The sequence below is a fragment of the Felis catus genome, chromosome B2 (genome assembly GCF_018350175.1).
Source record: "Felis catus isolate Fca126 chromosome B2, F.catus_Fca126_mat1.0, whole genome shotgun sequence".
Taxonomy (NCBI): Eukaryota; Metazoa; Chordata; class Mammalia; order Carnivora; family Felidae; genus Felis; species Felis catus.
In genome coordinates this window covers 90107726-90684441 of record NC_058372.1, presented here as the reverse complement: position 1 = coordinate 90684441, position 576716 = coordinate 90107726, and the positions used below count along the sequence as shown (strand labels likewise).

Here is a 576716-nt window from a genome sequence, read left to right as displayed (position 1 = left end):
AGAGTTAGCCACTGATACTAGTCTGAAGAAGACATTTTGTTTTGAAAACTTGTAAGGTGCCATTTTGAGTATCACTTGCATTTAGAAACAGAACAAATTGAAATGAAATCCAATGCCTGAATTTGAAAAACAAACAACTCACCTTCCATCTTTGATGAAAGAATTCTAAGTCATTTGCAAACCAATTACCGTGCTAGGCAATTTCAAAATGTATAGATTAATATATGTTTCATATCAAACTAACTATATACATATTCAAATATACTTTATATATCTAAAGTCTTGGCAGTTGTTAGCCAAAGTGTTGGGGGAGAGATGTCCACTTCAGTAATATTCTGTGATAATGTATGTAACAAAATGGGAAAAGATACAGCCCCACTTTCCTGCTGATTTACTACCACTCAAAAGGCTGACAGAATGTTGCACCCAAGGCATCAATATTAATCATCCCACAGCTGTTCTCAATTTACCTCTTGAGCTTCCCAAATGTTAATAGCATATACTAGTCCAGAATTGCAAAAAGTTTTAAGTGAAGATTTAAATATTTATTAGGAAAGAGATAAATGACATTATAAGTTACAAATCAAAACAAATAGATGGCCTTATATATGAAAAAGGAACTTGGAAGACATTCCTGTTTTGAAATTTGTCATAAACTACATATAGGACTATGGTGTTTAAATAGAATTCTTGTATGTTTCAGATGCTGCTTATATGAATTTGTATATGCATGTCCAAAAGACTCAGGGAATTCTTTGACAATTAGGTGTCACAAGAACAGTTTTTTAAAACAAGTAAAAGTTGGGGCGCCTGGGTGGCTCAGTCAGTTAAGCATCAGACTTTGGCTCAAGTCATGATATCATGGTTTGTGGGTTCGAGCTCCACGTTGGAATCTGTGCTGACAGCTCAGAGCCTAGAGACTGCTTCAGATTCTGTGTCTCCCTCTCTCTTTCTGCCCCTCCCCCCCCAGTACTCTGTCTCTCTTTCTCTCAAAAATAAATTTTAAAAAACATTAAAAAATTAAAAACTATTTAAAACAAGTGAAAGTTTATTATTGTACAAACTTAGAAAAAAGAGCTTGATTCTCATGCTTAAACTCTTCCTATGTACAAGCAGTCAAGTACAAAAATGCAAAATTACTTGTTTTGTTTTGTTTTAGAAAATGAGATAGTTTGCTACTATATTTATTTGCCCACCTAATTTTTCTTTAGGAATGGTGGGTAAGAGATTAAAAGAACCTTAATTCCTTTGAATAAAGACTGAAATAAAATTCAACACTGACCTCTCTCCCTCTCCCTCTCTCTCTCTCTCTCTCTCTCTCTCTCTCTCTCCTCTCTCTCTCTCTCTCTCTCTCTCTCTCTCTCTCACACACACACACACACACACACACACACACACACACACACACTGAGAATTTAAAGGTTCTAAATTAATTTTAGATACAAACATTGATTCTATTCCAAAGTGGGTTTAAAAAGCCTTAGGGGAAAATAAAACCTTGGATGGTAGATAAATTAGCTAATCTCTCTCTGAACTTTTTGTTTTCCACATTTATAAAATAAAAATAATATTGCTTTCCTCATAAGAATTGCTGTATGGTTAAATCTGATAATTTGCATTTTTATCTTTTTTTTTATTTTAGAGAGAGAGAATGTGACTGGGGGGAAAGGTCAGAGGGAGAAAGAGATGGAGAGACGATTACAAGCAGCTTCCACACTCAGCATGGAGTCTGACACAGGGCTCAATCCCATGACCCTGGGATCATAACTTGAGCCAAAATCAAGAGTCAGACACTCAACTGACTGAAAACCAGGTGCCCTGATAATTTACGTTTTTAAAACCTGTACAAATAATAGTCAATTTGTCTGAAATAAAAAGTATGGAATTGGAAATAAGAGTAATTCCTAGCAAGAATGTATATAATGATGGTCTACCTTCTTTGCTTGTTGGATGGCTGCCTGGATGAGAGGAAATAAATACTCCAAGCTTACTCTCCTCACCAGTAATGTCCTACTAAGCCCCTGTTGCCCAACCAGAGCCAGTGGACAAGTTTTCTGTGGATATAATCCATATTAGATCAGACTTATGTAGAAGAGAGCAGGGTAGAGAAGAATTAAGAATGAATTTGGAAGGGCAAATAGAAAATATTCGGCACATTACATTTTTCATTGATGTTTCTGGAATACCATGAAGATGAGATATAGCCCATTACAACTTTTATAAAAGCTCTTTATTTCTTCTACCATCAACTTCCCATATCACAATTCCTACCATACTACCCTCTTCCAAATTACCAAAACAAACAAGAAAATGCTCTGGAAATTGGCCCTAGCCTTTCCCTCTTCTTCATGACAGCCCCAAAATGGCAGAGATGATGGGTAGAGAAAGAAATATTTCTGGTATCTTCTTTCCCTGTTAAGGGGTAGAGGCAAGGCTCAGAATATTAAAAGATAATATTTCACAGTTCAACTGCAAAAGTCTTTTCACAGCTATTCTTACTCTTTGTCTGCTCACTGTGTTTCCCACTGCTATTAGAGTAATTACTCTAAACACAAATTTGATCTTTTTAAGCACTATAAAATATTTCAATAATTTTTGCTGTAAATTAAAAAAAAAAAGACCACAATTCTCCACCCAGGTGCCTTTGTAATGGTGATGTTGCTGGTCTTGTTATCTACAGGTATAGTCTAGTTCCTCTAGCTCTTAGGAACAATATTACTATCTGTGAACAAGCCTAAGTTGCCCTACTAGATAATGAGAGACACTTGACCCAACAATCTCTGTTACTTCACATAACAGCCAGCTAACCACCAGACATGGGAGTAAGGCCATCCCACTATTAGCAAGTCTAGCCAAGTTCAGTGGAGCCTAGTACAGATCAGTATTACCAGTAATAAAACCTTTGGCTCATATTAATAAATGGTTGTTATTTTAAGCCATGAAGTTTTGGGATTATTTGTTATACAACAAATAATAAATGTTAAATTCCCCATCATGCATAATATTAAAAATCTGAACTTCTTACATGACAGTAGGACCTTTCATAAAGCCTAATATAAATTTCCAGCTTTATACTCCAATCTCTAAACCTATCTATATTACATTTTAGCCCTTAGAGTCTAATCAACCTTTTGCAAGCAAGTGTATATACTGTCATATTTCTGTGCTTTTCACATAAGCTGGAGAACAGAAAAGAAAATTGGAACATGCACAGAATGTCTACAATGTCCCAAGATTTGTATGTGTCTCCTAATTATACCTTAACAATAACACTGTAAAGTTGTAGTTATCCCCATTTTATAGATTGGAACATTGTGGCACAAAAAGATTAGATTTTGTCAAGGTTATAAAACTAACAAGTGATAGATCTACATGATTTCAGAGTCCATGATCTTCCTATTGCAAAATCAGTTCTCAGCTTAGTAGCCATATATGGAATGAGCTGGGGTGGAATTCATTTCAGAATTATCTTGATAGTGCTTTCAAAAGCGATTCACCTGCTCTATTTATCTTGTCGGACAGATGAATTTTAGCAGGGCTGGAAATGGTCTCCTCTAATACAGTTCTCCCTTCACCACACTCTTCTCTTTGAAAACTACCATACTTACTTTATCTATATTCTTGTCTCTGCCTGGAAAAACCTTTCCTACTTTTCCATTCTGGATAAATCATACTCATCCTTCAAGGCCCATTTAAAATCTAATCTTCTTAATGAAGTTTAAATAAAAATATTGAAATGAATGAAATCCTCAGAACTTCAAAATTGTCCTGTCGATGTCTTTATCATAGTGCATTGTAGTTAGTTGTCTACCTTTCCCTTCTCCCTTATGAAATACATAACTGAGGACAAAAACTATGTTTTGTTCATTTGCATCCTGAAACTTCGCACTATACCTGGTGTATAGTAAATGCTCACTAAATATTTGTGGAATTATGGTGACTAACATTGCATGTCCTTAAGAAGAAATAGAGGAAATATGTTGCTTTTTCAAAATTTAGAGTAAGAGAGCTGGTTTTGGCTAGGAAAGAGATCTTCACTGAAACTTCAAATTCTCCTGCTATTCTTAAATAAGAAAATGCTGGCGTTTTTTTCAGATTTCTTTTATTAGATAATTTGCAGTATAATTAATGCCAATAATTAAAACCTTAAGCCCTCCAGAGAAGAAAAAAAAAAAAAACATCCGTGTCTGGGGTAATTGGGAAATGTAATTGTGAATTTGCACAACAGACAAATAGAACTATGGAAGAGATCCATCCTACTAAATGTAATTATTAGCAAAGCACATATTCATCTTCTTATGCCAGACAAAACTTCGTACTTAAACTTTCACCTACTTGATTTGTTAGCTGACAAAATGGTAATTACAGCAGCAAATTTTAAAAGAAATGTCAAGATGTTGAAGTAGCCTGGTCTAGCATTGTGAAAGTTATTGGTTTGTGTTAAGCCATTTTGTTGGATAATGTCCTTTTGAGAGAAAAAGAGTGACAATGAGAAGACTACATATGATAACTAAATGTTGGGGGATCTTCCCAAATTTCCCCCCAACCCAAATCTAACCTTCCAAAGGGAAGGGCCTCTAACTATTATCCTTTGAACTAGGCTTTCTAAGCAATTAGGGCTCCTTAATGACTTAGCCCCATTCTGACATTGCAATATACTTTTCAGAGTTCAATGAAATAAACATGTAACTTGGAAAGGAATTTGTCACTTAGACGAACCATGAAAATCTCCAAAATTTAACCTTCAATTGTCTAGGACAATGATGGGTACTTATAGCTATGGACCATTCTTTTTTTATGCTAAAATACAAACAACATCATCTTCAAACTTAGTTATTTTGTTAACACTAGTGAAAACTAAATCATGAGAAATTTCATCCTAAATCATGTATGTTTGTGTCTCTGAAGAACGATGATAGCTCATAGGGAAACATAATTGAAACATAATTGAAAACTTGGAACGGATTCTACATGTTTTCTCGTATTTTTCCCCACTAAAGATTTAGGTTTGAGTTCTATTTCCTTTGCTACTTTCACCTGCCTAAAGTCATAATCTTCCAATTGTAACATAAAAAACCTTTTTTGTAACAACCAGCTGTGATACCTCAAACAGAGGACTACACTTTGAGATTCGAAAAAGCAGCAGGAAATGGCTGTCTAAAGTTAAGGAAAAAAAAATCTCCCAGCAAAGAACTAAGCAAGAGAAGTTCAGAGAACATAATGTAGAAACAGAAATGACCTTCCAGAGAATGTCTAATTTTCCAAAAGAGATTTCATAGATTTTGTTAGACCCTTTCACAAACTACAATCAGCCAGGATTCATCTTGGAAATAATGACAAAGCTTCAGAATGCAGAGAATTTAAGGTCCAGGAATTGCTTAAAATTCACAGTTCTTAAAGAATCTCATATCCCAAATAGAAATCTCTTGGAACTAATTTCTTAAAAATGATCGAGTAAATATTAGTAAGTTAAATTGTGAGATAAATATTAAAGAAATAGACTACCAACAATAGAAATGTTATAACATTCCACTATGCTGCCTCTATCTATTAAAACTTTTTTTAACAATCATAGAATTGGCAGACTAAGTAACAAAAATTGACCTTTATTGAAATAGGAAATAATTTTGAAATGAAGAAGCATTCAAATTAGGTTCTTTATTTTTTTTTAATGAAATTTATTGACAAATTGGTTTCCATACAACACCCAGTGCTCATCCCAAAAGGTGCCCTCCTCAATACCCATCACCCACCCTCTCCTCCCTCCCACCCCCCATCAACCCTCAGTTTGTTCTCAGTTTTTAACAGTCTCTTATGCTTTGGCTCTCTCCCACTCTAACCTCTTTTTTTTTTCCTTCCCCTCCCCCATGGGTTCCTGTTAAGTTTCTCAGGGTCCACATAAGAGTGAAACCATATGGTATCTGTCTTTCTCTGTATGGCTTATTTCACTTAGCATCACACTCTCCAGTTCCATCCACGTTGCTACAAAAGGCCATATTTCATTTTTTCTCATTGCCACGTAGTACTCCATTGTGTATATAAACCACAATTTCTTTATCCATTCATCAGTTGATGGACATTTAGGCTCTTTCCATAATTTGGCTATTGTTGAGAGTGCTGCTATGAACATTGGGGTACAAGTGGCTCTATGCATCAGTACTCCTGTATCCCTTGGATAAATTCCTAGCAGTGCTATTGCTGGGTCATAGGGTAGGTCTATTTTTAATTTTCTGAGGAACCTCCACACTGCTTTCCAGAGCGGCTGCACCAATTTGCATTCCCACCAACAGTGCAAGAGGGTTCCCGTTTCTCCACATCCTCTCCAGCATCTATAGTCTCCTGATTTGTTCATTTTGGCCACTCTGACTGGCGTGAGGTGATACCTGAGTGTGGTTTTGATTTGTATTTCCCTGATGAGGAGCGACGCTGAACATCTTTTCATGTGCCTGTTGGCCATCCGGATGTCTTCTTTAGAGAAGTGTCTATTCATGTTTTCTGCCCATTTCTTCACTGGGTTATTTGTTTTTCGGGTGTGGAGTTTGGTGAGCTCTTTATAGATTTTGGATACTAGCCCTTTGTCCGATATGTCATTTGCGAATATCTTTTCCCATTCCGTTGGTTGCCTTTTAGTTTTGTTGGTTGTTTCCTTTGCTGTGCAGAAGCTTTTTATCTTCATAAGGTCCCAGTAATTCACTTTTGCTTTTAATTCCCTTGCCTTTGGGGATGTGTCGAGTAAGAGATTGCTACGGCTGAGGTCAGAGAGGTCTTTTCCTGCTTTCTCCTCTAAGGTTTTGATGGTTTCCTGTCTCACATTTAGGTCCTTTATCCATTTGGAGTTTATTTTTGTGAATGGTGTGAGAAAGTGGTCTAGTTTCAACCTTCTGCATGTTGCTGTCCAGTTCTCCCAGCACCATTTGTTAAAGAGGCTGTCTTTTTTCCATTGGATGTTCTTTCCTGCTTTGTCAAAGATGAGTTGGCCATACGTTTGTGGGTCTAGTTCTGGGGTTTCTATTCTATTCCATTGGTCTATGTGTCTGTTTTTGTGCCATCAAATTAGGTTCTTTAGAAGATATAAAAAGGAAATCCTAAATTAACAGCTGCAAGATATTTATTGCTCAAAAAGAATACTATCCAAGCTATTGAATGGCAAAAGATCATTAGAATACTAAAAACAAACAAACACACACCACACACACAAAAAACCCAAAACTATATTGTTATAGGAATTAAAAGAAATAACATACATGAAAGTACATTACAAATATGGTATATTCATCACATGAAATGAATTCTAATGATTTTTGGGGAGTTGACACAAATGATCACACATGCAGATTCTGGGATATTTCACACAATCATCAGATTTTGACTCTTTCAATCTAAATGTATTATCCTCTTTTTTTAATTTGCTCAGGAAACATTTTCTTTTTATCTTCAGTACTACATCTCTTGATAATATTTTTAGGACATTATACCAGAGGAGGTAAGATCTACTTGTTTCTGATCTTCTGATCTAGCTCAGCTAAAGGCTTATAACTCTTAGTTTGGATTTCCCTGAAAACAGAGTCTGACATGAGAATCTGTATATGGGTGAGTTTATTGTGAAGAGAAAGACTGAGAAGAACGACAAGTTAATAAAATAGTGAGTTGTTGGGATCACTGTTATAGGCATCAAATGCTTGCTTCTACCAGGACTTCTGTGAAATATATGGAATTGCCCACTTGAAGAGCCACTAGACTGAAACTTCTATTTACTGACCCTAGCGTCTCTGGGTTAGTGGTTCCCCCAGAGCATTAAGTCTCTCATACTTCCAATCTGTTATTACACAGAGACAAAAAAGCTTCTACTGCATTGGAAAAGATCCTGGGGTAGAAAAAGGATGGACACACCAGTATTCTCTTAGGATAGGATGCTGTCACTATGAAGCGAATCTGGGCTCACATGGAACAGTGTGCAGCAGTTAAGACTATGTTTTCTGTTACTGTATATTAAATAACCACAACCAGCAGCTTAAAACAACATCCATTTATTAGTCTGCAGTTTCTAAAAGTCAGAAGTCCAGGCATAACTAGATTTTCTGCTTACGGTCTCACTGTACTGAACTCAAATTTGGTTGGGACTGTGATTCTCATCTGGACTCAGGATCCTATTCCAAGTTCCCTGGTTATTATCAGAATCCACTTCCTTCTGGTTGTAGGACTAAAGTCTCTGTTTTCCTGCTAGCTGTCAGCTAGAGACAGAGTTGGCTCCTAGAACCCGCCCAAGATTTCCTTGTCATTTGAACCAACCACCCTAGGTAGTTCACAAGATGGATGTGTGCTTTCTTCCAGGCCAGTAGGAGTGCATCTCTCTGAATTCCTTTTCTGCCAGCAGGGGAGAAAACTCTACTTTTAAAAGATTCATGTGATGTAGTCAAATGAAATCCTTATTTTAAGGTCAACTGATTAGCACTTTAACTGCAATGCCAAAATCCCTTTACAGCAGTATCTAGATTAGAGTTTGATTGAATAATTGGGAAAAGGTGTGTGCACCAGGAACTTGGGGATCATGTTAGAATTCTGCCCACCCCAGACTGAAATCACAGATTGTTTGAGGAGATGTGACAAGGGACACCAAAAGCATCTGTGATAGCAATTTCAGAGAGTGAATTTGTTTTTCCCTAATCTAGGTAAGGGAGAAGCCAAAGCCTAGCAAGATGGGTCTGAATTAAGAAGTATCCATTAAGTTTAGTTTAGGGAATTAACTGGTCATATTTTTCTGGTACTTAAATAAAAAACCAAATAGAGTAGATCTCAACATCCATCATAACATAGGCCTTCTGTTATTTTCTATGATATCTTCTACATGGGGTGCATAAACAGGTACATCTGTTAAATAAGAACTATGCCATAAAACAAATTGCTCTGAAGAGCTGTACAACTACTAAAGGAGGTGAAGTGAGATATTTTTTAAGATTTACTTCCCATTTATCCTGTATTGTGAGCATTATTTGAATGAATTACAACAGACTCAATTAATTTTTTCATACATAATTGTTACGTTTTATCTAGCCTATTAAATCTAACATTTAAATTAAAAAACCTAGTTACTATAAATTAAATATCTGCCAATTTTATGGCTATAAGCACATGCTAATCTTCATGCTGGAAGATGAACCATGCAGATTGCAAGAATCCAAGTTATATTTAGAAGCACATTACTAGAGCTGGGTATTCAAATTTGAGCTCTGCTAGATCTTATATGAAGTTCTTCGCCATTTTGTAAAAAGTACATTCAATAGTGCTAACTATAATTTAACTACTGAAGAGCCTAGGTGACATTACCTATTTCTATGCAGACAATAGTGCTGTGTTTGTGGTTACTACACACAAAAGCAGCACTCTTATTTTTCTGAATTCATTTCCAGTTTTATATGGCATCCCTGGTAATCTGTGCTGTGGCTTCCTGAGCAACTCTCTGAGGTAGTGATGAGCAAAAGAGAAGCAAATAGAAATAGAAACCACAGAGGGCACCACTCTTACTCTCAGTGCATGCCGATCATTCTACTGCCTGCCAGGTTTGAAAGAGGGAGTATCACACAAACTTGCGAAGACTTACTATATACCAAGTGCTATGGTGAGAATTTTATTTACATGCTTTATCCTCATTCAATCTTCTTAGAAACTTTAGGAAATAGATACTTGTGATACCCTTATTTTACAGACGAGGTTACAGAAAAGCTTATGTGACTTGCATATGGGCTAATAACATTGCAGAGCTAATAATATGCTAAGAAGGATCCAAGTCCAGGCAGCCTAACTCCACAGCCAGTGTTCTGAACCGTTATGCAATAACATCACAAAGGTGGTGAGTAAATTTTCTGAAATTGCTACTCAACGTCTAAAAAAATTAGTGAATTTTTGACTCAGGTCCTTAAAACTAAGATGACTGGAGGATACAGATTCATGAGGTACTATAAAATGTCCCACATAAATATGCCACAAGTACAACTTGATATGAAGTATTTGAAGACCCCAAGGGTTTTTTTCCTCTTATATAATATGCCATTTATTGAGCCATAGACAGAACTTCTTTAATCAAGTGTTGATTTCCCAAATGAAACAATAACTATAGAATTATTTTCTATTTAAAAACTTAAAAAAATGATTACCAGAGTAACTGTATCAAGATCATAATTTATTTTCTATCCACCTTTTTCTTAAATATCAGTCATTTTTGAAAAATAGGACAAAAAGTATCTCACATTCCATATACTCCTACTTGATGAGTGTTCAGACTTCTGGGTCCTATTTCCCCAAACTCACCAGCCAGTTCTCACTACCCTAACTCATGCAATATTCATGATGGATTTTAAGGGTAATCATTTATTTTCAAAGGCAAAAGATAGAAAACTACTAAAATGCACTTACTAGTATTTATCAGAGAGATTATCCTCTTGAAGGTTGGTGCTTATTTGAAGGAAACAAAGTGTCTTCAAAAATGAAAAGACTACTACATGGTGATTCATAGCTCAAGTGACTTGATTCACATTCCCTAAAAGTAGAATGTTAGGCAAAATCTTTAAATTGCCCATGTGGATTTTATAGGCTAACTGAGGCTAAGAACTGAACCACTGAAATTCAGCATGGATAAATTTCACCAAACTGCTTCCAAATTTAGTGTTATACATTTCCAATTCACATCTTACACAATTTTGCATAATATTAGAGAACCAACATGTAAGCTTATGCAACTCCTCCTTAAAAGGATCCTGACATTCCTAAGAAAATAATGCTCCACAACTAGAGAAAATAACCCATATTCTATGTTGGTATTAATATACAATAATAATATAAGAATAAAACTGGGTTTTTTTCAATTTTCTCAGTAAAATATTGACATATTCAAAACAGGAATTATAGAATCAGTGAAAGGAATACAATATTTTAAGATACTTGCAATTAAATTCTTAGCATAAGTGATCCACACTATCAAAAACCCTTATTATGGTGCTCGCTTCAGCAGCATATATACTAAAATTGGAACGATACAGAGAAGATTAGCATGGCCCCTGCGCAAGGATGACACGCAAATTCGTGAAGCGTTCCATATTTTTAAAAAAACAAGAACCATCTATTTGCTGTCTACAAGAGACTCATTTTAGACCTGAAGACACCTTTAGATTGAGAGTGAAGGGATGGAGAACTATGTATCATGCGACTGGAAGCCAAAAGAAAGCTGGAGTAGCCATACTTATATCAGACAAACTAGACTTTAAATTAAAGGCTGTAACAAGAGATGAAGAAGGACATTATATAATAGTTACAGGGTCTATCCATCAGGAAGAGCTAACAATTATAAATGTCTATGCGCCGAATACCGGAGCCCCCAAATATATAAAACAATTACTCATAAACACAAGCAACCTTATTGATAAGAATGTGGTAATTGCAGGGGACTTTAACACCCCACTTACAGAAATGGACAGATCATCTAGACACACGGTCAATAAAGAAACAAGGGCCCTGAATGAGACATTGGATCAGATGGACTTGACAGATATATTTAGAACTCTGCATCCCAAAGCAACAGAATATACTTTCTTCTCGAGTGCACATGGAACATTCTCCAAGATAGATCATATACTGGGTCACAAAACAGCCCTTCATAAGTTTACAAGAATTGAAATTATACCATGCATACTTTCAGACCACAATGCTATGAAGCTTGAAATCAACCACAGAAAAAAGTCTGGAAAACCTCCAAAGGCATGGAGGTTAAAGAACACCCTACTAACGAATGAGTGGGTCAACCAGGCAATTAGAGAAGAAATTAAAAAATATATGGAAACAAACGAAAATGAAAATACAACAATCCAAACGCTTTGGGACGCAGCGAAGGCAGTCCTGAGAGGAAAATACATTGCAATCCAAGCCTATCTCAAGAAACAAGAAAAATCCCAAATACAAAATCTAACAGCACACCTAAAGGACATAGAAGCAGAACAGCAAAGGCAGCCTAAACCCAGCAGAAGAAGAGAAATAATAAAGATCAGAGCAGAAATAAACAATATAGAATCTAAAAAAACTGTAGAGCAGATCAACGAAACCAAGAGTTGGTTTTTTGAAAAAATAAACAAAATTGACAAGCCTCTAGCCAGGCTTCTCAAAAAGAAAAGGGAAATGACCCAAATAGATAAAATCATGAATGAAATGGAATTATTACAACCAATCCCTCAGAGATACAAACAATTATCAGGGAATACTATGAAAAATTATATGCCAACAAATTGGACAACCTGGAAGAAATGGACAAATTTCTGAACACCCACACTCTTCCAAAACTCAATCAGGAGGAAATAGAAAGCTTGAACAGACCCATAACCAGCGAAGAAATTGAATCGGTTATCAAAAATCTCCCAACAAATAAGAGTCCAGGACCAGATGGCTTCCCAGGGGAGTTCTACCAGACGTTTAAAGCAGAGATAATACCTATCCTTCTCAAGCTATTCCAAGAAATAGAAAGGGAAGGAAAACTTCCAGACTCATTCTATGAAGCCAGTATTACTTTGATTCCTAAACCAGACAGAGACCCAGTCAAAAAAGAGAACTACAGGCCAATATCCCTGATGAATATGGATGCAAAAATTCTCAATAAGATACTAGCAAATGGAATTCAACGGCATATAAAAAGAATTATTCACCATGATCAAGTGGGATTCATTCCTGGGATGCAGGGCTGGTTCAACATTCGCAAATCAATCAACGTGATACATCACATTAACAAAAAAAAAGAGAAGAACCATATGATCCTGTCAATCGATGCAGAAAAGGCCTTTGACAAAATCCAGCACCCTTTCTTAATAAAAACCCTTGAGAAAGTTGGGATAGAAGGAACATACTTAAAGATCGTAAAAGCCATTTATGAAAAGCCCACAGCTAACATCATCCTCAATGGGGAAAAACTGAGAGCTTTATCCCTGAGATCAGGAACACGACAAGGATGCCCACTCTCACCGCTGCTGTTTAACATAGTGCTGGAAGTTCTAGCATCAGCAATCAGACAACAAAAGGAAATCAAAGGCATCCAAATTGGCAAAGATGAAGTCAAGCTTTTGCTTTTTGCAGATGACATGATAGTATACATGGAAAATCCGATAGACTCCACCAAAAGTCTACTAGAACTGATACAGGAATTCAGCAAAGTTGCAGGATACAAAATCAACGTACAGAAATCAGTTGCATTCTTATACACTAACAATGAAGCAACAGAAAGACAAATAAAGAAACTGATCCCATTCACAATTGCACCAAGAAGCATAAAATACCTAGGAATAAATCTAACCAAAGATGTAAAGGATCTGTATGCTGAAAACTATAGAAAGCTTATGAAGGAAATTGAAGAAGATTTAAAGAAATGGAAAGACATTCCCTGCTCATGGATTGGAAAAATAAATATTGTCAAAATGTCAATACTACCCAAAGCTATCTACACATTCAATGCAATCCCAATCAAAATTGAACCAGCATTCTTCTCGAAACTAGAACAAGCAATCCTAAAATTCATATGGAACCACAAAAGGCCCCGAATAGCCAAAGGAATTTTGAAGAAGAAGACCAAAGCAGGAGGCATCACAATCCCAGACTTTAGCCTCTACTACAAAGCTGTCATCATCAAGACAGCATGGTACTGGCACAAAAACAGACACATAGACCAGTGGAATAGAATAGAAACCCCAGAACTAGACCCACAAACGTATGGCCAACTCATCTTTGACAAAGCAGGAAAGAACATCCAATGGAAAAAAGACAGCCTCTTTAACAAATGGTGCTGGGAGAACTGGACAGCAACATGCAGAAGGTTGAAACTAGACCACTTTCTCACACCATTCACAAAAATAAACTCCAAATGGATAAAGGACCTAAATGTGAGACAGGAAACCATCAAAACCTTAGAGGAGAAAGCAGGAAAAGACCTCTCTGACCTCAGCCGTAGCAATCTCTTACTCGACACATCCCCAAAGGCAAGGGAATTAAAAGCAAAAGTGAATTACTGGGACCTTATGAAGATAAAAAGCTTCTGCACAGCAAAGGAAACAACCAACAAAACTAAAAGGCAACCAACGGAATGGGAAAAGATATTCGCAAATGACATATCGGACAAAGGGCTAGTATCCAAAATCTATAAAGAGCTCACCAAACTCCACACCCGAAAAACAAATAACCCAGTGAAGAAATGGGCAGAAAACATGAATAGACACTTCTCTAAAGAAGACATCCGGATGGCCAACAGGCACATGAAAAGATGTTCAGCGTCGCTCCTTATCAGGGAAATACAAATCAAAACCACACTCAGGTATCACCTCACGCCAGTCAGAGTGGCCAAAATGAACAAATCAGGAGACTATAGATGCTGGAGAGGATGTGGAGAAACGGGAACCCTCTTGCACTGTTGGTGGGAATGCAAATTGGTGCAGCCGCTCTGGAAAGCAGTGTGGAGGTTCCTCAGAAAATTAAAAATAGACCTACCCTATGACCCAGCAATAGCACTGCTAGGAATTTATCCAAGGGATACAGGAGTACTGATGCATAGAGCCACTTGTACCCCAATGTTCATAGCAGCACTCTCAACAATAGCCAAATTATGGAAAGAGCCTAAATGTCTATCAACTGATGAATGGATAAAGAAATTGTGGTTTATATACACAATGGAATATTACGTGGCAATGAGAAAAAATGAAATATGGCCTTTTGTAGCAACGTGGATGGAACTGGAGAGTGTGATGCTAAGTGAAATAAGCCATACAGAGAAAGACAGATACCATATGGTTTCACTCTTATGTGGACCCTGAGAAACTTAACAGGAACCCATGGGGGAGGGGAAGGAAAAAAAAAAACAGGTTAGAGTGGGAGAGAGCCAAAGCATAAGAGACTGTTAAAAACTGAGAACAAACTGAGGTTTGATGGGGGGTGGGAGGGAGGAGAGGGTGGGTGATGGGTATTGAGGAGGGCACCTTTTGGGATGAGCACTGGGTGTTGTATGGAAACCAATTTGTCAATAAATTTCATTAAAAAAAAATAAAATAAAACATTATCTTCTAACAAAAAAAAAACCTTATTATGCATGTAATTTTTATAAGTCCTTATTATAGATTCTACAAAGAGATAGTGATCTTTTAAAGAGAGTATAATCTACTAAAAAATCATTAATATCATAGAGCCATGAATGTTATGTATAAGAAAATTATCTCTTTAAATGAAGCGTAAAAGTTGTTTTGTTTTAATTTTAACAGTATTTTTTTTCTTTAGAGCAGCAATTAGTTCAAAGTACAAACTCCAAAATATTATACTTAGCTATTATAGTGAATGACAAATAAACATATGTCAAATATTAAATTATAGAGGGATGCCTGATAACCCATAATTTATTGCATTTTGAGAGACAGCGAAAGTCTTCTGTAAAAGACAACTGATGGATGATTTTCCCATTTAGCTTAATATTTATACATTAGGTATAATTCTAGTACCTCTGTTATTTAATGCCATATTAATCCTTATTTAATCATTTTTCTGGAGATACCTAAATCAGGAAGGAGCCATACTTCTGATTCAAGCTCCCAACCAGAAACTAAGGAAACAATCCCACTAAGCAAGTCCAAGTCAGAATACAAAATCAAAAAATTTTTAAATATAATAAACTTGTGTGTGTGTGTGTGTGTGTGTGTGTGTGTGTGTGTGTGTGTAGAGAGAGAGAGAGAGAGCTAGAGAGAGAGAGAGAGAGAGCGCTCATGCACCTGAGTGGTTCAGTTGGTTAAGCATCCGACTTCAGCTCAGATCATGATCTCATATTTTGTGGGTTCAAACCCCACGTTGGGTTCTACTTTGACAGTGTGGAGGCTGCTTGGGATTCTCTCTCTCCCTCTCTCTCTACCCCTCCCCACTCTTGCTTTCTCTCTCTCACACACTTAAAAAAAGAGGTGGGGGGTGGTGCTGCCTGTGTGGCTCAGTCAGTTAAGCTTCGGAGTTCAGCTCAAGTCATGATCTCATGGTTCATGGGTTCAAGCCCCACATCGGGCTCTGTGCTGACAGCTCAGAGCCTGGAGTCTGCTTTGGATTCTGTGTCTGCCTCTCTGTCTGTCCCTCCCCTGCTTGCACTCTGTCCTTCTCTCTCTCAAAAATAAACACAAAAAAAATTTTTAAAGAGAGAGAAATGCACATATATTTAAAACTGAAAAAGCTAATGCAACAGATATTATATGTTCTTCAGTAGGCAGACAACCCAGGATGATGGCAAGTTTGGTGTTTGTGATCTTGGGCTTAGAGGCCAGGCCTGTGTTTAAAAAGAGATCTCTGCCTTCATCTTCATATGGTTTCCTTCCTGTGTGTGTCTGTGTCCAAATTTCTCCTTTTTGTAAGGACCCTAATTATATTGGATTAGAGGTACACTCTACTCCAGTATGACCTTAACTGATTACTCAACTGCAATGACCCCATTTCCAAAGAAGTCACATTCTGGGGTATGAGGCGGGGAAGGGGGAGTTAGAACTTCAACATACAAATTTTGGAGACAAACAATTCAAACCATAACAGTTCCCAAAGGGAAAACAAATCTCACGTAGGCAGGTGTGGTGTTTTGTAATATCGCCCTTCACTGAGATGATTTGACCACACAGTGGTTGGTGTGTTGGTGTGGTCATTTTGCTGCTCTACTGTCTGCTGGCGTGGGCTGCTCACTGTATTCTAATTGTATAGTTAACTGTAATACCCAAAGCTAGCTTTCTGATCTGATGTTTTCTCCAAACCAGCATCTTTTGACCATTCAAGTCTCCCTTCATCCCTTGTATGAGTACCTACATATCATCCCTTATGAGTACCTACATATCATTCCTTATGAGTACCTACATATTCCACTGGAAAACTAGGAAGATCTTCTCTGAGCAGTGGTTGCAGCTCTCTGGCAGCTCTAGCAGTTACTGACTTCTTTTTTTTTTAATGTTTATTTATTTTGAGAGAGAGAGAGAGAGAGAGAAAGCACAAGTGTGGGAGGGACAGAGAGAGGGAAAGAGAGATAATCCCAAGCAGGCTTTGCTCTGTCAGCACAGAGTCCAATACGGGAATCGATACAGGGCTCGAACTCATGAACCATGAGATCAAGAGTCAGATGCTGAACCAACTGAGCCACTCAGGTGCTCTGCAGTCTCTGACTTTTTATTGCAATTTCCACACCCTTTTTAAGGAGTTCAACAACTTCTTTAGAATTAGCTAGAAATAGAATTTTCGGTTTTTCTTTCTGTGTGGCAAATTCTCCTCACCTTAGGGTTTTTGTTTTTTTATCACTAAATATTGTTCACTCACATTTCTGCTCTCAGGGATTACTTGTCATTACCAAGGTGATATATTCCTGCTTCAGGATGTTTGTTTGTGTTTATGCTGCTTTTAACAGCATCATCACTGATTGATTGGCTCTTGAGCTAGTTAGTCTGTTAACCTCTACTTCACCAAGGCCATCCCAGAATTGATGAGGCATTTTTCTTGCAAATGGCCACACCCATCTTTCCAGGCACCACCAAGCTAAATTCAATTTGTTCTTAGCTTCTAAGATCCATTACAAGATAGCAACTATGAGCATGTGTTACTTATGTATTAAATTTCTCTTGATATTAAGGGGGCAAGATGTCTGGACCTGAAATAACATGCTTTTTTGTGTGTGTCTGTTTATGGGTATATCCTGTTTTTCAGATATAGGAAATTTAAACATCCAATATTACAGCATTTATAAATATATATATGTGTGTAAAATAATATAATAATAATAAAAATAATAATAATAATATATGATATAACATATATTAAACATCTGGAGTTCCATAGATTCCTTCAATGATTAGTTCCAGTTAATACAGATTCTTATGGAGAAGCAGAATAAAAGTTTAAGTGCTCAAGCTGTAGGGTTTAGCAAATCCAGGTTTAAGTCTTATTTCTGACACTGCCCTTGACCTTGAGGAAGTTAATCAACCTCAGTAACCTCATGTGTAAAATGAGATAAAAATAGCATTCACACATAAGCTTGTATTTGCGTAAAGCAGTGTTTCCAAAACTTTCTTAGTGATAAAAATCATCTGGAACACATTAAAAACACAAATTCCAAGACCCCTTCCTCCAGGGAATAGTATTTAGGAGACTTGGGTGCAGGGCTCCAAAATCAATATTTTCAGTAAGTACCCCAAAATGATCAGTAAACATTACTGTATTTCACAGTTCATATCCCATTCGGTCAATGTTAGTATTATTTCCGGTTATCAAAATTCATTCCTGAGAGACCCACAGGGTGGAAACTGGCTCCTCCGTCTTTAATGTGGGGGTCCATGTCTCACATTTCCCATCCAGATTCTACAGCCTATGTAAGCCCAAATCACTCCTTAGGTGTTCTGTGAACATAACTGTACATGCTCTGCTATCTCATAGGTAGTAGAGTCTGTTTGCTCCTCAGTAAACTAAATGGAAAATTCAACAGCCCCTTCACCTATTTCCACAAAAGCTACAACAGAGTGTTAATGACAATAGAACACCTTAGTAAAGAGCAGAGATCTTGAAAAGGAATCACATAGCACTTTCAATGGAATATTACTTGCCAATGAGAAAGAATGAAATTTGGCCATTTGTAGCAATGTGGATGGAACTGGAGGGTATTATGCTAAGTGAAATAAGTAAGGCAGAGAAAGACAGATACCATATGTTTTCACTCATATGTGGATCCTGAGAAACTTAACAGAAGACCATGGGGGAGGGGAAGAGGGGAAAAAAAAGTTACAGAGAAGGGAGGAAGGCAAACCATAAGAGACTCTTAAATACTAAGAACACTAAGAAAAAACTGAGGGTTGATGGGGGATGGGGGAGATGGGAAAGTGGGTGGTGGGCATTGAGGAGGGCACCTGTTGAAATGACCATTGGGTGTTGTATGGAAACCAATTTGACAATAAATTATATTTAATATAAAAAACAAACAAAGATCCTTACCTGACATTCCATATATATTTTCTCATTTCATAGAGAATAACTCAGTCTTTTTTTCTAAAATTTTCTTCAATTCTCAGGGTCTTCAGTTTCACCTTTCAACACTAGATCCTAATAAGATATTTTTTTCTAGAGTTCCCTCCCCCATAAGCCAGGATTCTTTTTGTTGGAAGTTACTAAAACCAACAAATTAACTTAAGCCACAAAGCGGGATCTACTGGCTCATATAACTGGCAAGTTGGAGGTGGATGTTAGAACTGTGCAATCAAGATTCTCAATGACTGACCTGCTTCTCTCTGGATGTTGGCTCTTCTCTCAGACTTGTCCATGTTGTAGGAGATATGGCATCTGGCAGCTAGGAGTCAAATCATTAGAACTCACAGTTCAGTGGAACAAGAGATCCACTTAATATCTGTTATTGTCATTCTTCAGAAGCAGGATGGATCCCTACCCAAAGTTTGGATCAGATGTCAAAGAGATTGCACTTATACACCATGAAAGTATGAAAAAGTCTAATTACTTACACAGAAGGCTTTCTGGGTAGACCAGGGTAGAGTTTCCAAGCCAGTCAAAAAAATGGCTTGAGAGAGCAAGGAAAGGATACTGGCTTGAGGCCTTTACTATGATTTGAAGGTGGAGCCAGAGTGAGAGTTCCTGTGCCGGGCAGAAGCTTATGTGGTTTGAATCTTCCACAAGCACTAAAGAAGAAGCACTGGGCTTTCTTAGCTTGCCCAGATGTGATGCAGGAGGGATAAGAGAGAGTGAGGCTTAAATATTTGTCAGCAGTCAAACACCAAAAGATGGAGTCAGACTCTATTATAATATCTCTATTTGAGTCACCTGTTCAAATGTCAGAATCATCATTGCATCAAGAAGAATACGATCTTGGGCGCCTGCGTGGCTCAGTCGGTTAAGCGGCCGACTTAAGCTCAGGTCATGGTCTCACGGTTTGTGGGTTCAAGCCCCACATTGGGGTCTGTGCTGACAGCTCAGAGACTGGAGCCTGCTTCGGATTCTGTGTCTTCCTCTCTCTCTGCCCCTCCCCAGCTCGCATTCTGTCTCTGTCTCTTTCAAAAATAAAATAAAAAATGTTAAAAGAAGAATACGATCTTGTGACAGATGTTGTGCTCGTATCTGTGCCATAGGGACAAGATGCTGAAATTAGAGCCCCACCAGATCAAATGTATTGGTGGGGAGAAAATGTGGAGATGCTCTTCTTCTAAGAAGCTGAGGGAGCACACTGAGCAGAAATGTAAATAAGTAAATAAATAAATAAATTCATACCATACACCAATAAAAAGATTATAGAGCAACCTGATAGGATAAAAAGAATGAGTCTCCATATTGTTATGTGTGGCTGGTAGCACAAGTAATCCGCAGAAGTGCATAATACAAAAAGCACTGAGATTTGGATTCGACATAAAGTAGGTAGGAATGTAAGCCCTTTCACTAGCTCTGAGAACTTGGCAAAAGTAAGAGAAGAAAAGAGAAAGAGAAGAAAATAAAGACTTATAGAGAGTATCTTACTAAGTGCTAAGTAGCATACTAACTGTTTTACAGGGATTATCTCATTTAACCTCCATAAGAATCTTATGGTTTTGGTTATAACCTCCACCTTATACATATAAAACTTAATATTAGACAAGTTAAATAAGTTCCCCAAATACCACCACTAGAAAGTTATGGATCCCAAATTCAACTCAAGTGCAAAGCCTACATGATTGACCACCATGGCTTAACTTCTATAAACCTTAGTTTATTCCACTATAAAATAAAGATAAAACCTACTGCACAGATTTTTTCTGAAGACTACGTTATACAGAGAGCATTCCATCAGCATCTAACACACAGTAAATACTTCACAGCCATTCATAAGTTTCATCTCCTCCATATATATATATATGATGGTAGTTGAGGTTGAGAGACATGGTATTTGCTAAGGTCAAAGAAACCTGAATACTTTGGTTAGATGTCAAATAATAAAATGTTCATACTTGGCCAAAAACAATTATCATCATTATAGTTTACATTTCTTCGATATAATAATATATGTAAAAGGTATTGTTATAAAATTTTAGATAATTATAAATTTATTATTAAAATTTTTGCAGCCAAAATTTAAAACTTTGACATTTATTATCAAAACAATTATTGATCAGGAGCACCTGGGTGGCTCAGTTAGTTAAGTGTCCGACTCTTGATTTCAGCTCAGGTCATGATCTCACAGTTCGTGGGTTGGAGCCCCACATCGGGATCTGCGCTAACAGCATGGGGCCTGCTTGGGATTCTCTTTCTCCCTTTCTCTCTGCCCCTCGCCTGCTTATTCTCTCTCTCTCTCCCTCTCTCCCCCTCCCTCTCAAAATAAATAAAACTTAAAAATAAAACCAAAAAAACAAAAACAATTATTGATCAATCCTATCAGCTTCCTGATGGCTCCAGACGTTGCTATGCTGTATATTTTTGATAACTTGAGAAAGAAGTTTATTTTACAAGATGTTCATTTTTCCTCTAAAGCTTTCCTCTTTCCTTCATGCTCTTCATACTTTACGTCTGATTTTAGAATGGTTAGTCAATACTGTGTAGGCTGTGCAGCACACAACAAATCAACTCTGTAATGTCTGCTCTTCAGCCAATCCTCCCCAAAACAATTCTAATTTTATTTTCATTATATGATATAAAGCAGATTCCATCTCCTGTTCGTCTTTACTTCCAGCTTTAATCTAGTTCTCAAAGAACTCATCTTTAGGCCCAAACATTTATCAAAACGTTTTCCAAATTAAGATAATTCTCTCTTTGAGATGAATTTTTGTGGTAACTGTTAAGGTAATATAATTTTTCTATCTCTTTAAAAATAAAAATAAAAATAGCAGAGAACAACAATAGTGCTATTATCTCACAAGTAGCAGTCAAAAAATCCACCAATGGGGTGCCTGGGTGGCTCAGTCAGTTGAGCATCTGATTCTTGATTTCAGCTCAGGTCATGATCTCAGGATCGTGGGATGGAGTCCTGTGTTGGGCTCAGCACTGAGCGTGGAGCATGCTTAAGATTCTTTCTCTCCCTCTGCCCCTCTCCCCGACTTGACTCTCTCTCTCTAAAACTAAAATTAAAAATAAATAAATATAAATAAATAAATAAATCCATTCAGACTTACATTTGAGACCAACATTTAATTCATAATGTATTAAGTCCAATACAGCCAGATCTTCCTCAGACACTGAAGAATACCACTCTTTTGATTGAAGAGTCAAGAATAAAAATTAGGTATTAAGATGATTATATATATGATACTAGTAACAGAAAACACGGAAACAATTACTTTTCATCATGTGGCATACTGTCTTTCTATTAAAGCAGCATAAGATATTTGCTCTTTCAATATCATATTCATCTTTTAGTCAACTAAATTTCCTTTTGTTTATATATAAACTTCCGCCAAGCTAATGTTCCCCAATCCTGTATTTCATACACAGTTTTTTAACCCACTCTTCCAATTTGGGGCAATTCTCAGTTCTGATCCTTTCATTTTAAAATGTGTGAACTGTAATTAAGTATGAAAAACATGATTAAATCTACGTATACATAAAAAATTGTACAGTCAGTTCTTTTTCCTCTTTTACTATCTATGAGATACATCTAGCTGTTATGTGGAAGAGGGAACAGAAATTTCTATGTGATTCCATGGGATAGAAATAACACTATATGGCTATGAGCTACAGGAAGATAAATTTTGGCTCTATATAAGGAAAGCCTTTCTAGTATTTCTGAAACTATACAGTAATGTAATGAGATAGTAAATGTTCTGATTCTAACATTACCAGAAGTGTTTGGCCAGATGATCCTCCTAATAGAAGCAATAATGATGATGGGGTGCCTGGATAGCTCTGTCAGTTGAGCATCTGACTCTTGATTTCAGCTCAGATCATAATCCCAGGGTCATGGGATGGAGCCCTGCATTAGACTTCATGCTGAGCATAGGGCTTACTTTAAGACTCACACCCATAGCCCCTCTCCTTCACTTGAGCTCTCTCTCTTTTCCTCGCTCTAAAAAATAAAAAAAAAAATTAAAAAGTATTTTAAAAAATGATGATGATAATGATAATTAACCATACCATACTGAAGTCAAAACATACGCTACTGTTAAGAGATGCAAAAAAGAGCAGTGCTTGGATGGCTCAGTCAGTTGAGCATCTGACTCTCAATTTCAGCTCAGGTCGTGATCTCACAGTGGTGAGTTCAAGCTCCCACTGTGAGGCTCTGAGCTGGGTGTGGAGCCTGCTTAAGATTCTCTCTCCCTTTCCCTCTGCCTGCCCCTCCTCCACTCATGTGTGCTCTCTCAAAAAAAAATAAATTCAAAAAATGAAGATTTTATTTACTATAATATGACTCTCTCTGTGAGCTTTGGAGCTCAAATTCCTGATGATGGCATTGGAGAACAGTTTCTTCTGGTTTAGTAAAAATATTTTTTGGTATAAATTCTGTTGGCTTTTAACTTCTTTCAAATGGATTTATCATCTTTTTTCCCTTTCTCAAGGTGATATCTGAGTATATAGTTGAGCATAAGAATACACAGAGCACCAAAGCTAAAGAGCTTCTCCTTTGTGCTGTGTTCCCAGTTCTCACTGGACTATGCTAAGATGTTCCCAATCCTGTCTGGTTACCAGGTGTCCACAGTAGCCATTTACTGATATGTGGGTGGCCCTTTCTGGCTTGGTGGCTACTATACTGAAGCCTGTGGATGAAAACTGTGATCTCTGTCATAGTTTCCTATCACTCTGCAGTTTCTCTGATCTTGCCTTAGACCTCTTCATATTCACCAGTTCTTTCAAAGTTTCTTGTCTACTCTGAAACATATGGAAATTTTAGATCCTCAGAAAGTCCCATTCAAGCTGAGGGCAACTCAAAGAGCAATCTTGAGATCATCTAATTAGTACCTCCTTCCACTGATGCTACTTAACTGATGCTTCTACCACATGAGATGCTACACTGTACCAGATATATAGCCTTTATTCATACATCTGAAGGCTAGCAGTTGGGGATTGGTGAACCTAGACAGGCTTGGTTGGTTAGGTCCGAGCTGAAGTGCAGATCCAAACGAGCTTCTCCTGTCTCTCATCCTCATGGGTCCAGTGGACTAGCTAGGCCACATTCTTCTCATGACCATGAGAAGTACAAGAGGTCAAGCGCACATGGCAAGCTTGTTTTTATGTCACATCTGTTAGCTTCCCAATAGCCAAGTACTTTCCACCTACTATAAGGCCAAACCAAGTAATATGGTCAAATCCAATATGCATGAGATAGTGATGTATACTCCGTCCATTGAAATGAGGAGGAGGCAGGTAAATATTATGCAAACAATAATCTAATAAACCACCCTCCTCTTTCCAATACCACAAAAGTTCTCTATTTCCTCTTTCTGCTTGACAAGAAGAGACAGGTGACATTGACACTCCCATTTACCTTTCCAAAGAAAAAAACATTGGGTACTATTTCAAATATATCGTACCCAAAGCAATTACTAATATAATTTAGTTCAGGCCTGTAGTAAGCCCTTTACTAGTTCAAATCATTTAATTCTTAACACAACCTAGTGTAACAATTTATTAGTCCCTATTTTACACCTAAAGTTCAGAAACTTGACCAAGGTCCTGCAGCCAAATGAAAGACACAAAACTCAAACCCAATTCTAAATGTCTCAATAATGTATCATCAGTAAGAATTCAAGTTCAGCAAGGAAAGCTAGCAAAATGCTTTGTAATCCCTGAAAATATACCATCATGAGAACACTAAGTTTATTAAACTTAATGGCTAAATTTTAACATTTCCTATAGACTTATTGTTTCAATGAGCATTCATCATATCTTCTTAGTGGTCATTGGCATGCCACTAATTTGTTTTGCTTAGTGACCTCATATTTGCTTCAAAATTCATGGTTCATGAGTCAGAAACTAGGACATTTCATTATTTAGCATCAGCTAGTCTCCAGATATAAGGCATTGCTATCTGTCATGGTAACTTTATGTCTTAATTTGAAAAAATCAATAAGAGCAATAGGGGCAGAAGTCCTAGCAGTAACAGATCAGGAATGAAATGTACTTGTGCAAAACAAATAACAAAAGGGCCTTCTGAAAGATCCGCATACAAGCCATAAAATACCAGGAGAAGTCCCCAAGTCTGCCACCATAAGTTATTACTATCATAAGGTGTGATATCAGTAATGACAACAGCAATGATTCAAGTTAATTGAATTCTGAGTTCCCTTATTGTTATCTTCACACCCAAATAGGTGCTCAGGTCTCTCTTTCTCGAACTGAAATCATCTATATAAATACCTTCCACTTTCTCCTTCCAATGTGAATAATATGTAAGAAATAAAACCAAATTTTTCTTTCTGTAAGCAGTTCACAAAATGGTTGAGTGAGTCTTGGGCCTTTTGCTCACTTTTTCTGTAAAACTGTTTTCAGTTCAAAATAGTACTTTCCATGTTATGTATCAGGCATTGATCTAGACTCTGGAATACAAAGGTGAACAACAGATAAAGGTCATCACTTTGTAGAATTCCTATTCTAGAAAAGAAATATAGATAATAAATAATAAACAAGTGGAAGATAGTTTTTTATATAGTGATACTTGCTATGAATTATTATGTGATGATGGTTGGGAAGGGGGTGGAAACTTTAGGTTGGGTATTAGGAAATATTTTCTATTACTGAATATCAATCAAGACAGCCAATGATGTTTTTCAGTAACAGACAACCTCCAAATCTCAGTCAGGTTCTCTGTTCCAGGTCAGAACAAACGTCCAAGGTAAATAATATTTGTATAATGATTCAACAACACAGGTTGGTAGGGGCTCCACTTTTCTGCTACTGCACCATCTAAGGTTGCCCACTTATTCACATGATATGGCAGGGAAAGAAAAAGTGAAAAGCAGTATAATCAATAGCTTTTCACTGTCACCCCCCTCACAGTCTGGTGGCCAGAACCAGTCACACAGCCATGCCCAACACCAACCATTCATTGGTACTCTGCCCTTGAGATATGTCCTTAAACTTGGTATATAAGGACCATCTTGCCCTGAGCACTCCCCTCTTTGTCTCCCCAACTTCTGTCCCTCTTAAAGCAGGGTAAAGTGCATCCATTTGACACACTTGCTTCCAATTCCTAGAAAGCTCTTCCTGACACAATTCACATCCCTCACTTTCTCAGGGAGAATTTGTATTTGTGTTTCATAACCCAGAATACTTGTCATCTCCTTCAGATAATCTTCTGTTACTCCTTAAACCTCAGTCAGTTTCCCCTTCTACACTCCTATTCTACCTACATTTAACTCTGTTATTTGTCACTGCATTACTTATTTCTCTGCAAGGGTCTCCATTATACAGCAAATTTATAGAAAGCATGACTATGTCCTCCTAATTAATGTAACTCAAAATAGGTTCTTAAAAACATAAGAGACAGTTGAATATTTGTTGAAAGGAAAAATGGGGAGAAAAAATTAAACTAGAAGAAAGATACTGGGTTTTTAAGTGTAGTTAATTAAGTAACTTTCACACACAAAAAAATGGAATCATGAGAACAAGCAGGTTTGATGCAAGAAGAAAACTAGAATTTTTTTGAGTGATATAATATGCCAAATACTAAGTATATTTATAAGTATATCATAGATTTTCAGTTAAGGTTTGGACATAATGAATTTGAGATACTATTAGAATAATCATGAGAAAAGATAGTTTAGACTGAAGTCCAGTTGTCATGGATGCAAACACACAGACTTGAGCATCATCTATACAGGTGATGAATGGTGCATAGTATGGATCTATGCATCTCAAACTCTGCATGGAAATACTTGATAGAAATGGATTCTGGTCAACAGCCAGAAAGTATTGGGTAATAGTGAAGAAAAAGCACATCTGACATCCTGAAGCAAGATATAGCTGGGAATTCTAAAGGGTATATTCTATGGCAAGCAGGAGGTAATGAAAAAGTATGGGGGGGAAAAAAAGAAAAAGTATGCGGCTCAGGTTAGTTCCATTATACTTTTTATTGGTGTTCAGCTTGATTTTGCTGTCCTGACTATGCCCCATATCATTTTTACTTTCCCCACAATTCCATTTTGCATTAAAGATATCACCATTTCTGGAAACAGTTCAATGATATCTTTATGATGAAGAGGGAATGAATCATGAGGATTAAGAGAGAAAAGGGAGGAGTGAAAGTGAAGAGGGAAGCAGGAGGCAGAAGAGGAGATTTAGCATAGAATCTTAAGAGGCAAAATATTTTGAAGTAGGAGAAAAATAGCCAAGGGCTAGGGAAGAAACAGTTATGCAGTATAATCAGGGAATGGAGTATAAATTATACATAAATCAGTTATGGAGTATAATCAGGGAATATTTCCACTGATTATTTCCAAATTCATTAAATGAAGGAGTTAGAGGAAGAGCAAGGGAAGAGGGAAAGCCAATAGGAATAAATGTAAATTAGTTATTACTTGCTTAATGATGAAACAAATAATTTTCAATTTACAATTAGCTACTGGGAATTCTCTGAAAAAAAAACTTTTATTTACCAATTGAAATGCTGCTTCCCTGGTTTGATTTTTCATAACACTCATTTTTGATGCAAGGACTAGTTGACTATTAGGAAAAATCTGGCAAATATATTTGCTGTATCTGCCTCACTGCAGAAGAATCACGTGTCACTGGAACAGTCAGTTCAGTATATAGTCTTTTAGTTTGTGATGACAGTCCCTTGAGATGAGTGCTTGAACCTCTCTATTTCATGCCATTAATAGAACCATATGGGTTGTATTTACCTGCAGGCAGGAAATCTTTTGTCCATGTCAGCTGAACTCCAGTCCTGTAAATACTGCTGTCATGTGGGGTTTCCCTTTCAGTCTCTTTGGTTTTGATTTCACTCACCCAGAATTTGCAATATATTGACTCATTCTGGGATAAAGTTTATTTTTTTCCTAAAATCTAAAAACTCTTGAGTTTGCATTTCTAGAAAGTATGTGACCAAATTGTCTTTTAAGTACATTCTGCAGAATAGTCAGGGTTTTTGTTTGTTTGTTTGGTTGTTTTTTGTTTCTTTGTCTTGTTTAACTCAGGAATAAAGAGAGTCAAACAGTTTTATTTACAGTGAAATTTCTAAGATTTTTTAGTATACTAATCCCCCACCTGACATTAAATGTTTCCATAAGTTATTTGAACTTGGCACTCTTTTCATAAAATACATTTTGGGAAATATTAATCTAGCTTAAGGCATCTCAGTGCAGATTTAATTAGGAAACAGACTTAATTTCTGTCTTTGTAAGGCAGACATTAAATTATAATTAATTTAGTAATTCTGAGTGGGCAAATTACTGTAAGAAAAATACAGGGAATCTAACCTAGTCTGAGAGGTGAGGGAAGGTATTTCTGTGAAAAGATTTTTAAGCTAAGACTTGTAATACAGGTTTGAGTTTTTTAGATAAAGAACATTCCAGGTAGAAGAAACCACAAATGCTGTGCCTCTGAGGCAGGAAAATCTATGGCCAATCTGAACAATTGATAACAATCCAGGAGAACTGAAGGGTAAATGACAGCCTTAATGAAATATACTTTCTAGCTGGTAAGGAAGACATGTTCTATACTTTGCCCTTTTAATTCTAAACCATGAGGAATCACTTTTTCCAGCAAATGATGAACTAATTGCAGGACTGACACACCACTAAGAATAACCTAAAGAGCAGGAATAAACATAAACATCATCTCTTTGAAAGCACTGGAGAGATATCAAAGCAAACCCTACAGGAACACAACTCCAATGGGGGAATAGGGGAAGGAAGTTCAGAGACGTGAGACAAATGTTGAGAACCTCTTAACCTGGAGGCATTAGCCAATTCGAAAGATTCAGCTGAAAGTTTGGAAGCTTAGCAGAGCACTCAGCAGTGTCACAAGGTTTGGGGAACAAAAACTATGTCCAAGCCCTCCAAAGAGAAGGGATACCATCAAAATACAGAAGGCCTTCATTTGGGAAAACTAAAGGTCTATACCCTATATCTAGAGTGAGTGTTAAGAAAGGCTAACTCTCAGCTACAAATCAGCTCAATCTTTGTTTAGAGTGACCTACCCTACCCTAACTTCCTACCAGAAGCAAAAGTAAATTTTCTCAGAAAGAATAGATCACTAAAATTACCTCCACAAATTGTAATTCACAATGGAAGTAGCTAAAGAAGAAAATACAGACTGAAGAAGAAAAAGGAAAAAAATATGGAAAATATAGAAACTGCCCAAGGAACATTTGGGGCTTGGAAAAAATGTCTAACATACCTTGAAGTTTCAGCATGAAAGGAGTGAGGAATGGAACAAAAGCAATAATTCAATAGCTAATGGCCAAAAATCCTTTTTAAAAATTTTTTAATGTTTATTTATTATATTTGAGAGATAGTGCAAGTGGGGGAGGGGCAGAGAGAGAGGGAGACACAGAATCTGAAGAAGGCTCCAGGCTCTGAGCTGTCAGCACAGAGCCCGACACAGGGCTTGAACTCATGAATGCAAGATCATGACCTGAGCCAAAGTTGGATGCTTAACCTACTGAGCCACACAGGTGCCCCTAACCAATAATCTTCTAAAACTAATGAAAAATATTAAGCTACAGATATAAGATGTACTGTAATTCCTGAGCAGTATAAATGCAAAGAAAACCACATCTAGACATACTGTAGCAAAATGTAGAAAACAAAAGATGAAGTCAATCTTAAAAACTAGAGAGAACAGAACACATTACTTCCAAAGATTCAACAATAAGATTGAGAGCTGACTTCTAAACAAACAAACAATAGAAACTAAAAAATATCTACAAAATGTTGGGGGGGGGGGACCCCCTGCCAACCTAGAATTCTATTTCCAGCTAAATAGTTGCTCAAAAATGAAGATGAAATAAAAACGTGATCAAATAAATAAAAGCTGAGGGAATTACACTCTACTAGACCTATACTAAAAGACACACCAAATAGGGTTTTCAGGCAGAAAAATAAGTGGATGGAAGCATGGAAATGAGAACTGATAGAAAGGATAAATGTGGAGGTAAATCTAAATAAAAACAGAATTAAACAAAACTTATGTCTTGAGATTATATATACAAACATGTATAAACATATATCACATATAAAGATAGGGCAAAAATAACACAAAAATCTAGGGGATGTTAAATAAAATGTTCCAAGTTTCTTGCATTGTCCAGGTAGTGATAAAACAATACTACTACAGTTTACAAATCAAGAATGCATGTTGTAAAATGTGTGTCAATTCTAAAGAAAAATAAAAGAGTACATAGTTAAGAATTGACAGGAAAATAAATGAATTAAAATTCTTAATTGAACTTTTGCTTCAGATACATACAGAACTTTCCCTGCTACTTTAAAGAGCTAGAAAACTGGACAAATGATACGAAATAACGATTTTAAGGCATTAGAATAAAAAGCGGCACTACACTGTGATCCCTGAGAAAAGGAAAATAAATGAGTAGGAACTACTATCCCTGGATTTCCATATGGAGTCATTTTCAAGATTACAACATGGAAGGATTTAACCAAACAGAATATGGATGTCTGACTGAATTGAGGAACTAGAAATCAGAGTTTGAGGCAACTGAGGTTGCTGGCAGTAGTGGGACAAAGTACCATAGAAAAGTAAGATATGCAGAAAAAGAGATCCAGAAATCTGCATAGGATCTCTTGAATGGGCTGCTAAACAACAAGCTGTATATAGATAGGGTAAGAGTGGACAAGAACAGGCAAAAACTATCAAGAACCAGCTGAGCCATTCCAAAGCTCATGCAGGGTTGGGAGACATTCGAGTTCCAACCAGTCACGGTTAAGGAGCTCTTCTGATTATCCAGAGCATTCAGTAAGATTCCAGAAGGGTCATGACTTAGCAACAGAACTAAACTGGCTCTAGAATAAAGACTAGTTTCAATCTACTTTCTTTTAAAAAGATGAAAAGAAATAAAGGGGAAGAAAAGAGATGAGAAATTTGAAAGAATGAAGATGATCCACAAGAAAAGACACAAATCTCATTAGAAAGCTGTGCCAACACCAACGCTCTCTGCTGAAGATGTACTCTGGGTCCTCTAGGACAAGGTAAGAGCAATATTATTGGTAAAAAAAAAAAAAAAAAAAAAAAAAAAAAGTAAACAGATTGCTTAGAGCACCACTATCCAATTAAAATTTAGTGCATACCACACATATAATTTTAAATTGCCTAGTGGCCACATTGAATAAAACAGATAAAATTAATTGTAATAGTCGATTTTATTTAACTTGATAACAAAATACTACTATTTCAGCATGTGACCAATAGAAAATAAATTATTATTGAGGTATTTTACATTTTTTCTTACAAACTCTATGAAATACAGTGCATATTTAGACTTTCAGCAATCTCAATTCAGACTAGCCTCATTTCAAATGCTTTACAGCCATGTGTAGCTAATGGCTACTATTTTGAACAGCACAGACCTAAAGTTGAAAAGTCTGGGGTTGTTAGCTATATACAGGAGTTGTTTAGGAAAGCCAGTTCCTGGGGACCTTGAGCTCATAGGAAATTGCAGCCCCTCCAACTGGGGATAGAAAGTCATAATTCCCTTGGGAAAGTAATCATAGGAACTGAGTTTGGATTCAGCCCTTTTTTATCTTCCAGGGTTATATCTGGGCAATCCTGTTTGTTATATCATAGAATAATAGTGTTAATATCTAAAATACTTAATTAATGTGTCTGTCCCCTTTCATTAAAATAATGTAGCTCTTCCAAAAACTTCATTAGACCATGAGATAAACAGGAACAACCCACTGCAAGAATGTCCAATCTTTCAGAGTCATTGACCACCAGAACTCATCAATGGGAATTATATGCACACTGATGAAGATCATTTCCATAATGGATTATATTTAATAAAGGCACACCATTTATTGGAAAAATTCACCTACTTTACTACGTCTATAGATAGTATACTTATACTATTTTCTACTATCTATGGTATACTATCTATAGACAGTAGTAAAATAGTAGTCTAAGAACTATAAATAGACAATGAAGGGGGGTAGCTCCCGGGTATAAAACTGCGTGTGGGGAAAATTTATAGATCTTAGTCACCAAAGGGAGATAGGTCTTTGGTCTCTAACAGTAATTGGCCACATTTCAGTTAAAAGCCACAAAGTCAGAATTACTCAGAAGGCTTGTTTGGGTAAGTGCGTACAGTATGGATATCGTCTGGCTAAGGATTATAGAGGTCCTAAAGACTATGGTTAAGTCTCTCTCATCAGTACATGTGCTTGCTGAGTCTCTGAAAGTTTCCTTTCAATTTGATGTTCAGGCATTCTTTAGCAATTTTCAGATTCCTTAGACTGCTTCCTTAACGTGTCTATTTTAGGAGTACACAGGAAAAATAACACAGCATTTCTTTAAAATGAGCATCTAAAACCTCTTCAGTTACTTTCACAGGATTCTTTCACAGAGCCGGGATGCTCAATTCAAGGCTGTGGAAAATGCTCCTTTCTAAATGGCTTTCGTTGGAAAGTTCATGCAGCTGAGAACCTAAGCACACCCCCAGGTACACCCCCAAATATGACTATGTAACTTTGAACTGGAGGACTGATATCTGCATACTTTTGACTTCAATGCAACAACAGGGGTCAGGAAAAACCTAATGAGGCAATTACTGCAAAATTATTAGCAACAAAGACATCAACAACAATTCTGGTATACAGTATCTATTGAATGCTTATTACATGCAGACATTGATCTAAACATGTCACATTTCCCTGATTCTACTTGTACACCAACCTTTGAAAGAGGTACTCTAAGTTTCCTCTGAGGGAATATTAGGAAGGAAAGTAACTTATCCAAACTCACCACACTAGTAATGGTAGAACTGGGGTTTGGACGTAGACAATCTGATTTCAGATCTCATGCCACTTCTTGCTACACATACTTACTAACTCTCACTTGTAAAGGAGCTAAATCCCACTTACACAGTTGACCTTTGAACAACGCCAGGGTTAAGGGCACCAGACCCTAAAATTCTGTGCATAACTTTTGACTTCCCAAAAACTTAGCTACTAATAGCCTATTGTTGATCAGAAGACTTACGAATAACATAAAGTCAATTAACATACATTTTGTATGTTATATGTATTATATACTGTGTTCTTACAATAACATAAGGTAAAGAAAAGAAAATGTTATTAAGAAAATTATAAGGAAGAGAAAATACAATTATAGTACTATACTAATAAAAACTCTGTGTATTGGCAGTGCTCTCAGTAGTTCCAGGAATCTGCCTCTTGCTTCAACAGTTTTCAAATGGAATAGACTTAGGGATATCCCTTCTTCCAGCCTCCTACCATCATTCAACACCTTTCCCATTTGCAACTTTTGGAACCATCTTCTGAGCCATCATCTGCCTCAGGACCAGCCAACACCATTTTTTGAACTTAGCTCCTTATTGCCGATCAACCATGAGCTCTCAGATGCCTCAGAATTATTCCACTGGGGTGAATTCAGGCCGCCATTAACCACTGATCAGCATGCATCTGCAGGCCTCCTACACCTACCTTTCTCTGCTTCTATTTCCACAGTGGCAATGTGACTCTGGAGGGCATTGGCCACTTCCAGAGTTGGCTGAGGAGAAGCAGGAAGGCACCAACGAAAATCAAAGTGGCAACTGCACCCTCTTCCAGGATGCACAGAAGCTGTCCCAAGATAAGTGGGTAAAACCCCAGAAGCCATGGAATTCACCATGGTCCAAGAGAAGGACCTCAACCAGGCCCTTTTGGAGCTGCATGCCCCGGGTTCTGCCTGTGACAACCTCATATCTGTGACTTTCTAGAGACCTACTTCCTAGATAAAGAGGTGACATTCATCAAGAGGATGGTGACTACTTGACTAATCTCCACCAGCTAGCTGGCCCCCAAGCTGGGCTGGGTGAGTATCTCTTTAAAATTCTCACCTGTAAGCAGTATTAGGCATCTCCAGAGCCCAGCAGTCCCATTTGGCATCCCCCTGGTGTCAAGGCTTTTGTCTAACCCTCTCCCAGCAGCCACTAAGCAGCTTTTTAACCACCTGGCACCTTCTCCCAAGCCCTGGGCCAAATGCAAACAAGAAAGCTTTCTGCAGGAAAAAAAAAATCCACACATAAGTGGATCTGCACAGTTCAAATCTGTGTTATTTAAGGGTCAACAGTACTTCAAAATCAATCCAGATTTCTCCAATAACCCCCTCTGCACCCCATTCTGGATCTAAAACTTAGCTAAGTATCCATCTTCTTTCCTCTCAAAGCGTTACTCATTCACCACACTTCTAGTATTATTTGAATTATCTATTTAATCAGTGTGTCCCACTAGATTTAAATTTCTTTAAGGCAATGATTTTAAAATGAGAGTGATTTTGCCTGCCAGGGAACACTTGGTAATATCTGGAGATACTTTGAGCTCTCACAGCTGGCAGAGTGGTGCTACTGGCATGTAGTAAGCATAGGTCTATGATGCTGCTAAACATTTTACAGTGCACAGGACAGCTTCCCACTAGAAAGAAATATCTGGCCCAAAATTTCAGCAGTGTTGAGGTTAAGAAACCCTTCTTTAAGGCAAGACCAGCCATAATTGTTGTATTCAGCACCCAATGCAATATCTGGTACGTAGCAAGTGCTCAATAGATGCTTGTGTAACAAAGTCAAAAGATATTGTAGGTTAGAAAAGTATGCCTAATTTTCTATTCACTTGAAAATTCCTTCCCTAATCCTCCCAGACTGAGTCCTCCGTCCTTCATGAACTATCATCACCTTGAGTCACCTACCTAGAAAACCTCTTTGCATTAACACGTTTGTTAGATGACCTCCTAATAGGTTTAGATGCCTTTGCATCTCAGTCTCTGGCTATACAAAACAGCTTTTAAATATATTTTTAAAGAGTACATAGAGAAATACCATAATTAGGTAACTTGTTGGGAATGCATAGTTCCTCTTAGTCCCAAATCCTATAGGGCATGCGGCCACAAAGGGAAGAGGGTAAGATCATCCGGGTAGAATGAAAGCGGGTCCTGATGTACATCATTATACTTTATTTTCTAGTTTTCTATTAGGTAAGCCTCTAATATTCCATTGTATAGAAACTATTACAGCTGTCCTACTCAATTTCCTCTCAAACTTACATTTCCTCCATTAAGATTGTGATGTTATTTTTATCTGTCTTTCACAGGTCTGAAAAAGCTTGTTGCTGAAACTGGTGTCAGGACACTCCACAGTAGGGAAGTTCTTGGTTTTCTTGCAGAGGTTTAAGCAAGCATTCTCCTGCAAACTTGCTTCAGGAAAAAGCTGTGATTTTTCTCATTGAAAACAGGAGAAATAGAATCAAGGACCATAAGTGGTTGTTCATGTTTAAGAACAAGAAAGTGAAAGTCTTTCTTGTAAGGCATTCAAAAATGTCTGTTAAATTTTATTGGGTTATTAACAACATAGTCAGCTTCTTCTCACTAATGGTTTGGTTTGAAAGTAGCCTAATATTCTAGTATTGGTAGAATATATGTAGAAAAATATGTCCATCATATTTTTGAGAATTATGACCTGTCGTACTCTTTTCTTAGCTTAGTATTTCAGTCTTTCTTAGGTTGCCCAATCCTTCTTTCTGGTTTAAGATTTAATCAAAATGTTACCCTGGTGTGTTTTAACCACTAGATTAAAGACCATTTGTCATTAGATCATTCTTTCCATAGAAGAAAATGCCATTACAACTTCTACCTTTAGCTATGACAAAACGGCTACTAGCAGATCAAAACACCAAAAGCAACTAGAAAAGACAGATAATTTTTAAAAATAATTTTCGAGGTATTGGAAAGCTTCAAAGCAGCCAGCACTGCTGCTCCTTCAAAGGAGTCCTGGCACCCAAAGAAACAAAGTACTTATTGGAATGAGCTTGACATCCTATGTTCCAGTTTTCCCCTTTGAGGCATTTCCTAAATCTTTAAGGATTTTGGCACAAGAAACAAGAGACTGGTGAGTAAAAGAAGCAGAAATTAGTGGATGAGTAGAGCATTCAGTGGTCTCAAGTTTCTGGGGAAATACAATTTGAGTTCAGATCTGACAAGGCAACCAGGACTTGAGAGACAAAATATCTGTATTGAGGAAAGGACAGTTTTTAATCAGTGGTGCTGGGGCTATGGCACACCTGCATGGGGAAAAAAAAAAAAAAAAGAATCCTGACCTTTACATTGCACCATCAAAACAAAAACAAAAACAAGTCCCTTCCAAGTATATTTTAGGTTTAAATGTAAAGTTCAAAAGTGAAAGCTTCTACAAGATATCATGGGAAATTATATTAAGGTTGACAAAAATTTTGTGAATAGGACCTCGAAATCACTAACCATAAAAGATTGAGCAATTGGGCTATATTAAAATTAAGATTTTTTTCCCCAAAGGACACCTTTAAGAGAATAAAAAAGTAAGCCACAGCGCGAGAAAAGAACAGTTTCACTTCATATATCCAACAAAGAACTTGTGCTAGAACATATAAAGAACTCCTACAAAGCGCTACAACCCGATTTTAAAAATGAACGAAAGACTTGCACAGGCACTTTATAAAATATGGTATCAAATGGACAATAAACATGAATATGTGCTCAAAATCATCACCCATCATGGAAATGCAAAGTAAAACTACAATAATATAGTCATGGCTAAAGTTAAAGAAGGGTAACACCAAGTGTTCATGAGGTTTTGGAAAACTCAAACTTTTATACAGTGTTGTGAAAACGGGAATTGGTGCAACCGCTGTTTAGTAATACTTCTAAAGTTAAATATATGCATAATTTATGATTGAGCACTTCTACTCCCATATATATATATACTACATAGATGCAAAAACATGCTCATCAAAAAAAAAAATGCTCTAGGCACCTGGGTGGTTCATTTGGTTAAGCATCCAACTCTTGATTTCAGCTCGGGTCATGATCTCACATTTGTGAGATGGAGCCTATCATCGGGCTCTGTGCTGACAGCCAAAGAGCCTGCTTGAGGTTCTCTCTCTCTTCTCTCTGCCCTTCCCCCCACTCATACACACACACTCTACTCTCTCTCAAAATAAATAAATAAACTTTAAAAAGTATGCTCATCAAAAGACATTTATAAGAATGTACATTGCAACACTGTTTGTAATGCCACCAAACTGGAAATGATACAAATGTCTTTCAACAGTAGACTGGACTAATAAATTATAATATATCTTCATACAAAGCAATATTAACTAGTAATAAGAATGAAATATTATTTCAAAACACAGTAACAATATTGACAATCTCAATGAAGGAAGAAAAGCAAACAAAAAAGGAATACAGACTATATAACTTATTTAAAGCTCAAAAACATGAAGAATTAATTGGTGGCAAAGAAGTCAAGATAGTAGGCAACATCTCCTGCCTTTGGGAAGGGATCTTAAGAGGAGGGAAAGGCATGAGGGAGGATTCTGAGCTGCTGGTATATTCCATTTCTTGATCTGAGTAGTGGCAGTGTAACCACTAGTGAGAAAATTTCTCTGGGATATACACTTAGGATTTGGCATAATGTTATATTTTATATATCTATGTTATTTTTTTAGCATAAAGTTTATGCTCTAAAAATTATATTATGAGTCACATGGCAAAACAGTGTTCATGTCTTAGGAAAAGCCCATAGAAGTTGTACTTTGGCAGTCAGGTTGCAAAAACAAATCCCTATCTCAACATTATTAGTTTTTCTCAAATTATTAGTTTTGATTAAGGTAACTTTTCTTCTTCCTATACATTTTCACCACTTGACATTACGTTATATACTAAGTTGTTTATTGCTTATCTTCCTTAACTAGTAGCTAAACTACCTGAAGTCAAAAGGTTTGTCAATTTTATTCAGTATTTGTCTATTTCTTTATACTCAGCATCTAAAAAAATACATAAAAATCCTTCATAAATATTTATTGGATGAAAGAATGAAGCTAATTATGGCATTAGAGGTCATTGATGCTTTCATTTAAATTTTGTTTGAATTGCACACACACTTAACCTTACAGAAAGTCCTCAATAATTCTAGATTTTAAGCAACTTATATGAGGTGGATAATAAGTAATTAAAATTTTTAAAGTTCTGGAAGATAACACCATTATTCTGCTTACTAGCTACAATGAAGACACATAGGGAGAACAGAAAGCATTATAATTTTTTTTTATTTGAGGCACTTTCTTGCCAGCCAGATTACTCTCTACAGAATTTTTAGTTTCTTAAAGGGAGAAAATAGTTCTTGTCTGTCATTCAGAGAAAAGGGAAGAAAATATAGCTCAATAGCTATAGCATAATGACTGGACTAGTGTTTAAAGTAATTTGATCACCTGCTGACTGCTATATACTCCTACCTAAACCACAGAGGAAAGGTGAAGTAATGGTGGATAGTCTAAATAAGAATACCCCCTTTACGAAACAGATGACATGAGCCCTATCCTTATGGGCCAGGTGGCCTGAGAGTATGTGACCTCTGAGCAGCACAGAGGGGAAACCAGAGAGCTCAGAGAATCTCTTTGCAGCCTGCCTGGCATAAGGTAAGACTATAAAAGTGGCCCTGAAAGAGTGAGCAGAGAGAAGCAGCAGCAGTGGCTATTGCAGGGCATTATAGGGAAACAGTGAGTCACTTAGTATAAACAATAAAGGAGAGAAAAATTGGATCAGAAAGAAAAGGCCAATAACTAGAGCATTTTCAGGAGAAAGGGAAAATGAACGTGTGCCCATCTGTACCCAGGGAAGCAAAGCCCAGTTACATAATTGAGCACTGAGTAAAAACTGAATCACTTTACATAGAAAGATGTGGAACAGGAAAGAGAAGATGAGTGACGAAGGCAGCAAGTCAAATGCTAAGGCAGCTTTCCTCACCTGGGGACAAAGTTAAATGCACGTTTGTTGTGCATTGTAACATCACTGATGTTTGTTTTTGTTTTTGTTTTTAATTTCTTTTAAGGTTTATTTATTTTTGAAGGACAGAGAGACAGAGTGTGAGCGGGGGAGGGGCAGAGAGAGAGGGAGACACAGAATCTGAAATGGGCTCTAGGCTCTGAGCTGTCAGCACAGAGCCCCACGCGAGGCTCAAACTCATGAACTGCAAGATCATGACCTGAGCTGAAGTCGGTCGCTTAACTTTTTAAACCAGCCACCCAGGTGCCCCATAATTGATGTTTAATTTAGCTATTTAGCAAATTCAGTTAATATTTCATTTGAAAGCTAATTTTTAAAAATTAGTAAGTCTTCCAAAAGAATTCTAAAAGGCCATTAGTTTATAAATATATTTTTAATTCCCAAATTCCAAAGGACTGGTGCCCAGTAAGGCTGTACAGAACAGAGGCATGTATCCTTCCTACCCAGCAGAGAGGAAATGGGAGTATCACATGGCAAATTCCCTAAGTAAGTGTGATTTAAGGGATGCCCATGATCAAGAACATATCTGAGGAAGCAGAGTAAAACCTGGTACACATATCTTCTGTTTTTTACCCTGAGTCTGTGCAGTTAGGGTAAAACACAGTACTGGCTGAAACACAGTATTGAAATTTTCATTGGGTCAATAGACACTGCTAAGAATTCAAAATTAAAACTAATATTAGAACCTGTTAGAAGCTTCTTTTTTAAAAATGCAAGCTCACGTAAAGCATACCCTAGGTAGGTTATTAAAGCTCTAAGCTGAAATATTTTTTTTTTCCCGAAGAAGTTAAAATGTTAATGAAATGTCATTACCAGGGGCAAGGGAAAGGAAAGGATTAAACAAACTACTGTTGTGTAACTCCGACTTAAGGGACAATATCCATGATGAACCTATTATCTCTGTTTCCAGGCAAGATATTTACTGAATCCACTTTTTAAACCAGCCAAAATCGCAAAATGCAATTCATTCTTTAAATAATTGGAAATCAGTATTGTGAATGGATTTTGATTGCTGGAAAAAATGTTAGCTTTTTCTTATTAGCAAAGCACAGTCGAAAATGAAGATGGAAGACAAATAAAATATGGACTTGTTAATGGACCCTGGAAAAATAAATGAGGTTTTCTTAATTTCTTAGTGACTGTGGAGAGAGTGTTTATGTCAAAATGAAGAAGACAGCTCTGTCACAGCTCTGAAAACTAAGTAGGAAGCATATAGAAATGGGTTGAATTAGGTCTTTTTTTTTCTCCTTAGCAACTTTTTAAAGACTTTCAAAAATAATTTTTAAAATCCCTAATTAAATCAGTTATTCAGAATTTATTTTTCTTATATTTGTTGAAGCCTTACATATCTAAGAAATATATTGGTTCCAGAGGTGAACAGACATCCAAGGTATGTAATTGGGTATAAAGAGTTGAGTCTTTTTTTTTTTAATATTTTTATTTATTTTTGAGAGACAGAGAGAGACAGAGCATGAGTGGGGAAGGGGCAAAGAGAGAGGGAGACACAGAATCCAAAGCAGGCTCCAGCTGTCAGCACAGAGCCTGATGTGGGGCTCAAACCCACGAACTGTGAGATCATGACCTGAGTCGAAGTTGGATGCTTAACCAACTGAGCCACCCAGGCACCCCAAGAGTTGAGTCTTAAATCTCGAAATAGATAGAAAGAAGGCTTTACTCCAAAGTGAACCTGAAACTGATTGGAGTTGGTCACTTAACATCTGAGCATTCATTTACTCGTGTGTAAAGTAGAGAAAATAATACCAATCCAATAGACCTCAATACTCATTGTGAAAAATCAAAGTAGGTAACAGAAGGGACAAGTTGTTGAAAGTGATTTTTCCTCAAACGTATGGCCAACTCATCTTTGACAAAGCAGGAAAGAACATCCAATGGAAAAAAGACAGCCTCTTTAACAAATGGTGCTGGGAGAACTGGACAGCAACATGCAGAAGGTTGAAACTAGACCACTTTCTCACACCATTCACAAAAATAAACTCCAAATGGATAAAGGACCTAAATGTGAGACAGGAAACCATCAAAACCTTAGAGGAGAAAGCAGGAAAAGACCTCTCTGACCTCAGCCGTAGCAATCTCTTACTCGACACATCCCCAAAGGCAAGGGAATTAAAAGCAAAAGTGAATTACTGGGACCTCATGAAGTTAAAAAGCTTCTGCACAGCAAAGGAAACAACCAACAAAACTAAAAGGCAACCAACGGAATGGGAAAAGATATTCGCAAATGACATATCGGACAAAGGGCTAGCATCCAAAATCTATAAAGAGCTCACCAAACTCCACACCCGAAAAACAAATAACCCAGTGAAGAAATGGGCAGAAAACATGAATAGACACTTCTCTAAAGAAGACATCCAGATAGCCAACAGGCACATGAAAAGATGTTCAGCGTCGCTCCTTATCAGGGAAATACAAATCAAAACCACACTCAGGTATCACCTCACGCCAGTCAGAGTGGCCAAAATGAACAAATCAGGAGACTATAGATGCTGGAGAGGATGTGGAGAAACGGGAACCCTCTTGCACTGTTGGTGGGAATGCAAATTGGTGCAGCCGCTCTGGAAAGCAGTGTGGAGGTTCCTCAGAAAATTAAAAATAGACCTACCCTATGACCCAGCAATAGCACTGCTAGGAATTTATCCAAGGGATACAGGAGTACTGATGCATAGGGCCACTTGTACCCCAATGTTCATAGCAGCACTCTCAACAGTAGCCAAATTATGGAAAGAGCCTAAATGTCCATCAACTGATGAATGGATAAAGAAATTGTGGTTTATATACACAATGGAATATTACGTGGCAATGAGAAAAAATGAAATATGGCCTTTTGTAGCAACGTGGATGGAACTGGAGAGTGTGATGCTAAGTGAAATAAGCCATACAGAGAAAGACAGATACCATATGGTTTCACTCTTATGTGGACCCTGAGAAACTTAACAGGAACCCATGGGGGAGGGGAAGGAAAAAAAAAAACAGGTTAGAGTGGGAGAGAGCCAAAGCATAAGAGACTGTTAAAAACTGAGAACAAACTGAGGGTTGATGGGGGGTGGGAGGGAGGAGAGGGTGGGTGATGGGTATTGAGGAGGGCACCTTTGGGATGAGCACTGGGTGTTGTATGGAAACCAATTTGTCAATAAATTTCATATATAAAAAAAAAGTGATTTTTCCTGTTTCTAGCATCTCAGTCTTAGGCTGGGCATTTGCTAAATTGCAGATGCTCATATGCCCACTACTGGGCTGCCATCAGAGTGAAGAATAATGAGGCTGTGTATTAGGCTTCCCTATAGAAACAGAACCAATAGGAGATCAATCTTTCCGTATGTGTATCTATACATAGACATACATATTTACATGTATGCATATATGTACAATATATCCATAATTATATGTATACATATATATATACACATATATGTATATATAGGTATATGATTAACTATGAGGAACTGGCTCACACCATTATGAAGGCTAAGTCCCACAATCGCTATCCGTAAGTTGAAAACCCAGGAAATCTGGTAGTGTAAATTCTAGTCTGAAGGCTGAAGAAGATGAGATGTCCCAGCTCGATTAGTGAAGCAGGTAAAAAATGATAAATACTTCCTTCCTCAGCCTTTTGGTCTAATCAGGCCATCAATCGATTGGATGCTATCCACTCACATTGGGGAGAGCAATTGACAAAGCCCACCAATTCAAGTGCTACTATCATGTGGAAACACTACCACAGACACATAGAGAAACAATGCTTAGTCTGGGAACCTGGGGCCCACTCAAGCTGACACATAAAATTAACCATCACAGGCTGATGTTGAAAGAACTTGGCAATAGCCCTCTCAGTGACTAGGACATTCTTAAACATAGAGACTGATGCTTACTTCCTGCCCGGAGAACTATGAATACAAAAATCTGGCTAGAGCACCATAACGTCAAGGAAAGAAGAGAAGCTGCAATGGAGAGCTTCCTGTAAACCAAGTGGACACCACAAAGTCACCAGACTTAAGCTCATATTTAAGTTATACCATTCCAAGGTGGTACCTAGCATTAAGATGCTGTGGAGTATTGTCAAGAGCAAGAGCTTGAGGGTCAAGGAAATGCTTACAAAAGGTCAACAAGGGAATTCACCTCAGCTTCAGGGAAAGATACTTAGTCCATTTGGGATTCTATAATAAAAATATTATAGACTGAGTTGCTTATAAACAACAAGCATTTACTTCTCATAGTTCTGGAGGCTAGAAGTCCAAAATCAAGGTGCCAGATGATTCATTGTCTGGTGTGAGCCCACGTTCTTCTTCATACATGAACATCTTCTCACTGTGTCCTCACATGGCAGAAGAAGCAAGGAAGCTCTCTGGATATTTTATATATACACAAAATATATAAAATATTATATATATATATATATATATATATATATATATATATCATTAATCTCATTCACGAGGGTTCCACTCTCATGACGTAATCACCTCCCAAAGGCCTCACCTCCTAATACCATCACATTGGGTATCAGGATTTTAACATGATTTTGGGGGGAGGGGGACACAAACAGATACAATGCAATGTGCCTTCAGGCCACACACAAATGACCAATATGAAAATACCACAGTTGAAGGCTTATCACATAAAGGACATCTACAATCTGATTACAACAGTCCCAGGGATGTAGAAAGTTGGTGATTTTCTACTAATTCTGCTCTTCACTGGCTGTAAGAGCAAGAGTAAGAAGAGGAGGAGGAAGAAGAAGAGCGAAAGAACAGACCATCCTCCCCACCCTGCACCATAGATCTTCTACCTAACAATTACGCGTCAGCTAGAAATAGGAGAGACATTTTGAAGGGTGAAAAATTGAAGTTTTATTTGGACTACAGGAGACCAGAAAACTTTGGTACCTGCTAACAATATCAGAAAAGGGAAATCTAGGATAATGATAGTGATTGGGGAAACAAAACTAGAACCATTTCCAATGTATATTCCATTGAATATACTGGTTCAACAAAGTGGTTACATAGATTATAACATATTTTTAAGTGTTCAAAGCCTTATAAAATATTGAGGACTACATTTATTGCATTTGTAGTTATTGTTACTACCAAATCATAAACACAACCATAACATGTTTATTTTTTCTTTAATTTTGAAAAGACACCTACTATCAACAAGTAATATTTATCATTTAATCTTGTCATTCCTCTTCAAAATTCTTTTTTTAAAGAAATTTTTTTTAATGTTTATTTATTTCGAGACATAGTGCACAAGCAGTGAAGGGGCAGAGAGAGAGAGGGAGACACAGAATCCAAAGCAGGCTCCAGCCTCCAAGCTGTCAGCACAGAGCCCAACGTGGGGCCTGAACCCATGAACCATGAGACCATGACCCAAGCTGAAGTCGGCTACTCAACCGACTGAGCCACCCAGGCACCCCCTTCTTCAAAATTCTTGAGTGCATTTTCATCTATATAAAATCTGAATGAGTCTCATGTTATATAAAGATGAAACACCAGACAACTTCTTATATCTTCTCACTTATTCATTCTTTTTTAAAATATTGATATCAATAAATACAATTGTACTTCATGTGCTTCAGACTTCTTTCAGAAATAGCTTTTTGAATATTTTTCTAAATTTCACATTTATTAAATAAAAAGTAAAAGCTCCTTTGTTTAGAATTAATGTTTTCTGGCCTTTCTTGGTTGATGGCATAAACCTCCCACTTTATAAAAATATCCTTTTTATCTTCATTCAATCATGAAAGCTTACTGACGCGTGGAATCATAACCCATACATATACACCCTTCTTTTCACCAGCCACGACTATCTTTAGGCACAGAGAAGAGAGGCCACTGATCTGAACTTTGCAAATGTCTCCTCCTCAGTTCCATTCTCCTAGGGGTAGATTGTCCTGCAGGTGTGCACACCATAGACTGGAAAGTGGCCAAGAGTGGCTGATTGTAGAAGGTATGCTAATAACTTACTGGGGCAAGTCAGTCACATGTGTGTGTGTAAGTCCTTCACAGAAACAGAGGTAGGAAAAGAAAGGGATGGACCATCTCATTGGAGCACAGAACTTCAGAGAGTCTGAAATTTATAACTTCAAATTTGGCCTCTCAGATAATTATGAAAGTCCATCTGTTAAAGGAAGAGGAAGGAACTCATTTCATATAATATTTTATTGGCTTCATTTTTAATCTTAAATATTTAGACATTTGATGCATGGGCCTCCATTTTTACTCTTGCTCTGGCCATACGATGCTAGGGGCAGGCAGGACTGCCATCATTCTCCAAGTTATGTGCCAAAAGTAAGGTTAAGGGTACACATGGACAGGTCCACTGAGAAGAAACACTGAAAGCCCATCTACTGAGAAGTAGGGTAAATTGTGGCATTGTCTTGAGTTTATTTCCTTTTCAGAGTGTTGGCTAAACACCATTCAGGTAATTGGTCATATCTAATTAAGGTACCTATGTGTTCTCAATTTGTTATGGCATTTTTTCAGTGTTTTTACTCACCCAGAGTTGGATAAAATATTTTTCAAGTGTATCACTTTGTGAAGCTCTCCAGAGTGAAAAACGAGATTAGTACAAGGTCATAATTGTGATGACAAAAGCATAGTCTTACATTTATGTTCAAAATTTCTGTAATGGTTGAAGAAAAAAAAACACTTTTGTCATTACAAAATGTGATCAGTGAAAATGTATGTCATCCAAACCTTAAACTAAATTGATTAGAATTTAGCTTTCTAAATTTGTTAATTGATATTCTTTGCTTTGCTTTCACATGGTTTCTGTTAAATTTTCAAGCCCATCTCTAAAAAGTATCTGTCAGGTACTTCCTAGTCAATTTCCCTCTTAGCATATGCTTGTTTTAAGAAATGTGCGCCCCACAGTCCCTACTGAGTGGGCAAGGGGCTGTCTGACACCCTTGGCCTAGTTGATTGGATGAGGGCAATTACCTGACCTGAGCTGGACCAGTTGTAATTCCTGTCAAGATAAGTGCAAGGACTCAAAAACTCTTGTCAATCTCTGTTGGGCATTTGACCCAATACATATGCAATACCAAGGTAGGGGTAACTATGTTAGGCTTATAAGCAAATGGAGCGGAGGAAGTCTATATGCAAAAAGAAATTATGAAGCAGACGCACACAGAGAGGTATCTTAGCAGAGAAACCTCACTGCCTATAAGACAGAAAGAGAAAAAGAAAAAAGAAAAGAAAGCCTTGATTTCTGCTGTTTTCTTGATTCTGCTTCCAGACCGAGTGACTGACAGCTAATTTATTCCTTTTGATTCTAAAAAGAGGCCCTTGCATGCTTATAATAAGTTAGACATTTTAATTATACTGACTTAAGTGGTATATAAGAACAATCATTTTTCAATAAAGAAGAAATAGATTTTACTGTCTCTAATTCTGTAATTCTATGACGACATTTTGTATACAATCCATATTTAGAAATGAAGTTAAACCAAACTCTCATAAGGATCCTATGATATAGGTACTATTATAACCAACATTTAATAAATGAGAAAATTGAGTAACAAGAAATAACTTGCCCACTGTCATTCAGCCAGGTCATTTAAGGTCATTCAGTTAGGAAGCAAACACAGACATTACAGGATTCACACTCTTAAGAACTATATAATTTACAGCATACCAATTGTTTTGCTATGATCTAAATATTTTAGAGAAGGCTTATGGTAACTCATAATTTATTTAGAAATTACATTAGGCAGAGTAAATAAAAATATATATAGCCATTAGAACAAGCCTGAGAAAACTATAAGTATTTGGAATTATGAGTTTCATATGCAGATTAAAGTCATAAAACCTTTAACCTTCCTTTATAGAATGCCTCATTGACCACTCTTTCTCAGAAGAGTTACAAAGAAGATTGATGTATGATAAAATCATTATGAAAATTAGGGGATTTATTTTAATTTTCCAATGAATAAGCAAACATGAACTACAGAGTAATAAGACCAAATATTTATTAAGCACTCAAGAGAGCTTGAGTACAGTTCTTGCATGGCTGAGAATCTCTTTCCAGGTTAAAATGATTTCTGTATATAGCCGTCCTTCCTCTATAACATATATTTACTTAACATGAGACAAAAGAAGCTAAGAAAAAAGTGTTGTGTGGCTGAATTGACATTTTAAAGGTTTGGGACTTTTGTTTTTTGTTTTTACTAAGATTAATACCATCTTAAGATAAAAGCAAATATAATCTCTAAAAGTAAGTTTTAAAAATGCTAATGACCAAGAATGTAATAATAATAAGCAATGCTGTGTTTTGGATCATTAAGAATTAGACAATAATAATCTGCAGTTTTTACTCAGACTAATTCTGCAAGGCTAGGAAAAATAAAGGGCAAAATCTGTGCCACTAAGAGCATACAATCTGGTTTGGAAGACGAAAGGGACCTACATGAAACAAGTGCACACTAACAAACAAGGGTTTGCTTTGTTACTTACTTCTGCCCCCTAACCCATTTGGAAAAAAAAGAAAAAAGATACAGGTAACTTTAAATAGAAGCATGTAATCCAGCCATACAATATGTGGTACAAAATAAAAGTCTAATAGAGGAAGGAAAGAGTGGTGATACAATAGTCAAGGAAGGCATCTTGTAGCATGAAGATAAGCACTTGCCTTATCCTTACAGGATGAGAATTATTTCAATAAGCAGAAAGATGTGAGGAGTCCACATTTAATTCCAGAGAAGGAGCATAAACTTAAGCTGGAAAAAGGAAGCATTATATTGTGATTATCCTCCCAACATCCATTCTTGTTACCACGTGAGTTAGAAGATAATGGCCCTAATTCCAGTAATAAATACAGGTAATCAGGGTAAATACATCCTTCTTTTCAGTCACTGGTCCAGATTATCCAGGGGTAAGGCAATCAGTAGATGTCCACTGCTTTCTGTGGTTCAAGGAAGGAGTCTTAATTTTGTTGTGGGAGGGGATGCTTTCTCTTACACTCGTCATAATGAAAGTTGGGTCTCTTGTTATCATGAGTATTCTTGGGTCTCTTGTTATCATGAGTATTCTTGAGTAATGAAACATGAAAGGTGTGATTCTTCAAAATGAGAAAAAGAGATGCTTTCTACTGAAGACACAGTGTCAGAATGTAATACCATTGATTTGTGATTCTATTCACATTCTTAAAATGTGACATCTATAAAGAAGAGTTTGTTTTGGTAACACATAACGATGAAGAAAATACATAGGGAGATTTAAAAATGTTTTCCACTGTGTACAATATTGTCCAATCTACTTGACTTCAATGATTATCACTTCATTAATAGTGAAACATATATTTTTTAAAAGTTTATTTATTTTGAGAGAAGGGGGGGGAGAGAGAGAGAGAGAGAGAGAGAGAGAGAGAGAGAGAGAGAGAGCATGAGCCAGAAACAGAGGGAGAGAGAGAATCCCAAGCAGGTTCCATTGCTATGAGCTCAGAACTCGATGAGAGGCTCAAACTCATGAACTGTGAGATCATAACCTGAGCCGAAACCAAGAGTCAAAAACTTAAATAACTGAGCCACCCAGGAACCCTGTGAAACATAATTTTTATCCCTCTATCTTACAGGGATATTTTGAGAGTCAGGGTTTATAAAAGGAGTATGTTGTGATGCACAATAAGTTTTAGGAATATAAGCATACTTAAACTAAAATGAAAACCAGTGCTAAGCCAGTTAATGGCCAAATTTATATTTCTTTTCAATAAACAAGTTTCACTAATGTGTTCTAGTTTCTAAAATGCCCAGAATACTAGTCATAAAGCTTCTTTAATCAATCAGTTTCTCTGAATCATTTTCTTTTCCAACATAATCGAAACATTTGAAATAGCATAACATAGACAAAGTAAAAATAAAAGAGTAACTTTATGTAACTCTTATTTCCAATAAGGAAAAAGTACAAAGCAACTAATCCACATTTCTTTGAAGTCAGTTATAATATTATTTCAAACAGCTGAATTTCTTATTTTTCCTCTTGATATCTAAAGTTCTTTCATTTCTGGTAGTCAGTGATTTTTAACTAGAATTTGGGTCACTTAATGGTCCTCTTTTGTCCCCATTCTAGTTTCCAAATCTCCAAGTTTCTTCATTTCACTTCTAGTCAGCACAGTATATTAAACACAAAATCAGTACTCAATTTGATAGATACAGGACTAATTTTAACAAATTTTACCTCAATCAAACCTTATTCCCAATGTAATCTGTATTTAAATGCCTATATTACTTAGGGTTCTAAAGTTCTTTGCATTTCACTCTCAGCACCTCTTCCTCTGCACATTGTCAATGATAGCTTGTCTATTTTTTCTTATTTTTTATTGGGAAATGTATGCCACTGAATAAGAGGTAGCAATTGATTTTTTTTCCTCAATTGCATCTTTCAAAATGTTTTTTTTTTTTTAATTTTAGAGAAAGAGAAAGTGTGCATGGGGGAGAGGAGCAGAGTTGAGGAGTAAGAAAATCTTAAATAGGCTCCACACTCAACGTGGAGTCCAATGCAGGGCTCAATCCCATGACCCTGGCACGCCCAAAATGTTTTTTTTAGTCTATGGAAATAACTTCATATCTACTAAAAAGAATACTAATTAACCCTTATAGACCAAAAATTCTGGTTTATTGGACTTCCATAACGTACTTAGTTTTTGAACAAATTTTAAAGAGAAAATTTTGCAAGTCAATAATGTTATTTTGCAGTCTCTAAAAAAAATGGTTTCCTAAACTCCTAAAGTAATCCCTTTAACAAAAAACATGAAATCTAAAACTTTTGAGAAGCAGAAATTCTCTTTTTTAAAAGGTATGTGTACAACTTCTTGCTGAGCTCTTCAAAATATCACACAATAGCCCATTAATAAAGCCAAACCAAGTTTATTTAGGACTCACTGCATTGAGGGAGAGAACCTCCTTGACAGAGTTTGAGCAGTGTCTCAGAAGAAGAATGTCAGAGTGAGATACGTATTAATAAGACTCTGAAGTTTGAGCTCAATTGATTAAAGATGGGTCTTTCTAGGCAGGGAACTGACTAGTATTCAATAAAAATGTGTGATATAATAATTTGGGATTGGTAGACATAGTAAAGCAAGGGTCATGAAGCAAGTCTTGGAAAGTAAATTCCTGTTCGATGAGTAAGCAGTCTACCCAGGTGAGTAGAGTTTTTATCTCCAATAAATTGATCTGTAGTAAAAGTCTGAAGTAATCGGTGAAGTTATTTATTGGCTTATGGAATTATTTCTCCCAGGCAAAATTCTCTTGGAACAAGCAACTAATACAGGTTAGCATAGTTGATCTAAAATCTTACTCAAGTCCTGTCGAAACAGATGATCTTATTAATCAGCCTTCCCTTTTGATCATTCTTCAGCCTGACCTATAGATGGTTATCATAAGGGGAAATGATGCAACAGATGTTTGTAGAGTCCTCATTATATATCAGAGTTCTTTTGGTGCTCATTTCAACCATTACATGTATCAAGTTTTCCTTTTTGTGTGTGTGCTGCTCTATCATTTGATAGAACAGTGCTTATGAAAAGCATTTAAAATGCTAGAGGTTACATGTTTGAACACTGTAACACAAATACTAAGAATACTATGATCAGATTACATATTCCACATCTAAGTCAAAAACCAAGGTTGGTCTAATTAACTCAGGACAACAGACTGCAGCCACAAAAATGCCTACAGACTAGGTATGCGCATATTATCTAAATTAACTAATCTTATAATTTCCTTTGTTTCCTCGACCTTCTTGGTAATAATAACGTTCTCAGAAATATCTATAGGATTGTAAATATAATATTTTTTTCCTAAAGTGGTACATGTAATAACTGTGAAGTGCAGGTATGTCTAAGGCTTCTTACTTTTTAAAAACAATTTTTTTAACATTTATTTATTTTTGAGACAGAGAGAGACAGCATGAATGGGGGAGGGTCAGAGAGAGAGGGAGACACAGAAACTGAAACAGGCTCCAGGCTCTGAACTGTCAGCACAGAGCCCAACGCGGGGCTCAAACTCACGGACTGCGAGATCATGACCTGAGCCGAAGTCGCACGCTTAACTGACTGAACCACCCAGGCGCCCCTAGGGCTTCTTACTTTATGAACAGAGAAGGAGTTCTATGGATTTCTGGCATTATCTAACTCCCTTTTCAATCTCTGAACCATGGCTTGTTAAAATTTCCCACCATCCATGCCTCTAGTAAAGAGTGATATACAGAGGCTAAGGGCAGAAGAAAGACATCCATAATTTCCCTTGAATAGTTAAGGTTTTAGACTCCAGAGACCTGTTTTTTTCTCCTTCTTGAAACAAGTTTCATACCTGTGGTAGGGGGCTGCCCAGTGACAAGTTCTTAGTCAAAATATCTCTATGTAGATGCCTAGGCTTACTGTATAGTTTTGCATTACTTGGGGATTTTTAAGCACTAGGTGGGAGAATATAGAGTAAAGATGCCATGAAGTAGATGAAATGTTATATCTTATAGGGAATACAAAGATATCCTATATAGTAAACCTTGTCTGTAAAGTCTGTAACATAACATAGGTATTAAATAAATTCCACAGGTTCACTTTCTGAGTCTTACCTCTGTGACAGTCCAGTTATAAAGATGTATTCTCATACAAGTGCTTTCTGGGTGTTACAGAAACTTCCCTTCCTACCCTCCCAGATATGACATAATAGGGTGTTTCATGTTTTGCTTATCTGCCTGATATGCTGTCTTCCACAAAAAAAAATAAATAAATAAACAGTGACTACAAAACCAAAAACTACATGTTAGTAACTGAGGCAGATGACTGATTAAACCATATGTTTTATTATAAAGGATTAGAACTAAAGGGACTTATTTGACACTGGGAAAAAATGGTTACAAGCCTAGTAGTTCATTTGATTTTATGTTTTACCTAGCTCCAAATCATGAACAAATTGCATTCAGGTGTTGGACTTATACTTAGGAGTGAATAAGAATACAGAAAGCAACATTGACCTTAAAGAACTCATAAGTAATATAGCTTAAAAATAATTGTGTTTGTTAAAAATTAAGAATTTTAACCTGAGAAGAGGAAATATATGGCTAGAAAAATAAATAACAAAAGCACACAGTTTAAAGAATGATAATTTGTTTCTAAGCTCAAGGCTTTGAAATTGTTGAACAGTCCCAACAAAATGAGTACTTTTATCACTGGAGAATTGGAAACATAAAATTAAGCAATGTGCTTGCTATATAGTCAGAAACATAGCTGCCAAGAAAGGAAATGCTTTGATCTATTCTAAGAATAAGCAAACAATGACCAGGAGGACATATTCAAACCCCATACAATGAAGGATCCTAACTAGACTTATTGTAGTGAACATTTAAAAATATTTACAAGTATTGAATTGTTATGTTGTACACCTGAAATTAATGTAATGTTGTAGGTCAATTATATCTCAGTTGAAAAGAAAATTAAAAACATAGAAGGAGACAATTACATGAACTTCTTTAAAAATGTTCATAGGGACTTTGAAGCTTAGGCTCTTGTCCATGTCCCTTATATAGTCATGTACCATAGATAACCTTAGTCACTTAGTAAAAACATCCCAACCAATATTGACTGACTGTAGTCGTCAATTTGTCCTTATTGTGTGTAGGCTTTCATGTGGAATTTTTGGCAAGATTCTAGTTAAGATCCTCTAGTGTCACCAAGTATGCACTCTGAAGTATCAGAGATAATTTTCATGCAATTTACAACTGGAATTTTTCCAATAACTCTTCATATGCTGGAGCCAATCACTGGCATTCTATAATAACCTCCTTCAAACTCTCAGAAGACTTGAGTTCTAGGACTATTAGGAGGGCCAGGACCTTCGTAAGGCCTACCTGCTATATTCATTATCTAGGCATTTCCTTTGGTTTCCATGCTACCTGTTTTTGCATGACTTCAACATTTGTGTTAGTCATTTAATAGTCATTTAATCTGTTAACCATTTTTATTGGGTTAATGTGTGGGATCAAAAACCTTCACTGTTACCAATCCATACTCATTAGGATGGCCATTATCAAAAATATGAAAAATAACAAATGTTAGTGAAGATGTGAAGAAATTAGAAACCTGGTGCTTTGTAGCAGGAATGTAAAATGATACAGCCACTGTAGAAAATAGTTTATGTAGTATTAATAGGTTTACATTAATATGTTATATGATGTTCAGTGAGATAAGCCAGACACTAAAAGAAAACCATTGTATGATTCCACTTATATAAGGTACCTAAAAATTTACAGAGACAGAAAAAAGAATAGAGGTTAGTAGAGCTGGGGGGAGATGACAATGAGAAGTTCTTGTTTCACAAGGATATAGTTTCCATATGGAATAATGAAAAAGTTCTGGAAATAGATCATGATGATGGTGCACAACAATGTGCATGCACAAATGCCACTAAATGGCACATTTAAAAATGGTTAAAAAAATAAATTTATTATATGTAGAATGTTTGTGTCTCTCCCAAAATTTAAATTTTTAAATCTTAACCTCTACTGTGATGGGATTATGAGGTTGGGCCTTTAGAAACATATTGGTGCTCTGATAGAAGAGATACCATAGAGCTCCTTGTTTCTTCTGCCTTGTGAAAACATAGTGAGAAGGCAGTAGTCTATCAACCAAGAAGCAGGTCCTCACTACACACTGAATCTTCTGGCACCTTAATCTGAGACTTCCCAGACTCTAGAACTGTGAGAAATAAATGCTCTTTAAGGCATCCAGCCTATGGCATTTTTTTATAGCAGCCCAAATGCACGAGTGTGTGTGTGTGTGTGTGTGTGTGTGTGTGTGTGTGTGTGTGTGTAACCATATGTATTTTTTAATCTTCTGTTTTTCTAATGCATTTCAAAATTGTGGATTACCCCAATGGCTTACCTGCTATGAGTGTATATATTAACCCTTATCTCTTGACAATTTGCAAGCTCTGGCAAGTTCATGAAATTCTACCATCTGGGCTGAATTTACTTCTGATAACAGGTTATATTCTAAGAGTTCATTGAAATCTGTCTGGAATGTCTTGCCTAAAAATTTCCAGTTTCAGAATTAAGAGATGGACAACCAATAAATGATACTCAATGAGGATTTTCTAGGGATGTTTATAATAAGTCTATTCAAGGCATAGTCAGTTCTTGAACAGAAGGTAGACAGTCATGGGATTCCTTTTCTTTGAGTAATGAAAGATTAGTAGGATTTAAAATAATCCAATGATGGATACAGTGTGTGAAGGGGGAGGTGATAAAATTTCATAGGAATTAAGCCTGCTTGCTGAAAAATTTCATGTATTTTCAGTAAGTAACAAAGATTGCACAGCATAAGATACCATCAAGTTAAAGATCATAAAACCAAGTCAGTAAAAGCCTCCACTTGTTTGGGTGCTGCTGCTTAGACGAGGAGATTATTGGTCTAGGGAAAGGTTGAAAGAAGCATTGGTCTGTGATAATTCCAACTAAGAACACTAAGGGATAATCCAGAGTGTTCATGTATAAATAGGCAGAAAGATTTATGATTAGGAAGACACAATTCATGGAGCTTTTGATGAGTTCATTTTTAGTCATAAAATAGCTGTTAATATTTACATTCTCAGGAAGGAGTTTCATTTGTCAAGGATTAAATAAGTCATATAGAAATGTGATGATATTTTAAAAGTTGGGAACCCACTGCTTGCAGTAACCAGTGAAAAACAGAACCTTCCTAGTTATCTCTTAATAATTTGTCTGGGAAAGTTTTGAGTGATTTGTAACCTATCACGGGTAAAAATTTTACTTCTTTTAAGATAAATTATTTTCTACATAATAGAGAGTTCAGAAATAAACCCACAATTATATGGTCAATTAATCTTTGACAATGGAGGCAAGAATATGCAATGGGAAAAGACAATCTCTTCAACAAATGGTGTTCGGAAAACTGGAAAGCTACATGCAAAAGAATGAAACCAGACCACTTTCTTACATCATATGCTAAAATAAGCTCAAAATGTGTTAAGGGCCTAAATGTGAGACCTGAACCCAAACAAATCTCAGAAAACAGCACAGGCAGTCAGCAATAGTAATATATTTCTAGATATGTCTCCTGAGGCAAGGGAAACCAAAGCAAAAATAAACCATTGATTTACATCAAAATAAAAAGCTTTTTCACAGCAAAGGAAACAATCAACAAAACTAAAAGACAACCTACTGAATGAGAGAGGATATTTGCAAATGACATATTCGATAATGGGTTAGTATCCAAAATATATAAAGAATTTATACAATCAACACCAAAGAAACAAAACAAAACAAAACACAAACAAACCAATTAAAAGTGGCATAAGACATGGACAGACATTTCTCCAAGGAAGTCATACAGATGACCAATAGACACATGAAAAGATACTCAATATCACTAATCATAAGGGAAATGCAAATCAAAAACACAATGAGATATCACCTCACACCTGTCAGAATGGCTAAAATCAAAAACACAAGAAACAACAAGTGTTGGTGAGAATGTGGAAAAAAAGGAATCCTTGTGCACTGCTGTTGAGAATACAAACTGGTGCAGCCACTGTGGAAAACAGTATGAAGGTACTTCAAAAAATTAAAAATAGAACCACCATTGATCCAATAATTCCACTATTGGGTATTTACCCAAAGAATATAAAAACACTAATCTGAAAAGATATATGCACCCCTATATTTATTGCAGCATTATTTACAATAGCTAAATAATGGAAGGTGCCCAAGTGTCCATTGATAGATGAATGGATAAAGAAGATGTGAATATGTAATGGAATACTACTCAGCCATATAAAAGAATGAAATCTTGCCATCTGCAACAACATGGATCCAGAGAGCATGATGCTAAATGAAATAAGTCAGCCAGAGAAAGGCAAATACCATAGGATTTCACTCATATGCAGAATTTAAGAAAAAAAAAGCAAAGAAAAAGAGAGACAAAAAAAAAGGACTCTTAACTAGGGAGAAACACCTGAGGATTACCAAAGGGGAGGTGGGTGGAGAATGGGTGAAATAGGCGAAGGGGATTAAAAGTACACTTACTACAATGAGCACCAAGTAATGTATAGAATTGTTGAACGACTGTATTGTACACCTTAAACTATTATAACACTGTATATTGACTATATTGGAATTATAAATACAATCGAATATTATTCAGCCATAAAAAAGAATGAAATCTTGCCATTTGCAATAACGTGAATGGAGCTGGAGAATATTATGTCAAGTGAAATTACTCAGTCAGAGAAAGACAAATAGGATATAATTTCACTCATGTGGAATTTAAGAAACAAAAGAAACCAGCAAAAGGGAAAAATAAGAGATACAGAAACCAAAAAATGGATTCGTAACTATAGAGAACAAACTGATGGTTACCAGAGGGGAGATGGTTTAAATAGGTGATGAAGATTAAGGAGGGCATTTGCTGTGATGAGCACCAGGTGTAAGGAAGTGTTGAATCACTATATTGTACATCTGAAACTAATATTATACTGTATGTTAACTAAGTGGAGTTTAAATAAAAACTTACAATAATAAAATTAAAAAAATTTTAAATAGAAATTATGTTCTAGATAATGCACTCTGTTCTGAGAAAATCGTATTTTATCATTGGAAATGATATAACCTTTTAAAACTAAAATAGTAAGTACAAATAGGAGTCAGTCTTCAAGCTCACCTCATCTTGAGAACACAGTAAAACGTCATCTATATATTGGATAAGAAAAATTCAGAGTTCTGAAAGTTCTAGTTAAAAATCTGTGGAAACCAAGAGGGTGCCTCAGTAAACCCCGAAGGCAGAAGTGCCCAAATTGTTGAACTTCCTGGGGTGGGGTGGGGGCCGGTCTTGATCTAAAGGAGCACTAAAGAAAGCAGAACACATGTTTATAATGTTAGTATTGAAGATAAAATAGTATTGGGATTCAGTAACTTGGGGAAGAAGAGTACAAATATGACTCATTTATTTGGGCTTATAGTCCTGAACAAATCTATATCCTCACTGTTTTTTGGGTTTTGTTTTTTTGTTTTTTGTTCTTTTGATTCAGAGAGATGGAGAGTCACAGGGACCAGTATAAAGCATGATTAATCTTGTCTATTTGGCTTTTGATTATTGTGTTGACTTGAGGTATTTCTTAGCTTCTGGTTTTAGATGATATTATGAAAGTTTAGGATCAGTCTGAACCTCAGTGAGTTCATCCCCCAGAATTCTGCCAATACCAGGGGCTCCTGGGTGGCTCAGTCAGTTAAGCATCTGACTTTGGCTCAGGTCATGACCTCATGTTTGCAGATTCAATCCCCACGTCAGGCTGACAGCCCTAAGCCTGGAGCCTACCTCAGATTTCTGTCCCCCTCTCTCTCTGCCCCTCCCCTTCTTGCCCTCTTTCTCTCTCTCTCAAAAATAAATAAAAACATTATAAAAATTTTAGAATTCTGCCAATATCAGAAGAAATTTTTGCCCACAAAGAACTTATTACCATGTGGTAATCTTCAGTCAGGGCTTGATTAGACAAAAAAAATATCAGAGAACCAAAGTTCAGTTTAGGTAGGAAGCTGTGATCTGATTTTCAATAAGGAAGAAAAATACCATCGGGAGAGCTTTTAATTTAGCAATCCACAACTTTTCTAAAACCTTCTGGTTTCTTATGTAATTCAGAGTCTTCTTAAGCAATCCTTATGGTTTTACCCATCTTCCTTTTTCATCCAGTTTTTGTAAATAGAATTCCTCTTAAGAGATGAGCCAACAGATATTGATCCTGAGTTTTATGTTCTCTGAACTATTTTAAATTTTTTAGACCAGTCTTGCTTGATATGACTTAGGGCTTAAAATCAACCATAAAAAGCTTACCTTTTTAAAAAGGGGATTTAGCTTTACAAGACAGGTGACCTTCCTGGGTTTCTGGATAACCAGAAGAAATGAAAGAGGAGTAGAGACAGAAAGTAATGAGAAGCAAAAGATAAGAGAAATAATAAAATAAAAGCCATTAGGGTTAAGTTGTGATTGGGAATATATTTTAAAAAGATAATTATAAGTTTTTCACATTTTTTTGTCTTAGCAAAGAAATCTTTCGGGGTGCCTGGGTGGCTCAATCAGTTGAACATCTGACTTCGACTCATGATCTCACTGTTCGTGAGTTCGAGCCCTGTGTCGGGCTCTGTGCTGACAGCTCAGAGACTGGAGCCTGCTTCGGATTCTGTGCCTCCCTTTCTCTCTGCTCCTCCCCTGCTTGCACTCAGTCTCTCTCTCTCTCAAAAATAAATAAACATTAAAAAAAATTTTAAGTTAAAAAAAAAAGAAATCTTTTTAAAAAGCAATTTAGAGTGAATTTCTTTTAGAAATTTCTCCTAACTATAAAATCAGTGCAGAAAGTTGGATATCTGGGATTTTGTTCCCTTTCCATTACAGCATGCTTCTCAAATGAACAATGTCATGTCAAAGTTCCTTGGGGTGGCACTATAATCTAAATTATCATTGGTGAAATTATGAAGGATATTCCCTTAAATTAAAGTGTAAAGACATGTTAGAGACAGAAGATATAACCCAGATGGTGCACATAGTTTCAGAGTGAGATAAGACCATGAAAGCCTAGCAACAATCCACTAAAGCATGTTGATGAACCTTGTGTCTCGGGGTCCTCAAATGATTGGCATGCACCTGCCACATCACACAACCTCTCCGTCAGAGTCAGTCAACTATACAGACCTGAAAATCTGTGAAAGCAGACAGAAGTTCTGGAGAGGAGATATCTTCCATAATCATGTTCTCATGGGAAAAATAAGATGAGACTTGCCTTGGTCTTAAAAGATTCTCACTGATAAGTAACATATAAGGTAACATTTGTCTAAATGAATCCAGCCTGAGTGAAAATCTCTACAGTTCTTAGCCCGTCTCAAGCTGGAAACAGCTTGAGAAATAGGTTTATTGGAATCTATGCTCTTTCTCTTTCCTCTTACAACTCTGTGTGTGTGTATGTGTCTCTTTCTTCCATATGTGTGTGTGTGTCTGTCTCTCTTTCACACACACACACACACACACACACACACACACAGACAAAGACAAATAGTAGAGTTGTTAACAACAAAACAGATTTTCAGCAAAGATAAAAGCTTTCAAATCTTATCAGATAATAAAGACATCCATTAAAAAGTCTATTTCCTGGAAAAGAATATAAACTTGGCATTTCTTATGACATGAAAAAAAAAAATTGGAACAAGATTTACCCTTTCCCCATAACAGTCAGAGACCACTGAGTTTAAAGGACATCAGCAGAGAGTGCTGTTTCTGGATTGAGGGTCTTAGCCACAGTGGTAAGGTCAGGTCTCAGTTGAATCTCAGTGAAACCTCCAAGATCTATCTTATCTAATATGGTAGACTCTAGCCACATAGGGACATTTAGATTTAAGTTTAAGGTAACTGATATTAAATAGAATTAAAAATTAGTTCCTTAGTCACACTAGCCATATTTCAAGTGCACATGTGGCTAGTGACTACCATATTGGATATTTATTTCTATTTTTATTTTAATTTATTTTTTATATTTATTTTAGAGGGAGAGAGCAAGAGAGCAGGAGGGAGGGCAGAGAGAGAGACAGAGAGAGAGAGAATCTAAAGCAGACTCTACACTCAGTGTGGAACCTGACATGGGGCTAGATCCCATGACCCTGAGATCATGACTTGAGCTGAAATCAAGAGTCGGTTGCTCAATTGACTGAATCACCAAGGCACCCCCCATATTGGATATTTCTATCATTGCATGAAGTTCTATAAGACATCACTTTTCCAGATTGTTGAACTTCCCAAAATATCACCAAATGACTTGATAATTAAGCAAAAATAAGTTCATTTGAATTCACTATAATAGAGTGAATACCCCCTTGACAGAATCTTAGCAGTGTGTCAGAAAAGAGAAGTTGAAAGTGACTGGGATCGAGTGGTTTAAAGCAAGGTTTTTGAGGGAGGAAACTGGTTAGGATTGAGGAAAGTTTGTGATATAACAGTTCCAACATGGTAAATAAAGCAAAATGAGGGTCTCCAAATGAATCTTGATAAGTAAATTCTTAATTAATAAGCAAACTATTTCCCTAGGCAAGTAGACCATTATCTCTGATAAAATTGATCTACAAGAATATTCTGAAACAAACACCAAAATTATTTCTAGTTTACAGTCTTATCTTTACCAGGCAAGGTAAACTGGAGCAAGGTCAACTGGGTCATATTCACACAGTTTTTATACTGTTTAAACACAAACAAACAAAAATAACACTTTCAACATTATATCAAAACAGGACTTTGGTTTCTATAAAATAAAATAAAAATTTAAAAATATTAAACTGTACCCAAAAACATTATTTGCATTTTAATGTATAAAGTTAATTTATAATATATATATAATATATTATATATATAACGTGTAATTTTAATTTATAAAAGCATCAGAAAAAATTGTAATAAACTTTAAAATAATTACAATAAAGTGGGGCGCCTGGGTGGCTCAGTCGGTCAAGCGTCTGACTATGGCTCAGGTCATGATCTCATGGTCCATGAGTTCAAGCCCCACATCAGGCTCTGTGCTGACAGCTCAGAGCCTGGAGCCTTCTTCAGACTCTGTGTCTCCCTCTCTCTCTGCCCCTCCTCTGCTCATACTCTGTCCCTCTCTCTCTCTCTGAGAAATGGATAAACCTTAAAATTTTTTTTAAATACATAAAATAAAATAAAATAAAATAAAATAAAATAAAATAATTACAATAAGGTTATTTAAGCCTTCTACAGGAGTAGGCAATCTGAACTTTCTTTAGACTAATTCGAATGGGTCACAATTAAGAGAGATTTACATAAATGGAAATTGTGTTTAAGGAAATTCCAACCAACTCAATTCTCCATAACTTAAGAAAATAAAGGAGATTTCTCCAAACTAGCAGTTCTTTAATAACGTTATTATCAGGTCTATCTCTAAATAGAATGCAGTTTGCAAGCAAAAGTCAGCTTTTTAAAGAATTTTCAAATAGAATCCCCTAAGATTAAGTCTCCACAGGCCAACAAATTAATCGCAATAAAATATGAGGAAATTATCTGTAAATAATAATGAAATGACCCTATTGAGAAGGTTTTCAATTAAAAATAAATAAATCAAAGCAAAAGAAGAAAGCGGAACAAGCAAGGAATCAATCTCACCCTTGGAATAGCTGTCTCAGAAGAACATGAAGATCAGCATCTGTTCTCAAGAACTTTTTTTTTTGTCATGTTATTTATTGTAGGGATGTAGAATGAAGACTCAAAAACGAAGAGGAAATTTTAAGTGTGGCACATGCAAGATAAGATTTGATGGAGTACTATACAATATAGGGAGGACACAGAACAGAAAGTAAGAGGAGTAATAACAGGTATCACATACTATTAAAAAGAAATAGTCTATTTTACAGTCACGTGATGTCCTTTAAATCAGTGTGTAATCAGCGTGAGGGGGAAAGGAGGAGAAGTTTCTTTGGCTGGGGATATATCTATATTTAGAAGAAGACTTGTTTAGAAAAAAGGGGGGGGTCTATTAAATGGAAATAAAAACCAGATATGCATTTGAGCCATGTCCCAGCTATGGAGGAAGTGGCCAATGCAGTAACCAAGTACTGGCAGCCAATACATACAGCTCAAGGTCTGTAAATAAATACCCTAACTTGGTTTGTGTCACGCTTTTCTTTGCAATACCCAGAAACCCAGACAGATAGTTTTAGAGTGGGTTTCAGTGATATTCACAACTACTAAATAAGAGTAGAAGAGGTTGAATTCTGCAGGAGGATGATTCAAATCACTGTTTAAATGATAGGAATCATTCAATCCTATTGAATGGGCAGAAGCAGCATATTATTGAAATGATGTTCTGGAATATCTGGTCAGTTAAAACAAGTGATAAACCTAAGGGATATACATAGAATAAATTAACAAAGAAAATGAGTACAAATGTGATTTATGAATGTGATAGTATAATCCAACCTTAGAATTATAAGAATCAAAGATAAAATCAAACAAGTTACCTAAAAATGTTTTTTATGTGCCTGAAACCTGATAGGTCTTATAATGCCTCCAAGTGAAAATAAAAAGCAAGCAGCCATTTTAAGATATAGTTTAATGAAAGGCTTAAGTATCCAGGAAGAATTTTCCATGCTTTCAAAAGCTTTTCCAAAAGAAAAACAATACTTTAACGGGAATAAAAATTAGGATAGTGTCAGATTGCTCAACCATAATAAACCAAATTATAAACCATGAGGCTGTATATTCAGAATTATCAAACCAGTGCTCTTATCCTGACCATTTCTGTGACTGTATTTGTATGTAAAATGCATCATGTATTGCATTTGTGCATTTTCTACCCAAAGGGCTCGTAGCTTTCATCAGATAAAATCACATACCATTACACTTTTCTTATACTTTTTGATGAATATCCATTATGTGCAGTCTTTGTGAAAATATCAAAGTGCCATCTTTCCCTGGCCTATAAATGAGCACGTAACTCAACCTAAACCAACCAGTTTTCCTCTCTTCCATCTGTTATCCCTTCTCCCCCATCTCTTTCCTCATCCCTTTCTGTATCTCCCTCTCTCCCCCTTTTAAAATTTAAGTAAAGTGATACAAAGGCATCAAATACTAGTATCCTAATAAGACTCTTCAAAAGATGCTGCTAAGAGAATGAAAAGAAAAGCTACATGCTGGGAAAACACTTGCAAATCACATATTTGATAAAGGATTTGCATTCAGAATATATAAAGAACTCTCAAAATTTAATAATAAAAAGCAACCTACTTTTCCAATGGGCAAACATATATATATATATATATATATATATATATATATATATATATATCCAAACAAGTACAGAATATAATTATAATAAAATAATATTTTCATCTATCAATATGACATGTTACTTGTTCCATAGCAAGAAAATGTGAAGACAAGTACTCATACTTTTATAGTAATGTAAACTGGTAAAACTTTTCTGGAAAGAAATTTTAATGATATTCATTCTAGAACTTTGGTGCTCATATTTTGGCCCGTATATTCCTTTTTGTATAGATAAACCAAGGAAATAATTATACATGTAGTCAAAGAAATATAGTTGAAAATACTCTTTACAGATTTTTTTTTAAGATAGAGAATTGAAATAAACTAAAGGTGCAATAGGGAAATAAACATATATAATATAGTACAGAAATACAATAAATTTGGCAGCCACAAATTTTCTCTAACATGAGAAAATATTTAAAGTTTTCATGTTAAGTAAAAAAATATATTTTTTTAATATGTATTTAAGGGTATTAATACACCCTACCTTGGCATTAGTAACCATCAGAAATGAAACATTGAAAATGTTACCTCTTGTTATTTATAAAACATACGATTCTGGACAATTTTTTTAGATTATGGATTTTTGTCTTCTTCATACTTTATAGTGCTTTCCACAATAAACATGTGTTTCATTTATGTGAAAAAATACATCTGTTTCATTTATTTTCAGTAGTAGGGCTATCATCCAAGTTGGTGGCTTTCAGGCACTGGTTCATCACAGGAGACAATGAGTTTGAAATACAGATCCTGTTTTATATTACTGTTTTCAAAACACAGATTAAGAATAGTAAACTCAGTCAACATATTCTTCAAGAAAATTAAGTAAAGTGCCTCAATTTCTAAAGTTTTATATGAATACATTTTTAAGGTTGAGTTTGGGAGTCAAGGGCAGGCAGGTAGAGTAAATCAATGATGTTTCCTTTGGCATTGGAGGATGAATGGAAAACATGTATAACTCAGTAATGGGTTGACAAATAGATTTTTACCAGAAAAAGATATTAGACTTTGTTTTGCTCAATCTTCTTTTATAGATGGAGCATCTGAGAACTTACTACTAGCTCCATGTTTAAAAATCTATTTATTCCAGGAGCGTCTGGGTGGCTCAGTCAGTTAAATGTCTGACTCTTGGTTTCGGCTCAGGTCATGATCTCACAGCTTGTCAGATCAAGCCCTGCATCAGCTCTGTGCTGACAGCAGAGCCTGCTTGGGACTCTCTCTCTCTCTTCCTCTCTCTCTCTCTCTCTCACTCTCTCTCTCTGCCCCTCCCCTGCTTGCTCTCTCAAAAATAAATAAATAAACTTAAAAATAAACCTATGAATTCCAGCTCATTACTATTCTCTATCCTTGGATTCAAAATACAAATCACTATTCTGAATTTCATTAAGACTTGGGACACCAGATAGCTTTCCTATTTGTTGTAGTCAAAACACAAATATGAATGCAATGGCAACCTGCAGAATAAATGAAGGTCACTAATGTGGCCCAAAATACATTGGAATGAGCCTCTTCTTGACTGTTGGAAACCAGCTCCCTTTCAAACTGTGCCTGAGTGATTTCTGACAACCATCCAGGTGCTACCTCCCATGTGATCTTGTGTCCTGTCAGCAGTTTCTTCGTCAGGCTGGCACTGCTACTTTGATCCTGATGACCCTCCTGAGATTGCTTTACCATTGATCATAACTGTCTCTATCCAGTGCCAACCTCCACCACCACCATCTGGCTTCACAGAAAAAACTCTACTCATTCATTGTCCACTTTATTATAAACATTGGTCAGGTACTTCTTGTTAATTCCCCATAGTACACTATGAACCCCAGTTACATGGGAAATTGAAATTTATAGCATGTCTTTACTGAAAGATAAGTGATAACATAAAGGAAATATAAGGGAACCTACAACTACAATATCCATCAATTGAGTAAATAGACAAAAGTGGGACAAGGGGGTTTTCACCACAAAAAAGCAGGGATGGAGGTAGGGAAAGGACCTGTTATCACACAACTCTATTTCCCCTGCATCACTATATACAGGTCTAGTGAGCAGATAAACCAGGCTTTTTCCAAATGTCCAGGTCTTATTCTCTCTTGGTTGCCCATTTCCTTCTCGATAATTAATCCAAGTCTTACAATTCCTTAATCTGAGATTGCATTGCTTTTCTCATAACAAAGTTTTACTACCTTGGCTCACTTTGAGATTCACCATTTCTGCATTTTTAGAATATGTACATTTGCAGCAATGGAGTATAGGTATTATATTACAAGTTCTTATCTTACATTTATTTCATTTATCTAAAGTCTGTAACCACAGCTAGATGGCTAAAATTCCAAAGACAGGAACTAGTATTTCTTTTTCATTTTCTATAATACTTTGCACAATAGCATACACAAAGTAGGCTTTTGATATTCAAAGGTTTGAGTGAATATGACTTATTTGACTAGGATAATTTGAGATTTGAGATATAAAGGCAATGGTCTTCTTCAAATGTTTATTCTCTTTCTTTGGTGAATTAATTTAAATGCCTTTGCCCTAAATACAAGAGTGAACATAAATCATTGTAAACACTATCAGGAAACAAGAAGGAATGGAAGCTAGGATTAGAGAAGAAGTAACTAAGTATCCATATGATTAGTTATTTGATTTTTACAACCCTGTGTTATTTCTTTCTTTATGTAGCTTGCTTAAGCTTTTAAAGACAAAATAGTCTTTGAAAAATTCATTCTACTTTAATATCAGTTCAAGAAAATGCATGGATCAGTAGTATCCTAAGCACATTCACCTACTGACTAGGGACTATCTTAAAAAACAAAAAATCTAACATTCAATCACTGGAACAAGGACAAATAGAATAGAAAAACTGTTCACCTCCAGACTCAGGCAATTAGTTTTAAGTATGTCTAGATGAGTGCTGTTACAAGAAATAAATGTACTGAACAGTACTATGAGAAAAGATAAATTGCAAAAGACGCCAAGGTTTAAGTAAATATCCTAACAGGAGGCACTTGAAAATAAATCCTCACTACTATTATTGGATGGTTCAAAATACAAAGATCTATTAAATTTTATTTTTGAACTTTCATAACTGTCCCCACGTTAACAGTCCAGGACAATTAGATGGATAATTTTTAAATTAAGACAAAAAGAACAAATGTCCATAAAGTCCTAAACCAATTGTGCAGATTAATTCTAGCACTTTTTTTTCTTTTCTTTCCTTTTTTTTTAAATAGCAATAAGTCTTCTGTCATGATCAGGAGATAGACTAATCTGAAGATAATCAGATATTTTGTTTAAGGATGTAAATACAGAAACACAAAAAAATATTCTGAAGATAATGTTTGTCTTTCTCCAGAATGGCAGACATTTCCTTATAAATAAAAAGCCCTTTTTTATTTTATTCTAAGCATAAGAGTAATAGATGCACACAGAAACAAAAACTAAAAACCAGTCTTTCTTCCTGCCTCACTCCCGGTTCTACTCCCCACAGACAATTATTTTATACCATTTCTGGCTTTACTTCTTCTAGAGGTGATTATCTGAATTCTTGGTTATCTTCTAGAGGTTATCTATTTAAACATATAACAATGTTCTTGTGCCTTTACACCTCTATTTCTTTTATCAACTGTTCTCTCTACCAGAAAAGATGAGCTCACTCCCTCTACACCTGACCCTCCCCATTCAATTTTTATTACATTGTTTTTTGGATAGGTTTATTTGAAATTTTTAAGTAATCTCCTGAGATATCTCATTCTTTATTGACATCTCCTAACTTCTGACTATAAAATGAAACAAAGTTAGTACTTCTTTTTGTACTTCATTCTATTTCGCCTTCCTCCTTCCACCTCCCAACATGGGACATAAGTAGCAACACAGAATAAGCTGCTTTTCAAGTCCTCCTTGGGGAACACATGATAACTATCAGTTTTTTGTTTTCCTAAATAACTAGCACTTTGTTCTCCTATCTTCTTCTGAATATTGTTTCCTTTTTCCTTCTATTCTGACTTCTGAGACCATCACCTGAAATTAAGCCAATCAGACTCCCTTTCTCAGTGTTATGGACTGAATTGTGACCCTCTCAGGTTGATATATTGAAGCACTAACTCCCAGTACCTCCAAATGTGATTATATTGGGAAATAGAGTCTTTAGAGAGCCAATTAAGTTAAAATGAGACCTGAAGCCTGGGATCCTAATCCAATGTGACTGGTGTCCTTATACAAGGGAGATACACCAGGGATGCACGTACATACACAGAAAAAAGGCACTGCGAGGACACAGCAAAAAGGTGGCCATCTGCAAGCCAAGGACAGAGGCCTCACAGGAAAAAAACCAAACCTGTCAACAACTTGATCTTGGAATTCTAGCCTCCAGAACATTGAGAATATATATTACTTATATTTAAGCTCCACAGCCTGTAGTATTTTGTTACAACAATCCTAGCAAACTAATATGCTCTGAAATCTTACTGTGAACAAAGCTACCAAACACCAAAGGTCGTTGGTGTGATAGAGCAGGTAACATTCTGGGTGTTTTGGGGGTTGGGGGACAGACAACATATAATACACATAAAATTCAGTGTCAAGAAGTAGTGAGTCCTATGAAAAAAACTACATGAGTAAGGGAATATAGTGATGGAGAACAAGGGGCTATTTTAAGGTAGTTGGAAAATAAATATTGAGAAATGTGTTTTGTGTTTTTCTACAAAGTCTCAAAAGAAAAAAAAATCTCTCTAGCATCAGCAAGATTTTATGTACTTTTATGAGTAGCTGGTTCATTTTCACCATGTTAAAACTATGACACATGTAACTATTCACACTACCCATGTAACATTTGTGATTTACACTTGTAAATCAGAGAGAAAAAACAGGTTACCAACAAAGTAAAGACAATTAGACAGACAGCTGACATGTTAACCACAACAATGGAAGATAGAAAGGAGTAAGAAAATATTTTTTTAATGATGACAGAAAAAATAGTTATAAGATTATTTAAAATAATATTTTAAACTTAATCCCTCTGTTCCTAAAAGCAAGTGTGTCCCTGTTATGGAGGTGGCTGTATTAGGTTACTGATGTTGAACATTTGAATCAGTATAATAGCAACAAAGATATCATTTGAGATACACCTACAATACACAAATAACCTCTCTAAATCTCAAAACCATCCTAATAGTAGGCATTATTATCTCTACTTTATAAAACAGAACCAAAGACTCAGAGAGGTAAATTATATAAAATCACACAACTAATCAAAAGCAGAGTTAAGACTCAGATCCACTATTACATTTCAAAGCCATTATTCTATATATCACTGGCCCCTCCTAATTAATTCTTCTTGATCTCAATTTGTGTTCATCATACAAACTTGGTATTACAATTACAAAGAATAATTACATTCTTATATAAATTTTCTCTTCAGGGAGCAAAATTGCATACTGATTTTTCATAAAGTTCATGTAAGAAATATATTTGGAATATTAGAGAGTTCATGCAAATTTTGTTTACACAAATCTTTAGAAACATGTCTATGATCAGAAAAACAAATGTATGTATATTTACAGAAGTATGAATCTAAAAAACCTATTTTGGCTAATTATATGACTAAAGTATTACCTTTAATATGTAAAGTACCAGCCTATCATCAGAAGAACATAAAAACTGGGATTTTTATTTCCAGTAGAGATGAAATGTTACTTACTATCATTCTACCTTGTTTTCTTACTTGATTTTCTTTATGACTCTTTCACACTCCCAGGGCTGTGTTTAACTCAGCCATGGAACATTCTGACCCACAAAGAAGTCAAATGCACGTCCTTGGCCTCATTAGGACAGCTTCACTAATCATCATTATCCAAATTTACATTTTAAAAATTCCAATAGCAATTATTGTCTGTAGAAACTTTTGGTGATTAATCATGTACTGCTTTGTGACAAACCTATTGTTCTTTTGAACTATTAACTATTTTGTTATTTATCTTTCTGCCAAAATCCTTCTTTCCTATTATCACAAAATTATCTCCCTAAAGCACATATACTATAATCATGCTATAGTCCTGCTCAAAAACTATGCAAGGCACATTCTCATGATCCCCTCTGGCTTTAAGCTCCCTGCTTCCATTGAATTGGTACATTTTAGAGATCATGACACTGTTCCACCTGCACATCCTTCTTTCCCACAGGGACCTTGTGGTAAACAGAGTAAAAGACCCCCAGAGATGTCCACATACTAATCTCCAGAACCTGTGAATGTTACCTTGCTCTGCAGTTGTCAATAAGGATGTCACGATGGAGAGATTAACCTGGATTTTGTAGGTGGACCCAATGTGATCATAAGGGTCCTTATAAGGGAAGGAGGGAAGCATGAAAGTCAGTCTGAGAAGGAGACTTGAAGACAGAAGCAGAGAGAGCAAAGAGAAAGATTTGAGGATGCAACATTGTTAAATTGGAAGTGAAGCATCTAGAACCTGGAAAAAACAGCCAACAGATTGCCCCTAAAGCCTCTAGTCCTAATACCTTCATATAACCCTGGAGGACCCATTTTTGAACTTCTGACCTCCAGAACTGTAATAAATGTATAATCTGTCACAGCAGCAATAAGAAAGCAATACAAACCCAGTTTTGGAAATAAGTCCCTTCTCTCCACTTGTAAAACAGGATTCTCAAATCTTTACTGAGGATTTGGAGAGGCAGAACTGGGAGTTTTGTTTCAGAATAATGAACATTAGAGACATCTCTGTTTTAAAAATGTTTACTTACACTTTTTTTTCTTTTTCTCTCTGTTGTGCTCTTTTCCCTTCCCTCAAACACTTGTTTTTAATAAATGGTAGTTAATTTTTTTTCTTTTGTTTGTTTGGCTACTGATAATCCATCTTTGTGGGATCTAATTTCCATGTCAGATGAGTCTATCAAACCATCTCCTCAATAAAATCAAAAGAACTCTGATACCAGCTGTTAACCGTTTTTTACAACTGACTGTATGAAGAATAATCTGAGTTTATTATTTAAGTTTTAGTCATAAACGTGGTAATATATAGATTCTCTCTTTTAGGTCGTCTTTCTGCTGAAGGTTCCTGGAGTTGCCTTTGAGCTACCTCTAAGGAAGAGGTTAATAGATCCAGACTCAGTAGGGCATTATTTTTATTTGCTCTCCTCTAGTGGTAATAGTTTACATGAAATTATATGCAACATCACCAAATACTGTGATTAATGGCATTTATTTTCAAAATGTTTGCCCATAATTGTTTTCTCTGCTTTCTTTGTTTTCCTCATAACCTAAAATGGAGGTCTCTGAAATAAAATTATGACCACGATATAAGTTTTCATAGGAAGAGCTATACCAGATCCAAGGGATTACATCAGATTGCTACATCAACCAACAGTTCTGGTAATACAGACTGTTAGAAAGCCAGACAGTCAAAAATCAAACACAAAATTTGACAAAGGAGTGCCAGGAATAGTATAGGATACTGTTAATAGCCAATTTCTTGTCATTATTTCCTAACCCATTAGAAAGTTAATAGCAACAGTCACTGAATACAATCAATATGAGTCAGGTCCAAGCTACCTGGAGTATTTCTTTTCTTTTGTATTTAGAAGAAACTTATGTAATCGGTTTGACAAGAAGAAACCAAAAATGTTAACCGTTCTATAAAGGAATTTATTTCATAAATGTCATTCCCTAAATCAAGGTAAGGAAACTATGGCACATTAGTCAAAGTCTGCATTTGATTTTATATTACTTGAGTGGAAACATCCTATATCTAGAAAACAAGGGTTTTCTGGTATTTGATGCTAACATATGCCATTCAAAATGGAGTTTTAATTTTGACTTTTAAAGACTGGAATGGTTGAACCATGATTAATAGTGGCTAATTAGGTAATCAAAATTTCAAAGGGCAGAGATGATATTTAACCATTTAAAATCCCATAGCTCAAATAAATAGACTGACTATATTTATTTATTTATTTATTTATTATTTATATTTATATTATATATAAATATATATAAGTATATAATATGCACATATATAAGTATATAATATGCACATATACATACATGTGTACATATATATATATATATATATACACATGTATATATATATTTCCAACTCACTTCTACAGAAGCCTTAAGGGCATTATTTTATTCTTTTGGAGTCTTTCCTGAAAAACTGACAAATCTCAACTCTCCACCAAATCCTCACATCTAAATTCAGTGGACACAATATATAACCATGAGATTATTATTAAAAGAAAAAGTAAGCCAATAAATAACACAGATAATATTCAATAGACATATCACAATAAACCAAAGGCTCCCAAATAAGCACACCTCAATGCCACATATCATTTTGTATGAAAGTATGTTACACAGCACGTCCCAGCCTCAGTTACGTGGCCCTCCACTGGCATTCTCCACTGAAGTAATCACTCTCTTGCAACTGCTAACAACCTTATGTTAGTATAAGCTGTTCTCGAAAGGTTTTGTTGTGTTTTGTTTTGTTTTGTTTGCTTTGTTTTGTTTTTAATTGTCTTCTACTCTAATGGCTCCTATGTTTTCCTCTGCTGGAAAAGCAGATATCACCAAGTTTAATTCTAAGTGTATTGCTGAGGAGCATTCTACTATAATACATTCCATATTTATTTATTCATTCACCTTTTGAGCATTTGAGCAGTTTCCAGGTTTTATTACCTTGTTATATAACAAGATTGTTATCAACACTTGCATACAGGTTTTTGTGTGGACACCTATTTTAATTTCTTTTGGTAAATACCTACACATGAAATGGCTGGATTGTATGAAAGGTTAGGTTTAACTTCATAAAAACTGTCAAGCTGTTGTCAAAAGTGGTTGTACCATTTTATATTCCCATCAACAGTGTATGAAGAGTTCCATTTCCCACTTTCTCCAAAATCAATCATTTTAATTTTATTTATTTTTTATTATTTTTCTTCTCTCTCTCTTTAATGTTTTTATTTATTTTTGAGAGAGACAGAGACAGAATGCAAGTGGGTTAGGGGCAGAGAGAGAGAGAGAAGGAGACACAGAATCCAAAGCAGGCTCCAAGCTTTCAGCACAGAGCCCAAAGCAGGGCTCAAACTCGCAAGCTGTGAGATCATGACCTGAGCTGGACTCAGACACCCAACCGACTGAGCCACCCAGGCGCCCCTCAATCATTTTAATTTTAGCCATTCTAGTAGGTATGTAGTGGTTTTAATGTGCATTTCCCTAATTCATAATGATGTTGAACATTTTTCATGTGCCTATTTGCCATTTGTAAATCTTCTTTAATGAAGTGTCTGTTCAAATGTTATTGCTCATTTTTGTGGATTGTTTTTGTACTATTAACTTTTGAAAGTTCTTTTATATTCTGTCTACACGTCATTTATCCAATATATGTGATTTGCAAATATTCTCAACCCAATTTATAGGTGGTTTTTCATTCTCTAAGCAATGTCTTTTGCAGGGCAAAATGGGTTAATTTTGATGAAGTCCAATTTGTCAATTTGTTAATAGATGGTGTTTTTGACGTCATATTTAAGAAAGTATCATGTAACCCAAAGTCTTTTCCTATGCTTTTCTGAATCTATTGAGAAAATAATATGATTTTCTTGTTTAGTTTTTTAATGTGGTGAATTACATTGATTTTCAAATGTTAAATCAATTTTTGATTTCTGGAATAAATTCCACTTGATCATGATGTATTATCCTTTTTACATATTTTCCTTATATTCACAAAAACTTTTGTTTAAAATTTTTCATCTACATTTAAGAGGAATAGTTATCTGTAGTTTTTTTGTTTTGGTAATGTCTTGGTATCAGAGAAATTTTTGCCTCATAAAATGAATTAGGAAGAGGTCCCCCCCTTTTTAGATTTCTGGAAGACTTTGCAGAGATTTGGTATTATCGCTTCCTTCAATGTTTGGAGAAATTTCAGTGAAACCATCTGAGACTGGAGTTTCCATTGCAGGATGGTTGTTAACTGCAAATTCAATTTTTTTTAGGATAAAAATCTAATTCTATTTATTTATTTCTTCTTACTGAGTTGGATGGTTTGTTTGCAGGAATTTGTTCATTTCACCTAAGTTTTCTGATTTATTGGCATAATGTTGTTCTTAATTGTTAAATCAAAAACTGTCAAAGGTCAGAGATCTTACCCTACTTGCAAGCTAACAAGTTAGCCTGCCATAGTGATGATACATATAGATGTAGAAATAGTTATAGATGTAGATACAGATATAGATGTCTAGATAAAAGAAACAAGATTTTTAGGATAAGAGAAACCATTTATTGCTTACAGCAAAATAGCCAGAGAATTTTAGCACCAGTTCCCCCAGCCCCTGCCTCTTTGTAGTAACATGAATGAAAACCAGGTATTACCTGCACACGTGGCAGGGATGCATCACAAGAGAGGAATCCCAAAATTATGAGACAGAATGCTTATAGAGATATTGCTGGCACATATGGCCCTTCTTCCCTCTGGAGAGAAAGAGGGAGTTTTTACCCTTAAATGTAAACAAATCCACTCCAAAGAAGAGAGGGATGCTCGTTATGTTTATTATCCTAGAATATATTCTTGTCTTATAAGAATGCTTATAAACAAATGTCTCCAGAGAAGTCAAGTCTCTAAATCTCTGGCTTTCAAGGTCTTTGTTATTCAAACATGCCCCCTTAGTTTGAAGATCTGAACCATGCAGACACATGAAAAATATTTACAGACAACTGTGTACACCAAATATTTCATATTAAAATCCTGTCTTCAGGGGGAGGCCATCCCCAAATCCATTCAGTTATTGTATCAAGAGGCAATATCATTAAACCACTGTTACCTAGAGGATGTCCAGACCTCCTCTTCTAATTTGATTAGAGGAATTTGATTCAGGAGACATAATAATTCCATCTTGTGGCTCTGGAATCCATAGGACATTGTCACCATCTTTATACTGTAGAGTGGAGCTCCATATCTAGTTTCCAGTCAGAAGAAGAAGAGAATATAGGAAAGGCCTAGCTTCTCTCTTAAAAGACTGCCATAGCCAGCCTCTGAAATGACTCCCAATGAGTTCCATCTCCTAGTTTCCATGCCCTGTTGTAGTGCTCTCCCACACTGAATAAAGCTGACCGACCAGTGTAACCAATATGACATTGTGGCAATGATGGCATAGGATTTTAATGCCAGGCCACAGAAGATAAAGCAGCTTCTGCATTGCTCTCGTGGGTCATTTGCTTTGCGGAAAGCCAGCTGCCATGTTATAGGGATACTCAGATGGTCTTTTGAAGAGTTCCATGTGGTGAGGAGCTGAGGTATCCTGCCAAGGCCATGTGAGTGAGTCATCTTGGAAATGGAACCTCCAGCCCAGCCAACCCTTGAGATGACTATCTCAACCCTTGATTGCTCCCACTGCAATCCTCAATGCAACCTCATGAAAGGCCCTGATGTAGAACCATACTGTGAAATAAATCCTGAATTCAAACCTCAGAAACTTTTTGGAATAAGAAATGTGTGATACTGTGATTTATAATGATAAATATATATATTTGGTCTTCACCCACTGTTCATGGCACAGAGCTACTAAAATCCTTCTAATTTCCTATGAAAGAGGCATAAAGGCATCTTTTGTTATAATATTTGGTCCTTTGTCCTCAGTTCCTGAAATAGATCCAAATATCAGTGAAATGGGTGCCGTCTGTTATTTATATAACAAGCCCCCTTCAATTGTACATGAGCTTATGTGAATGAGGTGATTTTTGGAAAGCCTGTAGATAATCTAAGGATGGAGACTGGTTGCCAACGTAACCAACCACATAGATAGAGGGTTGGATTTGAAAGTTCTTCAACTTTTGGGAGGAGAGAGGGGCTAGAGATTAAGTTCAACCACCAATGGCCAATAATCTAATCAATTATGCCTATGTAATGAAGCCTCCATAAAAACATGAAGGACAGGGCTTGGATTGCTCCCAAATTGGTGAATACTTGAAGGTACTAGGAGAGTGGCATGACCAGAGAGGGAATGGAAGCTCTGCATTGCTTCCCTTATACTTGCCCTATGCATTTCTTCCATTGCACTGTTTCTGAGTTATATCCTTTTATAATAAACCAGTAACCTAGTAGGTACATTATTATAATGAGTTCTGTGAACTGCCCTAGCAAATTAATCAAGCCAAAGGAGGGGTCGTGGGAACTTCCAATATATAGCAGGTTGGTTACAAACACAGGTAACAACATGGAATTGCAACTTGAATCTGAACTGGGGAGGGAAGAGCAATCTTGCAGAATGAAACCCTTAATCCATGTGATGTGACATTATCTCCAAGTAGATAGTGTCAGAATTGAGTTAAATTATAGGACACTCAGCTGTGTGTCAGAATGAAATAGTGTAGAAGACTGGGAGTAGAGGAAACACACTAGAGTGTGTGTTTCTCCCTTACAAAATGTTTATTTTTTAGGTTACCCAGCAAGAGTTAATTAATATAATGGAGTGCATTACTTCCACTCACTTTCATTGGTGAGAATTTAGTTCCTTTGACCACATAACCAAGACAGTCTATGAAATGTAGTCTATCCATATATCTGATAAGAAAGGGAGAACAGCTTTTGGTGGACAGCTGGCTTTCTCTGGAAAACATACTTGATATCTGGACACTATCTGACCTGTGTCTCCAGTTTCTCCAACTATATTGCAGAACTGGAAACCCAAACTTTAGTGACAATTAGCTATTTCTTCCATAACTGACTTATGTTAAATACCCACACTGGTACAAAATAATTGAAGCCAAGAGCGGGGATTAAATTCTACTAGTATGATAACAGCATAGCAAACAAATGGATATTGACAGAGCCGTTCATAGAACATATATGTGGGGGGGGTACTAGGTAGACAATTCCACAGAAAAACACTACATTTCTCAATAAATATTTATGGAATTAATGAATAATTAAGTTTCTGTACAAGAGAATATTTAATATAAAACTGTTGATAGTCATTAGATAGATGTACATGTCACGACATGGAAAGAGGTCTGTAATATACTATTTAGTGATAAAAGCAGATTATAGAATAGTCCATATAAAATAGCCTAGTTTGTAGAAGAAAGCAAATGAATATGAATAAATGTGCATGCATGAAAACGTTTTTTAAAAATGTACCTCAAATGATTAACAATAGTTGCCTCTGAGGACATTCACTTTCTCTTTACATATTCTGTTATTTGAAATTTATTTTTTAGAGAGAGAGAGAGAGAGAGAGAGAGAGAGAGAGAGAGAGAGAGAGAGATTCTTAAGCAAGCCCCATGCTCAGCACCCCCAACACAGGGCACGATCCCATCCATGACACTGGGATCATGATCTGAGCCAAAATCAAGAGTTGAACTGTCAACTGACCAAGCCACCCAAGCACCCCTGAAATTTTGTTTTTACTCTCTACTTTATATACACTGCATCATTTAAATTGTTCACAATAAATATCTATTACTTTTATAGAGATATGTAATACAAAGCAAAAAAAGCAATACAAATAAACATATTCTTTGGAAAAATAAAACTGTCTAAAATGCTTCACAAATTTGTCTCTTTCTCTTCATGGCATGCTACTACTTCCTTAGTATAGTCCTCTGTCATTTATTACCTAGACCAGGATTCAGCAAACTATTCTTGTTAAGGGTCATATAGTAAATACTTTTGTGATTGAAGGTTATATGGTCTTTTTCCCAACTACTCAATTCTGATGTTGTAGCCTGAAAGCAGCTATAGATAATACCTAAGCTAATGGGTGTGGTTGTGTTCCAATAAAACTTTATTTACTAGAACAGGTAGTGGGCCACCTGTGGGCCAGAGTTTGCTGACCATTCACTTAGACTACTGAAGCTGTCAAATTCTCTCTCTGACTCCAATCCCTTCCACCATTTTCTCCCATATCTTACACTGTTCTATATATGTCATGTAATTTCTTTACATCCTATGTTTTTAATTCTCATTTTCCTGGAAAATTCTTAGATTCCTAGTGATCTCAGATCATTTTTTAAGACCTAGAACAGTCATCATGACCTCAATAAATAACACTGACTGCTTTGCTTCAGTGCTTTCACAGCCTTTGTACATAGCTTGATTGGCACCCTGTATTGTGCCTCCCAGTCAGACAGCATACCAGGAGGTCTGAGGCTCTGCTTTTGAATTCCTGGAACTTAATGTAAGACAGAGCAGAGAGGGCAGGGTTCAGAAATGATTGCTGAGTGAATTAAGGTGGGGAGGGGGTATCTCTTTGGCCTCTGAGGCTTTCAAATTAGGTGCAAAAAATTGCTCCTCCCTGTAGGCTTTTTTTTTCCCTTTACAATCCAAACAGTCAATACCTGGAAGCTTGGATCTTTCTTTCATCTTTCCTTCTCATATTTCTGCACGATTTAAAGCCCAGAGCAAGTAAGACCATATAGCTAATATCAATTTTTTTATTCTAATTTGTCATCTGACCCAAAACAATGCTTTAAACATTTATAAGTAATATCATTTAGGGGATAGTTCATCTTTGCCTTTTTGTCCTACTTATAAGTATTTTTCCCCAACCCAGGTTCACTAGATGGTGAGCCACTTGATTATGGGGAGTATATTTTTGAAAGGCTAAAAAATATTTAGTGCATAAAGTAATGACTCCCTAGGGTGTAGCCTGCATGCTCAAAATGTGCCCAGGTATTCTTGGGACTTATTTACAGACCTTGTACATAGGAAAAATTTTACCTTAGATACAATAAACTACCAAAAAGCTCATTATATTATTCAATTTAATCCTCTCTCAGCCCTTTAGATGGTATTATCACCAATTTGCTGATGAGGAAACTGAGGCTCAGGGTTGTTAAGTATCTGACCCAATGTCATAGTGAATAAGGAAATTGAGATGCATCTTAAACTCAGTCATTCAAATTTTAATACTTGTGTTCTTTCTTCATACATGGCTTATCCTTCTCTTCCCTTGATTCTTAACATTTATACAAAAACCCTTTACATATAATTTTAAGTGAGTTATTGAACTCTCCAAGTCAGTGCTAGGGCTTTTGCAGCTGACTGTCCACTAAATAATATGGTTAATTATGCAAACCATTGTTAAAAGGGGCTCAAAATGTTTGCCTGTTGAATATTTTTTAAATTTTAAAACTAAGAAGACAGTTTTAAGCACCACTATATACCGAGTTTTTTTTGTTGTCCCTGGGTTTTGAGTGGCAGCGAGACGGACTAGTCTGAGATGACCTGCATCAGAAGACTGAGTAAACATCCATCCACAGGCAAGACAGTTGGGGGAGTGGACCTGAGCAGCCCAATCATGGTCAGAGAAGGTTAATGTCAGTTATGATCATGGGAAATTCGACAACAGATGGAATCTCCTGTACAGAACACAGTAGATGTACAGAACACAGTAACAAAAGAACTGGAGATCTACTCATCATCCAAAAGAACCTGAAGATGAAAAGACACCTACTCACAGGAGTAGGACTGAATCAGGAAAAAAATACGTGAGAAGCTCTGCTCCACAGGAGCTTGCGTACCTTTTTTAGAAACAAGGCTGAGACTCAGGTACAGGGGAATAAAAAAACATGCCATGGCCAAATAATCAGGTGCAAAATGAAACTGACAGAAACTGACCAGACTGTTTAGAAATCTCTAAGAGGTTTCTAAAAAATCTCTACACTACAGGGGCATGTGGGTGGCTCAGTCAGTTAAGCATCTGCTTTGGCTCAGGTCATGACCTCACGGTTTATGAGTTCAAGCCCTGCATCAGGCTCTGTACTGACAGCTTGGATCCTGGAGCCGCCTTCAGATTCTGTCTCCCTCTCTCTCTGCCTCTCTCCCACTTGCACTCTGTCTCCTTTTCAAAAAATAAATAAACATTTAAAAAATAATAAAAAATAAATGAATAATTTCTAGACTACAAAAGAATCTAAGTATACATGCCTCCTAAATTTTCACAAATGAAAATATGGTTAATTTTTGTGCCTTCACTTGATGACATATTTTTCACTAATTAAAATTATATTTAAAAATCACTTTAAATTAAAAAAAACTTAAAAAAATTAAAACTGGAACCCATGACTACAACAAGGTAAAATTTTTGTAATTTTACATGTTAGGAGACTATGGAAAAACAAGAACAACAAAACCATGGTTCACAGAGAGGCAGAGAGACAAATGGAGAATTTTATTTTATTTTTTGGTATTATGTTACTTGAGCATTTAATCATATTACTTAAAATGAAATGTATATCCTTCACCTATACTTCTTGAGATGAGCGCACAAGCTCACGTAATATAGCCTGTTTCACAGAGCCATTACCCTAAAAATGTTTAGCTGTTCCACTGTGATACTTTTAAAATAAAGCATTTCAAAGAATCTAGTGTCTTTGAGAAATGAAGCTATAACTTCATGTATCTAAAAGAAAACAAAAACAAAAAGGTAATCTTTCAAAGACAGACATGATAAAGGAAGGCCATCACTCAACACGGTTAGATTAGAATAGAGTGAGTTCCAGGGAAATCTCTGTCTACGACCTCCTAATCACCTCTGGTCCCCAACTCTATCCTTCCTCAACCTCCCGCAAGAACCAATTTCATGTGGGATTCAAAATTTGTCTCTAATTTTCAGTATTCCTGCCAAGAACACCAAAAGACTAACTTTTTGCCCTTCTGCTTTGTGATATGCCATTTTTGGCTTCTAATTTGAATGCACTTAAATCCTCCACAAAATTAAATTCTGATTATGCATTCACTTACCTCTTATTCCTTAAAAGTAGTTTTCTTTCCTATGACTTTATAGTAGCACACTGATAAAGGGCTGCTTACATGTGCAATTTTATTAAATTAATACACATTCAATGGAAACATTCAGATATGATTATTTTACTATTCATAATATATAATTTGTTTCCTTTGAGAAATCACTTATTCTTCCAACAAATAACTTCAATAAAACACAATAGGGTAAGATTGAATACATGGATAGACTTTTTTCATTATGAGGAAATATAAATGCTTATTAAAAATACAGACTTTTCCCATAAGAACTTCTTAAGCATCAGTTCTAAAAAGATGAAATAAAAGGCATCTTTATAATAGTATTAAAATTTGTGGCAGTTTAAGCCAAAATAAGATTGTGATATGAAAATGTTTACTTTTCATCGTTTATAATTTCAGATTCATTGCTACTATATTGTTTTGGCTTCTAGCTATGATCGAGTTTTCATTTGTTTTTATGCCTTATTTATTTATTTTTTAATCCTATGACAAAATACAAAATACTGCACATTTTAAATAACATCAAAGGTTTTTATATTGACAATACTAGAAAAAATCTTGGTATTAATGAATGTAAATTTGAAGTGCTGACTCTGAGGCAGAAGCATGCTTGGCAAATTCAAAGAGAAAGGATGATTGAGGAAGAGAGCGAGGGATGGGGTGAGTATAGAAGGTAAAGCCAAAAAGATAATCAAGGGGCAAGATATAGGACTATAGAGGTCTTTAGCTTTCATTATATATGCAATGGGAAGCCATTGTGGGGTTATGAGCCAGATGGTGACATCGGATTTATGTTTTCAAAGGCTCAAATTGGCTGCTGTGAGGCTACAGGATGTGCAAGACTAGAATCAGGGTAATGAGAGTGGTAGCTTGATGTAGGTTGTATTGTATTGGGTGGTAAAGTGTAGTATGCATCATATATCATGGCCCCTTACTTCTAAATTCTTCAGTGTATATTTCCTAAGCATAGGATCATCCCTTACATAATCACAGTGCTAGTATCAACTTCAGTAAATTTAACATTGATACAGTATCTAATTTTATCTAATTTACCATTTGTATTCCAATCTTGTCAGTTGAGCCAGTAATGTCCTTTATAGTATTGGTTCCCCTCAAGTACAGGATCCAGTATTGCGTTTAGTTGTAATGTCTGTTTAGGCTCCTTTAATATGAAACATTTCAACAAACTTCCTTTTTTTGTGGGTGCATTTTTAACATAGAGAAAACTGACAGGACTGAACATTTATACAGATAGATTTGACGTGGACTCTGAGGAAGGTGAGGATGACTCTAGGATATCTGGCTTCAGATACTGAATGGATCTCATTTATTGTGATAACTAATGCTGCAAAGATTGGGGGCAGGTGGTAGGAACAGAAACCTCTCAAGAGTGCCTCTTGTGAAAGAGACTTCTAGTACTCACCCACATTTCCTCTCCTGGACACACTGGAGAATTATACTTCCCCATCACCTGAAAGCTATGTGAAACAATGTGAGCAGTTCCTGCTAACAGGTCATAAACTGAAATAATAGTATCACATCCCAGGAGAAGCATTCTCATACTCCATCTCACTGATCAAGGAGGCGCTATATTTCAGATAGCGCAATTGCAGGATGGTGGAGGCTCCATCAGTCTGCACTGCTGAGTAGTCACACGAAGAACAGTCATCCTGAAGAACTGTTTATTCCTGCAACAGACTTTGCACAACCTAATAAACATGTGTTATGTTAATTCACTGAAATTTTGGGATTAATTACTACCTAGCCTATCTTGACTAAGTCACCACTAGACATTCAAGTGAAAACGATAAGTAAACATTTGGATATAAGATCCTGGAATTGGGGTCAGGTCAGGTCTGGGAATGTTTGGGAATCACCAACATATTATTGATAGAGGCATGAGATTCCCCTATGTAGTGAGTGCAGGTATAGATAATCGATTTATAGGTGATTGGTTGATATATACACACATAGGTACATATACCCACACATATATAATGACCTGCTCCTCAACCAGCTGCAATAGACAATTTATGCAGGAAAAGGCATCTAACCTAAGACAGCCACTCCAAGTCTTTCTGCAGAATTTTTCAACTGTAACTAAGAAAGTCAGTCTCTCTTAGGTGATGGGAGTCAAAGACTATAATCTGTGAGGGTCAAGAGACATCAGAAGTAATATTCCAAGCTCTGTGATGAAACAATAGGTGAGAACAAAGTGGAAGTAGAGAAAAAAAGAGATACGAGAGTTCAAACAATTTTCAATTCCCTGGTTCTCACTGTTCTTCAGGCCCTTTCATTTATGTCTTTTGAATGATTTGGTCATTTAACACCACCACTAATTACAACAGCCAATAATCCCCATATTGTCCTGATATAGTTTGAACTAGGTTTATAACTTGAAGCCCAAAGAATGCTAGATAGTAAATGGTTATTATCAAATTAATAAAATATAATAAACTTCTAAATTAAAAATTAAAAGAAAAGAACTACTCATTGTGGGGCACCTGGCTGCTTCAATTGGTAGAGCAGGTGACTCTTGACCTCAAGGTTGTGAGTTCAAGCCTCATGTTGGGCCTAGAGCTTACTTAAAGAACAACAACTAAAATGATTCATGGCTTCTCCTGTTTTTAAAAAGCCATCATTTACTTCCTATCCTTTCCCTCATTTAAAATCTTATTCTAATAATCTATTGGCACATACCAAACCACCCCAACACAGTGGCTTAAGACGGCAATCAGTTGTTTTGCTCATCAATCTGCAATTTGGGCAGGGTTCTGTGGGGAAGGCTTATCTCTGTTGTATGTGCTGTCAGCGGGGAGACCTGACCAAGAAGGCCCACCCACATGACTGACAAGTTGGTGCTGGCTGTCAGCTGGGAGCTCAACCAGGCCTGAGGTTTCTCTCCATATGGGCTTGTCAGTATGACCACAACTTCTTCACAGATGAGACTGGATCCTAAGGACAAGCACATCAAGAGAGACAGCCAAGCAGAAGCTATAACACCTTTTACAACCTAGCCTCAGAAGTCACATGGTGTCACTTTGGCCACACTGTACTACTCATACTAGGCACAACAATCACAAAGTCTTGCCCGGATTCAGTGGAGAAACACATGGATGCCACATTTTGATGTGGGAGTGGCTAGGTTCTAGAATAGTATGAGGTAAATTATTGCGGCTATCGCTGGAAAAATTAATCAATCATAGATGCTAAATGGTTTATAGAAACTAAGACTAGTATATGTAAATCACAGGAACATGTGCTTTAGTTCCATATGAAAAATATTCATTCATTCATTCACTCACTTATCCATTAATTCATTTATAAAATAAATACTTACTGAGAGACAAAGATTCTACATGCTTTGCTAGATGCTGGAGCAGGGCCAATAGTCAGCCAGTGTGTGCTTAGTATATTCTACTTTTATTTACACCCGTTATTCATTCTTATTGGGTCTGTGTACATTCAGATGTCTTGGTGTCCAGGTTATCAAATATTGAATATCATCCCTTTGCTTGGGGAATAGTCTCTAACCCTTTCTTCCAGAAAGACACAGACTAAGGAAGGAGATTATGGTCTGGTGTTCTGGTACAAACACTGCTAATCTTATGTTGGATTCCTAAGAAGTAGAACCTATGACAGAGATTCTTGTGAAAGTGATTTATTTAGGAAGTGCTCTCAGAAAGGGAGGGAGGGAATCAGGACAGAGCAGGAAATGGAAGCAAAGCATGTGGTATTGGCTAGAGACTCACATTAGCCTGGCCCCATAGGGAGCTCTGAAATATGACTTGTAGCATACAGTGGGTCCTACCTTGAGGCAAAGAGGTCATATTTTAGTACACAAGTGGCCACTGGCCATGTCTGGTGTGTGTATGTGAATGTATGTGTGGGGGCAGAGGGATAGGTCTAAGTTCCCAGGTGTGGCAACTCCACTTAAGTGGAAGCAATTCTCTAAAGATATAGTTGTCAGTGGTGCCTGAGTGGCTCAGTTGGTTGAGTGTCTGACCTTGGCTCAGGTCATGATCTCACATTCGTGGGTTTGAGCCCTGCATAGGGCTCTGTGCTGACAGCTCAGAGCCTTGGAGACTGCTTTGGATTCTGTGTCTCCCTCTCTCTCTGCCCCTCCCCTGCTTGTGCTCTGTCTCTCTCTCTCTCTGTTTCTCAAAACAAAACAAAACCTTAAAAAAATTTGTAAAGATGCAGTTGTCAGCTCTTAGCATCCAAAACTAATAGTAGCTGGGGGTGGATACACCTATCCAAAACAGAGATTTTTTTTTTCTTTTTTTTTTTTTTAAGTTTTAAGTTTTAATTTAAATTCCAGTTAGTTAACATACAGTGTAATATTAGTTTCAGGTATAGAATTTAGGGAGTCACACTGTATACAACACCCATTGCTCATCAGACAAATGCCCTCCTTAATACCCCATTACCCATTTAACCCATTCCCTCGCCCATCTGCCCTCCAACAACCCTCAGTTTGTTCTCTATAGTTAAGAATCTATTCTTTGGTTTGCTTCATTGTTTTCCCCCCACCATGTTCATCTGTTTCTTAAATTCCATATATGAGTGAAATTATATGGCATTTGTCTTTCTCTGACTTTTTTTGCTTAGCATAGTACTCTGTAGCTCCATCCACGTCATGACAATTGGCAAGATTTCATTCTTTTTAATGGCTGATTAATATTCCATTGTATATATCTGTTTTATCCATTCATCAGTATATGGAAAATTGGGCTGTTTCCATAATTTGGTTATTGTTGATTATGCTTCTATGAACATTGGGGTGCATGTATCCTTCGAATCAGTAATTTTGTATCCTTTGTGTAAATACCTAGGAGTGCAATTGTTAGATCAAAGGGTAGTTTTATTTTTAACTTTTGGAGGAATCTCCATGCTGTTTTTCAGAGTGGCATCACCAGTTTGCATTCCCATCAACAGTGTAAGAGGGTTCCTCTTTCTCCTCATCCTTGGCAACACCTGTTGTTTCTTGTGTTGTTCATTTTAGCCATTCTGACAGGTGTAAAGTGATATCTCATTGTAGTTTTGATTTGTATTTCCCTGACTATGAGTGTTGCTGAGCATCTTTTCATATGTCTGTTAGCCATTTGGATATCTTTGGAAAAATGTCTATTCATGTCTCCTGCCCATTTTTTAAGCAGATTATTTGATTTTGGGGTGTTGATTTTGATAAGTCCTTTATAGATTTTGGATGTTAACCCTTTATGAGATATGTCAGTTGCAAATATCTTGTCCTATTCCAAAGGTTGCCTTTGAATTTTGTTGATTGTTTCCTTCACTGTGCAGTTTTTATCTTGATGAAGTTCCAATAGTTTATTTTCCTTTTGTTTCCCTTCTCTCAGGAGATGCATATCTAGTAAGAGGTTGCTATGGCTGATGTCAAAGAGGTTACTGCCTGTGTTCTCCTCTAGGATTTTGATGGTTTCTTATCTCACATTTAGATCTTTCATCCATTTTTAATGTATTTTTGTATATGGTGTAAGGAAGTGGTCCAGTTTCATTCTTTTCCATGTTGCTGTCCAGTTTTCCCAACGCCATTTGTTGAAAAGACTGTCTTTTTCCCATTGGATATTCTTTCCTGCTTTGTTGAAGATTTGTTGACCATATAAGTGTGGGTCTATTTCTTGGTTTTCTATTCTGTGCCATTGATCTACATGTCTATTTTTTGTGCCGGTACATCTTTGTCTGGTTTTGGAGTCAAGGTAATGCTGGCATTTTAGAAAGAATCTGGAAATTTTCCTTCCATTCATATTTTTTGGAACAGTTTGAGAAGAACAGGTATTAACTCTTCTTTAAATGTGTGGTACAAATCCCCTGGGAAGCCATCTGGTCCTGGATTTTTGTTTATTGGGAAATTTTTGATTACTGATTCAATTTCTTTGCTGGTTATTGGTTTGTTCAAGTTTCCTATTTCTTTCAAGTTTTGGTAGTTTAGATGTTTCTAGGAATTTATCCATTTCTTCCAGATTACCCAATTTGTTAGCATATAATTTTTTATAATATTCTCTTATAACTGTATTTCTGTGCTGCTGGTTGTGATCTCTTCTCTCTTACTCAATTTCATTTATTTTGGTCCTTTGCTTTTTCTTTGTGATAAGTCTGGCTAGAGGTTTATCAATGTTATTAATTCTTTCAAAGAACCAGCTCCTGGTTTCATTGATCTGTTCTACAGGGATTTTTTGTTTCTATATCATTTATTTCTGCCTAATCTATATTATTTCCCTTCTGCTGGCTTTAGGCTTCATTTGTTGTTCTTTTTCTAGCTCCTTTAGGTGTAGGGATAAGTTGTGTATTTGAAATTTTTCTTGTTTCCTGAGGTAGGCTTGTATCGCTATATATTTCTCTCCTATGACCACATTTGCTGCAGTGTGATTCCAACGGTTTTGGACTAAATGTTTTCATTTTCATTTGCTTCTGTGTATTTTTAAAATTTCTTCTTTATTTCCTAAATGACCCATTCATTATTTACTAGGATGTACTTTAACTTCCATGTATTTGTGGTTTTTTCTTGTGGTTAGCCTCAAGCTTCATAGCTTCTGGTCAGAAAATATGCATGGTATGATCTCAATCTTTTTGTACTTGTTAAGGCCTGATTTGTGACCTAGTATGTGATCTATTCTGGATAATGTCCCATGTGCACTTGAAAAGAATGTGCATTCTGCTGCTTTAGAATGAAATGTTCTGAGGATACCTGTTAAGTCCACTTGGTCCAGTGCGTTCTTCAAAGGCATTGTTTCTTTGTTGACTTTCCGAACTGTCCATTGATGGAAGTGGGGTGTTAAAGTTCCTTACTATTATTGTATTATTATCATTGTGTTCCTTTACATTTGTTATTAATTGTTTTATATATTTGGGTGCTTTCATGTTGGGGGCATAAGTATTTACAATAGTTAGATCTTGGAGAGACCCCCTTTATTATGATATAGGGATATTCTTCATCACTTATTATAGTCTTTGGTTTAAAATCTAGTTTGTCTGGAATAAATATTGCTACTCTGGCTTTCTTTTGATATTCATTTGCATGATGTCCATCCCCCTCACTTTCAATCTGCAGGTGTCCTTATGTCTAAAATGAGTCTCTTGTAGGCAGCATATAGATGGATCTTGTTTTTTAATCCATTCTGACACCCTATGTTTCTTCATTGGAGCATTTAGTCCATTTACATTCAGAGAAATTATTGATAGATATGAATTTAGTGACATTTAATTATTTGGTTTGCCTTTTTTTTCTGGAAATTTTCTCTGTTCCTTTCTAGTTTTTGTCATTTTTAGTCTTTGTTTCCCACTCAAAGAGTCCCCTTTAATATTTCTTACAGGTCTGGTTTAGTGGTCACAAACTGCTTTAGTTTTTGCCTGGTAAATTCTTTATCTCTCTTTTTATTCTGAATGATAGCCTTGTTGGATAGAGTATTCTTGGCTGCATATTTTTCGTATTCAGCACGTTGAATATATCATGCCACTCCCTTCTGGCCTAAGTTTCTGTGGAGAGATTTGCTGCTAACCTTATTGGTTCTCCTTGTAAGTTAGGGACTTTTTTGTGTTGCTGCTTTTAGGATTTTTTTCTTTATATTTTGCAAATTTAACTACAATATCTTGATGTTGTCCTGCTTTTGTAGATTTTGATGGAAATTCTCTGTACCTCATGGATTTGGAAGTCTATTTCCTTCCCCAGATTAGGGAAATTTTCAGCTATAATTTCCTCAGATAAACCCTCTACCCCCTTTTATTTCTTTTCTCTGGGACTCCTATGATATGAATGTTATTACTCTTGATGAAATCACCGAGTTCCCTAAGTCTACTTCGTGATCTAAGGTTTTTATTTACCTGTTTTGTTCAGCTTCATTATTTCCATAATTCTTTTAGATCACTTATTCATTCCTCTGATTCTTCCATACTTGTGGTCATTACATCTAGTTGGTTTCAAATCTGTTATTGGATTTTTCATTTTGGCCTGATTGGTTTTAAGCTCTTTTATCTCTGTGGTAATAGTAACCCTGATGTTTTCTATGCTTTTCTCAAGCCTAGCTAGTATTCTTATGATTGCTGCTTTAAATTCTCAATTAGGCATATCACTTATATATGTTTTGATTAGATCCCTGGCAGTGACCTGTTCTTGTTCTTTCTTTTGGGATGAATTCCTCCATCTTGGCACTTTGTCTAGGTCTCTGTCTTCTGTGTGCTAGGAAAGCTTGTTATATTTCTTGCTCCTGAGAGTAATAGCTTTATGAAGAGGTCATATAATGTCCAGGGCCTGGCACTTCAGGAAGTGTCTCAGAGGTATGCTATGTGAACTCTGTTGCTGTGTTATGGCTGCTCTCTCAGGTTAGTCCTCTGCAGAGTTTTTCCTTGCCTGCAGTGTATGGACCTTTGCCAGAGTTAACTAGGTGTGCTCTGGCCTGCTTGTTAAAAGAGACCTGATGTGATTTTCACTACAGCTGAAGCTCTGCAGCACTCTATGGTCAGTAGATATGGTGCATGTGGGGGGTTGTGCTGATCTTCTGGGGGAGGGGCCCACAGTACTTGTCGTTAAGCATGCTTGCCCTAGAAAAGCAGTACCAGCAGAGTGCAGGGGGAGGGACTTGGTGAAGTAGGTTATTTAGCTGGTGTTGGCACTGTGCTGTTTACTGAAGTTAGTTTATAATGAAGGGTGGGCCAGAGAAATGGTGTCAGCCAGCTCCTTCGTCCCTGTAGAGGAGAGTTATTGCTTGCTGCTGTCAGGGAAGCCCTCCCAGAAGAGTGAATAATTTCCCCTTGTGCGTCTTAGGTGTTTTTCAGATTACTGTTTTCATAGTGTCTATGTCCAGGTTGTTTGCCTGCCTGGACCAGCACAGTGCACTTTGGGGTTCATCCCAGGCAGGCCAGTTGAGTTTTAAGAACTGCAAACTTTAGGGACCTGGTGTAATGGGGACCTGCACTGGTCTTGTGGGGGAGGGTCTTGCTGTGCTGGGATTAATGCAGGTTTGACACAGAAAGGCAGTTGCACCAGAGAGCAGGAATATAGGGTTTGGTGCAAAGCACACTAAGGAGACAGTGTCCTGGTTAGCTGCCCCCAGCAGATGTCTCTACGCCTATGCTGAGGTGCAAAGGAGGGAAATAGCGCCCACAGGCTCCTTTGTCCCTGGAGAGGCAATGCCACCTCTCTCAGAAGTGCTCCAGGAAGGGGGAACCTGTCTTTCCCATTGTCTTAGGAGATCCTCAGATGGCACCATCTGCCCCCAGGTAACCTGCCTTCCTTCTCCACAGGAGCACACTGTAGCACCCTTGGGGCTCTATACTACCACACTGTGGACCTCTAACACTCCAGTCTTTGAGCCCCACTGGTAAAAACTCATGAAAATCAGCCCCTCTTGTTTTCCCAGTTGATGGCTTTGAGGAAGGGTTTTCCTTGTGCAATCTCCTGTGTGTTCCTCTCTCTCTCTCTCTCTGTCTCTCCATGACCAGGGCTCCCTCCCCTCTGTAGCACCTGCAATCCATTTCTTCCACACACCATGTCTTCTCACCTCCTACCTTCTGCAATGTGGCCCCCCTCACCCTCTAGTTGTGCAGTTTGTTCTCTTGGTCCTCAGATCAATTTCTCAAGAAATAAGTTCTGATCAAGGAACCAATATATTCATTACATATCTTCTCTTGAATGTTTTATTAAAAGTTGTGTACTTTAACCCCATATCTAGGCATAAACTGAGAAGAGAATTTATCAGCAGCTAACTAGAGATAGAGTTATGGCAAGTCTTACATATTGCCTGTTGACTAGAACTCTCCCTGTTTGAAGATGAGGGTAAAAAAAATCAACATAATGTTTATGAAGGGGGATTTCAGGAAAGAGAAAGAACATTAAATTAAACAAATGGTATATCACTAAAAACTCATTATACACAAAAAAATCTGGGTGATTTTAATAGTTTTATTCAGATAAAACATATATCATAAAATTTATTGAGTGAAATTGAAATAAATATTTTGTATTTACTGAGTTGTACAACCATCACCACATCTAATTTTAAAACAGTTATGTCATTATTAAAAGAAATCACATGCCCATATACACTTATTTTCCATCCCCATCCCCCTACCCCCAGCATTAGGCAAGCATGTTGTATCATGTATTAGCACTTCTTTCCTTTTTATTGCTTCTTTTTTCTGAATAGTATTGCATTGTGTTTTATTTATCCAGTTGATGTGCATTTGCACTACTTCAATGTTTTTGGCTATTGTGAATAATGCTAATATAAACATTCATGTACAAAGCTTTATGTGAACATTTTCATTTTTTGTTTCTTTTAGGTAGATTCCAAAAGGTAGAACTGTAGGGTCCTATGTTAACTCAATGCTTAATGTCTTGAGGAATTGCCAAACTGTTTTACAAAGCAGCTGTACCATTTTACACCAGTGTATGAGGGTTCCAACTTCTTCACATCTTCCAACACTTATTATCTGACTTTTTAAAAATGTTTTTTATGTTTATTTATTTTTGAGAGACAGAGCACAAGTGGGCGAGAGGCAGAGAGAGAGGGAGACATAGAATCCAAAGCAGGCTCCAGGCTCTGAGCTGTCAGGACAGAGCTCAATGTGGGGCTCAAACTCATAAACCAAGAGATCATGACCTGAGCTAATGTCCAACACTTAACCGACTGAGCCACCCAGGCGCCCCTGTCTAACTTTTTTATTATATCCACTCTAGTGCATGAGAACCTCACTGTCATTTTGATTTACATTTTTCTGAGAGCTAACGTTGGGTTTGTTTTGTTGTTTTTTCATTTTTTTAAAGTGCCTATTGTCCATTTGTGCATTTTCTTTGCAGAAATGTCTATTCAGATCCTTTGGGTATTTTTAATTGGATTATCTACCTCTTTTATTATTGAGTTGGAAGAATTCTTTACCTATTTGAGATATAACCCTTATTAGAAATATGACTTGCAAATATGTTCTTGCATGCTCACATGCTGTGGTTTTTTTTTTCCATTTTCTTGAGGATATCTTTTGAAACACAAAAGTTTTTAGGTAACTTATCATTTTTTATTTTATCACTTATATTTTGCTATCATATCTTAGAAATCATGAAGATCTCCCTCTATATTTTCTTCAGAAAATTTTGTTGTATTAGCTGTTACATTTATGTTTCTGATTCATTTTAAGATATTATTTGGGTATGGTGTGGGGTATGAGTTCGATGTCATCTTTTTGCATGTGAATATTCAATTGTCCTAGCACCATTTGCTAAAAAGACTCTTTATCACTGAATTTTCTTGGCACTTCCATCAAGAAAACTGAGTAATTTTAGAAAAGCATTTGACATCCTCGGTTTGACAAGTCCCTGACCTATATCAAAGAAGAGCAGATTATTAGGAAAAAACAAGGTGACATTAAAACAAGAAACAGAGAATGAAACAAAATGTGTAAAATAAAGAATGAATGCAAGAAAATAAATAACATAAATATTAACATGTACAGTGCAATGCAGAAAAGAAACTATTGAATGTCTAACCTCTTCCAGTATATGTAGGTACATACAGACATATAAATATATAGAAAAAAAAACTGTATGGTAGACTTTGATAGATACAGAAGACAGGAATAAAAACACAATTTAAGAATTTTAGGTGTTTTTCAATAAGAAATCAGAATAATTATAAGAATGATTAAACACACAGCTAAGAAAGAATCCTTAAGTAAAGATATTAGTACGGAGATTAGAAATGCTAGGACCTTTCTAGGAAAAATCCAAAAGAAATGTGCAGATAGACTTATAGAATGAAATGTATTAAAGAAAAGATAGATTCAGGGAAAGCTCTTCATCTGCCCCACAAATGCCTAAAAGTTTAGATAGAGGACCTGCTCCAGGAAGAGAGCTATCACCATACATAGCTACCCTATGGTAAGAACCAGGAATGCAAGATAGGGAGGAACATAGCAAGGCCTGCTTGATCAAAGTCTTATCTTTGTCCCATTGTTTCTGACACCCAGCAAACATTTGTTTACCAAACATTACTCCTTTCCATTCTCCCTGAGGATTGCATTCCTTCTCTTTGAAGATCTGAATCCCTACCCTTTCTCCTTAGTTCAGAATGACCTACATACCTCATTTTTGCTGTCTTTGGAATTTCCATGTCTGTGTGGGTTCCCCCATACATATGATATTAAATTTGATTTTCTCCCGTTAATCTGCCTCATGTCAATTTGATTCCTAGCTCAGCTAGATGGACCTTGAAGAGGACAGGAATTCTTGCTCCCTGAAAGACTTCAGTTTCCTCTACTAAATAATAAATGTCAGTAGAGAGTGGACACATTTTAAGTTTTGAGTAAACAAACCTATTTATTTATTTATTTATTTATTTATTTATTTTTTACTAAAGACTTTAAAACCTGGGAAAGTTGTCTTTCATGTGAGGGCAACTGAAGAAAATATCTTGGAAATGCAAAAATTCAGAAAATACACCATCCATTCACCCTTTCAGAGAAAATTTACTTAAAGATTAAACTCCAGCAGTGAAATAATGAATCAAGATACGGACCTCAAAATGGTGTAACACTGTCTGGGAAGGTCTGATGGGTCTTCCCATACTCATTCTGCACGCCAGAGAAATATAATTCAATTCCGGCTTTCAGGCAAGTTTAGGCTCTGCTAGAGGAGGGTGGTGGGGGTGGGAAAGCTTAAGCCTGTGATGCTTCACTCAGCTATGTTTATTCAGGTTCTTTTCCAATGAAATGTGTTGTTTCTTGAATTATAACGTATATCCTGCAAGTTAGGAGGCCTCACACAGTTTATTGCTGATTTTTTTCCTATGGGGGTGGTAATTACTGAAGACTGCTGTTTCCTTATCCAGAACATGTGACCAGAGATTTTTTTCTGCAGACCTATCCCTTTGGGGGTAATTTGCTAATGGGAAAAGATATGAGAAAAGATACTGAGTACCCTTCTGATAAATCTTTTGGAGTCAGGGTCATTCAATAGTATAAGCAGCACCCAGATCTAAGCTCTGAGGTTGATTGAAGATTTGGTTAGATTTAATATGTGAGCACAATACACTGCTAGATTTCCATCCAAGTAGTCTAATGACCTGCAAGTTTTCTGTTCTGATTCCTTCTAAATCTTACAGCTAAAGCCACTTAATCTTCACTTGAAAGTTCACTTCCATCTCAGATTCTGAAAGTAGTCTTCACTGAAGAGTATTAAGAGGAGCCCTAAATCAATTTGGTTTAACCCAACACATTTATTTTTATACTTATTCTAAGTTAGGCACTGTGCAAGTCACTGATGACAAGATAAATAACCACAAAGATAAATAAACCACAGGCTTTATTCTTGAAGTAGTTGTAGTCTAGTGCAGAGGTCTCTTAAATGCTAATGTGCGTAAGAATTGCCAGGGAGGTTGTTAAAAATGTAGGACCTGGCCCCACTCCCAGAGGTTCTGATTCATTAATTCTTTTAGATGATCCCCAGTGAGTGAGCTCTCTTTGGAAACATTTGTCTAGGGGCCAAGCACAGATGGATATTTCAATATAAAGTCAAAGTGCTGCACTTGAATAATGGTAAATCATAGACTTTGGCACTAGAAGATATGGATTTGAATCTAGCACTACTTCTATTTGTGTGATATTGGATAAGTTATTTAATCATTCTATATCTCTACAAAATCTTACCTCCTATGGTTGTTATGATGTTTAAAATAAATGAGGTAATTTAAGTCTAAAGAAATAAACTAAAGCTTACTGCTTTACTAATTTTCTGTTACTGTAAAGATGCTGTAACAAAATGCCTCATTATAATATAGAGTCTTGGGAATCAGCGTAGGCAAAGGGAGAAATGGAGAGATCTAGAGCCTGTACAGATGAAGAAACAGATGAACCGAGATACCTGCTGAAGAAGCTTGCTTGAAGCTTATCCTGTTGTGTGCAAGATAGGTTCCCTCCCTCCACCCCCCCAAAAATTCATAACATTTACATTCCTAAACCAGTGTTTTCGGACTTCCATTTGCAGAGAATGCCAGAAGTGCTGAGTCTATTCTCAAAGTGTGCTGGGTGCAAGAAAAGAGGCTGCTCAGAGGGTATAGGCACACTTTTATTGCATGAGTAAATGGTTAATAGGTTGGTATATAATAACCCTCCAATAAATAGTAGCTATTATTAGGGCCCTCTTCTTCCTTGCTCCCTCTTACTCCTGCTGTCTCCTTCCCACTCTATCCTTAAGTAGTATTCCAATTAGTTTTCAAGAAACCCTCTTACATTCTTACTCTTTTCCTAGAACACTCTCCTTTTGCAACCCCTAATGTTAAACTAAACTTTAAGAGCACCATTTCTCTCATCAATCTCTCTTACAGGGATCCATTCATTCAACTGGTCATTCACTTAACAACTATTTACTGAGCAAATTATGCTGGGCACCATGTCAGGAAGAAAGCAAGGACAATGGAAAAAAGACATGGTCCCTGCCCTCATGGAATTTATAACCTAGGAGAAGAGCAGACACCAAACAAATACAGGAGGAAGTACCTAATTACAAAATGGTAAGTGATAAAATGGAGAAGTTCAGTGCTGTATGTGTATACAAGTACCTATGCCAGTGTGGACAATAAGAAAGTCCCTCTACTTAAAAAAAAGAAAACAAAAACCAAAACTTTATTATATTTGTTGAGCACCTACTATGTCACAGATAATAGTATACCTATTATATATGACATAAAATGTAAGTACACATGTTAAATTAGACATGAAAGAGAACTAACATACATAATAGAGTGTGATATCTGATATATAAAAGATAAGCACAGGGGCATTTGAATAAGTGCTAGGAATCAGGGAAAATGTCCTAAAAGAATAACAATAAATAAAATGAATGGTAGCTATTATTCCTATGATGCCATATGCTCTATAAAGAGGCATGTAGTGGTTTAAGTGGTGACCTTCTCTCCACAAAGAGATATGTCCACATCTTAACCTGCAGAACCTGTGAATATTGCCTCATATGGCAAGAGTGCATATCACCTTATATTTGAAAGATATGAGTAAGATTTTGAGAGGTAGAGTTTTTCCTGTATTATCTGGGTAGACCTTAATGAAAATATATCCATTCTTATAAATATAAGGCAGAGAGTTTTGAGACCTAAGAGGAGGAGGCAATGTGACCACAGAGATTAGAACCACAAGCCAAGGAACTCCTGGAGCCACCAGCAGTGGAAGAGGCAAACAACAGATTCTTCCTTAAAACCATGGGAGGGAGCACAGCTCTACTGACACCTTGATTTTGGGCACAGGCCTCCAGAACTGTGAGAGAATACATTTTTTTCCAGTCACCAAGTTTGTGGTGATTCGTTATAGCAGCCACAGGAAATGAATATAATAACTCTTAAACCAATTTGTGAATGTAGGGAATTGCTTTCTGGAAGTGAAGGAAATTTTGAGGGGAGGAGATCTCAGTTACTACTGCTATATGTAAAATATCAAAAAACAAAACAAAATAAAAAACCAAATAGGAAAAAAGGATAGTAGACATGAAACAAATTATTGTTTTCTGGGAACTCTAAACTGTAGCTGTAGGGAAAGGTAAGAGATGAAATCAGGGTACAGGTTAAGTTTAGTTATATCTTTGAATGGCACCTCTAAGGAGCCAAAACTTCTCTAGGCCTGTGGTACTCAAAGAGTCGTTCTTCCAGCTGCAGCTAGAGTTGTCACAATACCACAGAGGTTTTTAGAAGTGCAGATTTGGGGGCCACATTCCAAACCCAACTCAGATAGAATCTGAATTTTAACAAGACTCCCAGGTCAATTGTATGCACTCTAACATTTAAGGAGCTTGCCTCAAGGGCAATGCTTTTGGGAAATTTTGAAAGATTTAAAGCAAATAACTGACAAGGTAACATTTGCATTTTGGGTCAAGCAATCTGGTGGTATTATGAAGAACACACTTAGCTGGGATAAAAACCAGAGACAAGTGACTGGAGCAGTACTGGTAAGAGGTTATAAAGTTTTAATGAAGATGGTGGTAACAGAGATGGAAAAAATGACACAATTATAAGAAATATTCAGACCCTGGTCTGATATGTGCTAATGCTATTCACACCTAGGTTCTACGATATGTCCTACTTTTTTGTGCCTCTATTTCTAACAGGATCTTAGAGTAGGATTATTCCCATCGTAGTTTCTGTTGAAGCACAAACAGATGACAGGATGCTCAACTGAGGATGAATCATTTTCCCGTCCACACACAGGCTGACAAAAGAAATGCATTCAAGAAACTGTTATGTGATTCTTTTAGCCTTCAACCAGATCAAGGACATTAAAAAAGAAAAGTACCAGAGAAAGTAAAAGAGTAGCTTCTTTGAAGAGCTGCCACTCTGTTGTGAGCACTGTCAAAAAAAAGAAAAGAAAAAAAAAAAAAAATCCACATGCCCTAAACAGAGTGATACATGTTAAGGCACCACACCAAGACTTCATACTTAAATGCAGTTTCAGTCCCCGCTAGGAACGGGGACTGATTAACCTTTATCAGTCAATACGGAATTTCCCTGACAGCACTAGGAAATCTACTGATAGACCCCACTGTTCCTCTTAGGAGGGCAACTTTGCCTAAAACAATACATTCATTGCCAATAATTTTCTTTTGTCACTTCCTTTCTTCCTTTAAAAACCTTCCCTTTTCTACAGCTCCATGGAGCTCTTTTTTTTTTTTAGTTTATTTATTTATTTTGAGAAAGAGAGAGTGCAAGTGAATGGGGGAGGGGCAGAGAGAGAGAGAGAGAATCCCCAGCAGGTTTACTCTGTGAGTGCAGAGCCTGACACAGGGCTTGAACCCACGAACTGGGAGATCATGACCTGAGCTGAAATCAAGAGTTAGCTGCATAACCAACTGAACCACCCAGGTGCCCCTCCATGGAGCTCTTTTCTATTTGCTTGATGGGATGCTGATCCATGAATCACTCAATAGAACCAATTTGATCTTTTAAGTTACTCATTTGAATTTTTGTTGTTTAATAGTACCTACCCTCTGCAAGGAAAAGGCATATTAGGTGAGTATGACATTCTAACCTCAAGTCTAGTGAGGAGTACTGCCAGGGGACCATAGTAGAGCTTTGAAATGTGTTTTCTGGAGTTGTAAAATGCAAAGAACTAGTGTCATACTGATGCCCCCAAAATCTTAAGTGGACTTAGTCCAAGGTCTTTCTCTACTGCCTCCACCCCAGGAAATTTAGAGGCTACAAGGCTGACTCGTTGCTTGGTAGTGGAGCCAGGAGGGAGCTGTTGGTTTCCTTTATTCCCAAAACTTACTAGGGCTAGGGAAGTAAGCCAGGGAAAAGGAGCTAGAGTGGTTCGTTCTGGATTCTGTCCAATAAAGCCATCTGAAGGAGTAAGGATTTCCTCTCAAAAAGGAGGTGTAGATACACATCAGGCTTCCAGAACCTGAGCAAGAAAAGATGCATCAGCTAATGAATTGCGGGAGGTGGAAAGGTCTAGTTGGGACCTTCCAAGGGATCCTCAAAGGTGTCTCCAAAGAGAAAGAATCTGTTTTAATCATTTTCCAACACTTGCCCGAGGCCCCCGCCTTTAGACCCAGAGAAGGAAACCACTAAGATTTGCAGTGAAGTAAGAAATTTCCTGTATCTCCTGACCTCCTGACATTCCCTCACTTCCTAAGGGATGCATGTGGCTTTGGAAATGATAGTGATATCATGTCATGAAATGAAGAAAGAAGAGAGAAGATCCACCCCACTTCTTCAGTTCAGGCTTTCAGATCAAGTAGTCTTAAACTAGTACAAAGGAGATGAATGAATACTAAATCCAATTACAAATTTTCATTATTACATAGCAACAAATAGTCTAGTATTAAATACTCTAATTACTGAATTATAATAGTATTTGTGACCTACAATGACAATGGACGGTTATATTATTTAAAAGTCAATAACAACAACAATAAAGTTATAGATTCCACCAGAGTTTTCATCCAGGAACAGCTATTCCACCCCAGTAAAGTATAAAGGAATGGTGAGAGAAAAAAACATTCCATTTTGGTTATGTCAAAAGCTATGCTTGCTCAATATAGAGATTAAATTAAACTTTTAGTAAACATTGCTCCTCAAAATTCTATTCTTTGAGTTTGCAGACCCTGGCCTGTTGAGTTGGCTCATTTAAGTTGGAAGATAGCTAAACAGAAAAAGACAGAATTCTGGGACCAACGTCAACTGTGGGCAGTAGTAACTACTGTTCACGTCTGTGGGAGGTGGTCTCAACATACAAGCTTGCTATTGCTGGGCTATAGTCGTCTACTTCCACTGTCTCAAACTATGAGAAGATATTATACTATTTCTGCTTTTAAAAAAGGAAACACTATAAGTAGTGCTACACACATAATGCAAAAGTATTGCTTAATCTTGTTTTGCTTATATATGTATTTATAATTTCTTGCTGTGTCTTTGTGAAAGTTTAAAAGGAAAATCTCCCACAGAGCACATATGTCAGGATTTTTTTTTTTTTTAAATCATGTTAGTAGTTGTTAAGTAACTAGGTCTGTTCAGAGTTGTGTAAATCTGAGACTTTATGTTTGAGTTGGGACAATTTTTCTCTTTGTTTATTAATTAAAGCCATATATAAAATTTTTAATGTGGTATTAGTGAAATCAACATCACATTTTTAAAGAATTTATTGGTAAGTAACCTTGAATGTACATCTTAAGTGCTCATATGTTAAAAATTAATTATCTGCTGCCATTTTTATTTCTTCTGCATAATAGCAAAAAAAAAATACCAAAAAGAGTCCTATCTCCTAGTTTAGACAATAACCTTTTAACCATAGACAATAAACCTTTTAATAAAGAAGAGAATAAGATAACCCTTGACTAATCTGTCAGCAGTCCCCAGGTTGTCCTTCTTTATGAAATTCCACATATTGCCAAAAGATGGCGCTCTTGTATCCAGCATAGCAACTGAAAGTGCTAGAGAGGATAAATACACTTTTCAGATACTGAGAAACTGTCCATTACAACCCGCAAGAGCCTCTTGATAGCAAGAAAGTTCAGCCTTGGAGGGTGTGCCAAATGGCCTATAGACATTCTCTTCCAAACAGATTGTCAACCTCCTACAGTCTCAATTTCCTTACCTATGAAATCTACATAATAAAAGTGAGAATAACTAACACTTTTAGAGTTCCATTTAGAAGTGCTTAGCACAATGCCTGCAAAAAGCAAGTAAGTGAACAGTGAATGCTAGCTATCATTGGTTAAAAGCCAACAGTGTTTGTCTTGTTTGCTATTGTGTCTGGTGACTCATAGTAGGTGCTCAATAGGTATCAATTGAATGTGTTGACCTTTAAAGGAAAACAGCCAGTTATTTTACCAGCTAAATGTTTATCCAATAATAGCAGAGGAATTGCAATTTGGACATGCAAGCTATGGCAAATTATAGGCAAGTCCACAGATCAAAGGAGAGAAACATTACTTTGTAAAGAAAAGGAAGAAGGCAGAGGGTGGGGGGCTGCTGTGAATGATAGTCCATTGGAGGAAAGTGAGAGTCCATTGGCTGAGATGCAATATTTTCACACTGGTTAAGCTTGTTGTTGGGCATGGAGAAATTCTTTTTCCTCCTGCTAGAGTAGTAAGGTAGGCTTCTTCCTATTAGGAATGCAAGATACCTCTCTTCATTTTTGGGTCTGCAAATGACAGGGAGTGGTAGGGCATGAAAGCTCCCCATTCTGGCCTCCTGACTCCAGTTTAAATAAGGTTTCCTTTATTCAGTTTCACAAGTGAATGGATGAATGAACCCTCATATCAACCTACAGAATTAGCTAAATGTGGCTTTCGGTCTGAGCCTCTAGAACTTAATGAAATCTGAATCTTATGCCTGACTTGAACCTTGCCCTTCCTGACCAATGAGTATAATGACTGTCTGCCTGACCTGTGATTTGATTGATTTCAAGTGTCCTTCCTGCTTAAGCTGCTAAGGTAGAATTTCAATCTCTAGCCTACTTTGTCACCTAAATCCTATATCTCTACCATATTTTAAAAAGAACAAAAAAATTACAACTCATATCTAAACTAGAGAGCTAAACCCATCAAAATACAATTAAAAATTCATTTTTTTATTAAAAATTTTAATGTTTATTTTTTTTTTTAATTTTGTTTTCAACTTTTATTTATTTATTTTTGGGACAGAGAGAGACAGAGCATGAACGGGGAAGGGGCAGAGAGAGAGAGAGGGAGAGACAGAATCGGAAACAGGCTCCAGGCTCCGAGCCATCAGCCCAGAGCCTGACGCGGGGCTCGAACTCACGGACCGCGAGATCGTGACCTGGCTGAAGTCGGATGCTTAACCGACTGCACCATCCAGGCGCCCCAATGTTTATTTTTGAGAGAGAGAGTACACATGTGTATGATAGAGAGAGCGGGAAGGCAGAGAGAGATGTAGACACAGAGTTTGAAGCAGGCTTCAGGCTCTGAGCTGTCAGTCAGCACAGAACCCTACGTGGGGCTCAAACTCACAAGCTGTGAGGTCATGACCTGAGTCAAAGCCAGATGCCCAACCAACCACTGAGCCACCTAGGTGACCCCAATCGAAAATTATTTTAAAGAAAAGCTTGACGTTAATAAGTGGCACCTTAACGTTTAAATCTCATAATTTCATTTTATTTATTATTTTTTTAAGTTTATTTATTTTGAGAGAGAGCATGAGTGGAGTAGGGGCAGAGAGAGGTAGAGAGAATCTCAAGCAGGCTCTGCTGATAGTGCGGAGCCTGATGCGGGGCTTGATCTCACCAACAGCGAGATCATGACTTGAGCAGAGATCAAGAATCAGACACTTAACCAACTGAGACACATAGGCACCCCTTATAGTTTCATTTTAAATTATACTGGTATTACTTCCTCAGTGATGAATTCTGTAATTAGGTAAATTAGGTAAATTCTGCAATTAGGTAAAGAATGTTCAAAATATAGGGGCAATGTTTAACAACTTTGGTAGTTTACATTCTCTCTAGGGAGAGTCTCTAGTCTTGTACCCTTACCCAATCCCCAAGCCCCCAAAATCACTGAAATGTTACTAAACAACTTTGTTTTTCTGTCATTATCAGTTTTTGCATTATAGTCTACTGAAAAACATTTAATTTTATCTTCTAGCTGTCGTCCAACTTTAAAAAGAGTGCAATGGGGCGCCTGGGTGGCGCAGTCGGTTAAGCGTCCGACTTCAGCCAGGTCACGATCTCGCGGTCCGGGAGTTCGAGCCCCGCATCAGGCTCTGGGCTGATGGCTCGGAGCCTGGAGCCTGTTTCCGATTCTGTGTCTCCCTCTCTCTCTGCCCCTCCCCCGTTCATGCTCTGTCTCTCTGTCCCAAAAATAAATAAACGTTGAAGAAAAAAAAAATTTAAAAAAAATGGTGAAAAATTATAAAAATAAATAAATAAATAAAAAGAGTGCATTACAAGTCAGTAAGCCTGGTAGAATCTTCATTTTGATATATATTGGACAATTAGATGAAAAAGAAAAGGTTAGTAATCCTCCTCCAGTCTTAATTCTCTGTTGAGACGCTTCATAATTATTCAGAATGTTTTAAAATATGAACTTACAAAATCAGTAGTTGAGAAAAAATTTTTTTTGAAAAACAATTTAATTGCAGGGTTTGAAAATGACAAATTCTCCAATGAGAAAAGTGAAGATTTAGGAGGTGTGCAGTAAAGAATTAGAGCTTGCCCAAAGAGAAGGCCTGGCTTTTGCCTTCAGCCTTATAAGATGGAGTTTACCTGACGGACTTGGGTCATACTGAGAAGTCTAACAATGTGATTTAGGTTGGGGACTGGCAACACTCATACTGTCCTAGGTTGGGGACTGGCCAGTGAGAAAGACCAAAATATGATATAGGGTGGGGGCTTTAGGTCACATAGTATCAGTGAACCTGGAAACTGAGATTAACCAAGTGGGCAATCAATCAATCGATCATGCCTAGGGGATCCTGGGCACCAAGCTCAGAGGAGCCTCCCTGATTGGCGGTACTCCATGTATACTGTTACATATCAATGATGGAACAGTAACGTGCACTGACTTCATGGCTAGAAGACAACTGAATCTCTGTATTCAAAAGTCTCCTAGACTCTGTTTTACATGTGACTTCTTTTAATCTTAATCTGTATCTTTTCCTTTTAATAAGCCATGGCCATGAGTATAATAGCTTTCAGTGAGTTTTGTGACTCTATGTAAAAATCAACTGAAGACGGATTTGGGAGAACTCCCCCATTTCCCCCTTTTTCCTCCTGCACAATTGCAGTTGGTGTCAGAAGTGACAGTGGTTTTGTGTGTGGATGGTGCCTCTAACTTTGTAATTGGCCTAAACTTCTCACAGGGCATTTTCAGGTTTGTTAGAGTAAAAAAGTCACAGCAAGTTAACTTGCCCATCACTTTGGAAGTACCAAGCTGTACTACAATGGTGCAGGATGGAGGCTGTCTTGACCTTGCCTGCTTTTAAAGTGGACATAACCTCTCTTTGCAATTTAAAGATAAATGACACTTCTAATTATATTACTACATAATAAACACCTTTCATACTTTTATGGGATTTTCCCATAAGAAAAGACTTTTAAAATAGATGATGGAAAACATCTCTTTGAAGTATCAACAAGCCTCATAAATTAAGGCCAGTGTGGCAACAACATGAAAAAAATGTTAAGGGACATACCGTATGATTTCATTTATGTGGATTTCAAAACCAGGAACAGTAATCTATACTGATAGAAGTCAAAATAGCGGCTGGGCTGAGGTGGAGGGATTTAAATGCTGACTGGGTGGGTTATAAGGGAGGATTAAGGAGTATTGGAAATAATCTGTATCTTGATTTGAAGTCACATGGGGCAGCAAACAGCACTGTACATTAAGATATGTATACTTTAGCACACCTCAATTTTGAAAAAAAAGTTACACTTTCATTAAAAGTTTAAGTCCTTTGGGACGCCTGGGTGGCTCAGTCGGTTGAGCGGCCGACTTCAGCTCAGGTCAAGATCTCGCGGTCCGTGAGTTCGAGCCCCGCGTCAGGCTCTGTGCTGACAGCTCAGAGCCTGGAGCCTGTTTCAGATTCTGCGTCTCCCTCTCTCTGACCCTCCCCTGTTCATGCTCTGTCTCTCCCTGTCTCAAAAATAAATAAAAACGTTAAAAAAAATTAAAAAAAAAAAGTTTAAGTCCTTTGTCACATACTAAAGGAAACACTAAGTATTTTTTAGGATGTTTATTTATTTATTTTGAGAGAAAGACAGTGTCTGCATACTAGTGGGCGAGGGGCGGAGAGAGAGGGAGAGAGAGAATCCCAAATAGGCCATGCTGTGCAATATCAGTGCAGAGCCACACAAGGAACTTGATCTCACACCGTGAGATCATGACCTGAGCTGAAATCAAGAGCTGGATGCTTTACCCACTGAGCCATCCAGGTGCCCCAAGGAAACATTAAGTATTAAAAGAAAGTATATTTATTTGACAAATACTTGGTGTCTACTAAGTGTCAAGCTAGTATTTATAGATATGACATAGAGCAAAAAACAGAAATAAAACCTGTTTATAGACTACTAAGTCAGCCATTTTTAGGCTACTGCTAGTAACAGTTTGAAATCTTAAAATTCAACATGCCTTTATTCTCTATAACTAATCTTACAAATAAACCTTTCATGATACTGCATATGAAAGGTTTTATAAAATACATTCTATCTATTCTTTTATTTTATTTTATTTTTTTACATATATTCAATTTTGAGAGACGGAGAAAGACATAGCACAAGCAGGGGAGGGGCAGGGAGAGGGGAAGACACAGAATCTGAAGCAGGCTCCAGGCTCCGAGCTGTCAGCACAGAGCCTGACATGGGTCTCGAACTCACAAAATCGTGAGATCATGACCTGAGCCGAAGTCGGACGCTTAACCCACGGAGCCACCCAGGTGCCCCATGTTCTATCTATTCTTATATGCCCAGCTCAATTTTCATCTTTTACACAAAGTTTTTTTTTTTTTTTCATGTTTATTTATTTTGAGAGAGAGAGCAAGGGCAGGGGAGGGGCATAGAGGGAGAGAGAGAATCCTAAGCAGGCTCCATACTGTCAGTGTAGAGCCCGATGCAGGGCTTGAACCCACAAACTGTGAGATCATGACATGAGCTGACCAACTGAGACATGCAGGTGCCCCTCACAAAGGTTTTTAATCGTCTGCGGCCAACAGTGGCCTGTATTTATTTCGGACTCCTTTTGTACTCATAAAGTATCACACAACTCAGCACTTAATAGTTCTTGAATAGTCTTGTGAGTGTTAAATTTGTCTCTTTTTCAAACTATAAGTTCTTCAAAGTTCCCTGAGAATAGAGATTATATCACACTTTTCTTTGGAAAGTTCACGATGCTTAACAAAGTGTGGGTTATATGACATATGCTTAATTACTTATGAGTAGAATGAATGAAAACTTCATTTTGACCATATTAAAAATGCTTAAGAACAGTTTAAACTTCAGAAAAATTTAATTCTTCAAATAATTAAGATTGAGCATTATATATTGCTATTTTTTACTAGCTCAATTTTTATGTGCTTAAAAGAGATAAAAGTTAGTCTTGATATTCCGTTCTGTTCCCCATGGCTCAGTTCTGATAAGAAGTGAAGAGAGGCTATCCTTATCTGTTTAATACCAGTATGTTCCCTTTAATTGAGAAGGAAAAGGATTGTGGGTGAAACATTTGTCTCCAAATATGTCTTTATCTCCCATGGTAATAGAACTCCTGAATTTTAACTGAATATATAGTTATCTAAAATAAAACCTACATTTGCCAGCTGCCCTTGGAACTAAGTGTGGTCATGTGACTTTCAGCTCACAGTCCCCAAGAAGTGTCCCTCTGTTCCTCCTCTTGCTCAGACTGTTACTTGGAATATGGTTTCGGTTGCAAGTCATCTCAAATTATTAGATGACAATAATCCCCTAGAAATGGTAGAGTAACAAGAAAGTACCTGGGGCTCTGGATGACAAAATCATGAACATAACTGTACTGTTCCAGGATTACTGTTGGGAGAGGTGACTGAAAAGACAAGACTGCTGGTTGACCCACGAGCTGAACCCCAGGCAGTAAAAGGCACCTCTCCCTGTCCCCTGTCTTTGGAATGTGAGTTCTGCTTGGCTTCCTGCTCCCAGAAGCTGCCCTAAACACAGCTTTGAGATAACCGACGATTCAAAAAGGATACATGACTGAACCTAGTTAAAGCCTCTATATAAACTTCTAAGATTTGGCAGGGGATATAGGGATCCACATATTTTGTTGTACCCTAAAACAAGTCTTGTATGTAAGTTCCCTTTGGTTATTAAAACTGCCACTTACCAGCCTAGAGTGGACTTCCTCTTTCTTTGGTCTATCCTTGCCCTCCAAACATATGGACCAGTTTCAGATTATACCTGGGATGCTCCCAAGGAGCTTGCAAAACTACAAATACCCACCTATCCTGTTTTGTGAGATGAAAACTCTAATCCTACTGTTATTCTGGGTCTCATATACAGCCTAAACAACGCCCTAACTTATCCATTTGGAGAATCACAGAATGGCAACAGTTGGCAGGGTGTGATTCTTCCATTCCCACACAGTGCTTTAAGGAATAAATACGTTTCGGCCTCAAACTTTGGGTGGGTGATTTGCTTGCATAAGAAAGGCAAACCTAACTTCTGATATGAAAAGCCTAGCTACAACTGATTTGTTTTGAAGCTAACTACCCCTAATCTTCTTTCTTCAAAATCACATTTATGCACACAAAACTTACATTCAAATGCATACTCACACGTGTAATAAGTTGTCACCTGGCATTTGGGCAACTAATGAGATATCAAGTCAAATTAGTCAATGAGAACTCTCTGACTTGTAGTTTTCACTTCGTAGGTTATAATAAATGGGTGGTGTTGCTTTCTAAAACCTAACCTGGGGCGCCTGGGTGGCGCAGTCGGTTAAGCGTCCGACTTCAGCCAGGTCACGATCTCGAGGTCTGTGAGTTCAAGCCCCGCGTCAGGCTCTGGGCTGATGGCTGGAGCCTGTTTCCGATTCTGTGTCTCCCTCTCTCTCTGCCCCTCCCCCGTTCATGCTCTGTCTCTGTCCCAAAAATAAATAAAAAAACGTTGAAAAAAAAAAAAAACCTAACCTATGGTGGCATCCTTGAAATTGTTTTTTGTCTTTATTTTATAATAAGTTATGGAAATTTAGTGTATCTTATAGGAAATAGTTAAGAACATTCAGTCACTGAACAAGCCATAATTTCAAGGCTGCTAAAAGAAGAATACGTTTCATATTGTATAGTCAACTTTGAAATTTTTACAGCTATACTTTCCTTAATTCTTTAAAGTTTTCCTGTATTTTCAAGTATTGTCTACTCCTGCCCTGTCTCACAGGAAATATATCTCTCTATCAAGGTTAAGAACAACTTCACCTATGGTCTTGGGTGTATTGTTGTATGTCTTCACTTCACCTCATTGTATCTTTACTTAACTCATCTCATAGGTTCTTTCTTTCTATCAATACCTTGTATGTTTGTTTTATCTTAAAAACACACACAAACAAAACTCTTTCTCTGGATCCTAGTATTTCCTCCATTGTTCTGCTTTTTTCATGCATGTATTAGACAAAACTGATTCTCATTCTTGTTTTCATTTTCTCATTTCTCATTTACTGTCTTACATTTGCCATCTGGTTCCATCTCTAGCAGGCTACTAAAATTGCTTCCAATTCATCAATTACGTAAATCTCCAAAGACATTAACTCAGTCTCCATTCTCCTTGACTTTGAGCAGGAATTAACCTTGTTGATGACTTTAAAAAAAAAAAAGATGATTTTATGTATCTTTCCTTATTTCTTTCCTCTTTGGCCACCCTTTCTTTCTCCTTTCCTACCTCCCTTTCTTCTTTCAATCCTAGGTGTAGTACATCTGAATTGTTTTGACAGCTTAATATTTAATTTAAAACTTAAAATATATAAAATATATATTTAAAAGTATACAGAAACTGGTCATTGATGTGGTTTTTCCTTTGCTTTTAATAAGGAGGATGTCTTCTAGTTCTCTCTCCTGTTTAGGAGTTGTGAATAAGTGGCTGGGTTGGGTAGGACAGGACCAGGAATGCTAAATATCAGGTTTTACTTTAGGATGAGTAGGCAAGTGACTACCTCTCTAGATGCTGGCCCTGAATGACAGAACAAGAATGGTATTATTCTGTGCTGTCTACGTAAAAGCTTTCACTTCCTCTGTACTATTTACACAACTCATTTCAAGAAGACTTTTGGGGTCTTTTTTGGTTTCTGTGTTGGTCAGGTGTCTCTGCCTGCTCTCAGTTGTGTATGAATGAAAGAAAGAAATATGTGGGGTACCTGAGTCAAGTGTACCACATTTAGAACATTATCCCCATTTTTAGCTCTTGGTCTCGTTTCTGCTCTCTGCCATGCCTCAACCAACTCTTTTGTAGCTCCTTCACTGTATTTTTTGGCAATGGTTTTGGGTGTTATTCCTAGTCAAACCTCTACTATTACTTTTGTTTTCTGGGAAATTGTTGAAGTTTCATTACTTTTCTCCTCTTCTCCATCTATCATCCTTCTCTTCTCATAAGTACATGCATACAAACACACATAAATTTACTCTTTTATTTATTCCTCAGTTTTTCTCTTTCCTTCTACGTTTTTATTTTAGCAGTGTATAGGAAAGAACATCAGGCAAAAATGTTTGCGAAGTCCACCATCTTGAACGATAAGCCAAGAAGAGCTCTCTATATTTTATAAGCCTGTATTTTGCCACTTGGATAAAACTTACTTCAGAATCCCCTTAGCCAACTGTCCCTTGGTCACATGACCATCTCTACAAAATTCTTATTCAAAGGGAAATAGAATTACTTCCAGGGTAATGGAAAGAAGTTACATTTCTTTAGTTGTTTGGTAACTTAAAAAGTTCATTTTATTAAAGAAGAGGAGAATAATGGTGATGGGGTAGGCAACTAATAGTGTCTGCCATGGTAGTGATCTAATTTTTTTCCTTTACCATCATCATTTATTAAAAAGACTACAGAAGTTCATTTTAGAATTGAGTCTATCATTAAACAGCACCCCCCAGGGGCGCCTGAGTGGCTCAGTTGGTTAAGCATCTAATTTCGGCTCAGGTCATGATCTCACAGTTCATGAGTTCAAGCCCCGCATCAGGTTCTGGGCTGACAGCTCAGAGCCTGGAGCCTCCTTCAGATTCTATGTCTTCCTCTGTATGCCCTCCACTTCTTGCACTCTGTCTCTCGCATTGTTTCAAAAATAAATGGACATTACAAAAATTTTTTTTAAAAAATCAGCATCCCCCAGAGGTTAAGTGCCAAGTACAGGGAAGGAACTGCACTGGGGTACAGCAATGATAGAATTTTAAGACACAATGTTGTAAGTTGGGCTTGGCAAAAAGAAGGGGGGAACAGTGGACTGAGAATATGTGAAACACAAAAGGCCTAGAAACCAAGGCTGTGGGACACTGGTGAGCTGAGCAGACCTAGTGGACATGCATACTGAAGGAGATACTAAGAGATTAAAGGGCTAGAAATGAATGAGTCTGGAGCATATCAACCCATTCTGACAATCCCTGAAGAGATAAGGCTGAGAATGAGAGGCTAGCATGCTAAGGATGCTAGAACATATTGATGAAAAGAGACAACCCTTGGATGACTTTGTTGAGCCACTGAAAATATGCTGGGAACACTTCTACCTTGAGATTTTCTGTTTTTGAGATGATTTTGAGAAAATTAAGGCACTATTACTCAAATGATCTAGTTACATACACACATGTATATAATTTTACATATATGGGTTCATATTGTATATGTATTATTTTGCAAATTACTCAGTTGTACTCCTTGATATATTTCCATATCAAGCAATATAGATTCATGTTATACTTTTTTTAATGCCTACAGAGTATTCTACTTTAGAGATGTGCTATATAGTAATCCCCCCTTACCTATGGGGGATACTTCCAAGACTGCCCAAGTGGATGCCTGAAACTAATGATAATATCAAACCCCGTATGCACTGTTTTTTTTCAATACATTAATACTTATGATAAAGTTTAGTTTATAATTAGGCACAGTAAGAGATTAACAATGACTAATAATAAAATAGAATAATTACAATGTACTGTAACTGAAATTATGTGGATGCAGTCTCTCTCTCTCTCTCTATCTCTCTAAATATCTTATTATACTGTACTCACCCTTTTTCTTTTGTTGTGAGATGATAAAATGCCTAGGCGATGAGATGAAGTGACGTGAATGACACAGGCATTGTGACATAGCATTAGGATACTATTGACCGTCTGATGATATCTCAGAAGAAGGATCGTCTGCTTCCGAGCAGTGGTTGACCTCAGGTAACTAAAACAGCAGAGAGGGAAACCTTTGATAAGAGGCAGGGCTACTATACTTTCTTTAAATCAATCCCCTCTTGTTTTTGGAACATCTTTTAAAGTACGAGTTTTAGTTGGTTGTCCAGCCACCCACTAATTTCAACCCATCCTACTCAATATTGCCAAGAGAATCATAGATTCCCATTCTCTAACTGCCAAAATCCTGATTGCCTAAAGTACTCACTCAATTCCTTAAAAATTGAATCTTCTTACAGATTAGTTGTTATCTAATTTTAACTTTATTGTCACTACCTTCCAATAAGAACCTTCTATTATAGACAAACAGGTTACTTGTTATCATAGAGTAAATCTGCAGTCTTGTTTCCTTGTCTTTGCTCATGGCATACTTCCTGGACAATCTTCTTTCTCTTCATTGGGAATCCTGCAATCAGACTGCCTTTCCACTAACATTTCAAAAAAAATTTTTTCTAATGTTTACTTTTGAGAGAGAGAGAGAGAAAGAGGGGGGGAGGGAAACAGAGCATGAGTGGAGGAGGGGCAGACACAGTCTCTGAAGCAGGATCCAGGTTCTGAGCTGTAAGCACAGAGCCTGATGTGGGGCTTGAACTCATGAACCTCAATATCATGACCTAAGCCAAAGTCAGATGCTTACCAACTGAGTCACCCAGGTGCCCCTCCACCAACATTTTGGAAAACCCTCCAGGGATTACCCAGAGGATAAAGATGGTTCTTAGAGTTCAATGAAGTGTATTACCCTCTAGGCCAGGGCTGTCTAATAAAAATGATGCAAGCCACCTATGTAATTTAAAACTTTCTAGGGGTGCTTGGGTGGCTCAGTCATTTGAGCATCCAACTCTTGGTTTAGGCTCAGGTCATGATCTCATGGTTTGTGAATTTGAGCCCTGCATCGGGCTCTGTGCTGACAGTGCGGAACCTGCTGGGGTTCTCTCTTTCCTTCTCTCTCTGCCCCTTCTCTGCTCGCACTGTCTCCAAATTTCTCAAAATAAATAAATAAATAAACTAAAAAAAATCTCTTAAAAAACCTTCTTACTAGCCACATAAAAAAATAAAGTTAAAATTACTCTTAATATATTGACTCAATATATGCCAAATGCTAATATTTCAACATAGAAGATCCATGACATGGATCTTATATACTCAATATAAGAATTCAGATATTTTACCTTTTTCTGGTATTAAGTTTCAAAATCTGGTGTATGTTTTGCACTTACTGCATGCCACCACGTTTAAAGGGTAAAGGGCCGCATTTGGTTAGTTCTAGGGCAGGTCTAGGCAGGGTCCATTTTCAATTTCCTTCTTCTCCCTTAAGTCTCTGGAACTGTGATGAAAACAATCATGTGAATTCCTAGCACTTATTGTTAGTACCGCTCATTATTATGTGGTTCCCTGTCATTATTTATCTTTTAATACATTTATCTTGTCTCATAAACTAACCTGTAAATTCTTTGAAGTCTGGGACCAAGGGCTGATCTGATCTCAAGGTTGAAAATAACTCTAATAAAACCAGGAACTAATTCTGCTCTTGATGTATGGCTCCCCTGCACCTAGTGCCTCTGAAATAAGCCTTGGAATCTAAGTATGGTCAAATCTGGTGGTTGATGCATCCACACATCCTAAGGCAGACAACTTCTTTGACTAGTGCTAGAAGGGGATCTTCAAGATCTGAAATGTTTCTCTCAAGTCTTTTCTTGAGACATGAAATAAATTATGTCACATGATGAGTCTTTATCCAGTATTTTTCAACCAGTACTTTTTTATTTGTCATGTTTTGGGGTTCTCTTTTTCATCAGCTCTCCTCCGAAATGATTCCAACTTTTCTGAGGTTTTGCTTTTTCTTTCTTTTCTTTTCTTTTCTTTTCTTTTCTTTTCTTTTCTTTTCTTTTCTTTTCTTTTCTTTTCTTTTTTAACATGCTCAATCTAGACTGAACGTAGAACTCCGGTTATGGCTTGGCCAATGAGGAATTAACTGGATCACTGTTGACTGCCTCTCTATAAAACACAGTTCCACTAGGCATCAAGACGCATTCGTTATGAGAACGGCAAGTTGGGAAAGTTAAGGAGCCACAGCACATTAAGTCATGCCATCTTCACATCCCTGATGTTTGGTCTAGAACTGTATACACATACACCAGGCAGTTCTTGAGGTTAGTTAATTTTTCTTGATATCATCTTCCTGTCTTTGCAAATGAGCCAGGGAATCTTCAGACATTGTGTTTTTGATGTGGGCTGTCCCACCAAAGGACCCGCTAGCAGAGATAACTTTTAAGAGAACTAACGTGAGGACTAAGAAGGTTTAAGGAAAGCGAACCTGAGTCCAGGGAACCGTATATAAAGTGTCCAGTAGCCAGGAGCTCTGGCTGGTGAAGAAGATGGCAATTACCCGGTTCCTCATACTGCTCTTCCCTCCTGTATCTTAATAGGAATTATTACTTCTTTGTCTTCATCTTAGGGAGAAGAACCAGGGAAAAGACGCAGCGAACTCAAGTAATTGCGAAGAAAGGCTCTGAGGTGGTGAGCGAGAGGCTGCAGGCCCGGCCCTGTGAGGACACCCACCTGACCAAGGAGTCCTGGGAACGCGCGCGTCCGCGCCCGTGCCCGTTTGGGGGCGCGCCCTCGGCGCCGGCTGGGTCTTTCTCGCAGCTCTGCGGGCAGGAGGCGGGGCGGCGGCGCGCACGCGGACGGGGTGGGGCAGGAGGGAGCTGACGTGCCGACGTTGGCGCCGCTGCCGGGCGGGTGACGTGTAGGTCCGCGCCTGCTCCGCCCCCTTCCTCCTCGCCGGGTTTGTAGGTCTGTCTGGTGGTCCGGGCGCTGTACTCTTTTAGTGGGAGCGACCCCGGCGAGCCCAGGTTGAGGTGCAGAAGAAGGCACAACGGTGCAGCTGCCCACTGGAATCTTCAGCTCTCTTCGCTCCCCACCCGGCGTGGGAAGTAAAATGAAAACGAAAGGGAGGTAGGCGCGGAGGTAGGAGCTGACCGAGTGATGGGAAGCGCGTGAGCTGGGGCCGAAAGGTGAGGAGATGGAGCTGGAGGTGGGAAGGGGAGGGCAGGTGGCGGGAGGCAGGGACTTGGGGGCGGACGACGCTACGGGACAGCCCCCTCGGGTCTCCGAGGGAAGCCACGAGCTGTCATCCCCCCTCGGGGCCTGAAGTCGTATCCCTGGTTTCCGACAGTCTCGTCCACTTTGGAGTTTGTAGATGGGGGTGGTGATCAAAAAATCACCCTAGCCGTATATTGTACAGGTGTTAGACCACTAGGTGATGACCAGATGGGGAGGTTTTTCTTTCCTGTGCGTAATTTGTTTCCTTTAGTTCCCCCCCCCCCCCCCACCTCCGGTACAAAGCCGTGGTAACTTTTTCGTTTACTTCATACAGCTTTTTAAGAGAAAAATCTGCTTTGTATTTTTTACCCTCACACTGAAAAGTAAATAGTCTGGGTAGGGTGTTGACCATGGTGAATTGAGGGTGCAATCGACGAGTCTAGAATGTTCATTTTGAAATAAGTAAATGTGTGTGTGTGCGCGTGTAAGGGACGTGTTGTGAGTACGTGGGCAGTTGTAAGTTGTATTAAAAAGTCTTTTAAACTTAAGACCATGGGGGAGGGGAAGAAAAAAAAAAGAGAGAGGGAGGGAGCCAAACCATAAAAGTCTCTTAAAAACAGAGAACAATCTGAGGGTTGATAGGGCGTTGGGTGGGAGGGGATGATGGGTATTGAGGGCACCTGTTGGGATGAGCACTGGGTGTTGTATGGAAACCAATTTGACAATAAATTTCATATTAAAAAAATAAATAAAATAAATAAATAAGTCTTTTAATCATAAATTAACTTATTCATTGAATGCAGTGTGTTCGTGTAATCTGCTGTTATTTGGTTTTTTAAAAGAAGCATAATTTTAGCAGTAACTAAAAGTTTGATGTGATTGGTATCACGTGTTCACTCCAACTAGTGATCATGTTTTCTTTTTACAAGTAAGGTTAGATTGAATAGCCAGTATCTCCATCACTAGATTTCATGTTTCATGGGTTGAAATATTTTTTTTCTCATTTTTGGAGTGTTAGGAAAAGTTAAGAATTCAGCTATTGATTCTACTCTGCATTGAACTTCTGTTCATACATCTTTTATTTTTAATGACGGCTGTAATAATAGTCTCACATAAGAAGAGTGCTCTTAGAGATGCCAATTAAGCATAGGCTATATAATCTTATTTGAATGAATTTTTCATGACTTAGCCTTCTTGATCCCTGCTGAGCAGTTTTCTTTTATCATTTCATTCATTCATATGTGCCAGGCACTGTGCTAGGCCTAGGAAATCAAGAGAGATACAGTGTCTGTAATTCGGAACTTTCTATGGAAAGTTTAATAGAGGATCTTAACTAGGATTCCTTTTCATGTGGATCTCTAGTGGACCAAAATAAAGCTTTTCATGAGAATAAGTTATTGTCAATGTTTACATGTAACTGGCATCTAAGGAGGGGCAGATTATTGTCCTTGAATGGCATGACTTGATTTTCCTTTGATCAAAATGAGAGTATACATGCCAATGTTTTGCCAGTTAAGAGAGTAATTTTTTCTTTTTGCCAAGTTGGCTTAAATACAAAGTTCACAATTGGAAATCAGTTTCTACCTGAAAAGAAAGATTTTATTATTCCAGTTTTTACATTGACCATATTGGATCTCCTATGTGTTAATGACTTATAATTCATAAGAATTCTGCACACAAAGCATATTCATCAGAAATATCTATGGTACTTATTGACAAGTAAATTTTTTGTCCCATAGTACCTTCGTTGGGGAGGTAGTTAGCGTAAGCCCTTTCAGTGCAATGTATGTCTTCATATAAATACAGCACAGTTTTCAACTTTGAGAAGATATCTACCTGAAATTGAAATTTTAACAAAAACATTTATGGAAAGAAAAAATGCATAATTACCAAGGAGGAAAGGTATCTTACGTAGTTAGTAATTGTGAGAAGGTAGGTGTTATGTGTCTATCTCCTTCTATAAAGTTTTTTAAAGTAGGTACTAGATCTTATTTCTTGTATAATGCCCAGCTCATAGTAGACGTTCCTATATAAATGTTTATTTATTCAACATGTACCATCTCATTTAAGTCCTCACTTTGCATATAGATGAGCAAGGGAGCATGTTTGAGTGTGCCTGATGGGTGTTCAGTTTCATTTTTCTGCTGTTATGATAATCAGTTATACAGGCTGTCTTATTTATGAAACTCTATTCAGATTTAATGCAGTTCAATCCATCTTTGAATATTTCAATTTAATCAGGTCATTCACCCTGAAAGGGGCATAAAAAGTCATTTTGAAGCCCCTCTTTATTTCGTTAATCAGAAAGTTGATACCCAGAGAAGTGAGCTGATTTTTTATCATCAAACAAAAATTGACATCTGAACTCAGTTCTCATTATTTTTATTTTACTTTCTTCCTACTACGTCATTTTGCCTCTCCTCATTATAACTTGAACAGACTTAACTCTTGGAAACCTTTGTAAATTAAAATAGAGTCCTATTTTATCTTTCTGGTTTAGGAGTTTGGGGCTTGTCTACCTCCACTTCTGTGATTCACTCTTCAGAGAGAATTGTTGGGAAGTGCATTTGTTATTAAAAGTTTGAAGCTGATGTGGAAAATAAGGGTGGAATTTAGAACAGGTACATAAGAACGTAGTAAAGTAATTTTTGGTAACAGTAAACATTCTCAGAATATGTTTTAATAAGCTAATTGCTGAGAAATATTTATATTTGAAGGAGATAAAGTTCACACATAGTTATTTAATAACTAAACCAAAGATTCTCAACATTACTGAATCAAAATTTCTGGGGATGGTGTCTAGAAATGTCTTTTCAGGTAACTCCCCAGTGATTCCAATACAACCAGTTCATATTAGAAACTTGTGCATTAAACCATATGAATTCAAAAGCCTCTTAATTTTCTGTTCTGTCCAATTAAAGCAGAACTTCAAAAGAAGGGAGGGAATTAATGTCAGGACTATGGAGTAGAGAGGCAGTTTTAATGTTTCCCAGTATTGTTAAACAGTTGCTAGTTATTTTGAAATTAATTCAGTGACTACCAAGTTACTCAGTTCTGTGTAGCTAAGAAGCATTCTTTTAAGAGTGAAGGAAGCTTTGCAAAATGTTAGTGCTGTCTGTACCCTGGAGATGGGGACGCAAGGGATAACCTAAAGATTACTTCTAGAAAGAGTCACAAATTAATGCTCTGAGTATATATTCTCAGAGTTCCTTGGTATAGGCTAAGAACCATGCAAGATATTGGGGAAAAGCAAGACATACACTACTGCAGTCTTGGAAACGACTGTCAAGATGCTGGCTTTGTGAGACTGTTGAGTGAATTGACTTGAGGTGAGGAAAAATGCTAATACCAGTGAGTGCTGTCCTGGTCAACTTGAAGTAAAGCAGAGGCTTTGTCACTGATTTAGAAAGTGAAAAAGTTGCTATCCCTAGTCACTGATTTTGGTGTTAGTTTGGGGAAAAAATAGCTGTTGGGGAGTTTGCAAAATGACTGATTTAACTCCAGTTTTTCAGAGCTCTTCTCTTTGTATTTATTAGAAACAGAACAATGGAAGAACATTATTGAAATTCTAAATCCAGTGGACATTTTGCCATGTTTCTTGGTAGCATTTGATATGGTTGACCATACCTCTTTCTTAAAACTCTCTGCTTTGTTTCAGAAACACTATATTCTGGTGTTTCCTTGGCCTTTATTGGCCTTCTACTAGTCATAATTTCCTCTGTCAAGCTTTTCCACCCATTTATTCTTTAAAGGCTTCTGTTCTTCTACCGCTGCCATCTTCTTAGTCTTCACAGATCCTTAGGTGATTTTTAACTATTCCTATTGTATTCCTGATAATTTTCATTTTTATATCCTGAAAGCAGACCTCAGTCCTGAACTCTTCACCTGAGTATTCAATTCCTACTGACCATTTCTACTTGAATGTCATACAGATATCTCAAACTCAACTTGTTTGAGATTGAACTTGTGATATTACTATCATTACTATTAACTTTTCCCTAGTTCAATATTAATTGTATTGTGAACCTGATCTATAATTGTGGAAGTCAGTCTTGGACTTTGCATCCCCTCCCATCCACCCCTCTTCCCCCACCACAAACACAGATAATTAGAGTAAGCCAAATAGATTTGACTTAAACACTTGGATTTATCCACTTTTCTCTGAATCACTACTAGTATTTCAGTTTAGGAACCCTTCAAGCCTTCATCTTTTTTCTGCATTACTGCCACCAGTATCTTTCTGCTTCTGGTTTTGTCTTTTTGTGGTCTATTCCCTTCACTGCAGTTGTAGTAACTCTTATTAAACACAGCTCGAGTCAAAACTCGCTTGGAGATTTCTTTTACTGTCAGAATGATTTCTAAACAGCATGACTTAAATGGCCCTTCATGACCTGATTGCTCTTCCTCCAGCTCCATTTCTTGTCACATTATTCCTTGACCACTACACTAGGTCATCTTTTGGTTCCTTGAACGTGAAGGATTCTTACTCTCTATGTTGCCCTGTTTACCTGGCTGACTCTTCATCCTTGAAGTGTCAGTATAAAAAACCTGCTTCTCTTTCCCCACTTCCTTTCTTGCTAGGCTAGATGTACCTGCTCTGTGTTCTGGTAAACTCTTTACTGCCCCCTTTTAAAATAAAAGTCTTATTTTGTATTGAGATAGCTTGTTTAATCAGCCTGTCTTCACTAGACTGTGAGCTTCACAAGGATAGGTACCAGATTGATTTTGCTCACCATAGTCTATCCAGCCTGGATATAATAGAAATTCTAGTTAAGAAATATCAGGTGAGTGAAAGCTGTTTGTACATTCTTCTGAGGTTTTCCTTCTGAGCCTGTTCTTACCCTAGGTTTTCTAGCAACTGTCAACTTTTACCATTCCTTTTTGTTTTGTGCTTTGTTAGCTTGACATTTAGAAAATACCCAAATATTAATTTCAGGATTAAGTTTCTGCATGTATAAGTTCTTGAGTTCTTTGAGAAGGATGGCATCATGAGTTGAATAAATCGTGTTAGATTTTATTTCTTCTGTTTGTGAGAAAACTTACTAGGTTGTAAACTATCTTATCTCTTCTTAAGGACTAAAATTAATTAAATAATTTATATGAGAAATATTTTTGAGGTCTTGAAATAAAGATGTAAACATTAATACATATATGCATGTATGTGTGTATATGTGTGTGTGTGTATATACACACATAGATATATACCAGACCTGTAAATACTGCCCTTTTTTGTGGTCGCTTTGTACCTCCCTTTATCTTTTCTGTCAGTTCATCCATTCATCCATTAAACAAATAGTTATTGAGAACCTGCTGTACCCCAAACACTATTTTAGGTGGTGTGGATACTGCAGTGAACAAAACAATGTTCCCACCCTCATGGGGCTCATATTCACCTCATATTCACCTCATGGGTGAAGTTAACAAATAACACAGCCAACATTGTTACGTGTTAGGTACCATCAAGTGAGTGAGTTGGATGCAAGAGAAGGATCAAGGAAGAGGTGCTGTAAGGTGGTCAGAGGAGGCTTCTCTGGTAAAGAGACATTTGAGCAAAGACCTGAGGAAATGAAGGAGCTACCTATGTGGCCTGTGGGAGAGGAGTGCTTATGCAGGGGGATCTACTTGTTACAGTTTATATCACTGGAAGGAAGGCCGGTGTGGATGCCCCAGCATGAGCAAGGAGGAGGGTTATAGGAGATCAGATCAAAGCATAGGAGAAAGCCAAGTTCTTTAAGCATTTTGAAGTTTATGCAGAGATATGTGAAACCTTTGGAGGGTTTTGAACAGAGGGGAGCCACAAATGTTACCTGTTTTTGGGAAGAATGATTCTTGTTTATGTGTGGAAATTAAATTGTTAGAGAGTAAGGATGAAAACAGGGAGACTAGGCAATTGTAATAGTCTGTAGGGTAGACTATAGGTAGTCTTACAGGGTAATGGTGAGAAGTGGTCAGATTCTGAATATATTTTGAAGGTAGAGTTGGGAGAATTTGCTGATCAATTGAATGGAGTAAAGTATAACTACAAGTTTTTTTGGCCTGAGCAACGGGCAGAATGGAGTTGTGATTTATTCAAGTGACGTGACCACAGGAGGAGATTTGCAGCAGGAGATCAATTTTGACATTTTTAAGTTTGAGTTAACCTATTAGACATCCAGGTGGAGCTGTGGAAGAGGTAGTGGGTATGCAAATCTGGAGTACAGGTGAGATATAGAGAATGGAGATAAGAATTTGGAATTAGGATATAAATGATACTTAAAGTCTTGAGACTGGATGGGATCCCCTGAATGGGATCTCCAGCGTAGCTGGAGAATGGGGTCTGAGCTCTCTGATCTTGAGGCACAGCAATGTTTAAAGGAGGATGAGGAGGAACCAACAGGACAAAAAAGTGCCAGTATTGCTGGAGAAAAAACAAGAGATACTGGTGTCCTAAATGCCAAGTGAAGCCACTGTATCTGGAAGGGCTGCGTCAAAAACTGACAAGGATTAAATAAGGACTGAGAAGTAACATTGAATTTGACAGTGTTGAGGTTATTGTGACGTTAATAGCTCTTTTGGTGGAACAGTGGAAGTAACAGTGGAGGTTGGTTTGATTGGAGTGGCATTTTTATTGCAGATAAGCTAAAAAAAAAAAGTAGAGTATTAATGGGAGAGGGCTGTGGAGTCGGTTAGGTTTTAAATATGGAAGCCCCCATAGCATATTTTTAGGCTTCAGAAATGATCCAAAAGAGAAGAAAATATTAATGAGAGAGGGGACAATTTCACTTCAGCAATTTACCACTGTATATCCACTGAATAAATTTTTCTTGAACTAATGAATGGATAAAAGTATTTTCAACAGATGCTATATATTTTTATCAGTGTTGAATAAAAAGTGGGATAAAGAACACTTTAGTTAACACCTTTTTTGTTGTTGTTGTTCAGATGGTTGTGAAAATTGATTAGATTTCAGGCTTCCTTAATTAGATTACCACTTCTACTTTTTCACATGATGAGCCTGGTGTTTCCCAAGTTTTTGCAGCTGCCTTTACAAATGATCTACAATTAAGGTGTGCTGCTGCAGTGGGCTTGTATAATCTTTTACATTGTGTTCATCTTGTCCCCTTTAAACTTTTAAAAAGTTTACTTCAAATATTTGGAGACCTCTTATGAACTATTACCTTAAATGACATTGAAGCACATTGTGGGTGGGAATATTAAATAAGCATCCAGAGGCTCAGTGTTCATGTTTAATCTTTCATAAACCTGAGAATTTTTAGATAGTATTTTCAGAACCTACAATTTGGCTTTCAGTTTGATGCTTTTACAACTATTGTCTCTCTTAGTAGCCTTCTGTGTTTATTAAAACTTAATTAAAACTTTTAATTATGGAATATTTCAAGAATACTTGCAATTTCACAAAATAATGTACGAAACGCTAATATAGTTGCCATGCGGATTTCACAAGTTTTAATTTTTACCTTATTTGCTTCAGATCTTTCTCTTTGAAAAATTACTGCTATTGGGCACCTGGGTGGCTCAGTTGGTTAAGTGGCCGCCTCTAGCTCAGGTCGTGATCTCACAGTTTGTGGGTTTGAACCCCGTGTCGGGCTCTGTGCTGACAATGCTGATCCTGCTTCAGATTCTATGCCTCTCTCTCTCTGCCCTTCCCCTGCTTGCACTGTCTCTCTCTCAGAAATAAATAAAATAAACATTAAAAAAAATACTGCTATTTACAGGATATAAACCAGGGCATAATGAGGGAGTTGATGGAAAGAAATGGGACTGATTAACTTGGTGAAGAGAAGACAAAGTAGAATGGCTGGTATGGTCACCTATAGTGTGAAAAAGAAGGCTTAAATTTGATAACTTAAATATAGATAGTTTTTTTCTTTGTAAATTTTTTTTGTCTTTTTTTTTTTTTTTTTTTTGAGAGAGAGAGAGAGAGAGAGGGCGAGAGGGATGGGGGTGGGGAGGCTCAGACAGAGAGGGAGACACAGATCAGAAGCAGGCTCCAGGCTCTAAGCTGTCAGCACAGAGCCTGGCACAGGGCTCGAACCCACGAACTGAGAGATCATGATGTGAGCTGAAGTCGGACACTTAAGCAACTGAGCAGCTCAGGCAACCCTAGATAGTTTTTTTTTGTTTTGTTTTGTTTTTTTAAAGTACATTTACAATCAGAAAGCAACATCCAGTACTCAGTAATCAATTATTTTATGGTCTATACTTACGTGGAAATTTTTATAAAACATTGAAAAACATGTTCAACCGATACAGATGTCATTTTTATTAAAAAGTCAGCAGATATCATGATTTCCCTAGTGTCTTCACTGTAAAAATTGTTAACCAGCAATCTTTAGAGAAATGATTACATTACTATTTAAAAATTTAAGGTCACATGCTATAATTTTTAAAACATCAGAGTGAATTTCATGTTTCTATTGCTTTTTGAAGCATGGTGTTTCAGTAGATTTAAAAAAGGTAAAGGGTATCATTATGAAAACCTGTTTTTCCTCTCAATCGTAGTATGTATAATTTATTGTTAGGAAAGTGGTTTAGAAGTTAGAATATAAAGTATGAGAACTAATGGGCCTAACCCTTTCAAACACTTTTTCAGTTTATGAAGCTGTGAGTAGCAGAGGATGAAGTCTCATAGGGAAGTGATGGTTCAACTCAAGGGACAGAGGAAAACATTCTTGTAGACTATATTTGTTAGGGCACGTTTCTGACTGATATAACAGAAAGTGGAAGATGATGCCCTGTTTTGTTTTTGTTTTTTTCCATTAGTATTTAAGTTTTTATTCATAAATACTGAAACAAACAATTTAGACCGAATGTTAAATAAAGCATATATATTAGATGCAGTGTAGTAACACTATAGAATTTTTGCTCTCTATGTATTTGTTCTAACTCATAATGCCCAGTGTGTTAGTGATTTGCTTTTCTGTTTTTATATTTTTTGTTTGCCATATAAATTCATTTGAGTCCTCATTTTAGTATTTTTCTCTACTTGAGAAAGAGGGGTATTGAGTGTGTGCCAACTTCTTTCATATAATGTCAATGTTAGGGCTATTTAAGAATATCCTCTACTATGCACAGAACAATAATAAGTAAAGATTAAGGTCATTGTACCCTTTGATAAATATTTTTTGGATTTGGAGTGGGTAATCCTAGTTGTTTGGGTATAAAACTTGAGTCAGATTTCCAAAAGGAGCTCGTATTCAGTAATGCAATGGTGCTCCATATAATTGTGATACAGAGGAATAAGTATAAGGTCTGGAAAATCCATTCTCTCTACATAGCTAACGCTGGTTCTAGAGCATCACCAGAGCATCACTAAGAGTTGTGTTTTGGTGAATTCAGGTCTTATTAAGGGACAGACATAAATTATTTGGGTCTGTCTTCCAGAAGCCCATAGATTAGGGTGGAATGAAAATTCTGCCTTTCTCAGATAATCTGAACCAGGACCTTTTGACTGTTGGGTTTCTGTTCCATGTGTTCTCTAGAGTAATATGTGTACTTGTTTGGTATTTGTGGGATGTTCTTTCTGACTAAGAACTCTTTCTAAGAACTCTTGTTCTTTTTTTTTTTTTTCCCCAATGTTTATTTATTATTGAGAGAGAGTGAGAGACAGAACATGAGCATGGGAGGGGCAGAGAGAGGAGGAGACACAGAATCTGAAGCAGTCTCCAGGCTCTGAGCTGTCAGCACAGAGCCTGACGTTGGTCTCGAACCCACAAACCGGGGGACCATGACCTGAGCCGAAGTCGGATGCTTAACCAACTGAGCCAGCCAGGTGCCCCTGACTACTCTTGTTCTTAATCATTGCTGATATGTTAATCAAGACACTTGTTTTTTCAAGGGCCTTTAAAGGAAAGCTTTCCTTATCCTTAAAAAGTAAAATTAGTGTAATTATGGGGATCTCCTATAATAAATATAAAGGCTATTTAGTTTATAGTTAATGAGCCTAATTAGGCCCATTCCTTCTAGGGTGGGAAACCTGGGGTTAATACAAGTAGTTAGTTGGGGGAGGTAAATTAGAGTATGAACCTTACATAAATTTCATTTTTAACAAACCATTATGTATATTGATTTGTATTAAAAGTATACACACACACGTATTTATTTCCCCCTTGCTTTCTCTGTTCTCCATGCTCCACGTGTGATTTTTTTTTTTTTTTTAATGTTCATTTATTTTTGAGAGACAGAGAGAGACAGAGCATGAGCAGGGAAGGGGCAGAGTGAGAGGGAGACACAGAATCCAAAGCAGGCTCCAGACTCTGAGCCGTCAGCACAGAGCCCGACGCGGGGCTTGAACTCAGGAACTGCGAGGTCATGACCTGAGCCGAAGTCAGACACTCAACTGACTGAGCCACCCAGGCGCCCCCAACATGTGATTTCTGATTTGATTGGAAACTATTGAAGAACAGTTGCTTCTTGTTTAAGAATGAATTAGGATATAAAGTGAACTTCTTGGATAGAAATTAGGAACAGTTAAAATTGCTTTTGAAAATCCTTCAGTTGGACATAAGTCATCAAAACACACTGTCTTAGTGTGTTGTGTGCCACCATGTCTTTTCTCCAGACTTGGAACATACCAGTATCTTCAAATGAACTAGGTGAAAAAGTTGGTTTGTGCTTAATGGCAATGTTGTATATATATTTTTAAGAAGAAAACATGGTTTTCAAATATTGGAGTCATGCAATGCGGCAAGATGCTTACAGTTTGAGATGCATATGGTGATTGAAATGGATGGATGAAGGGAACTTCCTGTTTTTGTTGCTCATCCTCCATTTACTCTGGAGCAGCTAGCTATTCAGTGTGTGAAATAGTGGACAGAATCTCCAGTATTTTTGTTTTGGTGTGTCTATACCTTTTATTTGGCCTGTTTTATATGGTTGATTCAAATAAGTACATGTGCCCATGATGGGACTCTATTAACTAATTGATGGCAATAATGTACAATTAAAGAAAAGGCAGAAATCTTTTTTTAGAGGGTACTGTGAAAAATTACCCCCTTTTGAAATGGCATAATAGAGGATTATGTATATATGTAATATATCTATGAAGGCTGATGTCTGAATTCTGATCTTGACTGTGTTAATTTTTTAACAACTCACTTTTTAGAAGTAAAATGTAAATACTCCAGTTTAGTTTTCAAGATTTGGCCTGTGGGCATATAATTCTATTTTAGGTATTGAAATCTTAAATTCTAATTTTTATTCCATTCACAACCTACCCATCATTCCAGTGTTTTTATCCCTCACCTACATTATATCACTCTTTTTTTCCCTCTAATAATTCCCTAGTATCTATGATTGCCAGCAACTAATTGCTGACTTTACATTCATTAGGAAATATAGTTTGGCTATGGTGGAGATTTTGTTATTTGTTTATAATGAAAACTACAGTAACTATATTTTCCTAAAATTACTGTCAAGCAGTAATTTTAAACCCCATTTAGAGTTTAGAAACAGATTTAAAATAAAGGATCGTAAAACTTTCTTTGTGGTACTTCAGAATAATGTGTACTAGAATTCTAGCCCAGTGGTTATTGGTCAGTATCATTTCACAAAGGGAAATATATTACTGTCAGGTTCCTCCCCCCCCCCCCATTTGAATGTTTAAAAGGGCAGTTAACTTGACTTCAAGACCTTTTCTTTTTATCTGTACATATATCTAATCAACATTGTAAAGATTCAGATAATCACAGATGGGTACTTCTGGCCGTAAAAATCTTTTGGGTTTTAGTCTTTATATGCTAAGGTGTTAATATTTATAATTAAAGGAATTTTTCATGTATTCATTTGCCATTTAGTATGTCACACTAAATGTGGAATAAAAATTACTGAGGTAACAACTGCTACATAGGACAGTTTATCTTCATGTGCATTTGCTGTAGTCTTATAAATCAGAAATTTTAACCATAAACATTATGATATATCTTTAAGACCTCCAACTTGAATGTTTTTTCCTTTTGTTTGGACCTCAAATCCAGAACATAATTATTCTCATCATTTAGGCACCATTGTCCTCTTATTGCCCTTTTGTTATAAAACTTTAACTCTGGATTATACCAACCTTTTGTTCCTTTGCCAGATCATTGCCACTCTAAATTTGTGTTTTTTCAGTATAAACTGAATATTCAATGCTTCCTGAAAAATCTTTTTATGGTTAATCAATTTCCTATCTTATCATTGGTGTGAAGTCAGACTTTTGCCTGTCTTCAAAATTTTTTTCTCATCATCTTTTGAATAGTTTCAGCAGATCTCAAAGAAAATAAGTACTTTTGGTAGAACTTCCTTTCACCACCTTTTTCTCTCCCCATTCATTTCTGCTTCACCATGTTACAAATCTATCTGCACTTCCAGGTATCTCCCTCCTTCTAGCATGTCTTATCTCAAGACCCATACTTTTGTTCTCATTCTCTCCTATTTTCTCAGAGACTCTACTCCCTTAGTCATAGCCTTTCTTTTGATTATTCAGTCTTTCCCCCTCTCTACTGGCTCTCCCCTGATTATTTGATTTTACTCAGCTCTGTCCTGTATTTTCAAAATCTTGACCCATCTATTTCTTGCCCTTTCTTCTGGGCCAGGTTCCTTGAAAAAATAGCTTGTACCCATTTTATTTCCTCATTTTCTCCCTCTCATTTATCCTTCAACCCAGTGAAATTTGCATTTTCCCCAGTTTTTTGGAAACTATGTGTGCTAAAGTCATCTAAAACCTGAGAATGGCCAAGTACTGTGAACTCTGTAACAGCATTTGAAATACTCTGTTCTCTTGTGATAACACTTTCTTCATAGGACAGCTCTTTGTTGATCTCTTTCCTAGGACTCTGTTCTTAGCCCTCTACTGTCTAATCTCAGGTTTTTAGAGGTGCACGTGGATGGGTTTCATGGCATTCATGCAGCTTCTGAAATGAAGTACAAAATATTTATATTGTGTGTATGTCTCTTTTCTCAGGGAGAGGGTCCACAGATTTATTTATGTCGGACTTAAAGGAATGTGTTCACCTATGGTTTAAACTGCCTTGACGTGACAACACTAAATTCTCTATTTCCAGCCCACACCTCTAGTAGGGCATCCAAAACTGTTTATCCCACTTGATGGCCATGATCAAAACTTTCCAAAACAGAATTAATCAGTCATCTTTCCTCTTCCTGCATGCTATCTATACATCCATGTGCCACTATTCTTTCTCTCCTAAACCTGAAATTTGGGTGTTCTGCTCCTTTCCTCTTCCTCTTCACAGCCTATCCCACCCATCCTGTCTCTCAAATATAAGTATCTCTTAAGTCCATCTTTTTCTGCTTTTCCTTGCCTCAATTCCACCCTCTTTATCTTTCACCTGGTTTATTGTAAGAAATAACTTTCTAACTGGTTTGCTTGTCTCCAGTTGACCCTGCCTTTAAACTGTTGACCAGACTTAAATCTGAATAATTTTCTACAGTATATTAAATTTCTTTTCCATGACTCTGTCAAGATAAAAAGCGCTTAAATTGAAGTGCGCCTAGGTGGCTCAGTCAGTTAAGTGTCCAGTTTTTGATTTTGGCTCAGATCGTGATCTCATGGTTTGTGCGTTCAAGCCCTGTGTTGGGATTCTGTCTCTCTCTCTCCTCATGCCTCTCCCCCGCTTGTGCATTCTCTCTCTCTTTCTCAAAGTCATAAACTTTATTTAAAAAATGCTTAAATTGAGACATGGTGTTGGGTCTCGGCTTACATCTTTATTCTTCATGAGTGACCAATTGTACATTATATAGGTTTTTACATTTTTATTATTTAAAAAAATTTTTTTTTCAACGTTTATTTATTTTTGGGACAGAGAGAGACAGAGCATGAATGGGGGAGGGGCAGAGAGAGAGGGAGACACAGAATCGGAAACAGGCTCCAGGCTCCGAGCCATCAGCCCAGAGCCCGACGCGGGGCTCGAACTCACGGACCGCGAGATCGTGACCTGGCTGAAGTCGGACGCTTAACCGACTGCGCCACCCAGGCGCCCCTATTTTTTAAAGTGTATTTGTTTTGAGAGTGAGCAAGCCTGTGCACACCGGAGTGGGGGAGGGGCAGAGAGAGAGGGAGAGAGAATCCCAGTCTCCATGCTGTCAGTTCAGAGCCCCATGCAGGGGTCAAACTCATGAACTCTGAGATCATGACCTGAGCCAAAATCAAGAGTCGGATGCCTAAGCCACTGACCCAGGCACCCTATATAGATTTTTTTTTTTTAAGAGTAAGTCTAAGTCTATTATTTTAGTTTTCTCCTTTATACCTTTACCTTTTTTTCTCTACCAGGCCAGCTCATTAAAGTCCTGTAAATCTCAACTTCCATCTTTATCTACCTTCTTTCCCACTCTATTAGATGTTCCACCTCTGTCTTCCTATAGTTATACCTGCATAATTATTATAACCCTTCTTAACCATACTGTAAACGTGTTATCCAGGGCAAGTGCAGTCATAACCCAAAATGTTTTTTTTTTTTTAATCTTTAGAGACTCACAGTGTGTCTAATGTATAGTAAGTGATCTATAGATATTTGCTGATTAAATAATCAAAGATGTAAAATTTGTTTTCTCATTGTGACCTTTATACATTTCCAGCACCCTTAAGTGTTAGTAGTCGTTTTACTGGTACAGAGTCCAGTGAGTTTTAAAGAACAGAGTTCTGTAAATCTTATTTATACCCAGTGTCTAACATAGTTCCTGGTAAATAGGAGAAACTCAAATATTTGTGAATAAATGATTTACAGGTGATCATGAGCAGATGAGCTATTACATTTTTAAAGTGTTAGTATTCAACCTGACGAAGTAAAACCATAAAAACCAAATTAGAAAATCAAGTGCTTCATTTTCTTGACAAGTTTAATTAATATTTATCAATTTGATGAGAGCTCAGGGAGCTGTAAAGTTTCTTGTTAGTGTAGTGTGTAACAACAGTGTGACCTCATTACCAGGCTCTACTGTTAGATCTCTTCTTAGAGATTGGGTGTATTATTTTGTTTGTTAGAATTTGTTAAGTTTATGAATTAGACGTTATCCATTTTTATTCTTATGCCTTGCTGTTTTTAGAGAGGGGCAGGGAATTCAGGAGATTACCATTGGTTATGTCAAAATGATGGAAGTAGTAGTCCCAAATACCCCATTTATTCATAAAATATGCCAGAGGCAAAATATTACATGTATCACATGTCTTTTGTTATGGTGTTGCATTTTGAAAGCACTAACTTGAGTGATAAAAGGCAGGTTCTGAAGCAGAATATATTCAGTTTACTGTCAGCACCTTTCTTTAAAGACTTCAAGGTTAATGTCAATCATTATGAATAGAATGCCTGTCATTACAGTCTCTTAACCTAGATAGAGAAATTAAATCCCAGTACTCTAAGTCATGTTGTATGCCTTACTTCTCATGAATAGATAATAGTAACTATGTTCCATCCCTGGGAGAATTGAGAAAAAAGTCACCCAATTCACATTGGGTAAGACTTAATTCTCTCACAGATTACTGTTGAGAAAGGCTCCTTCCTTAAGAGGCATATTGTGCACCTAAATGCAGGTCACTGAATTCTTAGTAGGTGGAGACTCTTTGATCACTATTGATTTGAGACAAAATTGAATGGTGATTTAAGAATAAAAGATAAAGGGTGCTTGGGTGGCTCAGTGGGTCATGATCTCACTGTTCATGAGTTTGAGCCCTGTGTTTGGCTCTGTGCTGACAGCTCAGAGCCTAGAGCCTGCTTTGGATTCTGTGTCTCCCTCTCTCTGCCCCTCCTGTGCGCACATTCTGACTCTCTCTCACAAATAAACAGTAAAAAAAAAAAAAAAAAGAATGTAAGATAACATTCCTGTGACAGTTCTCAAAGTGTGGTCCTTGACCTAAACTTGTTGAAAAGTGTAAAATTCTTGTGCCACATCTCAGTGATATCTGATCTACTGAATCAGAAAATTGGAGGTAAGAAGTAGAGTGACAGGGCCCAGTTTTAGAAGTCACCTGCACTAGGTGACTTTGAAACATACTGAAGTTTGAGAATCTCTGTTCCATGCTGTCTATTGACTCTTGCTTTCATTTCTTCATCCAAACACTCCAGAAAATACTTACTCAAGTGTTAGAAAAATCCTGATGTGATTCCCTGAATCATCTCTCCTAACTAAATACATTCCCAATGAGTAGTTGAAATTTAAAGTCAGCTAGCTAGGGTATGTATTCTCAAATTGGGTCATTTTACTTTTGTGATTAAAATTATTCAATGTGATATAGGGCATCCAACCATTTTTTTCTCCCAGCCATTTTCATACCATTTCCTTATTGATTTGCAATGCAATCATTTGTGTTTTTTTACTTTATCTTTTTTGTTTCTGATTTCTAATCTAATTGTATTTTACTCAGAAAATATGACCTACATTAGTTGTCAGCAAACTCATTTGGTCACCCTGAGCCCAGTAATAGTTTCGCACTTTTTGAGTGTTTAAAACAAAAACAAACTCCAAAATATGTGACAAAGACTGCATGTGGACTCCAAATCTAAAATATTTACTCTCTCTTCAGGAAAAATTTGTTGACCCCTAATCTATATGATACTTACTTTTTGAAATTTGTTGAGATTTGCTTTATAGCCTAATATGCACAGACTGTTTTAAACTTTTATAAAGGAACTTGTGAAAAATACGTATTTTCTGATCATTAGGTACAGATTTCTGTATATGTTCATTAAATTAAACTTACTAATTTCACTGCTCACATCCCCTGTATAACTTTACTGAATTTTGGGGGGCATTGGTTTGACCTATCAATAATCAACTATTACACTTTCACTTTGATGTTGGACTTTTCACTTTCTTCTGGAGTTCTATTTGCTTTTTTGTTTTTTAATTTTTTTAACATTTATTTATTTTTGAGAGACAGAGAGAGGCAGAGCATGAGCAAGGGAGAGGGGGAGAGAGAGAAAGAGAGAGAGATACAGAATCTGCAGCAGGCTTCAGGCTCTGAGCTGTTTGTTAGCACAGAGCCTGACGCGGGGCTCGAATCCATGAACTGCGAGACCATGACCCGAGCTGAAGTTGGATGCTCAACCGACTGAGCCACCCAGGCACCCCTGGAGTTCTCTTTGCTTTAATTTATTTTGAGGCTCTTTCAGCAGGGCATACAAATTGAAAATTTTTATCTTCTTAGATATAATTTTTATTACTATGTGGAGAGGTTTTTTTTTTTTTCTTTTAATCGTTAATAATACCTTTTGTTTTAAAGTCTGTTTTGTCTGATTTGTTATTTTTGGTAAAGCCACCAGCTAGTTTTGCTTCTTATTTATAGGAGGATCTTACTCCATCTAACCTTCTCTGTTTTGTGTTTCAGGTGTAGCTCTAATGTTCACTTGACTGCTGTTTAGTAATTCTGTCAATTTTTTGAGTGTTAAGTTTAATTCACTTATACTTATTGTGAGTACTGATATGTTTGGACTTATTCTTCTTTGTCCTTCTTAATCTTTACTTTGCCTTTTTATGATAGCATACTGGGTTGTTTCTTCAGATCTTTATTTCAAGTCAGTACTTTTTTCTTTTGCTGTATCTAATCTATTTAACCCATCCATTGATTGTTTATTAACAAGTATATATTTTTATTTCTAAAAATTGTATTTTCAAATTTCCCTCATCATTTCTTATTTTATTATTCTTCATTTGTTTTATAAATTCTCTCTTATTTTGTTAAACATGTCAGTTATTTTATATATATTCTGAGAGAAGACTCAGATTTTTTCCAAGTATTAAACTTTGTGATAACTTCAAGGATATAAACAATCAAGAAGAAAAGCAGAATCAGGGTGTGGTCTGAAGTATTCTATATGGCCCCCTGGTTCTTTCCTTCCCATGTTGGACACATGTTCTTTGGCCCAAAATAATGAAATCTCTTAATTGAGGTTTGTGGGACATTTCAACACTGTGGAAAGTATCTGGATTATAAAACATCTGTATTTCAGATTCTGGAATGGAATTTCATAAGCTCTGTAGTTTTTACATTTTGGGCTAGATAATTCTTTGTTTTGGAAAGACTGTCCTGTGCATTATAGGATATTTAGCAGTATCACTGGCCTCTACCTACCAGAAGCCAGTAGTACCCCACTGTCTCCAGTTATGAGAACTCAAAATGTCACCAGATACTGCCAAATGTCCCATGGGAGGCAAAATCATCCCTATTTGAGAACTTACATAGCTTTTGTGACATTCTGTAAGGAGCCATGCCTTAGGAAACTATAGATTGTAGTTTTGTTATAATAAGCAGTCTTAAACCAGGATAACCCTCCAAGAGTATTTCATAGATAAAGATTCCCCTCATAGTAAATATTATTAGTCTGTTTGCCAGATGGTTAGTTGTTTAGTTGTCAGCATGTCAACAAGGAGACTAGATCAGGTCATCTGACTTCTTTCTTTTCCTGGGAGGTCTCCCCTTCCCCAGCTTGTTATTCAGTCTCCCTGTTAGCATTATCTTCTTTCCTCCATTTTTTATTCTTTTACTATTCACCAAATAATTATCGAATGCCAAAAATATTCCAGGACTGTTCTATTTGCTAGGACCAATCACTGAAATAAAGGTGGGTTTTTTTGTTTATTTATTTTGTTTGGTTTTTGTGTTTTTTTGTTTTTTGTCATGAAGCTTACTCTTTGTGGGGTGAGACACATAAATAAAAAAATATCAAATATTAATTAGTGCTATAAGGATAACTGAAATTTTGTGCTTTGAGAGACAGTAACTGGGTAGCTGTTCTGTCTTAGATTGAATGGTGAAGAAAGTCCCATCTCAGGAGGTATCTTTTAAACCAAGATGTCTGTGTCAAGGAGTCACCTATATGAACATCAGAAAAGCATTTCAAACAGAGGGAACCATTAATGCAAATGCAGTTAGAAGGAAACATGCTTGATACTCCAAGAAGAGGAAAAGCCAGTGAGACTCTGAAAGCAAGAGATAATGGGAGATGAAAGCAGTGAGCATAAAACACAATTGGAGAAAAGATGAGAAAGTGCTTTCATCTCTCTCAGTGTGAGTGGCAATAGTAATGCACTATTGGAGGCCTGTGCTTGGGAATCTGTAGAGCTCATTTTGAAGGGATGTTGTAGTATACCCACAAACAAATGTTTTTGTGTTTCTTTTTCCTTTCTTCAGCCATAGAGAATGTGTTATTAAAAAATTTTGTGAGTAGAAAAAATGTCAGGAGAATTTTTCAACATAGGTGGCAATTACTTTTTAACTAATTGATTTTTCTTTTCTCTTGTACAGGTCAATTTGCTGAGTTTGATTACCCCTCCAGCCTCCTCCCAAAAGATAAATATCATCTTATTTTGTTTCAGTTTCAGGTTTCTCCTTGTATGGATCACTGATTGAATAATAGATGGCTTTACCTCGTCTCACAGGAGCTTTGCGCTCCTTTTCAAATGTCACCAAGCAAGATAATTATAATGAAGAAGTGGCTGACTTAAAGGTAAACTTTTTAAATGGAAAACATAATAAATGTAGAATGTGAGCAGATATTTGACATGCTTTTTCTCAATTCGGTGTGCTTAAAATGGTGAGTTTTATCTTATTTGGTGTTATACCAAGAAGGGGAATGGGTATACTGCTGTTTCCTATAAGAATACTTAAACACCTATGACTGTTGTCAGAGAGAATAATCAGAACTATGATATTGAGTTCTTATGTTAATTTTTGTTGCTAAATTTCTGCCAGATTGGTTATTTTTGCTTTTGGTTTTAAATAATTTAATCCAGTAATTTACCTCTGGGTAATCTGAATGAGTTTATGGTGGATCTCTCTCTGGTAAAATTCTTATCAAGTGGACAAAAAATGTCTTTACCAGAACATGGGAAATAAGAATATTAATGTCTTAAAATCAGTACTTGGTCTCATAACTGGCTTCTGTCTGGTCCTTGAATTTGTTGTGGACTTTATAGTCCTGAAGGTATATAAACTGTATATATGAACAAGTAAGCTATGTAATATATACATGAAGGAACTGACCCTACGTTTGTTCTTTTTTGTTTTTTGTTTTTTTCTTTTTAAATCTTTATTTATTAGACAGAGTGTGAGCAGGGGAGGAGCAGAGAGGGAGGGAGACACAGAATCCGAAGCATGCTCCAGGCCCTGACCTGTCAGCACAGAGCCTGATGCGGGGCTCGAACTCACAAACCTTGAGATATGACCTGAGCCGAAGTCGGACGCTGAACCGACTGAACCACCCAGGCACCCCTGTTCTTTTTTGTTTTTTTAAACAAAAACAACAGTCACTTTGCTGTTTGACTGTATTGTAGAATATTAACATTGTTTTCTAATAGGTTGGAATTTTATTGCTTATGGTCCTTTGACAGTTTTACAATTAATACCTTCACTTAAAGATTGATACTAGGAAGAGAAGATTTGTTAACAGTCTAGGTAGATTTTTCCTCTAGCAGTGATACAGTTTTACTACAGAGAACAGTTGACCTTCTTTACAATGGGAGCTGTTTTGCATTTCTATGGCAATTAAAATAAGGCTATAGTCTATACAATTAGTTAATATTACTGTCTTAAACTTATTGTTTTCTCACCTCACCTAATCAAGGCTCTTTTTACAAGTTACTTTATATTAGAGATAACAACAAGATTTTAAAATCTGAAAATGTATGAGGACCACATGCAATTCCATGTCATTCATTTATTCTTGTAGTCTTTTAAACACTTTTTTTCCTGAGGGAAAAAAGTGACAGATCTAATGAAACTCATTTTAATATAACTTTTTATCTTGGGATATATCCAACAATACAAAAGAAAGGGAAAAATAAGATGAACTCTTGTATACCTATGACCCATTGAAACAACTTAATTCAATTTATGGCCAATCTTTTTTTTTTTTTTTTTTTTAAGTTTATTTATTTTCATAATCGCCACACCCAGGGTCAGGCTCACACTCATGACCCTAAGATCAGAATTGCATGCTCTTCTTGCTAAAACAGCCAGGCACCTTTGTGGCCAGTCTTATTTCTATGTTTCTCCATTTTATTCCCCCTAAACCCAGATTAATTAGCATAAATTAACATTTTAAATTGGAAAACTGAGGCAGGGAAGTAAAAACGAATTATGCAATATCATTAGTACAACCAAAATGAAAATTACAGTTTTCTGTCTGACCCACTACTTTTTCATTTGGTCAGAGGTCTTCATGAGGTTTAATCCTTGGGTCGAGGCCACTGGTATAAAGTGAAATTTGTATTGCTTTATATGGCAGTTCTTAAGAATGGAAAGATTTATAGTCTTAAGAATAAAAGTATGTATAGATAAGAATCTCCTCAGTGGGGTTCCTGGGTGAGTCAGTCGGTTGGGCGTCCAGCTCTTGGTTCTGGCTCAGGTCATGATCTTGTGGTTCATGGGTTTGGGCCCTATGTCCGGCCCCATGCTGACAGTGTGGAGCCTGCTTGTAATTCTTTCTCCCTTTCTCTCTGCCCCTCCCCCACTGACATGCACTCTCTCCAAATAAATAAATGAATAGACTTAAAAAAAATTTATTAAAAAAAAGAATCTTCTGGATGCACAACTGTTTTAGGATCATACTTAGGAAAACAGTACTAATTTGAATATAGTAAACCCATATTTGGAATCTAGTTATGTGCAGTATGGTCCAAGCTGTGGTAAAAACAAGCAGAAAAATGGAAAAGAGGCATGTGGGATATTACCAAATGTTATTATCTGAATATTGGACTTTTTCATCTTTTTTTTTTTTTTTTTTTTCCTCCAAAGTAGTCTCCAAGCCCAATGTGGGGCTTGAACTCATGACTCTCAGATCAGGAGTCGATGCGCTTTTGACTGAGGCAGCCAGGTTCCTCTGGATGTTGGGCTTTTTGCTTTGTTTACTTTGCTGTATAAAAATAATTACATAACGAATATTCATGTGATTAAAACTATAAAAAATAAATTTTTATTAAACATATCTTTTAAAATGTGATATTTAAAAAACATACCTTTTAAAATGTGATTTTTTTAAAGATCACATTTAAATAAAGCTCCTTCTCGGAGCTTAGTTAAAAAGCAATTTTGAATTCTTGGTAGTGCCAGGTTGTATAATATAATGCAAAATATATGCAATAAGTGATGGCTTTGAGGAAACCTTTGACCAGTGTCTCTGTATTATGCTGTTTCAGGTAAAGCGGTCTAAACTTCATGAACAAATTGTAGACTTGGATGTTACATGGAAGAAGATAGTAAAATTTTTGAATGAAAAACTGGAGAAGAGTGAAATGCAAAGTGTAAATGAAGACTTAAAAGATATATTGCAGGCTGCAAAACAAATAGGTATAGTTTTGTTTTGTTTTGTTTCGTTTCATTTTGTTTTATAGAACCGGTAAGGTTCAAAAATAGGTTCCTTTTAAACTGTATGCCATATGGCGAAAGGCTAAAGTTTACAGACAAGTATTTATAATTATGAAAGATACTCTTATATATCTCAGAGCTTGGGATAGAGTCGTAGAAGCAGAATTAAATTAATAATTAGTGTACAATCAAACATGACAGGTTCATAGGAATTTAGAGTTTGAAAACCACAATTATGTTTCAGGTAAGGAGAGGGTAAATGAAAATTTTAACGTAGCTTGAAAGAACCTTAAAAACCATGTAGCATCAATTATAGATGCCCATCAACACATAGTGAGGGGCAGCACTGAAGCTAAACTTTGCTTCTATTCCTCTTGTACACTAATATTCTCATCAATTGATTGTATTTGAAGGAAATTATAATTAGAGATTTTAATACTATATATTAATATAGGTTACTTTTCCAAGGTTAAAAAAAAATAAACAAATGATTCTTTGTTAAAACATCTGAGTTTGTTCATTGGAATTCATCCTCTCATTCTAGACTCTGATAATTAAAAAGCATAGTTAACTCTACTGTAGTTCTAAATTTAGGTTTGTACCCAGAAAGTTCATGCTGATACTCTGGCCCTGTGAGATCTGGCCTCCACCTTTCTCTCTGACCTTGAGTCATCCTTGTCCTCACTAATTATGCTTCATTAGACACTGGCCTTTTCTCACTTCTTCAGTCCAAGTTGGTGCCTGTTTTACTGTCTTTATACATGTTATTCCCTGTGTTGAGAATGTTCTTTTAGCCTACTCTTAGAGTGGTTAGATCTTTTCTTGTTATTTTGAACTCCACTAAAAACTTATGTCTTTAATGAGGCCCTAGCTGACCATCCAATCTCAAGTTGTTACTCAGTCACTCTTTATCATATAACCTCAGTAACATTTTCTCCATAACATTTATCATTATCTGATATGTTCCTTGTTTGTTTATTGCCTGTGTTTTGCTACTAGGATGTAAGTTTCATAAGAATAGGATCTTACTTTTCTTGTTCAACACTTCATCCTTGGTGCTTAGAATAATGCTTTGTGTGTTTTAGGGTCTTAAAATTCACTTGATAAATAAATGAAGAGGTTTTCATAGATGGTTTTTTGGTAGAGGAAAATTTAGATTCTTTATCATATGCTGGTTGGCAGTTTTCTGGCCTACACCAACTTTGGGGAGGGTGTTTCTGTTAGATCTCATATACTTGACTTATTTATGATCATCAAATTTTAAAATTTGTTCTTCATAGATAGCACATTTTGATGTATTATTTGTCATTGGTTTGTAATATAACATAAAATTTAACGTCATTGTTTTAAGTTGTGAATGTACAAAATGAATGTCATGTATATTTTTATAGTTAGATTATCTACTGAAGTTCAAGGGCTTTAATAAGTAAAGGATTTTTTTGTTGTTGTTGTTTAAGCCTAGGGGAAATAAAGCATACTTTGATGAGATTTGTGATAGCATTTGGCATAGAATCATACTTTATATTTTAAAAATAAAGAGGCAGTTAAAATTCATTGGAAAATTGAGGCAAAAATGCAGAGTCTTCAGTTTACCTAGATCAACTTGACCAGGGTCTTAACCCTTTGGGACTTCCTATTTTAGGATATTTTCATTTCTGAGATGTTAGGGCCATTGTGGAGAGGGGGTGGTCTGACTAAAGAACTTTTCAAAAGCTGTAGAAGAGTGTCTTTCCTCGTCTTTGGTTCAGTTGTAAAAAAGACTCAAAATACTGGGGTGTCTGGGTGCCACAGTCAGTTAAGCATCCAACTCTTGATCTTGGCTCAAGTCATGATCTCACAGTTTGTGACTTTGAGCCCTTCATTGGACTCTGTGTTGATGGCCATCAGCAGAGTCTGCTTGGGATTCTGTCTCTCCTCTCTGCCCCTCCTCCACTTGTGCATGCTCTCCCTCCCTCCCTCTCTCTCTAAATAAATAAAACTTACAAAAACATTTTTGAAAAAATAAAACACTCAGCAAAAACAGTTAAAATATTGAGTTTATCCAGTACCATGGCTAAATTATTTATTTAAATAATATGGAAAGTAAGATTTTTTTTTAAAAGATTTATTTAATTAATTTATTTTAGAGAGTGTGGGCAGGGGAGAGGGATGGGGGGGGAGAGAGAGAGAGAGAGAGAGAGAGGGAGAGAGAGAGAATGAATGAATGAATGAATCTTAAGCAGGTTCCATGCTCAGCACAGAGCCCAACATGGGGTTCTATCCCATGACCTTGACCTGAACCGAAATCAGCATACTGAGCCACCCTGGCACCCTGGAAATTAAGATCTTTTAAAAATAGGTTTCCATTTAGATTTCTTCCCTGAGTATCTCTGACAAGTCAAAAATCATTGTTTTACATATCAGTCATCAAATGTAATCCTAGGAGTTTTACCTGTTGGCAAAACTTTCTGATACATACTCAGGGACTAATCTATTGATTGATGTGTTTAAGGAATTGATTATTTTGAGATACAGTATCTCAAAAGAATATTTTCATGACAGAGAAAACCTTAGGGTTGGATTTAGGCAAATGCTCTGTTGTGTCTACTTTTAAATGCTATGTTTAAGTTGAATAAGTATTAGCTTTAGCGAAACTAATAGTTGACTAGTAATCAGCCACTCTTTCTGAATAAAAATACTGCTGATACTGGAAGCCTAATTAACATTAGCAACTTTGAAAAGATTAGTCTCATGGGAAAAATGTTTTTGTGATTTTTTTATATTGCTTTTTAACACAGGTAATTTGGTATAATTGTATTCAAGAGAGCAAAGAATAAAGAAAAAATAATCACTCCTATTTCAATTGAACATAATAGTATAAGGCACTTGTTTAAGACTATGATATCGACTAGTCATTGTAATGGGTATTTTAAGCTGGTAAGGAACATCAGAGAACATCTGGTCCAGTCTCTTTATTTTGTATGTAAAGTGCTAGACCTGTGAAGGTTAACTGAATCCCATGGTTGAGTCATGGTGAAGATAGACTAGACCCTGAAGTAGAAACATGATGGAAATACTAGATTCTTTCCTTTTCTTGTAGTCAGAGGTCATGTACTGTTAAGCCAACTTTTCAGCTATTCTTTTTTTTTTTTAATATGGTATTTTACATGTTTTTTTTAATTTTAATTTTTAAAGACTTTTAAAAATTTACATTCAAGTTAGCATATAGTGCAACAATGATTTCAGGGGTAGATTCCTTCAGCTATTCTTAAATGCACTCTTTCTACATTGTTTATCATTGCTTTAGTTTAGGCTTTTGTCATCTCTTCTAATTTACTGCAGAAGCCTATTGCCTCAGCTTTCCTTTCTTACTCAACTTCTTTACTCTTACTACACTTATCTTTGTAAAAAGCAATGCTCATTTTTTATTTTCATATTACTCTTTAGACCAAATTCATTTGAATGGACATAATAAAAGTTTCTTTATGAATTGAAACAATTTGCCTTTTCATTCATTTCCTTGCCTTTCTACCAAATGTAACCTCTACTACTAACATATGCAATGTTGACTTAAGTTCCTGAACAGTGCTTGCTGTTTTTTTCTGTCTTTTATATGTTAAAATAACTTTCCCCTTGTGTTCACCTGGTCAGATGTTCCTCATCTCCTACGAAATGGCTTAGGTTTCATTCATGTCCTCTGTTATCCTTTCTAATCTTAGTAGATAGTGTTCCATTAGACTATCATCTATTCCATACTTTTTTATAGTATGGGATACTAGCACCTACTATGGTGGAGTGGATATATACAGATGATGATCAATAAATAAGAGAAGTATTGAGAATTCAACTAATAGTACTTTGTGGTCTTTAGTACTTCTGCTCTTGACAATGGACAGTGTCTTACCAGTAGCAGCTTCTTTTTTTTTTTTTTTTTTTTGGTTATTTTGAAGTATTTTTTTCTCTCAGATTTACATTTAATATATTCCTATACCATTTTACAATTTTATTCTCCCTTCAATATTATTTTAATGATAAACTTAGCTTTAGAGAGAAAACATTATAAATTATGGCCCTTAACCTTAATTTAAGTACTCATTGTAGACATAGCAATCTCCTCCATGGATTTTGAAGGATAAGCATAGTCATATTAACCTATGTTCTGTTGGTGGTGAAACTTTTGTCAATATATTTTATGTGCTCTAAGTACAAACATTTTTTAAAATAAAGAGGTCAGGATTGAGAGTGTCAATCGATAAAATGCATCATGTATTAGGCATGTGTATCTGTTACTTAGAGTTTTAAATTCTCATTCCAGGAGGCTTATAAGCCTTCCACAGTGTAGTTAGAGAAACTAGAATTGGGGGTCAAGAATGTAGGGAAGGTAATTAGAAAGACCCATCACTTCCCTACTCAGCTATGTAACTTAATCTCTCCCAGAGCAAGAACAGAATGATCTAATGCTTTTACTCTGTTCTGAATACAGATTAGGACTCAGCCAGAACTGAACTAGTTTTTTTCAGTATTCACATTGTTTCACCATAGACAGACCTGTTTGTTTTGACTTCTCTGATTTATAATCCCTGCTTTATTTGGGTTTTGATGTTTTTATCGTTAATAACTTTGTCTTTAAGAAAAGTATGAATCAAAATGTATGTTGGACAGGAGCAACTTGCAAAGTGTGGTTTAGGGAAATTGGTAATACATTACATTTTTTGAGTTGTAAAAGAAATAAGATTTTACTATAAAGAAGTGAGGAATCAAAACTGAGGGTAGAAAGCAGTTTATAAGGCAGTGACTGGAAAGGGGGGGGTCTCAGCAGACATTAGGTGTTAGCAATGTCTAGATATTCTGTCTATATAACTAAGGCTTTGCATTTAGAATAATAAAGGGCTGTTGTGTATTGGATGTGGCAGGAGATTTTTCTGGAGTATTTATGAAAAGTAGCTATCTTGAAAATTGCAAATTTCAAAAAAGTTTGGAGCTCCATGTCCCATAAATTGGCTAATAGGATAATTGGGAACAGCTCTCTGCTGAAAATATTAGAAAAACTGTAAAATATAAAATTTGTTTAACTACATCAGAGTCTACCAAAGCAAGAAGAATGGGATCAAGATCTGGAAGCAGACATAAACTCAGAAAATGTGATCCTGGCATTTGGGCCACTTTTTCCTAGAGGTGACTGTCCATTCCAGAAGAGGAAGCTGGATGGAGAAGAGGAGAATGAGAAGATGAGAAGAACTTTTGACAGATTTAAAGGACTAAGATGACAAAGATGATTAAAATGGCCAAAAGAGAAAATAGAAAATCTGAATATTTGACTTAAAGAAATTGAATCTGTAATTAAAAACCTGCATATAAAGAAGTTTGTATGCCTTGATAGCTTGACTGGAGAGTGTCATATAATGTCATTTAAAGAGACATGAGGTTATTATTGTAGATTAAAGAAGGTTACAGGCATATAATAATTAAATGTAATGTACTGTCATTGATGAATCCTGAGTCAGAAAAAAGTAATAAAGACATTTTGGGGACCATTGTAGAAATTTGAATATGTAGTCTGGTATCATTAGGTGAGATTAGATCTGAGGTGAGTCAGGATATCCTAAATCTCAGGAGATGCATACTGCAATGTTTATAGTGAAATGTCAAGAAGACTGCTATGTACTGGCAAATGGATCAATAAAAAAAAAAAAATACATATGAAATGTGTGTTGAGAGAGAACACGAATGCACATGAGTGCACAAAATATTACTTAATGGATTAATAAATAGTGACATGTGGTGTGATTCATGTAATAAAGGCTTAAAAATCACATTATTTAGTAGATGAAGAAAAACTTTTTAATATCTAAAATGCAATTATAAGAATTCTTAGCAACTAGTAATAGAACTTTCTTAACTTGATAAATAATATACATTTAAAAAGCCTAGATCAAACATCTTATGCAATGATGCATTGTTAAAAAAGCTTCTCCCTTAAAACAGGAAATGAAATAACAATGCCAATCACCATTTGTTTTTCTCATTGTACTGAAGGTCCTTGCTAATAAGGCAAGAAAGAGTATAAAGATTGATAAAAATTGCCATTATTCACATAATTCTATCTTTAGAAAATGAATTTATTAGCAAGGTCAATATAAAAATCAATTTTATTTCTTCTTACTAGCAGCAAATTTTTTAAAATGCCATTTACAAAAACATTAAAAGTCATCAAATATCTAGAAGTAAATTTAACAAAAGATGTGCAAGATTTCCTCATGGGAAACTGAAATATTGAGAAAAATTAAAGAAGACCTAAATAAATGGAGTAATATACAAAGGATTGGAATACTCATTATTATAAAGATGCCATTTTTACTCAAATGACCTCCAGATTCAGTGCAATCCTAATCAAAATCTCTGCAGGTTTGTGTTTGAGGATGTGCATATGTATGTGGAAATTGACAAGATAATCTGAAAATTATATGGAAATTCAGAGGCAAAAAGCGGCCAAGTCAACCTTGAAAAATAGAATGGACTTATTATAAAGATTAGTAAACTAGACAGATGTTGGTCTAAGGATAGGCAAATAGACCAGTGGGATGGAATAGAGTCCAGAAACTGACCCACAGATATAGGGCTCTTTCTTTACCATGAACACCATTAAGTAGTGAAGCATGGTTGTTTTTTCAGTACATGGTGCTGGGTCAACTGTATATGCATATGAAAAAATTATACCTGTACAGATAATTCTAAGCAGCTTATAAAACATGAGGCTCAAAACAATAAATCTTCTAAAGATAAAGAAGAATATCTTCATGATCTTTATGGAAAATTATATTAAGTAGTAAACAGAAAGCCTTCCTAAAGGGAATGACTGGTAAATTGAATTACATTAAAACATATTTTTTTATTCTTTGAAAGTAAAAAGGCAAGTCACAGAGTAGGAGAATATAGCTTCAATATATATGACCCCAAAGAGAGTTTGTATCTACATTAATTATGAACTTATACAAATTAATAAGAAAAGGTAATCCTATATAAAAAGGAGCAAGAGCCTTGAACAAGCACTTTGCAGATGTAGAAGATAATTGAATGGCTAGTAAACATAAAAAGGTGTCCACCCTTATTGGTAATCAGAGAGATGCCACTAAAGTGTGCACTGATAAGAATGGTTAAAATTTAAAAGAACAACATACATACCAATTGTTGGTCAGGTTCAAGAATGTGAAATAAGAATTTGCATGTATTGCTGGGTAGAGTTTAAATTGGTATGGCTGCTTTGAATAACAATATCTGCTGTTGTTGGACAAGTGAAATTTTAAGTTTTGCTATATATATCATCCAGTAATATACATATATCCAGTATATCCAGTAACAGTTCCTGCACATATATACAAAAGACCAGTGCATTTATGGTAACATTATTTAGAATAGCTTTAAAGTGGAAACAACCCAGTTTACTGTTAAATAGTGGGACATAGATAAATTATGTAGACTACCTTGTACCAATAAGGAACTAGAATTATACATGTAACATTGTAAATGAATCTTACAGTGTTGAGTGGAAGCAGCCAAACACAAAAGGACAGGATGATAATTGTGTTTATATGAAGTTGAGAAAACTAGGCCCGATTAATCTCTGTTTGAGAAGTCAGGATAGTGGCTACTTTTGAGGAAGCAGGTAATGACTGGGGGTGGACTTCGAAGTTTCTGGGGAGCTGATTATCTCTTTCTGGAAGTAGTTTTCCAAATTACATAGGTACATTCATTTTGTGATAATTCTTTGAGCTGTATGTGTACTGTATATGTTCTTGTTTTATTCAATAAAAATATGGCTTTTATCTTACTTTCCTTGAAATATTTCAGACTGATAAAAATAAAAACATAACAAAATACCTGTGTATTCACGATTTAGCTTAACACTTGGCTGTCTTCAGTTTGTTTTAAGAAATAAAAAGGATGTGGTCAGAACTCGTGAATACTGCTCAGCCTTTGGTAACCAGTATCACAAATATAATAAATAAATTTGTATTTATTCTCATGCCTATTTTTATTACATATTTATACATTCATAAATATGTATTAGGAATATATTCAGCTCAGATATCAAAGCCTACTGTGGTAACAGACCAAGTGGGTGTATGTTTTATCTCACAAACTCCCTCTGTAGGATTCAGCAACTTGGTAATAGTAGAGCCCAAGACTGCTAATGGCTTATCTTTTCTTCATGTTTGTTGCCTTTTGTTCACCACGTGCTCCACATCTAGCCATCACATCTGTGCGCTAGACATCTTTAATTTTTTGAGAGTAGAGTAGTATGTTGTTAGATTTTCTGATAATTGATCACCCTTTGCATTTCTGAATACTACTTGCCTGTAGTTCTTTTTTTTTTTTTTTTTTTTTTAAGATATGTGGATAGATCCAGTCAGTTAAAATGTTGTTTAGAATATTTACAACTATTTTGATTCAGTATTTTTTGTTTTGTTTTCATAATATTATTTTCCTATAGTTTAGGATGGTTTGAAGTTATGAGTTAATAGATGTACAAATTCGGTTCTTTGTTGGTGAGTGGCTAATTAATACCACTAATCCTATTTCCTCGTCTGTAACAGTGATGGTAATTCTTATTTTTGTGTAGTTGTGATGTGAAGGAAGACTGCAAAGTGTCTAAAGTAAAGCTTGGTAAACATCTGTCAGTGAATAATTTTATTATAACCTACATGTACCAGTAGCTATTGGTAAACAAATAGTTGTTCTTTGTAGTTAAATGTTATGACAGATGTATGTGCCCAGTGATGTGGTGTTACAGAAAGTGCAGGAACAGTGCTTGGGTAAGTCAGGAAGGGATTCATGGAGAAGGGCAGTTGGGGCAGATTTAGATTTTGTTGTAAATGTTCAGGTCAGAGTTGTTATATTTATGTCTGTTTCGCCACAGAAATTACAAAATGGAAGAGCTGAATAACTTAATGACATCATAGATGACTTTGCAAATGTATCAACTGTATAAACAGGAAGCTCAGATTACTTGAGAATATGGCAGAACAACTATAAATTGAATGGACATTGTAGCAATGGCAAGAGTTGGAAATAGGATCAAATTTTTACAGTTTATGAAGTTTATCAGTATATTATTCTTTATTTACAAATTACTATTTGTAAGTAATTTACACTGCATTTAAGGTACAGTTGATTTTCTTTATAGTATTGTCAAATATATTACTAAGCATCTGATAAATGGATACAGAACTGAAGAAAAACTTTACAGCACCTGTTTTTTGTGTGTTTGTTTTGTTTTTTAATTTTTTCTCTTGGATGTTAAAGTTTAAAATGCCAGTTAGATCTCAGGGAGGTATGTGATTTGCTCAAAGGTACAGTTTATTTCCTTAGTGATGCTCAAAATAATGGTTTCACTATTATAAATGAAATTGACAATTTTATATGAACTTGAGATTTTGATGTTACCTGGTTGCTTGGGAAGTCAAGTTGTAATTTGATGCAGGATTTTATAGTACTAGAAATGATAATATAGTGGCTGGATGCTGACTTGAAGTCTACACTGTAAGATAAGTATTCACATTTTGTAATTAATAACACAAAATTAAATGGCTGACTTTAAAACATGGGGAAGTGCATTGACTATTTTTAGTCTCTTGTACTCTTCTTTTTCTCTACCAAGTATGTTTCTCTGTTTTCCTTTATTTGCTCACGCTGAAGGCAATGATTTCTATATAAGTGTAGACTTATCTTAACATTTAAGCAAGTCCTTCAAGTTATTGAACATTTCTTGAATATGTGCCTACTTAATGTGAGGTTTTATTGTAGGTGCTTTGATGTAGTTACACTCTTAAATGAAATCCATTATATTAAATTGTATTACTTAGGCAATTTTAAATTTGTCTCACGTAAATTGTTCCATTTATTCCCCCAAAAGCATATGGTAAATGGTTATCTGTATTTATTATAAATTTGTTTGATAATTTGGTAATTTGAAAGATGGTATAATGCAAAAACAAATGATCCTGCTCTTATAGTCTTAGTATGTTATTTAATCTCATGTATCTGAGTTTCTCTGTAAAATGAGGAAAACACTTGCAAGATTCATTTTAGACAATTTTAGATACTGTGCTTGTTAAAAAGCACACCAACAGAGACTGGAAGGGAATGTGTAAAGGGAGAGATGTGATTGGGGAATGTAATAGTATATGATTAAGTTGAATCCTTATTTTTGTACCTTTTTATATGTGATGCTATCCTAGGAAAGTTTATAGCACAAATATTTTACATATTTGTAAAAAATTATCATAATTACCAGTTAAAAAATCAGTTAGCTAATCTCCATGCAAATATAACATGTTTATAGTAGCTGGGCTATGTTGCTGATAATAACAAATGGAATGAACTTAAGGTAACACTGATGCTGGGTTATAATATTATGGTATTTACAATTGCAGATCAAGTGTTCAGTAAAATGAACACTTAAAGTTTTGTATAACATGAAAAAGTAAATTTGACTGTTTTGAACATTTCAATATTAAAATATAAACATATAAGATATTTATAAAATATTTTCTGCTAAACATTGAAGATTTAACTGATCAAGGAACTCACTTGTTAACTTGTAAATGGAAATGCAAGCAGTTGATGGATATTTTTATTCAATTTTCAATTTTAAAATTTCTTATTCTGTTTTAGGAATTCCCCAGCTACTGTGGTGTAGGTTATTTGTTAAGTTATAATTTACAACCCTGTAATTCTCAGTATTAAAAGCATTTAGTATTAGAAGTAAATTTTGTATTGAGAATGACTTATGATTATAGTCATCACTCAACTCTGATTTTAAAAATTTGTTTTGTTAATCAGTTACCAGTTATATCTTTACAGTTTATTGTACATTTCACATCTTATTTTCTCTCAATGTAACTGAAGTAGGAAGGGCAAGTATTTATTACTAATATAGAGTATTCTAATAACCCTCTAAGCATCATATCTCTTTAAATGTGTTGAAGTGCCAGGTGATAGAGCCAGTTTTCTGATTTACAGTCTATCTTGTTTAGTGTTTTATGATAGAACATTTTATACTCAAATGGTTGAGTATCTCGACTAGCTTTCTTAAAGGTCTGGAGATACTAAGTTTCATTCAAGCTTTTGAGAGTTGATTATTTAGTGTATATCTTATTCTTTACTGATATTTTATCTTGACACAACTAAACTTATTAACATCCGCCTAGAAAGATTAGGACAGGCAGTGGTGTAAAACAGAAAAGACTTGAAGATTTGGGAGCTAATGTTAACTGTTCAAGAGTTTTAGCCTACGAAATCATTTAAAAGTTTATCAGTTTTACATTACATAAAATATGATACTACACTGTACATAAAAATAAAGAGGTTATTTGTGAACAAATTTAATTTTCAGTACGGTGTAAGAAAAGGACTACTTTTTACAAGTTTACACTCCAGAAGCGCACCACACATGTTTTCTGAGGTCTCTCCATGTGGTGCAGTTATTTGTGCACTGGTTCAGCTAGTTGATGGAGAAGCGCTTAGGTTTCCTGTCCGTTTCCCTTCTAACGCCATTTCTATTGAGGGGTGGAGGGGCCTGCCAGACCAGTGACAGGCCAGACATCCAGCTGCATTCACTTTCTTCAGATGTTTTCTCCATGTTTTTCAAATACCTTTCATGTAGTTTAGTCACCAAAAGATCTGAGTGCTGGCTTCATGGGTGGGCAAGTGTTAGTAAACTATTGTGGCTCCTTTGTTGCTGCCAGCGTGAGGCCACAGTTCTCTCCTCCAATCCTGAGCTACCTTCTCATCCGGGTGGTCGGCCAACGGCCAGCGTCCTATGATGACTACGTCATCACGTGCGGACTGTATGCGCTGGAATTCGTGTCGCGTCCCTGGGCACGGAAAACACGCGTGCGCGGTTGCTGCAAGGTAGCAGGGTGAAAAGTTGGCCTTGTGTGTTTTAGTGCCCCAGAGAAGTCCATCGTTTTCAAAATGCAGTACTCTCTTCGTTGGAAAGCCAACAGTAGCCATAAATGGTGTTTGCTAATGTTTCTCCAAAACAAACTCCCAGACTCCTGAATATCGCGGTGCTGGTTCACTTTTTAGAAACCACTTGGTGGTGCGAACATGTGTCTTACTCAAAGATACACTGGAGTAGGTTGTACGGGAGAGTGAATAGTTAGGCAAGGGTATTAACGTTTATGAAGCAACATTATCTAACTTAGAGTGGGGCGCCTGGTTGGCTCAGTTGGGCGTCTGACTTCTGCTCAGGTTGTGATCTCCTGGTCCATGATCATGTTCGAGCCTGGTGTCAGGCTATGTGCTGACAGCTCAGAGCATGGAGCTTGCTTTGGATTCTGTGTCTCCCTCTCTCTCTGCACTTCCCCTGCTCGCACTCTCTCTCAAAAATAAACATTAAAAAGATATTTTAAAGACTGTGTGTTTTGGGGAAATAGATATTACCAATGCACATTTAAAAATTTGAAACCCTGAAAAACTGTTTTCGATCTTTATTTCTAAGAGCCTGTAGTTATTTTCTTTTTCTTCAAATGTGGACTCATAACTTATCTTTTCTCTGATACCATGAAGATTATTTTCTGGTAAGATGTATGTAAATTAATTCCATTTTTGGTAAGAAATAAAGACTATTCTCTCATTTATTTATTTCCTAAAGTGATTTATCATTTATTTAGTAAAGGAGACTTAGGGATAAATCTACTTTCTGGGACTTTATAGGGAGTCATTGTGGTGTAGTAGAACTACTTTGTTTAGGAGTTACAAGACTGCTCTGAATCTTGTTTAATAAGTAATACCTGTTTGCTCTCTCCCAAATTATTTATCTCTGGGTCTCCATTTTAGCATCTGTAAGATGAAGCTAATTTTGTTAGGAAAGATTGAGATAATTTAATGGAAAAGTTCTTAGTAAGTTTAAGAAAAATCCCAAGGTGCAAAATATTTTTACAAAAGAATGCATGTTTACAATGTTAGATATAAAGTGAGTTTGAAAATGAGAGTTCATTTTTATTCAGACCTCAGTAGTCCCAGCCCTGTTGAATTATTTGTAGAATTATCACAATTCCTAAATGATTCAAAACCCAAGTTCTCTAAGCATCATGTACAGGCTAAGTAAAATGTAGATAAATGTTATTCAATTAATTAATTTTAAGCATTATTTAATTTATAGAAGTTTTTAGTCATGTATTTTCCTAAATAATAAAAGATTAATTATATGTCCCATACTGTTTTGTAAATTCTTTATAATCATACAAGTAGACTTTATACTTGAAGAAATCAGAAATAATAGCCATGTAAAATTGCTATTAGAAATAATAGCCATTATAAAATTACTTTCACTCCTAAATTATTAGTCTTCCACACACCTGTGTAAGCATCAGATACATTACTGAGGCAGTGTGGTATAGTTTAAAAACACTAGCCTGATATCACTGAGGCCTGGGTTTAGGTTAATTCAACAAATTTGTATTGAGACACCTGTTTTGGGGTATGAGCAGTGACAGAGTACAACACTGTATCAATATTCATGCTCACCTTGAAAGAGGCAGTTAAGCTGGATTCTGAAACATGGGTAAAATTCCAACAATTAGAGGCCTTGGGGAAGGTTACATAAAGGTGTGGAGACAGGCATAGAATAGGACAGGTCCTGGTTTTTGGATGTTAAGAAATTCTGAAGTTGGAAATGAATAATGGCGAGTGAAGATGGGAAAAAAGGATGGAGTCAGCTCCTGGGGTGACTTGAAAACAAAGTGTAGAAGTTTGGATTGAATAGCAAGCTGTACTAGACTGCTTAAGATTTGTGATCAATAACGATTGTAGCAATGTTTTCAGGAAGATACTAGTATTACATTACTAACTTTATTCCTTAAACTCAGACACACTGACTTTGAGGTCTTCTGAAGATTAAAATTATTTTTTTCTGGGGCGCCTGGGTGGCGCAGTCGGTTAAGCGTCCGACTTCAGCCAGGTCACGATCTCGCGGTCCGTGAGTTCGAGCCCCGCGTCGGGCTCTGGGCTGATGGCTCAGAGCCTGGAGCCTGTTTCTGATTCTGTGTCTCCCTCTCTCTCTGCCCCTCCCCCGTTCATGCTCTGTCTCTCTCTGTCCCAAAAATAAATAAACGTTGAAAAAAAAAATTAAAAAAAAATTATTTTTTTCTGCTCTCAGGCTATTCTTTGAATTCTATGACACAAATATAGGTTCTTTCCTTCTTTTATTTGGGAAAATCAGGGATGAGAAATTTATGCTTTAAAGAAATAGTGGCAGCTCCTTTACTTACTCTTACTTTGGTAAGGAATTTACTTCTGGCCTTTAAACAATGGATTTTTTAAAAATGTTTTGTAATATTGGCTAAGTTTATTTGAAAAGATTCTATTATGTCCATCCTTGATATTATTAAATGTTTTTGAGTGAAAACTATATAAATCTATTTCTTGCCATCTGAGATTCACAGTACAAATTGGAAAGGAGTTATAGATCTCCTGACGTTTTGTTCTAGCTCCAAAAGTCTATAATTCAGATGTATTTTAAACCTTATTTGGGTTTATTTAACCCATGAAAACTGTTCAAAAAAATCACTTTTAAGTAAGTTTTTACGTAACACCTCAAGTTGTTTTCAGAAAGAGGTAAAGAGTTGTTACTAGCGGGTTTCTCCTTTTTAGATGGAGAATGATTACAGATAATGATTTATTGACCTAATATTTTTCTTTGGGAATTTGGGAATAGACTTACAGGGATTTTTCTGCTCCTAAATTGGGTATCTTTATCAGTATACTTTCACTGTTGGAAGTACCCAGAAGAATATTGGTAGTAGTTTTTTTGAAGACAGTAACTTGAACTGTGATTCATTTGAGCTAATACTGTTTCTTTCATTTTCCAATAGTTGGAATAGATAATGGTAAAGAAGCAATTGAAAGTGCGGCTGCATTTCTCTTCAAGACATTTCACTTGAAGGACTCTGTCGGTCACAAGGAGACAAAGGCTATCAAACAGATGTTTGGTCCTTTTCCATCATCATCTGCCACTGCAGCTTGTAATGCTACTAATCGAATTATTTCTCGTTTTCGTCAAGACAATCTTACTGCTCTTATCCAGATGACAGAAGAAGAATATGGTGATAGAGTTTTATTTGGTAAAAATTTAGCATTTTCATTTGACATGCATGATTTGGACCACTTTGACGAACTGCCAATAAATGGTGAACCCCAGAAAACTATAAGCCTTGATTATAAGAAGTTTCTGAATGAACATTTTCAGGAGCAGTCTACACCAGAGCTCAAGCCTGTGGAAAAAACAAACGACTCCTTTTTGTGGTGTGAAGTTGAGAAGTACTTAAATGCAACTTTAAATGAAATGGCTGAAGCCACAAGAATAGAAGATCTTTGCTGTACCTTATATGATATGCTTGCTTCTGTTAAAAGTGGTGATGAACTTCAGAATGAGGTATAGTTGAAGTTATTGAAGTTTTATATTAATGTGAATTACTTTAGTGGCCTTTTAAAACATGGATAGTTAGCAAAGATGGTTTAATATTGTGCTGCTATAAATACGTAGCCAAATGGCTTATATAGTAGGCATGCGTGTCTTTCCACTTAATAGTTATAGGAGCCCTGTGAGTGTGATGAATAGCAGAAGACTCTGAGGACAAGGTGTTAAGATGTCCTCTTGTCCTGGTTATTGGGACAGTCCTGGTTAAATCTGTTGTCCCATTATAATAACCAGTAGGGCCCCTTCTTCAAAAAGTGTATAGGTTTAAATAATAAGTCGTATGGCTACTCTACTAAAAAAGGTTAATGTTTGTATATTGTTTTAGATTTCTAAGAATTCTTTGATGAAAATTTAATTTCAAAATATTAGACATTTAATATATTGAATGACTTACTGATTTAGAAAAATATTTTTCACTAGTTTCTATGTTTGAAAGAATAAGCTTTGAAAAACAGACTGATCCAGAAATAATTGGTCTGTTTTGTATTACGGAGTAAAGAACTGTCTTAATAAGTTTTTTATATCACACAAAGGAAAATGTTATTTTAATTACTTTCTATGCCATGATTTAGTTATGTTACTCAAAATGATGAATTACAGCTACATAAAAGTTTATCTTAAGGTGTTGAGTTTTGCTGTCAATATTGGCATTATATTCCTTTCCTGTTATAAATTTAAAATGTCAATACAATTTTAATACTGGATAAATTGGGTGAGTAACATTTTTAATGAATTAAGAGAAGTGGCATATAGTTGTACAAAGGACACAGGCTTTGAAATCAGGTAGTCCTTCCTTTCCCCCGTAAAATTGGTAGTAAGACTTTAGGTAATTGAATTTTCAGAGGCTGTTTTATTGTTGGGCTGTCTCCCAGGGCTATGAATGCAAAGATAATAGAATTGTTATAAACCTTAAATGAAGTATCATATGTGAAATGGTGACTAGCATTTAGTAAATACTTATTACATGGTAGCTGTGATTATTGTTATTATTTAAAAAAAATGTTTTTTTAACATTTATTATTGAGAGAAAGAGAGAGACAGACCATTAGCAGGGGAGGGGCAGAGAATTGGAAGCAGGCTCCAGCCTCTGAGCTGTCAGCACAGAGCCCAACGCAGGGCTCGAGATCATGGCCTGAGCCAAACTTGGATGCTTAACGGACTGAGCCACCCAGGTGACCCTGTTATTATTATCTTAAATCACATGGAGTATCAGTCAGGAATACAGAAAAAAATACTAGTTATTTTTTCTTTTACAGAGAAAATTACTTAGCTAAACAGATATTGGAGGACTGAATCCATAGTAATGATATTATGACTTTAGGTTGGAAATAAGTTATTGTTATTGTATTGTTTTGTTATTGTATTGTTAGTTCTGTGATCAGTCTCATTTATCTTGACTTTTTTACAATTTAATTTATATTGGGTGGTCTACCTTCATAAATGGATTTTTTTTAACATTCTGAAAATAATAGTATTGTTTTAAAAATTGTGATTTATAAAGAAAATTCTATTGATACTTGCTTATCATAATTGAATACACAGAAGTTTTATTATGATTATAGTAAACCAAAGATTATAAATGTATAACTAATTTTATTTTTGAGTTAGCCAAAAAAAAAAAAAACTATTCTTTTCACTTCTGAATATCTACAGTGAAGTTTGTTATTTCTTATTTCCTTGCCACAGTTTTTAAGTAGTAATTGAATCTGATTGTTGGAGGGAGAATGTTTTTTAGTTCTTAAGATTTTTTTTTTCATAGTATACCTCATTACAAGGTCATACTGGATTCATGCATCTATCCATTCATATACTTGTATGCTTACCATATATGAAGTACAGTGCTAGTTATTGGACATAAAACGATGAATTAAGATAGCCACCTTTTCTCAGGAAATTAATTGTTCAGTAGGAGGAGACATATTATTAAGTAAGTGTACTCAAATACCACAGGTATTGTGATACTACAGCTGACCCTTGAGCAACACAAGGTATTAGGGGCACTGACCCGCTGCACAAAGGTCCACTGTAACTTTTGATTTCCCCTCCCCCCAGCAAACTTAACTACTAATAGCCTACTGTTGACTGGAAGCATTACTGTAACACAAAAAGTCAATTAATAACATATTCTATATATGTATTATATACTATATTCTTGTGATGAAGTAAGCTAGAGAAAAGAGAATGTTATTAAGAAAATCATAAGGAAGAGAAAATACATTTGCAGTAATGTATTAATTGAGAAAAAAGCCCACGTATAAGTGAACCCACACAATTCAAACCCGTATTGTTAACAGGTCAACTGTATATAGAGAGAAAATGGGGGGATAAAAGAACCAGTCATAGATTGTGTGGAGGGCTTAGTATGGTAGGCAAAGTATTCATAGAGGAGGTTAATCTTGAGCCAAGTCTTTTTTTTTTTCAATTATTTTTATTTTTTAATATAATTTATTGTCCATTTGGCTAACAGTGTGTAAAGTGTGCTCTTGGTTTTCAGGGTAGATTCCTGTGGTTTATCGCTTACATACAACACCCGTTGTTCATCTCAACAAGTGCCCTTCTCAATGCCCATCACCCATTTTCCCCTCTCCCCCACCCCCCCATCAACCCTCAATTTGTTCTCTGTATTTAAGAGTCTCTTATGGTTTGTCTCCCTCCCTCTCTGTTTGCAACTATTTTTCCCCCTTCCCTTCCCCATGGTTTTCTGTCAAGTTTCTCAAGATCCACATGAATGAAAACATTTGATATCTGCCTTTCTCTGACTGACTTACTTCACTCAGCATAATACCTTCCAGTTCCATCCATGTTGCTGCAAATGGCATGATTTCATTCTTTCTCATTGCCCAGTAGTATTCCATTGTATATATAAACCATATCTTATTTATCCATTCATCAGTTGATGGACACTTAGGCTCTTTCCATAATTTGGCTATTGTTGAAAGTGCTGCTATAAACATTGGGGTACATGTGCCCCTATGAATCAGCAATCCTGTATCCTTTGGATAAATTCCTAGTAGTGCTATTTCTGGGTCATAGGGTAGTTCTATTTTTAGTTTTTTGAGGAACTTCCACACTGTTTTCCAGAGTTGCTACACCAGTTTGCATTCCCGCCAACAGTACAAGAGGGTTTCTACACATCCTTACCAGCGTCTGTTGTTTCCTGAGTTGTTAATTTTAGCAACTCTGACCGGTGTGAGGTGATATCTCAGTGTTGTTTTGATTTGTATTTCCCTGATAATGAGTGACGCTGAGCATCTTTTTATGTGTCTGTTGGCCATCTGGATGTCTTCTTTAGAAAAGTATCTATTCATGTCTTCTGCCCGTTTCTTCACGGGATTATTTGTTTTTCAGATGTTGAGTTTGGTAAGTTCTTTATAGATTTTGGATACTAATCCTTTATCCAAATCTTGAGGCAAGTCTTAAAATATACTAGATTTAACTTCTTCAAGTGGACCAGAAAGGTAGGGAACATATTTGAAATGTGAACAAGAACATGGTGTGTTTAAAGAGCTGTAATCTATGTAGTGAGGGTGGAGATGTAAGAGGAATGTGGTTGAGAGACAAGTGGGGGTGGGAGGGGGGCGGCAGATGAGTAAGGGTCAGATAAAGTAAGGCCTTGTACACCTTGTTAAGGTGTACGGTTAGCCACTCTACAAACCAATAGATACACCTTGTATGGTCTGGTTTATTGATTTTTCAGTGTTTAATGGACAGTTTGACATGTACCAGTGGCTTGAGTAGTGGAGTTTTAAATGATTCATCTGGTGTTTTGGTTTTTTTAACTGTGAATGAAAATAAACAATTATTATGATAAGGTTTATTTTATAGGATAAGTTATTCATAGTTTATATATTAGATCCCTTTCTGGGCAATTGTACTTTGTTATAGCAAATTTTCCTTATAATTTTGAAGTGATGCTTCAATAGAAAAATACTGTTTCATTACAATCACTCTTGAACAGTGTTATTTTCACTTTAAGGCATGCTATACATTATGTGTTGTCTATTGACTTAAATTTCTCTCCTTTAAACCTGGAAAGAATGTAATTAAAAGAGTAATCAGTTTATGTGATAGCATGGTTAATTTCCATTTCTTTTTGAAGTTTTAGTTGATTCTGTGGAATAGTAATATTTAAATAACCATGCTCTGTGCTGTTGCTCTAGAAATTTAGCAGAACCATGGGAAAATATTTTTACATGTAATGTAAAAGGGGTATGTAAAAAACTATGTCTATGCTGAAGGCATTTTTCTTCCTTAACATAGGATTTCCCAGTTCTGAATTTAGTTTATTGACCTAACGACTGGTCAGTAAAGCAGTTTTTAAGAATTGGCTATTTAAAGTTTATTTTCCCAAGACCTTTATGTTATTGTTGAACTAGTGTTGGAAGCATGGAAATAAAAAGTGTGCGCATATGATGACATTTACTACAAAGATTCAAGAGAGAGGTTCTAGTCTGAAACATGTGGAGAGAAATAATGCTAATGACAATAGTATTAACAATAATGGCAACATTTGAGTGCCTACTGTTTGACATAAGGCATTAAGTTAAATGCTTTATGTGCATCACTTCATGTAATCCTTAACAGCAGTGCTGGATTAAAAACTGTTAGAAACATGTCTAAAGCACTGAAAAGGTTACACTTGGAGACACTTCACTTCCCTGCCCATAAGTGATTAAACAGAAAAAAAAATCATACTAAAGTGAATATAGAAAGTCTAATAAAATTTCTTTTGTACTAATTTATAGTTAAGGTGATGGCTTTTTCAAACATCAAATTCTTTAAAAAAGTTTTTTTTCATTGTTATCTCTGCTTTGCTGGTACTGTGTGTGTGTGTGTGTGTGTGTGTGTGTGTGTGTGTGTGTGTAAATTTCAGTTTGTTAACATACAGTCCAATATTGGTTTCAGGGTAGAATTCAGTGATTCATCACTTACATACAACAAGCAGTGGTCATCAACAAATGCCCTCCTTAATCCCCAATACCCATCTAGCCCATCTCCCACCCGTCTCCCTCCATCAACCCTCAGTTTGTTCTCTATCATTAAGAGTATCTTATGGTTCATTTCCCTCCCTCCTATTCCCCCTCCCCCACCCCATTCCCATATGTTCATCTCTTTTGTTTCTTAAGTTTCACATATGAGTAAAATTATATGGTATATGTCTTTCTCTGATTGACTTATCTCACTTAACATAATACAGTCCAGCTCCATCCATGTTGTTGCAAATGGCAAGATTTAATTCTTTTTTAATGGCTGAGTAATATTCCATTGTATATATATACCACAACTTCTTTATCCATTCATCATTTGATGGACATTTGGGCTCTTTCCATAGATGGCTATTGTTGATAATGCTTCTATAAACATTAGGGTGTTGGTACTTGAAGGAAATATTTTGTTGGCTTCATGTGTTATTGCTTATTAGGAGGATGTAGCTATTTTATGGAAATGTTAGGAAATTTCTCCAAGGTTACAAAATAGTGAATCCAGGATTAAATTCAGACATTCTATCTCCACTGTAGTGTACTTTCTTCACCAAGAAATAAATCTGTACATTTTTCTGTATTTGGTGCTTTGAAACATAAAACATTTTAAAGATATTGAGGAATCTTTGGCATTTACTCTAATTCACAATTTCTTTAGAAACAGTGTTTTTCCCTTTTAGAGAGTTCCAAATATGGAATTGGCTGAAGTAAGAGAAAAGGATGAAACCTTATTAAAGACGAGTTTTAGTATTTCTGCAGATAATTAGTTACGTTTGAAGTACTTATATGTATTTGTGACTGTTGTACTAATAAAATAGCTTACTTCTTAGATTTCCCAGTACCATCTTCTTTATATTCCGTACCCGGCACCTCTACGGGCTTTTCTTCTTTTAACCTCTCACTCCTAGTAATCTCTCTGTTAAGGCCACACTCGTTATAATTAAGCCTTAGAATTTGGGCTGGAGAGTCTTTAACCTTCTTTATGCTCTTGAGATATACTTATTTTATATATTTATTTATTTAGAAAATATTCACTTTTCAAATGTTTATGTATTTATTTTGAGAGACACAGAGAGAGAGCCCACACATGTGTACATGCCTGAACGGAGGAGGTGCAGAGGAAGAAGGAGAGAGAGACTCCCAAACAGGCTCTACTCCATCAATGCAGAGCCTGATAAAGGGCTTGATCTCAAAAACTGTGAGATCATGACCTGAGCTGAAGTCAGGAGCCAGATGCTTAACTGACTAAGCCACCCAGGTGTCCCTTTAAAATATTTATTTTAGCCATCAGCATTTTAGCATTTTAGCCATCAGAAGTAAATAAGACTTGAATGTTCCATGTTATTTTCTTCATGAGGACTCATCCTGATTGGTACAGATAACTTCCTGTTGTTGATGTTCCATAATCAGAATTGCAGCAATAGGTTTAGTCCTAGTGGGATCATATAATGAACTTTCAACAGAGACTTTACCTTTAAAAAGTAGTAACAGCAAGTCTACTATGTTTTCAGTGCCAATTATGTGTGGACCTGGACCAGGCTGTCTCTTTTGACATAACCAGTTTCTTCATAGTCCTGCATGGTAGCGGTAGAATCCTCTGTGTAAAGGTGGAAAACAAAACAAAGCAAAACTGAGGCCCATGTGTTTCCTAAAGTCATAAAGCAAGATATTGGTAGAAATTTGGGGACTTTTTCTGAGCCTAGGCCTGCTGTTCCATCTAGTATGCCATCAGATTCTTTGAAGAGAAGGCCACTGACTGATCAGACTCTTTGAACAAATTTCTTTTCTTACAAAGCCGGGTCAAATTCTGTCCCTGTTTGCTTACTTGTGGTTGACCATAGGCAGATTCCTAAGCCTTTATGAATGTCAGCTATTTATAAAATATTTTCTTAGAAATTTTGCTTTGGGGAATTGTGAGATAATATATATGAAGTACTTAGCGTAATGTTTCACAGATTATAGGCTCTCAAATGTTAGTTTCTTGTCTTTCATATTAATGAGCATCATAAATTTATGCATATCAAAGTTTTATTAGAGTGTATACACTATAGATCAGCATACAAAATTTTATCTATACCTTATAGAGATGTTTCAAGTAATAAAATAGCTTAAAGGCTAGGTCTTAATTCAGATAATTATTTTTACAACTTTTTTTTCTATTTTGCTTTTGTAAGTCTCACTAATCCTAAAGAAAATCTTTTTAATTAATTTTTTGAAGTGAGTTCTGATTATCAGTCTTGGATAAAATAGAAAAGATGTTAATAGAAAAACACTTGAGAATATTGGACACCTATTAAAGATGTATTGGAGTATACATATCTTTTGGTACTCTTTCAATATTAAATGCTATTTGCAGAGTTATCAATGCTGATGTAAATATTGATAGAGTTATTGTGTAATCAGTTCTTAGGAAAAGTGAATTTTGAGTTGTATTGATATGATCATAGTTTGCTTTTGTGCATATGGGGCTTAGTCTTTATAGCATTTGTGATTTGACATTTGCTGTTAGCATTATCTCTTGACTCTTTGCAGATGGTGTTACTTGACCCATGCAAGTTCATTTCTGAATTTAACCCTGTTCCAGACATGTGCCTGATCCCAAGGAATAGAAGTTATTTGGTTAGATTGTCTTCTGAGGGAAGACTATATATATATTTTAATATGTATTTGCAGTATAAATGATTCCAACATTCTTTGAAATTTTGGTGTAGAATAATTAGCATGGATTAATACAGTGGTTCTTGGGAACATTTTGTTCTCAAAACTCCTTTACACTCTTAAAAATTACTGAGGACCTCTTAGAACTTTTCTTTATGTTGTTTATCAATATGTTCTATTGATGTATTAGAATGTATTATTAATACATTAAATGACTTATGTGTTATAAATTAATACTAAATCTATTAATATAAGAAAAATCTCTTATATTAATAATACTTAATCTGTTGTATTAATATAAGTAACATGTTTATGAAAAAAACTTTTCTAAAATAAAAACATACATAGTTTGAAGAATGGCACTGTGTTACATTTTTCCAAATTATTTCAATGTCTAGCTTAATAGAGGACAACTAGATTTCCGTATGTGCTTCTATATTCAGTCTGTTCTGATGTACATTAAGTAGCCTCTGCAAAACTCAACTCACTTTATTATACTCATGGGAGGATGAGAATGAAGGAGGCAAAATAATATTTTAATAAACTATTATACTAATATTAAATTTATTACATTAAATAATAATGTTATTTATTTTTAATAATAATTTTGACTCCATGGACCTCTTAAAAGGATCTTAGAGATTTCAGACCACACTTTGAGAACCACTGATTTAATGTATATACTACAATTTAACAAGGAGGATATACTGATGGTTTTGGTACCTAGAATACAGGATTTAAAATTTTATTGTGCTGAATGATACCATTAATGCTTTATGAAAAGATTTTTCATTTATTTGATGTTGTACATTCTTCTTGGTACCTTTAGCACTGCTGAACAGTAAGAAGGACACTGATATCAACCAGGTTGGAAATAAAATAGTGTCTTTTTAGTTATGAGGACCAACTATGTGTTACTTTTTCTATAATCTTTCCACCAGTGAACAGAAGAGCCCTTCCTCCAACCAACTTTGAACAGAGAGCTGTCACTGGGTGAAATTATTATTTTAAGACATAGAGAATCTTTAGAGTCATAGAATTTTTCCACCCCATGTAGTATTTGTGGATCTAGTGTTCCATCAAAATGATGGTGCCAGTATGATGAGGTCTACTTATTCTAATGAAGATTTTATATTTTTCAAAAGGCATCCTGTCCTTTTCTTGAATAATTCTTTCGTAATCTACTTGTTTTGTTGAACTCATTCCATTTCTGTTGTGTCTGCCATTTCGTCCTGAATTTGTACAGTGAGGCAACAAAATTGTAGGTGTCTACTCTTTTATATGACTGTTTTAGACATATGACAGCAGTTACATTTTCTCTTCCTTACCTTTTTCTTCTTTTAAATATAAAACTCTTTCAGTTTTCCTCTATGTTGACATTAATCCATTATCAACTTTGCATACAGTTGTTCAGTGCTCCATAAATATACCAGTATTGACTTGTAGAATGCTTTCATCATCTTGTCTTAAAGGATATTACTTTCAGCTACTTTGCCAGTCTATAAACGGTTAACCTAATAATCTCATACGAAAATGAATTAAGACTATTTTGTCATGACTTTGTTTAGTGAATCCTGTTCTTTTTTGTTGTTACATTACCATGTGTGAATTTTAAGCTTACAGTTAAGTAGTTTTCACAATCCATCATTTTTATCTTTTTTGTTTTCTTTTTTAAAATAAGGGAATTTTGCCTTTCTCTGGCACTTCTGTTTTTCTTCATTATTTCTCAGAGATAGTAATGATTATACTTAAAATTCTTGCCTGTTTAATAGAAAATGGTATCTCAGTATTTAACTACATTTTGTATTACAACTGAGGTTACATTTTTTTTTCATATACTTGGAGGCCTCTTACTCTTGTGAGAATTGCCAAGTTTTAATTTGATGAAGCTATTTTTTTTATTTATAAGAAAATTTATAATGAGATTAAAAACATTTTTACAGATGTTTTAAGTGTTCAGGTAGGCAAATCTATTCATCTTTTTACATAGGAATCTTCCTTTGGTGTTAGACTGCTTAGAAAGGCAATCCCTAAGACATGATTGAACCTCCCATGTTTTTGAACTTTTTTTTTCATTTTTAGCCTCACTGGTTTTTATAGAATGTTATTTGGATCAGATGTCTCTTTTCTCTGTATTTGATTTATGGACACATATCTAAATATGTCCATATTGCATACTCTAAAATGATACAGCCATTTTCTCCCAAGGGTTCTTGTCACTTCCACATTGTTTACTATTTTAGGTTTTTCCTTCCTATGTTCACTTGATAAATGGTGAAATTTTCATGAGGAAAAATCAAGAATCATTTGTTCTACTTTGAGCTGAATGTAAAATGGAGGAAAGCTCAAGATAAGTGAAGTATTTCACCTATTCTGTCTGTTGAGTTACATAATCTATACTGGGAAGGCACTAGCTATATTTTATATTATCTTGGTTGTGTGTTTCTTTTGTTCCTCTCTGTATGGCTACAGTTGTTAGAATGATGTTAGATGTTAGAATGACTGTGACATGATAAAATTGGTAAATATAAATTTATATCCTTGTAACCAGGAATACTGTTAATTCCAGATAGGAAAATCCGGTTTAGCAGCTGCATTTGTTTAAAGAAAAAAAATTGTTTTTTCTTAACCAGTGGCTATTTCCTGCTTTATTTTTTGGCCACGTTTAGGTTTTAAATGTATATATTACTCCAATAAGAAAACAGTGATGTCATACTTGATGATAAAATCCATTTGTTTTAGTTAAAAACACAAAACAAAAACCTATTGTAGGTGAATGAATGTCCCCCTGTTGGGTAAAACTCTATCCCCACTTGTTAGCAACTTGTAGTTAAACTCACAGTGAAGACTTTTAAATACTCGCTGTTTCTAAGCTGTGGCAGTAACAGATTTCAAACCATTTTGCTCTTCATTGGAATGGTTACTCAAAGTGAGACATTTTGCCAAGTTTCATACTTGCTTTCTTATTTTCTGTTTGGCACTGTTTGAGTATGCACTCATTCATTGTCTAATGTGTGTCAAATACTCTTAGGTTTTAGGAGACAAAAAGAAATCTAACAAAGTTTAATAAACCCACTCTCATTACCTTGTATTTAAAAGGGAAATGAAGCTCCCAGGTGGCTGGGTCAGTTAAGCATCCAACTTTGGGCTCAGGTCATGATCTCGTGGTTTGTGAGATCGAGCTCACATCTGGCTGTCTGCTGTCAGCACAGAAGCTGCTTTAGATCCTGTCTCCCTAGCTTTTGCCCCTCCCTGCTCGCTTGCACGCTCTCTCTCTTTCAAACATAAATAAACATTTAAAAAAAAAAAAAAGGATGAAGTGCCTGGGTGGCTCAGTTGGTTAAGTGTCCAGGTTCAGGTCATGATCTCATGGTTCATGAGTTTGAGCCCCGCACTGGACTCTGTGCTGACAGCTCAGACCTGGATCTTGCTTTGGATTCTGTGTTCCCCTCTATGCCCCTCCCCCGCCCACTCTCTTTCTCTCTCTCAAAAATAAGTAAACGTTAAAAAAGCAGAAATAGACAAGCAAATTATGTTTGGTATAGTGAATAGTATTATGACTAATTTGGGAGAGCACATACATTTTATATACTGAGAGATATCTATAATATACTGATATGGGAAATAAGATAATGTATTTTATTAGTAAAATAAAGGATAAATTTCTGTTCTAATAATATTTGAGATTAATAAAAACATTTTAGATATTTCAGTTGTCAGTTTATAAACATAAATGACTATAGATTTAGAAATTGCTCTGAGTGTTCACTTAAATATTTAATATTTGATACATTAATTGTTCAGCTTTATATATATATATGCACATGTTTGCACACATATATACACATACATAATGGCTGTAAATTTGTTTAAGGAAATTAAAATCAGCGTGTTTTCTAAGGATTAGGCTATCAATTTGCCATGAAAATGTAAAGTAAGCTATTAAATATACAGTGGTACCTAACTGTAACCTTACACACATCTAATTAATTATAGCATGTGAGGAATAAATAGGTTCACATTTCAAGTAGTTTTAATTAAGTTATAAGTGACCTTGGTTTTAGCTCTATGTTAGATTAAGTACCTGTAAATAATGAATATTAGTTATTCTGAAAACATAATTAATCTAATTCTCTGCAATGCAACAACAATTTGCGTAATACATTTTTCTTGAGAGAAAAATAAATTCTAAATAAATGCTGTCCTAATTTTCATGGCCTTTTTTATGTATTTAAGATTTTATTTTGGAGTGTATGAATATTTAATAATCTTTTATGCCACAAACTAAGAATAATTTACAGTGTTATTAACACACTCTGCTTTATGTAATTATTCTAATAATTCCACATGGACTGTTAATTCAAAGCTTTTTTCAGTTGCTTCACTTTTAACATTTTGATTTATCATATTTCATTATTCTTAGTTTTTAATATGCACACCTTTTTCATTTGACATACAAATCTAAAATAGCTTATTATCTCAAAAGAAGATGTTCTCTAAATTGAATATAGTTTTTCTTTAGATACTGTGCTTACTATAATATATAATGTATGCTGTTTAGTACATACAGTGGAGATGCAGATACATCTTTAATTTTTAAAATGAGAGTATAATTAAGAAAGAAAACACCTGGATTTGCTTTCATTTATGAGAATGTGAATGCCTCCTTTTTTTCTTGAGGCTTTATTACATGGGCACTGGTGCATTATATGGTTTTTCCGATCCTCCTGGTATGTTTAGAATCCCAGTCTGACTAGAGGATTTGTAAATTATGCTGTTTTAATACCTTACTTCATAAAATAAACTTCTGGAGCTTTCTTTTTCTGTTTTCAAACAGTTTCCATAAGAAATGATTATCTCTTTCTCTGGCCTGTTGTCTTTTTGGAGGGCAGACTTTAATTAGCAATTCACATTTTACAGTAGTTGGCTTATTCAGATTTTTTATTAGTTAAATCAAGTTTAAAAATTATATATATATATATATATTTTATGGAACTAGCCATTTTATGTGAGTACTCAAGCTTTTAACTCTAAAGTTAATTATAATGTCTTGTATTTAAAAAAAAAAGATGTTTACATTAGTTTTTAGTTGTATTGCCCCTTTCTTTCTATCTGCCTTTTCTCTATTTTCTCTTTATTATTAGGGGAATGTTAGTTTTGTTTTCAGAGAACCACTCTTGAGTTTGTTGTTCTTCTCTTTATTTTTCTCCCCACATATTGTTTTGTCGTTTATTAATATAGCATGTATTAGTTTTAAACAATAAGAGGTGTCAGTTTTCCAACCTTTAGATACATGAGGGTTGGGACAAGCTCCGTGACTTTCTAGTTACACTCAGTTATAACAGATGTATTTGTTTCACAATGGAAATGGGTTTCTTTAAAATTTATAATCTGTTTACAGCTACTTGTTTTCTTATGCTATCAGTAACAATCATGATAATATTTGAAACATTCTAAAAATATAAGGTGATCTCAAGGACATTTTATTCTATTTGAACAATAAGATCCCAGTGAAAAATTCCAAAAGAGATGTATATTTTATAACCTGATGACTAATGCTGATAGAAAATGATCTCATATTTATCTTCTTATTACTTGTTTTCTTCACAAAGATTCGTTTATATATGTAAGGCATTTTTAAAAGGTAGTTTTCATTTAAACCACAAGTAGGATAATCATTCAATTTTGCAAATATTTATCAACATTAAGAGAATAGTCACTTTGATAATAGGCATATAATTCTTTTTTTTTTTTTCCCTTGAATCCTATACCATCTTTAAAAAAAAAATAATGGACTTTTTAAAGACCAAGTTTTAAGCTTACAGAAAAATTAAGCAAAAAGAATAGAACATCTCAATATACCCTCTTTCGTTTCATAAATTCTTTTTAATGGAAGCATCTGCTCTGTTGATCTCGGAGCTTCATAGTATTACTTATTGTAAAGTCCTCGTCACCTTTAAGGTCTTCTAGAATGACTTTAAGTTCCTTGTTGATTTTGTTGCCTATTGTTTTTAGGATAAAATTTCTTCATATGTTTTGGAATTTTAATTCTTATGCTGATGCCAATTTCTAATTTCTCTCCCTGTATCCCCCTACTCCCTGTCTTAAGATTTTTGCAGTAGCTGTGGCCCCTAGTGCCGTTTTGGTAGTAGTTATTTTCAGCCCCTCTCATGAACAGCACAGCCCTATTCCCTTGTGCTGGCTTCAGCTAAGCCTAGCTCCCATGTTGCATGGGGCATTTCTCATTTAGACTATCCCAGGGAGCCAAACTCCTGGCCATGCTGTCCAGAACTGGAACCCAGCTTGTTACGTCATCTCTTCCTAATGCTTTGCCTTTTTTGCTTAATGTTTGGCCCAAGGAGATATTTTTCTTGCTTTTAAGTTTGAAATGTGTCTTTTCTGTTTTTCTGTTTTTCTGTTCTACCAGAAGAGGCGCTTTAAAGCATGAATTTTGTGTCACTGTTTCTTCTTCATCTTAATTGCTAATACTTGTTCTTTCAGAAGGTAGTCTCCTTCCTATCTTAAGCATGAAGGAGAAGAGATTTTTTTCAAGGTAATTTTAAGAAGTTTAAAAGTAAAATCTATTTTAGTGTATGTGGCGTTTTTGTTGTTTTTTGTTTTTGTTTTTGTTTTTTAAAGGAGAAATAACTTGTTATCCTTATAGGATCATCATATTTTTTATTGTGGCAAACTATTTAAGGGTTTAGCTATTTAAGAACAATATACAAATTGAAAACAGTAGAGTAACTAAATTCAGTGACCAATAAAAACTTATTCAATTGTTATTTCTATTTAGGGTTAAAGTTGAAATCTTGATTTCGTTCAAGGTAAAGGAAAATTGATCATCATTGTTACGTTGTTTTAATAAGAATAACAACTATATATATAGCCTGTATAAGTATTATGGTGATTCTGGGAAAAAACAAAAACAAAAACCCCAAGCCAGGACCACACTGCTTATATTATTGTAAATATTTGCTCTATTTTAGTACTTTTAGCCCTATCTCTAGTTTTATATGAGTAGTGGTCCTCTTATCTTTGTTGCTTATGCATTTTGTATATCAGTTGATACATAGAAAAAGTTATGTGTGATATACTATTCTTGGGGATTGAACTTCTATGTAGAGAATTTAGTGCCTTGCAAATCCCTGAAACAGAAAGGACCCCTAATCAATGTTGTGATTTTTATTGTCTGTACCAATAAGGAAGAGGCTAAACATTGTTTGCATATTACCAGCCTATATGAAATATAATAAGTAATTTTCATACAAGTATTAAATGTGTATATGAACAATCATAGGTATTGCTTTCTTTGAAAAATGTTCCTTTTCTCTTGATACACAAAGAAATAAGCTTACTTAAAGAGTAATATTTCACCTAGTTCCTCCGTTTTATAAATCTGGTCATTTAGAGGCTCAAACAAATTTTTAATTTCTGTGGGTTAGCTGCTGTTCTCTTTTGTAACTAGCTGCTGTTCTCTTTCATAAAAGGCTGCATATTGTATGATTGTAACTATATGACATACTGGAAAAAGGGAAACTCTGAAGATAGCCAGATCAGTTGTTGCTAGGGGTTGGGAAGGGAGAAAGAGATGAATTGGTGGAGCATGGGGAAATGAATCTATTCTGTATGATACTATTAATGGTAGAAATGTCATATAGTCATTATGCATTTGCTAAAACTTGTAGAATGTACAACACAAATATAAACTGATGTAAAACTATGGACTTTAAAAAATCTAATTTGGTAGTCAATATAATACAACTAGACATAAATTATGGTATGTAAACATAGTCTATCTAGCACTCACCTGACCATTTTACAGTAGAATCAAAATATCTTCTAAGCCAGTGCTTTCTTTTTGCAATGATTGAAATGTTCTGTTTGCTCTCCATCGTGGTAGCCACTCGTCACTTGTGGCTGTTGAGTCTCTTGAAGTATGGCTAATAGGACTGATAAATTGTATTTTAAATTTATAATTATTTAGAATGTAAAGATACGATGTGGGATGCCTGGGTGACTCAGTCGGCTAAGCATTGGACTTCAGCTCAAGTCATGATCTCATGGTTATTGGGTTCAAACCCTGCATCAGGCTCTGTGCTGGCAGCTCAGAGCCTGGAGTCTGCTTCAGATTTTGTATCTCCTTCTCTCTCTGCCCCTCACCCACTCATGCTCGCTCTCTGTCTCTCTCTCTCTCTCTCTCTCTCTCTCTCTCTCAAAAATAAATAAACATTAAAAAAAAAAGATATCATGTGGTTAGTGGCTACAATATTAGGGAAGTATCTAAACTAGACAAACAAGGTAGAGAAATGTCAGTGATTAATACAGTTAGGTGACATTAATAGTTTATTGAAAACCTTTATCATAAATATTGGTCCATTAACAATTTGGGATCAGTTCTTTATTTTTCTTATTCTTTATTCTTTTTACATTTGCCCTATCCTCAGCACTTTAATTGATAATTTGCATAAAGGCATAGTTTTAATTGAACTTAGGTTCAGGGTAGTGTTTACTGATATGACAGATGCCCAAATATGGATTTACAAAGCTATCAAAAGACTGAAAAGAAGAAGCAGGAAGAAAGTGAACTTTATAAGCAATCCATTTGAATTCTGCCTTTACTAATTATAAAAAATACAGGATATGGAAAGCTTTGACTACTAGGAATTCATGTGGTAAAAACCTAAAACCAAATGTTTTGGCTACACATTCAGTTTGAGTTAACAGTGTGATGTTGTGACTGACTTCGGCTATGTTCAGAAAAGTTTAACATCTAGTTCAAAATTCTTGTAATCTCTGTGATCTGCCCTGATAAAATTATATTTGAAATATTATGTTCAGTTTTGGTTTATGATGCTGTTTTTTTTTTTTAAAGTTTCAATAAAAGGTACGTTTGTAAAGGAACGTGGATAAAGAATTATGTAGAAACCAAGTTATATGACTAATAGTAAGGAATTGATGTATATTTACCTGGGAAAGAAAGGACCTGTGGGTAAAATGTGACTAGTACTTTGCTTTATCTTTAGATATTTGAAAGGCTGTCTTATAGAATGTTACTAAGATCATTCTCTGTAACCCAGAGAACACGGCTAGAATGATAGATGAAAGAATAGAGAGGCTGATTGGGCTCAATATAAGAAAAGATTTTTTGATAGTGTTTTTGCTAGCAGTGGCATGAATTATAAGATAGTTTGTTGCTGGCAGATGTATGCTGAATGTTCATCAGCTAGGAAATAATTGTCAGTTAACAGCAATAAGTATTGAGCGTTTATTGCCAAATACCGTGCTGATTTCTTTTAACAGATGAAAAAGCTGACACTCAGGAGCTTAAGAAAGTTGCCAGTAGTCCTATAGCTAGGAATTGACAGAACTGATAACTAAAGTTAGTTCTCTCTGAATGTAAGCCCATGTTCTCAACTGTCCTCCTATTCTTCTTCCCATTACTAATCATTGCTTTTACGAGAGCTTTGTTTAGTTATCCTCTAATGTCCCTTCCAAATGCGTAGATGACCACATTGTAGTTTTTTGAAAAAGTGTATGTAAAACATGACTATGAGGAAGAATGATCTGGCTCTAGTATGTAACAGATTGAAGTAGAGACCTACTGGTCGTTGGCAGGAAGATTAAGGAAGCTGTGATCTGACCAATTATTGATTGAAGCATTGTTTCAAACTTAATGCTGTTTTTTACAGAGCACCACAATATATTGTGTTTAACTTCACAATTGAACCAAGAGCAGTTTCACACAGAAATTAAAGTTAGGATATGTGTATGCACATATTACAATCATGAGCATACTTTCTTAAAAACATGTTGACATAAAATGCATATCAGATGTTTTTAATATTTGTTGTGTTCATTTATTTCTTAACAGTAGTTGATTTTTAGATATGTTTGTAGTGTTTTCATTTAATTATTTTCTATTATGATTGTTTTTAAGTGATAAATACATCAGTGTTGTATATAATTAGCAAAAATTCATTAAATACTTCTTCAGATACAGGGAAAATATATGCTTTAATTTTTTTTAATGTTTATTTTGAGAGAGAGAGAGAGAATATAAGCAGGGGAAGCAGAGAGGGGGAGAGAGAGAATCCCAAACAGGCTCTGAGATGCCAATGAAGAGCCCAATGCGGGGCTTGATCTCACAAACCGCGAGATCATGACCTGAATTTAAACCAAGGGTTGGATGCTTAACGGACTGAGCCACCCAGGCGTCCTGAAAATATATGCTTTATTTGTAAAGCACTTCATACCTTGCTTGGGACACAAATAGTATACAAGTGTTAGGTATTGTTATCAATATTATTGTGATTAAAATTATTTTTTATACTTTTCTTTCTCTCTTTATGATTCATTTATTTTAATAATATTAAACACCTAACATTAACTATATGGAAGGCATTGTGTCAAAAACATTTACATGTATTATTTTTTTCACATCACAGCCCTGCAAAGGATGGGAGTATACTCTTATTCCTGCTATACAAATGAGAACATAGGAAGCTCAGGGAGGATGTCTGAGGTCCTACAACTCTTGAGCATTAGGCTAAAGATTTGAGGCCTGGCTGACTTTCTCCTATGCTAAACTGCTATGTTAGACTAGCATTCATAAATTTTTAGATTATTAAATTAAATTGACTGACAAGGAATAATATGAAATAATGATGGGGTTGCTAATTTAGAATGCACTTAAAAAAGTTGTAAAAAATGAGCAGTGATGGTATCAGTGGATTATACATATTTTGTATTCCTTGACTTCTATAAAACACCAGCAATTTTCAGAAACACCATTCATTTAATAACCTTTTCAGAGAAAGTATTATGAAACATAGGTAGTAATTATAAGACATACCTAGATTAGAAAACTGTTACACTGTGAAAAACTTTCATAACAGAATGATACTTTAAAGCACTGGTCTCCAAACTTTTTTGATCATACCTTCTAATAATCAGTTTTAATAATGCATCCTTGATATAAATGTAGTTATTTAATTTAAAGTATATACATATACTATTCTGCCTTATGTTCAACATAAAACATACATAGAAATGGAGAGTTAAAAAGGATGCTGCTTTAGAAGTTATGTTTAACTTTATTAATGGTATTAAAATTCTAGTCAGAGCAATATGATTGAGTATGCATCAGTATTTTTTTTTTTTTTATCATAGTTTAGCACTTGTGACATTTTGAAATTCTGGTTCTATGTGCATTTCAATTCAGTACTCCATTTTTAGAACAATGGAGAGCCATTGGAGAGTTTGTTGGCAAGGGGTACAGGGGAGGTAGCATGTATTAGTCAGATCTACATTTCATATAATTTACAGTGGTTGCTATGTGAAGAATGGATTGGAGTGTTTTGGATAGATGTGCAAAAACCATTTAGGAAGTCTTTTGAGTGGTACAGGCAGTAAAGGTTTGGGAGCTTAAAAATAGATAAGCATAAAGACTTGAAATCTGTTTAGTGGTTGAGATCAAGAGGACTTGATAGTGGATTGGATGACAGAGGTGGTGTGAGTGTTGTGGGGTAAAGAGGTGGTTACAGATGCATTTTAGCCTTTTCACTTATATAACTGGAGGGATGGAAGTAATACCATTCATGGAAATAGTGAACACTTAGAAAAGGGTGAAGAGGGTAGAAAACCAAACATAGTTTTGGACATGTAGAATTGTGAGAGGTCTTGAGACCTCCAAGTGGAGATGATAACTGGGCAATTAGATATAATTTTATACATCCTTCCCAGAACTGTAGTCTGTGCACAGAGTAGAGTTCTGGGAAGGATATATAAAATTAAGAGTTTTTAGCATATGTTTGCTAAGGAATGTAAGGGCTTAGATGTGAACAGCTAAGGAGAGAATATGGAGTGAAAGTAAGAGAAAGCTAGGATTAAGCCTTAAGAAACTCCAACATTTGATAGGCAAAGTGGGCCTGAAATGGAGATAGGAAGGTAGCTCTAAGTGGTAGGACACATCAAAAGAGTGATGTATCAAGGGTATCAAAGGAAAAGTGCGTTTAAAGAAGTATAAGGAGTATTTAGCAGTGTGGAATGGTAAGGAAGATGGGGTCAAAATAAAATTCACTTTCTTTATCAAATCTATGAATTAGTATTCTTCAAACAGAATGGAAAATAGAGGTGCCTGGGTGGTTCAGTCAGTTAAGCATCTGACTGTGTTTCGGTTAAGGTCATGAATTCGAGGTTTGTGAGTATGGGCCCTGCGTTGGCCTCTGTGCTGACATCACAGAGCCTGCTTGCTGAGTGTCTCTCAATTTTCATAGGGTTTATGAAACCTATGAAAAATTATACTATAAACATGACTCTTTGGTCTTGTCAATATCCAAACAGGATATCCAGACAGGATATTGACATGACCAAAGTTGTATTTTAAATGAAAATAATATTTTTTTCTCTAAATCTTTAAGTAAACTGATAGTCCAAGGATGTTTATCATATTTATTCTGTGGTTTCACAGACACTCAGCAAATCTTTGCATATCGCAGTTTGAGAACAAATTTATAGTTCTAATTTAAGCTCATTCTCTCTCAATTTTCATAGGGTTTATAGTATAATTTTCCATGGTATATTATTCAAACGTTTATCATTATCTTTTGCTTTTATAATGTACCATTTTGTGATTCACTTGATACTTTGTTGAGAATATAACATCCATTGTACCATTGTTCCTTTTGGAACAAAAATGATATTCAGAATATGGGATAAAGTGGGAATTACTTTTTCTGAGAGATTAACAAGCTATATTTATCTGTTAAAAGTATTACAAGAAACAAGGAAGTAATACCATTTTAAAGTTAGTGTGTACATACTCTGAAATAATTTTTTTTGACACTTAGGAATGTAGACTCTTGGTTGATTTTTTAACTTTTTCCATTCTATTTGATTTTGATAAAGAACTACTTCAATTTAATAATTTAATTTAATGAAAATGGATTTATAAAACAAGGAGAATTCTAAGAGAGACTTTATTAAAATACCTTATAATAATAATATATTGATTATAATGTGTTTTAAAAATGTTTATTTCGAGAGAGAGAGAGAAAGAGTGTGTATGTGTGTGAGAGCAGGGGAGGGGCAGAGAGAGAGGGAGAGAGAGAATCTGAAGCAAGCTCTATGCTGTCAGCACAGAACCCAATGCTGAGCTCCATCTCATGAACCGTGAGATCACAACCTGAGCCGAAATCAAGAGTTGGACACTTAACCAACTGAGCCACCCAGGCACCCCAATAATGGCTTTAACAACCTCTATCAGGGCTTTAACAACCTCTATTACTCTTGTGGTCTCCTTTAAATTTCATATCTTTAATTTATAGCCAGGGTAGTGAAACTTTCTTTCTTTTCTTTCCTTTCTTTCTTTTTTTTTGTTTTTACTTTTCTTTCGTTTCTTTCTAAACTTTGTAGTTGATGTCTGTTTCTGTACTCATGGCTAACTTTTCCCTCCCTCTTTGTTTTGTAATTTGATAGCTTCTGGAACTTGTGTCAGTGCATAGAGCAGTGATCCAGACAGCTGTACCTTTACAAATAGTCATGCTCAGTGCCAAATTAGTTTGTAGTGCAAATCTTGAATGAGAACTGCACCTGCTCTCACTGTGGATGAAAATGGCAAATGTTAGGGAAAGCATAATTTGGGGATTACTTTAAATTTGGTAACAGCTGATCTCAGAATTCTACTGGGGATTCTTCATCTTGGAAGTCATGGAAGTCCTACTATTCAGAGCAAAAACAGCTCTTTTGCTAGGTCTTAGGTATGTTATTTTTAAGAAATAATGGGCTTGAAAGAGAGAAAAGAAAAGAAAAAAGAAAAGAAAAGAAAAGAAAAGAAAAGAAAAGAAAAGAAAAGAAAAGAAAAGAAAAAAGAAAAGAAAAGAAAAGAAAAGAGAAAAGAAAAGAAAAGAAAAGAAAAGAAACAGCTCTGTGCTGTGGTGATCCTCCCCCTGAGATGTTACATTAGAAGTTGTCTTCCAAATATACCGATGTTTTCCTAAAATTATGGTGAACTAAAAAGTTGTGAATCTCTAATTTATCATGTGTGAATATTGTATTTCAGATTAAGTAAACTTGAAGTAGCTTAGAATATGTGTAAGGATAACTCTGCCATGATAATTTATCTTCTTATGGAAGAAATGGTCTCAATTTAAGAATTAACATTCTTGGAGTGCCTAGGAGGCTCAGTCGGTTAAGTGTTCAACTTTTGATTTTAGCTCAGGACATGGTCTCACAGGTCATGAGTTCAAGCCCTGCATGGGGCTCTGCGCTGACAGCGTGGAGGCTGCTTGGGATTCTTTGCCTCCCTCTCTCTCTGGCCCTCCCTGGTTTTTGCTCTCTCTAAAAAAAAAAAAAATAATAAATAAGTAAAACATTAAAAAAATAATTAACACATTCTTTGAGAGTTGATAGACTATGAAAGACATTTCATGCTGTATGTAGAGAGCATTTCTTACAATAGTTTGTTTGGAGTATGGAAGTATCTTTTAATTTGAATTTGTTGGTTTTAAAATATCACTCTTAACATTAAGCATGGGGCTTAAATTGAACTAACAGCAATTGAGAACATTCACTTAATATTTTAATAAGAAAATTGCATTCAGTGTTTATCTTTCAACCATAAGCAATTTTTTCTGGTTACTTTTAGTATTTAGTTTAAGCCATTTTGGTTTATACTTCAATGAAATATCTTCATTGATATATAATTCACATACCATGCAATTCATCCATTTAAAGTATATAAATCAGTGGTTTTTAGTATATTCATTGATATGTTCAGCCATCACCACAGTCATGTTAGAGCATTTTCCTTATCTCAAAAAGAAATCCTAAGCCTTTAGCTTCTCTCCTACTCCCTCCCACCTTCTTCTCAGTCTCTAAAGAACCACTAATCTACTTTCTGTCTCTAGAGATTTCTCTCTTCTGGACATTTCATGTAAATGGAGTCATGTGTATGTGGTCTTTTGTGACTGGCTTCTTTCACTTAGCAAAATGTTTTTAAGATTTATCCATGTTGTACACTAATTCGTTCCTTTTTATGGCTTAGTAATATCTGTTGTATGGATATACCACATTTTGTATATCCATGCTTTGGTCGGTGGACATTTGGGTTGTTCTACCTTTTGGCTATGAGAATAGCCATGTATGTATAAAAGTTTTTGTTTGGACACATGTTTTCAGTTCTTTGGGGGTATATACCTAGGAATGGAATCAATTGGTCATGTTGTAATTCTGTATTTAACTTAGTGAGGAATCGGAAAAATGTTTTCCATAGTGGCTGTACAATTTTGTATTCCCACAATGTATGGGTTTCCAGTTTTCTCCACATCCTTGCCAACACTTGTTCTTTTCCAGTTTTTTTTTTAATGGTTCTTGTGGTTTTAGTTTGCATTTCCCTGATGCATAATGATTTTGAATATCTTTTCATCTGCTTATTGGTCCTTTTTGTATTTTCCTAGGATAAATTCAGACCTTCTGCTCAGTTTTTAATTGGTTGTATTTTTGTTGGTAGTAGGAGTTCTTTATATACTCTGGGTACAGGTTACTTACCAGATATATGATTTACCAATATTTTCTCCTATTCTGCATTTTTCCTTGAAGGGGACAAATTTTGTTTTGCTAAAATCCAAATTATCTGTGTTTTCTTTTGTTGCTCATGCTTTTGGTGTCATATTTAAGAATCCTTTACCAAATCTGAGTCCATAAAGATCTTATTCTGTTTTCCTCTAAGAATTTTATGTTTAGCTCTTGCATTTAGAATACTGATCCACTTTCAGTTAATTTTTGTATATCGTATAAGGGTCTGACTTCATTCAGTTGCATGTGACTACCCAGTTGTCTCAGCATCATTCATTGAAAAGTCTCATCTTTCTTCACTGAATGGTTTTATTATGATTTTTGAAAACTTGTTTATTACTTTGAATAGTATTTTAGCGGATCGTTTAGTATTTTCTACATAGACAATCTATGAATAGAAAGTTTTACTTTTTCCTTTTAATCTGAATACCTTATATTTCTTTTTCTTGCCCAATTGCTCTGGTTTGAACCTCCAGCACAGTGTTCAATAGAAGTCACAAGTGCAAACTTTGTTGTCTTGTTTCTATTCTTAGTGGTAAGTATCCAGTGTTTTCACCATTAGGTATGATGTTCACTATGGGTTTTTCGTAGATGCCCTTCATCAGGTGGTAAAAGTACCTATATTCCTACTTTGTTAAGTGTTTTTATCATGAAAGGCTATTGGATTTTTCAAATGCTTTTTCTGCATCTGTTGAGCTGATCATGTGACTTTTGTTTTTTATTGTGTTGATATAATGTAATGCATCAACTGATTTTCTTATGTTGAACTGGTCTTATGTTCCTGATGTAAATATCACTTTGTCATGGTGTGTAATTCCTTTTCTATATTGCTGGATATGGTTTACTAGTATTTTATTTAGGTTTTGTGTCTCAACTTCTAAGAGATATTGGTCTGTAGTTTTCTTGTAATATATTTGTCTGGTTTTGGAGTTAGAGTAAGACCTGAGAGATGTTCTGTTTTTTGGAAGAATTTGTGAAGAATTGGCATTAATTCTTTTGAATGGACTCACCAGTGAAGTCATTTAGACTTCTTTGTGGGTTGTTTTAATTCAGTGTTTGACTTGTTATAGATCTATTCAGATTGTCTGCTATTTGCTAGTTTGTCTTTCTAGGAATTTGTTTATTTCATCTAATCTACCACTGCCAGGGTTTATGATTGTTATTTGCTTGTTTATTGGTTTGGTGACTAGCTGGATGTTTTAGTGCAGACAATTCCTCTAATCCTTACCCCACAGTGTTTTAGCTTCTGGTATTGTTCCTCAAGGAGGCACACTTTTGGGTATATCCACAGTCATCCTAGATGAAAGTAGTTTTGGCAGGACCCTCTGCTTTTCTTTCCGTGACCTAGCCAGCTATTAAACTTTACTAATTACCAGATAATTGCTCTGGTCACAGAAATGTCGTGGGGCATAAATTGTTCCACAAACTAATAAACTTGTGGCCACTTTGAAGGAATCGGCTCTTCCCCCCCTTGTCCTTCCTTAGTTCTCTTTTGTAACCTGGTTGTTCAATTTGTGACTCTTCTACTTGTAGTTAACCACAATCTGTGCTGTTTTTGAGAGGACCCTAAGGCTTCGACTTTCTGCCAAGTTGCACATGAGGCCCATACCTTTGGAAGAGATTGGGACCTTTCTGTTTTATAACCTAGTTCTTCCCCCAGACAAAATCTTTGAGGGAAACTCTGGAGCTAGGAGTGGGGACAAGGGACAGTTTATCTCTGACTGACACCCTTGCTCTAGGAGCTGAGTGCTGATGGAAGGGGTAGGCAGTAGCCTAAGTCCTTCTTGGCTTGCCTCTCCTGGTGTGGAATTAGTGCCTTATGAGCCAGGGTGAGAGTGATTGGGCCCCGGTATACTCCATGATGTTTAGGCCAAAAGTAGAGGTTCTAGGACTAGGGCCTTGTCCTTATATTTAGATAATGTCAGTTAAATGAACAGCAAAAAGAAAATATTTATTAAATAGTTAGCATTTCATATATACTTAACATAAGTTCCTACTTTAATTATGATTTTGTGTGGAATGAATCTCTGAGAATAGTTAGAATTTGGCTGATATAAAATCTTCACATGTAAAATTAGATATAACATTTCTGGACAGGAGGAAAAAACATCCTGGAACCATACTGGAAGAAATTGAAAGGCTTTCTGGAGCAGTTACTTTGTATAATTATGTGATTGAAAGTCTTTTCTTAATCCTAAAACTGGCTCTCTGACTTGAATAAACTTAATCTTTGGCAACTGCTCTGCATAAGATACACATGGAAATTTTTTATGAAAAGTTACATAAAGTACTTTGTGGAACTGTGTTTTAGATTTCAGATTTATTAAGCATTAAAAATTATTAATTAAGGGGTGCCTGGGTGGCTCAGTCGGTTGAGTGTCCAACTTTGGCGCAGGTCATGATCTCACTGTTCATGAGTTCGAGCCCTGTGTTGGGCTCTGTGCTGACAGCTCAGAGCCTGGAACCTGCTTCAGATTCTGTGTCTCCCTCTCTCTCTCTGCCTCTCCCCAACTTGTGCTCTGTCTCTCTCTGTCTCAAAATTAAATAAAATTTTAAAAAGTATTAATTAAACATTAATAAAATAAATTTAATAAAATAATACAATTAATTATTAAGCATTAAAAATGTGTGTCATGAATCATTAAAACATTTTAATGGTTCTTTAACTCTAAAGTGATAGCTGTTATGTGTAGTAAGTTGGAAGAAAATTCATACTCTGGACTCTATTTGCCAAAACCAGAACAATATTAAAAAGCAAATTAATTTTGGAATTTCATTTGGTTATACCTAGGAAAGGCAAGTGTAAGGATTTATAATTATGTGATTTGTTGTATATATGTTATAATTATTTATATACCATATATATCATAATCATGATTACTTTTACAGATTGAATCATGTGCTTTAGTAATTGCATATTGACTTCGTAAACCTGAAAGATATGTAACAATATGAAGAGTTGCTTTTCTTTCCTAAGTTACTATTTTTTTCCAAGGTATTGTTTGGGTACTTCTTGCTCTAGTAGTTTGGCTTCATACCTCTGTTGAATAAGGTATTAATAACTTGAAAAAGGTGATTTGAGTTAACAGTTGTTTTTGATTCTTCTTTTAAGCTATTTGAACTGCTGGGACCTGATGGACTTGAACTTATTGAGAAACTCCTCCAGAACAGAATTACAATTGTGGATAGATTTCTTAATTCTTCAAATGATCATAAGTTGCAGGCTCTTCAAGGTAAGAAAGTGTTCAGTGGTAATTCCAATTTAAAGGAAGATTTCATTGGTTGGCAAATCTTTTTAATATAATTATACATTAATATCCTTTGGTCTATTATATAATTTAGCGATACCACTTTTTAAAGTATATTTTAGATATGGCAGATTATGAAACAAATACCACAATGCCCTAAATAGGCTGTTATGGTAGAGATTCTATTCTGTTTAGGTATGGCATTTTTTTAAATTTTTTTATTTTTTATTTTTTATTTTTTGCTGAAGGTTTGAATAGATACGTTTTTTTTTTTTTTTTTCAAGCAACTGCATTTGATATTAACTGTGGGCCAGTAGTGTTATTTCTTCCCAACTTTTTTATTTTGAAAACTTTCAAACCTAGATAGTACAAGGATAGTACAGTGAACACTTGCATACCTTTGTGTAGATTCGACAGTTAACATTTTGCTTTCTTTCTCTTATTATCCTCTTTACACATGCACTCACTCACATATACATAAACAAACACCTACATTTAACATTTTTGATGAACAGTGGTCTGGAAGTTGCAGACATCATAATATTTCACCTGTAAAATCTTCATCGTACATTTAAGAACAATAGCAGTCTCCTACTAAACTGTAATACAGTTATCATGCTCAGCAAATTGAACATTTATATTGTCATGTATCACATGTATTTAAAAGCCCCAGTAGAATTAGAGTAGTTGAGGAAGCCAAAATAATTTTAAAAAAATGCTTTGCTTACTATGATACAACTGATGCTGAACTCAGATTTTAAGTCATAAGCAGGAAACCTGAATTTCTTACTTTTACCCAAATGTTCTTTGCCAGCCTTATATATAGTTTGAAATTTTAAAAAGTGCCTGGGCATAAAAAATTAGACATCCCTCCCTTCTTCAAATGAATTGGCATTTATCATTTTTTAATGTAAGTTATGTTATCTTTTCCTCACATATATGAGTATGGCACTAAAATGAAGTTACGAAAAGAACCTTGATTTAAATACAAAATTTCTTGGGGCTTTCTTATCCTATACTTTGATTACTGGTAGTTTCCTGGAGTTTTCTTGAGATTTTTAGAAACTTAGAAGAATTGAGTTTAGCCACTTTGTCTTTATGCAAGTTTCGTTGTGCTTTAACTATGTTTATCACTTACAAACTGCCTTGCTCTAAGAAGGCTCTCCCACCTGCTAAAGATATTTATCACACATTGTTGGAAACCACCAGAGTTTAAGAGCATTTAAAATGGGTGTCCGCCAGAAAGAAAGGAATGAATGTAAATATCTAGTCTTGCAGTGTAAATTCTGACAATTTATTGTTTATTTTGTCAGTCTCCTAAGTGTTGATATAGGGATACATATTGATCTCACCTGTTAATAGTGCTAATTTACTTAACAGAAAGTTCAAAATGATTCCAGCTTCACCTGTGGTTTTTTTTTTGTTTTTTTTTTTGGAACTATAGGTGATGAGTTAGTGTTGTCTTGCAGTTTAATTATGTTCATTTTTGTATAACATTTATACACAAATTTTATTGTCTTTGGATAACTTTTTAGAAGCAACATAGTTTTGAACCCAAAAACAGATATTAGATTTGAATTATTAAAAAAAATATTTGAACCATCAATCTGCCCAGAAATATTATCTACTTTTCTCATACTGCTTTTACTCTTTTATTCTAAGCTAGATCATTATTATTGCCACTATCTAAGAGTAGTAATTTTACTATAGAAAAGTGGGGTATTAGTAGGCTTTAACTTTGTCTAAGGACTATTGTAAAGAAGCTGACAACCAGCATGTTTCAGATTTTTTTTTCAGTAGAGTTTTTTGTGTACATGGCTTAAACAGATATTTTCCTTTATTTGCGGGGAGGGAGGTGGTATGGAAAGGAAATATTCTTGAAGAAAAGATTCTTCAGACTCTTATTACTTTATCAGTGTTCTCATCCATTTGTATCTTCTGATCTAATTTTGTGTTGAGGATCCTTCAAAATTCTTTAAAAACTACCAAATTATATTTGCATTCTTTATTAAGCTACTTTATTTTTTTTTTATTTTTATTTTTTTCTCTCAACGTTTATTTATTTTTGGGACAGAGAGACAGAGCATGAACGGGGGAGGGGCAGAGAGAGAGGGAGACACAGAATCGGAAACAGGCTCCAGGCTCCGAGCCATCAGCCCAGAGCCTGACGCGGGGCTCGAACTCACGGACCGCGAGATCGTGACCTGCCTGAAGTCGGACGCTTAACCGACTGTGCCACCCAGGCGCCCCTTTATTAAGCTACTTTAATATGACCATCACATCCCATCCTTTTCTTTATTCCTCCAAAATCGTGGTCTTAGAAGTTGCTTCTTACTATTTATCATTTTCTAGTTTTCATAATGATTTTTTTAAAACTTTTTAATCCAGATGCGCATCACCCATTTTATCTCTTCTGTTTTTATTATAACCAGGAAATGTAGGTGAGAAGTGGGTGGGTAAAGTGGATTGACTGCTAAGGTGAGGATAGTTGTAAATTAAATTCTATTTTTAGGGCTGATGTGAAGAATGTTTACTCCAGGGTGTGTCATAAAATAAAAATTAAGTTAGCTTATGCTATCAAAGACATTGTTTTGAGTAGTTACACAAGATCTTTTTGGTCATGATTACATTCTAAAAGGATACAAGCTTCCACATTCTTCTTCAGTAAAATTTTATAGAATTACTGGTAAACTTATTCATTTCATTTCTACTTTTCAGGCTCTAAAGTTAACTGAACCTACCAAGGAAAACTATACATTTAAATTTTTGCTGCTGTATGACTTACTTTGAAAATTACCTATTATGTTCAGTGTTACAGGATTCCAGTATATTCTCTTTGAGGCTTAAAAAAGCTATTTATGAAGCAGACCTGTTTTCTTCTTATTACATTTGTTTAAAATGTTAATTACATTAGCATAGCACTTAGAGTGTCATCCAGGGTATTTAGTTTCACACACAGAATCCTTAACATTCATTTATATAATAAATACATAGTGTTATTCACATGGTATTATTCACATTCTACTTAATACAGCACCCAGTGCTTATCACAAGTTCCCTCCTTTGTACCCATCACTCATCTAGCCCATCTCCACCCACCTCCCTTTGTCAAACCTGTCTGTTCTCTACCACTGAAAGTTAATTGGCTACAAACTTAATCATTATAATAGATGTATAAGACTTTATCAAAAAGTAAAATATATATGACCTAGAAAAAAACTTTATTTCAGAACTGTACTAATATAAAGGAGATCATATCTCATTTCATAGTTTTCATGTGATAAGTCTTTATTTCTCAGTTTCCTTCTTGAGATTTCTAAAACCATTATACAGAGGGGTTACTTCATGTGATTGAGAGTTAAAATGATTTATTCAAAATTACGTACTGAGGTAGTGACAAATGACTGAGAACTGTGAAGATTTGACTTAAATGAATTAGAAGGCTATTTCGCTATCTTGATGCTTTCTTAATTCCTTCCTTGTTCGGTGTGGGATCTTGGAGTTTAATAAAATAACTTTGTACTGTGCTCCTTCAGAGTATGGACCAAGTTTAGTTCTTTATTGCTTCCTAGCCTAGCAGCAGTGCCTGAAACTAGTAGGTCCCCAATACAGTAAATGTGTATTGATTTGGATTGCTTTCAGCAACATTCCTGTGATTTCCTTTAGGGCCACAGTGAGCCAGGATACTACTACTTCAAAAGATTTAATTAAACATAGAAGGTTAATCCTGTTGGAAGAAAAAAATTTCCTGAATATTGAGTTGACCAAACCACAGGTTTAAGTTGGACCTTGTAGATGAAACATTGAACTTTCATTGACCTGATTGTTAGTGGCTCTAGCCATCTTCCCTTGTTTTGTTTTGTTTTTAACTGTATTTCCATGGAAAGGTGGATCACAGTCTTTATTTGCCTGGTCATCTTCTAAATATATCCTGAGCTAATGTTAATAAATTGTATTTCATGTATAAGTGAGTAAAAACATATATTCAATTTAACACAGTAAGGCTGTTACACAGGGAAAAGTTATATCTAATATGTAAAGAATATATTTATTTCATTATTATGTTAACAGTAAGTGCTAATTAGCATTGATAATTATTATATTTATTGAAATTATGTAAACAAATAATTTCAAAATTATAAAACTGAATTTTGAAGTTCCTGATGTTATGTGTAAGAATTTATGACACTAAACTATGTAGTGTGTATGAAGAAAATATCTACTGACTTTTCTTAACCACTGTCTAATATCACTTAGATATCACATTAAAAAAAAAACAACTCTCCATAAAACATACAATTGAATATGACAGTTTTAAAAAAACTGAATTATTAGAGCATTGTGCTATTTTATATTTTGGTGAAGGGGAAAAATGGTTTTCCTAAAGCTTAAACTCATAGAACATGATATTTCTTAAATTTGCTTTGTAGACAATTGCAAAAAAATTTTAGGAGAAAATGCTAAACCTAACTATGGTTGTCAAGTTACCATTCAGTCTGAACAAGAAAAGCAATTAATGAAACAGTATCGTCGTGAAGAAAAAAGAATTGCCAGACGAGAAAAAAAGGCTGGAGAAGATGGAGAAATTGCAGAAGGAGTTATGTGCTTTGATCCTAAGGAATTGCGGATACAAAGGTAATAAAAACCAGAAGCTGAAAGATGCTTCTGTTGTAATTGCTACCTTTATGCATTATTTTTTGGTTAGTCTTAACAATTTAGATAACTCGTACTTCTAGTAAGGTTTTCTTATAAGAACAGACTTTTGTTGTATGAAAACCTAATTTTCTGGGATAAGAATGCAATGATCTTCTTAATTAGAATATTCTTGGTTACATCTATGTAGGTGAGAATTTTAGATTATAGAAGTAAGCTATTTTGGGTGCTGTGCGCAAACCACTAGGTTAAAATTTGTAAAGCTTACACAGATTTATTTTGAGACTTTTGGGTTTTTTTCTAGCTTAATAAGAATACTTTTCCTTGTGTTATTTAGAAGTAGAAAGGAAGAAAAAGAAACAAGAGCATTATGATATTTGTTCTTTAAATTTTGAATACTATTTTTATAAAGGAATTATACCTTGTTAAACATCTTTGGATTGTGACAAACAAAATTATAAATAAAAAACACTAAGTTAAACTTATCAAATGATGTCATCTAAAAATAGTACCTACAAAATGTGTTAACTCCTATGTAGTTACATTGAAAATGTCAGGATTACTAATATCTTTCTTTGTGTAATTTAATTTCTTCCACTTCATAATGGAAAGCTACCTGAAATTGTTCTTATAGTGACTTTGTACTGGCTTCCTTTTGCTAGATAAAAATTTTGTATTTATCCTACTGTTTTTATATTTACAGAGAGCAGGCACTTATGAATGCTAGAAGTGTTCCAATTCTGAGTAGGCAGAGAGACATGGACGTTGAAAAAATACGTTATCCCCATGTTTATGATTCCCAGGCTGAAGCCATGAGAACATCAGCATTCATTGCTGGTGCAAAGGTATGTCACTGGTATATGACCACTTTGGGATAATAGGTCTATTCTGAGGAAATAACACATAGATTTTTCCTGTGTCTTTTCTGGCTCTTATACTAGTTGATATACTATGCTAACTTTAATTTCAAAATATTGGGGAAAATGAGATAATGCAGTGTATGGAAACTTCTTGACACATATTAGGTACTCAAAATGTATTTGTTCTCTTCCCTTTTGTTATTTATGGAACTTGTATTTTTGAGTTTTAGTGGTTACATCACTTTTTTAATGTTCTTTACACTATGTATATGGCACAGTTTTCCTAGCAACACAAGTATATTTGTCTTCAGGATACCATCTAATCAATATATACTTAAAACTCATTAACATAATATGGTCTGTGTGTTATATGAGAGATCCAGTATATGAATAATTTGTGTGTGTGTGTGTGTGTGGTTTTTTGGTTTGTTTTTGTTTTGCTTAAGCTTGTTTTTCTTTAAAAAAATATTTTTGGGGGAGACAGAGAGACAGAGTGCAAGCAGGGGAGGGGCAGAAAGAGAGGGAGACACAGAATCTGAAGCAGCTCCAGGCTCCGAACTGTCAGCACAGAGCGCAGCAGGATCATGACCTGGGCCAAAGTCTGACTCTTAACCCACTGAGCTACGCAGGCACCCTTGTTTTTCTTTAAACTAGCTAAATTTATTTACCACTGCTATGTCTAAAGACATTAGTGTTCTCTTTCTCTCTTTCTCTTTCTTTCTCTTTCTCTCTAATTAAATAATCTCTACCAGAGCAATTGTTTGTATTATTATTTAATTTTAATTTTTGATGTTTATAGATGATTTTACCAGAAGGAATTCAAAGAGAGAATAACAAGATGTATGAAGAAGTAAAGATTCCCTATAGTGAACCAATGCCAGTTGGCTTTGAGGAAAAACCAGTTTATATCCAAGACTTAGATGAGGTAAGATGATCATTTTATAAAGTTGTTATTTTTGGTGCTTGGTATGTTTTCTGAATAGATTTTTATTTAAAAAATTATTTTTAAAAGTTAGTAGTTGGCTAATAGAGAGCTATATGCAGTTAGTTACTAAAAATTTACAATAGGGGAGTTTAAACCTTAAAAAGTCATTCCTTCACACATTAAACATTTTTGTGCATATATTTCTGTAATTTCATGTTTATTTTGGCTATTTCAGCTAATATTTGGTTTAACCCATGTAGGCAGGCTTAGACTGTTTTAAAGGATTCATGTATTGATATATCAAATGGTCAGTCTATAAAATAATAGAATGCTATTTGGGGAGGGGATCAAATTCTAAACTATTTACTTTTTTCTCAGCTTTTAAATTTTGAGTAATTTCAAACATATGGAAAAGTCGCATAAATAGTATTATCCATATATCTTTTGTCTTCACTTACCATTTGTCAAAATTTTCCATATTTGCTTTATCTCAAAATAAATATTTCTTAATTTACTTTTAGATTTGCTTAAATTGTTCAACTTGTGATTTATTATTTTCCTGAATTTTTAGAGTTTTTTTTTTTTTTAGAGTTTTAATAATATAGTTTTAGGAAGGAATTATTTATAATTTTTACTTCTGCTTAAATTGTGAGGGTTTGAGAAATTTTCATTATAAAGCTATGTAGAGAAATAATCATTCCCTTAAGTAAACTTATCAAGTAGTGCCAATCCAAGATACATTGGAAACTCAGTATACTCATTGTAGTTAAAACAGTGCTGTAGTAAACTTGTATGGCCCTTAGAAGGAACATACAGAAATATAAATTATATCGAGTGTTGTGTCCTAGTGGTTTTAGAGAACATCAATATATTGAGAGTGCTAGTCTGACTTAGTATTTAAAGTTATTTGAATGATTTCTAGTAATAGGGCATTGTTAGATAAATTGTAATGCAGATTAATGACTAACTTTGTAATCAGGTGTTCTTGGGATCAGATTTATTGAATTGTATGTAAATCGAAGTGAAAATTGTTCAGATAGTCTTTTAAAATGTATTTGAAAACATCTTAATTAGGGTACATATTTGTCAGAATTTAGTTTTGCATATAATTTACTTAGCAAATCTGTGGAGTGTAATTAAAGTTTACACTGAAGGGAAAATTACATTGAAGGTAAAATTGAAGTTTTTGGTGATCAGCATCATAGGGAAAGTCCAAATTCATGAAGTTTTAGAGTGCACAGGAGGCTATAGGAAGAGAATTAGTATATTGAAGCTAACTTCTTCTTTTTCTTTACTTTTTTTTAAATGTTTATTTACTTTTGAGAATGCATGAGCGGGGAAGGGGCAGGGAGAGGGAGACAGAATCTGAAGCAGGCTCCAGGCTCCAAGCTATCAGCCCAGAGTCTGAGGCAGAGCTCGAACCCACAAACCGTGAGATCATGACCTGAGCCATAGTTGGAAGCTCAACCGACTGAGCCACTCAGGTGCCCCGAAGCAAACTTCCTAAGTTTACAATCAAAGCAAACATGAGTGTAGGAGGGCATATCATCTTATCCCTTTTTATAAGAGGAGACAGTTCTCCCCATAGTTTTTTTTTTTTTTTTATCAGCTCCTCAATACTCACCTGCACCAAATGCATCCATGCATACCTAAAATATGTACTTTATTTGAAGAAAAATGGCAAAGATGTAAGATACCTGAAGAGTATTCATGTAGAGAGTGAGGGTGTGATCATATAGAGTATTTCATGTAGGCAGCATTGATAATGGGTGAGAACCTCTGATCAGTATCTCTTCAACCTTAGAGTTAAGAACACAGTTTCAATCAAATATATATCAATTAATAGTTATCAAACAGTTTCAGTCAAATATGTTGGTTATTGAGGCTTAAAGTATATAATCCAGCACTTTTGGCACTTGTCTGCATCCTAGGTTGCCTATTTTTTGTGTACTGTGGGATCTTGTCATCTGGGTATTAAACTCACTGAGAAATCAAATATATACATAAGCATGTGCTAAATTCAAAAAAGAATTCTTAATTTAGTTTAAGGTATACCAATTATTTAAAGTATACATATTATTTAAAGCTAACCTTTTCTGTCACCAAAATGAAGTTCCTTTATATATATTTATATATGTGTATGAGTGTGTAATTTATATGTAGTCATTCAGAAATACCAAATAATGGAGTCAAGCAAAAAGAACAGCATAAAAAATAACGACAGCCAACCAGAATTAACTACATTCTACACATATGTGTGCATTTTATTTTGTTTTATGAAATGGCATTATATCACACATACTGTTTGTGTCTATTTGTATATTTATCTACATACATCTTTCCATGTCAGCAAACATATCTCCAGCATCATTTATAATCACCATACAGTATTCCATTTTATACCTTTATTACTTTTAAACTGATTCCTTTTTGTTACAGTTTTAAGTTGTTTTCTACAGTAAGTTTACATATTAGACTAAAATTATAATTTTATATTGCTGGGTTTCATCCTCTGCATCAGAATTATCTGTAGATCTTTTTCAAAATCCAAGTGACTTGGCTTCTATAAAATTAAAATCTCTTGAGAAGGGTCCAGGTACCTGTATTTTGAAGATGATTTTTGGAGCACTGTAGGTGATTCTGAAATACAGCAGGACCTAATTTTGTACATAATTCTTTTTAAACCTTACCAGTCATTATAAGCATTATCATCATTGAAGTTTATTTTGATTTGTGTATTAAATATTAACATTTTTCATGTGAAAAAATTAGCATTCATTGTATAATGAATGAATCAGGCTTCTTATTTTTCTTTCATATTTATTTCTAAATAAATACTTTGTTCATTTTAATTTAGGTTATAAGAGTAAGAGTTTTCCTAAAATGGGTTAATTTCATCTACAACCTTAATGTTTGTTTGCTGTGTAATGTAATATATTTATGGGTTCCATGGATTAGGATCTGGACATCAGTGGGGATCATTATTCTGCCTACCACACATGAGAGTTTAACTTTTCTTCCATTGAAGAATATCAGTGTTGTTTAGAGTTTTTGGCTATTACAAAGTGTGTAATTCTCCTTAGGCTGCCATAACCACAGCCGGGGTAGCTTAAGCAATGAACATTTATTTTTTCACAGTTTTGGAGGTTAGAAATCCCAGAAAAAGGTGCTGATAGATTTAGTTTCCAGTGAAGACTCTCTTCCTGGCTTGCAGACAGGCACTTTCTCACTGTGCTCCCGTGGCTTTACATGGGCTCTTCTCTGTATTGTGTCTCTTCCTCTTAAAGGACACCAGCTTTATTGGATTAGGACTTCACTCAGATTACCTTATTTAACTTTGTTACTTTCCTAAAGGCTCTGTCTCCAAACACTGTAACACTGGGAGTTAAAGCTTTAATTTATGTACTTAAATTATAAGATGAAACCTAATTCCATCCATGAGATGGATAAAGCTGCTCTAGACATTGGTATACAGGTTTTTGTGTGAACAAAAGTTTTCATTTCTTTGGACTAATGCCTGAGAGTTCAATTGTTGGGTCATTATTGTAGCTGCATAGTTTTTTTAAGGAAAACTACCACACTGTTTTCTGGGGAACATTTTGTATTCCCACCAGCAATCCAGTATGATTCAGTTTCTCCACGTATTCACAAGCATTTGGTCTTATCAGTATTTTTATTTTAGCCATTTTAATTTATATTTTTATGTTTTATTTATATTTATATGTATACTTTAACCATTCTGATAGAGTGTAGAGATTTCTCATTGTGGCTTTAATTTGCCCTTTTATAAGCAGTAATAGTAATTAGATAATACATTCAAATGCAAATGTCATTATAAGTACATAAGTAAATCGTTTGATGTCATGTAGCTTTACATAATGATCCCACCAGATGTCATTAGCATGAGTAGTAATTTAGACCTCAGGAAAAAATATAGGTGTTAGCAGAATGTTAGCTTAGTGGATGCCTTTGTTGGCTTGGATCTTTTTTATATAAGGTAGAATCAATATATATCAGGAATAGTACTCTTGAAGATGGTATCTTTCTCTTTTTACTGACATCATAATTGCATGCCATTCCTAACAGTCCTACAGAACTATAGATAAAATGCTTTTATATCCTTTCTTGACTGAATGTCACATCAGATAATTGTGTCCTGTTTGCAACGCAAAGTTGAAGGTTGAAAGTAGAACTGTTGCAGAAGAGAGAAATGCTGAGCTCCTGAGTTAAGAAAGTGGCATCCTACATGAAAAAGGGGATAATGGAGAATAATTTAGGTACCAGTATATAAGATCTGATGACTGATTAAATGAGAGGGGATGAAGCAGAGAGAAGACTCCAGAATGACATCCAAGTTTTTGTTTGAATCTAGAATGATATCCGGGGCGTCATGGGTGAGTGATAGTGCCATTTACCAAGCTGAGGAATAGAAGAAAAGGAAAGGCTTGTATATGTTAAGTTTAGGAGGCAATACACCATGTTAGTTAAGAGCAGAGCCTCTGATTCCAGGCTGACCTAGTTTGACTTGGACCCCCCACTTTCTAGTTGTGAGACTTTGGGCGAGTTACTGTCCTCTCTGAAATCCAGTTTTCATTTGTAGAATTGGGATAATAGAACCTCCCTTATAGTTTAATGGTGAGAATTAATATATGTAAAACATGTTGAAGAGTGTTGTGTATTTAATACATTTTAGCTAAAATATTAGCTTAAAATGAAAAGTGTAGTGATGAAAACTAGCATTGGCAGGTAAGTGTATGGACAAAATGAAAAGACTTATTGTTACTTTGGAAATTATATTTATTAAATAATTTACTTCTGTGTTCATTTATGCTATTCAGCTATTCTTTCATTCCAAACATATGTAGAGTATTATTGGATGCTATCATACAAGATCAGGAAGAACTAAACTCATAGTCATTCTATTAAGGCATCGAGAGTGGTTTCTAATTAATTGATAGCAGTTAAAGAAACCAGTCATTATAATTATCGACATCTGTGGTTATTCAAGTCAGACATTTTGAAAAAAGTCAAACAGAATAAATATAAAAAGTATTGCTGGGGCATTTGGGTGGCGCGGTCAGTTAAGTGTCCACCTCTTAATTTCGGTTAGGGCATGATCTCAAGATTCATGAGTTCGAGCCCCACATTGGTGTTTGCACAAGTGCAGAGGCTGCTTGGGATTCTCTCTCTCCCCCTCTCTCTGTCTGCCCCTCACCCACTTTTGCTCCCTTGAAAGAAATAAACTTTAAGAAAAATATATTACTTTTCTTTTGGTTTTATTTTGTTTTCTGAACCTGAGCTGGGGATCTTAAAGCCAGAGTTTGTAGACATGGTTTGATTCAATCAGATTATAAAGGCAAGAAAGCTAAATAAGCACCCAGAAAAACACTTTAGAGTGTGGATCTTTTTCATGAGGCCACTTTGAAAAGGATGAAATGTTGCTAAAACCTGGACATGCTCCCAAAGCCTTTCCTGAAACAGCTCACAAGGCTGGTTATTACACTGTCAAGCATATCATCAGTTTCATCAGAAGCATGGCCTTGAATCACTCCTTGCCTTTTTAAGAGGTGGTATCAAGAAATAATAACAAAATATAAAGTTGAAAGTTGAAAAGTGAGTTTACAATCTTTTTTACACTGATAGCGATCTTAGCAAAGAATATTTCATTAAATTTCATGGGGAAAGAAATGATGTAGCACAAATTAAATTTCTACTCATTTTGTCAAATTCTAATTTCCCTTGATACATGCCTACCATCACCTGGAGACTAGAGCCATGTGAATCCTGATGCTAATATATTTGTTTGCTAGTTTTTTGAGCACGTATTAGCATTAAAACAAACAAATGAACAAACAGACTTGTAAATGTAGACTACTTATGCATCTTTATAAACCCCACAATACATTGTTATTCTTTTTGCTTTAACAGTCTTTTTAAGATATTAAGATTTCTAACAATAACAAAAAAAGTTTTTTTTATACTTGTGCACATATCAGGTACCTTTTATGCTTTTGTCTAGATCCAGATTTCCATCTAGTATTCATTTCTTAGAGTGCAAGTTTGTTGATGAATTCTTTCAGCTTTGTATGTCTGAATAAAAATCTTCATTTTGTCTTGTTCTTGAAAGATATTTCATTTGATATAGATTCCAGTTTGAGGCACCTGGGTGGCTCAGTCAGTTGAATATCTGTCTGACTCTTGATGCGGCTCAGATCATAATTCCAGGGTTGCAGGACTGAGCCCCACTTCAACTACATACTGAGTGTGGAGCCTGCTTAAGATTCCCTCTATTTCTGTCTGTCTGTCTGTCTCTCTCTCTCTCTCTTCCTCCCTCTCTCTCCCTCTCTCTCACTCTCCCTCTTCCTCTCTCTCTCTCTCCCCTCCCCTGCTCACACACCATCTCTCTCTCTATATATAAAATAAAATAAAGTTTAATTTAATTTAAAGTAAAGTAAAATTTAGAATTCCAGGTTGACAGTTTCTTTTTTTTTTTGGTCAGTCCTTCTAGATGTAGCTGCATTTGTCTTCTTATGTTGTTTCTGATAAGAAGTATGCTCTCATTCTTAATCCTCTATGTCATGTGCTTTTTTTTTTTCTGGTTGATTTTTAAGATTTCTTTTTTATTGGTTTTAGGCATTTTGATTATGATATGACTTTATATTAGCTTTCTGTTGTCATACAAGAAATTACCAAAAATTAGTGATTTAAAACATCAATTTGTTATCTCAGAGTTCTGAAAGTCTGATTTGGGTAGGCTTGACTGGGATCTCTGTTCCTGGTTTTATAAGGGTGAAACTATTGTGTTGGCCAGGCTGAAGGGGAAGGATTCCCTTACAAGGTCATTCAGATTGTTGGCCATATCCACTTTGTAGGGGTTGTAGAACTGAGGTTCCTGATTCTTTTCTGTCTGTTGTTCTTAGCTCCTAAAGACTACTCACCTTCTCTGGCATATGGCTCACTCCAGCTTCACAGCCAACAAGGGAGTATCAATTTCCCATGTGCTCTAAATCCTTGACTTCATGTGGCAGTGAAAAAACTCTGACTTTAAAAGATTTGTGTGATTAGGTCAGATTCACCCAGATAATCTTCCTTACTAAAGGTCAGCTATTTCATATAGCATAATGGAATCATGGAAATAACGTCCATCATATTCAAAGTTCTGGGATTTATGCAGGGAGTTATGCTGTGGAGTGGTGGCAGGGATTGAGGAGGAAATCTTGAGAGCCAGTTTAGGATTCTGCCTACCACTGCCTCGATGTGGTTTTCTTCCAGTGTTTTGTTGAAGCATTGGTTAAGCATCTTGGATCTGTGGGTTTCTGGTCTTCATCATGTGGGAAATTTCTAACCATTATTTTTTAATTTTTTTACCCCTTCTTCCCTTTCAGGAAGTCTTACACAGATAAATTAGGGTTCCTGAAACAGTCACACAGCTTACTGATGTTCTATTAACTTTTGCTTTGTTTTATTTATTTATTTTTTGAAATTTTTCTATCTTCAGGTTTCATTTTGGGTGATTTCTATTGCCTTGTCTTAAAATTCGGTCTTTTTTTTCTGCAGTGTCTAAAATACTGTTCATTGCATTCAGTGTATTTTTCATGTAGCATGTAGAGTTTTATCTCTAATGAGTTTGTTGTTGTTGTTGTTTTATCTTCTGTGCTTCCACTTGCACAGTCATTTCTGTAGGGGTCAGCAAACTTTCTGTAAGGATAGTAATTATTTTAGACTTTTGGACCATACAAGGTGTCTGTTCAATACTCATTATTGTTTTCTTTTTTATTAAAATACCTTTTCAAAATGTAATGACCATTCTTATAGTCTATAAAACCAAACCGAAATAAAACAAGCAAACAACAGATGTCTGGCCAGATTTGACACACAAGCTGTTAATTTGCTGACCTTTGCTCTAGTTCCTTGAAGAGTCTGTCATTTGTATTATTTCTTGATTTGTTTTAGTTGATCAATTTTTTTTTATCATAATGTGTTTTTCTGCTTTTTAGCATGCATGGTCATTTTTTTTTTTTTTATGAATACCAAACATAATGATTTTACCTTGTTGAGTACCAGATATTTTTGTATTCTTATAGTCTTGAGTTTTTTCTTGGGATATAGCTAAGTTACTTTAGATCAGTTTGACCTTTTCAGGTCTTCTAAAATTTCTTAGGTGGGCCAAAGCAACATTTAAAGGCTAGTTTTGCCCCACTAATAAGACATAGCTCTTCTGAGCAGAGAACATAATTCCCAGTTAAATAAGAGGTTTTCCACTATGGTTGGTAAAAACAGGAGCTGTTCTAGACCCTATGGGGTGAAGTTTGAGTTTGCTTCCTCCAGTCATTTAAGTGGTTCTTTCCCCTACCTTGGGCACTTTTCTCATATGCTTGTGCTCTTTGGAGATCTCTGGAATTATCAATTCTCTCTTTCTGATTATATATATATTTTACAATAAAAATATCTCCCAAATGGAGAAATTCAGCTTTAAGGGAATGAAGTAGGCCGTGAAGCTTTATTCCATCAAAGCTCATGAAATCCCTGTGTTTTAACAGAATCTTCAGTGTTTATCTATGGATTTTATTTTTCTTTTTGAAACAAAAGCAGCAGATAAATCTGGAAATTAAGAATTATAGCAAGTTAGAAGGTATGTTTTCCCCTTTCTCTCTGGAGGAGGCCAAAAGTTTATTGCATTCCAAGTTGTTATCAAAGGAAGGAAAAAATCCTGTTTTCAGTTATAAATTATTAGAAAAGTGAGATCTGTACTCTGAAGTAGGTCTTAAGTAAAATGAAAAAAGAAAAAGGAGTTGATTCCACCCCTTCTTTTCCCATTCCTTACTTATAATAGTGGTTTGCACTGGACACCCCTCAGCTCCCCACCATCCTTCCTAAAAGACATTTAGCAATATCTGGAGACATTTTTGGTTGTCACGACTAAGAGGGTACTGGCGTCTAGTAAATAGAAGCCAGGATACTGCTGAACATTCCACAGTGCACATGACAGTCTTGGGGACATTTACGAAAATGTCAATGATGCCAAGATTTAGAGACCCCAATAGAAAGAGCCATCTAAGACCCTCTGGGGTTTGATACCTGGAACCTTGGTTCCTTTTTTTTTTTTTTTTTTTACGTATTTTCTAAGCATTGAATAGATCTAAAAATATTACAAAACAGGATTATTAAAAACTTTTAATTTGTAATCACTCCCTTCCTAAGCTTCTTTGATATTGTTGTCACATATTTTAGTTCTATCTTGTTTTAGTTTTATACCAGATATTGTTATTACTGCTATTATTGTAATTGCAGTCAGTAATTATTTGGATTTACCTATATATTTTGCTGTTTCTTAATTCCATCAGTGTGTTCATGTTCTGTGACTTTTCCATGCCTGAACTGGCAAAATCTCTTAATTTTTGTGAATCGAAAATGCATTTATTTTATCTGTGTTCTTGAAAGATATTTTTGCTGGTAATAGAATTCTAAGTCCATAGCTATTTTCTCATAGCACACTAAAGATATTATTCTACCACATCATATCTTAAAACATGAAAGATGTTATTACATCATCTGCTTTTCTTTCCCACACTCCCCCCCCCCCCCCCCCCCCCCCGCCGGGAGAATTCTACCAGATATTTATTTTTATTTTTTTAATTTTATTTTTTATTTTTTTAAGTTTACATCCAAATTAGCATATAGTGCAACAATGATTTCAGAAATAGATTCCTTAGTGCCCCTTACCCATTTTGCCCATCCCCCTTCCCACAACCCCTCCAGCAACCCTCAGTTTGTTCTCCATATTTATGAGTCTCTTCTGTTTTGTCCCCCTCCCTGTTTTTATATTATTTTTGTTTCCCTTCTCTTATGTTCATCTGTTGTGTCTCTTAAGGTCCTCATATGAGTGAAGTCCTATGATTTTTGACTTTCTCTGACTAATTTCACTTAGCATAATATCCTCCAGTTTCATCCACATAGTTGCACATGGCAAGATTTCATTCTTTTTGATTGCTGAGTAATACTCCATTGTATATATATACCACATCTTCTTTATTCATTCATCCATCAATGGACACGTGAGCTTTTTTCATACTTTGGCTATTGTTGATAGTGCTGCTATAAACATGGGGGTGCACGCCGGTATTTCGTGGATAAATGCCTAGTAGTGCAATTGCTGGGTTGTAAGGTAGTTCTATATTTAGCTTTTTGAGGAACCTCCATACTGTTGTCCAGAGTGGCTGCACCAGCTTGCATTGCCACCAACAATGCAAAAGAGATCCTCTTTCTCCACATCCTCACCAACATCTGTTGTTGCCTGAGTTGTTAATGTTAGCCATTCTGACAGGTTTAAGGTGGTATCTCATTGTGGCTTTGATTTGTATTTCCCTGATGATGAGTGATGTTGAGCATTTTTTCATGTGTCAGTTGGCCATCTGGGTGTCTTCTTTGGAGAAGTGTCTATTCATGTCTTTTGCCCATTTCTTCACTGGATTATTTGTTTTTTGGGTGTTGAGTTTGATCAGTTCTTTATAGATTTTGGATACTAACCTTTTATCTGATATGTTGTTTGCAAATACCTTCTCCTATTCCATCAGTTGCCTTTTACTTTGCTGATTGTTTCCTTTCTTGTGCAGAAGCTTTTTATTTTGATGAGGTCCCAGTAGTTAATTTTTGACTTTGTTTCCCTTGCCTCTGGAGACATGTTGAGTAAGAAGTTGCTGCGGCCAAGATCAAAGAGGTTTTGCCTGCTTTCTCCTCGAGGATTTTGATGGCTTCCTGTCTTACATTTAAGTCTTTCATCCATTTTGAGTTTATTTTTATGTATGGTGTAAGAAAGTGGTCCATGTTTATTCTTCTACATGTCGCTGTCCAGTTTTCCCAGCACCACTTGCTAAAGAGACTATCTTTATTCCATTGGATATTCTTTCCTGCTTTGTCAAAGATTAGTTGGCCATATGTTTGTGGGTCCTTTTCTGGGTTCTCTATTCTGTTCCATTGATCTTTTTTTTTTTTTTTTTTTTTTTTTTTTTTTTTGAGACATCTGCAATCAGTCTAATTTAGGTGTTTTTTTGTTTTTGTGTGTTTGTTTTTGAAGTAAGTTTTCTCTCTGGCTTCTTTTAAGCATGATCTCATGGTTTGTAGGCTCGAGCTCTGCGTGGGGCTCTGTGCTGTCAGCTTGGGGTTCTCTCCCTGTCTCTCTGCCCCTTCTCTTTACATTTTTCATACACCTGTAACTTGACAGACATTGTTAAAAATGAAGAAAGAAATAGAGTATTTCCCCCCTCTCCAGGAACTTGCACTATAGCTGGGGACATAAGAAGACATCTGTGCTGAATATTTACAAACAATATACTGTGGAATGCAGTAAGCACAAAGTCAGTGATGCAAATTTAATCCATTTTATATAGATGGCAAAGGGATTAGTGCAGGCTATAGCTCTTTTGACAATTTCTTGAAGAAAAGGAGACTTGAGTTGTTCCTTAACTGCTGTGATCTGGAGGAATTGAGCCTTATCTGAACATTGACAATGAATTTAGCATTGTTTTTTGTAAGAGAGCTGGTGTGGGTTATACAGAGGAAGAAGCATTTCTTGATTTTGTAATGAAAACTTTGGATCTGGTATGAAATATTAGAGATTATGTCTTGTCCATATTACTTTTTCCATAGAACTTTAAAATGGTATGTCTGTTATAAAAACTTGGTCACTGTCAGGAGGGCCACTATTTTACAATTGTGTGAAGTATTACTGTGGAAACTGTAAGGAAAGTTAAAAATTTCTCAGCTTACTCTCAAAAGTAATTAGGGATTTTGTTGTATTCAGACTGCTATGTGTGAAAAGCATGCTTTTGATATACTATATTTTCTTGTTTTGGAGGTCAGTAAAGGTTCATTATGTAAAAGTTTGCTCTATTGGATAGCTTTCTTATAAAGTTATAAATAAGATACTTTTATTTATTTGTGACTCCCAGCAAGTATTTAAATTATTTGCTTAAAAAGTAAGGTTTAGTTGTTTTGAAAGTGTACTATCGTTCAAATATATGAAACAGCTAGGTCTCATTTGAAGGGAAATTATGTCTATATTTTTCCTTATAAAGAATTAATTTTATCTGTATGCCCTGAACTTCTTCAGGATTGTAGTATGATAAAGTCTTCTGGGAACACTTGCAAACAGCTAACTAGGTACAGAGAATCAGCTACTTAAAAAAAACCCACTAAACTAGAAAGAGTTATAACTAACATCTGCACCTCTAGCTAGGAGAAATCTAACAACAGAACTTTCTTTATGACCTACACTTTATTGATTTTATGGTAAGAAATTAGAAGAGAGATTAAAAGCCTCAAGCATATTGTGCTTTCCCATGATGATAATTTTAGAACTCAAATGAATTCAGAAGTCTGAAAAGTAGATGACTTCAACTTGTAATGTGAGAATTTCAAATTACTTTAGAAATAGACTTAGTCCATATCTTCCAATATATCTATGCATTGTGTTTACACAGAGCTCTTGTGATAAACAGAAATGTTTGGTATGATTGTTGCTATTTATAGATTTTTATTATTTTTCTCTGGAAATATGCATGGATTGGTTATCATTCATCAGTAATTATTTCTTTAGCTCCTGATTGATACAAGGCATTATGCTTGGGAGGTATGATAGGCACAAAGCTGTTTAGAATTATGATCCTGCCTTTAAAGGGACTTTATCCAGTTAGGTAAGTAGGACTGAGGTTAAATTTCACCTTTCACCGTTGGCATTTTGTCATGTGGATCGAGTTACATAGCACCTCCAAATTTCAGTTTTTCTCATCAGACGATTTATTTTTTATTTTTATTTTTTTTGAATTTTTTTTTTCAACGTTTATTTTTGGGACAGAGAGAGACAGAGCATGAACGGGGGAGGGGCAGAGAGAGAGGGAGACACAGAATCGGAAACAGGCTCCAGGCTCTGAGCCATCAGCCCAGAGCCCGACGCGGGGCTCGAACTCACGGACTGCGAGATCGTGACCTGGCTGAAGTCGGACGCTTAACCGACTGCGCCACCCAGGCGCCCCAGACGATTTATTTTAAAGATTATATAAGTCAACACACAGAAAATGTGTAGTAGTGTCTGTGATACATTTTAAATTATCAGTAAATTCCTAGCCTGAGTAATAATTATGTAAACTGTTATCGCATTGATAACTGAGCTTTTTGCTGTTTTATCTAACTGGGTACACTTTGAGTCTTTCTGTTAAGATATATTGATAAGGTTGGAATTATTTTGGTATAAATAACTTTTCAAAATTACTCAAAGATGAATGTTGAAGGAATATAGAAAATAGTTCTAAATTAATAAGATAAAAATTAATAAGAAAAATTAATTAGATAAAAGATAAAGTAAAATGACTCATTTCTTTAGTTAATACTGTGCATTTCATTAGGTATCTTATATTTCATTTTTTAAGTGTAATTCCCTCTTATAACCCTGAAAGCAAGTTTAGAGAGGGCAAGTTTAAATTTCATCCAGTGGTGCAAGTATGACAGTGACTAAACATAGGCTATTTTACCTTTTTACATCCTCAACAAGCTGTTACATTGTTGATCAACTTCATGAGAATAATAATTATATGTTGGAGTAATTTTAAATATATCGGGGGAAATCATTATATAAAGACGCCTCAATGTATTCTTAAGCAATCTATATAATATCATGTTTTATTACATAATTTTTATGATTTCTTCCTTGAAATGTTTTGCTTTTCCTTTCAAATTTTTACATACTATACAAGAGGTTGAAGTAAAACATTTGTCTTTTAGGGACCCCCTTACTAAATGTATGCCTTCTAACTTGATACATGTTTTAAACAAGTTTTTCTGAGTAAAATGCACTTTGTTCTTTTTAGAGTAGGTTGTGTTAAATTATTAACAACAACAACAGACGACCAGGGCACCTGGGTGGCTCAGTCAATTAAACACCCAACTTCGGCTCAGGTCATGATCTCACGGTTCATGGATTCGAGCCCCACGTCGGGCTCTGTGCATGATAGCTCAGAGCCTGGAGCCTACTTTGGATTCTGTATCTCCCTCACTGTCTGCCCTCCCAGGCTCATGTTTTCTCTCAATCTCCCTCTCTCTCTCTCTCAAAAATAAATAAACATTAAAAAAAAAGGCAAACAACAACAACAAAAAACAGATGACTAAGAAAACCTAGTCACTGTGTTGGGAGTGGGTAGAGAAAGTTAGAGTAACAGTCCTCAGTCTTGGGCTTTGATAATCACTTGGGATGCTATAAAGAAATGTACAAATTACTATTCCCACCCTAGATAAATGAATGAAAACCTCAAGGGTTGAGTCTAGAAATCTGTCATTTTTAAAAGCATGTGCACTCCCTACCCCAAGTATGAGGATCCTCTCTCAAAGCACTGGCCTCCTCAGCACACCCTCGGCTGAGTTCCTATCCTGCAGTCTTTGACCCAACACTTTTCCTACTCTTTCAGTGGTTTGTTCAGTGTATTTGAAACCCTTCTATGTGAGCTTCAGATCTCATGTGGGGGAACAAGCAGTAAATTTCAGTTTAAGGAAATAATTTATAAGTCCACTTTACTATTCGTTTCCCCATTATATCAGTAATTCTCAGATCTTTCATTTTGTAGGAAAGAGTTCATGATGTTACATTGTGTATTTAAAATATTAGACACTTTAAAAGGTACCAATTTAAATAGGTATTTTAAAATTTGTGATCTTTAGGAAGTCAATACCAAGTATGTTCTTAAGCATTGGAATACACATGCACACACACACACACACACACACACACATTTGTATATTGAACTGACCACTTTAAGTCATTAATACTTTTATTTATATAATACATTATTTTGCTAAGTTATTAAATGAATTCTTGACTTAAAATCATACTGTTATTCCAATATTGTGAGTTTAAATGCAAGTGGAAATAGTCTCTTATTACTTAGAACAATTCATCTGAGCATTCTGTTGATGAAATTTTCTTGTTTAAGGAGATGTATATTTAAAGTGATATCCTTGCTTTATTTAATTAGTTTTGTGGAAAGTTTAAAGTCATGTATACTATAAGAATTTAAATTAAGAATTACCCATATTTTAATATCTATTACATTTTGTGAGCTTGACCATATAAGTGCCAAAATACTTTATTTTTTCTGAAGATTCAAAGTAAGCTAGTGAAAGTACCTTAAAGGTTAAAGTCAGAGCTGAAACCAGTTATTACCATAAATATCAGCCAAGAAGCTGAAAATGACATTTTCTTTGTAGGATTCAACAGAATTTGACAGAGACTGTTGTGCTTCTATTTTATTGCCATGATTAGAAGTGCAGCTGTTTGTCAGAAGGCAGGTCCCACAATTTGGACCAAAAAGACTGTTTGTAATACCAAATAAATAATGGTGTCTTAACATTTTTAAGCCGTGACACTTATAGTGACATCCTGGAAGTATACTTGGGTACATGTCAGTAGGAGTTCATCTCCCTTGTGAAAATAATATATTAACTAAATAGAAAATAGCAGACTCTTAACCTTCAATTTTACCTCTGCGTTAAGCCTGTGAAGTTTGTGTAATTATAATACTGGTTTTTTGAAAGCACCCCTGTCTTATTATGGTAGTTCTGTCTACCCGAATCAAACCCCTAATTGAGCTTAAACCATGACTTTTACTATCCTCTTGTATATTTTTGGCACAGCATTTGGGTGTCACTTCTGAGTGACATCTGACTTGCTAAGTTGTTGTTAAGAGTGCACTAGTAGAAATCCAGATGTGCAATCTCAAGGGTTTATCAGTAGAGTTTGTTATCTGCAGACAAAGTTTTGTTTATCTTTTAAAATTCCCTCTCAAGAAGTTTTTCTTCAGTTTTCCTTAGCATTCAAACCTTAGCTGCAACTTAGGAACAAGGAAGGTACCCTCACCTTCCAAAAAGAGATTAGTGTCCCTCTCTGACTCCCATTATACCTTAAGTTCTCGTTAAATGTGGTATTGCTATTGTTTGTTATTCTCTCTTTTTTTTTCTCTTTAGGACCTTAATAGCTTCTTATTTATCATTTTGTTGTCATGTAGTAGAGTATATTTAGAAGTCTCATTTATTTAGTGGTGTTTCTTTTTTATTTTTTCATTATGCTTCTTAGATGGAGTATTTTCAGTGTGAAAATTTTTAGGAATTGCTCCTTAGGGGCATATTAAATATTTCCAGATACTATTAGAATAGTGTAAATACATTCAGTTAAATAATATGAAAGGGTTATGAATTATGCATTATGATTTCTTATGGCTTCTTGTCACATGTAATAAAATTTGGATCCATTTCATTTTATAAAATACCTAACTTGATTTTTACAAAATCTTACAATCTTACTTCCTTCAAAGATTTAATAGTAGATTAGTCTCCTGAGGCCTTTTGTTGCTAAGATTTAATTTCCTCTACCCAGATTGTCTGGTTCACAATGAATTATTATCGTGAACCATTAAAATACATGACTCTTTAGTAAAGAGAAACTGTCCATGGACTATTTTCTTTTCTCTTAATTAGCAGAATTCACTAATTTTTCAGTGCATTTTCAAGTGGGAGTACAAATTGGAAATTAGGTGTTTGGTAAAGATGTTGGCTTCTGTGTGAGATAATGGAAAAGGGTGATCAGTTATTATGTATTAACACAAAAACATTGCATATTTGTGTCTGTAAAGACACAAATTATGTTATTTTTATAATTAAAAAAATTTTTTTAAATGTTATTCAAGTTTTGAGAGAGAGAGAGAGAGAGAGAGAGAGAGAGAGAGCGAGCAAGTTGGAGACACAGAATTCGAGGCAGGCTTCAGGCTCTGAGCCATCAGCATAGAGCCCAACATGGGGCTCGAACCCATGAGCTGTGAGATCATGACCCGAGCCAAAGTCGGATACTCAACCGACTGAGCCACCCAGGCACCCCATATTATGTTATTTTTAATACTTTAAGAAGTATAAAGTAGATCTTCCTCCTTTATATGTTTATTGGTAAGATAAATATTTTTATCCTAATAAAAGCATGTTTGTGGAGCTGATTATAAAATCTGTTCACTCTAAAACAGTAATATCTAAAATGTAATGTTTATATTCATAAAACAGAAAGCAAAAGTTCCTTTCTAATCCCAATTCCAGTGAAACAGTTTGTTATATATCTTTCCATGATGTTTTCTTTAAATCAACAAATACTTAGTTATGTTACTGTTCTGTGGCATGGTGTTTTGTTTTTTGTTTTTTGTTTTTCGCTTTTGGATACGTTTTCCTATGTGTATATCCTTCCTCAGTATGTTTTCTATTTAACTGCTATAATTCATGAAGAATATAATATGAATTACTTATACCACTCCACTATTTGTGGAATTCAATGTTTTTGTTTTTGTTTTTATGTAAAAAAAATGCAAAAAAAAAGATGTTTTTGCAAACATCTTTGTGCTTATTTATTTACCTAGCACTCTTGTTCAGTTAGTGTAACTTGAAGAAATTTTTGGAGGTGGATGCACATTTATTAATGTTAATGTATTTATGATATCTGATAGAAAACATCAAACTTAATTGATGTTAGCAGAATAACATATACCCAGCTTCTATTCTGGAGTTAGTCATTGTGCTTAACGTGGAGTGTCTTAAATATTACTTTATTTATGAAATTCATCAGTGATGCAGCTCACAGATAATAATTGGTTTAATTAGAATGACTCAGCTGAAGTATGTATAGAAAAAACATCATTGACTATTTCCTTTGTGCCTAGTACTAGGCATTAGGAAGACAAAGATGAAAAACATAATTCCCAACCCTCAGTACTCTCATATTCTAAAGGGAAATAACTCCTTATATTAATCATTTAGCACTTTCGAGACTGTAATTTTTGTTTGATCAGGTGAAGTATTTGTCACCCCTCAGTAAAGGTGAATAAGGAGACTTCATCTGGCCCAGTTTCATATATGGTGAATAACTAGACTTAACTGTTTTAATTAGTCTAACTGTTTTAGACTTTGTGTTGGAATATAGAAGTATTAATTATTTGGGCAGTGTTGGAAAAAGAATATTAATTCCATTCTTTAACACATTCAACAAATGATTACTTGTTATTTTTTCCCTTGGTTACTAAGGATGACTTTATTAAGAATAAGAGGTCAGAGGGGTGCCTAGGTGGCTCAGTCGGTTAAATGTCTGACTTTGGCTCAGGTCATGATGTTGCAGTTCATGGGTTCAAGCCCTGCATCAGGCTCTGTGAGGCCAGCTCAGAGCCTGAAGCTTGCTTCAGATTCTGTGTCTCCCCCTCTCTGCCCCTCACCCACTGGCACTCCGTCTTTCTCTGTCTCTCAAAAATGAATAAATGTTAAAAAAAAATTTTTTTTAAAAGAATAAGAGGTCAGATAAAATTAATGTTCTTTCTGTCCCCTAAAGCATCCTCAATGATTGACAGTTTATAATATAGTTTATCTGCATTGCATGACCCTCAGATTATTGAGACCATGTTAATAAGGATTTTGGATGCTGCCCTAAGAGCTTTCCCCACAATGCGGTCAGCTATGTTATGACAATATATTTATCAAATTTAGAACATTATGTAAGTTAGCTGGGTGCTTTCTAGAGCTGCACTTTTTAAAACAGTAGCTACTAGTTACATGTGCTGTTGAGCAGTCTGGAGGGAGGAGAGGTAAGAGAATGGGAAAAATAAGTGAAAGGGATTAAGACGTACATACTGCCAGTTATAAAATAAATAAGTCAGAGGGATGAAAAGTATAACACAGGGAACAATGTTAGTAGATTATAACAGTTTTGTGTCGTGACAGATAGTGACTACACTTATCATGGTAAGCATGTTGTAATGTATAGAATTATGCAATCAGTATGTTGTACACCTGGAAGTAATATAATATGTGAACTATACTTCAATTAAAAAAATTTAAATAATAAAAGAGAAATATGGCTAGTCTGGTTTGAGATGTGCTCTAAGTGTAAAGTACACTTATTTGTCAACCTTCTTATGTAAAAAAATAATTTTTATTATAGATTAAAAAGGTAATATTTTAGATACATTGGGCTATATAAATTTTTATAAAATTAATTTTAATTTTTAAAAACTTTCTAATGTTTCTGCTAAAAAATTAAAATTTATATGGTTTGCATTATATTTCCTTTTTAAATGTTTGTTATTGAAGTATAGTGTGAAATTTTATTTTAGGTCTGCTACTAATATGTAACCTTGAGAAAGTCACCATAACTCTCTGAAAATGAGTTTTTAAAAAAATCTTGACCTTTCCATTGACCTCCAAAGTCAGATGCAATGCCTGTTTGAAATTTCTTCTTGGACATATAATAAGTACTTCAAATGTAGTGTTTTTTTCTTTTTCCTCTCTCAGTCTGTCCTCTGAATCTGTCTTATATCATCAATAGAACTACCATCCATCTACTCTCTCTCTCTCTTTTTTTCTTTTTTTACCCAGTCTCTCACACTTAAATCATTATTGAATCCTATTAGCTGCACCTTAGAAATATAGTCTGTATCCTATCTCAGTTTCCACTCGTAATATAAATCAGCATCATTCCTCACCTTAACTACTAGCGTCGTTGTTTCCCGTGTCCCAATCTGTTCTTGTCATGGTGGCTAAGTAGACCTTTAAAAAGTATAGTTGTCATTCCTCCACTTAAGATAATGAAACGACTTTCTCTTGTATTGAGAATAAAAATTCATAACTCGTTACCATGACCTATAATTTCCCCATGACTCCTGTTTCCCTTTCCTGTTAACACCCTCTTCCTCTGTATTACCCTGTTCCCTGAAAGGTAAGTATATGCAAAACTACCTCCAAAGGCTGTAGGAGCCCTAAGACCAAAGAAAAAGGCTGATGAAAAGGCCCAACAAGTCCAGCCTGACAAGAAATGGTTTATTAAGGGGACTTACAGATAGAACTGTCTTAGGTGGTTGCAAGAGAAATAGACCCCTAACCCCATATCTTTTAAGACTTGCTCTTGTAGCCCTAGAGACTGCAAGTACATGCTGGGAGATCATCCAAGAGGAGAATGTTTAAGAATAAGTGTGTATTCATAGTCTTATCTCCAGAGCACTTTGAGGATGTTATGTCCTAATCGTGTACTTAAGGATGTGGTTAAATAAAAGAATGTGGGAGGGGAAGGGGCTATTCTTAGGAAGGTTTCAGGTCACAGAACCTTCATCATGGCAGATTTGTCCAAAGTGCCAATTAGTCTGGTTCACATATATACCATCTATTAAAAATTAATTCATATCAGTGTTGGAAATAATCTCTTCATTAGTGAATGTGTATTTTCTGTTTCCTACCTTTGTTAAAATTGTGTTACTACCTTTTTGACCATTTAAACAGTTTGTAGCACAATAAATATTTGCCAGATGAGCACATGATGACCCCAGCTATGAATGAAAGGTGAAATTTTGTTTAATATATCCTATTATGAAGGCCTAAAATCTTCTATTTTAGAATGATTACTGAAAAGGGTTTTATACACGTACAAGCAGTGAGTAAAGACCTTTTAAATTAAAAAACCTAATTATCTAATTACCTAATGAGTACCCAAAAATATTAAATTCCTATTCAAAGCTATTCATATAAACTGTTTTATTTTTAGCCCCGTGACTTGTAAGTGGCTTGTGCTGTGGAACATGGTTTGTGAGGTGTATTTGAGGGGTGGGATTCAGCAAATGAAGCTTGCACAGAGAGTACTGAGTGGCAGTCGACTCTATTCTGAAATGTTAAGCCCAAGCCACATGCTATCAAGAGCCAGATGAAACTTAATCTATTAAAATTATATAGTGTGTGTCTTTGGTATCTATATGAGTTTTCCTAAATATATGCTGAAATTGTAATCTTTACTGTTAGAATAATCTTAAGCATAATCTTATGATACACTAGCTTAGAGAGGGCAGCATGGTCCTGGCTTCATCTTAAATACCTAGTTAATGCATTTTAATTGACTGGCAATGTAGGTACCTTATTCGATTATTATAAACAGTTAATGTAGTATACTTAGTGTACATTTTTGTTCTCCCAGGTAAATAGTATTATCCAGATTATTTTTTAGAGTAAAGTGTGTAGTTGACAGCAGCCTGTGTAGTCAGTGTTTTATAAGGGATATTTGAAACATATATATTTTCCAAGACTTGCATAAATGAGTCATGTCATTTCCTGAATGATTAGTAGTCTGATGAATCCAAAATATGTAGACAAATGGATTTAGGATAAGACTTGTAATATATATTTTTAAGTTTATTTATGAGAGAGAGTGGACTGGGGTTGGGGAGAGAGGGTTCAGAGAGAGGAGGGGGGAGAGAGGATCCCAAGTAGGCTCTGCACTGTCAGTGCAGGGGCTCGAACTCACAAACCATGAGATCATGACCTGAACCAAAGCCAAGAAGAGTCTGACATTTAACTGACTGAGCCACCCAGGTGACCCAAAGCTTGTAATATTTAAAATATTTTTTGATCTGCTGATTATGATATGTTTTGAAAATGCTTCTACTAATTAAAAGGGAGAATACTGTTTATTTGTTAATTAAAAGGGAGAATACTGAACATAAAGCCTTATCATAAATGAGCCATGAGACACTCAGTTTTCTGTTTAAAAGCAAATACTAACATGCTGCTTAATTGCAGTTTTAGCTTTATGCATCATTAATATATAAAATCAATACATGTTTCTTTTAAGTTAGAAGAATAGCAAATATTTGGAAGCAGTGGTTGTTAGAGCCATTTAATTAGACATTAGTATGTGAAGTATAAATAAAATAATGAAAATTATTAGTACACAATTCTAAATTTGAGTAGAGTTTTGATAAAACCACACTTTTCTTCTGCTTTAAACTTTTAAGATATTTGTGTATATAATTTATGTATCATTGAAATACAAGAAATCCCTTGTGCATAATGAACTTTAACTTAATTATCTCATGTTCCACTAGTCCACAGAGACAGTTTGAAATGTACTGAGTTCTCCAGTGATGTTTTTTAATACTGTTAAGTTAATCAATAAACCAACGTTTATTGATTAAATTTGTTTATTCAAGTTCCTAAATTCAAAGTGGAAAAAAAAAAAAAAAAACTTCGGGGGAGGGAGCAGAACATGCACTGTTTTAAGTAATTTGTAAATTTTTGGAGGGTTTTTGTTTTTTAAGCTTACTGTTTCTTGCCAGGATGTTCTGTTGATAGTAATTGTATGTATACAACAGTATTTTATTTATTTTATTTATTTTTGCTTAGAAATGTTTTATTTTTTCATTGGTTGATGACTAATTGATCATCTGAATAGTAGCTCTTGCATTGTATGCTAAAATAAGACATATTTTGCTGCCAGGGAGAAATTAGGCTAGTTTCATTGTTTCATCTGTGAAGCTCTCTTGCAAAAAAGAGCAAACCAGGCCAGTGTTAAAATTTAAGTTGCAGAAACATTATTGGTGCTTATTATACCAACACGTTCATATTCAGAACTACTTCATGCAGTAAATATTAATCTCCTTTGCAAAAGTAGGGAAACTGAGGGTCTGAGATTATCTGATATGATTAAATCACACATTTAGGATGAGGCACAGCCTCAACTAATCTGCTGTCACTATAGATTAGATTAGATTTTCTAGATGTTTATATAAATGTAACCATGCGGTGTATATTCTTTTTTTGCCTGGCTTCTTTCATTCAACAGTCATTTTGAGATTCATTTATTTTGTTACATCTCAGTAATTTTTTCCATTTTATTGTTGGGTAGTATCCCACTGTATAAATATGCCACATTATCTTCATTCATCTGTTGATGGAGATTTGAGTTGTTTCTGGATTTAGGCTATTCAAATAAAGCTTCTATGACCATTGCGTATAAGTACAAGTTTTTGTATGTACATATTTTTTTTTTCTCTTGGTAGAACCTGGAAGTGATATGGCCTGATCATATGTTTAATTTTATGTTTGACTTTTAAAAAATTGTCAAATTGTTTGCAAAGTCTTTGTACTGTTTTAGATACCTACCAGCAGAATTATGAGTATCAGTTCCTCCACATCCTCATCAACACTTGGAGTGGGCACTTCTTAAAATTGTAGCTATTTTAATAGATGTGTAGTGTTATCTCACTGTGATTTTAACTTTCATTTCCCTAATGACTAATAATATTGAGCATCTTTTTGTGTGCCATCCAGATACTTTCTTTGGTGAATTCACTGTTTAATTGTGCCCATTTAAAAAATTGGATTGTTTGATTTCTTATTGTTGTGTTCTGAGAATCCTTTATATATCCTGGACATAAGTCTTTTGTCAGATGTATACTTTGCAAAGATTTTCTTCCATGCTGTCTTCTTTCATTTTCTTAACAACAATTGAAGATTACAGGTTTTTCATTTGGCTTAAGTTCAGTTTATCAATTCTTTGTTTACACATTATGGTATATTTAAGACATTTTGGTCTAACTCAAGACCACAAAAATGTTCTCTTCCATTTTTTTCTACAAGTTTTATAGTTTTAAGTTTTACATTTAGATCTATGATCTACTTTTGAATTAATTTTTGTATGGTGGGAGATATGGATTCAAGGGTTTTTTTTTGTTTTTTTTTGTTTTTTGTTTGTTTGTTTGTTTTTTATATATACATATCCATTTGTTCCAGCATCATTTATTGAATAATACTATCCTTCGTCATCTGTATTGCCTTTGAGCCTTTGTCAAATATCCGTTGTTGGTATATATGAGGGTTTATTTGTGGATTCCTTGTTTTGTGTCTTGATCTATTTATCTTTATGCTAATACAATGCTGACTTGATTTCTCTAGTTTTTTAATAATCCTTAAAACCAGTTGAAATCAGTTGAGATGTTGATTGGAATTGCACTGGATTTATAGATAAACTTGGGAAGAATTGGCATCTTTTAAAGGATTTTCTTTTATTTCTCTTAGCAAAATTATGTAGTTTTCAATATATATGTTTCTCATCCCTTAAGATTTGCATAATTTGATACTATTGTAATTGATTTTTAAATTTTTCCTTAATTTCAGATTCTCACTGCTAGTATATAGAAATATAACTTTTTTTAAAAATGTTGAACTTATATCCCACAAACTTCTTAAATCACATATAGTGTTAGATGATATTTTGTAGATTCCATCAGATTTTTTGCATAGAAAGTCATGCCATCTCTAAATGAAGACAGTTTTTCTTCTTTCCTGTGTAAATGCCTTTATTTCTAAAAAAAAAAAAAAAAAAGAAAGAAAAAAAAATGCTGGATTGCACTGACCAGAACCTCCAGTATAATATTAACTGCTGAGTGCAACATCCCTGTTGTGTTCCTAATTTTAGGGGAAAGCATTTAGTGTTTCACCATTAAGAATAGTATGAACTGTAGCATTTTTGTATATCCCCTTTATCAGATTGAAGAATTCCCTTCTATTTCTAGTTTGCTGAAAGTGTTTTGTTTTGATTTGATTTGACTTGTTTTTAATCAGGAATGGATATGGGATTTTGTCAGATTCTTCCCCTTCATTTATTGAAATGATCATGTGGTTTTTCTGTTATAGCTTATTTCTATGGTGAATCATACTGAGTTTTCAGTGTTAAATTATCCCTGCATTTTTGTGATAATCTCCACTTGGTAATATTATTATTATGTTGTAGAATTATGTAAGTTTTGTTTATATTTTCTCTCTGTGTTCATGAAGAGTATTATTCTATAATTTTTTTGTCTTATTTTGATATCAGGGAAATGTTTGCCACATAGAATGATTTGGGAAGTATTTTCTCCTTTGTAGTTATTCTGAATAGTCTAAAACCACATGTAGAATTGGTATTATTTCCTCCTTAAATGTTAGGTAGAATTTATCAATGATGCTAACTGGGCCAGGAGTTTTCTTTTTGGGAAGGATTTTAATCTCAGCCTGCTAATTTATTTAATAGATACAGGGTTATTAAAGTTGTACATTTATTCTTGAGTGAACTTTGGTTACCTGTGTCATTTAAGAAAGTTGTCCATTTCATCTGTGTTGTCAACTGTAGTGGCATAAAGTTATTTATTAAAATTTCCCCATTCTTAAATTATCTGTAGCATCTGTAGTGATGCCATCAATCTCATTCTTGGCACAAGTAATGTCTGTCTTCTCTTTTTTTCCCTGATGAATCTAGATTAATCAGTTTTATTGATCTTCTCAAAGAATGTGCTTTTTTTGTTTTCCATTTCTTTGATATCCACTTTGATCCTAACTATTTCCTTTATCCTGCTTAGTTCAGTCTTAATTTTCTCTTTTATTCTGGAAGATGTAGTTGTTCATTTAAAACCATTCTTTTTTCATATAGGTGGTTAGTCTATATATTTCTCCCTAAGTATTACTTTTAGCAGCATCCACAAATTCTGATATGTCGAGCTTTCTTTTTCCTTCGGTTGACAATACTTACCAAATTCCTTTTGATTTCTTCTTTCATCCATGGGTTATTTAGGAAGTGTGTTATTTAATTTCAAATATTTGGATATTTCCTAAGGATATTTCTGTTAAAGATTTCTAATTTCATTCCATTGTGATCAGAGGACATGTTTTGTCTTTATTACTTTTCCTTTTGTTGAAACATGTTTTATGGTCTAGAATATACTGTATTTTTTAATATTTTATGAACACTTGATAAGATTTTGTATTCTATTGTTAGATGAATACCTGACCTGTCAGGTCAAATTGGTTAATAGTGCTGTTCATGTCTACTATAACCTTGTTGATTTTCATGCCTACTTGTCCTGTCAGCTGTTGGGAAGGATGCTGAAGTCATTTGCTGTATTTTGAAGATCTGTTATTAGGTATATTAGCCTTTATGACTATAATTAATTATTCTCCTTTTCATTGTGAAATGACTGCCTTTATTCCTGGTAATTATTCTTGGGTTTGAAATTTATTTTTTGTGATATTACTATAGCCATTCCAGTTTCCTGCCATTAATCCTGTCCAGTTTTTTGTTTGCCTTCAGACATTGTAGTTTTCATTTCTAAAGACTTTTCATATGGGAGACTTTAGGAAAAATTATTTAACCACTCTGTCTTCATTTTCTTCTTTATTAAAGGCACATAATAAAAGAACCTATACCATAAAATTGTTTTGAGAATTGAGTAAATGTATCAAAATGCTCACAAATACATATATATCACAGTATAAGTTCTGAATAAATGTAATCTACAGCTATTGTTCCTACTCTTATGGCTGCTGTTTAAAAAAAAGTATTTTTAAATCCATAACATATTGAAACAGAGTTTCCTATTGATTTATATACCCAAGAAGTTTCTTGTTTGGACTTCCATTAGTCATCTTTAATCTAACTAAACTAGAATATCATCACAACTCAAAAAAATACCTGTTTCATTTTGTTTTTATTTTGTACTTAAGATTGTGTACAAAAATATAGGTATAGTGTCATTATCATATTTTTCTAATTCAGTGAATATGTAATTCCCAAATGCATTAGAATTATACAGTAGTTGTGAGTTCTCAAATGTACATACTTTGGTTTAAATATAGGACATATTGAAATTAGTCATTTTTTTAATCAAAGGAAGTTAAGTGTTTACATTTAATATTTGGTATGAGTCCTTCACATTAGTATCATTTATTATGAGTCATTTATTTCTTTCCTTCTTTCTCTCTCTCTCTCTCTCTCTCTCTCTCTCTCTCTCTCTCTCTCTCTCTAGATTGGGCAGCTGGCTTTTAAAGGAATGAGGAGACTCAATAGAATCCAGTCAATTGTGTTTGAGACTGCCTACAACACCAATGAGAACATGCTGATTTGTGCCCCTACTGGGGCTGGAAAGACCAACATTGCAATGCTTACAGTTCTGCATGAAATTCGCCAACATTTTCAACAAGGTGTTATCAAAAAGAATGAATTTAAGGTAGGAAATTAACAGGTTAGACCATAACTTTTTAAATTGTAAAATTAAAATCATTTGTAGTTGTTCATGTTACATGAAATCTAGAGTAAAAGGATATATTCATGATGTCATGTAAAGATTGCTGCTTGAATTTCTCTATTACTGTGAAAGCATTCCCAGTTTGTGTTAGGAAAATCCTATTACCCCTGTGAAAAGCTGTGAAAATACATTTAGCTTTGAAGCAAAACCAATTTTCAGAGGGATGAGACTATATACAAAAATTTCATTGTCCTTTAAATAGCTGCACACTTATCCAAGAAGGAGAAGTACTTTTCAGATATCACTATTAAGATGTTTTACTCCTAGTGGCTACAATTATATTTCACAATAAATTGTGACTTACATGGACTGCTGTGAAACAAATGACCTTCTAGGTTTTGCTCATTTATCAAGGTAGTGTTTTCCTTGGCACAGATTGTATATGTTGCTCCAATGAAAGCCTTGGCAGCTGAAATGACAAATTACTTCAGCAAACGTCTAGAGCCACTGGGCATCGTTGTGAAAGAATTGACTGGGGATATGCAGTTGTCAAAAAATGAAATTTTACGAACTCAGGTATGTTGTGTACTTAGACTTTTTTAATACCATTATTTTTCAGGTAATAGTGAAAATTGTTAAACAACTATACCTAAGTAGCTATAAAATATAAACCTAATGAAATGAACTTCTTTTGTCTGTAATTACATCTTACCTCCACAAAAGAGGTTTTTGCTGGTGCACTGTCCTGTTTTATCCCTTCTAACTCTATGATTCTTGCTGTATCTTGACTATTGTTAGATGTCTGGTGTAAATTTTAAGTCCATTAACACTAAATGTTTTTTTTAAACAGTAGAGAATGAGAATGTGGATAAGACCAGACTTCAGTTTTAAGAGCAGGAAAATATATAGATTCTTAAATGACCCCACTAGTATTCTAAACTATTGTATAAGGATTGCTTAACAAAAAATAAAAGTTTTTAGTCGTTCTTTATTTCATCAGATAGAAAGTTACTAAATCACGCACTGTATATAGCACTATATTAGGTGAAGTGCGTGACAGCAAAGATATTGAAGATACCCTTCCTGCTTTCAAGGATCCTATACTATGACTGAATAGGCAAAAACTATATTAGAGCTACAACAAGATTATCATTAATTGATGCAACATCAACTAAGGTAATGTTCATTATGCTCTGGAAAAATCCAATAATGGATAACCAAATATTAATGGGATAGTTCAGCCTCAAGGATGATCTGGAGTGGGCACTAGGGAATACACTGGCCTATTAGCCTGGCATCCTTGCCAGTGTCTCAGGACAAATTACCTGTCCTTACTGGTTGTTAAATATGTATTTTTTAAACATTATACCTGATATGTAATTAATACTATTAGAATTTAAAGTCAGGGGTTGGAGGATGGGGATTGGAGAAAGGTGGTCAAAAGGTATAAACTTCCAGTTATGAGATAAGTACTAGGGATACAATGTAAAACATGATGACTATAGCTAACCCTGCTACATGTTATATAGCCAAAGTTCTTAAGAGAGGATATCCTAAGAGTTCTCATCATAAGGAGAATTTTTTTTTCTTTTTATTTCTTTTTCATTTTATTGGTAACTTTTTAAATGTATGATGGATGTTAACTAAACCTACCATAATAATCATTTCACAGTATATGTAGGTCAAATCATCATGCTATATACCTTAAACTCATACAGTGATATATGTTACTTATTTCTCAGTGAAACTAGAAAAAACAAAAGTGGTTAGAGGAAGCAGATAGACATTTTCCAAAGGATACATGCAGATGGACAGTAGGTATATGCAGAGATGCTCAGCATCACCAGTCATCAAGGAAATGCAAATCAAAACTGAGATATCATCTCACACTTGTTAGAATGCCTACTATCAAAAAGGCAAGATAAGAAGTGCCAACAAGTATATGGAGAAAAGGGAACTTATGTGCACTGTTGGTTGGAATGTAAATTGGTGCAGCCCTGGAAAACAGCATGAGGCTCTTCATAAAATTGAAGGTAGAACTACCTTATGATCCAACAATTCTGCTTCTGGGTGTATATCCAACAGAAATGAAATTAGCATCTCAAAGATCCTGTGTTCATTACAGCATTATTAAAACAGCCAAGAAAAAAATACTTTTGGACTTTAAAGATTTATTAGTGAAGATCAGACACATATTTCAGTTGTAGTAGATAAAAGGCAGTAATCAGGATTTAGCACTCATTATTTTTAATATCCTTTTTATTTTGTGAAATAATAGAGGGGAGTGTATTAATGTTTAGCATCTGTCACAGTTTTTAAAAAATCTCTAATTTAACAAATGGTTTTGTGTTTCAAAAAGAGGTGGCAGAAGGAAAAAGTCAGTGGAGCTACAACATAGTTTTTATATTTAGGATCTATAAAACTTTTTCTTTGCCCTTTTACATTATACTATAATCTCAGATTTACTTATTTTGATAACATGAATAGATTTTTAACTGCTGAAAATGGTCGACAGTAAAGCACACATTATTTGAATTTTGATCACATATTTGTGAGTTCAGGTAATGGGACCTTAGGAGCTTGACCTTTCTTTTCTTTCACATTTTCAGCTTCAGAATTAATTTTAAAATGTATAGTGTACTTCTACGACAGTTAATTTAGGTCTTTTGTTGGGTAAATTCTAATTCTAAAATAATGTAAAAGAATTATGTGTTTTTATTATAAAAAATACATTATTTTTAAATATTTTGTCAGTGGTAACAGCTGAATAGTAAACAAACGAATAATTTTATTATTCTGTCATTGTAAGTTTTGGCTTATATTGCATAACTGTGATACATGGTTAGGTTTTAAAGACCAGACTAATATGTGGGGTCTTCATTAATTACTCTGGCTAAAATCAATATGGTAATTTTTGACGTACGTTTTATCCCATTGCCTTGAAGGGATATGAGTCTCTTTTATTAATGATAGTGTTCTTTCCTATAGTGATTCTTTGGATCAGCATGTCCTGAACTCTATCAACGGACACTTTAAGCTACTCTAGTTATTGCTTTCAGCCACTAGAGCTGTGCATGGTTGGGAAATTCACTCATGTAGGAAAAGCATCAAACTTACAGATTTTGTTCTGGGTGGTTATGTCTTTTTAGAGTAGGTTTTGTTCTGGTGTTGGCCTGCTTTTTTACATGGGACTCCTGGGTTTTCTCCCATAAAAGTATTACTAGCTTTTATTCCGGCATTTGGAAGGTTCCCATGTTATTGGGCTTTTCACACTGATTTTCAAGCTGCTCTCTCAACTCTGAATCCCACCTCTGAACTCTGATATCTGGCACCTTCAGCCAGTGAGGCTGTGGTTTTTCCCACCTCCTCTTTTTGCAGCTGTAGCAGTGGGTCTGTGATCATACTCTTGGGTCAGTAGTTTGCAAACTGGTAATTCTTAATCCCTTTCAATTGATACTACATTTCTCTGTTTTTTACCACTTTCTGATGCTGCCCTGTGTCTTAAACAGTTTTTTTTAAATTGTATACAGTATTTTATGATTATCTGCAGAAATTCCTGCCACTTGTTTGTTCATCTAACATTATTGGTAATAGATTTCAATTTCCTAATATTTTTGTTATTGAGTTTATTAGTATTTCAAACATACTAATTGTCTTCTCCTAGCAGTGAAGGTGGGAAGCATATGTTAAAAATCTAACTGTTCTTTTAAAAGTTTATCCAAGTGACACCTGGCACCACAAGGCTTAGTCGGTTGAGCATCCAACTTTGGCTCAGGTCACGGTCTCTTGGTCTGTGAGTGGGAGCCCTTCGTGGGGCTCTGTGCTGACAGCTCAGAGCCTGGAGCCTGCTTTGGATTCTGTGATTCTCTGACCCTCCCCCACTTGTACTCTGTCTCTCTCTCTCTCTCTCTCTCTCTCTCAAAAATAAACATTAAAAAAAAAACAATTTATCCAAAACCCATACATTTTTTCCTTATAACATTTTTTAGAATCTTGTTATTCCAAATGAATTTTTCTTAAAAATATATTCAACATATTTTATGCAAAATGCCTTTTATTGTCATTATTTTAATCATCACATGAGTGGAGACATTCTAATCATTTCATAAAATGCATTTTTATTTTTATTTAAAAAAATTTTTAATGTTTATTTTTGAGAGAGAGAGAGAGAGAGAGAGCGCTCAAGTGGGGAAGGGGAATAGAGAGAGAGGGAGACACAGAATCTGAAACAGGCTCCCAGCTCTGAGCTGTCAGCACAGAGCCCCACACGGGACTCGAACTCGGGAACAGCGAGATCATTAGCTAAAGCTGTAGTTGGACACTTAACTGACTGAGCCACCCAGGCACCCCCTTAAAATGAGGTTTTAATTAAAGGATTTTTCTGTAAATTTCTAACATTTCCTATGAAATTTGAGTGTTGAGATACCACCCCGCCTTTTCCTTGAAACATTAAAAAAAATTTTTTTTTAACTTTATTTTTGAGAGAGAGAGAGAGCATAAGCAGGGGAGGGGCAGAGAGAGAGGGAGACACAATCCGAAGCAGGTTCCAGGCTCTGAGCTGTTAGCACAGAACTCAACGCAGGGCTTGAACTCACAAGTGGTGAGATCATGACCTGAGCCGAAGTTGTATACTTAACTGACTGAGCCACCCAGGCGCCCCTCCTTGAAACATTTTAAATTTTATTTTGTTAAAGAATCTAGAGAACTGTTACCTGAAAACAGGAGTAACAATTATATTTTTACATATACAGTTGACCCTTGGACAATGTGGGGGTTTAGAGGTGCTCATCCCCCTCCTCACCATAGTTAAAAACCCATGTATAGTTTTGACTTTCCAGAAACTTAACTATTGTTGACCAGAAGCCTTTCCAATAACATAAACAGTCTATTAACACATATGTTTATATGTTATATGTATTATATACTATCTATTCTTACAATAAAGTAAGCTAGAGGAGACATAATGTTATTAAGAAAATTGTAAGGAAGAGAAAATACATTTATAGTACTATATTATATTTATCAAAAGAAATCTGCATATAAGGGGACTTGCACAGTTCAAACCCATGTCATTCAGGGGTCAACTGTAGTCACTTGAACAAATTTTGGTTCTCTTAGCATAATGAACTAAATCATGCTTAAATTTTTAAGTGTATATAATGGAAAGAAGTTGACAGATTTGTATAACACAGTGCAGACTTCAAACTTATGGACACATCTGATTCTGAAAGTATGCTCATGTACTTATAGAAGGTGTGTTACATATTATACATTCCAAGTTAGCTCCCAGAGTTACCTTAACATACAATTACAGAGGTCATATCTCAAAACTACACATCAGGACACATAGACTTATTTTTTTAGTATGTGATTTTTACTTTCATATTGTCTTGTAAGGCATATAGATTAACTCAAAATTTGACTTTTAAAAAATTGCCTCCATTAAAATTTTCTGAAATTTGAACCATTCTAGAGTATCTGAGATCATACATATGATGTATGTCTTACCTAAAGAAATGAGTTTTGTATCCCGATGGATACAATTTTAGGGAAGAAACCAAGTCAGTTTATTCCTCTTTTATTGCTTGCAAGTCTAGCCTTAAGAAATTTTCTGCAAATGGTAAGTTCAGCTTTGGCAATCTTAAGTCACTGTTGTGCCAAAACCACGGCTCTTCCTCTGTGTAATTCTGCTTTGGTCTTTCTGCACACCATTAACAGCCTTTTGTTTTGTTTTGTTTTGTTTTAAACTCTGCATTGATTTGGTCATTCTCATTACACTACAGCAGGAACTCTCAAAATGCGGTACAGGGATGTTATATTTCCTAAGATTCTCTCCAGGGTTGGCAAAGTTAAAACCTATTTTTAGGATAACATGATGATATTATTTTCTTTCACTCTCCTTCTCTCACACATATATCGTGGAGTTTTCCAGAGTCTGCATAAGGTGTGATGTTGTCATCATTGATGGCTTATGGAATGAATGCTTTCTATTCTTTTTTTAAATTTTTAAAAATTTTTAAAATTTTATTTAACTCCAAGCTAGTTAACATATAGCGTAGTAATAGTTTCAGGAGTAGAATTTAGTGATATATCACTTAGATATTATACCCACTGCTCATCCCAACAAGTGCTGTCCTTAATGTCCATAACCCATTTAGTACATCCCCTCACTGAACACCCATCCAGCACTTTCTAGTATAAGAAATTGAGATAGAAAGACAGACAGAAAGACAGAAAGACAGAAAGACAAAGACAGAAAGACAGACAGAAAGAAAGAAAGAAAGAAAGAAAGAAAGAAGAAAGAAAGAAAGAAAGAAAGAAAGAAAGAAAGAAAGCCCACAAATACAAAAGCTCTTTGGGCTCTCAGTAATTTTAAGAGTACAAAGAGGTTCCAAAGCCAAATCATTTTGAGAACTACTACTTACATAAGATAGTGGATTCTCTTCATAATCTACATCCAGCCTGCTTTTCAACCTTACGTCCCAACTGCTTTCCTATATACACTCTAACCAGACCATTTTTACTTTTTCTAAAGAGCATTGCTCAAGTAACATTTTCTCAAGTAAACAATTCTATTTCCTCATGCATTTTCTCTTTTTCATAATGTCTTTTTTAATTCATTGACAGTTATCCAAATCCTATCCATTCTTCAAAGCCCAGTTCAAACCCCATGAGTACTTTATTTTCTCTTGTCTGAATCCTATATCACCATTCATTTATATTCATAAAATAAGATCTATTCCATAAAATCGATGGTTTTGGATCTGGTGTGATCTTAGAAATCTGGCCCACTCTCAAAATTGCAATTGCTCTTGCACTGTATCTACCTGTGTTACTAATGCCAATGAAAGAACACTTATGGAAAGACAAGGGAGTTAACATTTGCATTCAAATTATGAGTCAGTCACTATGCTAAGTATGTGTATCCTTGGTTAGTCATTACAAGAACCTTATTGACTAGTGTCTCCACTTTACAGATAAAGTAAAATTCAAATCTACTTAGATTTATATATTATAGTTTCAAAAGATTTATGACACACACCCCCCATTTGCTTATTTCTGAACTTCCCTAGACCTGCTTTGTGTCTTTGGTCAGTATTCGTTAATTCCGTAAGGGCAGGGACCATGTGCTTGCCCTCAGTAATAGTCTATAAATTGAATCACTTGTGTTTGTTCTTTATTTTCCTCCATGATAAATATAGCCCTACTATTAGTGATGCTAATTTTGTAGATCTGAAACTGTATAGTTTCTTTACTCTAACCCTAGAGGTTAGTATACTAACCTCTTTACCTTGTCCTACTATGTATTCTCACAGATTCTCAAAGATCAGTAGACAGTGCTGTTATCAGTGCCTTTGAGATTGGGCTGCAGAGAGAGCAAAGCGGGAATATTGCAGGGCATGTAGGGGTACAGACATACTCAATTTTTAATTTTGAAGTTTTAATTTTTTGCTTTCCCACCTTTTCACTTTTGTCATTTTTCATAGCTTTTAATGATTCCCCTTCTAGTTTTTTTTGTTTTTTTTTTGTTTTTGGTAAATAAGTTTCCCAATAATTAATATAATTAAATATAATCTTGAAATTCCCCTGTCATTTAAAAAATATTTTCAGTATTGTTGGTCTTTATTTTTATAATATGGGACAGCAAATTAGTCTCATTTGTAAATTCTTTGTCATACTATTCTGACATATTATTCCCTTGTTCATAAACTTTCATTGGTTCTTTATTGCTTATTGAATTAAATCCAACTACCTAGCTTGTTAAGAATCTTGTATAAATTAAGTATAATACGAGATGTGATTTCTTTTGTGGTTCACTAGGGACTGTCAGGTCTAGTAGCAGTTATGATTTTATTGAGGCTTGAATGTAAAATTTCTTTCTACAAGACAGGATTGTATAATTCTAAGATTTATTGTCATGAGAAACAGCCTACGTAGACAACAAATATGTTGTTGAAGACCAGATGGTCTTCAACTGAAAAGCCACTTTGTACAACTTTAAAGAACTCAGTAAATTTGTCATCAGTGAAAACCCCATTTTTCTTTCCCAACCTTATTTTCTATTGTTCTTCATTCTGATTACTTTCAGATTTCTCCCCCTAACTGGATCATTTGTGAAGAGTTACTGTTGCACAGTGTTCACTGTTGTTTTTAATAGTTCCATTGAGCAATTGTACTTTTCCTTACCCCTGTCCTTCCTCATCTCAGGTTATCTTTTCTGCATCCCTCTCTAATACCATAGATGCAGTGTTCCTTTGAACCTTACTTAGTGAAAATACTGGTCAGAAACTTCAGAAAAGATTTCTCCTGTCCTGGTAGTAACTCTATATTAAAGCAAGGCATGTGCCCTGAATTCTGAAATTGTTCTCCTATTTCTTGTATATTTGTTTGCTCATCCTTAGGCTGGGGTGAGTTTATCTGTGCAACTTTTGGAGTCAAGATGAGCTGTTTTAGGTTTTGTTTTTGTTTCTCTTTTGGCTGGGGATGGAGAGAGACTCTGTTAAAATCTTTTAGGTGTAGGCAACAGCAAAGGAAACCCTGAATTTCTGTTATATTCTGTTATTAGAGCTCCGGTAACCTTGGTTGGGAGGCTGTGTGTGGTGTGCATGCATATGCATGTGCTCGTATCACGCACGCTGCCCTGATTTATTCTTCTCTGAGGAGGGTTTTTATTTTACCGAGAATATGTATATACGTGGGAGTAGAGGGTGGGAACAAAGGGGAGTTGAAAAAATGGGTTTGAAATTACATATGCTAGGTTTCCATTTTATCTGGATATTTGTGTGTTACATGTTTAATTTATTGCTCCCTTCTGTATAAAATCTGAGGGTGTCTTTATTTCATCTCCATTCTTGAAGGATATTTTTTCTGGATATAAACTTGTAGGTTGTCAGTTCTTTCCTTTCACACTTGAAAAATGCCCCACTTTTTTCTGGTCTCCATGGTTTCTGAAGAAATATCCACTGTTACTCAAATTGATCTTCCTCTATAGGTAAAATGTTTCTCTCAGTCTTTTAATATTCTGTCTTTGTCTCTAGTTTCCAGAAATTTGATTATGACATGTCTAGTTGTAGATGTTTGGGGTTTATTCTGTTTAGTGTTTCTTTACCTTCTTGAGTCTGCAGGTTTGTCACATTTGGGAAACTTTGAACTTGTATTTCTTGAGTCCCTTGTTCTTTTCTCCTATCCTGGGACTCCATGGGCAAGAATGTTAGATCTTTTGTTATAGTCCCACAGGACACTGAGATCTGTTCTTTTTTTTTTTTTTTTTTTTTTTTTTCCAATCTATTTTCTCTCTGTTGCTCAGATTTGATAAATTCTCTTGATCCATCTTTGAGTTCATGGATTCTTTCATCTATTGACTACATGCTTGCTTCCAGTGACTTAATTTAGGGTGTTGTCAGTTTTCATTTCTAAACTTCCTATTTAGTTTTTCTTTGCTGAGACTTTTTTTTTTTTAATTTATTTCAAGTGTGTTTGAAACTGCTCCTTGAAAGATTTTTATGATAGTTTCTTTAAAATCTTATCAGATAATTCCAACATGTTGGTAATCTCAGGCTTGGCATCTGTTTCATGTCTTTTCTCATTTGGGTTGAGATTTTCCTGGTTATTGTTTGTTTTCAGTTGTATGCTGGGCCTTTTGGGTATTATGTTATGAGACTGGTTTCTATTTAAATCTTGTTACCTGTTACTGCTCAAATGATACCCAGGACTCTTTTCACACATGTCCCCACCCCCTCAGTGCCAGTCTCATCAGCATACGGTGAGGTTGGGGAGGACCACATTTTTCCTTAATGGTGTTTGGCTGGTATTGTCAAAAAGTGTTAGCTTGTCAGGGTTTCGCCCTTCAGTACATTGGCTAGAAAAACCTCTAGTATTTTAACTGTTTTGCTTTGTTTTGTTTGAGGGTGAGTTCTGCATTCTTAAGCTTTCTGAGTTGTGACCTTCTTCCACACCAAGCTAGGATGTATTGGAATCAAAGAAAGAAACCCTAAGGAACTCACTGCTAAGTCATTTCTTGAATTCTGAAGTCCCTATAAAGTCCCTCTTTGACTGTTAGAGTCTTCTGATGTCTATTTTATATATTTTGTTTGGAATTTTTACTAATAATAAGATGAAATGTGTCTCCTCCGTTTTCTTAGCCATGTAGACTTAAATTATAATGCATTCAAATTTATCAACTTCATCTGTGGTTTGTGCCTTTTTCATTAGTTGTATTTTCTAGGAAATACTACTTTATTCTTCCTACCATTTTTCTTCTGTTAGATTTAAAGGTTTGTTTTTTTATGCTTAAGTCTTGAATCTCCCTGAATTTTTATTGCTATTTTGATGAGGGCAGGGTTCTAATTTTATTGTTTTATCTAAGAAAAGTCATCATGTTTTTCTCTTTTTCTTGGTGAATATGAAATGTCACCTTCATGATATTCTAAATTCTACTGTTTTCTTATAGCTCTACTAAGCTTCCTATTGTTACATTGATGTATATGTCTGGCCTGGCCTCAGGACCACAGTGTTTTAATTACTATTATTTTAAGGATGCCTGAGTGTCTCAGTTAAGTGTCCGACTTCAGCTCAGGTCATGATCTCACGGTTCAAGCCCTGTGTCTGGCTCTGTGTTGACAGTTCGGAACCTGGAGCCTGCTTCAGATTCTCTGTCTCCTTCTCTCTCTGCCCCTCCCTTGCTCACACTCTGTCTCTCTCTCTCTTTCTCAAAAATAAACATTAAAAAACATTTAATTACTATTATTTTAGAATAACTGTTGAGTGTAAAGCAAATCCCACTTCCTTACTTTATTCTCATTTTCCAGAATAATCTTAGCTGTCTTGGACCTTTACTTGAGTATTTTCATTTTGAAATCACACTCTATCATTTCATTAAAGGATCTGCTGGGATTTTGATTAGAATTGCATTGAATTTATAGAATACTTTGGGGGGAAAATCGACCCTTTTATCATGTTCTCTCTGCATCCATTACCATTATATATTTTCCAAATTTTAGGTCTATTTTTGCCCTTCAGGAATGTTTTATAATTTTCATTATAGGTTTTATATATCTTTTCATTGGCTCATTTAAGATCTTGTATTATTAGTTGCTATCTTTAAAAATTTCTATTATGTGATGATTATCACTGGAGTTAAGAATGTTGATTTTTGTGTATTTACATTGTATCCCACAATGCTGCTAAATGGCTCTTATTAATACTGATAACTTATCTATAAATATCGTTGGTTTTTTATATAGATGGTGATACAATCTGCAGATTACAGTGGCTCGGTTTTAGTAACTTTGAAAGTAGCCCAGCCTTAGAGGCCGATGTTTTTATCTTTAGATTCTCTATCTTACTGTGTGTGTGTGTGTGTGTGTGTGTGTGTGTGTGTGTGTGCGCGCGCGCGCGCGCACGCGCGCGCGCGCGCGCGCGCACACACCTGTGCATGCTTGTGCTTTCATTGTTTGAAATATTTCCTCTTGTATTTTATATTTCTGACCTGGTGAGGAGAGTTTGCATCAGCTTATTCTGTTTTCTTGAGTGGAAGTTACAAAATACACTATTCTCTTGTTAATGGACAACAGACAATTAAAAATATCACAGAATAATTATTAAAGTATACATGAGGGATTGCTAAGAAAGTTTATTTTTGTTTTGAAGGTCTGGAATGTCCAAATCTTTTTCTGAATTATTAAATTAAAAGTTGAAAACAGAGAACCATATATGTTATCTGTCAGGAGAAGAAAATCCACAAACAGAAATATAAAAGTAGTATAAAGTTCATAAGTACAGAAATTATTCACCCTATGTCTTATATTTATGGTAAAAAAAAAAGGGGGGGTTTTGTCATTATTTGGAAGCAAAATTTACCATAATAAAAGTTTGGCTAATTGAAAATAAACATCCATTTAAAGGAAGCAAGTTTTAAAGTACTAGTGGTTCTTTGATTGATAGCAGTTCCAGACCTCGCTTTTATATCTTACTCAAATAAAGAAAAAAAATAAAAAAGGATCTTTAAATATGAATCTCAAATCTCTTATGATGTCTATGTCCCTAAAGTATTTTATTTTGTATTCTTTTCCATGTAGATATATAATTCACAAAGTGTGATTTTTTCATAGAAAAAGAGTTTCTTTGTTACTTCTATAAAATTTAGAAGTCTTTTCAGAGTAAATTTGAATTGTTATATTGTGAAATGTGTAGTAGAAAGTTTCTTTTGACTCTTACATAGTTTGGTCGCACTTTTCAAATATCATTTTGTTTTTATATATTTCTCAATATATACTTACCTTTACAAACTTCTCCATCACATGTAAGAAACTCCTATGTGTTCTACTTATAATGAAAATAAATTCAACTCCTCTGATTGAATTAAGCAGACTATTTTATATAATTATCTCTAGACCTAGTGCTTGTATGTAGAAAATGTAAAATGTTTTGCAAAAGATTTCTACAGTTGTGTTGTTACAGGGCTGATGTTTTAGGAGGCACATTTGCAGTACATGAGAAGCCAGGATTGAGTAGGTATTTGCTGAGTCATGAACTTGTATTTCTAAAAGTATCTTAATCCTACATTTTTTAGAGGGCTAATTTGTTCTGCCTCATTAACAGTTTGGAAGGGATAGGTTTATTGGTTTGTCCTGGTTGATTTAAAATGAGTCTGATTAGTCTGTGTCAAAGATGAAAAAGAAGAGCTCCAAATGGATTGCCACTGTGTGTAAAAGGTATCATGAAGGTGTTCAGTGCCTGGGAATGGACATCAGTTGTGAGGAGAGCCACCCTGAAGTTTTGTATGTGACTAAGGTAAATTTTACAGCATGCTTTATTGATGTCCAGTAGTTAGTATAAAGGTTTTATGTTAAACCTAAAACTGAAGACTTATTTAATGTTGTGATTTGGGGATTTTTTTTTTGTTTTATTATTCTTACCTGGAGAACAAAATGAAAATGATAGAAATAATTTGAAATTTATAATACTCAAGACCAGACTGTCTCATTGTATGGGTGATAGAGCAGTATTTTGGGTTCTGCTGAGTGGATGAATGAGTTTTATAGTCTGGATCTCTGGGCGTGACACATTATCCATAGTATAATTAGTGTGATAAGAACTAAGATGTTTTCTAGTAAACTTATTTAACTTTGAGCATTTTCCAAACTTATTTGAACATAGATCGCTTCTTTCACAGAACAATTATTATTAGAACTTGCTTTGAGGGGCATCTGGGTGGCTCAGTCAGTTAAGTATCCGACTTCGGCTCAGGTCATGATCTTGCAGTTCTTGAGTTTGAGCCCCATGTTGGGCTCTGTGCTGACAGTTCAGAGCCTGGAGCCTGCTTCAGATTCTGTGTCTCTTCCTCTCTCTGTTCCTCCCCCACTGATGCTCTGTCTCTCTCTCTCTCTCTCTCTCTCTCTCTGTCTCTCTCTCTGTCTCTCTCAAAAATAAATAAACTTAAAATTTTTTTTTTAAATAAAAAGAACTTGCTTTGAGAAATACTGCCCTGGAATATGTTCACTGAATTAGTGAAGCCACATTCCAGTGAAAAGAATTAATCTTACTTTTAATGATGCTAAGAAATTAACACCAGATAAATGTTCTATGGTCTAAAGTATTTGGTTCTGACCAAAACCAAATATGTAAAAGTACATTTCTTTAAAAAAAAATTTTAATGTTTATTTATTTTTGAGTGACAGAGAGGCAGACTGAGAGCAGGGGAGGGGCAGAGATAGAGGGAGACACAGAATCTGAAGCAGGCTCCAGGCTCTGAGCTGTCAGCACAGAGCCCGACATGGGGCTTGAACCCACAAACTGCGAGATCATGACCTGAGCCAAAGTTGAATGCTTAACCAACTGAGCCACCCAGGTGCCCCATAAAAGTACATTTATTTTAAACCAAACTTTCTTTTCAGTAGTTAAAAATCTCTTAAAATATTTTATGGATGATTACACCTTTCAAATATTGTAATATTGACATATCTATTTGATAAAATTTATTCAATAAAATTGTTAGTAATGGCTTGGAAAGTATTTGTTTTCTTAAAACAAATCACTCAAATACAATAAGTATAAAAAGTGTGAATATTTGTACGTTTGTACTGAATAGTTGAATATTCAGAATTTAATCATGGTCTAAAGCTGACTTACGGTAAGCTCTTCAGTTTGTCCCGGAGTACTAAGAAATTGCTATATCAAACCATGTACAGATTAGTAGTTAATATCAAATATTTTGAAACTATACATTATGTGCAAAGTGTTTTTATGTTTGATATGTAACATTAGGCCTATAGATTATATTTTTCTATACAGTATTGCTCTGTGCCAAAACAAGGTCTCAAAAACAGTTATCTCTTTTAACATAGTATCTTTTATGTTGATGGTCAGAGTTCTTTTTTACAAATATGGAGATATTGTTTGATCACTTCTATTACTGTAACCTTCTCCTCTAGATAGAAGGTATTTTTTAATTTGTCCATTTTTCCATGCCCTTTTATGATGGCATTTAATACAACCTTCTTCCATAACATATCACTTTAATTTTAATGGCAATATTTTAAGATAGCTGATAGCCTTTTTATTGGGGGGAATTACTGTTGTTTTTGGTTTTTTATTGTTTGTTTTTGTTTTTGTTTTTGTTTTTGTTTTCCTGTCCAGTATTTTAACAATGAAGTACAGAGATTTTTGGTCAAAATTTGTCAAATTTAAGAAATTAGTTAATATCTTAATTTTGAGTTTCAACTCAGGAAATTTAAACATTACCAACTTTATTTTGTTCATGTTACTTGGGAATTAATGAATATTAGTGTATAAGTTTATTAAGCTACAATCTTCAAGATGTTAGATTAGCAAAAATCTTAGATCAAAATGCTTGATTGGTAAAGCCCAGGTCCAAGCTTTAGGGAGCTCCCCAACTTTCTTCTCCAAGTAGGCCCATTCATTTTTTAAGTATCTCCTATTTCATAGAAGGGAAATAAGCAGAAAAACAGCCAGATGAGTATATATTTTCTATTAGATCAGTTACTGTCATTTTGCTCATACTCAACTTTATATTTTTCTACATTGAGAATTTTGCATTTAAACTGGTATTCTGGATTATGAAAGGGCCAGTAATAATTTTAAAAGGACTACAGTTTTAAGCATATTCTGAATTTATATATAGTACATTGAATTGTCTGTTGCATAGGTCTTATAATTTGGTCACACTCTATATAGTGGTCACTTAGGCTATAAATTTTAGTTTGCTCATATAAATAGAATTTGGTTCATTTAACACTCTAGGCATAATTCTGACAGATTAGACGGTAAACAGATGTAATACACTAAGTTAACATTTTCTCAGCAGGTAGTTTTGTACCTGAGTGCATCAGAGGACAAAGTAACTTCTTTAAGGATAGTGGGTTTGGTTTTAAATATGTTGAGCATGGAAAGATTGCTGGAGTTGTAAACATAACTGAATTAGAAAGGCAAAATAGTCCAAAAAGACTCCAGAAACATTCTTGGAATTAGAAATATAATGTCACTTAACTTGGATTTTCATTATACAATTCGTAATATATCTAGTGAAATGTGTTAAATGCTCTGTACCTATAGATTAAGATTTCCTGAGTCTCATTAACTTTGCCCTCCTTGTTCTATAAAAGATTTAATCTCTTTTACATGAGCACATTTTAAAAAAAAACACAAAACAGCAGGATGGTATAAACTAAAGGTAAGTAAGAAGGGTAGAAGGGTAAAGGAAAACACAGGCCAGGTTGAAAAGAGAGAAGCCAAAAACAATACTGCTATAATAATGCAGATATAACAAAGTTGAGGGAGTCCTGACCAGGTTTATAAATCATAGTGACCATTTGTCCAGAAGTAATTCTTGAAGATAAGAGGCAAAAATATTTCCCCGGGGCCCTTAAATATAGAAAAATCAGTAATGTATTGAAACAAATCTTCAATAACATTTGTCCAGTAGATGCAAAGATAAGTTTTATGGACCTTAAAAAACAGCTCTGGCACATAGGAATCTATGGATATATATAAAGAGGAGAGATGTTCTGTGTTTCCTTCTCTTTTAAGGAATTACAAATATGCTGTATGTCTCCATGTTCAAGTGTTCAGTATTGATGACTTCAGTATTTGCTGGGGTTCTCACTGCTTTTTTTGTGTTATGTGTGGGACTATGAAAGTAGCCATGTAAGCCCGCACCATCCAGTGTGATCTTAATGGGAAAATGTTCTCAGTGGGGTCACGGGCAGCACTTTAAAATCAAACACATTAGTGTTTTTACGGCAAAACTCTTCAGTATTTACACAACATGTAAATTTACACATCAGGTCAGGTTTGCCCTGAAAAATTTATAAATGCTTCTCTTTCAGAGTCTTTTCCCCTTCCTTCCTTCCTTCCTTCCTTCCTTCCTTCCTTCCTTCCTTCCTTCCTTCCTTCCTTCCTTCCTTCCTTCTTTCCTTCCTTCCTTCCTTCCTTCCTTCCTTCCTTCCTTCCTTCCTTCCTTCCTTGTTGATCTAGGAATCAGAGACACAATTACTGACCTGAATTAGAAAGTATAAATACTTTCCATAAATGGGAAATTGCATTCAAATTAACAAATTGGGAGACCAGAAATACAACACTGCCTCTGGTTAGTTTTGAAAGCATTGGTAAGGGGTCTCTGGTTCCTTTTCTAATATGTCGCCTTCACTTTGTCCCCTATTTGTCAGAAATTTAGGACCCTTGGTAAAGAACTCTCATAGGATAAAATAGAAAATAATTGTGGTACACCCTAAGATTTGAAGCAAACTTATGATTAGAGGCATTTAACTTTTATTTTCTGTAATTAAATTAATGCTAAACAATATAGTAATAAAACAGGTCCATTTTACTATGAAAGCTGATTTTTACTTTTTAAACATATCTTATTACAATTTTTAATAAAATTCTGCTTTGTTTCATTTTATGTAATTTATTTATTTATTTTTAATGTTTGTTTTTGAGAATGAGAGAGACAGAGCACGAGTGGGGGAGGGGCAGAGAGAGAGAGAGAGAGAGAGAGAGAGAGAGACACAGAATCTGAAGCAGGCTCCAGGCTCTGAGGTGTCAGCACAGAGCGCAATGCAGGGCTCGAACTCACAAGCTGTGAGATCATGACCTGAGCCAAAGTCAGTCGCTCAACCAACTGAGCCACCCAGGCGCCCCATTTTATGTAATTTAAATGAAAAACTGAGGTCAGTAGTATTTTTATTGGTCATATGAATGAGTGATTGGATGTAACAATGTTGAGGCAGATTTAATGTGGTAAACCTGGATTTATATAAGAGGTGAGCAGGAGGGAATTGTCTAAGACATGTGTTCTTGACATGAGCAGGAGGGAATGTGTTCTCAGACATGTTTAGATCAGAAGCTATCTGATGAAAGCAATGGACCCTGTCCATGGGAAATTGGATTGGGGATTCAGATAAACACAAATAGTATATAAACAGAAATATTATACAAATATTATGCACAGTTTATTATAATAGTTCACTCCTCTCAGGTGAAGCAGCCCTAGCCCAAGGTGTCCATTCTTAGAAAAGGAGAGGATACCATGACTTGGAAATTACAATGTTGGAGTATTTTTGTTGGGTAAATCAGCCATTGGAATCTGCACACTTGAGTTGGCCCTCAGGTTTAGTAGAACACTACAGATTTTAACTCCAATGTGCTGGCACTTCTTGGTTGCTTTCCTGTGTTGAGGATCAAATGTTTTATATAAGAATGGTGAAGTATATATTATTGGGCACTCAATAATACCATTATATTGTTAGCTATGCACAAAGCAGTTGAAAAAGTTTCGTTAAACTTTATTTGGTACAAAGTGTGAAATTGTAGAGACAAAGATCTGGTTAGTTAGTGAGATTCCTATTTTATAAACATTAAAATGATTTTTTTTTTTAGTGTTTATTATTTTGAGAGATAGACAGCAATTAGGGGAGGGACAGAGAGAGGGAGACCGAGAATCCCAGGAAGGCTCTGCAGCTGTCAGCACAGAGCGTGATGTGGGACTCGAACTCAGGAACCTGAGCCAAAACCAAGAGTCAGACTGAGCCACCCAGGTACCCCTAAAATGATTCTTGAAGACTCTAGGATAAATATATTTCATGAGTTTTATGATACAGCTTACATTTTTTACAGATTATTGGCACATAGAAATTTGTTAGTTCTGAGAAAACTAGATTGTCTTGGCAGACATAATTTACTTTTGAATAGTCAGTTCCTCTAAAACTGAGTTGCCTTGTTAGGGCAAGGACTTCATAATTCAGACACATCTTCAGGTTTCTTCCACAAGGCATCCACAGAAAGTAAGTATTCTATGTCCTTATTTGTATCTCTGATTTTTTTGAAGTTGTGGATTTGTTCTTATCACTTACCTTTGAGTTTTTTATTTTTATACTTTTATTTTATTTTAAAAGTTTTCTTTTTAATATTTATTTTTGAGAGAGAGAGACAGAGCATGTGTAGAGGAGGGGCAGAGAGAGACACAGAATCTGAAACAGGCTCCAGGCTCTGAGTGGTCAGTACAGAGCCCGACGCATGCTCAAACTCAAACTCAAACTCAAACTCAAACTCCTGAACCATGACATCCTGAGCTGGGTCTGAGTAAGAAGCTTAACCGACTGAGCCACTCAGTCACCCTACCTCTAAGCTTTTTAAAAAAAATCTCTGCTTTGAAACAATTTGCTGAATAAAAACATTTTATGTTAATCTGAATACTTTCACTTTCTTGAACAATACCAAATTTTTCTCCATAGTTTGGTATGGTGTGATGTCTGAGAAATTTAGGCTTAAGAGACCTGAGAGCTTGGTAGGTTATGGCAATTTATTACTTTCAAGTAGTTCTTGATTTGAGAGCAAGTTTTCTTTTGTTTGGGAGCAGTTATTTTAGTCAATATTACAGGCAGTTATTTTCAAAAAGGCTTTTGTTTCAGAAACACTGCAACAGAAGCATGAAGTTTCTGTAAACCTAAAATGGAATATGCAGCTGGTTAATTTTAGGAATTGTAGAGAGCTATGCTTGCTGGAATTTTTATGATCTAAATAGTATCCTTTGAATTTATAGTTTGCACATGTCTGTAAAAATTATTTTTGTATATCAAAATGAATATATGAAATCATACTTTTGTAGAACTTTGTGCCATTATAGGCATACATAATTTAAAAAAATTAACATTCATTTATGAGAGACAGAGGCAGAGCGTGAGCAGGGGAGGGGCAGAGAGAGAGGGAGACACAGAATCTGAAGCAGGTTCCAGGCTCTGAGCTATCAGTACAGGACCCAACGTGGGGCTCAAACTCACAAACCATGAGATCACGACCTGAGCCAAAGTTGGAAGCTTAACCAACTAAACCACCCACGCGCCCCACCATACATCATTTTTAAAAAGAAAACTGAGGGGCGCCTGGGTGGCACAGTCGGTTAAGCGTCCGACTTCAGCCAGGTCACGATCTCGCGGTCCGGGAGTTCGAGCCCCGCGTCAGGCTCTGGGCTGATGGCTCAGAGCCTGGAGCCTGTTTCCGATTCTGTGTCTCCCTCTCTCTGCTCCTCCCCCGTTCATGCTCTGTCTTTCTCTCTCCCCAAAATAAATAAACATTGAAAAAAACATTAAAAAAAATAAATAAATAAAAGAAAAGAAAAAGAAAACTGAATGTACTTGTAGTCATCATTGATTTGAACCTTGGTTAAAATTACTACATAGAAATATTTATTGCTTGCTGTTATTGGATAATCAAGGTTGCCAGAACATTAGAAGGCATGCCTATAGATAGTATGATATATGTTATGTTAGATCTGTATTTTAGACCATTTCGTATCCTAAAGGTCATTTTCCTTATGTTTTATTGTGCAGTTTTACAACTGGAGCTCTGTGGCACTTTTTAAGACCAGTGTGAATTAAATGTTAATTTTGAGAATTTTCATACTTTGGATTTTTTTCTCCGTTCAAAAGGTTAATATACTCATTGTAGGAAAGTTTAAAAAATACATAAAATTACAAAGTTTAGCATATTAATCTTTTTTTAGGCAAATATGTAAAGCTTTAAAAAATGAAAGTGGATTGTATATTATTTGTTACATTTTCCCAGTAAATATTTTTGCATATCAATTAATTCATATTTCATGGCATTTGATAACTACAGAGTATTCTCCTTCTGGATATACTAAGTTAACTGTACACTTCTGGTGACTTTTACTTAAGAGTAACATTTATTTACTCACTAACTTATGGCAGACTGAACACTTAGGGGAAAGAGGAAACTAAGATATCTAAGAAGCTTAGCTGATATGGTAGAGAAGAAAACTTTCTCTTATTATTTTGTGTTGATTTTTCATGGACTTCAGGTTAAGGTATCCTTTACATTCACATTTATCCTTCTTCACTTTTAACCATCAGCATGGACTTCACATTTCTTTATGTCCAGAGATTGACTGGATCTAGTCTCCTTAAAAGTCTCCTTTGTCTTTTCTATTGTTGTGTGATAGGCTTGTATATAATATCCTCCCCTAGACTTGTAGGTTGGGCTGAGTTATCTAGTTATTCGTATTCCAATTATAATTCTTTTTTTTTCCCCCTCTACTCTTCAAATCTAAGTGCAGTCTAATCTTGGAACTGCTATGTTTAAAAAATAAAGTAACCAAAAATGATATTCTATGCCATTTTAATTCTCATTGGTGTACAATTTGTATATTGTAAATATTTTTTTTTTTATTTTAAATAATGATTAATCATCTTATACGCTGTAAGTACTTTGTATTCAGGATTCACCTGGGTTTAAGGCAGGCCTCGACTTCAAAAGCTGAGTTTGAAAAAATAATACCAGTGCCCTCTAGTCATTCCTATTTGCCTTCAAAACATTTTCATTGTACAGTGCTTTGTTCCTTCAAGTTATAGAGAACTAAAATATTCAAAATGTTTTCCTATTGTTATTTAATATAATATATAAAAATATTTTGAAGATAGTGTTTTGCACGTAGTCGGCCTTCAACAAATGTTAGCTCCTTTCTGCTTCTTTATTGGGTCTTAATTCTGCTCCTTACCCACTATACTTCACAAGTAATAACCCCAGAGACTTGATTTATGTTACATTGACTCTTCAAACTCTGCCTGGGTGTTAACAATCAAAGAGAAGAGAAAAATGTGGTGACCTTCCTCCCAGTTTTAGAAATGACAGGATAGTAAATGTGAATGGTGCTTGTTTGGCTGTAAGTGGAATATCCTTTGACTTTTCCCTTTGGCAGAACAGTAATCTGTGGAATTGATCCTTGGAGAAAACCTCTTAAAAGCGTGGCTTAAAAAAAGCTCTTATGTTCAGTTTGACCCTCTTTTTATTAAAGGATGAAAGCTATTCATTCATTCCTAAATTTGAGATTCATTCCTAAATTTCTTACTAGAAAAGAAAATAATAATTGTATTCTAAGGAAAGCAGTAGATACTACCACGTTAAATTTAATACATGTATACCACTTGGTCTTTAAACATTTTATTTTAGCTTTAGTGAGGTATAAGTAGTGTACAAAATAGCTGTACATATTTAAAGAATACAATTTAACGAGTTTTGACATATGTGTATACGAGTGAAACCATCAACACAATCAAATTGGTGAACATATTCATCAGCCCTAAAAGTTTCTTCACACCCCTTTGTACTCTCCCTCCACAACTGTCATCCCTAGGCAACCACTGAATGCTTTCTGTCACTATAGGTTTGCTTACATTTTCATAAATTGTATGTAAGGGTCCGTATGTACTCTTCTATCTGACTTCTTGAACTCAACCTAATTATTTTGGTATTCATCCATGTTGTTGCATATATTAATGGTTCATTCCTTTGTACTGCTAACTAATGTTGAGTTGCATGAATATATCACAAATTGTTTATCCATTTAATTTGGACCAATATTTGCCTTGGTTCTAGTATTTCGCTATTACAAATAAAGCTACCGTGAATATTATTGTATAAGTATTTTTGTGGACATATGGTTTTCACTTTGGAGTTAGTACCTAGGAGTAGAATTGTTGGGGATATGGTAGATACATGTTTAACTTAAAAAAAATTTTTTTTAATATTCATTTTTGAGAGACAGAGACAGAGTGTGAGGGGGTGGGGCAGAAAGAGGAGACACAGAATCCAAAGCAGGCTCCAGGCTCTGAGCTGTTAGCACAGAGCCCAACTTGGGGCTCCAACTCATGGACCGCAAGATAATGACCTGAGCTGAAGTAAGACGCTTAACCAACTGAGTCACCCAGGCACCCCGATGCATGTTTAACTTTTTAAGAAACTACCAAACTGTTTCCAAAATGGCTGTACCATTTTATATTCCTAATAGCCATGTATGAAAATTCTGGTTCCTTTACATCCTCTATAACTCTTATATGATTGTTTTTTTTTTTTTTTAATTTTAGTTGTTTTAGTTGCTATGTAGTAGCATCTCATTGTGGTTTTAATTTGCATTTTCTAATGACTAATGATGTTAGGCATCTTTTCATGTGCCTTTTTGGCATCTGTATATCTTCTTTGGTGATGTGTCTTTGCAAATAGTTTGCTTTGTTTAAAGTATTTTAAGTGGGTGGTTTGTCTTACTGTTGAGTCACAAGACTTGTGTAAGACTCTAAATGCAGATCCTCTGTTCGGTATGTGCTTTGCAGTATTTTCTTCTAGTTAATGACCTGCCTTTTCATGTTCATAGCAATGTCTTTTGAAAATCAAATACTTAATTTTTATAGAGTCCCAATTTATTGACTTTTTCTTTTATAGTTCATTCTTTTTTGTATCCTGTTTTAAAAATATATCCTAAGCACAGGGTAAGTATTATTTTCTCCTATGTTTTCTTCTAGAAATTTCTTAGTTTTAGGATATGATGCATTTTGAGTTGATTTTTGTGAAAGGTAGAAGTAAGGGGTGAGGTTCACTATTTTTGCATATGGATACCCGCTGTTTAGGCACCATTTGTTGAAAGAGTTACTCTATTGAATTGCTTTGGCACTTATTATTGAAACCAATTGACCATATATGTGTGACTCTTTCTGAATTCTGTTCTATTGATTTTGTATGTTTATCTTTATGCCAATACCACACTGTCTTGACTAATATAGCTATATAATATGTCTTGAAATCCTGTGAGTCCTCCTACTTTGTTCTCTTTCAGAGTTGTTTTGATTATTTCAGGGTATATTTTCAAATAAATTCTATATGTTTTGGTTAGTTTTTGCTCACTTTTCCTGTTATTATGCAATTTTATCTAGTATCCATAGAGTAGAGAAAGAACAGTTTATAAAAGTGTTAAGTGGGAGATAGCAGCTGTTTATTTTGAATTATTTTGCAGACCTTGAAGCCCCTGAAAAACACTATTATAATGGCAATGCAACACTGACTGAAAAGAGATTCAAAATTTTTTGAAAAGGAGGGGAAAATTGCCCCCAACACCCTAGAATTACAGATCCTAAGTATTTAATTTCTTTTTAATACTTTACATTTTTTATTGTTTTTATCTCATTGTAACATATATTCTTTCATAACAAGAAATTTAAAAATAGCCAAAAATAACATATCCAATCACAAGTTATTACAAGTACATACTTTCCATTTTTCATTCTTGTGCTAAGGTATGTTCATATATTTAATAAAAGACAGTATGGCATAGTAGTACATGAGAGTTAATTGATTTTATACATGTAAGTTGTTTAGAACAGTGCTCGGTATATAAGTTCTTAATAGGCATTAGCTTTCTTTTAATAAAACCATACAAATAAATTGCTTTATTTGTTTTATTTGACAATATACCATAAACAATGATTCATGTCAGTAGATATATATCTATAATAATGTAATGACATTTAATGATGTTAGGCATCTTTTCATGTGCCTTTTTGGCATCTGTATATCTTCTTTGGTGATGTGTCTTTGCAAATAGTTTGCAGGACATTAAATAATCATACAAAGTAGATTACTGATTGTTGGAAAAGGACCACACACACAAACCTGCCATATTCAGTACAAACCATGTGTTTCTATGGTGTCCTCATTTATTAAATTGAGAATATAGGGCAGTGTTGTTCAGTATACTGGCCACTGGCCACATGTGACTTTTTAAATTAAAATTAAGTAAAATTTTGGAAAATTAAAACTTATTTCCCTCATTTTCACTAGCCTCATTTCAGCTGCTCCGTAATCACCAGTGGTTACCAAATTAGATAATGCAGGTACAGAACATTACTGTCATCACAGAAAGTTCTATTGGACAGTGACAATGTAGTGCTTAAAGGAAGCATTGTAGAAATACAAAGGATAGAAGCTGAAGCAGTGTATGTGCATACATATGCTTTTTCTTTTGTTAAGGGGCATGGAGTTTCAGTATACAGAATATCCTGCTACAGTCAAGAAAGAAATCAATCACTATTAAGCTACTCCCCTGTCATAGAATTTAGGCTTACAGTTTCTGGGCTTTTTTCTAAGGACACATTTACAGATGTCAGGCTTCCTTGATACTGAAGCAATTTTGATACAATTTTCAGTTGTACAGTTGAGAAATCTCCGTTTCCAGCTTTTCAAGGGTCCTGGAGAGCCTTCTCTCCTCAGAAATATACAACATTGTATGTATATTACATGGTTTATTTAATTCTTGCTTGGATGTGTATTTACAGTTTTTAAACTTTTCCTATTAGAAAAATCAGAGTGTGCATGATTGGCTAGAAATCTGTACTAAAAATTAAAACATATAATATACATAAAATAGCTCAGTAGTTTTGAGACATTGGCATAAATGCTTAATAATGTTGAAACTTCAAAACAACCCTATAAGGACCAGCATTTTAACACGTTCATATTGGTGACTAGGAATGGCATTTGCATTGATTTGTCTTTTCATAATTTCTCATTACCAAATCAGTTTGATGTTATCCTTTTTTATCATTAACTATAGTCATACTAGAAACCAGCTTAACTTCCAGTCCCTGTCTCTCTCTCTCTCTCTCTCTCGCTCTCTCTTTTTAAGTTTATTTATTTATTTTTGAGAGTGAGAGCGAGAGCAAGAGAGAGCAAGTGAGCAGGGGAGGGACAGAGATTAAGGGAGAGATGGGGGGGGAGGGAGAGAATGAATGAATCCCCAGCAGACTCTGTCCTGTCAGCGGAGAGCCCGACGTGGGGCTCGAACCCACGAACCTTGAGATCATAATCTGAGCCAAAACCAAGAGTTGGATGTTTAACCGACTGAACCACACAGGTGCCCCCCAGTCCCTGTCTCTTTATATTACATATATAGGCACTGAGATTGCCATATTGCTGTTAATTATATTTTGCTCTAGAAAATCCAGCATAGTTTTATAGCTTACTTATAATAATCATTACCTCTCCCCCACCTCCCTGTCTCATCCAGTGGCTCTATTTGGTATGAAGAGCTAAGAGAAAATAGCATACATTTAAACTACATGCTAGTGAAATATGGAATAAAAAACTAAGAGGAAATGAAATGATGCACAGAGTAGACTTTATCAGCATGAAAGATTTGTTTCAACTTCTGGGTTTTGTAAAAATCTGAACTTCTGCCATGTATAACTGACATTCAAGATAAAGTCATTTAACTCACTAAAATACTGTGTGCCTATTTCATGAAATCAGTAAAGAATGCTAATCATTTGAAGTCACTATTCATTGAGCTACTTCTGCATAGATGCAATTTTCAAGCCAGTTGAAAAACCTAGTCTCAATGATGAATCTAAATATTCTAAGATATGGATTTAGTTTAGAAGTTATTGTGGTATTTATATTTGTTATAATGTTGCTTATTTCTCTTCTTGCCTTCATTTGTTTGGTTTTGGGATTTTTTTTTTAAAGTACTTATTTCAGAATAAGAATAGTAGACAGCAACAGCATTCTTTTCTGGTTTTGAAGGTGATTCTTGTATTTAAGCTTAATTTTTCAAGTGACTTCACAAACACAATTCGTGTGTTTCTGGTGGCAGTAATGACTTTTCAATCCTTTAATAACATAAACATTTTGCTTTTTCTAGTCTTTTTTTCCTGATTTTCATTTCTAATTTTGTGTAATTAAACAATAACCAAAATGAAAAATTGAAGCTTCCTTTTAGTTAGAGATCTTTAAAAAGGGGAATAGAACTTGAAATCTGAAAGCAGCCAATCTCTAAAAAAAATGATTAGTTTAAAAAGGTTTAACCATGTACTTAAACATAATGGAATTAAAAATCTACCACTTTTAAAATCCATGATGAAATGTCAATATTATTTGCCAGGCCAACCATTTCCTGCATTTGAACACATGCCATTAAGAAGTATGAGAGCTCTATTTTGAAGAATGTCTCATTACTTTTATTAGTAAGTAAGCTATAAATTACTCTGAAGCATCTTGGAATTCTTAGTGTTAGGTATTATTTTTACTTTTGCAAGGTTTAACAGCTACTCAAAATATATTAAAATGCTTTGAGTAAAAAAGCCCACTTCTGTGTATAAACTACTGTTTTTAACTGTTTTGTTCTTAACATAGTTGGATGAAAGGGAGTCCTGAAAGAACTATAATTTTTGAGGCATAAAAATCTGTTTTGTGGATGCAAATTATGTATTATTTGAGACCCTTAGAGTATAATTTAAAAGCACTTGGGAATCTAATTACCTTTGCCTTTACTAAAAAAAATTTGGAATAACAATTTTGCCTAATCCATGAGTGTTACTTTGCAGAAAAATAGCTTATTTCATTGTATCACAGGAGTGAAGGGGGGGGGGGGTCCTATTCTTAATCGTTCCATTTTTTCTTTTTGTCTGCTTAATACCACAATTTAGTTACTTTTTGTTTCTATCATGTGATTGTTTTATATATATATATATATATATATATATATATATATATATATATTTTTTTTTTTTTTTTTTTAATGTTTATTCATTTGTGAGTGAGAGAGGCAGAGAGGGAAAGAGAGACAGAATCTGACGCAGGCTCCAGGCTCTGAGTCAACAGCACAGACCCTGACACGGAGCTTGAACCCTCGAACCTTGAGACCATGACCTGAGCCCAAGTTGGACGTTTAACTGACTGAGCCACCCAGGCACCACTGATTTTTTTACACAGTGTCCCATAAGAATATAAAACAAAGCAAAGTATTAGAAAACATATTTTTAAATTACTTCAAGAGCACTGACTGCAAAGTTTATCATGCTAACTTACCCAAATACAGAGCAAAAACCAATAAAAAGCTTAGTGTTTTCTTTCTCTTAAAGTAAAATATAACAATATATTATTGTAAAATAATACAGTGCATAGCATGCTTAGAAACAGTCTACTTTCCCTATAAACAAGGAAGCAAAAATAAATGTTCAGTATTTATGATGCTGATTCTAAGTCTTCTTTTACTCATTAAATTTCAGAAAAATCCTGCCACCTGTAAGTTTTAAGATGGGAACTCGCTAACCACAAACATTAGTATCATTGTGAAAAATTACTTTTGTCTTCCTCAGAAATATGAGATGTACTGAATATTAAAGGATGTTTTATCTATGGTCTTTTGTAATTGCGCATCCCTTAAAGTGGGTGTTTTTCTTTAATTTTCAAAGGCTATCCGTGAAACCTACATTTAAAATTTTTGAATAATTATTTTTAATAAAAACAGGCCTCAGTTTCTAGTATTCCTTTATATCTTGTTTTGTTTTTTTGTTTGTTGTTTTTTAACCTCAACTGTTACCCTACAGCTATTGAGGTAAATCTGTAAAAAGTAGTTTGTTGCGTAAGTAACAGTATGGCAGCTAATGGGCCTAGAAAAGATGAAGAGGCTAACCAACTTTAATTTTCTTATGTTATATTTTCAAATCAAGTTTGAAAATTTTTCTCAGAGGGTAACTTGTAGCTATATTAACTATTTCTTAATGTTTCATTTGTGATTATTTCATCCTGAACCAGGAAGAGAGCAGAGAGATGTAAAATATCTGACACATGGGAAATTTTCAGCAGAATATATTTTTACATTACTTTTCTCTGGGGAAAGATAACGCTTAAATATACTCTATATTTAAATGTAAGGTTGGGGCGCCTGGGTGGCTCAGTCGGTTGAGCGTCCGACTTCAGCTCAGGTCACGATCTAGCTGTCCGTGAGTTCGAGCCCCGCGTCGGGCTCTGTGCTGACCGCTCAGAGCCTGGAGCCTGTTTCAGGTTCTGTGTCTCCCTCCCTCCCTCCCTCTCTCTCTGACTCTCCCCGTTCATGCTCTGTCTCTCTCTGTCTCAAAAATAAATAAACGTTAAAAAATTAAAAATAAATAAATAAATGTAAGGTGAATACGGTCAATCCAGCACCAGTTCTTATTAATTTTTTATTTTATCTCCTATGTGTTTCTCACATTCATCCATATCCTCTCCATCTTCACTAATGCTTCCTTCACTAATGCCTCTATCATCTCTCACCTTGATTCCTTCTATAGTATTCTAACTGGGGTACCAGCATCCAACTTGCTCCCTTCTATTCTTTCCCCTTAAGTTGCCAGAAATGCAGTCTGAACTGTTTCATCCTTCCCTTTTCACTCCCATACCCTCTCCTATGAAAAACAGCAATCCAAAATGAACGAATGAGGGGCACCTGGGCTTAGTCAGTTAGGTGTCCGACTTTGGCTCAGGTCATGATCTTGTGGTTCATGGGTTTGAGCCCCATGTCGGGTTCTGTGCTGACAACTCAGAGCCTGGAGCCTGCTTCAGATCCTGTGTCTCCCTCTCTTTCTGCCCCTCCCCTGCTCATGCTCTGTCTCTCTGTCTCTTAAAAATAAATAAATGTTAAAGAAAAATCAGAATGAATGAATGAATGAGTGAATGGAAGGGAGGGAGGGAGGGAGGGAGTAGACAAGACGAGACAAGAGAAAGGAAGGAAAAGAAAGCCACTAATAGTTTTCCAGGCTGCTCTACAGTGTGAAAAGAGTAGCTAGAGGTAGCTGAAAGGCTATGCATCATCTGACCCTTCCCATCTCTTTCCCACCAAACTTCAGTCCTCTCAGCCTCTGTGCCCAGTCCTTTACTCTGCCTGTCTTTACTCTCTTCCATCCATGTTGTCCCCCACATGCTTTATGTACATGCTCTGCTTCTGCCTGTAACTCTCTTTTTCTCCTTCACCTCATTAATTGCCTTTCATCTTTTAGATGTTAAATCAAATATTGGTTCCTTTTTTAAAGTTTATTTTATTGCTGAGAGAGACAGAGCATGTGCAAGTGGGGGAGGGACAGAGAGAGGGAGTGAGAGAATCCCTAACAGGATCTGCACTGTCAGCACGGAGCCCAACATAGGGCTCAAACCCACAAACCTGTGAAATCATGATCTGAGCTGAAATCAAGAGTTGGACGCTTAACCATCTGAGCCATCCGTGCCCCTCAAATGTCACTTTCTTGATAAAGCCTTTTCTGGTTTCTCTGGTTAGATCAAATTTTCCTAACAATTTGTTGCATCATGAATAGTATCTAAGTTGTCTTTAGTACCTTATCACAAGTAAAATCTTGCATTTCACAGGTTTTTTTGTATAATGCCTACTACCACTCCACCTGCATTACAATGTAAGCTTTATGATATCAAGAGCTTTATCTGTCTGCCTTTATCTTTCCTCACCATAGCATAGTACATAACTTAGTGTCTGGTACATTACAGTGAGGAGACACAGGATGATGCTGATGATGTTAGAAAATCTAATTGATCCCTATTACATGTCAAGCATTATCCTAAATATTTTATGTATATTAATGTGTTCCATTTTCATTATAATCCGCTGATATGTAGGTACTGTTATTTCTTCATTTTATTATGACGGAAACTAAGATTTTTGGTAGTAGATAGATACACAATAAATATTTAATAGAGGCATCGCTGAAAGATATTGAATGTGTTCTCTTTAAGCACAATATATCAGAGATACTGTATTGATAAGTGAGACACGCCCATAAGAATACTTAGATTTAGAAGTACTAATAAATTGTGTTTATAGAAATAAAGTTTCAGTCTATATTAATAGGACTACCCACTTTTCTTCTTGGTTGGAGGAAATTAAGTTAGGACACCTCAGCTATTGCATATGGGACATCAGAAATGCTGGCCTGTTCTGTTGGGAAAGGCCTGGGGTTGGCTTGGTGGAATAGGGGTGGGAGGGCAGGAGAGGAGCATTATAAAAAATCTCTAAGTCCTGATTACAGAATGTTCAAATTATATTCACTCCTCTTTGAGTGATACTCTGAAATACAAGTCTGCTTTTCCCAATAAGACAGAGATTCAAGCCACTTAACTTAATCCATGAAGAGCTATTAAAGTCTCATCTTTCTCAACAACATTCATTGAAGGGAAATAACATCCAGATACTGGGACTGTCATCCCCCAAGGCACAGGGTGAGCAGCATCTTCTTTGTCCAGGACTCAGTAAATGACCCTCTTTCTTTGAATATGTTTTGAGATTTTTCCATTTGGTAAATGTACATGAATAGATTAGAGAGGTGAGCATTCCTCTGGCTAATTCACAAAATCCATTATGTGACAGTGTATTGAACATAACTTTTAAACCAAATATCTATATGGAACATAAATTGTATAAATCCTACCATTAAGTGTAGAAATATGCTATTTTCTTATTAGGCAAGAAGAGTTACCACCAGTATTATGAGTAATTACCTGCAAAAAATATGATTCACCAACAGTTCTTGAGTATATACCACATGCCAGACCACTTTAAGACATTGTGGACAGAGTATCTGTCAAGACAGTCACTGTCCTTGTCTTTTCAGTGCCTGTGTCTATTGAGGGAAGCAGATATTTAAGCAAGCAATATAGTGTAATAAATACTATGCTGAGATAGAAAATATGGGCACAGAAATGCCAGAGAAGCCTATGGAAGGGAATTATTAGTAGGATATTATGGTTTAAGAAAAGCCTCCTAAACATTTCAGCTTAACACCTGGAGAATGCAGAGGTGTGTGTGTGTGTGTGTGTGTGTGTGTGTGTGTGTGTGTGTATTTAGCATATTAAAAACAGAATCATACTTCATATTTTTGTGTGTCTGTGTAAAATGCATCATATTTTTTAACTTAATATCAGTATGTATACATCTACATTATTTCCTTCTAAAAAGCTTCATGAATGTCCATTTGTGTGTGTAGACCTTTTTTAAAAAATTTTCTTTCATATTTTTTAAAATTTACATCCAAATTAGTTAGCATATAGTGCAACAATGATTTCAGGACTAGATTCCTTAATGCCCCTTACTCATTTAGCCCATCCCCCCTCCCACAACCCCTCCAGCAACCCTCACTTTGTTCTCCATGTTTATGAGTCTCTTCTGTTTTGTCCCCCTCCCTGTTTTTATATTATTTTTGTTTCCCTTCCCTTATGTTCATCTGTTGTCTCTTAAAGTCCTCATATGAGTGAAGTCATATGATTTTTGTCTTTCTCTGACTAATTTCACTTAGCATAATACCCTCCAGTTCCATCCACATAGTTGCAAATGGCAAGATTTCATTCTCTTTGATTTGTAGGCCTTTTTTTGAGATTAGAATTCTGGAAATGAGTTGCTGGACCTAGGGTTTGTGCATTTAAAATTTTGAGAGATTTTGCCAAATTGCCTCCAAAATGGCTCCACTCCTTATAGCTAATATATCTATTAATGATTGAGGTTTTGCAGTTTGATGATATGAACACTAAATACAACATTGATTCTTCCTACAAAGGGAAAATGCATAGTTTCAAAAAATAACATATTAAGCATTATTAAACAAATTCTAATTAAGATACAAAGCTATTTCTCCATGATAAATTAGTAAAGGTAATGGAAATACCCCATGCAGGTTAAACTACAGTATAACTTCAGCTCCCAACCATTGCCGCTAGTGTGGTAAAATCATTTTGGCTAGTGATTTGCTTGAAAGAAATCTGGATAGTATGGTCAAAACAGTTTAGTTAACTGAATAGAGAATGGCTATTGGAGTCCTGAGGTCCTAGAAATTTGACAGATGTAGCCAATTTTGTTAACTCAAGTTGCAATACCAAAATCACTTGGGGAGCATTTTCCTTCTACATACACTGGCATCCTTTTTAGTAATAGTCATCCTAACAGGTGTTAGGTGATAGCTCATTGTGGATTTGATTTGCATTTCTGTGATTAATGATGTGATTAGCGCCTTTGCGTGTACATAGACCAGGGTTCACAGAAGCCTGCTGGTGGCCTGTGCCATGGATGCTTCCTGAGGCTGTGGATGCTGCTCTGGGCTGCTTGGGCCAATGGGTGCTAGGGTGAGCCAGGAGCCTAGGTTTGCGGGAGCCCCCGAGGAGCATCTAAAGCCTGTGGAGTTGGCCCGGTACTGGGGTAGGCCAGCTCTGGGGTCTGTGATAAAAATGGACACTTATTTCCTTCTGCAATGAGGGAAAGAATTTCTCTGCACTGGGCTGCCTGGGCTTAAAGGAGGGATGCTTGGGGATGGGTGGTGACATGAATCTATCTTTCCTACTCTCCTCAGTGCATCTTTTCTTATTTCTGTACTTCACCCATGTGCTGTAATCCCTCACCTGGAATCCTTAGCTCTTGTGAAGTGAAGTTATTTTCATTCACAGATAGTTGTTCAAATTGATTTTTCTGGGGGAGGGGACGAACACAAAATTCCTACGCTACTATTTTGCTGAGATCACTCCCAGTTTTTCTTTTTCAATTGGGTGTCAAGAAAGCGTACAGTCAGGTTTTGTGCTTCCTCACAGATACAGTATTGGCTTGGGGCGTATTTGCCTTTGTTCTGCCTCACTTTCCTAAGCCTCCATTTTAATGTATGTGTGTGAATTTCTGTTAAGTCACTTCAAAGCCAATAACAAACAGTTGTTTTTTGATCTCTTTTTTGGTGCTGTAAGTTTCTTAGAAATGGAAGGAATAGGAGAAAAAAAATGCAGAAAATGTAAAATTTCACATGGATCTGCACTGAAGTCATATTGGCACTATGTGTATAGTTTATACTCTGGTGGGCAGAGGCAGCAGCAGTTGACTGAGTGGGGTCAGCTGCCCACTATCGTTGACCAAATAATTTTGTACCATTATGTGAGGAAGTGTTTGGACCACATTTCTTCTTTGCTGCGTTTCTCGTTTAAGCTTCTAAACTTCTTGCCTTTATGTTTGTATTCCTAACCACAGACACCTATCTCTAGACATGCAGTTATGTACAAACTTCTGTAGAGAAGCTCTCCTTTGGATAACCATAAGTTGTGATTAAATAGAACACATGTCCTGCCTGTGTTCTTTTTCTAAATAGAAAGGTATCAAATAATTGAAGTAGGTATTCAATAAGGACAGCTGATTTTCTTAATTGTAGTAATTTTCAGCAGCTTATGTCCTGCCATAATTTGTTGATGAGATTTTAAAATCCTCCCTTCATCTGTCTCTCCTGTCCAATAGTAGACCCCAAGTAAACTTTTGATTAATTGTTCTTGAATTGGCGGAATCTCTCAACAGTGAATGTCTGGTATTAGTTTGAAGACATAAAATTGGTATTATTTGGAATCATTTTTGTTGATTACTACAAAATACATTTTTTTTAGCTCATCACTTTTGAGCTTTTAGTAGTTTGGCATTGCAGTATGAAATTGTAAAGTGTTTTTGTAAGAAATTGATCCTCAAACTGAGCTTTGCACATGTGGCAGGAAAGAGAAAAAATATTATAGTACCAAGGAAACCTGTTCCCTATGAGTCATAACGTGCAGAATAGAACTTATCACAGGACAAGTTTCTACCACAAATTATTCACATGTCAAACATCTGTTTTCATGAGTCAGCAGAAGAGGAATCATTGTAAATTGTTTTAGACCCTTCATCTATGAGATTTTAATGGAATGAAATACTGGAGTATATTATGGACAAGCATTTAGAGATGAGAGCAAGGTCTTTATGGCTTTTATACACACTAATATAACAATTTCTGTATTTTTCTCTGTTAGTGTAATTAGTTAAGTTTTAGAGTAACCAAGCATTGTACTCTTTATAGGCTTATGCTGATGGCTAGACTTCAGTATGTATGGTCTGAGATTGTTGGCAAGTGCTTTCAATCAACAAAAAGAGCTGCAAAGAGAATTCTACTCCAGCTGTAAACACATGTAGTCTAGAAAGTATTTTAAATGTTTCTCCCTTTCCCAGCATTCTATGTTCTGTTCCTTCAAAGGTTTTAGAATTTCTTATTGAATTATACTTTATTTAGTAAATGTTACCTATGAAATGTTAACCAAAAATAGTTTCAGTATTTTTGCTAACATGAAAACACCAAGATACATGTTAGATTACATTCTTTATGCTTTTGCTTGACCATATCTGTACTTTCAAAAAAAAAAATATGAGGTAAGAATACTTCTGTACTTGAAGATTTTCCAATTAATCTTAATATTTTTATTTTATAATTGAAAGCTGTGGTCCTTGACATAAATAAAACTAGATACTTCAGAAGACTTTGTGCTTTACATGTGTGAGCATGTACTCACGCATGTTAATTGATGGGAGAGGAAAGAACATAAAATGTAGAAAAGGAAATAGTTGGAACTAACTGATTTGTTGTAGTGTCCCCAGGGGCAGGTATAATTTGCAAGCTGTCACATTCCATTATGGGGGCTGTTGCCATCAATCAGAGCTGACATTTGTATAGCAGAGGTTAGTATAACTGTAATTATATGTATGTTTATTGAATCTAAACCCTGTGACACTTTACCTTTATTCTTTAAATTAAAACATTCATGTAATTTATAAACTTCTTGGTTGAGTGGGTATGTCATTATGTATTTTAAAAAGGAAAATAGAGTTCCAAAATCCTGCAAACTGTTGCCTGGTCTAGTCTATAACACTAGAATGTGATTTGTAACAATTCCAGTCTGAGTGTTGTCACTATAGAAGATGTGTTAAGCAAACATTCTTGAATATTGCTCTTTAGTTTAGTTAATAGACCCCTAACATTTTGAACTAAATGTACCATATTTCATCAGTTGTAAGACCCATTTTAAAAATTTACTTGATAGTAGAAACAACCATAAACCAAGTAACAAAATGGCAATAAATACATATCAGTAATTACTTTGAATGTAAATTGACTAAACACTCCAATCAAAAGGGTTGCAAAGTTAATAAAGAAACAGGACCCATCCATTGCTGCTCCAAGAGACTCCATTTCAACTGAAAAACACTTGCAGATTGAAAGTGGGGGGATGGAGAAACATTTATCATGCGAATGGATGTCAAAAGAAAGCTGGCATACTAATACTTCTATCAGATAAAAGAGACTTTAAAACAAAGACTATCAAGAGACAAAGAAGGGCACTCTATAATAATAAAGGGGACAGTCCAATAAGAGGATATAACAGTTGTAAATATTTATGCATCCAAAATGGGAGCACCCAGATACATAAAATATGTTTCCTTTCCAAACATAAAGGAAATAATCAATAGTAATACAATAATAGGGGACTTTAACATCCCACTTAAATCAATGGACAGATCATCCATACAGAAAATCAACAAGGAAACAGTGGCTTTGAATGACACACTGGACCAGATGGACTTAACATACATATTCAGAACATTCCATCCTAAAACAGCAGAATGCCCATTTTCAAGTGTACATGGAACATCCTCCAGAACAGATCACACATTAAGCCACAAAACAAGTCTCAAAAAAGTAAAAAAAAAAATCAAAATTGTACCATGCATCTTTTCAGACCTCAAAACTATGAAAATAGTAATCAAGCATTAGAGAAAATCTGGGAAGAGCACAAATACATGGAGGTTAGATAACATGATACTAAACAATGAATGGGTCAACTGTGAAAGCAAAGAAGAAATCAAAAATTACATAGAAACAAATGGAAAGGAAAACACAGTGGTCCAAAATCTTTGAAATGCAGCAAAAGTGGTTCTAACAGGGAAGTTTATAGTAATACAGGCCTACCTCAAGAGGCTGTAACAACATTTTTCTAGATCTGTCTGCTAAGGAAGGGAAATAAAAGTAAAACTAAACTATTGGGACTACATCAAAATAAATGGTTTCTGCACAGCAAAGCAAACAATGAAACTAAAAGGCAACCCACTGAATGAGAGAACATACTTGCAAATGACATATCCTATAAAGGGTTAGTATCCAAAATAAATAACTTATACAACTCAACACCCAAAAAACAAATAATCCAATTACAACTGAGCAGAAGACATGAACAGACATTTCTCCAAAGAAAACATCCAGATGGCTAACAGACACGTGAAAAGATGCTTAACATCACTCATCAGGGAAATGTGAATTAAAACTACGATGAGATCACCTCACACTTGTCAGAATGGCTAAAATAAAAAAACAGAAAAAGCAAGCGTTGGAGAGGATGCAGACAAAAAAGTAACCTTTGTGCACTGTTGGTGAGATTGCAAGTTAATGGAGCCACTGTTGGAAACAGTATGAAGATTCCTGAAAATATTAATAGGACTACCCTATGTTCCAGTAATCACACTTATTGGATATTTGTCCCCAAAATACAAAAACACTAATTCCAAGTGACACATGCACCCTGTGTTTATTGTAGCATTATTTACAATAGCCAAACTATGGAAATAGCCCAAGTGTCCACTGACGGATGGATAAAGAAGTGGTATTTTATATATATAATGGAATATATTCACTCAAAAAAAGGATGAAATCTTGTCATTTACAGTAACGTAGATAGAGCTATAGAGTATAATATTAAGTGAAATAAGTCAGAGAAAGACAAATACCATACGATTTCATTCATAATAGTCATGATACAATCATAGAAAACTAAACACTGTAATTTTACTATATACAGATATAAGGAAAGTTTTTAATAGTAATGTTTAAGTGCGTATGGGATGCAGCAAAAACAGTTTTAAGAGGGAAGTTTATTATGATACGCCTACATTAAGGCAGAAAAAGGTGACAAATAGCCTAACCTATACCTCAAGGAACTAGAAAAAGAACAACAAACTAAACCCAAAGTTAGTACAAAAAGGAAATAACAATGATCAGAGCAGAAATAAATGAAATAGACATTAAAAAAATAGAAAATGTCAACAAAATAAGGGCTGGTTTACTAAAAAAGATAAACAAAATTGACAAACCTTTAGCTATACTGACTAAGGAAAAAAGACAAATAAAATAAAAAATGAAAGATGAAACATTACAGCTGATACTGTAGAAATACATAGGATCACAAGAGAGAATATCATGAACAACTAAACATCAGCAAATTGGATAACCTAAAAGAAATGCATAAATTCTTAGAAACATACAACATGTTGACTCATTAAGAAATAGAAAATCTAAATATTAATATTGGATCATACTGATATTAATAGAATGGAAGAGAGGATCATATTAGTAGAATGAAAGAGAAAGATGATCATATGATCATCTTAATGGATGCAGAAAAAAATCATTTGACAAAATTCATCCTCATATACCCCCATGCTCTTTGCAGCATTATCAACAATAGCCAAGACATAGAAACAACCCAAGTGCCCCTCAGTGGATGAATGGATAAAGAAAATGCAGTGTATATATATGTACAATAGAATATTGTTTAGCCATAAAAGGGAAGGTAACTCAGACTTTTTAACAACATGATGGACTTGAGGACGTTATGCTGAATAAAATAAGTGAGACAGAACAACCAATACAGAGAAACAAGTGTGTTCTCACTTATATGTGGAATATAAAAAAGCTGAACTTAAACAGTGGAGTGGTGGTTGCCAAGGTCTGGAGGATAGGGGAGTGGGGTAGATATTGGTCAAGGGGTATAAACTTATGGCTATACAATGAATATCTTCTGACAATCTAATGTATAGCATGCCAGTTTTAATTTGCAATACTGTGTTATATACTTGAAATTTATTTATAGAGTGGACCTTAAATGTTATCACCACACACACATAACACACCCACATGTAATAGTGTGAGGAGATAGAAGGGTTAATTAACCTTTTTGTGGTAATCATTCTGAATTATGTATCTGCATCAAATCATCACCTGTGCACCTTAAATTTACATATATTACATCTCAATATCTCAAAGCTGGAAAAAATGAAGAGATAAAGCTACTTCCCTTAGGTCACAGTGTTTTAAAAGGTAAAATAATAATATTAATGTTTAAGTGCGTTACTAGATTAATTGGTTCTGGCAAGTCTTAGGTCCTTTGGTTCTTTTGTCAAATGGATGAGCATTTTAACTCCATACGCTGAATTTTTGGCATGATCGTAATATGTATATAGCATCACAACTATGCCATTTTCCCAGTGGACAGGATAAAATTGGAGCAGTTTCAAGTAATGATTTTTTATATTTCTGAGGGAATAAGTACATGTATTTAGAGAAATTTAAGTTGACAGTAAAAATGCTGACAGTTAACCCGTGCCCTGATACAAGAGCAGATGGAAATGTCTTGCATGAGTTCCAATTCATTAAGCAAATGTGACACTTTATGTTCTAGCCGTTTTAAGTTCAGGGAACTGAAGTGATGAATAGTAATTTAAATGAAGCCACTTCTCATTATGCTGAAAGTAAAGTATAATAAAATGCTAAAGTGGATTTTAAGATCTCCTTGGTATAGCTTTTTGATATCTGAAAAATTTGATTTTACAGTTTGTTACCACATTGTTATCTCTGAAAGTTAATTATAAGAAAGTATTAGCATAATATTCTAAGTTCATGTTGAGGTAGGTAGCCAGGCTTCATATTAACAAAACAGATGAACATAGGGGAAGGGAAGGAAAAATAAGATAAAAACAAAGAGGGAGGCAAACCATAAAAGACTGTTACATATGGAAAACAAACATATATGTGGAGAGTTGCTGGAGGGGTGTTGGATGGAGGGATGGGCTAAATGCATGATGGGCATTAAGGAGGACACTAGTTGGGATGAGCACTGGGTGTTATTATATGTAAGTGATGAATCAGTAAGTTCTACTCTTGAAACCATTACTACACCGTATGTTAACTAACTTGGATTTAAATAAAATTTTAAAAAGTGTATCCTGTATCTTTCCTAACACTTGCAAGTAATAAGCTTACTTATTTTATACTTTGATAGTAAATATACAGTGTAGGAAATTGTTGTTTTGAAAAATAAGCATGTTTTCCAGGACTTTTAATGAAAAGGGTTGTTAGTAAGTGATCCCTGGGTATATTTATATTAATATATCCTGGGTTATTTTAAGTTTATCATTATTCAAAGTACAAGTTCATTTTAAATTTATTGAAAGAGATTTTAATGCATAGTGAATGTTTTTTACCTATTTTAGATCTCAGAATTTATTAGACATCTTTTTATACCTAATTCCAGCAGCACATCTTTTCAATAAAATTTGATGTGATCTCAACATTGCCATTTAGCATTAGCAAATTAACTAAGTAGCTTTGGATTTGTAGTATTTCATATCTTTGATATGAATTGCTTAATCTGTTTCATTATAGTTTGTTAATTAATGTTCTGTTTAGCTGCTAAACTTTGTGGTTGATATAGTTCATTTCATAATGAAAGCAGTGATATCACTAATAATGCAACAGGTCATATTGATAAATTTAGATTGTGGATAAGAATTTATACATAATTTGCACCAATAAAAAAAAAAAGTTATTGTCCCCAGAGCTGACTTAATCAGGCATGAAATAACATAACAAAAATGTTGACAGAATAACCTGACCCTTATCTTAGTCAACCCCCTCAAAGCACAGATAAATTGTGATTATCATCTGTCTCTCTCATCTTGATCTATTGGCTAAGAAAAGCTTTGATTTTGATTTGTTATCTTGTATTCTTTGATTTATCCACATATTGGCTTCTTTCCTAATGTAGTATTACTATAGTAGAAGATATTATTAAACTTGTCATCTTTTTCTCGCAACAGGATAAGTTTAGAGTACGCAAACAATTTAGTATGTGACAAACAAAGAGATTTATAATTACAGTTTCATGTTAAATGGTCTGCTTCTGTGAAGTTCACATGAATGCCTTAGGCTTATCTCCTGCTCTGCATGCCCTAGAATCTTCGGTGACTCACTCTTTGAGTTACCATTATGTGCCAGTTATATGTATTATATGTATTACTTTTTGGTATAAAAGTACTGTATATATTAGTTGATATTAAAGAGCAGTTTTTTAAAAACTGTGTTAGTAGTGAAGCTTCCTTCAAATTCGGATAGGTATAAACAGGTTATTGTTCCTAGAGTGGATTCTTGGTTTCCTTTTCATTTCCTTTTAACACTTGTTTCACTTCTTTGTCTCTTTTCAAATAAAGGCCATCATCAGTGTTTGTAGTTTAAAAGATAGACTCATTTGTTTTTTATATCATAAGATACTTTTTAAAGAAGGTATGTATTTTATAACATAATTTCATAACAATTTATTGACAGACTATCTTCATTGAGTTTTAAATAACTGCTTAATATCACAACTTAAGTGGAGTGAAATATCACTCTTGAAGTGACATTGTTTACGGTGAATTAGATATCATTCCAGGATATTTTGAACACTTTTTATTTGATCTGCATAAAGCCTGCTAATTATATTTCTTTTGAATGGCACAGGTGAAATTTATATCATCCATGTGATACTTTCTCTTTTTAAATTCATTTTATCTTATAGATGCTTGTTACCACACCAGAAAAATGGGATGTAGTGACAAGAAAGAGTGTTGGAGACGTAGCTCTTTCCCAAATTGTAAAGCTCCTTATTCTTGATGAAGTTCATTTGCTGCATGAAGATAGAGGACCAGTATTAGAAAGCATAGTGGCACGTACTTTACGGCAGGTAAGAGGAAGTTATTTTTCAGCTTATTTTGGAGGAATGAGTAAGTTTTTAAGCTTAAATGTAGCATTCAAAAAATATTAATATGTTTTGTTCTTGAGAATAAAGATAATTTAATATGGAGAAACCTTTAGCTATTTTGTTTTCATATTAAAAGTACTCTTTCTTCCTTCCAAGTCTTATTTTATTGAAGTCTCTCTAAATTAACCAAAATAAAGACAGGAAAATTTCTAAACTGTTGTCGCAAAGCTATGTCTAATATTGACTAAGCAGTATTAAGATATAATTGAACATAGGTAAATATTAGTGATTTCATCCACTTCTCTTCTGTCTGCACTTCTTCCCCCTGAAAAGATATGAACAATTTACAATTTTTCTTATATACTAGATAAAATGAAATGTAATCACCTCATGTGCATAATCTTCGTCATTGTTTTTAAAAGACCTGTACACGCTATTTCTAGTTTGAGAGCTTCCTGGCTATTCATAAATAGTCCAAACAAAAGTTGGTTTACCAATGTCTCGTGATTATTTTGTCAGCCTCTCTTTTCATTAAGTGAAAAGACAGTGTCTAAGAATTTCCATGGGTATTAAAATGATGTTTGTTGGTAGATTTTACATGTGTAGAAAACAGATGAATACTAGTTTTTCAACATAATCAAGAACTCTAATTCTTTACTCTCCATTTATTATTGTCTTTGATCCATATTCTCCTGGTTTTATTTTCTTTCTGAAGTAGCCAGGACACCATGACCAATTTTTCTTTTGTCAGTAACCTTAACTTACTTAACTTATCCCTGATTATCTGGCGTAATTCCATCCATGAATCATTTGAATCATATATATGCCTCTAGCCAGATGCTAAGCACTAGCAAAGAAGATCACATAGTGATATACGAGTCACTTTACGTTCATAGACTCTGAATTTACCTGCATCATTGGGATCACCCTGGAACTTCTGAGCCACTTTTCTTCTGTTTTCCTCAAGTGAGCATTTCCAAGCTTCACCAGACCTCTCCCACATTTTTCCCTACCCTGCCGTGCCTCATTCTTAGGGCAATGTGTTTACTGAACGAAGTAGAGTCCTTCATGCTTGAAGTCCCTCAGTTCCCATCCTTTGCCTTTCCTTTCACCACCCAGAATAAACCTCAGCCCTGCCCTCATATCCATATTCATATTCATCATTCTATCCCTTGTTCCTTAGAGACCCCTTCTCCGCTTGCCTTGGACCCATTCCTTTTACTCTGTATGTTATCCCTTTTCTTTCCTGTGTTATCTTTAACTTCTCGCTCTCAGTGGACACTGTCTCTTCAGCTTAAAAGAACTGCAAAGTCCTTCTCATTTTTACCAAAAAACCTTTCTCAAACCTATCCCTCTCCAATAACTCCTATTCAGTAAAACTCTTTTTGCCACCTATCATCTGGAAATATTAATCTGTATTCACTGTTTCTCTTTTGACTTTCAAACCATTGTAGTCTGTTTATTGTTGCAACATAGGTAATAAAATGTTTTTACCAGGATTGCCATTTATTAAATCAAAAAGGCAGTCCTCAAGCCAATTCTTTTTTTTTTAACCTTTTCACACTACTCATTTTTGATATTTGATGTAACTTATCATTTTCTCAATCTTGAAATTTTCATTCCTTTTGGTTTCATGATGCGATCCTGCTCTGGTTTTCTTCACTTGATTTTTTTTTTCCCCACCTACTTAGCTGCTCTTAACGGTCTCCCTTGCTGTCTCCTTTACTCAACCTTGAAATGTTTACATTCTCCAAGTCTCGGTCAGTTGCCATCTTCTTTTTTCATTCTGAATATTTACCCTGGGAAAATAATACTTCTTTGCCTTTGTCACTTAAATCTATGTAGTCCAAATCTTACCCTCTGACTTCTGGCCATATCCAGATGCATTTGTATGTTCCTATTCTAATATCCCATGGATATCTCTTACTAAACATGTCAGAAACTCTGCCATCTTCCCTATATATTTATATATGGCTTCACAGTCTCAAGCCCCAAACTGGGAATCACACTCAAGTTTTCCTTCTTCCTTAACACTCTTCCTCATCCCAATCACTACTTAGATATCAATTATTTTATATTTCATATGCTAACTAGCTCTGATCTAGATCTGTATATGGGAAGTTATACTGCATTTTAAAATGTTTTAAAATAGTGTGTTTCCATCTGGTAAATCCACCATAAAATTCTAGATGGATTAATAATTTAACTATATCAAGCAAAACTCTCAATACATTAAAAATAATATAAGAGAGCATATCTAAATAACCTTGAGGGTAGAGAAGCTCTAAGCAAAATGCAAAATTCCAAAGGTTATAAAGGGAACATGTGGCACATGTGGATGCCTAAATATTAAAAACTTCTGACCAACAAAGACATCTCCAAAAAGTTAAAATGTGAGACAGAGTAACAATAGCATATAAAATAATGTATTTTATATTTAATAGTTATTATAAATTAGTAAGATATATGAGATTTTTAGAAATTTGTTAAAAGCATTTCATAATAGAAATAAAAATACTGAGCATTAGAGAAAAGATGCTTAAAAAGACATGAGATTTTTATCAAATTGGCAAAACTGAAAAAAGAATGTAATTTGAAAGCAACCCCTAAACCAACCCTATGTTTTTACTTCTAGGGATCTAATGTGTGGAAGTCATAGCACAAACACATACCTGTATTTTTTCATAAATTTTTTTAATGTTTATTTTTGAGAGAGCACACCCAAGCATGTGCTCACGGGAGAAAGGCAGAGAGAGAGAGGGGGACAGAGGCTCCAAAGTGGGCTCCTCACTGGCAGCAGAGAGCCCAGAGCAGGGCTCAAACTCATGAACTATGAGATCATGACCTGAGTTGAAGTCGATACTCAATCGACTGAGCCACCCAGGTGTTCCCACAAACCTATATATATGTTATATATATAACCTGTATATATATAATTAATAAATTATAGTCATACTATAAAATGCTACTTTGCAGCCTTTAAAACAAATGAGGTAGAGCTGTATGAACTGGATCTAAAAGATATGTTCTTATTGAAAAAGGAAGCTGGCCTCTACATATAGCATAATCCCACTTATGTGAAGAAAAAATATATGTTTATATTCTCATTCATTCATTCATTCATTCAGTGAACATGTGCCAACCACATAGTTCTAGGTGCTATGGATGTAGTTAATCAGAGTTCTTGCTTACATTTATATTTTAGGTTTGGGTAGACAAGGGTGGATATACATGCAAGGATATGCTACAAACCTTAAAGGTGATTTGATAATAGAAATGGAACTAGAGGGTTATTTGGGACATGTTCACATTTTACCATATAAATTAAAAATATGTGTATACACATGCACATAAACACATATGCATAAAACACAAAGGGATGGAATATTAAAAAAGACACAAGAATCAGGTTTTAGCTAATATCCAACTTGATAATTTCAAGGATACAGGTAGTAGTGAGACAAAGGTGAAGCATGGAGAAGTCTGAAACTGCCATCATAGCTTTCCAGGTCCTTTCTTGCCGCATAGGATTGGCTCTGGCCCAGATTTTCAAGCATGAAGGGCATCATTTACAGAAGAGAGCTATTTTAATCATGAAATGTGTTTATTTTATACCATGATACTTATATAGCTTAGTGATGTTTTTCGGGGAGTCATGCCATATGAATCCATACATTCTAGATTTATTTACATTGAGCCACCTAGAGGGACCATGGCCATCAGCTAAAAGCATTATAAAGTTAAGGACTTGCCTGTAACTATAGAACATTAGAGGTCGAGTAAATATCATTAGTACATTTACCAGAAGGTCTGTCATTAGCATGTTTACAGGGGTGTTTGACTAGGACATCATTCTTTCCTGAGCACCCCCAGTTAAGGGAACAAATGGATTGCAGGCCTCCTGCTAATGCTTTCTGTATATACGTACACAGACACATGGTACTATGTATTATATATATTTTGAAGCAATTCTAAGTTTATGAATATTAATTATAGTGTATAAATTTCCATATAATACATAAATATTATAAACTATATCAAGTTAAATTTATATTAACTAAATACATAAAATAGATTTTTATTGTATATGTAACGCAGTTATAGAAATATCTATGTGTGATACAGAAATATATATATTTTGTATAGTATAGATATATAACATCTAAATATTTAATATATTCATCCTACACATGATATCTCCATAATATAAACTCCAATTGTATGGTTTATTACTACTATGTTCATAAACTTTTTGATGGCTTGCTATTTGGTATCTAAAGAAAAATGTTTAAATTCCTTATCTGGACATTAAAGACTATTGGAGCTGTGATCTATTTGTATAATTTTAACTTCTACATATTTCTTAGCTACAGTAGGTTCCAGCCACACAAAACTATGTGTCCTTTCCCCATTTCCTTTCCAATACCATTGACCCTCTTCCAGAGATGAAACTCATCTCACTGAAGGCAGAATGTTTTACTGGTTATGAGAAATTCTGTCTTCATTTGTATCCTTTACTATATTTTAATCTCCTTTATATAAGGGTCTGTGTGATTCTTCTCATATTTTTTAATGTACTATCACAAAGCTCATAACTACTTTTATTAAAAAGCAAAGTTGCTGTTTTTCAATGTACCTTTTTTTTGATTACCAGATATTCCCAGTAGATGGCAGTGTTTTACATAGCACATCAACATTTGTAACTAAGGGAAGCAACATTAAAAGATGCTCTAATGCAGTGTAGATTGTGTTCGGATTCTGAAATTGTGTGGTGGCTTTAGGGACTAAATTCACAAGACACATGATTGAGAGGAATTTAGAAAACAGAAAGTGTAAGAAAGGCCACATCCATTGTATTTAACAACACTGAACTAATATTGTCTTCTAAACTGTCTGAACATAGATTTTATATAAAGGAAAACATCCTAAAAACTTACTGCCTAGCTTTTGGGCTAATTATAAAAAATAAGCTGTAAAATATTAAAACTTTTATAGTTTTCGACACAATTTTTAGGTGAATTTATAGTTCATAGTGTAGTTTACAGAGCTTTGAGATTTGGTTTAGGACATAAAGTTCCAAGTTATTCTCATTTAAAAGAAAGTATTTCACATACAGGCTTATTATATATATCGAGAATAATAGGATCATACTTTTAGATTAAAAAATAGAGTCATTTTAAATAGAATTTTAGCAGAAAAAGGTCTATGGTGTTTGCAGAGTATCATGTATTTAACATCGAAATACCTTAAAAATATGTTCAGTAACTTTTATGTTATAATGGTTTCAAAACAAAAAGATCACTTTCATATCCTTTCAAATCACCTTCACTACTACATAGAACTATTGTGTAATTAAAATCATCGTTCTAGGGTTGACTGGGTAGCTTAGTTAAGCCTCAACTCTTGATTTCAGCTCAGGTCATGATGCTGTGGTTCCTGAGATTGAGCTCAGTGTTGGGCTCTGCACTGACAGCATGGGGAACTTGCTTAAGATTCTTTCTCTGCCCCTGCTGTGTATGCTCTCTCCTTCTCTCTCTCTCAAAATGAATAAATAAAGAGTTTTGTTTAAAAAAATCATTGTAATCACTATAAAGGATTCTCATCACAACATGTATAGGGGGTTTCTTAACTAATAGGGATGTTCATTATTTCCCCGATAGAGGGTTCCTTTGTTTTTAGTTTTTGCTGATAGCCACAAGATTTTTTTAGTGAAAGCAAATTATGGTAAGATATTGTATATGTATTTATACTTTAATTTTTATCCATCTCTATCATTTTTTGATGCTCCCTCTTTACGCTTTTGCAAATAGTCTCTGTATGTGTGAATCTGTGTCTTATTCAGTGGTATCCACATTGCAGAAAGTTTAAGTCTTAAGCCATTGTTGATGGATGTCTAATTATGGAAGTATTCCTATAACTCACATTGGACTACTTTGCTTATACCCACTGAGTCTTCTAGACTAAGCAAACTTATCAAAAGCCTCCTTAGAAACCTGCGATGAAGTTGATCAGTCATGGGATCATAATGATATATTTTAATTACAAAGTGAATAGAAGTTTTTGGCCATCTCTTGGTTTTATCTTTCTAAGTATGTTACATTGTAATCAGAGAAAGCGGCCTATATTCTTTTTTGATTTGAAACTGAGTTTTTTGTGACTTAATACATTTAATTGTTAAAAATGTTTGTTTAAAAGTATAATCGTTTTTTGTGACTCGATACATTTAACTGTTAAAAGTGTTTAATTGGGGGCGCCTGGGTGGCGCAGTCAGTTAAGCGACCGACTTCAGCCAGGTCACGATCTCGCGGTCCGTGAGTTTGAGCCCCGCGTCAGGCTCTGGGCTGATGGCTCGGAGCCTGGAGCCTGTTTCCGATTCTGTGTCTCCCTCTCTCTCTGCCCCTCCCCCGTTCATGCTCTGTCTCTCTCTGTCCCAAAAATAAATAAACGTTGAAAAAAAAAATTTTTTAAAAAAGTGTTTAATTGTTTAAAAGTTCCTACAGCAATTTAATGTAAATTCCAATGTGCATTTTTAAGTACTGTGGGTAGAAAGTGTACTTTGTATGTATTGAATCAAGCTTGTGAATTATGGCCTACAAAGTCATACATGAGAGGGTTCTCAGTAGACCTCTAAACTCTGCTCTATCCACACTTTGTCTTCTCATTCATCTTCTTCCTGCTCAGCTTGTTCCAATCCCACAGTCTTTGTACTTACTTTTTCTTCTGTTGGAAGATTTTTATCCCCTGATCATCTCTCAAATATTTCTTCTTTAGCGAGGTTTTTCCTCATTATCCCACCTAAAGTGTGGCCCCACCCATGCTACCTTCTATGCTATTACCTTGTTTTACTCTACTCATAACACTTACTGATACCGATACCTGAAATTCCTTAATTTGTTAATGAGTTTATGGTTGTCTCTTCTCAACTAAAACGTCAGCTCCTGATTGTAAAGACAGTTTTGTTTACTGCTATTTTCTGGTGCCCCCCCCCCCAAATATAATTACATACACAATCTGTTGACTGACGAATGAAATGATTGACAAAATCCTCTCTGACTTTACTTAAAATGCCACCCTTGCTCCTTTGTAAAAAAGAATATTTTGTTTACTCCCTTTTCTGACTATCTGCTGTGATTTCTTTTATTCTTGAATCCTTTCTAGTAATAATGAATATCAAATTAGAACATACTTTGTCCCCCTTTTCTTTGTGAAAGCAGGTTTGTAAAATACTTACTAACAATCAGTGAATGGATGGTAATTTAACAAAATATGAGTTCCAGGGCTTATTGAGTTGTCCTCTAGATAATATCACCTAAAGGTAAAAACTTTTTGAATTAAATGCAAAAGCATATTTTGAAAATTCAGTTATTCATTTTCTTATTTTTTATTTGTTCTGTAATTTGGCTTATTATATAATTTTTATGGAATCCACTGATTTATAAATTCAATGAAGCAAATGGATCTGTTCCCTTAACAAGTCTGTAACTCTGCCATACAAATGTTTATATTGATTCAGTTCATGATAATTTCAGTCTGGAGTTTTTTGGGGGGAAGGTTGTTTTTATATCCAACTAAATACCTTTAATTTGAAAGTTGTAGTTCTTATTCTTTTACTAAAGTGGTAAGAATCATCTGTCTAAGGAGCCATATATATCTCATAGGTATCTCTATAGGTATTTTATTTAGTCCTCAAATATGCCCAGAAAGAACCTCTAAACTCCTCTGTCTAAACTTACAGAATGGATTTTGAAGTTACAGGACCACATTTTCTCTTATGCTTGTAGGAAACATTGGTGTCAGGGAATGTATCCAGGCATTTGGACTCTCCTGAAGTGTGTGTACATTGTATGGCAATGTGCAAGGAGAAATCCGGCATTGGCAATTGCTCACTTAGGGGCAGTAAACTTGAAGATACCAGTATGATGCAAGCAAGTTTTGACTAAAATTAGCTGTAAATAAAAAGGACATAGGAAACTGAAGAAATGATTAAAATACTTACCCAGTGTCTCTTCATGAACCCCCTTATTTTACTGATGATAGCAAGAAAGTGAGAATGGCGAACGTTTCTAGATAAAAAAATAATAATACAACGTTAAGGTTAGAAATCTTTTTATATGCTTTCTCTCATAGGTTGACTAACTTGCCAAATTCATTCTAAATCGTGTAATTTTTAAAATCACATTAGATGTTTTCAATTTTTTTTTTTTTAGGTAAGAAACCATTTTCTAAATCAGACTTTAGAAGCCATAATACAAAATATGAAAGCAGAAGGGATATGAGAACACAGAGAGAAGGGCTATTATAGGGACATGGGGTAGCAGAATGCTACCTAATATTTCTGCAGAACCCATAGGGCTGAGGTGTGGATGATCCTAGACTGTATCATGCTAATGATAGGAATTAATTCCCCTTAGGAGGGGAAAATTAATTTTGCCTCCTAGTTTAAAATGGGAAGTTCGTATGTGATTAAAATGATTCTTTCCTTTAGCAAATACTAACATCCTGTATTGCTGATGTAGAGAATTTGAATAATATAATTAATGTGGTGAAGTGATCAAACATACAGTATTGTATAACCTATGAATAGATAAATCTCAGGTCTCTATGGGACATTTTCTCAAAGCAGAAATTGAACAGATCATAGTCTTTACAGAATACAGTAGACATTTAGAAACAACATTTATATGATAAAATTCTGTACAGATACACATACATACATACGTATATACATGCATACATTCTACACTTTTATATTTGATAAAATGAAGATTTAAAACCCAACCAATTGAAAGATTAATCTGCAGCCACTTAGAGGTCAGTAAGTGATCATGGAAGGAAGAGAAGGAAAGAGAGAGGGTCAGCACTCTTTTCTTTTTCTTTTTTAAAAATAATGGAAGCTTCTCAAATGCACCCAGAATTGTTATTCAAAGTAAGATTTATCATCTAAAATGAAACAGGAATGGAGACACTATCAATAAGTTAATTATTAAATGTTAAATGTTAGTTTGGTGCAAAATATTCTAATGAAACCGAGTGGAAAAAATAATAAAGCTGAAAAATAAAGTTAATTTTAAAATAGGAAAACAAAATTTTTAAAAGGCACTGGAAAAAAAAAGAAACTAAATAAAGCAACCTCTAACAAGTCTAATCACAAATAGAAAGCCAATGAATAAATAAAACTAGAAATGATAAAGACCTTTTACTGAATGTGTAGAAACTTAAAAGATGAGGATGTTGTAAGTGTTACAAGTTATGAATTAGACCTGAAAACATAACTGAGAGAGAACTGGACGCTGTTGTGTGCTTATGAGCAGTTAAATGGACATACTTCTTGGCATGTAAACTCTTTCATGATTATTTCTATATTTCTAACCACATCTTCTGTCACCTCCTTTCTCCAGTTCATGCTACTAGTCTTGCTAGATGCAGTACCCTAAACTCCCGATTCCTTCTGGCTTGCCTGCTGTCCTCTCAGTTTAGATTGGCAGCAACCATTACCCCCACTCAGTATGCCTTTCCTGACGTACCGGAGTTTATTTAGTGATCCCTGCCCATTATTCTCACCATTCTGGGAAATTACAACTATTAATAGGACACATTACGATGTTTTTTGCCATTATTACATATGGACTCTAAGCTCCTGTTCTGTTGGCCCTGTGCCTGTCATTAAGAGCTTAATAGATAATTATTGAACAAAATCAGTTATCAATAGTGCTCAGCAACAAAACGAGACTATTACACTACAGCAGTGAACACAAAAAATGTGGCTTAATTCATGTTTTCAGTAGTTTTTATTTTTCCCAAGTTTTAGCTATTATTCCCTGCAATCTCTCTTCTGTTATGATTATGAAATGATTTTAATATAAAGTGTGTAATGATAATTTGGTAAACCAATTTGAAAACTTCCTCTGTGATGAAAGAATAGTGTGTTAGTTTCTCAGTCATATATTTTACTGATATGCTCAACTTTTACTGATATGATATGTTTTACTCATATGCTTTACTGATATGTATACAGCAAAAGAATACTGTATAATAGGTAAAGAATTATAGACTAAGCAATCTATAATAAGGGAAGGAAAATGCTGATTTAATAAATGAGCCTTCAATAATTTTTTAAAAGGTCCATGGAAATTTTCAATGACTATATATATATACACATAGTTTCAAATATTTCTGTCATTCATTTTAAATTTAAATTTGTGAAATACTAGAAATATTTACCTTAATTATTTTAGACTTTTGTGTTTTTAGCACCTGAAATTATAAATTGATAAAACTTAGACTAAATCCTAATCCATGTATGTCACTTACTTTGTTACATTTTTAGGGAAAAAAATTAATAAGATTCTTCAGTTCAGGAAATCTAAAATTACATTTTAAATTATTTTGTATTATCCTTGATGGCAGGCTTAGACCAGTTTATTTGTTTATCTTTCAGATAAGGACAGTTATCTGTCTTTTAAATTGTGTTGTTATTATATATTTGGGGGTGGATCTTGTTTTATTATATATTTTATATTATCCTTGATGGCAGTCTTAGACCAGTTTTCTTTCATTGTTTATCTTTCAGATAAAGATATCTGTGTTTCAAACTATGTATTGTTATTACATATTTTTAAGAGGGGTGGAATCTTGTTTTATTGTAAATGTCTCATACTCTCTGTTTATTAAAACTTATTTCAAACTCAGAAAAATCCAAATGGGTTGAATCTACTCATACATTAAATAATGTAACCCATGTAGGTGGAATCCACACAGAGTATGATAAGGATTCTTGGGCTCTCTGCGACCTTACCCAACTACCTTGATGTTGCTACATTTTTACACGTTAATCCCTGTATTGGACTTTTCTACTTTGATGGCCGTTTTCGACCAGTTCCTCTTGGACAGACATTTCTGGGAGTTAAAAGTGCAAATAAGGTAAATGTATTTTTTAATAATAATAAAGTTTTCTGTTCCTAAAATGTTTTTGTTGATGTATTGTTTAATGCTTATTTGGGATTTCCCCAAAAGACCCTTTTAGTAGGATTACAAATTAAACATCTTAGATAAAATCAAGCACATTTCCTCAACTATAAGTAGTAATATAACTCCTTCAAAAAGTTGCTTACAGTTTGTATCGCATTATCAATGTATATTTTGTATTCTTGGCTAATAATACAAGTTATATATATATAAGGTCATAAATTTCAAAAAGTTACTTTGAAATGATTGAAGGCTAGTGTGAAATAATAAAAGGCTCTCATTCAACCAGTAATATAAATTTTGATATGCTATTTATCTAAAAAAAATAATAAATTTTATGCCATTGGAAAATAATTCCTAATAGCAACTGTTAATGAGGTATTCTATTTCACTTATAATGTTTTATAATTACCATATTAATTATATATATATAAGTGGCATTTCTGAGATTCTTTATAATGCTTTTAAAAGTTTTATAGTATTACTGTGTACCATATACACTATTAGGGTGCTTATTTTAAACTTCTGTTTCATAGTATCATGAAGGAACATTTTACTTTGCTCAAAATTTATGCATTTAATATTGTGTTAAATGATACTTTTTGTTTTCTGTAAAAGAAATAGGTTTGAGAGAAGATTCATAGGCCTTATGACCTCTTTATAAAATAAAATGAGATGGAATCCTGTGTTAGTATGTCAGCCCTGGTCTTTAATGTATTGCATTACTTGTCTAAAAAGAGTTTTATTAGTAATATAGGGTCATTTTACCTTACACTATTACAAATAAAATATTCAGCTAAAAAATACCAGAAGAAGTGACTGCCACTACAACAGTGTATACATATGCTTCAGGTACAGTGCATAATGTAAGGTGTCTTCAGGGTTGTCGTGAGCCATTTCAGACATACAGACAGATATAATAATAGTTATATTGTACATATTTTGTCATTAATTGATTCAAGTGATTTTCAGTATTGCTGCTTGTTTTTTTTTCTCAGTCACTTCTTAATATATATTTGATTATTTAGTATATTTTAAGGTATCCTTAGGGCAGCTGTAGAGCTGTTTCCTTTATAGCTTTAGCTTATTCTTTCAGCTTTATAATTTAAATGACAGAAGATGGTTATCACAGAAAGATTTAGAAAAGAAAAATTTTTCAGATGCTTTTCAACTATTTAAATCTTATTTTTTTAATCCATTATATAAATTGGTAAATTACTTAAAGCTAATTAAATCCAACATATTTTCACCCTAATATGTTAGCATTGTAATCTTAAATCATAAAAAGAATGGTGTCAGGTGACAGAAGTCTGGCACAATTAGAAAAACACTGTTACGTATCTTACATAGGGTTAATAGTAAATTATTTATATGTATTAGTTATAGATTTTTTGTTTTATTATAATGTATTATTTTTACATTCAGTGAAATATACAATTGGTAATCATTAAGCATTTCCCCAGGGTGTTGATTAATATATTTACTAACCAGTTATCCATTTGTCATTGTTTTATAAAAAGAAATCCTTGTAGGTTCCTCAGAGTTTCATTCAGAAACACATGATGTGACTCAGTTATTATGGAAGAATATAGGAAGATGGTGTGCCTGACACCTCTAATTTGAAATCATGGCTTTGCCCAGAACTCAACCCAAACTACACTGAAAAAATTATTGCGAGCTGAGGTTGTTCTTGAATCATTAATGGGGAGTAAATTATCTCGTGATTATCTCCTTTTACTTAGTCACTACAATTCATAAGAGTAACAGAATGATAAAACATTTACTTTATTAAAACAAAATATCTATATCATAGTCATTCCAAATGTGTATGACATTTTCATCACCTCCACACTCTTAATAAATGTTGTGTAGAGAGATGCAGGTTGGATCACATGCCTGTTCCTTTGGATGAACCATCTTACCTTTTTGGTTGGAAGTTTCCTCATCATTAATAGGGAAAATGAGATCCTTTCTTAACTCATGAGTTGGATATTAAATTTCCAATTAACCTGAAAAATGTTTCTGCAGAAAAATATCTAACCCTCTCCATATGTATTATAGAAATAGTATGTTTCCCTTGATTCTAACTGTATATACCATGGCATTCTACTAGTGCTGTTGTGGTGATTTTGAGAATTACACAGGAAAGCTGTATAGTTTATAGAATGAAACAGAAGAAAAACAGCCTGACAAGTGGACTTCCTGGGGAAAGCAAAAATTTTTAAATTATTCTAAAATATCTATAACTGGTATATTATCCTTAAAATTGTCTTTAAAAAACTTGTCATACTTAGAAAGTTAGTATGAGGTATTTTATTTGTACTTTTATTTTTTTTAATTTTTTGAAATCTTTTTTATTTATTTTTGAGAGAGAGGGGAAGAGAGAGCAGGGAAGGGGCAGAGAAAGAGGAGAAAGAGGGAGACAGAGGATCCGAAGTGGGCTCTGTGCTGAGAGCAGAGAGTCCCATGTGAGGCTCGAACTCACAACCCATGAGATCATGACCTGAGCCAAGGTAGGATGCTTAACTGACTGAGCCACCCAGGCGCCCCTTTGTACTTTAAAATTATGTTGTGTTTCTCAATAGGTTGTTATATGCTAGGTATTTATATTGCATTTGTTGTTTCTACATTCTAGTTAATCTGAAAGGAAAAAAATGCCTTATGATCAGTTTTGTTGCTAGTTAGAAAGTTTATAGTTGCTTCATTTGATATTATTCATGTTTTAAAAACCTTAAGGTGCAACAATTGAATAACATGGATGAAGTATGTTATGAAGGTGTTTTGAAGCAAGTAAAGGCTGGACACCAGGTACGCTTTATTTTATCCTGTTTTTGAGAATACTTAATGGTTAAAATTATTAATTTTTATGCGCTTAAAATTTTTCTTGAATTGTGAGATAATGACTGTGAGGTTTTATTTTTTACTAACTTTTTAGCTGAGTGGTTAGCCATATAAGTCATAAAATATTCATAAATTATCATCCCAATATTGCTAGGTCATTTTATTATTTATTTGTTTATTATTTTGCTATTTCATTAAATAGATAAGAGAGAGAAGGATTTCATCCTCCACACTTCTGGGTTTTTTTTTTATCTTTTAAAAAAGCAGTCTTCCTTCATACCTCAAAATTTTTAATTTGTACTTTTTTACATAATGTAAAAATTTTAAATGTTCTGTTATTCTTACTGTTTTCATGAAGTAGTACCAATTCAAATATATATGATATGTGTTGTTTTATTGTGCTTGGAAATTAAGCAGTTTTACTTTTAAACTCCATTGTTCAAAATGCTCCAATCAAGATTATTAAAGAAAAAGTGGGATGATAATAATTGCTTGCATGAAACTTCATCATTGCTCGATTGTATGTGGTTCTTTGGATCATTTTATTTTATTATGGAATTTTTTTCTATGTTATTAGCCTTTATGACACATAAAATTAAATACTTTCTGGTCCTTTGGTTTTTAAATTTGTTTTAAGGGCAGTGAAATCCTTTTTTTCCAGACTAAATGTTGTTTCGAGCCTCAGTATATAAACAAATCAATGATGAATTAAACTTGAAGGCATGGAACACGGCCCAGTGAGCATCTTTGATGCATTTTGCCCCTTTAAGAACCCTATCAGGTTTCTAACTAATCTCAAGAGAATGTCCTTAGGTTTAAGAATAACTTTTAAGGAAAAGAAATCATGATTAAATTATATGATATTAGTGACTTACCTTTCCTAATGATTCTTAAATGTCTGAAACTGCTAAAATTATCTTACATTTATTTTCATTGAATCCTCTCACCAGGCAGTGAGACAGGTACTATTATCATCATTTGACATGTGAAGAAAATGAGGTGCTGTACAAAATAAAGTAACATGTTTCCTTCATTTTAGTAGTGCACTTGTATATTCAGTCATGTGAGTGCAGCGTCTTCACTAACCATCATGTCATGATCACTATGTGCATTTCTTTTATATCAGTGTATTTCTTTGATCTTCATTAGAAAACTGCTTTGAGTTGCATTATTTATTATGTACACATAAAGGTTAAAGACCAATATTCTTTCTTTAATCAAAAATATTACCAAATATCAACTACTTATTCTTAGGAGTCAGGAAACTCTTTTTTTTTTTTTTTTCTAAAGGGGCATGTAGTAAATATTTTAGGTTTTGTGGGCCTTATGTTTTTCTTCATTGTAACTACTCAGTGCTGTTGTAAAAAAAAAGTAGTCGTGGACAGTATATTAACAATTGGGCATGGCTGTGTTTCAATAAAATTTTATTTACGAAAACAAGCAGCAACTGCATTTGGCTTGTTTTCTAACTTCTGTTCTAGATTGCTTCATAAGATTTATTTCTAGTGAACGTCTGATGATCCTAAAATGTTATCTAGAGAAACATTTGATAGCATTTCAGTGAAAATCCTGAAAGAAAGAAATATCCTGTATAATCACCAATGTCTGTACCATCTTTGTAAAAGAACAAGATAAACGCAGTGTAATTAGGTAGATATTACTGCCATGGACATTTATTTCTAACTTTTATATCACAAAAAATTTAAACTATATTGTTAGCTAAGGAATGTAGCTATGAAATCCATAAAATCTATTTGTATATGCTATATTAAAAATGTTAAGTAAATATGTTTTTTCAATTTTTTAAAAAGTAACATTCTTTTTTGGAGCAGTTTTGGGCTCACAGGCAAAATTGAATGGGATTCACTCTTGAAGTTTGTTCTGTAGGTTTGGACAAATGTATAATAGCATGTATCCACCATTGTAGTGTCATACAGGATAATCTCACTGCCCTGAAAACTCTTTGTGTTCAGCCTATTCATCAATCCTTCCCATTTACCCCTTGAAACCACTAACCTTTTAAATCTTTTTAATCGTTCTGTTGTTTTGCCTTTTCCAGAATATCATACAGTCTGTAGCCTTTTCAGATTGGCTTTTGTCACGTTATCTGTTTGAGGTTTCTCCATGTCTTTTCATGACTTGATAGCTTATTCTTCTAATCACTGAATAATACTCCACTCTCTGGATATACCACTGTTTATTTATTTATTTACATACTGAATGATATCTTGATTGCTGCCAAGTTTTGGCACTTATGAATAAAGCTGCTATAAACATCTGTGTACATATTTTGTGTGGACTTAAGTTTACAGTTTCTTTGGGTAAACACCAAAGAGTATGATTACTGGGTCATATAGTAAGAGTATGTTTAGTTTTGTAAGAAAGCTCTATACTGTCTTCCAAAATTGTGTACCATTTTGCATTCCTACCAGCAGTGAATAAGAGTTCCTTTTGCTCCATAGCCTCACTAGCATTTAGTGATACCATTTTTTTGGCCATTCTAGCAGGTGTGTAGCAGTATCTCATTGTTTTACTTTACATTTCCTTAATGACAAATGATGTTGAACATATTTTACACCTGTATCTTTGGTGAAGTATCTGTTTAGGTCTTAGGCCATTTTAAAATCAGGTTCTTTATTTTCTTGTTGTTGAATTTTAAGAGTTCTTTGTATAAAACTTCTTTGGATAAAAGTCATTTATCAGTTGTGTCTTTTACAAATATTTTCTCCCAGTCTTTGACTTGTCTTCTCATTTTTTCAGCAGTGTCTTTTACAAACAGTTTTTATTTTAATAGAATCTAGTTATCAATTATCTTGCAGACCATGCCTGTGGTGTTGTATCTAAAAAGGCATCACCATGCCTAAAGTCACCTAGATTTTTACCTATGTTATCTTCTAGGAATTTTATAGCTTTGTGTTTATATTTGGGCCTGTGATTGGTTTTGAGTTAAATTTGGGGAAGGGTGTGAGGTCCATGTCTAGATTTACTTGTTGTTGTTGTTGTTGTTGTTGTTGTTGTTATTTGCATGTGGAGGTCTAGTTGTTCCAGCACCATTTATTGAAAAGACCATGTTTGCTCCATTTTATCACCTTTACTCGTTTCTCAAAGATCGGTTGGCTGTATTTATGGCTTATTTCTGGGTTCCCTATCTTTTTCATTTGTTTGTCTATTCTTCAGTGAATACTAGAGTGTTTTGATTACTATATCTTTATGGTCATTTTTGAAGTCAGGTAGTATCAGTCCTCCAACTTTGTTCTTCAACATACTGTTGGCTATTTTGTGTTTTAGGTTTGAACTGTGAGTTAACATTCTTTTTAACGTAATTTTTAATCATGATAGGATTTCTTCTATCACAGGACAACTTTTTGTAATCTATGATAAATTTCTTTATACCTGCAAACTCTTAAATTTTTTTTTGTCTTTTAAAATAATGGGAATTAAACTGTGAATATTTTACCATGTATGGAACATATAAATAGATAAAGTTTTACTCTCGGTCAATATCAACTCTATCCCTTTTTTTTTTTTTTTTTTGAGAGAGAGAAAAAGAAAACTTTAGCAGGGGAGAGGGGCAGAGGGAGAAGGGGAAAGAGAAAGAGACTATCTTAAGCAGTCTCCACACTCAGTGCAGAGCGCCGACATGCCTAGGTGCTCCACTTATTACTCCTTTTGTAATATTCTTGCAAATGTTATAAAAATATTTAAGACACTACTGGTAGGAATGTTAGTGTTGCCTGTAGAATTAAAAAGAAATTAAAACAATCATTTTTCTTCTGTTGTAGTTAGCATTTAATGACAAGATAAATAGGTACTTGCGTCATTACTTCAGAACACAGGATTGCTTCTGATAGAAAATCTCTTTTTTTTTTTTTAGAATTTTTAAAAAAGAGAAGTTCTTGTGAATTCTTTCTTAGTGAGATTGATAAATACATATATCCATGTATAAACATATACATAAACACACATGGTTGTTAATACTAATGTAAGTAAATGGCTTAGTAATACCATTACTGCCAGTACTACAGCTATTTTGAGGCCTTAGGAACTACAGATCACTTATCTTTGTAGCATTATTTGCCTTTATCATGCTGTTTATAATTATCCTTTATGTATATTTGTTATATTACCCCAGCCTGTTTTTCATTATTGAATCTTACATAATAAAATATTTCTTTAAAAAATCATCACATTCCTACATTCTCTTATTCCTTATTGTTGGTAAGAGTGGTAGTTGTATCTTCTACTGTATGTAAAAGTCCAATAAAATGTTGTAATTTAAAGGATCCTAGGAAGATTGTTTCCTCTTCCTCTTCTGTCATGGTTCTTTTACTGTTACAGAGGCTAACATGTTCCCCTAGGAATCACGATTTATGAAGTATGCTGGCTGGGGGGTGTTTGGTCAGTAGAAATGGGATCTTGCTGCCATTCCTTTCATTCTTATTGTGAAGTTGTTCAGTACGTTGCTTTTCAAAAAGAAAGCTGCCAGACGGTAGGCATTTGCAGTTATAAATTCTAAAAGGACAAGTTGGGATGGAGGGCTGGGTTCATAGCACTGGTTTCCTATTTAGAAAGGACAGACTTGGATGGGATACCCCAAGGGAGGGAGGCTTCAGGTGACCAGAGACTGCTGCTCCAGGGCAGGAAGAACATGGGAATGGAGAGTGAGCAAAGCTGAGGCAGAAGTTGGGTACAAGCATTCCCTTCTCACCTTTGTGTGCATGTCATGGCATCCATGATTGCCAACCTTTTAAAGATGCATGACCTCCAAGCTCTCTTCTTCCCCTGCACGCCTGTCTGGCTAAAAATGCACTGTGGGTGATTGTGTAGACTATGATTGCAATTTGAGAGTTCAGTGAAACACTTAGGGATCAGAGATTGTGTCCAGATATGTTCCTCTTCCCAAACTAGAATTAGAACAGGATAACTAGGGCCCTCTTCACACTGTGTACCTTAAAATGTCAGGCTTAAGCTGCGGGTCTCACAATTTCTATTTTTGAATGATTAGTGATGATGTTTATTTTCCATAATAGTAGGACTTTCTGAAGTTCTATAGAAATACCCACATATCTCTTTTACTTTTTTTAATTGTAAAAATAAAATAACACTAAGGAAAATTTTTATAGTCTTACTATTTACCATTTTAACATTATTATTGTAATTTTTATGCATATCCACTAGTCATTTTTTATCCAATTGCACATGTAGCTTTTAATTTTGTTCATTCAAACTTAATTATTAGTTGTAATCCATAACTAAATTATACTGTAGTTAGTTTTATATTCACTGTTTTCTTTAATGAATAGTGAACATTTTTCACTGTTTCTACATGGTCCTCACAATTTTAATATCGCTAAGAGAGAAAGGGAGTTTTCATTCAGTTTCTAAGTTTCAGACACCATATGAATGTCTTTGGGCTTTTAATTTTCCCATCCCAACATGAGCATTATGATCTCCTTCTCTTCAAAAAGAAAATGAACCTACAACATGTTAAGCGGCTTTCCCAGCTAGTACATCCAGCTAATAAAGGTTTGCATGAGGATTGAAACACAAGTTTTGTGGAGATGAAACCCACAACATTTTCAGAACTTTATACTGCTCCTTTGTCATTAAGCTGACATTGGCTGTTCCTCTATTACTGGTTATTCCTATATTAGTAAGTGTTTTTAATGTTTGCAATTTTCTGTTATTAAAGATAGTGCTACCGTAGTGATCATCTTTCTGCCTATTATTTTTTCTGTTGAAACATTTCTTGGGATAAACTTCCTAAAATAGAATTATGGCACAAATGGCCACATTCTGCAGCCTTGCCACATGATCCTATAATACATTCTGGGTGGGTAATAATATTTCATGATCGTAGCAGACCTATGTAGGATTTTAGAAACTTGATGCCATATTTTCCTGAAAAGTTTTATCAGTATAATGTGAGGTAAGATTATAATCTGCTGTGTTTGCTATTTTGAATTTGTTTTATACTTTTAAGGTATATAATAGAGTGGTAACATATCAGTGAGCTTTTTTTCTTAATTAGCCAGCGATTACTTCTTTTTTTAAATGGTTATTTATTTACTTTGAGAGACAGGGAGCTCATGAGGAGGGGAGGGGCAGAGAGAGAGGGAGAGAGAGAATCCCAAGCAGGCTCCATCCTGTCAGCGCAGAGCCTGACACGGGGCTTGAATTGAGGAACTGTGAGATCATGACCTGAGATGAAATCAAGAGTTGGACGCTAAACTGACTGACCACCCAGGCGACTTTGGCAGCCTTTATTTTTAGATCATGATTACAAAAAACACATTTTGTATACTTGTTGTTCATGCTTTGCTTTGAGTTTGCATTCTGTCTTTTTTTTTTTAAGTTTATTTATTTTGAGAGAGACAGAGACAGTGCAAGGGGGGAGGGGAGAGAGAGTAGGGGAGAGAGAAGAATCCCAAGCAGGAATTATGTGCTGGCAGCACATGCAGGGATTGATGGAGGGATTGAATTTAGGAACCATGAGATCATGACCTGACCCAAAATCAAGAGTCAGATATGTAATTGACTGAGCCCCCCAGGTGCCCCATGCACTCACTTTCAATTAGAAAAACCTGTTCTTCTCTGTGTTTTTGCTTCATAACTGTGACCCTGTGGTCTTTGACCTCTGTAATTGCATTTTTTAAATGTAGTTTAAATATGATTAATATAAAATATTGAGGGGAAAAAAGGATTAAAGCAAATATAATTTTTTTTGTTGGTGTATGTCCTTTCATTTTTTAAAATGGACATTTTCCCCTTAATTTCCTATCTTTTTTTCTTTTACTCCTATAGTTTCTCTACTATATTTTGTCCGTTCAAAAGTATGACAGAACCTTAAATGGAAACTAACACTATATTTTCAATAAACAGATCAAAGATGGCATACTTAAAATTTATTCAGTGTGTTCTGTGCAGTGTTGTCCTTTTAGGTTTTGTGTTCTAGTAGGACAGGTCCTACGAAGTTAGACTGGATTACAAGAACATATTATTGTTTAAATTCCTATTATAGTGTCTTGTGTATGGGGTCTCTCTAGTAAATACAATTTGATTGTGATGAATTGCCTCATCTTCAAAAATTTAACATCCTTAGTGAGATGGAGATGACAGGAAATATGAAATGCATCAGGATTATGACTTACTAGTTGATATTTGCTTCTAATCTTGCTAGTATTACAAATGCCAATGCCAGAGCCATAAGTACTAAGTTGTTAAGGCAAATTTTACATTAATGTAATCATCTCAAGAACTCTTTCATGAACATAGTTTGGAAACAGAGCTCCATCTTTTTCATTTCTTTATTACCTCTATTATGTTTGCAACTTTGGGAAAGTTGCTCAAAACTAAAATCTTCTGTTTCAGTCTGAATTTTCAAAGGGATCATTCAGTCTTCTATTTGCAAGCTGCTCTGCCACATACTATTTGGCCAATAAGTTAATTTAGCTTAATGTGCGGCAGCTTCTACTGATTGCCTTTATAATATGTCCAGAGCTGAAGTTGCAGAGAAGATGCTTGGAAAGGAAGACTATTACATATTTTGATGTTGGAAGCTGAGGTAGATACCTATTTCAATAAGGCTAAGAGTCGTTGATGTAATCCATCACACTGAGGATTATGTGGAAATTTGTTTTCAGGGACTTAGAACCTCTCACTGAATTATTCCCCCCCCCCCGTTTTTTAGCTCCTTGAATACATACCTTCACTAAGATGTGGTCCTCTGCTTTTATTAGAGAGTTAACAAAGAACTTCCCAATAGGATAGTCTCTGAGTCGTGTTTTTTTCCCCACATAATTGAGTTTGACTATAATGTTATCCCAGTCACTGTCTGTCTTTATATAAGGTTCCAAGTAATTTTAATGAATGGATTTGTATCCATCTATCAGAAAATGAAAAATATATAATTCAACAATCTCTTTACCTTATTATCTAAAAAACTGACACCCAAATTAACTCTTCAGTTATATTATTCTGCCCAGCTCTGGTGACTGAAAGGTCTAACTATGCATGTGTGCTTCATTCTAAGAGACTCTTCTATTTAAATGTTTTGTTGTACATATAAGTACAGTAAATTATATATGTGTTTGTGTGCATATATATATATGTAGATGACTGCTTAATAACAATGTGCTAATACAGTTAGTTATAACTATAACTGAATTCTAGAAGCAAAGGTCTCTGCCTCTCTATACTAGATATAGATATCTATATACTATATATACTAGATATAGATATCTATATACTATATATACTATATATATAGTATATACATATCTAGTATAGATAGGGAGAGACCTTTGCTTCTAGAGTTCAGTTATAGTTATAACTAACTGTATTAGCACATTGTTATTAAGCAGCCAGCTACATATTCAGTAAATGTGCTTTTCTTTGTTATTAAGGGAACATAAGTTATTGTGGGGCTGTGTACCTAACAAACTTTAGCTTTATTTTGTTTCCTTTTAAATACATCTTAGCAGTTAATATATAGTAGTAAGAAATTTTAAGTCTATTCTACTCCTGGAAAATCAATTGAATTTACCATGCTACCACCTTGTGCTACCCTTTCTCTGCCACCCAGTTAAAAAATCCTTCCCGCGACTACTCCTTGATCTGGTTTTCTTGCCTTCAAGTTGTTTAGTATTTTGGCTTTTCTCCCTAATTGTGGTTTCACTAAATACTTTAATCGGAGCTGTTACTTTTCAGACCATTAGTAATAAGACTGAAATAAATGTCTGTTGAAAAATGGAAAACTATAACTCTCAGGCAACTGAATAGTTTTCATGCTAAAAATTAACAGTTTCTTCTTAAATACACAAGTGAATTTGTTTTGTTTCTCTCCATTTAGATTACATTAGAATAGAACGAATTTCATGTTCATAAGCCATGCTGATATCCTCTGGTCATCCTATTCCATGGGTTTCAGTATACCAATCATCTAAACTTATGTGCTAGTGTACTTAATAGATTTTATGTGCAACATTGCCTTAAAAGTATTAAAAACAGTAGGAGGCAGTTGTGTTCCACTCAAGCATGTGTTGATGACAGATGGAGAAAATCTTTTCATGTTGACTTTTCAACAATCATACTCTGCAAGACTTCAAGTCTTCTTGGCAATTGGGAAATTAAAAGTTGGCGATTCAGCCTTTAATTTTGATCCATCTGCTCAAACTAATGAGACGTCTCATTTGTAAGCTACTCTTTGTGTTACCAAATGCAAGTACAGCTTTATCATCCCTGTTAATAATTCCCCTCCTCCTGTGTAACTTGCAGAATGGGAAAATAATTGATGCCCTAACCCTATTGAGATTTTTCTTGTTATACAAACTTTGTTACAGTGATAGAAAAAGAAATTAGGAACTGCCTCAGAGATTATGGCATATTTATTAGTAACTTGTTCTTTTTTTTACATTATCAAAAAAGTTAGCATCCTTAATAACTTCTTACTCAACACCTACTAAGTTTCAAGAATAAATGGCTTTGCAGTATTAAAGAGGAAAAAAAGTTACTTTCAGTCTTGGATTCATGCTTAATATCAGCTTTTCCTTATTCAGATTTGTGCCTTGTTTTCTCTTTCTTCATAGTTTATAAGTTCTTAATAGATTTTTCTGTTTCTAATAAGAAATCTCCCGTAAAAATTAAGTACTAAATATCTATTAACTTAATTTCTTACTATCTGAAGGGAATTATTTTTCTTAGCATTGATTCTTAGTTTATATAAAAATTATTATGTACAACTGACACAGATTTTACCATGCTAACTTTAATGATGGAACTTTCCGTTGGTTTCTTTGCCTAAAAAAGTTTTCTTCCTCCAGATACAAGCATCTCTGATTCTTAAACCCATGTTCTGTCATACCTAATTTGTTTAACATGAGTTTTATTTGTGAATTATTTGAGTGTTGCCTTTTTTTGCTCTGTCTTCCCAAATTGAGACATATTCCCAAACGAATATAAAAGCAAGATTCTTGAGAAGATATTTTAATATCTATGAGCACAATTAACGAAGATATTCCTCCTTCATCTTTACCACTAAAAATGGTACTATTAAAGAAACAGTTCAGTAGTTTTTTTTAACTACAAGAAAATCTAAAAGCGGCATTCCTAAAACCTCTACTGATTTTTTTTTGTTTATTTATTTATTTTGAGAAAGAGAGAGGGAGGGAGGGAGAGGCAGAGAGAAATGCAGAGAGAATCCCAAGCTAACAGTGCAGAGCCCCACGCAGGGCTTGATCTCACCCACTGTGACATTATGACCTGAGCTGAGATCAAGAGTCAGACGCTTAACTGACTGAGCTACCCAGGTGCCCCTGGAACCTCTATTCAAAAGTACACCCCCCCCCCATTAAAAAGCTCTGATTCATTTTCTGTCAAATTGAAATTTCCTATCTTTCTACATTTCACAGGCAAAAACTAGTTCTTGATACTGTTGAGTTCTCTATTTTACTTTTTAATCAGTATTATTAGGGTTTGCTTAGAATTTTTTATTTTCTCTGTATATAATAAGGTAAAAATCTCATTAGTATATCTGTGTACAATTAATGTGTTGTATAAGAATAAGGGTTGATACTTTCTTTTATATTCTTTCCTTTCATTAACAGCGATTTTCTTTTATAGGGTAAGAAGACAAAGTTGGGATTATTCATTTATCAGTTTATTCATTCCTTTATTAATCTCACAGTGATTTAATATAGACATTCTATGAGTGAAATACTTGGAATAAAGAAAGCTAAATGTTGTCCTTGTTAACTAACTCTCCCTTGTTCCCATTTCTAATCCTTCATTAACACCTATTCATTTTACCTAAGTGTGTTTCAAATCCATCCATTTCTCTCCATCCACCCCCCCCCCCCATCACATCTACTACCTAATAATATAGGTAACTATCATGTCATCCATGGACTGTTCTAGCCACCTCTTAATTGCTCTACCTACATCCATTCTGGCCCTCCACCAGCTGCTCTCTACACTGCACCTTGCTAGAAAGATCTTTACAAAATACAACTCCAGCGTGACACTTGAATCCTTCAAGCTCCTATGAAGGGCTCAGAGGGTCCCTCTATTGTCTGGCCTTTACATTCTTCCATCTTCATCACCTCTTTGCCTCATTTTCCACCTCCTGCCTTCCTGACCTTCTTTCATCCTAATCATAGAGCTGCTTACTTCTATTTATCTCTGAGCTTTGTGCATACCTTGTTCCCTCTACCTCACAAATTTTTTCCTTATTCTCTGCTTAGTTATCCTAAATCCTTGAAATTTTCTTTGTTAGAGAAGGCTCTGTATACCTCCTTTACTCTTTTACCTCCCTGTTATGAACTATATAATAGCATAGCCCACATCTTCTTCATATTTCTTGCCATAGTTTTACAATTTTTTCTGTCTGGTTTTGATTAATACCACTTTTTATTATTAGATCATTAATCCAATAAAGGGGCTAACATGGTCTTGCCCATCATTGTATTGTCATGGCCTCACAAGTACCTGGAGCATAGTTGGTGCAGAGATGATGTTTGGTAAATAAGTGAATGGGAGAGGTAGTCTTCACAAGTTGGAAGTTATCCTTAAAGAAATTGAGGGCAACTAACTTCAAGGAAAATCAAGAAAATAGTCATTAGTTCTACAGAAAGCTGAATGTCCAGGCTGAGGGTGGAACATCCTGATGATGTTGAATGACATCAAAGATTGCTTTGATTACCTTCTTAAGGGAAAAATTTCCCCCATTAGCTGTAAAGATCAGTGGAAGAATGTTGGTGTTCTCCTTTAAAATGTTTCATTACATAAATTTATTAATATTATTTCATCTAGTTATAGTCTTTTAGCAGTATTAAATTATCTCATTTTCTCCTAATTTGAGATATCCATCTGCCTTACTAGCTATTTTTCATGATACAGACATCATTTGTGCCACCAGTTATTTGATGTTAATAAATTCTTTTTTTTATTTCTATTCATTAAGCCCTAGAGAAGTAACTTTTGCATGCTTTTAAAATTTTACATTTTGAAGAGAACAGAAAAAAATCCCATTTTTCTGAAATACAGCTGACCATAAGAGTACTCAATTACATTCTTAAAATTTTATATGTAACTGTTCTTTATTAACCTTGTAATGTTCTCTTCATTTGCCAAGGGAATTTTTTTGGAAGTCAGAAATTTATTAAAAAAAATTTTTTTAAACATTTATTTATTTTTGAGACAGAGAGAGACAGAGAACAAGCAGGGGAGGGGCAGAGAGAGAGAGGGAGACACAGAATCCAAAGCAGGCTCCAGGCTCTAGGCTCTGAGCTGTCAGCACAGAGCCTGACATGGGGCTCGAACCCACAAGCCGTGAGATCATGACCTGAGCCAAAGCTGGACACTTAACCAACTGAGCCACCCGGGCATCCCAATTAACTTTATTTTTTAAAGTTTTTATTTAAATTTGTTAGTTAACGTATAGTGTAACATTAGTTTCAGTAGTAGAATTTTGTGATTCATCACTTAAATACAACACCCAGTGCTCATCACAAGTGGCCTCTTTAATAACCATCACCAATTTAACCCCTCCTCCCAACAACCCCTCCAACAACCCTCAGGTTGTTCTAGATAGTTAGGAATCTGTTTTATGGTTTGCCTATCTCTTCCCTCCATGCCCCACCCCAAGTTCATCTGTTTTGTTTCTTCAGTTCCACCTGAGTGAAGTTATATGGTATTTGTCTTTCTCTGACTTATTTTGCTTAGCATAAATACACTCTAGCTCCATCCATGTTGTTGCAAATGGCAAGATTTCATTCTTTTTTTATGGCTGAGCAATATTCCATTATTTCATTGTATATATATATATACATCCTTCTTTATCCATTCATCAGCCTATGGACATTTGGACTCTTTCCATAATTAGACTATTGTTATCAGTATTTTTGCATCCTTTGGGTAATACCTACTAGTGCAGTTGCTGGATTGTAGAGTAGTTCTATTTTTAACTTTTTGAGGAACCTCCACACTGTTTTCCAGACTGGCTGCACCAGTCTACATTTCAACCAAGAGTGTAAAAGGGGTCCCCTTTCTCTGCATCATCAACAGCATGTGTTGTTTACTGCATTGTTAATGTTAGCCATTCTGACAATGTGAGGTGATATCTCATTGTAGTTTTCATTTGTATTTCCCTGATGATGAGTGATTTTGAGCATATTTTTGTGTCTGTTAACAATCTGTATGTCTTCTTTGGAAAAATGTCTGTTTGTGTCTTCTGCCCATTTCTTATTTTTTAAATATTTTTTAATCTGTATTTATTATTTTGAGAGAGAGATAGAGTACAAGAGGGGAAGAGGCAGAGAGAGAAAGGGAGACACAGAATCCGAAGCAGGATCCAGGCTCTGAGCTGTCAGCACAGACCTGGACGCAGGCTTGAACCCACAAACCGTGAGATCATGACCTGAGCTGAAGTCAGCCACTTAACCAACTGAGCCACCCAGGCACCCCTCTTCTGCCCATTTCTTAACTGGATTATTTATTTGTTTTCTGGGTGTTGAGTTTGATGAGTTCTTTATAGATTTGATACTAACCCTTTATCAGATATGTCATCTGCAAATATATTTTCTTATTCCAAAGGTTGCCTTTTAGTTTTTTTATTGTTTCCTTTATTGTACAGAAGGTTTTTATCTTGGTGAAGCCCCAATAATTTATTTTTGCTTTTGTTTCCCTTGCCTCAGGAGCCACATCTAGTAAGAAGTTGCTATGGCCAATGGCAAAGAGGTTGCTGCCTGTGTTCTCCTCTAGGATTTTGATGGTTTCCTGTTTCATATTTAAGTCTTTCATCCTTTTTGAGTGTATTTTTTGTGTATAGTGTGAGCAAGTGGTCGTGTTTCATTCTTTTGCATGTTCTGTTCAATTTTGCCAACACCATTTGTTGGAAGAGACTGTCTTTTTCCCATTGCATATTCTTTCCTGCTTTGTCCAAGATTAGTTGACCATTTCTGGGTTTTCTGTTCCATTCCATTGATCTGTGCACCTGTTTTTGTGCCAGTACCATACTGTCTTGATCACTACAGCTTTGTAATGTAACTTGAAGTCTCGAATTGTGATGCCTTCAGCATTGCTTTTCTTTTTCAACATTGCTTTAGCTATTCAGGGTCTTTTTTGGTTCCATACAAATTTTAGGATTGTTTGTTCTAACTCTGTGACAAACACTGGTAGTATTCTGATAGGGATTGCATTCAATATGTAGATGGCTTTGAGTTGTATAAACATTTTAACAATTTTTGTTCTTCCAATCCATCAGTATGGGATGTTTTTTCATCTCTTTGTGTTATCTTCAATATCTTTCGTAAGTGTTCTATAGTTTTCAGAGTACAGATCTTTTACCTCTTTCGTTAGTTTTATTCTTAGGTATCTTACGGTTTGGTGCAATTGTAAATAAGATTGATTCCTTGATTTCTCTTTCTGCTGTTTCAGAAATGCCACAGATTTCTGTATGTTGATTTTGTATCCTGCAACTTTACTGAATTCATTTATCAGTTCTAGCAATTTTTTGATGGAATCTTTCGGGCTACTACATAGAGTATCTTTCATCTATGAATAGTAAAAGTATGACTTTTTCATTGCTGATTTGGATGCCTTTTATTTCTTTATGTTGTCTGTTTGCTGAGGCTAAGACTTCTAGTACTATATTAAATGACAGTGGTGAGATTGACATCCCTGATTTGTTCCTGACCATAAAGGAAAACCTCTCAGTTTTTTCCCATTGAGGAAGATATTAGCCTGTCTTTCATATATGGCCTTTATGATAAGAAATGTTCCCTCTATACCTCCTTTGTTGAGAACTTTTATCAAGTATGGGTGCTGTACTTTATTAAATGCTTTTTTTGCATCTATTCTTGTCCTTAAATTAATGTGGTATATCACATTGATTGATTTATGAATATTGAACCATGCTTACAGCCCAGAAATAAATCCTACTTGATCATGGTGAATGATTCTTTTAAAGTACTGTTGGATTTGATTTGCTAGTATTTTGTTGAGAATTTTTGCATTCATTCATGCTCATCAGGGATGTCCTATAATTCTTTTTTTTTTTAATTAAAAAATTTTTTTCTAACATTTATTCATTTTTGAGAGATAGAGATGCAAGGTGGGGAGGGGCAGAGAGAGGAGACACAGAATCTGAAGCCAGCTCCAGGCTCTCAGCTGTCATCACAGACCCCAAGAACCATGAGATCACAACCTGAGCCGAAGTTGGATGCTTAACCAGCTGAGCCACCCAAGTGCTTCTATAATTCTCTTTTTTTTAGTGGGGTCTTCATCTGGTTTTGGTTTTGATCAAGGTAATACTGGCCTTATAGAATGAGTTTGGAAGTTTTCCTTCCATTTCTATTTTTTGGAACAGTTTGATAAAAATAAATATTAACTCTTCTTTAAATGTTTGGTAGAATTCCCCTGGGAAGCCAAGTGACCCTGAACTTTTGTATCTTGGGAGATTTTTTGATTACTGATTCAGTTTCTTTGCTGTTCATGTTTTTTATTTCTTTCTTTTTGAGTTGTGGTATTTCATCTGTATCTAGGAATTTATCCATTTCTTCCCTATTGCTCAATATGTTGACATATAATTTTTCATAGTGTCCTCTTAAAATTGTTTGTATCACTGTGGTGCTGGTTGTAATTTCTCCTCTCTCATGATTTTATTTATTTGGGTCCTTTCTCTTTTCTTTTCCATAAGTGGCTTGGGGTTTATCAATTTTATTAATTCTTTCAAGAACCAGCTCCTAGTTACATTGATCTGCTGTACAGGGTTTTTTGTTTGTTTCTATGTAATTTATTTCTGCTCTAATCTTTATTATCTCCCTTCTTCTGCTGGCTTTAGGCTTCATTTGTTGCTTTTTCCAGCTCCTTTAGGTGTAAGGTTAAGTTGTATATTTGAGATTTTTCATGGTTCTTCAAGTAGTCCTGCACTGCTATTTATTCCCTTTTACAACTGCTTTTAGATTTTGGATCATAGCATTTTCATTACCATTTGTTTCCATATATTTTTTTTTTATTTCTTCTTTAATTGCCTGGTTAACTCTTTCATTTTTAAGTAGGATGTTCTTTAACCTCCATGTATTTGTTGTCTTTCCAAATTTTTTCTTGTGGTTGACTTCAAGTTTCATAGCACTTTGGTTAGAAATTATGCATGATAGTTCGTGAGTTCAAGCCTGCATCAGGCTCTATGCTAACAAATAACTCAGAGCCTGGAGCCGGCTTCAGATTCTGTGTGTGTGTCTGTCTCTCCCCCTCCCCTGCTCATGCTCTTCCTCTCTCTGTCTCTCAAAAATAAATAAATGTTATAAAAAATGTAAAAAAAAAAAAAGAAAATATGCATGATATGATCTCAGCCTTTTTGTACTTATTGAGGCCTAATTTGTGACCCAGTATGTCATCTATGCGGGAGAATGTCCCACGTGCACTGGAAAAGAATGTGTATGTTGCTGCTTTGGGATAAAATGTTCTGAAGAAATCTGTTATTATATTATCAATGAGTTCCTTTATGTTTGTTATTAATTGTTTTATATATTTGTGTGCTTTCACATTGGGAGTATAAACATTTACAGTTGTTAGATCTTGTTGGATAGATCCATTTGTTACGATATGGTGCCCTTCTTCATCTCTTGTTACAGTCTTTGGTTTAAAATCTAGGTTGTGTGAAATAAATAATGCTACTCCAGCTTTCTTTCAATATCCATTAGCATGATAGATGGTTCTCCATCCCGTCACTTTCAATCTGCAAGTGTCTTTAGGTCTAAAATGAATCCCTTGTAGGCTGCATATAGACGAGTCTTCTTTTTTTCTATCTATTCTGATACCCTGTATCTTTTGATTGGAACACATAGTCCATTTACATTGAGAGTAATTATTGACAGATATGAGTTTAGTGCCATTGTATTATCTGTTAAGTCATTTTGGAGATTTTCTCTGTTCTTTTCCAGTCTTTGTCAGCTTTGGTCTTTCTCTTCCACTCAGAGTGCCCTCTAATATTTCTTGCAGGGCTGGTTTAGTGGTCATAAAGTCCTTTAATTTTTGTTTGAGAAACTCTTTATCCCTTCTTCTATTCTGAATGACAGCCTTGCTGGCTAGAGCATTGCTGTCTGCATATTTTTTCCATTCAGCACATTACATATGTCATGCCCTTCTGGCCTGCCAAGTTTCTTTGGAGAGATCTGCTGCTAACCTTACTTGTCTTCCCTCGTAAGTTAGGGGTTTCTTTTTTACTGCCTTTAGGATTTTTTCTTACCGCTATATTTTGTGAATTTAATTATGATATTTATTGGTGTTTCCTATTTTTGTTGATTTTGATGAGAGTTCTCTGTGCTTCCTGGTTTTGGAAGTCTGCTTACCCAGATTAGAGAAGTTTTTAGCTATGGTTTCTTCAAATAAACCTTCTGTCCCCTTTTCCCTTTCTTCTGGGACTTCCATGCTATGTATGTTTTTATGCTTTATGGACTCTCTAAGTTCCCTAAATCTGCATTTGTGATCCAAGATTTTTCTTTCTCTCTTTTTTTTCCATAATTTTATCTTCTGTATCACTTATTCATTCCTCTGCTTCTTCTGTCCTGGTAGTCATTATATTTGGTTGGTTTTGCATCTACGTTATATCATTTTTATTTTGTCCTGACTAGTTTTTAGGTATTTTATCTGAGTTAAGGGACTTCCTGGTGTCATCTATACTGTTCTCAAGCCCAGATAGTATACTTACGATTGTTGCTTTAAATTCTGGATCAAGCATATTATATCCTTTTTGAGTAATTCCCTGACTCTGCCCTTTTCTTGTTCTTTGTTTTGGGATGAATTCCTCTGTCTTGACATTTTATGCAGGTCTCTGTCTTCTTCTTTGTGTTAGAAACACCTGTTATGTTTCCTGCCTCTGAGAGTACTGGCTTTATAAAGAAGAGGGCATATACTGTCCAGGGTCTGACACTTCAGGAAGTGTCTCTGGTGTATGCTGTGTGCACTCTGTTGCTGTGTTTTGGCTGCTCTTTCCCTCAGGCCAGTCCTCTGTAGAGTTTCTCCTTGTCTGCGGTGGGGAGTGTTTGAAGGTTGCCCAGAGTGTGATGAATTTTAACTAGGTGCGCTATGGTCTGCTTGTTAAAAGAGACCTCATGATATTTCCACTAGAGGTGAAGCTTTTCAGAAATCTGTGATCAGTAGATGTGGTGCATGGCAGGGGTAGGGGTTGTGCTGGTCTTCTAGGTGAGAAGCCCGCTGTGCTGGTTCTCAGGCACACTTGCGTAGGTGCAGGGGGCTGGGGCTTGGTGTAAGCAATTTACACCACTGTTGGTGCCGTGTTGCTTACTAAAGCTAGTTTATGCTGAGAGGCAGGGGAGAGAAGTGGCACCCACAGGCTCCTTTGTCCCTGGAAAGGCATTGTCACCTCTCAGATGTACCCCAAGAAGGGAGGATGTCCCTCCCAGTGTGTTGCACTCCATCCTCAGGTCACACCATCTGCTCCCCCAGGCTATCTGCCCTCCTTCTCCACAGGAGCCCTGCAGTGCCCTCAGGGTTCCACACCTGCCTTACTGCAGAACTCTAAAACTCCAGTCACCAAGCCCCATAGTTGTAAACTCATGAAAATCAACCCCTCTCATTTTCCCCATCCATGTCTTTGGGGAAGTGTTTTCCTTGTGCGTTCCTCTTTCTCACCTCTCTCTATGGGGCTCTCTCCTCTCTGCAGCACCTTCCATCCATTTCTCCCCCACATTACGTCTCTGCACCTCCTACTTCCCACAGTGTGGCCTTTTCTCTCTCTCTAGTTGTACAGTTTGTCCTGTCAGTCCTCAGATGGATTTCGTATATTTTCAGAATGATTTGATATTTATCTAGCTGAGTTTGAGTGACCAGGCAAGCCTAGGGTCCTCCTACTACTCCAGCATCTTAGCCCCTCTCACAAAGGGAATATTTTTCAATGAAGAATATTGGTATTGCCCTTTTTCTTCATTGCTATTAATATTGTTTTTTCCTAATTCTTTGAGGATGTTCATATTCTTCTAACAAGTAAATTAAGTCAAAGGTGCAAAAAGAAAAGTCTTATTAACTACTTTACCCTCACCTCACTTTACCTTCAGTACTTCCTACCCCTGGAATGTATTGTTTTCTCCTGATACATACAGACTAATACAAGTATGTACATATGTTTAGGAATGTGAACTTTTTAACATCGGCAGTTAGTGCTTCTGAATTTACAGCACAAATTCACAGAGCACAGTGGAACAATTTGTCTCAGAATGATGTTTAGAAAATTTGAAGGTATAAACTAAGTTTAGATCTGTCTTTGTACAGACTACAGATATTTAGCCAAAAGATCAAAAGTGCTGTCTGTAATATTGTAAAAACTTAGAAGCAAAACCAGTAATTTTATTTTCCTGAAACTCATTATCTTTATATTAGATACTTTGCTGAACACCTGGGAACATATATAACAAGTCAAGACCGCAGGGTGAAGTTTATGTTCCATACATTTCATCCATCATATAATTGTATATGGTCTCTGTTTTTAAGTGTCTGATTAGTATAACTTCATTATAGAAGTTAGTAACTTTTCTATCCATTTTCTCATTCTTTGTATCGTCTTTGTTGTTCTTCATGTGTAAAGTAGCAAAATGTGAAGGCAGTACAAATTTCTTTGCCCTCTTACTGGGTTGTTTTGTTTTTGTTTTTGTTTTTGTTTTTAACCATATTACTGTGTAATTTTCTCTCAGTTCCCTTTCATGCCTCTGGAATGCCTTCCATTAAAACAGCTGTAACTCTTCAGCTTTGCACATATGCTTTATGCATGTAACCAGTCTAAATACAAATGCATATTTTCTGATATAACTATGCGGGGTTTTTTTAGTTTTTTTTTTTATTTTTTTAATGCTTATTTTTGAGAGGGCAGGGGACAGAGAGAGAGGGAGGTACAGAATCTGAAGCAGACTCCAGACTCTGAGCTGTCACCACAGAGCCTGATGAAGGGCTGGAACTCACAAACCCGTGAGATCGTGACCTGTGCCGAAGTCAGATGTTCAACAGACTGAGCCACCTAGGCACCCCTGATATATCTGTTTTACATAAGAAGTGAAGTTAGCTAAAATGTATACAATTTGTTATAAATTTTGTTATTTCAGATTTTCATATGGATCTATAGCCATTTGAAATAAAATATTCCAGATTTAGGAAGTGAATTTATTAGATTTTTTTGGTAATTTATTGAGCTGATGTTTGTAATTATAGTATTAAATTATAATAAGTTCATACTTTTTAGTTTAAATAGTATAAAAGCATTTAGTCTGTGTTATGGTATTCGGTTCAGTATTTTTTATATTCAGTATTTTTATTCTGTTAAAGTAAAACCCAATTTACAAACATGTTTATTTTATACTATTATTTGAGTTATCTATATTGTTATTTAAATAACACTAATACTGTAGACTTGAGAAATACTAAAACAGGGTTTGACTGCTTGTAATCATTTTTCTTTTTATAGTAACACCATAGAAAATTCTCTAGACAGCCATTCAGAATATTTCACATTAAGTTGTCAGAAGTTAATTTGAGAGCTATTTATTTCATTTTAGAAAGTGATATATTGAATCTCTTTATTTACTGGTTTCCAGCTGATATTTGGAATTGCAAGCATTTGGTAGATATGTTTAATAACTTTAGTTACCACTACAAGCATTTGTTGACTACATTTGTATAGCCATCTTTTGATAAAATTGAAAAAACTATTTTTATTAAAGCTGAGTATAAGATTTTGTGTCCCAGGGAAATCTGATACTATTCATGTATTTACTCAAAGTGCATACAAGGGAGGCGAATATTCAAACTTAATTTACTATTGCAGCTTTTTACTGTCTTATCTGTAGCTGGGGACTTTATGTTTAGTTGTTGTTATTGTCTTATAGCATACTTAAGTGAGAGTGAGTGGGGAGAAAGAAATTATGTTTCTATGGTTAATATTATAAATTAGGATTCTGTTTTTTAAGGGAGAAACACAATAGTCCCATATCTTTTTTTTTTTCTTGGTTTTATAAGTAGATGGGAAATGCAGCTGTGACTATCCAGACTGTAAAACATTCAAGTTAGTGGCTGCTCCTAGAATATGATCAGAGAGCTGTTAAGTCTAGAGGAGGGTTTAAGCTAACTTCATTAAGTATTTTATACACACAAATACACATACACACACAAGCTCAGAAACAGAAACTGGAGACACTTGGAATAGACCTTATATTTATTCAAAAATCATCACCTTTGTTTGTCCCTTCCTAGCTTCCCACTGGGTAATATGAGTGAGAACTGGCTACCTCAGTGCATATGGGTTGCACCATAGGAGATGAGCTACAAAATTATAAACCTTAAAGTTTATGGATAGTTGTTGCTGGCACATCTGTCTATCCTCCCCTCTGATGTAGGAGTGGAGAGAGAGGAAGAAAGAGGGAGAAAGGAAGGAAGAAGAGGGAGAGAAAGGAGAAGGGAGGAAAAGGACAGAAGTGAGGGAGGAAGAGAGACTGTAGACCAACTGACCCAAGGACCTTATCTTTTACTCTTGAATATAAACAAATGTCCTCTTGAAAAAGGAAGAGAAAGCCTTTACCCTGGGATATAAGCAGTTGTCTTCTTGAGAGATTAGAAAGGAGCCTCTTTCCTTTATTACCCTTAAATGGGAGAAAATGGCTCTGGGGGAGTGGAGACATTCTCTGCCATTAAAGCACTTCACTTTCCATCTTTTAGATGGCCGTGACCATTTTTCTAAACCAAGAACTTCAGGGAGGAGTATTTTCTAGCAAGACCTAGGTTTCTGGAAAGGATATGTACTCTACTAAACCATCATAGTAAGATAGTCTGCTGTCTACTGTTGCTGTCTACTTGGGGGGGGGGGGGAGAATCTAAAAAAAGAAAAAAAGTTTTCAAACTTTACCCAAATTGCATATTCTCTCCAATAGTCTTTTTGTCCTCTTGTCCATGAACATCTCAGTTTTCTGACTATGGTATCTGATTTACTTTGTCCTGTGGCTATATTTTTGAGATCATATGAAGCAAAGGCTAGATAAGCTTAAATGGCTTAATGAATGGTCAGATTTGTGGAGAATTGAGGTATTTTACATTTGTGCTTATGAAAGTGGCCTAAAAAATAGAGATAGTTAAGAGCCAATCTAAGACAAATTATAATTTTGTGATTTTTCCTTTATAGCAGTACAGTTTTAATTAGTCTAGCTAGTAAATTTGATTGAGAGTATATTGGCTTAGTGTGATTTTTTTTCTGCCCAAATTTTTAAAAGTATATTCTTTTAGGAAGGATCTCTTCAAGTGTGTAATTTGAGAATGTTAAATGCACAGTTGGGTGTTGAAGAATTATAAATAGTGATTATTGTCTAAGAGAAGAAATGAAAAATACTGATAGAAGGTTTAAAAATGCATTTTATGTCGTTACTTTACTGAAATTAGATTCAGTCCGGAACATCTTATAATGGTGAATAATAATAGGTCTTGAAGTCCAGTGGCATCTGTAGAAATGAAATTGTTAGCTTACTAATGAATTTTATTTGCATAGTAATAGACTAGCTAGTCTTGCTTAATTTACTCTACAGAATAGATATGGCTATTTTGGGTCTGTCAATAATAAATGTCATTGCAATTTGGATTGTCATAGAGGTCAGTAAAATATTTTTCTGTGTGCAATACTATAATGTATTGAAGAAAGATTCTTTATTCTGTCTTAGCAGCCTTTATTGGATTGACCTAGGTTTAGCAATTAATTAAGTTGATCTACATCTGTACTACGGGGACTAATTAGGAGCAGTAGAGTTTGGGCCATCGATTTCAGATTTTGGACATATTTGAGAACATCTTTGACACAGCCTAAAATCAGAGTGCTTGGATTTATAGAACTTCATCATTAAATTATTTTATCATTAACTTAACCATTGCAAGTAGGTTGGCTTCAATATATGTTCCTTATTTTTTTTTACTTATGTGTGTATATATCTATGTGAACTTAAAAAAAATTTTTTTTAACATTTATTCTTTTTTGAGACAGAGAGAGACAGAGCATGAATGGGGGAAGGTCAGAGAGAGGGGGAGACACAGAATCTGAAACAGGCTCCAGGCTCTGAGCTGTCAGCACAGAGCCCAACGCGGGGCTTCAACTCACGGACCACGAGATCATGACTTGAGCCAAAGTTGGACGCCCAACCAACTGAGCCACCCAGGCACCCCCATGTGAACTTTTAAAAATTAGTGATACTTAAAACCTTTTCATACTTACAATCAGACTGAAATTTAAAAATGGAAATAGGATTCTAGACTTACAAACTTTAAATTACTGAGAATGGTTCATGATTTAGGGTCTCTTTTTATATAGTCTATTTGCCTTGGTAAGGTAAAAACTCAATGGGTAATATGCCCAGTAGAGAAACTGCTACACTTAATTTTAGCATGTGAACTATATCTGAGTCATCAATCTTAATTCTAGGTATTGAAAAGAATGATTTTTAAAACTAAGATAGTACTGCCATTATTCAGCAAGTATTTATTGAATATTTGTGTGTTCCAGACTGTGCTGAAGACAGAAAACAGAAAGAGACATTTTGTATTAGTGTTGCTTATAATGTGACGAGGGAAACAAAGGTTAATCAAATGATTATGCATAAAGTGTAAATACACAGATTTCATAATTAACTTTCAACCACTCATTTTAGCATCTATTAATGAGTTTTGGACTCCATCATTCCTTTCATTCCACTGCATGTAAGGAAGAGCTTCTCCTCTCTCCTATTTATTATTTTTCTATTCATTTGGATTCTTATTTTACTCAAAGGGTTTATAATCCATTATGGTATTACTTACTTTGATAATCATATTAGCCCAAATTTGGCAACTGGGAGCCCCTTCAAACTGGCTTCTTAGCCCTTTTGACCTTCCCCAGTCCCAGAATTGGAATTAATCATTTCTGCAACCTGGTTCCTTTTTAGTAGAGAATGGTATTTAGAAACCAGTGAAAGTGTTTGGTTTTTAAAATGAACATTTTCATTGCTTTCCAAAAATTTATCATCCAGAAGAATGAAAGAGATGATGAGATTTTAGAGTTTTCAAACCTTTAACAAAAAAGGAAATACAATGCTGAACGGTTCCTTTCAACTAGAAGAGTTCCTTCTGTAGCTGTTATTTTCAGACTTCTCCAGGGTGCTCTGAGGTGCCACAGGAATTGCTCTCATGAAGTTGGGAGCAGGAAAGGTATGCTGTTTGGGAGGGAGAAATGAGATTTGGATCTCTCAGGTCCACCTCAGTAGCTTTCATCTTTATATATATGTTGAGCTACTACAGTAGAGTTTGTTGGAAGAAAGAATTCCACAGCCAAAATAAAGTTTTAAACCACTGTTCTGCACATTAGTTTTTCATAATTTGCATAAGGATTAGTAGTTTCTGTTCTTGTGGCAATACCAGGTAGACTGAATAGAATATCAATTCCATTCCATTCCATTCCATTTCATGTATGGAATATCAATTTAGCTTTTCTTGTAGGGGTGGGATTTGGTCTTCTACTTTCTCATGTATACATTAGACCTAGCAAACCAGTGGTTTTTCCTTATGGGCCTTGAATACCAACTTGAATACTAATTGGATACCCTGGCTGAAAGCACTAGCCTGTAAGTTTTCAAATGTAGTTATCTTTTACTCATCAGGCAATTGTGCCTCCTCCATGACATATATTTGCATATATGACATATATATGCATATATTTGCATATATGATAAGATAGTCCTGTAGCTAAAAATGCTGCAGCACCTCTAGAAACTAGAATTGAGCCAGAAAGTAGAGGGTATACCTTTCCAGAGTACCTTTCTCTCCAGCGCTGTGGGTCATCCTCACTAACTGTGAACTCAACACACAGAGAATTCCACAGTTCATGCTGTCTTCACTCTCCTGACCAAAATTTAGCACCACCACCCCCCGCGTTTGTTAATTTGTATAAATGCTTTTTACATAAAAAAACCATAACAAAATAAATTTTATAGTTTAAATAGTTTTTGCATAAATAGCAGTTATAGGTGTGTCACAAGCTTCTTAACATCATGTATGATATAAAGAATATACTTCATAAATAATAATCTTTAAATCATAACACGACATAAATATTCTATAATTTGAATCATTGCCAAAAATCCTGTGGAAAGGATTTACTTGAAAATTAAGATGGATATTACTCATTTTTTCCCCTTAAATTATAGGTTGTACTTATTAAACCATATATTTATCATCTCCTCATCAGGTACCATATAATTTTATTCCAGATGGAAGGTATTTTAAAGACATTTAATAGTTCATTATTATGTTTATTTTATCATTGAATTTATGAAAGTTCATTAGTCCACATTTTTATTACAGGTGACAAAACTAAACCTAATAATGTGCCCAAAGTCAGAAATCTAATAAGCTTTGCAATTACAACTAGAACCTGGCCTTTTTACCACCCTTTCAGTGCAAAATTGACATTTTCATTTAACCTGTTATTGCCCTGCCAAGAGAAGAGATGCAGAGAATATGCTTTTAAATTCCACCTGGAAAAATCTGGCCTCAGGAAATCATCAGTAATATGTATGAAAAATCTATGGCAACCCAGTGATTTTCAGTGATAAAATTTTTTGCAACATTCTTTTCAGAAAGTATATTATCTTTCAATTATTATAAAATCTTTTTTCACATCTTCAAGAGACAGAGGCCAACATATTCCTTTTCAATTATTTCAAGTTTCTCAGTAATTACAGTTCAAATTGATACATCTTTGAAAATATAATGTAAAGTCATATTAAACTATATAATCAAGGTGAAACCACTTTAGTCGCAAGGACTATGCACATTTCCATGATTTCCAGTCATTTCTTCAACGAATTCTCTTCAGTACATTCTTTTTAAAAAAAAATTTTTTAACATTTATTTATTTTTGAGACAGAGAGAGACAGAGTGTGAGTGGGGAAGGGGCAGAGAGGGAGACACAGAATCTGAAGCAGGCTCCAGGTTCCGAGCTGTCAGCACAGAGCCTGACACAGGGCTCAAACTCACAAACCGCGAGATCATGACCTGAGCTGAAGTTGGACACCCAACCGACTGAGCCACCCAGGCCCCCTAGTACATTCTTTTTATATTAAAAAAAATAAAGAATAAAAATTAAACTATATCAAATCATAATAACTATCATTTGTGGAAACAGCATTGAGAACTAGTGATGTTTCGCTGAAGAAAGCACAGTCATACTGGAGATATGGTAGAATTTTTCAAATGTTTGAAGAATTGTTATGTGTGAAAACAAGTGCATTTATTTCCTGTTGCCTTAGAGAACAATACTGACCTTGGTCCCAGGGAGTGGGATGTGTGGGGATCAGATTTGGGATGAATATAAGGAAAACCTTTGTAAAACAACTAGACTTTTTTCTTACTGAATGGACCACTTTTTATATGCTGGTCCTACTGAATGGACCACATTTTCCGGGTACTTTCTAATTACTGTTTGTTGTCTCTACATGACCCTTGTAAGGCAGGTACCATATTATCTCCATTTTACAGGTAAAAACTGAAGCACGGGTAAATTTGCCCAAGCTTATCTGCTATACAGATGCTGAGTTATGATTCAAACAAAGGTCTGAAACACTGTTTGTATTCAAAATAAGACTAAAATATGTTGTATAGGTTAGTTTGGCATCAGGTAAGAGTTTTGTCTAGATTGGTGAGAATTTTTTCCTGAACAAAAACATTAGTTTGAGTATATCTTAAACTTAAGTAATATTAATATTACTATTAATATTCTTGATTTTTAATGAACAAGTAATATTAATATTCTTGATGTTTTGCTTTGTATTGTATAAAAAACTAGAAGAAAATTATAACATGCTTAAGACCATTTTAATGTATAAAATTCACTTTCATTAATAGCATATACAATATTTTTACTTGTTTATAAATATAGTGAATAAGTTGTAAAAATGAATTTAGATTTCAAATTATTCAAGGCATAAATGTATATGGTACACTTATGAACAAGATTTGAATTAAGAATTTATAGGGGCGCCTGGGTGGCTCAGTCGGTTAAGCGGCCAACTGCGGCTCAGGTCATGATCTCGTGGTCTATGAGTTCTAGCCCCGCGTCGGGCTCTGTGCTGACAGCTCAGAGCCTGGAGCCTGCTTCATATTCTGTGTCTCCCTCTCTCTGACCCTCCCTTGTTCATGCTCTGTCTCTCCCTGTCTCAAAAATAAATAAACGTTAAAAAATTTAAAAAAAAAAGAATTTATAGATAATTTTCAAGCATCAGTTGGATAACATAAATTGTATTACCTTAAAAGATATGTATGCTAGTGGAAAAATAGATATCCATTGTCTAAAAAAAAAGTACATACATATGCTTAATATCTAAGAAAGCATTATTTTTAAGTTAAAGAAAAAGCTTATAAGAAAGGGAAGTGCATTCAAAGTACTTACTATTTTGAAATTTTAGAACCTGTTGTCTTAATATTTTAGACTCTGCTGAAATAGAACTGTCTTATGCTTCTAAGTATATCGTATGGTGTTGTGATGTATGGCGAATTGATTGTAAGATTATATTTTTTATAGTGGACTTAGCTACAAAAATGATTATTTTTGCTGTCATAGTGTGTAATGTACATTAAGTTCTCCAACTTTGTTTTGTTATTATACATTTTGATAACAGGTATCTTTTAGGGTTTAGAAAATGTAAAGTATCGTGGATTTCTTTTAACCAAATATAGCCTTTGGAGCTCCCTCCAACTCAAACATAGAAATTATAAATATTAAAAATTATTCCTTTAAAGAAATTGGTGAAGAATATATTTCACTTTCAGGGTAATGCCCTAAATATAATTCAGTAATGATAACCTGAATCTATTTATCACTTAAAAGCTTAGGTTTCTTGAGAAGAACTGCAGATTCGCAGCGTGAGAGTCCAGAGGTGGCTCTAAATTGCTGAGCGTAGATCTAATTACACAGCTTGGAGCTGCGGAACCACTTCTCTCTACTCCAGATTACTTTTCTGGGTTTATTTGCATAATTTGATGCATGAAGACTAGTCAGTGAATTATACAGTTTTCTATATAGGTAGGACAAGGTAAATTAACCCTATTTGAGGTAGTTTGTATTTTCATGGTACATCTGATAAACATTTAACCACATCATTTTAAACTAAAAAATATGTTTTAGTAGTTTAGTTGCTTGTCAGGAATATCGGATAATAAATGCTAGTTGTTATAGACATAATTAATAAAATAGACAATTTTAAAATTTATTATTTTAGCCCTGTTTTCAGGGCTGAACTGTTACTTTTAGCAATAATAGTTTTCTGGATGTAATCCAGATATAGTAGTGTCAAATTTTCTACCATTATAAAATATAAGAATGCTTTCTTCATTCATGTCCATTAGTAGGACATTTTTTTCATGAATATGATTAATTTGATTCATTATAAATGTAGGTAGCTTTGATTTAGGAACTTTGACTTCAAAGACCAAAAAAAATTTTTAAGATGCTCTCAAATTAGCTTATTTTAGAAATTCTTTCTTAAATCACAAATTTTGAACTTTGCAATGGCATTAAAATACATACACATATAGCTTTACAACAGTATGACATGACTAACCAGTATCAATTTTAGTTTATTAAATATCAGTGAAATGTTTGCTAATAAATTTTTTAAAACAATCCAGGAAAATCAATTATCTGGTTGGATAATTGGAAGTTAGCTTGATACCCCACATTGTAATAAATGCATCTGTGAAAGTATTAACTCAGCCCATATCTTATTATAATTTATAAACTTTTACATTCAAACTTCTCATAAATATTTAAAAAAATAAATGCTTTTTGTGAAAATGGGTATTTTCTAACATTGGAATTTCAGCTATCATTTATTAAGTACCCACTGATTGAATCATAGTTGGGAGAGTGGTACAGGGGATGACAAGGAGACCTCAAAATTAGTAAGATGTAAACTTGCCCTTAGGGAGCACCCAAGGAGGGAATATAACTTGATGGAAAGAAAGTAGGCTTTCCATTGAGGCTAATTCCCTATTCTGTTCTTGAATGAGTAGCAAGTTATTAAAATTCTGAGCTTCGCTTTTCTCATCTGTAAAACACTAATAGTGTTGTTAGTAGTAAGATAGAGAACTATGCATCACACCTAGTACTGGGCTGGGCATGTCATAAGCATTTAATCAATCATGTATTTTATTATTATTTTATTATTAGTCCTAGTAGTTCACGGCAGTGAAGAAACATATATATATTGAGATTTACAGAAGGCACGAGTATGAACAAAGTGCTGTGGGAATGATTAATTTCCCTAGAGAGAATGGAGGTGAATCATTAGAACTGGGTTTAAAGGTATGTAGAATTTCCACAGATAAATTTGGCAGTAAGTAAAGAGAAAAATGAGTAACGGCCTGGAAATATACAGCCGTTCAAATGCATGGAGGTTTCGAACAGCAAAAAGAATGTAGAGAGATGACACCAGAAGACCAGTAATGAAGAAACTTGAAATATCATGACTTTTAAATCAAGTAATTTGCTGACTTTAAGGAAGGACCTCTATTAATTTTTTAATTATGCTTTTCTTTTTCCTTTCCTTTCTTTGTTGTTGTTGCTGTTTCTTCCCATAGTTGTTCGTGTAATTAATAGCAGCTTCTGTGTTCCCCATCTTCTCAGATTCCATTCTTTTATCACAGTAACTAAGTAAAGGCTCCAAAAGCAAAAGGGACCAGTGCTGGGCTGCCCACTGTCATGTCCCCAGTGCCAGTCATGTAATTGTTGGATAATGGCAGACTTGCAAAGGTGCTATGTCAAGCATAAAAATAACTAAAAAGGTAGTCAGTGATAAATGTTTAAGAGGAGCACATGAATTCGTTAGATGCTCAAGAGAATAATATATCTCTTATAGGTGGAAGCATCAGGGAAATTTTTATTTTAATTTAACCATATTAGTAACATCCATCTCCCCACGTTAGGTAAAAGGCTTCTTTTATTTTTCTTAAAGAAGTTTTATGAACTTGTACTAACTTTTCAAGCAGTTCAGTGGCTGCAAAGCTATATTTTAAAATGTTTAAATCAAAGTTCCCTTTTATAAGATCTGTCTCCAACTTTCATACTCATTCTTAGGAATACCTCTCTACTCTTTTGCTCATCTCGACTCTTCATAAAAAACAGAGCACCCCCCTGTTTCAAATTAACCCCACCCTTTAAATTTTTTTGCTGTTCATTATCGTATCAGTTTACAATGATAAAATCATCTCTGGCTTTTCCTATCTTTTGTCTACTGTTGTCTTTTAAATACTTCCTTGAGTCATATTTTCTTTATCATCATATATGATATATATTTCTTTATAAAAATCCACATTTGGCACAATGATAGCCTTCCCTCTCTTCAGTTTAAAAACTTTCTCTAACACAAAAATAATTTCTTAAGTACACACTTTTAGTGGTATCATTTTTTTCTGAGTCTTGAATCAATTTTTTATCTTAATATATATTTTATAATGAGGTTGTATTTTGCTTTTCCAGATATTCCTGCTCCTGTGTCCATATGTCTGTTTCTGCCAAAAATCTGTATTTACCACCCTTTAGATTTATTCTCTGTACCTTTGACCTCTGTATACTTTACCTTGAAATGCTATTTATTTTCTTCTACAAGAATACCTGTCTTTTTTTTCTTAAAGCATTTCCAGGTACTCTAAAAAAATAAATAAATAAATTTGTCACTTAGATCACAAGTACCACCATCACTGACCTTGTAAGTACATTGTTAAATATGTTTCCTTCAAGTTTTTACTTTGACACCATAAATTCCTTAGCAATAAAATAATCATATCAAATATACTAGTACAGTAGTATATTATACGTGTACTCTTCTTTTTAAAATGTTTATTTATTTTTGAGAGAGAGAGAGGTGCAGAGAGAGAATCTTAAGCAGGCTCCACGCTCAGCTCAGTGGAGCTCAGTCCCGCAACCCTGGGATCATGACCTGAGCTGAAACCAAGAATCAGATCCATAACCAATTGAGCCACCCAGGCACCCCTGTATATATACTCTTATAATCTCATTGCCATCGTTGATCATTTCTCCTGTTCAGTATAATTTCTATATTTCATTGTAAAACTATTAGGGCTTATTTCAGTGGGTAGGACAAACAATACAGAGTATACAAAGGAAACATCTTTTTATCCTCCCCACTCCCATTTTCATTTTGGGAGGTATTTAAGTTGGTTGTGTCCATCTAGAGCTCTAATTTTAAACACATATACATCCTTTACATATATACTTAGAATAATACTATGAAAATTGTTCTTCAACGTGTTTTTTTTTTTCCACTTAGCACTGTATTATGGGCATCCTTCAGATCTGTGTGTCTGTATTTGTGACAGCAAAATCCAGTGATGTTTGTGCCTACTATTGGATTACCAGAGCCACACAATGGTACTGAAGTTTATGACTGGGCACCTGGGTGGCTTAGTCTGTTAAGTGTCCAACTTTGGCTCAGGTCATGATTTCACGGTTTGTGAGTTCGAGCCCCACTGTCAGTGCAGAGCCTGCCTAGGATTCTCTCTCTCCCTCTCTCTGCCCCTCACCCACTTGCATGCATGCACTCTCTCTCTCTCTCTCTCTTTCTAAATAAATAAATAAAAATGTTTATGTCTGTTTTTATGTCCTTGTCTATGATTTTCTCCGAAGCCACAGAGAAAAATGCTGATAGATTTAAGAAAAATAACTTTCCATTCTAAACAAGATTCCATAAACAAAGTCAAAAGATAAAGTGTAGACTAGGACAAAATATTTGCAGTATAGAAAAAGACAAAGCATATTATCTTCTTCCATCTACAAAGAATGCCTAACAAATTGATAAAAACATCTCCAATAATAAAATAGATAATACTCAGAAAAAGGAAATAGTTAAATGAATAGTCATATATATTTGACCCAACAATTTCACTCTATAAAATTATCCAAAAGATATATTCACAAATTTGTGAAATGGCTTGTGAACAGTTATTTGACAACATTGCCTTAAATAACAAAGATTGGAATCAACATAAATGTCCATCAGACAAGGACTGGTTAATTAAGTTATGGTATTTCTAAATAACATTACAATGCAGATGTAAAAAGTACACGAAGAAACTGTGTGCTGATGTGAAAAGATCTTCAGATGATCTGAGTGTGTTCAGCTGTCCAGCACTGGCAGGCCTAAAATGAGAACTCTGTAATTACTTGTAGCGTCCCTCCACAGATGTCTCTTGGGTACACAGCCTGCAGTACCAGACCTTTTAAAATTGCATTTACCTGATAACACAGATGTGGTAACATGGCCATGCCAATCAAAACTATTTTGTGCCTACATGCTCTTGTGTTACATAAATATATCTGAAACGCATCTGTTGTGGCACTCCTCGTTAGAACTACAAAACACAGAAAATGATTTGACTGTGCTCTCCATCCTCCCAAAGATATTGGAATGTTCTAAATGGGTGGAGGAGAAGGGTTTTTTTGTTTTTGTTTTTGGTTTTGGTTTTTAACTTACAGTTGGATGGATGACTTGATGCAGGGCTTTCAGCTTTTGATGCAACATGCATCCAAATCACCTGCAGGGCTTGTTGAACCAGGTTGCTGGGCCCCATCTTTGGAGTTACTGACTCAGACCTGGTATTGGGCTGTTAGTTTGTAGTTCTGATAGGGTTACAGGGGATGCTGCTGCTGCTGTTGTGGGGACCATGCACTTTCAGAATTTGTTTAGGTCATTAAGACTTAATTCTCTTGAGGAATCCAGGTTAAGAAAGTTGGAAAGAATTGAGAGCAAGCCACGTTATAGGCTGTGCCAGTTAGAATGAAAGCATAAACGTCTAGGACATAAAACTTCTCACCCTCAGAGGCCTCATTCTTTAACCCTTGCAAGAACAAATACCCTATATTAAAGAATGTCATTCTTCAGCGACATTTTCCATGGAACATCTGTCTGCCATGTTGTCTATGTTTTTCAGATATTTCCTGCCCAGTCTTCCTTCTTAGTGGAAATTTCTAGGAAACAGTCTTTGATTCAACATTTCACAGTTAATCCTTGCCCTCTTTCCTCCTGTTTTCAGATAATCTCAGGTTTAAATATTCCTTTTATTTTTTTTACTTCCCATTCATCTTGCACAACACCTTCACAAAAGTTGTTAAAGGATAAGTGGCCTTTTAAATTATTTTGTGTGGTGTTGGATACATACACACTTGCGTAAATGAGGAATAAATAGTTAATATAGGTGTCAATTTATAACAGTCATTTACTGATCTCACCATTGAGTCTTTTAGGCCAAATTCATTTTATTGTTTATTACCCCTTCAGTGGTGTTGATACTAACTAGTTCTGACAGAGTTTTCTAAAGTTCCTGTAGAAAGAGTGTTAGCATCTCCTTGGAACATGTTAGAAATGCAAAGTCTTGGCTTGCCCCAGACCTACTTAATCTGAAAGGGTGGCGGAGGATAGGAGCAGCAGTTGTGTTTTTAATAAGCCTTCTGAGTGATTTCGAAGTATTCTAGAGTTTGAGAGCTATTGCTTTACTAAATGCAGTGTTTTCACTGACATTATATACTTCTATTTTTATAATCCATGACACTAGTGACTATCTGTGGACTGGAGGAAATAAGAATCGAAGAGATTTTTTTTGTTTTTTCTAAATCACATTGCTCTTTAATAATGCTTCAAAGTAGAATTTTGGGAATTTTTCAAATAACATGTCCTTCTTTCCTTTGAATACACCAAAACAATATGAGTTACCTAAGCATTCTAGTTTTTTGAATGATGATTTATCTGAGCTTTCATTCTTTCATTACTTTTAATCGTCATCTCATGTGAAGAACACATCTTTGGCAAAGCAAATAACAGAGCCAGAACTCAAATTCACTTTCTTTCCTAGTCCAGGACTGATTTTATTTTGTATATTTAAAATAAATGGCTTTTTAAACTAAAAACAAATATAATATTTTTAAATGTATTAATCTAACAAATGTCAAGTAAAAATGTAAACTGTTTTATGAAGCAATTAAAATTTACCAATGTTGTTGGCTTGAATCTATTGTTGTAATCTTATTTTAATGGCATATGCCCATTTAACTGCTGTTTGGTTACCAGTAGTGTTTAAGATTAATTTGGAGTTATTTCTGCCAAATGAAACAGTGCTGTCCTCTCTGTTATAATTTTCATATGAGTCTATTTAAATTAATTAACCAAATTAAGAAACCATAAAATCAAGTATGTTATAGGACCTAAAACCTTGTAATGGCTTCTGTTGGAGCCTCTAAACAGAAAATTCTTAATAATAAAAAGAGTTTATTTTACTGAACAAGGAGTGATGGATCATTTAATAAAAAGAAATTGCCACTTTAAGTTGTAACTAATATTTCTCTTGGCTGCAGTAGAAAATAATTTGCAAAATGATAAGTTGACAAGTCAGAATGAAATAATTAATGAAGATTTAGGGTCATATTTTATTTTCCCTTATGTTCTTCATATCAACAGGATTTACATAATGTGGCATTTGAATTATGGAGAATAGAAATCTAGTTGCATTATAAAAACCCATCTGGGAAATGATCTTGGGGCTATACTGGTTATATGAAATACCTTCATATTTCCTAATATTTCATTTATATAGGTAAATTAACATAGGTTATTAGGGAATTTTTAAAATCATCTCTGTAGTGGTGGTTTTATATATGTTTCCTTTTAAACTTGTTTTAACTCAGAAGAAGAAAACTAAGTTGGTGGTCATTATTAACCAATTTCACACAGTAGTGCAGTGGTCATCTCAAAAGTTGTTAATAATTCAATTTTTAGACCTCATCCCTAGGTATTCTTACTCAGTTGGTTTTAGGGGAGGACTCAGAAATCTATTTTGATGAGCACCAGCAGTGATTCTGTTGAAGAGGTCCTTGGGACTCAGTGTAAGAAACTTTTGAACGAGAACATACTTCTTCAAGCTAACACACTAAAATTACCAAGGATAAATATTTTAAATACTACTCCATCCATCCTGTACCCTGCTTCTGTAGCCAGGTAGGGCTGATTACTAGTGATTCTTTCTCATCAACAGTAGTATAGCCATTCTGAGCCTTGGAACATATGTATCGTATCCCTGGTGCTCAGTACATTGTTTGGTACTCAGTAGGTACTATGTAAATACAGTGCAATGGATGAACAAAGGAGACCCACCAGCTCCATGTTTAGCATTCCTGTGTTATCCATACTCCATGTGTCACTGTTTTCTCTGCCTCCTTAAATTGTACATGCCTTTTACGTAAGGGACCATGTCTTGTTCATTTTTATATTTTTTCTTTTAACAGTATTATACGTGGCTGCTAAATACTTCATAAAAATATTTTGTGCTTAAATACATCATACTAGATTGTCATCTCTATGAGGGCAGGGACTTTGGCCTCTCTTTTTTGCAGTTTTCTCAGGGCTTGATAGTAATTTTCAGAATTCTCAGAAACATTTGAATGAATTAATTAATTAATTAAAAATAATTTCATTTTAAATGATATTTTCTTAAATTTAATGTTAGGGGTTAGTGAAGCTGTGTGTGTGATAAACCTTAATTTTATATAAGAGGGAAAATCTGCCTTACTTTTTAAAAAGAAACTCACAGTTGGAAAACTTTTTACAAGAGACAGAATGGTAGAAGATGAGAGATTCTGAACTGGTGAAACTTCAACAGGGCATTATAGTTAACAGAATTTTCTATCTAACTTAGTATTAAACAACTTATGTCAATAATGCTGAAAAATATTACACTGAGCTTAAATGACAGTCTCTTGACATCCTATGAAATAAAGACATTTCCCCAGAAAGCTAGCAAACCTATCAAAATCAGATTTGTTTTTTAGGTTTTTTTGTTTTGTTTTGTTTTTTGTAGTTGAAAATAAGGAAAACAGAAGACTTTTCCAAGTATTCATGAAACTTACTGAAATAAATTTTATTAGTATGCTCTTTAGAGAGATTCTTATGGTCACATTTTTTTAAAAAACACGTTAGTATCAGCACATAAGTTAGAACTCTGACATAGTATAAAAGCTGAAGCTTTGGGGCGCCTGGGTGGCCCAGTCGGTTAAACGTCCGACTTCAGCCAGGTCACGATCTCTCGGTCCGTGAGTTCGAGCCCCGCGTCGGGCTCTGGGCTGATGGCTCGGAACCTGGAGCCTGTTTCCGATTCTGTGTCTCCCTCTCTCTCTGCCCCTCCCCCGTTCATGCTCTGTCTCTCTCTGTCCCAAAAATAAATAAAAACGTTGGGGGGAAAAAAAAAAAGCTGAAGCTTTATATCCTTAATGGCTGTGATTAACTAATGTTAAATCTCCCTAGGTGACTTGTGATACTTGTTTTATTGTCTCTAAACGCTTCAGGAGTTTTTCATTGAGGAACTTTGGGTCTTCTCCAGATGATCTACCCTCATTGACTTTGAACACATTCCAAAAGAATATTAGTAATTTAAGCATTCCAATTTCTTTGGTGATTATTAACTATGATTTTGCTCTACTCTGAATTTTAATTGATGTGCCATATATGGAACAGTTTCTTTGACAGGGTTGTAGATGTAAGATGATTATGGGTAAATTAAACACTGTGTGCTTTAGATCTTTGTCAATCTGTCTCCTTTCTGGCCAAATCCCAGGCTTCCCTCCCCTTTTCACTTTTACTCATTATCAAAATGACCTTCTCTTTTATTTAGGGAAGCTAGCATGAGTCTATCCTTTCCCTGACTAAAACCAATCAGTTGCATATTTTTCTAAATGTGTACCATGAAAATAAGACCAAAGTTCTAGCCTCTGGGAAAACATAATTAAGGGATAAATATGGAGAGATATTGAGGGAAAAGCAAGAATTACGACCTCTGTGTTGTTGAGGCCTATGGGGCATACCATGGTAACTCCAGAGAGATTGAGAGGTCTCAGTTTGGTTGGAAGCTGGGGTTAGAATTTGTCTTAATTCCACCCAAAGCACCCACACTGCTGATTGTCCTTAGGTTGTATGTTTCAGACTATAATTAAAATGTCAGAATTACCTGACATTTTCATCATATAAAATTCAAAAAGATCAATTGTCCATATGAAAGAATAAAAACGACTTTTGTTATACTAATGGCTCTTTGGGAAGGCTGCGTCCAGCTGAATGTGGGAGTAAATGGAAGCCAAAGCCCAAAGAAGAAAAGATAGGAAGGAGAGAAGGCAGGCACCGCTAGGCAGCAGATACAGTGTTCATCACTCTCTTATTTTATATTCTTCAGTTGCATTGACATTCTGCCTGGTGACTGTTCCTGAAAGTACTTTTTTCCACTTCTCCTTGACAAAGCACCCAGATACGTGACTTCCCTCTAATTCAGATTTCCACAGTCACTTTTTGAGTAATTCCACAGGAAGGTCAAAAACAACAGAAAATTCCAGATGCCTCTCTAGAAGCATTTTCGTCTTCAGCAGTTCCCTAAACTCTATTTTGAATGGTTGTTCTTAGACATGATTTTGTCCAAGGAAGAGTGTTTTTATTGTTTTCAATTTCTTTAAACATCTTTATGATACTGGAAATTTCACTGACTGTGGGGAAACAAGGCTTTTGTATATTTTTATAGTCTTGTCTCCATAATATATGATTGTACTCATGAATCATGTCTTCAAAAGAGAAAAGCACAAATTAAATCCATGCTTTATATAATCCATTAATTTCAGTTCTGACTTATGCCAATGTATAGATTAACAATGTGTAAAGCCTTATTATTGAATTTTATTTAACTTGCCTTTATCCTATATACACTTTGTTCTAAAACAAGGAAATGTTGGAGAATTCGTAAACTGGGGGTTATATTTTGAAAAATTAATAGTTTATATATAGTGATTTTCAGACTGGTATTAAGCTGTCTCTTAATGAATTTTAGTACTAAATAAACTGTTTTCCTTTATTTTAGGTGATGGTGTTTGTGCATGCTCGAAATGCTACTGTAAGAACAGCTATGTCTCTAATAGAAAGAGCAAAAAATAGTGGTCAGATTTCCTGCTTTTTACCTACCCAAGGAACTGAATATGGACATGCAGAAAAACAGGTAGGAAACAAAAGATGGCAAGATTAAGAACTAAAGCATATAATGTGCCAGATATTACAGATATTTTATATATGAAAGATCTATGGTCTTTAATTTCCAAGGAGTTGATTTTACATATTTATCATGTTATAATCTTTCCTTTTCTCTTGATATAATGATCTTCCAAAGGATCTTCCAAAGGATATAATGTACTTCCAAAAGTACACAAATGTGTACAATTATCACCTCTATCTCTATGATTAGAATTGTGTTTAGTCCTACTCTTTAAAATACAGTTAAAACAGAAAATATTGTTAAGTTCCATAAAATATGTTAACATCTAATAGGATTATTATTTTAAAAAACTAACATTATTTTTTAATTTCTCAGTTTTAATTTCTAAGGTTAATATGAACACATGAAAACTGCACAAACCAAAGCTCTTAAGAGAATGTGAAAGTTTAGGGGCGCCTAGCTGACTCAGTCAGTAGAGCATGCAACTCTTGATCTCGAGATTGTGAGTTCAAGTCCCACATTGACTGGAGTGATTACTTAAAAATATGATTTAAAAAAAAAGTATGTGAAAGTTTGAGATGCGAAATTTTTACAACAAATGCCTTGCTGCACAGTGTTTGGTCAAAGGACCTAAAAAGCCTGGGTCCTCTAGAAATGCAGAGAACCTCAGGCCCCATACCAGATTCACCAAACCATAATCTGCATGTCACCTCAATCCCCAGGTGATTTTATGTGCATAACAGTTTGACAAGCACCTCTCTAGGTAATTTGAGTATTGATCGTATCTAGGATTTTCACAGATTTCATTTAATTATGTGAGATAATGATTTAGATCAAGAGTGAATAGACTACAGCCTGAGGGCCAAAGTTGGCCACCTGTTGTTTTCTTTTAATTAAAGTTTTATTAGAAAATAGCTGGACTCCTTTTGTTGTCAATGGCTGCCTTTTTTTGCACTATGAGGGGAGAATTGAATTGTTGCTGCAAGGACTATGTAGCCCACTAATAAGCCTAAATACAAGGCCCTTTACAGAAAATGTTTGCCCAGATTTAAAGCTGTGATAATAAATTTTCAAATAAAATATTAAAATTTTCAAATAAATTTTCAAATAAAAAACTCAGTGGACATAAAATGACAGTAACTTCAAAGTTTTTTATATGCATAAGATTTAACTGATATTTACAAAACAGCTGCTAGCTGCCAGATATTGTACTATATATACACTTTCACATTTATCATGTTAGTAAAATGTACTTAATTGTTATGACTGCACTATGAATGCCATCATTTTATGTTGATATTTTAAATTCTGCATATGATAATCTGATGTCAGTTGTTTTGAACATCAGATTCTTTCAATTTAGAACTATAAAATGTGTTCATTTTCTTCATTTTTTTCTGCTTAATAATATTTTCTATTATATAACACTTATTAAACAGCTTTGTAGTCTTCCAGTTATTTATTAATTCTGAATTTATGAGTGCCTTTAAAAAGGTTGGCATTCATAAGTCTTCTTTGATTTCTTTGGAAATAAAAAGCAACTCGATTGTGTTTAAAAGCCAAGCCTTGAGAGCCACCTTGTGGCTTTCTGGTTACTTCATTCATACCTCTCAGTTCTGAGAGCTATTGCTATTGTAAATAATGTCAGTTTATTATTTAATTTCTATAGTAATAGTGCTTAATATTTATCAGCTGTTTACTTGTGCCTGGCATTTTCATTGCTGTATAGATAACTCATTCAGTCCTCACAGACCCTGTGATGTAAGTCTGTATTTTTATTATACCTTGATATGATATATGTGTAAGTAATTACAAAATAACATGAAATATTGAAACCATATAAAATAATTTATATAGACACAGTTTCAAATAATGTTTATTTAAGGCATTGTCACCAAATAGTTTCAAAGGTCATTATGCTTAAAAAAAAAAAAAAAAAGAAAAAGACCTGGAGAAATGAAAAGTTTTAATACAGTTGACTAGAAAATCTCAAATCATTTTTGTTATACCTTTTTAAAAATATTTTGATTTGATTTGATTTTCATCCAGTCTACCTATTGTTATTGGATTTTTTAAAAACAAAAATGAAATTCACAAACATTCATTAAAAAGTACATGTTTTCGGGGCGCCTGGGTGGCGCAGTCGGTTAAGCATCCGACTTCAGCCAGGTCACGATCTCGCGGTCCGTGAGTTCGAGCCCCGCGTCAGGCTCTGGGCTGATGGCTCAGAGCCTGGAGCCTGCTTCCGATTCTGTGTCTCCCTCTCTCTCTCTGCCCCTCCCCCATTCATGCTCTGTCTCTCTCTGTCCCAAAAATAAATAAACGTTGAAAAAAAAATTTTTTTTAAAAAAAATAATAAAAATAAAAAGTACATGTTTTCAAGGAACATTATCCTGTTCATCATTATATTCCTAGCCTTTCATATAATGTTTGGCTGATAGTAGTTACCCCAGATTACTTTTTTTGTTGTTGTTTTTGTTCTTCTGAGACAAACATTATAAGAGACAGCCTCACTTTGATTTTCTCATTTGATCTGCACCACTATTCTGTCCCTTAGAGATTCTTATCCCCACTTTATAGATAAGGTAACTGAAACTGGAAATAATTTTCTCAGAGACGACCATGTAACAAGTAGTAGAGCCATGATTGGAATCAGTCTGACTCCAAAGACTGCCCTTTTTACCACTCTGTATCCTAAACATTCAAAACCTAATCCAATCTGGGACTTTCTAAAGCATTTAGGGCTTTTTCTTTGTTTTTTGTTTTTAATAAAATGGAAGAACATTTCTTCAGTCCGACCATATCCCCCATTTCTGCTAAGGAGAGGTTCAAAAAGCTGGCCCTTCTTCAGTGGATATGATTTTATAACAAAAGATAAAGTAATCTTTCTGAATGCTTTATCGAAGCTCCAGAATTTTAGATTGTTTTTCTAGTGCTAGTTGTATGCTTCTTATTTCTTTAAGTTCCTTTTGAACTTGAATGGTATTAACATTCTAGCAATTCTGCGGAGCTATTGTCATGATGGGAGGAGATATTCCTTCCCATGTTCTTTGAAAAATGGGAAATTAAGTACTCAGAACATTAAAATAAAATTAGAAGGTAAATTTGCTGTGGTGGTACATAGAAATTTAGCCTCATGACTCCTGTTAATGGAAATACAGCTAAATCCCTACCGTGCCACACTAGTACTTTACCCCTAAGTGTTTAAATGTAACCGTCTCAATTCCTGACGTAGCGATTATGGTTTGTAAAAGCATTTCTTTACAGCTTTATTCAACACTGTATAACTTTATTTGTATAAATAATAAGTAAAACTCCATGGAGGTATTCTCCTTTTCTCTCTCTCTCTCTCTCTCTCTCTCTCTCTCTCTCTCTCTCTCTCTCTGTGTGTGTGTGTGTGTGTGTGTGTGTGTGTGTGTAATAAGGCTATTTTTTGCCATAACCACAACTAAAAATGACTCTTTTCTTCCCAGTAAGTAACAATATATTTTAGACTCCTCATATCATTCCCATCTTTAATATAAAATTTAACCCCCTATGAAAAACCAACTATATTTCCAAACTGTCCACTGAAACAAGGAAATAGGGAAAGGAAAGGAAAGTATACCTTAAGCATAAGCTATGGAGATGGAGGTTGTGGCTCTCTGTGGAGAAGGTAGTATATCAGGAATTCCTAATGAGGCCCAAAGCAAGAGGGCACGTTAACAAAAGGTCTGGTTCTGATGTGGCCTCTAGAAGCCCTGCGGCCTTAAACACATAAATATTTTTTCTTCTCCTCCTCCTCCTCCTCCTCCTCTTCCTTCTTCATCCTCCTCCTCCTCCTCCTTATTTATTTATTTATTTATTTATTTATTTATTTATTTATTTATTTAGAGACAGAGACAGCACAAGCAGAGAAGGGGCAGAGAGAGAATCCCAAGCAGGCTCTACACTGTCAGCACAGAGCCCAATGCAGGGCTAAAACTCAGAACTGTGAAATCATGACCTGAGCCAGAAACCAAGAGTCAGATGCTTAACCGACTGACCACCCAGGTGCCCCAAACACCTAAATATTTCTGAAACTTACTTTCTATTCTATCAAATAGAATAATAATAGGGTAAATAACACCTATTCTGGTAGTTAACTATGAGAAACAAATGGAATGCTATATGAAATTATTTTGGAAACTGAACAATGATAAAATGTTACACGTCATATTATAAAAATCTACTTTTAAAAATATGTTTTAATAACTAAATTTTAAAATGGTGAAAGGATAGTAAACAATATGAATAATTTTCCCTAATTTACCCTGCGTATTTTTTGCTCTCCTGCACAAAGACACTTTCTTAAGAAACCACTATTTTCTGTAAGGTACAGCATACCTTAAAGGAATAGTAGCAGCTTACATTTATAGAAGTATATCATTAGGGATGCAGATATTTTCATTATTAAGCTATTATTTTCAATTATGATTTAATTTCAAGTTGAATGAATATTTCAGTTAGAATCTTCAGATTCTGTTTCACTTGCAATCTAAGCCAAATAAATTCTTTCCTTAGGGACAAGTTTTTAACAGGCTTTAAATATTCTAGTAGTGGGATGGGTATTTCCACTCACCCCTGTGCAGTATTTCTCTGATTTATGGGTAGTGATATGTGCTTGGATTTTTTTACATATATTAGGGATATTAAGAGTTTTTCTTATACGTAGAAATGGTCTATCATACAATAAGCCTCATGAATGTAGTTATTAGAAATATCTATTAAATATATTTAGTATAATGAATCCAATAATAATACGAAAAATCCAACAGTATGTTCCCTCAAGCTACTTCAAGTGTCATTTTTTTTGACTTCTTTATTATTATCCAAAGCTACCAACTATTTCCTTGGTTTTTTTCCAATAGGTCACCTTTAACCTTTGCCTAAATTAAAGGAATTTGACTTTGATATAAGTTATCTGATACTTAATAGCTTTATTTATTTCTGCTTTAGCAGTTTTACAGTTAGTATAGCCAAATAAAATTAGAATTTTCTCCTCTTGGCATAGATGATATCTATTAGCTAAAGACAGTAGCAGGTGCCTGAGAGCCCCCTTTCTCTTATTTTTAATTTTAAGTATATATAAAATATTTATTTTCTCAGAGTTTATTCTTTCCTTAGCCACGTCAATCTCTTTCCTTTTGGAGGTTAATATAGTAATTCTACTGTTGTAGAATTGCTTGTAACCACATAGAAAGAATGTCAAAAGTGTATTAATATTTTTAAATAAAACCAAAGAAAATTAATTAAAAAATAGAACTGAATGTTTAATTGCATTTTGGAAAGCACGAATATTCTGTTTTCAAGGGGAAGTAGACTCTTGTACAATAAAGGCTTTGGATCCACACAGACCTGAATATTAATCTGGACTCAGGCACTGTAACTTTTTCAATTTCCTTGAGCCACAATTCCATCATGAACGAAGTGGCAATGATACCTAGATCTTAAAGTTTTTGTAATAAGTAAGGTAACATACGTTGCCTGATACACAGTAGACACTCTGTAAATGGTTACATATGTACTTTGAAGGAAGAGAAGATGACAACTTTAATGACAGATGTAACAACGTTTACATTTTTAGCTTTTGGACAACAAAAAATAAGACCTTGAATTGTAAAAGGGAGTAATAGGTTGGGGGAAATATTGGTAACTGCATCTTTTTATGTGGATCTACATCTTTATATGTGCTCTTATTAAGTTTAATAACTAAAACATAAAATTTTCAGTAAGTAAATGGGCAAAGAAGAAATAAAATAGGCAAATTGGAATAAAAAATTATTGGATAAATCTTGCAAATTCAGACTGTATACTCTTAATCTAAATAAATCTTTAAAAGCTAAAAATGAGAATGCCCATTTCTAAAATGATTCAAGGATTTGGTACATTCCTAGGTTTTCTGTGGCAGTGACCTTTTCAATCCTTTAAAAAGATTTTTTTTTTTTTTTTTTTGGTAATATGTGCTAAGAGCCACACTTCCTTCTGGATCCTTTAACCTTGAAATTCTAAACCTGGGAATCTTTCCAAGGACATATTAAAAGGAAAAGTAATATAAACCAAGAGTTTTATTCCAATACATTATAATGAAAAAATTCAACATAAATACCCAACAGTAGGGGAATTTTAAAGTATGAACAGCAGTTCAATTAAATTTTATATACCTATTGAGAACAATTATTTTAGAGTATACAATACGTCCAATTCTAAGTTAACATGTCAATTTTTTTTTTAATTTTTTCTTTCAACGTTTATTTATTTTTGGGACAGAGAGAGACAGAGCATGAACGGGGGAGGGGCAGAGAGAGAGGGAGACACAGAATCGGAAACAGGCTCCAGGCTCTGAGCCATCAGCCCAGAGCCTGAGGCGGGGCTCGAACTCACGGACCGTGAGATCGTGACCTGGCTGAAGTCGGACGCTTAACCAACTGCGCCACCCAGGCGCCCCTGACATGTCAATTTTAATTGATCAAATTTCCTGTGGCATTGAAAATAAGTAGCTGAACACGTTGGAGTTTCTCTATCGTTAAGACACAGATGTTGTTACAGTGTCACAGTGGACTTACAAATAATACATAAGGAAAGCAAAATATGGTCAGTAATGTAAGAGAAGAACAAACCATTCATAAAAAAGTAGATTAATTCAAAACAGTGATCTTGTATTTCAATATGCAGCAATAAGGGTAAGGAGCATTTGAAGGAAAGAAGAAAGAGGACGTGAGCAAAGGAAACCACTGGATCTGTTGGGACAAATAGAAAAGTGTTCTCTTTTCACTATTATGTATGATGCATGAAGGGCCAGGCACATACATTTTGGTCAGAATGTGAAGGACCTTAAATTACATGCTTAAGTGTTTGGACTTTATGTGCACTGAGAAGCTTTTGAAGATTGTGGAAGAGACAAGTTATATGACCAGAATTCGGGTGCTGAAAAATAGGACTCATTTTCCTTCAAGCAGAGGGAAATCCCGTGGGCCAGGCGTTCATATCAATGTAGTCTAATATATGGCTCACTTTTAGTAAACAAGACTCTTTTTAAGGGACATAGAAAGTAACGTTGGATTTTTTTCCTGATTTCTTTTGTTATTACTTTTAAGTAAATTCTGATTGCAGTAATTTTTGTTCATGTACTTGAAGATGTATTTTGGAAGCATAGAATGAATTTCTTACAACAAATTTATATATCTTGTTAAGTAACCATGCTGTTTTGGAAAACTATGTTAATTGGAATATTGTTCTCTCATTTGAAAATACTTTAGTAGGGGAAGCACTCTAAAGACATATAGATTACATAACTAAGATTATTAAATCTCTAGATATACAGAGATTTATATTGATAAAATTTAAGGATCAAAATTACATTTCACAGTGTGATTTTTTTTTTTAGATCTTATTTCAGCGTTTATGGCCAAATGGGTATAATGGATATAAAGAATGCAATTTTAGATGAGATTTCTCTTTTGCTAATTAAGGTACTATTTCTGGAATACTCTTATTTCTATATAATTAGGTTGTAGTAATATCAGGGTAGCCTCTGTGGGAACCAAGACCATCTTTCAAGGGATATAACATGGAGAGCACATTTACTTCCTTTCTCCTAAGTTAAAGTGAACAATTAGCACAGCCAGAATGACATATGAAAATTGGTTATGGGGAATTAGATTAGTCTGTGTCATTGTGAATTGATTATATACCCATGAGCCTCAAACTGTTTTTAGTGATGGCCACTCAGTGAATATTTAGTGAATGTAAGCTAGTTACCAGTGACTGTGATAGATCAATAGGTATCAAGCTAAGTAAACTCTTCTGTCAACCTGTTTAGAGTGTATTGAGAAAGACACATGTTGTATCAGTCAGGATTCAGTAAAGGAAACAAACCACTCTCAGTGCATTTTAAATAGAACAGAATCTTGCAAGAAATTAGGTACTTACCAATGTTGGTAAGATTGGAGAAGTAGAAGTCAGGGGGCTACCACTGAAACTGTTGAATTGAAGAACCAGCTACTGTGATAGTGATCTAGAAGTTGAGAAGCCACAACTGCTGCTATACATGTCTTTTCAATGTTCGTGAACACACTGGAAAGCCAAATTTTGAGCATATGATACATCTATTATAATTTTCAGCCCTCATTTCTCCAAGATCTTGCTTACCAGGAAAAGACAATAGCAGGAAGATAGTTTTCTCTTAACCTCCATCATCCAGATCTTGCACACGGGCATCTAATTAGCAGGATTGATTTTTTTACATCAAGAACCCTGACTGCAAGAAATCTGGAAAATAAAGGTTTTACCTGCTGGCCCGTGTAATACAGGAAGGCTTATTGAAGGAGCTGATTAATACTCTCTGCTTTAATTGAGAATGGAAACTATTTAGGAAGAAAGAAGTACCTGCTCCTTTACTCTTATGGAGTTTATGTTCTGGAAGGACAGAGTGATTAATCAACCAATTAAATAATTTATTTCAATTACATGTGTAATAAAAGGGATAAAGTTGCTATGGGAAAATAAAATTAGGGGATCTGATCTAGACTTATGATGTTAGAGAAGGCTTGGCTGAGAAAGTGACATTGAAGCTGAGATTCAAAGGTTAGGAGGTCACAAAGCAAAGGACAGCAGAAGAATGTTCTAGGAAAAGGTTCTGACAGCAGAAAAGCAATAGCACATTGAAGGAAGTGAATAAAAGTCAAAATGAATAAAATATAGAAGATGATGGAGAGTGGCAAATGGTATGTTTGTGGCATAAGATGAATCTATGTTATAGGCGAAGACCAGATCATGAGGACTTTGTAAATCATGTTACAGATTTGCTGTTTTATCTTAAAAACAATGGATTATTATTAGCAGAGTTGAGGAAGGAAGGGGGTATGATCATCAGATTTGTGTTATTAATAAGATCATTATACATGCAGGCAAGGCTCTAAGAGGGTATTGGGAAGACCAGTTGAAGATGTGGATTCACTGGGGAATATTTGAGAAACAAAATTGCTAGGACTTGGTGATTAATAAGATATGGATGATTGAGGAAGAGATCTAGAAGTTTTCTGGCTTCTAAAAGATGTCTGGCTTGCGTTATGGTGTAGGTAGTTGGCTCATTTGTGAAGGAAAAGAAGAGTGGAGAAGAGTTAGTTTGGAGGAAAGGGTGCAGATCTTGAATTCTGTTTGGATATGCTGAGTTTTCAGTGCCTAGATACTTAGAGATGTAGAATAAGTATTGGATAGATATGAGTCTGGTATATCAGAAGCACAGTCCATTTTGGAGTGGGAAAACCATGGGAGTGGATGTGAGTGACAAAAGAATACAGGATCAGTTTCGAGGAATTCTAATATTTAATGATTAGATAGAGGAGAATGAGCCAACAAGGGACCCTCTAAGACATTGTCCTAATCCAGGGGAATATACTGTCCTAGAGGCCAAGGAAAGAGTGTTTCAGAGAGAAGGAAGTGATCATCTACACTGAGTGCTGCTGTGAGTGGTCAAGTAATATGAGGGCTGCAAAATAATCATTGTATTTAGCGAGATGGAAGATACTGGTGACATTATTTAGAGCTTTTGTTGTTGTTGCTGCTGTTCACATAGTGGAGAGCAAAAAATAGATTAAGTTGGTTGATGAGTGTAAGAATAGAAAATCCAAGTACAGGCATTGATTTTGAGAAGTGAATTTATATAAGTAAAAGGGATGATAATCTAGGAAATATGAAGGAGTACCCAGATGGGTAGACATATTATTTTCAAGGTGGAAGTGATATGTTTGTACTTTGTGGCAACTATTCAAGAGAGAATGAAAAGGGATTGAAATTGATTGATTACTCATATAGAAAATAAAAGGGATTACAGATAATATGAGTCCTGAGAAGTAGAGAGAAATGAAATCCAAGGAACAAGTAGATTTTCCTTATATAGGAGTTAGGGTACTCCTATTATAACAGGAGGGAAGATTTAAAAACTGGGTTCTGATGCAAATAGGTTTTAGGTATATGGCAAGAAGATGAGGGCTTTACTCTGGTGTATTATATTTTTTTATGAAATATATATTAAGGTCATTTTCAGAATCAAGGATAATAAGATGGTTAGAAGTTTGTGGAGGAAAAAAGAAACCTAATATAAATCTTGTAAAACATGTGAAAAGAAATTGACTGTAAAGACATTTCAGAATTGCTGTCCAGTGTTAAGGGCTTGTTGAGATTGTGATAATGGATTTAGAGTGGTCTTAAGTTGCCCCTGTATGTAATTTTTCTTAAGCACTAGCCACCTTGGATTATCCAAGTTTGGCATTTTGCCAGTCAGATATGACAAAAGGGCAAATAAGTTTAAGAAATTGGCAGGAGTGTGATTAAAATGTTGAGCTCTGCTCTCTAAGCAGGAGAAAGAAGGACTAGGATGGAGGGGTGGGAGCAGGTGCTGCTGACGAGTAGAAAGAAAGTAGAGGAATTGTAATCTCAAAGTGCCAGTAATGATAAAAAATGGACTTTGAAAAAATAGCTGGGCAAGCTTGAAATACAGGAAGCTTTGATCAGAAATTGAGGTGTTTGTACCAATGATTTTAAAAGTGGTACAGTTGTAGATTGATGACAAAGCCTAGAAATAATACCTGATATGATTGAAGTGGGACAGAGGAGATGTCAGTGGAAATGAGGGTCTCAGGGAACTGAAGGGTGAGTGTTTTGGATGTCCGCATGAAAAATACTGTCACCTAGGATGATGACAGGAATTGGGATGGAGAGAAAGACTAGGAGCCACAGGTATCAAGTCTTCATTAGATAAGGTTAAATAACAGGTGACATAGTCAGATGGACTTAAAAGAGCAAGAATTTTTACAAAAGTCAAGTACATAATTGACTGGAAATGGTAATGGGGAAGAGAGGTATCATCTCCCACCACTTAACAGGGATGGATGGGAGACAGAATCCATAAAGGAGAGTCAAGTTTCAAGTTAAGCTGAGGTGATAGAAGAGCTTGATATAGTCTGCTATCACTGTGTGGCAGTTCCAGAGAGTAGAGCGAAGAATTTCATACCCTAAGGTGGAGAAGTAATAGAGAAGGTAAGGAATTCAGTCAAGAGCAAAGAAATACCTAGTATCGTGGGGACATTAGTATAATAGAGGATTTATTCCCCATTACCTATTCCTATACCAGGTGTCAATCAGAATCTGAAATTAAGGCCCTAAAATTTTTAACATGATCCCCAGAAATTCTGATCATAGTCAGTTGATCTAGTGAACAGATGACTAATGGACCTTATCCTGAGAACAGGGACGGGAGGGACGATGGATTTCCTCCTACAGCCTCATGGAGGAAGGAGTATTACATGACTTGGTATGGATGTCAGAGAACCAATTTTAGATGCCTTGGAGAATAATGTTTAAAGTGGAATAAGAGCTTTGAAAGAGAGAGAAAGATAGGGGAAGATTGCATGTATATCCCTTAGATCTCTAAACTCCTTTGTCCAAAAAGAAGCCAGGTATTGGTTTATGTTCCTAAGTGAGCAGGTCCACTGTCTCATGCTGATTATCTTTATAAACATTGAATAATAAAAATAGCCCTTAACCAAAGATGAGGATTTTTTCTAATATTAATAATTCATACTCACTAATGATTGTGAGAAATAATGGCATCATTTGGAGGAAGATATTTGCCTCCTGGTTAAATTTTAGTTTTTATAATGGCAGTTAAGTTATTCTTCCTAATGGATTTGATATTACCCACATTAAAGCATATCTTATCAAGATAAATTACCTCAGAAGGCTTACAAAGGTCACTGTAAATTAGGCAATTTTTGTCATGCTTTTCACCAAGGGCTTGCATCAAAACTGAAGTTGTTGTGTGGCCCCTGTATATATTTTGTCTTACTGGAAAAAAATTTTTGTTTTCCTTTAATATCCTCAATTGCTTGTTAGTTTTGGGGTTTTTGTTTTGTTTTGTTTTGTTTTGTTTTGTTTTGTTTTGTTTTGTTTTTTCCTTTTCTAATCACGGTTTTCATTCCTATATTTGTTTTAGTGGATGTCAGCTCAGGAAGTGATCACATTTTAACCTTACTCATTTTTATTTATTTATTTAAATGTGTATTTATTTTTGAGAGAGAGAGAGAGAGAGAGCAGAGGGGAGGGTCAGAGAAAGATGGGGACAGAGAAGCCAAAGTGGGCTCTGTGCTGACAGCAGAGAGCCTGACGCAGGGTTCAAATTCACGAACTGTGAGATTATGACCTGAGCCAAAGTCAGGCGCTCAACCAACTGAGCCACCCTAGGTGCCCCTAACCTTACTCATTTTAAAAAGTACTCACACTGCCTTTCCATCTCATGGGTAGGAAAAAGATACGTAAGGTCATGGAAGGAAGCTCTACATATTTTCACTGAGGGAAAATATGTGTGCTAATGAATTATCTTAGCAGCTGTCCATTCCATTCTAATTTTACTGACTCTAAAGCCCTTTATGGGAAGTTCATTTGTGAAAAGTGGAAATATAAAATCTGAGGAAACCAAGCTTAAACAGTGTTTTTTTTAATGTTTATTTTTTGAGAGAGAGACAGAGCGTGAGCGGGGAAGGGGCAGAGAAAGAGGGAGACACAGAATCTGAAGCAGGCTCCAAGCTCTGAGTTGTCTGCACAGAGCCTGACATGGGGCTCAAACTCACGAACCACAAGATCATGACCTGAGCCGAAATCGGACACTTAACCAACTTAGCCACCCAGGCACCCCTTAAATAGTTCTTAAACTATGCACCTGACTTCCTTTTTTACAGCTCATGTTCTTTTGTGTTGTATTTCCATGTGTAGAAACACTTTCTCCAGTTAATATAGTATTGGATCTCAAATATCTTCCTTGGAGAATCCAATGCTCTGTTCAGAGAATGTGAACAGGATGAATTATATCTCTGAAGCTATTCAGAGGTTAGCAAAGCCTGGACTCCAGGTAATGCTCGCCCTGGGAAACCAGATGGAAAAACAGTGGTTATTTTGATACATCAGAAAGCAGCAGTCATCTTGTAACAAAAAGTGTAGCTCCATAACTCATGGTCTTAACCATCTCTTCTCAATTCATTTCTCCAAATTAAATTCCTGTTTAAAAGCTCCTATATATACATATGTAGGAGCACCCAATGTGGTGCTCAACTCATGAACTATGAGATCATAACCTGAGCTGAAATCAAGAGTTGGACGCTTAACCGACTGAGCCACCCAGGAGCCCCAAAAGGCTTTATTTTTTTTAAGGGAGGACTTTGTACAAATACACACAAATATTGCATGTATTTACATGTGTGTTTTAGTGTAAACAGATTTGGTCATGTTATGGTTTATGTCTCTTGTACTAATACATAGTGGAGATGTTTCCAATTCAACTGAGAAAGACTGGATTCTTTGTTTTAACAACTTCATAGTATGGCACAATGTGCACATTATCTTAATGCATTTACCCAGTCCTATCTTGATGGACACCTTTGTTTCCAATTATTTTTTATTGTACATAGTGCTATGGTAAACATTCTTGCTCATACTCTTGGCAGCTGCAGTGATATCCATTGGGGAAATCCCTAGCCATGGAGTATTATCCATCAACATGGTGTATGCATTTAAAATTTTGGTGAATGATCTCCAGTTGCCCACTAGGGAGATTGTTCCAATTTACATTTCCTTGAACAGTAACTTCCTCCCACATAACTTTACCAGCACTGGGCAGTGTCAACATTTTTAAGTTTTAAAAAATGGTACTTTAATATCATTTTGACCGACAGTTCTTGAATTTTGAGTAAAGCTCAGCATTTTCCATATTTGTCCACTTAAATTCCTTTTTTTATAATTTTCTTATTCATATTTGTGGTCCATTGTGTGTGTATTGCATGTGCTGTCATGTGTTATAGACATTTTTTCCTAGTTAACTTTTGATTTTTATTTATGAATATTTTTACCTTATGGAAATCATTTACCAATTTATGTATAGCCTTTGGGCTTTGTCTTGCTCATAAAGGCCATACCTACTTTATCCATATATTCCTCCAGCCCTTTTTAAATTTAATTTATTCTTATTAAATCTTTGTCTGGAATTTTTTCCATATAGTATGGACTCATCATCTTCTTCTGAATACTCCCTGTTTCTTCTGTTGATTTTAATTTTGATATAACATACAGAATTCTCATATTTGCTGGAGTCAATTTCTGGACTTTCTTTTTTGTTTCATTGATTTTGCTATTTCTTCTCTGGTATCAAACTGTTTTACTTACTCTGTTGCTATAATATTTTTAATATTTGGTTGAGAATAGGCATCCTGATTATTCTTCAATTTTAGGTATTTTCCTGAATAAATATACAGGTTTACTTTGCAGGGTGAACTTGAGTATAACCTCCAAGAAATCATGTTCATTATTTAGTTGAGTTAGTTTCTTGATTATGTTAAGTTAGTGAGAATTGGCATTTTTGCCAAGTCAAGTTTTCCTATCTCAAAAGCAAAGCTTGTGATTTCATTTCTTCAATATCTTAATATAAATGTGATTATAAGTATAGTATCATTGAATTCTGAGGTTAAATTGTACTTAGTTTTGGTGTATTATTTTAATGCATTGATGAATCCTGTTTTCTAAAGTTCTTTGCCATTTGGATTGATATTCATAAAAGAGTTTCTCTGTTATATTCTGTTTTCTGCTTCTTTATCAGGTTTTAATATCAATGCTATTTCACTGCTTCTGTAAGATTAATTCTGGGACTTTTATTTCTGCGGTCTGGGCCTCTTAATAGTATTAGAATTAATTTGTCTTTAAAAATAGGAAAACCCAAATGTTAGATAGCTTTTAAATTGTCTTCCATTGCTTTTATTATTTTACAACTTCTTATCACTTCAGGATAAACGTTTTTTTCCTAGAAAACCATCCATCCCAAACAGTTTTTTAAATGCAGTGTATTGAATTTTACAAAGTACCCTTTTCTGATTATTTTAAACTGTGATATATTTCTGAACATTTTTTTTTAACATTACTAATTTTTTGTCTTTGTGCTCATGCTGTTGTGCTTGTGTACAACTATCTCTTTTTACTGGGGCACCTGGGTGGCTCAGTGGGTTAAGTGTCCGACTTCAGCTTAGGTCATGATCTTCCAGTCTATGAGTACAAGCCCCGCATCAGGCTCTGTGCTGACAGCTCAGAGCCTGGAGCCTGCTTCAGATTCTGTGTCCCTCTCTTGCTCTGCCACTCACCTGCTCCTGCTCTGTCTCTCTCTCTCTCTTAAGAATAAATAAGACATTAAAAAAATAAAAACAAACAACTATCTCTTTTTATTTAAGGGCTAGACAGTAAGTATTTTAAGCCTGTGGGCATATGGTGTCTATCACAATTATTCAACTATAACTTAAAAGCAGCCATAGACAATATGTGAACAAATTAATATGACTGTGTTCCAATAAAACTTTATTTACAAAACAGACAGTTGGGGCATAGTTTGCCAACTCCAGTTCTTGCCAGTAATAGTCATTGGTGTTTTTTGTTTAATTTTTCTTTTAAAATAAGAGTTTTTGTGTTTACTTATCAATCTCACAATTTTTAAATGATCAGATTCTATTTTAACTTTATTAGTGTATCTGTTTTTCTTTGGTTTTGTTATCCTTTAATTTTTCCAACTCTTGAGTTAGATGTTAATTTATTCATATTTTTATTTAGTTAAGTATTCAGGTATGATATTTTCTGAGAGTATGATTTACTCCGTCCTGTAAATTTGGTGTGTGGTGTTTTCATTAGTTTTTAGACTTAGGCAATTTTAATTTTCATTTTTCCTTTGTTTAAGAAAGTCAGAGTAAGAAAGCTACCTATATAAAGTGACATTAGTGTGTTAGAGTTATTATTTTATTCAGATGTTTTATACCTAGTTCAATCTAACGTCACATCTCACCTGGAATGCTGTACTAGAATAATAAACCGAAATGGTCTCTATCTCTCTCCTTCAAACCCTTGAGTGGCTTTCTACTTTATTCAGACTAAAAGCCAAAATCGTTATAATGGATGTCCTCAAACTCATGTCCCAAACTGAATCTTGGTTCCCACCTTCCAAGTGCCTAGCCTAAGGCACAAGCATTGGCCGTCTTCATCGTATTTTCCCTATCATATAATCAGTGCACCAAGGCATAGATAAACTAGCAACAATTCTCTTTCCTTCATACCTCCCTTCCCAGGCAGTCACCCAGTCTTCCTTACTGTATAGCCTACCTTCACCTCGACTTTATGTGGTATCTCTGTTTCCTACCTCCATCTTCTCACTGGGACTGTTGATAGCCTCAGAGCTGCTCATCCAGCCTCTGGTTTCACGCAAGAAGTTACCTCTCTAAACAACAAACCTGAAATTGCTTAAGAATTTTACTTGGCCCTTTTCTTCCTATGCTTGGAACCATGTAAAGCCTGATCCTAATCTTCCCTTCTAGCATCATTTTCTTGCATTCACCCAATGCCTCCTGAATAATGTGCTTCAGACATAGTGTATTCTTTGCTAGTTCCAGCTTTTATGCTTGTTTATCCTGCTACCTACTATCCCCCCACTTAGTAGTATATCACTTGTCCTTCAAGACCCACATTTCACATTTTCTGTGAAGACTTCTTCAATGAGATCATTGATTCATTCATTCCAGAAATGAGCAGTTAGTGCTAGCTATGCAGAAAGTACTCTGCCAGGTGCTAGCAGAACAAACACAAATAAGCCATAATGCTGTTCTTCCCCTCATTTCAGCCTTGTCCATATACCTCTATTAGAAACATATGAGGCACCTTGGTGGCTCAGTTGGTTAAGCGTCCAACTTCCTCTCAGGTCATGATAACATGGTTTGTGGTTTTGAGCCCCACGTCAAGCTCCGTGCTGACAGTTCAGAGCCTGGAGCCTGCTTCATATTCTGTGTCTTTCTCTCTGTCCCTCTCTCGCGCGTGCTCATGTGTGTGTTCTCTCTCTCTCTCTCTCTCTCTCTCTCTCTCTCTCTCTCTCTCTCTCTCTCAAAAATAAATAAACACTTAAAAAAGTAAAATAATAAAATAAAAAGAAACATATCATATTTTATAGAAATCACTTGTGTATGGGTCTCTTTCCATTCTGCAGATTATTCAAAGCTCAGATTTTGTCTTAAATTTCTTTGTATTTCTAGGATCCAGTACATGCTAAATGTCTATTTATCATTTAAGTTATCTTTTCTTTGGCCCTTTACAGTGTCCTTTTTTTAAGTCACAGTCATGTTTTATAAATTTGTTGGAAGGTACTTTTCTTAGGAGTATAAATAGTTGAGTACAGTAATGAATATGAAGTTGTGTAGAACTAAATAGAATCATGTGGTCAAATTATACAGCTGTATTGTACATAGATGGGTAAAAATTATCACTCTAGAGAGTGCCTGGATGGCTTAGTCAGTTAAGTGTACTACTCTAGATTTGGGATCAGGTCATGATCTCAGGGTTTGGGGGAATCAAGCCCTGCATCGGGCTCTGGGCTGACAGAGTGGAGCTTGTTTGGGATTCTCTCACTCTCCCCCTCTCTCTGCCCCTCCCCTGCTCACACTCTTCCTCCCCTTTCAAAACAAGTAAATAAACTTAAAAAAAAATCATTCTAGGTATCTTCCTATAGGGAACTATGGTCCTTAAACTTTCGTGTGCATCAGAATAACTTGAAGAGATGATTAGAAATGTATATCTAATAATATGAAAAGATTTTCATATTATTAGTCATTAGGAAAATGCAGATTAAAGCCACAATGGCATACCACTACACACCTCTTAGAATGGCTAAAATAAAAAATAATGACAGTCTCAAGTGTGGACAAGCATGGGAAGCAATTGGAATTCTAATATATTGGTGGTGAAAATGCATATGGTACAGCTACTTTGAAAATGGTTTGGCAGTTTTTGTAAAGTTAAACATACATTTACCATGTGACCCAGCAACCACACTCCTGGTATCTAGAGAAATTAAAATATATTCATATTCTCTCCCTCTCTCTCTCACTCTCTCACGCACATGCGCATACACACACACACACACACACACACACACACACACACACACAGAGTGAGAGAGAGAGAGAAACTTCACATGAGGATTCAATGAGGCTCTACTCATAATTGCCCAAAGTGGAAACAACTCAAACATCCTTCAGTGGATGATTGGATTAACAAACTAATATATCCATCCATGCTGTGGAATTCTGCTCAGCAAGAAAAAGGAATGAACCTTGGATGAATCTCAAAGGCATCAAACAGAGTAAAAGAAACTAGCCTCAAAGGCTCATATACTGTTTGAGTCCATTTTTATAACAGTCTTGAAGTCACAAAAGTATAAGGATGGAGAACAGATCATTAGTTGCCAGAGGTTATAAGTGGAGAGGGTGCAACTATAAAGGAATAACAAGGGAATTTTTTAGGGTGAAAGAACTGTTTTATATCCTGACTATGGTAGTTGTTACAGAAATTGAACATATTAAAATTCATAGACTGAAAAAAAAATTCATAGACTGTACACCAAAAGTGAAAAAATAATAAAATTTTTCTGTATGATTTTTAAAACAAGATTTTTTTTTATTTTTTTTTCAACGTTTATTTATTTTTTGGGACAGAGAGAGACAGAGCATGAATGGGGGAGGGGCAGAGAGAGAGGGAGACACAGAATCGGAAACAGGCTCCAGGCTCTGAGCCATCAGCCCAGAGCCCGTAGAACAAGATTTTTTAAATGTACATCTCTTTGCCTCATTCCCAAGGATTCTAGTTTATTTGTACTCTGAGATAGACCAGACCACAAGTAGCAAATTTAGCTTCAAAGACCATTAGGAATGAGCAAACCAGACTTATTTTAGGATTGTTGTCACTTCAGGTCTATACTAAACCAATTAAAAAGCAATGCACAAGATATTTTTAGCAAGAATAGAGACAAAAGAGAAATGATCCCTAGTGCCTCTATATTCCTCACTGAGACCAGAGGGATTACTCAGATGGTTGCCCGGAACCTGGTTGAACTCAATTGGTCAGAGTCGGGGGGTGCTATGTGAGTACTCTGCTAGGTAATGGGAATATTCTTCCCCACAGTTCATTATTCCCTGCCTTCAGCCTCTTATTGTGTTATTGGTGCTGCAAACCAAGTCCTGCTCCAAATGGAGTTTGACTAAGGAATCTGCATTTATCACAAGCACATCAGGACATTCCACTGCAGGGGTCTACAGACAGCAGATTCAACTGAAACAAACAACAATCCAAGCAGTATAATTTGTACAGAGTATCTCCTCCAAAAAATATTTTCTTATTTATTCTGTTAGCTGTGAGTGTCTACTTATGAATATTAGAGAAGAAACTTACTAGATGAAATGTGTCTCCTCTCCCTACCCTTGGCCCATGAAAGAACTCTGTTATATCCTAGAAAATACTCCACAATTGACCTTATCCCAAGTCATCTCATATTCATAAGAGCTGTGTTAAGAAAATAGATCATAACTCTTGTCTGAAAAGATGAAAAAATTTAAAAAGATGAAAGTTTAGGCAATATGACCCAAATGTAGTTAATTATAAGGTCAGTGCATGATATGATTTCTAACAGGCTGACCACACTGCACAAAAATAAAAGAGGACTATACTCCCCATGAAAGTTGAAGAAGGAAGTCTTTTTGGGTATATGTGTATTTTGTTCAGGACTCTAGGTCTGCGTGTAAGTTGTTATTTACTGGGATGGCCACTAGATGGAGTGGTTTGTTAATGTATTTCTGTTTTATTTTTGCAACAGATTTCATGGAGTGCTGTTTTCTTAGGTCATTTCCTTAGTTAATTATTATTAGAAGTTTAAAATTTTGGGGCACCTGGGTGGCTCAGTCTGTTAAGTGACTGACTGTTGGTTTCAGGTCAGGTCATGATCTTACAGTTCATGCAGTCGAGCCCCACCTCAGGCTCTGGGCTGAGAGCACTGGAACCTGCATGGGATTCTCTCTCTCCCTCTCTCTGCCCCTCCCCCACTTGCATGCTCATGTGTACTCGCTCCTCCCCCCTTCAAAATAAATAAGCTTTAAAAATGAAAGTTTAAAATTTTAAGTGACTTTAGACATAATGTCACAAAGTCTGTACTAGAATCACAGACCCCTGAAATTCCACTTCCTGTCAGTGTAATGCCCCTTGCATAAAAACCATGGACAGCTTCTCTTTCAAAAGATGCTCTTGAAATGTTAATAATGAAATTTTTAGAGCAATAGCAAGCAAATGCAGGACATGATGCCCCATTTATTGACTACATAAATACTTATTTTATGTTAATCTACGTTCTTTAATTTTATAGGGAGATTTTCTCCATTGTATAGTGTGAGTCTCAGTGAATTTTTTTAAGATACTCTGCTGTAGCAATTATATAGATTGCTGATAAGTGGATCAAATCCCACATCTGAGTTCAGACAAGGTCAAAAACAGACACCAGAAGTGAAGTTAGTATATTCAGGGCATTGTCAAGTTGAGGAACTAACGTGGTCAGTGCCCTCCCATCAAAATCACCAAGAACACACCTCTAGGTGAACACAGTTGGGTTTATTGGGTCACTTCAATGAGAAACAGTGCATGCGCTAAGGAATCATGCATGGGGATCTCAGAAAGAAGAGGGAAATGTCTTCCAGGAAGTAGGTTGTGTACAGAAAATATAAAGACCCTGGTGAAGTGGATGTGGCTTTGTCAAAAAAGGGACTTAGAGAAAAAGTCAACCCTAGTAGCTGGCATTGGTAAGTGAGGTTAGGGAATGAGAATAATTTCTGTAGAGTCTTTTTTTTTTTTTTTTGTAATTGAACAAATACTTTTTTAATGTTTTTTTGCTTGTTTGTTTGTTTTGAGAGAAAGAGCGCAAGCAGGGGAGGTGGGCAGAGAGAGTGGTAGAGAGAGAGGATCCAAAGGAGGCTCCACACTGTCACTGCACAGCCCAGTGTGGGACTTGAACTCACAAACTGTGAGATCATGACCTTAGTCAAAGTTGGACACTTAACCAATTGAGCCACCCAAGCACCCAGAACAAACATTTATTTAATGCCACTCTGGGTCACGCATAATATTGTGCCCTTTAATCCGTAATGTTGGACCAAAATAGATACAATTCCTGGCCTCGTGGCATTTACATTTCACTGGAGGGTTCAGACAAGTGTGATGAACACAGCATGTTAAGTGTTCTATTATAGGAAATACAGGGAGATATAGCAAGTTACTGGGCCTCTGTAGCATTTGATACTATTGACCAGGCCCTGGTTCTTTTTTTTCTCCTGGGTCTTCTCCTGTTTTTCTAACTACTTTTTTTCTTTTTTCTTTTTTATTTAAATCCAAGTTAGTTAACATATGGTATAATAATGGTTTCAGGAGTAGAATCTAGTGATTCATCACTTACATATAACACCCAGTGTAGAGTCCTGCATTGTAAGGGCTGTGGCCTTTGCCCTGAATAAGTTGGAAGCAATTTAGATTTATGTTTTGTTTTTTTCTTAGATTTATGCTTTTTTTTAATAGAGTATTTTTGGAAGGATAGGTAACAAGAAATAATGATTGGTTACAAGTCTGTATGAAAGAGATGCTTACTTTTAACCTCATTCCTTTTGGATTTTGTGTCATGTTGGAGATTACCTATGTTTTAAGATAGGTAAAATATAATTTTTAACAACTTTATACAGAAAAATATATACTTAGGCCTCAAAACAAGAATAATTTTATGCTTACTTTGATGAAGTCATTGAACAAAAATGCTAAATAACAATTACTTGTAAATGTTAAATAATACTCTTTTATGTCTTGTTGATATCTACCTTAGGTGCAGAAGTCAAGAAACAAACAAGTACGAGAATTATTTCCAGATGGTTTTAGTATTCATCATGCAGGAATGCTTCGGCAGGACAGAAACTTGGTTGAAAATTTGTTTTCTAATGGGCATATCAAAGTTCTAGTCTGTACAGCTACATTAGCCTGGGGTGTCAATCTTCCTGCTCATGCTGTTATTATTAAGGTAATAGCTTACCTTACATGGATTTGTGTGTATCTTAAACTTGTGGATTGATTTATTTAGAAAAATACTGTGATTTGGCTGTTTCATTGACTTTTACTGCTATTCATATAAGGTAAGAATTATTCGCTCCAAAAAAATCTAGTTTATATTGTGAAAATTTAACTCTATCACAGATGATGAAAGGATTAGTTAAAGTACACTTTTAAGATCTTGCCATATTTGCCTAATTTCAGTATTCAGCTCATCAGGATTATAGTTGTGTGTGTTTATGTAAATTTTTATTAACTTTTCTTCATCTAGGGAACACAAATATATGCTGCAAAAAGAGGCTCTTTTGTTGACCTTGGAATTTTAGATGTCATGCAGATATTTGGTCGAGCTGGAAGACCACAATTTGACAGATTTGGAGAAGGAATCATCATAACAACACATGACAAACTCAGCCATTACCTCACTTTGCTCACTCAACAAAACCCAATTGAGAGTCAGTTTCTGGAAAGCCTTGCAGATAACCTAAATGCAGAGGTAAGATCTAGTGAATAAAGGATAGGAATAGAATAATCAGCTGAAAGAATGGCCAAGTAAATATCAGGTGGAATTGGTTGCTATTCTGTAATCTTCAAGAATATAGTTTATGCCTATATAATATCTGACTATATATATATATATATATATAATATATGACTATATAATTATAGTCATAAGGCACAACAGACTGAATGGACTAAATGGCAATATTGTTGGTTAATTCAGAACAGTGTAGGATGCATATGATAACTGATAAGAACTCATTGCTAAAAGAGTGTACTTTTAAACTGTGAAGTTTTGTTATAGGCCAGAAATCTAACCAAAGCTATACAAATGAGAGAAACAGAAATAGCAGTAACAACACTATATTTGGATTACACTCTTAGAAAGTTTTTTATAAGGTTTATAAAGGTGTTTTTTTTTAATGTTAGGTCATTGACCTTTCATACAGAATATACTTGCTTAAATTGAGCTACAGTATTATAATTTGTTTCATGTATGTATGTGCATTTTGTGTTAAGATTTAAATAGCAGACTCTGGAAGTCCAGGTAATGTATTAACTGGTAAAGAGGATAAACATTCTTAATTTAAGAGTCTGTGTGTCAAACATTTAAATAAAGTTTCACTCTTTTGATGACATTTTTTAATTATTGCCCTGGCATTCAACATTTTCCTGCTTCTATATCCTTTCTTGTCTTTAAAATTTATTCACATAATTTTTAAAATAGATGGAGTATAAATGTTAAATAGATGAATAAATGAAATGTTAATAGATGAATAAATGAAATGAAATATTTGCAATCAAATATTGTGTATGAGTGCTATATCAGGTACTTCTTAAACAGCTTATAAAAATTTCACTTACATTCTGTTCATTACTATTCTTTTTCGAGGATCAAAAGCACATCCACTATGCAGTCCCCTCTGTTAAAGTACATGTAGTCCAAAAGGGGAAAAAAGATACAAAAACACAGTGATATTTTCTATAGAAAGTGATATTTTCTATAGATGGAGTCAGCAAAAGGAGGTAACACTTTTAGTCTCTGGCTATTAGGAAAAGCTTTGTTCCTGATGATGGCAGAACTTGATCTGAGATCAGAAGATTAGATAAGGTTTGGAAGATCTGGTTCGAAGTTAGAAAAAGTCATAAAAGACGCTAGTCTCTAGTAACATAATTACAAGAAAATAAAAATGATTAGAAAATAAATTTTTACTCTAAAGGCAATGTTATTATAGCTCAGTTTCAGTCCCCATTACCTGTTATGATTGCATGCTTTAAATAATTAGGTCTTTGGTCTTGGGTCAACAGTATCTCTGATAGAATAGTCTATTGTACAATCCATGATAGTAATAGTAGGAGTGGCATGAGAACAATCTAAATGCCCTGCGAGGTAGATATTATTGCCTCAGAGAGATAAATAACTAACCCAAAGTTACTGATTTTTGGAACTAGTATTCAAACTCAGGTATATTTAACTACAAATCTAGTTTCTTTATGATAACCTAGATTTTTGTTGCCTTATACAGAATGTAGTCAGTTAAAGGTGAATACATTTCTCTACATTGATACTTACCATTTGCCTTCTCTAAGACCAGGACTAATTTTTCTAAAATGGTAGTCATAATTTCTCTCACTTAAAAAGAAAGGCTCTTTTTATGCAAGTTTTCCAGGAAAGTATATCAAGAAAGACTATCTTCATAAATATAATTACTATCCTTTTTATAAATGGTAAAGTAAACTCAAGGTGGTGATGTTATTGTGCAGAAGACACGGGATAAGTGAAATACTGCTATGTCCTCAAGGAACTCTTTTTTATAGACTGTAAAATATTATCGATGAAAAACTATTTGGTCAAGCCCTGAAAAATTTAGAAAATAAATTGTAGTCAATAGATTTAACTCATATTCATAAAGTACTTATTAGGTAGGTCATTTTCCAAAATGTCAACTAACTATAACCATAATTCCATTTAATGCCATCAAAGGCATTCAAATAATGAAATATATATCTAGAAATTTTTTGCTAATATAGTGAAGTACAGCCATTGCTAAAACTTTTTTCTCATATTTTAGTCTACTTAGAATAGCTCCCAATTAAAGTAAATTTTCTTTTAAGGAAACAAATTCCCTTATGGTTGAGTGTGAAATTAAATTTGGTAATCTGTGGAAATCAAGTGTGAAATTAGTTTATAAAATGAATGTGTACTGTGTTCTTAAGGTAATGGGTTTTCAAGTCTTTAGACTCCCCAGATCTTTGCAAGACTATTCAGTGGTAGTGATCAACATAAATGTCATATTAGATTAGGAATATTGCCTCTACTATTATCTTTTTGTAGCATGAATATCTATTCTGACCATTAGTTTAGAAGAACTGAAGAAAGTAATATGTTAAGTAATAATTTTAATATATTTTATGAGACAAATTTGCTGATTGATACCTGATACCTAATACAGCTGACTCTTAATGCTAATGCCAAAGGGTCACAAGTCCCTTTTTTTTTTTTTAAGTTTATTTATTTTGAAAGAGAGAGAGCTTGCACATACATGCAAGTGAGGGAGGGGCAGAGAGAGAGAGAGAGAGAGAGAGAGAATCCCAAGCAGGCTCTGCTCTGTCAACACAGAGCCCAACTCAGGGCTTGAACACACAAACCATGAGATCATGACCTGAGCCAAAATCAAGAGCCAGATGCTTAACTGACTGAACCACCCAAGCGCCCCAACAGTCACTTACTTTTGCACTGAGAGAAACACTGAAGCATGTTTGAGGCTTATTAAAATGTATTCAGCAGACATTACTGTGTACCTGCTCTGTGTTAGGCCCTTGTAGTACATACTTTAAAATACGTGAATATATCTGTAACCCTACATATATTCTATATGGAGTTTTTCTTTTTTTTTTTCAAGTTTATTTATTTATTTTTGAGAGACAGAGAGGGCACAAGCTGAAGAGGGGCAGAGAGAGAGGCAGAGACACAGAATCCAAAGCAGGCTCCAGGTTCTGAGCTCTGAGCCCTCAGTGCAGAGCCTGACTGCCAGGCTCACACTCACAAACCACAAGATCATGACCTGAGCTGAAGTTGGATGCTTAACCAAACTGACTCACCCAGGCGCCCCTATGTGGAATTTTTCTTGTCTCTACATGACATAGTATAAATACCTTGTCCTTAGATTTAAGTCTTCCATAGTGTAACCAACCTTCCCAATGCTGATTCTGGTTATTCTCCAACACATGTCTTCTGCACAAGACAGACTCTCAGTCTATTCACTTCATTTATAAAGTCCCAATTTTCCCATTTATAAAATAGGGACAGTCTCACTAGATTGTTGTGAAAATTTAAGAAGCACCTGTGCTAAGCTGGTATTTAGTAAACTATTTGTATCACTTACCATTATCTGATAGTCCCTTGATACTCAGCCTATTTACACTTACTGTCAGCTTTCAAATCCTAGCTGAATAAATACATAAATGGTAGTATTTTTTTTTCATATATTTGCTAAAGGATACACACATACACAGTCATGCATATACATACATACCATACTGATGATTATTTTGTTTTTATAGGATTTCAACCAGTTTAAGAAAACACACAAGGAAGCGATTAAGATCATCTTAAAGGCTAAATTTAAATAGGTGAATTAGGGGCGCCTGGGTGGCGCAGTCGGTTAAGCGTCCGACTTCAGCCAGGTCAAGATCTCGCGGTCCGTGAGTTCGAGCCCCGCGTCAGGCTCCGGGCTGATGGCTCGGATCCTGGAGCCTGTTTCCGATTCTGTGTCTCCCTCTCTCTCTGCCCCTCCCCCATTCATGCTCTGTCTCTCTGTCCCAAAAATAAATAAAAAACGTTGAAAAAAAAATTAAAAAAATAAACAGGTGAATTAGATATAAAGTGATACTTTGAGTCTAACTTCTAAATTACCAAATTTGGGGTAGATTTTTTTTTTCTTCTTAACAGAACATAGAACTCTATTACGTTGTATATTTAATGGCACTTTTATAAGTTTTACACGTTAGGCGTTTTTAATTAAAATCATTTTTGGATAAGTATTATGTACTAGGCACCAGGGATGGTGATTTCATGTACAATCATCTTAGTTACACGTGTCTCACCTACATGACCAGGGGACTTCTTAAGACCAGAGATCATGCTCCATTTATTGCTATATCCATTGTACTTTATATAATACAGACTTGTAACTGAGTTACTATGTGATTGTTGAGATGAATGGATATATTGCAAAGAGATTTGAAAAATACTTTTATCATAAAAGGCTCCTGTGCTAAGTAGCCACTAGGTGACAGCAGATATTTACAAGCAAATTTTTGTCTTTGTCACTAGGTGGCATTCAAAGATTAATCTAGAAATATGATACACCATCATGAATTTACATCAGCTTTTCAGGGTAGTCTGTTTTCTTTTGGTGAACATTTAGATGACTTGAATGACTTAATCCAGTTTGATACCTTCTTCCTCCTTTCCTTTAATCTTATCATTAGTAGCAACAGGTGCTTATTAATGTTTATTTACTGAGTCTGATTTTGGAAATGATAGCATTATTTTATCCTTATCCTTTATAAAATTTTCTATCTCAGGAGTTGTGTTATATTATTTTAAAATATCTATCGGTCATAAGGGAATCCACACTGTTTTGGCCATCAAATAATAAAATCACAAATGGAGGACACTATCAGATTTTTAGCTATATAATTAAACTAGTTTCCTTTACCTCAGCAGGCTAGAAAATGTTTCAGCTGTCTCTCTCTCTCACTTTTTTTTTTTTTGAGAAAGAGAGCAAGTGTGCATATGACTGCAGGAGGGGCAGAGGAAGAAAGAGGGAGAGGATCTTAAGCTGGCTCCACGGCCAGCACAGAGCCCAAAGAGGGGCTCAATCTCACTACTGTGAGATCATGACCTGAACAAAAATCAAGAGTCAGACACTTAACCAACCGAGCACTCGCACTCGGGTGCCCCCAGCTGTCTCATGTTTAATATTTAGGGAGTGTGGCACAATTCCTTTATTAGTTATGTTTTAGTCTTGCTACTCTTCATTTTGTAGAAAGTCTTACAGTTCACTTTTTAGGAAATGTATATATTTACCTATATCGTGGGTGACTTAGTCATTTGTAAATACATTAAATTTATGTAATTATGCTGATATAATTGACATAAGACATTGTGTAAGTTTAAGGTTTACAGTGCAATGGTTTGATATGTGTATAATTGTGAAATACGTACCACAGTAAAGTTAGTAAACCTATTCTTCATGTAACTATCATTTTGTTGTTGTTATCATGAGAACACTAAAGTGCTTCTCTCATATCAACTTTCAAGTACACAATATAGTATTACTAACTATAGCTCCCATGCTGTACGTTAGATAACCGAAACTTACTCATCTTACAACTGAAAGTTTATGCCTTTTGACCAACATCTCCCCATTTCCCCCCACCCCTCAAATCCTGGCAACCACTATTCTGCTGTTTCTTTCCATGAGTTTGGTGTTTCTAGAGTCCACGTGTAAGTGAAACGCTACAGTATTTGTCTTTCTCTGTCTGACTTGTTTCAAGTTAGTGTAAATTTAAAGTAAATAGAATCCACCTAATTATTTTTACATTGGTCATTTCTCTTTTTTTAATAAGTAATAGTATGGTGTATAGTATAGTGATGTTTATATATTGCTAGATCTCATCTTCAACTAACTAAAGATAGCTAAGTATCCATATTTATTTCACAAAATTAGTTATACAGAATTAAAAATTATAGGAATAAAACAAACATAAAAGTTTTATTTTCTTTAATATTGAGTGCTGAAATGAGAGACTTTCTTTTTCCTTTTTTTTTTTCTCTCCTAATACAATAATAATTTAGGTAGGAGGCATCTCTCTTCCTTTTATTGAGGTATTAAGAAATTTAATTTTTTTTTAGCCATAGGTTCAGGAAGAATTATGCAACTATGAAGTTTCCAAGTTTTGCGTGAACTTTTAAATTAAGGAACACTAAGTAAAGTGATTACCTGGATATCTAGTAGCTAAGGAAATTTATTTTTAAGAAAACTTTTCATTGCAATTTTGTTTTAATACCATTTTCTAATAATTTCTTTCTCTTTATTACACAGATCTTATATGTTATATTGTATTTTTAAATTATTAACCTTTCAATGCCGTATATATAGAATTAAACCCCATTTAGGTAAAATAATCAAATGCCATAATATTGAGTAAACTTGGTTTTGGAAGTTAGCATTTCCAATGTACTGTTCTCAATTAAATGAGGCAGGACTGATTTTTAATTAATTGGAGAGGTGTCATGTCCAGTAATTGTACTTACCTTCTTTTAAATACAGCATAATGATGTATTTTAACTTACCCTTTGACAAAATGACCTTTGATGTAATGTTTATATCCAACTTTAATGCATTAGTTTAATTTTTGTTATATTTTTGATTTGCAGATTGCTCTGGGAACAGTTACTAATGTGGAAGAAGCAGTGAAGTGGATAAGTTACACTTATCTTTATGTACGGATGAGAGCAAATCCATTAGTATATGGCATCAGTCACAAGGCTTATCAGGTAGAAAACTCATTTATTGAAAAAAAACAAGCCTTCTTTTTGGTTTTGTAATCTTTTTATGATATGAGGATAAATATTTGCTACTTCTGCCTCATCTGAATAGTTAGGTACATAGAAGAAAAACAAAGAGCTTTAATCTTTTTTAGAAAATATGAAGGAAAATTAAATTTGCCACTTGTAATTATTTTACTTTATATCTTTTCCCACTGATACTAAAAAGTGAGTCTTTACATATTATCAGTTTATTATTCAGGTACATTTCCATTTGATATTGATATTTTCCTGTGATTTTTTAAAAAACTATAATAAATAAAGGTAATTAGATTAAACTAGACGTGAGAATTATAGATCACTTTTAAACACAGGCTTATGTTTTATGAAGTATGTTCCTCTTATCAAGTCCCTTATAAGCCTTTATTCCTAAATAAAAAAATAGCATTAATGAGTTATTAACAGTGTGAAGGCTTGAATCAGTTCCACTGAACACAGTGACAGAACCAGATTTATGTTGTAGCAGCCCTTCCTGTGAACTTTACAGTTGTGTGGTCCACATGGCTTACAGATTCTGTAAGATCTTGTCTTTTCTTAGAACTCTGTTTTATATACTGTAAATGCTTCCTAATTACAGATAAAATCAGTTGTCTAATGAAAACATTCTGTCACCATCATCATATGGATATTCAGTAGTGTTAAGTCAAAAGTAGCAAAGTTGAACTGAACTTAAAATTATGGTTTTCCCCATTCACTGTTAATTTAGCTTTTGTATATATTCCATTGTCTTATCAAAGCAGTTGCCAATCTTTTTTGTCATTTTTTCTTTTCCTATGCTGTAGACTTGACCATGGAAAAATTGAAACTTAAGGGTTAGGAGGAAAAAAAAAAAAAAAAAAAGACCTTGCTACAAATAGGGGCTTGTGAAAATAGTCAATGACACTATGAAAATATTCTGAAAAGGTAGAGGAAGATGAAACACAACACATATTTTCATGGGCTAAGCCATTGCAAATCTTGGGGCAAAATAAACACATTGATTTTTTTAAGTACTAGATTAATATCAGAAGTCATTTTTGTATAATTTTCTAGTGTAAATAGAGTGATTTTTTTTTTCTTTCTGAGGTACATAGTTTTACTATCTTCACAGTTTAGGGACTTTTTAATTTTCTTTTTACTTACGTGTTTGTTTTATTACTCAGTAAGAATTTGTAGCCACAAACTCATGTGAACTGACACAAATCATGTTGTCCAACATATTTTTTAATGGTTTAGTAACATGTGATGAATAAAATGGTTTTATAAGATGAACCTGATACATACAGTATATCATTTATAGCAAATTTTAAGACTTTCATGTTTGTTAATGGCTTTTAATTCCATCTTCCCTACATTTGACTTCCTTTGCCTCATTCTTATTTTTAAATTTGTTTTAGCTATGTTTGGTATATGAATATGCTGCCATCAAAATCTAGGTTAGAATGAATAGTAGGAGTATTGACTCATCAGTTGATTCCCAAAGAATTTTTATATTCCCCTCAGTCCCACTTAAAGGTCATATTTATTGTTCATGACCAGAGCATGATCTTCAGTACTTGGTGTGTATGCCTGTGTATATGTGTATATACATACACATAGTTATACAAACACACCTACATCACAATATTTAAGAATTTTTGTTAATATCTTGTGTTAAATGTCCTTTCTGCTTAGAAAAGGCTATAAAATAATTTCAAAACTATTCAAAAATTTCTTGTCAACTTCATCTTACTCTTTGCTTTTATTATTATTATAGGCAAATGGGTTTTTCCATCAGCAGTTGTGAAAACTGCTAGAACACTGAAGTCATACTCTTGAAAGGATAATTTTGCATTTATTTGTTTATATCTTTAATAGAGAAAATCATCCTCACTATAATTTCTCCAAAAGCTGATGAAGTATGATATTTTAAAATCCCTAGTTATTTTAGTGTAGGAGGGAGAAGATAGATTGTTTTACTTATATCTGATTTCTGTTCTTAGGACCAAGTAAGAATTTTAGTGAGTTTGACTATGATATGCCTTGTGATGGTTGGTTTTTGTTGAATCTACTGGGGAGTTCTCTGTGCTTCTTGGATTTTAATGTCTGTGTCCTTCCGCACGTTAGGAAAGTTTTCTGCTATAATTTCCTCACATAAAGCTTCTGCCCCTTTTTCTCTCTCTTCATCTTCTGGGCCTCCTATGATTCAGATGTTATTCCTTTCTAATAAATCATGGAGTTCTCTAAGTCTTGTATCATGATCTTTTGCCTTTGATTCCCCTTTTTTTCTGCTTCATTATTCTCCATAATTTTGCCTTCTATATAGCTGATTTTCTGCTCTGCTTTGTCCATCCTTGCCATAGTGACATCTATTTAGGATTGCATCTCAATGAATTTTAGATTCTGAAATATTCCTATCCATCTAAAGATAATATAAAGATTGATCACTTTTTTAATCTTAATGAATTTTTAAAAAATTTTTTTCAATGTTTATTTATTTTTGAGAGACCGAGAGAGAGACAGAATGTGAGTAGGGAAGGGGCAGAGAGAGAGGGAGACACAATTCAAAGCAGGCTCCAGGCTCTGAGCTGTCAGCACAGAGCCCGATGCAGGGTTCGAACCCACAAACCATGAGATCATGACCTGGGCCGAAGTCGGATGCCCAACCGGCTGAGCCACCCAGGCCCCCCAATCTTAATAAAGGCTTACTTTATTTAATGGATTAAAATATGTTCTAGTTATGTACTAAATTTATAAAAATGTAGTTCTTTAAAAACAGTAATAAAAATTTTTATTCTAACTAAAGCATCAACAAAAAAATTTTAATTTCCATAAATAGGTATATATTTGCAAATGATGACTCTCTAAAGAAATATCCAAGTATTTATATATATTTTTTTTTCCTACAGATTGACCCAACATTAGCAAAGCACCGAGAACAGTTGGTCATTGAAGTTGGACGAAAACTAGACAAAGCTCGGATGATTCGTTTTGAAGAGCGAACTGGATATTTTTCCTCAACTGATTTGGGTAGAACTGCTAGCCACTACTATATTAAGTACAACACCATTGAGGTATTATACTCAGTGGAACAAATACAATAATATGTTTGTTCTTAGATGTATATATGTTTCTGGACTTCAAAATATAGCATTAATGTAAAGTAACTAAAGCAACTAATAGAACAAAATGCACTTAACTTATATGAATTCAATAACATAATACAGTACACACAAGAGAAAATAAGACTTTAAAAAATAAGGACCCTCTTGCCATCTGTTCAGTGAGTATATCCTAAGTAGTAGACACACCCAAGCCTAAAACATTAAGCATTTGGGGGAGACCAGTTGAATGAATGCCTGAATGAAATTAGGGAGGAGGTGATGGCTTCATGGTATCAATGAACAAAAAGTTGAAAAATTACTTGCAGGTTATTGACAAACATTGGCTAAAGAAGAGTTAGAAAAACTAATGCAATTATCAGTTCAGCCAAGCTATACCATTTGGGCAACTTAAGAGGTTTCATGGATAATTTAGACTGCACAATGTATCCTTGCTTGTTGCCTTTTAACATGATTTTGTGTAAGATAGGATGCGACTATAATATTTACATTTTAAGGAATATATGCATGTCTTTATGTGTGTTTGTAGGCATGTATATGCACCTACATATGTTAATACATGGAAAAATGTAACCAGGGATTACCTGTGAGGAAAGTCTTAATTTCAAAGACCAAGATGGGTTAAAGCACATTTTTACTCTCCTTTTTATAGAGAAAGAGTTTGAATTATTTTTTTATATTCTTTTTTTTTTGTACCTAATTTTATTTTTTTTTATTTTTTTTTTTATTTTTTTAAAATATTTACTTTTGAGAGAGACAGAGAGAGACATACATAGAGTGAGAGTGGGGGAGGGTCAGAGAGAGAGGGAAACCCAGAATCTGAAGTAGGTTCTAGGCTCTGAGCGGTCAGCACAGAGCCTGATGTGGGCTTTGAACTCACAAATCATGAGATCATGACCTGAGCCAAAGTCAGACGCTTAGCCGCCTGAGCTACTCAGGTGCCCTTAATTTTATTTTTTAAATGGAAAAGTAATATAAATCACGAAAGTGAAATTTCCTCAGAAATATGAAAACCTAGGCCTGTATGAAATCTAAATTTTGTACTCATTTAACATGCTTAGGCATATAACAGTTTTCAGAAAACACCTTTGTGTGCATACTAGCTTTTCTTCATCTTTCCCCGATTAAATCTTGAATTTGTAGAGCACTTTAGGTTTCTTCTTTCAACATGTATCATCTCACAACTGTGATCTGATCTTCCTTAACCCAGAACATTTTCCCTAGCTCTCTGCTGCTTCCGTCACGGGCTCACATGCACTCATTTTGTCCGCTAAGTAACGTTTCTCATTTTCCCACTTGGTAGTATGTTGCTGTCCAACTACATCTTGTGCCTGTAGCTCTTTCAAGAACTGCAGCCATTCTTCAGCTTTATCTATATTCTGTATGGTCTTATTAACTGATTTTTTTTCTTCTCAGTCTCCTGAAGTTCTACATTCCCTCACTAGTAATATTACGATACCTTTGCCAGAATTTTCAGGTTACATAATTTTAGTTATGCCTCTTTGAATTTTATATGATGTAGGATCAGCTTAAAGTTGGTGAATAGTGCAGATTTCCATATGCCAATGCTGAAAATGCGCCAAGACTGGACTGTTATGCTGAACGTTTTTTTAGATATCCAATGTAGGTTTTAATAACTGACTTGATTGATCTTTTTGCTTCTAAAAGTCTTCTCCAGCTAATTATGTTTTAGGAAACTTTTTAGTCTCTGATAAATTTGATGATGTTTAAAACAATGCTCAGGAATAGTATGCCACAGACATAATAACTCTGAATTGTTTAGGACTCAAATATTCTCTAAGAATGTTTTGATGTATAGTCACTTTTTAATTGAAAATATTTCACTGGATATTCTATTTTAATCAAATATAACACTTACCTTGGTAGACCTTCAATGAACTCTTTGATGCTCACAAAACAGAAAGTGATATTTTTGCTATAGTCTCCAAAGCTGAAGAATTTGATCAAATCAAGGTAAGATTACTTGAAGCTTAAATCAATGCATATAGCATATATACATTCATCTATTTATAAAAGCTTATAGTTAATTGTTATTCCTGATACAGTATAAGCTGTATGGCACTTCGCACTTGGAGTACCAGCAGTATTCTTCCATTTATCAACAATGTCCACTATCCTAGATTATGATATTATGTCATCTCTGACATTATTCTTTGCTCTCTACTGCAAATCAAATATAATTTAAGTAGGTTTTGCAGTAATGAAACTAGCAGAGAATATAGTTTGTAGATTTTGGTTTATTTGCAATATAAGGTTCACTGAAGAAAATATAAAGGACATGCATGATTCAAACTTAGATATAAGTATTTCTGTACCTGTATTATAATTTAATCTTATTAACAGTGGAAACTTTAATACTGTGAATCATAGTACTTCACAGCTTTAAGCTATGAATGTGTTATACCATATAAAAATATATGACTGTAATGAATGCATTTGAAGATAATTCAAGTTTGCCCTAATCCATTTGGGCAGAGGTTTTACTCTGGTCAAATAAAATATGAAATCTCATCAACTGAAGGATGGTGAGGTCAGAAGATTTAATTTTTGTGGCATATCAAATTTTTATATGTCAATGGCAACTTTAATATTGGTGATGAATAATAAAATGTAATTGTGTCAGCCTCAAGATAGTTTCTTATTGTATTTTATTAGCTACCTATGAAAAAATTACTATATATTAGTATACAAAAGAAAAATGTTGCGTTACATCAAATGGAAACTTTAAAAAAATATGTAATGTGGTTTAGTTTCAATATGAAAAATTTCAATAAATCATCCCAAATAATCTTACAGAAACATTGATTCTTCCAGGTCAGAGAAGAGGAAATAGAAGAGCTAGATGCCTTATTAAACAATTTCTGTGAACTCTCGGCTCCTGGAGGTGTAGAGAACAGTTATGGGAAAATAAACATCCTACTTCAAACTTATATCAGCCGAGGAGAGATGGACAGTTTCTCCCTTATATCAGATTCTGCATATGTTGCACAGGTAAGAATATTACTCCCTTCCTGTTTGCCCTTTCTTGGTTACTTCTAGAGACTCAAGAAATTAATTCATGCTATACTCTGAATGTATTGCATTGTGACATGCTAGCAATTACCATTTTATTGCAGAACTAGTTCTATTTAATTTGCACATCTTTTATGCCACCTATGCTTTTAGATCAGAAATGGAAGTGGGATTTGGTGGTTGGTTTGGCTCTTTTGATGTTGCTACTGTTTTCATTGTACAGTTTAAAAATATCAACATTTGTGTTTTTCTGCTTTACATGATACATTTCTTTTACTTACAAAGGCAATAATACATGAATATTTCAAGCAAAGTAAAAGATTGTGGAACCTTTGTAGCTTACCCCAAATGTTAGAAATATAAACATTTTTTTACCATTAAATAAGGCTTAATAACTACTTCATACCACATGTTCACTATGATAAGTCTCTGATATAAAAAAAATAATAATCTTTTTTCCCTTTTGGTGATACTTAAAAATAGAGAACTGAAAGAAAATTATTCCCTAAATGACAGCTCATTAAATATATATTTTTTTAAATGCTGTAGCATAAAATGTTGTAGTATTTATATTCAAGACTTCATGTGAAGTAAAATAGGTTATTTTTTGCAGTATTTACCTTTCAAATGAGTTTTCTCTTCTAGACCTTTATTTAAAAACATACTCTTAATCAAAAATACCTTTTTCTTTTAATTTTTTAAAGCTGTTTATTTATTTTTGAGAGAGAGATTGGAAGAGAGAGGGAGTGCACACAGGGGAAGGGCAGAGAGAGAGGGAGACAGAGAATCCCTAACGTGCAGAGCCTGATGCGGGGCTCGAACTCACTATGAGATCATGTCCTGAGCCAAAACCAAGAGTCAGACGCTTAACTGAGCCACCCAGGCACCCCAAGAATACCTTTTTCGAAAGAGAAACAAACCAAGAAACAGACTCTTAATTATGGAGAACAAATGGATGGTTACTGGAGGGGAGGTGGGTGGGGGGATGAGTGAAATAAGGGTGCGAATTCAGGAGTACACTTCTCATGATGAACACCAGTATGAGGTATGGAATTGTTGAATCACTATGTTGTACACCTGAAACTAATATAACACTGTATACTAACTATACTGTAATTAAAATAAAATTTTAGGGGCGCCTGGGTGGCTCAGTCGGTTAAGCGTCCGACTTCAGCCCAGGTGACGATCTCACGGTCCGTGAGTTCGAGCCCTGCGTCGGGCTCTGGGCTGATGGCTCAGAGCCTGGAGCCTGCTTCCAATTCTGTGTCTCCCTCTCTCTGCCCCTCCCCCGTTCATGCTCTGTCTCTGTCTAAAAGTAAAATAAACGTTTAAAAAAAAATTTTTTTAAATAAAATAAAATTTTAAAAAATTCCTTTTTCATCATTTTTTATTGAGTAATGCCTCCTCTAAGTTAAGGAAAAATAAAAGCTTAATCTTATTATAAATACAGAAATGATTCTGCTATGTATCTTATGTTGGTAGTTTTGTTCAAAAACTTTATGTAGAAAAAGTATGTTTGTGTTAAATAAATTAGTATTAACAGCCATAAATACTCAGGGGTGCTTTAAGATAACTATAAACATGAAATATTTGCAAACATGAACCAAGACATATTGGCAAGCAATTTGAATGAATTCAGTAATTTAATCAAAGTAGCCAAGGAACCAGGTGATTTCATATACTCTGTAAAGCAAATGTGGATGTGGTGAAAACTTCCTTTTATTTTTGCATTTTGGAAGACATGTGTTTCCTGCCATAAAAATTTATATATAGTCTCAAAACTCTGTGACTTCTATAGGAACCATTGTTTCTAACTTCTTTTATCTGTTTTTCTGAAAAATAATATTATATTGTCATTTTATGTTTTCTAATGATTTTATATTGAAACAGTTAATGACTTCTCTAAAAGTTAAAGCTTTTCTGGGTTCCAGATGAATAATCTGGCCCATTTATGGTTGATTCAAGATGATCAAGACTGACAGATGGATTGCTTTATAATGTAAAACTTACGGTTTCTTCATGATTGGTGCTCAGAAAGTCAGTCTCAGAAAATTAAGGTTATATCTCAAAGCATCCTGGTTTTTCTTAAATGGCTATTGTGGGTTTATTATTCTTGAATGCGTGGGATAAATTACTTTTGAGTTTATGTTTTAAGTTTAAGCCATCAACAGTTCCACAAACACCCTCTCAGCTCTGTAAAATAGTAATCATCCCTTCTGTATTTCTAAAACTTGATTATCTCAGGCCCGAGATAAATCCTTAGCTCAAATATTCTACGATTTTATAAAGAATCCTATATTTAGCTTCTCTAAACTGCACATTTTAGAGACTTTAATCATTATGCTCACTCAATTTATATCATTCCAGATTAAAATGCCTGCTTATATCTCACATGGGATTCCTCCTTCCATTTCTTTTAGCTTTTAGGGAACAACTGTAGGTTGTGACATAGAAAAATAACATACTTTCAAATACAGTTGGGAAAATTAGCCTGGCATGTTCTTACAAGAGCAACTAGGAATGATGCAAGAAGAAAATCTCTTTGGTAGATATAATAATCAAAATGTTCACTTCATTTATCATTCTCTTGGCTTAATAAAAGCCATCCTGTAATTTTTAATAGGTATCCAAACTGTCCTTATACTTCTAAGTACCATTTTTGTTCTTAAATTTCTAATACTGATAAAAAGTAGTTGAATTTGTTAAGAGACAAATACATATTTTATATAAAATGTAATATTAAATCCCTTAACTCTTATGATCATTTTTACCTCATAACTTCGATCTTGGTCAAAATAATAAAAAGAGAAGAAAAAGAGTGAAGATTTTAGATAGAGAAATCGAAGTTTTTAAAGTCTTCATTTTCAGATATAGATGTCATTAAATTCTATGAGGTATCTCCAAGTTCATGACTTTAAAAACAATCTTCAGTAAAAATATGCAAAGTTAATGATAGAGGGAAGAGGGCAAAACAAATAGAAACTAACTGTGGAGATGCTTAATAGGCTTCAAACATTGTAGCTTTCTATATGTCTATTAATGAAATTATCCTGACCATCGAATTTAGAATTTTGGAGTTAAATTGGAGTTGTTTAGACCTGACTTTGAATAGATACTGTGACACAAACTATCTGTGTGATCTTGGTCAAATTATTGACCATACCAAGCTCTAGTATCTTCATCTGTAAAATCATAATATCAAGATCAATCAAATGCAGTTGTTATAAAGATTAAATGAGAAAATAGATTAAATTAGATATATAATGCTGTTAATATGTTGCTTGGTTTTTAGAGAGCCACTAATACAGATAGCTACACTCATCAGTACTTCCTTTATCACTCTTCTCTTAGTAATTTTTCCATCTGACTGGATCCCAAAGTCCTCCTTATTTTCATAAGTAGACTTATAATCATTCCACTATATACCCAAGAATATCCTTGACTGTCTCTTATATTCTAAATGGTCTCAACAGCATACTAAGTACTTTATATACATTTTATCTCCTTCATTCCTGGTTAGGGGATGTAGGGTGGAGCTTCCTGAAAACTTGGAAATGAGGCTGCCATCTGAGAATTAAACAAGATAACGTCCACATATGAAGGTTGTAATTATTCTTATGTAGAAATAATCAAGATAAATAGGGTTATATGAGAATAGATGTTGCCTACAGGTGCAACTTGGCATACTTCTTTTAAAACTGGGTGTGAATGACAAATTTGACAAATTTACAAGTACACTGTACCTAACTACTGACCCTCTTTTTATTCTTCAGAATGCAGCTAGAATTGTTCGTGCTCTTTTTGAAATTGCTCTGAGGAAGCGTTGGCCTGCCATGACCTACAGGCTCCTGAATCTTAGTAAAGTCATTGACAAGAGGCTTTGGGGTTGGGCTAGCCCTTTGAGACAGTTTTCAGTGTTACCACCACACATTCTAACAAGATTAGAAGAAAAAAACCTTACTGTGGATAAGCTGAAAGACATGAGGAAAGATGAAATAGGTAAGAAGGAAGCAAAAGTGTCTTAATGTATTATTCTGTACAAATAAAAGTTTATTAGATATAAAAGAGAACTATTGTGCATTTTCACATTACTCAAGATAAATTTTTACCATTTTAAATCACGTTGGTATCAATATGTAAATAGCATTTGTTCTTCTGTGTTTATATGACGTTGAAAAATTATTTCTCCATACATTTTCATGTACCTGAACATTTTATTGGACAAATGTATAATGTATTGACTAGTTAATATTTCACATTCAGAACAGAATAGACATTACACATGAAGGGAGTCAGGCTGAGGAGGAATAAGGGGGGAGGGATAAGGTCCAAAGATGTAAAGAGAGGTTGAGGTAGTTATTTCACTTGTTTAGTGAGAACACTTTCAAGATAGAATGGTAGAAGGGAAGTATCAATGAAATAGAGAGAACTTGAGAATATTAACGAAGGAAGTTGAGAGCACTCACACTGGAGTAACATGTAAATGTTGTATCAAAATAAGGAAAATCACTTTAGTTCAGATTCTGGTTAACATAGAACATTTTGATCTGTTCATAATCTCGCTTTAAGAAATTATATTACGAAGAACCTAGATAGACAAGAAATGTTGATACTATTAAATATAATCCGTTTCCACTTAATTGCTTGAACTGAAGTAGGAAAATGTCTATAGTTAGTCACATCTGTTTGTGACCCCCCCCCCCACCGACCCTGGCATTCCCAGACATAACTATTTCAGAATCTAATCATTCATGAAAATATGTATAACTTGTTAATTATGTGCTATGTGACCATATTTTATATTTTAGCATTTTTCTGGAAATGAGTTTGGATGGGTGATTTGTGTTTTATTACCAAAACATTTCCTATCATGGTTATAATGTTGAGAAATAGACTTTGTGTAAATTAATGGCTGTTTTCACAAAATACTGAATATTTTTATACTATGTCATGAGCTAACTAGGAGAAGTGGAATTGTTTATAGTAGTTTAAACACTGTCAAGTTTCAGTAATTTTAAGAACCCTATTAATAGCTGAAGAAACCTTGATACTGGTTTTCAGAGCTATGAATTGCTAATTCAAGTTAACTATTACAAAATATTCAAACATGCCAGGTCAAGAATGTCAGCTATTCTACATAGCAAATCATAAAACAAGCAATAAAACCACCTTCTCTGAAATCCCATTTACAAGTCAGATTATATTGCTTTTTTTCTGTCTGAACACATTTCTTCTATGTGATGTTTTCCTTACAGGTCACATGCTGCATCATGTGAATATTGGGCTCAAGGTCAAACAATGTGTTCATCAGATTCCTTCTGTTACAATGGAAGCATCCATTCAGCCCATCACACGGACTGTCCTCCGAGTGACGCTCAGCATCTGTCCTGATTTTACTTGGAATGATCAGGTAAAAGTGGAAAATATCTACATCCATGATAAACAAAATGTCTATACTGCAGGTTCAATTATACCTCCTTACATATGTCCTTAAGGCATGTAGAAAATCTCTAAAAAGAAGATACATTGAAGATTTATTTTAAACAGTATAGTAATATTTACTATCATCCTCAAGAAAACCATGGTATAATACATTAATATGTCAACCAATGAGACCTTTCCAGAACTCTTAGGTGACCTAAATATTTGGCATTGAACAACAGTTTAGTGATTCACTTTCATACTGACTTTGCCTATTAACTCTGTCTTCTTTAATTTTCTCTCTGGTATCTTCATTTTTGCCAGTCCTACTTACTCTGTCATTTTAGTCTATTAAAAAACTCAAGATTCTTTGTGCTAAACAAGCCCTTTAATCCTGATATTTCTCCAACTATCATTCTCTTCTTTTCTTTACCATTAGACTTGTAGAAAGAGTAGTCTGTATTTTCTTCCTGGTCACCAGTTTCTCTCCTGCTGAGACTACTTTCTCAGTGATTACTAAAAACTGACTGGTTGCCATAATAAATGACTTTTTCTCAGATCTTTTTTACTTCTCTGAACATTCAGCACTATACTTCGTCCTTCTTGAGAATGCCCTTCCTTGGCACCCATAACATGCCTGTTTCTGTTTGTATACCTTCGATTCTTCTTTCTAAATCTTAGGTGTTACTGTGTGTGTGTGTGTGTGTGTGTGTGTGTGTGTGTGTGTGTGTGTGTTTAGGAAGATCTACTCTTGATCCTCTTCTTATTCTGTCAAAATTTTTAAAGGTCTGTCTTTTTTTTTTTTGTGCTTTCATTTATTTTATTTTTATTTTTTGTTTTTTTTTCAATATATGAAATTTATTGTCAAATTGGTTTCCATACAACACCCAGTGCTCATCCCAAAAGGTGCCCTCCTCAATACCCATCACCCACCCTCCTCTCCCTCCCACCCCCCATCAACCCTCAGTTTGTTCTCAGTTTTTAAGAGTCTCTTATGCTTTGGTTCTCTCTCCCACTCTAACCTCTTTTTTTTTTTTTTCCTTCCCCTCCTCCATGGATTTCTGTTAAGTTTCTCAGGATCCACCTAAGAGTGAAACCATATGGGATCTGTCTTTCTCTGTATGGCTTATTTCACTTAGCATCACACTCTCCAGTTCCATCCACATTGCTACAAAGAGCCATATTTCGTTCTTTCTCATTGCCATGTAGTATTCCATTGTGTATATAAACCACAATTTCTTTATCCATTCATCAGTTGATGGACATTTAGGCTCTTTCCATGATTTGGCTATTGTTGAGAGTGCTGCTATAAACATTGGGGTACAAGTGCCCCTGTGCATCAGTACTCCTGTATCCCTTGGGTAAATTCCTAACAGTGCTATTGCCAGGTCATAGGGTAGGTCTATTTTTAATTTTTTGAGGAACCTCCACACTGTTTTCCAGAGTGGCTGCACCAATTTGCATTCCCACCAACAGTGCAAGAGGGTTCCCGTTTCTCCACATCCTCGCCAGCATCTAGTCTCCTGATTTGTTCATTTTGGCCACTCTGACTGGCGTGAGGTGATACCTGAGTGTGGTTTTGATTTGTATTTCCCTGATAAGGAGTGACGTTGAGCATCTTTTCATGTGCCTGTTGGCCATCCGGATGTCTTCTTTAGAGAAGTGTCTATTCATGTTTTCTGCCCATTTCTTCACTGGATTATTTGTTTTTCGGGTGTGGAGTTTGGTGAGCTCTTTATAGATTTTGGATACTAGCCCTTTGTCTGATAGGTCATTTGCAAATATCTTTTCCCATTCCATTGGTTGCCTTTTAGTTTTGTTGGTTGTTTCCTTTGCTGTGCAGAAGCTTTTTATCTTCATAAGGTCCCAGTAGTTCATTTTTGCTTTTAATTCCCTTGAAAGGTCTGTCTTTTCAGTAGTTACTGTACAAAGAGTACAGTAGAGATTGTAGATACAAAAGAAAGTCTCAATCCTTTCTTTCAAGAAGCCAGTGGAGGAAGGCAAGGAAATCAGTAATTGTAGTGGCAATTCCTACTTTACATGGTTATTGTAAGGCTCTAATTCAGTTTCAGTAAATATCTTCTACATTACCTGACATTATTTGTACATCTTTAATATGAATTAATTTTTTTTAATTTTTTTTCAACGTTTATTTATTTTTGGGACAGAGAGAGACAGAGCATGAATGGGGGAGGGGCAGAGAGAGAGGGAGACACAGAATCAGAAACAGGCTCCAGGCTCTGAGCCATCAGCCCAGAGCCTGACGCGGGGCTCGAACTCACGGACCGCGAGATCGTGACCTGGCTGAAGTCAGACGCCCAACCGACTGCGCCACCCAGGCGCCCCTAATATGAATTAATTTTGTCAGTGTGCTCAAAAATTACCCAACCGTAGTCCTAATGCAAATCTACCACTGGTCATAAACTGTCCTAACCAGTAATTTCTTCAGTTTCCTCATCTGTAAACATAAGTAATAATAATAATAATTAGTTTTTCATATAATTTCTGTGAGAGCTACATGATATAAAATTATATTTAATATTTGTATAAACAAAGTTTCACGTAAAATATAAATTAGCCATATACTCGTATTTCATTTTGTATTTAATAGAGTATTTTTAAAATGCATTAAAGCTTTATTTTTTTCACACTGTTTACTTCTTTCAGTATCCATAGAAAATCTTTTACAGTTTGGTTTAATTCATTAGTATGATAGTGTACTTAATTGTTTTTATTGTAAACTCTATCAGTTAGAAGGCTGTTGACTATAAGAATAGAAAACCTAACTTGTCTCAAACTGACTTATGCAGGAAAATATATTGTCTTCCACAATAAAAGTTCCAAAGGTAGAATAGGCTCCAAAGGTGATTGAGTCTTTTATTTAATGCTATAATTTAGGGCCCATCATATTGCTGTCCTTACACTCTTGGCTACTTTCCAAATATTTTCATGCTTCCTTGTTCACACTTAACAGAGAAAGGTAAACACACCCCTACTTCATTAACCCAGAGCATGGACTAGAAGACTGTTTCTTCAGTCTAACTGGGCTGGTATTGGACATGTGCCTATCCCTTACCACAAGCTGTCTGTTGTAAGGAGGATGCTGTAAGCTGATTGGCTTGTACTAACCAAAATCATCCTGAGAGATGTGGTCACCTTCTCCTGAGTCACATTAGAGAAAGATGAACACTGAACAAGATTGAGCTTTGTTAGGGGGGGAAAAAAAAAAAGAGGGAGAGGAATGAATCACGAAATATCTAGCTATCCAATGGAATATTATTTGTCAATTAAAAAGAATGAAGACTGATGCATGATACAACATGAATGAACTTTGAAAACGTAAATGAAAGAAGTGAATCACAGATGCCCACATATGATTCTATTTATATGAAATGTCCAATATAGGCAAATCTTTACAGAGAGAAAGCAGATTGGGGTTGTCAAGGTTGCAGACCAATAGGGGAAGATACGTAGTGACTGCAAATGGGTTTAAGGTACCTTTTTGGGGGTAGTTCTAAAATTAGATTATGGAAGAGTTTGTACAACTTTGTGAATATATTAAAACCATTGAACTATATACTTTAAATGAGTAAACTTTGTTATGTAAATTATACATCAATAAAGCTGTTAGAGAAGAATGGCTGCTGGGTGTGCAGACAATAATATCCCTTACTTGAGTTAAAATATACATAGTATTAGAATCTTATTTTTTTTCTAGGTCCATGGGACAGTAGGAGAACCTTGGTGGATTTGGGTAGAAGATCCTACAAATGACCATATTTATCATTCAGAGTATTTTATAGTTCTAAAAAAACAGGTAAACATGGGTGTGTTGCTCTATTATTATGTTGCTATTATAGAAAGAAGAAAATATGAACTAAATAATTTCTGTTTTTACCTATTTCTCTACAATTTCATAATGCCATTAAAGCTTTATTATTTTTTATGTTTCTATTTGGTTTTAAAGAAAACAGGAATTGCATGTTATTGTATTCATATATTCAATGTGATCTTAGTTTGAGAAATTGAATTGTAATTTTTATCATGGTTTAAGGCATGACTTCCAGAGGAGTGGAATATGTCAAATGGATGGGATAAGTAATGTAATAGATAAATAAAATTAAATAAATAAAAATTACTAACTTTAGGTTATTTATTAAATAAAAACTAATAACTTTAGGTGTTACAAAAACAAAATACTAAAGAGTATTGGCTCACAGAGTAAAAAGGGCATTTTATTTATTTATTTTTTTCAGTATATGAAGTTTATTGTCAAATTGGTTTCCATATAACACCCAGTGCTCATCCCAACAGGTGCCCTCCTCAATACCCATCACCCACCCTCCCCTCCCTCCCTCCCACCCCCCATCAACCCTCAGTTTGTTCTCAGTTTTTAAGAGTCTCTTATGCTTTGGCTCTCTTCCACTCTAACCTCTTTTTTTTTTCCTTCCCCTCCCCCATGGGGTTCTGTTAAGTTTCTCAGGATCCACCTAAGAGTGAAACCATATGGGATCTGTCTTTCTCTGTATGGCTTATTTCACTTAGCATCACACTCTCCAGTTCCATCCATGTTGCTACAAAGGGCCATATTTCATTCTTTCTCATTGCCATGTAGTGCTCCATTGTGTATATAAACCACAATTTCTTTATCCATTCATCAGTTGATGGACATTTAGGCTCTTTCCATGATTTGGCTATTGTTGAGAGTGCTGCTATGAACATTGGGGTACAAGTGCCCCTGTGCATCAGTACTCCTGTATCCCTTGGGTAAATTCCTAACAGTGCTATTGCCAGGTCATAGGGTAGGTCTATTTTTAATTTTTTGAGGAACCTCCACACTGTTTTCCAGAGTGGCTGCACCAATTTACATTCCCACCAACAGTGCAGGAGGGTTCCCGTTTCTCCACATCCTCGCCAGCATCTATAGTCTCCTGATTTGTTCATTCTGGCCACTCTGACTGGCGTGAGGTGATATCTGAGTGTGGTTTGGATTTGTATTTCCCTGATGAGGAGAGACGTTGAGCATCTTTTCATGTGCCTGTTGGCCATCTGGATGTCTTTTTTAGAGAAGTGTCTATAAAAAGGGCATTTTTAAAAAATTTTCCATAAATAACAGCAGAAAGACTCAATTTGATGCTGGCATATCTTTAACTGTGATGCTTCATCCATGATTTCTCTTTTTATTGAAGAGAAAGCAAGCTTCAGGCTGGGAACCTTGGGTAGACAGCAGTAGAATTTCACAGCAATGTTTTATGTTCATGATTACCTTCTATTTATGCTAGTTCCTCTTATTTCACTTAATGTAGTAATAGAATTTAAAGAAAAATATTAAGTAAATAATTTGGTAAAAATTATGAAGTTGAGTAATTTAATGCATGAAGTTTGGGAAATTCTGATAATGAGTCAAACTGGTAACTTGTTAATACGTGATGATATGCATATATAAATAATATAAATTGAGTATAAATTTTACTTTCAACAATATCAGGTATCCTCAGAAGGAAACCACCTACACATTTCTAAAGTGCCTGAAAATCTCGACTATTCAGAAATCTAAGATATTTTCTTTATGTTGAGTACCTCTTGCTGTAGATATTGTTGTCTTAACCATAGACTAAGAAGGCCTTTATCATTAGCATATTCATGTTCATTTGAGACTTTATTTCACATTAGGTTATTAGTAAAGAAGCTCAACTACTGGTGTTTACAATCCCTATTTTTGAGCCTTTGCCTTCCCAATACTACATCCGAGCAGTGTCTGATAGATGGTTAGGAGCTGAGGCTGTATGCATTATCAACTTTCAACATCTGATTCTACCAGAGAGACATCCTCCTCATACAGGTAACATTGAATAGTAACTTGAATCATTGATTTTGCAGAAGTGTTGTGTTAATTAAAGTTGCAATTGTCTATACTTAAAAGTTGTCTGAATCTGAATCAGAATCCAACTTATTTGTCAATATAGTTTGAAAAGAGACTTTCTAAAATAGATTGCTATATATACATTTGGTAGAGTTTCATGGTGGGCCTTAATTTTGTTTTAGTTCCAAAAACATTAAAGTAAGTCTAGTTCAATCTCATAGTTCTAATAAGCATGAGGCTCACTATTTCTGTATTATTTTGCCTTTATCCCTATTTTTACATATAATCATTACAATTTCTCCATATTTTCTTCCTTTTCCATTGTAAGTGTTAATCTGTGCTCTCTGTGAAACTTTTGAGGTATACTTTTTCTTTGCATTTATTACTGTTTACTTAAACTTATTGCTAGTATGTTAAATGAATTAATTAAAGTGAATTATAGGTTCTTTTCCCTCCATACAGTGTGCTTCTACACCAAAAAAAAAAAAAATGCTAATATTAAGGAATTAGATAATGCTATCACTACAGAATAGATTCACTATACCTCAAGCCACTTTGCATCCAACAAACAAGTACCATTTTTATTAGTTCTGTTCCTCCACAGTAATATGATAAAAGGGTATATACTAATCTGCAATATCATGTAACAGTTTTTCATTGTCAACTAACAAAAATCCATTTTAGATTTTTTGCAACATGAGCAAGTATGTTTATATTGTGACTTATTAAAGAAGCAAAATTTCACGAATGTTTATATTGATACTTTCCAGTGGCCTATATTCTATTTCAAAAATATCTTTAGGGGCACCAGGGTGGCTCAGTCAGTTAAGCCTCTGACTCTTCATCTCAGCTCAGGTCTTTATCTCAGGGTCATGAGTTCAAGCCCATGTTGGGCTCTTAAAAAAAATCTTTAGATTGAGCTATTAATTTATTATATTAAGTTTATTTCTTACTGAGAATTCATAATTGATAATTACTGATTTCAGGAGGCCTTTAATTTATAGAAAATTGAAGGTCAATTTTTTTTTTCATATAATTCCTCTGAAGACAAACTCTTTGTTTTTTCAAAATAAAAATGTTAGTAAGAACATTTTTATTAGTTCTTACTAACATATTTTTAACAATCCTTTGGGAAATGAAAGAAGGCATTAATGTGACTTTCATCTTTGCCATTTTTGTCAAATGGGTACCTTGTTCATTATCTTAACATATCTTAAAGGGAAATACTTTAGACTACAGCTTAAAACCACTTGGATATGTTGATAAAACTAAAAAAGTTTGTCAACAGAAAAATAATGAGATTGTAGTATCTACTGATATACTCACTGAAGAGGACCCTTATGCTTTTCTTCCATCAAATATGCCTATATATGATATCTAGAATCTCAGAATACATAACGATGTTTAGTGCTTTAATTTAAAAATACATGCTACCATCATCACTAGTAGATCTCTGACTTCAGTACTTGATTTTAATGTGCATTAACATTATATTTTAATGCTCATTTTATCACCTCTCTGTTGAGTGGCCAAGCTCATATCATCCTATTTATATAATTAGTTGACTTCTGACTACATTTTAAAAAGCAGTAAATGTACCACCATGACATCTCAGTTGATACTATAAATGCATGATGTAACCTCAGTGATTCCCGGTTCTATTTGGCTGAGTGTGTGTGTGTGTGTGTGTGTGTGTGTGTGTGTGTGTGTGCGCGCGCGCGCGCGCGTGCATGTGGGTGTGTGTGTGGGTGCATGTGTGCATATGGTGCCTCACTGAGCCTAAATCAACCAAGAAAATTCTTCAACTTTTATAGAAGTCAATCATTTTAATTTATATCAACAATATATATCGACAATCGACATATACCAAAATGTTTATTTTTTAGTTCCTATTAAGAATATGTCTATGCCTTGATTAGCATTGCACAGTAAGACTTCTTCCCTTCTTGATTTCAGTAGTACAGAAAATTTAGGAGATTATAATCTGCTATAGAAAACATGTGGTTAGCTCTCAAGTACCTATGTAATAGAGTAGAGCTGTGGAGCTAAGATAATATTTTAAAAATAGCTTTTTATTTTCAAGTGTAATTTTTGAGAAGAGAATTCTCCAGGCTTTCTGTTATGTGTTTTCTCAGTGCAGTTCTTTTTTACTCAGTCATTCTCTGATTTGAAACTCCCCCCTGAGTTTCTTCCTTTAATTATTTTTAGTTTAGTTTACATTGGCTAGAGCAATAGCTCACTCAACCATTCTGGTTTGGTCCATTTTCTAACAGATTAAAGGAAATTTCTTATTGGTAACCATTCTAGCACTGAAGTTTGCAAGTGGTTTTCCTTTTTTTTCAGATAGGGGTAGATTTAGTTTTCTTCTATACCATGCATATTTTCGTTCACCTGTTATTCAAATTACTTTCCTGATTGGGAGGAGCAATACAGGTAGGTAGGTAGGTAGGTAGGTAGGTAGGTAGATGGATGGATGGATAGATAGATAGATAGATAGATAGATATAGGTATGACATTATATTCGGTATATGGGGACTCCCCCAGAAAAGTGTCCAGTTCGTCAACATTATAGATGTAGTAACAGGGAAAAAAAGATATGTAACAGTATATAAAAATTTTTGTTAAGTCTTTTTTTTCCCCCTCTAAGGAATTAAAGATTATTATAATTTATTCCTAAGAGACAATATTCAGTATTGTGCATTTTTTCCAGTTTTTTTTAATGGCAGTACGTGTTTCATCTTTTCAGAATTACTGGATCTTCAGCCTTTACCAATCACAGCTTTGGGATGTGAAGCATATGAAGCACTATACAACTTTAGCCACTTTAACCCTGTGCAGACACAAATATTTCATACCCTGTACCACACAGACTGTAATGTCCTCCTTGGAGCACCCACTGGATCAGGAAAGACCGTTGCTGCTGAATTAGCCATTTTCAGAGTCTTCAACAAGTACCCTACTTCAAAGGTCTGTTTGAAAGAATCACATGCTTACATTAAATTAGAAAACACAGTTCATAATCTGTAAACTAGCCAGTTCTAAATACACATCAGGACACAAGCACTCTCTCAGTGAATTTTCTGAGCAGGAGGTGGGGGTGTAGGGGACCAGATCAGTATTAGATAACTGGCCAGAAGAAAACTTACCTTAAACTTTGGAGTTCTCTAGTTAGATTTCTAATGTACATGTCAATTTCCACATGTCTTTTTCTCATTATAAGATACCTGATTCATAGCCGTATTTATAAGATGAATAATGACTTTTAATCACATCCTTTTGCTATAAAAGAAATCCTAATCTGGGCACCTGGGTGGATCAGTCGGTTGAGCGTCCGACTTCGGCTCAGGTCATGGGTTTTTGGGTTCAAGCCCCGCATCAGGCTCTGTGCTGACCGCTTGCTCAGAGCCTGGTGCCTGCTTCTGATTCTGTGTCTCCTTCTCTTTCTGCCCCTCCCCCACTCACACTTTGTCTCACTCTTTCTCAAAAATAAATAAATGTAAAAAAAAAATTTTTTTTTTAAAAAGAAATCCTAATCTTTAAACAAATACAGTTTAATTATACACAAGAAATACAGAGGCAGTTTTATTCCACATTTCTGCAAATGCCATATTATTAATGTAAAGTAATGTGGCAAGTCAAATAAGTCTTAAATTTATGCTTTCCTGAAATGTGAAGTACATACTCATAGTTTAGAGGTACATATTTTTCAGGAAAGCTAATTCATACATTGTGATTGGAATTATGTGGTATTTTCCTCATCATTTATTATTTTAGAAATGTTTTAACTTCCTTTTTCAGTGATTTTCAATTAGCGACTTTTCTTCTCTGCTTAGCTTGAAGTTTTCCTACTTCTCAGTCTATTTTGTGGTTTGTGATCCATTATGAGACCTGTTAATACAATAGTAGAGCTCTCCTATAAATTTGAAACATTTTATAAGGGAAATATTTTTTTTCACTGAACATTCTGTATATAGATTTGGATTATTAAAGACCAATTGTTATTAAGAAAAGGTAGAATATATGACAAGCATTTTCCATAAAATCTCCATTAAAATTTAAACAACCAGATTATTTTTTAGAATTTCAAAAGCAGTAACTTTTTTCATGGAGGAGTTAGAATCTTGATCATAATAACAGGAAAAACTTATTTTCATCAGAATATAAAATACTTAAAACACCTTCAGTGACTTTTAAAAAATATTTAATATTTTCTATGTCAGTATTTTATGATGTCTTATATTTCTGTCTTTGAATGAGGATAATTTGAGCAAGTTAGTAACTTTCCCCATTAATTTTAAATTTTAAATTTTCAGTAATATAAGATACATTTTTAAACCACAGTGTCGTATGTGGATGAATTTTACGGGGTTTACCTTTATTTGAAAATGATGTTACTATTTTCATGAGATCTTTTTACCCTCCCCTCTGCTTTCAGGCAGTGTATATTGCACCCTTAAAAGCTCTTGTACGTGAAAGAATGGATGATTGGAAAGTTAGAATAGAAGAAAAACTTGGTAAAAAGTAAGTTCTTGCTTTATCAGAAGATGTGTTTTAAGTAACCTAAAAGGATGAACAAATAAAAGATTTTCACAAAAGTGTTGAATGCTTTTACAGTGATTTTCATAGTCTTTTATTTAAGGGTATTGTAATTACTGTTAAAATGTTATCACTATTCCCATTGTTTTAGTATCGAAAAATGAAAGTCCTTTAATTATTTAATATGAATACTTGACAAAATAATTCTCTCAAAATTTTTAAATTCTAAAACTAAAGAAAAATAAGTTTTATCTCTTTATTTTCCTTTCATATCATTCACAGTAAGTCCCAGAAATCACACTGAGGGCATTTTGCTTATAAATAATCTACCAAAAAATAGAAATTCGTTAAAGAACATGACTTTTTAAAGAATATTTTAGTATTGCACAAGTTTATTCACTGTGGTATTGTTTTTACTAGCAAGGTGGCAGGTAACCTGAGTGTCCAATAGAACATGACTAAATAAATTATAGTACATTTACACAATGCAAAATATTGTTATCATTCTATTAAGAATGAACTTTTTATATACTGAAGGAGTGATCTCCAGAGATATTATAGAAAATGTTTTTAAGTAAAGTATCCTATCTTTTACTTTTTTAAAAAATGGTAAAGAATATATGTTGTTGCTTTAGAATAAGGACCAGGTGATTGGAAGATAGACATACTACAGAGACTGCTCACCACACATTCTTTGAACCACGTGAATATATTACATATTCAAAATAATAAAATACAAAAATAAAAAATGAATAAAAATAAGCAAAAGCTTTGGGAACACTGTACTTGGGGGAACTAGTCTTACCCTTTTTTGTTTTTTTAGAATTAAGTTAGATATAAAAACTATTTAGTGATTACCTAAAATTTAGAATTGGCCTTCAGATTTCCCTCTTTCTCACTATAAAACTGAGGTCTTCTTAGAATGAGGTAGCACATATTTGCCCCAGCATATCTTGTTTATGTCCTAGTATGTTTGAATTTACCTATAGTATCTATAGAAATTTTTATTCTAAAAAAAGAAATGAAGCTTACACGTAATTATGTTCTTAGTGAATGCCTCTTTATGTCTTAATAAATTAACACTTTCCCTCATTAGAAAGGTGTTTATTCCAACATATGTAGAAGGAAGTATGAGTTCAGCTCTATAAAAACATAGAGCAGAGACTTTGTAAACATAATCATAGCAAAGTTTGACACCTTTGCATATCTGCATGAAAGTTAGATTATCAGTGATTTCAATTGATATGTTTTGTTACAATTCTTAAGAAACATATTTTGGACTCAGAAAATTTCAGAAATCAAGGGGAGATAAAGTAGTATTAAGCATTATAAAATTTTATTCTGAAGGATAAATTTTTACCTTTCCAAGGGCATGTGTTTTCTGACAAAAAGATCATTTTCTTCCTTTCCAGAGTTATTGAACTAACCGGGGATGTGACTCCTGATATGAAATCCATTGCTAAGGCTGACCTTATCGTCACTACACCAGAGAAGTGGGATGGAGTCAGTAGAAGCTGGCAAAATAGGAACTATGTGAAGCAAGTCACTATTCTCATCATAGATGAGATCCATCTGCTTGGTAGGTACCACTGTATCTGATGCCTGTTTACACATTTTGACTCTCATACTTGCAGCAGCCAGCATCGGACTTGTTAAATGATTGACATGTATTATTCCTATTTCCTAGGGGAGGAAAGAGGCCCTGTTCTAGAAGTCATTGTATCTCGAACAAATTTCATCTCATCACACACAGAAAAGCCTGTTAGAATAGTTGGACTATCTACTGCATTAGCTAATGCCAGAGACCTTGCTGATTGGCTCAACATTCATCAGGTATATGGAAGATTGATAAATAGGCATTTAATAGTGTGGCTTAGGTGGCCATATTAATGAGACACTGTTACATACACTTAAATAGGAAAACAGAAAATGATTTCTTTCTCGTTTTTACTCTAGATGGGCTTGTTCAATTTCCGACCATCAGTACGTCCAGTTCCACTGGAAGTTCACATTCAAGGCTTCCCAGGTCAACATTACTGTCCTCGTATGGCTAGTATGAATAAGCCTACATTTCAAGGTAAGCTTCAGATCCTTGGAGTAATTTGTATGGTAGCATTAAATGCATTCGAGATAATTTGGGTTTCTTTGAAATGGCGGTACTGTTCCAACTTCCACAAATGTGTAAAACAATTTACCTCAGCTGTTAAGGAACGAAAATGTGTGTTGAATTAACTATTGAAAATTGGAGAGATTTTGTAGATGATACTGTGTTGGTAGTAGAAAAATGTATTCTTAAAAAGTAAATCATTCTTAATCTATTAAGTTATTTTCTTATGGTAGTAGCTTGAACAAATGATAAATAGGAACTATAAGTGTAAAAAAAAAATCACATAATCCTAATTTTTACCAGAAATCCTAAAACTTACAAATTTCAATACTTTTTTTTTTTTTACAGTGTTCTGCTTCATTTTCTGGTTTTCCTTTTCTAACAGATTAGGCAAGCAGGAAAGATTTAAGAATAACACTCCTATTTTATTGAAACATGTTTTGTTTAGGCTGCATAAGGAATATTTATTATATCAATTAAAAATAACCTCCAAAATAAATTCTCTAGTGTGAACTGCTGTTGATTGTGAGGTGACAGTTGTGAGGTGACTTTTTAGCTGCTGTAATTAGTCTGATGACAGAAGCAAAGTATTGATTGTGAACTAGAGACCAATCTTGGCAGTTCAGATTATTTACACCTCCACAGAAGCATTGTACAAAATCACTAATGAACAATAAATCTGCCGTGAGCTGTTCAGCCACACCTGTTCTTGCAGCAGCAAAAATCCATTAAATGTTGAGGTTTAAAAAAAGAGACAGATTCATTCATGATTATGTGTACAAATGATACCAATATTGTACTAATATGTGTATTTTAAACATTGTATTTCTAATACGATTTATCAAGGCACTACCATTTATATTCTGTAATATTCTGATAAACTGTGAGTGAGAAATAAGATAGTTTATTTTTCACGGTATGTATTGTGATTGCTTGTATTTATGTAAGGAATGGCCAATTGCATACCAATGGTTGAAAGGAAGCATTTGTGTTATATAAATCAATAGTAAATAACTGAAATACTTACACTTCTCTAGATATGATATCAATACAGAAGCTGTCCTTATAAACTGTTTATTATACCTGTAGTGTATCACTGTATTTCTTTGAGTTTAGAAATAGGATTTTATAGCTTTATTTTCTTACTCTTCAAGTATAAATATAGTGAAGTTCATGTCAACATTTTCATTATAATCCTTGTTAAGAAACAAGCCTATAGAAAGAAATTCTGCAGCTCACATTTCAAACAAGAAATTACAGAAGGTTGAATTTTTTTATGTAAAACTGTTAAATATCTCTGTGTTAAGAGATCTTTGTACACATAAGTGTTCATTTCATATGTGCCATCTTATCAGTATTTCGGAGCCAATGTAAAGAAGCCCTGTTTCCAGTTAGGTCAGATGATTTATGTGGCTCTTTAGATAATTTTTTTTCTTTCAGTCAAATTACTCATGTTTCAAACTATTCATTGCATCTTCTGTGTGTCTACCTTCCATGTGAATCTCTGTCACTCAGACAGAGATTCAGACATGATATTCTCTTCAGCTGTCTTCTACATTCTCTTATCTTTCCATTTGAAACCTTACACATATGTTTTAGAGAAAAGTAAAACCTTCATTCGACATATCTCTGACTAGTTTATTGATATAAAATCTTTTTTTAAAATATTTTAATGCTTTTATTTATATTTGAGGGAGAGAGAGAGAGAGAGAGAGAGCGAGCGCATGAGTGGAGGAGGGGCAGAGAGACAGAGACAGAATCTGAAGCAGGCTCCAGGCTCTGAGCTGTCAGCACAGAGCATGATGCGGGGCTGGAACTCACGAGCAGTGAGATCATGACCTGAGCTGAAGTCGGTTGCTTAACCCACTAAGCCACCCAGGTGCCCCACAAACTCTCTCTTAGTTATTCCATTCACTAGTAATGACAAAAATTAAAGGAAATTTTGGAGCTTTTCTTAGAGAGTTTTCATCACTAGGTAGGACCTAACTCTCTCCCCAAACCCTAGGACCAGTGAACTCTATAATATCGTTGCTTAGGTGAGCAGAAACACAACTCAGAAAACTCAACCTTAGATTTAGTATTCATACACAGCTTTTACTGAAGAGTCTCAGCTTTTGTGTTACCTTCCTCAGCAACTCAGAGTAGAACTGGGAGCTGACACAGTTCAGCTTCCCCTGTCCAGGCAATATGCTCTCGTAGGTAGGTTCAGCTACCTTTCCTTTCCTGTCATTTCTCCAGTATGTTGTCAGATCCAAGTAGTACCACAGATAATGCTGAATTTCATGACTAAATTAAGAATTTATATAAATCAATGATACTAGCTTTCATGTATCATCCATTTCATATCCTAATGACATTCATATTTGGTTGTTAAGTAGCTTGCTTTACTCTTATTGTCCACATTTTCCACAACTTTTCAATAGCAATTAGAAGCCATTCTCCAGCCAAACCTGTTTTGATATTTGTCTCATCAAGACGTCAAACTCGTCTTACTGCTTTGGAATTGATAGCTTTTCTGGCTACTGAAGAAGATCCAAAGCAGTGGTTGAATATGGATGAAAGAGAGGTAAGCAATATATTTTATTTCTACTTCTTATACATGTCAAATTAGTTTGTATTATAATTAATGAAAATTACATATTTAATGATGTGTAGTTTTACTCTATACTAAAAGTTTAGTATAACATTACAGAAATTTGGGGGAAAATATAGGAAATGCATAATACTGCCACCTTAACACCTTTAATATTTTTATGTATTTTCTTCCAATATTTTCCTGCTAAATAAGTATTTTTATTTCATATTTACTTCCATATGTTTTCCCTTCAACATCATCAGCTATGTATATTATAATATGCATATTTGTCTTTCTATTGGAGTGTTCACTGCCCTCATGCAACTTATAATCAATTTTGCAAAATTAACTTCCTATAAAATGTGTAATATGACCATTTTCAAAAATTTAGAAAACACTAAATGTATAAAAATTAAAAACCTGTTGTTATCCTGTAGCCAAGTAGTGAAATTTGAAGCAATTAAAATTTTTTATGTCTATACAATTCTATTATGTGGCCATTCCATTGTATTTTTCCTCTATCATTAGATAATCATGCACCTTTATTATTATAGGTTGGTTTTTATTTAGACTTGTTTCCTCAGTGTAGAGTTCTAACTTAAAATGCAATGGGTCAAATAATGTGTATATTTTTGTAGCTTTTCATATACACTGCTAATTATTTTCCAAAACGCACATCCCAGTTAATGTCCCCACCATTGGTATGTGTATTGTCAGTAGTGTATGAGAGTAACAGTTTTACTACATCCTCATATGTTGTAATTTGTTGATATATTATAGATAAAACATTCATTATTATTTTAATGTACACCTTGATTTTTGTCTGATTGACTTTCTTTTCTCTGATTTGTTTGCTATTGGTTGTCTCTTTCTTTTTTGTGTCTTCATTCCTTTGAGGTTTTATCTTTTGCAGTACAGCATTTTCTTAAAGATTTGTATGAGAGCCTTACCAAATTAAAACATGCACTCCTGAAACTTAGAATGAGACCACTTTTTTCCGTATATATGTATGACTACATACATAGACACACATATTAATCTTTCATCTGCTTTTATTAGTTAATTTCGCTGATTCCTTGGATGTCATTTTGTCTTAGTAGCTTTTTACAAGTAGTTTTTGCATTTTATGTGGTACAATCAGTTAATATGGTTCTTTGTGTTTCCTTCCACTACATCTAAATGTAGATATTCCTGTTTCTCTCCATGGATTTATATATAGTGATTTTCCTTTTTTGTGCTTTCCTAGTTTTTAAAAAATATTTTTTCTAGTTGGAATTATGATGAAAAACAGATAAAATCAGTAATAAAATTGTTGCATTTTCTGCCTCTTCCCACCATATCACCTCTTTCTGATCTCATGCAGCCTGAAGAACAGTCAAAACAGTGTTTCTAACCCACCAGTGTCCAGTCTCAGCAGCTGGCATATGTTCCCTTCTACTTCTCATGACTCATCTAGGATTAGTGGACCTGGTAGATGATACTGTATATATATATATATATATATATATATATATATATATATATATATATATATATATTATAGTCATGTATTAACTAATAATTTGAAATGCCTGCAGGTGACCTTATTCACTGATAAGTAGCAGACCCCAGTATTAGCTTCATGTAAAAGGTATCACATGAATCCTTTAAGTAGAGTAACAGCTACCCTTTTATCTCTCAAGTTTCATCATTACTTCCTTAACGTCAGTTCCTTAATGTTACTTGTGTGTATATATGAAATGTTTAAGATACATAACTTAAGATAAAAATAATTTTGTCAAAAGATTTCCTGTCCTGTGTTATTCACTTAGTATGTCCAAATAGTCACTTTGTTGTGTCTAAATGGTATCTTGAGCTTAGGATGCAAATGGTGAAAAGTAGATGTAGGGAATATTGATGGTTCATATGCAGCATCTGTCTGGGCTCAATCTTTTTTCTCTTGGGTCTTATTCTTAAAGTGTTCCAAATGGAGACTTTTCTTTGAAGTCATGGTACAAAGTACATACCTATTGAACACATTTTGGGACGTTTGCTCAAAGTGTATTTGTGTGTGTGTGTGTGTGTGTGTGTGTGTGCGCGCGCGCATGGGTTATAAAAGGCTGTGTGTTTAGAACGTATGTGGCTCATGCTAACCTCAAATGTGAACCTCATGTGCTCTTCCAAACTAGAGTGCACTTACTATTTGTTTTTTATTTTAACGTGTGAGACCTAAGCAACTGGATAGCTCAGCCATTGTGTAGAATTACTTCTCTGTTTTGTTTTGGTTTTTTTTTAACAGCACAAAAATTTATCACCAAGGTTAATTAGAAACCATAGAACTTGTTTGCATGGTTTCTGCTATTTTGTAGATTTTCACTGCTAAAATAAGACAGCTAGAAATTATACCATTCTTTGGCATTGTATCTCACCAAGCACACTACAATAATAGGACCGTCCAGGCTTTGTTTTAGTCTTTCTTCTAAAAGCCATCACCTTTAAAATCAAGATTTCAAAGAGTTTGCAACTGATTGATATGCAGATTCAATCTGATTATACCAAAAACCTATAACGTAGGTGTTTCAGTTGTTGAATTCCTAATTACCTTAAAATAGGAGGACTTTTTAACACCGTAATCTTTATGAGAGTTACTTGCCGTAATATCCTGGACTAGAAGCTTAGTGACAATTCCTGTCGCTGCTTATTGTACAGTTTCAGATTGGTGTTCTGTGGCAGGACCAGGTAGGTTAGGTCAGCAAAGTCAAAAAAAAAAAATCCATCTGTCTTCTTCACCCAATAAATTATCAAAGTAAAGTATTGGGAAGCAGAAATACTCCTTCAAGTGTGTCATTGATGTAAAATCATACTGCAGCATAAGGAAACCCCCAAAGTAATGCCCTTTCAAAGTTCTCATCAGGAAGATTTTTCTGCGGTGATTTCAGAAGTGTGTGGGCATATGCTACCATGTCCCTTGGATTCTCAGTTTGATGACCACCACTTCCACCATTAACCTCAAATGATTGTTGGGCTTGCATCATTCTCTCAACTTTCAGGTCCAAGACAGAAACATTGGAATACCTGAGCTTCGGCCTCAAGCATGCAGCAGGAATGAGAATATCTTCCCTTCTTTGGCTTTTATGCAGGGGGGGAGATATTCAAATGCTGGCTGGCTGTCAGTAGTCTTTTATAGTCCTTTACCTGCCCAAACTCATCAAACACCATTCTCTTCATACCTACACTTTAAAAAAAAATAAAAAATTTTCCTTCTAACAGCTAACCCAATTCTCCCTCATATAGCCAAAATCCACTCATCTTTCCCCAAGGCAGACAACTGAAAATTTCCTCATGACTCTATCGGTCCTAGATTTCTTGGTTATATCCAGTCACTCTCTGGTTCTTTTACAATCTCATCTCAATATTCTCTAGCCAGCGGACTAAATTATAAAGTTACCTACAACCCATACATGCTATATTCAAAAGTGGAGGGTAGAGAGGAAAGAGAAATGAAATTGGTTAAAATAATGTAAAATATGTTAATTAAAATATATGAGATAGCAAAGGTAGAGGCCACAGCATTTATTTCTGCAACACAGGACCAAACATATTTGATTGGGGAGCCAAACAGACATTTGTGATTTATTTTCTCTACCATCCATCACCTATATACTTCTTCAACCAGCCCCTGAGCTAATTAAGCTTTTTTTTGTCCAGTGGAGTAACCAAAACCCACCTTCCTGAAACACTGGAAATTGGATTTTTATATATGCTTACTATATAAGGCTTTAAAAGTTTTTGATTAATTTTTCAAGTGGATAGTGTAATGTGAGAAGATTTCTCTAGGGTCCATCCAAATTTTTCCCTCTCCTTATTGCTTAAGCAGCCCAATTTCTTTATCAGGATTGGTCACCTAAACTACACTATGACCACATTTTGATTGTTCACCCCACAGAATGGGAGATGTGGCTATTTTAGCTTCTAAGTAAATTGTTACATCCCTTGGATATTCAGCCTCCAAACTAGCCGAGCTAGAATTATAGGGAAGGGAAACAAAAATTCTCCAAGTGGTTTATTAGCTGTTGACTCCAAAAAACATTTGTACATTGACTGCTTGGTTCCTGGAACTGTATATTCTGGCAATGAGAGAAATAGTATTTAATGATTACTAGTTCAGAGCATACACCTCATTTTATAAGACAGCACCCCAACCTTGACAAAGCAGTGTCTTTCAGCTGCCATTCTGGGTCATTAATCTATAAAGCCATCTCTTTCTAGGTGATGAGGGATGCAGTAAGACCAGTGAATCCCATGGCATCCACTGTTTTAATCTTTGTCTATAAAGTGAGTTCCTTCGTCAGAAACATTATCATATGAGATACTAGATGATGTGTAAAGTGTTCAGTAATCCTACTGTTGAGGCTATTGGCAGCACTCGGTAGGCTGGAACAGAATCCATTCTAGACATCATCCCAAATAGGCGCCCCTCTGTGACAGAGTTCAATATAATCTCCTTACTGCCAGATAGCTATCTGGTCCCCTGGTCAGGGTACTTTATAATGGGCCTACGGATGTTTGCATTGGTGGCATAATGGCACAGAGCAGTGGCAGTAGCTGGGTCCACCTGTGGAGATGGAAGTCCATGTTTAGCCCATGTGTAGTTTTCATCTCTTCCACCATGGCGCCACTTAGTACATGAACCCATTGCACACAACACTGGGATCTGTGCACAAAACACCTGATATCCTTAGAAGTGGTCATTTTGCCCACTTGACTATTAATAGCATTATCTACACTTCTGTTAACTTTTTGGTAAACATCTTCATGGGATATAGGTAGTCTGTTCTGGGACCATTCTAAAATTTCTTCCATGTAAAACTTGTGCCTTTCTTGCCACCTGTCCTCCAATAGCGCTCTTGCCATGCTTCTGACCCTTTGACTAATCCAGTAGCTACAGATCAAAGCATGGATCATAATTCACATCATCTCTTCTTTGCAATAAATTGACAGAGAAAATACTTGACACTTAGCTGTTTTTAGGGTCATCCCCGAAAGGAGCTATATAACACCCTATCACAGTACTTCAGATGGTGGCGCTATCTTATGCAAAGTCTTTTGTCATTTGTATATATATGTATTTTTTCCCCTCAGTCAGCTTGACATGAGAAATACTCCAGGGAGCTTTGGTGGGTTGAAGTTAGGGATAGCACAGAAGGAAGTGGCATACACATGGAGTGTTCATGAACTACCTTTCATGATATTCTTCCATCTGATCCTTTTATTTCTACCAATGATGGACTGCTACCAGGCACACCAACATGTATAGCTAGAGAGATCAGATGGCATTAGTTCATGATCAGTAACTTCAGTTTCAAGATTACCTAGTATCACATAGTTAAGCATTTTTTCTCTCCCACATCAAAAATACCCATAAGAGTATTCCTCTAACTTAAGTCAGTAGGCAGCTCTTACCAGAATTTGTAAAGTGTTCATTTATGTAACATATTTATTGAATATCTACAACTTACCAAGCACTAGGTTAGCCAACTGATCCCAATTCTCGAGGAGCTCAACTAGATAGAAAATTTTAAATATATATATGATAAACCAAATAATGTTATAAAAATTGCTATAAAATGAGAAATGAAATATGATAAGGGGAGGTGGGGCTTCTTTAAAAAGAATGGTCAGAGAAGACTTCTTTAAGGAGATAACATTTAAGCTGAGACCCAAAGCATAAGAACAAGTTAGCTACACTAAGGTAACTTAGCATTTCAGGTAAAGGGAAGCTTTACCTGAAGCTAGAATAGCATTTCAGGTAAAGGGAACAGGATGTTGAAGGAAGTGAGATCAGCTCAGCTGGAACAGAATAAGCTAGGAGGAGAGTAGTATAAGTTAAGTTTCGGAGATAGGCAAAAGCCAGCTCATGTAAGACCTTAGACCCATGCGTACAGAGTTTGGATTTAGATTTTAAACAGTATGGGAAAGTAGTCATTTATTCATTGATTAAAGAAATGTCTCTTGACCTCCCTCTGTGTATTGGGTAAATTTTCTACCCTTATGGAATTAACATTCTTGTGGAGATGATAGATAGATAATAAGCAAATATGTCAAAACATGATAATTCCTATGGAAAAATAAATAAGCAGGGTCTAAAGGGAATAGGGAGTGCTAAGGGTGGTAGTAGAATGTTTTACATTGATACAAGTAAAGAACACCTCTGTGGTGAGGGTATTTTTGAATAGAAAACTAAAAGAAGCAAGGAAATAAACCAAGCAGATATCTAAGGGAGGGGTGTTCAAGGCATTAAAATATTTTAAGCTAGGAAGATAACATACTCCAATTTCATTTTAAGATCACTTTTGCTGCTTAGTGGAAAATGGATTGAAGTGGAAGTTAAGCATGGAATTAATGATGGTGGTGACCTAGTTCAGTAGGACTTGCTGATAGTGAAAAATGGAGGTTGAGAAAATGAAAAGAATCAAGAATGGCTCCCCAGTTAGTAACTCTAAACAAAAAAGCTAATATTTTGGATGTTAATTTGTATTTCTAAAATTTTCAAGGCAATTAGATATAGGAAGTCTGTATAACCCACAGAGGATGTGAAATGAACATGTGAATTGGGAACGTTAGCATAGAAGCAGCCTTTACACCCAGGTAAGCACATGAGACCCTGATATAGAGTGTGCAGGACCAGAGGGCAGGCTTGGAGTGACTCACAGTAGAGCTTGGGTAGAAAATGAAGAGCTGGCAAAGGGCACTGAGAAGGTGACGCCAGTAAGGAAAGTCCCATAGCACTGTGTGTGGTTGAGAGGGTTTTGTGAAGGAAGGAGGACTTAACTACTTTAAATGTTAACGGGAGTTGAGTGAGATAAGAGCAGAGAAAGACCTATGGGATTTAGCGCTCAGACATCCTGGATGAAAGTGGCAAGCAGCAACTCTGACAACTGAAAATCATCATGAATTCAGATTTGGTGGAGTTTCTACTAATGACATTTTATTTTAGTTCTTCAGATTCATTTGGCTTTTCATTCAACATAGATACTGACTTCTTCCTATAGGTAAGAAGTTAGTACCAGGCTTTGAAGATGGACTTTGAGATTGTTAAAAATCAGAGATTAAATTGAGTTTAATATAAGAGTGACCACATTTTCAACTGGAAAATCTGTTTTATTATCAAACCAAAATAGATTGAGTTTGTGATACAAAAGTCCCACCCCAAGTGCTTTCTATTTTGATCAGGCTTCAGACCTCTTAGTGACTGACCAGTAGAGAAATTACTAGGCTAAGAATATTACGTATCAAGACAGACATTATCCACAGATTTGTTGAGCATTGGACATCTTAATTTATTCCTCATGGAATAGTTGTGTAATTAAGAGCAGCTACAAGATAGGAGGCTGTTTGTATTTTGCCATAGTTGATATCATGCATGTCTTATTGAAGAAAGAGGCAAAGATCTTACGCTTAGTAATAGTTGATATGCTTATAGTGTACTTTATAGTTCATTAGAAGCTTATATTACATAATTTAACCATGAATTCTGGAAGGGTTGTTCTTGTTATCCCAGTTTTATAGATGTAAAAACTGAAACTTGGAAGAATTAAGTAATTTGCCTGATAGCATAAAATAAATGGGACTCAGAAACTCAAAATCAGGACAGCTAACTCAGAGCCGTGTTTTTTTCACTCTGCCATACAGTAACTGAAATCCTTGATAATGTACTGACTAGAGAAGATGGAAAAGTCACAGTGTCCATATGTGATTTGAGGGGATGGAAACAAACAGTAAAGTCAGTAGCTACAATATCAAACACAGGCAACCAACAAGAGCTGTGCTATTCTCAATCATGAGTGCTGGTATTTTAATTTATAAAGGAAGATACTTTTCAATATTCTTAATTTTTAGGCACAGAAATGGAAATACTCAAATACTAAAGAAGAAGAAATAGTTTGCTAATTGGGGCTCTTGTAAGTATCAGTCGGTTAAGCATCCAACTCTAGATTTGGCTCAGGTCATGATCTTACAGTTCTGCATCAGGCTCCATACTGACAGCATGGAGCATACTTGGGATTCTCTCTCTGTCTTGCCCTCTCTCTGCCCCACCCCACCTCATGCTCTTTCTCTCTCAAAATAAATAAACAAACTTTTTAAAAAATAGGTTTGCTAATCATCGGCATAGTTCCCCAGTTGTGTGAGTCCAGTATATGATTCATTATTTCAAGTCTTACCTGTTTTTTGCCCACAGTCTAAAATGATGAGGGCCAGCCGTAAGCCAAATGAATGATTTCATTATTTTAAGTAGTTATTTTAAGTAAATCACATTCATGTGGTAATTAGAATGTGACATTGTGGTTGAGAGCATGGACTGGAGCCAGGCCTCCTAGGTTTAATACTGACTGCCTATTACAAGCCATATGACCTTGGTGGGTATTCAACCTCTGAGCCTTACCCCTTCATCTATAAAAGGATAATAATAATCCTATCCTTACAAGATTGTTGTTAAGGATTAAATGCATTACTTTATTTGATGTACTTAGAACAGGCCTGGAACAGAGGCAAATGTTCAATAAGTGTTAACTGTTATTGCTGTTATAGTACAGCAGCATTGAATACCTTACGTATAGACAGGTTCTTTTTGCTGAAATCTTTATGGTAAAATTTGCTATTATTTTTATAATATCTTGCTTATGTTCCTTCACAAATTTAATTCATATTAATATAGCATTTGTTCATTTAAAATTATACTGCCTTAGCAAATTAATTTTGTAAGGTCCCTTTCATCAGCTTTATCTGCATTTTACAAGCTTTTTTCATGTGGAATTTAAGAACCAAAACAGATAAACATAGGGAAAGGAAAGCAAAAATAAGATAAAAACAGGGAGGGAGACAGACCATAAAGAGACTCTTAAATACAGAGAACAAACTGAGGGTTGCTGGTGGCGTATTGGATGGGGGGGATGGGCTAAATGGGTGGCAAGCATTAAGGAGGGTACATACATACATAACAGACATAAATAAAAGCTTTTCAATATATGGAAATGCTCTCCAAACATGTGTCAGAATCTGAACTCTCCAAAAATGGAAGTAAGCATAAAATGTATATTCCAGAATAAATATGAAGTGCTGACACTTGGATTTCTTACCAATAGCATAGTGAATTAAGTTAAAAACATCAATAAGCAAAAAATCTTTAATATTTCACCTTATGACCCAGTTTTGATATTGCTATTGTTAAGAATTAGGGCAAGCTAAGAAGCAAACATTGAAAAATGGCATGGTGTTTATTTAGCAGACATAACAAAGCTTTACATGTTATTCTTTAGATTTCATTTATATATTTAATTCACAAGTAATCATGTGTTTAATCACATATATAAATATATTTACATATTAACAGTATGGTGAATCATTTTGAGGTGTCGTTTTGGGCTTTAGAGAGGATAGCAAGGAATATGAGGAGAGTATTGGCAAAGACTGGAAATTTACTATCTTTAATTAATACTGTTTTTAAATTTCTTTTCCCTTAGTATATTGGCAGAATGTTCTAAAGTGTTTCTTTCATTTTAACTTTTTCACCTTCAGTCTGTGGGGTTTATCATACAGAAATGTATTTTAAGAAATTAACACTTGGTAATTATAAGGAAATGTTTTAACTTTAACATCTGTACCAGATGTGATATATTTAATTATCTTTATTCTTTTAAAAAAAAAAGTCTTCGTAACTTTCATTATTCTTCTTTATGCTGCATCTTTTATTGAGCATTTTGGACAATTGATAAGCATTATTCAGTGGCATATGGTCTGAGTCTGACGTGCTTTGAAAAGAGTACAGAGTTTTCTGATAATGAGGATTCTGTGAAAATGGGAAAACCAGCACAACAGATATGCTTTGAGAAAGTATGGGTTTTTAGCATCTTGAAACAATATATCACACTCAAAGGGACAGAATTGGGCTGTACAATCTGTTAGCTCATTCTTGTCCAATCTGGTCTCCTCCTTTCTTTTGGAGCCAGGATTGTCATCAACTCACTGAATTATATTCTGACTGGAATGTATTTCAGGAACGGAGTAATGTATCTACTTAAATGGAATCCTATATTTCTACAAAAGCTTTTTGAGTATAATAAATTTAAAATATAAAAAAAAAATTCTATTAAGTTAAAGTAATTGGTTCAACAGTTTACATATGTGCCTCCTCCCCCATCACCCTAAAAAAAAAAAAAAAAAAGACCACTATTTAGAGGATATAGATCGATCCATTTTTCTTTTATTTATAATATTGAATTGTTTTTTTTGGTTTAACTGTCAGGTAGTCAGACATATTTCAAAGACTGTTGGAAAGATGCCTATACATTACAACAAATGCTGGTTGAATAGAAATGAACTGTGGAATTAAAACTTCCCCGATCAGTGTTTTATTATCATGATTATTTTTAAAGTTCTATAGCAGCCTTTCTTAATTAAACCTTAATGACTTAAGACATCCATTGCTTGTAATAAGTGAACTTTTCTCCTAACCATCTAGAATGATACTATCTATCTTTGGAAAAATTAAAAAGATGGCAACTCAAATATTTTTTGTGGGGTTTAATTCTCCCATGGAATCAGTGTTGAGAGAGTCTACTCTGTAGTATTCAAGATCACTGGGTCTTTAACTTGAAATACACAGGGTTGTGTAAATGAATTGAGTGTTACATTAGAGCTATTATTACTTTATGTAAAGGATTAAATGTGATAATCTTTGTAAGTGTCAAGCACATTGCCTGACACATAAGTACTCAACAAATAATATGTATTACCTTGTTTTAAGCTTTTGTTATCCTAAGTTTCTCAAAAATTTTGTTTGTATTATATTGTGAGCAAGATGAAACATTTCAATGGTATAATTTAATCAACAATTTATATTTTCAAATTTAAACAGGCTGTCCTGGGTAGTATCTTACGCATAATGATTAAATAACGTTACTATAAATTTTCCTTTTTTTATGATGTTCAAATAATTCAGAATTCATCCACAGTAACTATGTAATAAATGAAGTTGTTTTTTGTAATTTTCCTCATGAGGATTTTAGGTCTTTGCCAGTTCAGATAGGCAAATAGTTCTTTTTAATGCATTGATTTATGTGAAAGTGGGGGCAGGGGGAATGAGAACCTTCCTGATGTGAAAGGACAGGATATTAATGCCTCACCAAACCTCCTGCCATAGGATTCTTTAGCTTTCCTGAGGTACATGGTATATTTTGGGGGGTATGATTGGCATGGCCATGGAACACTATTAATTATACAAGTTATAAAATTATACTGTTACTAAGTTATGAAATTGAAAAAATAATCCCTGAAATTGTCAGAGCAAGAATATCAGTGAATTAATTCTTGATAATGTAAATTGAAGATATTTATGCAGTGAACTATTGAACAAAAAAAAATGGATAATAGGCTGTCACTTGAGAATGGCTAACATATAATTTATGAGACAAGACAAGCACCTTTCTTTATAGCATGCATTTGTAGTCATCTTCCTTATCCTTTGCTAATTTGAAAGGGAAAGTGGATGTTAATGTTAACATTAATTAATGTTAATACATTTCCATATTCTTGCTTAACAGTTTATAAAGTAAATATTCAAGAATATCAGGTGACCATACTGTGTTTATGAAACAGAATGAACTCTTTATATATTGCATTCAGTTCAGGAAAGTTGATAAATAACATGATGTGTATGTCATTAAACTGTTACTTTGTGTCTATGCAGTGCGTTTTATACATTAAGATCTATTATAAAGACAAACTTCATCTTCCTGTTTTTTGAATTATTAGTGTAAAACAATTTATTCCTACATAAAAAAGCTTGGAAAATTTTTTCTGACCATTGAAAATAAGATGAGCAAGAATGAAGGATGTTGATGTGCTTCATGCATGAATGTCTCCACTAAACTGTAGCAACCAGCTGAAGTTTCTCTAGATAGAGATTTTGTGAGCTGCTTATTGGTTTATTCACATCCAGGAGAATGAATGTGTTGCATGTATACTTGTGTATGTTAGAAGTGATTAAGAGTAGAAGGGAAAAAAAAAAAAAAAGAAATGAGGTCTGAAGACAGTGTTGGTTATTTGTACTATCTCAGTCTTCAGGCATATAAAAATCATACATATACCCATTTCCAAGTTTATCCTCCACTGTTGTTCACTGTGAAAATGTGGTAGTGAAGCTACAGATACAACTAAAATATGTCATTCTTTTAATTGCTCATACATTCTCAAACCACTTGATCTCTACATTACTCCCCTCATGGAGTTGTCCCAAAAGAAGTTCACCACACTGCATATTGTATCATCCTCTGCTTTAAGGACCAGTATAAAGGTCTATCATTAGGTAAAAAGAGATTGAGTTTTCTGTTTAGTTCCTTTCAGAGAATAAGTTTCATAAGAAGATAAGATTTGCTTCTGTTGCCATAAAATCTGTGTTGCGTTAAGTATTTTCCATGTGGAATGGAAAGTGATAGAATATTCAGAAATTATATAATATATAAGTTTCAGAAACTCTTTAGACATATGAAAACTTAGCTAAACTGTGGCTGGAAATGAAATAACTTTACTTCATAAATAGCTTAATAATAGCTCTAATACATAAAGAGCCATTACAAACCACTAAGAAAAAAAGCTGTCATATCCACTTAAAAAATGAAAAGATAGTTTACCAAAAAATGCTAGTAAATATAAAAAGTATTTAACTGTACTGTTGATTAAAGAAATGAGAAGTAGACAAAAATATACCAGTTTGAGGGGTTTTTTTTTTTATTTTTTTTAAATGTTTATTTTTGAGAGAGTGAGAGAGAGTGTGAACAGGGGAGGAGCAGAGAGAGAGAGGGAGACACAGAATCTGAAGCAGCTTCAGGCTCTGAGCTGTCAGCACCGAGCCCGACATGGGGCTTGAACTCGCAAACTGTGAGATCATGACCTCAGCCAAAGTCTGACACCCAACCAACTGAGCTACCCAGGTGCCCCAACAGTTTGATTTTTTTAAATAAGGAAGCTGAGGCTCAGAAAGGTTATATGACTTGCCCTTGCCCTGGGTCATTAAGTTCAGTGAGAAAGGCTAAATTTGAATGGTTCCTGTCTGTTTGGTGAGACTATGACTGATTTTTCTCCATTAATTTTTTTGTCCATATTTTCTTAATTTTTAGTACTAAGCCAAAAAGATGGAAGGTTTTTCTCTTATAAGAGATGAACAAGACCCTGAAATATTCTAGTTAACATTACATCCTTTTTAATAGTTGTTACTCATTAAGGGGATATTGCATTTATCCACAGATTTTGTTTCCCTTGATACATGAGGAGAAGATGGATAACATTTAAATTTTAACTCATTTAGGATATACATTCTCAATAACTAGATTTTCTTTTTAATTAACTTCACTTGTAACTGTAGATGAGGCCTATATTTTTGTTTATATAGTATAAGAATCAAAACACAAAATTAGTCAAATATAATCTTAGTATGGAAATTGTAAAGCTAATGAACCTATACCTCGTAATTGTGCTCTTATTTGCAGATGGAGAACATCATTGGAACGCTAAGAGATTCCAACCTGAAGCTGACACTTGCTTTCGGAATAGGAATGCATCATGCTGGATTACATGAGAGGGACCGAAAAACAGTAGAGGAGCTATTTGTAAACTGTAAAGTTCAGGTATTTTATTTTTCATAAACAGACATTTAAATATAACTTACACATTATGTTTTAGTTAAATATATTTTATTTTCTAGGTTCTTATTGCTACAAGTACATTAGCCTGGGGTGTAAACTTTCCAGCTCACTTAGTAATTATTAAGGGAACAGAATATTATGATGGAAAAACAAGGCGCTATGTGGATTTTCCCATTACAGGTAATTTTTTTTTTAATTTACAGATACATTAAGCTTCTATTTTAACCTTAATAATCTGAATTTGCATGAAATGAATTGTAGAGAATTGACCACATTTGAACATATGTTGAGTAAGATTGTAAAGTTTTATTTCCAGTGAGATGCAAATGCTATTCAAAGTATTGAGTTGTTTCATTTACTTACCTAAAGTGTTAATAAGCATCAAAAACATAACTAATGGTTTCAAATTCACAAATAGATAACAATTACTGATTAGTAGCTATTATGACTTAATAAATTACAGTTAAACATTATACTGTTTAATTTTAAATCTGTTTCACTAGAAATACTTCTATGGGGCTTCTAGAATCAAAAGGCTTGTTGCTATGATTTCTGCATGCTCCGATTTGTGATTCGTGCATATTTTAAAACTTGATAAAAGCATTGTCACTGAATTCTGAAGAGCGAAATATCTGTGTGTATTTCCACTCAATGATTACATGTAAAAACTGTATTATTTCTAAATCATTTCTTACCTCAGAGATTCCTGCACTATAAAAAAAAAAAAAGAACATTTGTACCGTAAGTGGGAAGAGGGTGAGGCCTAAATGGACCCAGGGGGTCCATTCATGGGGGAAAATAATCAAATGAATCTGCTGAAGAGATTTACCCATATATGTTTTGCTTTTTCTTGTTTAATTAAAATAGTAATAACTCTTAAACAGCATTTTAAAGTATTTAGCTAAAGGAAACTTTTATCTTTCTTACTTATAAAATTGTAAGAGAGACCCTTTTTGGTGATCCAATTTTCTGTCTTAATGCATTAATTATTTTATTATTATAGAACTCAACAGGCTTCAGAGATAATATGCACACTCTTAAAATATTCTGTATCCTTTGTTATTTTGTCGTGTTGTCGAAACCTGCTATAATCACTAAATATACCTTGTGCTAGCTGCCACATTATTGAATACCTCTTGTTCTCTTCTTTATAGATGTACTCCAGATGATGGGGCGTGCTGGAAGGCCTCAGTTTGATGACCAAGGCAAAGCTGTAATTCTGGTTCATGACATAAAGAAAGACTTTTACAAAAAATTTCTTTATGAACCTTTCCCAGTAGAGTCAAGGTAAATTTTGTTGTAAATTAATTTAAATGGATTCATGTCATAGCAGTTAATATTTGTGTCATGATATTTATAAAAATCAGCAAAAATTCTAGTTCAATAGAATTATTTGAAAAGAAACTGAATACAATTATCACTGTAAGATAGAATTCAATTACAATTTCATTTTTAAAAAAAACTTTTAAAAGAAGCAGTGTTAGTACTGCTTCAATGAATCACATTGATTCTAGAGCCGGACAACCTGGGTTCATATCTGAGCTCCACTACTTACCTCCTTGATCTAGCAAGTCATTTGGTTCCTCAGTGCCTTGATGCACCTATCTGTAAAATGGAGATGCTAGCAACACTGGCTGTCTCAGAGGTTAGTTGTAATAATTGAATGTTAGTGCTTGTAGCAGGGTCTATCACATAGTAAACATTTAATAATAAAGTTCTCGTTTGATGTGTGTTTTTCTTCTCTAGGTGATAAAGAAATATCCAAAATAGAGGGACTTGTAATGAATAATTTGGACTATTAGCTTATTTCAGAATTATCACATAATTCTTTGTAGCACAGTAACTACCCCTTTGATAAAGGCTTCTCTCATTTTCTCAGCTGAAAATAGCCTTACTCCCTCAGGTTTATGTATTTTTTACTTGCAACATTTATTACTAGTTCTCTTTTATCAGTCTTTTTAAATATACTGTATTCTAACTGCAAAGGACAGCACATGTTTCTCATTGATAGTGTAAAGAGTTATTGGAATTTTTATTCTAAGTGCTAATGTTCATTTTTTTTATTTAGAAAATATAAAAACGTGGATACAGTTAACATTGTGATAAGAGAAAATTTATGGCTCTGTATATAATATATATTATATAAAAATATATGTAATAAGATATATATTTTTTAAAAGAAAGCATGAATAATGATCAAAATATCCATCCAAAAATTTGGGAAAAAATTAACAAATTAAGCTCAAAGAAAGAAGATAAGAGCAAGAATCAAAGAACTGAAACCAAATATACATTAGAAAAAAATCAACAAAGCCAAAGGTTGTTTCTTTGAAAAGAAGAATGCAATTGATAAACCTTTAACTCTGATCAAAAGAGAGAGAGAGAGAGAGAGAGAGAGAGAGAGAGAGAGAGAGAATGAACAAAATAACATTAGTAATGAAAAGATATTACAGGCATTTAAAAATATTATGAAACATTATGCAAATAAAAATTTAGATAAAATGATAAAATTCATTTAAAAACTTATGAAACTGACACAAAAAGAAATAGAAAATCTAGTCTCTTATTCTATCAAAGTGATTGAATCTGAACTTTAAAATCTTTCCACAAAGAAACCTTCTGACTCAGATGCTTTACTAGTGAATTCTTCATAACATTAAGGACAAAATAACATCAATCTTACATGAACTCTTCCTAATACTAGAAAAGATAAGACTACTTGCCAACTGATTTTGTAACATCAGAATAACCTTGATACCAAAACCTGATAAGAAATTTACCAAAAAACAATGTTAACAAACCTGTGCCTCTCATAAATATAGATGTCTAAACAACATCAGTAAATTTAATTTTGTGTAAATTATTTTCTAAATGTGAAGTTGACTTATTATTTGAAAATAAATTACTATTATTTACCACATTAGCAGGAAAAAAATGAGAAAAATCATATGATTATTTCATAGATGTAAAAAAAAAAAGCATTTGAAAAAATTCCACCCCCATTCATAATAAAATCTCTTAGCAAACAGTAATATAAAGAAATGTCCTTAATCTGATAAAGAGTCAATTTACTGCAAGCATCATAGTCAATAATGAAATCTTGAAAGCTTTCCCTTTGAGATAGGGAATGATACAAGAGTATTTTTCTCACCACGTCCAGTAAGCATTGTGTTTGAAGCCCAAGCCACTGCAATAAGGTAAGGATCAGAATGAGAGTCATAATATCCTTTGAGCCAAGGTAGTGACTAAACAGCACAAAAGGAGGGCTTCTGGGGAAATGGTGATGCTTGATCTTGGTGTTGGTTACACAGGTGCGTTCACATTATGAAAATTACTTGAGTACATGTATGATTTATGTAATTTTCTGTATGTACATTCAGTAATCATTAACTAAAAATTTTAATTTTGTACTTCGATATAACTATCGTTAATACTTACCTATCACAAGAGTATTTCATAGTTTTTATGCTAACTTCTCTATTAATGGGCCTTTCAAGAGTTTCCTATTTCTTGTTACATATAATATTGCAGTGAAGTAATTTGCTTTCCCATCCTTGTCTGTAAATGTTTCTCTAGCAGGTAATAATGAAAAGTGAAATTGCTGGGTCACAGTGATTATTCAAATAGATATTGGCAAGTTGCCCTCTCAATTGAGTATACAGATTTATACTCTGCCGCTGATGAATTAAGAGTAATATAGAAACTCATTTTTTTAATCTTTCAATTTATTGCCATTTCTCATGTCCTTAAAACATCCTTTGCAAAAACTATTTTTAATACCTGCATATTGTTCCATGTATCATAATTTATTTAGTCTTTTCTGTTGTTGGACACTGCTTCCCTTTTTTAGTATTTTACATAAGAAACTAAAATGAACATTATGTTATGCCAGTCTTTCAACACATCTGATCATGTTAGTATACTCTATAACACCAGTACAATTGTGTTTCATATGACGAGGAACTTAACACTCACTGAGTAAATGAAAGGAATATCATTACTCATAACTATCACCCCTATCTTGCCAACTCTCCTTTCATCTGCCTCAGTATTATTTCATACTTACACCCATCCCCATAAGTACATTCTTCCCTACTCTCCAAGTTACATCTGCTGTTGCCCACTCTACCTTTCTCCTCTTAGCTCTTATCTTTCCTAAAAGTTACTAGCACCCTTCCGTCAGTCTGCTATGTGAGATAAAGTGTGTTTCATTTAACCTAACCTTCATGTATGTTTCCCATATCTTGTTCACTGTATAGCTTATTAGGAGTGCTCTCTGACCATTTAAATGCAGAGATTGCTGGTGGTACAATTACATCTAAGCAAGATGCGATGGATTATATCACTTGGACTTACTTTTTCCGACGTCTTATCATGAACCCCAGGTAAGTGTAGGGCAACTATTTATCTTTCTGGTTTGCGCCAAAAGAAAATTATTTTTGAAAGTAACAATCCCTAAATTTCAGTACATAACAAAAAAGTCAGAACTTTGGACATTCTAGATATATGAATTTGCCCAGAGAATCACATGATGTCTCTAGTATGATCACAATATATTATAATATATTTGAAAATGAATAATTGTATGCACTTATTACTTAGCTGCTTTTAATTAACTTAGGATATCCTTGAGGAGTTTGCTCTGTAGTTAGGGAGACAGGACATCTGAAATCATTAAGAAATGATTAAATGATTAAGCTAGATGGTAGTTACTGACTTAGGTGCAATTGGAATTCAGAGAAGAATGAGGCTGATGCAGTTGTAGAAGGAAGAATTTGTAAGGCATTTATAATGATTGATGAGAACTCTGCAAGAGGAAATAAAAGTGGGGGAGGTTGTTGTGGAATGTCTTTTACTTTCAGACAGTATAGGTTAGATCTTCATTCAGCACTTATTTGTCAAATGTTTTAATAGATATTGAGGATAAAAATTAGTGTACATTATCCTCCATCTTCAACAGCTAATCTTTTTTTTTGAGAGAGAGAGAGAGGGGGAGAGAGAGAGAGAGAGAGAGAGAGAGAGAGAGAGAGAACACAACAGGGGGAGGGGCAGAGGGAGAGAGAGAATCCCAAGCAGGCTCCATTCCATGCCCGGCGCAGAGCCCCAACACTAGGCTCAATTTCATGACTGTGAGATCATGACCTGAGGCAAAATCAAGAGTTAGATGCCTAGACTGAGCTACCCCAGGTGCCCAGGCAGATCTTTAAATGTGGGGGAAAGACATATAAATGATTTCAATGTAAATCATAAATTCTGTAATAGAATTGTATTTAAGCCCATGAGAGCAAAAAATCCACAGAGATGATACTTCAACCAAATTTTGAATCTGAAATGGGAATAGAAAAGGTCAGAGGCACAAAAATACTATATGGGCATAGGCTCTCATGGCTGAAACAGCATTTGTAGAGTGCCAAGAAGTTTGATGTAGCCAGAGCTTAAGAATATGGAGACCAAAAGATTGTCTTGACTGGAAAGTGGGCCAAGCACCAGAGAGTAAATGGCCTGTATGTCATAATAAGGTGTTTGCATTTAGCCTATTGGCTAGGGTGAGGGTTTTTTTTTTTATGTTTGTTTATTTTTGAGAGATAGAAATAGAGCATGAGCAGGGGAGGGGCAGAGAGAGTGGGAGACACAGAATCTGAAGCAGGCTCTAGGCTCTGAGCTGTCAGCACAGAGCCCAATGCATGGCTCAAACTCATGAACCATTGAGATCATGACCTGAGCCAAAGTCGGACACTTAACCAACTGAGCCACTCAGGCACCCCACCTGTGGTGAACTGTTAAACACAGTTTAACATCCCCAAATTAGGTTCAGTTTTTTGTTTTTTTTCAATACTTATGAAACTATGGTAGGGAATGGGCTGGAATGAAGAGACAATCAGAGCAGGAAGACCAGTTAGGGAGCTGTTTAAGCTGTGAATAAGACCTTAACAGTTGCAGAAGGAATGGAAGGAGGGACAAAGATGGGGACATTCCTGATACGAATAAGAGGAAATATCAAAGCATTGTAGGGTCTTGAACAGAGAGATCATGATGAAATATTATTACTAAATCTTACCTGTTGGTATCTTGAGAAATTTGTTTTTTGTTTCAGCCATTTCCACTCACACAGATAGGAGTTTGAGAATATGGTGGCATTTTTCTGTTTCCTCAACTGTTAGGGACTCTGGATGAGATACAAAATATCATTTGGGACATGATTGCAAGATTAACGAGGTAATCGCTACCTCGTAAAGCACTGCAGCTTTACGGTAGTTATTAGATCACAGGATTAGAATTGTAGAAGGGTATACTGGGATGCACTTTATATGCACTCTGGTCCTACTTTCTTGCTTGATATTAAAGAAGGGGACTTTGGAAACTTGAAGTGACTTGCTCTGGATCCCAGAACTACTTTGTCAGAAAGCTAGAACTTAACATAAGTTTTGTGACTCCACTCTACTTTTTAGAGGGATGAGTGAGATAGCAGTAAGAATAGAGGACCTACCTAGAGGAAACTGGAATAGGCATCATTCCTTGTTGCTGTCATTACAAACTACCTTCTATTTAATATTAATGTGGTAAGAAAAATCCACATGCAACCATAATAAACAGTATTAATTAGGGACAGAACAAGAAGCTTGGGAGAGGTTAGCACAGTGGACAAAGACGAAATCTTGAGGGAATATACTTTGGTTATAACTTAAAGAAATTATATTGAGCCTCTGAGCCCAGGGACTTCTTAGGTATTGACAGTTAGGATATCTCCTGCTCATATGATTATAGTCCATGTAAATAGTGAGTATTCCATAGTTCACAGTACCTGACCTACTTTACCTGGCAGCCATCTTTGCTAGAGGGAAATTCTGGGACTGGGAGTCAAAAGATGTATCATCTTGACATATTGGCTTAGGGCACTTGATTGTTGTGGCAGCTGTTTTTCCTGCCCCTTTGATGCCCCCAAGAAGAGCTGGGTATCCCCTCCTACACCACCAACACCATGAAAGGAGACATTAATCCATACCACCTCTAGGTAAGAAGTTCCTCTCACTTTCATACTTTTGTTGTCACTCTTCTCCCTGTCTGCAGTATGCTCTCTAGCTCTTATAGCCACCTAACAGTCTTAAAAGATCTAACAGTCTTAAAAGTTGATGCATGTATTGATAAATGCACTTAAATTAATTTTCAGGAGGTGGTGGTTTATACACTCTTGACTATCCATATCGAAGTTGCTAGTTCTTTTAGTAGTCACCTGAACATATTTTGAGATACCTGGCTAGGTTAAGACTAAAGCTATCATTATTATGCTGAAGTAGAAACCTGTGCCCAAGCTGTTGCTGTGTCAATTAATCAGTCCAAAACTGATACAGCAATAAATTTTTTTGAAGGCTTATGATGATATTTTTCACTAAAATGTAACAAACAATCCTAAAATTTACATGGAACCACAAAAGACCTCCAATACCAAAAGCAAACTTGAGAAAGAACAAAGCTGAAGGCATCACAATTTTTTATTTCAAACTGTATTACAAAGTTGTAGTAATCAAAACAGTATGACATTAGTATAAAAACAGACACACAGATCAGTGATACAGAACACAGAGCCCAATAATATGGTCAATTAATTTACTACACAGATCAGTGATACAGAACACAGAAGCCAATAATATGGTCAATTAATTTACTACAAAGGAGCCAAGAGTATGTGATGGAGAAAGAATAATCTCTTTAATAAATGATACTGGGAATGCTGGATATTCACATGCAAAAGGAAACTGAACCCATATATTTCACCATGCACAAAAATCAACTCAAAATTGTTGAAAGACTTGAAGGGGAGACCTGAAACTATAAAACCACTAGATGACATAGCCTTGACAATGGTCTTGGTGATGATTTTTTGGATTGAACACCAAAATCAAAGGCAATAAAATAAACATGTAAGACTACATCAAACTAAAATACTTCTACATGGCAAAGGAAATCATCAGCAAAATGAAAAGGCAACCTACCAAAGAGGAGAAAATGTTTGCAAATCATATATCTGAAAAGGGTTTAATGTCCAAAATATATATAAAGAATTCATATAACTAAGGGATGTAGGGGGTTGGTAGCAATACCAGTCATGTGAGACCTTAGAGACCATGGTAAGGACTTTGAATTTCATTATTGATGATGTAAGAACCATTGTGGGGTTTTGAGTAGAGAGGACTGACAGGATCTATTCATATCATAAGTCCAATCAATTATAATCATAAGTGTTAAAAATAATTTAAACTTACCTGTTGAAAGAAATTCTCAGATTCAATTATTTTAAATCCAACTAAACATGATTTATAGGAAACATGAAATCAAAATGATATAGAAAGTTGAAAGTTGAGGATGGAAAGAAGATAAGAAGGACAATAACAAAGAGAAAGCAACAGTTGTAGAATTAAAATCAGACAAAATGAAATTCAAGGCAAAGAAGGACAAAGAAGAATGGTTCATATTGATAACAAGCACAATCACTAAATAGTTATAATAGTTTACAAAATTTTAGGTAACTAAAAACAGCATCAAAATAGAGAAAGCAAAAACTGATAGAAGTTCAAGATGTTAACTAAATTATAATCATGTTGAGAGACTAACACATCTCTCTTGAAAATCACCCTAATATAAATATATTATATTATATTTTTTATATTTATATTTATATTTATATTTATATTTATATTTATATTTATATTTATATTTATATTTCTTCCCCCAAAAGGAATATGCCTACTCAAAAACACTCATCAAAATTTATTTATAAAATATACTGTGTACTAGACCACAAAGAACAACTCAGTATATTTCAAAACAGATCATAAGGCTACATTCCCAGTGCATAATACAATAATATTAGAAATAAACAAGAAAAAGGATGGCAAAAACAGTCTACCTGCTTGGGATTTAATTACTCTTATTCTAGTGAAAGGTGAAAAGTTTGTTTAAAGTTATAGACTAGAGATATATAAAAATAAAAGTATTATATAACAAAGTCAATGAATTTTAGTCAAAGCACAATACCAAGGAATATTCATATCTTTAGAGTATCTACAATATAGCATGAATGCTTGAAAACAAACTAAGCATTCATCTCTGTAGGGGGGAGGGCATAAAAGCTCCCCACATGGGCTTTCAAATGTGGTGCCTCCCAATCATATGGGGGCCACCAAATGTGGGTCAACTTGATTGGGTAGGAGCTGGAAGCCCGGGTGGTGAAATAATTCACCCAAGTCAGAACAACGGAGATAGAAGTTTATTGAGCACACCATTAAGGAAAGAGTGGGCAGGACAGCAAGGGAGAGACTGCCATGAGGCAATGGTAGGGGGCTGTAGTTAAAGGGAGAAGGTGAGGAGGTATGAAAATGTATGGAATTTTCCTTTTTTGGTATCTGTGTCCTGCTGTAAGTAACCCATTGGTCAGCTATAGCTTAAGATAATCTGAGGTGAGTTGCCTAATGGGCCTGTTTATATTCAGCCAGGAGGCTGAGGCCAATGTGGGCCCTTCTACCTTACTCGGGTTCCCATTGTTCAAATTGGTTACCTAAAAGCAGCCTCTACAATCTCTAGGAACTAGATGAACATTAATAAAACACAAATATGAGAAAGGAATTTATAAAAGTAAAAATCAAAATTAATAATGGCAAACACAAGTATACACTATTATTATTTATTATCTACTGTATTTGAGACGTTGTTTTGAGAGCCTAACTCATTTAGTCATGATCCCCATTTTATAGATGAAGAAGCTGAAGCACAGGTAGATTGAGCAACTTGTCCCTAAGTACACAGCTCCTGAGTGGCAGAGGCAGTGCTGGAATTCAGGCACTCTGGCTCCAGGGGCTACAATCTCCATTACCAGGCTGGTTACCAGGTCCAGAACCCAAATATCCATACCCCTTCTCCACTTCTCTTTCCAGCGTTACGCTGGAAAATGTGTTCTTTATAGAAACCATACTACACAAATTTTGGATGTATAACTCTTTTGTTCATTTGATACCAAAAAAAAAAATTGTCCATTTTAATATCTATACCTTTACATCTGGATAAAAATGGAAACATGTGCCTAAATCAATTTTAATGACATGTATTTTATTTAGTCTGCTACAGTGAGGTTCTACAATTTTCTTTGTGATTGGTCCTTGATTGTATCTTATTATTGTCTGTGTTAAACTCCCCTTTTCTGTGATCTGGAAGCAAAGAAAAGCACAAGAGTTCTGGAAATTGGTAAATTTTTCGTACTTATTTTTAGATGTTAAAGGTTGTTTTTTTTTTTAAGTTTATTATTTTGAGAGAGACAGAGACAGTGCAAGTAGGGGAAAGGCACGGAGAGAGAGAGAGAGAGAGAAAGAGAGAGAGAGAGAGAGAGAGAGAGAGAGAAAGAAAGAGAGAGAGAGAGAGAATGAGAGAGAATCCCAAGCAGGCTCCCTCCTGCCAGCGCAGAGCCTGACATGGGGCTCATACTCACGAAACTGAGATCATGACCTGAGCTGAAACCAGGAGTCAGACACTCAACCAACTGAACCACCCAAGTACCCCAATCTGTTAAAAGTTTTAAGAAGGCTAAAATCATTGTCTCAAATGAAGGGCTTATATTATATGTAGTTTTAATATATCTTAATATATTAACTGTCATAAATTGAGATTTTACTTTTGGTTTAGTGGGAGAGGACTGCATATATATATATATATATATATATATGCATGTGTATGTTAAAAAAGATAATAAGGTTTATTTAAAATAGACAAGACAAAGAGTGCTTTCAAAGTACAGTCATACAGAGATAATAAATACGACCCAATTCCCCAACCCGCTTCATTTAATCATACAACTATAAAGAACCCCCACCACACCACCACCAAAAGTGGAACTTACGTTGACAAAGATTCTGCCACTGTTCCTGGATTGTTCTCTGTATGTTTATAGTGTGTGTGTGTGTGTGTGTGTGTGTGTGTGTGAGAGAGAGAGATATGCATATGTATGCAAACACATGCACATGCATATGAAGATACATTTACATGTATAAATATATATGTAGACACAATTACATTAGTTACTTCAAATGTACATAAACACATGTACTGGTGCATCATGAAATATAATATATTCCAAATTGAGTTCTGGATTCAATTTGTATGTTCAATTTCACTCTCTGTTTTCCCCTGAGGAAGCTTTTAAATATTTCTGGGGCAAAAAATGTTGTGGTAGTTTCAGCTGTCCCTGCAACCACTTTCATTATTTGTGTCATTATTACTGCTGCATAATCTGAACATAAAAAAACATGGTGCCGTAACAAATGACTTCCCAGTACTGACAGTTATAGCAGCAGCATTTCAATACTGATGAAAAATTTCCCAGCAAGATCTCTGGCCAGGTTTACAATAACTAAACAGGAAATGGCTGCCACTATTCACATTAAATCCAGACTGTTTGGTGTAACTTTATCTATGTTTTAGATTACAATAAAATCTCTTTCATTCTCAACTGGCAAAATTTTATCCTTCCTGAGGTTGGAAAAACAGAACTTGAGGTTTCATGTGTGGTATTCCTGTTTGTCCTTTGACAAGAGCTCTTAAAGCTAATTTTTTTAAGTTGTTTTACTTTGGGATTGTTTAAATTTAATGAACTTTGTAAATTTTTATGAGAGGGAGAGGTTTGTTATGACTTTTTCCCAATGGACTGCTAATAGAAGTTAGCTTGTCTAGCCCATGTGCTAGATGCTGTCAGTATCCAACTGCCTTTGACTTTCACACCTCCCAGGGGACTAGTAATTGTTGTGTTCAAACAGCCTGTAATTGTGATCCCGCTGGCTTTCTCAGTACGCTTCTGGCTATTAGAATCATTAAACAACTCAGCACCTGTTAACAGCATTGTAAATATTCAACCCTGCTTGTGTGCAGGTTGAGTCCAATATAGAGAAATCTTACAGAGCTCAGCCTCATAAATTAGAGCTTCTGACAAGTCAATTATTGTGAAACTGGGTTTCTCTGTGAAATAAATGAAATAGCATGCTGACAAAAAGGTAGGCTGTCTGTTTATGGCAGAGAGAAGATAATGACTTCATGATCCAATGCAGAGAGCATGAAACTACATTGTATCCTTTATCTATAATTAAACAGTTGTGTAATATTTCTGTTTTAGTAACCAGTAAATTATAAATTTTGTACTGTGGAGAGTGCAACATGAAAACAGACCTTTAACTTAGCTGTTGCTTGCTTTTCAAGTTAGTAAAGAGATTATTGAAATTAATGATATATAATGTTTTAAACTAAATACTTATAATTATTTAGGCTAGAAATTACCCAGTGACTAAAAAGTTCATGCTATAGAAGCAAAGGCCCTATAATGCTAATGAAGATCATGTAAATATAAACTCCATTCTTTATTCCCAGGAAAGTGTCAGAATATATTATCTCCTAAAATTTTATGTGACCTAAACAATAATTTCATTTACATTTTGTTCATTTTACAGTGTCTTGTTAAATTATATATCTAATTGAGATGTAGCAAATCTTACTTTTATAAGGATTTTTAAGTGGTTTAAGTAACCTTAGATCAATTGTTAGCAAAGAATAATAGTTTAATTAGTAAAGTTATATCACAACAAAAATATGCATTTTAGTATTTGTGTTGGGTGTTTAGAAGACAACTTTTAATTTTTTTTTAAATGTTTATTTATTTTTGAGAAAGAGAACACAAGCAGGGGAAGGGCAGAAAGAGAGGGAGACACATAGTCCGAAGCAGGCTCCAGGCTCTGAGCTGTCAGCACAGAGCCCAGTGCGGGGCTCAAACCCACGAACCGTGAGATGGTGACCTGGGCCAAAGTTGGACTTTTAACCGACTGAGCCACCCGGGCACCCCAGAAGACAACTTTTTAATGATTGAGAATTTCCTACTCTTGAGTGTAGTATTTTAACCAGCACTTTCTATTTTTTAAATAGTTATCACTTTCTAAAAATAAATTTTAAAAAGTTATCATTTACATATGCCAGAATACCTGAAAAAAAAATTTAGGATTCTTTTTTAAAATTCCAGATTATCCTCAGAAATCATAAGGATAAAAGTGTTGATATTGAGTAAATTAAATGTCAATTCAATTACTTAAGTTGAAGTTTTGCATTTCTTAGGCAAGTCAATATGAGATGTTGGTGAGCACATTAGAAAAGAACAACCATATTAAGAGAAAATATCAATGGAAGTTTTTAAAGTTATTCTAAAAATTGTGTTAATTTTTATCAAATAAGATTGTTAATAATATCATCAAATAATTTGTTGTAGTCTTAGAGACATGATTTTAGGTTTTTTTTTTTTCTTTTTTGCAACTTATTTTAAATGTTTAAGAAATGTTTACCCTGACTGTTCTTTATCTGGATAGAAACTACAAATCAGTCTTAAAAATTTCCCAGTAGACTTAGAAAAACATTAGAAAGGATATTAGCCCATCAAAATATACCCTGTAACTAAATAAAACAGTGACCAAAATAAATACTGTTAAAAAGAATTTATAATTTTTGAAGGAAAGTCTTTTTCAAAGATGATTTTAAATATTATTTGTAAACATACTAAATTTGTTAAAGCATAAAAATGGTAAAGTTGTCATTAGTTAATATTTGTAGGGGAATATGAGACTTTACGTTTTCAAATGGCCTAGGAAATTTTTAGATAAAAATGGTATTTTAACTTTTGTTTTTCATGGTAATACTGTTTTCATAAAGCCTTCCTTCTGTAATTTTAATTGCATAAAAACCATGTAGACAGCATGATCTTGCTGTCTCTCTCAAAATGAGTGAACATTAAAAAAAAACTTTGTACATTTTGTTTAAATTAACAATAGCACTGGTTTCAATACTTATCTGTTCATTGATAAATATTGCTTTATTTTGGTCTATGACATCAACTTTTCCAGGAAAGGCAGTAATTTCTCTGCAGACTAAGATTGAAAGTAACTATTTCTCATTTGTGAATATTAAAATCTTCAGCAATTAATTATGATTTACAGAGTTTCCTAAATAAAGAGTCTATTATTAATCCTTACTTAGTGGAGACTCTCATATTGGTGTACCTAGCTTTTTGTTTAATCTTCTCTTTCTGCTGAAAGTATATCCTGCCATCATTTAAGTCCTGCTTTGTGTATTTTTAAATGAATTTTTGCTGTATACTGACCTCAAATCTTTCCCTTTGAAGAAAGAAAAAAAAAATCACCATATTGATCACTTGTGGTTTCCGTCAGGCCTCTCCCATTTGAGATTGCTAACACTTTCTTTCCAGGCTATGGCTATCCCCTTTCTAGTCCTGTGCAGGTGTACAACCCTTGTTCTGGGCTTCAGTCTGTACAGATGAAAGTCTGTTCTGAGGCCGCTTTACACACCTGTTACTTGATTTGGATGGAGAGAGGAGATATAATTCTCTATGCTGACTGGGGTGCAGGATTCACCCACCAAGAATTAGAGATCTGCTATGATGTAGGGGCATTCTGTCACCCTTTGGATCTGTTCCCAGGCACAGATTCCTAGTAATCTTAGGGATTTGCCAAGAACCTTTGGAATTAGAGGGAAGAGCATTCAAATGAATTGCATGTCCTTAGGCTTTTTACTTAGAAAATATACAGAGCTGAACCTGTGTGGCTTTTGTCTATAGAAGCTTAGTTCAAATGCTTTCTTGTTAGCTTGATGATGTCTTTCCCCATATTTAGGGTGACATGTAGTCATTAGGCATTTGAAGAACAATCAATGACTAAATTTCCTAAAAGAATTCATCTACTACTCAAATCAATAGTGCTTTGAGTTTTATAAAGTTACTGAGGATGGGTTTTTATATATAAAAGGGAGTTATATATTTATATATGATTTGCTTCTGTTTCTAGAAAGTTAGTGTCTGTTTAATGTGATGCTGAATTTTATCTGCTTATCTTCCATAGTTATTACCATTGTTCATCGGAGTCAACCAATCTTAGTGTGGGAATTTTGACCTGTAAGATGAAACTGGCTGTTGCAGTTGTCTTACTTCCTTGATTTGCTGTGCATGTAATTGTTCTTTGAAATTCTGAAAAGAAGAGAATGAGGGAAAATTGAAGTGATAATGACCTTGCTTGTTTTCTAGCTACTACAATTTGAGTGATGTGAGCCATGATTCTGTGAATAAATTTCTGTCCAGTCTGGTTGAGAAGTCTCTGGTTGAATTGGAACTTTCCTACTGTATTGAAATTGGAGAGGTATGACTGAGTCATATACATTCTAAATGAAAAGATTGCCCAGCTTTTTAACAGTAGGGCTTTTGCTTCTCATGGTAACTAAACATTTTAACAAAATTGTTGCAATGGCAACCTGCAGTAAGAACTATTAGTTTTATGAATGTATGTGTTTCTATTGTACTTTTTATTTGTCATTTTATCTTTCTTTTTGAAATAGGATAATCGGAGCATTGAACCTCTGACATATGGCCGCATTGCCTCTTACTACTATTTGAAGCACCAAACAGTTAAAATGTTCAAAGAGCGTTTGAAACCTGAATGTGGTACTGAAGAATTGCTTTCAATTCTGAGTGTAAGTTTCATGACATTATTACATTGCTTTTTAATACAAAGAGATTGTATCGTATATTATTTCATACATTCTCTTTTAATTTGGGTCTTAAATGGTTGCCATCCAGGGCCTCTAGAAATTTGGTAGAAATCATTTATGAAGTCTTTTCTTCTACCAGACAAGATCGCTACAGAGCAATATATTTGGACCAAGTTTCTCATGTAATTTATTTTCCAAACTTGGATACTTCTGAAAATGGAATGAGTCACTGTTAATAACTGTTAATATGTAAGTCAGGATAATAGGTATATGCTAGGCTAGCAGTCAGGTGATCACCCTGTCCTTCAATATAATAACTTCTTTGAATTATAATTGAAAGCTTTTCTTATTGCTTATTGAGTCATTCTTCTTGAATTCATGATATTTCTGAGGTTTCTTTACATAAAAACACATGATTAAGTTCTCTTAGAATTAATGTCAGAAAAGCTGTTCAACTCCTTCCCCTTTCTCCTTGCAAAAAAAAAATACAACTAGATTTATCACATGGTAAAAAAAAAAAAAAAAAAAAACTATACTGTGCTTATTTTTGCTTTTTGGCCAAGAAGCTGAAAACTAAATTTAATATTGAACTTAGTTACTATTAGGAGTATTTTCTCCATCTTCCTTTTGGCATACTATATATCCATTTTTTGTCTTTGTTGAATTTAAATATAATAATTTCCCACAAAACTTTGTTAGCACATTAGTCAAGATATATGTTACAAAATTGGGGCGCCTGGGTGGCTCAGTCAGTTAAGCATCCTTCTTCAGTTCAGGTCATGATCTCGCGGTTCATGGGTTTGAGCCCCATGTCAGGCTCTGTGGTGACAGCTCAGAGCCTGGAGTCTGCTTCTGATTCTGTGTCTCCCTCTCTCTTTGCCCCTCCCTCCCTCCCTCCCCCCCCCACCTCAGAAATAAATAAACATTAAAAAAAAAAAAGATATATGCTACAAAGAATACCTTATGTCATCTTACCCCTCCAGTACATTGGTGTTGTTTTAAAGAGTTAAGAACCATTCGACTGTATAATGTCTCTAAGGTCCTTCTCTTATACATTCACTGATTCTGAGATAGTTCACTTATTAGCTTTTTTCTTCCTATTGCTTGCCATTCTCAATAGGCTTCAATATCCCATTCACAGTTTCCAATTTTTCAGTGTTTTTCCTTTGAGAAACTAGTGTGTGGATTTTTTGTGCAGCGTAAGGCCACATACATTGTAGTGAGTCAGGAAATAATTTGTCACTAAATGGATGGATCCTGTATTCATCAGTTTTCTGTTGTTTGCTCTATAGAAAAGAGTAGAGAATTAAAGTATACAAGGCAGCTATCAAAAAAAAAAAAAAGTTTAGGAACACCTAGGTGGCTCAGTCAGTTGAGCATCTGACTCTTGATCTTGGAGCAACTCACGATCTCACAGTTCATGAGTTCACACCCTTCTTTGGGCTCTGCACTGACAGCATGGAACCTGTGTAAGATTCTCTCTCCCTCCTTCTCTCTGCCCCTCCTCTGCTCCCTCCTTCCCTTTTCTCTAAATAAATAAATAAACAAACTTTAAAAAGTTTATAAAATTAAAAATTCATTTCTGAAGGAAAAATTAAAAAAATAAGAATTGTTTTTAGATTCCTAAGAATGAGGTTTTTATTATTTCCCAATTGGAGACTCATAAAAATGGATTTATCTGGGTAGAAGACAGTAAAATAATGGTTAATTAATTTGGACAAGCATCTTAAACTAGTATCTGTTAGATTTAAGAATATAATTTTCCTTTCATATTTACCTACCTTGGTGTATTTACCTAATCTAATATTTTAAAAGTACATGTCTACTTTGGGAACACATGTAATAGCTAACACCTTTGAGCACTTTTCATGTGCCAAGCACCACTCTAGGAACTTTACATTGATAAACACATTTAATCCTGACAATAATCACTAATTTGAGATTGATAATACCCCATTGGTTGTACAGCAAGTGAATAGTTTGCAGTCTAGCAACCAAGCGTGGGTTCTTAACCACTGTCCTATGCTGCTTCTCATGTCACACACACACACACACACACACACACACACACACACACACACACACTGATGTGGAAAATACTGAGGTGGGGAGTGCATGTTAACTCTGGATGCACATTTTGCATAGTAACCCTTTATCAGATATATCATTTGCAAATATCTTCTCCCATTCCATAGGCTGCCTTTTAGTTCTGTTGATTGTTTCTTTTGATTTGCAGAAGCTTTTTATCTTGATGAAATCCCAATAGTTCATTTTGCTTTTGTTTCCCTGGTCTCTGGAGACATGTCTAGTAAAAAGTTGCCGCAGCTGAGGTCAAAGAGGTTGCTGCCTATATTCTCCTCTAGAATTTTGCTTGTTTTCTGTCACACCTTTAGGTCTTTCAGTCATTCTGAATTTGTTTCTGTGTATGGTGTAAGAAAGTGGTCCAGTTTCATTCTTCTGCATGTTGCTGTCCAGTTTTCCCAACACCATTTTTTGAAGAGACTTTTTCCCATTGGATATTGTTTCCTAATTTGTTGAAGATTAGTTGACCATAGAGTTGTGGGTCCATTTCTGGGTTTTCTATTCTGTTTCATCGATCTATGTGTCTGTTTTTTGTGTTATCATCATGCTGTCTTGGTGACCACAACTTTGTAATATAGCTCAAGGTCCAGAATTGTGATGCTTCTAGCTTTGCTTTGCCTTTCCAAGATTGCTTTGGCCATTCAGGGTCTTGTGGTTCCATACATACTCTAGGATTGTTTGTTCTAGCTCTGTGAAAGATGCTGGTGGCATTCTGATAGGGACTGCATTAAATATGTAGATTGCTTTTGGTAGTATAGACATTATAACAATATTTGTTCTAATCCATGAGGAAAAAGACTGGAGGCACCTGGGTGGCTCAGTCATTGAAGCCTCCAACTCTTGATTTCAGTTCAAGTCACAATCTCACGGTCCAGAGATCAAGCCCTGCAGCAAACTCAGCCTGGATCGTGCTTGGGATTCTCTCTCTCTGCCCCTCTCTCAGTTGTTCCCTCTCTCTCTCTCTCAAAATAAATTAATTAAAAAAAAAATGCTGGATGCACATTGTTTATAAAGGTTTGTGAAAACCATATGCCTGTTATACTGTGTATCCCCCTCTACCCCACTAAAAGAGACCCCAAAATATACCTAGTAAGAAAAGAATTAAACTGTTATCCTCTCCAGTCTTCTCTGAAATGGCATTGATCAGAATAAGAGGTCTGTCCACACCATTTCAGCAGCTTCTTTCTTTCCACTATTATACTGCCTAAAATCTGTTACCCTGATCTCCTGGTTTATTTTCATTAAAATAAAATCAACTCTTGTGATAACTAAACAAAACAAATCATCTGCAAATATATGTAAGACAAACTCAACAGTATATTTATATACATATTGTTTGGTATACCCCTTAATAATTGCCACAGCAACAGTAATGTAATCTCTTCATCCTGTGGTGTTTAGTCTAGCAAACTCAGCCTGTGCTAGATAGCATCTAAATTTGTAGTATCTCAGTGAGACTGCTTTTTGAACAAGGACACTGAGGAATTAGAACTATAGGACTCACATTGACAAGATCTGCAGGTACCACTGTTTTGTTAATTTCTTGTCTAGGTATTCCGCTGCATTCACTGGAGAGCATATGTGTAACTAACAAAGAAACATTAAATAGTAAAGCAAGATTGTATTTGAAGTAATTACAGTGTAGTTTCTAGAATTCGTTCTTTCACTGAAAAGTGGGTTTTTTGGGGTTTTTTTTTTGTTACCACACTAAAGATTCCTAAATGACTCACATAGTCTCATTATCTTTACTCTCACCTCCCCAAATGCATATTAATCTCCTTGTGGTTTTGAAACAAGGAGAAAAAAGCAGCCAGACAGGAGCTATAGAGAACAGGATGATAAACACAACAGGGCAAAGAAAAGCAATATGAGTGTTGTTAGTGTTTTCAAAGGCCTATTTTCATTATTGTTGTTTTTGTTATTAAAATACTTAATAATGTTACATTATATTTTTGAAAAAAGCAGTATTAGATACTCACTACCAGCATCTCCTTTTACAAAGATAGCCATTGATGTTTCTAAAGTCATCTTTAAACTTTTAAAAATTAATTTATTAATTATTGTTAAAAAGAATTTTAGTAGTCCAGTGATCATAACTGAAAAGCTTCTATTCTCTTGTGTATTACTTTGTACTTACTCTCATACTTCATCAATTTGTCAGTGAATGAAGTTTTCTCATTATATCGTAGGTTACATAATGTATTGATTTTTGTTTTGTTTCCTTTGGTATTAATGGTAGTGTAGAAATTGTGTTCATTAAGATTTTCCTTGAGGTTTTCTAAATATGTTGCAATGTGATTGGTTATTCTTGGCACAGACAAAAAAAAAAAAAAAACCACTAAAAGGTAACCAACCATAGAAGGAAAAAAGAATGTTGAGACACTGATTCATTTTCACCAGGCATTTAAAGATACATAAATCTATTATTTCTCTTCACTTAACATCAAACATAGTTTCAAATGATGATCTCCTGATCTTATGTATTCATGACGGATAACTGATAACTGTTTTAGTCCTTTTTTCCTTTAGAGAAGATATGTATTTAGAATCTCACAGTTAGCCATAGTTGTTTTTCCTTAAGTGAATTGCAATTCCTACTCTTTATCTAGTCATTGTTTATATCACTATCAACTTTTTTGAATTTCTTTTTAAGTAGAGATAAATTTTGTTGCCTTAATAATATTTACCAGAAAGTGTATTTTCTTTCAAAAGTAAAAGAGAAAGCATTTAATCAGGTCACTTCATGACCTGCTGCCTCGTATAGTGTTTTCAGCACTACAGACTTGCCTCTTGCAGTGTTCATAGGAGAAGATTGTCAGGTTTGGTAAAGAACAAAACAAAACTGGAAACCAATTTGACCATAAATTTCATATTAAAACAAAACAAAACAAACCCATAAAGTTCATTTATACCCTGTCGTCTAAATTCTATTTTGTTGTTGTTGTTGTTGTTGTTGTTGTTGTTGTTCTTTTCTTCTATCCATATAATGGTTGGGGTCAGACCTGTATTTTTCAGAATGGTATTATATTGACAGTTTCACCCTTTTGACCAAAGAATGGAGGAAACAGGAAATTTCTGAGTTTAAAGATGAAAACTGAACTCTTTCAGATATTAAAGAGCCAAGCTAAATGAAATTGTCTTAACAAATATCTTAAGCATAAAATGAAGTATGCATAATTTGTTTATTTTATCCGTAACATCTTATTCTCTCATTGGTCCATATTAAATTCTCTCAGTCATATTTCTATCCACAGATCATATATTGCTTCTTTAAAAAATTTTTATTTTGTACCTAGAATGTGTGAGGCTCTTTATAAGGGCAGGAGATAGAACATTACTGACAAACGTGTATGTGTGTGTGTGTGTGTGTGTGTGTGTGTGTGTGTGTGTGTGTGAGAGAGAGAGAGAGAGAGAGAGAGAGAGAGAGAGAGAGAGAGAATAGTAACACATAAACTATGGACCATGGTAATAAACTATGAAAGATACTTGGGTGTTGCTACTCACTGAGGTCATCAGGTCAGTGTGATGCTCTAAGAATGAGCAAAATGTTGCTCATCGTCCAAGAGTCTCTAAAAACAGAACAGGATAGAGTATATTCCTTCATGTTAGTCATTCCTATGCTGTATATTTGCTATATATATTTTTCCTGGTCCCACATCACAAAAACATCATGGAGCAAGTTTGGGCCCAAGTGAGTACTCAAATGATGGAAGATATGTGATTAGGACATTTCAGTTTAGAAAGGCAAAGACTTTGAATCCGTGTAACTGAAATTACAATCGTGAACTGTATGAACAGAAGCCCTCTTTAGATCAATAATAACACAGTAACTTTTTCAATTAGAAGTTCTGTCTTGGCCCACTAGATACTTGGAATATATTTTTTCCTCAGAATATATAATGAGGAGTTTTGTTTTTTTTTTTTTTAAACATGGCAGTGTGCTAAACTTTCAGATACTAATTCCTATTGGTTATTACTTCATTATATATAAGCCCTTGTTTCAGTCAACACTGAAGAGGCAAGTACACTTCCACTAATGTTGTTTTGTTGTTGTTGTTGTTTTTCTTAGTAACACCTCTTTTGAGACTTCTGTTTCCACTTCCTTGTCTTCCTAAGAATTTAAAATGTTTCTAAGCTTACATTTTTAGGTGTCATTATCTTTAAATGATAGTTAAATATTCTAGGTGTAAGGCCAAAGATTGTACTGAGACTATTTCTCTTCACTAGTCTTATTCTATAATAGTAAACCGTTTATTTAAATTTTGTCTTTCCAATACACCCATTAAAAAACAGTATTGCCTTTTATTGAGCACCTACTACATGCCAGGCATTTTATATACATTATTTGTAGTCATCAAACAGTGCTTTGTGGTAAATGTTAACTTACAAATAATGAAATTGAAATTTAATGAGGTTAAGTTTTTCCAGGTTCTATAGAAAGTAGCTCTTTAGAACTCTTTCCCTATACCTTACTTCCTCTCCTAGACATAGTTTATCCTCATCCAGTGTTTTTAATTTCAAGTGTAAAAAATTTTTGAAGCATTAAATTTTGAAGCATTAAATTATAAGGGTATATACTTTTAAAGTCAATTAAGAAGCAGAGTTACTTTTAAAATTATGTGTGGCCTTTTAACTTAGAATTATAGGTGTTAAATGCAGATGTTAATTACTGTGACAAAATAATTATTTCAGTATCCCTTATTGAGAACACATATTTTAAGTTTTAAACGATATGATGCTGTTTGGAAAGTTTAGATATTTTGTAAACACTCTTGCCAAGTTTTTTTTTAACACCATGAATTAATAAGCTTCATAATTAAGGCAGCTGCTTCACACTTCTATTGTTAACCAGTGACATTACATCTGTCTTGCTCCATTGATGCCCTCCTCCTACTTATTGAAGCATTTAGCAGTTTTGGCAACAGGGATTACATGGCATGGAGTAAGTAGTCTAATTAGATATAAGTGAAAATCCAGAGGGAAAAGGACATTTAAAAAGTAATTTAAAGAATCTCTTAATGATGTTGGCACCGAAAGCCCAAGTCTAGAGTAGAAAAACAAGGTCATGATTTGATATGTTCAGTGGACTTTCAGGAGGTAGCCTATTTTAAAACCATAATAGAAATGAAAAGATTTCAAAGTTAGGGAAAATTTATTTGAACAGATTTACGAATATGCTTGCCATAGTATTAATAGCTTTGAAAGAAAGCAGAATATGCCCCAAATGTATTCTGTGTCTAGAATTTTCAATAAATTTTTTTAAAGATACACTCAGTTGTTATGGTTCTTGTGACTACAGAGAAACATGAGATTATATATCAAATGTCCAATCTGAAAAGTTGTGAAATTCTTTTTTTTTTCACAGAGCCTTGGATATTAACTAAAAGTGTGGATTTCATGTGTTAATATAAAATAGAACCATTCAAAATTTAGAAAAGTACCAGAGCAATAAGATTTTTATATATCAATAAATTTCCAGGTTTGGCAGGTCTCTGTACTGCTGTCTTTAAAAGCACACAGATTCTTTGCCTATATATAGAATATTTTTAGTAATATATCACTTTTAATGTTTGAATTTTGTCCTGTTTGGGTACAACTACAAATCTTTTAGTAGAAAATTGCAGATATATCTTTCTCAAACATGTAATTGGAAGAATAAGCAATATTTTTTTAAAGAAGAGAGAAATTTAAGACAAAATAAATGAAAAGGCCAAGCCAGATATGAATAGCATTAGTAGGGGACCCAGCATGTAAAATTAAAGAGTTCATTAAAGGAAGAATGAAAGGAAGGAGAGGTTAACTGAGTAACAGTGAACACCACCAACCTCGTGGCCTTCCATTTCCAAATAACCTCCTGACAATTGCAGAATCCCATCTGCTTCTCTTTATCTTCCTGGTGGGGAAACCTAATGGGATATCTTCCAGGGTTTGTGAGGAGAGCTTCCCTAACCCTCAGGCTGGGGAGCTGCCTGGCATCTTTTAGAGAGGCACAGATGGCAAATGTCTTGAAAAAAGTTATCTTTCTACTCTTGTTCTCTTTCCCTTGAGACTTTCCCTCTTCTCCATTATTTCTCAGTTTCTTCCTAGCTTTCTGTATGTATAAGCTGTCCTCAGCACAGAGAAAAGTGAAACATTTTCCTGGGAAAAGACCTCAGTCTCAAATATATCTCCTGTGCTTGAATAGGTTACCTTAAAGATTTTTAAGCTATGTTCTGATGAGTGTAAAATGAATTTATGATATTACCTGAAATTTGTCCTGTTTTAATTTTTTTTTTTTTTTTTTAATTTTTGGCTTCCTAAAATGCCCTACAGAATGACAGCTGGCAAGTATTAGGAATCTAATCATTGATGATTAAGTAGAGTTTTTAATTAAGAAATTATTTTTAGGGGCACCCAGGTAGCTCAGTCAGTTAAGCATCTGACTTCGGCTCAGGTCATGATCTCACAGTTCATGGATTCAAGCCCCGCATCAGGCTCTGTGCTGATAGCTCAGAGCCTGGAGCCTGCTTCAGATTCTGTGTCTCCCTCTCTCTCTGCCTCTCCCCCACTTGTGTTCTGACTCTCTCTGACACTCTCTCTCTCTCTCTCTCTCTCTCTTAAAATTAAACGAACATTCAAAAAATTTTAATAAGAAATTATTTTAGATATCAAAATATGAATAGCTTTAATATTTCTTTCATTATCACCTAGTTTAACTTTCTCATTTTTTTGAAGAACAAAGACCCAGTCTTGCACAAGATGAATACAATCAGTATTGAAAAACAATATAAAAACCCAATTCCTAATAGGAAAAGGGTTAAGTTGATATTAGAATTCATATCTCCCACCCACCTTTTAAATGCCTTTTTTACCCTTTTGCTATTTTATACTTTTCTTTTTCCCCTGCTTGCATTTCATTTTCCCCTTTTATTTAAACTTACAGAGTACAAATGTACTTACATGAACAGATACACATTAACCTTCTCAGCCCAAGCTATCTATAAAAATATTTTGACTTGTCAACATTTGTCAAGATTTGCTAAGTACTGTATCCAGTATTCAGTGTACTTTGGGGAATACCAAAGAAATAGAAGACAGACCCCTATCTTTTAAGAAGACTTGTTCTAGAGCCCATAGAGCCTAATGAAAAGGATAGGCTTATGCTGAATTCATGTCTCTTTGTCTGTTGCTTCTTAATATGGCTTTGCCTGTGCATGAGAAGTATTTAGTCCTACTTATGACATTCAGGGTAGCAGAACTGCTGACATTGTTCTCCCCAAAAGTCAGAGTTACTAGCCTGCTCTATGTTTGGAAGATATGTAAGTCATGGGGTATATATAAGTATTTGCAAAGGGAATCTACATTTAGACATTTTTAAATTACAAGTATATTCTTGGATGGTGTCATATAAATTAAGTTATATTTCTAAAACTCCAGGGTAGTTTGCTTTTCAGGGAACCCTACCATGAGTCATTTGGCAAAGGAAATCATCATTAATTTTGTTTTGAAAATATTTTGTTTATCATTGGTAAACAAAAACTGCTTAACTTAATATCAGACATCATAACTGTTTAGAATTATCAATACACATGCTATCACATTAAGGAAATTAAAAAAAAAAAACATTGAAAAGTATGAGCTTCCTGGAATAAAATCTCTTCCCTAAATTCTAACCATTTGTCACTTTATTCTATGAGTAAACAGAGCATTGTTTAAACTTTAAAAATAAGTGGAAAATAAGTGGAAACTTTAACATTGGATAAAATATTTTGAAATATAGTTTTCACATGCCAGAAATTAGTTTCTGCTTAAAATGTTTATAATTTTATCCCAATAAAGTTTTAGTACTCTAAAATTTTTGTTAGGGTCCTATTGTCCTAGCAGGTGAAACAGCTCAGAAATCAATACTAGCTCCTTCCTCAATTAATAACAGTGATCAGAAGTATTCCAAAAGGTTCATGGTTCCTGTCCTAAATTTCTTCCCAGTACCAATAATGCCAAAACATTGTTTCAGCTAAAAATATATTATACTGCCTTTTATTCTCACAGAGCTGCCAAGTAGGTAAATAAGTGTGATTATTTCCAATGCTTAAAGCCAACTCAATGTATTTCAGCATCACTTCTGTATAACAGGACAAAAGAACAACTAAATATCCTAATTTCTTTTCCAACCCCCAGTTGGTATAATCAGAGTCTACAATACTACATTATTTTAGAAACAGGGAATTTTAAAAGGAAAAAAATAATCATAAACTTATTCCTTGGACCTTTTAGATTAACTAACATGCCAAGCTTTTTCATTATGTAATAATGTAAACAACAACAACAACAACAATAGAATCACTATGTGATTAAAAATACATGTTTTTAAAAAGCTGTAACACAATTTGGGATAAAGCTTTTATAAATTCTCTATTGTAAAGTGTATTAAAGTATACCTTTCCTTCCTTCCTTCCTTCCTTTCTTTCTTTCTTTCTTTCTTTCTTTCTTTCTGTCTTTCTTTCTTTCTTTCATTTATTTGTTTATTTATATTTAAATTCAACTTAGTTAATGTAAAGTACAATCTTGGCTTCAGGAGTAGAACCCAGTGATTCATCTCCTACCTATGACGCTGAGTGTTCATTCTGAAAAGTGCCCTCCTTAAGGCCCATTGCCCATTTAACCCATCTCCCCACTCCCACCCCCCTCTCCAGCAACCCTTCAGTTTGCTCTCTGTATTTAAGAGTCTCTTATGGTTTGCCTCCCTCTCTATTTTTACCTTATATATGTTTAAAAACAAGTCATTTTATGTAGCCATCTCCTTGGTTTATCGAATCTTGTTTTACAAATAATACTACGTTTAGGGGGCTTTTAATGAAAACAATACAATTACCCTTCCTTAATTTGTTGTTATTACTGGCTATATTTCTTCATACTTAATAAAAAAAATTTTTGACGTTTACTTATTATTGAAAGACAGAGAGAGTCAGAGCATGAACAAGGGAGGGGCAGAGGGAGAGGGAGACACAGAATCCAAAGCAAGCCCCAGGCTCCGAGCTGTCAGCACAGAGCTCGATGTGGGGCTCCAACTCACAAACCGCGAGATCATGACCTGAGCCGAAGTCAGACGCTTAACCAACTGAGCCACCCAGGCGCCCCTCTTTATACTTAATAAATAACATTGTTTACCCACTTTATTGGTTGTTATCAGGCCACCACCAGCCCTCATATATTAGCCATTATTTAGTCTATATGGAGATTTATATCTCCTGATTATTTTCTCACAAGACAGTTTCTGATCCATTAATCCTTCTAAGTAATTCTTTGTATAGTCCTGTTTAAAAGGAAACAGCCAATAGTCCAAGTACAGAATGATTCATAACTATGACTTTTTAATAACACCACTATAGGCACCTCATGGAATTATTGGAAGATTAAATTAGTTAATATAGGTAAAGCACAGAACAGTCCTTTGCTTATTCACAGTACTCAGTAAACATAAGCTATTTGTTATGTACAGACTATGCTCCACGCATGGAGAACATAGCAGTAGACTAGGCTGATGAAGTTCCAGTACTCATAGACCTTGTATTCATAGTGGTAAACATGCTTGTTGGTAAACAAGTAAATAAACATGTAATATAGCAAAGTGGATCTAAATGAGGTTTTTTAAAACTAAGGCAAGTGTCTAGAGGTAACTAGAGAAGGCTGCTCTAGATAGGACAGTTCAGGGAAGCTTTCCTGAGGAGATATCTGAACAGAGAACTGAGTGACATGAAGGACCAACTCATGAGAAAGCCTTGGGAAAGAAATTCTAGGCAGAAGGAATAGCATATGCACAGGTCATGAAGCAGGACTCATTTGCCACATTCAGAGAACATCAGGGAAGCCAGTGGGGATGAAGTGGAGCAAGCTTTGGGGAAGCATGGCACCCAAGGGCTAGGTCATCTGTGGTCTTGCTAGAGAGCTTGGATTTTGTCGTAATGTTCAGAGAAGCCATTGAAGGGTTTTGATCAAAAGAGTGATATGATATTTTTTGTTCTGAAACCTCTCTGGCCACTTAGGAGAGAAATGATTTTTACAGAAAGTCAAGAAGAGAGAAAATGGCTTGGATAGAATGGCGAGAGTTGAAATGATGAATAGTGGTTAGACTCAGGATGTTTTGGAAATAGAACCAACAGAAATTGATGGATTAATTATAAGTAAACAGAGGAAATAAAGATGATGCTAGGTTTTTGGCCTGAACAACTCAGTGAAGAGAATACCATTTACTGAGGTGAAGAAGACTGAGTAAAAAGTGGTGTCTGTGTTTATTTGGCGGGGGCGAGGGGGGGGGTTGCTGGTAACTGGCATATGGATGGTATTCAGAATTTCAGCCATGGGGTTGGTTGAATCTGGGTGGGATGAGTATTAAAAAGTCTGTGAGCTAGAGAGTATAATGCTAAGCGAAAGAAGTCAAACAGAGAAGGACAAATACCATATGATCTCACTCATGTGAAATTTAAAAAACAAAACAAATGAACAATGGAGGGGGAGACAAACCAAGAAACAGACTCTTAACTATTGAGAACAAACTAATGGTTACTAGAAGGAGGCGGGTGGGGGATGGGTGACATAAGGGATGAAGATTAAGGTGTGCATCTGTGATGAGTACTGGGGGATGTATGGAAGTGTTGAGTCACTGTATGGTACACCTGAAGCTAATATAACACTGTGTGTCAACTCTACTAGAATTCAAGTTTTTTTTTAAAAGGGAGAAGAGGTCTGAGGATTGAACTGTGGGAACTTGGCATGTTGAGGTTGAGGAGAAAGAGGAGAAGGTGGGTCAGCAAAGACAACTGAGAACACGGGATGACAAGTGGAAAGAAAGGCTTCAGGAGAGTGCACTGTCCTGGAAGCCAAGGGGGAGAAAGGATCTCAAGAAGAGATGGTGTTTAACTGAGTTAAAGATGGTTGATACGGAGGGGCGCCTGGGTGACTCATTTGAGCGTCTGACTACAGCTCAGGTCATGATCTCATGGTTTGTGGGTTCCAGCCCCACATCGGGCTCTGTGCTGACAGATCAGAGCCTGGAGCCTGCTTCAGATTCTGTGTCTCCTTCTCTCTCTGTCCTTCCCCCATTCACATTCATTCATTCTCTCTCTCTCTCTCTCTCTCTCTCTCTCTCTCTCTCTCTCTCTCTCTCAAAAATAAATAAACATTTAAAAAAATGTTTAAAAAAAGATTGTTGATACAGAGTGGACAAGAGACTGTTCCCTGAACTTGATAAGATAAAGATCCTAGATGCACTATATGCTAACTAACTTAGGTGTAAATTAAAAAGTAAATAAATAAGTAAATAATCCTAGATGTCTTTAATGAGTAATTTCAATGGAATGATAGGAGGCAAACACCTTATTTTATTTCAAAGGACTCAAGAGAGAACTGAGTTTTAAGAAAGTAGGGACAGCAAATATAGCTCATTCTTACTTGGTGCTGGTGGAGGGGAGGAATATAAAATCAATTTCTTTTTTTCTTCTCTTTAATTTATTTTAGAGAGAGCGTGTGAGTGAGGTAGAGGGAGAGAAAGAAAGTGAATCTCAAGCAGGCGTGGAGCCCAACACAGGGCTTCATCCCTCTACCCTGGGATCAAGACCTGAGCTGAAATCAAGAGTCGGATGTTCAACTGACTGAGCCACCCAGGCACCCCCCTCCTTTTTAAAATTTAAGATCTAGCATATTTATATGTGGATAAAAATGATCCTAGAGCGAGGTAAAAAATGATGTTATCGGAAAGAGCTCAATCCTTAAAACAAAAGGGAAATAAGAATCAATGGAATAAGTGGAAAAATTGGACTTAGGTAGTAGAGCAAATTAATCCATTGTAATGGGAGAAAAGACAGAGTATTGGAGTATAGATGTAAGGAAGTTGGTGGGTAGTAGGATAATGAGGAAATTACCCCTGTGTTTGCTTTAGTTTTTTATAAACTAAAAAGCTGAGGCCATCAGTTGAAACTGAGGAAGTGGGGAAAGACCTGTAAATGTGGGCAGAGGCCATTAATAGACTAAGGGGCCAAAGTGTGGTGGAGTGAATATGGTGTTTGCATTTAGGAAACATGGGTTCAAATCTCAGCATGGCCATTTTAACCTCTTTGTGTTAAATGACAGGTCATTTAATCCCTTAATCTCAGTTTCCTTACTCATTAAAAAATGTTCAATCACACCTGCCCTACTTATCATTACAGGATTAGTGCGAAGGTCTAATAAGGTAAAAGATACATGTCCAAACATATCTGACCTTGATCTAGGTAGAATGTTTTGTTTGGTGCTATGTTTTACTTTATGTTTCTTATTTGTGTTTTGCTTTTGTTTTGTATTTACAACTGTCATACTATAGATACCTTTACATGTTTTAAGGGTTCAAAATACTTGGTCTCTATCAGAAGGGCTGGCCTTATGGGATTCACTAGGAAACTTTTTATTTCATTATTAATATTTGGAGCAATAAAGAAGAGTACAGTCTTATTTCTCTTAATGATCTTACGTACAACTTTGCCCTTACCCTACTATGTAGTTAGTGAATTTTAGCTTTGCTTTTTTAAAAGAACATATGGTAACTTCATTTGCAAGACCTTTGTTTTCTTGATGACAGTGTCATTTTCTGAGTTTTCTCTTGCCCCTACTCCCCTACCTCCCTTGTTCCTTATTCCTTTCTCTCCAGGTTAGTATTTTACTAGAGGCCATGGCTCTGGGTTTTAGTGTACCACAGAGGAGTGACAAAGTCTGTAAAAGTAATGATTCCCCACTGCCACATCATCCTACCTCCAAATAAAAAAGCACTACGATTCTTTAATGAGACATTACCCTGGCTTCCAGACCAATGTCCGTGCTGCTAAGAGTGCTCATCTATTTATAGTTGTTAAAAAAAAATCACTTAGTAATTAAAAGAATTCATAAAGTAATTATGACTTGTAATAGTGATTATGGCCGGGTGATTACTCCTTCACTAAGATGCTTTGCAAATGGATTAGCACTTCTTTGAATTAGGAACTTGGGCTTGAAATCTATGAGGAAGCTATATTAATAAGAAAAATGTTCTTTCTTTTGGGACTAAGCAGAAAGCTGTAAAACAGCCAGGAAGCCACTGGGATCCTGGCTGAGAGGAAAAATCAGGCGAATCAAATTGGTCATGTTATTAAGCATATATTCATCTGGAACAATTCTCTTCATTCATTTGCAGTTAAAGCTCTGGTCAATTTAATCTAGTTCATTAGTGATGCTAACTCTAAAATGGGCAGTGATATTTAATAGTTTCTCTTCTTGAATAAGGCAAATATTATATTATTTAATCTGATATTTGAGGAAGGAGAACCATATTTAAAGTCTAGGTATTTCCAAAATATAGGTTTTCAAAACTAACACTTTTGATATACAAATAGACAAAGCACTACCTCATATCATTTTCTGGTGAGGAAATAAATGTCCATTCTTTCTATTACTCTGAACTTTTTAAATCTCTCCCTTCCTTTACTCTTCCTGTACAGTTGTTCTTTGCCTCCTTTACTCATTATACTTTCTCTTGTCCTTTATTTTCTCTTATTGGAAGCTTGTTCTATATCTACTACTATCCTACAGATATTCTTAAACACACATCTTCAACAGTTCCAGCAAGTATTTATTTAGCACCTACCATATTAGATACAAGAAGGCAGTAGTTAAGATATGATCCCTGCCTTTAGGAAGGGAACTGCCTTATATCTAAGAAATAATTATATTTTGATATTACCTACTTTGAAAGCATAAGGTGGGCGTGCATGAGTGGCTCAGTTGGTTAAGCATCTGACTCCGGCTCAGGTCTTGATCTCAGAGTTCATGAGTTCGAGCCCCACTCTGGGCTCCACAGTGACCGTGCAGAGCCTGCTTGGGATTCTCTCTCCCTCTCTCTCTGCGTCTCCCCAACATTCACTCACTCTCTCTCTCTCTCAAAATAAATAAAAAGAAAGAAAGTGTAAGTTGTACTAGCATGTCTAGAGTACGATGGAAATCTAGTTATTTAGAACATGAGCTTTGGAGTCACACAGACATGACTTCACCGTTGTCTAAATATATGATCTTAGGTTAATCACTTAATCTGTCCAAGCTTCATGCTTCTCTGTAAAATAAAGGAGAAGATTAAATAAAATAACGTGTGTAAAGCCTCAGTACATTGCCTACCATATGGTATTTGAATTCTTTGAATCAGGAACTTTAGTCATTCACCTCTGTTATTAGTTTTCATTAATATTTTAATGTTGATAACAAGCACTAGTAGTTGATATATTATAATTTATATAAAGTCATATCTACGTATGACAGATGCCATCAACCTCTTCTATTCAAAAAAATCTTACAAGGTAAATTCAGATTCATTCCTATGCCATGCAAGATTGCTGAGTCTGGCCGCAGTGTAGGCCGGAGTGAGAATAGCCTCCAGTCTTCAACTGCTCTTCTCCTTTTGCTTCTCTTTGAAGCCCATGCTATTCCATGTGCCAACAATGCTTCCTTCCCCACCGCAGCCAGGACAATTTTCACACATTGGCCAACACCCATCTTGCTTATTTGTGTGAAGCTCTAACCAAATAAAAGGAAAACAGCATAAAATCATTGGTTAAGGGATGATTTATTCAACAAGTGTTGTTGGGTAAATTGTACAACAATTTGGAATGATATTCAACTTAGATTCTAATTTCATAGCATATATTAGAATAAATTTCAGTCAGATTAAGGATTAAAGCCAAGAATAATGTTAAAATACCAAATAGATTCAGGGGAACAAGCACAAAAAGCATAAAGGAATTGAAGAAATTGCAAAAGGAAATGGATAGATTTGCCTACCTAAATGTATACAATATATGAATATCTGTAAAATTTTAAAAATATTAGTATTTGTGAAAATTATGATAGACAAGAGTAATAAATTTTAATTTTTAATAAAATAATTGAAAAGGAAACCATGACTCCAATGATAAAAATGAAAAGAAAGCGTTAAATTTATAGAGGAAGAAATTTATTTTGTTTTTATTTTGTTTTTGAATGTTTATTTCTGAGAGGGAGACAGTGTGAGTGGGGGAGGGGCAGAGAGCGAGAGGGAGACACAGAATCCCAAGCAGGCTCCAGGCTCTGAGCCGCCCGCACAGAGCCTGACGCAGGGCTCCAACTCGTGAACCACAAGATCATGACCTGAGCTGAAGTTGGACGATTAACCGACTGAGCCCAGGCACCCCGGAAGAAATTCATTTTTAACACATATTAAAAACACCCTTCAACCCTCTCAGTGATCAAGGAAATATGAATTAAAACAGAAAATGGCAATCATTTAGCCTATTAAATTGTTTGGAAATTCAAAAGGGATATTATTCGTTGATGGTGAGAGTGCTGTCAGTTTTGCCCTTCCTGACACTGATAAACAGAGTTTTCATTGACTCAGCCTTTCTAGAAAGAAATTTGATAATGTCTATCAGTTTGTTTTTTTTAAATCCCTTTAAGAATTTTCTGCTCCCTGCTGTTGTGAGTCTATCTCTAGGAATCTGCCCTGAAGAAATAAGTTTGTTGTCAATATCTATGTACACAGATGTTCATCATGGAGTTATTTATAATACAAAAAAAAAAAAAAACCTGGAAAACTTTTCTAAAAAGACCAAAAATATCTCTTTTAAGAATAGGGGCGCCTGGGTGGCGCAGTCGGTTAAGCGTCCGACTTCAGCCAGGTCACGATCTCGCGGTCCGTGAGTTCGAGCCCCGCGTCGGGCTCTGGGCTGATGGCTCAGAGCCTGGAGCCTGTTTCCGATTCTGTGTCTCCCTCTCTCTCTGCCCCTCCCCCGTTCATGCTCTGTCTCTCTCTGTCCCAAAAATAAATAAACGTTGAAAAAAAAAAAAAAAGAATAAATCATTTATAGTCACTTAAACATAAACTTAAGTTTTTGAAAGAGAATTAGCACAGTGTTTTTTTATTCTGATTTGTTTTTACATACCCCTGTGTGTGCATTCTAGTATTGAGATATTTACACTTGCCTTGTCAGAAAATAGGTCATTTACTAAATAGCTGAATAGTTTTGAAAAAGTCTTGCCAAGAAAAAAGATCTAACTAGTGATGAATAATTCTTAGCAAACTGCAGTCTTCCCACTGTGAGAAAGACCAAAATGAATGTTTTTATGCTGAGCCATTATACATATGGCAGAAGCCTAGAAGAATTTTTTCTCCAGTGATGCATTATAAGCTGAATATCTTTTGATTTCTCAACCCAAAGAAATGGATGTGCCCCACTCTTCTCATGCTTACATGTATTCTGAAAAATTTTGTTGTTACTACCAAATAAAATGCATAAATATGGTCTTTATTACAGTAGTAGTATTCATACCATCTGCATTTTATTTTAACATTACATTCTCCAAAAAAAAGGACTCTGCTCACTTTACAATCTTTTCCAGCTGACAGTCCAGTAGAATATAAGCATGTCTTAGAAATTTGATTATGTCAGAAAGTTAGAACTCACTTTGCTTAAAAAAAAAAAAAACCACAAAAACAAAAAACTGGGAGGTAAGAGGGATTTCCAAGTGTCATGTTCCTCACATACATAAAATTCTACATGTTCTGTTCTGTTATTCACTATTTCGTATGTAATTCAAAGGAATAATGCAGTTTGGCAGAAGCACTGTAGCCTTAGTTCTAAAGTATTTCCATTGGCAAAGGAAATTTTTCCGTATATACTGCTTTAAGTTATTAGATTTAGGTCCTTAATACCATCTTTGTAGGTGTTTTCTGTCATTTATTAAACAGTGTTAACAAATTTGTAAGACAAATACCAAACAGGTGTCTTGTACTGACATATGAACAAATAAACAGTCTTGCAGAACCAGTGACTATGCTGGCAGCATATAGCTCTGCTGGGCAGAAAGCACAGAAAGGGTTGTAACCTTGAACTTCTTTTACTGTTTTCATCAGTGAAGGAGAAAGAGAAGTGAGAGAGGAAAAAATCAGTAAGACATTGGAGTAACCAGTGAAAACAACGAAGATCAGAGGGAAAGTGATGTGGGTAATACTAGACTAGAACTTAAAAGCAGAGTGGGTTGTTGTTGTTCACTGGAAGTATGATATGATGATTATTTAAAATCTCTTTCTAAATATAATTTCTAAACATATATCGATTTCAGAATTCAAAAGAACTTAAATACTATTAAATATTCTTAGAATTGTGCTGAAAAAAATTTTTCTTTGACGATTGAGAAGACCCATAAAGATACTTTAGAGTCCTGAAGCTATCATTATAAACATCAGTCATCAATACGTTATGGACATATTAAAGTGCTAGGGAGTTCATTAATAATTAGAATCCAGTCAAACTCATAAGCAATGGCTCTTTCCTTTTTGGAGAAGACAAAAGTCCACAGATACTTATTACATCAGTGTGTCAGTAAAATAAAACTAAGTGAAATTAAAGGCCACAGATCCTTTATGTAACACTTGCTTAGAAACTGATTAAACAGGCTTATTTTTGAAACAAGTAGTTGGTTGCTATATCTGAGAACCTGGCAATGCATATATGCCTAATTTAATGTCATACTGTGCTCTAAAAGTTTAATTTCAAGTTAATTGTCCCATATGAATACCAAATTTAAGAGCTATACTTTTCTTGCCATTTACGATAACATGGGTGGACCTAGAGGGCATTATGCTAAGTGAAATAAGTCAGACAGAAAGACAAATACCATATGATTTCACTTATATGTGGAATCTAAAAAACAAATAGCCAAAGCAGAAACAGACTCATAGATACAGAAAACAAACTGTTGGTTAACAGAGGGTGGGAAGGGTCTAGGGGGTGAGGTGAAATAGGTGAGGGGGATTAAGTGGTACAAACTTTCAGTTATAAAATAAAGAAGTCATGTGGATGTAATGTACAGCATTGGGAATAGAGTCAATAAAATTGTAATAACTTTGTATGGTCACAGATGGTAGCTAGATTTACCATGGAGATCATTTCATAATGTATAAAAATATCAAATCACTATGATGTACATCTGAGACTAATAGGATATTGTATGTCAATTATACTTCAATTAAGAAAAAGAGCTATACTTTATAACCTCTGAACATGTTCTTTGTTTTCCAATGTTTAAAGCACCAGGAAATGCAAACTAAATCAAGGAATTGGGTCAATTTAGCTTACAGTATGTGACTGCGTATTATTGAAGAGATAGGTAGATAAATAGAGACACAGATACAAATAGATATACATGCATATATATGTATTCCTATAAGATATTATGGGACTTGAATATGACTTTAGCCATAAGAATGCTTGTTTGCTTTCTCTTGATTCACACGGAGCAGATGGATGCTTGACTGCCTGCTAATCCACAGCTGGAATGGTTTCAGCAGTTTCCACGTTGCTGGGTTAGAGTGGCTTTTCTAGTGGACTGAGAGGGCAGCAAAAGAGGGATATCATTATTCATCAGTATCCCAGTGGGAGCGCTGCCAGCAGAGATTAATTTTTTCTGTTATGCTTGTAAAACAAGCTCAGGTGGAGTCTCTAATCCTCAGGGCACGGGTGGCAGATCAAGGAAGATGCTACAAAGCTAGTTAATTTTCTGATTCTGGGGGAAACAGAAGCTCTGTTAGATGTATAAATACATGATTGCAAATTTAAGTAGCTCAAATCCAAATGGGATCTTCCCAGACATCTGGTACTGAAAATCTCTATTTTTCTTTGTTGTCTTTAAATATAACTTCTTAAAAGTTTGCCCTGGAGCCAAAATATCGGTAACTCTAAATATGAGGAAGTAATTAATTTTATGAGTTAATAACAAAACATTTCATTTTTACCAACATGAACAATAGAAAAGCTTTCTGCCTAAACAGGCTCAAACTTAAATGCCTAAAGTACTCGCTTAAGTATATTACCAGAAAGATATAACATTAGCTATCTGATTGGCAGGGTTTTCTTTTTTCTTTTTTCTTTTTTTTTTTTTTTTTTTTTTTTTTTTTTTTACTGTATATCCAGGATATTTTTTAATGGTTTATTTTTATTCTCCCAATTTATGATATCTATGTGACACCTGTTTTCCTGTATCTTGTGTGATCTATCCGTATGTTCATTTTTGAACAGTTCATCTAGCCTTCACACTGAACTTGTGATTTTTAAAATAAACATTACAGAACTAATACATTTAGTAACTGTTGTCTTCGGATTATCTTTAAAAGCTGTTTACTAAGTTCATTACAAAAATGCTACTTTTTTGTTTGGACAGTTTGCTTTTGTTTTGAGAAAACGACAGGAGATTATTTGAAGCCAAGTCAGAAGACTAAGTTTGTCAAGTCAGGCAATATGATTTGAGGTTGTAAAATTGGTTATAATACAAGATAATATGTGGTTCCTAAAGTCAGACTGTAGTACCAAAAGAGAGTTTCAAAATGTTTTGAGTGATGCAAGCCCTACTGAAATGAACTTATAACCTTTCATGGTGTTTATTTTGAATAGCAAGACATACATATGTTCTGGGACATTTATTTAAAATCAGTCCCGCCTGTGACCTTAGTTACCCCTTACACATCTTTCTTTTGGTTAGGTTTTGGATTTTTATTAATAATGAGTCTAAATCTTGTTCTACCAAGAGCATTTTGTAGTACAAGATGAGATAAACATTTTTAAATCACTAAGTAGAAATCAAACACTAACACTTCATAGATGATCCTCCTACAAAATGGAAGATTCATGAGAGGAAGGCTTTCCAGTTATGAGGAAATAGCTAGAGCATATAATATGGAATAACATCAACAAGTCTCAGAGGGACTAGAGAACTGACTGAGGAGTCAGGATGAAGTCTGGAGCTGTTTGTTAAATAATTTTGAACTAGTAATGACTCTAATACGTTTAAGTAATTGTTCTCTAAACCTGTGCCAAGTAAGCCAGCTCTTACTGTCAGTTTCCTCAGAAAGAAACTCAGATATCTTTAAGTATTGTACCTAGCCTAAACAAGAAATCAAAAAAGCCACAAATGTATAGTCTTTTAATTTTTTTAAAGTTTTTGTTTAAATTCCAGTTAGTTAACATACAGTGTAATGTTAGTTTCGGGTGTGTGATATACTGAGTCAGCACATACATACATCACCCAGTGCTCATCACAGCGAGTGTACTCCTTAATCCCCATCACCTATTTCACCCATCTCCTCACCAACCTTCCCTCTGGTAGCTATCAATTTTTTCTCTATAGTTAAGAGTCTGTTTCTTGGTGTGTGTGTGTCTCTCTCTATCTCTCTCTCTCTCTCTCTCTCTCTCTCTCTCTCTCTCTCTCTCTCTTTTGTCCCTTTGCTTGTTTTGTTTCTTAAATTCCACGTGAGTGAAATGATATGGTATTTGTCTGTCTCAGATGACTTATTTCACTTAGCCTAATACTCAATAGCTCCATCCATGTCATTGCAAATGGTAAGATTTCATTCTTTATGACTGAGTTATAGTTTATTGTGTGTGTATATATATATTTTTTTTTCCACATCTTCTTTATCCATTCATCAGTTAGTGGACACTTGGGCTCTTCCCATAATTTGGCTGTAGTACATAATGCTGCTATAAACATCAAGGTGCATGCAGTCTCTTAATTTTATGTGTCTACCATAACTTACTCAAATGTCTTTTTTAGATAGGCCTTGCAAATCATGTGATTAATTCTGTAGCAGCATTTGACTCTATAGGAAATATTGTCTTAAAGGCAAAAAGAAATCTTTTGTTGGATCATTTGTTAATTTTAAGCAATACATTTCCAATCAAAAGAGAAAATTAGAATATTTAGATTTTTCAGAAATTTTAAGGATATCTGTATTTTTCTTCCTAATGGAGACTTTGCTTCATAACAGAATAGTTTATGTATACAGTCACTTATGCAAGCTACCATTTCTGCTAGTTTCCCCTGAGAACCTAGATTTTTGCATTTCAAATAAACCAGAAGTTCCCTTAGAATATTTAGAGTTTAGCAAAGAAACTTTCTACTTAGTGAGTAAAAGCAATAAAGTCTAATACATTTTAGAAAATATCCTGAGCTGTCTCTCCATATTGCCATCCAGTCAATTTGGCTGACTTTCAGTATGGCTGGTTTCTCTAGGTACTATGGTACTGGTGTCTCATTTTGTGAACTCTGGACCTCAGAGATGTGTTTGTTGATTTAACATCTCTAGGATTTTTTAAACTTATGAGGCTTTATGTATGAGCACTGACCTGTTTTATAAGTTTTGTAGGGGTGCCTGGGTGGCTCAGTTGGTTGGGTGTCCAACTTCAGGACTCAGGTCATGATCTTCTGGTTCTTGAGTTCAAGCCCCACATCGGGCTCTGTGCTGACAGCTCAGAGCCTGGAGCCTGTTTCAGATTTTGTGTCTCCCTCTCTCTGCCCCTCCCCCACTTGTGCTCTGTCTCTGTCTCTCTCAAAAATAAATAAACATTATAAACTTTTTAGTATTATATTAAGTGTGTTTCTTATAGTTTTTAATTTATTAATATCAGCAATCTATCCTGAGGAACAACCATTTATAAAAATTAAAGTTTGTGTTTGTATTAATAATGATAATGCTATCCAGAAAGAATTTTGAGATACGTACAAATATACCCATCATATATGCAAATATGCAGATTTATATATGCCATTGTAGCTTGAAATTCAGAATTTTACAAATGGTGTCATATTCTCCCTCTTAGAAAACTGTTAAGACTTTCAGATCATTGAAATAGATTTAGCATAACATTTTCATACAGATATATAGAATTACTCACCTGCTTATACATTAGGAGCTTTTAAATAACCATATTTTGATTAAGGTATAAAATTTGTATCCCATTCAAAACCTAATTAATTGGGAGCTTTGTTATGTCATTACATTATGATTAGAAGAGTCGAAAAAGAAACAGTAAGAAAGAAGTGAGGATACTAGTCCCAAAAAATGCTACTTAAGAGTCTAATATTTTATATTAGGTGGGGAGAAGGAATAAGAGAATTTTATTGAAGATTTTATCTTAAAAGTAAAAATAAAAGATGTAGGGAGAAACTTACCTTTATATTCAACAAAATTTGAGCTTCTATCAGGTATTTGCTAACTTATAAAGGCTGAATCAAGTTGATTTTATTTGTGATTTTTTGAGGGAACACAATTTTTCTAACATAATTATATGTATCAGAGTATAATACTTTTCACTTTGGGTTTAACTTTTAGTGCATAACTATAAAGAAAATATTTTTTTCAAAAATACACTTGAGGACCTCAGTTTTTGCAATAACCTATCTCAGTCCTTTGATATTTAAATCATTCACTTTTGAGCACTTATAGTGTCATCATTCTTATATTTCTTGTTCAGTTGTTCATCGGCCTAATTCTGCCTGATGCTCATTTGCCAATGGATTTGCATGTTATTGAAGCAACATTTGCATTGATTTGATAAATTAACGCATCTTTTCCATGATGTTTAGTTTGACTTTACAGTCATTTTCCTATTGTTTTACATTGTATTGTTGAATTAATTTCATATAATTAGACTGGCAAAGTTGTTGACTAATGACTAGGGATACAGATCTTATCTTACCATAGGATTACATCCTGATAAGACCATCCTAAGTTGAAAATATCCAAAGCCAAAAATGCTTTAAATACACCCAACCTACCAAACATCATAGCTTAGCCCAGCCTAACTTAAACATGCTCAGAACACTTACATTAGCCTACATTTGGGCAAAATGATCTAACACAAAGCCTGTTTGATAATAAGGTATTAAATATCTCATGTAATTTTTTGAATACTGTATTGAAAGTGAAAGAATCATTGCATGGGTACAGAGTGATTCTTAGTGTATCATTTATTTACCTTCATGGTCTCGTGACTGGCTGTGATCTGTGGCTCAGTGCTGCTGCCCACCATCCAGAGTGTTACACCACATATTGCTAGCCCAGGAAAAGATTGAAATTCAAAATTCGAAGTATGATTTCTACTGAACGTGCATCACTTTCATACCATCATAAGGTCTGAAAATTATAAGTCAAACCATCACCAGTCAGGGACTGTCTGGAGATGATAGTGTTAAATCAGGAGGACTGCTAGATTCTTTTTTTTTTTTTTTCGTTTATTTATTTTTGAGACAGAGAGAGACAGAGTATGAATGGGGGAGGGTCAGAGAGAGGGAGACACAGAATCTGAAACAGGCTCCAGGCTCTGAGCTGTCAACACAGAGCCCGACGCGGGGCTCGAACTCACGGACCATGAGATCATGACCTGAGCCGAAGTCGGCCGCTTAACCGACTGAGCCACCCAGGCGCCCCTAGATTCATTTTTAATTGTTAAAATGTTTAAGAAGAGTTGTGTTATGTTTGCTTTCTGACACAACTTTGCAGCTGTAGAGAGTTAGATAATTAATGCTCAGATGGTTTTACTGCAATAACACCCCCAACATCACAGTAACTCATTTTATTCTCTCTGAGCCTGTAAAATAGGAAATGATGATAGCTATCTTGCTTCACAGAGTTGTTTTTAATATCTAATATGTTGATGAAACCATTTGGCAAACTGGTAAGCATGATAGGCATATCTCAGAGATACTGCAGATTTGGTGCCCAACCACTGCAATAAAGCAAACACCAAAAGAAAGCAAGTCAAATGAATGTTTTGGTTTCCCAGTGCATATAAAAGTTATGTTTATACTATACTGTAGTTTGTTAAATGTTTAGTTCCATTATGTCTAAAAATAATGTACATACATTAATTTTAAAATATTTTATCACTAAACCATGTACAGTAGCATCTGAGCTTTAAGTGATTAGTAATCTTTTTGCTGGTTGAAGGTCTTGCCTCGATGTCAATGGTTGCTGACTGATCACGGTGGTGATTGCTCAAGGTTGGGGTGGCTGTGGCAGTTTCGTAAAATAAGACAACAGTGAAGTTTGCCACAATGATTGACTCTTCCTTTCATGAACAATGTTTCTGTAGCATGTGGTGCTGTTTGATAGCACTTTAGTCACAGTAGAACTTCTTTCAAAATTGGACTCAATCCTGTCAAACTCTGCTCTCACTTTATCAACTAAGTTCATGCAATATTCTAAATCCTTTATTGCTAGTTCAACAATCTTCACAACATCTTCACCAGAAGTAGAGTCCATCTCAATAAACCACTTTCTTTGTTCATCCATCAGAAGCAATTCCTCATCTGTTCAGCAATTCATTCCCATCTTCAGGCTCCACTTCTAATTCTAGTTCTCTTGCTGTTTCCACCCCATCTGCAGTTACTTCCTCCACTGAAATCTTAAAGCCCTCCAAGTCATCTATGAGGGTTGGAATCAGCTTCTTGCAAATTCCTGCTAATGTTCATATTTTGGCCTCTTCCATAAATCATGAATGTTCTTAATGGCATCTAGAATGATGAATCCTTTCCAGGTTTTCGGTTTATTTTGCCTAGATCCACAAAAGAGTCATCTCTATGGCATCTCCAACCTTACAAAATGTATTTCTTCTATAATACTTAAAAGTTGAAATTACTCCTTGATTCATGGCCTGCAGAATGAATATTGTGTGAGCAAGCATGAAAACAAAATGAACCATGGTGTACATCTCCATCAGAGCTCTTGGGTGACCAGGTGCATTGTCAATGAGCAGTAATAATTTGAAAGAAATCTTTTCCTGAGCCGTAGGTCTCAACAGTGGGCTTAAAATATTCAGTATACCACATTATAAACAGATGTGCTGTCATCTAGGTTTTGTTGTTCCACCTGTTAAGTATAGGCATAGTAGATTTAGCATAATTTTTAAAGGTGCTAGGATTTTCAGAATGGCAAATGAGCATTGGCTTCAATTTAAAGTCACCAGCTGCATTAGCCACTAACAAGAAGGTCAGTGTGTCCTTTGAAGCTTTGGAACCAGGCATTGACTTCTCCTCTCTAGCTATAAAGTCCGAGATGGCATCTTCTACCAGTATAAGGCTCTTTCTTCTACATTGAAAAGCTGTTGTTCAGTGGAGCCATCTTTGTTAATTGTCTTAGCTAGATCTTCTGGGTTACTTGCTTCAGCTTCCACAACAGCATCTGCTGCTTCAGCTTTCACTTTTCTGTTACGGCAATGTGTTCTTTTCTTAAGCGTTATGAACCAGCCACTGCTAGCTTCAAACTTTTCTCCTACAGCTTCCTCACCTCTTTCAGCCTTCATAGCATTGAAGGGTTAGGACCTTGGATTATGCTTTCGCTTAAGGGAATGTTGTGGCTATTTGATCTATCCAACCCAATAAAACTTTCTCCATATCAGCAATAAGGCTGTTTCTTAGTTATCATTCATGTATTCACTGGAATAGCACTTTCATTCCATTCAAGAGTTTTTCCTTTGCATTCACAACTTAGCTAACTTGTGCAAAAGTCTCAACTTTTGGCATGCCTTCCTCACTAAGCTTAATCATTTCTAGCTTTTGACTTAAAGTGAGAGATGTGTGACCCTTCCTCTCACTTGAACACTTAGATGCCATTGTAGAGTTATGAATTGGCCTCATTTCAATATTGCTGTGTCTCCCTGAATCGGGAGACCTGGGAAAAGGGAGGGAGAGGGGGATATGGCTAGTCAGTGGAACAGTCCAGAATACATAACATATATCAATTAAGTTCACCATCTTCTATGGGCTCAGTTTGTGGCACCCCAAAAATTTACAACAGTAACAAAGAAGATCACAGATCACCATAACAAATACAATAATACTGAAAAGGGTTGAAATATTGCGAGAATTACCAAAATGTGACACAGAGACACAAAGTGAGCAAATGATGTTGAGAAAAAGGCACTAATTTACTTTCTTCAAAGCACAATAAAGCAAAGCACAATAAAATGAGGTATGCCTGTATTCCTGCATTTTAATATTGTTATGCCACATTGAAGGGAAGCATTCTGCCTTTAGAAAGACTAAGAAAAAAAATAGATTAGATGTATAGAAGGAATGAACTGGCAATTTTTATTAAATATTAGTAACCTTATTCTTCAATTCATTTTTAACAAGGAAAAGTATGCCTTTTCTGTAAATATTTATTTAGCAAATTTTTATGAATCGTCTTCTCAATGTACAACTATCCTAGGCACTGAGAGGTAGGCCCTTTCCATTATCAAATGATCTGCTCCAGGTCCCCAGAAATAGTCCAAACTCCAGATAGTAGGCAGCACCATTTTCATTCAAAATTTAAAAATGCCTACAATCTACCAGGTACTATGCTATATATATCTTATCTCATTTTATTCTCAAAATATAATAGAACCCTGTGGAGTAAGTATTATCCTGTTTTGTAGAGAAAATTGAGGCTCTCAAATTTTAAGAAAGTCTACAAGAGTAAGTGGCAGAATCAGGATTCAACCTAGATCTGATCCAAAATTGGAGTACTTTCGAGTATACCTTGTCTCTATAAGCAAAATAGGGGCAAATAACTAAATAAATCCATCTCTTTTTTCAAAAATGGCATCTTTTAGAAGTGTGATTTATATTTTGGTTTATTGTTGTAACGTAAAGATGTACAGAAGACTGGATAGCAGACTAAGGAGTACAACAGACCCTTGCCACAGGGAAACCCATTTAACTGCTAGAGTGTCATTTGTTTATTTATTTGTTTGTTTATTTAACAAAGTCTCCAAAAGCTGGCCTAAGGACTTAGAGCAAATGGAGATACACCTATTCAAGAAAATCTGGTAAATCTCAGTAAAGAGAGTGAAATGCTATGGATTTGGGCTTAATTGTTCATGTCCCTGCCACAGTGCAAGATATGACAGAAGCTCCATTCAAGGCTTTTGCAGTCAAAAATATGGGGCTTCCTCTCTGTTCTAGGCTACATTTTCACCCGAAATGGGCAGGCATCTGGCATCTCTCAGCTCCTCCCCACCCACAAACTGTATATTGCAGAAACTCTTTTCCAAGCAATTTTGGCCAAGAAGACCAGTCTGTTTTTTTTTTTTTCTTCCCACCCAGCGCATACCTACAGAGTGGAAGTTGTACTCCAAACATTGCAAACCAAGAATAGGAGACTGATCACTCCTGTCCAACTCGAATATAGGATGGAGGTTCCATACTGAGAGAGCCAAACTGGGAAGACCAGAGACCTATTTTCATTGCTCAGAACCCCATTTATAGAGCATAGATGTCACTCTTAAAGAAGTGGGCCATTAACCCCACCCACAGCTCTTTTGTGTAAAGTAGCACATAAGTTCTGTGAAGGAAAAGAGGTAGACCTTGACTAGACCATAGCTCTAGTTAAGGGATTTACTGCATTTGGAACAAGGAATAGAGAAGTTTGCACCTAAGAACATTAATATAACAAACTCCTATGAACTTTTATTACTCTTCTTTTCTTCTGTCAACTTCTTTAACAATGAAATTATTATAAAATAATAACTTACAACATTGATTTTAGTTTGTAACCTGTAAAAATGTAATATATATAACAATCACAAGAAAATGAGAGGAGGAAATAGAGATATATAGGAATAATGTCTCTGTATCTCATTGCAATTTAGTACAAATCTGGAACAGATTCTGATAACTAAGGTGTATATTTTAAATTCTAGAGCAACCACTAGGAAAATAAAACATAGGGAAGTATACAAAATCATTAAAGGAATTAAAATGCTACACTAGAAAATATTTACTTAATGTAAAAGAAGGCAGTAAAAGAGGAAGAGAGGAACAAGAAAGACATGAGACATAAATAAAAAGAAACCTGAGCCGAAGTCCGATGCTTAACTGAGCCACCCAGGTGCCCCCCAGAAAGACTTTAAAACAAACAAACAAACAAACAAAAATCAATAAAGACAAATTGGAGCATTTTATAATATATTTTATTAAAATATATATTTTTATTATAATTTCTTATAATCATTTTATAATAAAAGAGTCATTTCAAAACTTCCAAATTCATTCTATGAAGCCAGTGTAACAAAACCAAAGACTCTATAAAAAAGAAAACTATAGGCCAATATCTCTGGTGAACACAGATGCAAAAATCCTCAACAAAATACTAGCAAACCTAATCCAACAGTATATTTAAAAAATCATTCACCACGATCAAGTGGGATTTATTCCTGGGATGCAAGGATGGTTCAATATTCTCAAATCAGTCACCGTTGGTACATCACATTAACCAAAGAAGTAATAAAAATCAAATGATCATGTCAGTAGATGCAGAAAAAGCATTTGACAAAGTATAGCATTCATGATAAAAAAAAAAACTCTTAGCAACCCAAGGGATACAGGAGTACTGATGCATAGGGGCACTTGTACCCCAATGTTTATAGCAGCACTCTCAACAATAGCCAAATTATGGAAAGAGCCTAAATGTCCATCAACTGATGAATGGATAAAAAAATTGTGGTTTATATACACAATGGAGTACTACGTGGCAATGAGAAAGAATGAAATATGGCCCTTTGTAGCAACATGGATGGAACTGGAGAGTGTTATGCTAAGTGAAATAAGCCATACAGAGAAAGACAGATACCATATGGTTTCACTCTTATGTGGATCCTGAGAAACTTAACAGAACCCCATGGGGGAGGGGAAGGAAAAAAAAAAGAGGTTAGAGTGGAAGAGAGCCAAAGCATAAGAGACTCTTAAAAACTGAGAACAAACTGAGGGTTGATGGGGGTGGGAGGGAGGGGAGGGTGGGTGATGGGTATTGAGGAGGGCACCTTTTGGATGAGCACTGGGTATTGTATGGAAACCAATTTGACAATAAACTTCATAAAAAAAAAAACTCTCAACAAAGTAGGTTTAGAGGGAACATACTTACATATTAAGTGCCATATATATGAAAAACCCACAGCTAACATCATACTCAATGGTGAAAAACTGAGAGATTTTCCTATAAGGTCAGGAACAAGACAAAGATGCCCACTGTCACTATTTTACTTCAACGTAGTGCTATTAAATCCTAGCTGCAGCAATCAGACAAGAAAAAGAAATAAAAGGCATCCATATTCTAAGGAAGAAGTAAAACTCTCACTATTTGCAGATGACATGATACTATATGTTGAAAACTGTAAAGACTCAACCAAAAAACTATTATAACTGATAAATGAATTCACTAAAGTTGAAGGATACAACACTAATATACAGAATTCTGTTGCATTTCTGTACACTAATGAATTAGTATAAAGAAATTAAGAAAATCTTATTTATAATTACACCAAAAATAACAAAATACCTAAGAATAAACTTCATCAAGAATGTGAAAGACCTATACTCTGAAAACTACAAAACACTGGTGAAAGAAATTGAAGATGACACAAATGTAAAGATAATCCATGGTCATGGATTGGAAGAACCAATATTATTAAAATGTCCATGCAATCTACAGATTTATTTCAATGCCTATCAAAGTACGAACATCATTTTTCAAAAGAAGCAGAACAAATAATCCTAATAATTTGTTTGAAACCACAAAAGATCCCAAATAGCCAAAGCAATCTTGAGGAAGAAGTACAAAACTGGAGATATCACAGTCCCAGATTTCAAGGTATATTACGACACTGTATGAATCAAAACAGCATGGTACTAGCATAACAGTAGACATATAGATCAATGGAACAGAATAGGGAACCCAGAAATAAACCCATGCTTATATGGTTAATCTACAACAAAGGAGGCAAGAATATGTAGTGAGGAAAAACAGTCTTTTCAACAAATGTGCTGGGAAAACTGGACCACTTCTTTACACCATACACAGAATAAACTCAAAATGGACCAAAGACCTAATGAGACCTAAAACCATAAAATTCCTAGGAGAAATCATATATAGTAATTGATTTGACATTGGCCACAGAAACATTTTTTTAGATATATTTTGTTTTCTCAGGCAAGGGAAGCAAAAGCAAAAGTAAACTAATGGGACTACACCGAAATAAAACGCTTTTTGCATAGCCAAGGAAACCATCAACAAAATGACAAGGCACCTACTAAATTGGAGAAGGTATTTGGTAGTGTTATATCCACTAAGAAGTTAATATCCAAACATATAAAGAACTTACAACTCAACACCTCAAAAGCAAATAATCCAATTAAAGACTGGGCAGGGAACCTGAATAAACATTCTTCCAAAGAAGACAAATGGCCAACAGAAACATGAAAAAATGTTCAACATCACTAATCACTAGAGAAATGCAAATCAAAACCACAATGAGATATAACCTTACACCTGTCAGAATAGCTAGAATCAAAAAGAGAAGAAATAAAAAATGTTAGCCAGGATGTGGGAAAAAAGAAGGAACCTCATGCACTGTTGATGAGAATGCAAACTGGTGTAGCCATTATGGAAAACAGTATAGATGTTCCTCAAAAAATTAAAAATAGATTTACTGTGTGATGCAATAATTCCATTACTGGGTATTTACCCAAAGAAAATGAAAACACTAATTTGAAAATATATATGCACCCCTACATTTATCACAGCGTTCTTTACTATAGCCAAGATATGGAAGTAACCCAAATGTCCATCAATAGATGAATGGATAAAGAAGATGTGGTGTGTGTATATATATATATATATATATATATATATATATATATATACACACACACACACAATATATACACACACACACACACACACACACACGCACACACACACACACACACTGGAATATTGGCCACAAAAAAAAAAAAATGAGGTCTTGCCATTTGCAACAATGTAAATGGCCTTAGAGTGTATAATGTTAAGTGAAATAAGTCAGACAGAAAAAGACAAATACCATATGACTTCAATCAGATGGAATTTAACAAAATGAACAAACAAACAAAAACACCCTTTTAAATACAGAAAACAAACTGGTGTGTGCCAGAGAGGAGGTGGATGGCAGCAGGAGGGGGACACAGACGGTGAAATAGATAAAAGGGATTAAGAATACACTTATAATGAGGATCATGGAATAATGTATAGAATTGCTGTATTTTGTACACCTGAAAACAATATAACACTGTATTTAATTATATTTCAATAGAGTCAATTCATCAAGAAGACATAACAATTACAAATGTATCCATATTTAAAATCAATGTCTCAAATACAGCAAAAGCTGACAAAATTAAGGAGAGAGATAGTTCAACAATAATAGTTGGAGACTTCAAAATTGTGCTTTTAATAATGGGTAGAACAATTAGAAGATTAACCAGGTTACAGGAGTGTGTTCTCTAACCGCAGTGGAATTAAAGTATAAGTCAATAACAAAAAGAAATTTACAAATGTAGAAAATAAACAACACACTTCTACATAACCAGTGGGTCAAAGAAAAATCACAACAAAAATTAAACAATCAGATGAATGAAAAAAAACACGCTGTACCAATATTTATGGGATGCAACTACAGCAGTTCTTTTTTTTTTTTTAACTTTTTTTAATGTTTATTTATTTTTGAGAGAGAGACAAAGAGCACAAGCAGGGAAGGGGCAGAGAGAGAGGGAGACACAGAATCTGAAGCAGGCTCCAGGCTCTGAGCTGTCAGCACAGAGCCTGATGCGGGGCTCCAACTCACAAACTGTGACATCATGACATGAGCTGAAGTCGGTCACAAATGACAGAGCCACCCAGGCGCCCCAACAGCTACAGCAGTTCTTAGAAATTCATAATTGTTAATGTCTGTATTAAAAAAGACCACAAATCAGTACCTAACCTTCCACTTTAAGAAGATAGAAAGAGAAAAGCAAGCAGAAGGAAACATAGAATAAAGATTATCATTGAAATGAAAAAGAGAATATGACAGTAGTAGAAAAAACAATGAAACCAAAAGCTGGATCTTTGCAAACATCAACAAAATTGATGAATCTTTAGCTAAACTAATCAAGAAAAATAGGACATTCAAGTCACTAAAATCAGTAATAAATAGAGGACACTATTAAAGACCACAAATGTATAAGGGAATACTGTAAATAACTGCATGCCAAAAAATTATATAATATTGATGAAATGGACAAATTCCTAAAAAGCCACAAATTGTCTGAATTGACTCAGGAGGGAATACACACAGACAGACAGACACACACACTATAACAAGGAAAGAATTTGAATTAGTAATTTTTAATTTTCCCACTAAGAAAACTCAGGCTCAGATGTTTGTATTGGTGAATTCTACCAAATGTCTTAAGAGTTATTTCCAATCTTCTATAATTTATTTCAAAAGTGTAAGAGCAGGAACGCCTCCCAACTGACTCTATAAGGCCAATATTACCCTGACACCAAAACTAGATAAGGATATCACAAGACAACTATAGACTAATGTTACTTGTGAATAATAAGTGCAAAATTCCTCAACAAAATGCAAACCAAATTTATGCAAAACAAGTAAGAGGATTCTACACCATAACCAAGTGGAATTTATCCTGGGAATGCAAGGTTGATTTAACATCCAAAAGACAATGTAATTCACATATTAATAGAATAAAGGACAAAAACTGCATGATCACCTTAAAAGACACGGGACAAAAATTCATCAAAATCCAACACCCTTTCATGATGAAAACACTCACCAAAGTAGAAATGGAAGAGAACTTCCTCAGTCTGACAAAGGGCATTTTACAAAAAACCCACAGCTAACATCATGTTCAATGATGAAAAACTGGATACTTCCTCACCAGGGTCAGGAACAAGGCAAAGATGTCCATTCTCAGCATTTCTATTCAACATTGTACTGGAAACTCAAACTAGGGCAACTAGAGAAGAAAAAATATTAAAGGCATCCAATTTGGAAAATAAAAAAAGTAAAACTATTTCTTTTTTTTTTTTAATTTTTTTTTCAACATTTATTTATTTTGGGGGGGGGGAGAGAGAGAAACAGAGCATGAACGGGGGAGGGGCAGAGAGAGAGGGAGACACAGAATCGGAAACAGGCTCCAGGCTCTGAGCCATCAGCCCAGAGCCTGACGCGGGGCTCGAACTCACGGACCGCGAGATCGTGACCTGGCTGAAGTCGGACGCTTAACCGACTGCGCCACCCAGGCGCCCCAAACTATTTCTAATTGCTGATGACATGACCTTGTATATAGAACACTCTAGGGACTCACCAAAATACTATTAGAGTTAATAAACAAGTTTAGGAAGGTTGCAGGATATAAGATCAATATACAAAAATCGTTTGTATTGTTATACACTAGAAATGAACAATATGGAATGAATCTAACCAAGGAAGTACAAGATTTGTACACTAAAAACTGCAAAATGCTGTTGAAGGAAAGTAAAGAGCTAAATAAGTGAAGAGATATCCCATGTTTGTGAATTAGAAAACTTATTATTGCTAAGATGGCAGTACTCTCCATATTCATCTATAGATTCTTGAGAAGCTGATACCCATAAGAGCCAAAACAAAGAAGAGCAAAGTTGGAAGACTCACATTTCTTGATTTCAAAACTTACTGTAAAGCAAGTGTAATCAGACTAGTGTAGTAGTGGCCAAAAGATTGAGATGAATGAAATAGAACCATGAGTCCAGAAATAAACCCTTGTATGTATGGCCAATTGACACCAGTGTGCCAAGACAGTAAGATGGGGAAAAAATAGTCTTTTCAATAAATGCTACTGAGATAATTGTATATATACAAAAAAAAAAAAAAAAGGAATAAAGTTGGACTCCTTCCTTACACCATACACAAAAATTAACTCTAAACTGATCATAGACCTCAATGTAAAAGCTAAAACTGTAATACTCTTAAAAGAAAACATAAGTGTAAATTTTCCTCACCTTGGGTTAGGTGATGGCTTTTTAGGTAAAAGAGAAGTACAAAAAACAAAAGGAAAAAGTGGACAAATTGGACTTTCTCAATAAAGCTCTTGTGCTGCAAATGATACCATCAAGAAAGTGAAAAGATAACCCATTAAATGAACGTATTTGCAAATCATCTGTCAGATAAAGCACTCCCATCAAGAATATATAAGAACTTTTTATCTCAGTAATAGATAGGTGGCTCATTAAAAAGTGGGCAAATGATCTGAATAGACATTTCACCAAAGAAGATATACAAATGGCCAATAAACACATAAAAGATGCTCAGTATCATTAGTTTTTAGGAAAATACAAATCAAAATCACAATGAGATATCACTTCATACTCACAAGGGTGGTTATAATAAAAAAGACAATAGTAAATGTTGGTGAGGATATGGAGAATTTATAATGTTCATACATTGCTAGTGGAAATATAAAATGGTGTGGCCACTTTGGAAAAACAGTTCGGATGTTCCGCAAAATGTTAAGCAGAATTACCATGTAACACACCACAGTTTCCCTCCTAGGTATATGCCCCAAAGGACTGAAAAGCTTCTAGACAAAAACCTGTACACAAATGTTCATAGCAGTATTATTCATAAGAGCCAAAAAGTGGAAACAAGTAAACCTCCATTAACCAATGAATAGATAAGATATAATATATCCATAGAATGGATAACAGTTGATTCCCAAGGGAGCTCTACTACTCACTGGTTTCTCCCCCCTCTTTTGTTATAGAATTTTCTCAGTAATTCTCTTGATATTGTTTCTTGTAAATTTTAAAATAACTTTTTTAGCTTAAGAAAACAATGCACTCCTGAACATGTATAGGTTATCCATAGTCTGAGGAGAAGAATCTTCTTTATTGGGTTCCATCCTCCTCAAATTACTATCTTATTTCCTTTCTCCCATTCACTGACAAAATGAAAACTAAAATCTCAACCTGCTATTTCAATTTCTTTTCCATTCATTCATTCTTAACTTCCTATAATCCGTATTACTATTGTTTAAAATCTTCAGAGGCACCAAGAGGCCCTAATTACTCAATGCTGTGATATTTTTGATATCCTTGATATTTTTAGAGCATTTGACAACATTGCTTACTTCTTAATAGTCTATTTTTAAAAATGCACCTTCCTATCTCATCCAGTTCTTTTTCTTACGGTTTGACATTAGCTCCTTTTCCTGTGCCTACCTCTAGCTATTCTCTAAACCACGTGTGTGAGAGATAAAATAGCCCTCCTTAATGTCAACCATAAATTGTATATCAAAGTATACTTGTTTCTTTAACATTTACAGTTTGCATAGAAATAAAAAAGAAGCTACAGTGACAGAATATTTTCAATATTTTCTTCTTTTAATCTATAATCATTGGTAACAAGAGTTACCCTTTTAAAAAGAATTTACATCTTTGAGGTATAATTGACATAATAGTTCAGGTGTACAACATAATGATTCAGTATTTGTATATAATATGAAATGATCGCCACAATATATAGTTACAAAATCTATCACCATATATAGTTAAAAAAATTTTTTTCTTGTGACAAAGACTTTTAAGATCTACTTTTAGCAACTTTCAAATATTTAATAGTGTTTTTACTAGAGTCGCCATACTGGATGTTGCATCCCCATAACCAGCTCCTTCCTCTCTGGGTTCTCATCACCCCATTCCTAAACAGTCTCCTAAGTGATCTTCCTACTTTATAATTTCTCTCTCTTTAATGTACCCAACTCATCGCTGCCAGCTTATCTGTTTTAAAGCACCATTTCTGCCCTTAAAAATCTAAACTTATGTACATAATAAAGCATTGTTTCCTTAACCTGGCTGTCGAGGCCTTCCTTTTTACCAACACCTTCCATTAGACTGTCACAGATCCACCTCCCCCTTTCTGCTGATGAACCTTCTTACTTTCACCTCTAAACATGCTGGGTATGTACCCAATTTCACACCTTTGCTTATGATTCTCACCTGGACAATGTGTCTAACACCCATCCATCCATCCATCTTGGTTCAACTCCCTCTTAAAACATTCCCTAATTCAGAATTAGTAGTTATTACTATATTTTCTTAACTTCATGACACAATGTTTGTTTCATTCATTTGTTGATCACTCCTGTATTGTGATTATTTCTTTTACATTGGCCTAATTTGATATTTTACTTGTATATTTGTTATAACATTTTGTATATATATTGCTTAACTCCTGGAAGAGGAATATTCAGTAGACATTAAATAGAAGTGTTTTAATGTTTCTACTTTGGGTTATATTTTTCAGTTTTTTTCATTTGTTTGTTTTATGTCTGATATAATCTCATAGCCTATAGAAAGGCAAATTATAAAGAAAGTCACTCTAATAAGTATGTGAAGTTTTAAAGGCAGAAGCAAGGTAATAAAGGGTTTGGTTTTTTTTTTTAGCTCTTAAAGATAGATTGCAAAGTGTGACATTTAACCGTACACAATGATTACATTTTGCTTCTAATCTCAGTTATTCTCTTTCAGGATTCAAACATGATAGCCTCACGATTTTTAGTTTTTAAAAGAAAAATATCTAAACATTGTTAAGCTATAAGACATTTTTATTACATCCTCAAAAACTGAGGAATTTTTTTCAAGTTTCATAAAAGAGCAATTTTTTAAGGACTTAGCTATAAATCCTGTGAAATAGAAGTTTCTGATGGAATTCTTACCACTGAAATTATTTTAAGTACAACAAAGTTACTGGTACCCACTATTGAAAGATCCCTTAAAAGCCGGCTGTCAACCAGGTGGTCATTCTTACAAAGAAAAGAATAAGGTATTGTTTCTTGTTCATATTTATTTTTGGCAAGTGATTCTGTGCTTGTCTTAATTGGTTAAAGGCCAAACATAGGTCCATAAGTTTAAGACATTGATACAAATCAGGCACACACACTCACAGAAGCCCTGCAAGGAAACATATGTAGTTCTACGAGTAATTACAATTATATCCATCAATATTTATATTTTGCTGTCTGCATACAATAAAATTATTTGATACTTCATCTTAGTGAAGCAAATTGTGTACGTATTGGATAAATATATTATTATTGCTTAATTAACTAGATCTTAATTTTATCATTTTCCAATAACTTTTTTATAACCAAGGCATTTTTTTTTTTTACTTTTTCCTTTAGCTGGAATATTAGTAAGTTAATTCCTAGTATACATTTTACTGAATTTTGAGGTCACTGTAAGTTCCATATAAATCTAGTTTATAGTAGTCTTTTAGAGATTTATGTAATATAGTAGTAAATGATTTATTCAGTTTGAATAATTTTAATAAAAATAAAAATCACAAGTATTAGAAACTATATATTTGACTTTTAAAAACAAGTTATGCTTAGTTTTTTAGTGTATTAATGATTGAATAATCGGTAATTTGATGTAATAAAGATAAAAATACGAAGCATACTTTCTTATCCCTTAATATATGTGAACCTGGCTTGGTAAATGCTAGATTATTTTTCAAATATTGTTATAAAATACATAATATACAATTAATTAATACTTCAGAAAGGCATAGAAATTAAAATGGGTTCCTATCCGGGAAATTTACTGAAATGCTTTTTCTACAGCTTCAGTGGCCAAAAGACAGCACTGGAATGTGAGAAACTAATTTTGGTTTGTTTTAACGCCTCAGAATGTTACAAATTAATCAAGTGCTACTTAAAGTCTAGAACTCATTAACTTTATAAGTTTTACTTTTCCCATGACAGAGATTAAGTTATAGCATAAAGCTTCTTTAGTCTTTCACATCGATCAGCTTGCCATCCCCACTGTACAAGGGCCCTCTTATCTGCTATTTAGTGAGTTCAGTATGTAGGCAGCGATGTGTGCAGTGACATAAAAAGACTAGTTTACTGTTAGGCAACGCTTATATGAGACCAAACATGAACCCATCCTGGCTGTTTCTTCTGCAGTTTGCTTAGGTAAAGCAGAAGAAAAAAATCTATAAACATACACATGCACACATACACAGGCAACATCCACGTATTCACATACTCACTAAAGAAAAAGCCAAGTAGATTGTAATAAGCCTCTTATTTTAACAAATCTAAAAGGTAAGCTGTACAATGTATTTAAGGGCCACAAGGATACATAGGCCTTATACGTTGAGTAAAGCTACCAGAGCCCTAACTAAACCCAAGTACCGACGAGTAACTGAAAGACATTTCTCAGCAGTATAGATATGCCAGCTTGTTCTTAGAAGAACAAACAAGTAAGTTAGTGATAAGATGGTATAAACAAAGCATTGTGTAAGAGTGTATATCCCCTATAAACTTAAATCAGTGTAAATATACAAGCAAAATGTAGTAGCTTTACATACATGTTTTTTTGCTTGTATGTGTGCGTGTGTGTTTTGTTTTTTGTTTGTTTGTTTGTTTTTTTACTCCACATGGAGTAGCTGAGTTTATGGCATTTGTAGAACAGATTGAGATTTGAGGTGAAAAGGGAAACAAAATGAAAACTATTGAGTGAACAGCAGGGTCCATTTGATGTGATTATGAAAGGTGTTTCTTTATTCTGTTTTTTTCTTTTGCAATCTAAAAACAGTAGCAGGGGGTTGCAAGCAGAGTTCATCATAGGTTGTCAATCACTGTCATTTAACATTTGCAGGGGAAGATGTCTTTATTCAAGGACAGCTGGGCAAATCAGAGACATAGATTTGCAGTTAGTAGCCTGTCCAGCCTACACTAAATAAACAAGGACAGGGCAGACAAACCAGCCTCACACATAAAAATATAATGGACTCCACTGACCTCGCTGCCCTCCATTCAGCTTCAATCCCAGTTGCATAAAAGCTTCACTGCCCACTTTCAATTTCCTTTAATTACCTACATGATGTAGATAAGAAAATGAACCTCACTTATAGTCAGTGATCACACACAGGAAATTAACTAGACAAGTTGTTTAAAATTAGAGAAGTAATTTGGAGGTAAATAGAGTGTCCTACTAGGAAAAAGTGGCTAGAAAAGGTTTTTGTTTGCTTGTTTGTTTTTAAGCAGGGACTTTGATTATTTTACTAGCTCTCTCTGCTGATCTGAGATTGCTGCTTTTCTAATCAATCTAAACTAAGTAAGAAATCTCCTTTGTAAGTATTCTGAAACATCCAAAATAAAATAACCAAAGGAGAGAAGAGCTAATAAGTAAAGTGGTGAAACAAACATGCCACATTCTAAAGAGCTTAGAAAAATTGTGAACTAGAATTCCAGGAATAACTGATCATGGTTTTCACGGGAGGATCTAGCAGAGCAAGTGGGGATTAAATAGCAGTTGTCTTCAGCCAGTCTTCATTTCAGATTGCTTCTCAAGTCCATAATCAAACCACACATACACACACAAAACTAAATACCCAGAACGTTTTTTATTTACTCTCATGAATCTAAAATCAGTGTTTCCCACTTTATTCTTGGGATTTATAGCACTCGAATTTTAATTAGAAAATACTGTAGGGTTTCAGAGTAATGTCACTATAATACTTCTTTGGAAAAGTTGCGTCAGGTGTGTAATATACATCTTTTTCCCCGTCTTTCCACAATACTTTGAGGTAGTTCACTGAGGTGTACTGAAAAGAGCATATTTCCTTATCACACACTTATGTGCTTTTGTGAACATTTAATTAATATGGATTTAAAAGAAAACTAATTGGAGATTGGAGATTAAAGCCTGCAATATCAAATCTGTGGTTCAAGAGGATACAATTCCTGAATACTTTATCTTTAATTTGTCTCTTGTATTATGAGAACATTGTCTTTCAAAGAACCAATGTTTTCTGTAATATAGTTACATAAAAATTATATGATTACTTGTATAAAAGGAATGTGCAACTACTAGTAAAGCATTAGTAAAAAAAAATAATCTTGTTTCTTAGTCATATTTAAGAATCATGATATTTTTATTTTATTTTTTTTTTATTAACATTTATTTATTTTTGAGACAGAGAGAGACAGAGCATGAACGGGGGAGGGTCAGAGAGAGAGGAAGACACAGAATCCGAAACAGACTCCAGGCTCCGAGCAGTCAGCACGGAGCCCGATGCAGGGCTCGAACTCACAGACTATGAGATCATGACCTGAGCCGAAGTCGGACGCTCAACCGACTGAGCCACTCAGGAGCCCCAGAATCATGATATTTTTAAAAGCAAGTTAATTAAATGTCATTTTAGTTAGTGAAGTACATTTACATAATTGTAAACAAAGATTTACAACTGAAAACTGTAGAACACTAAAACTCAAATAATTGAATCTTGAACTTCAGCTTACATCTTGCATGGTATCAGATGGGGGGGATCATTATTATAATAATAATTCCTAACATTTATAGCAAGTCTTACAGTTTTTAAGTGTTTCGTAAATGCTATCACACTGAATCTTCACACCAAATCCCAATTTAAGGTAAGGAATTTGGAGTTTAGGGAAGCTTAATTACTCTGAGATGGTCACATAGCTTCTAAATGCAGAGCTGAAAATCCACCTGTTGTATCAATTCTCAGATCCAGTGTTCTCCCTAGCACCTCACACCATCTCATACTACCCTCATCACCTACAGCATTTGTAAGGGGATTAATTACTTACTACATTCTTTGGACTCTCCTTTAATTCAAACACTGGAAGCATAAAAGGAGAAGATCCTCAAAGGAAGTAATAACTTTTGATGAGAACTCAGTTAATTATGGATAATTTTTAACTACAGAAACTATTATTGGTTTAGGGGCGCCTGGGTGGCGCAGTCGGTTAAGCGTCCGACTTCAGCCAGGTCACGATCTCACGGTCCGGGAGTTCGAGCCCCGCGTCGGGCTCTGGGCTGATGGCTCAGAGCCTGGAGCCTGTTTCCGATTCTGTGTCTCCCTCTCTCTCTGCCCCTCCCCCGTTCATGCTCTGTCTCTCTCTGTCCCAAAAATAAATTTAAAAAAAAACGTTGAAAAAAAAATTTTTTTAAAAAAAGAAACTATTATTGGTTTGATGTTAATATGTATAAATCAAGTATCAATTCCTTTGAAGATCTCAAAAATATTGCAAGTGTCAAATTTAATAATGAAAAATACATTACTTATCAAAAGTGTATATTAAATATAAAATCTGTGTAAGCACTCTAAATTGTATTTTCATCTAATAAGAGTAAATGTCCCTTTTTGTAATTCAAATTTGAACCTTAACTTAATCACTCCTACCTTCTTTATCTAAAAAACATGATTTTTTTTTTTTTACTTTCAGTCCAGTCTTAAACTACTCAAAGACACCTTACCTGACTCACTGTTATTTAAACCTCTCCTTTCTTATCCTTACTTGTCCACTTTCATTTTATGTTATTTGTGGTCAATGTTGATTAAGGTCTGTCTCCTCCCACTGGACTGTCAAGCTTTGTGAGGGTAGGGATCATGTCTCTGGTTTTGTTCACCATTGTATACCCAACTATACTGTGTGCTGAATAAAAATTGGGTAAACAAATGACTCAGCACACTAAGATGTCCATTGTGGTTATTAAAATATTTTTAGTTTTTATTAAAGTTTATAGTTTTTTGCAGAGAAATTAATCCTTAGTTTAGAAGATTGCTTTATGCATTGAGAAAAGGCATCACTGAATTAATTTTTTTTTTAGTAAGGTCACTGTCTTTGGGTAATCTACAGTAAAGATCTCATAGTCCCCTTATTAGACTTAGAAGGATCTATCTCGTACACAACATTTTTTCCAACCTAAAATGTACTCAGCTGTTAGCAGACTCATGTGATACTGATACTGCTGGCAGTGAGCAAATTCCCAATCCTGGTGAAGCAGGGGATTACAGCAATAAATCGGGTAATTCAAGCAGAATTGGCATGGTTTAGAGAACAGTGGAATCACATCGTACATGGAGTTTAGAGTCTAAAGTAGGCAAATACAACAAAAAGCACTGGTGATCAAATTTACTCCAAAGCACAATAAGCATGATTGTGAGTAGTCAGTCCTGTTCAGATATACTGCTTCTCAGTGAGGACAGCGGCACTATTTTTTCCTTTAGTATTGGGGAAGATCATTGTTTCTTTAACACGAAATGAAAGAGTTGGCTTGCATTAGAAGTCATGCTTTATGAAGATGTGTATCATGTGCATCTTTGGATGCTAGAATCACACAACACAGAAAGATGTTCACACTTTCAGAGGTATTTGAAAACTAAGACTGGGAAATACCCAGTTTATATTGCTGTCAATCAGTCAGTCCCTCTGTCTCTCCTTCCCTCCCTCTGTAGGTGGGGAGGGAAGAAGGTGGGTAATGTATGTAATCATATTATGCAAGATTGTACTGGGGAAGTGGATTATTTAGATAATACTATGAATTAGTACTTTTAGCCAAAATCTTACTATCCATATAATTTTTCTTCAATTGGACTTTTCATATCATTTGTAAGCCTAGTCCTGTTTTCAACATACCCAAAACCTGGAGAGCCAATTCAATTTGCAGTATGAAAATAGCTATTTGATTTTCTTCTGATAAAAGATCAGAAGTTATGTTTAATGAACAGTAGAAAGAAATCTAAATATGAATAAAATGTTAGACCATGAAACAGGTTTAAGGCTGATTTCTTCTCCCTCCACCTCCACCCGACTATCTGTATTATTGCCCTCTCTTTAAGTGCTTGACAGCAAGCTTCTGCTCACTAAGCATTCCCAACTTCTCTGCTATTAATAGCATCATCATTCTCTTCATCCCTGAGGCTTAAACCTCAGACCCCTCCTTATCTGTTTTTATGGATCTGCTCATATTATTTTCTCTGCATGGAATGCAAGGAATCTCTCTCCCTCCGTCCTCTTCTACAAATTGTTATAAGCCTAGAACAAACACTGTCTCTTTTGGGAAACTTTCCAACACACCCAGTTCACTCCAGTGCTCTTCTCTGAACAACAGTATTTTATTCTACACTTAAAATAATTATTTACATAAATTTTCCCCCAATATCATTTTAATTTCCTTGAAGGAAAAGGTCATGTTTTAGATTTCTGAACCATCTTCTTTCTTATCTGCTGTTCATTTCTTTTTAAATTCACTTGGAAAGTTTGTAATGGGTGGATAGTTACTGACAGGGATTTGGATGGAACCCAGATATTATGTTGAGATGGGTCAGCCATCAGGTGATGATGCTTCAGTACTGAAATTCACCTGAAATCAAAAATAATTGTCATGTATAACTGGTCCTTCTTCAGCAAATGACTTCAGACAGAATAGTCAGGAAAGAGCTGACATGACATATGAAAGGAAAACCAACATGACAGGGGCAAAAAATTATTAATTGTTAATATGCCAACATATGCTTCTTTACACAAAGCAATCCAAAAGAATGAAGATAGTGTTGAAAATAAGTGTAGAGTAGCTATGATATTTTTGACTAATGCAAAACAAAATAAGATGAAACATGATTTTAAAATATTTATCTAGTTCATAACAGAATGTTTCAGATATTCACTTAAAATGTGTTTTAAATCAACTGACATTATTTTTAGACACATTTTTTTAGTCTCTTGGACTCACAATTTTCCCTCCCACTATAGAGCCTTTGTATATACTGTTCCTAGAACACTCCTCACTTCTCTCTCCATCTAGTTAATATCTGCTGATCTCTGTATCTTAGCTTATCTGCCTTTTCCTCCACGAAGTCTTTATGACTTTCCTAACTAATTTCTTGGCTAAACTCTTTTATGCTTCCATATATTTCTTGTTCATAGCATTTTTCACCTTATCTAATTTGCATTTATTTATGTGATTGGTTGAATAATGTATTCTTTCTCATAAGCAGATCGTCAACAAATATTTGTTTAAATGAATTTATTCCAGTTTTTGAAATAAGAATTTCCCTATTATTATAGTCTGAGTTTTTATCATAAGTATATAACTATATTTTTAGTAGTCTCATATATTCTTAGGATACAGTAAAGGCACAGGTTTCTGAAATTGTAAGTCACGCAAATATAGATGAAGACATGTTATACATGGAGAGTAGAATACTCTAATTATTTCATACTACTGAATTCCAAATAAGAAAATCTTAAGGAGTTCCATCACACAGTTTTATTTCCTAGGCAAGAATTCTATGCCTATCAAATGCAAATCAAAAGTTATGTCAGACCCCTCCATGAACTTTAACTCTCTCCCCTGTCACTCTGACCCCGTCCATAGACAACTACCCATCTGCTTTCTGTCTCTGTGGATTAGTTTACAAATTCTAGAGTATGTACTCTGTTTTTGGTCTGGCTTCTTTCACCATAATTATTGAGATTCATCCGTGTTATGTTGAGTATCAGTAGTTCATTCTTTTTATTACTGCTTAGAACTCCATTGTATGGATATAATGCAATTTGTTTTTACCTTCATCTGTTGATGGACATTTAGGTTTTTTTCTAATTTTTTGGTTTAAAAGTAAAGCTATTATCAACCATTGTGTATGATCTTTGTGTGGACATACGTCTCTTTTCTCTTAGGTAAATCACTAGGAATGAAATAGCTGAATCACATGGTAGTTATATGTTTTAAATTTTAGGAAAATGTAAAACTGTTTTCCTAAACAAATATAACATTTTAAATTCCTGCCAGTTATATAGGAAAAGTTCCAGTTTTTCTACATTCTTGCCAGTATTTGGTATATCAGTCGTTTAAATTTTAGTCATTCTAATTTTTATTTTCCTAGTAACTAATGAGATTGCATATCTTCACATAAAGTATCTGTTAAAATCTTTGCCTATTTTACACTGGGATGTTTGTATTCCCACTGTGAATTTTGAAAATGTATATATTCTGGATACAAGTCCTATATTAGATATATGCTTTGTAATTATTTTCAGTCTGAGTCCTGAATTTTAATTTTCAGATTTTTTTTATTTTGATGAAGCTCAATTTATCAATTTTTTTATTGATAAAATTTTAAGTTATCCTATCCAAGAAATCTTTTCCTAACCCTAGGTAGGGTTTTTCTTCTGGAAGTTTTATAGTTTTAGATCTTCTATTTAGGCCTATCATATATTTTCAGTAAATTTTGAGTGCAAGGTTACAATTGAATTATTTCATTTTGCTTTATTTTGGTTTTTTTTTTTTGGTTTTTTGTTTTTTGTTTGTTTGTTGCACGTAGATACCCAATTATTCTACTACCATCTCTTGAAAAGACTATTTCTCCACTGTTGCACCTTTCAACCTTTGTCAAAAATTGTTGTCTAAATATGTATAGGTTAATTATTTCTGGACTCTGTTCTAGTCCAATACAACACTTTTGATTAGATAAGCTTTATAATAAGTCTTGCAGTCAGGTATTGATAACTCTTCAACTTTGTTTCTTTTCAGAGTTCTTCCAGCTATTCTGGCTCCTTTTCATTTCTATGTGAATCTTAAAACCAGTTTGTCAATTTCTATTTAAGGGGAAAAAAGCCTGCTGTGGTTTTAATTGAAATTGTATTAAACCTATAGATCAATTTTAAGAGAATTAAAGTATATCTCTCCATTTAGTTATGTCCTGTAATTTTTTTAGCAGTGTTTTGTAGTTTTCAGGTTTTGGTTTTTTTTTTTTTTTTTTCAAATTCACCTCTAGGTATTTCATATATATTATGCTATCATTTTTTTTTCATTTCTGATTCTTGGTTGCTGATATACAGAAATATAACTATACAATTAATTTTTGTACGTTAATCTTATATCCTGCAACCTTGCAAAACTCACTTATTCTAGTAGTTTATTTTCTGGATCATATTGGATTTTCTACCTGGTTAATTGTATCATCTACAAATGAAGACAGTTTTACTTCTTTCTTTTCATTGGGTTTCTTTTATTTCTTGCCTGATTGCACTGACTGGAACTTCTGGTGCAATGTTGAATAGAAATACTTAGAGCAAACACCCTTGTATTATTCCTGATCTTAGAGGGGATGCATTCAGTCAGATACTGGTAAATATATTAGTTGTAGGTTTCTCAGAGATGCCATTTACTAGGTTGAAAAGGTTCCCTTCTTTTTTTAATTTGCTGAGAGTCTTAGTTAGGGATGCATGTTACATTTTGTCAGATGTTTTTTTCTGCATCAATTGAGGTATTGTGTTGTTTTTGTTTATTAATAAAGTGAATTATATTAATTGATTTTTGAATATTAAAACAATCTTACATTCAGTCACTTACTGTGCTCACATAGTTAGATGTTCTGTTGTTGGGAACACATACACTAAAAATTTTTATGTCTTCCAGGAGAATTGACTTCTTTATCATTATGTAATTCCCTTCTTTATCTTACTGATAATTTTCCTTGGTTTGGTAACTTTTCCTTGGTCGCTCTGTCTGAAATTAATATAGCTACTCTTGCTTTCTTTTGATTAGTGTTAGCATGGTATATTTTTCTCCATCCACTTACTTATATATGTGTCTTCATATTTAAAGTTTCTTATAGACAACATACAGTTGATTTGTATTTTTTATCCACTCTGACAGTCTGTCTTTTAGTCATCTAGATATTGGCATTCAAAGTGATTATTGATACGGTTGGATTCATTGCTACATTTGTTAATGTTTCCTGTTTGTGGCCCTTATTCTTTGTTCCCATTTTTTGTCTTCCACTCTTTTTCTGCCTTTTGTGGTTTTAATTGAGAATTTATATGATTTCATTTTCCCCTTTCTTAGCATATCAGTTATACTTTTTTTTTTTCGGTGATTGCCCGAGTTTACAATATGCATTTAGTCCTACTCCCATTTCACTTTCTGTTAACATCATACTATTTCACAGGTAGTGCCAGTACTTTATAACAGCAAAATAATACTAGTTCCACCCTCTTGTTTCTTATATCATTGTTGTTATTTTACTTTATATATAAGCATACATATGTATATATATACATGCATACACACACAAGCATATATATATATATATATATATATATATATATATATATATATATATGATATGTACATAAACATACCTAATCAAATACATGGTTGCTATTATCTTGAACAAATTATTATCAGGTCAGTTAACAATAATAAAAATAAAAGCTTTACTTTATCTTCACTTATTCCTTCTTTCATGTTCTCCTTTCTTTATGTAGAAGCAAGTTTCTGAACTATATTGTTTCCCTTCTCCCTAAAGAACATCTCATAATGTTTCATGTAAGGGATTTTTACTGGCAACAGATTAACTTGATTTTTGTTTGAGAAAGTCTTTATTTCTCTTTTACTTTTGAAGGATAATTTTAAATGGTGCATTCTAAGTTGGTAGGGTTTTTTCTTTCAACACTTGAAATACTTCATTCCACTCTCTTCTTGCTTGCATGGTTTTTGAGATGTCAGATATAGTTCTTAGCCTTGATCCTCAATAAGTTGTGTTTTTCCTCTGGCTTCTTTGAGGACTTTATCTGTAATCAGAGTTTGAAGATGATATGCCGAAGTGTAGATTTTTTTTGAAATGTATTCTGCTTGGTGTTCTCTGAACTTTCTGGATCTGTAGTTTGGTGTCTGAAATTAATTTGGGGGAAATTCTCAGTCATTATTATTTCAAATATTTCTTCTGTTTCTTTCTTCTTGTTCTGGTATTCCCATTATGCTTATGGTATACCTTCTGTAATTGTTCATAGTCCTTGGATATTCTGTTCTGGTTTTTCCAGTCTACTTTTTGAAGTTTTTGAAGATTCCATTGATATGTCCTCTAGCTCAGAAGTTCTTTTCTTAGCCATGACCTATCTACTAATAAGCCTGTCAAAGGCATTCTTCTTGTCTGTTACAGTATTTTTTGTCTTTAGGGTTTCTTTTTGGTTCTTTCTTAGGATTTTCATCTCCTTTTTCATTGCCCATCTGTTCTTATGTGCTGTCTACTTTATCCATTAGAGCCCTTAACATACATTAGTTGATTAGCAACTAATTACAGTTGTTCTAAATTCCCAGTCTGGTAATTCCCACATCTCTGCCAAGTCTAGTTCTGATGCTGGCTCTTTCTGTTCAAATTGGTTAGGTTTTTTGGTTTTTGGTTTTGTGAGGGTTTTTTGGTTTTTTGTTGTTTTGTTATTTTGTTGTTGTTTTGTTGCTTTTTGATATACCTTGTAATTTTTTTCTTGATACCCAGACATAATGTACTCTGTAAAAAAAATCTGCTATAAATAGGACTTTAGTAATATGCTGGTGAGTTGAACTCACATAGAACTATAGTTCTATGATTATGTCTCAGTCTTTTAGAGAGCCTATTCCTCTAGACTGTGACTTCACAAGTGTTTCTCAGTTTTTCTTCCCTCTTAGGTGGGACAGGATGGCTAGAGTGGACTGAAGTTGGGTACTTCCCTTACCCCAGGTCAGTTAAGCTCTAATAGTACCCTAGCAGGTTAGGCTCTGGTTAACTAGTTTCTACTGAGAACAAGCCTTTTTAAGGAGAACAGAGTTCTTGGGGCACCTGAGTGGCTCAGTCAGTTAGGCTTTCAGCTTGCACTCAGGTCATGATCTCTCAGCTCTATGAGTTCGAGCCCTACATCAGGCTCTCTGCTGTCAGCGTGGAGCCCACTTCAGGTCCTCCGTCTCCTCCCTGCCCTTCCCACATGCACACAATTTCTCTTTCTCTCTCTCAAAAATAAATGAACACACGGGGCGCCTGGGTGGCGCAGTCGGTTAAGCGTCCGACTTCAGCCAGGTCACGATCTCACGGTCTGGGAGTTCGAGCCCCGCGTCGGGCTCTGGGCTGATGGCTCGGAGCCTGGAGCCTGTTTCCGATTCTGTGTCTCCCTCTCTCTCTGCCCCTTCCCCGTTCATGCTCTGTCTCTCTCTGTCCCAAAAATAAATAAAAACGTTGGAAAAAAAATTTTTTTTAAATAAATAAATAAATGAACACTTAATAATAAAAATTTTAAAAAAGAAGAAAAACAGAGTTATCTGGCATAGTTCAAACTGGTTCCTTTCTCCTCCCCCTGCTGGAAACTCAAGTGGATTTTTCTCTCATCTTTACCATGGGTATCTGGTCAAGCTCCTGGAGGTAAATGTCACAATATTTTTGAGGACCCCTATAAGACTAGATCCTCCTAGAGTTTTTAGCTCTGAGTTGTCCACACTGATCCTCCAATAATTCATCAATTACAGCTCAGGTTTTCTTACTTCACCACTGGTGAGTCTATGTTTCTGTTAGCCATGACTCCCTGCATTTTCCTGTGTCTCCAGTTTTGGGGGCAACGATTCGTCCCATGTCCTCCCCTCTCTTATGGATCCAAGAAAAGCTGTTGATCTTTCAATCTGTTCAACTTTTTACTTGTTCTTAGGACAAAATGGTGGCTTTTAAGCTCCTTACATGTGAAACTGGAAACTTAATTTCAAATCATTTTATTTTAGTCTAATTTATTATTTTTTAAGAATTTTATTATTTTTTATATAATTTATTGTCAAATTGGTTTCCATACAACACCCAGTGCTCATCCCAACAGGTGCCCTCCTCAATGCCCATCACCCACTTTCCCCTCTCCCCCACCGCCCATCAGCCCTCAGTTTATTCTCAGTATTTAAGACCCTCTTATGGTTTGCTTCCTTCCCTCTCTGTAACTTTTTTTTTCTTTTTCCCCCTTGCCCTCCCCGCCCCCCCGCCCCGGGCTTCTGTTAAGTTTCTCAGGATCCACATATGAGTGAAAACATATGGTATCTGTCTTTCTCTGCCTGACTTATTTCACTTAGCATAACACTCTCCTTTTCCATCCACGTTGCTACAAAAGGCCAGATTTCATTCTTTCTACTTGCCATGTAGTATTCCATTGTGTATATAAACCACAATTTCTTTATGCATTCATCAATTGATGGACATTTAGGTTCTTTCCATAATTTGGCTATTGTTGAAAGTGCTGCTATAAACATTGGGGTACAAGTGCCCCTATGCATCAGCACTCCTGTATCCCTTGGATAAATTCCCAGCAGTGCTATTGCCAGGTCATAGGGTAGATCTATTTTTAATTTTTTGAGGAACCTCCACACTATTTTCCAGAGCGGCTGCACCAATTTGCATTCCTACCAACAGTGCAAGAGGGTTCCTGTTTCTCCACATCCTCGCCAGCATCTATAGTCTCCTGATGTGTCCATTTTAGCCACTCTGACTGGTGTGAGGTGATATCTGAGTGTGGTTTTGATTTGTATTGCCCTGATGAGGAGTGACGTTGAGCATCTTTTCATGTGCCTGTTGGCCATCCGGATGTCTTCTTTAGAGAAGTGTCTATTCATGTTTTCTGCCCATTTCTTCACTGGGTTATTTGTTTTTCGGCTGTGGAGTTTGGTGAGCTCTTTATAGATTTTGGATACTAGCCCTTTGTCCAATATGTCATTTGCAAATATCTTTTCCCATTCTGCCGGTTGCCTTTTAGTTTTGTTGATTGTTTCCTAATCTAATTTATTATAATAAATATAAGTTGATGATTCTGTTCTTCAATCTTTTCTTACCTAACCAATCTTACCCCATTCCCCTTTTCCCAGCCCTGACTTATTTCTTCCACTCATCCTATAGATCTTAACTTAAATGTCATTGCTTCCAAGAGACTTTCCCTGACTCTCTAAAATAATCAGATCCCCAAGCAATGTCCCTTCAGCACTCTGTACTTACCATATCATAACATTCATTGTACTTTGTAGAACTTTTTTTTTTCCCTGAGGAACTCTCAGCTTATGGTTTACTCCTGTGGCCCCAGTGTCAAGCATACTTTGTGATGCCCAGCAGGTCTTTTTGTTGATTGCATAAATATGAAGAGCTTTCATGCATTTCAGATATATTGTACATTACTAACTTGTGCCTACATGTTAGTAATGGTATTAAACAAAGCAAAATTCTAAGGGGCATGATTGGTTAGCTTATCATTTTTCTAAACCATGTTTTAAATGTCAATAGTTAAGCTAAGAAGTACATTAATTATTATACTTCTGGTTCAACACATTTCTCTCTCTCTCTCTCTCTCTCTCTATATATATATATGTATATATATATGTATATGTATATACATGTACATGTACATATACACGTATATGTATGTATTTTTTTTTCCAGGATGCAGAAGAATACACAGATTTGCCAGTAAGACACAATGAAGATCATATGAATAGCGAACTGGCAAAATGTCTTCCCTTTGAATCAAATCCTCATTCATATGACAGCCCTCACACCAAAGCACATCTCCTACTACAGGCACATCTCAGCAGAACCATGCTGCCCTGCCCAGATTATGACACTGATACCAAAACAGTCTTGGACCAAGCACTCAGAGTATGTCAGGTATGAGAGTCTAATACCTATTTTTTCTCCCATCATTTGTTTTTTTTTTTTTTTTTCCTGTTTTAGGATAAAATATACTTGCATTTAAAATATTTTATCATAGCATTGTTGAGAAAAACCAGGTAAATCAAGAATTTTCAAAGGAAAAAGCAGGTGTAAATGCAAAAAGATGACAATTTCAGTCATCTGTTGCATGAAATTGAAAGTTGGACTAGTGCTTGCTTCAGCAGCACACATACTAAAATTGGAACAACACAGAGAAGATCAGCATGGCCCCTGCGCAAAGGATGACATTCAAATTCGTGAAGCGTTCCACACTGGGGGGAAAAAAAAAAAAGAAAGTAAAAACTAAATGCCAGGTACTTTTCTCGGTACTGAATGAACAAGCAGAAGATTACCTGCTATTACGGGCTTTCACTTGAGATGGAAAAGACAATTAAAAATATAAGTCAAGAGGTGATAACTGCTATTTTTTTAAAAAAGTAATGAAGTATAATAAGGAAAATATAGACAAAGATGGAAGGTTCCATTTTGCACTTTCTTGCTTACAAGGTGACATTAAAGAAAGAATTAAAAGCAGACAGTGAGCCATAGGATTTGAGGGGTATATTCCAAAAACTATAAAAAGCTAGTGCCAACTCTCTCATGTAAGAACTTGGTATAGTCAAACAAAAGTCACAGAGACCATTGTAAAAAAGGTGAAAATGGGCACCAGAAATAGTCAAAACACAGTAGATGTGGACATTATAGAGAAAATGGGGGTAGGTCAAGGCAGGGAGTCTGTACACCATTAAGAATTTTGGACTTTCTTGGGGCCCTGGGTGGCTCAGTCGGTTAAGCGTCTGACTTCAACTCAGGTCACGATCTCGCGGTCCATGAGTTCGAGCCCCGCGTCGGGCTCTGGGCTGATGGCTCAGAGCCTGGAGCCTGCTTCTGATTCTGTGTCTCCCTCTCTCTCTGCCCCTCCCCCGTTCATGCTCTGTCTCTCTCTGTCTCAAAAATAAATAAACGTTAAAAAAAATTAAAAAAAAAAAAAAAAGAATTTTGGACTTTCCTCTGAGAGGGAAGCTGCTAGAACAGTGGTTTACTAGTGTTTATGTTAGTTATATCTATGAATACTTACCATAGTAATTAAAACTGAAAAATTTTCAAATATTATGTCATTTAAAAATAACAATAACAACCCCATTATATGTTAACATAAAAATAACATGATTTTTCAGGAAAAGTATTTTTCAAGACAGTAAAGAAAATTAGTGAAATGTGTAATTAATTACATTTTTGCAAATATCTTTTATGTCTAGCTTAATAGAAGTCAGCTAGATTCACATATCTTTTTGTAATCAGTCTATTAAAATATGTTATATGAAAAAAAAAAAGTCATGAAATCTATGAAGATAAAGCCAGCCTCACAGAGATACATAGTTCAAAAAAGGGAAGAGTATTTCTATAGCCTATTCAGGTAATTGTGAATATTCTTTTTTGAAAGTACCTGAAAACTTGACCTGTGGTATTTCTTGAAGGTTAGTTGCAGTGTAGATTCTGAAACCCTATCAATGAATTTTTCATACCTTGAATGCTTTAAGGGTACGCCTGAAATGATGGTGGCTGGACCTGATTGGTGTGTGTGAGATTGTCAAGAATATGTTGGTTCCTGTATTTTTTTTTCCAGAACTAACAGAATATGCTAATGAATTAGAAAGGGGTTTTTGGGGGCCACCTGGGTGGCTTAGTTGGTTGAGTATCAGACTCTTGATCTCCACTCAGGTCATGATCTCACGGTTCCTGAGTTAGAGCCCCCACTGGGCTGCACACTGAGCATGAAGCCTACTCGAGATTCTTCTCTCTCTCTGCCCCTCTCCGCCACTCGTGCTCTCTCTCTCTGTCTCTCACTCTCTGTAAAATAAAATATTTTTTTAGTTAAGAAAATGAAAAGGTTTTTTTTTTTCCATAAAATGAGAAGCCAAAAATGATTCCAAGGCTTTTCTCCTGAGCAACGGGAAGCATGAAGCTGCCACTTACTGGGAGTAATTGGAAGAGGAGCAGGGTGGGGGGAGCACTCCTAAGCGATTGAGACTATGAGAGATTTGATTTTCCTCACTATACCTTTTTTTCACATTTCTGTAATGAAAAACAATTTTTTTTTAATTTTCAAAAAACTGAATGTGTTTTTAAGATAGAGTAAATGAGTCTGTGAACATGGAGTTTACTTACAAAATTAAAGACTTGAAATTACTTAAGAATCTTTCCAGTTATGGAATGCTGCAAAATATTACAATTCCATTAGTAAATTCTACATGTATGTAAAATATCTGCATCTGTGTGTGACAAGAGACCTGGAGAGAAGATCTAGAATAGCGTCCACCAAAAGGTTAACAGTAACCATCTCTGTAGCAGGATTGTGGGTGATTTTCAAGTTCTTCTTTATGCTTTTCTAAACTATTTGAATGTTTTAAATTTAGCTTCTAACATTGTTATTATCAGAAAAAAATTATATTATTTAAAAGAATAGGAATATTTCATTAAATAGAGTAAGCACAAACTTTCAGGAAGTAGGGAACTAAAGGTATAAATAACACACAAAATTTTTTTACATCCTTTTATAACCACCACATGGTTTACCTCTCTGATTTGCCACTCGATTTGTCATACTTTATTTAAGTTTATTTACTTATTTTTAGAGACAGAGAGAGAGAGAGTGCACACAAGTGGGAAAGGGACAGAGAGGGAGAGGAAGAGGGAGAGAATCCCAAGAAGGCTCTGCACTGTCAGCACAGAGCCTGACACAGGGCTCGAACCACAAACCACGAGATCATGACCTGAGTGGAAGTCAAGAGTCAGACACTTAACTGACTGAGCCACGCAAGCACCCCTGTCACACTTTATAAACAAAGTTAAAGTTTCTAAACTTTAGATACTCATTTGTGAGTGGCCCTGGATACTCATTTGTGTTTCCTGTAACTGGTTTTTTCCCCCTTCAAATATTGACCTGTTAATGAATCCAGGGGTTAGCAAGGGTTAGAGAGAAGTTATAAGAGGAATTAAATTTTGATGCTTGCAAGTACGTTTTATGTCATGTGTAAAAATTATATGATTATACTAATTTTTTATACTTTCTTTTTCACCACTTAGTCATTATGATCCAAAGACTATATAGTAATAGAAATTAGCAATTTCCAGAGAAGTCTATTTCTAAATTTGCTATAAGGGAAAAGGATTGCATCAGATACTTTTATTCTCTATTAGATATTTTTACATACCATTTCTTGGGATGATATTTATATTTCTTGAATATGTTTGATCCTTGTGAATAGGATCTAAAGAGAAATAGTTTTCTTTTTAATTATAAAAGCAATACACTTCATTGTAAAAAATTTGGAAAAACAACATTAAAATTAGTCATTCACAGTAAATATTTCTTCATCCTCACAAATATGAGGCTCTTATTGTTAATGGATTTTAAATTTTTTTAATTAAAAACATTTAAATTTTTTTATTTTGAAACAATTTCAGACCTCGAAAAAATTGATAAAAATAGTAAAATGAAATTTCTGTGTATCTTTTGCCCAACATCCCCTAATTTAACATCTTGCCTCAGTTCTAATCTAGTCTATTAGCTTGTCTGCAGACCTCATTCAGATTTTGTCTATTTGAATTTTATCTCACTAAAGCCCTTTCTCTAGACCAAGATCCAATCTGAGATCCCTCATTGCATTTCATTTTTTTAAGTTTTTATTTTAATTCCAGTTTGTGAACATGAAGCGTTATATTAGTTTTAGATGTACGATACAGTTATTCAGCATTCCATATGTCACCTGGTGTTCATCATGACAAGTGCACTTCTTAATCCCCATCACCTATTTCACCCAACCTCCACCCATATACCCTCCCCCCACCTACCTCCCCTTTGTTAACCATCAGTTTGTTCTCTGTAGTTAAGAATCTGTTTCTTGTTTTGTCTCTTTCTCTTTTTTCCCCCTTTGGACAATTGTTTCTTAAATTCCACATAACTATGAGTGAAATCATATGGTATTTGTCTTTCTCTGACATATTTTGCTTAGCATTATATTCTGTAACTCCACCTATGTCATTACAAATGGCAAGATTTCATTCTTCTAATGGCTAAATAATATTCTGTTCGTGTGTGTGTGTGTGTGTGTGTTCATTCTTTGGGTAAATACTCAAAAGTGCAATTGCTAGATCATAGGTTAGTTCTATTTTTAACTTTCTGAGGACCCTCCATACCATTTACCACAGTGGCTACATCAGTTTGCATTCCCACCAACAGTGCTAGAGGGTTTCTTTTTCTCCACATCCTCGCCAACACGTTTCTTGTGTTATTGCTTTTAGCCACTCTAAGAGGTGTAAGGCGATAACACATTGTAGTTTTAATTTGCACTTCCCTAATGATGAGTGATGATGAGCATCTTTTCATGTGTTTGTTGGCCATCTCTATGTTTTCTTTGGAAAAATGTCTGTTCATGTCTTCTGCCCATTTCTAATTGGATTAGTTCTTTTGACGGTATTGATTTGCATAAGTTCTTCATATATTTTGGATACTAGTCCTTTATCAGATATGTCATTTGCAAATATCTTCTCCCATTCCATAGATTGCCTTTCAGTTTTACTGATTGTTTCCTTCACTGTGCAGAAGCTTTTTATTTTGATTTGGTCCCAATAGTATATTTTTACTTTTGTTTTCCTTGCCTTGGGGAACCAATGTAGAAAAAAGTACTATGGCCAATGTCAGAGAAGTTACTGCCTGTGCTCTCCTCTAAGACTTTTATGGTTTCACATATTTAGGTCTTTAATTCACTTTGAATTTGTTTTTGTGTATGGTTTAAGAAAGTGGTCCAGTTTCATTCCTTTGCATATTGCCCTCCATTTTCCCTAGCACCATTTGTTGAAGATACTGTCTTTTTCCCATTGGACATTCTTTCCTGCTTTGTTGAAGAAACCCACATTGCATTTAGTAATCATGTCTCCTCAGTCCCCTTGAATTTCATGATATTGGTCATCTTTGAAGAATATGTGTGTGTGTGTGTGTGTGTGTGTGTGTGTGTGTGTGTGTATACATATATATATATATATAGAGAGAGAGAGAGAGAGAGAGAGAGAGAGAGATGTGTGTGTGTTTATTTTTATTTGTATATGTATTTAGCAAGAATACCACAAAAGTGATGTCTTGCACCCTCACTATATCATATATGATAGGCTTATGACATTGATGTTCTCATTACCAGTGAAATTAACTTGTACAATTGAGGTGGTATCTGCCAGGCTTCTCCACGATAGTTACTTCTTTTTTTTTTTATAATTAGTAGGTATTTTGTGGGCAGATATTTTGAGATTTGAGATTATGCAATATCCAGTTTCCTATCATACTTTCCTACATTATTTTTAGCATCTATTGGTTAATTTTGCCTGAAGCAATTATTACTATTCTGATTTTCTATTTCCATTTTTCCCAGAATTCTGCTGGAATGAAGAACTTTTTCTTCTCCACTTATTTATTTATTTTATCCATCTGTTTATTTATATAAGTATAAATTCATGAGTGTTTGTTGGGTAAAATCCATTGCTTTCATTATTTATTTTGCTACACAGATACATCTCAGCAACAACCACTGGGCATCTCACACTTGGCTCTGGTATCTCTCTGACATGCCCACATTATGTTTTTAACATAACTTGCAGCCTTCCCTCTTCTACTTTCCCTGTCTCAGCCTTGGAATTAGCGACTTTTCCAAAGAGCCCGGTTCTTTTTATTAGAGAATAATTTAGAGACTAAAATCTGGATCTTTGCTGACTCCATCACCACCTGGGTATTTTGCCTCTAGGCCCTCTCTTTGGGCAAAGCTAGGAGATATGAGTATGCGTACTCAGACGTATATCCATTTGTATATCTGCTTATCTCTGTGTATATGTATATATGTATGTGAAAATATTTGTATTTATAAACCCATGAGTTCATTCTAATACCTACAATTCCAATCTAATACCAAAAGGTTCATTTTACTCTTCTTTTTTTTAATATGAAATATATTGTCAAATTGGTTTCCATACAACACCCAGTGCTCCTCCCAACAGGTGCCCTCCTTAATGCCCATCATCCACCCTCTCCTCCCTACCACTCCCCATCAACCCTCAGTTTTTTCTCATTTTACTCTTCTTTTTAAACTCCATCCCCCTGCAAGAAACCTGGTTCTCATTAATCAAAACATATTTACTATTTCCTCAATTCTACCATATTCCTAATGTCATTTTAGGATTACTAACCCTTTTTCCTACAAAAATCAAATTTACTAGCTCGGGTGCAATAGTTGTATATTGTTCTTTTTTGTCCCTGGAAGCTCAGAAGCTCTTTTTCTTTCTACACCTCTCACTTTTTTCTTTTGCATATTTTATCATGTTATTTTATAAACTATCTTAACTTAATAATTTATAACATTAAATATTTTTAACACTAAATTTTTTCCCAACATAATTTATTTATTTTTTTTTTAACATTTATTTATTTTTGAGACAGAGACAGAGCATGAACAGGGGAGGGGCAGAGAGAGAGGGAGACACAGAATCTGAAACAGGCTCCAGGCTCTGAGCTGTCAGCACAGAGCCCGACGCGGGGCTCGAACTCACGGACTGTGAGATCATGACCTAAGCTGAAGTCGGACGCCCAACCGACCAAGCCACCCAGGCGCCCCACCCAACATAATTTCTAATGACTGCACTATATTCCTTCATATGAAGGTCATAGTTTATTTAATGAGTCCCTTATAGCCAGACATTGTGGTGGGATTTTCTTTATTAGAAATTACAAGTATTAGTTATGATCATCTTGAATGTTGAGTTGGCTAATCAGAAGCCACATGGTAAAAACAAATCTTTGTTGTAAAGAGATGGCAACCAGCCATCCTAAATTCTCTGATTCCTGCAATTTCTTGTAAGATTGTGATAGAAGTAAACAAGTCAGGAAAAGGAAAGAATATTACAGTTGCCAATGGAAATTTGGGGGTGAAAATCAAGAGTTGGTAAAATTTTATGTGGTGGCTGATTGACAGTTTTATTATTGTACCCTATTTTTCTCATTTGATTACGTGGATATTGTTGGCCTTAGAAAGCATTGGTTCACACAGTTTTCCAAGCTGCAGCCCTGCTGGCTGATTGAAAATTATACTCCTGCCCCCATGGGACATCAGCATGACCTTGTGGTCTATGCGTGGGACTCAATGCCACCGGCTCTTACCATAAATCCAGCTCTGCTCTAGTTTTAGTATACGGTGTTAGGCAAGTCACTTAACCCCTCGTTTTTGAATAAGAATAACACCTTACAAGAATAGGGCATTAGTTAATGTTTATAAATTAAACAATTTAAGGACTCAAGGAAGTAGGTCTATTTTAGTACCCTTATTCATAGTAGCTCTCTTATTTCCTTGCTTTATCATAGTCATTTAACTCCAAAGTTAATATTTTTTAAAGTTTATTCATTTTGAGAAAGAGATGGTGTGCAATTGGGGGAGGGGCAGAGAGGGAGAGCGAGAATCCCAAGCAGCTTCTGCACTGTCAGTGGACCACCACAAGCCCGAGGTGGGGCTCAAACCAATGAACTGTAAGATCGTGACTGAGCCAAAGTCGAATGCTTACCTGACTGAACTACCCGGTGCCCCTAAATATTTTTTTTAAGTTTATTTCTTTATTTTGAGAGCAAGAGCGCACACACACAAGGAGGGGAGGAGCAGAGAGGGGGAGAGAGAGAATCCAAGCAGGCTCAAACTCATGATCTGAGCTGAAATCAATAGTAAAATGCTTGACCAACTGAGCCACCTGGGTGCCCCTATAGAAACATACCTTTTATATAAGCCATCATTTAGATTATGAAAACTCTGTAGTCTTGACAAAAGAAAAACATAGTTATGTAGTTGTATTTCCCTGCTTGAAGTCAGAATGTACCATACAGCCTACCTTTCCTTCTTATACCCATTTGAAATTATGTATCAAGGTCATTTGTGCCATTCTTTTGCTTTGAGGTGTTTTTGTAATGGCTCCTTTTAATGTGTTACTGTTACTAGTATTTCCATTCTATCCCACTGAATAAAAATAAAAGTAAAAATTACTGTGCATACCTCACTTTTTAAAATCTTCTTAAAATGTTCTAATTTGTAAATTGAGTGATTACAGAATTGATTGTTCCTACCATTCACCTTTGAAATCCTCTTCTTGATCATGGTACTTGTAATATATATTTAAAATGTAGTAAGTGATATGACATACTTTCTGTGCTGGTTGCACCAAAGGAACACTTTATGTTTTCAGCTTTTGTGAGAATATTACAAATAAGAAGTATCAAAAATTAAACTGACATGCCTAAATTTTCCAAATTTGACAGCAAAGCCAGAACTGCTGATGTCTTGATTAGCTCTCTGCTGTTTGTTTGGGTTTTTGTCTTGTTTTGTTTGATTTGTTTTTTATCAAGACACAAAGAAATTGATGTTCATAGAAGTTAAATAACTATGTTACAGGTGATTTGTCAAGGCAGTCCATGCTGAAACCAGTGGAAATTCCAGGACTTTAAATCCTGATCGAATATCTCTGATCTTTTCTAAAAAGTGCTATAAGTCTTTACATTAAAGTCATCTTCAATTTTACTTTAAAATATTTAAAGTCATCTTCACTTAAATGAAAACCAAATACAACACTGAGCCAAATAGCATGAGAGTACAGGTTTATATCTTAGTCACTCCCACTACCTCCTGGATGGTATTTATAGCAAAACTTCCTAGGAATTGAATATTTTCAGGTGTTTCATGGAAAAAGGGAAACCCGGGCTAGAGGAGCCAACTCAGTGAGCTGAGAACCAGAGGACTACGTGTTTCAAAGTGTGACTGTGCTGTCAGTTTGCTGGGTTATTTGGAACGTTTAAGATGTTGTTGGTGGGAGGGAGGGGAGGGTGGGTGAGGGGAATTGAGGAGGGCACCTGTTGGGATGAGCACTGGGTGTTGTATGAAAACCAATTTGACAATAAATTTCATATTAAAAAAAAAAAAAAAGATGTGGTAGACGACAGATTGACCTGTCAGCTAAGGCTGCTGCAGGCTAAATTTAAGAGACCAAAATCTCTCTGTGTATTTTAATATTCATTTTAAAGGACTTTAACATCAGTGCCTTTAAAGACTGTAAGATTCTGTTATGAAAGAACACACACACACACACACACACACACACAAAATATGACTGTAGGTTGATTAGAAAGGTATATGGAGACATTTGCTTCCATATTTAAATGGCAATTAATGTATGTAAATACCAAATTCTACCAGAATTATTTGGAGAATTGCACACCATCCCTGCACCCCACACCAAACAATCCAGTGTATAATGATGGCCCATAGGCAGACCATCTTTAACAATGAAGTGATAACTTTTCTTTGTCCTAGGCTCTATTCTACTTGCTTCGCATTGGATTTGTCGCAATAGGTCCAATGAAGTAGTACAGTTATCCTCATTTTACACATGAAAACTAAGTAGTTTTCTCAAAATCACAGCAAAAAGAAAAAGTTTTTAGCATAATTTGGTTATTTGCAATAAAGGTATATCTCACCATTTCCCTTTGTCCTGTAAGGATGGATGTAAAATTGTACTCGTGATCTAGTCAGAATTTCTTTTAAAATATGAGAATTTCACGGCAATTTCTACTGTTTTTAAACTAAGAATTTCCACTAGATCATGAATAATATTTTTAATTAATTGTTCCCTTTATACTAAAATCACCTTCTTTTATTTACTTAGTTCCCTTTCAGTGGTCTGTAGTTCCTTTAACCAGTTCTAAGAGCAAGTTGTTAATATGGTTGATATTTGTAATTGCTGTATTATATCACATCACTCCACAGTTTCCAGTAGATATGCTGTTTGCCTTTTTTATATAACTGCTTATGCTGTTTCTCAAGTTTTTTATATCATTCTAGATAGACCAGTGAATTAACCATTTACTTCCCCACATTCTCTCTGAAAACCACAAAAATTGGAAACAATGGAGGAAAGACAGATTGCTGATATAACCATCAAGGGAAGGAGAAATGCCATCATAATTACAAAATAACCCAGTAAAATAAATAAATAAAATAAATAAATAAATATGTATATATGTATATATATATATGTATATATGTATATAAATATGTATATATGTATATATATGTATATATGTATATAAAATACAATGTATTACATCTACATATGTATACATATGGACAAAAAGTACATATATTAATTTAATATTAGTATGCATATATTTTAAATATACATGTTTTATGCATACTAGAACAAGCTATGCATAAGTGTACTATTAAAACACATATACACATATCTTATGTTTCTCTTTCATTCTTCAGTGCTGCTTAGGTTAGGTTCTTGGCTTCTTTCACTGGTTAATCACAACTAACAACTAATGGAGCTCCCCTAAAGGCAGACTTTGTCCATCACACTGATTCTTTTTGAAAAGCTTCAAACTTCTAGTAGCAATAAGCAATCTCAGAGATTCCTTGCCTCAAGATACAGAACTACCAATTCCCCCAAAAGAGCAGACATCTCCCCTTTACTATCGAGGAAGAGTGGAAAGTTCTGTATTCTGCATACCAAGCAAGGCACATGTTTATATAGATTGAATTCATGTTTTGTTGCCCTCACGGAGGTAGGCAAAGGTAAACAAGAGGGCCTGCTTTGGTAATAATCTAGGGATTCAGTACCTAAAAGGTATACTCTGGCAGGTAAGGTGTAAATTCTTGCATCTGACCTTTTTAAAATATTTGTTTATTTATTTATTTTGAGAGAGAGAGAGGTAGAGATAGAGGCAGAGAGTGAATCCCAAGCAGGCTCCATGCAGTCAGCGCAGAGCCGTATGCGGGACTTGATCTCACGCACCGTGAGATCATGACCTGAGCCTAAATCAAGGGTTGGACACTTAACCAGCTGAGTCACCCCAGTGCCCTTGCATCTAACTTTAATAAAAGAGCTGTGATTTCACATTATTTTCCTTAATGCCCAGGTCTTTTTGAACTACTGTTTCCAGCCTTTCTTCTCTTGCACACAGAAAGTAATATGTAGCTCATCTGCCACACAAATTAATGTTAACATGCTTTTGTTCTTTTGGGTCTTATTAGTACCAAAGCAGGGAGAATTTTTTCCTTAATTGTGGGATAACTGACATGCAATATTATGTTAGTTTCAGGTGTACAGCACAGTTATTTGACATGTGTATACATTGCAAAATGATCACCACTGTAGTCTAGTTACCATCTAACATGCTTTAATAGGCTTTATCAATTGTCATGAATGGTGCTAGCCATAAATAAAAGGGAGGAAATCTATGAATTGAATAGATGTATATACTTTTCTCCTTTCAGAAAACCTTCTTCAGTTTGCAAAAACAAATCCCTGAAAGTTTATTGTGAAATTGTTCTTTAACCCAAACTTCAAACAATAACTTGACGTCTTTATCTCTCTATAAACCATTTCCAATAAACTTAAAGTGTATTACATCTCATATCAATTTTATCTTCTTTATAACCCACAGCTATTCTGAAAACACATTGAATTTTCAATCTATTTTTTAAAATATTTTAATTGATAAGCTTAAGATATGTATGTATGTACATATTCAAGTCTGAAAACAGGAAAGAATAGGATAAGGGAAACAAAAGATGATACAATGATATGAGTATTTTTCATTTACTTTATTTTTTTTAGAGTACATTATCTATTTAAATTCAAGTTAGTTAACATACAGTATAGTATTGGTTTCAGGGTAGAACCAGTGATTTATCACTTACATACAACACTTGGTGCTCATCCCAACAAGTGCCCCCCTTAATGCCCATTACCCATTTAGCCCATCCCCCCACCCACCTCTCCTCCAACAACCCTCAGCTTGTTCTCTGTATTTAAGAGTCTCTTATGATTTGCCTCCCTGTTTTTATCTTATTTTTCCTTCCCTTCCTCTATGTTCATCTGTTTTGTTTCTTAAATTCCACATATGAGTGATTTAATTTTTTAACTGAGAAATACTATGACTATAGCTGGCTCTATATTTCCATTAACAAATGATTTCCATTTGTAGTAGATTAAAAAGCATGAAAATATTGTATGACGCCAGGAGATAGAACTTCCATGAAGCAAGACTAACGTAACCTTTGAGGAGTATTTACCTATGGGTGCACTAAGCACATGCTTAGTGGGTTGTCAATGTATTGAAGAATGTCAGTGTCAATTAAGAGAACAAGTTTTAGAATTGTAGAGTCAAATACAGTTAGCAGTAGAAATAGGCCAGGTATTGCTAAGCTTAACAAAAGAAGTACTTGGTCAAATCGCTAATCCAATACTTGTAAGAAATGTTTTGATATAGTAAATGATAGATAAAAGCTTCTGTATATTCTTAGAATCCTTTCACACTTAAATGCTTATAATTAGACCAAATGAAAAGATTATCTTTAAGTGGGTAGTACAGCACAAAAGACTTCAGAAAGCTTCTTCAAATCATTTTAATAAAAAGATGGGTGGATTATAAATAAATAATTTTTAGACTTCCAAAATTGGATTATACATATTTAGATATCTATAATCTGAAGAGTTAAAAAAAAAATAATTAAATATTTAATTGCTGCAACTCAAATTTTTAAAGGATCCTAAAATGAAAATTACACTACTGAGTTTTAAACATATCTGTTTTATGGATATTTTAAGGAATATTAATACTATGAGCGTACATTTGGAGGATTTTGCATCATCCAAGGTAGGCTGGAACCTTATCAATAACTATTTATAATATCACTGACTGTTAAGGTAACTTGGATATAGTTCTTGGCATGTAGTGTATTTCAATATATTATGATGAATGGAATGAATAAATATTTCTCTTTTTCCTTTCAAGTTATTTACTAGGAGAGGATTGAAAAGGGAGATTTATTATGTGTGGATTCTCACAATGTTTTTGAGATTATCTGCCAAATCTGAATTGTCTACCAACAAATGTAGTCTGTTTATTGTAAACATTAGTGTGACCTTATCAAATTCATGGAAACAGGGAAGTCTAATTCAGGCTGCTTTCCTGGCAAGACTGCCAGGAGCTCATATCTTGCCATGGAAGCCTGATGAAATTTTCTTAATGGATGAGTATTTAAAAGCAAATAATGCTAAATGAATTTAATCCTGAAGGATTAATCTTCCAAATGCAAAGATCCATACTATGGTGCAAAATCATCATCCAGTTGACTCACTCTGTTTCACATCTGAAACTAATATAAACCTTGTATGTTAACTATACTGGAATTAAAATAAAAATGTAGTAAAAAAAAAATAGAATCATCATCCAGTTAGTGGTTATTTCTTCATGTATGAGAGCTACATTTTAATTCCTCAGTAGAACACAGGAAACAACATTGAAACAAGGTACCATTTCCTTCCCCAGAAGCAACACAGAGCTAAATGCATGTAGCATTTCCAAAACTAACACAAATGTGTGGATTTTGAGGTGTTAAACACCTTTACTTATTCTTGTGGATTTACAGGCAATCTCCCTTCAAGCACTATAATGTAATTTGGAAGGCTATTTCCCCCTGGGTGACTCTACCTGTAAGCTTTTGTATGACAATTTGGTGACGGTTTATTGATGATGTGATGCTATTATGAAGGATCCTTCTACCCCCAGCTCCTGTCCTCATACCCACATAACAATCCTTTTCCCGGTTGGGGCTATAGGAAATGAGTAATGCTTAACCCATTTGTGTGATCAACTCACTTAAGCAGCTACTGTGAAATGTTAATCACAACTTTAATTTGTACTGCATTAGCATTTTGATTAACTTGTAGGCTTGCTAGCACACTTGAAGCGCTTTTACTCATAGTTACAGCTCGGAAATGACTTTTTGATTAATTAAGTTTGTTAGACAGCAGCTGAGCTTCCTGAATGCTAACCTTCTGGGGGGAAAAGTTCAGGAGAAAGTTCCAGTGAACAACTGTTGCTATTGAAAAGGATTCTTATAAATGTACTTATAGCATTTTAATTATTGACAAAATATTGTATCATTACTTGCAGCTGACCTCAACCTTTAAAAGAGTATGCCTTTCTGTCAAGAAAAGCTTTTTTTTTTTTCTTTCAGTTTTTCCCATCATTGTAAAACTTCTGGGAGCTCTTGAACTAAATAGTGCATTTTCTAGCAGATGTGTAACAACTAATGTTCTAACAAGCTGCTTAGGATGAATTTCCATAGTCTGTTTTTTTTAATACTTTATATTTTAGAACAGTGTTAGATTTATTGAAAAGTTGCAAAGAGAGTACAGAGAGTTCCTATATATTCCACACCCAGTTTTCCTCTGTTAGTAACATCTGACATTAATAAGGTACATTTGTCACAATTAATGAACCCATATTGATACATTATTATTAACTAAAGTCATACTTAGAATTCTCTAGTGTACTTAATGTCCTTTTTCTTTGCTAGGGCCCCATTAAAGGTACCACATTACATTTAGTTGTCATATCTCCTTAGGTTCGTCTTGGCTATGAGTTTCACAGACTTTTATTTACTTATTTTTTATGATCTTTCCATAGTATTTTGCATTATCATGACATTCCATAAATAGTAACTTCTGTAAATTAATGAAAATCTTTTTCTCCCATTCTAGACTAAACCTTTCTCTTAAGTTCTGTCAATATATTATCTTTATGTCCTCTAATTTGAACAGAAATGGCAACATTATCTAAACATTTCAGCCTTTGTCATGATCTTATTTTCACGTGGTTGTTGCAATCTGTACACTGCAACTAGATACCTAAGGGTGACTAGCAGGAGATGTGAGGAAAAGAGAAAAAGTTCCTTAAAGAGAGCAAAGGATAAAGGGAGGAAGAAGAGAGGGTACGAGTCAGAATGCTAAGGGGGCTGTGGGTAGAAGAGCTGGGGCATCATCTGTCCTCTCCATATGTACTCTCTACAGCCACAGACTCTTGATGACAGTGAGGACTAATTCACAGACTTTTCAAACTAAATTTAGAAAATGTTAAATAATGGACCTTAGAACTACATCTTATTATCCACCTGTTAATACCATTTGATGTATCTTGAATGATAGCTTTTCTTTAGTGTTCAGTGATTCTATTTTCTTGCAATGAAGTTGACTTAATTCGGTCACAGTACTCAAAGTTCCTATGTTATCCTTGAACCATTTAAATCCAGAATTCAGTTGGATTCCAAATGATACATAATACGTGTATATCAAATATTAAGATGTACTTATAATCAAATTATGGATTCAAATGTATTTGAAAATTACTTTTTCAAAAATTGTGTTGATAAAATTCGTTCAGAGACAATAATTGATCAAACTCCTAATTTGTCTGGAGTTTCTATTTTTCCATTATGTAGGGGGGGAAAGGACACATGTAAACCACTTTAAATTCTTCTTGAAATAATACAGGGTAGGGGCACCTGGCTGGCACAGTCGGTAGAGCATGAGACTCTTAATCTAAGGGTCATGAGTTCAAGTCTCAGGTTGGGTGTGAAGCCTACTTAAAATAAAATTTAAAAAAAGCCAAGGTAAATGTAAATCATTCAAAGGTAATAAAATATAGTGTAATGCACCCAGGTAATTGATTGGCAAACCAATATCAAGTCTTAATTTCACTTTTGAGTGGTGTGATTGCATGGTCACTGAACTCACGAGCTTCAGTTTCTCTGTGAAAGGAGAATGATTACTAATCCCTGCCTCACACTTGGTATCATTAACAATCAAAGGTGAGCTATTTACAAAAGTGTTTTATAGTCTCTGCACTATTATGCAAGTATTTCCCGACACCATATACACATACAGTCTATGCAGGTTGACTTGAATAATATAACTCACTGTTTAGGACTTTTAATGATTGAATGAAATTTTATTTGATATAATATATGGAGAGACATGTTGTCAAGCTTGCATTGTTAAATATAATCTATGATAGCAGAAGGTATGAAAAATATCTCTAGATTTGGACAAATCTGTCCTTTGCAGAAGTAGTAACACCACTGTGAAAATGTGGTTGAATTTAAATGCTAAGACCAAGTCTGATATATGCTTAGGGAATTCTTGAAATTGATTCAAAATAAATGTCAGGACATGAGTTGTATTCAAGTCATAAAGCATGCCTTTGGCTCCAGGACTCCAAGAGTCTAAAAAATTTCCTTCCAGAGAGTGTCCATTTTCTAAACTTGTCGTTGTTTATGGGAGTGAGGGGTGGGGTTGATTTTTGTTGTTTGTGGTGGTGGTGTTTTACCTTGGCATAAAGCCACATACTGCAGAAGTTCCTTAGTTTTTACCTGGACTTTTCACCTGGCTCCATAGTGGCACCTCGGTTAAAACCCCTGGTCTCCTATGAATAAATGACAGCTCCACTGTTTCTATTAATTATGACAATATTTTAATAGTAGTATAATTTTATAAATGAATACAGTGCTAGAAATTATATTTCCATTTTGTCACAGCTGGAAATGACAAAGAGTTCTCAATCAACAATCAATTGAAGTTCATTCCAACTTAGTAGGAGAAAGTCTCATACACAGAGTCAGCCCCCATCCATTTTCCCCTACACTTAGAATTATCCTAGTTTTGCCCTGTAGTAGGTAGCATGCCAAGTAGAAAGTGGATGAGAGATAAAGGGGGATTAAGTATTTGCCTAATATTAATGTTAAGCTGGTAAAAAATATCCACAGAGTTATATCTCCTCAATGTACTAAAACCACCTTTGTTGTTTGGTATTAGATCTCTGTAAGGGACTTTGAGATGAGTTGGGGAACTGAGCTGTGATCTCCAGCTGTTACCAAATTCAGTCCCACTCTGGGAAGGAGCATACCTACTAGGTTTTATCTGTCAGGAGGACTGCTACAAAGGACCATGAGACACAGGGAATCCATCGTAGGCTCAGTCATGCGGAGATACATCACTACAAGTTATTAGGACCCTCAAGTCCATTTACCTGGACCATCCCCTGGCCTTAGCTTCTTTAGGGGTATACCTCTGAACAGTAACCAGGGCTTGCCCACTCAAACTGAGAACCAAGCCCACATCCACCAGTTTGGATGGAGCCTCAGGGACTGTCATTAGCCTTGTCCCCTGACTATCTTTTAATTGGCACCTCCCCTGATGAACTGTTTTGCCCATTCCATTCATCTGCTCCTGACCTTGCATATTCTGGGCCTCAAGGCCCTATACTTCTCGATGCAGAAATTCACGCCAAAAGGCCCAAAGGAAATCCTTGTTAGAAAAAAATGGACTATTTTAGAGTGTTCTTTTCATTTTATCATGGAAAAACTTTAGAAATAGGCCCCTGTTTGTTGAGATCTGTGTTCCAGGCAGTATATTAGATACCTTACTTAGTACATTACCTCATTGTACCTATATAGTTCCCCTATAAGGACATGTAATAACACCTTGAAATTGGAACAAAATTAGGATTCAAATCTATGTCTATCTGACACTGAAGCTTGTAATATTTTTCCTACACTGCACTGCCTTCAGAAAGTTTGCAATAATTTAGGCAGAAGTTGTTATAATCATTGTAATTGGGTTTTTTACCAATATTCTTCCACACACACACACACACACACACAATACTCTTTGAGTGCACTGGGCTAGAGTTAACAGAATATTTCCAAATTCTTGCTGCCAAGAAATCTATAGTTTAAAGGGCAGATATGTAAACAAAGAATCACAATAGGGTAATGGTGGCATGTGTCCAGAGCAGCAGATGCACAGAAAAAGAAATACCTACAATCCATCTGGAAGAATCAGGGAGACTTCACAGTAAGAAGTAGCATTTGAGGGGCACCTGGGAGGCTCAGTCGGTTAAGCGTCCGACTTTGGCTCAGGTCATGACCTCACAGTTTGTGCATTTGAGCCCCGCGTCCTCAGCGGGCTCTGTGCTCACAGCTTGGAGCCTGGAGCCTGCTTCAGATTCTGTGTCTCCCTCTCTCTCTGTGCCTCCCTCTCTTGTGCTTTCTCTCTCTCTCTCTCTCCCTCCCTCCCTCCCTCCCTCCCTCTCTCTCTCTCTCTCTCTCAAAAAAAATAAAATAAACATTAAAAAAAGAAGTAGCATTTGAGCTAAACTTGAAGGATGAATCAGAATTTCCCGGGTAAATGGAGCAGGATTTGCAGAAAGAGAACATTAAGAGCAAGGACAAAAGTGGGAAAATAGCAGTAGTTTAGTATTGCTATTTTAGGAGTACAGAAAGGGGCCAGAATGATAAGCCAGGACGGGCTAGATCACAGACCAGACCTATCATGCAGAGAAGTGCTAGCTAGCATTGTCCTCTACACCATGAGAAGCCATCAAAGAAATGTAAGCAGACAAATGACACAATCAGTGTCATCTCTGTGATAATTTACTTTGGTAACCATATAAAACATGGATTGAAGAAAAATTATATGAGATGAGAATAAAGGGGTAGTTATTAATATTCCAGGTAAGAGGTGATGAAGGCCTACACTAAGGCAGTGGTAGAGGTGGGGGGTGAGGGGTGCAGAGAAAACAGGCCCAACTCGAGAGTGATTGAGCAGAGAGCAACACTTGGCTCACCACATTTGGGTGGTTGCAAAACCTTTTTTTATTCCAGATTCTTGATCTCCCTACCTGCCTTTTCTCTAAATTAAAACAAGAGAAATAATAGTTTTCAATTCATGACATGGCTTTTCATTTACTTCATGTAAGCAATCACTTTGCATGATTTTTTACATTTTCACATCTGGATCATACAATGAAAAATTGTGGGGAATGCTCATAAATTTTATGAAATCTTTCAACTTCATCATGAAAACTTCAAAGTTAAAAACATATGGTCCATCCATCGAGCTCTTCATGTATGTGAGCTTTTGGTCTGGAATTTATTTCCAGTCAAGTTATAATGTAAAATCGCCATAGTTACCCACATTACAACTTCTAACACCATCGTGATCTGCATTAGGTATAATTATTCATTTCTTTTTTCTTTTCGATTCCCTTACATAACTCAAGAGTTGTGACTTGTGAACTAATGCTGGGTTTTTTTTCCCCTTTTGGTCTGAGTACAGTGTTCCTCATGATCTTTTTGTCTCATACGCTTCAAAGAAAAACAGAGTATTTTAATCAACTGTGCAGAGAAACGGGAAGAATGCAAGCCAATTTTCCCTAGACTGATAAACATGTACATTCATACAAGTATACACATTGATATACGCATATACGTACATATAAATGTATGTATTGCATTAGTATGAGGCTTTTTCATATATAGAGGACTCATGGGTGCTAAAACCCCATTTGACCATTTCATCATAGTAACCATGATATCCAGAAATGTTGACCCATTTCCTTGTCATGTGTTTAAAAAGACAGCAGACTGGTTTAGCCAGATGTGTTTTAAACTATTGTACTCTTTCTTAAACTAGAAAACACAGAATAGGAAATTCAAAACTTAGAAGAAAAATGTGTCTGCCTCGGTAGTATTAAGTAATATGGCAAATTAGTTTTAGTAGCATAATATGCCTTAAAAATTATTTCCAGGAGTGCCTGAGTGGCTCAGTCAGTTAGGCATCCAACTCTTGATTTCTACTCAGATCATGATCTTACTATTCATTAGATCAAGCCACGCGTCAGGCTCTGCACAGAGCCTGCTTGGGATATATATTCTCTCTCTCTCTCTCTCTCTCTCTCTCTCTCTCTCCCTCCCTCCCTCCCTCCCTCCCTCCCTCCCTCTCTCTCTCTCTCAAAATAAATAAACCTTAAAAAATTATTTCCAAAAATATTCTAATAGGTTTTTACAACATTTTCATAAATATTTTATTGTTGAACTCTTTACCATGAAACTATCATTTTAAGCATTTACTACATCTCATTTCTCTTAGCTTTATGTCTTCATTTCCCAAAAACAAGAGAGTACACTCCTAAAACTGTATAAAGTAGCTGCCTCAGATCATGATATTAACTTATGTGTCTTTAAGTCAGCATTCTCCAGAATCTAATTTAATTGAAATAGCTTTGCCTGTGTAAACTTCTCCTTTGTTTAAATAAGATTTCACTGTTTAGTTTTGCCTTAAGCAAATGCAGCCGTTTGTTTGTCCATAAAACAGTAGATTAAATGTATAGGCTAATATGAATAGTTTCTCATCCTTCCACTTGTACCACTGGCAGTAGCCCTATTTGTAAGTGTGTAGTATATTATTTTCATTGAAAACCGAGGCTCTGTCTTTAGTCCACTTTTTGGAGAAAATAAATTTCTGGCAAAAAACCTATTGCCTTACTATTACTGATACTAACTTTGGAAAAGACTTCCTGAGATTCACTCTTTAAATCCGGCTTCCAGTGCTCTTGATACAGTGAATTATATAGGTATTTGTTCTTAAAGTAGATTGAGTTTTTCTCTGTTTTATTGCTGGGTACCAGTATTTCCTGGCTCTATGTGCTACCCTACAAACAGCTAAATATTTGGCACTTTACAGGAAGTGGTGTACAAGTGCTATGAGAGTTTGGGGGTTGTTCCTACCAATCCAACTGTGGTTTACTTTCTGGTTTCTATTTTGGTTAATAGTAATTTAGAGGTATCATGCTCATTTTATGTTCGTTTGCTTTTTGTTAAGGTTAACATTAGATCCCAATGGAGAGGGCAAGGGCCATGGTATTCTTGTGATATGTGCATTTTTTCCCTCTGTTCAGGCAATGTTGGATGTGGCTGCAAACCAGGGCTGGCTGGTGACTGCCCTGAATATCACCAATCTGGTTCAGATGGTGATCCAGGGTCGGTGGTTAAAAGACTCTTCTCTTCTTTCAGTACCAAACATAGAACACCACCATCTTCACATTTTCAGGTAATTGTTTTAATTTTCAATGTGACTGGTTTTTTTTGTTTCAAAAATAATATTTTCTTTACATGTGTGATCGCTTAAATTTTATGTTATGCCTAAGATATTGGTTCTTTACAGTGAAAATGCCTGTCTCCCAGAGGGAGACATGAGCTAGTGATATAAGGTTCTCAGTTGGGATTTGGTCATCTACCCACAAGCTGAATCGCAATTCATTTTAACCTTCTATTACATTGTTTTCTATTTATAGCATTACCTACATTTCCATTTTAACTGCATTTATTCCTTTACAATATCAGTCTTCATTTTAAAAGATGTTATGAAAGTGCTGTGTAATCGAAACCAAAATGATTTACCAATTTCTCTAATTGCAGAATAGATTTGAGGGATCTGGAAATCCATTGTCAAAGGTAAATCATACATCCGCAAAATGTCCAAAACTGGGTAGTTGTATATACTAGCAGCTCAAGATGTAACCTATATTTAAGAGTTTATATTATCATCCAACTATTTAACCTGTAGGTCCTGTGTACGTAGCTGCAAAAATTCTAGCAAAAAAAAAAAAAAAAAAAAAAAAAAAAAGAGCGGTACATCTTGTAAGCAAGATTGGCAGTATTTAAATAAAAGTGTTTCTTTCACACTAGCATTTCACATCAGTTGAGAAATACTTTGCAGCTAAAATGTTGGTTTACAGTCATGTAGACCGAAAAACAGAAGAAAGCAGTCTGGCTGTAGGCTGCCATCATGTACTTGCTGCCTGTCAGCTAGACTATGGCGTGCACTCATTTGAGGCATCTAGACACAGGCCAACCAGAACCTCACACACACATGGGGGTCTCCAGGGAAAGTCCCTCAGTTGGCCTCAAGTGTACTGGGTGCCAAGGCAATTATTTCCATGGTGCTTGAGTCCCCAGCATGGGATGTCCTGGAAACTAAAAGGCATGTTCAGAGAGTGAGCCATACCAGCAGCAGGTGGCATGAGGAGAAAAGCAGATACCTCATGTCTGCAGCTCAGTTTCAGGAACCCTTCCAAGACAGTACTAAGCGTTACGGGAGTTGGGTTTCAACAGTAAAGTAGGTACATAAGAGTACTACTGTGACACAGCACGCAGGGCTGTTATGGAAAGCTGCTTGGGGTCTAGGAGATTTCATCCAGCTCTTTGCTGTCATCCTGAAAAAGCTCTATTAATATAATTTTAATCATATTTTTCTTCTTGTTGTATAAACAAGATAGTAAGATTTAGGTGGACTGTGTTTCTGTGCCATAAATCTCAAAGATTCCCAAATGTACTTTTCATTGTAGGTTCCCAACAACTTAAGATGAAAACTTTATTCAAGTAATTATATTAGAGACATTTGCCCGCATCCTTTAAAAAAAATATCAGGGCTCCAATTCAGTGCTTTATCCACAGGAAGCACTGGTATACATTAGTGCCTTCCTATAGAAATTCACCCCCTACCCGTAAACCCTAAGTAGTTACTGAGCTCACATTTGATTTACACATCTTATGTCATAATAGCCAGACTGCCTTGGATTGATATCTTAGAGAATGCTGGCTGATTTTGAAACATAATGATTATAGCCTTTAAAAAGTTGTATAGTAATCTTAATTTTAAAAAACTGTTGTCATCAGGTAAACCATCATTGTCAGGAATTCTCATTTATTCTAGGAAAGAATTAGTTAGTGTTGATAATATTTTTCAGGAAATGGAGCACAGGCACAAAAGGCGGACGTACTGGGTGCCATGGCTTCATCGAGTGCCTTCCTGAATTGCTCCATGCCTGTGGAGGGAAGGACCATGTATTCAGCTCGATGATGGAAAATGAGCTAACAGCTGTAAAAATGAAGCAGGTAAGATCATTGTTTCTGTGTTTCAAATCTTCCTTATTCTGTCTGGGAAATTGTACCTAGAGTTTTCTAACCTAAAGCATTGGTTTTGGAGTCTGATTCATCTGGGTTTAAATTCTGTCTACCATATGCCATGATTATGAACATGAAAACATCATACCTGTCTCATGAAGTTTTGTGAAAATTAAGCAGGATGTTATTATATAAATTGCTTTATGTAGTTCCATGGGGTGCCTGGATGGCTCAGTCAGTTGAATGTCCAACTCTTGATTTCAGCTCAGGTCACGATCTGAGAGGGTTGTGGGATCGAGTCCCACACTGGGCTCCACACTGAGCATGGAGCCTGCCTGAGATTCTCTCTCCTCCTCCCTCTGCCCCTCCCCTACTCACACATGCGCAAGCACATGTGCACACTCTCTCTCTAAAACAAAAATAAAAATTTTAAAAACAAAATGTAGTTATGTAGTTTCTAATATAGAATAGAGCTCAATAATATTAAAAATAGTTACAGTGACAATAATTAGTAGCATTGGCATTATTCAAAGTTGATTGTGTATTAAAGTATTAATGTATTAATGTATTAATACTGATTAATGTATTAAACCAGTTTAGAAAGGACTACAGTAGCTTGTCCATCACTAGGCTATATTACCCACTTGGGTATAAATTTCAGTTGAGTAGATTTTCATGCAATTCCCTCAGTTACTTTTTTATGGCCTCCCCCTTTATTTTAATTGCTTATTGTTCCTAGGTTCTAAAGTATTTCTCTAAGAAACCCCTTTTTTGTGTACCACATAACTTAGATAGAGAGCTAAATGTGTGTTGTAAAAGACAACATAGGTCATCTCTCTAAACCTAGTCTTTGGAATGGCCAAAAATATGAATGAATGATGCCAGAAGTATTTGGCATATATAGACTTTTAAGTCTTAAGCAGTTTTAGCCTAAACATGTCAAACATTCAGGATTTATAACATAATTAACATACTGACTTGCAAATGCAAGTATTAAGATAAAGAAACTTCTAAACCATGTCATTCTTTTTTTCCAGTGGAACTTAGTTTTGAGCAAGACTTAGAAAAAGTGTAACAGGCAGTGAAGTCTGATTGTTCAATTTCTGTTGAACTCAAAATTGGCACAAAAAAACAACCCAAATTTTCATAATAAGTGCCTACCTTTCTAACTAAATTACCATCAAAATTATGAATAAAAACAATATATTGAAATCAAAACAAGGCTTCTGTTAGCAACAACAGATTTCTAACCTAACATACATTGATTTCAAGCCAAGTTTTAGATGTGATGAAAAATTAGAACATTGTTATAATTAGTTCAGGGAGAACTCAGAAGTAAACTTACTTAATTTATTTGCATAAATTGCCATTCTGTTATCTTTAAAACCAAATGCAAATTGGCTCAGTCTGATATGATGATGGTTATTTGGCTCAAAAGTGCTTCAATTTGCAGAGCAATCTGGTGTCGGCTCTGCAGTGAGGCGATCCCAGGTAACATACAAATCCTGAATTATTCCAGAAATTAGTATGTTTAAAGCATCAATTTAAGTGCTAATTGCAGTAGTAATGAGAAAAAGCAGTACGACTGTGAGATTTGCATCTTCTACCCCATCAGTATGCCTGGAACGGCTGCTGACTGGCAGAGGATTTGGCTGCTAATTAAATAATTGTATGCATGGCAATGCTCTTGCCTGATTCAATAGATGAAGATTAATCCTCAGATAAATATGTTTGGCTGGTATTGAAATGTCTTAGCAATTTCTTTAAAAATAGCTTATGTTTTTTTGTATATATGTGTGTGTATACATACACACACCTAACAAGTATGTGTGTACACACCAACGATGAAAAAAAAAATATTTAAGTGCTACTGAAAGATTACATATATATGAAAACCAGATTTGACTTTTGGGGGCTTTATAAAGTAAAATCCCAATGAGTTGCTAATAACTGGAAACACCTCTTGGTAACTAATTTAATAGTACAAGTAAAGAAACATGAAGTCTTGCTTCCTGTAGTAATTGTTGTTTGTGTTGTCTCACAAACTTAAATGCTTTACAGAAATTGTGTATTAAGTGTCCCCTTGATCACTTTTCCACTCTGGCCAGTCTTAGAACATCAAGTGGTATAGCTTCTATACTCAATGACTGTTGGCTCTAGGAGGGGATAGGGCCATCTGTTACCTTGAATGAAGCACAGTATAGACCATTCTGTACCTTGACTATTTCAAGATCTATTCCAGACATCATTTCAGATTCACAAGACAAGTTATAGGATTGTATTTGGATTGAAAATTTGCATTGGATTTACATTTTTTGAATTCCTAAGGGGTAGTTTGATTCACGAGGGCTACTTCATTTCAATTAGGTGTACTCGGCAGCACTAAAAGTCTTAGCAAACAGAAAATCAAAGCCTATAAGGAAATCTATGGTATATATTTAAGAAATTAAAGAAAAACCAAAATTAAAGTACTCTTAAAAACTAACTGAAAAGGTAACTGATTAGTAACTGATTAAAACAACCAATATATTGAGAAGTTTCTTGACTGATAGTGATATTGCCACATAGTTATAAATATTAAAAAAATATGACAATAAGTAACATGACAACATTAAGTTTATTTTATTACATCCTTTCTGTAGACTTAGGAATTCATTCATTCATTCATTCAATAAAGATGTCACTTGATATATGCATACTGATTTCTCAAAATATCTTTCCGTTTAAAGAGCAAGAATGAAATCAGTAAGATATTTTATATCTCTTTAAAATGCATCATTTTAATTGGTATTCTCAATATAATGCCAAAAATACATACTTATTTCCAGAAGGACCCTAGACTTACAGGGTTCTTTATGATATACAGACATATAGGAATGTTTTCCTTTCAGAATAAATTTGGAATATGGACAAAAAAAATTTTTGTACAATAGTCAATGAATGATGCTGAATGACATCAACAATTGCATCACAGCGTTTTTGTTTTTTTTTCAGGTTGCCTTTATATCCCCAAGTAATGCTCTCTGCCTTAGAAGTCATGTAAATATTAGATCCGATGCTTCTCTAAAACAAACAAGTTTAAAAACAAGCATTTTTAGACTTACTGTTTAATATAGACCATAGCCACTCAATATCTAGGAGGGCTTTACAGTGAAGGAGTCACAGTGTAGCTAATGATTAATACTTTTTTAGTTGCCTTTAAAAAGACTTCAGGGGCACTTGGGTGGCTCAGTTGGTTAAGTGTCCAACTCTTGATTTCGGCTCAGGTCATGGTCTCATGTTTCATGAGATAGAGCCCCGCGTCAGGCTCTGCACTGACACCGGGGTGCCTACTTGGAATTCTCTCTCTCTACCCCACACCCCTGCTTGTTCTCTCTCTCTCTCTCTCTCTCTCTCTCTCTCTCTCTCTCTCTCTCAAATAAATAAATAAACGTTAAAAAAATAATAATAATAAAGACTTTAAACTACAAAGAGCAAAAGCACACTAGTTTGACACACATACAAATGAGTTCAAGAAACACTGGGAAATCTGAACAAGAGCTGTGGATTATATCATGTCAATATCCTGTATTAATATTGTACTTTAGTTTTGAAAAATGCTACCATTGGAGGAAACTGGCAAATTGGTGCACAGGATCTCTCTGTGTTAATTCTCACAACTGCATTGAATCTAGAATTAATGTCAAAACAGAAGACCATGGGGGAGGGGAAGGAAAAAAAAAAGTTAGAGAGGGAGGGAGCCAAATCATAAGAGACTCTTAAAAACTGAGAATAAACTGAGGGTTGATGGGGGGTGGGAGGGAGGGGAAAGTGGGTGGTGAGCATTAAGGGCACCTGTTGGGATGAGCACTGGGTGTCGTATGGAAACCAATTTGATAATAAATTTCATTTAAAAAAAAAAAAGGTTGATTTTTTTCAAAGCACACTATTTCTTACTTGATCAGTGCATTTGACATTAACCATCCCTTTATTATCTTTTCCTCTTTTTTTATTCAGGCATGGAATTTCTTATCCCATTTGCCGGTGATAGATGTTGGCCTAAGTGTTAAAGGCTGGTGGGATGACTCAGTGGAAGGACATGGTGAACTTTCTATCACAACTCTGACTTCAGACAAACGAAATGACAACAGGTGGATCAAATTGCATGCTGATCAAGAGTATGTGCTTCAAGTCAGCTTGCAGAGAGTCCACTTTGGGTTCCACAAGGTATAGTGTTTGGTTTCCATTCTCAAATGCTTCACACCAGACACCGGCATGTGCCACCACACATATCTTTTATATTACTAATGTGTCCGTGTCATTCATGAATCCTGCTTTCTCAACTGGCCTTAAGCGGCAAGAGTCAGTCTTCTGAAATCAATCATTTCTCCCCATGTGCCATTTTTCAGCCCCAGAATATCCACCTTACATAATACATTGCGTGACATACTGCTCTCATATGGTCTATGTACTCAGTCCAGCAGAATTCCCTGCAATGCCTTTTGGAGTGCAGATTCCCTGGCCGTACTTATCAGAGTGACTGCATCAGAATCTCAGGGGGAGAGGTCTCAAAATCTGTACCTTTACCCAGCACCCCGAATGATTTTTAAGGACTTGAAGGTTTGGGAAGCACTGCCCTGGGGCACTCTGATATGTAGGGACCGCATTTGGCTGCATGGGAGCAAAGTTTTACCACTTAGCTCTGTGACTTTGAGTAAAACACTAAGCTTTTCTGCACCTCAGATGCCACATCTACTTGTTTCCTTCACCATAATACCTGTGAGAGAGCGTTGTCAATGCTCATACAGGTCAAAAATTTAAAGTGTGTTCATTTCCAATTACTGTGCTTTTTTCTGTTACCTATGACACAAATATTAAATATTGGGGCCTCTAAGAATATTAGCATACAGCATGTAGGCAGATTGGTTTTTAGTACCATAATTGAAATAAGAAAGGATTTGTCTTCTGTTTCACCCAGTGCCAAATCTAAAATAAGCCCTCAGGAATGAAGTGGTTGTTTGTGAGTATAGTCCACTCTCTTTCAAACACAGAATGGCAAGTAGCTTTCTGTTGTTACATCTTTTTAGTGCTGTGCTTTCAGGTCCCATCTCACTTAATTTCTAATGCTAAAAATCAGTCAGTGTAAGTTCGAGCCGATTGGCCTCTGGCAGTGTAGAGGCTCTAATATGAGCATTTTTAGAAGACCTAATGTATCCCACTTACAAAAAAATATGGTAGTAATCATACAGATAAAATCATGGGGGAAAACTACAATTTTTCTACCTTAGTATTACTACTTAAAAATTTAATCATGCCTTAATCGTGCTAGAAAAACTCTCAGTTTTGTTTCTAAATGCTGTAAAAATGCATTGCTCTCAGACTTCTCTTTTAAAATGTCTTAAGTGCAACATCTTCCTCTAGAATATTTAATGATGTCTGATTGAAAGCATGTCATTATCAGTACATTTTATGCCATAATGCCAGTGTCTTAAAGAATCACTAAAATCTTGTATTTGGTAAAATCGATCTAAAGTAAAGACTTCAAGTGCTGCCATTATGGCGATATCTGATCTTGGATTGTGGTGATTAATGCATTTTACAAATCACTTGGGGGGCGCCTGGGTGGCGCAGTCGGTTAAGCGTCCGACTTCAGCCAGGTCACGATCTCGCGGTCCGGGAGTTCGAGCCCCGCGTCGGGCTCTGGGCTGATGGCTCAGAGCCTGGAGCCTGTTTCCGATTCTGTGTCTCCCTCTCTCTCTGCCCCTCCCCCGTTCATGCTCTGTCTCTCTCTGTCCCAAAAATAAATAAACATTGAAAAAAAAAAAATTAAAAAAAAAAAAAAAAACAAATCACTTGGCTTACAATTTCCCATTCCTCAAAGAAATGATTTTTTAATATTGCCATATTAGAATATATGTTTTTTTATGTGAGTTTGATTCTTGGGTTGAGGGAAGGTATTTATATGATATAGTGCTTACTATCTTGAGGTCCAAGGTCTAGTCTTGATTGTCTTTTTTCCCCTAGGTATCAGTTTCTTGTGAATAAGACTTTGGAAGATTTGGTTAATAGGATTGTATCTCAATTCGTCCATCTTCAAATAGGGTACTAATATCATTTATAAGAATGATGGGAGAATTTACTAATTTGATATTAAGATTCAGGGCTTTCTATTCTAACTGAGCCAAATATGCTGATGATTATAGCCACAAAGTAGTGTCTATAATGTGCTTTGAGAATCCTGAAAAGTGGCAGGTGATAGCATATCAAAAACACCAAACAATAAAATTTAAAACATCCCAGATAGATAACACTGAACTGCGTAGATTTATGGCCTTCAAGGAAAACAACCTAGCCTTTTAACCACAACCGAAGGGCATAGAAAGTCTAAACATTATTAATGTCTTATCTCTTTTTTTTTCTGGTTTATAGGGAAAGCAAGACAGCCACGCAGTTACCCCCCGATTTCCCAAATTGAAAGATGAAGGATGGTTTTTGATATTAGGAGAAGTGGATAAGAGAGAACTTATTGCTTTGAAAAGAGTGGGATATGTTCGAAACCATCACGTTGTTTCCATTTCTTTTTATACTCCGGAACTACCTGGAAGGTAAGCAGGGTCTCACCACCCAAGTTCTGAAAGAATTAAATATGACTGTTGTTTTACATTTCATTCTGTTTTTAAACTTAGGTATATCTACACACTGTATCTCATGAGCGACTGCTACCTTGGCCTGGACCAGCAGTATGACATTCATCTCAATGTCACACCAGCGAGTATTTCTGCCCAGGTCAATGAGGAGGTCTCTGATGCCTTGATTGACCTGAAAGTGAAGTAACCTGACCCAAACAGTCCATTTGAGAGAATTGGTTAAGAAGTCTGGCTGTTCATCTAGACAAAGTCGAATTGCTTGATGTTTGCCTTGGTGGAATCAACTTCTAACCTCAAGACACCCAGGAAATTGACGGTGGCTGCAGTATTGACTCCAGCAACACAAAGTCAGCTGCGGTGGCCTTTTAACAAATGTTGCCTTTCAAAATGTTGTCTTCGTGAGTTTCTTGATATGTAAAATGAACACACGTGTAGGAAAACCTTTTGTGTATATTGAGATGATATTTAGGAATTATCCATCAAATCTTACATCTCACGGTGTAATGTTTACAAGAATGTTGGTTTCTTATTTTCTAAGGAAAACTACACTGAGACATGACAGTGTTAGGATTTGTTGTAACAGATTTCTAGCCCTGCAGCATAAAATACATAAGACAAATCTGTATGGAGACATATAATATGGGTTGTTAGCAAAATTTATACTTTGATCACATGGAGTTTCAAGAATTTCTTATAGTCAAAAATGTTAATAATATATGATGTAAAATTATATTGCAGAGCCCAATGATGATAAGGAAAGCAAAATATACTGATCTTAGAAAATGTGGATACTATAACTGGTGGAAATAAAATATTTAGAGTGCCACTTCAAGACAAGCTGATTCAATTATCTCGCCTGCTTCCTTCCCATTTGTTCCCCCCACTCTTCTTTTCATTACCTCTGCTTCAAGACTTTACTTCCATACTCTTTCTGATATTTATTTATACAAGGTGAGAAGTACAGTGTAACTTGTGTTATAACATGGAGAGACCACGTAGTTTTATTATCATGATGACTTATTATTTATGGAAAAGAAGAATGAAATATTGTTATGTAGCATGGATCTTGGGTACTACAGTTATTGTAAAACTTCAAATTATCATAAAGCCTTTTCAGCCTGAGGTTTTATTGTCTTCTCTTACCAGGTGTCTGTCTGTCTTCTATCACTACGGCTGACTATTCACAGTGAAAGTAGCCCTAAACAGGAACTCCATATGCTTGAAGAATATGAACTGATAATAACTCTGAGCCTTCTCTCTTTCAGAAATAATCCAAAATGAGTAGGTAAAAATTATTTCATGACCTTAATTTTTTAAAAAGAAAAATCTGAAGTAAGTTTTAAATTTTTTGATTATTACTAAGTAAAAGAACTTGGCTTCTAAGATATGTACTGAGCCCTTATATTAGCTTTCTTTTTCTGCTTTCTGAAATCTAAATTCTAAATCTAAGCAAAACAAGGAGATAAAAATTTTTGGTTTAATGAGTTCTACTTAGATCATTTTAAGGTCCTCAAAATTCTAAGAATGATTATTGATTCCAGGTTGTCGATTTTAAGTGATGGAGAATGGTCTAGAAAGTTACTCCCATAATTTCAGCCTCAGCCCTTTCACTTTCCATCATAAGGATTCTATACTACTCCTGGAAAATAAAATTCTTCCAATTTGAGGCCTTTAAATGAGATTTCAGGGATTCTACCTCGCTTGAAACTTCTACCCAAGTCTTTTGCATGTCAGTTTGAGAGATCTTGGAGTACTACAGAGGTTGCTTCCAGTCTTACCCAAGGTCAAGCGCACACAGCCAGCCACATCTGAGTGGATGCTTACATTTTTCTTGTTACTCTTCATTTGGCCTGTAATTCAGAAAATATTTTTAAAGTTTCATGACTAACTCTATATCTGTAAATTAATATTAACCAGTTCATTACAGAGACATCCTGGAAAAGATGATGGACGGTAATCCATCTTTGGTTGAGCAGAATCACAGCACCTCCCTGTCATTAAAAATTATTTGAATCTCCAAACCCTTGTTCACTTACTTGTTATCTTTTATTTGGACTTCTTAAACTACATAGATACCATGCCTGTCCATTGAAAACAAATACAGTTACTTTGAATGACTGCACCCTTTGATTCCAAGTCATATTGGAAGCAGTTTTTAATGATTTGAGGGTTGCAGGACTGATCTAAGATGAATTTTATTCTCGAGGTTTCCACCTTGGAATCAGAAGACTGCATTTTGCAGGATGTGGAGGACTAATCTGGAGCCAGTTCTCAAACTCCCTACAGCCAATCAGGCCCATATTTCCAAATGGCCTCAAAAGTGCCCACTTTTCAGGAGGGAATGGAGCTTCTGAAATAACCACATAATTCCTGCAAATGAAAAGGCTAACACTGAGTAATGCTGACTGCCGTAAAAAAGAAACTGCCTTTTTCATGGCTTGTAAATCGACACCAAAGACCATCAGAAAAGGGAGATTCCAAAAATGGTCTTCATGGCAACACATCAGAATTGGTGCATATTTTCTAAAAGTAATGGTCTAAAGGGAAAAATCTTTTTTGGATGTTTAAGTCTAGGTTTGTGTCTGCTTTTTAGTCAAATTGATGCAAGGGTTATTAAAAAAAAAAAAAGTACTAACCATGGTGAACCAGCAAAAAAATAAAATGGGTGTAAAGTACAGAAGAGGAAGTTTGGATTGGGGTGGGGGGAAACTCTCACAACACAATTATAAAATAATGAATAAGCAGGCTACTGTCAGAGACCTTCATTAATCAAACGTTATCTACTCCAACATTATAGTTGTCTCTCCACCAAACTCCAGATCACACTGGAAACAAATCATTGCATACTTCTTCAAAAATCTGAAATTGATACTACAAAGGGTGTCTAACAGTCATTCTAACGAAGAATGCCAGTGACTTCAATTAAGCTTTTAAATAAGCTTGTCAGTTACAATACCAAAACAAATAGGTGGTCTGTCAGGAATGTGCATCTTTACATGTGTTACTTCAGCTGGCTATTATCAGAAAATATGCTCTATTTCCCATTACAGCACAGTTTTACCAAGGGTCTAGAAGGAATAGGTATGGAGTGGAAAGAAAAGCTAGGCTTGCAGTATCAAGAGAAGTGGTTTGGGTTTTTTGGTTTTTGGTTTTGAGTTTTTTGTTGTTGTTGTTATTGTTGTTTTAATTATGTTTCTGTAATACTACCTTGCCCCTGTGTTGTGTTTGGTGATCCAAGCATATATTAGAAGATTTAGGACAATGTATTCCATCAACTCTTCTGTTTCCATTTGTCACCTACAAAACAGAGATGATACCTGCCTGCACTTCCTCTCATAGTATTTGGCTCCATTGTGATAAGGGCAGTGAGCTTCATTCATTGTTGTATACACAGTGTCTGGTACAGCAAGTGTTTTGTCAATTTCATTTAATGAATCTTTTACATGAAAATGCTTAGAAAATGATAAACAGCTGTCAAGAGTAAATAAAAGGTAAATGAAAGCCTAAGGTGATAAATTGTAAACAAACTCATCCTCAGGATAAATTTTATGGCTAAGAGCCCACCCCACCATTGCTATTACCCCCACCAAAAACAATAAAATCTTTGTGCTCAGAGAGGGATTCACTTGTGTTTCATTCCTTTGTGCTACAGTATTTCCACCTCCACAAATACAAATGCATGAGCAATTTCAGCTGTAGCTCAGCGTACATGGGAATGAGGATTCCTACAGTGGGCCTTTTCTGAAAATAGTTTCTGGGGATGTGCTTTGGTGGGGTAGTGAATGGTACATGGAGGCCCCACCGAATGGAAGAGAGGTCCGACTGCCTCATTTCTACCCCTGCTGGTTTCTGAGGATAAACATCACCCTTTCATAGTCTTCCCAAGGGCCATTTCTGATGTCCAAGTCAGCAGAAACAGGGACTATTCTGGAAATAGAACAGGTTTTGAGAACAATGGTGTGGGAGCTCCTCACACTTTCACCAAGTATTTGGGTGCAAGGTATGTGGCACCCAGAATGAAAGACATTTTAAAGCAAGTTCTAAAACTTCCTTAATAGCATCTGTGTACTTTTCCTAACATTGCAAAGCAATACCTACTCTGTCCAGTCTCCCTGAGAGTTGTGTTGCTCCCATGCTTGTAAAAGCGTGAAAATCAATTTGAGTGTATTCAGTAAAAACCTAAACCCTTTCCCTTTAAAAGCAAATATTTGGTTCTTCTTTCAGAAGTAACTATTTTTACACCATTTTATCCAACTTCTGAAACCTAATTCTAGCCAAAAATAAGAGGAAAAAAATACGCCACTGGCTTCCAATAGTGCTGTTTTTAGCAGGAGCCATCAGAATAATATGGACATCTTAGTAAAACCTCAATCTTATTTTCTGATACTTTAGAAAAATGCATTCCTCTAAAAACACATTACCCTTCAAGTGGCCTTTGGAGAAACTGAAACATTGAAGAAATCCTTGGATCGCAGCAAAGAACATTCTCCGTGGACAATTCCAATCAATTATAGAAACATAACGGTACCCAGATCATATAATGTACCACAGTGATGATCCTGGCTCCTGTCCATCTAACAAAATGCTGCATCTCATAAGCATTGGTCCTGCTGCTGTATGCAGCTCTTCAGCCCAGAAAGATTTACTCTCGATTGATTGTTGCTTTTCGTGCTAAAAATGGTTGTACATTTGCATCTTCTATTTCAGTTTTGTCATTTCGTTATCTTTGCCACTGTGTTAATTATTTTTGGATGCTTCATCCTATCCCCAAACAATATATTTGAAACACTCATGAGGATGCATTGCATAAATATTGAATGTGTTAAAGACAGAGTCTGAGGTAATTCAGAATGAATTTAAGTAAATTGATTGGAATCAGCTTTTATTTAGGAAATCTTCTAGGGACAATTCTGACATATTTAAAATAACTAACTGTTCACAGAGATGCAATCTGCTTGTGCATTCCAACAAATCCATGAATCAGCAATCAGAACAGAAATACATCCCTTTAATATGCTAGAGAACAGCTAAAAAGAGATTCAGGAAGATGATACCAATTACAGCAATAAAATACCTGGGAAAATTCTTCAGAACAAAAATGTTTTTAATAAAATCAGATAAAGATAATGTAACAATGATGAGGTGTTAAAATGAAAAATGGAAATGGAAAGTACACCCAAGCTGTAATTACATACATGTTTTATAAGTTCAGTAGACAGAAAAATGAGATCTGTTCCACCCTGGTGAACAGTGAGGGAAAGAGAAGTGGCAACTGTAATTAAAAGTCAAATGTCTTGCATTGGATGTGGCAATGATTTCTTGGATATGACACCAAAGGCAGAGGCAACAAAAGAAAAAATAGACAAATTGGACTTCATGAAAAGTAAAAATTCTTGTGCATCAAAAGACACTATTAACAGAATAAAAAGGCAACCCACAGGATGGTAGAAAATATTTACAAACCATATATCTGGCAAGGGATCAATATCTACAAAATGTAGAGAACTCCTAAAACAACCAAAACAAAACAAAACCCTGATCCAAAAAGTGGGCAAAGGAACAAACATTTCTCCAAAGAGATATACAAGTAGCCAATAAACACATGAAAAGATACTCCACATCACTAATCACTAGAGAAATGCAACTCAAAACCACGAGATACCACCTCACACCAATTAGAATAAAATAACAGAAAATAACAAATGTTAGTGAGGATGTGGAGAAATTGGGACCCTTATGCAGTATTTGTGGGAATGTAAAATAGTGGAAAAATGGTATGGAAGAACCTCAAAATAATAAAAATAGAATTACCATTTGATCAAGGAATTCCACTTCTGGGTGTATACCCAAAAGAATTGAAAGTAGGGTCTCCAAGAAATATTTGTGCGCCCATGTCCATAGAAGCATCATTCACAGCTAAAACATGAGCAACCCATATGTCCATGAACAGATGAATGGATAAGCAAAATGTGTATGTACATATAACAAAATTTTATTCAGCCTTAAAAAGGGAGAAAATTCTGACATCTGTTACAACATGGATGAACTTTGAGGACATAATACAAAGTTAAATAAGACAGTCATAAAACACAAATACTGTATGAATCCACTTATATGAGGTACCTAGAGTAGTCAAATTTATAGAGACAGAAAGCACAGTGGTGAGAGCCAGGGGCTGGGGAAACGGGGTATATAGGTATAGGAGGTATAGGAGGTATATGAGGAGTAAATAGGTATAGAGTTTCAGTTTTATAAAATAAAACAAGCTTAGGAGATGGATGGGGGTGATGGTTGCATAACTGTATGAATGTATTTAATACCCCTGAACTGTATGCTTAAAAATGGTTAAGATGGTAAATTTATGTGTTGTGTTTTTTTTTTTTTTTTTTACCACAATTCAAAAAGGGTATTATTTTTACAAAGTCAAATATTTTGGAGCAAAGATGCAGAATTACAAGAAAACCAAATGACACTTAAAATGTTTACTAAAAGCTCAGGACAATGCACTATGCAGTCAGAATACTGTATTGCCAAAAGTAAACATTCTAAATAGAAAATTTATCAGATCATTTTACCAATTTATTCTATGGCACATAAATTTGAAACACCTATTAAATGCTGAATCTGGAAATCTTTGTTTCTAGATATCAAAAATGTAGAAACTAACATAATGGATATCCCTGCACTGTTACTTGAATTTTTTGAGTTATAACATTTTCCATGCCTTTTAAAAGAAAGAAAACTAAAGGTATAGTTGATGTCCTGGTACACCTTTTCCCAAGCCTATTTTTCCCTTATATCCCAGAGTGAGTTATTACCTTTCCTGTACATGTTTTTATACTATTACTGATATAACTATAATTTTGTTCATGCTTTTACACGATTTTCATATATACCTAAAAATATATAGCAGCTGTTGTAGGGAGCCTCCAAGATGGCCCCCAACAATCCCTGCCTCCTGGTATTCACACTCTGGGCGATTGCCTCCCCTTGAATGTTGACCAGACTTGAAGATTAATTTCTGATGAACAGCTTATGGCGTAAGTGATGGGATATCACTACCAAGATTAAGTGATAAAAAGACTCTATGTTGTTTTTGCGAGTTATCCAGGTTGACATAGTTTATTATACAGTATGAATATGTCACAGTTTACTGATTGATTTTTAAGTTGATGGGATTTTATATTCTTAATATGTGCTACTGCAAATAACTGCTGCAACAAATATTTTTCCTAATTCTCATTGGATTATCTTTAATGTCATAAACATGCACATAGCTAAATAATATTCAAATTAAAGATTTTAGTTCAAGAACCAAAAGAACTTAGGCACAAAGAACGTATGATTTGCCTAGACTAACATGACACGTTTGTGTATTCATAGGGCAAAATTTGATCTGCCAAGGTGAAACTATGGATTTCTCCACAGAAACATATCTAGGTAGGTAATGTTGAAATTGTGCAACAAAGCCACGAAACCATGTTCCAGGCCAAGACTGAAGAACACGGACAGCAGAATCTCATGATTTCCTGATTATGTACAAAAGTAGCTAAGTTAGCATGCTTTTTCCTTTCCTGCTTTTCTTTAAACTTAGATGTAACTGCAGCATTTCCCAGTGGATGCTTCTTTTGTGCCTCAGTGGGAGACCTCTTCACAGGTGGATGCTCTAGGAGACACCTGAAGAAAAAACTCATGAAGCGGAACCCGTTTTCACTGCTCTGCTGAGCCTGGTTAGAGTGGGCTCTGACCCGAGGCTTCTAGGTGGAGCTGCCGGGCCAGAGGTAACTCTTCCTACACCTCAGGGGTTAAGCTGAAGTAGTAAACCTCCTAAGAAATGAGAATATGCCCTGTCATTATCTCTCCTGCCAAAATAGGACTGGTTAAAATGTCATCGTGAATTAACAAGCATGCCTGCATGCTTCGTGGTGTGACAAAAGTCTTAAAAGGTTCCCTTCTATTTTTGATTTTCAGACTTTTAAAGCTGACGTTAGAAATTATTTCTCCCATACAGCATATTTGGTCAAATGTATCACTTTTTTAAGGCAGGTTTGGTTATTTGTATTAAACATATTTATATTTCTTATCACATACTGATATGAAAGAATCATGCAGACTATTACCTCCCAGTTTTAGCTATAGCCATAGGAGCACACTGTGTTGGGGGGGCGGGTATTAAGACTCCCCCATTAAGACTTAAAAGCACTAGGTAGAGAAGAGCCAGGTGTGATGAGGGATGCAAATATAGTAACACCCCCTGATGGACTGCCTTGAGTGGCTGTTGTTGAATGCACACTGAATGGGTGATCTATATATAGGGATGCCACACTTTTCAAAAAGCTTGAGCTACTGTTTCACCACAACTTAAGGTTTATTCAAGAAAAACTCAAAAAAGGTCACATATAAAATTCCTTCATTATTGGAGTCATTTCAGAAGCAATCTGTATCTCTCTCAGAATATATATATTTTATCTTGTGTGCATCAACGGAAGAAGACGTAATAAACAAAACCTTCAACCACAGTCAAGGTATGCAGATGCTTCAGAACACAAGAGGCAACAAAACTCAGCCACTGATGGTTTTCATGGCTTTCTAGTCCTGTGTCTCTTCCATCCAGCCTTAAATGATGCCTCCTCCCTCGTTTCCCTAACCCCCAGTTCATCAGCCTCTCTCCAGGGGCATTAGTTCACCTTGAACCCTCACCTGCACAGCACCTCATAATAAGAGGTGCTTGAGAAATATCTGTGGAACAAATACAAACTTTAAATAATACAGTATGGGCACCTGGGTGGTTCAGTCGATTAAGTGTCTGACTCTTAATTTCAGCTCAGGTCATGATCTCATGGTTGGTGTGTTTGGGCTCCTGTGTCAGGTTCTGCGCTGGCAGCACAGCACGGAGCCTGCTCTCTCCCCATCTCTCTCTCTGCCCCGCCCCTCTCCCCGCCCCTTCTCCCCTGCTCTCTCTCAGAATGAATAAATAAACGTTTTAAAAATTTATTAAAAGATTAAAGAACTATATGATATAGACAATGACACTAACAGAAGAAAGTGAACTTAATAGAGCCTTCTTGAGCACCCATCTGTGTATGGTCATTGTACCATCTTAAAGAGATCGGTTGAGGCGTCTCCAATGAAGGTCAGCAGAACAAATTGAGGTTACAGAATATGCTTCCTGCCTGCAGTTCATTAGGCAGACAAATGCCTTCCTGTGGTGGGAAAGATGATCTGAAAGAGAGCAAAGTAAGAACAAAATCTAGGAAATAAAAGGTATTTTTCAGGCAGTGGGTTCAGTGGTAAAAGTCCCTGACATCTAACAGACCCTGCCAGAGAATGTGTCCCAGCCTCCACCCTAGGCTGTTGTTTATTTAACAACATGTCCCCGACTAAATGTGTATTGTCTAAAAAAACTCAGTGCTCTCCATAGAATAATTCTGGAAGGCTACATGAGGAATTTATGAGTAGTGACTTCTGAGGAAGGGACTGAAGGAGTGGCTTAATGTTTAGTACTTGATACTATTTGATTGTTTTTTTGTTTTGTTTTTCCTTGTGCTTACACAGTATTTTTCCATTGAAAATAGTTGGTTTAAAATGTTTGATAAAGGAAGAGAACTCAAAATTATAACCTGCTTCAAACAAACAAACCCCAAAGATTGCACGTGGTATTTCCTTTACAAACGGATTCAATAGCTGTGTGTCTGAGGAGACAGGGGTTTCATGGAGGGTTAAGGAAAAACCTCTCTGTCAAGGACAACTTTGAGAGAAACAGGGTGATTTCCCATCCGTGCCTGTGAAGAAACCCTCCTCAAAAGGCAGTACCAGTTCTCTGCAATATTTGTAATAGGCAGAAATGGCACAGCGGGACCCTCAACTTTTCTACAAAGAACCATGAGCCTGAGTGGATGATCACAAGGATGATTCTTACTTTTTTTTAAATATATTTTTTAATGTTTTTATTTATTTTTGAGAAACAAAGAGACAGAGCATGAATGGGGGAGGGGCAGAGAGAGAGGGAGACCCAGAATCCAAAGCAGGCTCCAGGCTCTGAGCTGTCAGCACAGAGCCCGATGCAAGGCTCAAACTCACGAATTGGTAGATCATGACCTGAGCCGAAGTTGGACGCCTAACTGACTGAGTCACCCAGGCGCTCCAAGGATGATTGTTTCTGAAAGGATGATTAAAACAAGGGCAGAGTCAGGATTTTAGTTAGGTTGGAAATTAGGGATTTACTTAGGAATTTTCTGCGTAGGGGTTTTATTTTTGTGCTTTTTGCACTTCAAAAAAAAACTCAAGGTGATTTCTTTCCTTTCATTTCTATTATAGGCTGAATCGTGTTCCCCCCAAAAGATGCTGAAGTCCTAATCTCCAATACCTTAGAATGTAACCATGTTTGGAAATAGAGCCCTTACAGAGGTAATCAAGTTAAATCAACTACATCATTTTGACTGTTGTCCTCATTAAAATGGAAATTTGAACACAAAGATAGACATATACAGGGGAAAACAATATGAAGAGACACAGGAGGGATGCCATACATAGAAGGAGGCAGAGAATGGAGTCAAGAAACATGTGAGGCTTCCAGAAGCTGGGAGAAGCAAGAAAGAATCATTCCCCTATAGGTTTCAGAGGGAGCATGGCCCTGTGGACAACTGGATTCCAGGCTTCTAGCCAATGGAACTGTGAGGCAAGAGACTTCTGCTCTACATCACCTAGCTCTTGGTACTTTGTTAGGGCAGCCCTAGGAAACTATACAAACCTTCCCTGCACCCTCTGGGTTTACAGACCCTCAGCACCCACTGCCAGATCTCATTGCCTGTGGCCTCTTGCCTCAAATCCGATGCTTGCATTTTGCCTCATGCTGCCCTCACCTCCACACCTTGGCTCAGCTGATCTCCATGCTGGAAGACCTCTCCCTCCTTCTTAATGTCTCAGCCAGGAGGCATCCCCTTGAGCTGGCAAAGGGATGCCCCTTACCACCCCTCCCTTTCCCCGTCCACACCCTGCCCCACTCTGTTGCTATGCCTGCCCATAATGCTGAAAGTGTCTGTGGATCCGTCCAGCCCAGTGGAGAATCACTACCTCCAGGGCAGACACCATGTCCTCTTCATCTTTTACTCCCAAGTCTGCTACTGTGCCTGACGCAAGTCCATGAGTTTTCCTGGGCTGGACTAGCCTCTTAGTACAATTGGCAGAACACTGTCAGGAGAAGTGCATCATTCCAACCACCTCCAAAATAAGAGCCAACACCCAGAATATAAGCAGCCTGTGGTAGACTAGCAAGGAGAGACATCATGAGAAGGAGAAAGGAGGGCATCTGGTCTGCTTTCAGCACTTCTGTAACTTTTATTCAGCCCTGCTCAGAGGCCCCATGAGATAAAAGAACCCAGAGCAACAAATGGGACCCCAGGAATGGCATCTGGCCTGGGTTATAAATCTGCACTGTCCAGGGTAATTTTACTCCTATTATCTCTCATTTGTCTACATGGGCATCTGCCTCGGTTGCATTTGGTCATAAGTTTCTTTGAGGCTGTAACCTCCACTTCAGACAGTGTCATTCAGTGTCCTCTGGGATCTGAATAAACAATAACTGAATTGAAATTGTAAAACCATGAGACTGAACAAATGGGTAGATGTGAAAGAAGTTTCTGGAAGAAGTAGGTGGCCTCATTCCCCCAATCCTTTATTATAAGACCAAAAGAACATGCTTAAAGGACTAATGATTTTGAAGGAATAAAAAAGAAAAGTGGGAAATAAAAGCCTTATTTTTCTAATGAAAGAACATTTTCTCTTGATCATCCACAAATTATAAGATGACATACATTAGCATGCTATTTCATTAACAAATTACAGTCCATTCTCCACAGTGAAGGAATAAAGAAAAAGTTCACCTAATAAGAGAGGTTAGCTCCTAATTAGGATCAGGCTGCTGAATTTGCCGGGTGTAATTTTCCACTGCAAATTGTTCTCAGGTTGACCTTGGCTGGTATTAAGGACATGGGTTTGAAAACACATCTTTCCTTTGCCAGCACGTCCCTACAAAGCACCAGTGCCTTCCAAAGACCATTACTGAGTCTGTCTCCATCCCCCAGCCTCCTGCTCTCCCATTGCCCTGCCATTTCCTCTAGCTTTAAGGAATCTTCTTGAAGAGAAATTAACATTTACTGAGTACTGTGGGGTAGCAGAAAAGGCACAGGACTTGGCCTGGTAGTGAACCCTGTCTTCAGTACTTGTTTAATACCTGTGTGGCTTAAATGAATCTTGGTTCCCAGCTGCATGATGATTTCAGAGATGTCATGAGGATTCTATGTCAGGGGGTGTATTGATATAAAGCAAGTGCTCACACAGGTTATTTCCCTTCTGTTTTGAGTAGTGTCAGCAACTTGACGTTCCTCCCCATTCTGCCAGTTAAAACACCCAGAGAAGCTAAGTTGTCAGAAGCAACCAATATATGGTGAGGGCAAGATTTGAACCTCTGACCCCAAAGCATCCAACTCGGCCACACTATCCACCCAAGCACACTGACCTTGAAGATTGGCTGCTTCAAGCTCCCATGTGGAATGTGGACCCTGGAAAATGCTGGCTGGCACTAAATACAGTGGCTGTCCATGTCTTCTGTGCTTTGGGGTTCAGAGAGTGAGTCTGGGGTAGAGGATGGGGCAACCAAGACGACCCTGGGCAGAAATCTCCTCTCTGACTCGAAACCTATCAAATCACCGCCCTGTCAAGGAGGATAGCTTTGTTTCCCCAGTGGCTTCTAAAGAGATTGTGTAAAGCCCTTGAGAGATGAAAGCTCTTTATTTCAATGAAACCACCACCACTCACCTCCCATTCCACCCCACCTCCTCCCCTCCAAATACCCTGTGAGGTCCCAGGTGTGCTTGATCTGTGTGTAGCTGAGGTGGCGATTTCATAATGAGGCAAGGATCAGAGTTTATACAATAACTTTATCCATATTGATTGCTTCATCACATGAATAGGAAACCTGTGGAAAAGTTCTATAAATGCACACCAAGCAATCCAGCTTCCTAAGTCAGCACTTTGGAAAACTTTGGGGCTTTGAAAATTTTCCAATGGTTCCAGAGATGTCAATGTGACTTTCAGACACAAGACAACGGGGGGAAGTGTAGGGAGAGGAAGAGGAAAGAATGATTTTGAGCTTAGGCCACTTATGCTTTCATATTACTATAGCTAATAGGTATCTGGGAAATTTTAGCAGAAGATATCTTGAAAATAGAAAGGACTCTCATAGGACTCAGACTTCAGACTTGCCTTAAATTCCTTTGGGTTTGTTATCTTTTTTTTTTTTTTTTTTTTTTTTTGGCCCTAAATGGGCCACAGTGTCCTGGCTGCTTCAGAACTACCACCCAAGAAAGAAAGGAATCTCAGGAAAATTAAAATCAGTTAAAATCTCTAAAATTTAGAGAGCAAAGATTGCAATAGGTTGTGGATAATTGGGAAATAGAAAGAATGAAAAACATGAATGGGTTTTCTTAGCCAGTATTTACAGACATGGCAGGTGATGTAAGGGTCTTTTCAAAAACACTAAGAACATAAAAACAGTCTTTAATACACCAGTGTGTTTTAAAGGGGAAGAGAAAAAATTTGTCTTCTCTTCTTATATCTTACAAGAAATTGTAAAAAAAAATCAACAACCTTTCTTTGGTTAAAAATGTCTTTCATGAATTTGGTTATATAAATACTCAAATTTGCAAGGACTGGGTATAGAGCAATCTGAAGTTTAGCTAATACCCAAAATAGCACTTGAATAGATATTAGTTCCTTCAAAGTAATCATCTCGGTCGACTGTGCTTATTTCAACAATGCAGTATTATTGCCCACAAGTTTTTGAAACACCCTTTCAGAATTCCCTTCAGAACATGAAGTAACTTTCTCCTCAGTGGTGGCAAACATTTGTTCTCTGAGAGAGAATTTGATTTTTGGAAATGGCCAAAAATTAACCCAATCAGTCTAGGTAAAGACAGCTTTATTCAAAAAATAAAGATGAGATTATGATTCGAGAGTAATGACTTTGAAACCAGTTCCCAAAGAGTCATTTGAAAGCTGTTTTACATGATAGTAGCCTGTTGGAATAGGAGTTATCCTTCCCAAGATGGATGTTCACTCAGCTATATGAAAGTCATTCTTTTTCCTTTTCGAACCTAAATTGCAGTATTCAGTTTTTGCTAGCTGCTTTTCACAAAGTATATTTTTTAAGACTTTACTGTTTAAAGAATCTCTACACCCATTGTGGGGCTCGAACTCACAACCCCAAGATCAAGAGTTGCATGCTCTACAGACTGAGCCAGCCAAGCGCCCCCATATTTTATTTATTTATTTATTTATTTATTTATTTATTTATTTATTTATTTATTTTATTTAATATAATTTATTGTCAAGTTACCTAACATACAGTGTATACAGTGTGCTCTTGGTTTTGGGGGTAGATTCCCATGATTCATCGCTTATATACAACACCCAGTGCTCATCCAACGAGTGCCCTCCTCAATGCTCATCACCCATTTCCCCCTCTCCCTCCAACTCCCATCAACCCTCAGTTTGTTCTCTGTATTAAAGAGTCTCTATGGTTTGCCTCCCTCTCTGAAAGTATCTTTCCCCTTGCCTTCCCCCATGGTCTTCTGTTAAGTTTCTCAAGTTCCACATAGAGAAAGACAGATATCATAGGTTTTCACCCCACATTTTAATTAGACATTTACAACTTGAGGATCCTATTTCCCCTTCCACCAGGGATCAGTCATTTTTTTAAATTTCTGATGTAGAAAATTGTCCTCTTAGAACCCACACAACTAATTAGCTAATAGAAAGGCCACTGAGGATTTTCTCGATAGACTTATTCTTTCATTCTCAACATTTTCTGGCATTCATAGACTGTTAAGGTTTAGTGCTAACTTGCAGCTTTACCATGTTTCTGATCTCAGTAGCACGTGGGAACTAGCCAGGCCTCCTCTCCTCTCCTCTCTAATTTAAAAGTTCATTGGGAGACATTTACCTGTTTCAAAAGTGCACGCCCATCAAGGTTATCGAGTGCTAATCTGTGCCACCCCATCGCAAGTGCTGACGAACAAAATCTTTCTACAACCACAGTGTTTGTAAATGCCTTTTGCTCTGTTCCTATGGCACTTTGTCCATATGCTGGAAAAAGCTAATCATTAGTGCCTATGGGAAGAGAAACGATGACCTCTGTAGATTCATGTGTGGCATCTGTAACCCCGCTGTGGTCCACGCTGCCCCTTTCATCCAACTAAAAAGAAAGCAGGTGGGCATCTTTCCTGTTCCATAGAACACCCAGACTCCAGCCACAGCAGGCTGAGATGGGATCCTGGTGTTTGGGAACACAGTAGAGTCACCCAGGCTACCAGGGGTGCCTGCTCTACAGAGGTCAGCTGTCACAAGCCCATCTAAAGTTGGCATCAGGCTGGAACAGGGTGTGTGTTCCCTCGGGCCATATCGGAGGAAAGTGCTTGGAGGAGGAGCCTCAGGCATCTTAGAAAACTCTAAGAGGCACAGAGACGTGCCCACAAAGAGTCTTTCAGATGGCAGCTCCTAATGGTGGGTGTTCCACTCACTGACCCAACCTGATATTTTGGGATGTGGTCGGGGTTGTCCAGGTTTTCTCTCCCCTGGACAAGAAGCAGGATGAAGGACTCCACACTGGTCTACTATTAATGTGAGTACTTACCTTTGTTGTTGATGTTTACCTGGGGATTTTTATTTGATTCATACCTTAGTTATTAATGTCGTATATGTAAAGTGAGCTCTGATGTATATATTCTTTTACTTATATGATCAAAGTTTTGTGCCTCTAGATTAGAAAAAGGCATCATATTTATCCCCTGTAAGTGGTTGTTTGGAATTACTAATCACCCAGGATAGCGTATAGCGTATCAATATGGAAAGTGTAGACAGTTTATTCTTCTAACTAGTATCAAGTGAATCATTTGCTCAGGAAGATGAAGGATACAAAGTTACAGTCTAAATTGAATCCCTAAGTTCAAAATAATGTTTCTGTATGGTCATTCTACTGACAAATTTGCTGCCATTCTGAAACGCACAGAATCTGCTTTGGAAAACGGGTTTGCTGGGAGTCAGTATTTTCCTGCAGGATCACGTGGCCTGTCTCTGGTGGTTGGCTGCCTAAGAAGTAAAGAAAGAGAAAGTACCAAGGAAAGTCAAGGATAAACTAGAAGGTTACACCCTATGGTCCTTCCCTCCTCTGCCCCCTGTTGCTTTATTTCTCAATCCTCACTGGAGAAGCTGGCACTAACTGAAATAGACGTTGTTTGTATAGATAACTCTAATAATTTGTCACAGTATTGTCAGCACAGAGCAAATTTTATTGAAAGACAGCTGCTTGTAAAACACCTCTCCTCCCACTCTGCCCACACATCAAAATACCTTGTTTTTGACACATAGAAATGGGACTTCAATCGGGTAATAAAATATAGACCCACCAAGCACTGTTGTGTCCTTCCTTTTCCTTTCTTCTCTTAGCCCCTCTGTCCCTGTCTATCTCTGTCTCTCTATCTCTGTCTCTCTCTGTCTCAGTCTCCCTGTATCCTCTTCACTTTTTATATTAGAGTTTGCTGGTTTGTTGGGGAAGAGTAGGGGTGAGTAGATCTTAGGTGGAGACAGTAGTGATGAAAATCTCTAACTCCTGAGTGACACAGGTCAAATTTCTCTGTATGCTGGCAAAGAAACCCATGGTCACTGCCAAAACCACAGAGTAAAGTCTTTTAAAAATCCCCTCAGACAGTGATGTTTTAGAGTTAAGCCTTTTCATTTATATTTGGACAACCACCTGTTGACTTCTCCTGGAGCTAGTCAAGGGCGGATAGATGGCGGGAACCTGGAGCAGAATTAGCCCATTCAAAGGGATTGATACTCCCCTTTGAAGAGGCTGCCATTGTTTTCAAAGGAGCCTAGTCAAAGATCATAAGATCAAGCATGAAAAACAAAAAGGAAAGCCTTTACTTGGGGCAGGGTCTTTCCCTCCTCTTGTGATTATCACAGCATTCTCAGGCCATCCTTTTTAATCCAGGAATCGATTAGGGTAGTCTTTACAATGCATTTCCTAGTCCTGAAATGCAGAGTGGAGAGCCAGCGCAAACACAAAGGAGAAAATCCATGGCCAGACCTGCAGCTCCCCCTCTGCCTGCACGTATTCCAGGGACAGCTCTGCTCCTGCCATGGCGACGCAGGGGAAGATGAAGGCAAAGTGAAGCCAGAGAAAAGGGAACAGACTGCAAAGCATGCTTCACTTAGGAAAGTCTCACTTAAACCAAATCTCAAATTTGTGATCGGAAAGGTGACTGGTATAAGGTGGCATCTTTGGTGGGACGTGGAGAGTTCTAGGCATTGACAGACTCGTCCAATTTTCCAGGCTGCCCAGATCAAGCCACTTCACAAGTATTTTGTACCTACTGTGCTTTAGGCCCTATGGAAACTCAGTGTGAAACTCATCATAGATCCTGCCCAACTCAAAGTGTATGCTGTCAATTATCCTTAACGATCCCTAAAAGAGACAAGAAGACAAAACTCAAAACTGTACATCTGTGTTTAGATGAATAAAATATTCCAATGTCTCTCTTTGAAAATAATTTATTGGCCAATCCAATAGCATGAATATGTCCTGTATTTACCAGTGTAACACTTATTGTTTACCCCTACAGAACCAGGATTATGTGAAGGACTAAGAAGCATAGAGCAGTTTGGGTAAGAAAGCTAGTCTTGCCCTCCTCCCAGGTGCACTGGGAGGTGCATGCCCAGCTACACCATTTACCACTTCCTTCTATAGCTCCTCCTCCCCCAACCCCACAAGCCATTCACTTCTAAGCCATCTCTGGTCCCTGCCCCTGGTCAGGGACAGGAGCCCTGCCACAGCTTAGAATTCATTATCCTTTACTTTCACCCACACCCATCACAGGCAACTCCCCAACCCAGGCACCCAACAGGGCAGGGTGAGCAGGCTCTGAATTGGAGACTGGGGGATTAAAACCAAACCCAGCTGCCCTCAAAGTCAACACAGTCAGTCCTAAATTTGGGTGTCTATGAACTGCTATGGGAATATGGAGGGTATGTATTTGATTTTGTTGGGAGAGAAACGAAAACTTATGTAGTCCCAATTAAATACAGCATCAACTGCAACTAGACCTGAGGCAGAGCCAGAGCAGACAATACAGGATTAGGGCTTCATTGGCTCTAGGTATCCCATTAGATGCTCAGTTCCTCAGATTTATTTTCAATTCCCCAATTCTAAAAGTGGCATTGGCTTCTGAAGCAGACAATGAACATACACGTCATTTCCACAATATAGCCAGTAGAACAGGTAGGCACTCCTCACAGAAGAGGAGAGTATATTTCCACCTGCCATTCCTTCCCACCTTTCCTTCACTGTCTCTTCCAGCCCAGTTTCTCAACTATATTTTCTCTTCAGAGGGATTCCATCTCTCTATCCACCCTGAGGGCCAGTGCCAGATTGTTTGTTCCAAAAGGCCATGTACACCTTGACTCAGGCAGACTCTTAGAGAAACAGATGGGCACGCTCAGGGTTTGCTGACAAGAATTTAATGAAGGGAATGTGCAGAATTAGAACAGGGTTATAGGGACCACCAAAGCATGATGAAGCACTTTGCAACTAACAAGAATAAGAAGCCCTTACCACCTTCAGATCTGCAAGGGCAAAGGGAGAGAGAGAGATGGTCTCTAATCTCATAAAAGCTACAGGTTTAGAAGAGGGGCTACTCCCCCACCCCCAGAGCGGGGGCATAGAGAAATCTGACCACTTAGAAGCCATGCCAGGATGAGGAAAAGACCATAAACAGTCTAACCATTCTCTCTCCATTCCCCAAGTACTGTCTGCTGGTTGAACTCAACCAGACGCTGGAGGGAGCCCGGCTTCCTCCTAGAGCACTCTGTAGAGATTCAGTACCTGGGCACAGAGCAGAATTCAAAGGTCAGAGAATGGATCTGTGGGAGGGATCTATTTGCAAATAGAAAATAACCAAGCATTCAGCTACCATGAGATTGTTCAGAAACCTTCAATCCAATGGACATTTATTGACCATCAAAGATGCACATTAACCTAATAATTCTTCTGATTCACATCAGACCTTGAGTTTCTCTTACATACATTATGTCATTTACCCATTTTACACATGTTGAAAATGAGGATCAGTTAGATTATGGGTCTTGGTCAAGGCCTCACAGCTGATAATAATAGAGTCAGGATTTGGACTCAAGCGTTTCTGACCCCTAACTCCTGTTTACTCTAATTGGGGAAGACGCACCTATGAGAGGTGACTGGTGGTATCCAGCAAAGGAAGAAGAGGGGAGATCTGATTATGTCCTTTAGAGGTTGACCCAGTTGGCTTCAAACATGTTGAGGCCATGAACTTAAGTGGGAAACCCAGGAGGGACCGATACATTTTGTGGGCACATGCCAAGTCTGAGGCCCCTAAAGTAAACAACCACTAGGTGTAGGTGTCTGTACACAATGTGGATACAGATCTGGAGTATCTGGAGGTCTCAAGTCCAGAAAGAAATGTTGATAGCCATGGGAATGGGGTAGTAGCTGATGCCTTGGGAGCAAAAGGTATCAACTAGAGAGGTTGCTGGTCAAAGATGAGACAGGCAAGGCCTTCCAAGACCCTTGCACTGAGCAGCTACTGCCTACTTATTGTACAAAATGCCCTTCTCCACTAGGCCCCACACACTTCAACATTCCTTCTCACTGATTCCAGAGACAAACCAGCCTCTCTGGTTAAATTGGCCTGCAGTTCCCCAGCTCTTTCTCCTTTCCCACATTCTGGACCCTGTCTTGCGCATGCCCCACTCCTCCTCTGCGAATGCTTTGACTTGGTTGATAGCTCGCTTTCTCCCCCGCTGATGGTTCCCCCATCTCTACCACACAGCACATGCTGTCTTACAGGGCTTGTGTCTCTTGTCTCCATCCCATATGGAGAATTAGATGCTCCAAATATGTCAGATGGGCATGGATCTAAGAAATGTTGATTCAATCACTTGCTTGTTTTGAAGGAGGCCAAACATCAACAAGGCCAACTTTTCTTGTCTGATCCAAATTAGCCCAACCAGTTTGTTGGAATAGTTTGTTATTTCTAAAACAGTACTCCAAACACAGTAGTGGTGGCATTATTAGAATGTATGGGTAGACTTCCAAAGGGGCTCTATGGAAGGGGACACTTTATTGGGTATATATTACAGTGGCTAAAGGCATGGTGGGCTTAGGAAGTCAGGTTGTCCATGTTCAAATTCTGGGCCTAGCACTAACTTCCTTGTAATTTGGGGCAAGTCATTTAATTTTTCCAAGTCTCTGTTTTCTGACTTGTAATAGTGGCATCTATTTCATAGGTTTGTCACACAAGTCAAATGAGATAGTGCTGTAGCCCTGGGCCTGACAGGTCATATAGGCCTTCATAAATGTTCAATATTGCTGTTATGACTACATTTAGCTCATAAAGTCTAGCTTATTAGACTAGAAGAAGCTGCACAGAAAATCTGGTCCAATCACTTCATTCATTGATGTAGAAATTGACGATCAGAGATCAGGCCATGATCAGGTGGAGGTCAGATATCACAAAACAAGGCCTGTATTCTTTCCTTTACTTCCCAGCATTGTTCACATCTGTGTATGATGGTTTATCACTGTAAAGACCCATGCTTTTACCTGTATTACAAGCAGTGGGGCAGAGTGATCTAAATCCATTTTAATGGTCTAAAGAAACACAACATTTATATTAAAAAATCCAAACTACCTTGATCAGATGGGAAAAAACACAATAAAATATTTAAGACAAATTTTCTTCTTTCATTATTTAAAAAAATTTTAAGTTTATGGATTTATTTTGAGAGAGAGAGAGCAGGGGAGGGGCAGAGAGAGAGAGAATCCCAAGCGGCTCTAGACCATCAGCATGGAGCCCAGCACGGGGCTCAAACTCACAAACTGTGAGATCATGACCTGAGCCAGAACCAATAGTCCAATGTTTAACCAAGTGAGCCACTCAGGTGCCCCTAAGACAAATTTTCATAAAGCACAAGTTAGACTGGTTTGTAGTCACAAAAATCATTGCTGGTGATTCTAATTAATACCAATGCTTATGGGAATAATGAAAGCAAATATACGGAGAGAACACATGAAGTAGAAGTCATGGAAGTGTTTTGTGCATCACGATTTTTTGTTTTTGTTTTTGTTTTAAGACCATTATCTATGTCACGGGAAAATACTTGTAATGAAAATGTCCACCTATAGGTGGCAAACTTATACTGCTAGCATTCTGTCCTTGAGCGTCCTTGCAAACAAAAGTCACTGGGGATGAAGTGAAAGTGAAATTCAAAGCAAGAAAACAAGAAACCTAAATGGATTCAGCAATAACATTCTCACATAAACTTACAATTTAAAAAACCCACATAATTTCACAAACCAGTCGGATTCATCTGCAAAAAACACCTCATGGAATTGCACCAACTATATGTATTCAAAATATATTTCCAGAGTTGCTAATAACATAGCACACCCTAGCGTGGAGTGGAACAGACACACATTTCTCCCTTGAGAGCCCTGATAGCCTCGTGGCCTTTTACACGCAAAACACTTCCAGCAACAGCTCTCATTTACCCAGAGCTCTTGTCCCTGGTTTCACAGACAAGGAAACAAGCTCAGAGACACGGGGCAAGTGGTAGCTGAGACTGGAGCCCAGCCCCTTGGATTCCAAGTCTGTTCTCTTTCTGCCACTTTATGCTGCCTCCATCATAAGGCAGAAGGTGACAAAATGATCCAGGATTTGGGGATAAGACTAATTCTGTTTGGGTTTCTCTCTCAAAATGAACGACAGCTGGTCCCTTCTAGAGCCTTTTACAATAGAGTGGTCTCAGCTGCCCCGAGCCTGGCCCTTGTTCTGGCTAACCCCAACTCATTCCCTAACCACAGAGGATAGAGAGGTGTTTCCCAGATTGTGGGCCTGGGTTTCCTGAGACCTCCAAGGAAGATAGTAAAGAATCTAATTTATTAACAAGAAATAAATCCTTCTGTTCTACTTTAAAAAAAATCATTGTATAAAATTCAATATTTTTTTAAGTATCTTTAAACAATTTTTTTTAATGTTTATTCATTTTTTGAGAGAGAGAGCACGCAAGCAGGGTAGGACAGAAAGAGAAGGAGACACAGAATCTGAAGCAGACTCCAGGCTCAGCACAGAGCCCAATGTGGGGCTCGAACTCACAAGCCATGAGATCATGACCTGAGCTAAAGTCGGACACTTAACTGACTGAGCCACCCAGGTGCCCCTAAAATTCAATCTTTTTAAGTGTGTTTAATTAGAATATTAAATGTCTAATTAAACACATAAAGAGAACAAACTCACTCATTGCTCCTTTCAAAAGTTTCCTACATACTATTCCAGACCTATTCCTGTGTATTTACATATATGCAGATATATAAGTGTGCATATAGAGCATTTTCTTTACCCGCTTCATATATCATTCTGCCACTTGCTTTTTTTTTTCCATTTAACAATAGACCTTGGACAGCTTTATGTAGGTATGTCCCTTGGTTTACTGTAGAAGTTACAGTTTGGATGGACTGTGGTATATAATCCATTCCCCTACAGGCAGGTATTTGGGTTGTTTCAGCTTTTCACTATTACAGATCTGGGGTGAAATCCCTTTACACATGATGGTGCACATGAATGAGCAAGTTTCTCTGAAGGATAAATTCCTAAAAATGAAAAATCTTTGGAACAAAGCATTTATACATTTAAAATTTTTATGAACAGCATCAAATTGCTCCCTCACCCCCCACCCCACCACAAAGGCTGACCTGACTTTTTTTGTTGACTCTTCCCGTCTTCTTTTCTCTTTCTCTCTCATTAACTTTCTGTTCTCATCCTATACTCTGGGTCACATTTATCTGATATTCTAACTTCAACCTTGAAGTCTTCCTTCTCCCTCGTTCTTTCACATCCAATTCATCAGAAAGTGCCATTGGATTTGCCTTCAAATATGTCCAAAGCCCCACCACTTCTTACTGTCTCCCCTGCTGTCACCTGGTGGAAGCCACCATCAGCTCTGTCCTGGATCCCTGCGGTCGCCTCCTACACTTCTCCCTGGTTCTGCTCTTGCCTCCTTCCAACTGTTCTCAGCACAGCAAGCAGAGATCCTGTTAAATCAAGTCAGGTCTTTGCACCCCACTGCTCCACACCCCGCCACAGCTTCTGCACTCAGAGTGAAGTCCTCCCAATGGCCTCTAAGCCCTGCATGATCTGCCCCTCACCCCTCTTCTCCCTCTTCCCACTCTGCTCTGCTCCAAACACCAACCTTCTTACTATTCCATGAGCACTCCAGGTGCCCCCACCTCAGGGTCTTTTTTCTCCCTCAGTCCCCTCCATCCAGACATCCACTTGATCAACTCCTTCTCCGTCAGGTCGGCTTAAGTTGCACCTTTGCAGCAAAGCCTCCTGCACTCTTTTTTTTTTTTTTAAGTTTATTTATTTATTTTGAGAGAGACAGAGACAGCACAAGTTGGGGCGGGACAGAGAGACAGGGAGAGAAAGAATCCCAAGCAGGCTCCCTGCTGCATACAGCAGGGCTCGATCGTGACCTGAGCAGAAACCAAGAGTCAGATGCTTAACCAACTGAGCCATCCAGACACCCCAAGACTCCTGGACTCTTCACACTGCACACATTCCCCACCCCCCCCAGCACTCTGCACCCTTTGCTCCTTTTTTTCTTCCCACAGCCCTGAGAACCCTCTTACCTACTATGTAACTTTTTTGTTATGTTCATTATCTCTCCTCATCTGAAGGTGCTCTATGTGAACTGCCCCTTTGCTGAGTACACAGAGCAGTATCTGGTACACAATAGATGCTTAATAAATGTCAGTGGAATTGCAATTGCCATTCCTCACCCTGTTGCAATTATGAAACATCTTCACGGAACTGTGATTTTCACATGGAAACATTCCCTTGTGGATGACGTTGTCCTTATGGCTTTTTGAAAATAAGGTTCAAATAGGAAAAATGGAAAAATTGGACATCATCAAATTTTAAAACCTTTACTATGAGAAAAACCCTGGAAAGGAGATGAAAAGATAACTTTGGAAGAACATATATTTAAAATCATATATCCAACAAAGGACTTTCATATATAGAATACATAAAAAAAACTCTCAAAACACCACAGTAACAATAACAACAACAACAACAACAACAACAACAACAACAACAACAACAGAGTCCAGTTGGGAAATGCACAAAGGACATGAACAGATATTTCATCAAAGGGGATAGAGAGATGGCAAATAAGCACATAGTAAGATGTTCATCATCATTAAACATTAGGGAGATGTAAATTAACAGCATAAAGACATCAGCCCTATTATAATGGCTAAAGTAGAACGTAATGATAACACCCAATGCCGACAAGGATATGGAGAAACTGTATCACTCAAACATTGTTGGCGGGAACGTAAATGGTACACTCACTCTAGAAAACAGTTTGGCAGTTGCTTTTAAAGCTTAAAAGTGGACTTCTCACAGAACTCAGCAGTTGTACCCTTGAGCATCTATCCCTGAGAGATAAAAACACATAGTTATACAAAAATTTGTATGCAAATGTTCATGGTGGCTTTATACATATATCAAAAACTGGAAGCCACCAAAATGCGCTTCAGTGGGTAGTGAATGGCTAAATAAACTATGTTACCTCCATACTACAGAATATTACAATATTACTCAACAATAAAAAGGAATGAACTGGTGAGGTATGTAAACACTTGGATGAACTTCAAGGATATTATACAGTAAAAGTGCCAATCGCAAAGGTTATATATTATATGATTCTATGTAGATAATCTTGAAATAAAATTGTAGGGACAGAAAGGTTAGTAGTTGTCAGGATTTAGGGAAGGGGGCAGGGAATAAGGGACATGTGTGGCTGTAAGGGAAGACTTGCTGTGATTTATAGCTCCGTATCTTAATTATGGTGATGGTTACACGTGTGCACACATATGTGTGTGTACAACTGGAGAAGGCTGCATTAAGTTTTGTGGATTGTACCACTGTTAATTTCCTGGCATTGCAATACAATTATACAAGATATTAACATTAGAGCAGGCTGTGTGACAAGTGCACCACACTTCCCTGTGCATTTCTTTGCAACTTCTTGTAAATCCACAATTACTTCAAAATGAACAGTTAAGTTTCAAGAAGAAATCCAGGCCCGCTAGTAAGCACCTCTTCTTTCAGCCCAGAGATGTTTCTGCCTCCTTGATTTCATGGAGATGTCTGCCCCTTGGTACACTCTTTCATATTTTCTTTTTATTTTCAATACACATTTTTACTGGTCTTTTTCTAAAAGAATCACTTCTTCAAGGGAAAGTCTGGAAACACTTAATTGGGTAAACGTTATCCCTATGCAATTCTGGGGAAGATACTCAACTCTCTGTTCTTCAGCCTTCCCTTTGGAAATGTGGAGAAATGTCACCTGTCTCCCTCCTCATAAGAATTCTGAGGATGCCAAATCCACAGAAATTCCAATGAACTCCTTCCATGCTGAAATCGTAGAGCAAGTGACAATTGGGTGAGCCTCCCCTCCACTGAGTGCCTTCTACATTCTATTCACAGCACAGGTGATTCCAACCCTGTCTCACTGGTTAGGTTTCAGCTCATTCTAGAAAGATGTGAAGGTCCTCTATCAGCTACATTACTGGCCATCGGATCACTGGTAGCTAATAATACTATTAGATATTATGGGTCTAGTGGGTTTACAGTCTCCCTCAAATTTCCAATTAGTCAAAGCAAGTGTGATTTTTCAAAAGTTACTTTTTAAAAAAATGTATAAACTAATTGATTAGTAAATACAGTTTTAAAATAAATATATTACAGTATTTTCCCGTGAATTTGGTCAATAGATTTTCAAACTACTTTGAGCATGCTGATGTCAACTTTTTTGTAAAACTCTCCCTTCAATGCCTCCCATCTGCATATGCTCTCTCTCTCTGTTTTTTGTTTTTTGTTTTTTTAATCACAGTAACATTCTTTTTTCACTATCCCACTTCCTCTAGAACACTCTCTTACTAAGCAAATTTGCTGTGTCATTTCCAGTCTTACAGTCCCTGGAAATAAAGCATGATTTGCTGGTCACTCATTAACCACTGAAGCCCCTAAATGATTATTTCCAATGCATCATGGTAAACATTCCTTGACATTTGTCATACAAGCCTAGAATCAATATGGAGGGTAGAGTTGGCAGGGCGAGCACTACACCATATAGTGCTTTGGTGAAAGTTTTTTTTTTAATTTTTTAATGTTTATTTATTTTGAGAGAGAGAGAGAGAGAAAGAGAGAGGCAGAGAGTGGGAGACACAGGATCCGAAGCAGGCTCCAGGCTTTGAGGGGTCAGCACAGAGCCCAACCTGGGGCTCAAACTCACGAACTGTGAGATCATAACCTGAGCCGAAGTTGGATGCCCCGATTGGTGAAAGTTATAAAAAGGTACCCTCTCTGGGTGGGACACAGGACTGAGTCATGGCTAGATTTAAGGGTTGGCCTGCCTAGGTATGGCACAACCTCCCTAGATGGACCCAGGAGCTCTTGAACATAAGGAACATAAGCTCAGCTCTTCTTCACCTTTGCATTGACTCCATCATTGACTTTCAGTGTTTCTAAAAGCAGTCTCTTTATGCTTTTGTGACACATTTTTCCCTGGGTCACAGCAAAAATTATAAAACATAGACAAGAGGTTTTACAAACCCATCCTGTTCCAAGTTTCTTCCTTTCTTCCTTTATCTCTTTCTTTCTTCCTTGTTTGTTTTTTCTTTTCTTTTCTTTCTTTCTTTTTTTTTTTTTTTTTTTTTTTTTTTTTTTGTCACCATGACAGTGATGCCAATACTCTTTGGGAGGCCAGCAGATCACTCACCTCTAGGACAAGCTCAGACTGTTTGGGTTTTCTTTAATGAGGAACGGGGAACGCTGGCTATCTTTGTCCCCCTTTAGTCTTCCTCTTCCAGTGCAGGGGTCTGTGACTCACAGCCCAAGGCTCCTGACCTGCTGTCGGGGGCCGAGGCACACATTCTCTTGAGTTGAATGAGAACATTTGACTCTCTGTGTCCAATTTGCCATGGGACACACTTCCCAGATTTCCTACACTATGTGATACCAGCTCTGGACAGTTCTCATTCAGTGTTCATCTCTGTCAGCTAGTCTGAAAATTGGAACCAGGAACATTTGTCAAATCACTGGCCACATCATGGTTACAGGTGGTGACATTGCTGCTGCTGCTTATTCATGAAACTGGAGGTTAAGACAGTTTCTGAGATGTAAACTAGGGAAAACCCCACATAAACCACCAGTGTTGGACAGAATATCACACAGACAATTTCCAACTGAAATGCCGGTTATTAGAAGTCATGTGGAGTCAGGAGTTGCCATGGAATCCATTTGTTTCTAAACCAGCTCCTCCTGCTGGAATAGTTTCTGATTATCATGTCTTATGGTAGGGAGAGGGGCACAGGGAGACAGAAAGGGAGAGAGAGCCATCTGATATAAAACTAGGTGTTATAATTCTAATGCACTCACGCCCTAAAATGAATAAGAAATTAAAAATTTTAAGGAGACTTAATATCAGCTTTAACACACATTTATACCGCTATCTGGTTTAGAGTGAAAAATCACATTGCCATCATGGTTTCTTTTCTGTGGTTTCCGATTATTCAGGGAGAAAACATGATGGCTTGTCATATGACATTCATCTTCACAAACAAGTTATCAAATCTCCAGGAGTGAAAATAAATATCAAAGTAGATCTAAACCACCACAGGCTGCACATTTGCAGTGCACTTGTTTTCCTCTGTTTTGTCCTATGTATCATTCCGTTTAGACTTTTAACCAGACCATTACAGCTTTTCCTCCTGTGAAACTACTGCCAGGATGAATCTATCCGGTTTCCTCCAAGTTATTTGTTTAAATCACGAGAAGTGATTGGCTGCCATATGTTAATGCTTGAGCTGTTTTTGTGGTAAAGTCCCCATGTGTTTGTAGGTAAAACACAAAAACAGGTTGATCAAATATCAACTTGGGACAGCTGAATTTCAAAACATACAGGATCCATAAATTAACCACTATTTTTAACATATGTACAATATAATTGATTATAATTAGTTGAGAGATCTGTTAGATGAAGACACATTAAAATTATATTTGCATATTTATCTTCTATGTTTTCGTTAAAGAGTATTAAATATTTCATATGAGGAAAAAAATGTTGGTAGATGATGCTATAACCCTGACCCTGTATTTCTCCACCAGGGGTGCAAGAAAGCCTCATCTCCATTAAAAGCCAAGTCCCAGCTTTTCTTCCCGTCCAGGGAACTTAACTCACTGCAGAGCCAAGAAGGTCCCACTTTCAAATGTTTCTGGAAGGTTAATTCACAGGAGAGAAATTCAAAAGGCCCTTTAAGGTATGAAAAGATGTTCAACCTCTCTAATTAGAAAAAAAACAAAAATAGATTGATTTTTTTTTCACCTATCAGATTGGAAAGAAGGAGGGAAGGAAGGAAGGAAGGAAGGAAGGAAGGAAGGAAGGAAGGAAGGAAGGAAGGAAGGAAGGAAGGAAGGAAGGAAGGAAGGAAGGAAGGAAGGAAGGAAGGAAGGAAGGAAAGAAAAGGAGAAAAGAAAGAAAGAAGAAGTTATAATGTGCTTCATTGCAAGGCTATGGGAAACAGTGACCCTCACACACTGCTGGCAAGAGTGTTAATTGGCACAACTCTTGTGGAGGGCAATTAGTTAATATCTATTAGGAGTGCCAATTCATGTACCCTTGACCTAGCAACTGGGCTTTTGGGAATCTGTCCTGTTGCTACAGTTGTCCACAGGTAAATGGCACCTGTGCAGTGTTATCCATTACTCATTGTTTTCGATAGCAATGATGGGAAACAACCTAACGACCCTCAGTGAGTGACAGGTTAAATAAATTATAGTCGTATGTTCTCAAAATGGAATGCTATACAGATGTTTAAGAAAGAGAACATAAGGAAGCTGTCATAGAAAGTGAAAATATCAAGGTGAACAACGTATAAAATACCAGTCTTAATGTTTGCTTGAAAATGCATAAGCAACTCTAGAAGATAATAAGAAATTAAATGGTTGTACATCAGTGGACACTAACTGGTAGCCCAAAGATGCATTCACTTGGTCTTCATAGCATTTTAAAATTGGATTTCACATCATAATCTGACATCCAAGTAAGCACAAAAGTGAAGCTGGCCAGATGTTAAGAAATGGCACTGATAACCTGTTTGGATCTTCCACCCCTTTTTAGGGTGCTACCTCAGACATAACTAAAGCAGGGTGGAGGGACTCTGCAGTGGAGACACTGACGAGCCAACCAGTTTTATACCAGGAGTAGAGCTGTGACTCACAGGTATATATCCTTGTACCAAACCTCTCTCTAGGTTTCCCAGAGAGGCGTAAGAGCCATAGTGGGGAAAAGGCACACACTGCATATCCATTTCTCACAGTGGGCACAGCGCATAGGGCCCATGGTAGTTTCAGAGGCTCATGGAATGTTTTAATTTTCATTTCTTTTACAATCAGAAGAAAAAGATAGATATAAGAATAATGAATACAGGATAGTGAATTCAGCCTGAATGACATTCATCTTTATACCAACACAGTTGTAAAATATAATCTTCAATTTTTTGTGGAGGAAAGGACCCATAAAAACATGACAGATGGGGCCAAAGACTGACAAAGTCTTAATGTCCTCACGGGGCCCTGCACCGGACGGATTACTCGCTACTTGAGGGGAGGCCTAGACCACATAGACCCAGTGGGTACAGGCAGGGCCTCTTCCTCCAGGGACAGTTCCTCTGCACTAACACTGCACACATCTTGGGCCCTTAATGTTTAAGTACTCTGGCAAAATTTGGGGGCAGAAGTTTCTGGGCCAAAAGGAGAACCAAAGCTTATCTGCTTTTTTTTCAATATGTCCAAACTGGTTGATGGACCCAAACTCTTTGGACTTCTCTGTAGCCCAGTTAGAACCCTGAAACCCTGGATCCATCTGGAGATGCCCTGAGCATTTCCCTGCCCTTCTGAGGACAAATTCTCCACTGAAGAGTGGCCTGGCTGGGTTCCCGGACCTCTTTTCCTTCATCCTGAGGCCATCATTCTCTTCCCTAAGGAGGCGTCCTAATAACCTATCTTCAGCGACCCCACCCTATCACAGCTGTGAGCCTGACCCCTGTACCCTCAACCAGTCACATCATTTTATACCATATGTCCAAGGTTCTACTTGGCACAAGACTATCACTTCAAATCTTTCTCTCCCAGACAGTCTTCTCCAAAGATAAGCTGAGAAAAAGCAGACTAACGCAATGGTTCTCACCTGGGAACTTCTCAGAAAACCAAATTTTTGGGTCCCAGCCCAGCTCTTCTGACTGAGGACCAGCAACCTGTGTTTTAACAGGCCCTCCAGGCAATTCCCATGCAAGCTCAAGTTCCAAAACCTCCCAGTTAGGAGCAAGAGTGCCCAGATTTTCAAGGGCGGATTCGAGGTCCCCGGGGCCCAGAGGTGAGCTGCAGTGATTTCTGTTGGGCAAAGTTAAGCCCAGGCATCTCGAACGGGTCCCTCCACCCTCAAGTCTCTGTGGGAGGTGGTGCCTCAGCTCCTCACTCTGAGCACATTCTCATCATCCCTGCTCCTGCAACTCTCAGAGCTGTCTCCTCCTTGGGCCACCCCTCCCCTCCCACAATTTACAGAATGTCAACTGCAGAGTCCAACAGGGATTTCCAATTTCTAAATCGGAGTGGCGCCCGAAAGTCCATATTTTTAAAGCCACATTCCGTCACCACCTCCCACCCCAGGTGGCCCTGAGGCTTGGCCAGGTCTGGAAGCCGGTCACTTGTTACGGATTAACGGGAGCGCCCTCTCCAGAATGCCTTTACCCACTAGAGAGTGCAGGGCTAGGGGTTCCTCTTCAAGCACTCCCGGCATAGTCCCGGGGTTCATAGGTGCCAGGGAATAAACGCAAAGTTGGGGCTCAGAGAAGGGGAAACTCTGCAGAAGCCTAACCGGATGGCTCTCAAAGCCAGAAGAGGGTGAATCACATGCCCTCTGAATCCACCCAATTCTGATGCCACTCATCCTTTTCGAGGCCACTGACTCCAGTCAGCTCTCTTGCAGCGGTCCTGCCTCACCACACAAACCCCCTCTCCCCCCCCCCGCCCCCCACATTGGCCACCAGGTCTCCAGCCCCAGGCTGGCTTGAGCTCCTGAAGTGCAAGAGAGCATGTTTTGTCCTGAAATCCAGAAACTTTGATCGAGGAATCAAAGTGTCTTTCAACCCAAAGTCACAAACCAACGTTCGTCTTCAGTTCTTGAACATTTTTGGCAGCGGTCCTGTGCCCAGCTGTGCTGAAATACACACACACACACACACACACACACACACACACACACACACACACACAGCACCCCCAGCTCAATTTCCGGAAAAAAGAAGTGTAAAAACTACGCGCTTCCTTGACTGCAGGCAGCCACCGGCTCCTGTCCTCAGAATGCGCATCAGAGTTTTCCAGCTACTGTTAATGTTTGAATAATTCGTTTCTTTTCAAGTGTGCAGTATCGGGCACCTGGCTGGCTCAGTCGGTGGAGCTGGAGGTTCATCTCCGGGATGTGAGCTGGAGCCCCACGTTGGGTGTAGAGATTAGTTGAAAAAAATAAAATCTTTTATAAAAAAGTGTGCACAGCTTAAGAAGTACTCTTGTTTCGCAGTGATCAACTCAAGGTGCTATTAGACTGTGGTTTCAAAATCTGGGTGGAAAACATTATCCAGAATACTTAGAGAAACTACCTAATATCCATCACTTTCATTTTTCAGGTTGGTGACTTTTTCTTTTTACTTTCCTTTTCTTTCCTTTTTTTCTTTTCTTTTCCTTTCCTTGTCTTTCTTTCTTCTTAAATATTTAACCATTGAAGCTAATTTTTTAAACATTTCAATGGTCATTTCAGTTAGGTGCCTGAGAAGCAGTATCTAGGAAAAAGGCTGCTTTGTTTTACATAAAATATCTTATACTTTCCAAACCGTCCTGATCAAACAAGTGAATTATACTGTAAATTTTAAAAACATTAAACATGGCTTTTTTTTTTTTTTGAGGTTCCTTCTATTCTTTGTTTCCTAGCCCTCTTGTCCCATCCAGTCGAAGTTGTAAGGGGCCCTTTTTTGTGCCTCAATATCAAAATGCCTAAATGTGACAATAAAATGGGACTAGAGCAGGGTTTACTTACATACATGGAATAAAATGTTAGTATTTCCCTAAATTCTCCTTCTCAGTGATAGAGAGTGAACATCTGGATATAATATACTGAGATACTCAAGTGACCATCTTCAGATTTTGCATCTTGATTATAAGTATAGCATTCATCTTGACCTTGGCCAATGAGCAAAATCCGTGCCTGTGCGCTTTGTACCATTGTGTGTATGTGGTAGCCTGTGGAAGCCTGTAAAAGTGCATGTATGCGTTCCTAGCAGTCTGTAAAAACAAAACAAAACAGAACAAAAAAAGTGTGTTACGGAAATGAGAAAGGGGCGACAGAAATGACTCTAGTTTTGCTAAGATACTCGAGCAGCTGGGCTCAGAGAAGAGTTACCAAAAGGCAGGATAGAAGTCTGTGCCCGAGCAAGGTCAGCGTCACAATGCGCCCGGGCGGGAGCCGCTACACTGAAACCCAGCTCCACAGTTTGCACCGGAATTCCGCTGGACCTTCTGGTTCTTTCCAACCCAAAGATTCAGTTTCTCTAGTTTGGACTTTGCCCGATGTTGGGAGGGGTCCCGCGGCCCTCGGAGGCCCCCTCCTTGTGGCTCCGGGAGCGCGCAGCGCTCGGGACTCCGCACGCACAGGCGCGCTGGTTCTCAGATCAGCCACCGCGGGCACGCCTTGCCCCCTAGTCTAGAGCCTTGGGCGGCGCGGGTCTTGGCGTCGGAGCGGGCTAAGGGAGGGCTCCAAGCGGGCAGCATCCGGAGTCGACCCAGAGGCAGAAGAGACTCCCAGGGGTACAAGGTCGTGGTGACGCTAGGTAGTTTGCCTTCCTTGGTCGTGGGTAGGAGGATGATGTTTGTTTCTAGATCTGCTCTGGTTTCTTCCTGTATTAGGATTACGTTCCGGGGTTGCTAGACAGTGCCCCAGGGCCACAGGGCTACATTTTGAGATATCCGCGCAAGAAGGCAGAGGCCTAGACCTCTTAAGAGTTGTTTGGTGTTGGTGGGCATGAGCCCATCTCTTTCTCTTCTGGGGCTTTCCCCCTTACCTTGGCAAAGAGGTGGGTAGGGCTAACTTCTTACACTCAAGAAATTAATTTAAAATTTCTCACGCTAGAAGCGAACGCAAATTTTCAGAACACGTGGGAGGCACCTGCAGTTCCAGTTCACGCCCCTCGCTGGCCTGAGGCTCTTGCAGGGCCGGCGGGAGGGGTCGCCGGGAGGGTGTGAGGCCGGGTCCCTGCGCCCTGGAGGGGGAGGGCGAGCAGGAGCCGCATTCCGGCTTCAGCCTAGGTTCAAAGATTAGAAAAACAGGTGTTACGTCGCCATGCTAATTCACTCACTCGGTAAACGCGGCTCAGACAGTTGTGTGCGGAGGACTTAGCGAGGGGGCCGGCACCACATGGCCGTGCATTCACTTCGTTTATTAAACATCTACTCGGTTCATCGACTTCTGAGCTTCTCTGGGACCCTGGGACAGCCCGCTTGGCCCCCCAGGATGTTATGTTTGGTGTGAAAACTTGCACACTCATTTTACCCATTTTGCTTCTGAAGGCAAAATACTGCCTTTCTTCCGGTGAAACGCGCTGTGTATAGGAAGCCGGCACCTCTGACTCCCCCGCGCTTCTCTGCCGTGCGCAAGGGTTTCAGACCCTCATGAAGCACTAACACACCTGCACACTGTTTGAAGGGCGGGTAGGGTTTACAGGAACCAGTAACTTAACCGAAATTGTCTCCAGAATACAGTCGGAATAGGAAACTGCTTCTTACCCTTAAAGTGCCATGGCTGCGCCTGGCCGCTCCATCTTACCAGTAAGATCTGTCCAGATTGAGGGTCGGGGGTAGAAGGGTCACGGAAGGGGTTTTTTCATCCTCCGCAAACACGCACCTTTTCTATCTACATGCAGTGGTTAACTTCATTTTATCTTGTCTTTCTGGAATGTCGTGTATAAGAGAGCCACAGTACCTCTCTCTGTATTCTTCCTCCTCTCTTGCTAGGAGCTTATCACTAGGTAGAGGGAACCCTCGCAGGGCCAGGTCTCTAAGTGGCTGCAGCCTCCGAAGAAATAACTCCTTCTAAATTAGAGCCCATTAACTAGATTCCAGTTTTGAAACACCTATAAAATCTGTATGTTTAGTATTTCCTTATTCTTTCTATCCATTCACCTCTTCTAGCCAGGTGTTTCCCAGATGTGTAAATATCTCCAGAAAGCTCCCGTTGTCGTCCTGCGAGCTTACTGCCATCGGGCGGCAAGGAGGTGGCAGATGTCTGCATTTCTGAACAAACACTCTTAAAGTTGTTCCGAATATCAGAAAAAATGGCACCTACCCTTCTTCAGAGTATGTGTTTTCTCGGCGGCAATTACTGCCACAAACGAGAGGACGAGTGCAACATTATTGGTGTTCTTACTGTCTTTTGTCACCGATGAAACAACTGCCCCCAAGTGTACCCACGGGAGAAGAACCGTGGTCACCATCAGCACCAAAAAAAAAAAAAAAAAAAGAGCGGGGAATCGCATGTGTAGGGAGTGATTCCAAACAGAAGTCATTATTTGGGGAGGGGGGAGCAAATAAACTTTCCCCCGTTTCTAGGTGTTGTCTTTCCTCAGATGACAGAGAAAAGGGCGATTCAAATTAGAGGGTCTCTTAAATATAAGGTGTCAGCAGTAATACAAGCCTTTGTTCAAAGGGTCCTGTTGGGGGAATTGTGAATGTTGTAGATTTATTCATGCAAGGAACATTCATTTATCCAATTTTGCTTCCTGAAACAAAACCCAACAAAGAAGGCTTCGCTCTCATTTGAGATATCTATCTCTGTATCAACCACTCTGTCTGATCCTATCTTGGCCTGAAATGTAACCTCTTTCCCCCCAGAGTCCCCTATCGGGCGTCCCATAGGACAACTCCACGGCCAAGCCTTCCCCGGTGAGCAAATCAGCCCCCAAACTCGAGCCGTTTCGGAAAAGACTCTTTGGGATTAAAGACAGGTGTATATTATCTTCTCTGGCGACGAATTCGGGGTCGCTGTGGTTTCAGAGAAACGTGAACACCGGCCCCGCGCAAGCAGTGGGCCCTGCCACTTGCCCACGGAACGGCGCGGCCGCCAGGTCGGCCTCCGGGCCACCCGCGCCCGCAGTCTGGGCGACTCCAGCCTTGTCGCCGGGAGCCCCAGCCCCCTGGCCCGACCTCTGCGGCCTCAGGCCGCAGCCCGCCGCTCTCGGACGCGCGGGTCACAGTGGGCCCCGCGCTCTGGGCTGAGTGCGCAACCACGCCACCCCTGGGAGAGCAGGGGGCGAGGGTCCTGCGCAACACGCGCGAGGCCCCTGGAGGCCGGGAGCGGCGGCGGCCGGGCTTGTCAGGAGCGCTGCAGCCACGCGGGGAGCTGAGAGGCGAGCCGGGAGCAGCCGCGCGCAGGGGGTGATGCGGGGCGTGCTCGCGTCACTCAGCCCGGCCGGCCAATGAGCGCGTCGCCCCGCGGCACGCCGAGCCAATCGGAGGCGAGGAAGTTTGTGAGTGGCATTAAGGGTGGGCGGGCGAGAGGGAGCCCGGGAGTGAAGTTGAAGCTAAACCCCGTGAGCTATAAAGAAGTTACAGGGGGGCGTTTTCGGCCTCCAATTAGGAATAATACTGGCTTCGTAGCAACTACCGAGGAGGAGGATTCTAAAACCACCTCACCCGTCCCAAAGACCGCATTCCCCTCCTTTTCCCACGCACCCCTCCCCCAATTCATGACCGAGAAAAGAAAAGGGAGCCGGGGCGCGCTCTGCTCCTCTCTGCCGGTGGGAAGCCGAGAGGCCGGCGGAGTTGGACGGTAGGCATGAGTACAATTAAGAGGTGGACGCCTCTGCACCCTTGGCAGTCAGCGGGGACTGAAGGTAGGTGAAGCGGAAGACACCTTGCGCCCGCCCAGAGGCACCCGCAGCTCTACGGCGGTGGGGGAGAGGCCGGGACGCCTCCCACCGCCCCCCTCTCCGTGCCTGCGAGGGGCTGTCGTGAATGTGCCACCTGTTAACCTGGCGCTGCCGTGCCCGGCGTGTTGCCGCCCCCACTGGGCAGGGAGAGCCCCGGGTCGCCTTGGGAGTCCCGAGGGACTTGATGTGTAAGCGCCACTTTTTGAGGAATCCTTGAGACTCGAGACCCAAGTTAGAAAGGTAGCCAAATTCCAGATCTGCCAAAGCGGGGGGACTGAAAGGCGGCCCCAGCGCTGTGGAGGAATTCTGATTTGCGGAAACCTGCTTTCCTGGGACGTGCGCCTGGCCTGGGCGCGGGCACGGGGACCAGCGACTGAGGGTCTTCTCAGGGTCTTCAAAAATATGCATTTTGTTGTTTGGGTAACTTCCCAGGGGGGCTGGAGAATGTGGCTGGCTTGGATGAGAGGATGCGAGCATTATTCGCAGGAGGCTCAGTCTCGCTATTGATTCCTCCATTTCTTATAAAACAAACAAACAAACAAGCAAACAAACACACCCAGCCTGGACAGGCGCCTACCCGGCCGTTTTTCGGAATTCAGGCGAGTGCATGAGTGATTGCGGAGCTGCAGATCTCTTACGCTCTGATGCTGTTGTCTTCACAGTGGCCTGAAAGAGTTGTCCGGCATTCCCGTTCTTCCCAAAGGGGCTGGGAGCCGCCTCAAATGCCGCGGGACTGAAGAGCAAACGTCGGGGATTATTATGTCGATTTTCCGGGGCCCGGGCTCCGTCGCGCGGAACAGAAGAAAAGCCTGGGTCCTCAGGGGTCCCGCCGGCATTTGATATCCAGAGACTCCTGGGATTGCCCCGATCGCGTGGATCAGCAACTTTCCTACACTCTCGTCCCGTATTTTTAAAGAAAAGTATTTTCTGTTCGCTGCGTTGGTCTTTTACTGCCATCAATACCCTGAAGCAAAGATTTCAGCCTCTTCATTCAAAGTATGCCTTATATTTTTGTCAAATATGATCTCTAATTGAAAGTTTATTTTTGCTTTTGGATGCATCTGTGGAGCTCATGTTGTAAGAAGAAAGGGGGAACGAGACACAATGAAAGAGAAGTCCAAAAATGCTGCCCGGACTAGGAGGGAGAAGGAAAACAGTGAATTTTATGAACTGGCCAAATTACTGCCTTTGCCCTCGGCTATCACCTCGCAGCTGGACAAAGCATCCATAATCAGACTCACGACCAGCTATCTCAAAATGAGAGTAGTGTTCCCAGAAGGTAAGTGACTTTGCCCAGATGAAATTTCAAAGGCAGAAGGAGTAGAGATTTGCCAGTGAGTGAGCCTACACCACTGAACAGAGAAGTGCGGTCACACATGCATACGTACTCTCTGCAAAGGGAAGTTTAGCATGGCTGCTTGACTGTGGACCTCTCTGAACTTAGAATTCCTGTTGCCTTTTTGTGGCTCTTTCTACTTCCCCATTAATACTTTCTCTCTAGTCCATCGGATATGTTTGGTTGGGAAGCAGCCCAACAGTGCTTTTGTCAACACTTCAGATACTGAGCTCGATTGAAAGTACAACTAATCCAAACATGACTTTCTTTTTTTATTCCTCTTGTTAGAATTGTATCTAGCAGAAAGCAGGAACATTGCCAAATTCTTGTATTTTTGCTACATATAGATAGACCCACGTACATGGAGCTAAGCCAGACAATAATTTCTCTATATGTTTACAATTATGCATTTGAGCACCAGGCATATTTGTGAACAACTATGTCCTGAATTTACCCAGTCTCTTGATTGTTTATAGCAAATTTAGTCTGGGTTTTGAGATATTCGCAGATTCTGAAACTAACTCTGGGGCTTGGTGATTTCCAACTCTGAGCTTGATATTATCTCTGAGATAATAGGCTAGGACCCAAACACATAAGGTTGAATTAAGAAGACTAGCCCGCTTAGAAAATATCTTCTAGGTGGAAGCTTGGCAAAACTGATCCTGGGAAAACTGTATTATAAGGCCCAGAAGGAAGAACAGCTGAGCTGGTCATGATTTAAAACATGTATTTAGAGTATAAAGATTCACTGTGTGAGGACAGAGCAGCCTCCAAAGAACACTGTCCATTTATACTCACTAGGAAAAGGACACTTCCCTCTTCCATTTCCCCATCCTTTCCTTTACCCACACTCAAATAATATGAACAAATTTTAAAAAAATTTAGATGTGTCTCTGTCAGAGGAGAGAGATTGGGAAATACAAAGGAGAGAATCCTAAACAAACAAAAAATTCCAAGAGAAAGAACCCTGTTTATTTACAAATCGGAATGTCTTATTTGACCCGCAGAGGTTTATGTTATTGTTGATTTGGGGTCCTTGGGGTTTGTTGTTTTCTTTTAAGGAAATAGGGGGAAGGAAATTTAGTCATTATTGGGCTTGGAGTTTCACTTTGTTTGATTTTGACTAGAAGTTATTATCTGAATCAAAATCTTGCGAATCATGCTGACAAATTAGTCAGGAGCAGTAAAGGAAAACTTTCAAATCATAGTTCAGTTTTACCCCAAAACTACAAATAGTGTTACAGTTGTTGAACAATCTCAGTTGACCGTGGAAACCACAGGAGGAGAGGAATCAAAACCTAAAGTTCCTGAAAAGTTAAAGAAAAAGAAAGGAGGGGGAATTTATATACTAAAAACCATATTTCCCATTCAAACTGTGCTGAGAATTGCTAGTGGGAAAACTATTATGCCACACTGCATTCTGTTTAAAAAAAAAAAGAGAGATCTCGTTGTCTTTTATACTGTCAGCGCCTACTTTATAAAAATAAAGCTATTGCGAACTCGGCTGGCCGCGCTGTTCCTAACAGGATTATTAGCAGTGATTTGTCAGCCCCTGCGGTCTCAGTGGGCTCCCTTTCTGCGTGATTTCTAACGGGTCTCGTCAATTATCGGTGCCGAAGTCGCTCGCTGTTTGATCAGAAGAAGCATATGGTGTTGCTTGTGGGGCTGCGAGTAATCGCGGGAGGAGAAGAATAGCGGGTCGGCGTTCAGGGCGGGCACCGGGAGAGGGATAGGAGCGCCCGGGGAGTCGCCGGGCCAGGGGCGCCCGTCTTTGTCGTGCAGACCCGGGCAGGCGCGGCCGCAGGGTATTGGGCTGGTTTCGGTTGTTTTGATTTTGTTTTCTAAGAGAGCAAGCTTTCTTGTTTACTTGAGTGCGAACTCCACAAATTATAAATCGCGTGATAAATAAGAGGAACAGAAAGTAAACTCTCTCAGCCAACTTCTCATTTGTAAAGAGAGCACTGGAGAAGACTCCCCCTGGAGTCCCCTTGGTGGCTGGGCTGATCCCCTGTGGCTACTTTAACCGCGACTGTGCTTTCTGCAGCCCCCGTTCACCTTCCTCTGGAGCCCCAGGCCCCTCCCTCTTCTCCCTTCCTCAGAGGCTAGTGTGAGTTTATGGGGAGGAGGGGATGGACGATGTGTGAACTCTGGGCACATCATTTATTTCTCCAGCTACTGTTGAGCTCATAACTCACCGGCAGCCTCCACCCGGTGAGTTAGACGGGGTCATCCGAGCAGCTGGCTCCTAGAGATGAGGTTTTAGTGAGGATAGATTAGCTTAAAAAATCCAAAACCCAGACACAGCCCTTTAAAATATAAAACAATAACAACACACACACACACACACACACACACACACACACACACACACACACACAAAACCCAACATCTTTCAAAGGAGTAATATAATCACAAACGGCAAAACCAGGCACAACCTGCAGAGGGTGCCAAATTTGGGTTCAGCTGTGGACTGAAGGAGGAGAGTAGACAAGATTGGGTCCATGGCAGTGGGGGGAAACTGAGCATTTTATGTAAAGGTTATCTTTTTAGCGATGAGAAATGGAAAGAATTTGTTTGCAGATGTAGTCCATTGTTACACCTATCTAGATGCCATTCCAGCACATAGTAGGTCTTAAATTTTGTCCTAAGGATGGAGTAAAGACAGCTCTTTCATCATGGTAAGCTTTCTGTCACATGTAACATGGATTTTTGCAATGTATATAATCTAAAATAATTATAAATCTGGTGACATCTTAGTTACAGGCACAACAATGACTCTAAAACCCCACTGTTTCAGCTCAGATTACATTTCATCTACAATACCCTTTAATATCAAGAGGCTTAATCAACAAAGAGAAATCTTTCCATACTTATATTTGAAAAAATTTACAAAATATTCTTAAAATATAGCTAATTCTCCATCACTACATATAGTTTACCCCCTGGGTTCTGGTAGATTCTTTTGGGCAAACTTCAGTTTTTACTTATCTGAGTAGATAAAACTGAGCTGTTGAAAGAAAGATGAAAGGAGGGGGTGGAAACAGAGGAATGGAATATGGGTACCTGAAATAATTAAAAATAAAGCATTAGATTGGAGACTTCATACAAAAAAAAAGAAAGGAAGATTACTGTGAAATCGTTAAAACTGTGTATCTTCCATTGGCAACATATCCTATTCTAAAATAGCCTTGCAAAGAAAAAACTTGAGGCATCTAGAAATGTGTAAGTCTTTGGTGTTACCAAAGCCAGAAAGGCAGGATTAAAAAAAAAAAAAAAAAGATAGTGTGACTTCATGTGCAATATTGGACAAACTCAACTACAAAGTAATATATATTTGCTATCCAGATAGAATACAGTTTTGGCTAAGGGTGTAGTGGCTTGCTGAGTAACCTTTGAAAGGATCAGACATGTTTTCAAATCTATAACCATTCAAAATCTTGGTAACATCACACTGCCGTATCATTGTCAAGATGTCTTGGGAAAATAAAAATAATCACAGAATTGAAATTAGTAACTGTGCAGGAAAGAGTCTCTACAAAGGCTGGAAGGACAAGGATGATTAAACAAACCTCCACAGACCCTTTCTATAATATTCACCTCAAGACTGAAATCCTTAATCGCCTTATATTTTTTCGAGGCCGGGAACTGAAAGAGAAAAAGAGGCCCCATTTCCCACGTGGATGGGTGATTTAAGGCTGTTTTTCTTGCTGCTCGGGGAAATGATTGAGCATTAGGTTTCCATGTTTATTTTCCTACAGAAGTTTTTCTCATTTAAAAGCCTTTAAGCCCAGTTTACCCTCCACGCTGGTTTTCTCTGTTTAATTCCAGTTTTGATGTTGACTTAAAATGTAGAGTGCAGAACTAAACTCTGCACAGAGCATTTGCAAGGCAGATTTATGTGCTAGAAATTGTAGATCAGATCAATGAAAAATCACTTTTTTTTTCTTTAAAGGGAACGATCACTAATAAAAACAATACAGCAAAACAATCCCGTAAGCTATAGCGGGATGCTTTTAAGCAGGCTACAATCACATACTTTAAGTTAAAATCGGGTTAAATTTCCAGAGGACAAACGTATTTTCTAGAAGAGTTATTTTTCAATCCTGGGGAAATCCTGGCACCTTGGAGCTTTTGCTGACACAAAAGTGGACACAATTCGAACCCATGGATGATTGCCGCACCTCTCTATATCGGCACAGATATTTCTCAAGAGAATGAGGTTTAGACCCAACTAACACCTTATGCTTTTAGCTGTCCACCCATTGCCAGTCTCGGATTGATGGAGTTTTAAATTTTGCGTGGGGGAAGGGAACCCTCAAGGATTTAGCAATGGGCCTGCTAATTAGAAAGTACTAGAACAGTGTTTGAGAAGTGCGGGACAAACTTTCTTCGGGTAGTCCCATCCTGGAGGCGGGTCCTCCAGCGCGGAGTCGCTCTACCTCGGTGGTGCGCTCGGGAGCAGAGACCGAAACCTTACAGAAGACTCCACCGCGCTTCTGGTATGCACCAAAGCACGCAGCGGGGAGAAGCACGTTATCATGCTGCCCGCAGGCCAAGCCCGCGCGGTGCGGCTCATTCCGTCCCAGCCGCGGATGGCTTTAGCTGAGGGTGCGCCAGTTCGAGGTCTCCGCATGGTCCAGACCAGGTCTCTGCTCTCCCAAGGTTCGAGGACGTCTCAGCGAGCCTACCCCAAGCAGAAGCTGGGCCGGTGCGGGCGTGTGCCCTCCGTCATTAGTGCTACCTGGGCCACTGCTCCAAGGACCGGCCGTTGTTTAAACCTGAAGCCGAGATCCTGCCCGAGCCCGCAGCCAAATAGAACGCGGGCGGCAGATCCCTGCGCAGCGGGGTTTTCGCGTCCGTTCACCTGCGCCTGCCTTTGGGCTCTGGCATTGCCCCTCCCGGCCACTTTTGAAGACCTGGATCCCTGGGGCGACACCGCTTGACGTTTTTCAGCGTCATGCAAGGCACTGCTGTCAAACCCGAGTCCATTTTCGTCCCACGGTTTAGTTGGGACCAGGCTGGAACACACCTGTCCCTCGTTACTGCTGTTCCTGTTCTTTTCGCTGCAGGCCAGAAGCCGACAGCTTGGCTGGCTTGCTCGCTCCCGACCTGGAAGCCTAGCTCCAGCGCCAAAGCACAGCGAGGGTGCAGAGTCAGTGTTGTGACCATCATTCTCCACCCCAGATTTAGTACTAACATTAGTGGATTTCCCGGGTGCGGCCAGGGGCACACAGGGGAGAGAAGAGCCCACACTGCCACTGTGGAGTGCAGACACACGGGAGTTCAGGGGTCTGGGCTGCTGCGCGGGACAAAGCTAGGTCCCGCGCAGCTATCGACACCATCACGAGGTCTGCCGCACCCGCTAGGTGGCTGGAGAGGGCTTTGAGCGGGGAGGGCCACAGCGCCCACAGTCGACGCGAGAAGCAGCCTCCTACTCAGGGACCGGTCCAGGCGCGCTGTCTAGTCTAAGGGCGACCAATCTCCGTCCCTCTCTTCCTCAGAGCCTCTGAGGCCGCCAGGCTCCTAACACGAAGGCTGTTAGGTTGCTGGACAGGTGCGGTGGGGGGAGGTTTGGACAACATGCCCTCAGCGAGGACCCACTGGCCTTGCGGAAAACCCAAGCCACTGAACAAGTCCCTCTGGGACCCGAAGAGGGTTTTTCCCACCTCAGTCACCAAGTTGTGGTCAGATCCCGGGACTGCTCTTCCAGCCCCACTCCCACCCACCCTCGTATTGCCTAAAAGGTATATTGCAATCTGTCTGTCGGACGAACCTTTCTGGGGACTACTACAAGGGGGACACATTTCTACTGAGATAGAGTGTTTATTTATTAAAGGGGGGGGGAGAACAGTGGAACAACCCCTTCTCTTCCTCCTCTTCCTGTCTGACTGAAAGAGGCGATGATGCCAGGTCTGTAATCTATATTTTGTCAAGGGTATGAAACTCATTCCGAAGGAAATGCTCGATCAATTTATTTTTGCTGCTTGTAATAACACAGCTGGATGATGCTTTGAGCTCACGCTAGACTGGGGCTCATCATTCATTCGCCAAGAACGGGCCTAAATTGTGCCTGTGGGATTAGGTCAATTTTAGTGGATCTACTTCGCCTCATTTGGTTACTAATTGGTTTCTTGTTTTATAAATCGAAATCTCATTTTCAGGAAATTACAAAACCCGTGCAGTCAGTCCATTGAGGTAATCCTTGGGTCAGGGGGTATTTAAATGGAAATGGCTCAACCGCGCACTGAGGGTAAGAGTGAAACTTCGCCCGGGTTTTCACATGAAATGTGAGCTAGCCCTTTAGATCCATAATAGATACATCCCTTCTAATACTACTTATGTAAATATGATAAACCAGACTTTAAGGGAAGGGGGGGCGGGGAGAAGCAAAATTTATCTGCTAAGGTTAATGTGGCATATCTTGGAAATCTTCCAAAATAGATTATGTTTTCCTTTGTCTTCGGCCACTTTAGCTGGGGAAAATCCTTTTGTCTAAAACCCGATTTAGTTATCGCCTCCCTCACAGAGCTCCTTTTCTCCTTTGCAAAACCCCGTTCCCTCGGCCTCACCGAATTACAAGAGAATCTTTAGATCTTGTTCCCACTGTAATCCTGCCGCAAAGGGAGCTGGTTTCCTCCTCATTTTAAACAGACAATCAAAGGATTTGTGAATTTTCTGCGGTAGGTCAAGTGCAGAAACGAAATCTCAGCTTACCCCCCTCGCCAACTGAAATTGGGCGCGGGAGCGCGTCACCGCAGGCCGGAGGTGACGGTTCCGGGGAGAGGGGTCTCTGGCTCACTGCAGGATTTTCGGGAGGCGGAACCCTTGACGGGGGCTACAGAAGGTGTCCTGGACAGGCTGAAGGGCGAGCTCAGCCCTAGGATTAGGTCAGGAAAGCCTGGCAGGTAGACGAAGGCAGCCAGTGCCTTATAAAACATTAACCCAGGCAAAACCGTGTGACGGAGATTTCAACCGAGAACGTAGAGAAGGCAATGCTCCGTGAAAGCAAAAGGTTCCTTAAAAGGTGTGGGGGTGGGGGCAGGAGAGGGCGAGGGCGGCCCTTAGTAACCTGCGCCAGGCCGGCTGTTTATTAACCTGCTGGGGAGTCTTATTTTTACCCGGTAGGCGCATACTAATGAGGCCGCAACCTGAGACAACAAACAGCCGAGGCTGGCGCTGGGGGTTCGGAACCAGTACTTAACCCTGAGCCCAGCTCGGGGACTGTCAGATGATTCGGGTCGGAAGGCCGTTCCCGGGCTGTTTCCAGCCGATTTGGGAGGACTTCATAATTTTAGAATAAGGGCATTTGTTGGCCCCAAGCGCAGGCTTCGCACCCTTCCGGAAGACAAGATTCCAGACGCAAGGAGGCCTCGGCCAGCTCCCAGAGGGCGGGAGCGCCCCGGCCCTCCGCCCCCGCAAAGCTTGGCCCTTTCAGGCCTCGGCCGGGCCGGGTGTCCACGGGCCAGCGCCACCCGCGTCCCTAGCTCTCCCAGCAGGATCCTATCCCCCTTCCCCGGTTTGGCTCTCCCCAACCAAACCAATCCCCCCATCCCCGCCACTTCTGGGTGGGTATGTGTGAGCTGCAATGAAAAAATGACCGACCGCGCGCGGTGCCCGAAACCCGGAAGGAGGATAGCTTGGCCGAGACCCGAGGAGCGAAGGGAAGGTGACAAGGCGAAGGGGTGTGTACAGGTGGCTGTGTCGGAGGCCCTCCCGAACAATCCAGAAGGACCAAAGCGATTAGGGCAGTGGAGTCACTCCTGGGAGGGAGGCTAGGGCGGGCTAAAAGAGGCAGGGGGGATTGACTAGAGGCGAGGGAGGGAGAGGAGTGCAGCCGCGGGCGGGGAGCATCAGTGTTTGCAGAGCGGTGGGGAAATCGTTAGATTTATTTAGATGTGCAAACATCCAGAAAGACCCGATTCGAGCTTAAGGGGCGCTCATGGTTACTCGTTACCAGGGTTTTGATCGCTTGCTTTGGAAGCAGCTCCTGGCCAACACATTTTAAGAGTCCAACTCCATGTTTTATTCTGAAAGATCCGCCCTCACCCCCATATTACAATGCGAGCGTGTTTGTCATTGTGTACTTCATAGTGATTCGTACTTTAAAGCAGTAAATCAGTAAATCACACCCCCTTTGTCATGTTAAACCTTGTTTAATGGTGTAAAAGAGTTTACCTAGTTAAATTAATTTCGGCAGCAACACTGTTAAAAAATATTACCTGTAAGTAGTTATGGGTAGTACAACCTCTTCCTCAAGTTTCTTCTGCCTTATTATTTTTTTCTTTCTGCAAACATGTACTATAGCAGACTCCCTTTTAGTTTCTTTTTTTTTTTTAATCAGCTACGGGTATCCAGAGAATATTATTTAAAAAGGTTTTTTTTTTTTTTTCCAGAGAATTTTCTTTTGTAGGCATCACTAGGAGAAATTTCTGGCAAAGCCTGGAAAGATCTCAACGTGGTAACATCGAGGAGAGGAAGGGGCTGTCTTTGTTAATAGATGATACTTTTGTTAATAGAAGATACGTGGAGAGTAGAGAAACTGAACGGTTCTCTATATCCAAAAGGAAACGAAAATATTGCCAGGATGGTGTTCGCACCTGAAAGTAAACTTCAAAAAAAAAAAAAAAAAGCCTACACTGTTTTGTTTTTGTTTCGTTTTGTTTTGTTTTGAGGGGCGAGGTTAGGTAGGATGTGTAAGACTAGGGGTAGTGGGGAGGAAGCAGAGGAATAAGCATTGCTCAGGGATGTAGGTGCTGGAAGCCATCCACAAGCAAACGGATTTCTCCGAAGGGGATTAAAGGCAGAGGCCTAGGGGAGGTAACTGGCTGGAGAGCCCCGCACCCAAAGAGAAAGAAAGCCCAAGGACCAGCTGGACTCAGTTCACAGCCTCAGGTATTCGCCGCGGCATTCGCTGGAGGCGTGGACATCCTCGGCCTTGTGATAAGGCAGATAATGAAGCTTTGGGGGAGAAATAGTCCCTCCCCCCTCTAAACACAGTGGTGAACTTTCGCAAAAGTTACCGTTCGGGTGCCTTCGGCCCTTGCAAGGCACACACAGGCGGTCCTCAAACCCCGCCACTTGAGGTACCGCCAAGAGGGGTGCTCAGCCAGGGCTCTGCCCTCCCTGAGAAGCTCTCACCCGCCCCCCGAGAGGGAGTCTGACCTCTACGCAGTCCTTTTAAAAGCAGAGAGGGAGGGGCCGAAATTCACAGGCTCGTATCCTAGGCAGTAGCTGTGCCCGGAACTCCGACGGTATCCAGTGGTGCGCGCGAACTTGCGTGCGTGCCATAACCGCGGCACTAGTCTCAAACTGCTAGCCAGGTCGGAGTCCCATCGCTAAAGGGTGTCTCTGTGTCTCCACAGGGCTCGGCGAGGCGTGGGGCCACTCGAGTCGCACCAGCCCCCTGGACAACGTAGGCAGAGAACTGGGCTCCCATCTGCTCCAGGTACCCGCGCGGCGGCACATAAGCTTCGAGGGCTCAGGTGCCTGGCCCCGCGCTGGGCTTCTTGTTTCTTAGGAAAATAGGATCAGGCCCAGACGTAGCCTTCTCGCAGCCCCTACAGCCCCTTGGAAATTAAAACGCTGAGCTCTTAACCTCGTTGGGTGCAGATGGCGCCTCTCGAGGCGGAGAGGGAGGCAAGGTGAATTGGCACGTTGGCTTTAGAGGGGAGTCCGGCAAGGCCCCAAATCAGGACGGCCGTCTCGAGGGAGGGGGCGCCATTTGACACCATTCGGTTGAGAGAACCGAAGCGCGCCGGGCCCGGCTGCAAAGCAGCCAGAAAGGAAGGATTTACACAGGAATAACGGGAATCTAGTAGAAATGCCCATCAGTGCTTTAAGCGCACACATTCCAGAGCCAGCTGCGTGTGCAGCTCTTTTCATCTTCTCCCTGTAGTTCGCGGGCTCTCCCCCGTCTCTCTATGAGCTCTCACCCCAGGCCAGCCCAGCCCAGCGCGTGTACAGACCCTCGCGTACACACATAACACCTCCCCAGGTAATGAGTTTACCCAGGGCGGAGGCACCCATTACCGCGTTGTTTGCAGTGCGCACCGTTTTAAATTGCCCGTTGCCCGCTTAAGTCGCATAGCAAATATTTAAAATAGCAAAACTCCCGGTGGCATTTTTAGGCTTGACACTTGTCTCCCACCCTCCACCCCCTTATTATTATCCTTGTCCGACCCCCCCTCCCCCAAGATCCTCTTGTGGCAGCCTCAAACCTAAGCAGCATGGCGGGGGAATCTGAGTTAATTCTTCCTCCTGGGCCAGACAGGACCAGCATCCCATGGCAGAAGTGCTGTGGCCTTCCCTGTCCCATGGCTACCTTGTCCCTCCCTCAGTGCCTGAAGCCAAAGAGATTTTAGTGTCACAGAGCAAAGAAAGGCCTGTGTAAGCATTCCCTCATAGGCCTGGTCTTCATACATCTGAATTCAAATAGAAAGGCATCATCACTCTCCTTTCTCAGGGACACTTTTCATCAGTTGTCTCTCAGCAATGCTCTCCCTGCCCCCAATCTTTCCATACTCCCAGCTGACTTTCCTCATCCATATAAACAAGAGAACAAAACCCAAACAATCTTTCTCTCCTTCTGGCTCTTGCCCAGTCTTCTTCCTCTTCTTCATCCCAAACTTCTGGAAGAATTTCATTACCCTCTCAATTTCCATCATTCACCCTGCTGCCCTCACTTCCACACCACTGCCGTCTGGCATCTCTCCTAACTGTTGTGCTCTGTACAGGCTCCACCACATTTTGATATCCAGCATAAGATGCGCATCTCTTATCCTACCTGACTTTGTTCATTGCACAAATATAGTAGGGCCAACTGTGTGCCAGACAGAAAGCCTTGCCCTCCATGGAGTTCACATTCTAAGGAGAGCAGCCTTGCAAACCCACATAGGTACATTACATAGTATAACAGGTGGTGTAGGTGCTATGGAGACAAATAAGAAGGGGGAGGGTGGGGACTGTGAGTAGTGCCACTTAAAATGGGGACGTTGCAGAGGACTTCACTGAGAAGGTGACATTTGGGTAAATACCTGACAGGGTGGCACTGCTTACTTGACATTCACCCTCTCTCCTTCAGTTTCTAAAGTAGCGCAACTTCCTGGATTCTTCTCCTTCTCTACTTGCTCCTCTGTTTTGCCTACTGCTGTCTGGCTGTAAATGTTGGTATTCCTCCAAGGCTCCACCTCTGTTTCTCCTCTCACAGCTTCAGGGCCTCATGGGTGATCTGGGCCAACACCACAACCTCAACTTCATTCCTACATTTGCATGACTCCAGCTGGTTTCTCCAGTCTAGACACCCTTCTGAAGCTTCAGACTTATTTCCTACTGCCAACTGGAAATCTGCATATACCTGAAGTTTAGCATCTCCAAGACAAGAATTAATTACCTCCCTCCTCCAGACTTCCACTCCTACAAAAACTCACAACGCTTCCCTAAATTTTCAGTCTTGGCTAATGCTCTTACCCTCTACTCAATGACCTCGAAGTCACTCTCAGCTTCTCTCTCTGCCACCATAAACTCCACAGCTAGAACCATCTTTGACTTAAACTCTCCCTCTTCCTCATCACCCTGTGACCACCCAAGTTTAGGCTCAACCATCTCTGATCTCTTCATCCCACTTTTTCCTCCTGTAGGTCATTGTTCACATTCTACCACTGAAAAACAAAACAAAACAAAACACAACACACACACACACAGACACACACACATTTAAACATGATATTTCTTTGCTTAGAAACTGCTGGAACCCTGATGCCTATAGGAGCAATTTTTCTGATTGACATCTCAAACTCTCCAAAAACCCAGCATCAGTGTACTTTCTCAGCCTATCTTTGGCACACCAAATTCGTTGAGCCTGAGTACACCAGATGTACCCTACCCCCCACCAGTCCCTGCCTTTGCCACTTCATTCCTTCTGCCTAGGATTCCTTTCCTCCCATCTCCAGTTCAAGCTTCCTCTTCAATGTTCTGCTCAAACCGGTCCTCTGAGGCCTCTGATTCTCCTCCAGGCCTCTGGGCCCCCGCAGCACTGTCCACTCAGCTCTGTGGTCATTTTATCTGTCTTTAGCCAGTCTCTGCCACTGGACTTCCAGCAACTTGAGAGCAGTATCTGACTCACCCTTATGTCTCCACTGCCTGGACTGAAGCCTCATTCACAGAGATAAAGCGACAGTGAAAGTCTAAGATTTTCTTTCATGGAAAGCCTGTCAGTTTGATGCATCAGTGAAACACACACATCTACACACTATGGAACTACTCTGTGGACTTGCTACCCAGAAAATTTTCATTTCCTAACCCTGCCTCTCCCAGATTCTTTCTGGAGCTACTGGCCAGCTGCCTTCTGTCTAAAAACTTTTCAGACTACCAACACTTCCATATGGCTCAGTGCCCCTTTCCTAAACCCTGCAGGTACTCTTTCCATTATAGGATGCCACCACTATGGAGTCCTCCAAGACTGACTCAAGAAACTATTCTTTCTTTCAGTGACCATCAGCCCAAGAACTTAACCTACCTCTTATAATGGGCTGTGATCCTCTGCCCCCTATATTTGTGTGTGTATGCTACAGATATATGTCTGTATTGTCCATTTCAGTGGGTCATGAGTCTTGGAGGGCAGTACCCTTGCCCACCACTTTCTCTGGGTGTCTCCCAGTGTGCTGCATGTCCCAGATGCTTACATATTTGTAATGAACAAAAGAGGGGCTCTTGTGGCATATTTTCTATGCCCTATTTCCTGTCTGCTTCTCTCTACTCCATGTCTCTGTTCTTCTGGCTGAACATCTCTGACTTCTGCCCCCTACCCCAGTTTCTTCCCACAGAGGGCTCTCCATTCAACTCTGTTTCTATCTCCCCAGACCCTGGATGGCTTCATCTTTGTGGTGGCCCCAGATGGGAAGATCATGTACATCTCAGAGACAGCCTCAGTCCACCTGGGTCTTTCTCAGGTAGGTGAGTGGTCCACACCTCCAGCCTTCAATGCTTACAGCCAGAGCTGGAGGCCAGAGGTAAGGGGGTGGTGGTTCCCCAAAGCTTTTGTATGTGCATTTCTGGGACTGGAAATATCTCAGCTGGCAGGTCTGCTTCTCTCTTTTCCTCTACTTCCCTTATCTTTTGGCTTCCACCCCGAGCCCAAACAATGCTATCTTTTGGAGTCTACCATAAGTCAAACACCATGGATGGTAGTTACATACCTGATGTTTTCACCAGAACATTGCCATGAAACTACGACCATAATGTTCCTACTACCATTATAATTACTATTATATTATTATTTCCTCTTATAGATGAGGAAACCTAGCTTAGACTGCAGTAAGTAGCCAGCAGCAGAACTGGAATTAATACTCAGGGCTGACTCTAAAGTTCTGGCTCCTGTCCTCACAGGCCTGTAGACAGCCTGGTCCAATCTTCCAGCCCCACAAGGGTTGGAGAAGGTGATACCCCCCTCTTTACAGGTAGAGCTGACTGGGAACAGCATTTATGAATACATCCACCCAGCCGACCACGACGAGATGACCGCGGTGCTTACAGCTCATCAACCCTACCACTCTCACTTTGTCCAGGGTAAGGCAGTTGCTCGCCTGCACTACTTGGGTCCCTCGCTGCCACCATTTGCTTCTGGCTTTTCCCCAATTAGCCAAGGTGGGGCCTGGAGTCACACCAGCTGTCTCACATCCTTCACCTCCCTTCTCCCCTCTCTCCCAGAATACCTCACATCCTTCACCTCCCTTCTCCCCTCTCTCCCAGAATACGAGATCGAGCGCTCCTTCTTCCTCAGAATGAAGTGCGTCTTGGCCAAGAGGAACGCGGGCCTCACCTGCGGTGGCTACAAGGTGTGTGGCTGAGAGGGATGATCCTAGCAGCCTGTGGGGGAAAGTAGCAGAACCAGAGGAACTCGAGGGCGTGGGAGGGACATTTTTGAGTCCCTGACTGCCCCAAGGGCGTCCTCCGCAGGCATCAAAGCTCTGTCTGCCTGGGAGCACCTCAAGAGTTGTTGAACTTCCTGAACACTTGGGGACTACTAAGTTTTAAGACTTGGTTTCACTGTCTGGGATACTGCTGGGGTGCAGGGACTCTTAATCTGGGGCTCATAATGGACCTTAGGGCTGTGTAAAATGTCTGAAATGGTCAGTAATTTTGGCGGATTCTTAGAGTTTACTCACAGCATCAGATTCCAACCCCCAGAGGAGTTAAGAACCAGAGCTTTAGCTCCAATTCAGGTTCCAGGGCCCCATGGGCAATTTTGATGAGTTAATGATGGCAAGGCCCATGCCTCTGTATTTTTACAAGCTCCCAGGTGAGTTCAGTGTGGCAGGATAGACATTCCTTGAGACACATTGGAACACCAATAACTTTGGACAACTCAGTGCAGGGGCGTGGCCCGCATGGCGGTTTGTGGCTCAAGGGAGTCACAAAATGTTTCAATCCCTTACCCACCTTTTTGGGATGTTTCCTGGCGGTGGCTGAGTCTCACCCCTTTCATCCTCCTCTGCAGGTCATTCACTGCAGCGGCTACCTGAAGATCCGCCAATACAGCTTGGACATGTCCCCCTTCGATGGCTGCTACCAGAACGTGGGCCTGGTGGCTGTGGGCCACTCACTGCCTCCCAGTGCCGTCACGGAGATCAAGCTGCACAGCAACATGTTCATGTTCCGTGCCAGCCTGGACATGAAGCTCATCTTCCTGGACTCCAGGTGGGTGGTCAGGTGGGAAAGGATGACCCTAGCAGGAGGATGGCCCTGCTCGGTGACCGAGAGCTCTTCCTCGACCTTCTGAGCCCATTTTGCAGATGAGGTGAAGTGAGGGCGGGCACCCAGGCCTGAGAGGACCGTGTGGGGTGGGGGGCATCCCCGCATCCTGCGCTCATCCCTCGAGGATTGCTCTCCCCAGAGTGGCGGAGCTGACGGGGTACGAACCTCAGGACCTAATTGAGAAGACGTTGTACCACCACGTGCACGGCTGTGACACCTTCCACCTGCGCTGCGCCCACCACCTGCGTAAGGCGCCACTCTTCCCGGCACAGGACGTCCCCCGCGCGGCCTGGGGAGGGGAAAGGGCGTGATTTACGTCCACAGTAAGCGGTCGGGGAGGAGCCCTGGTAGCCGGGTGGTGGTGGTAGGTGACGCCCTTCCCAGTGGCTGCTCCAACACTGAGCCCCACCTTGTTTCCTTAATATCCGCAGGGAGAGTTTCTGAGTTTCTGGGGAAATTCCCCCAGGAGGGGTTTTATGCTCCCCACCTCCCACCCTCTGCAAGCCTCACTGAACATGAGAACAAAAACTGAGGCTAGGCCGGCCATTTGGCTCATATGCACAGACCTGCTTCAGCTTTTTTTTTTTTTTTTTTAGCTTAATTTCCAGAAACAGGGTATAATGAGCCTCGGAGTTCAGCTGCCCAGACGGTACCTTCCTTAGAAAATTGAACGGAGGAATCCAATTTTAAGTGCCCCCCACCCCTTTGCTAATCTCCAGGGTCTGGAGAACTCGATGCAAATTCAGGGGAGAGACAACCCATTTGGGAACCTACCGTTTGTCTCTCCCTCCTGCCTGGGGGCAGTCATTAGGGCCCATGGGGGACCTGCACTCCCACCGCCGGGGTTTGTGTTTGGGCGGGCTCAGGAGCCGGCTCCTTCACCACCAGCTGCCTTCTGTCTTTCCATCAGTGCTGGTGAAGGGGCAGGTGACCACCAAGTACTACAGGTTCCTGGCAAAGCACGGTGGCTGGGTATGGGTGCAGAGCTATGCGACCATCGTCCACAACAGCCGCTCGTCCAGGCCACACTGTATCGTCAGCGTCAACTATGTCCTCACGTGAGTGCAAGTCTGGGACCTTCGCCCACGCTAGGCAACCCTGGTCTCCGAGAGGGCGCGGGCGGTGGGCACTGCTGGTTAGGCGAGGCTGGGGCCCCCTGGGATACCGCTTCTGCCCCCCCCCCCCCCCAGTGCACTCTGTGCTGGGAGACTGCAGCTTGAGCACTTTCATCTTTATGAAGAGGCTTCCCTCGTTACATTCTAGGAAAAGATTTAGGAGTTTTTCCACCCACAGTCTACATTTGCTTTCTGCTCTCTCTTTTAACCTTTTAAGCGAACTCTGCATTAAATAAAACTTAATGTGGCAGAAAGAAAAGAGAGAGAGAGAAAGAGAGAGAAAGAGGAAAGGGTAGGACGTACGGAGCCATTTATGGTTAACAAAAAGGACATCTGTTTCACTTTTTCAAATCTGGGTTTGAAGTTCTTAATTTTAACCAGAGTCTCCAATCAAAGTTAAGAGTTCTGAGAGAGTGATTCTTACGCTGAACCACAAAGAGGGTTTAAGTGACCAGGAGGGTTTGACTGTAACCTCCAGAAAGCCAAGGGACCCGACCCAAGGCTGCAAGTCTTCGCCGGCGCCCAGGCCTCGCGCGTTGTGTGACCGCGTCGCGAGGGAGGAGCCGGCCTGGCAGTGTCACCTACAGCCGGCCGGGCGGCCGCAGCGGCCGCGTTTGAGCTTTATTTCTAGAAACAATAATCGTTAGTGGCCCTCGGTGTGGCACTGCAGGCTGATCACGTGGCCTGGTGTGCGGCTGGTGAAGAAAGCGCCTTCTGTATAATGTTTGAATTGCCCTGGTTTGAAGCCTTTATGAAGAACTCTTTTGTGTGCACGGTTGCCTTTTTTTTTTTTTTTTTTTTTTTGGTAGTCGCTGAAATTCTTGTGATTTTAGGGGACCTCAGGGGTTATTTACTTTGGAAGCATTGACACGCCCGGCACTTAGTAGAAATGCTATTTTCACATTAGGAAATTGGTTAAGGGGGTACTATTTGGAATCAGACTATCCTACAGGCCATGAGGACTAGATTCATTCCACGTTGTTTTAAATTGCCAAATTAAAAATGTAGTGCTTGAAAATATTATGCTTGGCAATAAGACTATTTACTCTGTGGCCTGTTTAATAAGAAAATTTAATTCAATAGACTTGGAAAAATGAATTGGGTTTAGATGAAGATTCAATATTCAAGAATAATAGCTGGTTATTAAGAAGAATCTTTTTTATTCCTTTCATTCAATAAATGGTATTAAAATAAACACTATTAGGTTTTTGTAATAGCGAGAAAGCTGTGGATTTTAATACAGAGCAGAAAAGATACAAGTATTTTGGGTATCATGAAACAAAACCATCTATTTTATGAATGCAGTTTTTTGTATTATTAAAATAAACGTAAGAGAAAATGGCAAAACATAATTCATAAAATAAGCCACTCTGTGAAGCAGAAGTATTAAAGAGTGAAAAATTATGTCTGCTTACCATGGAGAGGAAACGGACATTCTTTAAGAAGGCGCTTTGTATGTCTGAGACATCACAGGCATTATACATACACTCTGTTCTCTGGTGGGTGCCTGTGGTTAGTAATCATTTTTTATCAAACAGCAGGGTATATAGTCACACAGACCCATACAAATGATCAGAATGCAAGTTAGACCTCCCAGTGGGTAAGCTTAATTTATGTTTGGAGTCATTTTGGAATATTCTGTTTTGTTTTCCGGTGGATAAGTGTACTTTTCTTCTGCTGTTGGCCATGTCCTTCTTCACTTCACACACTTCTTTAGAGCTGCAGGATTAGGCTACCAACTTTACATAAGATTAAAAAGATGTAATGAGGATAAGTGATTTACAGAAGGAAAAATAGCATGGCTCATATTTTTCTAAATGTTTTATACCTCTGAATGAAAATAGAAATAAACAAACAGAAGCACACAAGACAAAAAGCTGAAATTGATTACCCTTTTATGAGTCTCAACTCCAATTCTTTGTATAAAAATTCTTAGGACGATTTTTATAGCTGCAAATGTGGAAACTGCCTTAGATGAAATGCCATCAAGTGGCTCTGTGTGTGTTGACAGGATTTTCATAATGAACAGGTTGCAGTTTGTTTGATGTGTATATCACACATCTGGCTGGAAGTTACTAATTTACATTGTCTTAGCAAATTAAATAGATGGCTATTGATTCTCTATGGTAGCAGTGAACTACCACATACATTTGTTTTCAAGGCTAGTTCTCTATGAAGCCTGAGAATGATAAGTGAATTCTTTCCAAATATGCCACCTCAAACAATGTACTTAAAACCACAAGCCCCCCAAATAATTTGACAGGCCAGATGTTTTCCAAATTTAGACATTTTAATAGCATACATTTTGAAAAGATTTTCATATCATGGAAGCGGAGAGAATTTTAAATAAGCGTTGGTTAAATGAAGGTATATTGATGGAAGCTACATTCGTAAGAATCATTTTTCAAATTTCCTGATGATAAATTTATTGTTGAAGTTAAAATATGCCTAGAAATACTGGTCATCATTTTCTGACAAAAGCGATGATGAATATAAATCTTCGGTAACCTTGTTCTAATAAGCACCTACAACTGCAAATATAAGGATTTAGAGGCGGGTGGTTCTTTTACCAGCCTTTGTATGACCATCATACAGAATGTTGGCATTCTGAAAAATCTAGAGAGGAGAAGAAGAGGCTATGATTAAATTTTCGAAATTCTCTTACCTTTTCTCTGGGTGCTTGAGGTTCCCAAAGCTTATATAGCTTTTCATGAAAACTCAAAAATATAAAAACAAAACCCAAACAAACAAAAAAACTCCTTTCAAACCAAGACTAGCCAGTTCATGATTTTCTGTAAGACATAACCTGTTAGCTTTATGTTCCACATTAAAAAAAAAAAAACAAAACATTCTTACAAATCTTGAGTGCCCACAGGCTTCGAAATATTTGTTAAGTATGACAGGCCCTGCTCCCTGATTATTTTCAGGAGTATAGATGGATGGAGGTAGTGTCTGGTAACAGTGAATGTTGGGGGAAATTCCAGAAAAGTATGGACAGTACAAGGAATACTGTGTAAAAACTGAGTAATTGTCTTGAAATCATATTTTCTTGAGTTTGTTTAACTAGTAGTATTGATTATTCATAGCCAGTTCAGATGGAAAACATTAGTACTTAACGTGAGGAAAATTGAAAATGTGGAACACCCAATAAACTACGAAAAGGAATTTCTAGAAAAGAGTCTTGATTCTTTTTATGTTTTTAAACTTAGTATGTTATATAAATAAAACTTATAAAATCTACTTTTAAGGATAAACCAATGAAGTATAAACATCTCATTTTAAAATATTTAAAAACATTAATTTTTCAAATATATAGAAGGCTGAAAGAATACTACAATGAATATCCGTGTACACATCATCTATAATAGAAGCCATATTTGTTCTGTCTCTTTCTACCTACATGTATGTGTATTTGTATGTGCATGTTTTTCTCCACTGAATTATTTCAGAGTAAGCTACAGACATCATCATACTTCACCCTAAATAACATTCTCCTATGTAGCCACTGCATATTTATGATGGCACATTTAAAGGGTTCAAAATTATTGTGTGTGGAAGGTTGCAAAAGTATACATGAGATCTAGTTTACTGATACCATTAAAAACAATCTGTCACCGACATTCATCAAGAGCTCACTGATATATGACCTTAGTTAGGTTGACTGATAGATGATATTTGTGAGCGGACTTCTGTGGGATATAGTTGTAAAAGTTAGCGTATTTTAACCTAGACTTCTAATGAGAATTGTAAGCTAATAAAACTCTGGTATTTTTTTCTGGAAAGTAAAAGAGAGATCTTGAGAGTGATTTGGTAACTTTGGAATCAGACAGATTTAATATCTTCAACCATTTTTTTGTTAGTAAAGATGGCTTCTCTGCTTCTTTCCCAAGTTTAGGATGGAACATTCTTTTGGTGCAAAATCTCACATGCTGTTTGAGAGTGATTCACTGAACACGTAGAAGGGATTCTCTACATTAAAATTTCTATGTCTGTGTTACAAAGAGCAGAACAAAAAAGAGACAATTTACATTAGTGGTTTATGTAACACTTACTATCTACTAAATAATCCTTTGAATTTGAAAGTTTGGGCCAAATGCCAAAGGAGACATACTTCCTTCGTGTGAAAGAAAATAAAGGGGTCTTTGTATTATAATTAATGCAGGTCCTATAATTTTTGTTTTTCTTTGTATGAAACCATTGTATTTCCCACAATTAAAAAGAGTTTTTAAGTCTTAACATATTCTATGAGTGTAAAGTCAGATGTACCCTTATCACATAGCAGCAAACATTAAAATATGCTCATATTAGCATGCTCTTTCAAGTATATTAATAGTGCTGAGTTAATTTGACATTTAAATTTAAAAGTATTTTTTATTAATTTAAAGCCCCAGTGATATTATTGTTAGTACTACCAGGAAATTTTAGAAAATGCTTTTTAAAAACTTGACCAATTATATGTGTAGTTATAAAAATAGGTTTTATTTTTCTGGTTAGCAAAACCGTTCTTTCATTTATAAATAATGTCAAATGAAGTGCCTTTTGACTTAGCAAGCTATGGCAAAATATGAAATGATTTTATCCTCATGCCTTGGATCTGTGTAGCACTTGTTGCATAGATTTAATTTTTTGATCATTAAAAATAATAATCGTGCTAATGTATACCCGTAAATTAGATTTGATCCTTAATTGTGTTTAATCTTTATTATAATAATATTGAACGTTGAAGCCCCAATTGTCCTTTTCAAGTGATCTTTTAAGTAACTGAATCATTATAGAGATGAATTGAAGACACATTTGTATGAATGGTAATTTATAACAACTGAAACTATTAATAGTAATTAATAGTGATTTTACAACTACCAAAACACTTTATTAAAAGAAAGATCTGGGGTATTTAGTCTGTTTTGTAGTACATAGTAATACTAGTACTCGCTTATGTAATACATGTAAAAGGATTTCATATCCTTTTTACTTATTGTAATTTTTTAATCAAGATATTCTGTATTTAGTTTTGAATTTATTGTTTATGTTCAAATTTTGTTTTACTATTACAAATGCTAAATACAGCATCATTACAAATGCTAAATATTTTTTTCTTTTTTTTTTTTAATTTTTTTTTTCAACGCTTATTTATTTTTGGGACAGAGAGAGACAGAGCATGAACGGGGGAGGGGCAGAGAGATAGGGAGACACAGAATCGGAAACAGGCTCCAGGCTCTGAGCCATCAGCCCAGAGCCTGACGCGGGGCTCGAACTCCCGGACCGCGAGATCGTGACCTGGCTGAAGTCGGACGCTTAACCGACTGCGCCACCCAGGCGCCCCGCTAAATATTTTTTTCAAAGTGCTGTCACTTTCATTACATAGTTTGCTCCTTTGACAGCTCTGTACAGGGTTCGGCCAGGGATTTTCCAGGTGAGGAAACTGACATCAGATATGCCAAGTAAGTGGGGAAGCCAGGATTAAAGCCTGGGATCTTGACTCCTACTGTATCCTAGGTTCCTCTGTATTGGGGTGGGAGTCAGGGAAAGAAGGATGGATTTAAATGGGTAAGGCCTGTAGTGTTCAGCCCACCCAACTTCTGGATAGGCTTTCGTCTGGTCTCATTATGGAAGATTAAAAAGCTGCCTCTTTGTTGCTGCTTCACAAATATCTTCACAAAACAGATATTGACCATTTGGTGGTTTAAAACTAGCAACGCTGTCTTCTCAAGAACATTCAATTAAGAATATATCTTTTTTTTTCCTTAAGTCTCACTAAGAACATTTTCATTTTGTAGGAAAAAATGTGGCCTGCCAACATTTTAGTTTTCCCTGAATTGCTTACCTTTAGATTTCATAGATACATTATTGCTGTCACTAATTATTTCATTTCTGCAACCAGATTTAATATTTTATGTTTTTGTTGAACAAATGTGTTAACACAAATTTCTGCTCTCGTTGTGTACCCTACAATGGGTTGGCAAGCTAGGTCATCCTTTTTATCAGCTGGGACACAAATTACCTCTCATGGCAGTGGGCTATTTCCTAGATGGTATTCTGTGTTTGAGGGACAATGGCAGGAAAGGTTGTCCACTGGGGATTCTGTTGGTGGGGGATGCTAGGGATGAAGGGCCTCCCAGCATGCTCTGGTCAGGTGTGTCATCCTCTGGCCCTTTGACAATCCTGCTACCTGGCTGCTTCCATCTCCCCAGACCTCTCTGGCCTCCTCACCTTTCTTTGTTGTTGTGCTGAGGGCAACTGAGTCACAGGACCTCTTTTTTAAAATGTTCTTAGGTGGAGACCACATGGTATGTGCTCAGTGATGATCCTGACCACTCTTCTTTGGCTGTTGCGAGGGAAAGAGTTCTGATCTTTGAGTCATTTCATAGAAAAACATGATCATTACCTCATTGGAGGTGGGGATATACATGTTACTGTGAATGGACAAATTCAAATGAAGCTTTACCTGAACTTCAGAAAAATATGTTTTCATCTTCTGACTTCATCTGTTTGCATTGTGAGCACTGCTAGGTTTGGTTCAAGGTGTGGATATGTGTGTGGATGGGGAGGATTATGCATATCTTGATAATTTAGTAAAAGGCTGCACTTATCCAGGGCTTCCCCCTCTGTTCTCTGTTCCCACTGGCTTGTGACATCTCTCCAGATGAGCAGGTAGTGATAGAAATTTCATCTGGGTTGAAGGGCTGTGCCTGTGCCTAAGCTGTCAGGCAAAAAGGATTGGTTGGAGTTTAGGTGACACCTGGAAATGCCTGAGTACCTGTCAGTAGAGGAATTTCACAGTCTGTCTTGTCTGAAGGAGTAACTTCCCCAGTTCCTTTCCCCTGTCTTAGGCATTCTGAGGTCCAGGGAGCTGGCAAGGGTGAGAAAGGTGGTCTATGGTGATGGCAGGGCTAAGGGGGATGAGAAGGGAACTTACTTTTATAGGGCCTGGCTGAGTCTGGGCCATCTGTGTACCATCTGTGACTTTTACTCTGAGAGGCTATATTGAAGTAGGATTGTGATTTTGTTTTTATGAAAACCTACAGTATCATTTGAAGCAACCTGAAGGAGCAAGGTATGGGCTTTGGCGTTAGAGAACTCTGGGTTTGAATATGTTTTACTGCATAATAGCTATGGAATTTTGAGCATAGCTGTATTCCTGTGAGCCTCTGTTTTCCCATCTGTGCAATCAAGATATTTGAACCCACCTTTTAAGGACTGAGGAGGATTATATGAGATAATGTATATATAGCACAGAGTGCGGCAGACAGCAGATACTCAAAATAACTGTTGTTATTAGCTCTTGATAATTATGTGATGTCACCCGAAATACTTTGAAAAGAGAGGAGTGGTTCCATTTTTAACTTGAATTGCTAAATCTTCAAATCCACAAGTTTAAGTATTTACCTTCTCCCCCCTCCAGTTCCACACATTTCTCCAAGCATTGTGCTCTTTGTGGGTGGCTGTTTCTATAGTTTGGTTAAGTCGCCCTGTTTTTCACTGCTCTCACTGTGTACCCTACAGGTAGCTGTGCTTTGTGCTAGGAGGAAGGGAAGCCAATACTTATTGAGTACCTTATTTGTCCCAGGCAAAATGGAAGGTGCTGTACATGGTGCTTTACAGGGAAAAAGAAAGTTCTAAGAAACCAAGCTTTTATCCAATTTCTAAAGTTAATTTAGTTGGAACCAGTGTTTTGTCAACTTTACCAATGTCAGTAATTATAACTTAAAGTGAATAAAACATGCAACACTGACATTTTTGATGGTGTGCAGTCTATTCCCCTTTACTCTGTGTGCACTAGGTGTGGCTGAATCAACAGTGTTTCAGAGAGTATGGCAAACGGCAGTTATTTATTGCATGAATACATGAAGCAGAGGTCTTGGCATCTCTCGAGTAGTTTACAATTTAGTTGGAACTAAATATTTAAGAACTCAGATTAGCTCAGTTCAAACTGATATGGTGCACTTGGGCTATTTGTTGAGAGCACAGAATTCAAAGAAGCTTGAATGGTGGAGCTACTAGGGAAGGGGGAGAATTTAAGGGTTGGAAGCAGAAGTAAGGTCTTTTGAGATGGAACCGTGACATATACTCATTTGTCTCATTGTTGTTTTCTTCATGAGAAAATAACATAACACAATTAGTTTCGTCTTCAAATTAGATTCAGCAGTGCTTGTCTCACTGTTCTCATATGAGCTGGGTTTTCTTTCCTTCTTTTACCTTTATACCCTGAACTTTTTTGTTGGAACTGAATGTGTTTCATCATGATTGGAAACTATTTTCTCTAAGCCTCTTACCTTTCTCAGATTAGTACTGGTATATATTTTGAACATGTTCACCTAGCCTTAGTTTTATATATATATATATATATATATATATATATATATATATATATATAAAATATATGTGTTTATATATATGACTATATATATGTTTATATATATTTATATATACACACATGTATACATATATAATATATACATATACACATATATTACATATATGTACATATAATATATACATATATGTACATATAATATATACATCTATAATATATACATGTACACATACACATATATTAGCATCTAAGCATAGAACACAGTTTTTAAAGTTTTGAGGATGTCAGTATTCTGAATGGAATGTAGAATGTTATTGAAATGAATACACAGTGTTGCCACATGTATAATGGTTGTATTTCAAAATGGTTTTTAGAAAGCAAATTTAAGGTACACATAAGGAACATCAGCAGATTGGAGGAGATGGGGGTGCAAAGAACCTGGCTCTTAGGTTCTAGGTTTGCAGGGCCAGAAGGCCTCCTCAGTGCTGTGTTTGATATCATTATCCTACTGCTCTTAGAATATGATGCAGTCTAATCCCTAGACTCTTTAGCTAGATGTTTCAAACCCTGATAACCAGAGGAATGCATTACAAGGTACTTGTAAAATGAGATATGAAATGAAATATCACTACTTTATTATGCATCATAGCATGTTAGTTAAGAACTTGGGCTATGGGTATATTGCCTATTCAGATTCCTGGGCTGCTACTGGCTATCTCTGTGGCTATGGATAAATTGCTTAACTTTGTTGCCTCACTGTTTTTTAATCTGTAAAATGTGTAATGTGTAATAATATCTATTTCATAGAGTTGTTGTAAGCATTAAATGAGATAGATTCTTGGCCCTGTGCCTGACACAAAGTAACACGAAGTAAATGTGAATTATTAGGGTGAAATTATTGCAGTGAAATTAGATCAAATAAGTTCTTATTTAATTTCCAATAAACACAAAATAAATGTCTGTGAGGCTGAAGGAGGGAAAGCATGAGTCTTAGGAAGGCAGAGGGATGCCCAAGAATGAGAAATCAGCAATCATTCTGGTACATCTGGAAAGGATTGTTAGATCCTACTTCCAATGATTAGGACTAGTAGGCCTTGAGGCAGTCATAAATGTTTTCTTGAGCACCTATTAGGTGTCAGGCACTGTGCCAGGTTCTGGGGATATCAGAATGAATGAGACAGCGTCTGCAGGAAAAGGAAATAAGCGCAAGGACAACCTCTACCCCAGCTTGACCTCCCTATGGGCTTGCTGATGACAGGTTCCTTCCTGGAGGGGAGTGTTTCCATTCACAACTAGAAAGAAGCAGGCCCAGAGTGCCTTGGCACTGTTCAGGTCAACCCTGGGGAAAAAGCTTGCAGGTGTGCTCAGATTCCCTGTGGTTAGATGGTGGGGAGGGAGTGGAGACAGTAAGAAGAGCAGAGCTGCTGGGGAGGGCTGTGCGAGCATGTGTGTGTGTGTGTGTGTGTGTGTGTGTGTGTGTCTCTCTCTCTCTCTCTCTCTCTCTCTCTCTCAGGAGTGGGGGGGGTGAGGGGGATCCAGACTGGCAGCAGAGAAACTGGCTGCAGGCCAAGGAGTCCATCTTAACTCTTACAAAATCGCTGTTTCCCTGGGTGGAGCCTCTGCATCTCATTAGGTCAGCCAGAGAGAGCAGCTGTGTGTGCCAAGGTGATTTTTGTCCTGTTGGAATGATATTGAGCTGCGTTTTGCTCTGCTTTGAATGGAGTTTTTAAATATTTTGTGGGGTTGACTTCTAATAGGATTTGGAATCTTAGTGAGTTTTAAATGGAAGAATCACACTAGAGTCAAATAGTCTTTGTACATTATTCTCTTTAAAAAAATGTTTCTAGTGATTTTTAGGTTTTTATAATATTTTAAACTTTTCTCTTATAAAGGGTAATCTCACGGCGTTGTTGCCCTGCCCTGGAGAGACAGGGAGGTGACTGTCAGCTGCAAGTGAAGGGGGGGTGGTGGGAAGGTGCTCTGTTTGCTGCCATATTTAGAAAGGTCAGGGAGTAAGATTCACTCACATTTGAGAGACTGCTATTTTGTGCCAGAGGCTCCGAGAAGCCAAGTCATTTAGCCAATATAACACAGCTAATGAGTAGTCATGCCAAACCAGAGACAGGACTCCCGAGCCCACCTGATTTCCTCTTTGGCCTGCTGTCTGTAAGTTGGTAACATTGTACTAGGGTGAGTCGTATGTAATTGCCATTTCTGTGCATTAAAGCAGTTCAATAGTGGTGATTTCCTGTGATTCCACCTAATATTTGGGAAGTAATGGGACATTTTGAAGAGATTTTGCAAAAGTCTATGGATAGTTTACTACAAGACTTCAATATGGGGTCTCCACAAAGTGACCCAATTGCTTCACAGTTTGGGTGTGCTCCGAACCCAGTCAGCTGCCATGCAACATGCTTAACCCCTTGGGCCCAACACCATGTCCCCCTCACCAGTTTCAGCATCAACAGTTATGATATTTTCGCAAAACAGCAATCCGTAAGTATTACCCATGGAACACTATTTTATTTGGAACGTCTAATATATTACCAGGATTCAAATGGACATTGCTGTCTTTACTGGAAGGGTATTTCTCCTTTGATTGATTGCTAAATGGCTAGAGCTTGTGAAAGGATCTCTCTCTCGATCTCTCTCTCTTTTTCCTGGGGATTTCTTGTTCAAACAGAATTTGTTGTATCCACATCAGTAAAGCCGTGCTAACATGGGCTGCTGGCCAGATCGTGGAAATAGCCTCATTATATTGAACTGGATGTCATAATGGTACCCATTAAGGTGGGATTCTCTCTATGTTTGTACTTTTAAACCCAAGTCCCTTGCCACTTTTTTACATCTCTCTGAGAATAGCAACATTCTCTGGTAATGCAATCTGAGAATGTGCTGTCTCTTGCCTCCTCCCACTGAGAACCATTACGAAAATAGAATCCCTGGTTCCGAGCATTTTTAGGGGTTATGGCTTGCTGCTGCTCCTCAGTCATTCATTTTACTCTTTGCACTTGTGATGACTATAATGTGTTCTGGTGGCTGAAGGTAAGAACCCATGAGATGTACTTCTTTCAACACTACCATTAATTGACATTGGTGTCCAAATACACGATGGGAAAAGAGCAGCTTTTTCCCCCCAAAAAAACTAACCAAATGCAACACAGGGTTTTTCATTTTAATTTTTATAAGCTGTTAAGAGACTAATAGTGTTGAAAGTCATAGCATTTCTATTAGCTGTTGAAATCTTACTATAGGCCTGGCAAAGTGAAGCATGTGTTGTACTGGATTTGGGTAATGGAATCCTGCAGGATCCCAGCTCAGGAATGCTGGAAGGATGAAGCCCACAAAGCAGAGGGCAGAGTGCATGTCCGTTTCATTCCTCCAATTAGAGTAGTTAAAGAAATAACAAAATTCAGGGTAGCATTTTATTGTGAGGGATAATTGAAAATCGGGGGGGAAATATTTAGATACGCTACATGGTGTTTTACATTATAATCTCTTTTCTATTTGTGTCTCTTCCCAATGGACTCAATAGGACCTCCATTATAAACAAATCTCTATCATTAGAATTAGCTTAATTTCTGTTGCTATACTTAAGAGGATAGTAAGAGATGTTGTAGAGTGTAGTCCTCTCTTCAGCAAATGGGATGGTTTTTGCATTCACCCAGAGAGTATTTCCCCAGTGCCTACTGGGTGCCAGGGTCTATAGGAGGGTTAATGGTGTTACCAAGACAGACAAGGTCCCTACTCTCATGGAGGGTAAATTTTAGTGCGAGGAAATAGACATTACTTATAAACAAATAAATATGTCATACAATGTCAGGAACTGAAAGGAAGAAATCAAGCAGGACAAAGAGATGGGAGTGGTCAGGGAGGGCCTCTCTGAAGTCTCCTGAATGAAGGGAGGGAGGCAGCCATGCTGAGACCTACAAGAAGAGCATTCTCAGCAGTGGGGAGCAAATGCAAAAGCCCCGAGGTAGAAACCAGCTTGGTAAGTAAGTTGGTGAACAAGAAGGTCACTGTCACTGCAGCAGAGAGAAGGGGTGAGGGAGAGCACAAGAAGCTGATGCTAGAATAGGCAGGGTCAGACCATGCTGGGTCTTGAAGGCTTTGGGAAGTCACTGGAGTTTTGAGCAGAGGCATGGCATGAACTGCTTTAAGCTATGAAATGGTCATCTGGATGATGTGGAAAATAGGCTTTGGGAAGGGTAGAGGGTAGAGGCAGGGAGACCAGTTAGAAAGTGATTACAATAGCCTAGGTGAGGGAAGATGATGGCTTAAAGACAGAGGTAGGGATGAAGGGTCAGATTCAGGATGTGTTGAGGGTAGACAGCTGGAGTTTGCAGATGGATTGGATATGAGCTGTGAAAAAATGAGGAGTCAAGGACAGCATCTGAGTTTTTAGCCTGAGTAATTTGGGTGAATGGTGGGAAGGAGCAGATTCATAGGCAGGAGCAACAATCAAGGGTTGTGTGTGGGGATATTTAGTTTGAGATGCCTGTCATTCATTTGAGTGGAAATGTCAGGCAGGTAATTAAATCTGGGTGTCATGGAGTGGGGAGGTCTGGGCTGGAGATTGGGGGTCATCAATATGGAATTTAAAGCCAGCAGAGTGCATGAGATCCCTTGAGAGTGAGCAATAACTGAGATGCAGCCTGTAGACTAAGCCCTGTAGCTCTCCAGTGTTATGGGATCTGCAGGAACAGGCAGTGTCCCCAAAGAGGCTGAAAGGAAGTGAACAGGGATCAGCATGCGAGTAGTTTGGTGAGATATGCAGTAAGGCTGTACCCTGGGGAAAGTGTGAAGTTTGTCTTTGGAACATCCCCTCCCTTTTCAATGGCAATCCATCTTGTCTATGACACCCTTTCACCTGATATCTTTAGTTTTTCTTATCCAGAATAACAACTGCTCTGGTTTTCAAAGTATGGCCCCTTGACTGGCAGCATCAGCAACCCCCAGGAGCTTGTTAAAAATGCAAATTGTGGTCTGTACCCTAGAATTACAAATGAGAACTTCTAAGGGGTGGGGCCCAGCAAGCTGCATTTTAACAAACTCTTCAGGGGCTGCTGAGACACGTTGAAGTTTGAGAACCATGGCTCTAGGGAAAGGAGCTGAAAAAACTGAATCAATGAAAAATAAGGATGAGGCTTACTCCGTTAACCTTTTCTGAGCCATCTGGCTAAAGCCTAAGAAATAAATATCTAACAGTAGATTTTAAGCATAAACCAGTAGACCATTCTTGAGACATCTTTGTAGGGACCAAGGAAACCTCTCAAGCCACAAGTCATAAATTCAGGCAGCTGCCTATTGTATCTTTGGTAATGAACTCTACTGATAACTATATATTCTGTGTAGTATTATACAAGCTCTCTGACTCCAAATATGAAGGCAATGAAAATTTTGGCATTTTGGTGGGCAATCCAAAATCTCTAATGATAAATCACAACTTATTTTAAAATGTTTAAAGTTGTTGAAACACAACTTATCTACCAGACAATTTTAAATAATGCCTCAATAGCAAAACAAATAATAATAATAATAATAATAATAATAGCAGAATGTTGAATTGTGAATTTTTATTCATAAAATACATCTCAAATTTATTTTAGCCATTTAAATAATGGAGTTTAATGTATATTTAGTCAAGCATTACAGTAGTAAGGGCTTAGGGAGATTAGAAATAAATGAATCCAATTAAAGAACACATCTGTGAGATTTGATATGTCATAGGTATGAATGAACTGTTTGCACAGTAACTGTAAAGAAACCGTTAATGATTAACTATCTAGAAGAGGTTTAATCAAGAATAAATGCTATAGGACATATTTTAAAATATTTAAGTTAAACAAATGGAGATTTGTGCCTTTGAAAACATCGTGCCATGCCATCATTTTTGCTGTGTTTTTTCCTAGAGAGTTCAAAGCCTGAGGTTCTACTTTTCTATTATCTGCAGGAATGCCAGTGCCTTTGTGTTGTGTAGAAAAGGGCAGAGCTCTCAAAGGTGCCATGAGGTGTGGCCTTGCGGGGTCTCCCCACTGTATGTGGGAGAGGTTTGGGGACACTTTGGTCTTGAGTACAGAATGCAAATTTCCCAGTGTTGTGGGGAGATTATTTCTTTGTGATGACAAGTATTTTTTCTGTTCCAGGAGTTTGTAAGCAGTTGAGAATAGGAGGTGTGTTCTTCTTACCTTCTCTGCCAGTGGCTAGTTTTAGGGTTTAGGAATCAGTTTTGTATGGGTCTAAAGAACTGAGTGAGAAAGCTATTCCTGTGAAAACAGAACCTTTACCAAATATAAGGTGTTAGATAATGGGTTCCCCCATCACTTATCTACCTTAGGTATTTAAAGAATTCTAAGGGGAACATATATTTGAAAAACAGCAGTTTAATAAAATGACAGTGAAGATTAGGGGGATGGACACAGAGGGTGGGGAGGTGAGAAGGAAAAGAGAGGCCAGAATAGCATGTATGAATTTTATTTTCTGTTTGCCTCTTTCCCCCCCCCTAGAAGTGCATTGAATTAGCAGTCTTGACTGTGGAAAAGGAGACTGGCATTTTAAAAATTTATGCCTTTGGTGAAAGAGGCAGCACATTCTGCATTGATTTGTTCAGATCTAACTTTTAAAGACCGACACCTCCCTAACCACCCCCCACCCCACCAACCTCAAGAAAATAAGAAACAAAAAAGCTATAAGATCAGTAGCATTTGGAACCTAGATCTGTGGGATTTACAAATACACCTAAAATTTAGTAGCTATAGATATAGAATGAATTTTGGAGCATAAGAAATTAAGTTTTTCAGAACAAAAGATGTAGTCCCGCAAGTAGGGTTACTCCATTTAAACAGTGACAAATATGTCATCTATAACTCGCAGGAAACTAAGCCGTTGTTAGAAACTACATGGCAAGACTCTTTTTTTTCAATTGTAAGTAATAATTTAAGTTATATTATTCAAAGAAGGAAACAAAGTCATATAGTTCACATGAAAGCCTTCAGAGACAGATAATTCTGTAAGGTAGGAAGGGTGGAAAATAGAAAGTAAGTGAAATATATAGGCACCAAGAGAGCATATGGACATTTGGACATTTAAAAATTATAAATGGTGTTCATGAGAAGTTGAACCTGTGGGAAAAGAAGTTTAGTGGTGTTCTCTCTTCTGTAATTTAATAATATTCATAGAGAAGACACCCTGAAAACACAAGGCAGAGAAACTGGGAGCCATTTCAGTTGGAGGTGAGAATACCTGAATTTTGCTCCAATTGGAGTTTCTTTTTCAAGAAATATTTTTCTGATTATAAAAGTCATACATGTTTATTATAGAAAAAATTAACAATATACAGAGGTATAAAGAGAAGATAAAGAACATGTTTAATCTAGTTTCCAGATATTCACTATTGACATTTTAATTTTTTGCCTCCCACTACATGTATATGCATATACAGTACATATTAATTTAAAGAGATAAATTTTCATTTTATCAATAGTGTTTTTCACATCACTAGAGTAAAAAAAGTTAATGATTACCTAATATTTTATCACATGGGTACACCATAATTAAGTAATGGTTCTATTGTTGGTTTTTATTTGCTTACTTACAATCAAATGTAAGAAATTATGCTAAGTACCCTTGTGTATAGACTTTTGATACTTATCTCTGATTATTTTCATTAGATCTATTCCTAGAAGTGGAATTACTGGATTTAAGGAATGAACATTCTTAAGACTCTTGATAAACACTGCTAGTTTACTCTCTCTTATCATTGGTATGTAAGAATGCCCATTTATTTCAACTTGTCTTCATTGAGATTTTTTTGTCATTAAAATAAAATCTTTGTTGATTTGAAAGACAAAAGTGACAAAAAGAATCTGATAGAAACCTTAATTCGTATAGGTTATTACTAGTGAGGCTAAACCTTTAAAAATTGTTTCTCAGCAATTTGTGCATTGTTTACATCCTTTTTATATTTTTCTATTTCAGAGATACTGTATTTATTATCGCTTTGTAGAAGTTCTTTCTCTGGGGGTTTAAAGCACTATTCCTCCTCGCTCTTTCAATACAGTTGCAACAGTTTCAAATAAATGGTTGAGGATAAAATTAATTTAGTATTCCAGTTTGTGTAAGAATCACATATGCCATGCCTGAATTGTAACTTTACAAAAAATAAGTGCATTTTATTAATATACATAACACTAAAACAATAACATATTAATATAACACTAAAACAATAACATGACTTGTTTCTTTAATTTAGGATCTCACAGAATATCAGAATGATCATTATTAATTATAATCTGGGAATTTAAGAATCCCTCCCATAAACTTGCTTACTTAGTAGGTATTTTTTTCTTATTTATGTAGAGAGGTTTGCTAGTTTTTTGAATTTTTGGTCATTTGTATTTGAGATGAATAAAAATTTATTGCAGTGAGAATTATTTTGTTAATCACTTGCAAGTGAGAATATATTCTCTATAAGATATGGTGCTAGACAGTAAGTAGAGACTATCAAAAGAGAAGGTATTAAGGAGATTGTTGTCAAATACACCATTCACACTGTGTGACAGGAACTTAGGTGTGTTACGTGAATGTTAGAGGCAGTGGACAGTGTAGGAACTGAGAGGAGGGAGCAGGAAATCACTGTGGCCTGTGTGGGTAAAGAAGCAAAGTCAGATGCATGTTGTGGCAGGTCTGGACTTAGCTATATTTCAACATGTGTCATGGGTTTGTAGACAGGTATTTCACAATCCCTATCATGCAGATGGTTGACTTTGCTGCATCTTACCAAAATATTACAGTTTTGTACTGTATTGTTTTTTTTTGTTTGTTTGGTTATTGTTTGCCTATTGTTTTTGGTTGTTTACCTATTGTTTAGACCTTCGTCTTTGCTTCTTGAAATCACAATGTGATGGTAAACTTTGTGCCTAAGCCATCCCTTACCCTTGTGGTGCCATCCACTCCATAGCATGTTGGATGAGACCTACAAAGTAGAGGAGAAAGATATTTCTAGGCAGAGGCAGTGTTTATGTAAAACCAAAGACTTTTTGGGAACTACTAAAATCACCAAAGCAAATGGAGAAAACCACAAGGAGCAAACACAAATCCACTTATTAGTATGAGACTATTATATTTCCAAGGGTGCCTTAGCCTAATTTCCCAGCAGATGTCTTAGTTTGTGAGCCTCTCACAGTATGGAATCCTCCTTATCAGCTATCTCTGCTGGGCTCCATGGGAGCCTGAAAATGAAACATAAACTAGGTCTCTCTGCTGCAGAGGTTTACCTAGTGGCCTGGTGGTAACTCTGCCAGAATATAAAGAAGGTCATGCACTTCGTGTGACAGTGATTCTAGAATCCAATTAAAAAGTTTAGTATAAGACGCAGTCGTTCCTACTTAATCCGATCACAGTTTAATACAATCCTCTGCTTATTGCAGTCAGCGCCTTTGGAGCCAAATCAATTGCATGTCTTTGTTTCCACGTTTTCCTTGGTAATTTGATCACCTACAGCTGTTTGTTTTCTTTTTTTTAAAGCTCAATTGGGAAATCTGGCAATATCTTTTAAGAATTGCCACATAACATAAAACCAATAGAGAAACTTCAGAAGGACCAGTTTAAAAAACTGACATGACAGAAGCAAAACTTCGGTTGTCTAAAATAGAAGTGCAATAGGATATGGCAGAGTCGAAGAAGAAAAGTTCTTGCAGAGAATCTTGACTCAACATCAAGTGATAAAATACTGTTGATTGTTTATCTGTATAATTATTCCAACTCACCTGAAGGTTGTATGTATGGTTGTGCTGCTGTCGGCATCATGAGGACACCAGTCTTCCAGTCAAAATGATAGAAATCATATTAATGCATTTCTCTGAAGCTAAAAGCACCTGTTAGTGATATAAGTACCTTTTATTTGTTTTGCAAGGGCATCACCCTGAGCTTCCCATATGGCAAGTTGGCATTTACCTCACGAGTGATCATGGCATATTGCTGAAGGAAAGGCTGAGAAGGCCAATGGTGCAAAAATGGCCCCTTTTATTCTATTGGAATTTGAGTAACTCCAAATATGTACATGACTATTATAAAGTTTAGAGTAGACTCAGATGGTTAATTCTGCAAATTGAATGATTTCTGACTGTCCATAATGGAATAAGAGGATTACTTTGGTCTGTGCAAATACGAGTGAGATTGACAAGCTGCAAGTCCTAGTGATTGCAAATTACCTATTTCACATTGCTTTCAGAGCCGAGGTACCTGAGGATGTCTGCAGTTCTAGTACAAGTCATTCAAGGGGGGAAAAATCCAAACAAATGTAAATTGATATCAATAGCCATTTTGAAAAATATGCTAAAGGGCATATGCCACAGTTCCTCTTTTTGATATGCCAGTCGTATCTGGGAGAACAGAGTGAGCTGCCCTAGTGAGGGTAACCTGTGGAGTCCTGAACGTGGTCTGTGTGGCACTTTTCAGGAAGGCTTTAGAAGTAGAGCAGGGCTGTGTCCTGTCCCTCCTTTACTAAAGTCAGCTAAGTCCAATTCCTCACTGTACTCATTCAGAGTCTAAGTGCTGGGCACCCAAGTATTTCATTTTGTCCCCCTCCACAGGGAAACATCAAACAGCTTTACTAGACATATACCTAACTTTAGAGGATGGGTGTGTGTGTAATACCAGGATGTGCCTCACTTTGGGGGAAGGGAGGGCATGTCTGAGTTTGGAGGGAAATGGAACTCATAATGTGATTCCCATCAGCATCTAGACCTTTAATCTATACAAATGAAATAGTATAATAGAATTCTAAAAGTAAAACAAATGCTTTGTTCTTAGTGAATCTGCCATTCAGAGCTGCTCTTGGCACCACATCAACTGTACTTGAAATGTCTTTAAGTGGGTATTTTTTTTTTTGTTGTGCTTTTCATCTTAACCCATCTTTCAAGTTGTTAGAGGAATAGGAAGGCTGAGCTCCTCTCAGAGTGTCGGGTCTGTACTGTTCCAAGGTCTCTATTTGCTTACTTAGCAATGAAGAGCTCATCTTAATAAGTATTTTGGCCACACTGCATTAGAGTTTAGAGACTAAGAAGCAACAGAGTGCGTTGCAATGAGTTAGAGGTAGAAAGGAAAGAAATACAACATAAGGAAATGTTTGTAATGAAATGTATTACAGTTGCTACCAAAGTGAAACTACTGTCTTAGAGAAATCAGGTGCCAAAAAAGTGCCACAAACTGTGGAGATGAAGAAATAATACTTAGTATTAATTGAACATTTACCAAGTTCTAGGCACTGTGCCATGAATTTCTCACATAATATTTTTCTGAACCTTAGCACATCCACATGAGTTATAAAGAGGAAAAAGAGGTCTCGATGGGTTGTTACACAGTAAGTGGCTCAAATTGTGATCTACCTGACCTCATGATCTTTTGCTAAGTTCTGGTGGATTCTTTGTGATCTTTTTAGATGTGCATCAAAATATTAATTTTTTTATCAAGAGTATAACTCTTTTTGTATTAATTAGCATTTTCATGTGAATATGTAGAAATTCAAATCATTTGTTGGTTTTAAATCTTTAAGCCTCTTTGGAGTATGTCTATCATTGGGAACTATGCAAGAATTTTGGAAAGACTTCTTCAGTAGTTGAGATGCATACTTTGGGAGTCTGAAGAGAAAAATGGAGGAATCCTGGTTTGCTCTCTGCTTCTTGACATGAAGTCCCTGTGCTGAAATGTTGCATTCAAAATGAGTTTTAGTGCTTGCTTCGGCAGCACATATACTAAAATAGGAAGGCTACAGAGATCAGCATGTTCCCTGTGCAAGGATGACACAGAAATTCGTGAAGCATTCCATATTAAAAAAAAGAATGAGTTTTAAAAATTATTTGGCCATATTTTCAGGGGTGCAATGTTTTTGTCTAAAGTAAGTCTAAGTAAGTACTGTTGGGCAGGGACTGAATGGATATTCTGCTACCAAGAGCCCATATGACACAGGAGATACCCAAGAATGGAGGCTGTCAGAGCCCACCTTGCTCACTGTCACATGCACATGATCTCAGGGCAGGTGGGTCAGGGGACTCACGGCCTAAAGGGGTCTTTTCCATCAGAGAAATACTTCTAGGCTGCTGGTTATTAGCAGTCATTGAGGAAAACAGTCCTTTCTGATTTGTGTCTTTGTCTTCTTCCTCTTCCAAATGTGTGAAATATTGTGCAAATCGCCATTGGAATATAACAAAGTATCTTTTGACTCTTGCCCTCTAGGAACTTAGAACCCCTAGGAAAGACTAGACACTGTCACTTGAAAAATAAGGTTGGAAGAAGAAAAAAAGAGTTTCTGGTCCCCTCCCTGTTTCCCTCAGGAAGTGGCCCTGGTGTCTTCTTCATGAGCACAGCAACTTAGTCCTTCTGTTCATTGATGTCTCCCCAGGGCCTCCACAGAGACACTCAGTATTGAAGGAATGAATGAGGTTAGAGGCGAGTAGGATTTAAAATAGTTCTTTTTAAGAGGAGTTCTATAGGTATGTGTTGAAAGAGCAGGGGAGGAAAGTATAAGGTCAGTTTGGGGAGAACTATTTTGAGTGAAGTGAAGGGCCATTGAAGGAAAATTTTCAGATACTGTCAGAAAAATAGGTGGGAGCCACATGTTGGAGAGAATTGAATTTCTGACCAAGGAGTGCCCAGAATGTGTGTTGTGTGTTTTCCTTAGGGGGTGATTAGAGTAGGAAAGTAGACCATCAGTATGATTCAACTTCCCAAGCTTGGAAGGCAAATTGCATGCCCATCTTCTAAATTTTTGCTGCTTATGCAGGATAATTTTTTTTTTTACTTGCACTGAGTTGATGGACTATTTGATATGAAGTCATTGTAATTTGCTGACATATACCACTACACTGTAGTTTGTGGCCATGATATTATTGAACCTGTTTTAGCTGATTTCTATCCCCTGTCACTTGAGGGACTCCTTGCCTGAATTATCCTTTTGCCTTTGCCTGATCTCTTTGTAGAAGAACAAACAGGGAAAAGGAAGAGAAGATAAATGAATGGTTGCTGATCTATGGAAATCTACCAATCACTTTAACATATCTAACTTTATTAATTTATTACATTTAATATACATATCTTAATCCAAAGGATATTAAAAATGCATGTAAATTTTTTAAAAAGGTGAACCCATTAGAGAAAAGGAAAAATAAAATAAGAAAAATAAAGGAAGCCAGTGGTGTTTGCTGCACAGAACACCTGGTACAGTTGTTAGAGGTGGTTACAAATCGGATTTGGGACTCAGAGCCTTTTGACTTCCAGTGGAAAGAGGGAAACATGGTGAGTTAGATGATTCACGGTGTTTGTGAGATAAAAAGAAATCAATTACCCAGGAGCAAGCAGCCCAGCTAGTTCTGGAACCTGAGAGAAAATTCTCCCACGAGTCCTCATAAAGAAGACTATGAAACATTTTTCTTTTTGGCTGCCAGTGGGAAGGGTTGATACCCTCTTATGAAAATGGAGGAGTCAGACAACATTCTCTGCTGCCTGGAAGCAGGCTGAGATGGTAGCTGGGCAGGGCCAAGCTGTCATCTTCAGCCCCTAAATACCTCAAGCAATACCTTTATAATGAACTCTCTAAGATATACTCTTTATCCCCTTCCTATCACAGCCTTCAGTTATTATGTTTAATATTTGTTTACTGTTTCTTCTTCCAAATAGCTTGTAATCTGCAGAAGGGCAGGGACTCTAGGCATCTTATTTATCTTTCATTTCCACATAGCACAAAACCTGGCATATATTAAGAGCTTCGTAGATATATATTGAAGATGGAGTGGAAAGAACTGGTGCTTAAAAGAGATTTTTAACTACTTACAAGCCTGGTCTCACTGGTTTGCTAGCTATAAAAATATTAGGAATGTTTACCAGAATGATTGATCTTGAAACAGCTGATGTTCTTCTTGCCAGTAATCAGATAGGATCAGTTTACCAGACAACTCAGTTATCTGCTGAGTTCACCCTACACAGAAAATGTTGAGAGTAGAGTTTATAATCTGTACCTCACCGATGAGGACACAAAAGCTCAGAGAAGTTGAATTACAGATTTATTTCCTACTTATAAAAATAATCCAAAATGTATTTTAAAATCAAGACAATTTCATGAGCATATTGTATCACTTGGCTGTGGTACGTGGGGCAGCTACATCCCTACCCGTTAGTTAAATGTTAGGCATTTCTAAAATAATCAAGGTGTTTGTGGCAACCAGTTATATGGCTAACTTTTGCTTGCTTCCCTTTTCAAATATGGATTACTGCCATTCCTGGTGAGAGAACACATGTATCCATTTCCTGTGGTGGCAGATTAAGGGCTGTGTCCTCTCACCCTGCAGGGACACGGAATACAAAGGTTTGCAGCTCTCCCTGGATCAGATCTCAGCCTCTAAACCAGCCTTCTCCTACACCAGCAGCTCCACTCCTACCGTGACTGACAACAGGAAGGGGGTCAAGTCCAGGCTCTCCGGCTCAAAGTCAAAATCCAGGACTTCCCCATATCCTCAGGTCGGTGCACTGCCATTTTGCAACTTTCTTTTTTTGTAACTTGGTTTGGTCTTGAAGTTGGGCAAGTATTAAAATGGTTTGGAATTAATTATCTGGTTGTAATAAATTTAAAACTTTATATATCTGGAAAACTTTTCTCAAACTATCTTCTTCCTTCTCTTCTTCCTTTAAAATAGGTATGCTAGTAAAAATTTGAAATGATCTTGTGATTAACTGGTTTTATATGAAGATCATGAGAGACTCAGTTGTAGTCGGAACCATAACTGTTATTTCAAGGAGATTTATCCTAAAAATTTCCCCTCAAGCAAAATATGGAAAGCTAGAGCTTGACATAGTAAAATCGATTTTTAGGACAGGGACTGAAGTAGAAGGAAATTAAGAGTGGGAGGCAAAGAATCAAGGATGCATTTCACCATGAGATTTGAGCACAGGAGAACTATTTTGGGAAATAGTCTACCAGATGGGGGTAAGGATAGGAAAAGAAACTCTCTTCTCATCTGTACAAGGTGATGAGCAGATAAGACCCAGAGGAGGTATTCCAGAAACAATGCAAGGTACAAAGATGAGTCTGTATTCTTGGAAGGAAAAAATTATTTTTCTGATCAGTCACTGAGATGTAGAAACTAGACAGTCTCAAGATATATGCACAACTCTCTTCTGGCCTGAAAGAAGTAGGACAGAACTGGGGATCCCCTACTGCCAGGACCCTGTGACCATCTCACCTCCTCTGTCCTTTTCTGGTTTTTTTTTTTTATGTTTATTTATTTATTTTTGAGAGAGAGAGACAGAGAGAGAGAGAGAGACAGAGAGAGAGAGAGAGACAGAGAGACAGAGAGAGAGAACAAGCAGGGGAGGGTCAGTGAGAGGGGAAACAGAGAATCTTAAGCAGGCTCCAGGCTCTGTGCTGTCAGTTCAGAGCCTGACATGGCACTCAAACTCATGAACCATGAGATCATGACCTGAGTGAAGTCAGACGTTTAACCAACTGAGCCACCCAGGCGCCACTTACCTCTTTCCTTTTCTCTGTGGTGCCACATCGCTGGAGTAACTCAGGAGATAATTGCTGGGCTTATATAAAGCTAAACTGGATTTTGAGTCATTTTGTCAAAGTGGTCTTTATCATTTATGTTTTAAATGTATTTTTTAAGCAAAAAATGACTAGTGGTCACAGAAACTGTTATTTCCTTACTTATCAGAGCTCTATTATTCTGTTGATTTCTACAAATACATATACTATTTGAGAAAATGTCATTCATTGAACTAATGCTCACTAAGAAGCTACTATTTGCTAGATTATTTTAGCAGCTTGGTATATAAAGATGAGAAGATCATGAGCCCCAAGAGACTTATGTCACACAGTTTAAAATCTCTCACAGAAGCCAGATCTCTTCACTCTGACAAAAGGGAGAAAGTAGGTATGTGATGCCCAGACAGTTTTCAGTGTGCACCCTCTGTTATGAGGACTGAGCACTTTATGTAAAAAGTACGTTTTAGTTAAAGTCACTGTGGAGGAGGAGTTGCTTCTTTTTGTTAAACATCTCAGAAGGTTTTCTTATTACAATCTTGTACCTCAGGGAAAAAAGTTTCACTGTCTCTTTTTACTACTTGGAAGAATGGATTATGCCTTTGGGTAATTCCATCCTTAAATATACAGGAGTGCTGAACACACAGAGGAAAGAGAAATTTAAATTAGGAAATGCTAAGTTAAGAAGGAATTTATCCATTTTTACACAGTAATTAAGGTGCAAAAACAAAGTCCCCCCATTGGACTTCCAAAAACTCATGAATTCTGTTTTCCTTTTTAAAATTTTTTTTAATGTTTACTTTATTTTTGAGAGAGAAAGAGAGAGAGAGCATGAGCAAGGGAGGGGTGGAGAGAGAGGGAGACAGAGAATCCAAAGCAGGCTCCAGGCTCTGAGCGGTCAGCCCAGAGTCTGATGCGGGGCTCAAACTCATGGACTGTGAGATCATGACCTAAGCTGAAGTCAGACACTTAACCAGCTGAGCCACCCAGGTGCCCCTGAATTCAGTTTTCTTGCATGCACAGCTCTAACGTCTAAAATGTCTATTAGTTTACTCTAATGGTAGACTACTCATTTTTTTTTTTTAATCTTGTAACTGTCAGTAGACTTCTCTTTGCATGTGTGGTCAGGGAGGAATTAATTTGAAAGTGCCTGGGTGATTCAGTCAAGTGACTCTCGAATTTAGCTTAGGTCATAATCTCACAGTCATGAGATCGAGCCCCACATTGGACTCTGCATCAGGCTTGACGTTGGGCATGGAGCCTGCTTAAGATTCTTTCTCCCCCTCTCTCTGCCCTTCTCCTGCTCTCTCTCTCTCTCTCTCTCTCAAAAAATGAGAAAGTTATACATGTTCCCTAGTTTAAAAGTAATACAGGAGAGTTGAAAATAGAAAAAACACTTCTCTTGCCTCATTTTCCCTCTCTAAAAATGCACTTTCTTCTAGAAGTATTCTGTGACGTATAAAAATCATGCAAATGCACACACATAATGTCCGTATAGGATTTTTCTTTATGTTGTGTGTTCATTTTTGTGGTTAATACTTACATATATGTAGTCCTTGTAATTTTGGCCATATGTCTCATTTGAAATCACAGTCATGAATTAAGTTTACTTACCATTTATGTGCCTAGTAAAGGTTATTCTTTAATTGTGTTTACTTTAGATAGTCATGGTGCTAGGTCAATCACTGACTGAGTTCCTACTGTATGGGCTACTAATATGTAGAGATCAGAAATGGAACTCACAGTTTATGCTTTAGGAGCCACTTCTATAGACAGATGAAGGAACAGATGTTTGCAGTGAATTGTCATGGGGATGAGCAGAGGGTCTCCCGGGGGCACATCAGCAAAGCATGAAATCCAGGGCAAACTCATCACTGTTTCTGCTGGAAGAAAGCAACTTGGTAGTATCATCTTGGATTCCAAATCCTCAGGAATGTTAAAGAAAAAAGATTAGCTACTCAAAAGTCTCATTTGTTTCAAATTATTCTTATATAATAAAGGGATACTTAGCTTTTAATTTTCATTCATCATTGCTCATATGTGTCTTTGGCTCAGTAGATGTTAGCTGAGCACTGAAGGGTGCTATGCTGGCCATTGTGGTGAACGAGGGTAGCAGGTGGGTGAAAGGTGCTAGAATATAAAGAAGTGGTGTAAGAAATGTCGTTATGTTTTGCAGTACAGCAGAAATAACACATGAGAATAAGTAACGTATAAGAAAGAGATGGTGTACACAAAGGGCTTCATGAATGATGTCAGCTGCGTGGACTATAGCCTGGATGATGGGGGAATGCATTGTGCCTGACCTGGCTTTGAGAGTAGGATTCAGGTAGACAGGCATAAGGGAAAGGAGAGGACACTTCAGAAAGACCAACATTATGAAGAAACACAGAAAGGTGTTGTGATTGGGACTGGAGGTGAAGTGGGGAAGAATTTGTCCCTGTGGATGAGGACGCAGGGTGATATGTTTGGAAGCACTGATTGGTGCCAAATATCTGCCAAACCAAGGAATTTAATTTGTTTTGGGAAGAACCAGTAAAGTTTTTTTTTTACTTTAACCAATTTATACACACTTTATTTTTTTAAGTGACAGAAATAAAAAATTTTTAATATAATTTATTGTCAAATTGGCTAACACACAGAGTGTAAAGTGAAAGTGTGTGCTTGGTTTTTGGGGTAGATTCCTGTGGTTCGTCGTTTTCATACAACACCCAGTGCTCATCCCAACAGGTGCCCTCCTCAATGCCCATCACCCATTTTCCCCTCTCCCTCATGCCCCCATCAACCCTCAGTTTGTTCTCTGTATTTAAGTCTCTTATGGTTTGCCTCCCTCCCTCTCTGTAACTATTTCCCCCCCCCCTCCTTCCCTTCGCACATGGTCTTCTGTTGAGTTTCTCAAGATCCACATATGGGTGGAAACATACAGTATCTGTCTTTCTCTGACTGACTTATTTCACTCAGTGCAATACCTTCCAGTTCCATCCACATTGCTGCAAATGGCATTATTTCATTATTTCTCATTGCTAAGTAGTATTCCATTGTACATATAAACCACATCTTCTTTATCCATTCATCAGTTGATGGACATTTAGGTTCTTTCCATAATTTGGCTCTTGTTGAAAGCACTGCTATAAAAATTGGGGTACATTTGCCCCTATGTATCAGCACTCCTTTATCTTTTGGATAGATTCCTAGAAGTGCTATTACTGGGTCATAGGGTAGTTCTATTTTTAAATTTTTGAGGAACCTCTGCACTGTTTTCCAGAGTGCTGCACTAGTTTGCATTCCCACCAACAGTACAAGAGGGTTCCCATTTCTCCACATCCTCGCCAGCATCTGTTGTTTCCTGAGTTGTTCATTTTAGCCACTCTGACTGGAATGGGGTGGTATCTCAGTGTGGTTTTGATTTATATTTCCTTGATGATGAGTGATGTTAAGGCTCTTTTCATGTGTCTGTTGGCCATCTGGATGTCTTCTTTGGAAAAGTATCTATTCATGTCTTCTGCCCATTTCTTCACTGGATTATTTGTTTTTTGGGGTGTTGAGTTTGGTAAGTAAAGGTTTTTGAACAGGAAATGAGAACATTAAGGTGGCTGAAACAAGGCACACTCCTCATTTAAATAATCCTGACGCACATCTGTGAAGGTCTGAACTAAAGTTCTCTACGGAGGTAAAAGGCATTATAGAGGAAGAATGGATGACATTCTTTGTATCCTTGGCTGCTTGTACCTCTGCTCCTTGTAGAGATATTTTGATCATTAAAGATTTATCTTGAAATTGTGTTTTAAAGCTTATTTCTTGTAGTTAGTGACACACTTATAGTGAATTTTCCTTCATGGGTTAACAGAGCCGTAATAAATGCATTTTCAGTTCCTAAATGATCAAGCTTCTGTGTTTAATTTTAAATACTTCTTCCCCTTTTCTCAAAAATAAAATGTTATTTCCATGTTCATATATTTTTAGCATGCAGATTCTCATTAGAATTTTCAAGAGGCAGTTTCCAGAGGAAAGCTGAGCTCACGGGGTAACGTCTTGCTCCTCTTATTAGTTATGTAAATGGTGATTTAATGATTCTATCAATGTTCTCTGTTAGGCTCTTTGCTCTCTTATGTATTAGGCATATCTAGAAATTTCTCAAAGATGTCTGATGAACGTCAATCAATAACACTGCTTTTTGGAATTATGCAGTCACCTTCTTTTAACATGTGAGACATGCATAAATTGTGATTCACTGTCACCACCCAGTTTGCAGTAATAGATGAACCTTCAGTACCCTCCCGGTATGAGATGCTCTTGGGAATGATTTTAGACCTGATTATATTATAGTCACTTAATGAATGACTCAATCACCTTTGAACCTCTATGTATTACTCAGGACAAGAAAGGTCAAAACAGAATTGTTTTGAATGGTTTTGGAAAAATTGTTGTAGGCAATGTTATAGTTAATTTCCAAAGATTCTGCACAGAGCTACTGTGCTTCTGTATAGCGACAACTCTGTTAGGTCCTGGGGATACATTGTGACAGTTGTATTTTATTGGTATTGGGTTTATATTCATGAAAATAACAACTTGTTTTTATGGTTCTGTTGAATTAGAAATGTAGAGTTTATGGAATTTATTTTTCAGACCTTATCTGTTAGCGATTGCTACAATAATTTCCACCTGTTTTTATGGAACAAGTCATGGCTACTCTAATATAGTTGGACGTTCCCTTGCCATGGTTTAATCATGTCAATCATGAATAAATTGTCTCCTTAGTCCCTATACCGCCCCCCGCCTCCCATTCAACCTCCTGATTCCAGTTTCCTTTTAAACTTCTCATTATGGCATGTTTATAGTTGTTATGTTTATTATAGACAGTGTGTGCCCTCTTGTTTTATTGCATCATCCTGCCCTCCTCTTGCTTTTTCCCTAGTCAGTAATAACCAATACACTATATAATTCTGTAATAACAGGGCATGCGTAAGACTACGTGTGCTTCTGAAAGCTGAAAGTATTTAATGGCTTGCTACAGATACACTGTAACACTTGCAGGTTTTACTCCACATCTGTTACCTTAAATAATCCCACAGAATCCTCTTAATTTTCACTGCCAGCAATCTGGCTTCCTTTTGGTAAAGGTAAAAACTCTCTCTCTGCAAAGGTTCTTTCTAGCTTCAAAAATGCACCAGTGACTGTTATGCCAAGAACCTGACTTTTTTTCAGTTCCAGAGAAAAGAAGGACCAAAGGTTTCTCAAGTATAGTACTTTTATGACTACCAGGATAGACATCCCTTCATTTCATGTTTTATAGGTAGCATGAAAACATGTTATCCTTGACCATGAACAGCAAAAAGCTTTCAATGCATCTTTCAAATAAATGAGGTTATCTTCCTAGAAATTCTCATTCACATTTTCTGGCCATGTATAAACTTGAGATTAGTCTCCCTCTCTTATAGCAATATCAGGAGAGTATTAGAGTGGACCTTTTTGGTATTTTTAGACCCTCTTCATAAATGAAACTCTGAGTATTATTTTAGAAAAAATTCTGCTCAGGAAGGTGAGACCTCTGTGTTACAGATTTGTTCTTTGGTTTTTACTAACTCTTACATTTAGTTAAATAACTATTAGGTACACTAAAATGCTAAAGGTGGGTCCTTAAGGAACATGTGCATGGTCTTGCTGGGGAGGCAGGGCAACATTGTAGAGAAGAATTGTCAGCTATGGGACCCTATGGCCACAGCTTCTGCCTTTTTATTCCCTTGGCACGTGGTTGAGACAAGAGCACAGTGGTGTCCAGGATTAACGGATGGATGAGCCCATGATGGTAACAGAGTAGGTACAGAAAACAATAGGGCAGTGATGAGACGTATCAAATTCTGGGGATACAGTCCTTGCCCCAGAGGGCTTACAGATTCATTGGGGGAGATAAAAATGTAAAAAGGTATTTAAAACCCGGTGTAGTATAAAATGGCATGTGGTGTGCACTGGGGTCTGACCTGCTTTTCCAGCAGTGGACTGGAGGTGGGTGTTGGGGGCTGCCAGTGAGAGAAGCAATGGCCTCTAGGCCTAGAGACCTCACGTGTCATGAGGAGTTATCAGCAGGTGCAAATGTATCCCTGTTTGCAAGGTTTGCAGTGGGGCTATGGGATGACAGTTAATAAAGCCTTTTTACCTCATGGGTGCTCCCTCAAGGACCAGACCCATGCTTGATCCCCCAGCTGTGCTTCTCTATCCTCTCACGCATTTACCCTTCTTCTTGCATTGCCTGTGTCCTAGGAGTTCCCTCTCTCTGGAGGATTACAGTGGTATCTTAATTCCCACTCCCACCCCCACCCCCGACTTTGGGACATTTTCCTCTACAGTCTGCCCTGCTTCCCAGATTGACCTTAAAAGACCACCAATCACGTCAGTGCTTGGAGACCTGCCAAAGCCCTAGCTATTACTTAAGGTCACCTGTAATTGGGTCCTAAATTACCTGAACCCTGTGATGCAGCCAGATCAGTCTGCTCACTATTTGCTGGACCCCTTGTCCTTTCCTGCCTCCATGCTTGTGCTTGTGTATTTATTTCTGCCTGCATTGCCTCTGTTTTTCAAAATTCTTCCTATCTTCCAAGGCCTAGGTTGAATGCTACCTCTTTCATGAAATTTAACTGGATTATATTTCTCCTCTGGATCTCTTTTTAGAATAATTTATCTTTTACTGCCTTTCTAGATATATTGTATCTTCTCATGTCTACTGCACCCCCACCCTGGCTTCTAGTATGTGTCGTCCACATATTTACTCACTAAATGTTAATGGAATGAATGAATGAATGAATGATTACATTAAAAAGTGTGGGGCTACCTTGTTGGTTGCCTGTAGAGGTATAAAAACTCCAAGGAGGGAAAACATTCTGCTACTAAGGAATTTATAACCTACGTAAAGAGAAAAAAGATAGACATGAAAACAGCCTAAGTATAGTTTCACAGATGCAAAATCCTGCAGCACAAATCAGACACTTAGGTGCTGAGGAAGAATTAGGTGTAGGAGAGTAAATTAGATGCGTTGCAAGACTAACACTTTGGATAAGCATTTTCTGGCTCTCACTCCAGGAGCAGAGAACCATCCACATTTCAAGCAGACTTTCTAGTCTCCATGTCCCCACTGTCATCTTCAATGCAACAATGAAGATATGTGACAGCTGATATTTGCTTGTGTGTGTGTGTGTGTGTGTGTGTGTGTGTGTGTGTTACAAAATAATTTCATTGACATTGTGTCTGCACATAGAATGCCTTTGGAATGTCTCTCATCTCAGAGACCTATCTTTCTTTACAGAGTCAGCCCTAGTTCTAGGGCTCAGTCCCCACGATCAGTGGATACTTCCTACATCACTCTCTTATTCTTCATTTAATAATCAATTTGCACTTTTTTATTATAGGGAACAGAAAGTAGGTAATATGGCTGCCAATCTGTTGGCTCAGTTCTGTGACACTGCCAAGAATATCTTGGGCAGCCAGTCCTTTGTCCAGACCCAGAGTAAACCCACAGAAGACCCAACAGTGCTGCAGTAAGGGATTGGAGCAGGTGGCACCACCTGGACCCATCTAATTCATGCCCATCTAATCTGCCAGCTCTAGGTGAAAAATCAGAGGGTGAGGGAGAGCATGGGGATGGAAGTCATTCTGGCTCATGTCCGAAGTCCACCATGGAGGAATATCACCATTAAAACTAATGTTACTGGCCCTGGAAACCCAGAATTTACCCAGTGGGCTAGAACTATTTCTGTATTGACTGTGCAAGTTGGGATATTCTTTTTTTTTTAATTTTTAAAATGTTTATTTATTTTTGAGACAGAGGGAGACAGAGCGCGAGTGGGGGAGGGCCAGAGAAAGAGGGAGACACAGAATCTGAAACAGGCTCCAGGCTCTGAGCTGTCAGCACAGAGCCCGATGCAGGGCTCAAACCCACGAACCGTGAAATCATGACCTGAGTTGAAGTCGGACACTTAACCAACTGAGCCACCCAGGTGCCCCTGCAAATTGGGACATTCTTGATCATTTACAGCTACATATGCCATGACATAAAGGACTTAATCAAATGTTTCTTCTATGTTTATTACCTCTTGAAAATCTTCAGTGCAGGAGTGCCTGGGTGGCTCAGTCAGTTGAGCGTCTGACTTCAGCTCAGGTCATGATCTCAGGGTTTGTGAGTTCGAGCCCTGCATCAGTCTCTGTGCTTGACAGCTCGGAGCCTGGAGTCGGCTTCACATTCTGTGTTTCCTCACTCTGCCCCTCCCCTGCTCTCTGTCTCTGTCTCTCTCTCTCTCAAAAATAAATAAACATTAAAAAAAAACTTCAGTGCAATGAAAATGCCTGCAAAATTTTAGGACTTTACCTTTGGATTTCCGAAAGGATGTGGATTGTGGATTTGATGGTTTGGGAACAGCTCTCTCCATATGGAACCCTATAGGAGATTCCTTATAGAATTACATTGGAGGAAACCTGGCCTCCGGTCCAGGGTGCTGATTCCTTTCCAGCTGCACATCAGCCTGACAGCTAATGAGATGTCAACTATGGTTACTTTTCTGTGAGAAAAACGAGTGAGCCAGATCCCAGAAACATTTTTATAACTGTGGGGGGTGGATTAAGAGAAGGCCTATGACGTTTCAAACCATACTTGAGACACATTTAAAAACTTCTCATGTTTCTACTTAATGAAATATATAAGGGAATTTACAGGTACGAAATATTTCTCACCAGAATATTCTTTGAGCTAAAAACAACTAAAATGTGTATTGAAGTTAAAAGCAATATCACAATAAGTAATAGTTATAAGTGGAACAAATCATAAAAATAATGAGAGAAAATCTTGTGAACACATTTTTAAAACATTGATTTTGAGAAGCTGACAATTTATATTATTTTCTAAATGAAGGAAGAAGTGGCCAAAATATTTAAAATTGCTAAAATTGCATTTTGAGTCAGTGCTTGCTTTCTAATTGTTTATGGTATGAATAGAAATATTTATTGCTCAGTTCTTCCAGTAAGACCATTCTTGACTCTGGGATGTGACTCCATTGATATATATTTTTTTAATGCATTCTCTAATTTTTCTCGAGGAAGTTTTTTAAAGCTTAACTCTTTAAGAGCTATATGCAGTTAAGCTGGATATCATAAGAAAAAATTATGAAGATTGTTTTCCAATGCTAAATATTTTGCTACTTGTGTACAAATTATGTTATACTTAGCCTTTCTTGATATGTAGTCAATACGGAAATTATTCTTGCTGTTGATTAATATGACAATCGATTAGAAAAGGTGGAACAAGAAATTTCTACCTACCACTTGTAGGAATGCAGGAATGTAGAAAGTAATGCCTACTTGACGTCCTCTTTGCAGTTAGTTATGACTTCTGGGTGGTAAAATTTTTCAAGTTAAAAACAGATTCTATTATTTCCCTGCTGTTCTGTTACATTATCACAGGCACGTGTTTTCAGTCAGCTTCTCAGATTAGCAAAATAACCTGCATAATTGTAGTTTTAAAATGCATTTGATTTTGATGTTAGTTTTTCTCTTACCCTTGTGTTTCTCTTTGAGAAAACCCCTGACAATCTCCAATTTGTGTAAGCCAAAGTCATTCTTTATAGTAAACACAACTCCTGTTTGAGGGAAGCACCCCCAGCAGTGGGGGTTCTTTTAATGGACATGCTGTATTACTTTAATCTAACCCTTTTACCATCTGTTCTTCCCATAACAGTGAATGAAAAAAAGAACATATTTTATGTTTCAGGGTTACATTAGTAAAAAGTAAGATAAAAGTGATTTAAAAGCATGCATATGTTCTTAGTACAATGCAGTCTGCATCTGTGATGTTTTTTCTCATGGTTCAGACACAAATCAAGAGGAGAGCTGCTCATGCCTGATAGAGTGAAAGTTTTTCATAGAAAACAGGACTTTACCATAAGAGGGTCTCTCTCTATATTTTACAGCTAAAAATGATAAAAACCTCAATGACCTGCCAGAATAAAAATAGATAACTGTAACATCTATTATTGGAACATCTGGTATCTTTCCTGAGTTGGGTTATTGCTGCCACATCCAGATGAATGCAGAGCACCTGTCTGGAACATCCTGTTGAGGCAGGAATGAATCTCATGACATTAAAGGGAGACTATCTGTTGGTGTGATTGTGGTGGAAGAATGTCTCTGTGATCAGAAGACATCACCCAAGGGTGTGTGGAGATAGTTTACTGTAGGGTTTGAAGACAGCCTCCTTTGTGAAAACATGCTTGGGGACCTGGGCATCCATTACTGCTTAGAGGGTAGGACACTGTTGTCTTGGTAGCTAAATACACACGTCTAGATGAGTCTGGGGAATGGAAGGAGCAAGGGCTCTGGAATTGCATATCTCCTCTTAAACTTCATAGTCATGTGACCTTGGGCAAATTTTTCTTTTAGCTTCATTTGCTGCATCTGTAAATGGATTAATACTACTTTTTTAAAGTTTATTTATTTATTTTGAGAGAGAAGAGAGAGAAGAGACAGAGAGAGGGAATGAGGTAGGGGCAGAGAGAGAAGGAGAGCGAGAAACCCAAGCAGGCTCTGCATTGACAGAAGCCAATTCGGGAGTCAAATTCATGAACCGTGAGATCATGACCTGAGCTGAAATCAAGAGTTGGACGCTTAACTGACTGAACCACCCAGGCGCCCCTGGATTAATACTACTTTTAAGATGTTAGCATTTAATAAGATAGTGTCTGTGGGATCTCAGCATAGTGACTGGCACATAGCAAGTATTTAGTAATAGTAGCTATCATTGTTATGGGTATTAGTTAGCAAATGCCAATCACATAGTCAATTGCCTCTTAATCAGTCACAGTTTATTTCCCCTTCCTAAGCAACTATGGTATTAATAGAGCATAATGGCTCTCTGAACTCTTAAGCTATATCGTTTTTCTTTCCATTCAGGGCTGGGTCATTGTCTAACTTGTATTAAAGTTGTGTTCTGTGCACTATGTATGTTCTATTCACTAGTATAAGGGTGGGGCTGTATATCTCATATCATCATGCATACTGCTTTGTGAATAGTAGGCACTCGATAAATATAGAATGGATCACAGGATGAATTATTGCAAGAAGTTCCCATTGGATGCACATTAAGTCCCAGCTGATGGCTTAGACCTTTAACCAGATGAGGTATCAGTCTCTTCTGGAAGGGATGATTCTTTCATGAGCTGAATCCCAAAGGGGACCTGGGGGATATGGCTGTCCTTTGACATCCATTTCTGGCAGTCGTCCAAGCTCTTTGCCTGCCAGCTTTAGCCCACCTTTGGTGGGTGGCATTTGGCTTCATGTTTCATGAGAACAAGGGCATCTTTCATTTGACTCATTTTTAAGTTTGCCAACATCGATGCCTGTTTTGAAAATTAAATTTTAAATAAGAAATAGGGATAAATTAAGGTGCAGAGTATTCAGAATGATGACAGATTTTCTTAAAAAAGAGAAACAGAGATTTCAGTAAAATTAACCAAAAATTAATTTTCAGTAAACTTTCTTCATTTGACTGATTAAATAGGGAATTAAATCAGTCACCTTCTTAGCATTAAATATAGGAAAAAGTGCCGTTACTTTTTCAAAGGAAGAATAGCTATAGCTCCTAAAACATTGTTTTGTTTTACTTGAAGATAGTGTAGGTACCAACAATCGCTGGAAGAATCATCTACAGGACTTGCATGTATTCCCATCCATCATGATCCCATTATCTCTCCACCCTTAAAGCACAACTTTGGGCTTTTAATCAAAGCTTGAGCAATAAGAACCAGTGGTACTGGGGCGCCTGGGTGGGCCAGTCGATTGAGCGGTTGAGCCTTCGACTGTTGGTTTTGGCTGAGGTCACGATCTTTGTGAGATCCAGCCCCACACTGGGCTCTGTGCTGACAGTGCAGAGACTGCTAGGATTCTCTCTCTCCCTCCCTCTCTGCCCCGCCCCCACTTGTGCTCTGTCCCTCTCAAATAAGTAAACTGAAAAGAAAAAAAATAACCAGTTGTGGGGCAGGGGGGTGGCTCAATTGGGTAAATGTCTGACTCTTGCTTTCAGCTCAGGTCATGATCTCACACTTCGTGGGATCGAGCCCTGCATTGAACTCTGCGCTGACAGCACAGAGCCTGCTTGAGATTCTCTCTCCTTCCCTCTCATTGCCCCTCCCCACCCCCACTTGTACTCTCTCTCTCATAAATAAATAAACTTAAACAAACAAACAAACCAGTGGTACCAAAATGTACTTCAGCTTTGAAAATCAGAGTATTTGGAAGAAAAGGCTCTAGTGTTTAGGTGATTGGCCAGTGGCCTGATTTCTTTTTGCATTTGTGAGGTTGATTTCTTTATCCTTTAACATATATATTTTATCTCTTACATAACTGTAGGGTGGTACTGAAAGATACGACCTGTAGATAATGCAGTCTCGGGGGAAAAATCGTTTTTATAAGATGGTGATGTGATAAACATTCTTGTTTACCCAAATGAAAGTTATTAATTAAAGACATTTACATGATACATATATAACATGTTTGCATTTTAAGAGTGCTTTGATATATATTATTTGATCCTTGTTGCAATCCCATAATGTAGATAGTCTGTGCTATTCTGCAGATGGGAGAATCAAGACCCAAGGAAAGTGATCTTTTCTACAAGCCACACAGTAGTGCATAGGTATACTGCTACATAGTCACATGATAGTAGATCAAGGTCCTTCCATGTCTGAGTCCAATGTTGTTTCTACTGCACTCCAGTAGATAATTTTAAATTACATTTTAATGCATAAAATATTAATAGTCAGCAATAACAACAAAGATGTTTATAAAATTAAGTTACAGCTTTGTGGGTCAAGTTTCCTTTTCTTCAGAAAAATATTTCATTTAATGGTTTTGTGTCTATTTTATAATAAGGTATCAATGTGCTATATAGGGCTTTTTTTATTTTAAAATATTTATTTTGAAATTATTTCATACATAAGGAAAAGTTGCAAGACTAGGAATTATTTCTGTATACTAAACCTAGGCTCACCAGTACTTAACATTTTGCTTTTTTCTTTATTATTGTCATTCTCTTTCTTCTCTATCTTCCCTCATTTGTTTTCTCTGAATCCTTTCATAGTAGGTTCCATATGTGATGCCTGTTTACTTAAACCTTAACACTTCAATGTGTATTACTTGGTATAGTGATTCTTTAGAAGTAGGAAATTGCAGTTTTTGTTAGAATTGCCAAATTCCCCTCCTTAGAGGTTGTATCAGTTGCCATTCTTACCAGCAATATGTGGAATGCCTGCATCCCCACACTCTGCCAGGCAACGTATGGTCAAGCTTCTGAAGTTTTGCTAATCTGATGGCTGAGAAGTGGTATTTCAGTGCTGTTTTTCTAAATGTTTGTTTGTGTGTGTGTGTGTGAGAGAGAGAGAGAGAGAGAGAGAGAGAAAGAGAGAGAGAGAGAGAGAGAGAGAGAGAGAGAGAGAGAGATGGGCAGAGGAGAGGGAAAGAGAGAATCCCAAGCAGGTTCTGCACTGACAGCAGTGACCCCCACCTCAGGCTCAGTCCCACAAACCGTGAGATCACGACCTGAGGTGAAACCAAGAGTTTCACTGAGCCACCCAGGTGCCCCTTCAGTGCTGTTTTAATTTGCATTTATTTTATTAAGAAGTTAACTATCTTTTAATACGTCTAAGAGTTATTTTTATATTTTTCATGAGTAGTCCATTCATAGCTTTTGATCATTTTTCATTGTGCTTTTTTTTCTCTTTCTAGCTTTTGAATTGAGAAATTGAATTTGTTTTGATTCTCTCATTTTTATGAATTTAGGTGTCTAATGCTGCGTATCCCATAAATGAAGATATATAATATATATGAATATATGATATATAATAATATATATAATGATATATAATAATATATATAAATACATCATATATATTATTATACATAATATATATGATATATACCATATATATGAATATATATAATATATAATATCTTCATTATCTTTTTCCCAGAAATTCTGTAATTTATTTTTGTATTTGCCTATTTCCCCCAAGAGTTACTGAATAATTTTTTTTTAGGTGAAAGAGCTTTATAAAAAATTTATTTTTTATTCATCGTTTTCAGTGTTATCTGTAATATTTATACTTTGTGAAATTAACCGAGACTCTCTTTGTGAACTACTATTTGATCAATTTTGACGATTAGTCCTGTACACCAAGGTTTATTCTTTATTATCAGTGTGTAAGTTTCAATAGATAGCCCTAAAAGTTAACTAATTATTATTTTTAAGTCTTCTGTGGTCTTTAAGAAAAAAATCTAGGGATGCCTGGGTAGCTCAGTCGGTTGAGCATCCGACTTTGGCTCAGGTCACGATCTCATAGTTCGTGAGTTTGAGCCCTGCGCCAGGCTCTGTGCTGACAGCTCAGAGCCTGGAGCCTGTTTGAGATTCTGTGTCACTCTCTCTCTCTCTCCCTCCCCTGCTTGCACTCCATCTGTCTCTGTTTAAAAAATTAATAAACATTAAAAAAATTTTTTTATAAATCTACTTGTCCTATACTGAGAGTGGTTTCTTAGTCTCCTATTTCTCCTTGTATCTTCTGTAGTTTATTCTTTATATAGGTGGTATTGCTGTGTTAATTGATGCGTAGACAGAAAGACATAAAAAATGGTTTTAAACAAGACAGTGGTGTGATTAGATAAGTGTTTCAGAAAGGTCTCTGAGATAGCTGGGTTCTGGGAATACCCAATGGTAGCCGATGTTGGGGGCTCCTGGGGTTCATTTGTTTTTCCTGTGTCAGAAGAAAGTGAGAGTGGTGGTGTCCAGGGGCTCCAGGGAGGGGAGAATAGGGAGTTATTGTGTAATGGGCATAGAGTTTCAGTTTTGCAGAATAAAGAGTTCTGGAGACGGATGGTGTTAATGGTTGCACAGGAATGTGAATGTTCTCAGTGACACTGAAATGTACACTTAAAATTGGTAAGATCGAAAATTTTATGTGCATTTTACCACAGTTAAAAATAATTTAAAAAAAGGAAGAACACAATAACAATTAAAAAGGACCAGAAAGTGGAAAAAAAATACTGCTCTAGACATTTGTATATAGGTTTTTGTATGAATATAATTTTCATTTATCTGGAAAAATGTGCAGGATTACATATGGTAGTTGTACGTTCAGTATTTTTTTTTTTTTAGAAACTGCCAGACTGTTTCCCAGAGTAGTTGTACTGTTCTCCCACCGGTAATATATAGGTGACCCAGTTTTCCTGTCAGCATTTGCTGTTGTCACTATTTTTAATTTTAGCCAGTCTAATAGGTATGTGGTGATATTTCATTGTGGTTTTAATTTGTATCTCCCTAATAGCTAATGATACTGAAAATCTTTTCATGTGATTATTTATCACCTGCATATCTATTTGGTGAAATGTCTCTTCATGTCTTCTGCCCATGTGTTTTTTTATTATTGAGTTTTGGAAGTTCTTTATAGATTCTAGATTCTAGTCCTTTGTTGGATATGTGGCTTTGAAATATTTTCACCCAGTTTACAGCTTGTCCTTTCATCCTCTTAACAGAGTCTTTTGTAGAGTGAAAGTTTTTAATTTTGATCAAGTCCAATTTGTCAATTTTTTCTTCTATGCTTTGTGTTTTTGGTATCAAGTCTAAGAAATCTTTACCTAGCCCCAGATCTTAAAGATTTTCTTTTTTTGTTGTCATTTTCTGATAGTTTTACAATTTTACCTTTTTTTTTTTAATTTTTTTTCAACATTTATTTATTTTTGGGACAGAGAGAGACAGAGCATGAACGGGGGAGAGGCAGAGAGAGAGGGAGACACAGAATCAGAAACAGGCTCCAGGCTCTGAGCCATCAGCCCAGAGCCTGACGCGGGGCTCGAACTCCCAGACTGCGAGATCGTGACCTGGCTGAAGTCGGACGCTTAACCGACTGCGCCACCCAGGCGCCCCTACAATTTTACCTTTTATATTTAAATCTATGATTCATCTGAGTTAATTTTTATATAAGGTATGAGACTTAGGTTGAGGTTCATTTTATTTTTGCCTGTAGATGTCCAAGTACTTCAGTGCTGTTTGTTGAGAAATCTGTCTTTGCTTTGTTATATTGTTTTTGCATCTTCATAAAAACGCAGTTGGGCATATTTGTATGGGGTTCCTTTCTGGATTCTGGATTCTGTTTTTTATTGATCCATGCATGTATTTTTCCAACAATAGCACACAGTTATGATAACTATAGCTACTATGTGGTGAGTCTCAAAGTTGGGTAGACAGATTCTCTCTCACACTTTACTCTTCTTTTTCAAATTGTTCTAACAATTCTAGTTCCTTTGCCTTTTACATAAACACTATGCATTTATCGAAACTTTTCTGTCTTCTTTTAGTCACTTTCTCTGACCTTTTAAGTTGCTCTTTCCAATTTTGTTTCCTTGCATGTTTTCCAGCTTTTCTTCAATCTCCCTCATTAAATTTTTATTCAAATCTATTCTCCTTTTCACAGCGTGTAACTTATTCTTCACTTATTCGATTTCTTTGAATTTGGTCAGTTTTCATTGCATTTTTTCCTGTTTTGATGTTGTTGTTGTTGGGTGGAGTTTGGGGCCCATTTCTTAGTTTCAAAATTTCTGATTCCGGGTGTGTGCACATCCGTGTGTCTTGTTGGACGTACTTATTTCAGTTTGGTGTGTTGTCTTACAACTTTCCCTTATGGCATAGTCGGTTATTTGATGAGAATTTTTATCAGATGAGATGGTTATTTCCATTTCATGTTTTTTTTTCCTACAGGAGTTTTATAGGGAGTTTAATTTTTTCCCCCTACTCCTTAGCATTTCAGGAGTTGGGTTACTAATTAAAAAGCACTCTGTCTTGTCAGTTTTGTCAAATACAATTGTGTAAACGGATGACGATGCTGGTAGAGAGGCTACAGAGGAAGATGGGATTCACCTGTTACTGTTCTTCTTTCCTGTCTTCTGCACCCATGATTTCCTCCGTGTCCTCCTTTCCTTTCACTGCCATCTGTTTTATGGACACGACCCATTCTCAATTTATACTCTTCTCTTAGGAAAACGACACTTGTCTCGAGCTGCTACCTTAGATTTTGCTTGATTTTGAGCCCCTTTCCTGTGGCCAGTGCGGTGAACTACCAGATACTGACTTCTCTTCTTATTTGGGCACTTACTTGTGGTAACTGTTTTCTTTCTGCAGATGATTTTGTCTGTTTTCCCAATGTCCTAAGCTTCTCTTTCTCTCTCTCTTTCTCTGTGTTTCTTGGAGTCTCTTACACCTGCCCTTACCATACGCTCTGCACCTGCAGGTTCATAGCAGCTGCTGTTTGACTTTTTATTCTTATTTTTTAATAAGTAGTTTGACATTTAGCATATTCTCTGCCTCCTTGTAATGCCAGTAGGATGGGTCATGGGTGATTCAATTTGTGCTCTTTGTTGACCATATAAGTATGGGGGTAGAATGGGCAAAGAGGTACATATTCAAATGGCTGACATATGCTCATTCATACTCAGAAGACTCTAGAATATAATAATTTATTGACCAAAAGGCATCATGTAGTCCCTATAAAACTTGTGCCACAAGGGGATACTTGGGGGAAAATTGACATAACAGTAAAATAAAACTTACATAACAACTTTCTTTTTATACCATGGCAATAAAAATTCTTGGACTTGGATTATAGTCCTAAATAATTTATATTCTTTAAATAAGTGAAATATATGGACAGGCATAGGAATCCTCCATTTTAACACTAGAAAGGATACCAAATGATGATTATATCATATAGAATTTTAAAGCTGAAAGAAAAATTAGCATCTAATCTAATCCAATGTATCATTCTTCAGGTGAGGTTAAGAAAGACAATTTGCCTAAGGTTACTCTGAGAGTTACTAGCAGGATGGACCTGGAACCAGGTTCTCTTGGCTCCCTGTCCCTATTTCCTCTTCCGTTAAATGGCCTCTATTCTGGTTTGGTCTTTGGTAGGTTAAGTATCACCGTGACCCTTTTCCTGTTGCAACAGAAGAAATTAAATCACTTGCCTGAGATTGTACATGTAGTAAGCAGCAGAAGTAGGCGTGAGGATAGACCCAGAGGCTTCTCGCCTTCTTATGCAGCGTTCACTGATTGCACAGCATGCTCCGCACGTATTGGCTGCCTTCCTTCCTTTCTGCTCTCTCTCTTTCCCCTAAGACTTGATGAACACCTGAAATTTTTCAGATCAATTTATGGGTCTGTAGTGTTCTCCACAGAGTTGACACCTACTGCGGTTCATTTTAATGGGATGAATGTGGCTCAGAGATTTGATGGTGCACACAGGTGCAAGTATACAGGTCTTGAGAAACAAAGGTTTGCAGTTAGGCTTTTCCTCTGTGCCTCTAAAGCAGTGTGAGATCTTGGTCTAACTCAACCACCCAACTTTTGCCTGCTTCAAGGGCAGTGCGCCTGCTGTCATGGTTTCCTCACTATTGACAAGAGGCTTGTCCATCAAATTCGTCTTTGGGTGCTCGTGAAATGTATACCTCACGAATGCCGGGGTTGCCTTGTGTTGAATTTTCTTTGTGAGCGAAGGACAGAATGTTCTTCTCTGCTGCGCCAATAGCACTTCCCCATATGCACTCAGGGAAAGCTTTTTCCCCTCTCAACAAGGCTCGAAAGTCTTGACTGGAGTACTTCAGAAATAGACCTGGTTTATACTTTTATCAAAACAAGCAGAGTCTGGGCAATTCCTGGCTTGGAAGAGCACTGATGATCTGAAATTTTCCTGGGTAAGTGCACAAATGGTGTTACCAAAGGGCAAATGTCGAGCACTCTCATCCCCCCTCGGTAAGGAGACGTGTGCCAGCCCTCACTTGCTGAAAGTGAATGTGGTGTCTTAGAAAAAGAGAGGCTGGCATTCATGGGAAGAAAAGACTGATGGCAGGTGGAGGTGTGATGTAGGGAAATGGCACTCAGGATCCCTTGTTGTGCTCATCTTATGGTTCTACAGGGAAAGAAGTTGCATTTACTTTTTTTTTCTTGGTGGAATATGCTGATAGTCCACGTGTACCTTTGGAAAATAATTAAAATAATAATTAGATATGGTAATAGAAAAATCTTGAGCTTAGAATTTGTGTAGCACTCTTTCCTGAACTTGCTATGTTATTAGCATACTTTGGATTTCCCCCAGGGGAACCTCTGTACCTCATCTCTCTGGCTCTAAGAGCCCCAAGCAGAGCTGCCTGAATTTCTCCTAGGCTCCCCCACAGCACCACACATCCATCCCTCTTTCTTCTGGGGTAAGAAATAACATGTAAGTGGACTCATATTTTAGTTCCTGAGACTATATTTTGGTTCCTGCCACTTTTCTGGAAATCTAACATTGGATCCTTTTTTCTCTCCTTGACAGTGTCCTCTCTCAAGGGTAAAATCATAGTTTGGAGTGCAGGCTTTGAGACCAGATAGACTGTGGGGTGGCCATACCATCTTATTAAAACCCCCCAGTGATGCAGTTTCCCCATCGAGGAAATGGAGATATGTTACTGTCCAGGAGGCTGTGAGGATTCAATGATATAATGTATGTACTATGGTTAGCAATTGCCAAGCACACTGTAAGTTCTCAATAAATGCCATCTATTATGATCTTGGCAGGTAATCTCTACACGGCACCTAGATTTGTGTTTGGCATAAGTAAGCAAAAACTGGTAGAAATCGTATTACTCTTTAGTGGCTCATGAGGAACTTCAAATTGAGCATACCTCCTAGGGAGGTTTGTCACACCATTTATATTTTCTTTCAACACCAGATCACACACTCTGGCCACAGGTGAGCAGTGTGATCCCAGCACAGTATTGCCTGCGGCTGTTTTGCCCTGACAATCCTATGCATATTTGAAAGTTTACTTTAGGAAGCAAGAAACACATCCTAGTGAATAGACTCAGTCTGTATGGGCAAGGCTTTTTAAAAGTATGTTTGCCATTGAATTAGTTAGCCCTTTATTAACTATCCTATTGTGTATCAAGCATGGCCCTCAGAGCACTAAGTCTGGCATGAAGAGTGAAGAGGGTGCAGCACTTTGGAACTTAAACCTTATTTTCATTTTGTCTTTTAATTAAGAAAAAAATTCTGAACAGTAAATTGAAATAGAATATAGAGCTTTCTTGGACTCTCCCTTTGGCACTCCCATTTGGGTAGTGATGAAGAGCTTGGGTTTCAATCTTGACTGCCACTCACTAACCTGGGCCTGAACAAATCATTTTCTCTTTGGGCCTTAGTTTCTCTATTCATGCAATGGGTTACCAATATCTTCATGAAAGTGTTAATATTAAAAAACGAGGTGAAGTCACTCACAGGAAGTACTTCCAGCAGTGGGTGGTATTTAGTTCCCCCCTGTTTGTTATTATTTTCATCTCCTCCTTTCAGCAGCCAAAAGGATTTTCTTTTGAGACACTATGGCTCTTTAACTGATTCCAAGTCAGAGGTGCCCAGTGTGGTGCTAGAGTTTATAGAGCTTAACCTGGTGCCTTAAGCCCAATGTGACCTTAGTGGTGCTTGCAGAGTAAAAAGGCTATTTTTTTGTTGTTGTTGAAATGTACTTTCCTCACTCTTTTTGTTTCAGTATTCGGGATTTCACACGGAAAGATCTGAATCTGATCACGACAGCCAGTGGGGTGGAAGTCCCCTGACAGACACAGCCTCTCCGCAGCTCCTGGACCCCGCGGAGAGGCCAGGATCTCAGCATGACGCGTCGTGCGCCTACAGACAATTCTCTGACCGCAGCTCTCTCTGCTATGGCTTTGCGCTGGACCATTCCAGGCTGGTGGAGGAGAGGCATTTCCACACCCAGGCCTGCGAGGGAGGCCGGTGTGAGGCAGGCAGGTACTTCCTGGGAACGCCGCAGGCCGGGAGGGAGCCCTGGTGGGGCTCTCGTGCAGCCTTGCCCTTGACCAAGTCCTCCCCAGAAAGCAGAGAAGCCTATGAAAACAGCATGCCTCACATCGCTTCAGTGCACAGGATCCACGGTAAGGGTAGTTGAAGTGACTCCTGAGCCGGCAGCTTTGAGCCCCTGGGCAGGTTTCTAATATTCTAGGTTTGACACTGGAGTGACTCACCCAGTGGTCTTCTCCTTTGAAATTACACACCAGCAACTCACACTAGGGGGGTTTTACAAACCAGAGCCACTCATTTGAAGTGTATTAATTTTTGGTAATGTTTGCCAAATGCATTTATTTTTGACAGGTGAGTAAAAATGATTCCCATTTTGAGTATCATAGAAAGTGTAGAAATTAAGGCCAATTTTTTAGGAAGTCTGTTGAACTTATAATTGGTATGCACTTAAATTTCTTGCGTGTTAGTTTCTTCTGTACTCTGATGCTTCAGATGTGGACCTCGGTAGTTTTGGGGCTCGTGTAGTAGTGCTTCTCAATAAGGACACCACTGTTGGGGAGGCCAGGCTTTGCTTCATGGCCTGTCACTCACTTCACAGGTGATTTACCCTTCCTGGCCCTCTGGGCATTAAATACTGATAACCACCCCTTTCCCCCATTATTAGGACAACCCATTGGTCCCTGTGAGTAAAGGATGAAGTGATAGAGAGAACCCATGGAAAACTTCCCCTTGGGATTATGACACAGTTTTACGAGCACACAGAAATGGGCACTATGGTTGAAGTCTTCAGTGGCAGTAATGCTCTTCTTTGTTCATTTCAAAGTTCACTGGTGAAGGAAAGCCCTTTCTGTCCATTCCAAGTGTGGGTCCAAGCAGGTCTCTGACACCCTCCCTATTTCATTACAAGTCAGTGTCCTTTAGACTGACCTGACACGATGATGTTACTCTTCTTGCTGGGTCTTTAGGATGAGAAATGTGTTAGACAATGTTGTACTCACCCATAGTCTCCTGTCAGATACCACCCAGGCACTGACTGTCTTCTGTGAAGGATTTTAATTTGTTTCCATTTTTGCTTTTTTATTTTTCTGCTCTTGCTTTGAGTATCTCTAGTATGGTAGACTGGTAATGGAAACCCAGGGCAAAGGGCAATTGCTTGCCAAAGAATGGAGTGAAGTGAAAATCCTGGCTTAACCTACATGGTCTGGAAGACAATATTAGAAATAAAATAAGAAGAAAAAGGAAAAGGAAAACAATGAATAGTGTGATCCAGGGCTTCTCTGCTGCATTAAGCAGTTTACAGCTTTCGTATGTCCCTTCCTGATTTTCTTCTCTCTTTTTATATTGACTTCAGAATGCTTTGAGACTAGTGGAATTTATGGAATATATTTTGGATGCATTATTCCTCTATATTAGATCTCTCTCCTTGGTTCAGAACAGATTGTTATTAACATTTAAAACACTTATTTGTTTGTTTATTTTTTAAAAACATTTATTTATTTAAATTCAAGTTAGTTAACAGACAGTGTAGTATTAGTTTCAGGAGTAGAACCCAGTGATTCATCACTTCCATCTAACACCCGGTGCTCATCCCAACAAGTGCCCTTCTTGTTGTCCGTCACCCATTTAGCCCATCTCCCCACCCAACACCCTGCCAGCAACCCTCGGTTTGTTCTCTGTATTTAAGAGTCCCTTATGGTTTGTCTCCCTCTCTGTTTTTATCTTTTTTTTCTTCTCTTTCCCTATGTTCCTCTGTTTTGTTTTGTTTCTTAAATTCCACGTATGACTGAAATCATATGATACTTGTCTTTCTCTGACTGACTTATTTTGCTTAGCATTTATTCTTCACCTTATTTCAGAAACAATCTAAGATACCAGAATTACTGTATGAGTATATGTGAAGCTGAGATATATACCTCTAGATTTGAGAAAAAGATACTTATGTTTTTGATTGGGACAAGATATATTTGTATGTGTGTGTATATATATATATATATATATATATATATATATATATATATATATCTCCATACATACACATATGAATATATATATTTAACCCTCAAATAGTTATAAAACTAGCATTAGAGCTTTATTGTAACTCTACTTATGATACACTTAATAATTTTAACATTTTAGATGATTTATTTAGAATTGGGAAAGTAGTCCAGTCTATATCATTGTCTTCCTCAAATCCAATGGAAAGCATTTTCTAAGTATCAGTTTAACATAACATTTCTTTAGAAAATAACATAAACCAAATGCTATGCGTTTTAATTTTATTTTTTACAGTCAGGCAGGTCCAATGATATGCATACATGGAGAAGTATAAACACGCTACCATTTTGCTAATTGACATCCACAACCCATGAACAAGGTTTACCTTCTAAAAAAACTCGTGATAAACTTCCTCTCCACTTAAAAGCCGCTGAAAACTATGAATGCCAGGATGATAGATTGACGCTTTGTTTGTCATGAAAGCCTGTGTCTGTTTCAAATATTGGTGCATATAGTTAAAATGAAAGATGAAGGTTTCTTTTAATAGGAAAAAGAAAATGCCCTTGCATTTTGGGGGGTGAATTTTGAGACCACTTTTTACTTTTTCTAATTTCTAGGGCGAGGTCACTGGGATGAAGATAGCGTGGTGAGTTCTCCAGACCCTGGATCTGCCAGCGAATCAGGTGACCGATACCGCACTGAGCAGTATCAAAGTAGCCCACATGAACCTAGCAAAATTGAAACTCTGATAAGAGCCACCCAGCAAATGATTAAAGAAGAAGAGAACAGATTGCAGCTAAGGAAAGCCCCCCCAGACCAACTGGCCTCCATTAATGGAGCTGGGAAAAAACACTCCCTCTGTTTTGCAAACTATCAACAGCCCCCACCAACAGGGGAAGTCTGCCACGGCTCTGCTCTTGCCAACACTTCACCATGTGACCACATCCAGCAGAGAGAGGGAAAGATGCTGAGCCCCCACGAAAATGACTATGACAACAGTCCCACTGCACTGTCTCGAATAAGTAGTCCCAATTCGGATCGCATTTCAAAATCCAGTTTGATCCTAGCTAAAGACTATCTACATTCGGAAATGTCTCCACATCAGACCGCGGGAGACCATCCCGCCGTCTCTCCAAACTGCTTTGGTTCTCACCGGCAGTATTTCGATAAGCATGCTTACACATTAACTGGATATGCCCTGGAGCACTTATATGACACTGAAACCATTAGAAACTATTCCTTGGGCTGTAATGGCTCACACTTTGATGTAACTTCCCATCTAAGGATGCAGCCAGACCCAGCACAAGGACACAAGGGAACATCTGTTATAATAACCAATGGAAGCTGATGTTTTTCTAAAATATTTTGTTCTTTAAGGATCTCTGAAACATATTTATAGTTTAATACCCCATTACTAGCATTTACTATGCCACAGATGGTTAGAGAGGATAATTTAAGTTACTGGGTATTTGACATGTGTTCCTGTGAAATCAAAGAAAAGAGCACTTGCGTTCAGGGTTACACACAGATAATGGAGCTAAAGTGAATACATAAATTGCCCCTCTAATTATATGGGAGCCAGAATACATAAATTTTGAATTGAAAAGTACTCTTGTAGATTAAGTGAGCATATACGCCACATGAAAGACTGGTGGAGGACAGCATTGCATAGTGAGGATCCAGTAAACCTCATACACACAGACCAACCACGACCCACAGACTGCTGTGCACACTTTGCATGCAGAAATATAGACTATACACCTTAAATACAACCCAAACGGGTAAGTTTTCTTAACCTTAGCACATTAAGTGTATTCAAGAAATTTTCCTTCCTAAAATAACTGAGAAAGAGAGAGATACATCTTGTAAACCGGTTTCTTAATTGTGGTTTTGACCAGCCAGCTCATTTGGTTCAGGCATAAATTAGGGAAATCGTTCTGGATATGGTACAAGAATGAGTTTCCACCTGGTATCCATTATAAGCAATCAGGAAGTGGTGATTTTTCACCTTACTTTTGAGTTAGACAAGGAGCAGGATCACACTGACATAGCAGTGAGGGTTTTCTAAGTAAAAGCACCGAGATGTTGGGACACACTTCAAAAACCTAGTGTGCCTAACTGGAAATAGTTTACTAAAGATGGAAAGGCCAGAGGCATAAGAAATGAAATGATATCTCAACACAACAATTTAAGGCTCAGAATATGTAATCAACATATTTGAGGCTTATGAAACCAACCGAATAAAATCCTCAAACCAATTCACCAAGAAAAAAAAGGTTGATCACTACAGAAAATAAGTAAGGGAAGCCAGTGAAGTGCTACATAGCAGCGGTGTAAGTGTTTGAAAAACATTTCAAAGCACAGATGTGCAAATGTGACAACATGTGGAGAGCCTCAGGAAAGAGCCTCAGATAAAAGCATGGGCTGATAGACAAGTGGTTAAAAAAGTGCACGAGTATACTTCGATTGAAAGAACATGCAAAGCTCTCATTTTCCTTATTGTTTGTAAATGGCAAAAACAACAAGCTTGGTGTTAAGTTCGTGTGATATGGTAGAAAGACCAGCAGACTGGAATGCAAGATCTCTGGGTTCCAGTTCTGACACTGCCTGTAACCCATTTGGGGAATATTGATGCCTGGGCCCTACTTTCTTTGTCTGTATGGCTATTCTGATGTTTCATGGTTTTGTGGATCGTTGGTGCAGCAGAAGTATACTTGTTAACCAGTTAACTCTGTGCTGTCAGTTGTCAAGACTGATCACTCTGGCTTTTCTGCCCTCGTACAGAGGTCTAGGTGCTTTGTAACTTCAGCAGGTACAGGGGCTCTTTTAAGCATGTATAGCTGTGATCAACTTTCTGGTTCAGCCAAAATGTAGACGGTAGAAACTGATGAGGGAGCAGAAAAAAAAGTAAGATTTATTTAATGCGCTGTTCTCTAGGAATCAAAGCAAAGTGACACAAGTGATTAGAGAAATTTCATAGGTAGTATTTCCTGGGCGTCCCATGTCTCAAACTCTTGCCATATGCAAGGAGGGGAATGTATTGGAAGAAACTGACTTATAATTTTGAAGGCAGAACATGACATTGACCACTCAGGGATTAGTACTCTGTGTTCATCATTTAACACAGTTATTTGACAGTTTATGGGTAGGTGACAATCTGAATGATGATAATTGGAGAGAAGAAGACCGGGATGTTTGTATAGAAGAAAAGAGGCTACATGAAATTGAGTAAGTATTTCTTGGGTATGACATAGAAACATTTGTCTTCTAAATGGAAAAAGTTTCTCACAAGTGAGAAAGTTAGTGGTTATCATATATACTGTCAAAAAAACTTCAAAGAACAATAAAAATGACATTTTGGGCCATAGAAGCGAAAGTGTTCAGTGATTTTGAGACAAATATTTATGAAAAAACCCTGGAATACATAAAATACATTTTTGTTCAATTTGAAGCATGAAGTAGGAATGCTAACATGTTTGGAGAATTCTGTAGATGGGTAAATGGTTCAAAGACACAGGTATCTGAAGAATATGGTGTATTTTGGAAAGGAAATCTATACAGATGGGTTTTATTGATGGATATACATTCTACCAAAAATGTCAGAGACAGATGCTATAAAATAAATAGAACCTTAAGAATCAAGGGAAATGAACTGATGTAAAAGATAAGAATGTCATTAAAGAGATTTCACTTAAATTTTAAAATGATATAGTTAAGTGATGAAAAATAAATTATGAACTTTACAAATGGGGTAATCAGAAGGAATAATGCTCTTTAAAATGATATGACCCATATTTTTAAGTGAAGACAAAATTAACTACATTAGATCTTAATTAAAAATTTTGGCCCAGTTTTAAATACAAAGCATTTATTTAGTTTACAGGTCAATAACTTTATAGTAGCAGATTTATTACATTACATATAATGCCTTATAGGCCCATAATATTATATAGCTTACCTTTTTTGCAATGTGGCATAATTATTACAAAATGACCTCAAAATAAGATGAGACAGTTTATGACAAAGTACCTTTTTAATATACACAAAAATGTGTTCAAATTTATTTATAATCTGCATTATCTTGTCCTGTCCAATAACATATTTCCTCATAATGAAGATGGCATCTGTGTCTTCTTAAGATATGGGATGTAAAATGCGTATGTTCCCAATAACTTAAAGTTAAATTGGCTTTAGTTTTAGTCCTTAATTTCCATAACTTTGCTAAATGTTGAGAATCATGACACTAGATTGAAATAGAGAAGTCTGATTTTTATACCCCCTTTGGAATTCATAAAAATGTGCTATATCCAATTATTAGTATCATATGTAGCAATTCCATTAGAGGATACAAAGTTCATGCTTTCTAGGAGTAGTAAGAGTATCTTTATTGCCCATTTTACGTACCTGTCATACCCAATTTAAAAATTTGGATGACCAAAGAAATAAATAAATATTTTCCCAATGTTTCTTGAGAAAATTCCATTAAAACCTTTGAGAATATACAGATGTGATGTATTATTTTTAGATGCATGATATTAATGTTATAATCACTACAGGTCGGACAATTCAGTGTACTTCAGTTTCACAAGTCTTGTGACATACTGTGCTGAATATAATGGGCTAGCTTTTCTAAGCTGTAATTGTCTGATCCAGGATAATATGACACAGTGCTGATGTGACATTCAAAATGAGACAGGATGCAATAAATGATTTGCTTGCCTTCAGTGTTTATACAGAAAACCCACTTATTCTCTCTTGATTATATTTTATAGGGCTAGAATACTTCCATCGGGTACTATTCTTAATTCTCTCTACACCCTGCTGCCACATGCTGCCTTTGGGCAGAGAATCCCACTTAAAATGAGCTTTAATGGGATCGTCCAGAAAAGGATAATATGCTCCATTTTCTTTTATTTTTTAAATGAGGGATAAGGATCTATTCAATAAAAGGTCATTTGGAAAATATGCATAGCTATTTTAAAATCAAATGAAAGGCTTTTTACCCCCCAAGACCTAGACCAAATAAGTTTGATAGAAGACACTACAGCTGAAGAGACATTCTGAATACAGATATGTTATTTTATAGCTCTCTCTCTTTCAAGAGTAGGACATTACTAAGATAGTCAGTGCAATTCTATTAGTACTAGTAGTATTTGGAAGTGACAGAGTGAATGCTGATATTTGGAAAATTGAGGATTTGGCTATTTGGGGGGGGGGTCGCTTAGTTTTCCCAGTGGAATAGCTTACACTTTAATATACTTTCTTTGATTTAAAAAGTTTGAATGTCCAGATTTGGTTCCCCAGTTCAACTCAAACCATAGAACATAGATATACATTCTATTTTCTGAATGATTTAACAAAGAATGTGAATCCTATGGCTCTCCAAATAAGTGATTCAATTTTAATGTAAATGTGTTTTTGTGAATAGGAATTTGACTCTAAGACAACAAATCTATTGGTTAGTTCTTATTGGGACATGCATTGCAGATAAATTATCGTTCTAGACTTTAAATGAACAACAGAACAACTATGGACACATGTAAAGGGTATGTTACATAGAAAATACTCTTGGGGGAAATTTCCATGTGGTGCTCATTTCTTGTGCATAAAAGTTGTACGGGTAGCGCTCAACTTAAAACGTGATACTGTGCTCATATCCAAATGGGGATTTGTTCAGAGTTCCTTCTCTAGCACTGTATGCAGAAAGGCCATACGTGTGAGTATGTATGTGTGTATGTATGTGTGTGTACACGCACATACATACACACACAATTGTAAAGCAAGTAACAAGATTCTGTTCTACTGTGCTCCTTAAAAACTGATGGTTCACATGAGAAATCCTAATAATTTCAAACCAAACACTTATAATTTTATTTATTGCAATTTTGCTGCATGGGACTTTGCTTTCATACACCTACATAGTGGAGAGTTTGTCCTAGTTTGCTGATCTGGAACACATTTAATCACATTTGAATTTACACCCAACAACCCTGATGTGTTTACATTTCAAAAGAATTGAAATTGGCGTGGAAAAAGTTTTAGAAGTACTGCAACTTTTTTCCGTTTTTTTCCAAAGGGAATTATTTCAAAAAGAAAAATGAAATGTACGAGTAGGCACTTCAAAAAAAGATAAAGTATTTTATGTTTGTTTTTTGACTGACATGCTATAAAAAGGCTTATATTTGTGAAAGAAGATACTGATTGCTGATATTTCAAGTACCATCTTGCAATGTATAGTTTTTAGTGACATCGTAGTATAAATCTGTAATTTGAACTTTTGCTTTGGAATGTAAAGTAGAAAATATTAGCTATGTCAATGATATCTTGCAAAGTGTTCCCATTTATAATTATTTATATTGTAAATAGCTTTCTGAAGTAAATTCGAAGTTAATGTGCATAAAATGTATTTATTATGTGAGGAAGTTTTTTGGTTTAAAATATAGTTACCAATATGCAGTTTGAGTCTGGATTATTCATTGCATGATAAGTCCATAGGATAAAACAGACTGTCAACTAGAAGATGGAACTGTAAAGAAATAAGAACCATTTGAGCTCCAAATTCTGTTGGAACAGGTAACACACACATACACACACACTTTAGGAGCCTAGCAATAGAAGCTTACATATATACACACTAACTATTAAGTAATGGGTCTGATTTTCACTAGATACTAGAAAATGATTTCTCAATTTAGAACATCTTAAGAAGGACTTCTTTGGTCTCCACTTTGTTAAAATAAAGCAAGAAATTTAAAAGTACAGATTACATTTTTTTAATGTCTATTTTTGAGAGAGGAGACAGAGTGTGAGCAGGGGAGGGGCAGAGAGAGTGAGGGAGAGACAGAATCTGAAGCAGGTTCCAGGTTCTGAGCTGACAGCACAGAGCCTGACGTGGGGCTTGAACCCATGGACCGCGAGATCATGACCTGAGCTTAACCTACTGAGCCACCCAGGCATCCCAAAAAGTACAGATTACATTTTTAATGTTCAAGGGAAAAGAAAACCCAAATAGGAGACTTTTTAGTTTTCTGTCACTTAAAAACATATAAAAAACATATCTTGAATAATTT

General features: G+C 36.2%; 2 protein-coding genes, 2 long non-coding RNA genes and 3 other non-coding genes across 14 annotated transcripts; 5 read left to right on the top strand and 2 right to left on the bottom strand.

The window, feature by feature from the left end:
• The first annotated feature begins 10989 nt into the window (after positions 1 to 10989).
• LOC111560740 lies at positions 10990 to 11096 on the top strand. Its single transcript, XR_002742714.1, has one exon. It is a non-coding gene; the product is annotated as a U6 spliceosomal RNA (small nuclear RNA).
• An 80788-nt stretch (positions 11097 to 91884) lies between these two features.
• On the bottom strand, positions 91885 to 111555 carry LOC123385491. Its single transcript, XR_006598115.1, has 3 exons — positions 110375 to 111555; positions 108767 to 108926; positions 91885 to 95780 (listed from the first exon to the last, which is right to left on the bottom strand). It is a non-coding gene; the product is annotated as an uncharacterized LOC123385491 (long non-coding RNA).
• A 112-nt stretch (positions 111556 to 111667) lies between these two features.
• On the top strand, positions 111668 to 473159 carry ASCC3 (activating signal cointegrator 1 complex subunit 3). 4 transcript variants are annotated; one of them, XM_019831019.3, is made up of 43 exons: positions 111669 to 111948; positions 131288 to 131412; positions 134102 to 134252; positions 149129 to 149688; positions 176062 to 176182; positions 180628 to 180832; positions 181554 to 181695; positions 182510 to 182635; positions 209299 to 209499; positions 209953 to 210093; positions 250123 to 250287; positions 261049 to 261225; positions 264007 to 264078; positions 302080 to 302214; positions 323981 to 324172; positions 324473 to 324697; positions 331151 to 331270; positions 334189 to 334353; positions 336289 to 336375; positions 337237 to 337413; positions 341208 to 341433; positions 342690 to 342844; positions 346574 to 346672; positions 348529 to 348697; positions 351465 to 351685; positions 353154 to 353239; positions 354667 to 354833; positions 354942 to 355087; positions 355211 to 355331; positions 357785 to 357927; positions 371460 to 371597; positions 371675 to 371795; positions 372770 to 372902; positions 375875 to 376000; positions 386725 to 386836; positions 387033 to 387167; positions 439976 to 440200; positions 460911 to 461062; positions 461431 to 461466; positions 462762 to 462909; positions 466915 to 467124; positions 469327 to 469502; positions 469584 to 473159. In XM_019831019.3, exons 2-43 carry the CDS (start codon positions 131323 to 131325, stop codon positions 469729 to 469731), a joined length of 6645 nt encoding a protein of 2214 aa, XP_019686578.2. In that variant the 5' UTR covers positions 111669 to 111948; positions 131288 to 131322; the 3' UTR covers positions 469732 to 473159. The 4 variants fall into 4 exon arrangements, with proteins under 4 accessions (XP_023109966.2, XP_019686578.2, XP_019686577.2 ...); XM_019831018.3 differs by having other exon boundaries at positions 131282 to 131412; XM_011282448.4 differs by lacking the exon at positions 461431 to 461466 and having other exon boundaries at positions 131282 to 131412.
• LOC111560624 lies at positions 440415 to 440522 on the top strand. Its single transcript, XR_002742627.1, has one exon. It is a non-coding gene; the product is annotated as a U6 spliceosomal RNA (small nuclear RNA).
• A 33553-nt stretch (positions 473160 to 506712) lies between the features above and the next one.
• On the top strand, positions 506713 to 576102 carry SIM1 (SIM bHLH transcription factor 1). Of its 5 annotated transcripts, none has more exons than XM_023254195.2 (11): positions 506713 to 507016; positions 516436 to 516518; positions 519931 to 520020; positions 520528 to 520636; positions 520820 to 520905; positions 521568 to 521767; positions 521964 to 522070; positions 522735 to 522882; positions 545596 to 545764; positions 567383 to 567785; positions 570264 to 576102. In XM_023254195.2, exons 1-11 carry the CDS (start codon positions 506842 to 506844, stop codon positions 570992 to 570994), a joined length of 2301 nt encoding a protein of 766 aa, XP_023109963.1. In that variant the 5' UTR covers positions 506713 to 506841; the 3' UTR covers positions 570995 to 576102. The 5 variants fall into 5 exon arrangements, with proteins under 5 accessions (XP_023109963.1, XP_023109964.1, XP_044913820.1 ...); XM_045057885.1 differs by having other exon boundaries at positions 506874 to 514755; positions 520532 to 520636; XM_045057886.1 differs by lacking the exon at positions 506713 to 507016 and adding an exon at positions 514701 to 514755.
• On the bottom strand, positions 526466 to 530021 carry LOC123385490. Its single transcript, XR_006598113.1, has 3 exons — positions 529856 to 530021; positions 529150 to 529264; positions 526466 to 526928 (listed from the first exon to the last, which is right to left on the bottom strand). It is a non-coding gene; the product is annotated as an uncharacterized LOC123385490 (long non-coding RNA).
• LOC111560648 lies at positions 542983 to 543086 on the top strand. Its single transcript, XR_002742650.1, has one exon. It is a non-coding gene; the product is annotated as a U6 spliceosomal RNA (small nuclear RNA).
• Positions 576103 to 576716: the final 614 nt, after the last annotated feature.

What these genes read in the sequence shown, in the direction of transcription:
- ASCC3 (XM_019831019.3), top strand. Translation starts at nt 131,323, where the DNA reads ATGGCTTTACCTCGTCTCACAGGAGCTTTGCGCTCCTTTTCAAATGTC. An exon ending in TGTGGATTTTCCCATTACAG is followed by an intron (nt 371,796 to 372,769) that starts GTAATTTTTTTT and finishes TCTTCTTTATAG; the next exon opens with ATGTACTCCAGATGATGGGG. An exon ending in CTGGAAATCCATTGTCAAAG is followed by an intron (nt 461,467 to 462,761) that starts GTAAATCATACA and finishes AATATTTTTCAG; the next exon opens with GAAATGGAGCACAGGCACAA.
- SIM1 (XM_023254195.2), top strand. Translation starts at nt 506,842, where the DNA reads ATGAAAGAGAAGTCCAAAAATGCTGCCCGGACTAGGAGGGAGAAGGAA. An exon ending in CTCATCTTCCTGGACTCCAG is followed by an intron (nt 521,768 to 521,963) that starts GTGGGTGGTCAG and finishes TGCTCTCCCCAG; the next exon opens with AGTGGCGGAGCTGACGGGGT. An exon ending in TTCAGTGCACAGGATCCACG is followed by an intron (nt 567,786 to 570,263) that starts GTAAGGGTAGTT and finishes TCTAATTTCTAG; the next exon opens with GGCGAGGTCACTGGGATGAA.